This window comes from Notamacropus eugenii, chromosome 6, assembly GCF_028372415.1.
Source record: "Notamacropus eugenii isolate mMacEug1 chromosome 6, mMacEug1.pri_v2, whole genome shotgun sequence".
Taxonomy (NCBI): domain Eukaryota; kingdom Metazoa; phylum Chordata; class Mammalia; order Diprotodontia; family Macropodidae; genus Notamacropus; species Notamacropus eugenii.
In genome coordinates this window covers 173,386,367-173,963,082 of record NC_092877.1, presented here as the reverse complement: position 1 = coordinate 173,963,082, position 576,716 = coordinate 173,386,367, and the positions used below count along the sequence as shown (strand labels likewise).

General features: G+C 38.4%; 1 protein-coding gene and 3 pseudogenes across 21 annotated transcripts; 3 read left to right on the top strand and 1 right to left on the bottom strand.

Moving 5' to 3' along the window:
- Positions 1–29,096: 29,096 nt before the first annotated feature.
- Positions 29,097–29,952, bottom strand: LOC140512189 (proteasomal ubiquitin receptor ADRM1-B-like; annotated as a pseudogene).
- A 104,745-nt stretch (positions 29,953–134,697) lies between these two features.
- Positions 134,698–136,227, top strand: LOC140512483 (emerin pseudogene; annotated as a pseudogene).
- A 67,571-nt stretch (positions 136,228–203,798) lies between these two features.
- MAP4K4 (mitogen-activated protein kinase kinase kinase kinase 4) lies at positions 203,799–483,090 on the top strand. 21 transcript variants are annotated; one of them, XM_072621587.1, is made up of 32 exons: positions 203,799–203,943; positions 204,499–204,564; positions 337,291–337,347; positions 394,673–394,798; positions 397,070–397,180; positions 406,025–406,115; positions 407,992–408,122; positions 410,066–410,120; positions 412,588–412,666; positions 417,265–417,440; positions 421,280–421,352; positions 425,145–425,355; positions 435,368–435,529; positions 438,474–438,560; positions 439,259–439,492; positions 440,372–440,533; positions 444,348–444,572; positions 445,447–445,553; positions 448,920–449,071; positions 449,582–449,679; positions 452,284–452,459; positions 452,991–453,111; positions 454,239–454,430; positions 456,721–456,838; positions 457,159–457,329; positions 462,373–462,516; positions 465,822–465,956; positions 470,851–470,951; positions 475,462–475,635; positions 476,221–476,380; positions 478,994–479,133; positions 480,238–483,090. In XM_072621587.1, the coding sequence occupies exons 1-32, from the start codon at positions 203,887–203,889 to the stop codon at positions 480,319–480,321; spliced, it is 4,176 nt and encodes a 1,391-aa protein (XP_072477688.1). In that variant the 5' UTR covers positions 203,799–203,886; the 3' UTR covers positions 480,322–483,090. The 21 variants fall into 21 exon arrangements, with proteins under 21 accessions (XP_072477688.1, XP_072477689.1, XP_072477687.1 ...); XM_072621588.1 differs by having other exon boundaries at positions 444,342–444,572; positions 475,462–475,611; XM_072621586.1 differs by having other exon boundaries at positions 444,342–444,572.
- Positions 483,091–491,838: 8,748 nt separating this feature from the next.
- On the top strand, positions 491,839–493,820 carry LOC140511001 (small ribosomal subunit protein eS10-like; annotated as a pseudogene).
- Positions 493,821–576,716: the final 82,896 nt, after the last annotated feature.

Sequence of the window (576,716 nt, the reverse complement as noted above, 5' to 3'; positions counted from 1 at the left end):
TGGAAGTCATTTGCAAAACTACACAGATATGGCCTATATTGAATTGCCTGCCCTCCCAAAGGGAATGGGTGGGGAGGGAGGGATGGGGAGAAGTTGGAATTCAAAGTTTTAGGAATAACTGTTGAGTATTGTTCTTCCAACTAGGAAATAGAAATACAGGTAACGGGGTATAGAAAGTTTTCGTGCCCTACAGGACAAAAGAGAAGATGGGGATAAGGGAAGGGAGGGATGTTAGAAGAGAGGGCAGATTGGTGATAGGGGCAATTAGAATGCTTGGCGTTTTGGGGTGGGGAGAGGGGAGAAATGTGGAGAAAATCTGGAACCCAAAATTTTGTGGAAATGAATGTTGAAAAGTTTAATAAATACATTTTAAAAAAGAAAGAGAAAAAAATAGGCAGAAAAAAACAAAACAAAACAAAACAAAAAGATCTTGGAAAGAAAGGTAACAAAGGATGGTGCCAACTAATGAAGATATAGACTTAAGTTGAAGTAAAGAGACTGGCAGTGCCAAGTGCAGCAAAATAGAACCAAAGTAAAACAAATAGATCCTGTTTAGAGAAATGAATAAATTGTTGCTCTCACTAAAAAATAAAATAAAATAAAATAAAATGTAAAAACAAAGCCCATCAATAAACCTTTTTTTAAAAAAGATTCTTACTAACTATGTGACCTTGAGTAGGTCACTTAACCTTTCATAACCTCAGTTCTGTCATCTATAAAATGGAGATAATATCAATTTACCTCATAGCTTTTTATGAGGGTCACATGAAAGGTAAAGAGTATATAAAAAGTTATATTTAAAGTACATGTGTAATGTGGTTTGCAAAACTTAAGGCACTTTATAAAGGTTAGCTTCCATCTACTTTGTGGTCTAATCTAATCATAAATACTGCCCTTCATGCAATTTTTTTTACACAACCTTCCCTTTTCTTGCCTTTGCACCAGCTGTAGCCCATACCTGGAATGCTCTCCCTCCTCATCTCTACCCCTTGGAATATCTGCTTTCTTTGAAGCCTCTACTTAAGCCCCACTTTCTGCACAAGGTCTTTTAGCCACAAAGCTACCTTATCTGCACTTTGTTCTAATTTAAACTAACATAATTTCTTTAAGCACAAAGCATCCTTCATACCCCTAGAATTATCACAAGAAGTATAAGGTATGAGTCAGAAAGATCTGAGTTCAAATCCAGCCTCTGACAAGGGCTAGCTGACTCTTGGTAAGTCACTTAATCCCTATTTGCCTCATTTCCTCAGTTATAAAATAGGCACATGCTGGAGAAGCAAAGGGCAAGCCACTCAAATATATTTGCCAAGAAAACTCTAAATGGGGTGACAGAGTTGCTAATAATTTTTAAAATTTAATTGCATTGAATTATTCTGGATCCAATTTGAATTTTTGTGGGAATGATTTTTTTCATCTGATTTCTTATAACATGGTTTTTAATGATTCCATAGCAGCATGGAATTCTTTATTTCTCCAGTAGTCTTATGAACACATGTTGACTATTGACCTTTGAAAGGATGTGGCTTCCATTAGAGAAGGATTGCCCTAGCCTCTAGGGCAAGTGAATTTTTCACCTCACAGTCCATGGAATTACCTGAACTTTTACAGTTTTCCAATATTAAGAAGGAAACATCAGTAGTCTACGAGGATTTTTGCTTATGGACTGATATCCTGAAAATTTAGAAGTTCTATTTAATAAATGTTGTCTGCATCAAAATTGACTGACAAAACAGTGAGACCTTTAGGTGAAATCCCAGAAGCTATTTCACTGGGAAAGACTTTGAGAAATTGCAATAGAAGCATAGGAGCTCAACATGTATATTCAGTATAAAGGATGATGCTTGGTGTAGATGTTATATATATTTAATGTATATGTATTGACTATACAGACAATATTTGTTAATCCCAGAATAGCAATAAATTGCTTATTTCTTTCTATAGGTAACTGTTAGCTTACATTTTAAGAACATCTGATGATGACAAATGCCACCAGTTAAATAAACAAACCAATTAATGTAGAAAAATAAATTTTGACATAAGCCAATGAATATCAGCTAGTTGATGAACATCATAGATATAAAGGAATCCTTCTATAAAACTGTTACTGTCACATTTTTCTCTGAAAAATAGTTAGGTTTTGGGGCATATGATATGATATGGGGCATGGCTGTGACCATATAGGTGACAGCAACATTTTTCAAATTGTGTTTCATGGAATTCTAGGGATTGAAATCCTAGGATTCTCAAAAAAAAAAAAAAAAGGTTGTAATAGTATGCAAGAAAGAAGGAAAAACGCATTTATTAAGCACTTATGTGCCTGGTACTGTGCAAATATTGAACTTTTACAAATATCTTCTCATTTGAGACTCACAACAACCCTAGGAAGTAGGTCTTATTATCGTCCCCATCTTACATCTGAGTCAAAATGGAGTTAAGTGACTTGTCCAGGGTTGCAGAGCTTGTAAGTGTCAGAGGCTGGGTTTGAACTCAGATCTTTCTGACTCCTCCCATCACTCTTTCCACTGCACCTAGCTGCCTCTAAACACATAAACACAAACACAGCAAACCTTTACTATCATTCTGAAGATATGCATGCGTTCAGAAGATATATAGAAGTAGGGGGTTACATTAGATAACTTGTAAGGTCCCTTTCAGCACTAGATCAACATTCCTTCCATCAGATATTAGTCTAAATTGTCTATGTGGCCCAAAAGTTGACTCTTTACTTATCTAAAAATAATCATTGAACCTATCTAAAAACATGACACACAAGCAATTGGTGTCAGTCTATCTTAGAAGAGTGCCTTCAGGGAATCACTGTCCAATTACATTCTTGTTTTAACTATCCATCATTTTGTACCAAGTTCCATTATGAGTAATCAGGAAGTTTTAAAGAACAAAAAAGTAAGAAGTGTTAACAATCAAAATCCTGTGATCAATCATCCGCCAACAAAATCTCCAATACAGAGGAAACTCAAATGATTACAAGCTCTCATTGGACTTGCACTGACCCAAAAAATTTAATGACCCATTGGTAATGTCATTAAATTTTTTTAAATCATTTTATAGTCCTTCCAAACAAAATAAGGCAAATGAATAATCAAAATTCTCAAACATTTTAAGCAAAAATGTGATGAGATGAAACAATTTCCCCCCAATACTGACTGTATTGATAAGGTATATTTTGCTTAACTTAAAGATCTTTCCCATCCATTAATAGGCCCATGTGACCTGCTTAAATCACATGGGAGCCTAAATCATATGTGGTGAGAGGAGTTTGCTGAAGGGTTGGTACAGGAAGGGTGGAACTGGAAGAGGTAAAGCTAGAGCAGAGCTGAGAGTTAAGTGAGTTGGAGAGCAGATAGAGCTAGGAAGGATGCAGGTGAGCAGGCAGCTGGCTAGCATGAGTGAGAGAGCTTGTTTGTGATTCTGTTTAATGAGCTGGTTTGTGGGAAGCCTAGCAGGGGGAAGGACTGGGGATGGTGTTATTCTCTGCATTGTTACTGTGTGTTGATTTTTGTTACTATGTGTTGATTTTTGTTACTATGATGGATTTGGCTTTCTGGGATCTGAATAAATATTTTGGCTCTGTCTTCCATGTAGAGAGTCTGTTGTACTTTGCAATTCAGAATTGCACCGGGATATTCATGCTCACTGGAGGCACTGTGAATATTGCAATAGTTCTACACTGATTTAAACAAGCAAAAGAGAAAATTTAATTTTCTGTGAAGCATTTTGCAAAGTGAGCTATCATATCTGATGCCATTCCAAAAATGAGTATCTTGAATAATGGCAAAGGTCATATCCCTCTCACTCAGCTTGTAAGATTGTTAGATTCAGAATGAAATTGATCACTGATTATTTAGCCTTATGGTATCTGGTGCTCTATTAAACTCCTCCGCTGATGCTTCACTTTGATCTGGAGGTGACCCTGATTCTTAAAGGCCATTTTAGTAATACATAAAATTCTATAAAGCTAAAAGAGCTTTAAGCCTGAGTCTAATGAGGGATCCAGTACCTCTTGACTAAGGACCTGTAAACCTAAGGTTAGGAAGGCTCATTGTTAGACTAGCTGTTAGAGAATACATGTTTGGCCACAGCAACTTTCAAAGATCATCTTTTAAGTTACAAAGGGTTTATACACACACATATGTATGTGTGTATCTATGTATAAAAAATATAGATATACACATGCACATATGTATGTATACAATATGTACACACAATATACATATGCCATATACAGTAGTCACATCCAATATCTACATTTGTGATATATATCTATATTTCATTGGTCTGAATATGCCCTCTATACATGTGTATGTGTATATATATATGTGTGTGTGTATATGTATATGTATATATTAGAGGTATGTGTGTTTATATATACGTGTGTGTATGTATACAGGTGTGTATGTGTATACACACAGATATATGTATGTATATGTAAGCATATATGTGTAGATGTGTACACACACACATACAAAGGCACATCTGCCTGCCTGCTTCTTTGCAGAGGTGGGAAACCATGGGTGTAAAATACTGAATCTAACATCAGAATTTTTCAAACTATTGAATAGTTTTGCTGAATTTTCGTTTTTCCTCTTTTTGCATAGTTTATTATAAGGGATGCTCTATAGTAGGAAATAAGGGCAGAGTATAGTAGAAAAAGTAGGTGGTATAAAAATAAAATATATCAAGAAAAAAATTTTCTCAGTGAAGGGCTTCTTTCATATCTGAAAATTTTGAGGGACACTCGGCTCTCCCAAGTGAGTAAATGAATTATGCCATAGGTGTGATAACCAGATATCATGGGAGTGTCATTGCTACCATGTGAAAGCCAACGAGAGAGTATAAATATCCATCTATCTGCCCACTCTCCTCTACTGTCCCTTGGAATTTTCTGAATGTGAAAGTTTTGATTAATAGGGGAAGTAGTAGGCAAAATGACCTAGTGGCTTTGGGCTACATAGTTGTTAAGGATCTATGGAATTTATATTGTTGTTCAACAAATCAGAAATCTACCAACCTCAAATGAAAGCCAACAAAGTCACATTTACTTGCCAAGACAACACAAGAAGGACTCTGTCACTCTCTGTAAAAAAAGACCAAAGAAGTAAAGGTGAGGGAGAGCTGAAACTGAAGATATAAATATCAAGGAAAATGAATGTGTGGTTTTATATAGAAGTCTTTACCAGATATGAGTTCTAAGGTGGGTGGTAAAAGCTACCATTATAATGTGGTGGTTTGGATTTCTGGGCTAATACTTTCAAAAGTCCTTCTTCTAGTAAGAATGACTCACTTATCCGCTGCATTACGATATAAAAAATGCTATTCTTGACACAAACTCCATGCGGTACTTAGTGCCATTTAGAGGCTGTGTGAAGTGGTGATGGAATGCTAGAGTCAGAGTCAGAAGTATATGGGTTCAAATACTGCCTTTGACGGTAACTACCTCTGACAAACATTTAACCATTCTTCATCTATAAATTAGGCATAATAACTACTGTAACTTTGGTTTTTTTTATTATCAAGTGAGAAAATGTACAAAAATGCTTTGTAAACCTGAAAGCCCTATGTAAATGAGTTAGTATTAGCCCCATTTTACAGATGAGGAAAGCTTCATGGTATCATAGCAATAGTCTTAGAATCAGAAGACCCGGCTTTATCTCTTGTCTCTGATCAACTGTGTGACCTTGGACAAGCTGCTAAACCTCTCTGGGCCTCAATTTTTTCATTTGAAAATGAAGGGGTTAGATTTAGGTGGCCTTTAAGGTTACTTCCAGCTCTATCTACAATGGTATGCCTATAACATTACTCTGACCTATGAAGGTATGACTCTGTCCAAAAAAATGCACTTTCCCTAACACCATAATCATGAAATAATCCATAAAATGCCGTACATAAGATAAAATTGGTAATGTGCAAAATAGTTTTTCTCAATAGTAATTCCCCGCAGTTCTATGATCTTTTGTGCTAACACCTCAGTTTAAAAACAACAAAACACATCTATTTCAGACAATATTCACTTTTCATAACACAAGTACTATAACCATAAGGTACCATGAATGCTGTAAGCAAACAAAATTCTTAAACTAAATTCTTAAAAATAAATAAAATTTAATAATAGAGAATAAATTCTTATCTATTTATAAATTTATATTTATATTACAAATTTATATTTATAAAAGTATAAATTATATAAATTTATATAATATGTAAGTTATATAGTTTGTAATTTTCTAAATATATTTTATGTTTTATAAATATATTTTATAAATATAAATTTATATAAAATATAATTAAATATAAATTTATAAATATAATATAAATTCTTACAAATTCTTCAAAATAAAACTTAAAGTAAATTCTCAAAAATAAAACTTCTTTTAACCTGAATATTATTTTCCACTATATCAGATGAGAGTTTGAGGTAATGAGAACAGACAGCCTTTTCAAGGAGGTGGTATCACCGATAGAGCACCAAGCCTGAAGTCGAGAAGAATTAAGTTCAAATACAGCCTCAGAAATTTACTAGCTGTGTGACCATGGGCAAGTCACTTAATACCTGTTTGCCTCAGTTTCTTCCTCTGTAAAATGGGGATAATAATAGCACTTCCCTCCTGGGGTTGCTTTGAGGATCAAATGAGATAACAATTGCATTTAACACAGTGTCTGGAATGTAAGCGTAAATGTTAGCTATTAGTAGTCTATGAGGAGAGATACAGGATAATAGCATAAGGAAATGATAACATCTTAGTGAGGGTTTTTTAAGACTGGAAGAAATTATATATTTATAGACAATTGGGAAAGAACCACTGAATAGGGAGAAGCTGAAGAGTAGACAGGAAAAGGGGAAGCCCATGCAGAGGCAATTTGCTGGAAAAGAACGTAAAGGATGAGATCAATGGTACATGTAGAAGAATTAGTCTCTTTATCAGAGACCTGAATAAAGAAGAATGGAATAGGTCATGATATAAAATGTTTGGAGAAATTGATAAGGGAAGCAGAAAATGTACAGAGCAGATAGAATTGATTTTCTCAATAAATTATGAGAGGAGGACCTTAGCTGAGAGGCTTTAAGGAAGGAGCATTGTGGGAAGCTTGAGGAAAGAAGAAGTTTGCAACAACCTTTGTGGAGAGTTGGAGAATCAATTAGGGAGGAATAAAAGTGTTGACTTGCTACAGCAAGAACCTAGTTGAGATTAAATAGCATAATAAAGAGATTATAGGATAAGAGATTTTTAGATCTAGAAGGAATCTTATAGGACATCAAGAATAACCCCCTCATTTTACAGATGAGGGAGCTGAGGCACAGAGAAGTTAAGTGACTTGCCTAGGTTCACACAGCTCATGCCTGAAGTGTAATTTGAACCAAGCCCCACATTTTATCTACTATACCATCAACTGTAATAATTTAACCTTCAGCCTATGTAAGTCTCAGAATGCACAAGAAAACAGAATTAGAGCTGACAATGATCTTAAAACTGAGGTGCAGGAAGGGGGTTTTGCCCTCAGGGACAAAGTTACTGCGTGCCCTATCCCTTCCACCTTGCTTCTCTTTCTAGTGACTCTGACTTGTTGGTGCCCCACACTGTCACTGAGTGAAACAGCTGACTGGGTGCTATTCATTACATGGTACTGCCTTTTGCCCCTTCCTCTCCCTCTTTTCCTCACAAAAGCTGGGAATACAGAAAATATCTTAATTCCTTTAAATGGGAGAGAAAATCATCCATGTTTGCAAAGAACCACCCCTTTCCCTCCTGTCCAAAAGTGCCTGTTTTTAAAATTTTAAATAATCAAAATATGAAGAAACCCCAAGGGTGGGTAATGACATCTGCTTAAAATCACTCTAAGAAGACAGAGGAATTAAATGAATATCATCCCTCAAAAGGGAAGAGTCACTAAATTTGTCTCAGATGGATGGCCTTATCATCGCTGTTATTCAGCTGTTTTTCAGTTGTGTCCAACCAACTCTTTGGGACTCCATTTGCAATTTTCTCTGCAAAGATGCTGGAGTGGTTTGCCATTTCCTTCTCCAGCTCATTTTACAGATGAGGAAACTGAGGCAAACAGGGTTACTTGACTTGCCCAGGGTCACACAGCTAGTAAGTGTCTGAGGCCAAATTTAAACTCATGAAAGAGTCTTTCTGATTCCAAAAGCAGTGCTCCATCCACTGCGCCACCTAGCTGCCCTGTTGAAGTAACACTCATGGTAAAACTTAAACGAATCACTTTTTTGATGGGAAAACATTTGTGCTTGACACCAGCATACTTATGGCATTCTTATGGGATGTCAGCTACAAATGAGCCCTTGACTTGATGCAGCCTGTTCATGTTTATTTTTAAAGGGTATTAAGACTAAAGTTACTACTATTGGAATAGCTAGTAAATATAAAAATGTCGAATAAATGACAAATTTGGGGCTATATTTGAAGGTAGAAGGAAGCATCAACAAGTTGTTTTAAAACCAGCACTTGCTTTTAAAGAAAATTCACACTACTTCCAAACAAACAAGCACAAAGCTTATGTTTTATTTTTTAAATGATGAAATGGAAAAAGGTGGCATTACGAGTATTCTAAACTGTCTGGGGTGAAATAGGTGTAACTTCTATTTGCCTCATTTCTCAAAATTTACTGACCAGAATGTGTGAGATGCAGGAAAAAAGAGAAGTAGTATCACATAAGTCTTTGCATGGGCTTAGGGGAAAGAAGGGAGGGAGGAGAAAAAATGTGAAAGGGTAACAAACTGGAATATGATATCATTAAAATGGAAATGCAGCATCAAAAGAAAACAGATGGGACCTTGTAGGAGAAACTCATTGCTGTCAAAAAGGTATTAAAAGTCCTCCTCTCAGAAAAAAAGAGTTAATAATCAAGTTGTCTAACCAGTGATTTTATGAGGAATATAAACTAGACATCATTGTATATTGGCATATTAATTAAGAAAGAATTCAACGACAAATTATGATCATTAGAAGATTCCCTTGGAAATATGGCTCCATTGTCAGAACATAAAGCTTCTCCTCTAAGTTATACCGATCTCCTTGTTGTTAGTGAAATATGATGGTGTCAGATCGGTGATTTGAGGTCAGGGATAAATATTCTAGGACAAGTTGCCCTAGGAGTGAAAGAGGAAAACTGAAGATGGGATATTCATACAGTTTTATAATCCATCAGGAGATATTAATTGCCACATAGATAAGCCTGTGGGTAGAAATGATTTTATATTTTACAGACCACCCTTTCATTTTCACTGGCATGAGCTAGTTCCTTCCCTGCCTGAATGCTTAGCCAGCCCCTCCCATCACCATACTCTCCTTTTGACCTTTCTGTGCCTGGGAATAAAAGATAAACATCAAAAGTTGTGTGGCTTATTGAAATACTTCTTTGTAGCCTAAATTCAAGTTGCTGGACTTTTCTTTAAATCACTAAGTTGGGTGCAAGGTCAGTCTAAGGATCAAAGTGCATCTCTTGGTACATACTATAAGCACATAAGAACACACCAGAGAAGATAGTGTCACCAAGACCTGGAAAGGACATCAGAAGCCAGTTGGTCCAATTCCCTCATTATGGATGAGAAAACTGAAGCACAAAGCGATGAAGCATCTTGCCCAAAGCAATTAATATCAGAGGCAGGGGTTGAACCCGGTCCCCTGACATCTAACACTCAGCTTTCTTTCCCTCTACCCCCAGAGATGGCAGTGAAGTAACAGCTAGTAAAATCACTGTCACAAATGCAAGATCTTTTTTTGGTGGGTGGTAAGAGAAGAAATTGTTTAGGCTGTGTGGAAAAGCAGAAATAATAAGGATAAATAAACTTTTGTCTTGTAGAACTATGGGATCACAAATTGAAGGGACCCTGAAAACCATTGAGTTCAACCTCATATCATAGATGAGGAAATTGAGTTCAGGGTGGTTGTGTACTATTAGTAAAATGTTCCTTTCTCCAGAACCATACTGCTCTACTCACTAACCCATATTGATTAAATTCTGTTGCCTCTTTATATCATATTAATATCTGAATAATTAAATATTAATTTCTCATTTAAGGTATGCATGTCCACATGTAAGATAAGTGTGCCCACATGGGTTATATACCTGCATGCATGTAGTTTATGGGTACATTGGATAGAGGTGTTCTGAAGCCTGTCCAGCCTCTTTGTAGAGGAGGAAAACCAAGAGTTGTCTCTATACTGCCAGCATACTATCTGGGCAAAGGTATAGGCATGCTCCAAGAATCACAACAGAACGATAGCTTTTGTCTACACTCTCTTACACATAAGACTAGAATTGTATCTATCTTCCCCCTTCCCCACTTCCCCATCCCTCCAGCCCCACCTAAAAAATCTTTCTGGTCTATAAGTGTGTGTCTGGTTCAGAAGAAAATCCTTTGTCCTGGTTGCTCTTTTTTTGGGGGGGGATTTAGCTTACACTGACCAATTTAGCTACTTTCTACCAAATGATGCTTACACAAAAGACCACTGCAAATAGTGAATAGTGATTTATTCCATTTATCCAAGAAAACAGCAAACAAACTGTATAAGTTCTATAGATTAAAATACACTAGAAAACATACAAGAGTGAATAAGCTGTCTTGCTGGGAGGGGGATAATATCTCAGTTTAAACCAAGAAAGTTGATGTAATCTCACTTAAAGAGGTCAATTCTAGCAGTCTATAAGGAGACAAGTAAGAAATCAAGGACATGTTGAGTTTTCCCTACTTATCTGCAGCTTCTCCCTCCATATGTATCTCTGGAAGCACGTCTCTCTCCCACGAATTTCTCCCTAAAGCTCAAATGTACCTTACAAAGCACTATGCGGGACTCAGCATTCTTACTGCCAGTCTGGATTGTTCTCTATACATAGCCAAAACACCCAAGGCTTGGGTAAAAGCCCAGTTACACTAGTCTAGCCTTAGAGGTCTTTCACAAAGAGCACCCAAACTCATCTCAGCAGTCTCATTCTCCTCTCTTACACAGATCCTCTGAGCAACAAAGATTAAGTGATTCACCAGGATCACACAACTAGTAAATATCTGAGGTCAGATTTGAATGCAGGTCTTCCTGACTTCAGGCCTGGCATTCTACGTGCCACTAAGGTGCCTATTATCTATGAGATAATGTACTTTAAGAAGCGTTTCAAGTCACACAAAATACCAGCTCCACCCATATTGACCAATAAGGCCCCCTTTCCTGCTCAGTCTCCATCAAGAGATGCTCCCACAAGAACCCAGGCTAATTGTATAAGCAGCAGGAAACTATAGAATTACACCTACCTTTCGTGCTTCCCTTAATTCAGAATACCTTCCCCCACCTCCAACCCCACATCCACAAAAAACAAAAACAACCCCCACACACATGTCAATGCAAACCAAACAAGTGGAAGACAAAAGAGAGAGAGAAGGCATAATCCTCTTTTCAAATCCAATCTTCTTTTAGGTTCTATTTTTTATTTAGACCTGTTTAGGCCTGATTTATTCTAGTGTTCATCTCTGCCCCCTGACTAATGTCATTTAAATAAATTCCTTGTTTCCAACATGGTGATCCTCCAACCAAGCATCAGGGTGGATGCTTGGAGATCTTTATGGTGGTTTTGTACTCAGGAATCCAAGAAGTGATAGCAGCAGCATTAACCTGTAGTCCTCTGAAGCAATCACATGTCCAGTATCCTTTAAGGAAAAACTAGCTTAATTTGCATAGAAGTATTGGTTAGATTATTGTTTCTACTATGGGGAGATTAGGGGGTAGGGCAGGATATATCTGTGCCTGGATCCCATGTTCCTATGATGCTTGAGACCAAAAATGACCCCTATAATGAAGTTCTTTTTGAACTATACTCTCATAAATACTGTGATTAGATAGATCATCTTGAAATGTAAAAGTCTATAGAATCTCACTAGGTTGGCTGGTGCAAAGATAAAGGAGGAGAAAGAAGGGAGAATGACAGCCATGTCTAGACCATGCTGGGGCTAACAAAGGCAACTACAAGAGAAAAAATATATCTTTGATTGCTGCACTGAGATCAGCACACTCTAGATTACTGCTGTTGCTGCTACAGAAGTCAGCAGCACTTTCTAAAAGCTTCTAAAACTACACTACCCAGGACCCAGTGCACCCAAGACTGCCACTGATCTGAGTTTCTCTAACATTTTTCCATAAATGAATTGATGTTGTGACCCTCCATTAAGGTTGGGAAAAGCAAGGAGTTAATTGGGAACATGTGGAAATTATATCTATTTGGGGGTAAGTGCCTAGCATGATTAATACTTGATTCAGTTATTTGTTAGTATCTTGCTAGTCTGTTTCATTAACTACTTTTTGCTAGAAAGAAGGGCAGTAATAGCATGTTATTCAAAGGAAGATAAGGAGGCAGAAAAAACCAATTACTAGAAAAGTTGGGGTCATCTCCAAGGGAAGCTCCAGAGCAAACTAAAAGGGAATCCCATTATTATATAATTCCAAAAATTTTTCTGAAGCAGAAAAAAGATTGAGCTAAGTAAATCTGTACTTGTTAGATTCCCCCTGGATATAATTGAGCTAAAATAATTGCTTTAGGGGAAAGGGGGCTTGGTAGGTAGAAGGAAACTTCCTGAGAAGGCAGTTATCTTCTGGAAATTTGACTTTCCTGTTGTTTCCCAGAAATTTCAAAAGAAATTTCATCCACTTTTGAGTGAGGAGTAGGGTGAAAGCATGCGTACATGGATAGTTGGAGAGAAAAGTCAGGTTGGGGTACATCTGCCAAAGCAAAGACATGGGTCATCCAAGAGGGAGTAGTGAATTTTCCTTCTAAACTAAATGCATTCAACCTCAAATACTGTTGCAAGTATTTGGTTGGTTCAGTAAGAAGCATTTAAGTACTTACCATCTGCCAGGCTATGCTATGTACAAGGAATACAAAGAGAGGGGGGGAATAAAGTACAAATAGTTCCTGCCCTCATGGATCTTATATTCTGTAATGACAATGAGTGTGGAACTTTCAGCAGCTATTTCCTCTTTTTGTTGTGTAGCGCCAATGCAATATTCACAGCACCTATGGTGGCCATGAATACCCCAACATAATTCTGAATCATGAAATACAACAGACTCTCCACATGGAAAGCAGAACCAAAACATTTATTCAGACACCAGAAAGCCAAATCCATCATAGCAACAAAAAAAATCTATACGCAGTAACAATGTAGAAGATAACACCATCCCCAAACCTTGCCCCTGCTAGGCCTCCCACAAACCAGCTCCATTAAACAAAATCACAAACAAGCTCTTTCACTCATGCTAGCCAGCTATCTCTCCTTCCTAGTTCTGATTAGACTCTGACCAAATTTTCTCTCAGCTCAGCTGTAGCTCAACCTCTTCCTGTTCCACTCATTCAGCAAATTCCTCCCACCACAGGCTCCATGTGACTCAGACTTCCATGTGACCCAGGCAGGTCACATGGGTCTATTAATGAATGGGAAAGACCTCCCCACTTAAATTGCCATCACATGTTGTTGTACAGTTTGGGTTTTCTTGGCAAATATACTATAGTGGTTTGCCATTTTTTTCTCCAGTTCATTTTACAGATGAGGAAACTGAGGCAAACTGGGTTAAGTGACTTGCCCAGGGTCACACAGCTAGTAAAGTGTCACAGTTTGGATTTGAATTCAGGTCTTCCTGACTCCAGGTCTGTTGCTGTATCCACTGCAACACCTAGCTGCCCCATTTACTTTTACCTGAGAACTGATCAACTCAGAAAACTCCAAAGAGATTTTTTATGAGGGTAGGAAGAAAAGCTTGTAATCCTTTAACAAGAGGAAGATTAACTTGACCAGCGAGGTTCCCAAAATGTTTTACTAGATGTAACTGCAATACATTTTCCCAGAATAAAGATACATAAACATTTCTTTCCTTTCTTTTGAACACCCCTCATTTTTTCAGTGTCTTTTAACCTACAGCAGTTAATTCTTTCCCTAACATGTTTGTCAAGGACAGAACACAAATCACATATTTGCAACATCTTAATTTGGAGTAATTAAAGAAACAGTAGAACACTTGCCATTTGTTGTTTCCCCCATCATTACACCTCTATTTTAAAATATGCAAATGAGCAAAAAAATCATCCTTTCAAATTTTTTTCCAATCATCATCATTTATGGATATCTATATTACCAGACTCTAAGAACTCTGCAGATTGCTAAGTGAATGAAGTCATTGACTCACCCCTTGCTTCCTGAGAATAAACTCTTTTTTACTTAAATAGCTGTTAAGGAGGAGCCTTTTCAGAGGAAAATCAACTTGCCAGGACAGGGGTCCTGGAAATTAAGGGAGACAGTGTCTTTCTTAGTAACTTAACTTTAGTTTAATATTGATCAACACAAAGGACTCTGATTTCAATGGTGTAGGGAGTACTGGGCAGCCGGATGGTTCACTGGATAGAGTACCTAGGCTGGAGTCAGGAGAACCTGAATTCACCCTGGGCAAGTCATTTAACCCTATTTGCCTCAATTTCCTCCTCTGTAAAATGAGCTGGAGAAAGAAATGAAAAACCACTTTATTATCTTGGCCAAGAAAATCCCAAATGGGGTCATGAAGAGTCAGCCATGATGAAGCAAGAACAACAAGGGAGTACTCACTTAAAAATTTCTTCTACTAGTCTATCTTTTCTGCAACCAATAGCCTTAAAAAGTTGCCTGTAAGACTAGGTTTGTCCAGGGTCTCATAGACAACATATGTTAGAGGGCAGAACTAGAACCCAGGTTTTCATAGTTTCGAGACCCAGAGGCCTTTCAAAGAATCACTGATTTGATTCAAACGTTGCCCTCTTCAAGATAATAGTATACATTTAAGTCCTGGACCCACAGGCAAAAGAGAAAGTCCGAAGAGTGTCTTTCTTAGGTCTATAAATTATCTTGTTATGAGCCAGGGGTCATCTCTCTTTTGTGGTCCCCAAACACTAGGTAAGTTGCCTACACAGGAGTTCTACTACATCCTGATTTCCATATAAAATAGTGATTCTAATCTGTGTCAAGGAATCTGGCTAATGGTCAGCATTCAAAAGCGAGGCACTGGAAACTCATTTTCCAAATCTCTTCTTCCTCCATTACAAACTTAGCTTCTCAGCTGGAGCTGCTATCCACTGGCAAGGCCAAAGAGAAAGTTTTAGAACAGTTCTTGCTTTCTGATTCAAATTTTAAAAATTTGAAGAACATAGGTTTCATGGTTAGACAACAGGATCAGTGGCTCCAAAAACAATTAAGACCCAGAGATTTATTGGATGTGTTGAAAGGATAACAAATGAACAAAAATAATAATAGCTAGCATTTATATAGCACTTAGATTTACAAAGTGCTTTACAAATGTTATATGATCTTTACAATAACCCTATAAAGTGGATGCTTTTATTATCCACATTTTATGGACAAGAAAACTGAGGCAGTAACAGGTTTAGTGCCTACCTAGGGTCACACAGCCAGTAGCTATCTGAGGAAGAGAGTAGGTGTTCAAGGAGAACTAGCATTTCTGGTAAGAGATTTCATTCATCCACCTCTGGTGTCCTCTTGGAACTCAGCGTTCATCTGTGGTTCCAAGAAGCTGTATCATGAACATTGGCTACACCCAGTAGAAGGGCTAAACCAGGTTGAGGGAAACTGACAGGTCTCAAACCCAATAGTTAGACAGTTATCTACCCGAAGCATGAGAAGACTTCCCCTGGCAGAATGATTTGTTCCAATGGCCATGAAGGCTGTGGAAACAGGTGGTATGGAGCATTTAGAACTTTGTCAGACATCAAAGATGCTAAAGTCATCCACTGCATCCTGGGTTATCACCAGTCATCTTTTGTCTTGCCACTGAACTTCAATGACTCTGAAAGAGAGAGTAAGGCTGATGACTTTGTGTAACTCTACCTCACTTAAATTCAATTCAAGCATGACTGAGGATATCCAAATGACATTGTTCATCCCCTCTAACAACAACAACAAAAAAAAAACCAGCAAGGGCAAACAACATCTGAAGAAGGACTTGAGCTAAGGTCTTCCTGATTTCAAGTCCAATGCTGTATACACTGCCACTTAGGAGCCTCAGATAAGCAATCAATAAGATTTTATTAAATACCTATTATGGGATAAGTACTATGGTAGGTGCTGGGATTACAAAGACTAAAATAAGGTAGTCTCTGCCCTCAAGGAGTTTATATTTCTTCAGTAAATACTTCAGTGATCCATAACATAACACACCCTTTTCGTATGGTTTGGTACAGGATTGCATGAGTCACTATGACTGAAAAAATTCCTCACTGGTTGACCCACCTTTGAGTGATGAGTCTCACTCAACTTAGCTGGGCTGGTATGATGAAAGACACATCATCCATAGCCTAGCCTGCACTTCAAATATTTCCAACTTGGTTAAAATCTGTCAGAACTTGCCTTCCACTAAGGTAGACCTCAAGAATCCGAGGCTACTTTCACATTGCAATGAGGCATCAGATCAGGACGTCAGTAGAGAAAGAAATGGAAAGAAAGAATTAGAGAGACAAAAGAAAATAGATGGAAAACAATATAATTTTAAATGAATAGTAATAGTAACTCTGAGAGTTACGTAGATGTCCAAGGGGGGAGGTATTCTTTTCTATAGTAGAAAAAGGAAATTCTTAGCACTGCTTATTGAGGTCTGAGGGAGGGAAAAGGGAAAGAGGTGTTTTTAGAGCCCTAAGGGCACGAGGTTAACTCTCTCCTGGGACCTCACTGAAATACTAAACTCACAAGCCCTCTGCTAAGTAAGCAAGTCAATGTCTTCTCTTTAGACTTCAAAGAGACTGAAAGCCAAGCAACTGTGCCCTTCCTGCTCCCTTTCTGATAATGGGATCACTCACCTTGGGAGCACCAGGGCCCTACTAACAAACTGTGTAGAAAAGGGTATGGAAATCTCATCCATCAAAGCTTACTGACCAAGGCAGATAAAGAATACATTACCTATCTAGTTATACACAGTCTATAACCAGATGCTACTCTATATGTGGCCAAAAGAGATGAACAGCTTACTCACAAGGAGATGCAGATGGTAATTCCTCATGGCCTCCAGAGAAGAAGAAAGAAAGTTGTTAAATTATAACAACTATAAGGTAGTACTGTTAAGATCAGAAAAACAAATAAAAATCTAGAACAAATGTTGAAGAGATGTAAGAATGCTGGCACCCATGTATTACTGGTGGCACTGTAATTTAATTGGATTTTTCTAGAGTACAATTTAAGAAAGGCTATCAATCTGTGGTCCTGTCTGTTGATTCAGTAATACCACTTTGGGGATTTTACATTAAATAAATAAGAGAAAAGGTGAGAAACATTAAATAATTTGCATAAGGTATTCACAGCAATGCTGTTTGTAAGGGCAAAAATGGAAAATAAATGCTCTCTGATTGAGAAAAGACTAAGGAAAAAACCCATAATATTAATACCATATGCATGACATATATAGAATAAAATTATAAGACACTAAAACTAGAAATGACCTTAGAAATCATCTTATTCAAAAGTTCTTAATCTTTTTTTTATATCATGGGGCTGTTGGTGGGGCAGAGCCAAGATGGCAGAGAGGAGCCAGGAAGTTGCCTGAGCTCTCCCCAGTTTCCTTCAAAAACAATGTAGAGTCAATCCTCTAAAAGATTTCTGGAGCAACAAAATTCACAAAAAGACAGAGTGAAATAATTTTCCAGCTTAAAATAACTTAGGATTTCAGGAAGGGTCTATTTCACTTGGGAAAAAGGGGAGTGCAGTCCAGCACAGGTAATGCTCTGGCAAGCCAGTGAGAGGATCTTAGCAAAAGCACAAATCAGCAACTGAACCCCCATGGTTCTGGCATGGAAGACCAGCTATGAGGCCTCCAGCCCCATTGCAGCAGGCAAAATGCCAGCCCCAGAACCCAGGGAACAATAGGCACAGCTAGGCCAGACCACCTTAGCAAGATGCCAACCCCAAAGGTCTTGGCATAGAAAGCCTGCTATGCCCCAGGAGCAGATCTCAACTTTTTAAAATGAGCAAAAAACAAAAAAAGAGCTCTGACTATAGAAATCTACTATGGTGACAGGGAAGAGTAAAACACAAACTCAGAAGAGGACAATGATGTCAAAATGCCTACATGCAAAGCCTTAAAGAGGGGTATAAATGAGTCTTAAGCCCAAAATGTCTTCTTGGAAGAACTCAAAAGAAATTTTATAAATCAAGTAAGAGAGCTAGAGGAAAAATTGGGAAAAGAAATGAGAGTCATGCAAGAGAATTAGGAAAAGAAGAGTCAATAACTTTGAAAAGGAAGCACAAAAATTGACTGAAGAAAACAACTCTTTAAAAAAATAGAGTTGACCAAAAGTGGGGAGAAAATTTACTGAAGAAAACAGTGGAAAACACTGAAGAAGGCACTGAGTAAGCTCCTTTAAAAGTAGAATTGATCAAATAGAAAAGGAGATACAAAAGTTAACTAAAGAAAACAATTCTTTAAAAATTAAAATGGGCAAATGGAACTAATGACTTTATGAGACATCACATCAACAGAATTTTAGAAAAGTTAGATATGCTACATGACTAAAGAACTGAATGGGGATAGAAGGAGCATACTTTTTTCTCAGTGGTACATGATACCTACACAAAAATTGACCATATATTAGAGCATAAAAACTTCATAATCAAATGCAGAAAAGTAGAAATATTAAATGTATCCTTTTCAGATCATGGTACAATAAAAACTACATATAATAAAAGGCCATGAAAAGATAGATGAAAAATTAATGGGAAATGAAATAATCTAATCCTAAAGCAACAAATCATAAAAGCAACCAATAATTTCATCAAAGAGAATGACAATAATGATAGAACATACCAAAATTTATAGGATGTAGCCAAAGCAGTACTTAGGGGAAATTTTATATTTCTAAATACTTATATGAATAAAATAGAGAAAGAGCAAATCAGTGAATTGAGCATGCAATTTAAAAAACTAGAAAATAAATTAAAAATCCCAAATTACAAATTCTGACAATCAAAAGAGAGATGAATAAAACTGAAAATAAGAAAATTATTGAACTAATAAATAAAACTAAGAGCTGGTTTTTAAAAAAAAATCAATAAAATAGATAATCCTTTGATTCACTTGATTTTTAAAAAAGAAAGAAGAAAATCAAATTACCAATATCAAAATGAAAATAGTGAATTCACCATCAATGAAGAGGAAATTCAAGCAGTAACTAGGAACTATTTTGCCCAACTGTATGCCAATAAATCTACCAATCTAAGTGAAATGGATGAATATTTACAAAAATATAAATTGCCCAAATTAGCAGGAGGAAATAAAATATTTAAATAATCTCATTTTAGAGAAAGAAATTAAACAAGCCATCAATGAACTCCCTAAGAAAAAATCTTCAGGGCCAGATGGATTTACAAGTGATTTCCACCAAATATTTAAAGAACAATTAATTTCAATACTATATAAACTATTTGGAAAAATAGGCAAAGAAGGAGTCCTACAAAATTCTCTTTATGACACAAAAATGGTGCTGATACTTAAACCAGGAAGAACCAAAACAGAGAAAGCAAATTATAGACCAGTTTCTCTAATGAACATTGATACAAAAATTTTAAATAAAATATTAGCAAAAAATATTATAGCAATTTATCACCAGGATAATACACTGTGACCAGGTGGAATTTATACCAGGAATAAAGGGCTGGTTCAATATTAGGAAAACTATTAGCATAATTTACCATATCAATAACAAAACCAACAGAAATCATATGATTATCTCAATAGATACAAAAACAAGTTTTGACAAAATACAGTACCCATTTCTATTAAAAACTCTAAAGAGCATAGAAATAAATGGAGCTTTCCTTAAAATAATAGGTAGCATCTATCTGGAAACATTAGCAAGCATTGTCAGTGGTGGGGATAAGCTGGAAGACTTCCCAGTGAGATTGGGGGTAAAACAAAGATGCTCATTATCATCTCCCTTGATCAATATTGTACTACAAATGTTAGCTTTAACAATAACAAAGGAAAAAGAAATTGAAGGGATTAGACTAGGCAGAGGAAATAAAACCATCTCTCTTTGCAAATGATACCGATGGTATACTTAGAGAATCCTAGAGAATCAACTTGAAATATTTAACAACTACAATTTTAGCAGAGTTGCAGGATGCAAAATGAACTCATAAAAATCATCAGAATTTCTATATATCATCAACAAAACTCAGGAAGAAGAAATAGAAAAAGAAATTCCATTGAAAATAGCTGTAGGCTATTTATCACAGAGACCTTTAGCAGTCTGGTGAAGTCTATGGGCCTCTTTCTAACTAATGTTTCCAAATGCATGAAACACCTAGGATTACAAAAGAAACCAGGTATCTTTAAGTACAGTTATCAAGAAAATTCAAGTTCTCAGACCTTGATAGTTTAACCTTGTCACTTTATATAGGAATAAACCAAAGTCCAGAGAGGCTTTTAGGTGAGACATATAGGTGGCAAAGTGGATCAAGGACTGGGCACGGTGGCAGGAAGGCCTGAGTTTAAATCTAATCTCAAATACTTATTAGCTCTGTGACCTTGGGCAATTCCCTTAAGCTTTATCTGCCTCAGTTTCCTCAGTCATAAAATGGGGATTATAATGGAACCTACTTCCCAGGAGTATTGTGAGGATCACATGAGATCATACCTGTAAAGGACTTAGAACAGTGCCTGGCACATAGTAACTGCTCTCGAGAAGGGAAGTGACTTGGCTAAAATCATATAGGAGCAGGGTTAGGACTAAAAGTCAAGTCTATTGATTCCAAGGTAGTCAAAACAGTCAAAAATCAATCAAATCGTAAGTGAATAGGTATAATCACAATTAATTTCCATTAATGTTATTTGTTCCTCATTGTGCCAAGAAGATAACCTATTCTCAAAAGTTGTAATGGTAGAGGACAAGACAGAGAAAACAGTTAAAAAGCATTTATTAAGCTTTTACTGTGTGTCAGACATTGTGCTAAGTGCCAGGGATACAAGAAAAGACAAAAGACAGCCCCTGTCCTCAAGCATATGACAATCCAATTGGGGAAACCATATGCAGTCTCTAAATATGAACAAGACAGATGAATGTGCATTGGAGGTTGTCTCAGAGGGAAGGTACTGCCACAGTATTAAGGGGGCCTGAGATAGGTTTATTACAGAAGAAGGTAGAATTTTAGCTGAGACTTTAAAGGAAACCAGGGAAGCCAGGAGGCAGAGATGAGGGAGGGAGAATATTCCAGTCATGGGGGACAATGCTAGGGAAAATGCATAAAGTGGGGAGAGAGGTACTATGTGCCAGAAAAAGCAAGGACACCAGTGTCTCTGGAAAAGCTTTAAGTGCAGACTATGTTCTATTATCAGAGGAACAGCTCCCTATGCCATTGAAAATGCCAGGTGTGGGGCAATTCAACAAGAGAAATTTTTATATCTAATAATATGAGCACAGAATGGACACTCCTAGAGTTAAAAGGATTGTATCCTTTTTTTTTTTATTCTGGCAGCCCTTTGCACAGAGCCTGGCACAAGGAGACTCAATGCCTAGTGAATTTCATTGAATTTTTAAAAGCAGATCATGGGATCATGGATGAGAGAGTATATCCATGCTGATCACAAGTACATAAAAATGCATGTACGTTATAAGAAATGACAAGAATGATGATTTCAGAAACACCTGGAAAGACTTATATGAAATGATACAAAATGAAGTGTGTGGAACCAGAAGAACATTGTGCACAGGACCAGCAATATTGTATCATGAAGACTTAGCTATTCTCAGCAATATAATAATCCAAGATAATCCCAAAGGACTCATGATGAAAAATGCTGTCCCCCTCCAGAGAAAGAACTTATTTTAAATGAATATAAACTGAAGAATGCCATTTTTCTTTTTCTCTTTCCTTCTTTCTTTTTTTTCTTCTTTCCTTCCTTCCTGCATTCCTTCCTTTCTTTTTCTATCTTTTCTTTCTTCCTTCTTTCCTCCTTTCATGTCTTCTTGCACAAAATGACTAATATGGAAATGTTTTACATGATTGCATATGTATAACCTATATCAGAGTGCTTGCTGTTTCAGGGAGTAGAGATGGGGAGGCCAAGAGAAATGGATAGAATTTGGAACTAAAAATATTAAAAAAAAAAGCAATGAAAGTTAAAAATTGTTTTTGCATGTAATCGGGGGAAGGGAATAGAATATTATTAAAAATACATGTATGTTGGTTGACAAAGCTCAAAAGAGGCTTTAGAGTGATATGGTTCAAAGTTCACATTAGTGTAACAAATACTTACTAAGCACCTACTAGGCACAAGACCCTGTCCCAGGTCCAATGCTTTGTACAGTCTATTCAACAGTCACTGTTTGCCAGGTTCAAAGTCTTATCATTGTTCATTAGATCCTTTTTTTCCTGTCAAGTTGCTCAATATCATGGTTTTAGAAGGGAGGAAAAGCATCCAAAAGGACAAGAGGAAGGGCAAATGGTGAAAGAAAATCTGGGCCCAAGTGTTGACATGGTCTTCTCAGGTGACATTTTATCTTTACCAAACACCAGCGTGGGGGAAAGTAGCAGAATTAAGCAAGTTGTTTTAACCTTCAGGGCTCAGCTCTTGAGACAGAGTTCTGTGTTCCACATGGCAAATTTTAAGTTTCAGGGACAAAAGGGCTAGTCTCCTATCTATAGGGACACATAACCATCATACTTAGATGCACTCTCTCCAGTTAATGATATTTCTCTCATAAAACACCTTGGGAAAGATATGAACAGCTGGCTTGGTTTAATGATCTCATATGGGCAAGCAGTGTTTCTTTCTCCCAGAGAATCCATTTACTGCCAACTCTGACATTTTTGTTGCAGATTCTACCCATCAATCCTTAGGGAAAACATCAGAGGCTCTATAAGACATCATATCCCTGGTCTCACAGAAAGAAGGCATCATCAGAGAGTGAGATTATAGAATCAAATTGAAAGTAAAGCAATCCAACTCAGCATCCATTTTGCTTCTGCAGAAAGGCAGGTACAGCTGGCAGAAGGTCATTTGCCAGGAGGACCAGACTCTTGGCCAGAAGCAGACTTCTACTTATTTCTAGGTAGGGCTCCATCTTGACAGAAGGGAGAAAGAGAGAGAGGGAGAAAGTGGGCTCAGTACATCATTTTCACATTGAGGAAATAGATCTTGGCAGCCCAGCTTCAAATGAGTCATCTCCCAAAGGAGAAACTAGAAGAACCAACTTTATTGGCTCTTTGTGATAACCCAGGCACTTTTCTTCCTCCACTTTTCCACTTAGATGAATTCTTAACCATTTGAAAACATCCTGTAGCTTCAAAGAGGTCAGGTTCAAACACTGGGAGTGAGGACAAGAAGATAAAAGAGAAACAATGTGGTACAGGTGGCAAACCCTACATTTGGAGTCAGGAAAAATTTAATTCAAATCCCACCTCAGACACTTACTAGTCACATCATCTTAGGCAGGTTACTTAACTTCTGCTCACCTCAGTTTTATCATCTATAAAATCAGGACAATAGTGAACAGGGTTGCTGTGGGGATAAAATGATGTTTTTGCAAACCTTAAAGGTTATAGAAATGTTAGTTATTATTATTAAATCAATGTGATATATTTACTATATATTGTATGAGAATGTATGTTGATTTAATTTTGAGGGGCTTATGGAATATTTGAATTTCTCTGCCTTTCATACCCACCAACTAATATTTGTGCACAATGTATAATAATATTTATGATGATTTTTTGCAAATACTTATCATCAGCACTATGATTATGAAGGATAAGATATACTACTTTTATTATATAAAGTTGTAGACAATTAGAATAAGAAAAAAGGATACAAAATAGAAAAAATTGCAGAAAATATATTGGATAAAAGTTTTATAGGCAGTTGACACAAATCTCTAATATGTGAAAATCATTCCCCAATAAATAGTCAAAAGATATAGATAAAATTCAGGGCCTGGAGTCAGGCCCTGAATTCAAATCTAGCCTCAGACACTTACTAGCTGTGTGACCCTGGGCAGCTCACTTAACCCTGTTTGCCTCTGTTTACTCATCTATAAAATGAGCTAGAGAAGGAAATGGCAAACCATGTCAGTATCTTTGTCAAGATAATCCCAGAAGGGGTCATGAAGAGTTGGACATCACTGAAACAGCAGAACAACATATTAACAAGAAAAAATCTAAAACGTGTTTGAATCTGTTGATAATCAGGTAAATGCAAATTTTTTAAATTCCAACATATCACCTCTTACTAATCGAATAGGGTAAGATGATTAAAGATGGAAAGACTCAGTATTGGCAAAGACACAGGAAAATAGGCACTCTAAATAGACACAAAGTTCAGGCAGAGTTATAAGCTAATCTAAACATTTGGAAAAATAATTTGGAATTATGCAAGGCATTTTTAGAAAGTACTTATATCCTTTGGCTCTGATTTCATTGCTGAGTTTATACCCTAAGGAGGATACTGATGTAAGGAAAAGACATTTGAGTATGAAAATTTTCATAGCTGCATTATTTGTGATACTAAAAGAAATTGAAAGCAAACTTTGTGAACAATGATTAGGAGGAGCTGAATAAATTGCAGCATATTAATGTAATATTTCACAAAGTATAATGAATAAGGAAAGTTGAAAGAAATATGAGAAGATGCGTATGAAGGAATGCATAGAGAACAAAAGAGACAAAAGAATATGCATAATTCTACAACTAGAAGAAAGAAAAAGTAACAAAACTCATTAGAAAACACTGGGCAATGCTCATATTTGCTTGTAAAGTATACATCCTTTTTTTAACCAGCAAAACACTACTAAAACATAGAATTACATATACCTTCATTTAAAAATCACTGTTCAATGTTATTTTCCAAGCACTTAAGGTGCTCATTGGGCAGCTAGTTGAGAGGGTGCTGGGTCTGAAGTTAGAAAGACTCATCTTTGTGAGTTCAAATCTGCTCTTAGATACTTACTAGCTGTGTGACCCTGGGCAGGCCTCTTAAACCTGCTTACCTTAGTTTTTTCATCTGTAAAATGAGCTGTATAAGAAAATGGCAAACCACTCCAATATCTTTGCCCAGAAAACCCCAAAAACGGAAAATGAAGAGTCAGACGTGACTGAAAATAACTAAGTACCAACAGGTTGCTCAATGGATAGATTGCAGAAGACCCCAGTTCAAATCTAGCCTCGCAACAAGTCTCTTAACCTCTGACTGTCTCAGTTTCATCATTTGTAAAATGGGGATAATAATAGCACCTGCTTCAGAGGGTTATTAGGAGGCAGCTAAGTGACACAGTGGATAGAATGCTAGGTCTGGAGTCAGGAAGATCTGAGGTCAAATCCTGCCTCATTCACTTACTAGTTTTGTGACATTGGGCAAGTCACTTAATCTCTGTTTGCCTCTGCTTCCTCATCTATAAAATGGGGGTGATAGCACCTATCTTCCAGGGTTTTTGTGGGGATCAAATGATATTATAATTATAAAGTACTTAATACAGGGCTTGGCATATAGTAAGCACTATATAAATATAGTTATTGTGGTCATTGTGAGGATTAAATGAGATATTTGTAAAATGGTTTGCAAATCTTAAAGCACCATAGAAGTGGAAATGATGGTAAATCATCATGGTGGTGGTGGTGGTGGTGGTGATGATGATGATAATGATGATGGTATTGATGGTGATGATGATGATGATGGTGATGATGGTGGTGGTGGTGATGATGATGATGGTGATCATGATGATGGTGATGATGATGATGGTGGTGGTGGTGATGATGATGATGGTGATCATGATGATGGTGATGATGATGATGGTGGTGATGGTGATGTTTCCAAGGAGTGTACATTATGGGTGTTCAGTTGTGAATACACAGAAGGTTAGCATGATGTCTCAAAACAAAAATTTTAACGAAAAATATTTGAGAGAAAACTAAGCAGAGAAGTATAAAGAATTGTCATGTAGCAATGAGGGCCCAATTATGATTAGATAATATAAATTTTCAGTATTCTCACTCCCAAGATTGTATAGCCTCCTCTAGTAGTTCAGGATAGAAAAAAAGAAAAGGTAGGTGGTAGGTGTAGCCTAGGGTTGGTTTTCAGCAGATTATAACTATATTATAAGTCATAGCAAGGAAAGAAGGAAGGAATTCATAGGTGAAGAACTATACATAGTTAAACTACTAAATTATGGGGTCAAGATTATAAAAGGAGGAAAATGAAGCCAATGCAGGAATGGTGGACTGTGAGAACAGGGAGGACTTAAGAAATTGAGATTGTGGTAAGGAAAAAGAATTGATTTAGGAAGAGTGCGGCTCAAGGACAAAATAAGGTAGATGATTATGATCTAAAGAATCTAAAATGAATAGGAACTGGGGAGCAAAAGGATATGTAGAAATGAAGCTTAAAATCAATGTAAGCCTGCTCCTTCCATGACTGTCTTTCAAGATTCTCCTACTACATGAGCCATTCATTACCATAGTCCCAAAGCAGGGCACTGTAGGACCCTAGCTGGCAGAAACATCTGCCTTTGGACTTCATATAGAATTTCTATAAATTGGGACACTTTCATTTTGGGAATTACTTCCCTTGGATGTCTCCATGGCATTCTACAGTAGGGAGATGCTATCAGATACTGAGTAATAAACACTTTTAGAAGGGAAAGTTTTTAAAAGCATGAGGAAAAATGCTCAATAAAATGCTAGTGAATAAACATGGGTAAGAGAGGAAACTATCCAAAAGAGGAGGAGAAAGATAAGCAGAAAATGGAGGCAGCACCTAATTCATGCAAGTGCTAGCATTTCTAGTTAGTGTTGTTTTTTTGTACTTTGTTTCAGAGAGGACCAATGACATCATGGGACAACGTCTTGGCTCAACAGTGCATTGCATGTAAGTGAAGCACAGTTACACAAAATTGTCAGCCTCATTCTTTCTTCTAGTCATCAAAGTCCAATGACAAGACAAAAGTCAAGACAACTGGTGGTTGCCCAGGATACAATGGATAACCTTGGTCTCTTCAATGTCTGACCAAGCTCTAAGATCCACAGCGCCTGCTTCAGGCAGCTTCATGGCCTTTGGAACAAATGGTTCTCATTTGCCCATTCTGCTGAGGGAAATTTTCACAATGCTTAAGGTAGACATCCCTCTAATTGACAGATGAGTTTGAGGCCTGTCAGTTATGCTCAACCTGGTTTAACCCATCTACTGAGACAGTTTACTGGTGTGTGGCCACTTCAAATGCTACAGGTCCTTCGTGGCACAGATGAGAGTTGGGTGACAGGTAGACACCAAAGGTGAATGAGTAGCCCTGAAAAGGGTGTGGCAGCCCTCACATCAGTGGTGTTAACCCTCCTTAAATATCCCATACACTTCAACATTCCTAGTAGGTGTGGTGGCAGTAGTAACTGAGTTTTCAGTATTTGTGTGGGGAAAAGCAGCATTTTCCAGGGATTACATTTCATTGTTTTCTTTGTCTCTGTGTGACCTTGAGCAAGTCATTGAATCTGTGTTTCCTCATCTGTAAATATGGAGATTGGGTTAGATGACCTTTGAGGTTTTCCCCAGCTATAAATCTTTGTTGCTATGAGACCTCTTTCCCATTCCTTAGTTTGTAGTGCCATGGAAAGCAATACTGAACAAAAAAATCACAACATAACAATAACCATATTAAATGCTGCTCTAAACCACTAATAATAAGTAAAAATTAAAATAACTCTGAGTTATTTTAGTTTATTTGAGAAATACAAATTAAAATGGCACTTCATACCCAGCAAATTGGTAAAGATAAAATATGAAAACATAAAATATAGGAGGGGTTCTGGAAAGGCAGGGATGTGAATATATTCTCAATGGTGTTGTGAACTGGACCATTCAGTCTGGAAAGTAATTTGAAATTACTGGAGAAAAATCACCAAACTATACATTCTTTTGATTCAGATATCTCTTTTCTAGAGATATCTCCCCAAGGAGGCTAACTTTACTGAGCATTAGTTCATGCAAATCTTTCCATTTCTCTGAATTCCTCATATTCATGATCTCTTATGGCACAAAAAATATTTCATTATATTCTTGGACCGCAATTGGTTCAGCCATTTCCTCAATTACTGGGCACCTAGTTTGTTTTCAATTTTTGCTATCACAAAAATTGAATATTGTATTATGCTCCCAAGGTATTACGAGAAATGTTCATACATTTGTGCTTTCTGCATCTTTGAAGTAAATGTTCCTTTGTTGTCCATTGTTAAATGGTTAAATGGAGCTTTGGTATTAATCACTAATTAGAGACAATATGTCCAGTATGGGCTCAAGCTAATGAAAAACAGAGAAAAGAAAGATCATTACCACCACCACCTCCCCAGGAACCCTGAGCCATAGCTGCAACAAGCTTGACCCTAAGGGGATGCAGCCAGAGAGTGGCCTGAACAAAAAAAAATGCCTATGTCGTTGGCTGGGTAGGGGGTGGTAGCCACAACACCAACATACACACATCTGACAGCTCAAACTAATCCTCCTTACTTGAAAACCATCAGGGAAGAGAATGAGAGCTCATTCACTTGGCCCTTTTGTATACAATCAATTTCAGCTCAGCAACTCATGAGTCATCAGTCTGTCAATCTCTGATGCCAATGAGATGGCTTTTCATCATCACATATTCATTATGTCTGAAAACTACCTGTCAAGGTTCCATGCATTGGAATGACGGCAAACAACTCTTCAAAGTATTTATCAAGTAACACTGCAAATTGTATTTAATTGTGTTTGTATCTTATCCCCCTATTAATCAGTATACTTCATAAGGGTAAGAATTATATCTTTATCTACATTTTCTATCTCTCTCAACATCTGTCTCAATCCATAGCTACTAAATAAAATGTGATTGTTATCTCCATTTTACATATGAGAAAACTGAGGCCCAGAATGGTTAAGTGATTTGGCCTCCTATGACTCTGAACTCGGTGTTATTTTTTCAGAAGTCCTTTGTTTTGTAGGCTGAATATAGGCATGAATGGATGCAGTAAACTGGTGACACTACTGCACTCACTTAATTACTAAGAATTTTCAGCATCTTAAATGACAACAAATAATTTAATCTAAATTCATATCTTCCTTTTTTCTCTTTCTTGTCTTTTACATCTCTTTCCTTTTGGTCTGGCACTGTTCTGCACAGCTATGGCTAATGCTTCAACATCACCTTTGTTTGCCGTATCCATAGCTTCAGTTGGTAAACCAAACTGATTCATAAATGGGCCAAGCTGAGACTAAAGCAGCACTGAACTTCATGTCTGCTCAAACTGAGGAGAGGTCAGTGTGTTCTGAATCTCTTCTGTAGTCTGTGGAAGAGATTCTCTAGAGGGAAGATGAGGCAGTAACCACTCTTGGACTTCAGCATTGACCAGAATAGGAGCCATGATCTTTGGAGTTAGTACACTTTCCAAGTCAACCTCCTACCCAGATGGCACATTCATAGTAGCTGAAATGTTCTCAGTTGAATGGGCTGGGTTGGGCTTGTGACTGTGCTGGTTCCATTACCTAAACTCAATGCAGGGCTTGGACTAGTAGCAGAGTCAATTGCTTGAACACTGGGTGCCAGTGTAGCATGTGTGGAAGAAGAGGTGGAAGATGGAGTTACAGAAGCTGACTGGAGCTTGGTGAAGAGCTGCTCATTGGAGGTCTTCTGTTCCTTAGTGAACTAACCAGACCAGGACCTGTCAGTGCACCAAGCCCACCAAATCCCCCCAAGACAGTTGGTCCAATAAGTTGCATGAGCTGTTTTTGACTCATGTTATCCAGAAGACTGCAAACCACCTTCACCTCAAAGTGCTGAAAATTCATGCCCTCTACTTCCCTTTGTACCCAAAACTCCTGGCATAGGTGGATTATTCAAATATTCATTTACTTTCCTGCAATGTTCTTCACCTCTCAGCTTGACAAAAAATGGCATAAAGATATTGGTAACTAGATCATTATCCTTAGAATAAGGCTGTTGACTTGAGAGGAGTTCATTGTAATTTAGCTATAACCATCTACACCTAGCCATATATTCCTAAATCAGTATGGGAGGAAATGAGAGTTAATTGATCTTTCTCTCTTGAGTTTCATATCTAAGAGCTACAATTACAATATGCCTTATACAAACATAGTAGATAGTCAATTAAATCTGTTAGAATGAATTGAAGATCTCATCTGAATGAACTATATCTCTTCCTCAGCCTTAATATACAGAATTAAGCAATTCTCATGATTATTCAATGTAACCATTGTCAATCATTATCAGACTGGGCAAATTCCTATAGTATCCCTCTACTAAGCAGTGTCCAAGAGCCCCAAAGTATTATTTGTACCTCTCTAATGCATCTACCAAATTCTCTTACATTATTTGTGAACATCTACCACTTAACACAGTGCTTGACTTAGTAGGCACTTAACAAATTTTTATGGAATGAATGAATCCTCTACTCAATTGTAAACTCATAAAGATAGAACCAAATTACCTCTTTATCTACCCCAGTATTTTTCATGTAGTACTGATTAAGTATTTCTTGAATTGATGGAGTTGGATTGACTTTCTCCTACTAAAAACATGGAAGTTGTCACTTAACATGGTAACAAAAAATGATTTTAGAGCCTGGGGTAAGCTCCAGAAAACTTGTCTAGAGAAGGTAACATGAACAAAACCTCAAGTCAACTTTTAAAAATAAGTTCATTTGGAGGAGTGGAAAGACCACCTGTAAGGGAGACTAGGGCCTTGGGACACTGGTTGTGGCAAAAACTCTGCATACTTCAAGGCCACTGCTGGGAGAAGTCACTGCTGAGGAGCTCAATTGGGAAGAGTTCAATTATGTTGCTCATTACTCTTGCTCACCTGTGCTAAGCTTAATGTTAATTATGAGAGTTAAGGATCTTCCCCATTTATAAATGGGCCTACCCATTAAGGGAAGTTTGATTAGTGGAGATTTGTTTTGTATGAAGGTCCAAACCTTTTGTTAATTTCTAATGAGGCACTGACCCTCAAGGGTTGTGATGCCCTCTGACTCTGAAAAGTGTATCTATCTATCTATCTATCTATCTATCTATCTATCTATCTATCTATATCTATATCTATCTATGTAGATATAGATATAGATATAGATATAGATATAGATATATGTTGAGGTAAGGTTTTGTTTTGCGGCTTACCCATTGGAAGTATTTGTTTGGCCAGATGAGATTCCGGGTAGCCACTAAGGAGCCTCATTGGCTTTGAAAATCCAGATGTTGGTGCTTCTCTCTCTGGTAACTATGTATGTATGTAATGGTCAGACAGTTGGATCTGTCTGTTGATCTGTGATGCATGCATTACTTATGGTCAGACAGTTGGAAGTCCTGTCTGTTGGTCTTTCTGTTTGTAATTTCTATTTGTATTTTCTCTGAAGTTCAGGGTATTATATTTTTCCACTGAACTAAGCGAATAATATATGTGCTTCATTACAGTAGATTGTGGACCCTTTGAAAGTTACTTTCCTTTTAGAAAAACAGATCTAAGAACTTGTACAGCAGGCCCTCCTGTGTATGTCAGGGTCCTTGCTGATACATTAAGCTGAATTGTTTCAATATTTTTGGAAGAGTATAAGTGTTGCCAATGATGTCTAAATTTCAATGCCTAGGTCAAAAGTCTAATGGTTCTGTCATGTAGACAGAGCATTATGGCATAGAGAGTGGGAGAAAGGAATGAGGATAGGCAGGAAGGGTAGAGAAGTGAAAGGGAAGGGAAGGGAGAAGAAGGGGGGAGGAAGAGAAAGAAAATATAAGACTGACAGGAGGGAGAAGGAAAGAAAGAGAGAGCGGGAAATTCTGGAGCAGCAGAAGCCAGAGAATAATGGAATGGAGGTGATTTCCAGCCCAGGGTGACCTGGAAGGCTGAAGGGAAAGGTCTGTGTCACCAGATGCAAAGTGGAGCACAGCCTAGCCTTGGCTGTATGGCACCAGGAGGAACAGGGCCAGAGCAAGCCTCAGGGTGGAATCCCCAGCAGCAGTGGTGGTTCGCTGATTCCCCAACCCACAAATGTCACAGGCAGCTTCAAAGGTCAGTGAGAAAGCTTTTTCATCTTGGTGACAAGGGAGTAAGGTACTCCCCTAGCCCCAGCCCGAGATGGCAGTGGCTGAGGTAGGCAGCAGCCAGCATCCATTGTTGGAGGCCACAGCTTAAAGCCCCTGGGGGAACTGAACAGCTGATCTGAATCACAGCTGCAAGCCCCGCCAGGGAGTAAACCCCTCTCCCTTGACTGTGCCTCCTGGGAGGAACTGAGAACTTACAGGTCCCCAGAGTATACCCTACTCTTGACAAAGGACCCAAAAGTCAAGTAATTTGACTGGGAAAATGCCTTGACTTGGTTGGGAAAATGCAAAAAAAAGGGAAAAAATAAGACCATGGAAGAATAAGACTTGGTGAACAGGTATTTTCTCCCATCCCTTCAGGTGAGGAAGAACAATGCTTACATCAGGGGAAGACATAAAAATCAAGGCTTCTACTTCCCAAACATCCAAAATAAATATGCAATGGTCTCAGGCTATGTAAGAGCTCAAAAAGGATTTTGAAAATCAAGTAAGAGAAGTAGAGCAAAATTGGAAAGAGAAATGAGAGCAATGAAAGAAACTCATGAAAAGTGAGTCAACAGCTTGCTAAAGGAGACCCAAAAATTGCTGAAATTAACATCTTTAAAAATAGACTAATTCAAATGGCAAAAGAGTCCCAAAAAGCCAATGAGGAGAAGAATGCTTTAAAAAACAGAATTAGCCAAATGGAAAGGGAGGTTCAAAAGCTCACTGAAGAAAATAGTTCTTTAAAAATTAGAATGGGACAGATGGAAGTTATTGACTTTATGAGAAACCAAGAAATTACAAAACAAAACCAAAAGAATGAAAAAATGGAAGATTACGTCAAATATATCATTGGAAAAACAACTGACCTGGAAAATAGATCCAGGAGAGACAATTTAAAAATTATAGGATGACTTGAAAGTCACGATCAAAAAAAGAGCCTAGACATCATCTTTCATGAAATTATCAAGGAAAACTGCCCTGATATTCTAGAACCAGAGGGCAAAATAAACACTGAAAGAATTCCCTGGTCATCTCCTGAAAGAGCTCTCCTAAAAACCTCCTAGGAGTATTGTAGACAAATTTCAGAGTTCCTTGGTGAAGGAGAAAATACTGCAAGCAGCTAGAAACATGCCTGATAAAATGTGAATATCTCCCATGTATCTCAAGGACCTTGCCATCTATATAGAAGAGGTTTTTTCCTACATCTTAACTTCCTACCTCTCAAAACCAGCAAAGGGTCTTTAGGAGAGGAAAAAAATGATTACCCTTTACCAATTTTCCTCAGACCTGTCAGCACATTTTAATTTGATCAAGCAAAAAATAAAAGTTATTTTTCAGTTGCCAAATGATAAACTCCATGTATAGTTTTGATCATTTTTGAACATACACCTTACCCAGAATGCCTATTTAAATGGGCAAATATACACTACTCATCAGGGTTCTGTGTCCCAGTTTCCATAGCTACCTGCCTGTCATGCATCCCTATTTATTTATATGCTTATTTATTAAACAAACAGTTATTGGGTGCTTACTCTGTATCAGTGACTACTGTGCTAGGCTTATAGCGATACAAAGATGAATAAGACATCATTCCTAGCCTCAAGGAGTTTCTACTCTAACAAAAGAGATAAGATGGATATGCAAATAACTTGTAAGACAGGATGTGACAAGTTCCATGTATGTAATACTGAGTATTATAAGAATTACAAAAAAGGAGAGATTTCCTACTGAAGAGATCAGGAATTTTGTTTTTGTTTGCTCAGAGGAGGTAATACTTGAGTTGATCTTTTTTAGAAAAATTACATTTATTTTATTTTTAATATGGAATAAAACAAGCATTTCTATAACAGTATAATAAAAAATATGATTGCACAAGAAGCTACAAATCTCGTATGTACTTGTTATTCCTTTTAAATATACAATAAAATTAGCATGTAAATTCCTTTCTTTTTTTAGTTGATCTTTAAAGAATGGATACAATTTACAGAGGCAGCGAAATGGTTTTCCTAGTGAAGGGAATATACTGAGCAAAGCATGAAGTATAATCAGAAAATCAATTTGTCTGGGGTATGTAGCTGTTTTCGAGGAGTGAAGGGAGATAATGCTTTAAAAAAATAAAAACTTGAAACAGACTGCAGAAGACTTAGAATGTCAGGAAAACAGATTTGGATTTTGTTCAACAGACAACGAGGAAGAGGTCAAAAAAAAAAAGTTTTTTGTACAATAGAGTAACATGATCAGAAATATGAGTTAGGAAGGTTAGTCTGGAAGCATTTTGTAGAATGAGTTGGAGATGAGAAGACCATTGGGAAGCTACCATGATAATCTAAGAATAAAATCTTAAAGCTTAAACAGTGTCAGTGGGATTCGAAAATAAAGAACAGATTCAAAAGATATTGTAGAAGGAAAATCTATAAGTGATTTGGATTGAGAGGGGGAGGGGAGTGAGAGAGAGGAATCAAAAATGACCCCTTTCAATCTTAGATGAGCTGAAAGATACTATTAACAGAAAAAGGGAATTTCAAAAGAGTCTGGTGGGAGTAAAAATAATGATTATATTTTTTAGACATGTTCAATTTGAGGGACCTTAGAGACACTAGGTAGGGATGTCCAGTAGACAGGTGGAAATGTGAAAGTACGTAGTGAAAATATATAATGTGAAAGAAATACATATTTGGATAATGTCTTCATAGCAGTTGAAAGTGTGGGAATGAAGAGTGAAATCACCAGGAAACAGAATGTAGAGGAAGTTGAAAAGGAAACTGAGACCAAAGCTTTGGGAAATGCCCATATTTATAAGTGGGGCGGAGTGGGTGATAAAAGGAGACAGAGAAGGGTCCTCTTCTCTCCAGCTCATATAGTCACCACCTATTTCAGGCCTTTGTTACCTACCTCTTTCCTGAACTATTGTAATAATTTACAAATTGGTTTCCCTGCCTCCAGTGTTTGTCATTCCAATCCATCTTCCACGAAACAGATAGAGCAATGGCCTTCTCAAGGAGTTTAACCCCCAAAAGGAAAGAAAATAGGATAAATAGAGGTGATCAAGTGAGAATTTTTTTGAAGGTCAGGGAGAGATGCACATGCTTGTAGGCAACAGAGAAGCAAATAACAGGGAGAAATGGAAGGTTAGTAAGAGCATGGAGATGATAGAAGGGACAACCTTCTAGAGAACATGGAATAGAATAGAATCACTTGTGCATATAGAGGGTCTCCTTGATGAGGAGAAGGTCTGCCTCTTCACATGAGACACGGATGAAGGAGACTAGATAGCATCTTAAAAAATAATATGCATTGACTCAAGATATTGACCAAATTGAATAATTACCAAGAAACAATTATTATTTACAAGTCCTGCCTATCCCATAGTAAATACACAGGAATTCCTCACAAACAATGAAGTATATTCCTGGCTTTTTGGTACTATAAACAAATGTATTTTTATTTCAAATATTCTTTATTTCATATTTTCTCATATTTATATTTCCATTTTGCATATTACACAATATACATAAAGCATTGGTACAATAGTGCACGTGTGTAGCTCATAAACAAATATGCATAAATTGTGAGTTTACACTCAAAACTTTTTTAATGATGAAAAGTTTGGAAAACATTGCTATGAACCACAGGAGTTAGAAATGTTTAGGAGAAATAGATCAATGGAAAGCTATGTAGCTCAGTGAGCAGTCAAGACAAAATGAGTTCAAATCCAGTCTCAGACACTTACCAGCTTTGTGACCAAGGGCAGATCACTTAGCCCTGTTTACCTCAGATTCCTCATCTGTAAAATGAGCTGGAGGAGGAAAGGGCAAACATCAATGTCTTTGCCAAGAAAACCCCCCAAAAGGGGCCTTAAAGAGTCAGACATAACTACAAATGGCTAAACAATAAAAAAAAAAAAGCTATGAGAAAACATGGTACAGTGAGAAGAGTGCTGAACTCAGAGCTGGGAGGAACATGGGTTTGAATCCTGCCTGAGATACCTACACATTGGGTGACCCAGATAAGTCAATTAACCTTAGAAACAGCTAGGTCACACAATGGATAGAACATTAGGGCTGGAGTCAGGAAGTCCTGAGTTCAAATTTGGCCTCATGCTCTTACTACCTGTGTGACTTTGGTCAAGTCATTTAACCTCTATCTGCCTCAGTTTCTACAACTGTAAAATGGGGATTATATTAACACCTACTTCACAGAGTTGTTGTGAGGATCAACTGAGATAAAATTTGTAACGGACTTATGTAGCACCAACATGATATTCACAGTGCCTATGGTGGCCATAAATATGCCAGTGCAATTCTGAATCATGGAATACAGCAGATTCTCCACATGGAAGACAGAACCAAAACATTTATTCAGACATGAGAAAGCCAAATCCATCATTGTAACCAATAAATCTATACACAATTATAATGCAGAGGGCAACACCAGCTCCAAGCCTTCCCTTTGTCAGGCTTCCCACAAACCAGGTCCCATAAACAAATCACAAACAGGCTCCCTTAAATAAAATCATAAACAAGCTCTCCCACTCATGCAAGTCAGTTGCCTATTTTCTCTCTCTCCCTCAGTTCTGAATGCTCTCTTGACTAACTTCCTCTCAGTTCTGCTCTAGCTCTGCCTCTTTCTGTTTCACCCTTCCTGCTCCTCCCTTTCCTGTTCCATGTAACTTAGACTCATATGACTCAGGCTTCCATGTCACTTAAGCAGGTTACATGGGTCTATTAATGAATGGGAAAGATTTTCCCATCTAAATTACCATTACAACTTAGGACAGTGTCTGACACATAGTAAGCACTTAATGAATACTTATTTCTTTCCTGTTCCCCTCTCCCTCAGAGCATTAGTGTCTTATCCTATAAAATTGGGGTAGTAATACCTGTGTATAAGTTGTTGCGAGGATCAAATGAGATAATATAGAGAGCCTTATAGCCTCCAAGTGCTACTAAATGTCTGCTTTTATTAGCAAATTGACACAAATAGAGCTGGAATTCAGAACTGTTCTTGTCAATATATGTGCTAACCTGTCTATTCAAGGTATGTGTAGTACTAATGGTATCCCTCCAAACCCAGGGAATGAGCACAGCCCAAGAGTGCCCCAGTGGAGTGACAAAAGAAAATGGGATAAGTGATTTCACAAGAGACTGAATCAAACATGAGAGACTGGGAAATTGGTCTTTGAGCTAGCAACAGTACAGGTTCCTCTACTCTGCTTGCCTTGGCAATACTGTGACATCCAGGCAGGTTACCTTCTGAAAGGAAAAGCATCTCTCACTTGTTAACTATTAAAGGGACAATCATAGAATTTGAAAAATGGAAAGAACTTCATCTAATACAACTGGAGCCAAAGAGTTTGAGACTGGGGAGCAAAATCATGACTGCCTAGAAGTGAAACACTACCTTATTTGTGTTGTTCAATCATTTTCAGCCATGTCTGACTCTTCATGATCCCATTTGGTGATTGTTTGGGGAAGGATATTGGACTGGTTTGTCATTTCCTTCTCCAGATAATGCTTTATGTTGCACTAATTACCATCCTATGCCATCATCAGTAGATACTCCTTCCCCACAACCTCTCAAGTGCTCCAGGTTCCAGTATTTTAACATAAGACCTAGGTATGATGCATTGGAGAGTGCTAGCTCAAGAATCTGCAGACATGAGTTTGAATCCTCAGTCTGCACTTGCTATCTGTATGACCTTGGAAGAGTCCATTAACCTCATTGGACCTCAGTTTCCTCTTCTATAAAATAAAGGAGTTGAACTAAGTGACCTCCAAGGTCACTTCCATATCTCAATCTGTTATCAAAGTGAAGGTGATCCCTCTCTAGTTTGCGAATGAAAAACCCTGAGTAAATGATGTAGGAGTGAAGGGGAACCTAACATCTGGGTCTTTAGTGTTGTGTGTTTGTGGTTTGTCCTTTATTCTCAAAGAGGACCACAACATCAGGGAGATGATGGCAGTACTTGCAATTGAATTTGATTTGAGTGAGGGAGGGCTGTGCAAAGTTATCAGCCTCACTTTCTCCTCCAGAGCCACTGGGTCTAGTGGAAAGACATAGATCAGGACCACTGAAGACATTGGTTATTAATAATCATTTTTCATAATATTAAAGGCAAACTGTTCTCACTTTCCAATACCACAACTTTGATTCCAGAGGAATTTATGAAACGTTACATATCTTCTGACAGAGAAGTGACTGTTCCAGGGTGCAGAATGAGACATATTCTTGGACATGTTCATTGTAGGAAATTATTTTAGTAGACTACATATATATATATGTATACATATACACATATACATATATATATACATATACACATACATACATATATGCATATGTATATGTTAGAAGGGCTTTTTCTTTCCTTCCTTTCTTTCTTTCTCTCTTTCTTGCTTTCTTCTTTTTTTCTTTCTTCAGTGGGGAAGAGAGATTAGTGGGGAAAAAAAATCAATTTTTGCTAACTGAAAAAAGATAAAATACTTTTAGAGAGTCAATTTAAGTGGTGAGATTTCCCATAGAATCAGATAAACTTTGCCTTTGCTTCTACCCATCACTCTCAGACTCCTCTAAGTAACAACAAAAACAACAACAGGAACAAAAAAGTAAAGAAAGAAATGAATGGATCTGTTCAGTAACCAGCCTCTGGTCCATGATTTCTATAGGTCAGTCTCTGGGACGTCTGCTTGAAGTCACTGGGCTACAAATTCTCTCATTAAGAGAGACTGGAGACTAGCGAGATTTCCAAGATTAGGTGAAATTTTCACTCTATTCTTGAAGAAGTCTCAATTGCTCCAGACTCAGGAAGACACAAGTTGGTGCTCCAACTCCCTACATCACCACAAACCTCATTCCAACCTCAACCCTAAATCTGATGTCATCTGTGAGTGGTTCAGAGTTCTATAGAAATAAGAAGTTTTTTGGTTTTCATTTATTTATTTTTTTATTTTTATTTTTCAACAGACACTTGAACAATATTTTGAGTTCCAAATTTTCTCCCCATCTCTCCCCTCTTCCTACTCCAAGGCAGCATGCATTGTAATTGCCACTTCCCCCAATCTGCCCTCCCTTCTGTCACATCCCTCCCTTCTCTTATCCCCATCCCCTTTATTTTCTTGTAGGGCAAGATTTCTATACCCCATTGCCTGCATATCCTATTTCCCAGTTGCATGTAAAAACAATTTTTAACATCAGTTTTTAAAACTTTGAGTTCTAACTGCTCTCCCTGCCTCCCTACCCACCCATCCCCACTGAGAGGGCAAGCAATTTAATATAGGTTATATATAGGTAGTTGTGCAAAACACTTCCATAACAGTCATATTGTGAAAGACTGTATTTCCCTCCATCCCATCCTGCCCCCCATTTATTCTGTTTTCTTTTTTGACCCCATCCCTCCCCAAAAGTGTTTACTTCTAATTACCCCCTCCTCCCATTTGCCCTTCCTTCTATCATGCCTCCACTCCCCCACTTATCCCCTTCCCTTCTACTTTCCTATAGTTTAAGATATATTTTCATACCAAATTGAGTGTGCATATTATTCCCTCCTGAAGCCAAATGTGATGAGAGTAAGTTTCACTCTTTCCCTCTCACCTCTCCCCTCTTCCTCTCCATTGAAAAAGCTTTTTCTTGCTTGAGATAATTTGTCCCATTCTATTTTTCCCTTTCTCTTCCCAATATATTCCTCTCACTTCTTAATTTTATTTTTTTTAGATATAATCCCAATCTATTCACCTCACCTTGTGCCCTCTGTCTATATGTATGTAATCCCTCCAACTACCCTAAGACTGAGAAAAGTCTCAAGAGTTACAAATATGATCTTTACAAGCAGGAATGTAAACAGTTCAACTTTAGTAAGTGACTTATGATTTCTCTTTCTTGTTTACCTTTTCATGCTTCTCTTGATTCTTGTTTTTGAAAGTTAAATTTTCTATTCCACTCTGGTCTTTTCATCAAGAATGCTTGAAAGTCCTCTATTTCATTGAATGACCATTTCTTCCCCTGAAGTATTATACTCAGTTTTTCTGGGTAGGTGATTCTTGGTTTTAATCCTAGCTCCTTTGACCTCTGGAATATCATATTCTAAGTCCTCTGATCCCTTAATGTAGAAGCTGCTAGATCTTGATTGTATTTTCACAATATTCAAATTGTTTCTTTCTAGCTACTTGCAATATTTCCTCCTTGACCCGGGAGTTCTGGAAATTGGCTACAATATTCCTAGGAGTTTTCCTTTTGGGATCTCTTCAGGAGGCAATTGTTGGGTTCTTTCAATATCTGTATTACCCTCTGGTTCTACAATATCAGGACAGTTTTCCTAGATAATTTCTTGAAAGATGATGTCTAGGCTCTTTTTCTGATCATGATTTTCAGGTAGTCCAATAATTTTTAAGTTGTCTGTCCTGGATGTGTCTTCCAGATCAGTTGTTTTTCCAATGAGATATTTCACATTGATATTTTTTCATTCCTTTAGCTTTGTTTTATACTTTCTTGATTTTTCATAAAGTCATTAGCTTCCATCTTCTCCATTCTAATCTTTAAGGAACTATTTTCTTCAGTGAGTTTTTGGACTTCCTTTTCCATCTGGTCGATTCTGGTTTTTAGGGCATTCTTCTCCTCATTGGTTTTTTGGATCTCTTTTGCCATTTGGGTTAGTCTATTTTTTAAAGTGTCATTTTCTTCAGAATTTTTTGGGGTCTCCTTTAGCAAGCAGTTCACTTGTTTTTCATGATTTTCTTGCATCACTCTCATTTCTCTTCCCAATTTTTTCCTCTACTTCTCTTACCTGATTTTCAAAATCCTTTTTGAGCTCTTCCATGACCTGAGACCAATTCATATTTTTCTTAGAGTGTTTGGATGGAGGAGCTTTGACTTTGTTGGCTTCTGTTTGTATACTTTGGTCTTCCTTGTTACCAAAGTAAGATTCTATAGTCTGATTCTTTTTCCAGTTTTTGTTCATTTTCCCAGCTATTTACTTGACTTTTGAGCTCTTTGTCAACATAGTTCTCTGCTTCCAGTGGGGATGGGGGTATATCTCAGATGCTTGATCCCCTTGCAATCTGTTGGCCTAGAGCTCCAGAAACAGTCACTGCCTGAGGCTGCCCCTGCCCCTGCTGCTGCTGATGAGGGTTCCTCCTCCATGGATTCCTTCACCCCCTCCATCACCCTGGGACCAGACTACTCTACTCTTTCACACAGGTCCCACAGGTTTTTTTCCACTGACCTTCCAGTTTTTCCTCAGTGTTTTGGGGTCATGAAGTCTGGAAACTGCCACAGGTTCCTGAGATTCAGTCCTCCCAAGGGCTGTTCGGATGTTGTCTAGGACAGTGTGGCCCACACTAGACTGTTTTCTGCTCCCAGTGTGTTGTGATAGACACTTCCCAGCAACCTTCCAGGTTGTCTTGGACTGGAGGTCTGCTTTACTTAGTCATTCTGTGGGTTCTGCAGCTCCAGAATTTGTTTAGAATCATTTTTACAGGTATTTGGCAGGGTATGGGGGAAGAGTGCTAAAAGTTCATGCTGTTAATCTGCCATTTTGGCTCCAACCACTCCAAATTCAGCATCATAGATGATGAAAAGGAAACTGAGACCTAAAGGGATTGTAACTTGCCCAAGTCTGCAAAAAAAACACTGGAAAGAGATTTCACTTGCATTTTGGATTTTTGATAAGGATCTGTAACTTCAACATAGTGGAGTATTCCATCTATAAACACAGATATGTTTCCAAAAAATGTGTGTCAAGTTCAATTTTTGTAAATCAAGTCACATTTTAAGTGCCCTTGGAGTTTCCTTATGTATCCTGAGTTCCTTTCAGTTATGGGCTACCTTAAAGCTTTTCCAAGTTGATGGCACCATCTTAGTCACATTCACTCAAAATCGCAGATGCCAAGCTTCTATCAGTGGTTTTGTTTTGTTTGTTTTTTTTTTTTACCAAAGGGCACACAAGCTCAAAGAAAAACCATTATATATAAGACCATAAAGGGACGGGGAAAATTCCTCCCATGAACTCAGGGACACACTATCCAATATGAGTAGTAGGGGAGGGAATATATATAGGGAACATAATCCATGAAGAAATACACGCTTCTAAAAAATGGTATCCTGATGAAATGCCTCTCTGCCTCCAATTATTTAGTCTGAGGTTCTGGGAACCCCAATGATGTCCTTTGGGGTTGTCAGGAACCCTGAAATATCAGGGTACGTGGGGATCTGCCTGGAAAGAATTCAAGCACTCAAGTCTTCCTTCAGTCAAGGTGGTGAGTGGGATAGACTTGGTGAAGACTCCTCAGATTGTGGTTTTCTCCCAAGGGTGAGGTGGGGCCTGGAGGCTCGGGGCTGCAGTGTTTTTGGAATAGAATAGTTCCATATAAGGCATAAAACTGTGTGGTGTACTGGGGTCTCAATGATTGGACAAAACTTGCGTAATTCCTCGATGTCTTCATTTCAAAGGGATTGGTTAGATCTCGTGTCTAGAATGTAAGACCATATCCTCAGCTAATGAGGATAATGGTCAGTGGGGGGGAGGAGGGACTTGCGTTAGGGTTTATAAATCACTGTCCTGATTTTTATCTTCGGCTTTCCTACTCCAGGTGAACTGCTGTGGGATTGTCCAGATTCTCGAGAATCGAATAAAACTCTTTTCTGTCATCACTTTGAGAGGCCTCTGAGTAATTGATTTATGTAGGGACCTGAGCCATCCCACACAGTTTGGGGGCTCGTCCGGGATCTGTGACCTTTCTGAGAGACGGCTGACAGCTCAGTCCAAGGACTTGGGCGCCCGTGGGGAGATTTCCCCATTGTCCTTGAAAGGAGCTGCCGGGCCTCCCTCTCTGCAAGGTAACGACCTGAAGCAGAGGAACTCAGTGAAGACAGAAAAGAATAGAGATAAGGACTCCAAAGACTCCGAAGCTGTGAAGTGTGTAAAAATGCCAACCGGTTGGTGTTGAAGTTTGCAGTCAGGCAACTTGTACGCCTATACAACCCAGCGGTAAGCGCGGGGGGGGTCTGGGGGTCAATTCGTTGAGTCTTAGATAGACTCGGGGAGAAGGTGACGACTCCCAACCAAATTAGTGGACTGCGGGACCCCAGGGTGAAGGGCCCCCCCAAAAACGTTTGCTGGGTGACTGTTGGTGATGGGCGACCCTCACCTGAGAGCTGGCAAGAGAAGCTAGCAAGGGAGCTAGCATAATTCGTTGAGTCTCAGACTCGGAGGTGTTGGCGACAACCCTCGACCAAAGGAGCCAGCAGGAGAAGCTAGCAAGGGAGCTAGCATAATTCGTTGAGTCTCAGACTCGGAGGTGTTGGCGACAACCCTCGACCAAAATGGGACAAAAGCAGTCCAGGAATAGAGCTTCGGAGTGGAGTCAGGAAGAGATACCGGTAAATAGTCCCTTGGGAAACTGATTACAAAATTGGCATGAATTACCAAAATTATAGAGAAAAGAATGTAGAAGAAGATGATTAAGTACTGTTGTTTCATATGGGGTGAAAAGACATTGGAGGAGGAGGAGGCACAATCTGGCCCAAATATGGTTCCTCTGAGGACTGGGTGTGACAAAAATTTAAACCTATATGTCCTATTCTATTCTGTTAAATGTTTTGTCTGTATATGTTGTGTTGGTATTTCTGTGTGAATGAAAGTCTGTGTGTCTCTGTTTTTATCTGATAAGGTTGTAAATTTAGCCAGCCAGCCAGCAGGAGCAGAAAGGCTGAGCTGAACTGTCCTTGAAATTCCTGTTACTCCCTTTCTTCAACCCCTCCAGACTAGTTTCAGAGGGGTGGAGGGACAAGGAGGGAGAGAAAAAAAAAAAAAATTCTTTTTCCCTCAGACCTAAGAGGCATGCTAGCAACCAATTAACCATTTCCTGCCTCACCCAAAAGAAGAAATTTTAGTGTAATGGGAAATAACAGAAAGTTAAGTGAATTCATTCTGGTCGTATTTGGAATTGTGAATAGGTGAAATGTGTCATTCTTAATTTAATGCTTCAGATAGGTTAGAATTTATTAAAGTTTGGTGGAAGTAAGCAGAAGATTAGAAAGTAAAAAAACTCAAGTAAGCAACTTAGAGCTGAGAGTTTTGGATTTAGGTTTAATTAGATCAATATATTTGATGCCAGACAATGTATTTAAAGTAAAAAGATAATAAGTTTAGGTTTTTCTTTTTCTTTGCAGGGCGGGGGGCCAGGTGGTCTGGGAGCTCCAGGAATGGTCTTGATGGGAGTGGCCAGTAAACTGGAGATTTGGACTGATAGAATTAAGAGTGGGAAGTAGAATAGACTTGGGTATAGTGATAAGAGTGGACCTTAGGAGAGCCGGTTCACGTGGAAAAACCAAGGAGTTTTCAAGGTGAGGTTTTCCAAGGCCTTTAGACAAATGGGACTAAAACTTTTTGGGGTAATGGACAAAGGTCCCAACTTGGAGTGAGATCTTTACAGGTTACAAAATGATGTAAAAGCAATTAGTATTAAAACAATTAACTGAATTAATTACTGAGACTAAATCAGAGGCATCTTCAGTTTGGGGAAAGAATTTCAGTCTAATTTTCTTAGAGGTAGGTAGCCTCTGGTAATATTTGGCATTGAAAGTTAAATGATTGTTTTGATTTGAATTCATTACATGAACATAAAAATTCAAGTTAGTGTTTGAACTTATCACATGTGTAGCTCATTCTTTTAGATTGAGCAGGGTTAGAAAGGGATAAAGTAGTTTGGGAAACAGATATAAATCTATTAGAGCAATGACTTATGATTGTTATTCAATCAGGAACTAGAACATGTATAGGAAGGCATGTAGGCTACTTAGACCTGCTTCAAAGATGTTCCTTGGCCAATGTGAAATTAGTCATGTCTGAAACTGATTATTGGAGCTTGCTATTTTAAGATTTTTGTGGGACTATTAACTGACTGTTCTTCTGAGTCTAACTCCAGGTGTGGATAGCAAGAGAGGTGGTCTGAGTCACTGATCCATGATGCCAATAAGCCTGTGAGATGCTGGTATGAACTGCAAAAAGGTGATCTCATGGGAAGGTCGGGAGAGCGACTGTTCAGTCTGGGCTGAGGTAGGATTTTCCTGACTCAATTTCCCCACTGACACCTGGCAGACTTGAAGCCTGGCTGAATGCCAGTTGACAACCTACTCCTGCCTGGAACTGACATGAAGTAAGGGAGATGTTTCCCTGCAATGTCCCTACTCTTAGTGGCAAATTCCTAAAATCAGAAGTTTTGTAAGTAATAATACCAGATCTGTTGAATAATAGATTGTTGGTAGAGGAACATCTGAGGTTAAGTCTAACATTGAGCTAACAGGTTTAGGACTTTAGAACAACAACAATAAGTTAGGGTCCTCTAATTCTTAGTAATGGTGTGGAGATGATTAGGTTAAGGGCTTGTGAGGCTAGCATGCATAGTTATTATTTTGTCCTAGTTGGTTAATGCTAAATGAAAAATGGTTTGTAGACTATATTGTAAATGCTTTAAAAGAAGCATCACATGATCAGAAGTTGGAATTGTTTTATGATGTGATATGCACTGTGTTAAGAATGATTATTTATTGTATTTATATAAGTACTGGAGCCTGGTGTTGACTCCTTAGTGAAATCTCATCTTTCTAATGAGGGAATGAATAATGACTTGCTGTGAAATGTAGAAGCTGCATTTTAACGTGAATTTCTTATTTTTCTTTAAAAAAAAAAATGATAATTTGTCAAAGTTTCAATTTCGATTTTTGTAAGAATGATAGGATTGGTAATCTAAGATGGTATTAAGTTCAATTCTGTAGGAGAGTGGACATCTGGATTTCTACAAGAAGATAAAGAAAAGAAGATGCTGAGATGCTGTGCTGACGACTGTTTGAAGGAGCATCCAGATCAGAAAATTGCATAAGATGATATTTCTCCCCAGACTGCTGTATGAGATGGAACCTCTAAATGGACAGTTCATTAATTTAAATCTCTGTATCTGTACTTATGACAAGGGGACTGCCCCCCTGTAATTTGCTAATGCGTCAGTCAACTTTGCTTTCTTCCCATATTCATATAAAAAGGAAGATAGATGAAGGGAAGGATTCATAAGGGAAAGAATGTGAAGAGGTATTTATTGATTGGATTTAGGTATGGAAAAAGGAAAAATAAGAGGAGGGGAGGAATATGGGTAAGTTGAACCTTGAACTATATTCCCCCATACCAATTCAGAAAATGTTTAGCATGATTGGGAAGCCAGTAGACAAAGTTATGGAAGGTTATTGCATTTAAAATTTTAAAGTTGTTTACTTTCATTTATAATTATTGCTATTAGTTAATAACTCTCAAGCTTCATGCTTGGAGACACACTTTGTCAGTATTAAAGCTCCATTTGAAGCGTGTGTGAGAACACACAGAATTTGGAAAAGGATGGCCAACTTGCATACAGGCTGTGGCAGCCACTGCCCTCCTAGTAGAAGAAAGTAGAAAAATCACTTTTGGAGGCTGTTTGATTGTGAGTGTACCTCATCAGGTGCGATCTATCTTAAATCAGAGAGCTGGGAGATGGCTGACAGATTCAAGAATTTTAAAGTATGAGGCCATATTATTAGAAAAGGATGATTTAATACTGTCCCAAGACCATAACCTTAATCCAGCTAGTTTTCTGTCAGCCTCACCCGAGGAGCCTGTAAATTTGGAACACTGCTGTTTGGATATAACTGATTATCAGACAAAAGTGCGGGAGGATTTACAAGAATCCCCTTTGTTTGAGGGAGTGAATTGGTTTATAGATGGGTCCTCCCGGGTGATAGAAGGAAAGAGACAGAATGGGTATGCCATAATAGATGGAGATAGAAGTTCTCTAGTACAAGCTAGTAGCTTACCTAAGACTTGGTCAGCACAAACTTGTGAACTGTATGCTTTGCATCAAGCTTTAAAATTATTAGAAGGGAAAGAAGGATCTATATATACAGACTCTAAGTATGTTTGGGGAGTAGCACATGTTTTTGGAAAAATTTGGGAAGAAAGAGGAATGGTAAATAGTAAGGGAAAGGAACTAGCTCATACCACCCTACTGACTAAAGTATTGAGTAGTTTACTGTTGCCCAGAGCAATTGCTATTGTGCATGTGAAAGGACATCAAATAGGGAACACCTTTGAGGCTAGAGGTAATCGCCTTGCTGATGAGGAAGCGAGGAAGGCTGGGGAAAAGAACCTGGACAGACTGCAATGTTGGTATTAATTCCTACTTTGCCTCCCAATCTCCCCTCCCCATCCTATACTCAGGAAGAGAAGAAAAAGGCTCAAGATGGGAGCCAAGGAGACAGAAGGAGGGCGCTGGTTTCTCCCAGATGGCCGTGAGGTACTGACCAAGGCAGGGATGAGACGAGTCTTGCAATACCTACATCAAGGTAGTCATTGGGATGTCCAAAACCTGTGTGATGCTATATTGACCAAGTTTGTGTCACCGGGCTTATACACACTGGCCAGACAATTGGTGGAGGGTTGTCTGATTTGTTGAAGGACGAATAAGACTGCTCAACGCCACCCCCCCCAAAGGGGGCAGGCCCCCGGGATACAGACCCTTCCAAAGCATTCAGGTGGACTTCACCGAACTACCATCAGTGGGCAGTCTCAAATACCTGCTAGTCATAATAGATCACCTGACCTCATGGGTAGAAGCCTTTCCCTTATCACGAGCTACTGCCTTCTCAGTTAGTAAGATATTATTGGAACAGATAATTCCACGGTATGGCATGGTGGAGAGGATAGATTCGGACCAAGGCACTCACTTTACTGCCAAGGTTTTGCAGTCATTAATAAAAGCACTGGAGATTACTTGGGAGTTTCACACTCCCTGGCATCCTCCTTCCTCAGGCAAAATAGAAAGAATGAATCAGGAAATTAAGAAACAACTAACTAGACCATTAGCTCTCTTAAGGATTAGAACAAAACCTCGCAGAGATGTAGGCCTATCTCCTTATGAGCTTCTATATGGGCATCCCTTCCCCGGGAATACAGGAAGGAAACTGGGATCCAATTGTTGATAACAAGGATAGATTTGTAAGGGAATATGTATTTGCTTTGATGAAACATTTGCATGAATTACGACTTAAGGGACTTATTGCTCAGACTCCCCCGTGAGGTTTTGTGGTGCACAAGTTTAACCCTAGCTCGTATTGATTGTGCCAGTATGCAGATAGATGGGATCAGAACAGTATTACCTGTTCAGATGGTAGTGTGATTCCCTGTACCCATTCATTTTTCCCATCCTCTTCATACGAAGAGAGAACAAAAGGGGAATATCATGAAAGTTGTGGGTATAAGTTTTACAACCCCTCTGATCCCAGAAAACCATGTGAAGGGGGGTCACGACCATGACAATTTGTGGAGTTGTATATATATGAATAGTACAAAGAATAACACAGAATATAAAGAATGGGTATGGAAGTGGGAGAATGGAACACATAGGATAATGTTTGATACTTTCTGGAGTGTAATCAATAGAACTGGGGAGAATTATCAACATTATACATGGAAGAAGAAACAACAACTATGGAGGTGTAAGTCAGAAATCATGAAAGGGGGACCATTAGGCCCGGATGATGTGAAATACTTTCCGGCTGTGGATTATAGAGTAAGACTGTTTCTAGAGGAAAATCCTGCTTTGAGAGGGCATTATTGGATATGTGGACAGACAGCCTATACTCACCTTCCGCTAAACTGGAGAGGTGTTTGTTACATTGGATTGGTGAGACCTAAATTCTTTTTCTTGCCTGAATTAGGGAAACAGCATCTAGGGGTCCCTCTATATGATGATCTAGCAAAAAGAAAGAGGAACATCGACACCTCCCTCACTCAGACTGAAAATGCAAATGGGTGGGGTGATACTTGGCCTCCTGAGAGGATAATCAGAGAGTATGGGCCTGCAACTTGGGCTCAAGATGGGAGCTGGGGTTATAGAACCCCTATATATCTATTAAACAGACTAATCAGACTTCAAGCAGTAGTTGAAATTATAACCAATCAAACAGCAAAGGCTTTGGACTTACTGGCTGATCAAGCCACACAAACTAGGGAAGCAGTACTGCAACATAGATTAATCTTAGATTATTTACTTGCAGAAGAAGGAGGAATTTGTGGGAAGCTCAATTTATCTACATGTTGCTTAAAAATTGATGATAATGGAAGGATAGTGAAAGAGATCACCAAGAATATCAGGAAGGTTGCTCATGTTCCCATACAAACTTGGGGCTCCCCTTTCAATACATCCTGGTGGTCCTGGTTTGAGGGGAGCTAGTGGAAGAGGTTACTGTGGTTTGGCCTTATAGCAATTAGTGGTATTGTATTACTTCCTATTTGTCTACCTTGTTTGATTTCACTAATTACTAAAATAGTTAGAAATTCTTTACTAAAACTTGTTAGAGTAGAAGAAAGGACTGAAGGAGCCATTCGACTGATGATATTAAAAAAGGAAGGTTGGGTACCTGTGGAGACAAGAGACATGAATGATCCTGATTGGGATGAGGAGATTAATAGACAGTGTGAGATTATGTTACAGAACTTTGGTTAAAACATCCGTGAGAAGTCTTCAGGCTGATAAAATAAGAGGAGGGATTGAGTGGGATAGACTTGGTGAAGACTCCTCAGATTGTGGTTTTCTCCCAAGGGTGAGGTGGGGCCTGGAGGCTCGGGGCTGCAGTGTTTTTGGAATAGAATAGTTCCATATAAGGCATAAAACTGTGTGGTGTACTGGGGTCTCAATGATTGGACAAAACTTGCGTAATTCCTCGATGTCTTCATTTCAAAGGGATTGGTTAGATCTCGTGTCTAGAATGTAAGACCATATCCTCAGCTAATGAGGATAATGGTCAGTGGGGGGGAGGAGGGACTTGCGTTAGGGTTTATAAATCACTGTCCTGATTTTTATCTTCGGCTTTCCTACTCCAGGTGAACTGCTGTGGGATTGTCCAGATTCTCGAGAATCGAATAAAACTCTTTTCTGTCATCACTTTGAGAGGCCTCTGAGTAATTGATTTATGTAGGGACCTGAGCCATCCCACACAGTGGCTAGCCTTGACTGGAAGAGGGCTTGAGGAGGTCAGACAATTCCCCATAGCAAGGCTACCAAAATATGATGCAGTTTAGGGTTGCGGGGAACTTCAATGGTGTGATTTGAGGTTTCTGGGAACCCCAAAATGTAAGGGTACAGGGAAAACCTGCCTGGAAAAAAAGACAGTGAGAAGATTTGGATGGGATTAAGGAGTAGCAAATAGTCTGGGGTGGCTCAGATGTGATAGTGAAAGGAGTTAAGTGGTCTGGTTTGGGTCTGAGAGCCACAGTGAAAGGACTACAGAGTATCTAGGTGGGTTGGGATGGGCTTTGGGAGAGATGCCAGTGATCTGGCCTGCTGAAATGTGTGGGAAAATTCAGGGTCTAGATCCCATCATTCAATGCTTACTTCCTGCTCAGAGTCACTAGTCACCTGCTGATCTATTACTGTCATTGGACCATGAATGCTTCTTCCACTGCAAACCAATCAGCTCTTCTGCTGATCAGTTCTCTTTTGCTTTGCAATCTGCTGGCTTTCAATTTCTCATCAACAAGTTTTCTGATGTTAAGCAAATAGAGTCAGTCCTGGAGTCAGGAAGACTGTCATTTTTCTGAATTGAAATCTGGTTTCAGACTTTTGCTAGCTATGTGACCCAGGGCAAATCATTTAATCCTGTGTGCCTCAGTTTCCTCATCAGTAAAATGAACTGGAGAAGGAAATGACAAACCATTCCAGTATCTTTGCTAAGAAAAACAGTCAAAAGGAGTCAGGAAGAGTCAGACACAAATGAAAAAAATGACTAAACAACAACAATTCTAAGATAGTTTACAGCTGCCTTTTCACAGGTCTATTAGCTTGGTTAGTTAATAGCCACAGGGGACATCTAAGTTCTTTCTTGATTCACACTCAGAGCCATAGCCAGTCAGCCAGCCAGAAAAGCCCTGAGGAATTAAGGTGGCATTTTAAATTTCTTTTCTTCTGCCTCAGCAAGCAGTTTTAAATTCAGTCTACTCAGATTTAAAATGAGAAAATTCCTTTCAACTCTATTCACTTCACATTATGTCCTCTGATACTCCAAGAGAATCACTCAGCCTTCTTTTAGCAGACTGGAAAAGAGAGGGTGGAGTTACACATTACAATTCTGCTTTCAACCAGCACTAAACCCACTGCCTTCCAGGCACCCATTTAAAATTACCATGTTCTGAATTTCTTTGCAATGTAAATGATCACTGAGTTTTTCATTTGGAAGGCTGGATCTTTGTCTTTAAGATGTTATAAAGTTACTTATAAAGTTTAGGTTGCCCTTTTGTTAATTGCCTCAAACCGCTTGGCCAAGGGGTTTAAATACTTAAGGTCTCAGTTTCCCTTTCAGTTCAAAAGCTATGATACTATGCTTCAATGAATGCAATATAATAGCTTAAGGGGGGAAGCTATTATATACCTAATATGGGTATATTATGCTATTTTCCTTAATAATAGAAACATATTTAATACTTCACAAGTACGGAATGACCTGAAGACCCAAAAGAAGCTATAGATTTATTTAGTTCCCACAGTTACCATGGAGAGAAGCAATTTGAAAACATCTCTGAATGAAGCAAATCCAGGGTTGAAAACACTTCTCTCTTGAATTAAAATTATCCTGGGAAAAATAATTTTGTCTTGGAGCAACATCTCAATTTTCTGATCTTGAGTATTCAGTCAGCTTTCTGTTGTTTCCTCTATTTCCTGCCCCTGACCAATCTGCTCCCTCAGTGCCAGGCAGGACCTGCAAGTATGCCCAGACCACCTTTTGCCTATCGTCCACACCATCTTCTGTTGCCTGAATTAGCCTCCTTTTGTCCATCTGCCAACCTATTCCTTCTATTTCAAAGCTTAACACCTAGACTCACACAAATCAATTCAGTTCTTTCTCTCCTTACTAGTTGTGTAAGTTTAAGAATGGCTAAGTAAAAAAAAGAAAGTGTGGCTAAGTCACTTCATCTCTGACAGGCCTTATTTTCTTCTTTGTTATCCCTATATACCAATATACTTTCTTAGTTCTCCTCCTGCCTCCCTGATGACTCCTTCACTGGGTCCTCTACTAGAGTATCACATATACCGTATCCACTCACTGTAAAATATAGCCCAAGATTCTGTCCTGAACTATCTCCTCTTTATACTCTCTGTTGGTGACTTCATCATCTTTCATAGTTTTAATTTATACAGATGAATCCCAGATAAATATAAATAAATATACATATACACATATATGCCTGTATAAACAGGCATAGATACAAGTTTGTGTGTGCATGCATTCTTAATGACAGACAGACATATATCTCCAGTCCCACATTACCAACTGCCTATCAGACATTTCATACTAGACATCTAATAGGCTCCTCACCATCAATATGTACAAAACAAAGCTCATTATCTTTTCCTCAAAACCTACTCCTTAAAATATAAAAATAAAAAATTCAAACACTCTAGGAGAACTGTCTTTATAAGTGTTTCCCATCCTCTTAAACCAGGGGCCCACTCTACTACAGATTCATATGTTCTTGTGAGAGAAGAGTGGGCAAAGCATATGGCCAGGGCAATTTACAACTCTGGAGTAACAGGTCTTCAATGTCCTCTTTCCCTAGAGCATCTTGGGAAAGTTCACTAGGAAATGGAGCAACAGGAACCATTGTTGAAGAAGCAATATTTATTTTCATCTTTTGTTGTCTTTGTCAACTGACTCCTCAGACCATGAGGATTGTTATTCTCTTATTACTATTGATCTAAAGCATTCTTTCACATGGTTGTTGATTGCATTTATTCTTTCAAAAATTGCCTCTTCATGTCTTTTGACCACCTATTTATTAGGAAATAGTTCTTATTCTTATACATTTGTGTCAATTCCTCATATATTTTGGATATCAGACTTTTGTCAGAGATATTTACTGTCTTATTTTTTTCCCCACTTAACTGCTTTACTTCTAATTCTATTTGCATTGATTTTGTTGGGTAAAATTTTTTCAATTTTATGTTATTGAAATTGTCCATTTTATCCCCTATGGTCATGTCTCTCTCTCATTTAGTTAATAATTCTTCCTCCATCCATAGTTGTAAAAGGTACCACATTCCATTCATCTCTGGTTTCTTTTTTTTACAATGTTATCTTTTACTTTTAGGTCATGTATCAATTTGGAACTTATTTTGTGTTGTTTTCTCTCTATGGCTGTCACCTCCTGGTCTTAGGCAGTGGGTAAAGTGGGACTGGTAAATGAACTGTATGAAGCCAACCAGAAATGTTGTAGCCCTAGTTACACAGCCAACCATCTGGTTTTTGGTAAATGTCTCCTAAATTTCCTAAATATTATCAAATTTTCCTGATACCTGGACTACAAGTTGAGTTGGAGGAGGCAACCACACACATCTTCTCAGATCTCCAGGAGGATCAGTGTTTATAGGCTTGCCTTCTCTCCTTTTCTCCTTCCCTTTTTGATTGACCATGGCAAGACTGTCTACTCTCTTTTTTTTTTTTTTTTTGGACTGAATGGTTTGGTTATACAATTGCCTTATTTAATCAAATCATCCTTAGGAATCTTTGTACCTGTTAATGAGATGCAATCTAGGTCTTTTTTTCTAATTTTATTAAAAATCTAATGTCTACACTTAGTAATAATAACACTTAGCATATAGCACCTTCTATGTGCCAGTCACTGTGCTAAGCCTTTGCAAATATTATTTTATTTCAGCCTCACAACAACCCTGAGAGATAGCTGCCATTATTGTAACCATTTTACACTTGACAAAACTGAAGTAAATATTGGTTAAGTGACTTGCCCAGGGTTGCACGACTCACCCTGGTGTCTGAGGTCAGATTTCAACTCAGCCCTTCCTGACTACCAGTGCTCTGTCCACTGTACTACCTAGCTACAGAATGGATCTGTTACTTACTACGTATGCAAACCTGAGTGTGCTACTTTGCTACCCTAGGCCTAGATTACTTTCTTACTTACAGGCCCATTTGGAAGAGATGCTTTCTAAGATCTCTTTTTGCTCTAAATCCTATAACCCTAGGGACTGACAATGTTTGAGCCTAGATATCTCAGACTATGTTATCAGTGCCACAATCTCTATATTTTGTTCTCTCATTTTGTATGTGTATCTCAAGTACTGCTGGTTTGTGTGTAGAATTAAATCTGCTTCTCTGCTCTTCCCTGTCCCCAACACACACACACACACACACACACACACACACACACACACACACACGGGCAGATTTTAATAAGCAGATAATTCATAAGTAGATCTGGCTCTTTAACAATGAAATAACTTCTTTGGGAGATGTGTATTTTCTCTGACTGGCACCTATTTTGATAGCAGAATGTCTTTATTTATGCAAGCAGTTTGATAAACACTTTCCAAATCTTATTAGATTGGATTATTTTGGGGGGGGGGGGGGTATTGGTCACAGAAGACACAAGGTGCAAGATCCAAGCCATTGCCCCTCACCTCAGCTCTGAAATGCAGCAAATCCCAAATCTATTTTCTAGCAAGAGGCATGTGTCATAAGCATGGGGGCTGCCAGGAAGGCCAGAAGGGCTGGCACTTTCAAACACAAAGATCATTCATTTGAACCCATGCCAGCTGTTTCCCTAGCATTTACTTTCACTTAAAGAAAACTGAACAAGGTCACTAAGTACTCAAAGGACAACAGAAGCAGTATGGCTTCCTGAGGCACTGTACTCACTGAGAATGTCCAGGACTGCCTCCCCTGACTTTTCAGACCGGGTGTCAGCAATATTAGACAACACTTGGGAAATTCAGAAAAGGTATTTAGAACAGACCAGCTGGTTAGATTCCTGGTTGGCTTCATAAAGTGTTCTTCTGAGTGAAACAGACAGCAGAAGTCCATTTACTGATCAAGCATAGCATCGTTGTTTCCAAAGGGTGAATCAAAGCAAGGAAAAGTAACTGTGGTACTACCACTAAGACAGGCTTGCATATGGTTGCTAAGAAAAGAGAAACAGCTGTTCTATCCATAGAAGCACTAGGACTGACCTGGACTGGGCCCACACTGAAACCATGCGCATGCAGACCCCACTGTTGGAAGGATGGAGTGTGAAACCATGCTAATTCCTAAATAGTTCTTTGATCTTCCCTTCTCCCTGTCAAGTAGACTCCAAACCTTGATTTCATTTTCTTTTTGCTTTTTGTAACCTTTTTAAAAAATTTGCATTTTTTTTGTGTGTAGTAAAATAAAATATGTACAATTATCCCACATCATGGGGGTTAGGGGTGTGGTAGTTGGCCACCCCACCAATCTGGAAAATCTGCATAAAAATTTTTGGCCCTCCCTTCATACAAAAGATGTTTAGTTTTATGGGTTATTTACTGTAGTACCTTATTGTAAAATTTGGGTTAAGTCTCTGTGTCATTTGCAAGCCTTTAAGTGTCATCTGCCACTTCCACAAAACTCCTCCAAATTCCCATTTAATATCTTATGCTGACCTGTGATATAACAAAACTGCAATGGGTAAAGTCTCTATGTGGAAGGGAAAACTGTACTATATTCAATGTTGTAAACTCATGTACTTACTCTGAATCTGGATCCCAATCTCCACACCTACTATTTCTCTTAATGGAGTATGATTACCCAGACGGAAGGGACTATTTTGGCTTTTGTAATTGTATCCCTAAGTGTTTAGCACATAGTAAGAGACTAATAAATGCTTTCTCATTTATTCATTAATTCATTTCACATGCAATGCTTTCATTTTTTTTTTACACTCTAAAACGATCATGTTTTGGCTATATGTTTTATAGGATTGAATCTGGTTTTCATGATGTGGGAGGGATAACTATACTCTATTTGATATTGCTAGCTTGTGTACTTTCTCTGGATCTAGATCCCTATTAGCCACATTTGTAGACTCAAGCTGTAAATATTCTAAAATTTCCGTAGAAAATGGAGATAACTGATTTGATATAACCTATATCAAATTACTGTCTTAAGGAGGGGGAAGGGAGAGAGGAAGAAAATTTGGAACACAAGATTTTATTTAAATGAATGTCAAAAATTGTCTTTACATGTAATTGGAAAAATAAAATGCTGTTCAGTAAATAAAAATTTAAATAATGATCATGTCTGTTGGGGATACTTAAGTTATAATAAATAGAAATTTTAAATTTAAAAGTGTAGAGATTGGATTTGTGCAGTTTGATCCCAGAAAGCAGACCTGGAAGCAGTGAGTAGAAACTGAAAAGGAGCAAATTTAGTCTTGTTGTCAGGACAAACTTTCTAACAATTGAAGCTAGCCAAGAAGTGGAATGGGTTGCCTCCAGAGGTGGAGGAGTCCCCATCCTTGTACATCTTCACAAAAAGACCATATGATCACTTGCCAGGTATGTTACAGTGAGGAATCCCTTTCAAATTTAGGTTGGACAAGGGGCTTACTGAGCTCTTTGAAATTCTGATTCTGGGAAGCTGCAGAGAGAATTTCAAAACAATAAAAAGAATTCCCTTATATGGTGGTAAGATCCCACTCACTGAAGTTATCCAAGTAGGTACTGGTAGCCATCTGTCAAGAAGGCTCAGAAGGGATTCTGGCATTGAGAAGATTCAATTAAAATTATCTCCAAAGTCCATTCCAACTTTATGGTTCAAAAACCACTTGGAAGATAGACTCTGTTGTTAAGGCTTTTGGCTGTAGAGAATTGTCCAAGAGAGTATTTGTTTTCTGCTGAAATAGGAACCCCACTCAACTCCACTCCTACCTTTTTAGCCAGGTTAGAGGAGAAGGTAGGTCAGGTCCAGATGGAGCTGAACTCAGTTCTCCAAAGGGAGGTAGAAGGATATGAGTGTGGGAGCCTAAAGCATCTGGGAAAGAATCCCAGATTTACATCCTAACCCACATAGGTGTCAAAAATAAATATGACAAGTAAGCATTTCAAAAGCACATCCACATTATGGTTCAATTGTCTTTGACTTGGCTGGTTTTATCTGTCAGACCAGGTGGGAATCAGATTAATCAGCTAGAAAAAGACACTTGCCATCATAACTCATGTGGTCTCTCTAGGTTTTCCAGCCAAATAGATCTATTATTCCCAACTTTTGATTTTTTCTTTCTTTTTTTGAATCATAGGAGAAAAAAAATAAAATTTTTCTCTGGTTTCATTCATCCATTTAACAAACAAATTTTTAACAAATTTTCAAAAATCAAATAGGAATATGGATAATAATAATTCAGACACATAGCACTCTAAGGCAGCACATTTCCAGGCTCTAAAGATAATTGCTATTTTTTCAAGTTACTAATTTTTTTTTCTCTCTAGTGGTATCAGCACAGTACTATGGTACTTCAGTAACTTCAGATTATTCTTTTCTAAGGTGTCCCTATTCCCACTAACTCACTTCTCTTTACCTCAATTTCTCCTCTCCTATTTGTTACCCCTTTCCCTTCTGGGCTTTGTTCATTAGCTCCTTTTTCTTTCCTGTTCTACCTAGTTATTTACTTTTTCCCTTCCTTCCCTTCTTTTCCTGTCAGTCAAGCAGATTCAACTAATCCTGATGATTACTTTTTCAAATTTCATTTTTTGTGTCACTTTCTCTCATCCTCTTCATTATCCATCTTCTCTGACTATTCGAGTTTCTCAGGCTCTCATTCATGGCCTACATCTATCATAATATAGTCTCCTATTTTCTGTATTCCTCATGCAATCAAAACTTCCAAAGTACCCATTCTAGACTCTCTTCTCTAGAAAGTTTCTGCCACTGCCTTGTAGTAGTTGCCCCTCAGATTCCCCTTTTCCATTGTGCCTCTCTCTCTCTCAAAATAATTCCAATTCTTGCCTCAGTTAAAGAGGACACTGCCCCATGGAAGTTCTCTCCACCCATGTCCTTGAATATACAGTGTACTACTGGAATCTACCCTCTTCTTAGATACCCTCTTTCCCTTAAAATAATCTCCCTAGATTCAGACTCTCCTATTCCCCCAGATACCAATTGCCCCAGGAATTCCAACTTCACCCTCCCACCCCATCTGAGGTAATATAAATTATGTTTTCAAGCAACAAATCCCCCAGACCACACCCAGTGCAAGGTCCTTCACAGAACACCTCCCTTCAGTCACAGGAACATTCATCAGCAGAACCTTCCTCCCACCACCCAAGTAAGACTCCCTTCCTTTTCCCCCTTTTTCAATCCTTCTCTCCCCGCTCCTCACCCACTCCCTGCAGGTTCTTCTCTTGCTGAGACCAACAGAGTTCACCTTCCCTTCACTGCTAGCCCTCGATTTGACTCTGATTCATTACACTCTCCTTTATTTCCAAAACCCCCTCTCCACTTTTATGTGTACTCCCATGTTGTAATGTAATCCCGCAAAAAGCACAATTCACCGGTAGACAGGGTGTCACAAGGATATGTCTTGTCCATAATGGACATACAATTGACAAAGATAATAAAATATGGAAATAGTTAATGTTAAGGGAGAGAAAACAAGCATATAAATATCACTGTTGGTGGAGCTATGAATTGGTCATATGAGTTTGTAAAACAATTTGGAATTATGAAAGAGCAGTTACTATGCTATTCATACCCTTTAACCCAGCAATCCCCCTACGGTGCAGGCTCTCCAAGTAGGTCAAAAAAAGAAAGCTCTCATGTAGCTACACCCTTACAATTACTAAATTGTGTTTACCCTTTGACCTGGCAATACAATTACTAGACCTGCAACCCAAAGAAATTGAAGAAAGAGGAAAAGGATGCATACATACAAAAATCTTTATGGCAGCTCTTTTTGTAATGCCAAATAACTAGAAACTGAGGGGGTGTTCATCACTTGGGGAGTGGCTAAACAAATTATGGTTTATGAATTCAGTGGAATACATTCATAAGTCACAATTGGCATTATTAATAATGAAAATAAATAAATAATGCAAATAAACATAATTGCTGTTAGAGATAACAAAAGGAACAATTGCAAAGAAACCTGGGAAGACTTGAAGGAAATAATACAAAATGAAGTAGGCGGAGCCAGGAGGACAATTTATACAATAACATGCAGAAAACAAACAACTGTGGAAATAAAAATTATCCAACTTACAATAAAAAAGACCAAGCCATTGGCACTTTATTAAAGGGCGCATTGGCCGCTCTAATGAAGTGGATTTCAGATCTTCCTCATAATCTGAGATGCCCCCGCCTTCCAGAGCCCTATCTAGCCCTCAAGGGATAGATACCTAAACATTCTAGAACAACTATACCAAATGCAGAATAATTCCATTGATTGACATATTAGCTAAAATAAGCCAAACAATATATAAGCAGGGTCACAGGTTGAGCAAAACAAAAACTGTCTCCACTGATGAGGTGGTCATAAGATGGCCCAAAAATGACATAGCATCTGGGGGTGGTCACGGATTGGGTGAAGCATGGGGCATCTACACTAAGTGGTCATAAGATGGTAATAAGATGGTCACCTGGTCATGCTGGATAAGAGAAAATGGTCCAGAGGTACAAAAATAATTTGAAGACTTTCCATGTAGTTGGGTCACCTCTGTCACACTGAGTTTGGTTACCATGACAAGAAAAAACAAGAGTGGAGGGCCACTGGTTAACTTCCTGTGATTAAGCAATTGAACTTACAATCTACAGCTCACAGCTTTAAGGCCAAATATACAGAACTTACAATCACTACTCCTATGGAATCATAACAAACTGACTAAAACCAATTAGAGTTGAGTTGAGTTAGAGTTGATTTGGTTCCTCAAGAAATCAACTTTCTCACAGCTTTGAAAGATTTAAAAACTCTGATCAATTCAATGACCCACCATGATCCAGAATAACATTAGTGAAGAAGTGAGAAAATGGATATAAGATATAGAATTTTTGAACATAGCCTGTTGGGACTGGAAGCTCAATTCCGTGTGGACGGTCTCGGGCAGGTAAAAGTGGGACTTCTAAATCTTAGAGTCTTACGAGGCCCTCCATGAACAGCGGGGGTTCGAGAAGGTCAGACTGAGCTAGCTCGGCTAGCTCGGGTATTTCCGCCTCTCCCCCGGAGATACCTGATGGGTGGAGTCTCCCTGCCCTCGAGGTCGTCCCGGATTGGAGCACACCTAGTTACCTAACAGCATGGTATTGAGATGCAAACTGTGTGGCTGAAGATTAAGTAGGATTGAGGAAGCCAGAAAGCTCTCTCTTAGCACGTGTGGAGCCAAAGAGAAAAGTGGGGCTCCGCTTCTTTTCTTTCCTCTCTCCCCTCCCCCTCTCTCCCCGCTTGTACTTCTACTTCCAATCCCTTAAGCTTAGCCTCCTTAGGAAATCTCCCCCTCTTCCTCCTAAGGAAGACCCCCCTGCACTTGTAACCAAAACCCTGTAATAAAGCTCAACCCCTGTTTGACTCTGGAACGTCCTTTCTCTCATACGTTTATCTGGTTTGGCCAACCGAAGACCTGGGACAGGTAAGAAAGACTCGGGTAGCCCAATACAGGCCTCTAGGTCTGGCAATAGCCAATGTCAGAATTTGTTTTTCTTGACCATGTATATTTGAACCTCCTTTTCCATTTGGCTAATTTTGCTTTTTAAAGCATTCTTTTCCTCATTAGCTCTTTGAGCCTCTTTTGCCATTTGGGTTAGTCTATTTTTAAAAGTGTTATTTTCTTTAGCATTTTGGGTGGTCTCCTTTAGCAAACTGTTGACTCACTTTTCATGATTTTCTTGCATCTCTCTCATTTCTCTTCCCAATTTTTTTCCACCTTTCTTACTTGATTTTCAAAATCCTTTTTGAGCTCTTCCATAGCCTGAGATGATTGCATATTTTTTTGGAGGTTTTGGGTGCAGAAGCCTTGACTTTTAGGTCTTCCTCTAATGGTATGCATTGTTCTTCCTCATCCAAAAGGATGGAAGAAAATACCTGTTCACCAAGAAAGTAACCTTCTATAGCTTATTTATTTCCTTTTTTGGGCATTTTCCCAGCCAGTTACTTGACTTTTGAGTCCTTTGTCAAGTGGAGGGTATACTCTAGGGACTTGTAAGTTCTCAGTTCCTCCAAGGTGGCACAATCAAGGGAGAGGAGTTTACTCCTCTCCTGGACTGCGTTCTGGTCTGGGAGTAACCACAAGTTTTTCTGCTCAGGATCTGCAAATAGGATTCCCTCTCCAGAGCCTCTACCAGCTCCAACACACCAATGCTCCTCCTCACCCCAGGGCTGCCACTCAGGGCTGAGATCCAGATCAGTTGCTCAATTCCCCCAGTGTCTTGGACACTGCTGCTGCCTGGGGCCTGGGCTGTGGAGGACTCTGCTCCCTTCTCACCTGGGTGAAAGAGCTTTCTTACTGACCTTTGAAGATGTCTTTGGCATCTGTTGGTTGAGAAATCTGGGAACCGCAGCTGATGCCCATGATTCCATGCCCTGAAACCTGCTCTGGTACTGTCTGTGCTGTACTGCATGGCCAAGACTGAGCTGCACTCTGCGTGCTGCACTCCACCCCAAGCTCAGTGTGATAGACCTTTCCTGTCAGCCTTGCAGTCTGTCTTGGTCTGGAAATCTCTTTCACTCTGTCATTTTGTGGCTTCTGCTACTCTATAATTCATTTAGTGTCTTTTTTAACAGGTATTTTATGGGTTATGGGAGTAGAACTAGAGCAGGTCTGTCCTTTTACTCTGCCATGTTGGCTTCTCCCCCTTGACTATGTATATTTGTTAAAAGATTTTCTTTTATTTTAACATAATTTTTTAAAAGATTTTTAAATCTTTTTTCTTTTTTATAACTGAAATTTAAAGTGTTTATACAATAAGAAAAGAAAAAAGAAACACTATAAACTTAAATATTGAAACTTAAATACAAAATAAGAAAAGAAAAAATGCATGCCATATAAACAGCAGAACCTGAGAGGATTCAAAATATATAGTAAAAATATTTCCCTTTCAAGAAAGCCTACATAACAAATACTATGCATTGTACTGGGAGCTGCCCATCTTTTCTTTGCTTCCTTGTGAGTTTTCTTTTGTTCTCTGATGTGCACTTTTTACTTTGTTTTCCCCCCTTCCTCTCCCTGTCCTCCCCCAGGCTATAATTAAGTGCAGATATGTTTATATATAGAAATATAGATACACATATACACATACACACATATATACATACATACATATATAGATATATACTTTTTCTAAAAAATTCTATTTCTGATCCTTGGTTTTGTGTTTGTGCATATCTCTTATTTCTTATCCCTCCTAACTCCTCTACTTTGCTTCTACCCACTGCTTTGCCCTCCTATTATTTAACCTACCTCCCTCCCCCAGGATCCTTCCCTTATCTTCCCATTCCCATTAATATAAATACTTTTCTATACCCCCCTTTAACCTATTCCCTCAACCTCCCCTTCAGAGATACTTCCCTTATCTTCTCCCCCATCTCTATCCCCTTAGCACATTTTATTTCATTCTGAATTTAGAAGACTCTTATACTTTTCTATACTTATACTATACTCTAGATATACATAGATATAGATATAGATATATAGTTCCATCTTGAATGCATTCAGATGGAAGTAGGTTTCCAGAACTAACAGTCCTCTGCCGTCTAAATCTTTTGTGTCAATTCTTATTCTAATACTTTATTTGTATAAAATAATTCTTTTTAACTGCTCCTGAATGGTTTTATTTTTTAGTCATATCATACTCAGGTCCACCTCAATTTTCTTACAAACTACCCAATTACTAATAACAATCTTAGATATATATTTTATATTTTATATACATTAAAGGTATATGGTCTCTCCTCATTGAGTTCCTTGTAATTAGTCTTTGGTATGCACCTTATATTTCTCTTAGCTATGATATGTCAAATATTCTATTAAGCTCAGTTTTTTTTCTTTTAACAAAGTGCTGAAAGTCTGATAGTTCATTAAATGTCCATTTTTTTCAAGATGAATTATGCTTAGATATGATGGGTGTGACATTTTCAGTTAGAACCACAGTTCTTTCACTCTTTAATACATAGTAGTCTTTTAGTGTCACCACTGCTAAGTCTCCTGTGATTCGAATTGTGGCCCTATCATATGGAAATTGTTTTTTCTCTTGTTGCTTGTAATATTTCATCCCTAAGTTGGGAGTTTCAGAATTTGTCTATAACATCCCTATGGGTTTTCCTCTTTAAGGTGGTGAACACTTGATTTTTTTTTCTATTTCTACTTTCCCCTCTTGTTCTAATGCTTCAGGACAATTTTCTTTAATTATTTCGTGTATTATAGTAACAAGATTCTTTTTTTGATCATAACTTTCAGGTAATCCGATTATTCTTCTGTTTTCTCTTCTTGATCTGTTCTCCAGATCAGTTGTTTTTCAGATGTTTCACATTCTTTTCTATCTTTTCATTCTTTATATTTTGTTTTATTATTTCTTGATCTCTTATAACTTTGTTGGCTTCTCCTTGTTCAATTCTGATTTTCAAGGAGTTGTTTTCTTCCTTATGATTCTCAACCTCCTTTTATAATTAGTTGACTTTCTTTTCATAATCTTATTGTTTTTCTTGAGTTTTCCCTTTTTTTTAGTTTTTTCTCAGTCTTTCTCATTTGATTTTTGAAGTCTTTTTTAAGTTCTTCTATGAATTCTTTTTTGAGCAGGTAACCATTTGACATTACTCTTTAGAGATGAGGGAAGTTTCTTTGCTTCAGTATCCTCCTCTGAAAATGACCCCTGATCTTCTCTATTCCCATAGTAATTCTCTATGGTTGGATTCTTTTTCCTTTGCCTGTCATTTTTAAAATTTGTAGTGGCTTAGTTTTTATAATCACCTCTAGACCTGAAGTATGGGGGATGGTTCCTCTGGCCTTAGATCCTCCTTCATTTCAGTGCTCTGACTTGGAACTTAAACTAAAACCTCCAGCCTCCTGTAAGTGCTCATAGCCAGTGATGTCCTTGCCCCACTGCTTCTGCACTCATCTGGCATGCATTGGCTGAAGCAGAGGTGGTCTGGTGTTTCCTGTCAGCAGAGGTTCCCTCAGTCTTCCCTGGCTCAGATGCCTATCACTCCCCACAGTCCCAGGGGTAAATACTCCTGCAGCTGGGGCTGAGGTAGCCTCCCAACCCAGCTCACTAGAGGACTTGCCTCTTGTTGTTTAAATGGACCTAGGACCAAGCCTAGAGGTGTTAACTCTTCACAGGGACCAAACCTCATCCTGGGACTTCTCTTCAGATTCCACTTATCCCAGGAGGACCCCAGTTCTGCCCCTACCCTTATTTATTCTTACCACTCAGTGTTTGACCTGAGGCACTATTTTATCTCTTTTCTGGGGGGAAAATCTTGAGAGCTTGGAATTTTCTAACTTACTCCACCATTTTCTTAGATTCCTCTCCAAAAGATTTTCTTTTTCTTTTTTATTTACATTGTGGGGTAGGAAGGAACAATAAATGCTTATTAACAGAAAAATTAATTTAAAAAACAAAATAAATCATTACTTTCAAAAAAAGACAATCTATACCAAAATATCTGGAATCATGTTTCTTTTCATATCAAAAGAAAAAAGGCGCCCACTGATTGAGGAATGGCTGAACAAATTTGGGCATATGAATGTAACATATCATTTTTGTGACAAAAGAAATTATTCATATGAGTAAGTCAGGGAAATTTAGGAAAATTAGTATAGACTGATACAAAGAGAAAAAAGTATAACTAAGAGAATAATATATATAATGACTCAACATGAATGAAAAAAAAACTAAAAACAGCCCAACTCTGATTAATTGTAATAACCAATTTTGATCCCAGAAAATAGATAATGAAACATACTTTCATCCTCTTGATAGAGAAGTGATAGATGATGGCCATAGTATTCAATATATAGTCTGACATGGATCACAGATTGATTTGTGGAAAAGTAACAGTGATATAAAAAATAAAAAAAACTTTTAAAATTCAGAAATAAGTCACCACAAATGGCAAGAACAAAAAAACATAAAAATGAAATTTTGTCTTCATAGATAGGAGTAAATAACTAACATAAAATAGCAATTTCAGAATCCCTTCTTCAGATGCAGACAGTACATCAATTTAAGAATATGTCCATGTAAACACCAAATTAGAAGAAAGGTTAAAGAGAAAATGCATATGTGATAGCATCAGCTCCAAGATGAACTATTCAAATAATTTAAGACAATCATTATAAAGAAAAGCCCAAAGGAGTCCAGTAAGTTGCTTCAACTAACAACCTTGTCAAGTGAAGAAACATGGCAACCAAAAACATATTAGGTTAGAGGACAAGTTCATCTGTAAAACACAGGAGAGAGATGAAAGATTGTGAGCTATTGTTTCTATACTGTTTCATTCTTTGGCCACCCATATTTTATTTGGTAAATAGCAGCAGAGCTTAGCAGCAAGACAAAGAAATGAGGAACAGATAAGATTATAGAGACTTTGGCTTGACAGACAACTAAAATGATTGTAAGAGTATTTAAAGATGAAAAAAAATGCAGGAAACAGATGAAATTAAACAGATTTGTTAGCATTTTGAGAGTGATCTACTGTCGATGGCAATCAGAATAGAACAACTATATTTAGAATAACACAACTTAATATCTCAAGTATTGTGTGAGATAATAGTGGTGGAAATTAAGATGTTCAGGACAGGAAAAACCAATGGATTGAACAAATATACCCAGTGTAATTCCTACTAGAGTTTAAAGAAGCTCAAAATCCCTAATAGATTCTCCAGGTGTCTCAAAGACACAAAGATGATGAAAAATTAAGGAAAATTTGGTTAGCTAAAAATAAATGGAAAAGGTCAAAACCTTATAGAGTATTTGTAAAAGCTTCATGCTTCTATATCATGAATACTTCCTTCAAAAAGAATCAGAAAGCCCAGACACTAGATATAGTCAAGATATGAATATCACCTCCCCTTCATTAGCACCAAAAAAAAAATGAAAGTGACTATATATTAGCCGACAAAATAAGTGATTTACATAAGTGTTATGTAATAATTTCTAAATTTTCTATATTTCTAAATCAACTGTCTATGTACAATCAGATCACTGGCTTAAAGATCAAAATCTAATGATATGTGTATAATAGCATTTATATAGTACTTAGAAGTTTGCACAGCCCTTTACATTTATTGTCTTATTTGGTCCTCACTACAACTCCAGGAGGTAGGTGCTATTATTATCACCATTTTACACTGAGGCAAACAGAGGTTGTGCCTTATCTAAAGGCATGATTTGAACTCAGGTTTTCCTGCCTCCGAGTCTAGTGTTCTGTCCACTGCATTACCTATCTCCCTCTATACCAAAATAGAAGAAAGTTTAAAGATGAAAGAAAATATTATACATAATTACAGTACCATTCCAATCAGATCTACTCAAATAAGATATTGGTGGCCAAAGAATGAATAGTAGATAAGTGCAAAGATATTATTGCTGATTATGACTGTTTCCTACAAAAATTTAACCAATGGAAAGCAGTCACCACACCAAGGAGAAGAAAAGGCTTTAATTCACCTTAGCTAGCAAATTAGCATTCAAGGGTAACAGCAGATGAGGGAAACAGTTCTCAAACTTTGGGGTCTCACAACCCCTTTACACTCTTAAAAATTATTGAGGACTCCAAAAGCTTTTAGCTATGTGGGTTATGTAGGTTAATATTCACTATATTAGAAATTAAAACATGTATATATTTTTTTAGGCAGTCAGGGTTAAGTGACTTACCCATGGTCACACAGCTAGTAAGTGTTTAAGGACAGATTTGAATTCGAATCTTCCTGACTCCATGACTGATTTCTCTATTCACGGTGCCATTTAGCTGCTCCTACAACATATAGTTTTTAAAAATCACTTAAAATAATTTGTTATATGTCAACATAAATAACATTTTATTTAAAATATTAGTGTTATTCATGCTTACTCAACTTGGTATGAAAATCTGTCTTACACTACAAAAAAGTAGGGAAGAAGGGAATAAGAGGAGGAGGGGTGATAGAAGGGAGGGCAAATGGGAAGAGGGAGTAGTTAGAAGTACACACTTTTGGGGAAGGACAAGTTCAAAGGAGAGAATAGAATAAATGGGAGGGGCAGGGTTGGTTGGTTGTTGTCTTTCTTCTTCAAAGAGGACCAAAATGATATCTCCATTGTAAAGTGAAATTTCAGTGTGTCTTACTGTGGCTAATCAAACCAATACGAGCTTGGAATGCTCTACCACAAGTTGGGCACAGATAGTCCATTAGAATATTTGGGGTGGATATCCCAAATTTGTACATCCTGCATTTACTTTGTGCTGTCTCAATTCTGCTTTGCTCAAAGAGCATGACACCTTTCCTAATGTGGGCACACCATGCTAAGTGGTCCTGTGCCAGTGTTTCCCATGTTGCACAGTTGAATTCAAAGTTCTTGAGAGAGACTTTGAGAGTGTCCTTGTATCACTTCATCTGGCCACCATGTGATCACCTGCCCCATACAAGTTCTCCATAAAATAGTCTTTTTGGCAAGCATACATTTTGCATTCGAACAACGTGGCCAGCCCATCAGAGTTGTGCTCTCTGAAGCATAGTTGGAATACTTGGCAGTTCAGCTCAAGCAAGGACTTCAGTGTCTGGTACCTTATCCTGCCAGGTGATCCTCAGAATCTTCCTAAGACAATTCAAATGGAAGTGATTCAGTTTCCTGGCATGACACTGGTAGACTGTCCATGTTTCACAAGCATATAACAATGAGGTCAGCACAATGGTTCTGTAGACCTTCAGTTTGGTAGTCAGTCTAATACCTCTTCTCTTCCAAATCTTTCTTTGGAGCCTCCCAAACACTGAGCTAGCTCTGGCAATGTGTGCATCAAACTCATTGTCAATGTGTCCATCCCTGGAAAGTACACTACCAAGGTAAGTGAACTTATCCACAGCAATCAAAGCTTCTCCATTTGTTGTAACCAATGGTTCCACATATGGATGGTGTGGTGGTGGCTGATGGAGTACCTATATTTTCTTTATGTTATTTATTAGCCCAAAATTAGCTCAGGCAGAAGAGAATTGATCCATACTTTGTTGCATCTCAGCTTCAGAGGCTGCACTGAGTGCACAATCATCTGCAAATAGAAAATCATGCACCAAGTCTCCTTCCACTTTGGTCTTGGCTTGTAGTCTTTTCAAATTGAAGAACTTACCAACAGTACAGTAGTTGACCTTGATTCCATGTCCATTCTCATTGAAAGCATTTGTCAACATGGCTGAAAACATCACGCTAAAAAGCATGAGAGCAAGCACACCACCCTGTTTCACTCCACTGGTAACTGGGAAGGCATGAGAACTTCATCCATTATCCTGAACCCAGGCAAACATGTCATCATGAAATTGACATACTATATTGATGAACTTCTCTGGGCAACCAAATTTTGACATGATTTTCCATGAGCCCTCATGATTTTCAGTGTCAAAAGCCTTGGTCAGATCCACAAACATTGTGTACAGACGTATATTCTGCTTCTGGTATTTCTCCTGGAGCTGTCAGGCAGCAAACACCATATCGACCATTCCTTGGCCCTTTCTGAAACCACACTGGCTTTTAGGTATATGCCCATCTTTCAGGTGAAGGATCAGCCTGTTAAACAGGACTCTAAAAAGAATTTTGCCAGCAATGACTAAGACAGAGATTCCCCCTGTGATTGTCGCAGAACAATCTATTCCCTTTACCCTTATAGAGATAGACAATGGAGGCATCCTTGAACTCCTGGGGGGATAATCTCCTCTTGCCATATAATCTGGAAAATTTCAGTCAGCTTTTGTTTGAGCAATGGTCCCCCTGCCTTATAAATCTCAGCTGGAATAGCATCAGCACCAGGCACTTTGCCACATGAAAGGAGCCTAATGGCCCTCAAAACCTCTTCTTCAGTTGGAAGTTCAGCTAAGGAAGGATTGACTTCAACCTAAGGGTGGCTGCAGTATTGATTGATGATGGTCTGTTGAGAACACTATGGAAGTGTTCGGCCCCTCTCTCTAGGATCATGTCCTTATCACTAATCAATGTGACTCTATCAGCACTAAGTAGTTGTGATGCACCATAAGTTTTTGGTCCATAAATAGCTTTCAGGGAATCATAAAAGCTCTTTGGATTGTTACTATCAGAATAAAACTGAATTTCATCTGCCTTCTTACTGAGCCAGGAATCCTGCATCTCTCTAAGCTTTGCTTTTAATGGACTTAAATGGTGCCTTCTTAGAGGTGGATGAACTGTCCCACTGGTAAGTCCTGTGGAGTTTTCATTTTTCATTTAGCAGATTCTGAATTTCCCCATCATTTTCATCAAACCAGTCTTGGTGTTTGCAACTGTTCTGATCCAGATGAACAAATGCAGTGTTGTACACCAAATCTCTGAAAGTTGCACACTCCTTTTCTGCTCCACTGTTGCCAATTGTATGTTGGCTCAACTTTCCCTCCAACTCAGCAGCAAACTGTTCATGCTCAGAGAAGAACTCTAATTTGCTGACATTATTTATTCTGGTAGTCATTTTGCCTTGGGAGCAGCGCTTTGGATGAATGTGAATATTTAGCTTGGAAAGGATAAGTCTATGATCAGTCCAGCACTCTGCACCACATATTGCCTTCATCACTCTCACATCTGTCTGTTTCTTCTCCTTACAATCACATAGTCTGTTAGATGCCAATGTTTACTGCGAGGGTGCATCCATGAAGTTTTATTGCATTTAGGTAAAAGGAAGACAGTGTTGGTGATGAGAAGGTCATGTGATGCACAAGTGTTCAGCAGTAAATGACCATTGTTGTTGCTGTTTCCAACTCCATTCCTCCCTAGGATTCCCTGCCAAGTCTGGTAGTCTGAGCCTACTCTAGCATTAAAGTCACCCACAATTATAAGCTTGTCCTCTTTTGGCACATTGGCTCTCAAGGGTCTCTAGGTCTTCACAAAATTTTTCTTGTGAGTGGCAATCACATTGTCATGAGCCTGTCACTCACTCCTTTTGGCAGGAATACTAGCTTGCTGATTAGATTAGTTTTGATTGCAAAACTCACACAAGTTGCACAGTGTTCCCCTTCACTTCACCCACTCCAGAAAAAGGTATATCCAGATTCAGCTTCAGTAAGCTGGCCTTCAATTACAAACCTTGTTTCACTCAGAGGGTACTATTTGGATGCAATGCCTGTTGAGTTCTCCTGCGATAAGAGCAGTTCTTCTTTCAGGTCTACTGGATTTCGTGTTGTCTATTAGTGTGCACATGTTCCATGTGTCGAAGGTAAGTGGAATCATCTTTGCAGATGTTTTTGTACATTTTTTTTGTGTTTCGACCACATAGAGGGATTTCCCCTGCCATGGTAATCAGGCCAGGGTTGGGTAAATAGCCAATGTTTAGGGCACCTTTGCTAGCCCCATTCCTCACACCAGGAGGTAAGCAGTGCAATCCTTAAAAGGCTGCTCAAACACCCAGGCAGTTGCAGAGTCCCCCTACTGCTTCCAGCAGAAAAGAAACGACCTTATGGCCTGGGCCACCTGTGTGCAGGCTCATGACTACAGCTCCCAGTTTATCCGCACCTGCTGTTTATCCCTTGCCTGTCACCGTAGGACTTTGAGGCATAATAGTGAAATGGTATGGGTGATGTCTTTTGATTCATGCGTAAATTGGATTTAAGTGAGGCAAAGTTGCACGAAGTCATCAGCCTCACTCTCTCCTCCAGAGTCATCATAGTCTAATGGCAAGACAGAGTCAAGATGACTAGCAATAGCTCAGGATGCAGTGGATGACCTTGATGTCTTCAACGTCTAACCAAGCTCTAAGTGCACCACATTGCCTGTTTCACCTGCCTTCATGGCCGTTGGAACAAATTGTTCTCATCTGCCCATTCCACCAGGGGAAGTCTTCACATGCTTGAAGTAGACACTTCTCTAGCTCACCAATGGGTTTGAAAACCCTTGGTTACCCTCAACCAGGTTTGGCCTGTCTGCCAAAATGCTTTACCGGGGTGTAACTGTTGCACACGCTGTAGCTTCTTAGAACCACAGGTGAGAGTTGGGTGGAACAGGTAGACACCAAAGGAGGAAAGAGCCCTGAAAAGGTCTCAGCAATCATCACACCAAAGGTGCTGGTCTTCCCTGAACACATCCTACACCCTGGGGGGGCAGGGTAGGATGGAGGGAAATATAGTTAGTCTTATACAACATGACTATTATGGAAGTCTTTTGCAAAACTGCACATATATAACTTACAATGAATTGTTTACCTTCTAAGTGGGGATGGGTAAAGAAGGAGGAAGGGAGAGAAGTTGGAACTCAAAGTTTTAGGAATGAATGCTGAGAATTGTTTTTACATACGACTGGGAAATAAGAAATACAGGTAATGGGGTATAGAAATTTATCTTACCCTTCAAGAAAAAAGAAAAGATGGGGATAAGGGAAGGGTGGGGGTGTGATAGAAGGAAGGACAGATTGGGAGAAGGAGTAGTCAGAATGCATGGTGTTTTGGGGGGAGGGGAGGGGGGAGATGGAGAGAAAATTTGGATCTCAAAATTTTATGGAAATGAATGTTGAAAACTAAAAATAAATAAATGAACATAAAAATAATTAGTGTTATTTTTAAATAACTATTTTTCAAAACAAAAAAACTTTAATAAGAAAAGTGTCACATTTAAATATTTAAATTTAAATTTATTAAATTAAAAAATTAAATTTAAACTAAAAATTTACATAATTTAAATAAAAATTAAATAAAATTTAAATAAATTTTTTAAAAAATAAAATTTAAATTAAAAAATATTTAAATATTTTTGTGATCTCTTTAATGTCTGGCTTTCAAAAAAGCATGAGTAGACTGCAACTGGAACAATTTGAGAGACTACTCATGTAACTGAGGTCCTGATCCATTGATATATTGAAAATATGTAACAATCTCAAAAAAACTAAAATCACTAATATCCTATGGGACAATTGAATGTTGTGTTTGATGCAAGTAAGCTAAAACTTGTTACCAGAAATGACTGCAACACAGGAGGTAAGATCCAAGACATTCCTGAGGACAACCCAAAAGGAGGACAGTTGTTCATATATAGAGGCTATGAGACAAAGGAGAAGGATAGTAAAGACACTGAAGGAGAAAGAAAAACACACAAGGAAAGTGCTTAGGGTTTTAGATGAATAACTCCACAAACAGAAAACATGAAAGACTGAACTAAATTAATGTGGAATGAAAGGGGCAGAATTAGTAGAATAATTTCTATGACAAAACCTTTGAAAGACTTAAGAAATCTGACTAATGTGAAACCCAACTACAATTCCAGAAGACTGATGGTTAAGAAACCCATCTACCTCCATGAAAGAGAAAGCGCTGATGGACTCAAAACTACAGAATGAGATCTGTATTTTTGGGTGTAACCAATGACGGAATTTGTTTTGTTTGACTATGCATATTTGTTGCAAGTGTTTAGTTCTTGTTTTTGTTTTTATTCCATTGGGGGGAGAGTGAGAGAGAAAGAATATAGATTTTTATTAAATTTTTAAAAATACTCTGTAGAGGATTTACAGAATGCTACAGACAAAGAATAAAGAGTACAGAATAAGAATGAGTGGGGAGGACACATTCTATGTAACTGGAGAGAAGTAATAGTATCCACATAGATGTCATCATAGATGCTATGATCTGGATAAGAGACATATTTTTAGTAATCAATCATTCGTAGGTCACTGAAATCATATTACATAGAAAAACTGACTAGACTACCTTCTCCACTTAGAATAGGAGAGTCCTTCTATGAAAGGTATTAATAGCTAAAATGGAAATGTCTTACCACTTGGAGGTGGGGAGAGGGAGTTATAGTAAGTAATTAGCATTGCTTTAGGTATCTTAGAATCACAAATTTAGAGCCAAAAGGGACCTCAGAGACCATCTAACCTAACCCTCTTATTCCATAGACTAAGAAATTGAGACCCAGGAAAGTTAAATGTCTTGCCTAGGGTGTCTTATAGGAAGTAATTGACAGAGCCAGGTTTGAAACTCCACTTTTCTCACTTTAAATCTAGCACTATTCAATGCCTATCTTAAAGCATTTGCATTTTTAGTCTCAGAGAAGAATCATTGTAAGTGCAATTTAACCACTGAGATCCAAATGGTAGAGAAAAAAACAAGGACTAGTCTTGTTATTTCATTATGTCTTGGGTCACTGACAGCTTTGGATTATCATGTTTACATTATGATGAATCAGTAAACTTCTTCCTTTTGTCAGACAATTTCTCTCCTGTGTGTTACTTCTACTGAGAATGGTGGAATCAGAAACTAATGTCTCCCTAAATCCCTAAGGAAGATATCTATAATGCTGAAAAACTGGAAACAACTCCAATGACTCACAATAGGGAGGGGAACAGCTAAGCAAATGGTTCTATAGTAACATGATAGAATGCTATAGAGCTATTAAAATGAGAAGTGTATAGCCTCTGACAATAAGAGAAAAGATATATAGTGGATGAAACTCAAACTCAAACTCAAAAATGAACTTAAAGAAACAACCAGAGTCCCAAATTGTAGGTATGTGCTATTTACAACTCCCTGTCTAAGATGTACTTTAAAATACACACACACACACACACACACACACACACACACACACACAAACACACATATACACACTGACAGATGAAAACTGGTAATGATTTAAGTTCATTTCGATAGCAGAGGGTTGTTTGTTTTGTGAGGAAGAGGAGCTGGGCAAGTTATTTGAAAAGCCACATAGCATAGTGAATAGAGAACTAGAACTGGAATCAGAAAAACCTGGATTCTAATTCTACTTCAGTCATTTAGTAGCTGTGGGACCTTGAGCAAGTTCCTTAACTTCTCTGTACCTCATTTGTCTATAAATGAGGGGAATAAAATAAAATACAAAATATATATAAAATGAGAGAGATGGATTTGGTGTCCCCAAAGATTCCACCCAGGTCTAAACCTGTGATTCTGTGGTTCTGTATCTTTGGACAATGCTCCAGTAATGACTTCTCTTCTTACTACATACTTTTGACTGTATTCCCAATAAGATTCTCTTTCTGCTTTTTGAAATTTGAAATCAATATCTAATGCAAACTTATTAATCAAACCTAGATTTTTCTTCCCCTATAACCACTCTCTCCTCTCCCCAAAAAAGAAAAACAATAAACAACTATGGGTCTCATCTGCCAGCAGCTTTAACAAGAGAAAATCAAGGTTGTTCATAAACACATATCCCCCGTTCTACAGCCATATTATAAGAATCTGAAGTCAAGCTTCAATACCAATCCCAAAGGTTTCAAGCCAAAAATCAAGGTTAAAGGAAGTCCCAGTCTTCATATAGGGACTTCAGTCACATAATCCAAAAGTATTCACTCACAGGAGCGATGGATACAGCAGCTGGCCAAGGTTGGACCCACTATCAGACTCAGCCAAGCACCCTCTGAAACACCCTTTAGACCCCATCTACATCTCTCTCCAGCCCTTTCCAACCCTTCCACTGTGCCCTATGGAACTCTTGTTCCCTAATGAACAAACTTTCTGTCATCCTAGACATATTCCTTCCATCTACTAACCTTCACTGAGATATGGCCCTTCCCTGATGATACTGCAACCCCATCATTTTCCCCAACATGAGTTGTTTCTTCCAAACACACTGGTCCTGGAGGGGAACTCAGTATACTCCTTGATCTCCACTACTAATTCCAAATTCTCTCCCAACAACATCTCTTCCTCTAAAGTACATGTTGTCAGAATTCCCTACCCCCACCCTTACCCCACCCCCACCATTCCAAATCACAGAGGGATGGTCACACTGACTCTCACCATTACCCACATATATGCAACTTCCTTAATTAGAAACTCTGACATTTTTTCTGACTAAAATTTCCTTCCATTCTAAAATTTTGCTGTATCTCATCCCTCTTAAACCTATTTTTCTCCCTCATTAAGATCTCTGTTCCCTCTAACCTTCAGTATTTTTTCAGGCCATTATCTTTACCTGATTTTACCTTCTTCTATTTCCAGTCTCACTCTTACAGTTAGCCATTTCTTGCCTCTTCTTTCCCTTTTCACAAGCTGCTGTTCTGTGCTAGAGAAAACCTCAGAACTCTACCGACTACATTGCACATTTCCCATAACAACTTATTATCAGGTAGCAACATGACCTTAAAAAAACATAAAAGTATACAACATAACATAGCATACCCCCCACCTTGCACTTGTTTATACTATTAAGAGATCTCAGGCCAGTATCTTCCCTAACACAGCACATCCTCAGGGGCACCAGAGAACACAACACCCTTCACCTGTAGGTCACAGTAGGTTACAATCACCTCAATCCAAACAGTGCCCAAATAAAGTCCTCTTAGGGGTGTGTCCTCCCCATACTGCTGTTGTAGGCTCTTACCTGGCACTCTCAGGTGCACACATGCTCGAATGAGTCAAAGAGTTCAAGTTATAATACTGCACTAGCCCCTGCTTCCAAGTACTGAGGGGTGGCCAGGTGACAAAGTCAACAGAATGTGGCCCTGGGGGCCATGGCACTTCCACAATTCCACCCTATACAACTCCATCCCCTAGGTCCCAACCCATCCCAGGGGGATGTGGCAGGAAAGCGTGTTTGCTGCTCCTGCTTTGCTACAAAGTTTTTATCTTGACTTGGGGCTGAGCCCTGAGCTCTATGGTTCTTCCTCCTGCATGTCCAGGGACTGATTGCTCCCAGTTCCTGCCTGGGTTCACATGTAGGCAGCTCTCTGTTCTTGCTCTATGTCTCACCTCACAGGAGAAGGGACTGCTCCATTCCAGGCTCTTCCTGCTCCTGCCTGAGTCCAGGCACAGCAGAGCGTAGGGGCGCCTGCTCCCTGCCTCCATCCCTGGCCCACATCACCCCAACTCTGGGGCAGTTCATCCTCCCTTAACCTTACATGGGGATGGAGGGAAATAAAATTAGCAATCATAACTGTGAAAAAAACATTTTTGAAGTAAGTATTTCTGATAAACACACCATCTCTCAAATATATAGAGAAATGAGTCAAATTTGTGGGAATGAGCCATTCCCCAATTGATAAAATATGAATAGTTAGTTTTCACAGAAAGTAATCAAAGCTGTTCATAGCCATATGAGGAAATGTTCTAAATCATTTTGATTAAAGACATGCAAGTTAAAACAATCTGAGGTACTACCTCCCACCTATTAGATTGACTAATAGGATAGAAAAAGAAAATAACAAATATTGGAGGGGACGTAGGAAAATTGAGACACTAAGGTACTGTTGGTGGAGTTGTGAACTAATTCAACCATTATGTAGAGCCATTGGGAGCTATGCCCAAAGGCCTATAAAACCATGCATATCCTTTGACCTAGCAATACCACTACTAGTTCTGCATCCCAAAACAGATTTTAAAAAAAAAGAAAAAGGATCTATATGCACAAAAATATTTTTAGCAGCTTTTTTCTGATGAGAAAGAATTGGAAATTGAGAGGATATCCATCAAGTGGGGAATGGCTAAATAAGTCATGGTATATGACTGTGAAGGAATATTATTATGCCATAAGAAATGATGAGTAGGATCCTCTCAGAAAAATCTAGAAAGACTTACATGGGTTGATACAAAGTGACATGTAATGGGAAGAGAGTAAAGCAATACTGTAGGATGATCAGCTGTGAATGACTTAGCTATTCTCAGCAATCATTCATGACAACTCTGAAGGACTTAAGAGGAAAAATGTTATCCATCCCCAGAGAAAGAACTGATGGTGTCTGAATACAGATTGAAACGACTTTATTTTTCACTTTCTTCATTTTTCCTGAGTTTTTTTATGTTTTCTTTCACAACATGACTATTATGGATATGTTTTTTGTCATTACACATATATAACCTATATAGAATTGCATGCCTTCTCAGTGGGAGTTTGGGGGAGTAGGGAGGGAGTAAGGGAGAGAATTTAAAACTCAAAGCTTTAAAAACAAATGTTAAAAATTGCTGTTTACATGTAACTGGGGGGTGGAATTAAATACTAAATCAATACCAAAAAAAATTTTAAAAAGAGATGATGAGTTATATGTTCTCAAAAAAACCTGAAAAAGCTTACATGAAGTGATGCAAAGTAGAATGAGAAGAACCAGGAGAAAATTGTATACAGTAACAGCAATACTGTAAGATGATCAACTGTGACTGACTATTCTCAGTGATATAATGATCCAAGGCAACTCTGAAGGACTTATGAAAAATTATTATCCATCCCCAGAGAATGAACTGATAAAGTCTGAATAAATATCAAAGCACACTTTTTTTTACTTAATTTTTCTTGGGGTTTTTATTTTAGTCTGTTTTCTTTTACACATGACTAATATGGGAATATGTTTTACATAACTACACATGTATAAACTATATCAAATAGTTTGCCTTCTCAATGAAGGGGATGAGGAGTGAGGAAGAGAATTTAGAATCAATTTTAAAAGCAAATGTTGGAAATTATTTTTACATGTAGTTGGTGAAAATAAAATATTAAATTTTTAAAAAAGTTCTGGTGCTTCTCAAATGTTGCCTTCATATAGCATGGTGAGTCTTGTTAAATAGACAATTCTGAATTCCTTAGCTATAGTTCTAGATCTTGCATTTGTAACTTCCAATTTATTTGATCATTTCATCCCTTCCTTAAGAAATTGACAATGATTTCTGATTCTTATCCCTTATCCCATTTCCAGTTTCTCTCAACTTCAAGCAATGTTTCCATTAGATGCTTATTAATAGTTTAACTGAGAAAATGGGCATAGCCTCAGACAAACTGAGACATGGGAAGGACTTCTACTTAAAAAGGTCAAGGTCTTCCAGTGCATCCTGGACTATTGCCAGTCATCTTGGCTTGTGTCTTGCCGCTGGACTCTGATGACTCTGGGGGAGAGAGTGAGGCTGATGACTTTGCCCAGCTTTGCCTCACTCACATCCAATTCATGCTCAAGTCAAAACATAGCTGTATTTGACACTAACCTCTTCTCCTAGACACCTTATCTCTTCTGTGTTTTCATGACATTACTCTCTCCTAGTTCTCCTCCTCCTTGTATGATTACTCTTCCTCTGTCTCCATTGTTGATCCATCATCTACATCATGCCCTCCAAGTGGGATTGGTCTCCAAAGTCTTATCCAAAACCCTCTTCTTTCTAAACTCTGTTGATAACCTCATCAGCTCCCATGTGTCTGTAATTTCTATACAGATGTCTCATAGATCTCTAAATCCAAGTCAAGTCTTTCCATTACCAGATAACTTACAGAATATTTCAAATCAGAGGTCCCAGAGACATCCATACGTCCCAAACCATACTTATAATCTCTTGCTCCTAAACCCTTCCCTTGTCTAAATTTCACTATATCTATAAAAAGTACCGCCATGTTTCTATTTTTCTTTCTTTATGTAAAAAGCATTTTATTTTTTCCAATTACATGTAAAGTCAATTTTCAATATTCATTTTTATAAGGTTTAAAATTTTTAATTTTTCTCCCTCCCTTTCTCCTTCCACTTCCCCAAGACAGCAAATAGTCTGATAGAGATTATAGATGTGTAATCACATGAAGTATATTTCCATATTAGTCATGTTGTGAAAGAAGAAACAGAACAAAAGGAAAAAACATTTGAAAAAGTAGAACTGGTATGCTTCGATTTGCATTCAGACTCCATCAATTCTTTCTCTGGATATGGATAGCATTTTCCATCTTGAGCACTTTGGAATTGTCTTCAATCATTGTATTCCTTAGAAGAGCTAAATCAATCACAACTGATCATTGCACAATATTGCTTTTACTATATACAATGTTATGCTGGTTCTGCTCGCTTCACTTAGCATCAGTTCATGTAAGCCTTTCCAGGATTCCCTGAAATTTGCCTGCTTAGCATTTCTTATAGCACAATAGTATTCCATTACATTTATATACCACAACTTGTTCAGTCATTCCCCGATTGATGGACATCCCATCAAGTTCCAATTCTTTGCCACCACAAAAGAAGCTGTTATAGATATTTTTGTACATGTAGGACCTTTTCCCTTTTTTCTGATCTCTTTGCAATACACACCTAGTAGTGCTATTGCTGGATCAAAGGGTGTGTACAATTTGATTGCCCTTTGGACATAGTTCCAAATTGCTCTCCAGAATATTTAGATCAGTTCAAAACTCTCTCAACAATCATGCTTCAATTTTTCTAGGTTCATAATCTCAGCATTATCATTGACTCTTCACTATCATCCCACTATCCAATCAGAAATCTTGACATTTTTACCTTTACATCTATTGTATCTGGCTCTTTCTCTTTATTAACACAGCCACTACCTTAATTCAGAGCATCATCACCTCTCACCTAGATTATTGCAACAGCCTGCTAAGTGATCTTCATGCCTCCAGTGTCTTGCACAATGCCTAGTACATAATAAGGCTTTAGTCAATGTTTATGAATTGATTGATTGTACAACGAGCCTAACCAGTCCAAGCAGCAGTACAGTACAGTAGGAGAAATTGGGCACTTCAGGGAGTGGTGGCAGAAAAGAATACAGATACTCATATGATGCCAGAGAAATCCTCTTAGTATAGACTCTACAGGGTGGAGATTTCAGGAAATATCTGAATTGACTATAGCCTGGAAGATCTACTAAGCTATTTAAAGGAGCTGAGTAATAGGAAGATTGCTCATTTGTTCTTAGGGCAAAATAGTCTATGCTTGATGGTGAAACAACCTTTGTGAATGACCTGAGCACTAAGGAGAGACAAGTTAATGCCAAAAGGGACAGTGCAGATATTGCAGCCACAGTGTTCCATCATGGGTTCCCTCCCCTTATGTGCTTATTGTGGTATGGGAGATGGTTCACTGGTACCTATAGTAGCCAGGGGATGTAGTTCAAACTACTCCAGACCCTTCATACCACATCCACCAGAACTGGGGAAGTAGGCCAATAAGGAAAGCTGTATTCTTGTTTCAGTGGGAGGTTGTCTATCTGAATCTGCAATGTGAGCTACATGGATTTTTTTTCTTACTTTAAAAACTTTGTTTATGCCTTAAAATATTAGTCACTACCTATTAAGCCTCTATCTCAAAAGAAGTCTGCCTTGTAAGAAAAAGTACAGTTAACCAAAATAAATGGTCATATTCACTATGTTTAATAGTATATGCCTAATTCTGCAATTGTGGTCCACTATCCCTCAACAAAAGGAGAGAGGTATATTTCATCATCAGGTTCCTTGAGTCAAGACTGCTCATTGCTTTGGATCTGAATTATGATGTCATTTAGGGTTGTTTTCTTTTACATTATAGTAGCCATTGTGAATACTAATTTCTTGGTCCTGCTTACTTCACCTTTTGTCTGTTCATACAAGTCTTTCTATGCTCCTCTGAATTCTTCATATTTGTCATTTCATATTAAAATAGAGAAAAATGGGTGCACATCTATTAGGAAATGACTAAAATATTGTGATATGTGACTGCAAGGCAATAGGTTGTAAGGAAGTCCAATTACAAGGGTTCTTAATTTGGGGTCTGTGAACTTATATTTTTAAAAGTTTCTTGATAGCTATTTTATTGGATTCCTTTGTGATTCTTTGTATTTTACTTTATGTACATAAAAATATTATTCTTAGGAAACCATAGGCTTCATTAGACTCCCAATGGGATCCATGACACAAAAAAAGCTAAGACCACCTGAAGAATAAGAAGTCTATTTGATGACAGCATCAGTTGGCAATAGTCTGTGAATATACACTGTACATTCCACCTCCATAAACAAGTTTAGAAGTCCATATATTCATTTGTCACTTATAGTAGGAGTAAGAACTTGAATAACTCAGAAAATGAAGAATTAAAGACAATGCCATTTCAGAATTCAGGCATTGGGGAGCCTACCATGGTGGTTTATTGGCTGGGCTCCAGACAGTTCTGGTTTTTAACTCTTTTTACAAACACCTTGGCCAGAACACCTATTCTCATGAAGGGCATAGGCAGCGTTCATTGAAAAATGGACAAAATTCAAATGTAGGCTCTGCAAGCTGGCTAAAGATTGAAACCCAGTGGCATACACTGAAGTATATGGGACCAAGTTGTTCCTGTTAAGTTTAAATGAGGATCAGACAGGATGACCTCTGAGGTCATCAAGCTTTAGATCTCTGATTATATAGGTTGTTACTAAGCTTTTAAATCATTAGAATATAGAGGACTGAAACTTGAAAAGCATAGCCAAATAAAATGCTTGTCTTTTATAATTTCCTCAAGAATTTCCGCAAACAGACCATACTTCCTCCTTCTCTTTCTCTCTAACAAATTATTGCTGCCCTCCCTGTGTCATAGCTTTCCCTCTCTGGTAAACTGAGAGCCATTTTTATCAATTAGGCTTAATAACTCAAATGCTTCCTCAGAACAGAGGGGTGACTTTTTAAAAGACAGTACCATCATTGTTTGGGAACCTATATGTTTGGACACTAGTTTATGAATAGCAGGATGGAAAAAAAAGTCTATGTATTTTATCAAATCCTACTCCAACCTAGAATATAAGCCTGGAGTTTGGGGGAGTATTTCATGTACATTCTTATGAGCACCTACCACATTGTGAACCAGTGTTCAATAAAAACATATTAAACAATAGCAAATAGAACTATAATAGATCTTATAACGACAGGCCTGGCTTGCTACCCTTGAACCCTTCTAGTGCCCACAACTGGGCCAGAATGACTCCAGTCAGACCCTCAAACAATATAAATATAAGAACTCATGAACACAGATCAAGGGCTTAGCATTACTTTAGTCTCATTGTTGTTCATAGATTTAGAACTGGAAAGGACTTCAGCTCATGTAACCCAACACCTTTGTTTTACAATCAGGGAAGTCAAGACTTGAAAACTTGGCCAAAAGATTTGCCTGGTGTAATACAAGTAGTAAGTGGCAGAGTCAGTATTTGAATAAAAGTTCTCTGACTCCAAATCTAGCATTTTTCCAGTACTGTATAAAGTTCTGCTCTAACCTTGTACCCTAGTTCCAGATCTTACCTTATTCCTTTTGGTTAAATCTTTGCCTTAAACCCCAGTTCAAAACTTAATCTCTTAATTTGTTTTCTCCCTCTCCCACACCATGATTGTATGCATCTTCACCCTCACTCCAATATATTTCCAGTCCCTACACACACACACATACACACATACACACACACACACGCACACACACATACACACATACATACACACATACATATACACATGTGCATGCACACACATACATGCATGCACACACATAAACATACACACACATAAATCCCTGCTTTTGTTCCCTTTTACTATATTGGCTTCTTGGGGATTAGAGTCTTCATCTTATCCTGAGTTCTCTCTGGGAGGAGAGTCCTTCCCACAGCCTTAAGCCTCATGGCTACATTCCTTTATCTGTTGCTTGATCTCCTTAATACTGGTCCCCTACTTGCCTGGATTTCTAGCTGTTATTCCTTACTTCTTCTGGACTTTCTGGATAAACCTAAGCCATTGTTATTGTGGGACTTCAGTGGAGTAATGGTAATTTAAATGGGAAGATCTTTCCCATTCATTAATAGGCTCATGTGACCTGCCTGGGTCACATGGAAGCCTGAGTCACATGAGTTACATGAAGCTTGTGGTAGGAGGAGTTTGCTGAAGAGCTGGAACAGGAAGAGGCTGAGCTAGAGCAGAGCTGAGAGGAAGTTAGTCTTGAAAGCTGTCAGAGCTAGGAAGGATGCAGGCAAGCTGGCAGCTGCCTAGCATGAGTGAAAAAGTCTGTTTGTGATTTGTTTACTGGAGCTGCTTTGTGGGAAGCCTAACAAGGAGAAGGCTTGGGGATGGTGTTGTTCTCTACCTTGTTACTGTGTATAGACTACTGTTATTATGATGGATTTGGCTTTCTGGCATCTGAGTAAATGTTTTGGTTCTGCCTTCCATGTGGAGAATCTGTTGTATTTCTTGAGTCAGAATTGTGCTGGGATATTCGTGGCTGCTGTGGGAACTGTTAACAGATCTCTATTGAGGAGCTTCAGTTTGTTTGCCTAGTATCTGGGTCTCAGCTAATTCCACTCTAACCCTGATTCACCATCAGCAGGAAATTCTTTTGTTTGGATTTTTCACATGATATAATAATTCAAACTACAAATAATTCACATTGATTTAATGCCTTGAAATTCATAAGCCATAACTCAGGAAAAGACCTCTGGCAGGAATTTATAACCCTGTTTGTGACCTTACTTGATGTCAATACTCAACAGATCACCTCCCTTCCTTTCTGATGAGGAAAAACAATGCTTACCATCAGGGAAAGACGTAGAAATCAAGGCTTCTGTATCCCAAACATCCAAAATAAATATTCAGTGGGCTCAGGCCATGGAAGAGCTCAAAAAGGATTTTGAAAATCAAGTTAAAGAGCTGGAGGAAAAACTGGGAAGAGAAATGAGAGAGATGCAAGAAAAGCATGAAAAGTAGGTCAACACCTTGCTAAAGGAGATCCAAAAAAATGCTGAAGAAAATAACACCCTGAAAAATAGACTAACTCAATTGGCAAAAGAGGTTCAAAAAGCCAATGAGGAGAAGAATGCTTTAAAAAGTAGAATTAGCCAAATGGAAAAGGAGGTTCAAAAGCTCACTGAAGAAAATAGTTCTTTCAAAATTAGAATGGAACAGATGGAGGCTAATGACTTTATGAGAAACCAAGAAATCACAAAACAAAACCAAAAGAATGAAAAAATGGAAGATAATGTGAAATATCTCATTGGAAAAACAACTGACCTGGAAAATAGATCCAGGAGAGACAATTTAAACATTATGGGACTACCTGAAAGCCATGATCAAAAAGAGAGCCTAGACATCATATTTCATGAAATTATCAAGGAAAACTGCCCTAACATTCTAGAACCAGGGGGCAAAATAAATATTGAAGGAATCCACTGATCACCTCCTGAAAGAGATTCAAAAAGACAAACTCCTAGGAACATTGTGGCCAAATTCCAGAGTTCCCAGGTCAAGGAGAAAATATTGCAAGCAGTTAGAAAGAAACAATTCAAGTGTTGTGGAAATACAATCAGGATAACACAAGATCTAGCAGCTTCTACATTAAGGGATCGAAGGGCGTGAAATAGGATATTCCAGAAGTCAAAGGAACTAGGACTAAAACCAAGAATCACCTACCCAGCAAAACTGAGTATAATACTTCAGGGGAAAAATTGGTCTTTCAATGAAATAGAGGACTTTCAAGCATTCTTGATGAAAAGACCAGAGCTGAAAAGAAGATTTGACTTTCAAACACAAGAATGAAGAGAAGCATGAAAAGGTAAACAGCAAAGAGAAGTCATAAGGGACTTACTAAAGTTGAACTGTTTACATTCCTCCATGGAAAGACAATATTTGTAACTCTTGAAACTTTTCAGTATCTGGGTGGTAGGTGGGATTACACACATACACACACACACACGCACACACAGAGACAGAGAGCACAGAGTGAATTGAATAGGATGGGATCATATTTTTAAAAAATGAAATTAAGGGGTGAGAGAGAAATATATTGGGAGGAGAAAGGGAGAAATGGAATGGGGAAAATTATCTCTCATAAAAGAGGCAAGCAAAAGACTTTTTAGTGGAGGAAAAAAGAGGAGAGGTGAGAGAAAAAACATGAAGTTTACTCTCATCACATTTGACTAAAGGAAGGAATAAAATGCACATTCATTTTGGTATGAAAACCTATCTCACAATACAGGAAAGTGGGGGAGAAGGGGATAAGCAGGGTGGGGGGGATGATGGAAGGGAGGGCAATGGGAGGAGGGAGCAATTTGAAGTCAACATTCTTGGGGAGGGACAAGGTCAAAAGAGAGAATAGAAGCAATGTGGGGCAGGATAGGATGAAGGGAAATATAGTTAGTCTTACATAACATGACTATTATGGAAGTCATTGCAAAACTACACAGATATGGCCTATATTGAATTGCTTGCCTTCCAAAGGGAATGGGTGGGGAGGGAGGGATGAAGAGAAGTTGGAACTCAAAGTTTAAGGAACAACTGTCGAGTTCTGTTCTTGCTACTAAGAAATAAGAAATACAGGTAAAGGGGTATAGAGAGTTATCTGACCCTACAAGACAAAAGAGAAGATGGGGACAAGGGAAGGGAGGGATGATAGAAGAGAGGGCAGATTGGTGATAGGGGCAATTAGAATGCTTGGTGTTTTGGGGTGGGGGAGGGGACAAATGGGGAGAAAATTTGGAACCCAAAATTTTGTGAAAATGAATGTTAAAAGTTAAATAAATAAATTTGAAAGCAGAAAAAAAAAACTCAACAGATCACTGAACAAAGTTATCTTAGTAGTTATTTTGTTGTGTCTTTCAAAAAGTTTTGTATTATTTCAGTGCAGTTGTATCACCAACGAAATATTCACAGCACTGGTGGTGACTATGAATATGCCAGTGTAGTTTTCAATTGCAAAGTTTAACAGACTGTCCATATAGAAGGCAGAAGAGAAACATTTATTTAGGCACCAGAAAGCCAAATCCCAGAACCAGAAAGCAAAATTCATAATGGTGACCAAGAAGTCAATATAGGTTATCACCACAGGGGGCAGTCATTCCCAAGCCTCCCTGTCCCCTGCTGGGACCTTTGCAGAAACAAGCAAACAAACACTCTGGAGCCAAAGCTGTGCTTGCCTGCCTGTGTCCTTTCCAGCTCTGACTAGCCTTCCTCCCAGCTCTGCTCCACTCTTCCTGTTCCACCCATTCAGCAAGCTCCTCCCACCACATATGACTTAGGTTTCCATGTGATCTAAGCAGGTCACATGAACCTGTTAATGAATGGGAAAGATTTTCCCATTTACATTACCATTACAGGGGTGAAGTGATATCTTGTCCAAAGAGAGTCTTCAAGTTTTTATTTTGTACTACCAAATGAAATCTTTTGAAAAATCAATAATAAGTATAGAAGGATATTTCCTTCCTTACATTTTTAGACAATTATATAACTATAATAATGTGATATAAATTGTGATATTATTTATTCTAAATCACCTAGGAAAATCTCATCTTTTCAAGGCTGCACTCAATAGGTGTGAAGAACATTCTTATAAACATTTTACAAAAACAAGAAAGTAGGAGTATGAACTCTTAGTTGCTGATGTTTCATTCATTCATTATCTATTTTTGGTATAAGCTTGATGTATGATCTTTTCTACTCTTTTGGTACCCCCTATTTTTGAGATTCTTGAGAATCTAACACTTTAAGATTATATAACTTTGACCCAGAAATAGCACTACTAGGTCTATTTCCAAAGATGATTAGGGAAAGAGGGAAAGAACCTATATGTTCTAATCTAAAATATTTAACAGCTCTGTTTATGATGGCAAAGAAATGGAAATTGTGGGGATGCCTATCAATTATTGGGGAATGGCTAAGCAAGTATTGATATATAATTGGGATGGAATACCACTGTGCTACAAAAAGTGATGAGTTTGATGATCTTAGAAAAGTATGGATAGATTTGCACAAAACAATAAAGAGTGAAGTGAAATGAACCAAGAGAATGCTAACAACAATACTGTTTTAAGAACAACTTTGAAAAAATAAGTAATTTTAATTATTATAAATACCCAAATGAACTACAAAGGACTCATGAAGGAAGATACTATCTGCTTCCAGAGAAATAACTGGTAAATAGTAGCATGTATAGAATGTTCATATATGTGTATATATATATATATATATATACATACATACACACATATATTTATATGTATATAAATATATGTATTTATATACACACATATATATTTGTGTTGAATGGTACCCGTCTCTAGGACTGGTGGTGGGGAAGAGAGGGAAGAGAATAAAGGGAGAAGAAATTTACATGATAACTTTATTACAGTTAAAAAGAAAAGCAAGTTATACACAAGATATTTACAGTTTCATGTGCAATCATGTATGTTATGGAAATCCTTGTTTTATTCCATAAATTAAAAAGAAAAGAAACAAAAATTAAAAGAAAAAATTAAATAACTTCCAGTATAGTCTACTTCAATTTGCCTTATTGGATCAGATCAAGACACTCTTCTTAATTTCATCATTTTGATGCAACAGATGATCTGCACATACTTCAGTACTGAGAGGTTTGAATTAAAATTCACAGGTTTCTCTATTATTACCAAATCACTTCATTCTAAATTTTTCCATAAAAGAAGGATTGTAATGAAATATAATGTGGGATTATTTAATGAAATGTGGGAGGAAGGAGCCAAGTATCACCCAACAAGCACAGAGGTACAGCTATAAATTCCATAAATTCCACAAATGATGTTTGTGCAGCCCAGGGAAATCAAGAAAGAAAGAAAAAAGGAAAATATGATAAGGTCATGAAAAGCCTGAGAAATGAGAAATGTAAGAGATGGGCAGGAACAGCACGGATGTCTCAAGATGACATGTCAAAGGACCAATTTTAAACCTGGACTGTTAGCAACACTTTTGTTATGGGCTAGACAGAATTCACAGGATTGAAGGGAATTGTAGACAAGTGACATCTGACTGATATTATTTGTTACTTTTCAAACTTAACTAAGCTGCAAAAAGCTAAATGAAACTTTAATGATGAAATATATATGTATGTATATTTTTTTCATGCTTCTTTAACTTATAGATTCCCTTCACATTAGAAACAAATTCAGCTATGCACTTGAACCCTTGTGACATTATGGAAAGATTGCTGGATCTTACAGGCAAATGTCATCGAATTTAAAGAACAATTAATTCCCATATTATATAAACCATTTACACAAATAAGAAAAGAAAGAATCCTACCAAATTACGCCTATGCATAAATATGGTCTTGATAGCTAAGCCAGAGAAAATAAAAACAGAGAAAGAAAACTATAGACAATATCCCTGATGAATATTGAAGCAAAAAATTTAAATAGTGTATTAACAAAGATACTACAGCAACATATCAGAAAGATCATATGCTATGACTGAATTGAATTCATATCAGGAATACAGGGTTGGTTCAATATTATGAAAAATGTAAACATAACAAGAACAAAATTCTTATGATTATATTAATCAATGCAGAAAAAAACTTGACAAAATGCACCTATTTCTGTTAAAAGTATTAGAAAAATATGAACGGACATTTTTAAGATGGTAAATAGATCATATGTTTAGAGCTGGAAAGGGCCTTCATGATCATCCAAATTGACACTCACACTCACACACATTTTGCAGATTTGCCAACAGCCCCAGAGACTATAAGTGACATGTCCAAGTTCACACAGGCAGTAATAGTAAATCCTGACTTGGGTCGCGTTGGCACAGATGGCACCCGAGCAGGCCTACAGGGCAATGAACTGTTTGCAGTTGCAGACATTTCCAGATATCTCATCCCCAAAATAACAAGGACAACTTGGAAGATCAGTAGACCAAGCCTGTCGGACCTGTGTGAGAGAGGAGCATCGTCCAGCCTCAGCCCTGGAGTGGGGGAAGGAGTGGCAGGGGTGGCTGAGGTGGCAGCAGCAGCAGTAGCTATTTTCGAAGCTCTCAGGCCCACCAAAGGTGGGGGGACCAAGTGACTGATAAGAGGGGGATCTCTTTGCTAGTGCTTGAGGCAGGATCCTCTTGCTTTGCCCATGTTTTGTTCTGGATCACAATCCTGGTTGGTGGTCATAGGGTAAGGAAGAGCACTGGTGTGGCAGAGATTGTGGCAGAGATTGTGGCAGTGGTGGAGAGGGAATTCTTTCAGTTCTAAAGCAGAAAGGAGTGCTTTAGGTCACTCACAGAGCAGAGCACAGGATAGGAGAGGAGTAATCATACAACCTTGAAAAAGCTGAAAATTTACAGGTCCCTACAAGTATTTTGGAAAACAGCTGCACAAAAGCCCTGAAGCTTGGGACAACACACCAGCCCCCATCCCACCCCATACCTGAAACAGAGACCTACTTTGACAAAGAGCTAAAAAGTAAAGTAATTGACTGGGAAAATGAGCAAACAATGGGAAAAAAAATCAGACTATAGAATTTTACTTTGGTGACGAAGAAGATCTAAACATGAAACCAGAAGAACAGTAAATCCCAGAGCTGGAATTGGAATCCAGGTTCTCCTCTTTTAATTCCTTTTATTATTATTTTAAATTTTTTATTTTCAATTCCAAATTCTCTCCCTCCCTTCACCTCTTCCCCCACCAATTGAGAATGCAAGAAATGATACCCATTATACACATGAAGCCACATGAAACATTTCCACATTAGCCACATGGTGGGGGGCAAGAACAATAAAATAAAAACATGCGCTTCAGCCTGTACTCAAAGTTTCTCAGTTCTCTCTCTGGAAGTCGATGGCATGATGAAAACATTATGAATTGTTTGGAGTTGTGGTGGATCATTACAGTGATAAGAGCGGCTATGTCTTTCACAGTTGATCATCATTACAATATTGCTGTTACTGTGGACAACGCTCACCTGGTTCTGCTCACTTCATTTTGTATCAGTTCATATATCATCTCAGTTTCTTCTGAAACCATTCCCTTCATCATTTCTTACAGCACAATAGTGTTCCCTCCCAATCGTATGTAACACAACTTGTTCAGCCGTTTCACAATTGATGAATATCCCCTTGGTTTCTTTGCTACCATGAAAAGTGTTGACATAAATAAATTCATATATAATATATATATGAATCCTTTTCATTTTCCTTTGATCTCTCTGAAGTACAGACCTAGTAATGTCATTGCTGAGTCAAAAAGTATGCACCATTTTATAGCCCTTTGAGCATTGTTCCATATTGTTCTCCAGAATGGTTGGACCAGTTCACAGCTCCACCAACAATGCACAAGTGTCTCAATTTTTCCACGTCCCCTCCAACATTTGTCATTTTTCTTTTCTGTTGTATTAACTGATCTGATAGGTGTGAGGTGGTATCTCAGTTCCTGCTCTAATTCCAATACTCTTCCTACGAAAGTACATTGTCTTTAGCTGGACCTCTTCACTTTATAGGTGGTAAAGCAGAAGCTCAGAGACATGAAAAGAGTTTCCCAAGGTGCCTGTCTCATATTATTAATATTGTTCCTAACTTTGTTTGGGTAGAAAATTATCTAACCCCAAAAGTTTACTGTAAAGGCCAGGCTGAACTCAAAGATGCTCTAGGGAAGTCAGATGGTTATAAGAAATGCTTAGATCCCAACCAGTACTTATTTTGGGATCTCTCAAGTCTTGTCTTGGGTCAGTCCTCAAAACTGGAGACTAACTACTTCCTAAGCAAGGCCAATTAGTCAAATGTCCTCACACCTTTGTCTGAACTCTGTATCATATAGACTAGCAATGACTTGGAGAGGGAGCAACACTTTCTGGTTTGCTCTTCTCTGCTAAATCATCCAATATGCTTATTTCTAAAATTATTTCAGATTTTGAGGTTGCTTCTCATGATTAACATTACCAAGGTAGAAAGTAGCAGACCCAGGATATCAACCTGTCTCCTCTGACTCCAAATCCAATGCTTTTTCCTCCAGTGCTTGTCCCATTTATTGTATCCCTTTCACAATCCATCTCCTAGAAAACGTTTTCTGAACTCCTAACCTCCATTTTCTCTCTTGTCACTTTCCAAGCAGTGGCTTGGTGTGGCTTCCAGCCTCACCTCTTAAATGACAACAGTTCTCTTCACACTAACTAATGACCTTTTCTTAGTCGTCAAGTTGACATCTCCTCAACACTGGACACTGTTGGCCATCCCCTTCTTCTGGATGCCGTCTCCTACATGGGCACTCTCCTCATTCTGTCCTTTCCTGTCCATGCCAAATTTAAACTCTTTTACTGGATCAACATTTATATCCTGTCCCCCAACCATGGGGGTTTCCTCAGTCCCTTCCTAGGGCCTCTTCTTTTCGCCCTCTGAACACTCTCTCAGGGTGACATTACTGGCTCCCACGGGTTCAATTATTCCATGCCTGTTGCTCCCAGATATATTTCCAGTGTCGTGCTGGAGCCAGCTGATCTGGCTTACAAGAGCAGATTGTTGAATTTTTAGTATAAGCATTTACACCTCACAAATCAAGGCTTGATTACTGTTTTGGTGATTGTCTAGACTTAAGAAATAAAATGTTAATGCAGTTTAACTTAAAAATGTGTCTGGGTTCTTTTCTTCCCTAGAGAGTCAATTGTTAGATATTTACCAGCATTCCTGTAATATATCCAACCCTAGTCTCTCTCTGAGCTCTAATCCCACACTGCCTGTTTGGCATCTCACACTAAATATCCTTTGGGCATAACATGTCTATAACAGATTCATTATTTCCCCAAAATAATTCACCACCTTGCCCACCTTCCCTATATCTACAAAGGGAATTACCATCCTTCCAATGTCTCATATTCACTGAGAGTCATCCACAATTCTGTCTTCCTCACCCTCCCTTTTATTCAATCAGTTGTTGAAGCCAAATTGATTTTAACTTTATGACATTCTCCTTATCTATTTCCTTTTTCCCATTTACACTACAGCTGTCCTAATTCCTTATTACCTATGGCCCTCACTGTTTGTTCTGTGTTTCTAAGATGACCAATGACATCATGGGATAATGTCTTGACTCCCTCAGGAGTTGGATTTAAGTGAGGCAGAGTTGTACAAAGTTGTCATCCTCATCCTCTCTTCCAGAGTCATTGAAATTCAGTGGCAAGACAAGTCAGGAAAACTGGCAATGGTCTGGGATAGTGTGGGTGACACTTGACACTGTCAGTCTGACCCACAGCACTTGTTTCAGCCACTGTGATGGATGTTGAAACCAATTGTTCTCATCCACCGATTCTGAGGAGGGAAGTCTTCAGATGCTTGGGATGGACATCCTCCTAATTCACCAATAAGTTTGAGACTTACCAGTTACCCTCAATCTGGTTTAGCCCATCTGCCAAGAAGGTTTTATCGGGCCACTGTGGCCACTGTGCATATTAAAGCTTCTCAGAGCCACAGGTGAGTGTTGGGTGAAGTTAGACACCAAAAGTGGATGAGAAGCCCTCAAAATGGTTCAGCAAACCCTCACACCAGAGATCCTAGCCCTCCCTGAACACCCCATATACTGCAAAGTCGTCATTACCTCTCATTTAGTCTATTTCCATCCCTTCCTAATTGAACTCTATGCTTCTTGGTCTGTTCCCACTCCAAAAGAATTACTGTGATAATCTTCAGCATTTGTGTGACTGAATCACTGTTTTCAACAGGAATCTTCAGTGGCTCCTTATTGCCTCTAGGATATAGGGGCTCATGTGCGGGTTTTAGAGTCCTTCACAATCTAGCTTGTCTTTTTCATATTTACCGTATTAATTCCCTTCACATATGCTAGAGTCTAGTCAAATTGGTCAGTTTCCTGTTTCTTACCAACGACATTCTATTTTCCAATTTTAGTGGAAAATACACAGGTTATCTCCCCAAAACTGGAATGGACTCCCTCTTCACCTCAGCTTCTTAGAATTAAAGAGAGAACAAGGGAATAAGCATTTAGATAGCACCCATTATCTGTCAAGCACTTTACAAATATTATCTCATTTGATCCTCACAACACCCCTGCAAGGTAGGTACTTCTATTATTCCCATTTGGGGACTGAGGAAACTGAGTCGAACAAAGGTCATGTGACTTTGACACAGTCACAAAACTAGCAAATGTCTGAGGCACAATTTGAACTCCAGTCTTCCAGACTCCAGGCTGAGCACTCTAGCCACTGCATCTCCTAGTTGCCCGATAAATGAATCAATAAATTGTTTCTATCAGAAGATTCAACTCAAGTGTCACCCCCACACTAGGCCTAAACCCCAAGTTTTTGGTATCCTTAACGTAACTGTTTGCTTTATATGGACTGAATCTGTGTATCTTATATCCCCAACTGTAAAACTTGGAATTTTTGAGGGTGGGGATGATTCATTTTGTCTCTGAGTCCTCAGCCCTTGGCCAGTGAAGCTATTATTATCAATATTATTAGCAAGGAATTTTTGCTGATAATAGATACTTAATAAATGATTATTGTTCCTTAATAAATATATTATTTGGACAACAAGGTGGTGCAATAGAGTGGCAGGCCTAGAGTCAAGAAGACTTTTCTTCCTGAGATCAAATCTGACCTCAGACATTTACTAGAAAAGGAACTCTGGGCAAGTCACTTAACCATGTTTGCCTCAGTTTCCTCATCTGTAAGATGAACTGGAGAAGAAAATGGCAACCACTCCAGTGCCTTTGCAAGAAAACCCCAAATGGAGTCAGAAAGAGTATGACACAACTGAAACAAAAGAACAACAAAATGGTTATTGAACAGATGGATGGATGGATGAATAGATGGATGGATGGACAGATGGATGGAATAAGTCAGGAGGCTTTTTCAGATATGTACTCATTTTCAGTCTATAGCAATCACTGCTAATTTTTTATTAAATCTTAACTGATTGATTATATCTCTTCCATTCCATCAAGAAAAATCAAAGATAATCTTTTCAACCACTCACCAGGGCAAAACAATACAAACAAGTTAAAACAGATCTTAACAAACTACTGGAAAGGCAAAGGTGTGTCTGTGTGTGTGTGTGTGTGTGTGTGTTTGACATTTCCTTGAGGATGAATAACAGTTGGTTTCCAAGGGGTTCTCCTAAAGTTTTCAGAACACTCATTTTTCACTTGCTAAATAAATCAGTTACTTTCTTTGGAGAACTGGAGCACCTAGGACTTCAGCAAGCCATCTTGTTCATTCCATCTTCTGAAAGCTAATAACATGATATTTTTTTAACCAATGTGCTTGCTACAGTAAAATTCCATCCCAATGAAAACATATTGATGCCTCTTGTAAACTCATTGCAATGAGATTTGATCTATAAAAAGATACATCACATACCACCTACTATAAAAAGATTTTAAAACAGGACAAATTTTAACGAGAGCACCCAACTTTACCTCATGATCTTTTGCCAATTCACTTAGTCATTAGTACTCTTCTTACTTCAAATCATCTTGTATTTAGAGCAACTAGGTGGCACAGTAGATAGAGTACCAGATCTGGCGTCAAGAAGGCTCATCTTCCTGAGTTCAAATCTGACCTCAGAAGCTTACTAACTGTGTCACTCAATCCTGGATACATCTGTTTCCTCATCTGTAAAATGAACTGGAGAAGGAAGCAGTATCTTTGCAGGAAAACCCAAAATTAGGTCATGAAGAGTCCCGTATGACTGAACAAAAGCAATCTATGTGAATATTGTTTCCTCACCCTACCCTCAGAATAGAAGCTTCTTGAGGGTAGACAGTCTTATTTTGTGTGTTGCATTTTGAGGTTCTCTGAACCCCGAAATGCAAGGGTACAAGGGGTCTGCCTCGAAATAATTCAATTACTCAAGTCTTCTTTCAGTCAGATTAGCAAGGTTTTATTACAGCATGAGTCAGGAGGGCAAGATTCCTAGTAAACCTGCTTTTGTATCACCAGTAGGATCAGGTGAGATTCCTAAGGAATCTGCACAATTTAATGGGAGTAAAATTGGTACTTATATACAAGAAAAGACAGTGAGATGATTTGGATGGGATTGGATGGGCCAGGTACAGACAATAAAAGGTGTGATGGTCTGGGCTGGGTTGGAGAGCCACAGTGAAAGGACAGTTAAAAGGATTTATGAGTATCTACATGGGCTGGGATGGACCAGATGTCTCAGGTTGGGTTGCTTTCAAAGTCATGATCTTTATCTTTCAGAGATTCAGAGGTTTTCTTTCAGATTGAGAAGTGGCTCAGTGGATAGAGCACCAGTGCAGGAGTCAGGAGGACCTGAGTTCAAATCTCACCTCAGACACTTGACACTCACTGGCTGTGTGACCTTGGACAAATCACTTAACCCCAATTGCCTCATCTTGGGTCATCTCCAGTCATCCTGATGAATATCTGGTCAATGGATTCAGATGGCTCTGGAGGATAAGTCAGGCTGGTGACCTGCACAGCCCTCCCTCACTCAAAACAAAGTCAAGTGCAAGTCATGTCATTATTTCTCTGATGGCATGGCCTTCTTTGGTAACAAAGGACAAACACACAGACTTGTATCTCCAAAGTGCAGTAGAACAGAAGAAAAGTTAGCTGTGGAGTCAAGAGCCTTAGTTTCAAGTCCCACATCTGTCGTTTACTACCTGTGTGACCTTAGGAAAGTCACCTAATCTCTGTAAGCCTCAGTTTGCTCATCTCTAAAATGGGGGGATTGGACTCTGGCCTCTAAAGTGACTTTCAGTTCTAGCTAGAGGATTCTTCTAATCTTGCATGGTGCCTTGGACCTCATAGAATCTTAATAAATACTTAATGAATTTCTATTAATTATGTTTATTAGTGTTACTCTAACATTTTGTTTTTCTTCTACCTGGTACTGAAAACTCCCTATGAGGTATTCAGCTCAATCAGGCTTGGGAAAGAAAGTTTATTGAGAGGGTGGGTCTCTTCCATCAGCTTTGTTTTTCCCTCTCCTCCAAAGCTCAGCAGTTATTGATTAACAACTTACCAGTCACCTTATCAAACACTTACTTCTGAACTCTGCCTACTACCCCAGGCCAAATAAAACAAGATTAGGGAAGACCTCCTGCAATTGCCTTGAGAGAAATTATGTTCTGAAAGTCTATGTTGAATTTAAGGAAATTGAGTCTTTATTGATAACTGTCATCCTTAAAGTAGGCCCATTAACAGGGGTTTGGCCTTCCAGGAAAGTAAAAAGCAAACACAGTCCCTAAAATAAACAGAATCAAATGCCAAAGAACCAGGAGTTATAGAATCACCATCCCACAAATTTGTATGTGCCCATCCGAAAGGGCTAGTTTGCCATATCTCTTGGGAGGGCAGAAGGTACAAGTCTTAAAACTGAGGCAGAGGATTTGTGTCTGTGGGTCATGCAGAGAGAAAAGATGATAGGTCCATTGGTCCAATAGACTGATGAATGAGAGTAGCAGCAAGGGTTAAAATATAATGTAAGGCTCCAGCTAGCATCCACAGAACCATGACTCGCCTGTGACTAAAATCTTATATTTTAGTAAAATTGTGTATCTTAAAACCCAGAAATCAAGTGTTTGATCATCATTCAAATATTCACATAAAAGTAATGCTGGCCCAGCCAGGAAACAATGAAATTACATTTCATTGCAGTAATAGACTATCTCTAAAGGCAGTATTTTGAGATTCTGAGAGTTTTAATGACTTCCCTCTCATGTTTTGCTACCACCTAAAACTATTCCCATAGGATACTGAAATATCCTTCTCTGTCCCTATAAGAAAAAAAAAGGTATGTTTCATCCAAAGTCACTATGAAAAAGATTTCAAGAAGATTTCATTACAGGGTCTTCATGACTTTTTTCCTTCTCTTTCTACCCTTCTCCCTCCCCCCCAACACAAAGCTCATTTCTATAATTCATAATCTAGTCACAAGAATAAAAGGGTAGAAAAATAGATTCTGTCAGGGCAGCAATCAGTATATCTTGTGGCAAAGTAAAAAGAGAGTTTACTTTGGGGTTCCTTAAGATTGCTGCAATTAAAAGATAAAACTGCCATGTAATATAAAATATTGAAAAGGCCCTTAAGGTGTGAGGCCTAAATGAGTACAATATTTTAAAGACTTTTCCTTAACAGTGCAAAGTGATTCCTAAGTGACTCCCTGTTATTTTTCCAGGTGTTTAGATGTCTTAGATGTTTAAAGAACAGTCTCTTTCTCCAGATCATTGAGAGTTGAGACAACTGAGACTTCAGACATGGAGTGATGCACTCTACATTCTTGCTGTAGTTGGAAGCCCTGAGCCATTCTTAATTTGAATTCATAATTAACTGGTGGGGGCTTGGAACTCTCCCAGACATTAGAGGACTTGATGGCACTGTCAGGCCTGTCCTCTCTGCCAGCAGGAACAGATCTTTGGAGAGAAGCACAACTGTTCCCCACCTGTGAAAACTGACGCTTTCTTTGTGCAAAGGAGAAGGGAAACCAGCCTTAGCAGCAAGACAGAAGTAAGCATTGTTTGCATTCCTATAGGAATTGGAGCCGTTGGCCACAAGAAATTTCAGATCTGAGACAATAAGGTAACCCTATTACATAGAATATGGCCAAAAAGTGCTTCCACAAGGTTAGGGCATGCTCAGGAAATAAGAAGAGAGTAAAGACACGGTAATAAAACATACCCAAGAAAATTGAAGTAGACCATCAAACTGTGCATGGCTCAGAGTTTAAATCAAAGAACCAAGAACCTCCATCATCAACAAAATTGCTGAAGAAGGTTACTATGCCTAACATAAGTGAATGACAGGATTTATCATCTGAAGTCAATTATTTTTCAGCACTAGGTGTTGGATGTGGGGTGGCAAATAAGTACTCAAGAGACAGAGGGCATGATTCCTCTTCCATTGTGCCTCCAGCTTCCAAAAGTAGACTGTAAGCAAAGGCATGTTTATTGAGGAACCTACTTCATGTGGGACACAATTGCTAGGTGCTGTTTTATGACTTTATAACATCTACACCACTTTGCACAGTTGAACAAAGCTTCTTAATGACGCAGAATTAACCCTGCAGGCAGAATTGAAGCTTGTGAGAGATCAAACAGGGGGGCTATAAAATCTCCAAAAGCAGAGAGAAATCTTGGGTCTTCAGTGGGGTTGGCTGACTTGATAAATAAACAAAACAGTATGACTTTGCCCTTGAGAAATGAACTTCAGGGGAAAGAGCCTGGCAACTATCCATAAGGGATATAATAACTTTAGATCTATTGAATTTCTTTACCTTTTTGTAGACAGCAATAACGAACAGAGTTAGGGACTTGGCTTTTTTCCTAAAGGTTGTATGAAAGAGCATTGTTTATGGAAGTCTAATTCAATCATATATAGTCATACTCTACACCTTAGAACACAAGTTAAAAGTCTAGAGTAAGTGAACTTGGGATTTTTTTAAATTTTGATAACTCTATTTCAAGATATTTGGTTTTCGTTACAATTCTATGTATTTTATTTTATGCATCTAAAATATTATTCTTAGAAGAAGTCCACAGGCTTTACCAAATTGCCAAAGAGGTCCAGGACACATAGAAAATTTTAGGAACCCCTGTTTTAAATCAGTATTTAAAATAAATATTTCTTGAATAATTGGTGTGTGTCTGGTATTGTGCTACATGCTATTAAGGGAAAGAGGGAAAGATCATAAAAAGGAAAGTTCATATAAAGATACCAGAGAATCATATAGGAAGATATCACAAGTGGATGAATGTATATAGAGCACTTTGTAAACCTTAAACATACAGAGTAGAGAAGGAAATTTAGGAGGGGACACAGAAAAGAAGGAGAGTGTTAGAACTGTCATGTTAAATGTAATGTGTACTTTTTAAAAAACCAACCTGTACATAATAGAGAATCATAGTTTCATGTGTGATTCTTTTTCTGTTCTGCTTTGTACATGGAAATATTCATGTTTATTGATGTTTGCAAAGTTCATAACAAAAAATGATTTTTTAAAAAACCTTAAAGCACTATGTAAAATGTCCATTTGGGTGTTTGTTTTTGCTTCCTAACTGATCTACTTACTTCTAGTGTCTCCCCTCTCCTATATATTTTCTACACAGATACCACAATAATTTTTCTATGATAGATTGTCATTCTTTTTCTCCAAAACTTCAACTAATTTCCAGTTTTCTTCCTCCCCACCCATTCACTATGATCCTTTGACACTGACTCCCTTGCTATTCTCCCCAAATCACACTCCATTTTGGGAAATGATGCATTTTCACCCCCTGTTCTCCCATGCCTGGAATGTTCTCCACTCTTTTCTCCATCTCCTGGCTTCTTTGGCTTCCTTCAAGACTCAGCTTAAATTCTATTCGAAATGAAGTCTTTCCCAGCACCGCCATCCTCCACCATTCTGGTATCTTTCCCCTGAGATAAACTCCAACTGGCTCTGCATATGTTTTGTATGTACACAGTTGTTTACATGTTGTAAATGTGAGTTTCCTGAAAACAGCAACCGTTTTCCCATTTGTTTATATCCCTAGGTAGGTGGCACAGTGTCTAGAGGGCTAGTCCTGGAGTCAAGAAGACTCAGTTTCTGAGTTCAAATTTGGCCTTAGACACACTAGAAGTGTGACCTAGGGTAAGTCACTTAATGCTGTTTCCTTCAGCTTCCTCATCTGTAAAATGAACTGGAGGAGAGGGCAAACTACTCCAGTATCTTTGCCAAGGAAACCCCAATCAGGGGAACAAAGAGTCCGACAGAACTGAACCACACTCATCCCCAACATTTAGCACAGTACCTGGATATATTAAGTGTTTAACGAATGTGCATCTACTTGATTTGCAGGTTCCCTGTTGTCTCTAGGCTAAAATGCAAACTTTTTGGCCTAGCATTTATGCTATCATGATCTTTTATACAGGTGTACTAGAGCCACCTTCTATCAGCTCACAGAGCCAATTATTAAATTTTCAATGTGAACATTTATTTATATTTTGGAAACTGACAAACTGCAAATCAGTGTTTGATTTATTGTTTTTTTGATTGACTCTTTCACTTAAAGTAATAGAGAACATTTTAATGATGTAGGTTATATTTAAAAGTGTATAGCAGTAGAACAGCTAGGTGGCACAGCAGATAGAGTGTTGGGCCTAAAGTCAAGAAAGACTCATCTTTCTGAGTTCAAATCTGGTCTCAGACATCTACTAGCTGTGTGACCCTGGACAAGTCACTTAACCCTGTTTGCCTCAGTTTCCTCATCTGTAAAATGAGCTGGAGAAGAAAATGACAAGCCAGTCTAGTATCTTTGCCAAGAAAACCCAAGAGTCAGACACAACTGAACTACAACATCCTGCACACATTTTTCTTCAGGGAGCCAGCTTTCATACACTCTATATTGCAGCCAAACCAGAACGGTAAATTGGCATTCCATTTCCTACTTCCCTGACTCCAAACAGGCCTAGAATGTGCTCCCCTCATCCCCACCCCACTCTGCTTCTCAGAATCTTTATCTTCCTTCAAGGTCTCCTTTGTAGCATTGCTAATCATACCCTGTCCTTAGAGCTCTCTGCCTCCTCAAATTACATTATATTTACTTGTCTAAGTACAGATTCTGTTGTTCCTAGAGGAGGCAAGCTTCTCAAGAGCAAGTTGTTTCTCTATATTCCTAATATCTAGAAAAATGTAGCCTATACATGTATACAGTACATCTTGTACACAGTATTGCTTTTTAATATATTGAATACTGTCAAGAAGGAAGAAAGTGATAGACCTTCTATACTCTGTCCTGGTCAGACCTCATCTAGGGTTCAATTCAAGATACCAAATTACGGAAAAACAAACGATTTAGAAAGCATACCAATATGAAGACCAGAAGAAATCTAGAATGTTTAGCAAGAGATAAGATGTGAGAGTTACATGATAGTTTCTCCAAGAGTTTTAAGGACTGACTAACAAAAACCGAATTAGACATGTTCTGCTTGGCTCTAGAGGACAAAAGTAAGAAATACAATGAGTGGATGCTGCAGGAAGCAGATTTCAATTCAATTTAAGAAAAAACTTAACCATCAGAGTTTCCAAAAGTAGTATAAGCTGTATCTGAAGGTAATGAGTTCCTTATCACTAGAAGGTCTCCAAGTAGAGACCAGATCTAAGGGGCTTTGATGGTACCTTTCAATCTTGAGATTGTATGACTCCCATACAACAGGGTTTCTGACCTCTAAGAATTTGGATAGTCTAAAATAGCCTTAATTTGATTGATAAATTGATAGCCTTAAAGCAGGAAGTCTTAACCTTTTTTGTGCCATGGTCTCCTTTGGTAGTTAAGTGAAGCCTGTGAACTTCTGAGAATATTTTTAAATGTTAAATATCAATGAGAGATTAGTGAAAATAAAGATGTAATTTTTTTCCCATCCAAATTCATAGACCCCTTGAAATTTATCCACAGATTCCTTAGGGGTTCTGGTAACTCCAGGTTAAGAACTCCTGGCTTAGAATGAGGTAAATGGGAGTAAACAATAATATTAGCAATTCCCTTCTGCTTTGACCTTTTGAGAGATCCAGAAGCCCAGTAATTCAAGAGGCTATTTTGGTCCAGATCCAGAGCAAAAGAGTCAATGGAATACAGAACTGGGTCTCCACTGAGGCTGAATAATACAGTACTTGGCTGCCTCTCAGGCTCAAAATGCTAGCTATGAACAAATCTATTTGCATTTTCATTCTGCAATTTTTTCTTTTGATGCAGAGTACACTTGGGTTAGCATGAGGCTAACCTCTCCCCACCCTACACCCCCCCCCCAGTATATGCATATTGACATTGCCCTGCCTTTTCAGTAAAGAAAAATGTCTCTTCTCCCCACTCCCCCCAAAATGCATAGCCCCAGTCAAAATTCTTAGGTGCCACTTCATGTGCCTGAATTAACAAAGTGGAATCTAAAACATTAGGATTTAGACAGACTTAATGTAGCCCTTTCCCCGCCCCCCTCCCTCCACTTCTTGGGGCACTTGCTGGAGATTCAAAAGACATGCTTTCATTTCCACCACAAGCAGTAATGACAAGTTTAGATCTGAAGACATAAGACATTATTATCTTTGGAAAATAAATGGCAGCCAAAACAATGATGCATTGAGGGCCCCAGTGAATAAAAGCATTACTGAGATAGATCCAGCTGTTTCTCAGGCTTCTGCGGTTATGGATTCAAAGATGGCCTCCCTGAGCTTAATAGCATGGTGTCATCTTGTTACCAGAGCAGCAACTCCAACTCCAGAAAGATATTTTCTTGTTTTATCTTCCCAACAAGTCCATGAGGTAGATACTATTATCCCCATTTTATAGAGGAGAAAACTGATGACTCAGACAATGAAGGGACAGGCCCAAGGTCATATGATTAGTCAATGGAAGAGCTGAAATCAGAAACCAAAACAGTTTTCCTCAACTCCATGTTTTCACATTTTCCCATTAGACTGCCTGGCTTACAATTCAGGGAAAGTACCAGAGTGCCTGAACTAAGAAAGGTGATCTGTTCCAACATACCATAAAACCCTCTCACACAGTATTCAGGAGTCATAAATGGATGTGACCATTATTCCTGAGGTAGCCATAATAGTCCTGAGGCTATACTTGCTGAACTTGTGCTATCTCCTTGCTCCTGACTACAGAAAAGAGCACATTGCATTTTGGGACCATCTTAAGTTCTGGAGGGCACCAAAAAATCACGTCTCCATTTCACTTAGTACTAAAGCATTATAATCTTATCAGAATCATCACAGAGATCTAAAATTATTCTCTATCTTTTCTCATGAAGATTAATCAAAGGCCAACTCAACTTGTATCAAGTCAGCTAGCTCCTCCAGAGACAAGATTTCACAACCATCTTGAAATCACTGATTGTTATAACCTACCATTTATAATTCTTTCCCACCTTTTTAAAAAGTGACAGATTCACAGAATTTCAGACTGGAAATGGACCTCACAGGAGCTCTTGTACAGCTATACACAAAAGGAATCTCATAGGATCATAGATCTAGAGCAGGAAAGGATCTCGGAGGCAATCTAATTCAATCTTCTCATTTTACGCAGAGATGAGATTAGAAATCAGGTTCTCTGATTCTTTTTTGTAAATTTATTTTATTCTGAACTTAAGAAATTAAACAAGTATTTCCATCACATAATAGAATGGGGGGAAGGGAAATGATTATATATGAAACTGCAAATCTACTATGTACAACTTGCTATTCTTTTTAGATATATAATAGTTCTCATGTAACTCTCTTTTCTCCTTCCCTCCTCCCACTCTAAAGATTGCTACTATTAAATAGAAATATGTGTGTATACATACGTGAGTGTGTGTGAAACCATCCTATACATATTTCTATGTGTTAGTTCTTTCTCAGGATGCAGATAAAGTCTTCTTTTCTATGTCCTTTGTAGTTAACCTGGTCATTTATGGTAGTCGAAATGACTCAGTAACTCAAAGCTGTTCTTAAAACAATATTGTTATGTCCTCTGATTCTAAATGCAGCACTCTATCTACTCTACCAGACTATTCTAACATACATAAGTGGTTGTCAAGTGTCATTCATAAGAACAAATTCTAAAACTTGAAATAGTTTTAGAAAGAAATTGATTAGGTTTTGAGATGGAAAGAAAGAATAACTCCTTCTCCCTAGATTCTGGAAGGCTTGCAAAGGTATTCCCATGTGAATTACATGTCAATCACATCAAGGGAACCCAAAACACAAGCTTGGGTGGACCCAAAACAAGTTGGGGTGAGGAGGCCCAAAACAAGAATGTTTTAGGTGGATTTAGGACCCGGAGGAACCAAAACTCCTGGTAGTAATCTCTATCATTCCTAGAGACTTACCAAGGTCAAGGCAGACAGCATTGTAGGTTCAAACAACCTCTAATCATGTAAAGTTGAATTTAAACAGCATAATAATTAATTTTTTCTGCACAATATAGTAAACACAACAGCCTCTACTCAAAGACTCTAAAAAAGGAGAACCTACTGCCTCTCAAAGTTGACCATTTCAAATATGGATAAACCTAATTATTAAGAGGGTAGAGCAAGTCACTTAACCCTGTTTGCCTCAGTTTCCTCATCTGGAGAAGAAAATGACAAAACCACTCCAGTATCTTTACCAAGAAAACCTGAAAAGGGTTCACAAAGAGTCAGATATGACTGAAAATAACTAAACAACAGCAACAATTATTAGGAAGATTTTGTTTTGTTTTGTTTTGTTTTGTTTTTTTCCTGACAGAGGGTATAAATCTGCCTCTTTGCAACTTTTACCCACTACTTCTGTTCCAGTTTTCTGGGGCCAAAGACAGCTGGAATGACCCCCACAGCATAATCTTCTCCGCATTAAAGACTGCCAGTTTCTTTAACCAGGCCTCATATTATATGGACTCAAGATGCTTCACCATCCTGGTTGTCCTTCTCTGGATACCATCCAGCTCATCAGTGCCCTTCTTAAACCCATTCTCCAGATGAGGTTTATATCACCCTGCATAGTTAGATCTGCTTAAGCTATAACTCTGGAGTTAAAGGATCCAGATTCAAATTTCACCTGTTATTTAGTGAGACCATGGAAAAGTTACCCACCCTGTCTAAACCTGTTTCCTCATCTGTAAAATGAAGGGTTTGAACTAAACAAGTCTCTGAGGTCCCTTCCCTTAACCTTCAGAGAAGGTTTTGCAGCTGGCCAGGAAGGGAGAAGGGCCTTCCCATAGCTCCAGCCTCAGGCAGCAGCCTGCAGAGGCCACATTGGGGTAAGTGGCAGGAGTTCTCACAGCAGCCCCTATAGCTGCCAAGACCATTGCTGGATGGTAAAAACCCCTGGGGGCAATGAGGGAGTTGGTCTTTGTCCTTCACTGAACGGTGGTCCTGCCCCCACAGCTTGACTGAATCCCACCCCACCCACCCATCCCCAGTGCTAGCTTGGTGGAACTGGAGGTCAGGTGCCTATGGAGAGGAAACTCTGCTAAAATTCTGGACACAAAAATCCTTCCCAGCTCCCAGACCAGTACATGTTTGATTGTGCCACCTTGGAGGAACTGATATCTTACAGGTCCCCAGAGTACACTCTATTCTTGACAAAGGACACAAAAGTCAAGTAACTGGTTGGGAAAATGCTCAAAAAAGAGAAAAAAAAATAAGACCATAGAAGGTTACTTTCTTGATGAACAGATATCTCCTCCCATCCTTTCAGATGAGGAAGAACAATGCTTACCATCAGGGAAAGACACAAAAGTCAAGGCTTCTGTATCTCAAATATCCAAAATAAATATTCAATGGGCTCAGGCCATGGAAGAGCTCAAAAAGGATTTTGAAAATCAAGTTAGAGAGGTGGAAGAAAAACTGGGAAGAGAAATGAGAGAGATGCAAGAAAAACATGAAAAGCAGGTCAACAACTTGCTAAAGGAGATCCAAAAAAATGCTGAAGAAAATAACACCCTGAAAAATAAGCTAACTCAATTGGCAAAAGAGGTTCAAAAAGCCAATGAGGAAAAGAATGCTTTAAAAAGTAGAATTAGCCAAATGGAAAAGGAGGTTCAAAAGCTCACTGAAGAAAATAGTTCTTTCAAAATTAGAATGGAACAGATGGAGACCAATGACTTTATGAGAAATCAAGAAATCACAAAACAAAACCAAAAGAATGAAAAAATGGAAGATAATGTGAAATATCTCATTGGAAAAACAACTGACCTGGAAAATAGATCCAGGAGAGACAATTTAAACATTATGGGACTACCTGAAAGCCATGATCAAAAAAAGAGCCTAGACATCATCTTTCATGAAATTATCAAGGAAAACTGCCCTGAGATTCTAGAACCAGAGGGCAAAATAAATATTGAAGGAATCCACTGATCACCTCCTGAAAGAGATCCAAAAAGACAAACTCCTAGGAACATTGTGACCAAATTCCAGAGTTTTCAGGTCAAGGAGAAAATATTGCAAGCAGCTAGAAAGAAACAATTCGAGTATTGTGGAAATACAATCAGGATAACACAAGATCTAGCAGCTTCTACATTAAGGGATCGAAGGGTGTGGAATATTATATTCCAGAAGTCAAAGGAACTAGGACTAAAACCAAGAATCACCTACCCAGCAAAACTGAGTATAATACTTTGGGGGAAAAAAATGGTCTTTCAATGAAATAGAAGACTTTCAAGCATTCTTGATGAAAAGACCAGAGCTGAAAAGAAAGTTTGACCTTCAAACACAAGAATGAAGAGAAGCATGAAAAGGTAAACAGCAAAGAGAAATCATAAGGGACTTACTAAAGTTGAACTATTTACATTCCTACATGGAAAGACAGTATTTGTAACTCTTGAAACTTTTTCAGTATCTGGGTAGTTGGTGGGATTACACAGAGAGACAGACAGAGAGAGAGAGACAGAGACAGAGAGAGAGAGCACAGGGTAAATTGAATAGGATGGGATCATATCTTTAAAAAATGAAATTAAGGGGTGAGAGAGAAATATATTGGGAGGAGAAAAAAATGGAATGGGGCAAATTATCTCTCAGAAAAGAGGCAAGTAAAAGACTTTTCAGTGGAGGGAAAAAGAGGGGAGGTGAGAGAAAAAACATGAAGCTTACTCTCATCACATCTGACTAAAGAAAGGAATAAAATGCACACTCATTTTGGTATGAAAACCTATCTTACAATACAGGAAAGTGGGGGAGAAAGGGATAAGCAGGGTGGGGGGATGATGGAAGGGAGGGCAGTGGGAGGAGGGAGCAATTTGAAGTCAACACTTTTGGGGAGGGACAGGATCAAAAGAGAGAATAGAAGCAATGTGGGGCAGGATAGGATGAAGGGAAATATAGTTAGTCTTACACAACACGACTATTATAGAAGTCATTTGCTAAACTGCACAGATATGGCCCATGTTGAATTGCCTGCCCTCCCAAAGGGAATGGGTGGGGAGGGAAGGATGGGGAGAAGTTGGAACTCAAACTGTTAGGAACAACTGTTGAGTATTTTTCTTGCAACTAAGAAATAGAAATACAGGTAATGGGGTATAGAAAGTTATCCTGCCCTACAGGACAAAAAGAGAAGATAGGGATAAGGGAAGGGAGGGATGTTAGAAGAGAGGGAAGACTGGTGATAGGGGCAATTAGAATTCTTGGTGTTTTGGGGAGAAATGGGGAGAAAATTTGGAACCCAAAATTTTGTGGAAATGAATGTTGAAAAGTTAAATAAAAACATTTTAAAATATACATTTTAAACAATAATTAATAAAAAACTGGTTTTAAAAAACCAATATGTTAAAATATACAAGACCTCAGTTTCCTCATCTGTAAAATGAAGAGTTTGGACTAGACAGTCTCTAAGGACCTGAAACAATCAGATTAATTCTGTGTCTTTTTAATGGTTTTGTCCTGCACTGCCTAACTCATGATTCTTTGTCTCTGACCTTAATTCAGAAATTTATCTGACCTATAATGAGTTAATACAATTCTCCTGTTAATCACCATTCTGTTCTTGTGTCAAGGAAATCTGTTACCCTTGAAGCTTACAGGCGGACACCAGGGAGTCTGGTAGGGTATCTTTCTACCACCAAGCTAGCCTTCAAGGATGTCTGGCTTGTTATCCAAAGAAGTCTGGTTTTCTATCTCTATCTTTGCAGATTCAGCTTGACTCAAACAATGAATATTTCTTAGTCACAGGAGGAAAGGAGAGTTGTTATAGCCCTCGTTCCCAATTTCCATCCAATCATATTTTCTTCCACCTATTAGGCTAGCCTTCCTGTTTTCTGTATTTCTCCCAAACAATAAAAAGTCCTGTTAACCTCATAACTGGGTCTTAGTTTTGCTGGGAAAGTTGAGATCTTATTTATTGGCAAATTTTGAGCTTTGGTAATAAATTGTTAGGAATTTTGTGCCTCAGTTTACTTTAATTTTTTTAGCTGTCACAATCCCTTCCAGCTCTAGAGCTGTGATGTTGTGATCCATCTGTACTTTTCTCAGGAAATCAAACAAGCAACCCAAGGTATCTTTATTTTAATTCCTCCCTCCAAATAGTAGTTCATCATTGCCATCAGCTTTCCTAAGCTCTATGAGGCTTCTGACCAACAAGTCAAGAGTCTATGAATCTACAGTCTAAAAGGGCCACTATCACATTCAGACCTTTTGCCTTCACCCTAGGGACAATGATCATGCTAAATTCAACCTACACTGGATTCATTCAGGCTAATAGTGAATGCCATTAACCAGACTGCACAGCAGGAGACATTTGTATAGGTCATGTCCTGACACAGAAACAGGGGTCAAATGTTGGTCTTCTGGCCTTTTTTTAGTTAAAACCTGAGGAAAAATACTAAGTCTAATTTTATATATGTATATGCATGTATGTATATTTATATACATACATATGTGCACATATATTTATAAATACATAATTTATACTAAAATAGAAGTGGTAAAAAAAAATCCTAGAGTATTTCTACTTCTAATTAACTTGACTAAAAGAAGGCCCCATGGCTAGCTACACCCAGTTTCCTTTTCCCTAATATTGAGACCCAATCTTTTTCTCCCTTTCCCTTAAAAAATTAACCAAAGTTGCTGAAATACAGGCAATTTATATGGACTCTAATAGACAAAGGGAAAAAAAGAACATTCTTCTTAATACTTAAAATTCTGAAGGATATAGTCCAGGAGGATGTATATTTTAGCACACTGTAATCTATTACTAATACAAATTTACCTTTATGCAATAACCACGACTTCTTAACCATGTTACCTTGGGTTGATGCTTTAACTTCTCCAAAACTCAGTTTCAATATTCTTGGACTACATAATTTAGGTGGGAGTCTAGAGGGTCAGATGAAATAATAACAACTCTTCATGACTTTAAAATACTTTATGAAGGTCAGCTCTTATTACTCATTGTGGATTTGCACTGGATGAGGGGGGTTTCCTCACAACACTTTCTTCTGTATATAAATGAAATCAAAATCCAGTAAAAAAAAAAAAAAAAGAAGAAGAAGTATTTCTTAAGCACTTACTATGTTCCAGGCACTGTACACAAAATGCAAAAATAGCTCTTTCCCTCAAGGAATTTACATTCTAAGGATAAAGAGTAACATGAAAATAACATATAATACACATATAGAGTAGATGGAAGGTAAGCTCAGAGGGAAAATACAAACACTTTGCAAACATTAACTCTCCATTCTATGGGCTCTTCTAATAGGGTGAAACTGCTTCCTTCAGTTCAGAAATGATACATTTTGGTAGTGTTAGAACTTCTCCTTTTTGAAACCACTTAAACTTCCCCCCACCCTTCTCTCCTCTCCAAACCTCAGCAGTTTTATTACGTAGTGTTTTGATTTCCCCACTAATATTGTCATATGATATCAAGAGTAATGGGAAAGTTAGAAAATTTAAGTCACACTAGGGGAGATTTCTTTTGGCTTAATTTTCCCATTTAAGGTCAAAGGCTCCATATTTTCCTCAGTTTAAAAACAATATATTGGGAGGGTTTGGGGCTTTTTTTGTGGGCTTTTTTATACATATGCTATTGGATAGAATCCACAAGGAGTATGTTTGCTGTTCTCTTACTGATAACTTTTTTTATTTTAAATCATGAAAGCTAACTTTTTCATTGTATTGAGTGATCTCAATACCTAAGTTTCTCTCTGTTTTTTACATCACAAATCCACCCACAATAGTTAATAGTTACTGACCCCTGTGTCTCTCATACTGGTTCTGTGGAGCTTGACATTCAGAATAACAGAGGCCATCACCCCTGGAAATCTTCAGCAATAGATGAAATTCTCTTATCATTCCCTTCCCAGTAAACCACAGGAGATTTTTTTCTTCAGTCCTTCTCCCTGACTTGCCCAAAGGCTCTTGAGACTATGCTCAGTTTACATTTTTCCTACTCCAGAAGGATGAAAGACCCAGTAGAGTTTACCACTCTTTGAGCCCTACCCTTTTCCATTCCCTCCAGGTTAAGTCACTGAGAAATAAAAATAGTAAGATTCTGTTTTACCAACTATACAAATGTTGAGATATTTTTAGGTATTAGAATCTGGAAATTATAGCCACCTATGAATGAATGAACAAATGAATGAATTAATGAACAAATGGAAAAGCAAGTATTAAGTGCATACTGTATACAAAGCACCGTATTAAGTGCTACAGATACAGATAGAAAAATAAAACAGTCTTGGTTCTCATGGAGTTTATATTCAACTAAGGGGAGATAATGTTTAAAGGAGGTTTCAACTGGGAATTCAGATGGGAAAGGTTCTATAGTCCTTAAGATACGGAAGCAAAGAATGCTTCTTCTTCTTTAATGCTATTTTTACTAACAAAACCATGGTCATTGCTAAGGCTGAAGTACTTGATAGTGCCAGTGACTTTAATGGAGACAATTTACTTTTCTGGATTTTCAGTAGCTGTAGATCCTGAGGAAGCATCTCCACAAGAGTTATACTGGTTGGGGGATGGACTGGAAGCAAGCTTGGTTGTGGCAGTGAAGAATTCAGAAGTTCATGGATTCAAGGAACAGTTATAAAGGAAATGATATGACTTGCTAAGGGAACACACGAGAAAAGTCTGTTCTATGACAGACTAAACCAAAGAGGAAAAAAATGCAAATTTTTCCTCCAGTGGATCCCTTAGAAAAATGGTATTTAAAAATGAGTCCCTGGTAGATAGTCTCCCTAATGGGTGCTTACAAATATAAAGGGCTCCCAAGTTAACCCAGATAAAGCTCCCACTTGTACTACTCCCTCTGAGGTCAATTGTTCAACTCACACCTAAGCAGTTCCTTCTCTTCCTTACTCTCCCTCTCCCCTCCTTTCCTTTCCTCTATCTTCTCCCTCATCTTTTTCTTCTCCCCCCTTTCTCCTCTTACCTCCCCTTCAGCAGCGTCTAAGAGTGTTTCCTCCTACACCAGAAAACAATGTACTGTGGACTCAAAAAGAGACTTCTAACCAAGGTTTGTTACTCCTTTGCCACATCTGTTCCTTAAACATATACCTCATTATACTTCAAATTTGAACCCTCTCTCTTCAGAGACCTTGTTTGTGCAAGGCAAAAAAGAACCTCTGCTTTGGGAGAAATGTTTTGTACAGCTCTTATTGCTATTCCATCTAAGTCAATTCTTTTGCTAAAAGCTATTTGAGGCCACTGACTGATTATTAATGGGAAGCATATTGGTGGGGGACTCATGAGTGACAGCACTGGAAACTCAGACTTAAGTTACCCTTAGAACCCTGAGAAAAGAAGTAGTTAGCCACCATCTGAGGCCAGCCAGCACAACTTGGTAGAATGGTCCTACAGGATCTACTACACTACTACACTTGGAAACTATCAAGGTATTTAGAAACAGTATTTTATATTTGACCACACCTAAGAGTGATAATTGTTGTTATACTTTATCCCTCTGACGCTTAAGTCCCTTTCTTCACACTGACACATAGATATCTTGCTTTTAGAACGAATAGAGATCAATCGATCAAAAAGAATATTTACTAAGTGCCTACTATGTACCAGGCACTGTGCTAGGTAATGAAAAAGGACAAAAATTAAATAGTCCTCACCCTTTGATGGGGGAGATAAAGTGTACATATATAGGTATTCACCAAATCACTTTTTTTATACCTTGTATTTGTTTATCTCTGTGTAGCTGTATCTGTATTATCTCTTACCTTTCCTCCCTTCTCCTTCAATAGAAGGTAGATTCCTCAATGACAAGAGAATTCCTCTCCCTTTCCTTCCCCTCTCCAAAAGAAGGCAAATTTTGATGACCAGAAGCTGCCCAGTTAACTTGGGGTACATTGGCTGGATTCCTTTCCTTTCCTTCTTTCTTGTCTCCCCTAAAACCTTAGACCCAGTACACTCTGAAGCCCATGGATTGAACAACAATGGGTCCCTGCCCAACCTTCACTCAATGACTGTTTTTGGACCCTCCTGGCTTAGGGTAAATGTCTATCATAACAGTTTCTCTTAGAAACAACAACCCTGAGACTCCTGTTCCTCCCAGTGAAATTTATCTATTTATTTTTTCTTCTCTATTAAAAGGGCCATCCCCCTAACTACTTTTTGAAGAGGTCTATTCACTGAATGGACATTACCTCACTTTAAGTGAGTACCTGAAAAGACCTGAGCCTAAAAGCCGAAGGTCTCCCAGTGCATCCTGGGCCATCTCCAGTCATCCTGATGAATATCTGGTCACTGGATCCAGATGGCTCAGGAGGAGAAAGTGAGGCTGGTGACCTTGCACAGCCCTCCCTCACTCAAGACAAAGTCAAGTGCAAATCATGTCATGATTTCTCTGATGGCATGGTCCTCTTCAAAAATGAAGGACAAACATATCAACATGCAATAAATTCAAGGTGATTTGAGAAGAACTCGTTAGTAGCTAGGGGATGGGTCAAAGATTAATGTAGAACAGGGCTTCTTAACCTGGTTTTATATTGTCATAGATGCCTTTGTAAATGTGATAAAGCCTCTGGATCCCTTTTCAGAATGTTTTTAAATAACTGAAGAAAATGCTAAGATGACTGAGCATTTCTGCCTCCCTTAAATCCAATTCACAAGCAAGTCAAGATGTTACCCTCATGATGTCCTCTCTGAGAAGTACTTACAGCAAGAGTTTAAACAAGTCATTTTCCTAAAAGACTTTGAGGTCTCTTCCTGTGATCTTGTTGACAAACTTAAGAGTTAGGAACTAGAAACACAATGAGGAAACTTCCAGTATCAATGTCATTTGGCACCTCTAAGCAACTTGGGGCACTACAAATTTAAGCGCCTTGCTCAGGGTCATACAGTCAATATGTCAGAGAGATGACTTCAAAAGAGATCTCTTTGCTGACTCCCAGGCCATCTCTTTACCTCACTTGCACACATTATATTTACCTTCACCAAATTCCCATTTTATACCTTATTGGAGCATGAAAGTGACCCTAGGTTCTAGAAGACTTTGCAAGGAAAGCATAGGTGGGTCCAATCAAGTGGGAACCACTTCTAGTATGAGTTAATAATAGTCACTGTCACCTGAAGGGTACTGAGAGTTTCCTCACAAAATGGTTTCTTTTTTGCAAACACTAATGACCATAAAGTGTGGAGGGGCTGTAATTTTCATCTGTTTGAAGGAGACCCCACAAGGATACATGAAGAGAGCCTTAGGAGTATTGAAATATTGTGGATTTTGTTTGGTTGGTTTTTGTCAGGTAATTGGGGTTAAGTGACTTGTGTAGGGTTACACAGTTCGGAAGTGTTAAGTGTCTGAGGACAGCCTTGAACTCAGGTTCTTCTGATTTCAAGGTGCATGCTTTAGCCACTATACCACCTAAGCTGCCCCAATATTGTGGATTTTTAAAATACTTTTCTGTGTATATATGTCTTGTCTTCTCAACTGGACCAAAGGTATAAAATATACCCCACAAGCCACAATTGGTCCACAACATTCCTGAAGGCAACCCAAAACAGATTAAAATGCAATTGGGACATATTTAACAAAATAAATATAATATAATATAATAGATAATATTACATTTTAAAACTAAGTCAATAGGCAGCCTGCAGTGATTATGTACCAATTAGTGGCTCTCATTTCTATTTGAGATTGACATCACTGAATTGAAGTGCCTGCTCCTTTAAGGTAAGGATTGGATTTTCTCATACACTTTCCATTGTATCTCACTCACAGCCTCTAGCATAAGTGCCACAAGCTTAGGGGATCCTTAATAAATGGTAAATGATTGTCTTACTGGCCTTATACAACTTGGTATGGTTTCTCTGATGATGGCATCAAGGAATATAGTATGAAAGGATATGGCCTTTCTGATAGGCCCCAATTGTTAGATAATCACCTCAAAATTTACTCTTTAACTTCCCCTTAATATTTCCTCTATTTCCCCTTAATAACCCAGTGTGGATTTGTACCCCATACATTTGTCTAAACTTCTTTTTGATGCTTCTTCTACTCTCAGCCCATACTGTCTACTTAAAAAAAAAATACTTTGTTTTAATCAGCCCAAATTCTGACTTCTTACTCTCCCTACTCCATCCTTCCCCCACAACAGAGAGCATGAGAAAAACACAATCAAGAGAGAGAAATTTACTCCTCTCCTGGCCTGTGCTCTGGTCTGGGATCAACCACAAGCTTTTCTGCCCAGGATCTGGAGGGGGGTTCCCTCTCCACAACTGCCTCCAGCTCCACTATACCAGTGCTCCTCCTCACCCCAGGGCCACCACTCAGGGCTGAGATTCAGATCAGCTACTTGATTTCCCTAGGATCGTTAGGCAGAGGGCTCCAGAAATGGACACTGCAGCTGCCTGGGGCAGGGGCTAGGGCAGGACCCTGCTCCTTTCTCACCCAGGTGAAAGAGCTTTTCCACTGACCTTTGAAGCTATCTTTGGCATTTGTAGGTTGAGAGATCTGGGAATTGCAGCTGCTGCCTGGGATTCCATGCCTTAAAGCCTGCTCTTGTCCTGTCCCTGCCAAGCTGTGCAGCCAAGGCTGGGCTGTGGGCTGCACTCCATTCTGAGACCAGTACAATAGACCTTTCCTGTCAGCCTTCCAGGATGCCTTGGGGTGGAAATCTCTTTCACTCTGTTGTTTTGTGGCTTCTATTGCTCTAGAATTTGTTTAGAGTGATTTTTACAGGCATTTTATGGGCTTTGGGGGGAAAGCTACAGCAGGTCCATCCTTTTACTCTGCCATCTTGGCTCTGCCTCCCCCCAGCATGAGAAAAACAAAACCCATTACAAATATGTATAGTAAATCAAAACTAAGTTTCACATTAGCCATGTCCAAAAAAAAGCATATCTCATTCTGCATTCAGTGTCATTTGCCTTTCTATCAGGAGGTTGGTGGCTTGCTTCATCATTAGTCCTCTGGAATCATGGTTGGTTATAATGCTAATAAGAGAAAAGCACAGAGAAATTCCATCATATTTCTATATCCTAACTTGTTCATCCATTCCCCAATTTTCACATACCCTCTCAGATTCTCATTCTTTGCCACCTCAAAGAACAATAAATATTTCTCTTCATCCTTCGAGTTTGTTTTACTTAGGACTAATTTCTCCCTTCAGGTATATTCCTTCTAATTCCCCCCCTCTTTCTCACCTTTTCCTTTTATTTCCCTGTTGTGGGAAATATATTTCTGTTCACTGTGTGTGTGTGTGTGTGTGTGTGTGTGTGTGTGTTCTTCTTTTTCTTGATCAGTTCAGATGACTGATATTCAGGTGTTAACTGTTCTTCCAACCCTTTTTGGAAAACTCTTATTACACTCTGACCTGAAATAATTTTCCCCAAAACTTCCTTCCCTCCCTCCACTGAAGTATATTCCTTTCCTCTTCTCTTTTCAGAGAGTTTGTTATTGAGACAAGATTTTGTATCTTTCATGCCAAGCTGTTAATTCCTTTTCCAGTTCTTTCTTCCAAAGTTCTCATTTCTTTTCCAATTTTTTCCTCAAGCACTCTCATTTCATTTATGAAAACAATTTAAGCTCTTTTTAAAACTCTTGCTTCATCTATTTCAGAAATTCTAGTTGACTTCTTGTCCAACTTCTATTTTCTAAAGGCTTTTCTTGTAAAAAAAAAAAAAAAAAAAGATCATTCTCATCTTCTGGGTTCATGTCTTGAGTTTCAAAATCCTGACTTTGGACTTGATGATAGCTGGGTGCTATGGCTCTTAAGGAAGGCTGGCCTAATTGCTGTTTCTTGGGATTTAGGGGTATTTTGTTATTCCAAGATGTCAGGAATAGGCTGAGAATCTGTCAGCTTTCATCTCTCTGGAGTGATCTGATCCAAGTCAAAGTCTCTTTGCTCTCCCCTTGGTTGGAGCTCTACAAGTTTGTTTGTTTTTTTCCTGGGTTTATGTTTGGGGCTGGGCAAGAACAGACTGCTGTTGGATTCACCTCCTATTAGTCATCTGGAAAGCTCTTTTGGTTCACAATGGAAGAATTATAGAATCCCAGTTGATGCTGATCTCCTTTTCTCAGTACATCACCCAGGGCCTCAATACCTGAGAATACTCCAGGGTGAGCACTAAAGCTGTGACCCAGAGGGTACGGGGCAATAAAGCTGCCATTTGGCAGCTATTCCTATCATGGTGGCCCAGTGTGAGTCAGGTGGAGCTCTGGTGTATGTTTGGGACATCCTCTTGACCACTGTGCAGTCTCTCTTTTTCCTGGACCTTAGAGTGCTCCTGGCCCAACCTTTTCCGCAGTGTCCATAGATTTGCCTGTCTGTCTCTCTATTTCAAACTGGGCTGGGCAAATGACTCATTGTCACTTTTATTCTGAATTTCTCCATCAGGATTCTGAGTTGTACATTTTCTAATCTATTTAAAGGAGATTTGTGGAGGGGAACCTGGTGGCACCATTTCTACCACTCTGCTCCACTCCCTCTCTATATTTTTTGTTAGAATGATTTGTCCAATAATATTTGTTTTTATCTGGTAGATATGAAGAAGTATTTATTTAGCACCTATTATGTGCGATGCAATGTGCAAGCATTGAGGATACAAAATTCTAAAATGTTAGGGTTAGATAGGACCCTAGAGGTCATCTAATCCAGCCCTATCATTTTACATGTGAGGAAACTGAGTCAAGACAGGCAAAATGGTTTGCCCAGGATCTCAGATCTAAGAGGCAGCACCAGGACTTGCCCTTGTTTTCTAACTCCAGATCTTATGGTATTTGAATCAACAAATGAATAAACAAAAAAGAATTTTAAGTGCTTACTTACTGGATTCCAGGCAGTATTTTCCTTTATAGGCAGATAATTTCTTTTATCAAGTTTTAAGAGCGGGCAGCCAAATGGTGCCATAGTGCATAGATTGCCAGACCTGGAGTCAGGAACACTCATCTTCCTGAGTTCAAATCTGGCCTCAGACACCTAGAGCTTTGTAACCTCAGGCAGGTCACCCTGTTTGCCTCATTTTTTTCATTTGTAAAATCAGCAGGAGAAGGAAATGGTGAACCACTCCAGTATCTTTGCCAAGGAAACCCCAAAAAGGATCACAGACAAATGACAGAAACATGACTGAACGATAACAACAAAAGATATGCCCCCTAGTTGTCATAGGTCAAGATAAAGTAAGCAAGTTGACCCCTTCAATACCATCATCCCTTCTCCTTCCAATCTACCCAGTGCATAGGAGACCTTTCTTTCTTTTTTCTCATATCTCATGAATACAAGTAAGGTCCTAGGGCTATCCATCTGTCATCTCTTACTAGATGAATAGCTCACCTCCTTGTCTGTTCAGATGTCTTTATTAATGAATTTTATGTTACTTTTTATATGCACTTTCTCTGTATCATTTGTAATTTTAAATTTGAGTCTTTTCATTCTTCACATTTCCAGGATGAAGAAATGAGGAGTTGGATACTTCCAATTTATGATTTCTGAAGTCCTAGAAAAGTTCCTTTACTCTGCTAAAATTTCACTTTTACTAGTTCATAGATGCATGAAATTTTGCAGCTTGAAATGTGTTTCTTTGGCTTAAATGCTTTACTTTCTGTTATGATGCAAATAACCTTGTGGTGAGCTGATATGGTAGTCACTGAATCCCCCTGATGCTCATAAAAGTAGGCTTTCTCTGTTAAATCTCTCTTGAAGTTTAGAGAGCAACTTTAAATGTGAAACTCTGGGTTTAGAAGTGACACTGTACTTTTCAGAGTCAATAGTAGGCACACCAACAAACAAAAAGACTTCAAATACAAAGCATATTTCTCTTTCTAAAACAGCCTTTATACATCTTTGCACATTTGAATGAACTGGCAAAATATTGGAAAATTTTTCAGGAATGGACTAAAATTTTAAAAATGTCTTCTTAAACAAGCATGTATTCTATAGTGGAGAAAACATTGATCATAGAATCAGAAATCCTGAGTTACAGTGGAAAGAATGTAAGATGTTATATCAAGAGGTCCAGAGTCCAGGCCCAGCTCTGCTACTTGCTGCTTGTGGGAAACAGCATAGGAGAGTAGAAAGGACACTGGATTTAGAGTCAAAGAACCTGAGTTACAATTCTGACTCAACTACTTACTGCCTAAGTGAGAACAGGTACATAACACTTACCTCTCTGGGTCTCAGTTTCTTCATCTGTAAAATGAGGGGTTGCACCAAATGGACTCTGGCGCCCTTTCTAGAACTAGATATATAATCTCATATAAAATGTCAATTCTAATATTTCAATCAGTATTTGCACTACTTGCCTAACAGGGTTGATGTGAGGGAAGTGCTTATAGAAATATGGGTTAGGAGCAGTTAGGTGGTACTAGAGCCTGGGCTCCAAGGGCTCAGGAGGACCTAAGTTCATATCCAGCTTCAGACACTTACTAGCTCTGTGACATTGGGCAAGTCATTTAAACTCATTGCCTCCAAATAAACAAAAAACGAATAAAAAAAGAAATGTGAGTTATATTACTGTACAATTGAGATCCTCAAAGTTTCTTTGCTATTTCTATCAAAATACCTAATGACCCACTGTGAATGACTAAGCTTTCCTCAGCAATACAATGAAGGACTTAGGATGAAAAATGCTCCCCATCTCCAGAGAAAGAACAGGTCCTATTTTTAAAGTATTTGACGTCTGATTTCAATGCCTTAGAAAATATCATATGAAGAAACCTTGTCTGTCAATGCACGTCAACAGCCCCTCTGTAACATAGAGAGTAACCTGGAGACTTGAGACATTAAGTCATTTTCCTAGGGTTACCCAGTCGTGTGGGTGAGCAACAGAAAAACTTGAACAGAGGGCTTCCTGACTTCAGGGTTATCTCTATTGACTATGCAATGTTGCCTTTCCCCTATGTGACTTCTAACAGTTTGGACTCATTCCCACTTTAGGCCTTTGTTCATTCTTCTTCCCTACTTTCCCATGACCCCTTCCCCTTCTCTGCATTTTCTGCCTATTTCTCAAGCCCCCAAATCAAGTCATGGCTCCACCATGAAGCCCCTCCTGATTATTCCAACCCACATTTCTCTTTTTTTAATTTAATATTTTATTTTCCTCCAGTTATATGCAAAAACAATTTTTAATATTTGTGGGGGTTTTTTAAATTTTGAATTCCCTTTCCTCCCTCCCTCATTAAGACGGCAAGCAATTTGATATAGGTTATATATGTGCAGTTATGTAAACATATTTATTTCCATGTTAGCAATGTTGTGATAGAAAACAGATCCCACAAGAAAAAGAAAAAATATAGTAAATAAAAAATATTCTTCAATCTTCATACAGACTATCAGTTCTTTCTCTTGAGATGGATAGCATTTTTTCAACTTAAGTCCTTCAGAATTATCCTAAATTGTTGTATTGCTGAGAATAGCTAAATCATTCACAGTTGACCATCATATGATGTTGCTGTTACTGTGTACAGTGGTTCTGCTCCTTTTACTTTGCATCAGTTCATGCAAGACTTCCCAGGTTTTTCTGAGATCTTCCTACTCATTATTTGTTATAGCACAATAGTATTCCATCACATTCATGTACAAGTTAAGTGTTCAGCCATTCTCTAATTGATGGACATCTCAATTTCCAGTTCTGTGCCACCAGTAAGAGTGCTGCTATAAATCTTATACATATAGATACTTTTCCTTTTTATTTTGCATCTCTTTGGGATATAGACATAACAGTGTCCAACCAACATTTCCATCTTCCTTCTGAGAACTCCTCTGGCCAGGACAGGCTAAAGAGAAAATTGTGAAATGGGACTGATGTCAGTGCTCCAGGTCTCCCTTTTCCAAACCTTTTGTCCTCTTCTGGATCACTTCTTTATCCCCACTCAAATGCTCAGTGACATCAAATTCTTTCTACCACCTACTCTAGCCAGTTATGATTTAGGGAACTGATCTGCCTTATAAGGTATAAACTCATCCATTTATTCAATAAACCTTGACTAAGGCTCATAACATTGAACATATGCTGATGCTAAATGTCTAATAAGGCTGAATATGTGGCCCTTCCCAAGATTATTTGCATATTAATAGGAGATAAAGCTCTTAGTTCAAAGAAACACATTTCAAGTTGCAAAATTTCATGGATTTAATTGAGCTGGTGAAAGATTGTGGAAGAATAAAAGAACTTTCCCAGAACTTTAGAAATCATAGGATATAAATGTCAGACTCCTCATATTATTCATAGGCCTAGCCTGGTCTATAATATTCATAGTTTATCCTATATATTTTGATAATTAATTGTATGTAACTGTGTTTTTAGTCACGTTCAACTCTTTGTGTTTTCTTGACAAAAGTTTAGAGTTTTAGAGTTTTCTTGACAAAAATACTAGAATGGTTGGCCATTTCCTTCTCTAATTCATTTTACAGAGGAAGAAACTGAGGCAAACAGGGTTAAGTGCCTTGCCCAGTGTCAGCTACTAAGTGTCTGAGGCCAGATTTGAAGTAAGGAAGATTAGTCTTTCTGACTCTAGGACCAGTGTTCTATCCACCGTGCCACCTAGCTCTTCTGATATAATTGTGTAGTTTTCCTTAATTACTTTATGTGTGTAATTCTTGACTCCACAACTAAACAATAAACTCCCTGAGGACAAGGACCATGTCTTTAATTTCCTTTATATACTCCCATGTGCTAGGATAATCAATAAATAAAACTTATTAAGCACATAATTATATGCTAGGCACTGTGCTAAGTGCTAGGGATACAAAAAGAAGACACATAGTAAGTTCTCAGTGTATTTTGACTAATTGATTTCTCCAGATAGTCAGTTAAAAAGCATTTCCTAAGAACATATTATATGCCAGGAATTGTGAAAATTGGAAAGGAAAAAGTCCTTTGCTATTGCCTAAAACATAATTCTTTCTACAATATAGCCAAGTAATCGTGTAACTTCTGCTTGGAGATCTCCAAAAAGGAGAAGTCCATTACCCTCTGAGGCAGTCCATTCCATATATGTATAAATATAATAGTTAGAAAGTTTTCTCCAACATCAATCATAAATTTGCCCCTTTCTAACTTTCACCCAATTGTTTCTGGTCCTCTCTCAGGAGACAAACATGGCAAAACTAATAATCCTTCTTCCTCTGGATTACCCTTCACATATTTGAAAATAACTGTCATGCTCCCCATGAGTTTTCATTTCTCTAGGCTAAACATAATCTTTATATGACATGGATTCACAATTCTTCCCCATCTTGTTGTTTTTTTTTTCTGGACTTCCTCCAAAATGTCCCCTAGAGACCCTTCTTGAGCAATAGGGCCTGGAGCTGAATACTATCCTCAAGTTGAGAACTAATGAGGGTAGAGTACAGTAGGACAATCACCTCTGAATTCTTGAAATCTACACCTCTATTTTATGCAATCTGACATTGCATTAGCTTTTTTGGCCAACACATCACACTAATGACTCATATTGATCTTACAATCCATGAAAATATCCAAAACTTTTTCAGACAAACAGCTGACTAATTATTTCTCCCTTATCATGTATTTGTGAAGTTTAATTTTTTAACCCAAAGTGTAAGACTTTTCATTTATTCTTATTTTTTTATTGTTCAGTTGTGGCCAACTCTTGTAATGCTATTTGTAATCTTCTTGGCAAAGATACTGAAGTGGTTTGCCATTTTCTTTTCCAGATCATTTTACAGATGAGGAAACTGAGGCAAAAAGGTTAAATAACATGCTTAGGGTCACACAGCTAGTAAGTGTCTGAGGCTGGATTTGAACCTAGGTCAATGCTCCTGACTACTGAGATCTTTTTGGAACCAGTCTGTTATCCAAATTTGGAGGCTATCCCTTCCAGCTTTGTGTTATCTGTAAATTTGACAGGATGGCATCCATGTATCTAATCAAGTCTTGATAAAATGTTAAATAGCACTGGTATTAAATAGCCCAGGACTAAACATCAATCCTAAGGACACTCCACTGAAGACTTCCTAGAAATGTGACAGTGACCCCCAATAAATCCTTTTTTTGGTACAGCCTTTCAACCAGTTTTAAATAAATCAAACTGTATCATTCATTCTATATCTCTCCACTCTTCTATAAGAATAGTAAGAAATATTTCACTGATGTTTTACCAAAAGATAAGTAAACCTTATTAACAGAAGTTCCCTAAAAAGCAGGTCTTAGTAATTCTCACCATACCCTTTCTCCCCCAAAAAAGGTAATAAGACTAGTCCAATTGAGCACATTTAAGCTCTGAGTTTCCTTATTCCAGCTTCTACTTTCATTAACCAGTCAAATTCCCAGAGTTAGGCTGGCTATATAAAAGTGAAGAGCAATACAGTGACTTTCTCTAATGACATTAGCTCAATCACTCAATCAAGTGTGCTTCCCTCAAGACTATCATCTGAGAATAATTTAGCTAGCCCAACTTAAATAGCTTTTGGAAATGGGTATTTAATAAGGTGGTAAAGTAACAACAGGACAGGTAGGTGGCACAGTGCGGTACCAGGCTAGGAGTCAGGAAGACCTGAGTTCAAATGTGGCCTCATACACTTACTAGCTTTGTGACCCTGGGCAAGTCACTTAACCCTATTTGCTTCAATTTCCTCATCTGCAAAATGAGTTAGAGAAACAAATGACAAACCACTCCAGAATCTTTGTCACGAAAACCCCAAATGGGGTCATGAAGAGTTGGGACACAACTGAACATGGTTAGAATGGGAGGCACAAAACAACCCCTTTCCCTCCAAAAAAGTCTGTTATGAACTCTCCCATAAGTACATAAAGAGCCTAGCAGGAGGGAGGGTGGGCGAAAGCTCAGAGACCACATGACAAAAGGGTGAACCGCAGCTCAAGGTTGCTGGAAATCCTTTTCTCCTATTCGATGTATATTCAGGAAGTCCTCCTTTAGTATATATTCATCTGTCCTTGGCTCAGGATGCAAACACTGCCCTCAGCTGATCCCAGGCACTACTAAGACCCTGGTGGGAAAATGGGAAGTCCAAAATCCTCCTGACCCTTCATGACTAACAAGGTTTTCTTCAGGTCAAAGGGAGGGAAGAAAGAAAACTTAGCCAAAACTGAAGCAGAAATCTGTCCTATTCTGCCCTCTCCCTCCCCATTCCTCTAGGTTTCTCCTCAAGAGTGTGCTAGAAAACCACACTGATGCAAATTGCTGGAATCAATCCCTTCTCAACTCACTTGATAATTTATAGACCATCCCTGGGTTGTGGCCAAATTTTGCTCAGACTATACAAATATTATTTTTGAGCACTGTCATTACAGGAAGAAGGCCTTTTGGCAATTAATCTAAAACCATAGTTGAACTAACTGTAACTAAGCATCTTATAACTACCTTTAAAACTTTATATGAGATTTTTTTAGTCATTTTTCAATTGTGTCTGACTCTTCATGACCCTATTTGGTGTTGTCTTGGCAAAGATAATGGTAGTTTGTCATTTCCTTCTCCAGTTCATTTTAGTGATGAGGAAACTGAGGCAAACAGGGCTAAGTAACTTACCCAGGGTCATAAATCTAATTAGTGTCTGAAGCCAGTTTTGAAATCAGGAAGATTAGTCTTCCTGGCTCCAGGCCCAGTATCTACTACATCACCTAGCTGCTCCATATGATTACACACCTAATAAGTGTCTTAGATCAAATTTGAATTCAGTTCTGCCTGACTCCACTGTGCCACCCCGTGCTACATAGAAGAAAAGGGAAGAGGAGGGCCTGTGAGAGAATCTTGGGGAACACCCATAGTTAGGGCCATGATATGGATGATGAACTAGCAAAGGTGATGGAGGAGCAATCAGACTGGGCCACAAAAGCTCACAGACGAGAGAATATCCAGGAAGAGAGAGTGGCGATAGCATCAAATTCAGCAGATAAATCAGGAAGGACTGGGACCATCAGATTTGGCAATGAAGAAATATCAGTTAGAGAGAGCAGTTTCCTTTGGGTGATAAAATTCAAAACCAGATGGCAAAGAGTTAAGTGAAATAGTGGAAGCGGTGAGTATAGGTAGCTTTTTCAAGGAGTCTGACCAAGACCCAGGATGAAAACTTGAGGAGATGGTCTGGTCTATTAGAGAGTTTTTCAAGGATACACAGAGACTTGAGTATATTTAAAGACAACAAGGAAGGAACCAGTTGAGAGTGAGAGGTTGAAGATTTGTGAAAGAGAGGGAATGATTTAGGATACAATCTTCTGGAGAAGACAGGAAAGAATGAGATGAAGTGTGCACAGAGAGCGATTATCCTTGGCAAGGAGAAGGGGCAAGGAGAAGGGACACTGCGGGAAAGGATAGGAGAGAGTGGGAGACAATGTTGAGGGTTGAAAGAGTAAAACAATAGGAGTAAAAGGAGCTCACATGGAATGACTGTTTTTTTAAAAATAAATAAGCAAAGTCCTCAGCTGAGAAGACAGAGTTTAGAGAAGGAGGTTTGGGGGGAGGGGGCTGAGGAGGTGAACAGCATTTCTGTGGGGAATGAACTAGGGAATCAATTCAGAAGAAACTAGAGGAGTGACCTGATGCAGTCAAGGCCCTCCTTCAGTCCTGAAGGAAGTCTCTCATTCTCCATGATTTTTCATACATCGTGACAATGACTCAGCAGTCCCATCTGCCAGCTTTTTCTGGATCCAAGAATGTTCTGTGCCAACTGACTTGAATTCTTCAAGGGTAGTTAGGTCTCTCTGCCATTCTTCCAACTTAGTGTTGAGTTGCACTTCCCTATTAGCCATTTTTATTACTTCTTTTCTAGGCTATCATCTTTGCCAGAGAAGTCAGAAGGAAAATTAAAATCAGATGAACCATGAATGACTCATTTTTCTTTTGAGTCTGGCCATTCAACTGGCTCTACATATATTTCAGTGTAGTAGCCTACTTATCAAAATAACAAAAAGAACATGAGATATTTTATCAAAAGCTTTCTGAATATCTAGGAAATTATGCCTACATTCTGTGGCAGTCTAGAAACCTTGTCCAAAAAGAAAATAAATTTAGTCTGTCATGGTCTTTGTAGTCTTAACTTATCTTTTAATATTAACTTCCCCCATTAGAATAAAAACTCCTTGAGGTCAGGGATTATCTATCTACTTGTACTTGAGTCCCTAGCACTAAGCAAAGTGGCACATATTAGAGCATTTATTAATGCTCTCTCTCAAAAAAAAAAAAAGAGGGGGAGGGGAGGAAGGACCTTTGTACAAAAATATAGCAGTTCCTTCTGTGGTGGCTAAGAATTGGAAATTTAGGGGATGTTCATCAACTGAGGAATGGTTAAACATCTGTTTGTAACAAAATATTATTGTGTTATAAGAAATGATGAGCAGATGGATTTCAGAAAAACTTGGAAAGATTCACATGAATTGATGCAAAGTGAAGTGAGCAGAACCAGGAGAACATTGTACACAGTAACAGTAACATTGTATAATGATCAACTGTGAAAGACTTAGCTATTCCCAGCACTACAATGATCCAAGACAATTCCAAAGGACTCATGAAGAAAAATGCCATCCACATCCAGAGAAAAAACTGATGGAGTCTAAATACAGATTGAAGCGTACTATTTTCACTTTCTTTATTTTTATTTTTGTGTTGGGTTTTTTGTCTTTTTCTTCTTTCACAACATGACTAATGTGGAAATGTATTTTACATGATTACATGTATATAAGCTGAGTCAAATTGCTTACCATCTTAGGTATGGGAGAGGTGAGGGAAGAATGGAGAAAATTTGGAACTCAATTTTTTTTAAAAATAAATGTTAAAAGGGGATCCTGGAAGATGTGGTGGAGTAGTTTAGAAAACTTTCAGCTCTCCAAATTTCCTCCACATAGAAAGATAGAATATTGATTCAGACAAAATGTTGAACGGCAGAAATTAATAAAAGTCAGAGTAAAACAGTTGTTTACCTAAGACAATTTGAGAAGACATCAGAAAAGACCTGAACTCCTGGGTCAGAAGTTCAGCCTTAGTGAAGTGCAAGAACCCTACAGGTAAACTCTGCAGAATCAACAAACAACAAGCCCTGGGGTCAGCTGGACTTGGGAAGGAGCCTCAACCTTAGAAACTTTCATCTCCCAGATAGTATAGGGGTCTGAAGGCTGAGTAGGAGAAGATTAGACCTTCCATTGTCAAGGGATGCCAAGTACAGCTGTGCTGACTAGATGCATCCTATGCTGTGACTGTAGGGAGAAGGAGCTAGCATACACCTAGTGAGTCACAGGATCAGAGTGGTGGGTGCCTTGCTGCCTGTGGGCACTTTCAAGAAAGCAGAATCCCTGATTTCAGTTCCAGGGCAGAGAGGACAGCTGTAGTTTTCAAGGACCTAGGGAGTAAGGTAATTTGCAGAGCAGTGTAGCTGGGGATCCTAGTGGTGGATTAGGAGTGCAGAAGAGAATCCAAGATTGAGCCATGAGACAGCCCTCAGAAAATAATAGTAAGAAGGACCTGAGCCTTGGGGCATCATTCCCCACATCTCAGAACTATAACTTGATTACAGAAATAGCTTCTAAAACAAAATAAAACAACAACAACAAAAATAAAAATGAGTAAGCAAAGGAGAAAGAACCCAAACATAAATAGCTACCATAGGGATAGAGAAGATCTAGTTTTATATTCAGGGGAAGATAATGGAACTAAAAAAGCCCATCCTTTTTTGATGAGAAATGTCAAATGGTCCAAAGCACAAAAAGAGTTCTTGAAAGAATTTTAAAAGGACTTCAAAAGAGAGATTAAGGAAAAATTAGAAAAAACTAAAAAAATCTAAGAAAATCAAGAAAATTATGAAAAGAAAGTCAATCAACTTGGAATAGAGAATCAAAAATTTAAGGAAGAAAATAATTCCTTAAAAACTAGAATTGGACAAAAAAAAATTTAAGTATCATGGAGCTACAATAAGGGTTACCCAAGACCTAGCAGCTACTACATTGAAGGATCATAGGTCTTTGAATACTATATTTTATAGAGTAAAAGAGTCAGTTTTATGACCAAGGATAGTTTACCAGGTATAATCTTAGATGGAAAAAAATTGGACATTTAATAAACTCAAAGATTTTTAGGGTTTTTTTGTGACAAAAACACTATAATGTAAGGGAAATTTTGACATATAACATCCAGCAGAAATGATGAGTAGAATGATTTCAAAAAAACTTGAAAAGACTTACATGAACTAATGTAAAGTGAAGTGAGCAGAACCAGAAGAACTTTGTACATATTAACAGCAATAGTGTACAAAGATCAGCTGTCAATGACTTAGCTATTCTCAGCAATTATCCAAGATAATCCAAAAAAACTCATGATAAAAAGTGCTATCTGCCTCCAGAGAAAGAACTGTGGCATCTAAATACAAACCAAAGAATCAAAGAATACTTTCTCTCTTTCTTTTTTTCTTTCTTCTTTTCTTTCTTCTTTCTTTCTTTCTTTCTTTCTTTCTTTCTTTCTTTCTTTCTCTCTTTCTGTCTCTCTGTCTCTGTCTCTCTCTCTCTCTCTGTGTCTCTCTCTCTGTCTCTCTGTCTCTGTCTCTGTCTCTGTCTCTCTCTCTCTCTCTCTCCTTTCCTTCCTTTCTTTTTCTTTCACAAAATGACTAATATGGAAATATGTTTTACATGATATCACAAGTATAACATATCAGATTGCTTAACATCTCAGAGAGCAAAATAGGGATAGAATTTGGATCTCAAAACTTTTTTTTAAAGGACATTAAAATTGTTTTTACATGTAATTGGGGAAAAAACATTTTTTTAATTCTCTCTCTCTCCCTCCCTCTTTCTTTATTCTTCCCTCTTTCCCTCTGTTTTTCTACCTTTTTTCTTACCTGTCTCTCTCAGTCTCTCTCCTCTCTCCCTCTCCCTCCATTCTCCCCTACAGTATCTCCCTCCCTCCCTCTCTTTGTCTATATTCCCAAGGTTTCACACAGTACCCAGCACATAGTAAGTTCTTTGTAAATGTTTGTTGGCTCAATGCCGTGCTTTCTTGGCACAAGAAGTCAATTTTTTCCTTTACTGAGTTCTCAAGAATTTTCCCTTAAGTATACCTCTCTGCTGGTCAAGTCATTCTACTGTTCCTGGATCAGGCTTCTTTTTCTCTGGGATTGTTCCTTGTATGATATGGTCACAGTACCTCAACTGTTGCCCTTCAATCTTCCCAGTCTTTGCAATGTCCTTAAGGTTGCTGACCAGACAAGTCTATCTCATGGCTGCTGCTGCTGCTTACCTCTCACCGCCTTTGGGTTCCTATATTCAGGACATTCTGCTATTGACTCTCATTGCTCATGGAACCTCTGATGGGACATCTGGATCTGCTGAACTCACAAAGTCTCTACCTGAACATGTCCACCTCAAAGTACTCATTCATTTAATATCAGCAAGAATAGACACAGAGTTACCTCTGTGCTCAAAACCTGTAAAACCCAGTGAGAGACAGGTCAGCAACCCTTTTCCCTACCCAGTAGCCTAAAACAAATCTACATTTTCTCAACCAGAAAAGAGAAAGACTGAGAAATGGGCAGATTGCCCCTTTTGCATGCACACTTACTCCTACTCAGCAACTCCTGAATCATTAGTTTTTCTTTCTCCACCACCATTTAGAGAACTTTTGGTCATCATACTTTGCAAACTCTGGAGTCACTCAAAGCCAGGAACCTGTGCCCCAAAGTTTCCATAATCCTGGATTGAAAGTAGACAGGGAATATCTGCACACTTTTCAAAAACTAGCCCTCATAAGCCAGTCCTGCCATGACATACTCTTTCAACTCTTTCTCTTGTTAAATATTTACTGCCCTCAGCAAATCACATAGGGTGCATTTTGAACTTATTGTTCACATACTTAGTTCCTTGAGGTCCTAGGTAGGCTCAAACATTGTCCTTTTGGAATGACTTTCCCAAAATCTCAAAAAGGTCCATGTGACACAGATTTTATACTCTGATTTCTTGAGGATAGCAAATATTTAACAGAGGAAATAGCGTATCGTGGACGGATTGGCCTGAGAGAGTCAGTCCTTGAAGTATGTGCAGACACTCTTTGCCTCTTTCTAATCTAGTCACATAGAAACTTTGGGGACTGGTTTGGAGCCAGACTTGTAGGCAAAAATCACAACAACCCTGCAAATGCAGTTATGCAAATTCAACAAAGAACACTTTACAAAGCTTATCAGAGGTTACAGATTGCCTGTTATTGATAAAGTACCTGACTTGGTGTTTACAAAAGCCTTTTTCAACCAAAAGAAAAAGGAAACAGCAAATGAAATCAAGCCTCCTAAGTTTACATTCTTTGTTACATGGGATGGTTCTTCGGAAAGGGGAGGGGAAAACTTAGCTAATATAAAAATTAAAACATCAATAAAATTTTATTTAAAAAAATTTTAAGGGAAATCATGTTTCATAGGAAATCATCTAGAGCTTCCCAGGGAGTATGGAGCCCTCCCCACAGGGATGACTGGAAGTCACACTCTCAGCCTCAGGTCACCATGTACAGTTTCCTTAAGGCTTCCCCCCACTCCCTCTTAACTTCCATTTATGTCATGTCTTCCCTCTTTGAATATAAGGTTCTTGACAGCAAGGATTCTCTTTCTTTTTGCTTGATTTTGTATTCCCCGCACTTAGTATACACTTGATGACTTGAGTTGTCCCCAACAAATCACCCAGGGTGCATTTGGAACTCCTTTTCCACATAATAAATTCTTTGGCATTCTAGGGAAGCTCAAACATTGTCCTTTTTGAATGACACCCCTGCATTCTCAAAAAAAGTCCATGTGACCCAGATTTTACACTCTGATTTGCTAAGGATAACAAATAATTAACAGAGGGAGAGAGTGCTTCATGGGTGAATGGGCCTATGAGAGTCTGTCCTAGGAGTTCACATTGCATTTATGAGATGTTGTTTGGACTTAAGTCACTCGTAACTCACAATTTTTGTGAAATGTGGTGTTATCAAGGGGGCATTTGGAGTAACCCTTTAGTAGCCCCATTCTAACTGACTTCTGGAGAGAACTTCACAGTCGTCCAGTTTCCTTTCTCTGAAGTATACAGCTCTTTAGAGGTAACCTAATGTCCAGTGGGCTCATCCTTAGGCAATCAGATCAGGGATATTGAACATATAAATTAGGGTCTCTCTTCCCCTGAACAGGTAGTCATCAGGCTTTTCACAGTCTACTCACTTCAACACCTGAAACTCTAAGAGTTGGGAGCAGAATTCTCTCAGTCATCTGCTGGCATATGCTCAATGATAGTTTTCCATTTCAAAAGTAATATAAAGCAACTTCTAAACGACCAGCCAAACATAAGGCTGCCTCAGCTAACCCCTGACAGGTGCTGAAGTCATGTTCTATTTCAGGGAAGAATTCATCACCACCTTTTATATCTAGTTTTAACTGAAACAGAGAACAGCACTTCAAAGGAAAAAAAAATGTTAGGGAACTTATCTAAGCTAAGCAATAGAGTAATTCACCATGTAATTAGGGTACCAGAGTCCAGGAGATCCCAGGGAGGAAATCCTGCCGGAAATCCTTGATATCTCCCCTCCTCTAGGTTTGGGGGTCTTCTGGCTGTTGAGCGCCATAGTGGATATCTTTTTTTTGTTGGGGGGAGGGAGGCAATCAAGGTTAAGTGACTTACCCAGGGTCACATACCTGGTAGTCTGAGGCCAGATTTGAACTCAAGCCCTCCTGACTCAAAGGTGTGCTATTCACTGTGCCACTTGGCTGCTCCCACTATAGTGGTAGAGGACTGGACTTGGGTTGAAATCCTGCCTCAGATCTTCAATAAGTATGTGATTTTAAACATAGAAAGTCACATACCTAGTCTCTCTCAGCTGCAGCTTTCTTATTGTTAATGGGGATAATAAAAGGACCTATCTCAATGAGTTGTTATGAAGATCTATGAGATAACATATGTAATGTGTATCACAAACCTGAAAGTGTTGCACAAATGTTAGTTATTATTATTGTTGAAGCAAGGAAAGCATAGCACAGCTCCTGCTTCAGTGGATGTCAAAGAACATTCCTATTACTTATAGTATCTTTCACACCTGGCCTAGTGCCATGGTCCCTGACCTCCTAGACTCCTACTCCCAACCTTTTCTCTGTCCCTATCCTTCATTGGCTGGTCAGAATAAGGAAAGGTTCTTATTTTGGCAAGAGCAATTGGATATCTACCTTGGTTGGATCCCTGTCTGCTTTGGCAGAAACTCAAAATTTGCCTGAACCCTTGGAAAATTCAGTCTGATAGCTGTGCCCCCTTTCCTCTTATTCCAAAGATTTAAATTAATAAAGAAAAAAAATTACAGAACAGGCATTGCCCCAGTCAAAGAGAGACCTGTTAAAGATCTTAGCTTGAAAAGGCCAAGGTCCCCCACTGCATCCTGGGCTATCTCTAGCTGTTCTGGTCCATATCTATCCCCTGGACCCAGATGGCTCTATAGCAGAAAGTGAGGCCAGTGACTTTGCACAGCACTTCCTCACTTAAATCCAATTAACTTACATCTCATGGCATCACCTCCTTGATCCCATAGGCCTCTTTAAGAACAAAGGACAAGCAGCAAGCAGCAATATTTAAATTAGATTAAATCCAAATAACTCATTAGATTGTGAGCCTCATGGGAAAGTTCTGTCTTTTTTCTCCTTTTGTATCCCCAGCACTTAGCACAGTGCCTGGCACATAGTAGGCATTTAGTAAATGTTGATTGATTAATTGAATGACTTACAGAAAATGAAAATCTGAACAAATAAAGGGTTCTAATCCTTCAATTGGTTAGTAACCTTGCTGTGCAACCTGAGGCAATTCTCTCTACTTTACTTTTCTGATCTGTCAAAAAAGAATTCTACCCATCTACCTTGAAGGGTACTGTGAGGATCAAAAGACACAAAAAGTCTCTGAAATATATACAACACTACATAAGGTATTCCTTTTTTAAATACATGCATGTGTTAGTCTCAATTATCTGTATGCTTTACAAATAAAAACTAAAACAGGCAACTGGGTGGCATGGTGGACAGAGTGCCTGGACCAACCTTCAAATCTGGCCTAGACATTTAACGACTGTGTGACCCTGGGAAAGTCACTTAACCCTATTTGCCTCAGTTCCTCATTTGTAAAATGAGCTGGAGAAGGAAATGGCAAACCATTCCAGTATCTCTGCCAAGAAAACCCCAAAAGGGGTCATGAAGAGTCAGAAGTGACAGAAACAACTAAACAACAACTTGAATAATTATCTCAAGTCTCCAAAGTTTCTCTGGAATCTACTGCTTTAGCTAGAGGGAGTGTTTTCTAGTGGTTTAGAGAGCTAGCCTTGGAGGCAGATCAAAATGGTTCCTGCCTCTGACAAATACTGGTTGTGTGAGCCTGGACAAATAACTTAACCTCTCAGTGACTCCAGACAACTCTCCTCTAAGCTGTAGAACAGGTGCTGACCTCCACTGGAAAAAGAAGTTTCTTCACTGGGCATTCCCAACCTCAATGAAATAATAGGTCCAGTTCCTCATGCTTAAAAACACTTCTGCCTTGATTAATTTTTTTTAAACTTAACTCTACCTATTAACTAACCAGGATACACCATGCATTTGGTCATTGATCCTTCCCAGTGTACTCTACACTCCAGCCTAATTGGATGACAGAGAACCAACACTCCCACCCTACCCCCCACACTCACACGCTCAGCAAAATACAGTTTTCTTCTGCCTCCAACCCCTTAGCTCATGATCTTTCCTATGCTTAGAATGTTCTCTATCTCCATCCTAAACCCCATGCCTTATCCTCCTTAGGAACATCAAAGTTCACCTCAAATGCCACATCTGTATAAGGCCTTCTATGACACCCTCCTTTAGATGTGATCCCTCCCTCAACTACTCTCATAGAAACTTCTACTACTAATAAGCATTTATTATACTTCTAATTGGTATTAACATCTAGATTATAACCTCCATGAGGTCAGGGATCCTGTCTTATTTATATTTATAATCTCTCCATCAGATAGGTGACTCAGTTGATAAGAGTGCTGATTTTGGAGTCAGGAAGGTTTGAGTTCCAATTCAGTCTCAAACACTTGCTGTGTAACCCTGGGCAAGTCATTTAATCTCTGTCTGCCTTATTCCACTGAAGAAGAAAATGGCAACGTATTCCAGGATCTTTGCCAAGAAAAACTCATGGACAGGATTGGTATGGGATTGTAAAAACTGGTTCATAATTGAACACAAATAACCATCTCCAGCATCCAGGACAGTGCAGTACACATAGTAAGTACTTAGTAACTATTAAATGAGTTTGAGAAGTATTCAATGTCCTCCACTACTTAAACTTAACTGCAGTTGGTTTTTTTCTTTCATGATAACTAGACTTTTTCTTTTTTTTATCTTAACAGCTAGGCCAAGGGTGGGAAATCTGCCACCTTGAGGTCACATGTGGCCCTCTAGGTCCTCAAACAGAAGTTTGGATTCAGTCAAAGGACAGCACTTGAGGACCTACAGGTCCTGGGATAGGACATGGGATTAGAACAAGAATTCGGAGGTTGGGGGGCAGAGCCAAGATAGCAGAGTAGAAAGGCAGACTTATAGAAGCTCCCTCCCCTCCATTAGCCCATAAAATACCTGTAAAAAATGACTCTAAACAAATTTGAGAGCAAGAGAAGCCACCAAACAACAGAGTGAAAGAAATTTCCAGCCCAAGACAGCCTGGAAGGCCTACAGGAAAGGTCTATGGCATTGCGTGCAGAGCAGAGCATGGCCCAGCATGGGTCAAGCAGCGTGGTAGGGACAGGACCTGGAACAGGCTTCAGGGTGCCACCAGCAGCAGCAGTTCCCAGATTGCTCAACCCCCAAACACCAAAGACAGCTTCAAAAGTCAGTGAGAAAGCTCTTTCACTTTGGTGAGAAGGGAACATGGTCTGAACCTACCAGCAGCAGCCACTGCAGTGGCAGCAACCATTTTTGGAGCTCTCCACTGAAAGACTCGGGGGAATTGAGTGGCTGATATGGATCCCAGTCCTGAGTGGTTCTCTTGGGTTGCAGAAGAGTGCTAGCAGTGGTGCTGGGGGTGGCTGTGGAGGGGGAACCCTGCTGGCAGATCCTGGACAGAACAGAATGTTTCTGGTTGCTCCCAGAGCAACCCAGGTTGCCAGGAGAGGAGTAAACTCCTCTCCCTTGATTGTGCCACTTTGGATGAACTGAGAACTTATGGGTCCCCAGAGTATACCCTCCTCTTGCCAAAGGACTCAAAAGTCAAATAACTGGCTGGAAAATGCCTAAAAAAGGGGGGGGAAATGAGACTGTAGTAACTTACTTTCTTGGTGAACAGGTATTTTCATCCAGTGAAGATGAATGAGGAAGAACAATGCATACCATCAGAGAAAGACCTAAAAGTCCAACACTTCTACATCCAAAACATTCAAAATAAATATGCAATTATCTCAGACCATGCAAGAGCTCAAAAAGGATTTTGAAAATCAAATAAGAGAGGTGGAGGAAAAATTGGGAAGAAAAATGAGAGAGATGCAAGAAAATCATGAAAAGCAGGTCAACACCTTGCTAAAGGAGACCCAAAAAAAATGCTGAAGAAAATAGCATCTTTAAAAATAGGCTAACTCATGCCCATCAATTGGGGAATGGCTGAATAAATTATGGCATATGAATGTAATGGAGTACTACTTCGCCAGAAGAAATGATGAACAAGAAGACTTCAGGGAGCCCTGGAAGGACTTACATGCTGAGCAAAAGGAGCAGAACCAGGAGAACTCTGTGCACAGCAAAGACCACAGTGTGCAAGAGTTTTTTCTGGTAGACTTGAAACTTCATAATAATGCAAGAACTTAAAAAAAAATTCCCAATGGCTTTCTAAGGCAAAATGCCTTCCACACTCAGAGAAAGAACTATGGAATTCATTCGCAGAACGTAGCAGATCATGTTTGGTTTTGTGTGTGTGTGTGTGTGTGTGTGTGTGTGTGTGTGTGTGTATTGTTTTGATTTGTTATATGATTTCTTCCATTTATTTTAGTTCATCTACACAGCATGACTATAATAAAAACACATTCAATAGGAAAGTATATGCAGATCATATATAGAATTGTATGCTGTCTTAGGGAGGGAAGGGGATGGTAGGGGATAGGTGTGAGGGGGTAAAAATCTAAGTTTTATGGTAGTGATTGTAGAACATTTAAAAAAATAAATAAAATAATTTTTAAAAAGGAAAAAAAATAGGCTAAGTCAATAGGCAAAAGAGGTTCAAAAAGTCAATGAGGAGAAAAATGCTTTAAAATGCAGAATTAGCCAAATGGAAAAGGAAGTTCAAAAGCACACTGAACAAAACAGTTCTTTAAAAATTAGAATGGAGGCCAGCCCGCCGTCGCCATCGCGTCCCTTGCTCGCTCGCTTGCTGAGGAGATCAGCCATCTCTACCCTGTCTGGTGTCCGCCATGGAGGACTACTGCGGCCTCTCGGACCAGGAGCTCGCTCCCCTGCTCAAGCTCTACAACATCCCCCACGGGCCCGTCATGGGTTCAACCCGAAAACTGTATGAAAAGAAAATCTATGAATATGAAAGTCAGAGAACCAAGCTTTCCCCTGTGACTGCCAGCTCTTCTTACCAATATGCAGAGGATTTTGAGGGTGAAGGTTATGGTTCCAGACAGGGATAGGATGAAGATGAGGACATGGATGAAGGTGATGAAGTTGACTATGACAATTACTATGAAGAGAGTTACTCAACTACCAAAACTTATGGGGAGACTGATATTGGAGCCATCCCAGCAGCCAAGACCAGGACCAGCTTCCAGGAGCCCCTGCCTTCCACAAGCTACAGCAGTGGCAGTTCCAAGCCACCTACTTATCACCTGTGCCGGCGGATAAGAGAGAATATTCTCTATCCTGTAACCCAGGAGGAGAACATAGACAGTGACTTCAACTGGGACAGCAATGCCTACCAGAGTGTTTCTCATTACCGATCTGTCACTGGCTCAAGCCCTGACTCGTCCTTCTCTTCCAGCCCAGTGGTTTCTTCTCCTTTTTCCTCCACCCCAGTTTCCTCCTGCTGGCACTCCCTCCCTCCAGAAGCCCGCCAGGCTATTAGACCTGACCAAGGCCCTGGGTCTAAGCTTGAAAAGAATGAGAGAATGGTGCCCCTTTGGGTTCAGTTCCTTCTCTTCATTGGTTTTGCTCTTTTTCTGGCCTTTTTCTACTATTTCATGCAGGCAGATGATGACAACCCCTTCTCTCTCCATAACTGAAGGCCCCGTCTGGGCCCTGGTCTCATTTTGACCTTCTAGCCTCCCTTCTGGGTGATTGGGAGAGAGGCGCAGGGATATCTTCCTGCTTTCGTTTGCTGTAGGCCCTGTTGAGAGTGCCTCTGTGGCCCATTTGGTTTATCCAGGTCCTACCCATAGTGCCTTGTTGTTTGGCTTGTGTTTTAAGCCTTTTGTTGGATTGATTGGAAAAGAGTGTTCATGTTTGTTTCAATGTTTGTTTCTGGAAAAGGAGTTGCCCTGGCCCAGCATAGATATGCTCCCCCATCACATTTGGGCAGACAGATTGGGGGTGTCCTCTAGGAATCCTTTCCTTGAAGAAAGCTGTGCTCCAGTGCCCTCACTCTTGAGGTCAGGGGGAGTGGTATCCAAACACCATAGTGTTCTCATGGGCCAGGCTCTTTGGCACCTTACTTAGTCTCCATCTCACCTGATGCCTCTGTAGAGCCCACCCCAGCAGTGCCATTGCTCCACCTGCATCCCTGCCCTCCATCCAAGGGGAGGACAAAGGCCCTTCCTCCTCTTGGGCTTCTCACACCTGGAGGAAAAGTGAGACTTTCAACAAAATGTGCCAACCATCCTGCCCTTGACTTTGTTCTCATACAGTTCATGAAATAAAGAATTTGTTTATTTTTCAGAAAAAAAAATTGGAATGGAACAGATGGACACTAATGACTTTATGAGAAACCAAGAAATTATGAAACAAAATCAAAAGAATGAAAAAATAGAAGATAATGTGAAATATCTCATTGGGAAAACAATTGGCCTGGAAAATAAATCCAGGAGAGATTATTTTAAAAATAGGGGACTACCTGAAAGCCATGATCAAAAAAATAGCCTAGACATCATCTTTCATGAAATTATCAAGGAAAACTGCCCTGATATTCTAGAACCAGAGGGCAAAATAAATATTGAAAGAATTCACCAATCACTTCCTGAAAGAGATACCCCCCCAAAATTCCTAGAAATATTGTAGCCAAATTCCAGAGTTTCCAGGTCAAGGAGAAAATATTGCAAAGCAGCTAGAAAGAAACAATTTGAATATTGTGAAAATACAATCAAGATCTATCAACTTCTACATTAAGGGACTGAAGGGTTTGGAATATGATGTTCCAGAAGTCATAGGATTAAAACCAAGAATCATCTACCCAGCAAAACTGAGTATAATACTTCAAGGGAAAAAAAATGATAATTCAATGAAATAGAGGACTTTCAAGCATACTTGCTGAAAAGACCAGAGTTGAATAGAAAATTTGACTTTTAAACACAAGAATCAAGAGAAGTATGAAAAGGTAAACAGGAAAGTGAAATCATAAGGGACTTTCTAAAGTTGAACTGTTTATATTCCTACATGGAAAGATAATATTTCTAACTCTTTAAATTTTTCTCATTATTTGAGTAGTTAGAGGAATTATACACACACATATATAAATATAGATTGAGAGCACAAGGTGAGTTGAATAAGAAGGGATGATATCTAAAAAAATAAAATTAAGGGGTGAGAGAGGAATATATTGAGAGGAGAAAGAGAGAAATGGAATGGGGTAAATTATCTCTCATAAAAGAAGCAAGAAAAAACTTTTTCAATGGAGGAGAAAAGGGAGGAGGTAAGAGAGAAATAGTGAAGATTACTCTCATCACATTTGGCTTAAGGAGGGAATAACATGCTCAATCAATTTGGTACGAAAATCTGTCTTACACTACATGAAAGTAGGGGAGAAGGAGTTAAGTGGAGTGTGGGGGATGATAAAAGGGAGGGCAAATGGGAGGAGGGAATAGTTAGAAGTAAACATTTTGGGGGAGGGAAAAGATCAAAAGAGAGAATAGAATAAATGGGGGGCAAGAAGGGATGGAGGGAAATATAGTTAGTCTTACACAACATGACTATTATGGAAGTCTTTTGCAAGACTACACATAGTTAGCCTTCTCAATGGGGATCAGTGGGGAAGGAGGAAGGGAGAGAAGTTGGAACTCAGTGTTTTAGGAATGTTGAGAATTCTTTTTGCATACAACTAGGAAATAAGAAATACAGGTAATGGGGTATAGAAATCTATTTTGCATTACAAGAAAAGGGAGACGAAGGGGATAAGGGAAGGGAGGGGCGTGATAAAAGGGATGACAAATTGGGGGAAGGGGTAATCAGAATGCACAGTGTTTTGGGGTGGGGGGAGAGAAGAGATGGGGAGAAAATCTGGAACTCAAAATTTTTTTGGAACTAAACATTAAAAAAAAAAAGAATTCAGAGGTCAACTACCACTGTTCCTCAAGGAGAAAGTCTGGCTTATATGAGGATTCTTTGGACTTTTGACAGTTTTCTCTGAGTTAGTCAGGTATTGCTTCCTATATGAGGTTTTGAGCTGAGTGAAAGTTTCTGAGGATTAGAACCTGCTACCTAAATTGATCTCTATTTCAGCTAGGTTCAGAGGTCATATTGGCATCCTCCTGGAAAGGACAGAACTGCTCATAGTGACACAGTGTCATAAATGCAACCTGTTGGCCAGATGATACAAGCAGCCCCAACAAGTAGTCACTATATGACTACTTATAGACACCACAGTTTTCATTACAGAAACAATATTTGTTTCTCCTCTTTATTTTCATTCAATAATGCTGAAATGGTGGTCTTCTTTCCAGATGAAAGTTTTTGCAAAGCTTAAAGATGGTCACATGTTCCGTTCCTGTGTGAGTCCAGGAAAAGGTCCAGACTAGCCATTCATAAGGATCATAGAACCACCAAGTTAGCTAAAAGGGAATTTCTTTTGGTTCAGTCATTTTTTCAGTCATTTCAGATTTTTCATGACTCCATTTGGAGTTTTCTTGGCAAAGATACAAGAGTGATTTGCCATTTCCTTCTCCAGCTCATTTTACAGGTGAGGACACTGAGGCAAATGGTTTAGTGACTTTACTAGGGTTAATATAGCTAGGTTTAAATTTCAGCAAGGTCTTCCTGTCACTAGACCCAGTGCTCTATTCACTAGACCACCTAGTTGCTCAAAAGAGAACTTAGAAGAAGTCAACTAATGCCATCTCCTTGTTAAAGGTGAAGAAAGTGAGGCTCAGAATGGTAAAACAAAAAAACAAAAAACAAAAAAAAAAAGATAAATAAACAAAGAAATAAATAATTGCTTGTCCAAGGTTACATGAATAGTAAGTGGCAAAATAAGAATGTGAGCCTAGGTCCTCTGGCTCCAAATTGAAGATGATGATCTCAATTGGCTAGAGCAATACTGTCAAAGCCAGATGGAAACAAAGTCACCATTCCATATGTGAGGATCCCTGTTGGATACATATTGACTTAGTTTTAAAAAATACTATTATCCATGCTTTATTGTATTTTGATTTATTTTGTTTACTATTTTTCAATTACATATTAATCTTGTTTGCTCTGGACAGGGAACATTGTGGGCCAAACGCAGCCCTACTTGAAAATGCTAGCAATAGCAATAAGGAAAGAAAAGAGAATAGAAGGAAACATAATACACAATGAGGCAATAAAACTATCTTGTTTTGCAGACAATATGAGGTTATACTTGGAAAATCACAAAGATTCAATTGAAAGTTAGTTGAAACAACTAAGAATTTTAGCAAAGTAGCAGGATATAAAGTAAATCCATATACGTATATATATATATATATATATATATATATATATATATATAATATAAAGTAAATCCATAAGAATCAGCATTCTTATATATCACAAACAAAATGCTGCAAAAAGAGATAGTAAGAGTTACCCCATTTAAAATAACTCTATACAGCATAAAATATCTGGGAGTATACCTGATAAAACAAACCCAGGAACTATATTAACAAAATTATAAAAAAAAACTTTTTATACAAATAAAATCAGATTTAAATAATTAGCTGTTCATGAGTACGCAGGGTCAATATAATAAAAATGACAATTTTACCGAGATATATATATATATATGTATATATATATATATATATATATATACACGTGTACATAAATGTTGATACGCATGTATGTATATATGCAAATGTGCCATGCACACACACACACACACACACACACACACATACATATATATATACAATCAATGCCACCCCAATTAAACTACTGCAAGCTTTTGACACCTCTGGGCTTGTGAGCTAATGAATCTAAGATTGTTGTGGGTAGTTATGATTAACCATGGTTGTGAAAAGAGGACCATGGAATCCAAAGTAAAAGTGAAAACAGAAATGTTGGAACAAAGCAACATGATTCAGAAGTACATGGAGGCATGGGGTCAGAACGGCATCAAGCATTTAGGAGCACTTATCTATTCATTCAGTCAACAAAATTCTTTTTTCATTTTCACTTTATTTTTTAATTAAGAAACTTTTACTTTCTTCCCACTCCAAATGAAACGAAAAAGAAAAGAAAAGAAAAAAACTCTTGTAATAAATATGCATGATTGACAGCATCCAAGATTGTGGATTAAAAAGAAATTATATTGCCAGATTTAAGATGGTTAGACCAAGTAGTGATTAGAAAACTAATTAAGAAATCAGGGTGGAACATTTTACCAGCCCAAGGTCAGTATCTATGAAACAGAGATTGGCCAGGGCCAGGGCCAGGGCCAGGACTAAGTTGTGAACCAAGGAGTCTCCCAGAGGAGCTACCAGGGCTCTGAGCAGACAACAGAGCATTGTAGAGACAGCGTATACTCTGAGGTCAAAAAAGGCCTGGACTCCAATCCTGCCTCTAACACATACTGGCTATGTGATCATCAGTCATTCAACAAATACTTATTAAGCACCTACCATATGCCAGACACTATGCTAGTCACTGACAGAAGAGTTGTTCATTTGATAAGTTTCCACATTGGGAGTTTCCCACATTGATGAAATCATAATTCCAGACACCTCTCATTTTTGTTTGCTGTGTTGTTCAGTTGTGTCTGACTCTTAAAGACCCCATTTGGGGTTTTCTTGGCAAAGATACTCGAGTGATTTGTCATTTCCTTCTCCAGCTCATTTCACAGATGAAGAAACTGAGGCCAACAGGGCTAAGTGACTTGTCCAGGGTCATACAGCTAGTAAGGGTCTGAGGACAGATTTGGACTCAGTCTTCCTGACTCCAGGTCCAGCTCTCTATTCACTGAGACACCTAGCTGCCTTTTCTCATACTTGTACTTTGATACAATTAGCACCAGAGGAGATGCCAATATTTAAAAGGCATAGTCTTTGCCCTCAAATAGCTTATATTCTAGTCAGGGTGAGTTGCTAAGTTACCCATATAAATATAATACAAATTAGAATTTCTAAGTACATAAGACTTCAAACAGTATGAACTAAAATGACAGAGATGGTTTCATTTCTAATTGAGAGGGGATCAGGTAAGGTTTCACTGAGTAGGGGCCATATAAACTAAAAGATGCTCAGAAAAGAGAGGTCCAGAAAGGCAACGAGGGAAAATCCAATAGTCGTAATGGGATGTAAGTAACAACACGTCCCAGAGAAGAAAGAAGACCCTGGTCTGAGGACTTGTCTAGGGAGAAGGGAGTTGGTAGTCACAGCAAATCAATCAGAAAACAAGTACTGATTTAGCAAAGGAGAAGTTCAGACAGATTCTCCCAGTCTTAGGGAGACAAGAGGTCAAGTCCAGAGAGGTCAGCTAAAGCAGAAAGCTCCAAACTGCTATGGAGGCAGAGCTCAAGAGGTTTAGAAACAGAGATAGTGGTTCTCAGAAACAGGAAACATCAAAGTAAAGCCTCAGGGAAGAGTCTGTTTGCTCTTTTCACACAAACAGTCAAAAGACAGAGAATACACAGAAGAGAAAGGTCAAGGCAAAGCAGTGACTCAGTGCCAGGTCAGGAGAGCATCAAAAAGATACAGTTCACTAAAGATAAGAGACCTTGAAGCTGAGGCAAGACTTTTTTTTTTTTTTTTTTTTTTTACTGCAGTGAGATCCAGTGACTGACCAGCCAGGGCTAGGAGGTTTGGCAGGTCAGCAATTTACCAAGGTCATGGGTTGAATGGGCATATAAATTAGTTGGCTTCCTTTCTAGGGACACGGGCTTGCACCCCTTGCACCCAGACAAGGACTTTGCCATTGAGAATGAGGAGAAGCAATCCAGAAAAATGACTGGATTAGCACAAATCCCTAGTCATTGCCTAGGCAAAGGAAATAAATATTTGAATAGCAAATACTATGTGCCAGGCACTTATACAAATATTCTGTCATTTGAGCCTCACAACTTCTGAGAGGTAGGTGCTATTATGATCCCCATTTCATAGCTGAGGAAACTAAGGTTGAATGACTTTCCCAAGGTTACACAGATCGTAAATGTCTGAGGCTGGATTTGAATTTGGATCTTCTTCACTCCAGGTCCAGCACGCTACCCACTGAGCTGCCAGTTACCTCTGGATAGGCAATGCAAAGCAAATGTACTAATGGTCTGGAACTTTTCTGCCTCTTTGTTAAGGGACAGTCCGGTATTTATTGTTCAGTTGTTTCAGTCATATCTGACTCTTCATGACACCATTTGAGGTTTTCTTGGCACAAATACTGGAGTGCTTTGTCATTTTCTTCTCCAGCTCATTATACAGATGAGGAAGTGAGGCAAACAAGGTTAAGTAATTTGCCCAGGGTCACACAGCTAGTAAGGGTCTATGGCCAAATTTGAATTCAGGTCTTCCTGACTCCAGGCCCAGCGCTCTATCCACTGAACTACCTAGCTGCTCTGCAGTCCAGTATTCTATAGACTATTTAATAGGGACAATTATTTTGTTTCAATACCTTCCAAAATCAGAGGACTGATTCCAAAATGGAAGCTTCAAAATAGAAACCAGGGTTATTGTCCAAGACACAGTAGGTATCATCTTTGAATTACTTGTATAGAACACTGGTTCTCAAATTTTTTGGACTCAGTTCATCTTTATATTCTTAAAATGTATTGAGAAACCTCAGCAAAAGCACCTTTATTTATGAGTTATATCTAATAATATCTACCATACTGGACATTTAAAAGTCTTAGTATGTCTAGGAAAATAGTTTTACCTCTTCTTCCAAGGACTGCCTTACCAGAGTCCCCCACCTCTCATGGTGGGAAGAGGGGATAGGTAGGCTGGTTCTTTTATTTAAAATACATAGAAAATGTCCTTGAGACTTACTTGTTTAAGGCTTGGGCCACTAGAACAGCCTCCTGGTTTCCTGAGTAAAAAAACCTCAAAGATCTCCAGTTGGATCCTAAAGTTTGGCTGGCAGACCACCATGGGCAACACTGAGGCAAGAAAATTGTACTCTTCTAAATCAGTGCTCTGTCTTCAGCTGAATGTCCTTCCTGTGCTAAGTACGCCTACTTTTATTAACGGTTATCCACACTGAATCATTTCATTCCAGTTTTGAACCTAAAGTACCAATAAGTTTGAGATTAAGGAGGCCTATTATCTCCACACCTAATCAGTAATCAGAACCAGTGGCAGTGAGGAAAGTTCCTAGACCCAGAATTCTTGGACCCAAACACAGATTATCAATGGAGGAGGGAAAGGAGTCTCCAAAGAGGGATTCCCATGGTTCAGTCGTTTTTCCATCATCAGTTGTGTAGGACTCTCTATGGCCCTGTTGGGGTTTTGTTGGCAAAGCTACTAGACTGGTTTCCCATTTCTTTCTCCAGCTCATTTTATAGATGAGGAAACTGAGGTCAACAGGAAAGTTAGGAACCATTTCTTGAGCGTACTGAAAGCAGTCTCTTTAAAAGAAAAAAGGGAAATTTTGTGATGCTAACTAGTCCCTGAACTTGGCTTACTAGGGAGAAGAGGTTTAACCACTTGGCCTTTACGGCTATTGTATGTTCTTTGGACTGTAACAAGTCTGAAGGGTAAGGGACTAACCTCCAAATGACCCCAGCTTGGAAGAAGTCTCACCTCTTTGGGCAATACTATCCTTCTAGTTGTCTAGGTCCCCAGGGGAAGGTGGACTCACTGAAACAGGAAGGAGAATCACATCCACTGATTATGGGTTACAATGAGTCCTTTGTATTTTTTGCATTCTTCCTGTGGGGAGAAATATTGTCTTGTATCTGATTATCACTCATTTGAGTGCTTATGTAGGAGTTGGTATGACCCTTTAATTCACACCTGTGAACAACAGGGCACAAGTTTAAATACTCTGAGATTCCCAAAGGAATTTGATTGGGAGCAAAGGAGCCAAGGAGAATGATTTTGGTCAAGTTCCCAGATTGAACCCAATTCCACCCCAGCAGACCAGAGTATGGAGTGCTATACTGCAGGTTATAGTCAAGACAAGGTCTGAAAGATTCAAAGACAGAAGAATACATCCATATAACACAGCAAGGCTCAAGAAGGCTTTATAGGAGACAAAGTCAGAGTCAAGTACTGAAGCAAAGAAAGGAAAATGGAAATAAAAGTAACCAAACTCCAGGGTTCAGAGAAGTATCAAAGAGCTTGAGAAGTAGGCTTACTGTCCATGCTGGCTTTTAAAGTAGGAATTGTTAAACTAGCCTTGTCTACGTAATTGTTTATTTTTGAATGGTGGTCCAGTGGGTAGAATGCTAGGCCTGGAGTCAGAAGATTCATTTTCATGCATTCAAATCCAGCCCCAGACACATACCAGCTGTGGGACCCTGAGCAAATCACTTAACCCTTTTTGCCTTGGTTTCCTCATCTGTAAAATGAGCTGGAGAAGAAAATGGCAAACCACTCTAGTATCTTTGCCAAGAAAACCCCAAACAGGGTCACAAAAAATCAGACATGACTGAACAAGAAAATGTCGATAATAATATTAGGAGAACTCCACTCTTCAAAGACCCTAGAACCATAGATCTAGACTTTAAAGGGATCTTAGAGGTCAATGGTATTCAACTCTCTCACTTTATAGATGAAGAAACCAAGGAACAGAGAAGCTGTGCTTTACACAAGGTCACACAGGTCATAAGGATTAACTCCTATAACTCCTATCACTGTTGTCAGGAAACAAGGAGACTGGGCCAGAAGGAAACATTAGGATATTTTGTGGAATAGTAGCCCAAGAATAAGCCAAAACATGGATTTAAGGTCCACCTCTGACTCTCTTGGCTTGTGACCCTGGATAAGTCACGTAAACCTCTCAGATTCTCAAGTAATTCTATAAACCTTTAAGTTACTGATCTGTATTGATAAAGGGGGGAGTAGGGGCTCCTCATCAGAAATTTCCCATCCTACTAAAATGATAATAACCAAAACAAGAACAAAAGCACAACAAATTAAATTTAGGAGGCACATACTAAATCTCATAAGTACGTGTCCCATTGGACATAATACCTCAAAGGTGTCCCTTCTGAGTGAAATAGATAAAGGGCATAGTGTTGGGAAGAAATTTTCATCCTCAGTGAAGCATCACATGCAAGTTTTTAATATGATATATATATGTATATTATATATGAGAGTGTGTGTAATTTCAAAAGCTTGCATTATTTTTATTGGGTAAGCACTAGAGTGCTCCTTGCTCTTTGACATAGTTCTAAAAATGTTAGTAGCTGCAGTAAGGCAAGAGAAAGAAATTAAAGGCATAAATACTGGCAAAGAGGAGACCAAATTATTCTATTTGCTGATAACATAATGGTTTACTTAGAAACCCAAGAGACTCATCAAAGAAACTTAAACTATATATATGTTTATGTACTTATGTATGTATATGTAGCTTTAATAGGCTGTCTCTCTTTGATAGATTCAAGCTGCATTAAGACTTTTGGGATATGCTCTATTGTCAGAAGCATGTAGTGCAACGTATGTAGTAATTTAGATGAGTTGTTTTATTGTTCTCTCTCAAGATCTTTGTACTGTTGAGGTCAGGGAACCATATGTTGACGTTTGGGGTGCTTGGGATCCCAAAATACCAACACCCTAGGTCCTGCCCGAATGAGTTCAACCCAAGCCTTCTTTCAGTCAAAGTAAAACAAAGTTTATTAAAGATTCGCCATATTGGGTTGACTCTTAAGAAGCCTCATCATTTGTGAGTCTCAGGCCAGATAAAATCTGAGTGCCTCTATGGAGGCAAGATGGAACTTATATACAGAAAGACTGTGGGAGGGATCTGGAGGTGGCCTAGTAGCCTTGGGTAATGGGAGGAGAGGTTTAGGGAGAGTCTTGAGGAGGAGTCCAAAGGAGGATCTTAATGGGACTGGGGTGACAGACCAAGGATGTAAATGCTGGAGGCAATTGGGAGATAACAAACAATGGAGGGCTGGGGTGGGAAGCAGGCAGATAATCCAGAGGTAAGGGACAATGCCAGGGTAACAGATATGGGTATGAAAAACCCAATTAAGTAGGATGATTCAAGAAGAGTTCAAGGAGGTTCCTAAAATCTGCACCCTGTCACTACAAGGGACAGCTCTCTGAGAAAGTGATACTGCAGGGAGTTTCATTTTCCCTTAGCTCCATATTGGTTGCCTTTCTTGCTAAAGATCAGGTCATTTTCAGTTGAGTCTGACTCTTTGGAAAGCCCCATTTGAGGTTTTCATGGCAAGGATACTGGAATGGTCCACAATTTCCTTCTTTAGCTCATTTTACAGGGGAGGAAACTGAGGCAAACTGGGGTAAGTGACTTCCCCAGGATCACACAGATAGGGTCTGAGGTCAAATTCGAACTCAGGTTTTCCTGACTCCAGGTCCAGTGTTCTATCCACTGTACCACCTAACTGCCCCAGAGATCAGGTACAAGCATCTATAATTTATGTTACTATCTCTGTGTCGTTTGTTCTTTGTTTTCAAATAGGATCATGACATAAGAGATGATGACATGAATTGCAATTGACTTTGATTTGAGTAGTTACCAGCCTCACTTTTCTTCTCTAGAGTCATCTGGGTCTTGAGGCCAGATATTACTCAGAAGGACTAGAGATGGCCCAGAATGCAGTAGGAGAGTCTGGCCTTTTAAACTGAGGTCTTTTCAGGTTCTCATTTTGAGTGAGGTAACATCCATTCAGTGAATAACCTTCTTTAAGAAGTGAGTCAAAGGTTGGCCCCTTTAATTAAAAAAAACAACAACAACTCAGAGTTGCCTGCCAAAAGAGAAACAGTTACTATTTAAATTCACTCTGAGCCAGGAGGGCCCAAAAAATAACCATTAAGTAGTACTTGCTCAAGGACCTATTCTTGTCTAATCCATGAGATTCAGAGTAAATTGGTTTTAAGGCTTGATCTTTGAGAAAAATCTAGCCAGAAAAACCCCAAGTTAACTTGATAGTTTTTAGCCATTAAAATTTACATTCCTTTGGGCAAAACATTACTATTTCTAGTACTGGAACAAAGTTTGTTGAGTTTTCTCTATAGGGAGTTATCATTACCTAGCAATTAGAGTCCCTTTAAAAGCAAATAGCTTTAGAAGGTTAAGCAGTCTGGCGCATACACCATTCCTCCTCCCTTAATCTCTCACCATCCTCTACCGTCTCTCCTCATAATTTCATAGTTACCCCTGTTAAATAGCCTTTGGTCTTCCCCTGTACTGGTTTGCTCTTAGCCTGGGCCTGCATAACACCACTGGCTAGGACATGCCTGCTATAACAAGAATACTGCCATAGAGAGAAGATTCTTCCAAAAGGGTAGATCTTTCTCCAGGTACATTGGCAACAAGAGAGAGGATGACATTGTTACAGTACATGTGACTAACTCCTATGGTGTATGCTGGAATTCTTGACTTTTGATTATAGACTCCACAACTTCATCTTTCAGGCCTATGTCAAGGCTATAATTGGAAGAAAGCATGGCTCCGTGCTATGCTTTGAGAGTTCTGGAAGAGAAGTGAATATAAGCTAGTGCTGAGATGCTTATCTAGTTTTGCCTCAAGAAACTTGATTTCAAGTCTTGGACCAAGGAAAGGAGATGCGTAAGGCTCAACACTGAGCCAGCAATGGCAACATTTCCTGAATACTATTACTCTACCAAGGTGGATTGCCTAGCATCCTTTCTTGTCCCAGGTAGAGCTCTGTTATAAAATCAGGCAGGACTCTCTGGAGCAGAGTTACTAAAGGCCTAGGGAAAATGGTTTGCTGGTGACAAGTCATATTCTATCCCAGACATCGTGACATTGTGTATTGTGTGCGACTAGACCTACAGGAAGTTGACTCTATCAAGGTTTCATGGGTAAGCAGCCTTCCCTGAACTGAAATTCACACAGCCATTCTAGTCTCCTTCCAGATTGTTCTACATATATGTGTGTATATACATATACAAGACTCTGGAATGGCATACCAACTCAACCAAAAAAGATAACTGGAGGCGAGCACAGCTTGCCTTTCTCCATGAGTTGACTTGGCTGAAAATGCACACTGATGGCAGAGGTCTGCCTCACTAAAGTCCAATCTATCTCCATCTCCCTACGCAATCAATTGTTCTGTACAAACAGAATGGGCAGAGGATGGTTGTAGTACACCAGCAGAGCTGCAGATTTTCCTTTAAAGAGCCTGAACACAGTTATGGAAAGCAGAACACAATCTTCTAGGTGTGGTTGTGGGGTGAAAAGAAAGCTAGACAGAGTCAAGAAATCTGGGTTCAAATCGCTTCTTCAACACTTAGAAGTCGTGTGACCTTGGGTAAGTCACTTAATTTGTCTGAGCCTCCCATAGAAGATTTGTAAAATGGGAAGATGGGAAGAAAGCAGTTTGAGTAGATAATGACACATTTATGTCACACTTAAATAGTTACAAAGTATTTTCCTGTTAACCATTTGGCAAAGTAGATCGTACAAATATTATTTTATAATTACTAAAAGCATATAATTAAATGTCAAATGAAGAATATAGGAAAAACATGCTTTGGATTCAGGAAAGGGCTGATTATCATGGGCTGAGGTGATCTAGGAGGCTTCACAAGCAGGGAGGGAAGTGAAGAAACTACCAGGGGAATCCTCCCATGACATGTTTTGTCAGTAATGACCTTGACCTTCTCCCGGAGACCTTTAAGTTTTTGTTTTTATTTTCTTTTTAAATCCACATTTTTTGTGGTAACACATCACCCAAATAAGCCCCTCTACAAATTTTAACAATACACAGTAGCCCATAAGCCACCTAATAGTGGAATTCTGATGGACAGTGTAGATAGAATTTTCCATTGTCACAGAATGCCAATTGGTAACAAAAAGGAAAGATTTGTGCTTTAATTTTGATAGTGGTTTTTGATAGAACTTTTTTGTCTCTATTTCATTTATATAAACAGTGTGGATAATGTTAGAGACACTCTTGACACACAAAAAGGTATCAAGGAAATTTATTAGAGTTCAGAGGAATTGAACACTTTGGCCAAGGTGAACTTCACCATTCTTCAGAAAGAGACAGAGACAGAGAGAGAGAGAGACAGACAGAGAGAGAGAGAGAGAGAGAGAGAGAGAGAGAGAGAGACAGAGACAGAGACAGAGACAGAGACAGAGAGACAGAGAGACAGAGAGACAGAGAGATGAAAGGACAGATCTTCCCATCAGAGCATTAGATCAGTCTGTTCTCTTTTGGGTCACAGTCTTTTGACACATCCACTGTACCAAGAGCAGTTGGATTTTTAGGTCCTTACTATGATTTCATGTTCTCCTTCTGATAGGCTTTTCCTCAAACAGCTCTTCAAGCCTGCGCACAAGTTTCTGACCTTCTTTACCTGACTCTGCTAGCTCACAATTCTAATTAACTTTCCCCACTGAAAGTTTTGACCTTGTGGAAACAGAATTTTTTCCTTTGTTTCCCACAAACCATATCAACATTATCCATTTTGTGAGTGATTGTTGCATTTTGTTGCCACTCAGTGTTATCTGTAGTTACACTGTGGTTGTCAGTGTGTCTGTTCTTGTTGTGACTCTGCTTTCTTCTTTCAGGATTGTTGGGATTGGAAGCTCAATTCCGTGTGGACAGTCTCGGGCGGGTAAAAGTGGGACTTCTAAATCTTAGAGTCTTACGAGGCCCTCCATGAACAGCGGGGATTCGAGAAGGTCAGACTGAGCTAGCTCGGCTAGCTCGGGTAATTCCGCCTCTTCCCGTGAGAAACGTGATGGGAGAGAGATCTCCCCGCCCTCGAGATGGTCCCGGATCTGGGCACACTATTGTTATCTAACAGCACGGTATTGAGATGCAAACTGTGTGGCTGAAGGTTAAGTAGGATTGAGGAAGCCTGAAAGCTCTTAGCACGTGAGGAGCCAAGAGGACAGTAGGTTCCGTTTTCTTCTTTCCTCTCTCCCCTCCCCCTCTCTCCCCGCTTGTACTTCTACTTCCAATCCCTTAAGATCTTAGCCTCCTTAGGAGATCTCCCCCTCTTCCTCCTAAGGAAGAGCTCCCTGCACTTGTAACTAGACCCTGAAATAAAGCTCAACCCTTGTTCGACTCTGGAACGTCCTTTCTCTCATATGTGCATCCGGCGTGGCCAGCCGAAGACCTCGGAGGTGAGGTAAGAAAGACTCGGGTAGCCCACACAGGCCTCTAGGCCTGGCACAGGATGGTTCCCAGAGTTCACTAATGTGCTAGTAATTGGGTATTATGGGCATCTATGTGTCTGCTTACTAGATGGTGAGTTCTGTGAGGGTATTTCCCACAAAATGTGTATTTCCCTCTACTAAAGCTACTTGACTAAGCCTTTAAACCCAAATCACTCTGACTTTCATTAACTGACCAATAATAGCCCCAAGCCAAGTCTCTGTGGCTCATTGTTTAAGTGCAGATGGCCTCAGATGAGTGTAAATCACAATTATTCTCCATCCTAGCCAGAAACTCTAAGGGTCTTCCCCTCCCAGAGGGATATCTTTCGGATGGTAAATCGACAATAAATTAAGCCAACACTTAACCTAGCCTTTTGTCACTGAATGGGCATTGTCTCCACAAACTGAGGTCTGGGAAAGACCTTAATTTAGAAAAACCAAGGTCATCCATCCTATCCAGGGCCATTGCCAGTCATTCTGACCTTTGTCCTGCCACTGGACTCTGATGAGTCTGGAGGAAAGAGTGAGGCTGATGACTTTGCACAGCTCTGCCTCACTTAAATCCAATTCATGTGCAATTCAAGACATGACTTGATGTCACTGGTCTTCTTCAAGAAAGATGAACAACAACAATTTCCCCCAAAGATCTGGCAAAATGTACTGCACAGAGAAGATACCAAATATACTTGCCTCGAATTTGAATTTGGGAGCATTCCCAAAGATTTTCCCTCAGAGAAACCAAGTACTAAAATACTAATAATAATTTCTGGTCTTTATATAAATCTTTAAGACTTACAAAGCAGATCTGACCTGTTGTTTAATTTGAGTCTCAACTCACAAGAGAGGCAATGTGGTAAAATGGGAAAAGTCTGCTTCTGGAGTCAGAATATCTGAGTTCCAACCTCACTTCAAACACTTACTAGCATTATAACCAGAGGCAAGTTTCTTTCCTGGACCTCAGTTTCTTCACCTGTGAAATGAGAGGTTGCACCCAACTCTAAATCTTGCACCTTTTCATTGTCTAAAATTTTCACAAGCCCTGACCCCCTTCCACAACCATTTCATATGTACTATCTTTCCCATGTATGTTTAGGAAATGACTGCCCTTCTCTGTCCCCCTCCCATATAGCATTAAGAAGTGCAGGGGGAAAAGGTAGGGAGAAGACAGAGATTCAGTTTCTCCTCCTCTCTTTCTACTCTTCCTTGAAAATGGCAGGATGCAAAGCATCCTTTCATGATGGTCAATGGGAATAGCCTAGGTAGCTCCGTATTATCTTGTATATTAAATTCAATTCAGCCCTCAAGACTGGACATTAATTGCCTAACCTTGCCCCATGACACCAATCTCACTACTTCACTAACTCACTAATCACATCTGAAATAACAGCAAGGCAAATTTCAGCTCAATATAAGGAAACACTTCCTAACAATTAGTGTTGTCAAAAAGTGTAATGTGCTTTCCTGAGAAAGAGTGAATTCCCTGTCACTATAAGTCTTTAGATAGAGTCTGGTTGGCCATTTATGAGGGATGTAGCAGATAGATTTTATGTTTTGTTAACCCTTTAAGGGCTGTTACAATTTTGTAATTCTATTTTTATAATTCTATAACTATTTGAAATCCCCCCATCTTCTCTGTTAATTAATTATACTTACTAAGTGCTCTAAAGCCCATCTTTTCTGATTTCCCCTACCCCATTCTCATTATTTCTTTAACTATCTTTTCTCTACTTATGTCATCTACGTATTTGTCCTGCTTGAATTAGCATTTATTGGTTTGCTGTTGTGTGGTTGTTATATAACTTCACATATCTATATTCTGTATTCCCAAATGAATGGTAAGCTCCTTGAGGGAAACATCTCCCCTAGTACCTAATGTGATTTTGTGTAGATTGTGCTCAGAACATACAAGATATAGCAATTGAAGGCCCTCTCACTTATTTGTAGATTTCCCACTCCCCACCCCACCCCACCACAAGCTATCTCAGATTCAGAATCCTTTTTGGGCCCAAAAATCACTTAAGAAGCAGAGTTCACTAGTTTCCGCAAATTTGCTTGCTTTTATTAATGGGCCAGAGGACATAAATTACTTCAGTAGAACACAGGTTTAGAAGAAGGAAAGACTTTAGAGCTTATCTAGTCCAATCCTATCATTTAATGGATAAGGAAACTGGATTCTAGAGGTTTAGTGATTTACCCAAAGAAACAATGGCAAAGACCTTAAATGAAATAGCATAGCAAGAAAAGATAACAGTACAACACTTTCCCTATATATCCCCAAGGCATTTCTACCATTAGTGGGAAGAGTGGATTCCTACAAAGAACATACACGAGAAGCACACATTAAGGAAATGTTTGGCCAGGTCAGGGAGAAGTGCATCTGTGTGGTTAGGTAACTAGCAAGGAAGAGCTACTCAGACCTCTGATGCTAGAAGGCCACAGATACTTCTGATCATGCCTAGACTCATTCCTCATTCATCTCATATGGTATGTAGTCTTTTTTCTTTGAACTCACTTTGTCTAGAGTTGAATCACATGATCTTTTATACCAGACAACGATGTAACTCAAAGTTAGAAATCCCCAACCTTCTCTCTGTTTTACCGTGCAAATTCATTTCATTCAGAAGGGAAAAAATGCTAACCAAAGGAGACTAAATAATTTTTCTCTACCCATCTGATCTTCATTTCTGCCATTATTACTACTGAGCCACCTGAAAGACATTATTATTTTACTATTATATTAATAACCAGTTTTTAAATTGGGATCCAAACTTTTCTCCTCAGTTTCCTCATTAAAGCACAGCTCTTGCTAAACAGTCAGTCTGAAGGATAAGACTGATGGGATTGCTTTTAGCCATCTAGGAACATATTCTTTAATCTTGGGTGGGACCCTACCTAACTAGGAAACCTAACTCCTATTTAGAGTATAAACAGACAGAATCTGGCTAGTTTTTACACTGGGGAAAGGTACCTCTGTCCTTGTACCCTCCATTAGAATTTAGGATGACCCAGCTCATAAAGGAGAAAACCAATCAGAGTGGTCTGGATGGAGATGGACTCCTCTGTCCAGATTGCTACCATGTTCTCAGCAGGAGGAGGTAAAGACTTTTAGCTCACCTCTCATTAAATGTCCACCAGTCAGGGTTGAGCTTCATTTGTCAGAGAAGTTCCCCTTCAGAAGGGATTTAAGGTAATTCAGAGCCTTCTTTTTTGTCTTTGGTTATGGACAGAAACCATTGACCATCAATTTATTGATCATCAGCTAGCCTAATTAATAAATTGATTATTAGTTACCCAGAAGCTATGTCTCTCGGGGTTTTTCATTCCTCACACACTCTAAATATGTCTATAATTGGCAGGTGAGTCTGTGCTTTACCATCATTTGGGGGTGTGGAGTAAGAGGGAAGAAGAAAAGGGGAAAAAAGAAAGTTATATGATAACTTTATTATATATTTAAAAGATATTTGCAGTTTCATGTACAATCACCTTTTTTTCTACTCTACTATGTTATGGAAATGTTTGTTTTATTTCTTAAGTTCAGAATTAAATAAGTAAATAAAAACAGCTCTATCATTTCAAACATCCAAAGCAGTAGTAATGAAAATCATGTTTCCCATCTACCAGGTAAATGTTTCACTTAAGTGCCTCCCACCCACCCACCTAGCAGTGTGACTGGCACAACTAGCCCCTACTAGTTTCCAGCAGATTTCAGTGCCTAGAGATGGGACTTGACCATCTCTAGGTGTCTAGTTTCATGTGTATACACAGAAGTGAATGACTCCTGCATACCCCAACTTGCATTCATACTTCCTTTCTCAGTATAGTCTATACTGCTGTTTCCCAAATGACTCCACCTGGATTTCATGCTTTGACAACCTCATTTCCGTCATTACTAGTTGTAGATTGTTATCTTTGTAATGGATAACATTCAATGTCCAGAATATATGCTAAAGCTATTGTTTGGAGGAGGGAAAGAAATTCATAGATTGTGAGATTAATGACTAAATGTTAAATTTAGGTAGAAAGACAAGCAATCTAGTGTTTAAATTTATCAAACCCAATTGCAGATGGTAAGTAAACCATACTGAGAGGAGCCATCTGTCAAATAATCACAGAATTGGAGGGTGGGTTGCAGAGAATGCAGGCAAAAGGAAGCAAATGGCTATCAAAACTTGATATATTGACAATGCACTTGTTCACAACATCAGAGTGGGAGAGGTATGGACAGGGAACTAGAGTTTTGTGCTTAACAAGGCTTTATAATTCTTGTAGTATACCTATAACATTGTTGTTCAGTCATCTCAATCATGTCTGACTTTTTATGACCCCATTTGGAGTTTTCTTGGCAAAGATACTGGAGTGGTTTCCCATTTCCTTCTCCAGCTTATTTTGCAGATGAGGAAACTGAGGAAAACAGGGTTAAATGACTTGCTCAGGGTCTAAGGCCAGTTTTGGACCAAGGTCTTCCTGATTCCAGGTCTGACACTGTGATGGGGATGGGATCTGAATTCCTAAAAGGAAAAGATCACATCTTTAGGATCTGGATCCCTGAAAGGAAAAGCCCCTGAACTTTTCCACTTGGCCCAGGTCCCTGGTGTTCCCCTGGTGCACCCCACCCTTCCCAGTTAATAATTCTTTCAACTGCCCTTACATTGGGGCCCTCACTGTTTGCACCTGGTCTCACCCTGGACCATCGCTCTTTAATCCCATCTAGAACCTTCTCTGTTACCCCCCAGTCACCCCAAGCTCATCACCATACTATTAAAAAAGTCAGTCTTTTCTACCAAATTGCTCAGATTCCTTAAGAGTCCGACCTGGTTGTCAATACAAGATTCACAAATAGTGCTGGTTCTTAAAAGTTCTGCCCACTTCTATTAGTGAAACAATAAACCTTGTCTCTTACTAAAAGAAGGCTTGAGTCTAATTCTTTCAAGGCAGGACCCATATCTTTTGCCCTTGAATTCTGGGGTTCCCAGCACCCCTAGACCTCAACAACTATATCAACGGTATCACCTATCTGTTATATAATTATTCTAGAGCACTGGCTCTGGAACCTTTTTTTGACTCACAGCACAGTATTTTTCTTAGCTATGATTCAGACAGAGAGCCTGAAGACTCATATATGTCCATGGTATTGAAAATATAAGTCCTTTACAACTAGTTGAAACTCAGGGTACATTAGTCTGCCTTGGCACATCCTTTGAGAACCTCTGCTCTAGAATGATTAACTTTTTTGCTTTTTTTAATAAAAGTTCATATTAGTTAAATTGAGAGGTAGTGTGGTATACTGGATAAACAGACACTCTAGGACTGAGGAAGACCTAGGTCTAGAGTCTAGTCTTTGATGCATGCCAATCTAGTGTGCAACCCTGGGCAAGTCCATTAACTTCTCAGTGCCTCAAGCAATTCTCAGTCTGGACTGAGTTAGTTACAAAGTAGATGCAGATCCGAATTTGTAAAGGAAATTCTCTCATCAAAAATTCCCTATGTAAGCAAACCAGATCTAGTTCATTACCTAAGTTAACATATATTTGAATATATTCCTGTTCAATTACATGTCCTATGTTGATAGTTTCAAACTGTAAAAATGTCATTTAACAGATGTTACAATTCTACAGATTCATTGAGTTTGTTTCCTTTATCAAGACCTAAGTATAAATTTTTCAAAAGGGTTGGTGGTTCCACTTTAATTTCATTTGTCTATTTTTCAAAAAAATGTTTTACATTTGAAAGATATCTTGTATCCTGTCACCTCATTCTCACTGCTTTTTATGTGAGTTTACCTAAAACAAGGAATACCTGAATTCATCCTTAACTTTGTCATTCTGCCTCCAGCCTCTTCCAGTTCTAATCCATTCAGAATGCCAAGATAAGATTAATCTTTCTACAGTACCACTTTCAGTATGCTGCTCCCCTGATGGATACATCTAAATAAATCTCCATTGGCAGTGGGGGGCTGCAAAGAAGAGGGGAAAGACAAATTTTCAATGATTAAAAAAAATGGCTTAATATTAAATTTTCTTTACTCACTAAATAAAGTCCAAGTCTTTTATCTTGGCATTCAAAACCTTTAGTAATGTAGACCCAAACCTATTTTGTTAACTTTCCTTCCCAGCGTTCCCCAATATAAATCTTTCTCTCCATGTAGGCTGTTCTATTTGCTATTCCAGAAAATACCTTGTTCATTTCTGCTTGCATGCCTTTGCTAATGTTATTCTCTCTTCCCTGAATGCCTCTTCAACCTCCTTTGTCATTCAGCTCAAATCTCACTTTCTTCATGAAAGTTCTTATCTTCCTCCTCTGAGTTCCCACATCACTTCCCATCCATTCTGCCCATGTGGTACTTCATTTTCATGGATGTAAATCTTATTTGTCTAACTGGATTGTAAGCTCTTCAAGGGCAGGGATGGTTAATGATGCTTCTTTTTATTCTTCACAGAATATCCTACTTTCCATTGCCCATCATGTGATGCTCATCTTTAGTTTTGGAGATAATGATATTCCAGGTCTTCCTACTATACAGTAACACTGGAAAAATGTCTGTATTAAAAAGATAGACCTTCACTGTTATCGGAAGCTTCGGGATTAGTAAAAATGATATGCAGTTTCCCAAAAACAGACCAGTCTCCTCTTCTCTGCCTTTGCAATGCTAGGCCAGCTTATCATATGTTTACACAAGCACATACACATACATTTACACAAATATACATATATGTACACATGCATATACACATACATATATCTAAATATACATGTGTATATGCAAGCACCTGTTGCACATATGTGTATATATACATATATTTGGATACACTATTCATACACACTTACATGCATTTATACATACATACATACACATATATGCAACAGTATACATATACTGATGCACATGTGTGTATATACACACACATAGAGAAAGAGAGAGAGACACCCACATAAGGGTGGGTGTGTGTGTGTGTGTGTGTGTGTGTGTGTGTGTGTGTGTGTGTATATACACAGTTGAACAAGTTATATCAGGTGTCCATTCTGGTTGCATGTTGAAATCTGGGAAATAGACATTCTTCATCCATTTGGTTCTTAGGTAAATGGAGAGGCTAAATTCCTTTGAGTGATCTCAAATCTCTTCCAGGAGGTTGGGTAACATATTGGAGTTTGATGTAATCAATACAATGTCATCTACAAACAGGAGAATACACCCCTCAGCCTACACAGGGAATCCATCCTTAACTTGGACTTTACACTGGATCTCCTCTATCACAGTGGTGAACCATTTTGGCAAGCTCACATTTCCCTATAGTCTGACTTGTGTGATTTTTATTATCAGAGGATCATTGAACAGGGCTATTTCTACAATTACATCTTCCAAGAAATATTTGAGTGCCTTAATATATAGATGGAAGATATCTTGTTATAAAAGGGCTTTTAAGGTAGCCTTTGTTCTACTGAATTGGATGCTTTTTTCATGCTTTTTCAACCAATAAGCACAATTAGCTTTTATATTCTCTACAACTCTGTTATTTCTAAAATAGTAAAGAGTTGGTCCATTGTTCAATATCACCTTCAAAAATCTCCCTTTCCTTACTAATACCCTCAAAGAATGCGCCCTCCATCCTTGTATAGATGAAAGAGTACTTGTTGATGTCTTGGTTTTTTTTTGTATCAGTAAGGACTGAGTTTCCCCCCCGCCCAAATTTTGTTATCTTCCTCCCTTGGTATTAAAAAATGAACAAAAAAAGACTTCTTAATGCCCTCACAATCATATCACTGCCAACGTAAATCTTTTCTGTAATTTTAAAAATCTAACCCTATTTGACTTTATCATCTTTCTTCTCTTTAGTGCAATCTCTATCTCTAATAAGCATGTCAGTGAATCTGATATTAGGTTCCAAGCATTGTGGTTTCATTTTCCTTGATTGAGAAAAAAAAGTAATATTTTTGCTTCTTTTTTCCATTTTATATTCTGTTTATGATCCCTCTTCCCATTTTCATCCTCTAATCCTTAGGATAACTTAACTTTGTTAAATATCTTACCAAGTTTTCTTTAGGCTGATTTTATCCTCTACTGCTCCTCTCTACTTAATGAGATGATGCAGCTCATAATTTGCCCATCATCCTCATTCATAAAATTTTACAAATGAATTTATATTCTAACCCAGTATTGCCTTTGGCAGTCATCATTCTTCATTTGGCAAGTAATCCAAATATTGGTTATATTTGATGAGACAAACATAGTTCTAATACCTGAATGAGGTAAGGATAGAGCAAAGAAAGAGAACTACAGAATGGTGTCACTAATGATTACTGAGTCAAAAATTGAAACTAAAATTCTGTCTAACAGACTTTGAATAATCCAAAAATTATTCATTGTTCAGGATGAATCTCTATCAGGGATGCAAGGATGATTGAAAATTTTATTGTTGTTCAATTGTCTCAATAGTGTCTGACTTTTCATGTCCCCATTTGGGATTTTCTTGGCAAAGATACTGGAGTGGTTTGCCATTTTCTTCTCCAGTTCATTTTACAGATAAAGAAATTGAGGCAAAAAGGGTGAAGTGACTTCCTCAGGGTCACACAGCTAATAAGTGTATGAGGCCAGATTTGAACTCAGATGGATGAGTCTTCCTGACTCTAGGTCTGACACCCTATCTACTGCATCACCCAGCTGCCCTAAAATTGAATATTAAAGACATTAATGTAATTAATCCTATTTCCTCAAAAAATTATATGATTATATAAAGAGATATAGAAAAAGTCTTTAAGAAAGTAAGACACTCAATTATGCTAAAAAAAAATATAACCTACCCATTGTAAGTACAATAGTAATAAGAAGACCTTTAAAAAGTATATATACATGAATATATGTACATACACATATAGATACATACATTCATATATGTTTCACATATATGAATGTATGTATCTATATGGGTGAGTGGGTGTACATACACATGTTAACAGAAGGGAACTTTACATGCAAGAGGAAAACTCAAAACTTTCCCAATCCTTTCCCTGCCTTTATTTGACATAGTTCTGGAAATGCTAGTGATGCTAAAAGATAAGAAAAAGAGATCATAGACATAGGCAAAGAAGATAAAAAACAATCCTTATTTACTGAAAACATAATGGTTTACTCAGAAAGACCTAACCATTAATAATAATAATATTTATAAAGTTCTAGGCATTCTGCTAAACACTTTACAGTATTATTTTATTTGGTCTTCACAACAACCCTGTGAGGTAGGTGCTATTATTATCCCCATTTTGCAGATGAGGAAACTGAGGCAAACCGAGTTTAAATAACTTGTTCTCAAAATCACACAGCTAGTAAATATCTGAGGCTAGATTTTGAACTTAGGCCTTCCTGACTACAGTTCCAATTCTCTATCTACTGCAACAACTTTAGTTAAGTTGTTGGATACCAATTAAAATGGAACCGCATTTTCATATAGAAATAACAAAATACAGGAGAAAATAATGGAAGTGGAAATCTTATTCAAAATTACTGTAAAATTCATAAAATATCCAGGAGTCACTCCACATGGCACAATGAAAACATATATTAAAAGATAAGAAATGGCTTCAATAACAAGAGAAATATTCTGTGTTTGTGTCTAGACCAGTCCAATTAGCCTCAAAAACTTACTAAGCAAGTCACTTAACTGTATGTGCCCCAGTTTCTCATCTACAAAATGAGCCAGAGAAGGAAATGCTAAATCATTTCAGGATCTTTGCCAAGAAAAACTCAAATAGGATCTTGAAGAGTCAGACAATACTGAAATGACTGAACAGCAAACAGCAACTAACAGTCCAATAAAATGACACTACCTAATGAAAGATTTATTGCTATACTAAACTACCAAAGAATACTTTTTTTAAAGAACTAAACAAGATAACAACAAAATTCATCAGGAAGAGCAAAAGACCTAAAACGTTAAGGGATATTATTTAAAAAATGAAAATAAAGGGAAAATAACACTTTTAAGACTGCAATTTATACTATGAAGTTCGTCATGAAAACTTTTTGTTACTGGTTGAGGGACAGAAAAGTATATTGGTGGAAGGATCTGAAATAAGGTAACTTATTTATAATAAGCAAATAATATAATAAATAAGGTAACAGCATTTTATAAACCTTAGAACACAAATTACTTGTGAAACAACTCCCTATTTTACTAGAACTTCTGGAAAATTAGAAAGCAACTGACAGAAATTATGTTCAGGCTAACATCACATACCATATGCCATAATAGATACAAAATGGTTATGTGACCCAAATAGAAGAGAGCTAATTGAATTGCCTTTTATAGCTATGGTCAACGGAAGAGTTCTTGATCAAATGAGAGATAAGGATGATAAAAAAAATTCTGAATATCTTTTGTACAACAAAATCAATGCAACTATGATAAGAAGGGAAACTGTGCATTGGGGGAAATTTTGCAGCCCATATGTTTGATAAAGGTGTGATTTCCAAGATCTGATTGGTTAGTTGGTTGGTTGTTGCATTTTGTTCTCAAAGAGGACCAAAATGACATCACTATGCCTGCATCAAGTTATAGTGCATCCTACTGTGGTTGAACAGACCAATGTGAGCTCAGACTGTTCTACCACAGGTTGTGCATAAATAGTCCATGTGAATTAGGGTGGATTCTCTAAATCTGAGCATCTCACATTTCTTTTGAGTTGCTTCAATTCTGCTTTGCTCATACAGCACAGCACCTTCTCTCATGAGGATATGCCACGCGGAGCAGTCCTGTACCAGTGTCTGTCATATCACACAATCAATTCCGAAGTTTTTAAGAGAGATCTTAAGAGTGTCCTTGTATCACCTCTTCTGACCACCACATGAACTCTTGCCCTGTATGAGTTCTCCTTAAAATAATCTTTGATGGCAAGTGTACATTGTGCATTCAAACAACATGGCCAGTTCATCAGAGTTGTGCTCTCTAAAGCAGAGTTTGACTGTTTGGCAGTTTAGTTAAAGAAAGGACCTCAGTATCTAGTACCTTATCCTGCCAGGTGATCTTCAGAATCTTCCTAAGACAGTTCAAATGGAAGCGATTCAGTTTCCTGCCATGGTACTGGTAGACTGTCCATGTTTCATAGGCATATAACAATGAGGTCAGCACAATGGTTCTGTAGACCTTCAGTTTAGTAATCAGTCTAATACCTCTTCTCTCCCACACTTTTGTTCGGAGCTTCCCAAATACTGAGCTGGCTATGACAATGCATGGGTCAACCTCATTATCAATATGTACATCTCTGGAAAGTACACTACCAAGATAAGTGAACTGGTCCACAGCATTCAAAGGTTCTCCATTTGCTATAACTGGCAATTCTACATGTGAATGGTGTAGTGGTGGCTGATGGAGCACCTGTGTTTTCTTGGTGTTAATTGTTAGGCCAGAACTAGCACAGGCAGCAGAGAATCAATTCATACTCTGTTGAATCTAAGCTTCAGAGGCTGCACTGAGTGCACACTCATCTGCAAATAGAAAATCATGTACCAACACTCCCTCCACTTTGGTCTTGGCTTGTAGCCTTTTCAAATTGAAGAATTTACTATCAGTGCAGTAGTTGACCTTGATGCCATGTTCATCCTCATTGAAGGCATTTGACAATATGGCTGAAAACATCATGCTAAAAAGCATGAGAGCAATCACACAGCCCTGTTTCACTCTGTTGGTGACTGGGAAAGCTCAAGAGCACTGTCCTTTATCCAGAATCCAGGCAAACATGCCATTATGAAATTGATATACAATAAACTTCTCCAGGCAACCAATTTTGACATAATTTTCTATAAGCCCTCATCACTGACAGTATCAAAGGCCTTGGTCAGATCACAGACCTCTGTTCTGCTCCTGGCATTTCTCCTAGAGTTGTCGGGCAGCAAACACTATATTGACTGTTCTTTGACCCTTTCTGAGGCCACACTGGCTCCTAGGTAGATGACCATCTTCCAGGTGAAGGATCAGTCTAATAAGGAGGATTCTGGTAAGAATCTTGCCATCAATGACTAAGAGAGGGACCTCACTGTGATTGTCACAGGATAATCTATTTCCCTGACCTTTATAGAGATGGACAATGGAGGCATTTCAGTCAGCTTTTGTATGACCCCCAACCTTGTAAATCTCAGCTGGAAGAGAATCAGCATCAGATGCTTTGCCACATGAAAGAATCCTAATGACATTCAAAACCTATCAATTGGAACTTCATCTAGGAAGGGACTGACTGGCCTAAGGTAAATGCTCAATGGCTTCAGTATTGATTGATAAGTCTGTTTTGTTCAGCCCATCTCCCTAGGATCATGTCCTTATCACTAATCAATGTAACTCCAACAGCACTGAGTAGTTGAGATAGATATCATAGGTCTTTGACCCATAAATAGAATTCAGTGCATCATAAAAGCACTTTGGATTGTTATTATCTGCATAAAACTGAATTTCATCTGCCTTCTTACTGAGCCAAGAATACTGCATATTTCTAAACTTTGCTTGTACTTTACTTTTGATGGAATTAAACGCTGCCTTCTTAGAGATGGATGACCTATACTGCTGGTAAATCCTGTGGAGTTCTTATTTTTCATTTAGTAGCTTCTAAATTTCCCCATCTTTTTCATCAAACCAGTCTTGATGTTTGTGCATGTTCTGACCCAGATGAACAAATGCAGTGCTGTACACCAAATTTCTGAAAGCTGCCCACTCCTGTTCTGCTCCACTGTTACCAACTGCGTGTGGACTCAACTTTCCCTCCAAGTTAGCAACAAACTGTTCCCACTCTGAGAAGACCTCTAATCTGTTGACATTAATTCTTCTGGTGGTCATTTTACCTTGGGGACTCCCCTTTTGTTGGATGTCAATATTTAGCTTGGAGAGGATAAGTCTATGATCAGTCCAGAAGTCTGTGCCACATGTTGCCTTTGTCACTCTCACATCCTGTCTGTCTCTTCTCCTTATTATCACAGTCTATTAAATGTCAATATTTACTGTGATGGTACATCCAGGAACTTTTATTGCATTTGGGTAAATGGAAAGCAGTGCTGGTGATGAGAAGGTCATGAGATGCCCAAATCTCCAGCAGTACATGACCATTGCTGCTGCTGTTTCCAACTTCATTCCTCCCTAGGACTCCCTGCCAAGTCTGGTAGTCTGAACTTACTCTAGCATTAAGGTCATCCAAAATCATAAGCTTGTCCTTTTTTGGCACATGGATAATAAGGGTCTCCAGGTCTTCATAAAATTTTTCTTTGATGTCATCAGTCTTTATCATAGGCACTGATGATGGCAGCATGACATTTTCTTGCAAGTGGCAATCACATTGTCATGAGTCTGTCATTCACTCCTTTTGGTGGTCATACAAGCTTGTTGACTTGATTAGTTTTGATTGCAAAACCTACAACAGCTTCACGGAGTTGCCCTTCACTGGAACCACTCCAGAAAAACATGTATCCAGCTCCAACTGCAGTAAGCTGGTCTTCATTTGCCAGCCTTGTTTCTCTCAGGGCTGCTATTTGGATGTGATACTCACTGACTTCTCTTGCAACAAGAGCTGTTCATCTTTCAGGTCTACAGTGTTTTTTATTGTCTATAAATGTGTGCACATTCCATGTACTGATAGTGAGCAGAATCATCTTTGCAGACGATTTTGTACATTTTTTGTGTTTTGACTGCAGGGTGGGATCCCAGTTTGCTGTAATAATCAGGCAAGGGTTGGATAAGCAGGCAATTTTTAGGGCACCTTTTCTAGCTCCTTCCTCACACCAGCAGGTAAGCAGTGCGATCCTTAAAAGACTACTCAGACATCCAAGGGGCTGCAGAATTCCACTACTGCTTCCAGTGAGAAAATGACTCTATGTCCTGGGCTGCCTGTGTGCAGTTCCCAGTGTATCCTCACCTGCTGCTTCATCATTTGTCTGTCTTCGCAGGACTTTGAGATAGGTAAAAATGGTATGGGTGATGTCTTTTGATTCATGTGTAGACTGGATTTAATGAGGCAGAGTTGCACAAAGTCTTCAGCCTCACTCTCTCCTCCAGAGTTATCACAGTCCAGTGGCAGGACTAAGTCAAAATGACTCAAGATGCAGTGGATGACACTGGCATCTTCAATGCCTAACCAAGCTCTATGTCTCCACAGAGCCTGCTTCAGCTGCTCTCATGGTCACTGGAACAAATTATTCTCATCCACCCATTCCACTGTGCTTGGGACAGATACCTCCCCAATTCACCAACTGGTTTGAGACCCCTCGGTTACCCTCAACCTGGTTTAGTCCATCTGCTGAAACAGTTTACTAGGGCATGGCTGCTGCACATGCTACAACTTCTTAGAGCCATAGGTGAGAGGTGGAACAGGTGGACGCCAAAGGTGGAAAACAATCCTGAAAAGGACTCAGCAGCCCTCACACCAGAGGTACTGGTCTTCCCTGAACACAGCCTACTTCAAGATCTATGAAAAAAACAATAGAAAAGTATAACACCAAAAGTCATTCCCTAATGGATAAATTATTAAAGGCATGAATAAATAGCTCTTCAAAAAATTGCAAATTATTTACAACCATAGTAAAGGTTGTCTATGTGGCATGGTGGATAGAAGGCTAACAAAACCACAAATAACTCTGTTTAAGTCCCACTTCTGCTACATGCTGGCTGTGTGACCACAGACAAGTCACTCAACATCTCAGTGATCTGGGCCAAAGGTATCAAATTTCCCTCCTATAAAACTGCCCAATGACCAAAACCAGATTAAAAATGTTATCAGGAAATGTTTAACAAAATGAATAAAAATATAATAAAATATAGATGATATTCAGTTGTGTTGTTCTGAGTCAATATACATCCAGGAAGGGTTTGACACCACTGTTTTAAGCAATTCTCTAAAACTATATTAAGTTGAAGAAAAAGTACCAATCCAAATTAGTAAAGGGAATTTCTGTATGTGGGGTTTCTCTATATAATGAAATCATTGTTCCAGTCTTTATCTCTACCAATATGAAAAGTAGTTTCAAATCACCATGTAAACAGGGTAATCTGCAGAATATTGCCCCCTACCTCAGTCCAGTCTATTGGACTTAAACACGGTGATTCAAGATCTAAGCATATAACCTAACCCCTTCTGTTGGGCAGGACCTGTGCTAAAAGACATTTGAAACCAGAGACTTTGGTTGGTTCCATGTCTCCTCACTGCCCCCATGATGGGATGCTGTAGCGAAAAGGGTTGCCTACTGAGTAACAAGTCAGAAGACCCTAAAGAGAGAGACAGTTCCCTATTGCTTTTTCTCATTCCTTTCTTCTGAATGTATCCAAATTGGGACTCAGAGAGCTTTCTCTTGGATTTCCCATTGTAGGGAAGGGACTTCTCCATCCCACCCTTGGACACATGGCAGTAAGATCATGTGGTCTTCTGGGTAAGCCTGTGACTAATCTCCAAGTCAATCCTAACTACCTCTTTTGTTTTGTGTTTCTTTCTCTAAGCCTACATACCCAATTAACCATTCTGAGGTGGATATTTCTATTGTTGGCAAGAGCGTTGTGAATTTAAGAGATCAGGAGTTTGGCTATAAGCATCAGGTTAAGGTCAGCAGAGTGGCAAAATAATCAACAGGGCTTACAAGATCAGATTTAAGTGGACAACGTTTATCAGCGTTCAAGGAAGGCAGAGAGAACTAAGACAGTTTTGTCAGATAGTGCTTGTACTGAGGAAATCCCAAAGATAACTGTGGTTCTGATGAACATTGCTAGCTGACTATGTATTTTTTATTCCGGGAGTCCCAGAAATTTTTAGTCATCCTTTCCCCCCAGGTGGAATTCCTGGAGTATTAAGCCTCATCCACTTACAGTAAGCTTTGTCTTTCTAGGGACAGAAATTATCTTTAATTCACCCAAGATGCTTCCTGAAGTCAGGAAGACTCATCTTCTTGAGTTTAAATCTGGCCTCAGACACTTAGTAGGTGTGTGACCCTGGGTAAGTCCCTTTTCCCCTCAGTTTCCTCATCTGTGAAATGAGTTGTAGAAGGACATGGCAAACCACTCCAGTATCTTTGCCAAGAAAAGCCCAAATGGTGTCATGAAGAGTTGGATAGGACTGAACAACAACAAAATGTCCTCAGAAAATAGCCCCAAAATAAGACCCTAGGAAGTCTAAGCTGTTCACTGTTGTCCTCATTGCATTTTCATCCTTCAGGGTGTCTATTTTTTCCAAAGAAGGGGGTGGGACCTGGGCAGGATTCCAATAATAAATTCCGAGAAGCTGTGTCTTTGTCTCCTCTCACTTCCTCCAGCATAGTTTCTCCTTTATGCCAACTGAGAAGGGGAGGTCCTGGAAAGACTGATATCATGGCTACTAAGAAACTAAGGACTGCCTCTGACACATACTGATTGTGTGAACATAGACAAGTTATTCAAAGTTCAAGAACCTCAAAGTTCATCCAGGAAAGTCTTGAAAACTATAATTTATAGACAAATTGCCCAACTGCATTGATTGGGGGAGATATTCAGGCCCCCCCAAAAAATTTTTTTTCAAGGAAAGAAAAGAAACTACTGAGCAAGAAAATCAATGATACTAAGAAAACTTTTGTGCTAAGGAACCCAAAGTCAACTCGTATGAGAAATCACAAGGGCTTTTGATATCAAATCAATTTAATGGCCTAGAGCCATGCACCAGCTACCTCCAAAGGTTTGCCTCCATGAAACAACTTAGAATGAGTTAGAAAAAATTTTCAAATCAGATCTAAGGTTAATTCTGTGATATGACTAAACTGTGATTGATAATACTTTAGTATTTGTGAGAAAGTTACTCTTAAGCAGTTTCAAAGTTTTTAATATGGGAAATACTTCAAATTCCTTGCTAATTTAAGTTCATCTGTTTAAATAAACTTCTATTTTAGACATAAAAAGTGGATAAGGGGTAGAACTATATCCCAGTTTCTATCTATGTTAACCACATCTTTAGAGCCTGGTAGTTCAGATCATGCAATCAAGGCCCACACAATTAGATTCTAGGAAATGCCTAGGTAAATAGGCACAGCTGTACTTTAGAAAGGTATCAGGATGCAGCTGCTGGTGATTTTGCCAGGCTGGGTAAGAGACATTAGTGTGGGTTTTAAGCATTTTGTGATAAATTAACTGGGGCAGCAGTGAGGTTGTGGTGGCATAGATGAAAAGTTTGCTTGTGGATTATTAATAGGCAGACAATAGTGGGTCAAGAAACATTTATTAAGTGCTTACACTGTGCTAAGTGATGGAAATACAAACACGATAAAGAAAGAAAGAAAAAGGCAGAAAAGTGAACCTTGTAGGGTAAATGCTAAGTAGAAACTGTTTTAAGCTTGATCCCACTCTCTCCAGTGATTGAAGTATTAAAAGGGAGAATGTGCCCCCAGGGTTGGGGTTTTTGCCTGATGGAGAAGTCCAAAGAAGTAGAACTAGATGAGAAATGAAGAGATGGTTGGCCAGTGTGCCCTCCTTAAATGGATGTTCAGAGAGGCACTCTCTCCTACATCCTCCAGTCACAGGAGTCCCAGAGGCAGAAGCTCCTGATGAGTGAGTACCAGGGCTGATGTGATCCTGTTAGGAGAGTTAGCATTAAGATTCAGTACAGAGTCCAAAGTGGGCTCAAGTAAAACAGTAGGTGTTTCTGAAAATTGCTCAGCTTGGTTAAGAGTGAAAGAATCTGGAAAAAGTAGAATGTATTCCAGAGAATTGAGGGTGTAGAGAAGATTCAGGAGCTTGGAGCCATGGAGTTTTGCCCAAGTTGCTTCCTGAGGATAAAAGGATTCAGAAGGAGTGTGTGCAGCAAATGATTGGAGTATCATCTGAATCTTCATACCTTCCCTGGGTAGTAATACCAACACTGATCAGTGATGAGGGAATTCATATTCTATACAGGACAGGAATAGCAGAGTAAGTGCCTTAGACCATGGGGCACCAGTGAGATCAATGTGCCTACAAAAGCCAGGTTCATGAACCTACCTACTACCTGGTAACACTATATACAAATTACAAATAGAAAAGGTTATTCAAAAGGAATAGGTTAGGTTAAAAAAAAGTAAATAATCCTGTGGGTTAAGAAGATATACTCATTTTAAAATACCCACAACTTCGAATGAGAAATAATAATGTTAAACACTTGGTTGAGGATCACTGAGAATTAACACTGGAGTGGGAACATACAACCAATAGTAATTGACATATATAATGTTTTTGAAGGTTAGGAAGCACTTTAATGTACATTACTTTGGCTAAGTCTCCTAACACTCTGGGATAGGTTCAGTTCTTCTGAGTGGTATTTAAGCTTCTTGAAAATGAAATTGCCATACCTAACTATATTAAATAATTAAATAAACTACATATTGTATGAATGAAAATGGATCTTAAAAGTAATTGAACTACTGAAATCAGAAATAAATGTGATGCAAAAACAAAAGGCATCAATAGAAAAAAAAAGTTGTGCTGCTGATCAAATAGATGTTAGCTTTTTAGTAATTTATTTAAAAATTAAAGAAAACTTTTAGAGAAAGAATAACAAAAATAAATATTAAAAGCATAGCACAAAATAAAAAAGTAATAAATATACCTGAAAAACACATAAAGAGCCAGCTCAAGAATATTAAAACAATACTTAGATATTGTTAAATGAGAGTTCAAAGAAAATAGTTTACATAGGAGGAAATAAAATAAATCACAATTGGGAAAATATGTCTTCAATAACAGTGACATAAATAAAAACATATTTGGGGTATATATCACTATAAATCTTACTAAACTAGAAAAAATAAAATGATAAAGGCCAGTTTGGGTAGTAATGTAAAGAAACAAATGCTATCCAATTAGTCACTGTTGAGAGCTCTGAGAATTTGTTCAAATTTTCTGGCAACATGTAGGTAAATTTGCAACTTTTGACATGATTGTTGCATTTCAGAGAACAAAACCCAAGGAAATAATCCAAAAGGGAAAAGAAATAACATTAAGAGATGCTACAGATTAAATGAACAAGGGGAATTTATCTTACAAAATGCTTTTGGAAACATCAACAAAAATGATCCTAACTTCAGCAGAAACTAAGAGCATTATAAATTCAAATATGAGAATGAGGATATATGATAACTCATACATAGTAAGCAAATAATGATGAAAAGTGAAAATTCATCTTAAATATTGCCTCCTTCTTATAGTAACAAAAGCTGAGAAACCACCCAAATACTCCACAATAGAATACCAGTTAAGTAAACTATGATATATTTATACAATGTGAAACTATAGGGCTGTTAAAAGTGACAAGTATGTGGAATGTATCAATGCCTAAAAAGGCAAATGTGAAATAGTGACAAATTTCAAAAGCAGAAGACAAGAGGTTATATACACCTTGCTCATAACCATATTTAAATGTATGTATGTAAACAGACCAGATCAAATGAGAATTTACAGTGATATAAATATATTCACTAAGTTCTTTTAATGAACAAATCATTTCACTTCCTTTTTCATTTATTTATTTATCTGTTTATTTGTTGATTGATTGATTGATTGATTTGCAGTGTTCCACAATCACTACCATATAACTTAGATTTTTTTATTCCCTCCTTCCCCCCTACCTTTCCCCTCCTTCTCCAGGACGGCATATAATTTTATATAGGTTCTACACATACTTCCTATGAAATACATTTTCACCACAGTCATGTTGTATAGAGGAATTAAAATGAATGGGAGAAATCATATAACAAACGAAAACGTAATACAAAAGAAAATTATCTGCTACAATCTGGGATTGAATTCTATAGTTCTTTCTCTGGATGTGGAAGCTATTTTGCCTTAAAAAACCATTGGGAATTTTTTAAGTCCTTACATTTCTATGAAGGACTAAGTCTACCAGAAAAAATTCTCACACACTGTGGCTGTTGCTGTGTACAAAGTTCTCCTGGATCTGCTTCTTTCACTCAGCATCAGTTCATATAAGTCTTTCCAGGCCTCTCTGAAGTCTTCCTGTTCATCATTTCTTATAGCACAAGAGTATTCCATTACATTCATATACCATAATTTATTCAGCTATTTCCCAATTCATGGGAATTCCCTTGATTCCCAGTTTTTGGCCACCACAAAGAGTGCTGCTATAAATATTTTTGTACATGTAGGACCTTTTCCCATTTTTATGATCTCTTGGAGATATGGTCATAGAAGCAGTATTGCTGGGTCAAAGGTTATGTACATTTTTGAAGCCCTTTGGGCATAGTTCCAAATTGCTCTCCAGAATGGTTGGATCAGCTCACAGCTCCATCAACAATGAATTAGTGTTCCAACTCTCCCACATCTTCTCCAGCATTTATCATCTTTCTGTTCTGTCATGTTAGCCAATCTGATAGGTGTGAAGTGGTATCTCAGAGTTGTTTTGATTTGCATCTCTGTAATCAATGGTGATTTAGAGCATTTTTTCATATGATTATAGATATCTTTAATTTCTTCCTCTGAAAACTGCCTGTTCATAATCTTTGACCGTTTATCAATTGGGAAATGAAATGTATTCTTGTACATTTGACTCAGTTGTGTATATATTTTAGAAATGAGGCCTTTATCACAGACACTAGTTGCAAAAATTCTTTCCCAGTTTTCTGCATTCCTCCTAATCTTGGTTGCATTGGATTTGATTGTGAAAAAACTTTTCAATTTAATGTAATCAAAATTATCCATTTTGCATTTCATAATGCTTTCTATCTCTTCTTTAGTCAAAAATTCTTCCCTTCTCCATAAATCTGATAAATACAATATTCATTGCTCCACTAATTTGTTTATAGTATCGCTCTTTATACCTAGATCATGTATCCATTTGAACTTTATTCTTATGTATGGTATCAGGCATTGGTCTATGCCTAGTTTCCACCACACTTTTATCCAGCTTTACCAGCAGTTTTTGCCGAACAGTGAGTTCTTATTCCAGAAGCTGGGGTCCTTGGGTTTATCAAACAGTAGATTATTATATTCATTGCTTACTGTGTCTTGAGTACCTAGCCTATTCCACTTGTCTACCCTTCTGTGTCTTAGCCAGTACCAAGTGGTTTTGATAATTGCTGCTTTATAATAATTTGAGATGTGGTAGAGCTAGGCTACCTTCCCTAGCATTTCTTTTCATTAGTCCCCTTGCTATTCTGGACCTCTTGTTCTTCCAGATGAATTTTGATGTTATTTTTTTCCAGCTCTAGAAAATAATTATCTGATAGTTTCATTGCTATGGCACTAAATAAGTAAATTAATTTAGGTAGAATTGTAATTTTTATCATATTGGCTCGGCCTACCCACAAGCAACTGATGTTTTTCCACTTACTTGCATCTGACTTTATTTGTGCAAAAAGTGTCTTATAATTGTGTTCATAGTCCTTGAATTTGTTTTGGTAAGTAGACTCTCAAATATTTTATAGTGTCTACTCTAGATGTAAATGGGATTTCTCTTTCTATCTCTTGCTGTTGGGCTTTTTTAGTAATATATAGAAATGCAGAAGATTTGTGTGGGCTTATTTTGTAACCTGCAACTTTGCCAAAGTTGTTTATTATTTCAAGTAGTTTTTTACTTGAATTTCTGGGATTCTCTAAGTATATCATCATATCATCTGCAAAGAGTGATAACTTAGTTTCTTCTTTGCCTATTCTAATTCCTTCAATTTCTTTATCTTCTCTAATTGCTACAGCTAACATTTCTAGTACCATATCGAATACTAGTGGTGATAATGGACATCCTTGTTTCTCCCCTGATCTTATTGGAAATGCATCTAGCTTATCTCCATTGCATATAATGCTTGCTGAAGGTTTTAGGTAAATACTGATTATTATTTTATGGAAAGTTCCCTTTATTCCTATGGTCTCCCGTGTTTTTACTAGGAATGGGTGTTGTATTTTGTCAAAAGCTTTTTCTGCATCTATTGAGATAATCATGTGGTTTCTGTTAGATTTGTTGCTGATATGATCATTTCACTTCATAATAAAAATATATACAAATATATACAAAAAAGTGAACACATTTTACTCTTAAGCTATTTTTCCTTTTAAACTATGCTTTAGATTAAGTTGTAATTTTTTTTTTTGCTTGGTATTTCAACATTCTAGATTCTGTTCTGAGCAGCATGCACTATACATAGGCAGCATAGGTAGCCACCAATGTAGTATGGTTTGAGATGCGGGAGGTCATCAATGACCCCCGACACAAAATACCTCCTGTTGGTGTCTACAATTCTACCATTACGGATTGATGACTGGCACTGTCTTGTTTTTTTTTTTTTTTAATGTGAATATCCCTGACCAGGAAAACACACTAATTTCTAAAATTTTAGTGTGAATGGATCTGTTAAGTTACTTTTTCTCTGTGATAGGAAGGTCAAGACAATACCTTGGTATCTCAAAATGGAATATGGATTTCTGGATCATGGATTAAAACATAGAACTACTTTCATCCAGGGGTCAGGTATATCTAGTAAGGGGAAGTTAAAAATATATTTACTTTGAGATTGACAAATCTGATCAAGAGGTCTTTAAATTGAAAATGGGGAAGGATGTGGTTAGAAATGCCCACATACCTGTGCTAAGCCAGATACTGTACCAGGTATGAAATAGGGAGAATAATAACTATAACAACAACTCACATCCCTATGCAGCTTTAAGATTTATAAGAAGATTATCAGGAGAGAGGACCAATAATTCAAGAGTTAGTACCAATTATTTGTAAATAGTTGTCTGCATGTTATCTCCCTGTGAGACTATGAGCTCCTTGAGAGCAAGGACTGTCTTTTACAAACTCATAACCTTGACTATCTATATACTTATGTTCAAAGCATGAGAAATAAGCAAGTTGAACTAGAGATCTCAATGTAAAGTGGTAAATTCAACCTCTTTAGACAGCACTAAGATGATGTAAAATAGGACTTCCTGACTATATATGGCCATGAATGAATATATGCTTTATTCACAAGGCATATATTAGGGGAATATGGGATTTTCATGAGGACTAGCACCTCTGGCATAGGGCTTACTGAGTCCTTTTCAGGGCTGCTCATCTACCTTTGATGTCCACCTGGCACTCAGCTCTCACCTATGGTTCCAAGAAGCTATAACATGCACAGTGGCTACACCCAGGTAAAACCATCTCAGCAGATATGCTAAACCAGATTGGGCAACCAACAGGACTCACACCCATCAGTGAGTTAGGGAGGTGTCTACTCAAGCAAGTGAAGACTTCCCCCAGCAGAATGGGCAGATGACAACAATTTTCTCCAATGACCATGAAGGAAGCTGAAGCAGGCATTGTAGACAGCGTAGAGCTTGATCAGGCATTGAAATTACCAAGATCATTCACTGCATCCCAGGCCATTGCCAGTAATCTTGACTTTTATCTTACACTGGACTTTGGAAAAGAGGGTGAAGCTAAGGACTTTGTGAAACTCTTAAATCTAATTCACATGTGATGTCATTGGTCCTCCTTGAAAATGAAGGACAAAAAACATATAAGGTAAAAAGAGAAGGTAGAATACTATTATATGTTAAGATATACTCATATGGTGGCAAAGAGCTGGTTATTGAGGGAATGAAGATCAGTTGGGAAATGGCTGAACTAGCTGCAGCATTTGACTGTGATGTAATACTACTGTGCTGTAAGAAGTGACGAACTTGTTGATTTTAGAAAAACATGGAAAGACTTCCATGAAATAATGAGCGAAATGAGCAGAACCAAGAAAACATTATTTACAGTAAAAGTAATATTGTTTGAAGAACAACTGTAATGATTAAAGTTATTCTGAATATTACAAATACTCAAATCAACTACAGAGGACCTACCTTCAGAGGAAAAACTGATAAATAGAAGTATGCATATATATATATATATATAGTGTGTGTGTGTGTGTGTGTGTGTATGTGTGTGTGTGTGTGTGTGTGTGTGTGTGTGTGAAATGATGGCCTTCTCTAGGGCTGGGTGGGGAGAGATGGAAGGAGACAGTCTGGAACTTAAAATGTAGCCAAAAATATATTATTTCTCTTAAAAGAAGATATACTCGTATTACAAAATCCTCAAGCTAGAATGGGGAATGTATTAATATATTATGCATTTGGTTGAGGATCATTTCTTAAACTCAGGTTTTCCTGACTCCAAGGCCAGTTTTCCAGCTCCAATGCCACACTGTCTTTCCATTTATTGTTATTATTTTGAAACAAACACTTTCACACACTGCATACAATATCTCCAGTGCTTTCTTGTTTCAATATTCATTCCTGAATGGCAAATGGCCTTGTGTTTGAGATTGAAACCCTTCGCCTTTGTTCATAATAACAAACTGCATCATCTTCACAAAGTCAGACAAGGTCAAATTGATATCAAGAATATGGAACCGGACATGTAACATAAAGAGTATCCTTTCCCAGACTTTCTTGTCTCACTAAATGCACTTTTCTCATAGCTCTCATTGCCAAGACTGGCTATTTCTCAAGATTGCAATTCCAAAGCTAGAGGGAACCATTTTTAATTCTGTACAGCACTTGCTTGGCAAATGTTAAAAATAATAATAGTAATAAACTGACAAACAAATTGAAATGATGCTTATCTCATCTCCTCAATTCTTGCACTCATTGCTCTATGGTCAGGCATAAGAAACCTATAGAATTCTGATAATGTTCTCAGGCTGCACCTGTATTTCATCATTAGTCAAATGCCCTTCCCAGGTGTCATGTCAGAGTAAACCAGTTCCTTCAGACAGGGTCTATCTTGACAAAGTTGGCCCTAGATTGGGGCAGAGTTGATACTGGCTAAATGAAAAGGTATCATCTCTCAGCTTCAGTCATTTTCTCTACCTGTCTCCAATCTCTTGAATGTCTCCCTTCCTCATATCTGCTTGTTGCCTTCTCTGGCTTCCTTTAAGTCTAAACTAAACTCCCACCTTCTACAGAAAGCCTTTCCCAACCTCTCTTAATTCTAGTATCTTCTCTCTTTTAATCATTTCCTATTTTTTCCTGTATATAGCTGGTTTGTACATATCTGTTTGTTCATTGTCTCCCCCATTAGATTGTGAATTCTTTCAAGGCAGGGACTTTGTGTGTGTGTATGTGCATGTTTGTGTGTGTGGGGGGGTGTATACCTCTTTTTCTATCCCTAGAGCTTAGCACAATACCTGGTATTGAACAGGAACTTAATAAATGTTTATTGATTAAGAGATCATAAGATTATGGGATTTTTATATCTTGAGATTTCAATTCCAACTCTGCCATTTAGTACTTATATATCCTTGGGCAAGTAACTTAAATTTTCTAGGCCTACACTAGTTCCTTTCTAAGGTCCTTTTCAGCTCTAAATCCTCTGATCTAAGAATGCTCCTGACCCAGTCCCAATATCTTTCCCTGGTATCTGAAATTTCCATCATTAGCATTTCTATCTTGCACAAAGGCACTGGGAATCCTAAAGGTCCCCACTGGAATGCAATTATGTTACCTGAAAGAAGTAACACTTCTTTCCAAAGAAGTAACTGAACTTTTCAGAAGTTACTTCTGAAAGAAGTAATAGGTGAGTGTTAACTCACCTGTTATTGTGTTAAGTAATTATTTTATGAGATCAACTAGCTGTCAATCAACAGAAAAATAGAGAAAGGGGCAATGTTTTTATAGGATTGAGGGAGAAGGGGCCCCAAATCCCTGTAAGGTAATATGAGGATTCTGGATGCTTACTTCAGAACTGCCTTCCAAGGGCTTGAGGTCAAAGAGAAATGATTGTCCCTGGTAGCTCTTTCCTTCCTTCCTGCTTTCTTTCTTTCCTTCTTTCTTTGGCATAGTTCCAAATTATTCTCCAGAGTGCTGGATCAGTTTACAACTCTACCAACAATGAATGAATGTTCCAATTTTTCCACATTTTCTCCAGCACTTATCATTTTCCTGTTGTCATGTTAACCAATCTGATAGGTGTGATGTAGTACCTAAGAATTGTTCTGATTTGCATTTCTCTAATCAATAGTAATTTAGAACATTTTTTTCATATGACTATGGATAGCTTTAATTTCTTCATCTGAAAACTGCCTGTTCATATCCTTTGACCATTTATCAATTTGGGAATGACTTGTATTCTTATAAATTTGACTCAGTTCCCCATATATTTTAGAAATGAGGCCTTTATCACAGACACTAGTTGTAATATTCTTTCTCAGTTTTCTGTTTCCCTCCTGCTCTTGGTTACATTGGCTTTGTTTGTACAAATAAAAAGAAAAACTTTTCAATTTAATGTAATCAAAATTATCCACTTTGCATTTCATAATGTTCTCTATCTCTTATTTGGTCATAAGTTCTTCCCTTCTCCATAGGTCTCACAGGTAAAGTATTCCTTGGTCTCCTAATTTGCTTATGGTTATCACCCTTTATGTTTAATCATGTGTCCATTTTGATCTTATCTTGGTATATGATGTAAGATGTTGTTCTATGCCTAGTTTCTGCCATACTGTTTTCCAATTTTCCCAGTAGTGTTTGTCAAATAGTGAATTCTTATCCCAGAACGTGGAGTCTTTGTGTATATCAAACAGTAGATTACTATAGTCATCAACTACTGTGTTTGTGTACCTAACCTATTCCACTGATCCACCACTCTGTTTCTTAGCCAGTATCAAATAGCTTTGATGATTGTTGCTTTATAATATAGTTTTAGATCTGGTATGGGGAGGCCACCTTCCTTTGCATTTTTTTTTCATCAATCCCCTTGATGTTCTTGATCTTTCGTTCTTCCAGGTGAAATCTGTTATTATTTTTCTAGTTCTATAAAATAATTTTTGCTAGTTTGGTATGACATTGAATAAGTAAATTAATTTAGGTAGTATTATCATTTTTATTATATTAGCTCGGCCTACCCACAAACAATTGATAGTTTTCCAATTGTTTATATCTGACTTTATTTGGATAAAAAGTATTTTATAATTGTGTTTATATAGTTTCTGGGTTTGTACTGGCAAGTAAACTCCCAAATATTTTAGATTCTCTACAGTTATTTTCAATGGAATTTCTCTTTATTCCTTCTTGTCAAGCTTTGTTGGTAATATATAGAAATGTTGATGACTTATGTAGGCTTATTTTATATACCATGACTGCTAAAGCTGTTCATTATTTTGAGTACTTTTTTAGTTGATCCTCTAGGATTCTCTAAGTGTACCATGATATCATCTGCAAAGAGTGATAGCTGTGTTTTCTGCTTGTCTAGTCTAATTCCTTCAATTTCTTTTTCTTCTCTTATTGCTAAAGCTAACATTTCTAGTACAAAATTGAATAATAGTGGTGATGATGGGCATTTTTGTTTCACCCCTGATCTGATGGAGAAGGCTTCTAGCTTATTCCCATTACAGATAATGCCTGCTGATAGTTTTAGATAGATACTACTTATTATGTTAAGGAAAGATCCATTTATTCCTATTCTCTCTAATTTTTTTTAATAGGAACGGGTATTGTATTTTGTCAAAAGCTTTTTCTGCACCTATTGGAATAGTCATATGATTTGTTAGTTTTGTTATGAATATAGTCGATTATACTAATAGTTTTGCTAATACTGAACCAACCCTGCATTCCTGGTATAAACACCACCTGGTCGTAGTGTATTATCTTCATGATCAATTTCTGTAATGTCTTTGCTAATATTTTATTTAAAATTTTTGCATCAATATTCATTACGGAAATTAGTCTATCATTTTCTTTCTCCATTTTGGCTCTTCCTGGTTCAGGTATCAGCAAAATCATAAATCAGCAAATCACAAAAGGAATTGAGTAGAACTCCTTTTTCTTTTCTTTTTTCTTTTTTTGTATTTTAATTTATTAAAGCTTTAAACATTCATTTCCACGAAATTTTGGGTTCCAAATTTTCTCCCCATTTCTCCCCTCCCCCCACCCCAAAATGCTAATTTCTAATTACCACTATCACCAATCTGCCCTCCCTTCTAACATCCCTCCCTTCCCTTATCTCCATCTTCTCTTTTGTCCTGTAGGGCAAGATAACGTTCTATACCCCATTACCTGTATTTCTTATTTCCTAGTTGTATGCAAGAACAATACTCAACAGTTATTCCTAAAACTTTGAGGTCCAACTTCTCTTCCCCCCTCCATCCCCACCTATGCCCTTTGGGAAGGCAAGCAATTCAATATAGGCCATATCTGCGTAGTTTTGCAAATGATTTCCGTAATAGTCATGTAGTGTAAGACTAACTATATTTCCCTTCCTCCTATCCTGCCCCCCATTGCTTCTATTCTCTCTTTTGATCCTGTCCCTCCCTGTGAGTGTCAACCTCAAATTGCTCCCTCCTCCCACTGCCCTCCCTTCCATCATCCCCCCCACCCTGCTTATCCCCTTTTCCCCCACTTTCCTGTATTGTAAGATAGGTTTTCATACCAAAATGAGTGTGCATTTTATTCCTTCCTTTAGTCAAATGTGATGAGGGTAATCTTTATGTTTTTTCTCTCACCTCCTCCCTTGTTCCCTCCTCTGAAAAGTCTTTTACTTGCCTCTTTTATGAGAGGTAATTTGCCCCATTTTATCTCTCCCTTTCTCCTCCCAATATATTTCTCTCTCACCGCTTAATTTCATTTTTATAAGATATGATCCCATCCTATTCAATTTACCCTGTGCTCTCTGTCTCTCTCACTATATGTGTGTGTGTGTGTGTGTGTGTGTGTGTATGTGTGTAATGATATCTCTTTGCTGTTTACCTTTTCATGCTTCTCTTCATTCTTGTATTTGAAAGTCAAATTTTCTTTTCAGCTCTGGTCTTTTCATCAAGAATGCTTGAAAGTTCTCTATTTCATTGAAAGACCATTTTTCTCCTGAAGTATTATACTCAGTTTTGCTGGGTAGGTGATTCTTGGTTTTAGTCCTAGTTCCTTTGACTTCTGGAATATCCTATTCCATGCCCTTTGATCCCTTAATGTAGAAGCTGCTAGATCTTGTGTTATCCTGATTGTATTTCCACAATACTTGAATTGTTTCTTTCTAGCTGCTTGCAGTATTTTCTCCTTGACCTGGGAACTCTGGAATTTGGCCACAATGTTCCTAGGATTTTCTTCTTTTGGATCTCTTTTAGGAGGTGATTGGTGGATTCCTTCAATATTTATTTTGCCCCCTGGTTCTAGAATCTTAGGGCAGTTTTCCTTGATAATTTCATGAAAGATGATGTCTAGGCTCTTTTTTTGATCATGGCTTTCAGGTAGTCCCCTAATTTTTAAATTGTCTCTCCTGGATCTATTTTCCAGGTCAGTTGTTTTTCCAATGAGATATTTCACATTATCTTCCATTTTTTCATTCTTTTGGTTTTGTTTTGTGATTTCTTGGTTTCTCATAAAGTCCTTAGCCTCCATCTGTTCCATTCTAATTTTGAAAGAACTATTTTCTTCAGTGAGCTTTTGAACCTCCTTTTCCATTTGGCTAATTCTGCTTTTTAAATCATTCTTTTCCTCACTGGCTTTTCGAACCTCTTTTGCCAATTGAGTTAGCCTATTTTTCAAGGTGTTATTTTCTCCAGCATTTTTTTGGGTCTCCTTTAGCAAGATGTTGACCTGCTTTTCATACTTTACTTGCATCTCTCTCATTTCTCTTCCCAGTTTTTCCTCCACTTCTCTAACTTGATTTTCAAAATCCTTTTTGAGCTCTTCCATGGCCTGAGCCCATTGGGTGGGCTGGGATACAGAAGCCTTGACTTCTATGTCTTTCCCTGTTGGTAAGCATTGTTCTTCCTCATCTGAAAGGATGGGAGGAGATATCTATTCACCCAGAAAATAACCTTCTATGGTCTTATTTTTTTTCCCTTTTCTGGGAATTTTCCCAGTCAGTGACTTGACTTCTGAATGTCCTCTTCACACCCACTTCACCTCCAGATCTGCCCAGCCAGCGCTTGGGGTCTGAGATTCAAATGCTGCTTCCCAGCCTCAGGGCTTTGGGCGGGGACAGGGCTGCTATTCAATGTGAGATTAAGTTCAGCTGCTTGGGTGGGGGCAGGGCCACCTCATGGGGCTCAGTTCCCTCAGGGGGTTTATGCAGAGACCTTCAACAATGGATCCAGGCTCCTGCCTGCTTGGGGAGCCCCAGTCTGCTGCCGCCTCCTCTGCTGCCTCCCGAGGGGGCCTGAGTTATAGAAACACCCGCTCCCCTCCTGGCAAGCTAAAAAGACTCTCTCACTCACCCCCGACACCCATGGGTGGAGGGACCTGCTCGGCTGCTGGAGATTCTGTCCCTGAAGCCTGCTCAGATCTGCTCCTCTTGGTGCCACGTGGCCAAGGCAGGGCTGGGCTGGGCTCTGGGTCCAGGGCACCACAGACCTTTCGTTGGTTTTTCAGGGCTCTCTGGAACAGAAATCTCCTCCACTCAGTTGTTCTGTGGCTTCTGCTGCTCCAGAATCTGTTAGGAGTTCTTTTTTACAGATATTTTATGGGCTGTGGGTTCGGAGATAGCGTATGTGAATCTTTCTACTCTGCCATCTTCCATTCTAATTTTTAAAGAACTATTTGTTTCAGTGAGCTTTTGAACCTCCTTTTCCATTTGACTAATTCTGCTTTTTAAAGCATTCTTCTCCTCATTGGCTTTTTGAACCTCTTTTGCCAATTGAGTTAGCCTATTTTTAAAGGTGTTATTTTCTTCAGCATTTTTTTGGGTCTCCTTTAGCAAGGTATTGACCTGCTTTTCATGATTTTCTTGCATCTCTCTCATTTCTCTTCCCAATTTTTCCTGCACCTCTCTTACTTGATTTTCAAAATCCTTTTTGAGCTCTTCAATGGCCTGAGCCCATTGAATATTTATTTTGGATGTTTGGGATAGAGAAGCCTTAACTTTTATGTCTTTCCCTGATGGTAAGCATTGTTCTTCCTCATCTGAAAGGATGGGAGAAGATATCTGTTCACCAAGAAAGTAAACTTCTATAGTCTTATTTTTTTTCCCCTTTTTTGGGCCTTTTACCAACCAGTTACTTGACTTGGGTCTTTTGTCAAGAGTAGGGTGTACTCTGGGAATCTGTAAGATCTCAGTTCCTCCAAGGTGGCACAATCAAGCCTGTATGCTGGTCTGGGAGCAGCTAGAGATTTTTGTGCCCAGAATCTTAGCAGTTACCTCTCCACAGCCACCTGGCCTCCAGTTCTGCCAAGCCAGTTCTGGGGGCTGATTTTCAGATAAGCTGTGGGGGCAGTGCCGCCATTCAGTGTGAGATAAAGATCAGGTCCCTCAGGGCCTCTACACAGGGCTGAGGTAATAATCAGCTCTTCAGTGCTCCCAGGGTTTTTATGATCCAACAGTGGATGTGGGCTTCTGTGGGGGCTGTGGTGGGAACTGCTGCCACCTGCCTGATGTGGCCTCTGGGGCCGCTGCCTGAGGCTGGAGCTATGGGAAGGCCCTTCTCCCTTCCTGGCCAGCTGAAAAAACCCCTGTCACTGACCTTTGGCACCTATAGCTTGAGGGATCTGCTGCTGCAACTGGAGACTCTGCCCCCCAAAGTGTCCTCCTCCCAGAGCTGTGCCACACTGCATGGCCAAGGCTGGGCTGGGCTCTGCTCCACACAACAGACATTTCCTGTGGGCGTTTCAGGTCACCTTGGGCTAGAAATCTCCTCCACTCTGTGGTTCTCCACTTCTGCTGCTCTAGAATTTGTTGAGAGTCCCTCTCTACAAGTATTTTTAACATTTTTCTCTTGACCTAGAAGCTCTAGTACTTAGTGACTACATTTCTGGATAAGTTTAATATGAGCTTCCTCTCTGTACTTTGCCCTCTAGTTATGGGCATTTTCAAAAATTATATTTTGACACAAAGTATATAGAATTATTTCTTTTTACTGTGAGTTTTTTGAGAGGATGGCAGTGATTTTTATGTTACTCTTAAAATTCTGTCTTTCAGTTTAGTTGCCCTTGAGAGACCAGGCATATTGTTTCAATTTTGTTATTTTTTCTCTTTTTTAAAAAAACAATTCTTGTTACATAATTTAATTTTAGTTGTCTCCTCCATTCCATTCTTTCCGGATGTCCAGTGCTTAACTATACTTTTCTAGCTTCCTTTCCAAACCATCTCTTCTTTTTTAGAGGTTTTAATTAAGAGCTCCAAATTTGTGTCTCATCTCTTCCCTTCCTTTATTAAAATTTTTAGTCATTCTAAGAGTTCTTGTAACCAGTCCATTCTCTTTTCTGGAGTTTTATCTATATAACCCAAGGTTGGGGGATATGGTGCCACTCTCAGCTCCTTACTAAACATCTACTCTTCCAAGAGTATATTAACTATGAGCCTGCTGCCATGATTGTCTTTAATCCAAGAAAGATGGCAACATGATCATCCTTTTATTAATAACTTACTGGTTTTATTAATAAAATGATTAAATTATCCAGAAACCATGTCTCTAGAACATTTTTAATCACCACACATATTGCCATCATAAAATAAAGCATAGTGGGATAAAGAAGTTCACAGCATCATAGTTCTACAACTGGAAGGGACCTTAAAGGCCCAATCCCATCATTTTGCATTGTTCTTGAAGAGGTCCATGACATCAAGATGATGACATGACTTGCAGTTGACTTTGATTTGAGTAGGGCCTGTGAAAGGTCACCAACCTCATTTTCTTCTCCTGAGTCATCTGGGTCCAGTGGCCTGATATTTATCAGAAGGACTGGAGATGGCCCAGGATGCAATGTTAGATTCTGACCCTTTCCGGCTAAGGTCTTATCACATTCTCACTCTGAGTGAGATATACCATTCAATGAATAGACTTCTTTAAGTAGTTACTCAAGGAATGACCCTTTTAATAAAAAAACAAAAAAACAAAACTGGGAGGGGAAGAGCCTCAGAGTTCCTGGGTAAAAGAGAAACAATTACTATTTAGTAATTACATTCACTCTTTCCTAGGTGGGTAAGGAATTGTTGTCCAGTCTCTCATAGACTCCAGCGTGAATTGGGCTTAAGACTTGATCTTTGAGCAAGAAATATAGCCAGTAAAATTCAAAGAAAAAAGAGAGGGGAGAAGAGAGGAGTTGCTATTCATTCACAAGTTGTGTTTGTCTTTCATTCTCAAAGAGGACCATGACATCAAGATGATGACATGACTTGCAGTTGACCTTGATTTGATTGAGGGAGGGCTGTGCAAGGTCACCAACCTCACTTTCTTCTTCAATTGTTTCAATTTCACCGGGAAACCTGAGGGCCTATAGTAGTAAAAGCATTAAATAAATACTTGCCTACTGATTGAACGTACTAAATGTACTCGAGGAATAGCAAACTGGCCAATGTAATTAAACCAAGTGTATAGAGGGTTATAAAATATAAGATGACTAGAAAGGAAACAAAAGGTCTTGTTATTGAGGGTTTTAAATCTCAAACAAAAGTTTTTACACTTGATGATAGAGGTAATAGGGAGCCATTAAAATTTATTGACTAGATAGGGTTAGGGTGAGGGTTAGACCTAGTTAGACCCCCACTTTAGGAAAATAATTTCAGCAGCTGAACGGAGGCTCTTTTGGCATGGGGAAACCTTGGTTCAATCTTGACTCTGTAATTATTAAGTCCTTGCTATGTGCAAGGCATTATTTTAGCCCCTACCCTCAAGGAGCTTTTGTTCTATTAACAAATAGAGCATGTACTAAGTTGGAAATATATACACGAAGGAACACTGAACATTTAGACCTGGGTGACATGTAAGACTGTGAAGGAAGTCACTAATTGTTCTTCAGGGAATGACAATACCGGTTCACCAAGTACTGCCAAATGAGAGACTACCCAGTAATGATCAGAGGAGAAGGAATGAGTAGTGCAGCCTGGTGATATTCCTTGATGAGGGATACTGATACAGTAACTATTTGTTGTCTTGATAATAATAGAGAGGTTTGTTGTCCTTCCAGGGCATATATCCGGGATGTGATGACAAACTTTGAAAGGTCTGTTTAACTGGTTGACTCCTAGTCACTTCTCATAACTCACATGGGCCCTTATGAGCCTGATAAAAGGAATTTAGAGAAAATATTACTAAAGATTATGAATTATTAGGTAAGAAATTGATTGCCACGGGAGCACAGGTGTTTTCAATCATTGCTGTTAGTCAGCAAGGGATTTAGAAGAGAAAGACAGATTTGGGAACAGCAAAATTAAGAAGTTGATGTCCCAGAATGGAATTTGGATTTCTTCATTGTGCCTTAAAATATAGGAATGACAAACTCCTGTCCAGGGATGGAGAGTATCTAACAAGGGCGGATAAGATCACATCTGTGCAACATTTTGTAAATCTAAACTAAGAAGCCTTAGACTGGAAAGGAAAGAGGAAAGAGAAAACATCATATTATAGGAAGGATGGTGATAAGAGGGAAAGCTTCCAGAGGAGGCCAGTCAAGAAGGTGAAAGGTCTGGAGGTACACCACCTACAGAAGGCTTAGACTGGAAGGGATGTTTCTCCTGGAGAAAACGGACTGAATTAGGGTTGTGATGGTCTTTTCCAAGTATCTGAAGATCTTTCAAGTGGAAGAGGGTTATTTTTGTCCTCAGAAGGCAGAAATAGAAGTAGTGCTTTAGAGAAGCAAATTTAGATATAATATGGTAATCCGAGTTTTTAAAAAGTATCATAGTCTAGGGAAGTAGTTAGTTAACTCTCACTGGAGAATTTCTTTTTTTTTAATTAATTTATTTGTTTTCAGTTTTCAGCAATCTCTTCCATAAGTCTTCGATTTTCTCCCCTTCCTTTTTCCTTCCTTTGCTGAGACAGCATGCAATCTGATATGGATTCTACACACACATTCTTATTAAACACATTTTCACATTAGTCATGTTACATAGAAGAATTAAAACAAATGGGAGAAACCATGAGAAAAACCAAAACAAAACAGAACACAACAGAAAATAGTCTGCTTCATTCTGCGTTCCAATTCCATAGTTCTTTCTATGGATGTGGATGGCATTTTGCCTCAAGAATCCTTTGGGAATGCTTTAGGTCCCTGCATTGTGGTGAAGGGATAAGTCTATCAGAAACAGTCCTCACACATTGTGACCTCACTGGAGAATTTCAAGGAAAGGCTAGATAAACATATATTCTAGGGGGAAATCCTTAATGACTTCTGAGGTCCCTTTCAAGTCAGAGATTCTGTGATATTCTGATTCTACACTCTACAAGTTTTCTCTGGATATTCTAATTTTAACTGGGTGTTACAACAATTTCTCGGCAAAGTCTTAAATTTTTTTTTTTTTTTGCTGTTTTGTTTGGTTACTTTGTCTGCCATCATCCGTCATAGTTTATATTCTAAACTGGAAACTCGTGTTTGTTATTTCTTTATATGTGGTAAAAAGATTAACTGTGACAGTTTTGGGAAATTCTTTCAGCCTCCTTGTTGTGGTGACTCTTCTGCATTAGTTAAATTTATAGTTTATTAGTTAAACTTTAATAAGAAATGAGAGCTTCTATTTTTACCTCTTTAACATGTGTCCCTTCAAAGATTCAAGCGTCTTTCCCCTCTACTGTTCCCTGAACAAGATGTTATGTCCCTTGACAATATATGAATGTTGCTTTATCTTGGTATAACTTTTGTTTGGGCAGCAGTAGGGAGGATTACCAAATTCTTGCCATGTTGATGATAGAGTTCATATATTTTAGCTAACTTGTACATTTTTTTTGGTAGCTTCAAATAAACTCCTTCTTGTATATGTGCAATCATGTAAAATATTTCCATATTAGTCATTATGTACAAGAAGATTTGAATAAAAGAAAAAGAATGAAAAGATAGTATGCTTCAGTCTGCATTCAAACAATATCAGCTCTTTCTCTGGAGGTGGATAGAACACTTAATCATTAGTCCTTTTGGATTATTTTGGATCATTGTATTACTGAGAATAGCTAAGTCATTCACAATTCTTCCTCAAACAATGTTGCTGTTACTATATATAATATCCTCCAGTTCTGTTCATTTCACTTTGTATCAGTTCAGGTAGGTCTTTCCAGGTTGTTCTGAAATTATCCTGTCTGTCATTTCTTAAAGACAATAAATTCCATTACAATCATATGCCACAACTTATTTAGCCATTCCCCAAATTGATGGGTATCCTCCAATTCTTAGCCATCACAAAAAGAACTGTTATAAATATTTTTGTACAAATAGGTCATTTTCCACTTTTTTTTGGTTGTCTTTGGGATATAGACCTAGCAATGGTACTGCTGGATCAAAGGGTATGCCCTCTGGGCATATTTGATTGCCCTTTGGGCATATTTCCAAATTGGTCTCCAGAATGGTTGGATCAGTTCACAACTCCACTAATGGTGCATTAGTGTCCCAGTTTTTCCACTTCCCCTCCAACACCTATCATTTTCCCTTTTGGTCATATTGGCTGATCTGATAGATATGAGGCAGTACCTCAGAGTTGCCTTAATTAGCATTTCTCTAACTGATAATGATTTAGAGCATTTTTTTCATACGACTGTAGATAGATTTGATTTCTTTATCTGAAAACTGCCCGTTCATGTCCTCTGACTATTTATCAATTGGGAAATGACTTGTATTTTCATAAATTTCACTTACTTCTCTATATATTTGAGAAATGAGGCCTTTATCAGAGATACTTGTTGCAAATTTTTCCTCCAGTTTTCTGCTTTTCTTCTAATCTTGGTTGCGTTGGTTTTGTTCGTGCTAGCTTGTACTTTTAAAGGAACTCTGGCCCCTTAGGGAAACAGGAGCTAAATTCTGTTGTTCTTCGGTTGGGGTATGTGACTCAAAAATTATTAGATTCAGGTTTCCAGGGGGAAGGATGTTTATTACAAGAGTAAGGATTGTTCCATTTGTTTCATTCTCTGTTTCATTTGTATCCCCTGTTCCTTAGTATAATGCCTGGTACACAGACTGAACCTAATAAAAGCTTATTGATTAAATAAGTGATCATTTCTGGGTCTGATCCTTTTCCCTTTCTCCCATTTATTTCTATTTTTTTTTTAGAATCAATAGCTGATTAAAATGGGAGGGGGTAAATCAATTGTAATTCTTATTTTTGTTTTTTCTTCTAATTTGGTGTTGACTTTGATATGGTGGATTTAAGTGCACATGGACAGGCGGTTCTTATATGACTGGGTCTATAACTGGTCATTTCCTGTCATGTTTTTGCTAATTACACTTTTAAATGGAATTGTTTGGGTGCTGACTTTGGCAGACATTTTTTAGTTTTTTAAAGAAAAAAGTCTTCTCATTTATGTGCACGAAACTTTTGAATAGTCTATAATTCTAGTCTCTTTTTTTCTTGATACTGCGTTATATTTTTGAATGTAAATATCACTATCATTCTCTTTTCCCACATTCACATTGAAATATCAAGGCATTTATATGGAACTTAATTTGGAAGCTTCTGTGAAGTTATTCTACTCTGTCGTCTATATTGGTGCGTTATATGTTTGTTATACCATTATGTTCATGATATCTCATTTGCTTACACTCACTGTGAGCCCTGAAAGGCAAAAATGACCAAGTGCCCCATAGCATTGTTTCTTCTTACATTCTGGTACAAAATGAAATGAGCTTTCTATTTATTTACGTTTCTACAGAAAACTGCACTAGTTCTGAAGTCAGGTCCTAGGTTCAAATCTCATATCTGATGCTTATTACCTGATTACACAGCAACGCATGGCAGTGAATAGAATGCTGGACCTGGAGAAAAAAAGCTGTTACACTTTTCGGTTGTGTCCAAGTCTCTGTGGCCTCATTTGGGGTGTTCTTGGCAGAGATACTGGAGTAGTTTGCCATTTCCAGCTCATTTTATAAATGAAGACTGAGCCAAGCAGGGTTAAGTGATTTGCCCATGGTCACACAGTTAGGAAGTGTCTGAGGCTAGGTTTGAACTCATGAAGAAGAGTCTTCCTGATTCCAAGCCCAGTGCTCTCTCCACTATGCCACCTAACTGCCCCTAAGGGTCAGAAAGACCTGAATTCTAATTCAACCTCAGATCCTCACTAACTGTGTGACTCTGGGCAAGTTACTTGGCCTTTGCCTCAATCTCTTTATCTGTAAAATGGGGATAAAAATAGCAACTGTCTCCCATGGTTGTAGTGAGAATAACATTTTAAGCACTTTGCAAGCCTTAAAGCACTATATGAGTGTTTCTTACCAATATTATTACTTCCTGATCTTGGACATGTCAGACTTCAATTACCTCATCTGTAAAAATGTGGGGGTTGAGTTAGATGACTTCATGGCCTCTCAAGTCCCTTCCAATTCTAGATCTTTGATCCTGTATACATACCCTGGTCCTATATACCTGCACAAATCTTGTATAGCTGCAACTGTCTTCTGGTTTTGTTTATAGTGAGAATAACATCATGAATTTAAACTCCTTGGGAACAGGGACTATTTAAAATTTTTTTATTTATTTTTATCTCTAGCACCTGGCAAAGTAACTTGCTCATAGTAGACCCTTAATAAATAGTTGTTGATTGATTAATTGAATATCAATATAGATATGATTTAGCTACTCAAGGAGTAGATGAACTTATTAGTTGCTAAATAATGATTTTTAAGACTACTCAGAATTACGTGAATGTTTATAGATAATCTAAGATCTTGATTATCAGCACTCTACCTCATACAGGACTGACATGCACCACTCATTAGGAAAAGCTTTGGGCAAGGGGAAAGGTAATCTGTACCTGAACAGATGAGGTAGAGTTAGAGTTTGGAGGGAGAGGGACAAGTAAAATTAGATAAGGCAGGCTTGATTAGTGCTAGGGTATATAATGGGTGCTGAGCTCCAAGGAACTGAGATAAAAAGATGAACTAGACAATTCAGAGCTGAAGATGTCTATAGGAGATTAGAAATTCTAAGAACAGAGAGTGTCAGAGCATTTAGTCCAGAGAATTTGTCCCACTGAACATGATTCACCAAAGTGGGTTGCTTTATTGTGATGGCTTACATGCCTTGTCACCCGCCAGAACTGATATATCTTAGTGGTCACAAAAAAGTACCTTTCTTGCCCTCTTATGACTCAGCCGGACTCACAAAACTATCAATCCCAGATACTTTCTCTGAAGAAGGAGAAGTGACCTACATATGACAGCATCATTTTGTGTTTTTCTCCTTTTCATTAGTCACTACAGCCAAAAAAACCCAAATTAGCTGGTGGGCCAAATTTCTGGTAGTAGGTATCTTTGAATTTAGCTGGTTCTCAGATCATAGATATTTAGACTTCCACTTGAAGACCTTCCCAGTTTGATAGAACCTGCTAGAACTTGTATTCCACTGGCACTGACTTTGAGAACCCAGGGTTACTGACAGCCCATGATGACACATCAGAGTAGGATGTTAGTGGCTGGCAATAGATACTATTGTATGAAATATAATACTGTAATAGTGATAAGACATTCTTTAGGATTATCAATTCTTTAGAACTGGGGCCTAGAGAGTAGAAATAATATTTCAAGGGTATACAGTCGAAAAGTGATAGGGCTTTGAAGAGGAAACTGACACACCTGCTAGAACTCTGAGTTGCTTTTCTAGCAGTAGCGACAGATTTACACGGATTCATCCCCATTCTTTTGCTCCCTCCTGTAATGTTAAGGGAATTTGAAGATCTTCCTTGCCCCTTAATAGTGTGACATGCTTTGAGCTTTGGCCCACCCCACAGCTTGAGTCATGTGGAGCTGATGGTGAGAAAAGCTTGCCAAATGGGTGGAGCAGGAAGGGCAGAGCTGGGAGAAAACAGGCAGAGCAGAGCAGAGCAGCTAGTGTGAGTGAAAGAGGGAGTGATTTTGCCTCAGGGAGCTTGTTTGTGGGGAGGCCTGACAGAGGGAAGGCTTGGGGATGGCTGTGCTCTCTACATTGATAAGGTATATAGATTTGTTACTGTGATAGATTTGACTTTCTGGTGTTTGAATAAATGTCTTGGTTTTGGCTTTGAGAAAGAGAGGGTATACTTTGTAAAATTACCCTGGAAATAAGCATGCATATCCATAGCGGCTGCTGTAGGTATCACATTAGTGTTACACCTCCCTATTATTATCAATAGCTATAAGACAAAGTCCACTGGGATTAAGGGTACTGTTTGTGCTTAAGAAATGGAGCAAAACTAGGTGGCTCTAGGTAACCATGAATCTCTGTCCAGGATGATTTGGGTTAAGTGTTGATTCTGATACATAGAGCTGCACAGCCATGGGCAAATTACTACTCTCCAAAATGCATCCTTAGATCCAAAGACACTGGCTTGCTGGCTCTTGGTTCTGGACATGTTCTTTGGCCCTCTCCCATGCCTGGAATGCTCTCCTTTCTCTACTCCTGACCTTCCTAGCTTCTTTTTTGTTATTGTTCAATCATTTTTCAGTCATGTCCGACTATCTGTGACCCCATCTGGGTTTGCAGGGATTTTTTTGGGCAAAAATACTGGAGTGGTTTGCCATTTCCTTCTCTAGATCATTTTATGGATGAGGAAACTGAGGCAAACAGGTTAAATGATTTGCTGAGAATCACAAAACTAGTAAGTGTTGGAGAGTGGATTTGAACTCAGGAAGAGGAGTCATCCTGACTCCAGGCCCAGTAAGCATTCTATCCACTGATGCCACCCAGCTGCCCTTGGTTTCCTTTAAGTCCCAACTAAAATAAATTAAAGTGCCTATGGAATTAAGTTGAATTGAATCTAACCTTTCAGTGCCCCAGGCAGCCCTTGAAGTCTATAGTTTACAGATGAATTGCTAATCCATAACTTAGGATCAGAGAGTTGTCCAGATCCTAGGACATTGAAAGGCAATAAGAAAAGAGTGATATTTATATCTATCTATCTGTCTAGATAAGGCCTGCAAAATCTGAAGCCTGCCGAAGGATTTCCTCCACCTGCAAAGGATGTTTTCCTCTACATTTTTTGAGGTCAGCCCGAAATCCTTCAGTGTGCCACAAGCCGTCCAAGTGCAGGCCTGGTCTAGACATACTCATATATTTGTATATACATATACATACATACACGCACATACATATATGCATACATACACACATACACACACACACATATACACACACATGCATACACACATACACACACACATACATATACACACATACATATACACATATACATATACACACATACATGCACACATATATACACACATACATATATACATACATACACACATGCACACATACACATGTACACATATATGCATGCATATACATACATACATATATACATACATAGACACATACATATATACATGCACACATACACACATACACACACATACATACACACATACATATATACATACATACATACACACATACATACACACTCCCCTGCCCTACCTTGTTGTTCCCCCTTATCTCCATCTTTTAGAATCTCTAGTTTCCTTCAGGACTCAGTTTAAGAGCTATCTTCTTCATGAAACCTTTTCTTCTATGCAGCCAACAGTGTCTTCTCTCCCCACCCTCCACCTTGAACACACCTTTATATGTATGTGTTTTCTCCCCTTACTAAATGTCAGCTCTTTGAGAATAAATAAGTGGTGAAAGGAATTGAATACTGGACCTGGAGTTAGGAACACTGGGAATTCAAATCAGCTTTAGTCACCCATTAGCTGAGTGACCCTGGGCAAGCCACTTAACTTGGAATTTTAGTTTCCTCATCTATACATGGGGATAATTACAGCAGCTATTTCCCAATGTTGTGAGGATGAAATGAGATGACGCCTGTAAGAAGTTCAAATCCAATCTCAGGCACTTATTAACCTAGTGATCCTGGCTATGTCACTTAACCTTTTCCAGCCTCAGTTTCCTTGCCTGTAAATGGGGATAATGTGTATAAATGAGGACAATAATACCACCTACTTCTTGGGGTTGTTGGGAAGATAAAATAACATTTATAAGGTACTTTACAAACCATAAAACACTATATAAACCTAGTCATTATTTTTACTATTTTATCTTTATAGTCTCAGCACCTATATAGTGTCCGGCACAAAGTAAATGTTTTAATAAACGTTTGTTGACTGATAGATTGGTCTGTATAAGTGAAGGAATTTTCTGCATCAGCAGTTCCTCAAATCAACAAAATCATAGGGTAGACCAAAAACAAAGAATACCACCTCACTTTACTACATATCTAGTGCTATTGCAAAGACCAAATGAAGTGCTTAGTAAACCATAAAGTTCTATAGAATATTAGCTATTTACTAATGGCTCTAGTCATTCTCATTCTCCACCAGAGAGGCTGTCCTGGCATTTGACCATCATTAATCATAATCAGATACATCTCACAACTCTTTGGTCTTCCTCCATCAGATTTTTACCAACCTGACCAGTTCTCCATTTCCAATCTCAGATGTCACCTCCAACATCATTTCTGAGGTCGCTGTAGTTTTAATGTTTGAGACCTTAGAATTTTTCCAGATGTATTTTAATTTAAGCAATGATACATGGGGATATGAATTATACAGAGCATTCAACAAATTCTATTTATTTTAACAAATTCTTTTTTTTTTAAATTTATTTATTTATTTATTTATTTCACTTTTAACATTCATTTTCACAGAATTTTTGGGCTCCAAATTTTCTCCCTCCTTGTTCCCTCCCCCCATCCCAAAACACCGAGCATTCCAATTGCCCCCATCACCACTCCGCTCTCTCCTCCATCATTCCTCTCTGCCCTTGTCTCCATCCTCTCCTCTGTTCTGTTGGGCCAAATAACTTTCTATACCCCTTTACCTGTATTTCTTATTTCCTAGCAGCAAGAACAGTACTTGACAGTTATTCCTAAAACTTTGAGTTCCAACTTCTTTTCCTCCCTCCCTCTCCACCCCCTCCCTTTGTAAGGCAAGCAATTCAATATAGGCCAAATCTGTGTAGTTTTGCAAATGACTTCCATAATAGTCGTGTTATATAAGACTAACTATATTTCCCTCCATCCTATCCTGCCTCCAATTACTTCTATTCTCTCTTTTGATCCTGTCCCTCCCCGTGAGTGTCAACCTCAAATTGCTCCCTCCTCCCCACGCCCTCCCTTCCATCATCCCCCCCACTTTCCTGTATTGTAAGATAGGTTTTCATACCAAAATGAGTGTGCTTTTTATTCCTTCCTTTAGTGGAATGTGATGAGAGTAAACTTCATGTTTTTCTCTCACCTCCCCTCTTTTTACCTCCACTAAAAAAATCTTTTGCTTGCCTCTTTTATGAGAGATAATTTGCCCCATTCCATTTCTCCCTTTTTCCTCCCATATATTTCTCTCTCACTGCTTGATTTCATTTTTTTTTTAAGATATGGTCCCATCCTATTCAATTCACTCTGCACACTCTGTCTCTATGAGTGTGTGTGTGTGCATGTGTGTGTGTGTAATCCCACCAAGTACTGAATAGTTTCAAGAGTTACTAATATTGTCTTTCCATGTAGGGATGTAAACAGTTCAACTTTTATAAGTCCCTTATGACTTCTCTTTGCTGTTTACCTTTTCATGCTTCTCTTCATTCTTGTGTTTGAAAGTCAAATTTTCTTTTCAGCTCTGGTCTTTTCATCAAGAATGCTTGAAAGTCCTCTATTTCATTGAAAGACCAATTTTTCCCCTGAAGTATTATACTCAGTTTTGCTGGGTAGATGATTCTTGGTTTTAGTCCTAGTTCCTTTGACTTCTGGAATATCCTATTCCATGCCCTTCAATCCCTTAATGTACAGGCTGCTAGATCTTGTGTTATCCTGATTGTATTTCCACAATACTTGAATTGTTTCTTTCTAGCTGCTTGCAATATTTTCTCCTTGACCTGGGAACTCTGGAATTTCTCTTTTTGGATCTCTTTTAGGCTGTGATCAGTGGATTCCTTGGATACTTATTTTGCCCTCTGGTTCTAGAATCTCAGGGCAGTTTTCCTTGATAATTTCATGAAACATGATGTCTAGGCTCTTTTTTTGGTCATGGCTTTCAGGTAGTCCCATAATTTTTAAATTGTCTCTCCTGGATCTATTTTCCAGGTCAGTTGTTTTTCCAATGAGATATTTCACATTCTCTTTCATTTTTTCATTCTTTTGGTTTTGTTTTGTGATTTCTTGGTTTCTCATAAAGTCATTGGCCTCCATCTGTTCCATTCTAATTTTGAAAGAACTATTTTCTTCAGTGAGCTTTTCAATCTCATTTTCCATTTGGCTAATTCTGCTTTTGAAAGCATTCTTCTCCTCATTGGCTTCTTGAACCTCCTTTGCCAATTGAGTTAGCCTATTTTTCAGGGTGTTATTTTCTTCAGCATTTTTTTGGGTCTCCATTAGCAGGGTGCTGATCTGTTGTTCATACTTTGCTTGCAAGTCTTTTATTGCTCTTCCCAGTTTTTCCTCCACCTCTCTAACATAATTTTGAAAACTTTTTGAGCTCTTTATGAGCTTTTCCCAGAACTGATCCCATTGAGTGGGCTGGGATGTAGAAGCACTGACTTCCATGTCTTCCCCTGATGGTGAGCACCACTCTTCCTCATCAGAAAGGAGGGGAGGAGAAACCTGCTCACCAAGAAAGTAACCCTCTGTAGTCTTGGTTTTTTTCCCTTTTCTGGGCATTTTCCCAGCCAGTGACTTGACCTCTGAATATTCTCCTCACACCCACCTCGCCTCCGGATCCTCCCAGCCAGCGCTTGGGGTCTGAGATTCAAATGCTGCTTCCCAGCCTCAGGGCTTTGGGCGGGGGCAGGGCTGCTATTCAGTGTGAGATCAAGTTCAGGTGCTCGGGCGGGGGCAGGGCCGCCTCACGGGCTCAGTTCCCTCAGGGAGTTTATGTGGAGACCTTCAACAATGGATCCAGGCTCCTGCCTGCTTGGGGAGCCCTGGTCTGCTCCCACCTCCGCTGGTGCCTCCCAAGGGGGCCTGAGTCATGGGGGCTCCCCACTCCCCTCTCGACCTGACCCTCTCACCGACCCTTGTCACCTGTGGGTGGAGGGACCCACGTGGCTGCTGGAGATTCTGTCCCTGAAGCCTGCTCGGATCTGCTCCCCACTCGGATCTGTTCCTCTCAGCCCTGGGCGGCCGCGGCAGGGCTGTTCCTGGCTCCCAGTCCGCAGCGTGACGGACCTTTTGCCAGAGGTTTTCAGGCTCTCTGGAACAGAAATCTTATCCGCTCTGCTGTTATGTGGCTTCTCCTGCTCCAGAATTTATTGGCAGCTCTTTAGTACAGATATTTCATGGGCTGTGGGTTCGGAGCTAGCGTATTTGTGTGTTTCTACTCTGCCATCTTGGCTCCACCCCCTATTTTAACAAATTCTGCAAACATTTATTAAACCCCTGTGGTGCCCAAAGCACTGTGCTCTGCTTCACTTAGGGCAATCCAAAAATGAAAGGAGCAGAGGTTCTGCCCTCCAGGAGTTTACAGTCCTAGTGGGAAAGATATGGTAAAACAACCACACAACAACAGAACTCTAACTCAGAACTTGGTATATTAAAGGTGTAAGAGCAGGTCAAATGAAGTAGTAAGACCTCAAAGGAGGGAAGTTTCATTTACATCTGAGGATACAAGGGAAGAGGGATTATTCGTTTTAAAAATAATCCACTTTACAAAATATCCATAAGATCTTTTAAAAAACATGAGTTCCTCTTGTGTTCACTTAAGATGTTATCGTACTCATAAAGACTGATTTCTGCCCATCTTTACCTGGAGCACATCTATTACATAAAATGAACTCTACCTGCTTACTTCTCCGTTTCTCTGACTTCCCTTAACCATGCTTTTAGAATTGAGAGGTCTTTGGCTGCAGGAAGTGAGAATGAGAAAGGAAGTTTCTCATAGGAAATGTCTGAAGACAGTTATAGTGCAGGGGTACCATGGTAAAGGTCACTGAGATACCATGATGGAATGTTACCACTCTTATTTGCTGGGGCTGGCCATGGAGTAGACTTACACTGTTTTGATGTACTAGCATTGGCAGGAAGAGGTTGTAGGTCCTTTCTGTTGGTAAGATGGCTGAGACAGAGAAAACCATTGGTCCCTATACCTTCTGCCTTCTTTTGAGACCATGTCTCCATCCAAGTAAAGAAGTGACAAATTCCATGACCAGTTTTTGCAACTTAACTAAAAAACTCTTCTTACTGGAAGCATGAGTGAACATCAAGCTTTACTGAGTGGGACCTGTACTACAGTGTTCACACTTGTTTCCCTAGTCAGTAGGGAGTTGCTGTGATGAATAAAAAAATGCAAACTGTGCATTTCCTAGAACTCCTAGGCTCGGAGCAATCCTATGTATTGTCTGGGGATTGCTGTGTCATGGGAGACATGGTAGATACAGAGCCACTCATTAGAAGCTTTATGATGACTTGGTTTAGGTATTACTATACTGTTTATTATGCTGAAACTAAAAGCACTATATACACATATATGTATGTATGTATATAGACACATGTGTACATACATGTAGGTATATATGTCCGCATGGATTGTCCAAAATGTGACTTAAAAAAACATTAGTAGATATCACTGTAATCTTGCCCACTGTTCTCCAAAAGAGAGTATGGTCCTTAATTTAAGGGAAGCAGGAGGACACAAAGTGGTCTACTCTGTTCTCCAGTCTCTGAAAGAGCACTGAACACGAACTGTATTTATTTCCCACCTCATCCCTTAAATATTGATGGTCTAGGGACATGATTCTTAGGTTCAAAACAAAATCCACTTCCCAGATGTGCTTCACGGGGACAGGATTGCCCTAAGTTTACATTTACCAGCTTATTTCCTTCCCACCAAACACTGGTTACACAAAAGAAAATGAAGATGCTATACGGATTAGAATATGCCAGAAAAATACTCAAGGGTAAATGAGCCCTATAGATGGTCATGAAATGAATTTTAGTGCAACCAAACAATATCACTCAAGGACAAATTTATCAGACTCTCAAAGGAGGTAAGTTGGAAATCAGGGATGTTTTAAGGAGCTATTTTCTCCTATATGCTTGTAGCTTCCAAAGCCTTCCTCTCTTTCTCCACTGTAGTCAGTTCAAGAGAATGTCTGGAACCATGCATGTTTGTCTGGCAAGTTCTGCCTTGAGGAAGGCCTGGAACCAACTCTGCTCCTCATACTAGCAGTTTGTTCCTTACTAGTAGAATATAAGCTCCTTGAGGGCAAAGACTATTTTGTTTTTATCTTTGTATACCCAATGCCTAGCACAGTACCTGACACAAAGTAGGTACTTTAATACATGTTTATTGAACATCTGTTAGCATTCTTTCCACTATTAGGAAATTCTCATGCAATATGCCCCAGCCTTGGCTGGAAACTTGGGTCATACACAGTAAATCATCTTTGACTGTCATTGTGGACAATTGATTCCATATGCTATGGTCACATGATTAGGACATAGGAAACATAGTAAATTCTGGAGTCAGAATTTGTCAAAGATGAGGTCTGGAAACCTGATTTTTAACCTCTCAGAGAGCTAGACTTTCTGTCCTGCAGAAAGAGGTGGGGCAAAGGAAGGTAACTACACTTCTCTGAGAGTCATACAGTTTGCTGCCTCCTCAGCATTTCCACCTAGCAGGTAGATTGTGTATGAGTGTGTGTGCATATGTATACATACACACACATCCATATGTATAAACACATACACAGGCACATGTGTGAGAGTGTGTATGTGTGTGTATGTGTGTATGTGTGTGTGTATGTGTATGTGTGTGTATGTACAGGATGAGCATGGGCTCTGGAACTTTTCCATTGGGTAGGATCAGGCTAGTGATTAATAATGCCACCTAATGGTTAAATTGCATCTGTTGAGGTTAGAAAAAATCATCTGCTGAGAGCAGCTACTATTTAGGTCTGGGAGATTCTACTGATGCCTTACGGGAAGTAAGAGTAGCTGGCATCTTTCTATACAGCTAGGAATAGTGAGCAGTTATAGAATTCTGGTGTGGTGTCTACAGAATTTAGAATTGTTGAGTTGGCAGGGGCTTTGGGGGAGGCACACTGAGTCCATGAGTCTCCAAAATTTTTGAGTATGAAGTTTTTTTAAAAAATAAATTTTACTGATGTCTTTTGTTTTTGTATCACCATCTCCCACTCTCCCTCTCCTAAGCAGTCATTCCTTATAATAAAGAATTTTTTGAAAGAGGGAGAAAAAAAGTTCCACAAAACTAATGAACATATCAAAAAGTCTCACATTATATGTGTAATAACCAAAACTACAGGCCTCCCCATGTTACTGTAACTGGCCCTGCCCAGACCAGTCCTGGTCACATTTGGTCCTTCAAATCTACAGAGAATGGGAGATGTGTCTTCTTACATCTGAAGACTTTTAAAAATGTAATAAAAAAAATATTTTGGCTCTCTGTATGATAACTGTCAGACTGGTGTCTAATGACAGAAAAATATGTGCCTGGGTATTCCATGACTTCACATAGGGGGTCCACAGCTCACAGATGAGAAACCACTATTTTAATCCAATCACCTAGTTGAATACAAAACTGTATCTCCTGACTTTATGCTATCTTCTATCCCTGGAATGTTCTCCCTCCTTGCCTCTGTCTCTTGGAATACATAGATTCTTTCAGGGTTGAACTCAACGACTTCTTATATGAGGCACTACAAAATCCCCCCCTCCAGTTTTAGTGCTATCTCCCAAACATTATGTTGTATATATTTATGTCTGTTTTAGACTCAAAACAAAATCCACTTCCTTGGTGTGTATATGTTGTATTTCTCTAATATAGTGTAAGCTCTTTGAGGATAAGGACCGTTTTGTTTTTGTCTTTGTATCCTGAATGCCTAGTACAGTGCCTGGCATACAGTAGGCACTTAATAAATGCTGGATGAATTGAACTGACTAAAGTGAAATCCAAATAACCTACATAAATCTAAATCCCAGTATCATTCACTGGGGCATTAGTAGAGGCCAAACCAGGATAATTCAGGTTTTTTCACCCTCAAGAAGTACAATAACTCTTTACGTTTGTATAACACTTTCTAGTTTCTAAGCATTATTTTATATGTATATATATATGTATACATAGCTATACATATAAAATCCTCATAACAATCCTGTAAGATGGTTATGATCATTATTGTCTCCATTTTACAGAAGAGAATGAGTTTCATAGAAGTTGTATTGAGGTTAAGGAAGAGAGGCAGTGGGAACAGTATTAGAATGGATGTGACTATCAACAAGTCACTTCACATTGCTAAGCCTCAGTTTCCACATCTGTAAAAAAATGGGACAAATAACTTACACTTTGCACTCCTTAGGGTTACTGTGAGGAAAATGCTTTGTATACTGTAGATTTACTTCCTATCAGTGACTAGTAATTTAATTAGTGTGGGTGTACCCTTGATGAATGGCCCTCTTTGGTTTAGTAGGATTTGCTTTACAATGACTCTTCCCTTCCCTATCCCCTTCCCCACCCCCCACCCCCACCCCCAAAAAACAACCTCCTCCAGGGTATTTGGTGATGATCCTCTCTGAATTTAGACAGATGAGGCCTTGCAGGAGAGATGGACAAATCTCCAGTACATCACTAGCTCACACTTAAAGCAATTCCTGTTTGATTTGTGTTCTACTGTCTTGGCCTTTGAGAACCCAAGGTCACCTCCACATCATTAGGAAGCATTAGAGAGGGACCTTACTGTTGGTAAACTTTAAAACACTATAAAAATGTCACCAATAATAATAACTATAATTCTGTATAAGAATATGAGGCGAACACTAAACACTTTAATGAGTCATGTTTCCTGACTTTGAAGTTCATTTCTTTTTCCATTATTCCAACATGGGTAAGGAGATGAGTTTCTTCTTTATCTCTTACCCTTTTTTCCTCTCCCCCTTCACCTCTGCCTCACAATCCAAATCAATCTAATTTAATCCAATCTAATCCACTCCAATGCAAGAAAAATTTATTAAATTTATTATTTATTATTATTTATTAAACACCCCACTATAAGCAAAATATTGGAGGTAAAAAGACAAAACAAAAAAGCAATCTTTGCTTTTAAGAAACTTATTTGCTTATACAACATGAAAACAATTGACTATTTCACCTCTCATTCCAATTAATTCCCAAATCTTCTACCTTTCCACACCCTTTCAAACTAGCGCAAATCTCCAAAAGACCCTAACCTCAGATAGTCTCTCTCTTATCTCCACAGATCTACTTCCCTCCACCCTACCCTTGCTTAATCCCTTCATAGATTGAAAATATATTTTGACTATGGAACTCCTACCATTTCTGCAATAAAGGAAAAATTAGGAAAAAAGTCAAGTAACATGTGTAGATGTAGACTGCTGGCCTAATTGGATACTATTGTGTTATTGACAGTGCATTGTTCTGAATGGGTGAAAATTTATTGCCTGTCTGTCCTTCTGCAAGTTGTGAGGAGGTACATTTACATTTGACTGCTGGCTAAACTCATTGGGGCCATCTCCTAGACCATCAAACTTCTGACTATTACACCTAGGATATTTATTTTCCCTTAAACTTTACTAATTCTCAGAATTTCTGGGTTTTTTTCCCCAGTCCTGTATGAGCCTGAGTAGGTCACTCAATGTGTCATTTTCACATCTCATTTTCTTCATCTGGTCCTATAAGGGCATCTAACCTTATCTCCAACAATAAGCCTTCATCTCTAGGGAAAAAAAAAGCTAGTCTCCCTATCAAAGTCCTCAGCCTAGTTTTCATTTATACTATTTCCCTTGCATAAGATAACCATCTGGCACTTAATTATTTTAGTGCCTTGCATTGTTAGTTATATTTTTATGTATTCTATATTTTACGTCTTTCACAGTGAAAAGAGTATGAAAATAAGAAGATCTGGGTTTTCATTCCAATCTGTCACTTATTACCTAGGTCAGTATGTGACCATAGGCAATTGGTTTAACCTGTCCTATCTTTATCTCTAAAATGGGGATAAATACACTCTTATCAACTCCCTCCCTAAATTCTGATAAGGAAAGAACTTTTTAAATTATTAGGAGTTATAGAAATGCGAGTTATTCCTTTCTTCCCAGCTGTATTATAAACTCCAGGAAAAGGACCCTGACTTATTACACACCCACAGGGCCTAGCACAATGCACTTCACTCTGTGGTTTTTTTGGTAACTGTTTTACTATTTCAGGAAACGTCGGGCATGCTTTATCTCATTTCCTCCTCTGTAGCCTTGTCCTTCACTACTGCCACACTGCTGCCAAACACAGGGTACATTTTCCTTTCCTTTTCCAGTTCTGTAACCTTTAACTATGAGCAAATTAAATTCTGCCGCTCTCCCAGAATGGGATACACCCATTTATTTCTCTATGATTCTACTTATTATCCCTGCCAACCAAAATAGTCCTCCTGTATTGTCTGCCTTTGTTGTTGTTCAGTTGTGACCCCATTTAGGGTTTTCTCAGCAAAGATGATAGTGTGGTTTGCCATTTCCTTCTCTAGCTTGTTTTACGGATGAGAAAACTGAGGCAAACTTGCCCTGGGTCACACAGCTAGTCTAAGAGCAGATTTGAACTCAGGAAGAGATGTCTTCCGGACTCCAGGACCAGAAAGCATTTACAGCCATTGTGCCACTTAGTCTCCCTCTATTAGCATGTAAACTCTTGGAGGACAGGGGCTAGTCTTTGATTTTTTCCTTTCTATCCACAGCAATGAGTACAATACTTGGCACATATTAAGTACTTAATTAATTCATTTTTCATTCATTCATAAATACTTGTCGGTTAATTCCTACACACAAGGAGTTTACAATTAAAATCAAACTGACAGACAAAGCATGTACATGCCAGTTAGTTGTAAAAAGGCAAAAAAGTGGTAAATGACAAGTCCAGTTCTATGAGACTTTGGAAGGGGCCATTCTAGTCCACAGTGGTCAAAAAAGACTTCTAGGAGATAGGATTTGAGCTAAGCCTTGACAGAGTCCAGACAGAGGAGTAAAGAGGTCTGTTATCGGAAGTAAGGGAGGAGAGCGTGGCCTAGAGATGAAGAAATTTGAAATTATGGTCAAAGGAAGGTGACAGATCTGTTGGCCATATGGAGTATTCTTGGTGGCAGGCAGTGGGAGATCAAGTTGAACAAGTCGGTTAGAGGACCAGATTATAGATGGTTTGGGATGACAAGCTAAGGAGTTTATCCTGTACCCTGTGGGCTACTCAATGTTTTTGAGCAAAGGAATATTACAAGGAAAAACTGCCTAGGAGAGTACAAGCATATGGCAGACACTCAATAAATTCTTGTTTAATTGGACTGAATTGCCTAACTTCCAAGTGTACTGGTAAGGTTACCTTCAGAGCCAGTTAAAAGACTTTCTGAGAAGTTCCGACTCCCTACTCTGGCCACAAAAATATTAAGGTTCACACTAATAAGGCATCACAAAGAAAAGTTAGAATAAATACATCGCGGGTCTATTTTGATCGTTGCTACTTTACTAGAAAATCCTGTGATGAAATAAACTTAAGGAAAACAATTGAGATAGAACAATATTTAGGAACCATGAGCGGAGGTCTGAGAAGAAATAAGCTCATTTCTCCAGAAGGGGAAAGTGGGAAAAAGAGAGGGTGGATTTTGCTCTCAGAAGATTCTCCAATCCTTATAGAGAACACCAGCAGGCCCAGCCAGCCTCAGTGGGACACACCCACCGCCCGAGGTGTTGGAGGGGGAAGGAAGGGGTTAATCCCGTTCTTGTTCTTTCCTGGGGAGCCCAAGTGTTTTCTTTACCGTTAGGGATTTCTTGTTTGTTGCGTTTCTTTGGGGGTGCTGCTGCTCATTTCCAGTGTTCAAAGCCTTAAGCTCGGTGCCCCGGAGCACATGGTCCGGACCATGTCAATTTCCTTTCTCTGACAATTACAGAGCTCTCCTGATTTTCACACTGGTTTTCTCTGGGATCTTCCCGTCTGGGAACACAACGCACACAGACCCTCTGCCTTCGTTATTATTTCTGTAGTCGGCCTTTAAACCCCCCACCGCAGCCTAGCATTCTTCTCCAGGTCCGGCCAGGCTGGAGAGAGGCCGGGCACGCCTCGGCGGCCCGGGACTCACTTCTCTATTGTTCCCCGCCACACCCCTGCTGAATATGGATACATCCGAGCAAGTAGCGACTCCCAGACCGACCCGGAGAAAGGAACTGCTCAGGATTTTTCCTTCTAGTTTACCCAGAAGTGCTTTGGGGCGTGTGAGTGTGTGTGTGTGTGTTTCCGCTGGCTTTTCCTGTTGGAGAAGGAAAGGGGGAGCTGTTTTCTCTCTCTTCTCATAATCTAGTTTTTTGTATCCTTTCTCTCCTCCTCTTTCTCCTCCTCCTTTTTCTCCTCCTCCTCCTGGGTTATCTTTGTCTGGCTCCCTTGGTCCCTGAACTCTCCCCAGCGCCGCAGCTCCGAGTCCTTGGCCGCTGTGGATGTGGGTGCCGTGCCCTCCGCTGCACCGGCGGCACCGGGAGCAGCAGCGGCGGGGGGGCTAGCGCCGACAGGCAGCCATCGGCGCTGCCGGGAGCCGAGGCTCGCCCAGGCCGGAGGGGAGCCGCCGTCCGAGGCCCTCCACCTTCCTCGCCCGTTTGTCTGGGAGGAGGAGGGGGGTGCAGATGCGAGCGCGGCCGCTGGGCGTGGAGGAGGCTGAGGCTTAAGCCGGGAGTGGGGGCAGAGCCTGGGGGCCGTTGCTGCCACCTCAACATGGTGTAAACCCGCCTCCGACGCCCCACGCTCCCAGTTTCCTCTCTCTTCCTACACACACACACACACACACACACACACACACACGCACACTGATAGACAGACGGACAACTCAGATCGGGGGAAATAAAGGCTCATCCCCGGGCAGCGAGCTATCCGGCGGCGGCAGCAGCGGCGACCGGACCGGAGCAGCAGCAGCAGCGGCGGCCGGACCGAGCAGCCGGAGGAAGATCCGAGCAGCAGCAGCGGCAGTCGCCTCAGCGCCGCCTCCCAATGAGGAGCAGCCTTGGGCTGGCGGGGCTCGTCTCAGTGTGAGGAGCTGCTGCCATCGACCATTAGCCCTTTATAGAAACAATTCCAATTGAATTTCAAAAGCATATATCTATTTTTTGCAAAAAGAGAAGATGGCGAACGACTCGCCTGCAAAAAGTCTGGTGGACATAGACCTCTCCTCGTTGCGGGTGAGTGCCAGCGACAATGAAGCCGCCCCCCCCCCCCCTAATCCTCCCGTCTCCAGCAGGGTCCCCCCTCGCCTGTGCTCTCTGCACCCTCACTCCTTTCACACACACCCCCCCCCCCCCCGCGCGCCCCGTGCCCAGCCCTCGCGGGTCCAGCCGTGTGCGTGTGCTTGGGGCTGGGGTGGGGGTGCCGCCTCTGCCGGCCTCCCCTTCCTGCCCCGCTCTGGGTGGTGCTGCCGGGGCGGGGGTGGGGGGGGGGAGAGTTGGAGGCTGCTGGGTTGATGCTTTTCCTTTGTTTGCATGTATTGGCATGTGCGTGGAAAAATTAGGGCGCAACAGCTGCACCCAACATCCTCCCGGCTCTAGGCACCGTTGTGGGTTTTTTTGCAAGAGCCCCCCCCCCTTCCCCTCCATCCACCCTCTACGTACACTTGGACATAAAGCAAGTTCTTTATTCCTTTGCTTTAAAGGCCAAACTAACTTCTTTTGTATGCCTCTCATCTTTCAACTCCCCTCCTAAAAAAATAAAAACCAAACCCTCCCTTCTTTCCTCTCCAGGATCCTGCTGGGATTTTTGAGCTGGTGGAAGTAGTTGGCAATGGCACTTATGGACAAGTCTATAAGGTTGGTGTCTGAGCCCTCTTTGTTTCCCGTGACATTTTGGGGGAGGGCAGGAGGCGACTTGGCTGCACCAATTGGTCAAGTAAAGTTTGGTGGGTTTCTGTATTAGTGCTTTATTTTCAGCCCCCTCCCCCCAAATATCAGGTTTACTGTCTCACTGGCCTTAAAGGACCTCATTTTCTGACTTTCAGATAGGGAAAGAAACTATTCTCTCAGGCATGTACTTTACTTGAATAAGAACGGGGGTGGGGGGGGGTGGAAGAACGGAGGGAAATGTTTTCATAAGGCAATTTCATTTTTTTTTTTTTAAGACTACCCAGTTGAGTTTGTGTAGCTTAATTAAAATTCAGGAATGTTGTAATAGGCAGGCATTGCTTACATTCATTTTAAAGCACTGCCTTGGCCTTCCTGAAATTGTCATCTTGTCTCCATGTTTGAACCTCTTCCAAGTGCTCAAGGTGCAGTTTGGTATTAACTGATGCTACTTTCTAGTTTAGCTTGGTGTACATCATGCAGTGTACTGACTGAAGGCTACCTTGATTGGAAGTGGCCTGGGGTGGGGCTGAATGGGGACAGGGACCACTGTCCAGATTTAGGCAACAAAAGCAGGAAGGATTATAGTGTGAACATTATAAAATCTGAATTCCAGGAAGAACCTGTTTGACAAGTGCATAATTAAAGCAGAAATCGGGGAGAGTGAGAAGTGTTTCACACTCATCCCAAGTCTTATTTTGTTTTTTTTTTTTAAATGAACAGTGAATGCGACAGACAGGTCTTGAGACTGCATGACTGTGCAATGAGTAGCAGCTACCTGGTGTGACTAACAGTTATCGTATATTTTAACTAATACGTGGTCTTAAAGAATAAGCTGTAGCAAATAGTAGTAGCTTGTTTTATATAGCACTATAAGGATTTGCTAAGCACTTTCCACAAAACTCTGTTAGGTAGGTAATGCATTTATTGGTATAGGATCATAGAACCTGAGCCAGATCCAGTCCAACCCCCCTCATTTTAAAATGAGCAAAGAAACTCACAGATATTAAGGGGCTTGTCCAAACCTCACATGTAAGTCTTAGAACAGGGATTGATACCTAGGTCTTCTGACTCTGGGACCAGTGCTCTACTAAACTATACTACTTGAGAAATAGGAACAAAGCCTTGAAAACTGAAAACAAAAGGTTACATTCTCCTTTCCAGTAGTTTTTTTAATCACTTATATGACAATCCATTCTTGTAAAAAAAAAAGTTGTATGGCTATTTTCTTCTAGTGAACAAATGTATTTGAACAGGAACATTTTTCGTTATATAAATATTGAAACTTGAGTTTTTGTACTTAAGGTTAGAATCACCACCATGTGCATTACTTTGTCTTATTTTAAAGATAGTTTGGACATTTAGAATCTTAAAAGCTTAGAGTATTAGAGGTGGGATTCTTCAGGTCAACCCCCTCATTTCCAAGTGACTAATCATTTTTTCTTCTTTACATATGTTTCTATCACCTGAGTTCTCTTCAGCCATGTCCAGTACTGTGATTGTGAGCCCTCTGCAGTTAACACATTAATGGATATTTGTGAATGGTCTCCATTCGTTGTGTTCACTCATCTAGGCCTTGGTAGGGCAATAGGAGGACTGTTGACTACTGTAATCTGCTTTCCATCTAGAAACAAATTTGCCTAATTCAGTTTAGAAGTTTTGGGAAAGTGTATTTTTCCTAGTGTGTTGTAACTTCCGAAGGCCCAGATGACTGGCTTAAATGGACTTAACGACATACAGAGTGAACACTCTTTTCAGGTCAAATCTAAGTTGTGAATGGACACTTCTAGATGATTTTGCAAAAGCATGTTGTTTATCTGTTTATCCAGTTCAGTTTTGTTTTTTAGAGAGTGGGGTTAGGGAGTAGGGGACCTTATGGGAGCTTATTTCTGTTAAAGAAAGCAGACATCAGCCTGGTTTTAAAATAGAACTCAATGAAAGAGAGTAGATTAACATGAACTACAGGTAGGTCATGTGGGTCTGCAGAAGCAAGGTACTTGTTAAAATCATCTGATGCTGGGTGAGGCCTTTTATTTCAACCGTTAGAAATAAGGTTTAGACATTTATTGTTACTAAAACTCTTTAGGTTGCAAGTAATTTGAATTTTTTGCCCTCCAGATTCCTTACTTGTCTCTGTCTCCCTCTCTTTTCTCCTAGCTCCCTTTGGATTTTGAAACAAATTGGTTGAATATTACATTTGGGCTGTATTTGGAATGTTGTGGCCTGAGTCTCTGAGTACCCAGTCTATTCAGGTTGAAGGGATATTGCTAACCATGTAAATATAAGCCATTCTAGGTAATCTTGTGGTTATGGCATACAAATTAGAAGTTGATGATGTTGCATAGAAATTTGAATCATGGTCTTATAAGTGACCCCTCTAAAGAAAGATCATTTCCTCAGTGCAGCCTGAAAAATGTTTCCCATCTTAAAGAATGTTATATTTTCCTAAGATAATTTTAAAAATTTATTTCCAGGTACATTTTCAATGTACATTCTCTTTATATCCTGTGGATTTTTATTATAGTTTTGATTAGGTGAAGTAAGTGTAATAGGTAGCATTGTATAGTGCTTACTATATACCAGATACTGTGCTGAAAACTTCAACAGTGATCATTTCATATCTCCAGACAACAGGTGTGAGATGTCAGTGTTATTATCATCCCCATTTTGTAGATAAGGAACCTGAGGCAGAGAAAGGTTAAGTGATGATTGATTGATTGTCTAGGCTCAGACAGCTAGTAAGTATCCAAGTTTAGATTTGAACTCAGGTCTTTGAGACTCCCATATCTGTTACTCTTTGTGTTTGGTACCTGTGACTGTTGCAGCTTTAACACTTGGTGACTGTAAAGATACAACTGGGAGCATGCAGAATTATTCATGTAGAATATAAGTGGACATTGTGTTACTTTATTTTCTGTACTGTGGTACAGGTGACCCTGGGCAAGTCACCTCTTAGTGTCTTGGACAGTTTTCTTGAGATTATAATTTGCTGAGGAAGTGCTGACCTGCATTGGTAAAAGGAGTTTCTTTTCCTGGGAGTTCCCTGTGCCATTGAAGATATGGTCTAGTCCCTTATGTCTAGATTTTTGGATAATTTTTGCAATTAGAGCAATTTATTGAGTGGTTATCTTTGCATAAGTGATTATCTATGCCTAAACTTTTATTTTCTGTTTTTTCCTTTCCTAGAGATGTGATATTTCTCATTTGAGAGGATTTGATATGGTATTGTTGGAATTATCTATCAGAAGTAAATTGAAAGAGGCGGTTTTTTTAAGCTTTTATGTGTATCCTAATAAAAGAAAACTGGTTCTTTAAAGCCTCTGTTTTCTGGATACTTACAAATTTGGTTCTGGGTACGGATATTGGATAGTTTTTATGGATACATATATGCTTTAAGAAATTGTGTGGTATTTAGTGAGTCTCTGTAGTAGTTGATGCTCATAACTGAAATAATTTTCTTTTTACCATTCCATATGGGATATACGTATGTATATATCTATATATATGTACAAATTCACATATTTTATCCTGTAAGCTTAAAGTAAAAATGCCTTGGGCTTACAGCAATTTACATAGAGGAGATATTTAGAAGTTGTGCATAAAAAGACTAGTTGGTGACTAAATTGTCTATATGATTATTTTGGGGTGTGTGTGTTTGTGTGTTTGTGTGTGTGTGTGTGTGTGTGTGTGTGTGTGTCTTTTTTTCTTATTTATATCAGTTCTGTATGTTTGAGAAAGTCAGTTGTTACTACTTTTCATCAGTGGAGGAGAGCGATGATGTGAAAAATTCAGGACAGGAAATTTACAAAGTTCTACCTCATTTCTACATGGCTTTATAATACATTCTGAGTCCCTCCCTCCTCCTCATGAGGCTTACCTGACCATTTATATTTTTTTCTTAGGGTAATATTGTGTATTTCCCTAGCACATACTGGTTGATAGAGGTGGAAGGTCCAGAAACCTCATGGATTGATTGGGGAAGTCAAGGTGGAACTGAAAATTTGACACAAACCATATACAAAAATAATTGAGATATTGATATGAAAGTGGGTGGTTTAAACCTGGAATTTATTCCTGACTGCCACTGACTCCCAGTATAATCTGGTAGATTCCTTTTTTGCCCTTGTGCCTCACTTTTCCAGACTATTAAATGGGAATGACAGCCACCTATTTCTCTTCCTCTAAGGGAGCCAGCAAGGGTTCATGAAGTAGTTAAAAGCACTTTACATTTCTAAGAAAGTGCTCTGTAAACTCAGACAGACTTTTAAAAATTGTTTTTTAAAATTTGGACTTGAGCAGTTAACTTGCATAGGATCCTGTGTGGGCTTCTCCAAACGTTATTTTCCTTTTTGTTGTAGTGTCTTTAGTTATTTGAATATCCTTTCTGTGTTATTGTCTTTATAACATTAGGTAAGCATGTTCTCTAAAGCCAAGTATTTTCTTTCGGGGAATGATTGCAGAATGCTCCTTCAGCAGGTTGATCAGCTGGTCTTTGGTACAGTGGCATGTGCAGACTTGTTCCTAAACGTGGGTTTCCTTGTTACTGCATGGATCCTGAGTGGTTGTGTAAGGAGGGAGCTCCAGTGGCCATGTGTTGTCTGCTGTTGTTGTGAGCAGTAGAAAACTTGATATGTGACTTTAAAACACTATATAAAAGCTGTTATAATTATCATTTGGTTTACAGTTGTATAAAAGTCCATTCCAACTACTCCAGACTTCCTATTTTTTAAGATTGGAAGATAAAAAAAGAGAAGATGCCATCATTCTAAGTATATTTTCTCTATACTTTGTTCATGCACACCCATTTTTTACATGGGGTATACATACTTGGTACAGTTATCTTTTTGCTCTGTTTCCTCTGTCCTCACCCCCCAGCCCCAACTTAACATTTCCTATGTGTCATTTAAAAATAGTTCTGGAGTGTTAGTTTTTTTTAACATGCCACAGTTTGCTTAGCTGTTCCTTTATTGTGGGACATTTTTTTTTTGCTTAGGGTTCCTAGGATTTTCTTTGCAAAATTATTTTTTTGGGGGTTTTATCTTTGAGGTATATATCGCAAGGTCATTCAGAACTTAAAAAATGTATTATTTTGAAGTAGACTGAATGAAGTTGTGCTTAGGATTTCCTCATGGTAGAATCATTTAATTGTAAAAATATTAGTAACAGTAATAGTAAAAATAACAATTAGCATTTATAATGCCCACTGTACCAAGTGCTTTATAAATATCTCTTTACATCCTTAATAGCCTTGGGAAGTGCATTCTGTTATTATCCTCATTTTACAGTTGAGGAAACTGAGGCAGATTGTGCTATAGCCAAGGTCACACTGCTAGTAAGTATCTGAGGCCAGATTTGAAATCAGATTTCCTGAATCCAGACCCAGTGCTCCATCCACACTTGCACTTAGTTTGCATAATGTACCTGTTGAGTGTGATTCTTTCTTAAAGAACCATAAGTGTGAAGTAATTTTATATCTCAATGCATCATAAGAGAGACCTTAGGGGGTCCTCTAGTCCTGCCCTTTTGTCTTACACACAAAAGAGGAAACTGAGGCTTAGAAGGGTTAAGTGACTTGTAAGTTACATTGATTGTAAATGGCAGAGTCAGATTTTGAACTGAGCTTTTAATCCTCTCATTTGGGGATAAATAATTACCCAGAGGAGTCAGTCAGTAGTCTGTAAACATTGATTAAGTGCCTACAGTGTACTGGGGATCAGGGTAGAATGGGGAGAGGATAAGATGAAGCCCCTAAGAGTGCACCTGCGTGAGAAATGAGCATGTGCGTGCCTGGGCACCCTCCTTAAATGGAGGATCTGGCAGGAGCTCTTGGAATGCCCCTTTCATCCTGTCCAGTCAGAGGGAGGGAAGGACCTTAAAGGAAAGAGCTTTTCACAAGATGTGAGTTTTAGGGTTTCTTATTTGGCAGGATGATGAGATTGTGAGGAGCATGGGTCCAGAAGAGCGTAGCTGAGTGGGAAAAGAAGTTAGGAATTTCGGAAACACTTAAGGCTTTTATCAGGGTACACAAGTCAAATTAAGATTTCTTTCTTGTTATTAGTGAGATGTCAGAACATTGTTAGGAGCGTTTGAACCATTCATTGATCTTGAGAGAACAATGTAGTAAAACTTGAAGTATCTGAAGGTAATTCAAATACTGCCGTAAAGAATCTGTTAAAGGTTCAGGGTGGGTTGAACTGATGTTGTATTCTGTGTAAAGAAAATGTGTAAAGCTCTGTGTAATCTTTGTCTAGCTAGAAAAATGTATTATATATGTTGCTGCAAATGTGATTTCTGGTAAATTGTTTAATCTATTTGAAAACAAGTTTTTAAAAGGATTGTGAAACTATTCTAAAATAACATCTCTATAGTAATATTATACAGCAGTATCATGAAACCTTGAGGCATAAATGGGATGGCTGACATTAGCAGTAGCATTAGCTTCTCTTCCTACCATATTGCTTTGCTATTTTGCTTTTTTGGGCAGCTACATAAGCATTGGGTAGAGTCAGGGCCTGGAGACAGGAAGATATCTTATTGAGTTCAAATTTGGCCTCAGACACTTAATAGCTATGTGACCCTGGGCAAGTCACTTAACTCGTTTGCTTCAGTTTTCTCATCTGTAAAATGAACTGGAGAAAGAAATGGCACTATTTTTGCCACGAAAATTCCAAGTAGGGTCACAAAGAGTCAGACACACTGAAATGCCTGAACAACAAAATAAATATCTTTTTAAACTAATTGTCCTGACTAATGTTCAACTGAAATTGAGGGTAAATAAAATATACCCATGCTAGATAAATGTATGATTTCCGTTTTTGTAATGTTAAATGGATTAGCCACTTGACTGATTTGGTAATAAAGGGATCCAAAAACAAAACAAAACAAACCTCTTATCTGTGTACACCCTGGGATCTTAGATTAAGAGATGGAAGAGAATTTTAAGGTCATCTAGTCCACCCCTTTCATTTTATATAAATAACTGCTCAGGGAATGGGAAGGATTTGAACCTGTGCCTCTAATTCTAAATCTGTCGCTCTATGGTAGGGCTTGAGAAATGTGCTTTCAAATCAAAAGCCATACCCCAAATTTTGGAAATAGAATTTTTTTTTTTAGTTTTTGCAGAGTTAAACCTGTGTCTTTGTTCTCAACCTTTGGTAAAGATAAAGACCCAGGTTGATTTCACTGAATGTCTGTAGAAGAATTCTCTGTACAAGATCAATGATGAAGACTTTCTGCATCTGATCTTGGTGCTTCGAGGTTTATGTGTAGAGGATATGAAAGTCCTGTGGCTTTTGGCCTCTGTCCCCTTCCTTCCTTCCTTCCAGCCCTTTCTCCTCTATTCTGAGCAGAATTTGCACAACTGGGTCAGGTGAAAAGAAGCCTGAAGAATCTTCAGGCTGGACGTTCAAAATTTGGTGCCATGGACTCATTTTCAAGTTGTTGATGTGATAGAAGAATGTGAACGTGAGTGGGAAGGAGGGGAGACAGTTTTGGGTGCGATTGTATGGTGTCCCAGTGAAATTGCCAGCTACCATGGTTACTTAGCACCTGTGATTTGTCAAGTCCTGCTCTATTCTCTGAGTGGCTGTCCTTCGTTGCTGAAGAAGACCATGCCATCAGAGAAATAATGACATGAGTTACACTTGACTTTGTTTTGAGTGAGGGAGGGCTGTACAGGTCACCAGCCTCACTCTTCCTCCAGAGCCATCTGAATCCAGTGACCAGATATTCATCAGGATGACTGGAGATGACCCAGGATGAGGCAGTTGGGGTTAAGTGACTTGCCAAGGTCACACTGCTAGTGAGTATGAAGTGTCTGAGGTGAGATTTGAACTCAGGTCCTCCTGACTCCTACACTGCTGCTCTATCCAATGCACCACCTAGTTGCCAGGTCTGGTAGTATAGAAACTGGGAACACCGTCTCTCCATTGTATGATTTTCCTATCAGCTGTTGTGTGAGTTGGGAAGTCTGGGCATGTGACCTGTTGTGCTTTTTTTGTTGTAGGTGCCCTTGATCCCTGGGGCATTGTAACTGTCCCATATATAGCTATTATACTGGCAACTTGACACCTTACCTATAGATTTGAAAGGATTCGTCCCTCACTTTTGGATCATCCTTACTGAGTTAAAAAAAAAATCAATATTATCTCAGTCTTTCTGAATGGTAACTTTTTTCCGAAACTGCGAATAATTTAAAATTTTTACTTCTAGTGAAAAAAAGCTAAACTTTTAGTTTTATTAGTCTAGTAAACTTATTTATCCTTATTAAGAAGGTAACTGAGATAACTGAAATTTCCCTACAGTTGTGAAGCAGGAATAAAGGGGACATGGTAGGCATAGGGGTGAACAAGAATGAGTGACATTTTCTGATGAAACCGACCACATTTCTCATGTGGTACAGCTTTTGGGGGTTGGGAAGAAAGAAGGATAAATGAGATATAGGGAACAAGTGTAGCTGAAAAGGAAGGGAAAAAAGGGAAGGCAAAGCAGAATCATAGAATTAGAGCTGTAAGGAAACTAGAACCCATCTACCCCAGTCTTCTCTGAGGAAACTGAGACACAGTAATATACTTAAGGTCATATCAATATCAGAACCAAAGTTTAAACCCTGGTTCTCTGGATTCAGAGCCAGTAGTCTCTCCACTGCACCATGCTTGTGGTTGGAGGGTGGGGAAAAGGCATAAAGGAATTTGAGATATGACCGATCTTACTCCTAATCATTAAATTCAGTGCTGTAAAAGTTGACGATGTAATCCATCAGGTCAGAAATCGCTTCTTTGGTGAATCTTTGCATTTCTCCTTCAGTGCCTAGTACAGTAATCTGCATGTAATAGCTACTTAATAAATGCTCATTAAAGTTGATGTGACTGTAAACTATAGACTTTGGCATGTATCGAGTTTTATTTGTAGAATAGACTGATCTGTGACACTCAAGGCAGTCCAGTTAATGTTTTTATTTATCACCTGCTGTTTCCCTGGAATAAATGTTTGAAAATAAAAAAGTGTTTATTAAGTGCTGGGCTCTTTGCTGGGTAGTGTTGTTATGTAGTTGTTATCAGTCATTTCTGACTCTCCATCACCCCATTTGGTGTTTTTGTGGCAAAGATCCTGGAGTGGTTTGCATTTCCTTCTCCAGTTCATTTTATAGATGAGGAAACTGAGGCAAACAGGGCAAAGTGACTTGCTCAGGGTCACCCAACTCATAAGGGTCTGAGTTCAGATTTCAGTTCAGGAAAATGAGTTTTTCTTTACTCAAGGCCCTGGCATTCTATCCATTTCACCATCTAGCTGCCCTGTCATGCTGGGTGATTCTTTTTTTTTTTTTTTAAATTTTATTTTATTTTATTTTTTTATTTTGTAATGTTTAACAATCACTGCCATACAATTGTGATTTTATCCCCCCTACCTACCCCCTACTCCCCCCCTCCCTCCCCACGGCTGCATACAATTCTGTATAGACTCTACATATACTTTCCTATTGAGTATATTTTCACTATAGTCATGCTATGTAGTCAGACTAAGATAAATGAAAGAAATCGTATAACAAATCAGAACATGATACACAAACACATACACATACACAAACATGATCTGCTACAATATGTGAGTGACTTCCATATTTCTCTCTCTGAGTGTGGCAGGCATTTTGCCTTGAGATCCTCCATTGGGATTTTTTTTTTTTTGGTAAGACGTTCTTGTGTTATTACAAAAATCTAAGTCTACCAGAAAAAACTCTCACACACTGTGGTTGTTGCTGTGCATAAAGTTCTCCTGGTTCTGCTCCTTTCACTCAGCATCAGGTCATATAAGTCCTTCCAGGCCTCTCTGAAGTCTTCTTGTTCATCATTTCTTATGGCACAATAGTACTCCATTACATTCATATACCATAATTTATTCAGCCATTCCCCAATTGATGGACATCCCCTTGACTTCCAGTTTTTGGCAACTACATAGAGTGCTGCTATAAATATTTTTGTACATGTGGGACCCTTTCCCATTTTTATGATCTCTTGGGGATATAGTCCTAGTAGCGATATTGCTGGGTCAAAGGGTATGCACATTTTTGTAGCCCTTTGGGCATAGTTCCAAATTGCTCTCCAGAATGGTTGGATGCGCTCGCAGCTCCACCAGCAATGAATTAGTGCTCCAACTTTCCCACATCCTCTCCAGCATTTATCATTTTCTTGTTCTGTCATGTTTGCCAATCTTATAGGTGTGATGTGGTATCTCAGAGTTGTTTTGATTTGCATCTCTCTAACCAATAGTGATTTAGAGCATTTTTTCATATGATTATAGATAGCTTTAATTTCTTCCTCTGAGAATTGCCTGTTCATATCCTTTGACCATTTGTCAATTGGGGAATGACTTGTATGATTATACATTTGGATCAGTTCTCTATATATTCTAGAAATGAGGCCTTTATCCCCAAGCTTAGCTGTAAAAATTCTTTCCCAATTTACTACATCCCTCCGGATTTTGGTTGCATTGGGTTTGGTTGTGCAAAAACTTCTCAGTTTAATGTAATCAAAGTTATCCATTTTGCATTTCATAATGCATTCTGTCTCTCCTTTAGTAAAGAATTCTTCCCTTCTCCATAGATCTGATAAATACACTATTCCTTGCTTCTCCAGTTTATTCATGGTATCAATCTTTATACCTAAATCATGTACCCATTTGGACTTTATTCTTGTGTACGGTGTCAGGTATGGGTCTATGCCTAATTTCCGCCACACTGTTATCCAGTTTTCCCAGCAATTTTTGTCAAACAATGAGTTCTTATCCCAGAAGCTGGGGTCCTTGGGTTTATCAAACAGAAGGTTGCTATATTCCTTGCCTACTGCATCTTGAGTGCCAAGTCTATTCCACTTGTCTACCTCTCTGTTTCTTAGCCAATACCAAGTGGTTTTGATAATTGCTGCTTTATAGTACAGTTTGAGGTCTGGTAGCACTAGGCCACCTTCCCAAGCATTTCTTTTCATTAGTCCCTTTGATATTCTGGACCTTTTGTTTTTCCAAATGAATTTTGATATTATTTTGTCCAGCTCTAGAAAGTAATTGTCTGATAGTTTAATTGGTATGGCACTAAATAAGTATATTAATTTGGGTAGAATTGTCATTTTTATTATATTAGCATGGCCTATCCATGAGCAACTAATGTTTTTCCACTTACTTAAATCGGACTTTATTTGTGCAAAAAGTGTCTTGTAATTGTGTTCATATAATCCCTGGGTTTGTTTTGGCAGGTAGACTCCTAAGTATTTTATACTGTCTACCCTAACTTTAAATGGGATTTCTCTTTCTATCTCTTGCTGTTGGACTTTGTTGCTAATATATAGGAATGCAGAAGACTTGTGTGGGTTTATTTTGTACCCTGCAACTTTGCCAAAGTTGTTTATTAATTCTAGTAATTTTTTACTTGAATCTCTGGGATTCTCTAGGTAAATCATCATATCATCTGCAAAGAGTGATAACTTAGTTTCTTCTTTGGCTATTTTAATTCCTTGGATATCTTTATCTTGTCTAATTGCTACAGCTAACATTTCTAGTACCATATTAAATAATAGTGGTGATAATGGACAACCTTGTTTCACCCCTGATCTTATTGGGAATGCATCTAGCTTATCCCCATTGCATATAATGCTTGCTGAAGGTTTTAGATAGATACTGCTTATTATTTTATGGAAAGTTCCCTTTATTCCTACATTCTCGAATGTTTTTAGTAGGAATGGATGTTGTATTTTGTCAAAAGCTTTTTCTGCATCTATTGAGATAATCATATGGTTTTTGTTAGCTTTGTTGTTGATGTGATCGATAATGCTAATAGTTTTCCTAATATTGAACCAGCTCTGTAGTCCTGGTATGAATCCTACCTGATCATAATGTATTAATCTCGTGATAAGATGCTGTATTCGTTTTGCTAGAATCTTATTTAAAATTTTTGCATCTATATTCATTAGGGAAATTGGTCTATAATTTTCTTTCTCTGTTTTGTCTCTTCCTGGTTTGGGTATCAAAACCATATTTGTATCATAGAAAGAATTTGGGAGGACTCCTTCTTCCCTAATTTTCAAGAATAGTGTATGTAGTATTGGAATTAACTGTTCTTTAAATGTTTGATAGAATTCACTTGTGAATCCATCTGGCCCTGGAGATTTTTTCCTAGGGAGTTCATTGATGGCTTGTTCAATTTCTTTTTCTGAGATGGGGTTGTTTAAGTATTCAACTTCCTCTTCTGTTAATCTGGGCAATTTGTATTTTTTAAAATATTCGTCCATCTCGTTTAGATTATCGAATTTGTGGGCATAAAGTTGGGCAAAGTAGTTTCTAATTATTGTTTTAATTTCCTCCTCATTGGAGGTGAGTTCACCCCTTTCATTTTTAATATTAGTAATTTGGTTTTCTTCTTTCTTTTTTTTAATCAGATTGACCAAAGGTTTATCAATTTTATTAGTTTTTTCATAAAACCAACTATTGGTTTTATTTATTAATTCAATAGTTTTCTTAATTTCAATTTTATTAATCTCTCCTTTGGTTTTCAGTATTTCTAATTTGGTATTTACTTGGGGATTTTCAATTTGTTCTTTTTCTAGCTTTTTCAACTGCAAGCCTAAGTCATTGATCTCCTCTTTCTCTATTTTATTTATGTAAGCATTCAGAGATATAAAACTTCCCCTAATAACTGCTTTTGCAGTATCCCATAAGTTTTGGTATGTTGTCTCACTATTGTCATTCTCTCGAATGAAATTGTTGATTGTTTCTATGATTTCTTCTTTAACCCAACCCTTCTTTAGAATTAGATTATTTAGTTTCCAATTGATTTTTGGTTTCTCTTTCCATGGCCTTTTATTACATGTAATTTTTAATGCATTATGATCTGAAAAGGATGCATTGATTATCTCTACCTTTCTGCACTGGATTGTGAGATTTTTATGTCCTAGTACATGGTCAATTTTTGTAAATGTTCCATGTACCGCTGAGAAAAAAGTATATTCCTTTCTATTCCCATTTAATTTTCTCCAAAGATCTATCATATCTACCTTATCCAGAGTTTTATTTACCTCCTTAACCTCTTTCTTGTTTATTTTGAGGTTGGATTTATCGAGTTCAGAGAGGGGGAGGTTGAGGTCCCCCACTAGTATAGTTTTGCTATCAATTTCTTCCTTCAACTCCCCCAACCTCTCCTCTAAGAATCTGGATGCTATACCACTTGGAGCATACATGTTTAGTAATGATATTGCTTCATTGTCTATGGTGCCTTTTAGCAGGATATAGTTTCCATCCTTATCCCTTTTGATTAGATCTATTTCTGCTTTTGCTTTGTCTGAGATTAGGATTGCTACTCCTGCCTTTCTTACATGAGCTGAAGCACAATATATTCTGCTCCACTGGGTGATTCTTTACTGTAGGAGCTCACATTTTATTGGGGGATGGGGAGTGGCCAAAGAAAGGAGTTTGTGATGAGTGGAGCCGGGCAGTCCAGTGCCATATTCTTTTCAGAAGCTATGGTGGCATGATTTGATTACTATTTCTAGGGCTCGAGGTGGAAAGGGGTGGGGTAGGCGTAGGATGTCCCCTAGGAATGCTTGTGAAGTGTGGTCTGGTCAATTAGATATAGTGGGTAATCACTGTGAGTCAAGGCCTGCCCCAGGGTGAACTTAAAAAACTGGGGAGGTTAGCTTAACTTTAGGGAGGAGGTATATTTTTTGGTTCAGAGGGGAGGATATTATTCCAGGTGGAAAGGGAAGTCTAGGTGGGATATGACAGGAATGGTAAAAGCAGTCGCAAGTCTGCCCTTGCTGTGGCAGGATAGAAAGTGGCAAAAACTACCAATGTAAGCATCTGTCCCTACTTTTGAAAAAATGAGATAAATGCTTAGTGAAATTTCTTTGAATACTTCTGACCTTTTAATAGCGAGTGTGTTAGTAAACGGTCTCTTTTGAGTAAAGAAAGAAATAAGAGCTCCAGGGTATTAAGTTCACACTTGATATGGTAAATACAGAGAGGGTTATAAACAAACAGTTTTTTTGTAAGAATTCCTTGACCTTCCGTTAACAAAAATCTTTTCTTCCTGCCTCTTCCTACCCCATCCCCTTGTCCCACAGCTTTCCCTTTGGGGATGGATAGGCCAGATGAGTGAGAGGCAATGACATTGTTGATGGTCTCTTTTTTTCCCCCAGTCCTTATTCCTCCACTCCCATTAGTAAACAGCCCTCCTTGTGAATTCACAATATTTCTTTAAATCGTGAATACAGCTCTTTTCTTATCACTATAAAGGCAAACTGTTCACCGTCCATGAGGTCACTGGTATCAGGAACTGGGCCAGTTTGGCTGTCTTCTCTCCTTTCTTAGGGAGATTTCATTGTGTAGAAGCTAGAGGATTGTCATGTAATTCAGAAAAAATGATATTTTTCCCTTACCCTATTCAGAGGGTATTTTACAACTAGTTTTTTTTTAGAGAGCTAACTTTGGTAGATGGAAGGTACTTCAAGTTAGGTTTAACATTCATTTTAAGTGGGGAACTAAAATTAAGGTTAGTGATTGTAATGTCCATTATTTATGGAATTAAGTTAAAAATCCTTTGCTTGACCTCCAAAGCTTTCAGTAGTTTGACATCATTCTGTTTTTTCAGCTTTATCTAACTAATCCTATTCTGCAGAATTTATTCTTGACAAACTAGATTAATGAATACGCCTACGATTCCCAACCTTTATTGGCCTTCCAGATTCCAGATCTTTCTTTACCTGTCTTTGTATCTCTACTCAGATGTCACTTCCTTTATGAGACCTGCCCTAATTACTTCCCAGCACTCTTTTCTAATTTGGGTCTTGCAGTAATATTTTGTGCCTCTTAGAAGTTTTGTATCAGTTTTTTTGTTTGTATCCATCCTATATGCATCTAGATTAGAAGCCTCATGAGAGTAGGGAACATGGCCTATTTCAGCTTTATATCTTAAGTTAGTGTTTAGCAAAAAGTCCCATGCTTGGTGAACATTTAAGTAAGTTTTTGTTGAAGTTGAAGGAAAAAGCATGTGCCAGAATATTTATCATGACTTTTCTTTCTTTCCCGCACACCTCCATCACTTTGTTTTTATTGGGAGGTTGCCATGCCTGGATCAGTTTTAGGTTTTTTATTTGTTTTTTTTTTTTTTTTGGTAAGGCAGTTGGTATTAAGGGACTTACACAGGATCATATACCTAGTAAGTGTCAAGTGTCTGAGACCTCATTTGAATTCAGGTCCTTCTGACTCCAGAGCCAGTGCTCTATCCACTATGCTACCTGGCCTCCCTCAGCTTGGTTCTTTTTTTTTATTTTGGACTTTGAAAACTCTTCCACTTGGGACTCTTCTACTTGGGAGTTTTCACTTGAATTCTTACTGATTTGTAGTGGGTTGTTTTTAGACTGTAAAGAAAGCATCTTGGTGAAGGAGTTATTAATTGCTTGACAAGCTAAGTAATATGGTTTTAGAATTGAAAGGAACCTTGGAGGTGATCTTACCCTTCTCCTTTTATGGTAACAAGCCGCCATGCTCAGAGAAGTAATTTGACTTGACCAAAGTTACATATGAGATAGACAGGATCTATGTCTTGACTCCAGAGTTGTTCCATTGCCATGCTGGAATTTGACATTTTTTGATCTGAGAAATTCACTAGTAAATTATAATACTATCTGACTCTTCATTAAATGTATAGTAGCTGGATTTTGAATTTTTTCTTGTGTACCTGCATATTTGTAATTGCTTGATATACCTGTGATTAAATGCTTTTTGCACCCTCAAGGACCCTCTTAGTTCTAGTTGTCACTAGGTCTGTCAAACCTGTAGTGTGTACTTTTATGATTAATATATTTTGGGCAGTATTCACAAGGTAGTGTTTATTTGGATGTTAGAACTTGAACTATACAGCCAACTGATTTGTATTTTGTTTCAAGTGATTAAACTCATTGGGCGATTGTCTCTCTTTTTTTCTCCCTAAGTTAATTCAATTCAACAAATATTTATTAATCCAATTACTCTTCATTGTGCTAGGCATTGAAGATGACACAAAGTGAAACATGTTCTTTCCCCAACTCTCTCATTTGACAAGCGAGGAAACTTGAGACCCAGAGAAGCAAAGATACTTGTTCAAGGGTTCTTTCTCAATTCTTAAATGTGGTTCTCAGGGCTTGGTGACTGAGAGCAAGGAGGTGTTCTTTTATCTTCTTATTTTGCATTTCCTTCCTCCTTCAGTCTCTCTCTGTCTGTCTCTCTCTTTATTTCTCTCTCTCCCACCTCCCTCTGTACCCCTAAATCTCACCCAAATGGGAACTGCATCAGCTACTCACAGGGCTAACCCAACTAGTAACTGGCAAGCTCTTTTTTCAACCTAGTCCACTTTACTCCTCCTTTGGCAGCCTATGCTGTCTCTCTCTTCCTCCTCCCAAAAAAATCCCAAAACCAAATTGGTGCCAGACTTAATGTGGATCCTTCCTCACTTGGTTAGTTCTGAACTCCTATGCTCAAGTGAGCTTCTGCATCCCCAGCAGCAGGGCCTACAGGTGCCCACCATGCCTAACATATGTTCTAGGTCATTCGGTGGACAAATATTTAGCAAGTGACTATGCCTTGCACTGTGTATTGAGAACACATACAAAGATGGAAACTATTTCTGCTCAAAAAGGAGCTTACATCTCGATCAGAAGAACAATTCTCCTGGCAAGAGAAAAAAAAAAACCCAGTAGAATCAAATGGTTTTTGTTTCACTCCAGTCCATTATCACGTCTCATGGCTAACTGTTTTGTGATCTTTTTTTTTTTCTTACCCACAACTTAATTATCAAAGTCTCTTTTGTTTAAGAACCTAGGTTCAGATCCAGGCTTTACCAGTTTAATACTTATGAGACTTAGGACAAACCACTTACTCTCTGTGACCTTCAGTTTCCTTATCTGTAAAATGATTGGTCTAGCTGACCACTAAGGTCTTTTGTAGCTTTACATCTGTTCCCGTTGATTAGGGAATATCATATATATACAGCCAATTTTAATATAGGATAAATCCAATAAAGAGGTGCAAAACAAACTGTCAGGTGACTAACCTGTTATAGACCAGGCAATCAAGGGGAGGCTTTGTGGCCAAAATAGTGGTTTGACTTAGACAATATTCTAATTCAAGAGACAGGGTTACACGTAGACACAGGTGAGGCAAAATGTAGTGTGTGTTCGATTGACAGAGAGTAGTGATAATTTCCTGGCTGGAGTGTAGAGAACATACTGAAGAATGAGATAAGATAAAACTAGAAAGATGGGATGGCAACAGGATGTGGAGAGCCTTGAATTGGAAGACAGTAGGGAATGCCTTCCATTTTTTGAGCACTGAAGTGACATGACCAGTCTTGTAAACAGCTGAGATTTTGAAATTAAAAAATAAATTGAAAGGTTCTTTCCACATAATCCGTAACTACCTCCTAGGCTAGGTAGCCTGCCTGATTGGTGCTTATATTATAGCCCACTGTCTGGCACATAGTAGGGACTTTAAGAATGCTTGTTGATTTAGGTTTTAACATTTAACACATGAGGAAAACATTGGTGACAACAAATACACAAACAACTACTAGCTAAAAGAAATCATCTGGCCCAATGGTTATTGACTTTTTGTGTGTCATGCACTTTACTTTGGGAATTCAGATGAATTCTACCCTTTCTCAGGATAATCCTTTTAAATGCATAAAATAAAATACATAGGATGGCAAAGGAAATCAATTACATTGAAATACAATTATCAAAATGTTCTTTAAAAAGTTCATGGACTCAAGTTTAGGTTTTTAAGCTCCTAATCTCTACCTCTTTGCTTCTTATTTTGGTAAATTGAACTTTGAGTAAAGACTGGAGTATTACTGCCTTGATTATGGTAATGTCTTCTATAGTTTTAATGGGTTCTATTCCAATTGTCTCTTGACAACTCTAAATCTATATCTCTAAAACCATAAGAGGAATAACAATGTGAAATTAAAAAAATAAGTATAATGGGGAAGACACTGAAAATTAGAGAAGCTGAGAGGTGTTCTATCTTATATTAACTGCTATTTGAGGCATTCTCATCCAGTGTTTTTCATTTTCTCCATCACTTTGGGGGTCAGGAAGGGGAGACCATTTAGTATCTCGAGTAGCCTCATTACAGGGTGATACTGAAAAATGTGTTGGTAGAGTGGGCAAGTGCTCATACCTTTGGAAGTGTCACTTGATCCTGTTCTGGTTGGAAAGGGAACTCTTATTTAACCTTTTTTACTGGCTCCCCCTTTTCTCTTTCCTTGTCCTTGATCTTGTATTAGGAAGGGATAAATAATGACAGTTAGACATTTGATATTTGGTTAGTTTTCATTGTGTTCTTGAAATTCATGAAATTGAAAGAAATTATTTGATAGGAGCTGTTTGATTTTTGTATTTCCCTCTACCACATAGTAAACCCTTAAAAGTTAGCTGACCTATTGAAGTACTAGATGTTAGTTCTTAGTTCCTAATAAGCTCTTTTGCTAAAAGGTGGAGCATAAGTGTGTTTGCAGCAATACTTAACTTATCCATTCATGTGACAGCTTTACCATCACCATCCCTTAAAAATCTGACCCAAGAATCCCCTAACAATTTTGCTTCTTATAAAATGAAACCAACCATCTATCCCTCTTCTCTAAAACCCATTGTTTTACTCTGACACCGATTTACTGTTTTTGTGCCTTAAGCCAACAGATTTCAAATCACAACATAAAACAAGTGCCTTTTTCACAAGAGTCTCTTGAACCTTAATACAAATAAAATTAGGTCAATATTACAGATTTTATCCCCTTTCATAAAAAACTCCACATAAAGGCTAAGCATAGTCTGTCGTCTGTCACCTCCTGGCCGTCCTAATGTTCAAGCTAGGCAGAACGTAATGCCCTTGAAAGATTCTCAGAAAACAGCTGTACAGTTTTGGGCAAACACTGAGTAATGTGATATTCATATTCATGTTAAATTTTCACATATCTACCATAACACTTCCTTCCCCTCCAAAAAGAAATGCCCTGGTTGTGGATGGTATGTCATGTACCTTGCAGAGCCTAAGATTAAAAGTACACAATCCTTTAAGCTAATCGTTAAGGGCAACACACAGATATTCAGATATACCATAGGAGTACGTCCCTACATGGCTTACACTCTACAATGCTGGTAGGAACTTGGTTTTTTGGTAGCGAGAAGACCTAGAGAAAAAGGATGATGAAAAAGGCAGACCTATGTACAACCAAAAAACCATTTTGAAACAAATACTAATGCATTTGGTAGGTTAGCTCTCTCCACTAGGCCCCCCTGTCTCTCTCTTTTTTTTTTTTTTACTAGTTTGCTACCAGGTCAATTAGAAAAAAGCTTTTTTTTCCTATATGTAGGAGTAGAACCTTAAGTAAATAATGCTAAGTAAGCTAACATAATAACTTTGGATTTGCAAAGTGCTTTACTTATGTTGACCCATTCAGTACTCACTACAGCCCTGTGAAGTTGGTGCTATTATCCTCATTTTACTGTTGAAAATAATGGAGAGAGGTTCAGTGACTTGCCTAGGGTCACACAAGCAAGTGAAGTTTGATTCAAACTCAGGTCTTCTTGACTCACTACTCCATGGAGTGTGACATAGTCAGACTTGTGCTTTAGGAAAATTAACATGGTCATTTGGATGTAGATGTGAGACACCAGAAGTTAGGGAGGTTATTGTTCACTAGGAAGAATTAGTATGGTATTATGAATGGAGGAAAGGAGATGGATATTGTGTTAAGGAGAATCTCTAAGTTAGTAACTTTACCTGTGGTAAAGAACAATGTAAAGTCTTGGAAGATTGAGGTGGAAAAGCTAGGTGACCCCAGGAGAAGTAGATAAGTTTAAGAAAAAGAGTATTTTTATGTATAGTAGAGATAAAGTTACTTGCTTTCATCCTGGCTTTGATAACAGGATGTTTTGGATAATGTAGTCTTGGTGCATCACCTCTAGGAGCTCATCTCTAATGAGAGAGATAAAAGGCTAACGGCCACATACAAGCAAGATACATAGTAGAAAATCTCAGAGGGAGGGTACTGACTTTAAGGAGGACTGGATTGGCATCTTGCAGAAGATGGGATTTTAACTGAGACTCCAAGAAATGGAGAAATAGGGTACGGCTTTTGGTAATCAATATATATAGTCACTAACAATTGAAGATTAGTACAAAGTTAGTGTGTGTTTGTGCATGGGCAAGCATCTTGTTCCCTGAACAGTACTGTGTAGGAGGGCTCACCTCACTTGAGTGGGGTCACTGCCTTCATCAGCTCAAGTCCCATCAGACAGTCTGATGGGAGCTATGATAGCAGAAGGTAATCTGACTGCAGGAGCAGAGTGTTTCATTGGAGCATTTTAGATGGAGCATGGTTTCTTTGAGCAGAATTGTGGATTCAGTCTCTTACGACTCATTTTACAAATATGCCCTGGAATCATGTCATTTGAATAAAGGAAAAAAAATCACTTGTAGTAAATGTTGCAATAATGAAGTATTAGTGTATTTTGGGACAGGTGTTTCATTTAAAATTACCTAATTAGGAATTAACAAAGAAAAGACAATCTTCAGGTGAAGTAGGAATAAAATTACTTATTAAAGTACATTTTTTTTTGCAAAGGAAACTTTTTTCCTGGTAAAAATAAACATGAGTGCTTTGCCTTTCATCATGTAGGTCAGATGCTTTTTGCATTGTAAAGTGCATATGGTGTTTCTTTAAGATGGCTTATGAAAACTAAGCAAGACTGGTAATGACCAAAAAACGTGTGTCCTGGAGAAACAAGTAAGAACTCAGTATTGAATTGGCTCTATATTTTAAACAGGCGATGAAATACTGAATTGCTATTTAACAAATCATTAATATATTATTATTGGACAGTTTGATCCTCCAAGACTTTATTAGGCAGTGTCAATAAGCCATGTGCATATGAGATGCCTTGTTTCTCTGACCTTTATATCTTGTGTTTGTCTTTTATTCTCAAAGAGAAGATGTTAAAGGGTCACAGGGCAAAGGATTTTCGGTTATAAAAATTAATTTTCATATTTCAGTTTTGAATTTGGTTTTAATTGTGAAAAAAGTTGCAGAATTCATTTTTCTTTTTTTTATTTGGAGGGGACTGAGTGAGTTGGGTTTAGATATTCTCTTTAGGTAAATGAGAGCTCCTTGGTCCCTGTTATTATAGTTATTCATATAAGACTGCTCCTTTCTATTTCTCTGATGTAGGAAATGCATTTATTATTGGTAAATTTATTGCAAATTAAAAAAAATCATGTATTTAAAAAAAAAATCTCCATTTTTCTGTGGTGTAAGTAACTGGTCAAGGTGTGGTATACTGGATTGCATGTACAAAATCTATGTCTTTCCTCTTCATTATGCTGCAGTCACTTGAAGTCATGAATAAGCAATGAAAGAGGTGAAGGAAAACATATTTTGAGAGTTAGAAAGGGAATGATAGAAGTGAATCCTGACATGTCTTTATCAAAGTTGTATTATCAGAGAGATTTATGGGCACTTTCATCCTTAAGACAATTCTATGAATTAGTTTAATGGTGATAACCTTAATGTATAGATTAAGGAGTCATGGACGTAGAAAATCTGATCAATTGGTTACACTTACAAGGTCATTTTAAATCACAAGGTGATTTAATTTTTGCTTGGACTAGCTTTGTGTTTATTTCTTTTGGGGAAAGAGATTGGCAGGAGAGGGAGAGGTAAAAGGAGGAGAGAGTCTTTTATTTTTCAGTCAAGATGGAGAGTGGGTGGTTGGTGGTGGTAGCAAATGGTATTTAATATGTTCAACACTGGACTTCCTTGCTTCTATCTTTCTGATGCTATACAGGTGGGTGTGTTTTTTAAGAATGCCTTCCACTGCCTCTTGAGGGGTAGATCACACTTTTTTTTAACACAGCAGGAATATTTTAAATTGTGTGATGTGTTGGTTCAACAAAACCTTTTTAAGGCTTTTATCATTTCAAGAAACGAAACAGATTTTCTTCAGTTGGTCAGTTCCAGAATCTGTGATCTTACGGGATCTTTCCTTGAGAAACTCATAATTTTGTGTGCTTTTGATTCTAGAATTGTAAACATTTGGGAGTTGGAATATGTGTTGGAGTAGTTTTCTTGTTGGAATTCATGTACAAAATGACAATTAAAAATTTAGGCAGGATCATCTTTGGAGTTGGAGTTTAGTTCCCTTTTCTTAGGCTATATTTTTTTTTCTGTGATGTGATCAATGAGGGAAGGATGCTTTCTGAATACCCTGGAATCTGCTGTTTGCTGTTGCTTTCTGTCTTCTCATTTTGGAGTTTTTGCTGTTATTGAAATATTCAAAGATTTGTGTGTCTTTTTGTCACATCTGGAGGGACTTAGGTGGAGGCTTGATGACCTCTTTGGAATCACATTAGAAAGTAGACTAAGGGGTTCTTCCAGTCAGTATTAATTGTTCTGGCTTGGCAGATTCATTTCCTATGCCTCTTTGTGGAACTTGGAAATGTTGATTTCCCATCCAGTCTTATGGATGAGGTAATCATTGCTAGAAGTGAGATATTTGCCTGTTGTTTTTTAAAAGGCTGTCAGACCTCAACTGCCTCATTTGTAAAATGGGGCTAGGAGGAAGGGTTGTTAAGATTGAACTAAGCCTAGGTGATCACTGAGGTCCCTCTTGGCAACAACATTTTATGACAGGATGATTCATGTGTTGCCTGTGTAGACCTGATTTTCTTAGTTTAACAGGAAGTGAGAGAGTGGGTAAAGTGGGAGGAAGTCATGCATGCACATCTGGCCTCATTGCCACCTACTCATTGGGTGTTTTGGAAGATTAAATGACGTTATCTCTTTCCCAGAGAACTGTGAGTATGTAGAGGAAATGACATAATAGGTACAGGTAAAAAGACTGAAGACTGTGCCTGGAGATCAATGACTGGTAGAAAAGCGGCTGATTACTTTTCCTAATGGGAAGAATGAGCTGTAACTTTTTGTAAAGATTAGTTCTTGGAAGTTGCTGTGATTAGCTTAAGTGAATCAAGTTATTGCTTTTGCTAATGAATGACAGATAGGCAACTAGAATTGCTTGTTTTTGGTTTTAAAACCTGTATCAGTCTCCAATGTTGGGCTTACTTATCAGATATTTAAAAAATATATAATTCTTCATTTTTTAAAAGGAGATGACAGTTGGTATTGTCTTAACAGAAGATAATTTTTTTTTTTTTGGTATTATGAAGTATGATACTCAGGGGAATATCTGGGAATGCCAGCTGGACAGGCTGGTTCAGAACATTTTTTTGGAGAGTCATGTCTATTTCAACAAGAAACTGATTGGAACACTCAGAGTTTTCAGAACCTAAAAGGGTTTAGCCTGCTAATGGAAACTTAAGAGTTTAAGAAGGTTATGTGTAAGGAGTGGGGACTGGACTGGACTGAACCAATTTCATTGGTTTAGGGAACTCCTGGATATAGAAACTTTCTCTACTTTTCAGTATTCAGAATGGCACCTTCCAACAGAAATCCATCTCACCTCCAGAAATTTTCGCTGGCTGCCTCCCATTTCTGGAGTGCTTTCCCTTCTTGTCTCTCCCTTCTGGTTTAAGTTCCAACTTTAAATTCCATCTTCTACACGAAACCTTTTCCATCATTTCTTCTTAATTCTAGTGCCTTACCACTCTTAATTACTTATTTATCCCTTATACATATATATCTAGTTTGTATCTATTCTACTGTGAACTTCATAAAGATTGTCTTTTGTCTTTTTTTTTTTATCTCCTGTGCCTATCACAGTGCCTTGTGTTAGGATAGGTGCTTAATAAATGTTGATTGATTTATTGTAAGTCTTCGTTTTCTAGAGCCCCAAGCAGTTAAGGAAGTGACTTGCTTAGGGTTATGTAGCCTGTGTGTGTCAGAGACAGGACTTGAACTCAGGTTTTCTTGGCTTTAAGACTGGCTCTCTAAAAGTTATGAAATATTGACACCAGAAGCTCCGGATAAATTGTGAGTTTTGGGGTCTGATCCTTTTTAACTATGTTGAGTAAACCACATGTCTGAATCATATATCTCTAGTAGTGACTTTGGTATGACTTGGTTAAGTTAATGTTAGTGGTTGGAGATCATTCTCAGTATTTCAGATGTGTATGTGAATCTGAAATGTGTAGTCAGTGGAGTATGTATATAGCTTTGCCTTTTTGAAAGTAACTGATGGATTGCTTTTTAAAATGACATATAAATCCCATTTTTATTCATTGACCTGTATTTCAGATGATGCAAGAGAGCTTGTTGTTCAGCGTGCTTTTTATAAAGTGAATTTATTGGTGAGCTTTTATCAGTTTTTAAAAATTCCATTACTCATATTTGCGTGCTGTGACATAGTGGACAAAGAAGTGACTTCTGAGTCAAGAATGTCTGGGTTCCAGTTCAGCCTCTAGCATTTTGTGTGACCTGGTCAAGTCATTCACCCTCTCATTGTCCGAGGTAATTCTTTAAGACCGTAAATGGCAGACAAAGTATTGACTTAGAATGGTTGAGAGTGCTCTATAATGAAGAGTCTACATTGAGAGAGTTTTCAAATAGAAATGGGTACCATTAAGTCGGCCTACATGTCAGCTTACATACTAGTATTATAATAATGAATAATACTAACATTATGCATTGTTTTATCATATTTTTATTGATTTTTGTTAACTATTTCCCAATTGGGTTTGGGCTGCCTTTGGGAGTGTTTGACATCTTTTTTCATATCAGTGAAATCACAAATTCAATACAAAACCTAAAAAGCCTAAACCTGTGCTTCTAAAAATCTCATGTTGGCTTACCCTCCCATCGGAAATATGGTACTGTGTACATTTTGTTCTGCTGAAGCTAAAATTGAAATGCTCACTTAGGCTGACATTATATATTTGTTTTCTAACATCTATAAATGTGCCAGGCCTTGTGTTAAAGCGCTTTGCAGTTATCTCATTTGATCTTCACAACAACCTTGGGAGGTAGATGCTATTATTATCATCCCCATTTTACAGAAGAGGCAACTGAGGCAAACAGAGGTTAAGTGACTTGCCCATGGTCACACAGCTAGCAAGGATCTGAGACCAAATTTGAACTCGGGTCTTTCTGGCACTCTGTCCACCATACCAGCTTCATAATGGCTATATGTTCGTATTTTGCAAATTATAACTCACATTATGTAGCAATTTAAGATTTTCAGTGCTTCTTTATGCGTATTATCTCATTTGATCCTCACAACCACCGTATGAGGTCCCAATTTACAGAAAACGGAGGCTCAGAGTTTGTCACTTGCCCAGGGTCACATAGGCTAGTAATTTTCTGAGGTGGTATTTAAAGCCAGTTCTTCCTGATTCCAAATTTCATGTTCTCACGGCTCTATCACATGCTACCATGCATAGTCTTAGGCATTTGTTTTAAAAAAAAAAAAAAGATGTATCTCTGAAATGGTATTTTCAAGAGGAAAAAAGTATATCATCTAGCTCTTGCTTCACTTGAATGGGGATCAACTAAGTTGAGTTAGTTCAGTTAATACAATAAGTTTTAAGCCTTTGTGCTAGGTTCTAGAGTCAGGAATAGAGGCAGCATAGTATCACACCTTAAGGAACTTAGAGCTTGTCTCCTAAGAGAGATGAAGCATACACATGTGAAGCAATCAGTGAACAAAGCTAGCTTTATCTATTGGTAATGCTAAGTTGTATGGAGTAGACAATTAGAGAATAATTGGCATGGTATAGACAGATGCAGAAGGAGTCATGGGGGAATGGCATCATCCCAGGTGGGGAGACTTAAAGACAGAGAGGGTAGCAACATAAACTTGGCCTGTGATCAAGATCTTCTCTAGATGGGAGAGAGGCAGAATGGTCAGGGAGTACGGTGAAGAGAACGCCAAGCTGAGTCTTGTAGGAGAGGTGAGAAAACAGAATGAGCAATAAAATGAAGGCATGTCCAGGGAGCTATGTTAGGGAAGAGGGAGAAGGGATGGGATGGGAGATTTTCGACCCTGGGATAGTCCTTGCTTTTCCAGGATTCTATGGCAAAGTGCAATTGAATTGCTGTGGCTGATAGCTCAGCCAACATTGTGTTGTATCAGAGCAACCAGACTATCTTGTTTTGGCTGGGATTGTCTCTCATCCACTGTCCTGTAAAGTGCTTCATGTAAGTAATAAATATTGATTGATGATAATGTCACTTGACTGGCTACTTAAGACTGTTTTCTGGTTGTCATTTCCAAGATTAATGTATCTTTGAGCTGGCAGAGACCTTAAAGATTCTCAAGAAGGCCTACAAAGGGTGTGATTGGATATACTAGATTTTTATCTAAAAGAAGACTTAGAGGCCTCATAGTCCAACCAACCTATTCATTTTTTAGATTTTGGAACTGAGGCCCAGAGGGTTTTGTAACCTGTTAAGGTCATATAAGTAGAAGTTTCAGAGAAGAGATTGGAAACCAGACCTGACTCTAAATTCAGTGCTTATTTACCTATACCTCTCATGGGAACAGATCTGTGCCAGAAAACTGTGGCATGAAGGGCTGACACCATGATTTACCTGACTTCCCACCAAAATTCCCAAAACTTTTCCTGTAACCTCATTAGGTGTTCAATAGTAAAGACCCTGGTGTAAGAGGCCATTGACTGGGAGGAGGAGTTACTATGAGTGTTATGAAGTTGATGGTGTATTGGGAAGCTAAAGACAGTGATAAATGGATTAGAGAGAATTTATTACAGAAAAGAGGATGACTTTTGATAGAGGAGGGTCATAGGAAATCCTAGGATTGCAGTTTTAGAGCTGGGAGGGGTTTTAACCATCATCTAATCCAACTTCTCATTTTATTTTATTCTTTCATTACAAGCTTAACATGCAATAAATATGGACATTCCAGTATTCAATGAACAAAAGAGACGATTATGTTATGCAATTTATAAAAGTGTCTGTTACATTTTGTTGTTTAGTTATATCTGACTCTTTGTCAACCCCATATGGAGTTTTCTTGGCAAAGATACTGGAGTGGTTTGCCATTTCCTTCTCCAGGGTATGAAGGTAAATGGGTTAAATGACTTGCCCAGGGTCACCCAGCTAGTTGAGGTTGGATTTGAACTCGTCTTCCTGATTCCAGGCCCTGTGCTCTATACACTGAATCACCTAGCTGTCTTCCTATTAAATTTAACGTTGTATTAATGAAATTGCCTTTATTTTTTAAAGAAGAACTTTTGTTTTTCTTTTGCGTATTTAAAAATATCTTTTGACTTTTTTTGTTGGTGAATCTGTCAATATGGATTAACTTCTCCCTCCACTTAAATGGATACTTTGCTTGTGTCTGAAGATGTTATCTTATTCCATATGTTTACATTACTTCCCTGGCCAAGGTGAGTGCCATGATTCATCCCAGCCCTCTGAAGTCATGATTTGGTCACTGCATTGATCAGTGTTCTCAAAGTTTGCTTTCCTGTATATTACTATGATTGTTCTGTAAATTGTTCTCTTGCCAACTCTTCATTTTCCAGAGGAGCTAACAGGGTCAAAGGGGATTAATGAGTTGCCCAAGGTCACAGTGGCAGCACCAAGTCTAAAATAGTCACCATACCTTGCTTCTGGTTAGATTGCCTAAATTATAGCCTTGGGTTTCTAGTTGTGATAGATGATATCATGCTGGTTTTGAGTTGACGGTCGTGTTTAGGATCTGAAAGATAGGAAGGGAGAAAAGGTGAAGAAGAGGCGGAGACAGTATTAGAGAGAGAGTCTTTATGTGTGAGGTAGCCAGCAGTACTGTTGATGGTGGCATTGTTAAACAGGGAAGACATCAATTTATTCAACAAAAGTTGATGGCTCACTGTGTTTAGATAGCAGTCTGGGGTACATACATGAGTAAGACTGTGGTCTCTCCTGTCAGATTAATTATCTGAAATCAATATTAACTAATTTCCTTCTCACTCACCTCAGGGAGCTTCAGGTATAGAAAGGCAAATAAGAGAAGCCCACACACATGTATGTATGTATGTATGTATGTAACTGTATATATACACATACATATAAATACATACACATATACGGGGAGAGAGAGAGAGTGTTTCATTATGCTTAAACACATAACTAGATACTCTGAGGCTTTGGAAGAGGATGTGATCACATCCATTTGTGGTTGGATGAAATAGTTGTCAATTGAACTAGACCTTGAAGGATGGATAGGATTTTGAGAAGCAGGTGTTTGAGATAGAAGTCAGAATAACATAAGATGGTAAAATCAAAGATCTCAAGGTTCTCAGAGGCCATCTAGTCCAACCTTTTCATTTTACAAAATATAACTGAGTTTCAGGGATTTCAACTGTGACTTGCCCAAAGTTGAACTGGTAGTCAGGAGCTTGAACCCAAGCCCTCAGATCCAGATCCTTCAATCCTACCACACTTCTGTTCCTGGCACAAAGAATGGTGTAAGCAGTACAGGTGAGATGGAGGATAAGGTACACAAGGCTTTGTGCTAAGCATTGTTGACACAAATATAAGGGAAAAAAGAAAGTCCCTGTTCTCAAGAAATTTACATTTTTAAAAATTAAATTTTACTTTTTTATAAGTTCTGAATTCATATCCTCCCATGTTGCTTTCCCCTACATGTTGGGAAGGCAAGAAAAATATTAATATAAATATAAAAATATTTGTAGTCAGACAAATTCCCACATTAGCCATGTTGAAATAAAATGCTTCAGCCTGGAGATGGATAGCATATTTCATCATAAACCCTCTAGAATTGGGGGTGGTCATTGCAGTGTTCAGAATTCGTAAAGTTTTGAAAGTTATTTATCTTTATGATAAATTTTTTCTATGTAAGGAAATGTTTTTATATAATATTTATTAACTTCATTCAAAAAAAATAAAATTATTTGAAAAGTTAAGCAGAACTGTCTAATAGCATGATTACAATTGATATCCATGTCATATTATGCTTGTTGATTTTTTTAAATTATATTATTTATTTTCAGTGTTTGACAATCATTTCCATATGTCTTAGATTTTTTTCCTTTCCCTCTCCCTTATTCCCTCCTCCTTCCTCACCCCCTCCCTGAAACGGCATACAGTCTTACATACACGTATATGTACACGTACATTCCTATTAAATACATTTTCATCTTAGTCATGTTGCATAGAAGAATTAAAATGAATGGGAGAAACCATAAAACAAAACAAATCATAATACAAAAGAGAACGGTCTGCTTCTGTCTGCTATCCAATTCCATAGTTCTTTCTCTGGTTGTGGAAGGTGTTTTGCCTCAAGAATCCATTGGAAATTTGTACTAAGTCTACCAGAAAAATTCTTTGCACACTGTGGTTGTTGCTGTGTACAAAGTTCTCCTGGTTCTGCTCTTTTCACTCAGCATCAGTTCTTACAAGTCTTTCCAGGCCTCTCTGAAGTCTTCCTGTCTTTATGATAAATATTGTAGTTATTGTATAAATTGCTTTGGTTCTGTTCATTTCACTTTGCATCAGTTCATATAAGCCTTCCTAGTTTTGGCACAATAGTATTCTTGCACTTCATATATTACATGAATTCAGCCATTCCCCAGTTGATGCTCACCTCTTCAGTTTCTAATTCTTTACCTCCACTAATAGAACTGCCATAAATATTTTTATATACGTGGATCCTTTTCTTGTTTTCTGTGATCTCTTTGGGATATAGAAAGGAACTTGCATTCTATTGGAGGAAGACAACACACAAAGAGTTTAAGTGGGGAGGGTAGCCAGTGCAGGGGTATGATTTTAAAATAAATTATTTTGTTTTTAATTTATAGAATAAAACATGCATTAAGGTGATTTTACATGAAACTGCATATCTGTATGCAGTTTCTTGCCCTTCCTTGCATAATAAACTTAACATAATTTTTTTTCCTTTTCTTTCCCTTCCACTTCTCTACTAGTGATGACTGCCATTAGAGATGTAAATAAGTATTTATATGTGAACTGATTATATACATACCTTCTTGATCAGTTTATTTCTCTGAATGCAGGTAGTGTCTTCTTCATGTGTCTTTTACGCTTAATTTGGATATTTATAAAGCCAAAATGACTTAGTCATTCAAAGTCATTCTTAAAACGATATTGCTATTGTGGTACATAATGTTCTCTTGATTTTTGAGTCCAAAAGGCCTAGAGGGAAATGGATGCAGGCCAGCCTGATCCCTTCTCAAAATGGAAGTTCCAGGAGGAACTTGCCAGTGGGAGAAGGGCCTTGGGATTAGATATTCCTGGCTGAGCATGCAACTGGGGTGGTAGGATGTTCCAGGGCCAGGAGAGACCCTAGGCACTCAAGGAATTGGAGAAACACTGGAGGTGAATAAAGGGAGGTAGATAACCTCGGTGACTGGAAACCATTCAAGGTCTCCAATGTCAAACTAAGGAATTGGAATTTAGTTGGTAGACAGCAGGGAGCCATTGGAGATTTTGAGGAGTCAGTATGAAGTAGGTGACATTATCAGAGGTATGTAAAGCATGTATAAGATTCACTTGTGAAGGTAGTGATTTGAGGCAGGAAGACCAGTTAGGAGTATGGTTGCCAGTGCTCGGACTGTCTGTCATTAATCTTTTTTTTTGAAATTGCATAACACAAAGGAAAACCTGTTGAATTCATGTAAAAGTCTTCTCTGGTATGGCTGATGTCATAAATAGCTTTAAATGTTCACTTTATTGCATCAGACTGATCTTTAGAGAATAATATTCTTAGTACTCAATTTTCCTATGAATCACATTAACGAGAGACACATTTTTAACAGTGTCCTCTAAAAGAACGGTAGACTGGCTGAAATGAAAAATGCCTTTGGCCTAAGAACTTAGAGAGTTTTCTATCAACAGTAATTGAGTTTTTCTGATATGCTACAAGTCACAGGGTATTATCCTTCTTTAACAGACATGTATTTGAGCTGTAGGCACAGAATTTAACATTTCTCTGTAGATCTATGATCAAAGTTTTGAGCGACTCCAGGAACTTTGTAGAGGGTTCTCCCCTCCCCATGTTTTTGAAGGGAGACCTTGACATAGAGAATCTTTAATAGCAGAAGTCTTTTCTCTTGAGGTTTATGGGAGGTTCCTCAGCATAATGGATTGGACACTGGCCCTGAGTTTCTGGGAGGAGAAGTGGGTTTTTTGTGGTTTATTTTGGTAAACCAAAAGGTCCTTAAGAAAAGGGACTGTTTTGATTTAGATTTTGTATCACCAGTAGCAAACACAATGTCTTCCACGTGGTAGGTGCTTAATAAGATATAAGCTGAGTCAGTTTTATAGGGTGTTCCTATTTGATTGGCCTTTTTAATTCTCTTTTACTTAGGCTAATGATAAAAGTTAACACACATTTCTGGAGTATACACAAACTGGACAGTAGGAGGAAATGGACAAAAGTGTGATGCTTAATGGTAGGTTGAATGAAGCATGTTTGAACAAGTTAGGGTAGTGGAACGAGCTCTGGATTTGGAACCCATGAGGTCTGGGATCAAATACTAGTTTGGCCACTTTCTACCTTAGTGATCTTGCATAGGTAACTATCTCTCTTTGTCTCAATTTTGACATCTGTTAAATGAGGGAGTTGGGAGTCCCTTAACAGCTCTATTGAAAATGAAAGTTTGCCAGCTTTCCTCCTAGAAAGTGGCGGAGTGAGGATTTGAACTTAGGTCCTCTGACTCTAATATCTCTTTAATTGCATTCTTTTTTGAAATCTTTGGGATTTCCTCAGATATTTCTGGTTATATTTTTACTGTTTTCTTACCTGTCATAAATCTTGAACCATTTTTAATTTAGTGTAATAATACTTGCTCCCATTGAGGTTGGTAAGGCTTTATTGTGCAAACTATACCTGAAGTGGTAGAGTGGATTCTGTCTAGGGAAGCAATGCTTTTATTTGCTTTAGGTCGCTCCATCCAGTTTCCCTGAGGAATGGATCGTGATTTGGTTGAAAAACTAGTTTGCCTTGAGTTGTTCTGGTTCTTGCTATATGCTGGCTGAGATTATGTAAAGTGCTTTACAGGCCTTAAAATGCTGTATGTATGACAGTTATCTTTATTATTCCATGGCTGTTATGATGACTTTCCAGTTATTTTGCTCTGTTAGCACCTGCTAGCATTATAGGGCTCTGAAGGAGACATAAGTGCCTTTCTTCCTTCATTAAGCCATTTCTTTTGGTGAAATAATCTTTTTTGGATTATAGTCTTTGAAGTTTCCCTCTTATAGAGCAAGATAGCAAGGACATCTCAGGGTTTTAGCAGGGAATGATGCTCTTGCTGGCAAGTCCATCGGATTTTTCATTAATAGTAGGGGGGGAAAGCCCAGAGTAGAAATAAGAGACCAAGTGAAGCATATGCCAGCTCTGTTAAGGTAGTTATACTATTGCATTGTCTGTACTTGACCAACTAGGTGGCTATGATCCATATGAGGCAGCTGCTTGCTGAACTGTTACTAAAATGAAATGTCTCAGTATAGTCAACTCAACTTTCATTTTTCTTTTCTGTTTTTCCCAGGCCTTTTGGGCCTTTTCACCTATGTTTGTGACCTGTTTTTTTGAGGAATGACAATCATCTGGTTCTGGTGAATTTCTCTCAAGTAGTTATGAAAGATTGTGGGGCATTTGAGGACACTTACAGTTTTTCTCTCTTTCCCCTCCTTTTGTTGTGTGGTCCCCAGAAAGCCATGGGATAACCCCCTTTCTCTCTGAAAACTCCCAAGTGATTCTGCTGCTGGTTTTTATGTGAGACAAATGTCTTTGTTTTAGTTACGGAAATCATGATGGAAGTGCATTTTATGCACCACTCTGCTAGAAGACACCTATTTGGTAAAGTAGGAGTCATCTGTACTAGATTTGGAAGGCTATTCAGGAATTTATGAAACATTTGTTAAGCACCTGCTCTGTGTCAGGTGAGGTGGTGGTGGTTACAGAGACAAAAATGAAGTGGCTTATTATGAACACATAAATAAATAATAAAAGATTAATAAAAACAATAGGTAGGATTTATATAGCACTGTAAGATTTGCAAAGCATTTTACAAATATTATTTTATTCTTTCAATACGTGGGAAGTAGGTGGTAGTATTAGCACCATTTTGTAGATGAGGAAACTGAGACAGTTTAAATAATTTTCCAGAATTCACACAGCTTTATTTGAATTCAGATCTTCTTGACCACAGTCAATCCTCCAAGTAAGGATAGTTCTTGAGGGATCACCAGGAGCCACCGGATAGCTAAGGAAAGGATTATGGGTTTGATATTATTATCTTGAAAAAAAATTTTTTTGGGGGGAAATCATCTTCGAATTTATTATTCCTGCTTGCCCCTTTTCCCTTAGGTCCACAGTTGGTTGAACTAGTTTATGTATACACAGTTTTTATGTACACAGAAACACCACAGCCTCTTATGACTGGATAGTCTTCCATGTTTTTATATATATACAAAGGAAAGTTGTTCTGTAACCTGGTACATCTGTGACCTCTCCAAGACCCTCTCCTTCCTGTGCAAATTCATGTCTGTATTGCTATTATAAGTACCTAGAGGAGAGAATCAAACCATCCAGTTATGCAGCTTTATGTATTCAAAGGGAGAGGAAGTTCAAGATTTGGAGAAGCAGGAACTAGATAAAGATATTTTATGTTTATATATCTCTTTGTATTTGACCTTTAATGCATAGTCAAACAACACTAGGTTCCCTGTGGGCCAAGACCAAAAAATAGATGTCCCATTCTGCACCTCTCTGACAGGAGGCTGGAGTTTTTAGCCGGTATTTGAGGAGGAGACCAAGTTAGTAGGTTTCTGACTTTTAGGTTACATGAACCTGTTTCTGAATAGCTGTGAATAAAGGTCTGTTCTAATTATATCAGGCATTAGCTTTTATCCTCTCCCCTTCTAATACCATGGGGGAGGGGTAAGGGGAGGCAGATTTTGCCCAAAAACACTGCTTGGGTAGGCTGAGGTGGAAATGCAGTGTCCCCCTGCTCCAGCCTTTGGGAACCCCTGTGTCTCAACACTTGTTTTTCTTTTCTTTTGGCTGATGAACTTGGGTCTCTGTGTAGGTCCAGGCAACTGAATCCTTGTTTTTGAAAGTTTCTTTCCCCCTCCCTTTGTTTTTCTACATTCTTTTCTCATACTTGCTGACAAGCCATTGAGGAAAAGCTACACCATTTAGGAACAGAAGGCAAATCTAAAAATTCATCAGAGGCTGCATGCTGTTTTTAATAATCTGATAATGGAAAGGAAAATTATCCTGAATAGAATGAAGCTTCAAAGTAACAAGTCTGGCTTGAATTTATAGGTTCCACCATTATTATTTTGTGATTCTGGATACTTTCATTCAGACTTAGAGGATGCCTCTTTTCTTTAACTTTTTAATTGGTCAGAAAGTCATTCATTTAGTAAATATTAATTGTCAGCACAGTGCTAAGGTTGAGGATTCTATTTACAAACTACCATGTACGAGCAAGCTAGAAAGAGGATGAATTGGAAATAAGCAAGAGAGGAAAGGTCATTTTGTCAAGTGAATTTTGTAAATGTTCTTTGGATAGATGTATCCAAAATGGCATTTGGAAATAGCCTGAAAATCTAATGCATTCTAGATTTTATCCTCACAGGGGGTACTATTTTGACAAGTCTGCTTGAAGAGTGGTTGATAGACCACCTCTGTGCTCTTGACCTAACTCTCCCTCCTGTGGAGCTTCTGAAGATTCCCTGATGTTTCATGAATTGCCTCAGGCCCCAGTTTGGGGAATTTAACCATTTATCTGGCTTCCATTCTTAGATAGTAGGGAGGTAAAAAGTAGCAGCCACAAACATTGCATTATATATGTTTGATATGCCAGGTCATGCTCTTTTCTTGTTTTTGTGACAGTTTTTTTTAATGTCACTTCTCACAAATTTCCATACCCTACTTTCCCTTTGGACCTTGGCTTGTAACAGATCCACACATTGTCCTTGTCTCCATATGTAGCTCCTGTTCTGCATAGTCTTCTGAAATTCTTACCTGTCTCTCTTTGCCGTGATAGAATTCTTCAGTTTTTGGTAGTTTTTGTTTGCATTTATTGTTCTTCTAACTCTCCTTACTTCTCTCTGCATCAGTTCATATAAATCAGGATTCTTTATATTCACTATTTTTATTATATTCACATAATAGTTTGGTTAATTAATTACCTAGGTACCTATTTTATTTCTAATTCTCTTCCACTATGGAAAGCACTTCAACATGTATTTTTGTATATATGGGATCTCCCTTTTTATCTTAATTCATTGTGTGTGTAAGAATGGGGTTGGGGAGGTAGGGTAGAGCATTGTGTGTGGGAAGAATGAGATAACAGCTAAGAGAGGTCCAGGGGAAGTACTGTGAGAAACTTAGGGTTTTGGGCCTGAAGTCAGGAAGATCCGAATTCAGATTTGATCTCAGAGGCTTACTAGCCATGTGACTCTGGACAAATCACTTAACCCTGTTTGTTTCAGTTTCCTCATCTGTAAAATGAGCTGGAGAAGGAAATGGTAAATCATTCTGGTATCTTTGCCAAGAAAACCCCAAATGGGGTTCTGTAGAGTTGGACAGAACAGAAACAACTCAGCAACAAGATCCTTTTTGCTTGGGGACAAGATTGGGAGATAAGGTAGGAAAAATTTGTTGGAGAAAATGACTGAGTAGAGAACTCCTCTTTGTCTTTGAAATAAACCATGTGTGTTCCTCTGCGTGTAACCTTTACCCAGAATGGTAACCCTTTATACCTGTTACATTCTTACCCAGTTTTTAAAGCCTGATTCAGATAATATCTTTGAAACCTTTCCTGATCCTGTCTGTTGAGATTTCCTTTGACCTCCTCTTACACATTGTTTTACTCTTAACAAGTACATAGTCAGCAAGCACCCACTGTGCGTCAGGTACAAGGCATAATGCAATATTGAGCGCTCTTGTTGTCTGTTTCTGTGCATTGTGCAAGAGTCTAGGCTTATGTAAATTTTGGATTTCAGTCGGAGAGAATGCTTCACTGAATGCTGAATCAAAGTAAAAGAATAGAGAGCAGAAGGATGTCAGGAGCTAATGATGGAAATGTATGTTGGAGGATAGATTGTGGATAGGGAGCTCCTGGAGGTTTTGTGCAGAGGAATGAAATGATCAAAGATTTCAGAGGGATGCATTAGGAAAGTGAGGATATCTTGGAGAGCATAGATTTCCTTAACTAGGAAACAGTTAGAATACGCCAGATGAGAATCAGTCTCAGTGTTTGAAGCAGCCTTGGATGCCATCTTGCTCAACCTGTATCGGAACAAGAATGCTCACTTTTTACATATATCTCATGTTGGTCATCCAGCCTTGGTTTGAAGAAGTTTAGTAAGAAGGAACTCACTGCTTCCCAGGGCAGTCCATTGTAGTTTTGGAAGATTTTCCTTATATTGATCCTAAATCTGTCTCTCTCCTACTTCTAGCTTTGTCCTCTGGGGCCAAGCAAAACAGAATGAGGCCTATTTTAACATGGCATCCCTTCAGATATTTGAAAACAGTTTCAGTTTCTTCAACTGTTCTTCACATGACTTTATCTCTAGGACCTTCATCATCCTGGCTGGCCTTTTTGGGATGTTTTATACGTTAGCATTGTCGGTCCTAAATTATGATACCTGGAACTGAACACAGTTTTTTCATTTGGTCCAACCAGGGCAGAATACAATGCGATGCTTGCCTCACTGTGTTAGTACTAGAAAGTAATCTCTCAATGAAGCAGAAGATCATCTTAGCTTTTGGGGTTGCTGTATTGTATGCTAGTTACTCATGGAATTTGTGTTCTACTAAACCTTCCCAAATCTTTTTCAGATAAACTGATGATTAAATAAGAGGTGAAGAAATGAAGTCCATATCTGGGGTGATTTTAGTGGGAGTAGAAAGAAATCAATTGCCAAATAAATTACAGAGGTAGAATTGGAAGGACTTGAACTTTGGAAACTGATTGGATGTTGAGGGTAAATGAGAATGAAAATTCACAAGATGATTCTGAGGTTGTGAGCCAAGGTGAATGAGGATATCAGCAGACAATAAAAGGTAAAGTAGAGGGGAAAGGCATGTTGAGATTTGGGTGTCTCTAATTGGAGGTGGTATTGGGACATCCACATATTTTATATATGTACTCACATATGCATTATGTATATCCATATATGTATATGCAGGTGTGTAAGATATTAAATAAAGTCATGGAATGAATGAGGTAGTCCTCTCTCTCTATTTTTTTTCCTTGGCAAAGCCTAGAACCTTAGAGGAACACTCATGCTAAATCTATACATGTGTCAAATAACCCTACCTTTGAAAAAAGAAATCAAACAAGCCATTAATGAGTTTCCTAAGAAAAAATCATTAGACCAGATGGATTAACCAGTGAGTTCTGTGAAACATTTAAAGAAGAATGAATCCCAGTACACTATGAATTATTTGAAAAAATAGGTAAAGGAGCCTTACCAAATTCCAGCATGAAGCCAGAGGCGGAGAGGGTTGAAGAAAAGGTAGGGTTGCATTATTGGGTCACATGCTGCAGAGATGTCAAGAGGTGATGATGGAACAAAAACCATTGGATTTAAGCAATAAAAATGTCACGAGAATCCTTAGAACAATTTCAGTGGAGAAAGCAGGAAGACATATTTGGTGTGGGTTGAAGAATGAGGAAATAAAGGCAGTTAGTGTTGTCTCTAGAAACTTGGCTGAGAAGGAAAGGAGGAGACAGTAGTCTGACCAATACAGGGGTTGAGGAAAGGTTTTTGGGGAAAGAATTTACATTTACACAGACCTTTCTGCTTTACACAATGATTTTCTCACTATCCCTTGTGAGTTAAGTAATAAGTTATATTTTACACATGGGGATACTGAGAGTTAGAAAGTTAGAAACTAAAGATTCGTTAGAGAGTGGATATTAGTGAAGGTATCGCCTATGGGAATTGCTTCTTTCTCTTTGATTAAATGGAAGTAAGGATATGGAAAGGGAGGAGAAGGGTTCATTTTGTTAGCCTAAGGTTTCTTGGTAAAATAGAGGAAACAAAGTGGTGCATTGAGAGTGAGAAGGAGGGAGGAAGATGGAAAGAACAGGGAGGAGGGTTAGAAGAGATTGGGAACATCTGTAACATGGTGGGAGGGCATGGGGTGAAGATAATGTAAGGATGGCCTTGCAGCATGGAGGGCCCAGTTGAATTGAAATAGGAAAATTAGTCATGGAAAAAGGAAGATGAATTGTGAGCTAAGTGAAAAATCAATCATGGTCCCAGAAAACGAAACATAGCTCTTTTTTCACACCAGAGAGGTAGGAGACTATCAGGACAGAATACTGTATATATTGTCAGCTGCTGGCACTGAAGAGGGAATTTTTTGCTTAATTGTATTTTTTTGTTGTTGTTACTAGAGGGAGAAGGTTCATTGGGGGTGGAGGGATAGATTTCATCCTTCCATTTCAAAAGTTACACACATGTATATACACTTACATATATGTATATATGTGTTTATGTACTTAGACATACATAGACATACACACACACATTTATCTGTTCAACCTCCACCCCTCAATTTCAAAACATCTACAAAAGAAAAACATCCTAAAAACTTTTGGACCCAGATTGACAAGGTTTTGTGATTTTCTCTGACACTAGGAGTTGATTTAGATTTGCTCAGTGTTCAGATTGGTTAGCAGGGTGAGAACAAGAGAAGTTCAAGGGGCAAGAGACTCATGGGCAGAGGAGAGAGCATGTCTAAGATGCTTATATGTCATAGAGCTTTCTTTTGAAAAGAAGATCTTTGGAACCCCTTTTTACCTTAGGGGAGAGATTCACAAGGAAAGAGGGCCTTGTTTGGAATTGATTATTGCTGAGATGATGATGCATGGGTCACAAGGGCACTGTCAAGAGGATTACCTAAATGAACGTGAGTATTTAAAACCGATGTGACCATCTGTATTGGTACCACAGCTATGACCTTTTTGGAGTCTGCAGACTAAAGATCTAGACTTACTGCTCATAGCTTAGAAGAATAATTAGAAAATTTGTGTCATTCTGTTATGTTTCACTTGGAAGCTATTTGTTTAGCACAAGAGTTTCATTTTGTTATTGTCTCTTATAAATGGGACTGCATTCAGATTACACAGTTTGACCAAGTTCAGCTAATATTTTCATGTGCTGTGATCAAAGCATAAAACTTGACTAAGAAGATCAGCATTTACTTTTTAGAATAGTGGAACAAACAGGAAGATGGTTGATGGACTTTTTACTCATCTATTCCCAATGAGTAGAATTGCTGAATGTTTTTTTCCTAGGGTTTAGAGTTTTAGAAAATTGTCTTTTTGCCACCACAAGACAGAAGCAACCTTTTTATCTGCATGAACCTTTTTATACCCCACAGAAATAAAATATGTACTTGGAGTATGGTCAGGACTTGGTCCTAATTTGTATATCAGTCAGTCAACAAGTATTTATTAAGTACTACTGTTTGACTAGTTCACTGGTACTAGTGTTCAAGTTTCAGATACAAAGAATGAAATGATTTCCTATTCAAAATGGGCTTATGTTCTAATGGGAGAGACAATAAGTATAGTTTTCAACATATACAACATAAATATAAAGCTTATAAATTCACATACATGCACATATATTTGAGTAGTTAAATACAAGGTGCTGTGCAAGAGGAGGGCACTAGTATTTGGGAGATTGAGAGATTCCATCCAGAAGACGTTGGAGCTACTTTTTAAAGGGAGACATGGTGCCCTAATTCCCTTAACTTGCTCTTCTGGAATTTTTCTGGTTATTTCAATAACCTACTTTCCTTTAAAATCTCTGTATCATTTCTTTCCATCAGAATGTTCATTTTTGTGGAGATTTTTTGGGGGTGGGAAATATGGAATACTTGGATAAAAGAAAAATCGTTATATGCCCTCTTCATGTAACATATCTAGAGACCTTTTTATAATATTACAGATTGAAAATATTATGTTACCCATAAGTTGGTTTGGTCACCAGGGTTGGTGTGTTTAGGAATGTTCAAATTTGGTTAAAAAATAAATGTAGAAAAAATTGAGGAATAGAAAACAACTTCCTTTCAGTTTTCAAGAATACATCCCTAAATTCTTCAGATGATTTTTTTTCCCCTAGCTGTACCAAATTTTTTCCCCTAGCTGTACCAAATTTTTTCCCCTGGGCCTTACACATCTCGAGTCTTAGCATGTCTAAAATTCATCTCACGATCAAACTAATACTATGCTCCTTCCAAATAAAGAAATATTATGTGATGATTTTTTTAAATGTCAAAATATAGAGTATTCATATATCATTTTCCCCAAATGAGTTATTAAAAATTATGTAATGGAAAATGTTTAATATAAAACTGCAGTATTAGTTTTTCTTTACATTTAATTCCTGTATACTGACTGAGGACGGATGCAATGGTCCTCAAAGGGTAATTTATGGTGAAATGTTGGAAGTAATGGTATTTCAGATAAATAAAAATGTATAAATTTTGCTTACCTAACATGTGTGGGAACTATAGTATTCATAAAATTGACCAAATTTGTTTATTAATGTCGATGTGCTAACATTAACCCAAAAGACGTTAGACATGAAATATCCTCAACAGAACATGGAAACTCTTACTGAAAGGAAATTGCATTCCACGAAGTTGCCTGATTATTTACTCATTTAATCCCTGATTCCTCACTGAAAGAAATACCATTCTGTGAGCAAAAAAGTGTTTCAGAACCTCTAGTCTAGTTCAACTCAATGAACAGGATTCATTAATTTGATTCACTTAAATTCAGTTAGTTAGTCATTAAGTACCTACTATGTGTAAGGTATTGTGGCCAGTTTTTTAACCAGTTCTATCAACTTTCTCTTATTCATTTTTTCGCTGTAAGCTCATCCCTTCCTCATTCAGCATTAAGATCAGGAGACAATAAAGTCCGTGGTGTCAGAAAATTCAGAGACTTAAAAGAATTCTAGGTGAGAGGTAATAAGGGCCCGAAGGTGGTGGAAGGGAGAGGAATGGACAGCAGATATTTTGGAAGTAGAATCATTGGTTAATGTATTTAGAGCTAGATTATGACCTTGGGGGGTATTTTGTTTCCATCCTTCCTTTTTAATAGATGACAGACCCTTGGAATTTAAATGATTTGCTTTAGGTGTAGTACATGGTAGAGTCTGGATTTGAACTTACACATGCTCAGATGTTCAGTAGTTTTTCCACTGTACACAGTTCTTCCACACTAGGACTTGGCAACTCATTCAATGTGGAGTTGGCAGAAAGGGATACACTAAAGATGACTCAAGTATTTGAGCCTTGTTGCCTGAGGAGAAGAGTGAGTTTCATCAACAAAAGTAGTGGAGTTAGGTGTAGGGGCTGGTGTTTAGGGGAAAATGCTTAGTTAGGCAAGTTTCATATGTGCTGAATTGGAGGCACTGGTAGACTCTGCAGGTGGGTGGTTGTCCTACCAGGTCTGAGCTGGAATTGTGAAAACAAACTCAGGGAAGAGAGGGGACAGGAAGGTTGTCTCAGTTTGGGGAAAACTTTCATTTTCCTGAAATCTTTGATAACCAGGAATTGTTAGAAGTTGCAGAAAACACTGATTGTTATACCTAGAAAGTAAGATTTATTGGGCAGAATTCCACAAGTTATATTTGAATTTTATCTATTTTTTCTCCTCTTCCTCTCTATTCAATGATTTCTGAAACTAAGTGCTTTCTGTTTACTGATATAAACTATGGAGCATCCCCAGGACCAGAAAACCTAATTCTGTTATCATTTTTTTGATAGGATTCTACAGATAGTATGTCTTTTTGAATGTTAATGATTTCTAACATTCTCAGGGTTTTTCTACTTTCTACAAAGAGCTAAAAGAAGTAACTTGCATATTTTAAAATTACCAAACATAATTTTAGGAGTGAACCAAGTGCAGTCTAAAAATACTTTGTTTTTAAGCCCACAAGGTGACTTTAGATATGGAAAGGGTTTTAAATTGTTGCAGTTATTTCAATTTTCCTTACAATTTTCTTTTTTTGGAGGCAGAAAACTTTTGTTCTGTGACTTCAAAATTTGCAGAAATTTTCTATCCCAGCTGAGTACAGTGCTATGTCTATCCTTGATAGATGAATACAGAATATTAGAATACGCTGATATTTAGTGGGGGCCCATATCCATTTTGGGTACTCCTAAGGAAAGGAAATTATTCCAAAATGGAGTATTTCATTATTAGTTACATTGCCGTCAAAATATGTGATAACAAGAGAGCCATCATACACTTTGTTCAAAACTAATGTAAAATGAAATTTCTGTCTACAGACTAGTTCCAGCATTCATAAAAGACTGGTAGTTTGAAGTCCTTTTATGGTGTATATTGGAGATGCTTACGGTTACTGATTAAAACTTCACACTGATTAAAACATTGGGGAGAAAGCCTTATTTCCTCAGTAGGTGATTCAGTTTGTCCACAGAGTTAGGTTCCAAGGAATGCAGATAGGTAGCTTCTTAGGTGACTCACCTCCTGGTGACTCCTGTTTTCCATCAGTTTCTGAAAGACATCCCTTTATCTAAGATGAAGTTAAAGTAGGTATTATCACAAGGAGAGGTTATAATATTATGCAGTGTAAATGGCTAATTATTAATTAGCCATGTCAGAAGATGGGAACAAAGGATAATGGAGGTAAATGGATTTCACACAGATCTACCAGACCTCATTTTTCTCTAGTCATTTACACCCTTGTCCCACCCCACCCTCCTTTTCTTTTACACTAGAACTGCTCACAATAAAGTCACTTTCTAAGTGAGAGCTCGAAAGGGACCATTTAGATTACAAGATACAAGCCAAGCATTATATCTATTTTTGTATCTAACTTATTTTTATTCTGTATATATTCATGTTCTTAACTGTGTACATAATGGTCTCCCTTGATAGACTGTAAACTTCTTGAGAGTAGAGACTTAGTTTCATTTCTGTATTTTTGGTAGCATCTAGACATAGTGCCTGGCATAAAATAGGTACATACTAAGTTGTTGTTGATTGATTAGTCTAGTTCAGCCCCTTCATTTTCCAGATTAGAAACCTCAAGGTTACACAAATAAGAAATATCAAGAATTGACAAATTTGACACCAAATTCCATGTCTTTTCACTTCACTGTAGCCCTGCTGTCTTGTCATTAATAAAGTTTGCCCAGATGATGAGTCCAAAACTATATCTCTATGACTACCATAGAGACCTGCCTTCACGTTAATATCGATCCAAATGCTGCTCTTTGGGGTCGTGACATTTAACTAGTTACTTCTTAATCCTGGCCACAGAGGTACCACTAAAACTTTGCCTATTTCCTTGTTGCAGTTGATGTGTTGAGGGAATTTCTGTGATGACCAGTGAAGAAATAACCCTGTCTAAAAAAAACCAAACAAATATGTTTGTTCTGTCATGATTTTTACTTTCTTTTTTCCCCTCCATCATGTTCTTAAAGAACGCATGCTAGCTAGCTGTCAGAGATCCACTGGAGCTTTTATTATAAAATATTTATATTATTATATTTGTATTATATATTGATATTTATAATATATGCATTACATGTATTCCTGTTGGTCTCGGGTCACCTAGAATTATGTATTTGTATCCTCAGATATTTTGTTGAGTGTTCCATTAGATTTCCCTAGGTAGAATTTAAAATAATGTAGTGGAAGTCAAGACTTTTTTGTTCAATTTTTCCTACCCATTCCTCCATTGACAGTGCCTTTCTGATCCATTCCAGAAGTTTTTTCTCATTGCTATGGTTCAAATGATCGTTCTTTTTTCCCAAACTCCTCCTGTACTTAACTGCATCTGATGCCTGATTGTGGACTGGATTCTTCAGTTGTTGAATGTGTGTTAATCTTGTAAACCTAAGGCCTCTTTCTTCCCCTTTCCCTCTCCCACTTCCCCCTCAGTTTATTATTAGCTCCTAGAAGCCAGGGACCACTTTACACTTGAGCAGATCCCTCATGGGATAAGAGTCATGACATTTAGTAGATGCTTCATAATATAGAACATTTGCAGAATAACCTGCACCTAACTCTTTTTTTCTTCTCTTCTCTGGGCCTTTGTAAGTGACTGAAGGAGAGATAATGTCTCCCTCGGGGTGTCACCACAGGGAGATGAGGAGTGAGGTTAAGAGAATGGAAAGCATTTTTTTGGACATAGCCACAGGGGAGAAGTCTGAGACTGGTTTATCTTATGACCTTAACTTACATTACTTCATTAATCTTATTCTATATTTAGGAGGAAGGGGAAGGTTATTGCACAGTTTTGAACCAAAGAAAAGTTCTATCACTTGAATGGTTTCTGAGGCCCTGTGATTCTTTACACATGTTGGACACCTCACCATTTCTCCACTGTTGACATATGCAAGAAAGGGAAATGAAACCCTTTAGTGTTTAGCTATGTAGCTCTGGCAAAATCTTATGAAGGATGTGCGGTTTAATTTAGGTAGATGAGATTCTATTATAGGGAGAGTCTTTTCTGGGCTTGAATTGCAGACTCCATACTGGTAATACTGGGCCCTGATTCTTCTTTGCCACTGTTCTCTTCCACTGGGTAGGCGGAGACCTTCCCTATTTATAAGTAGGTAGGAAGACTGGTTGCAGAAGATTTTGTGATAAAGAATTTCCTTGCGAAGATGACTCTCACTGCCTGAAAGGGGTGGGGATGGTGATACTGTGATGGGTTTGGGGGTTATTTTTCTTAAATGCTTTCTTTAAAACTCCTTTGACTGTTTTCATCCTGTTGCTAGAGAACCTGGTTCTTATTGTGCAATAAATTGTGAATCTGTGAAGTAAAGCAGGTATGTGAGACCAAACAGCAGGTCTAGACTACTGCCCAATTCAGGGAGTTGAAGGGAGTGTTTTGGGGGGGAGAGGGAGGTTAGGAAGCTGTAGGAAGGGTGAACTGGCTGGGGTGAAGTAGACTGACTACCAGAAAAGAAAAAAATCTCCTTTTTCTCTATGAATCTGGTTATTGGAGTATATGTTTTCCTTTAGATTTTAACCTTTTATGATAGGTGGTTTTAAAAAAAATTGGACATATCTGAGAAATATAGCTGAGAAATGATATTCCTTTTAAGGAAAAGTTCTAAAACTGAATTTGAAACAATTCATTATAGATATTTTCTTGAGGTATATATAAGACATTTAAATATTCTTAAATAACTTGACCTTCTGCAGAGAATACCTTTTTTTCAATGTGAGTACTTAAAATATTTCAGAATTCAGGCAGTGGTATGGGATTTTTTTTCCCTTGTTTTTTTTGGAGGGTGAAGTGGGTTGTATTTATTCACTTTGCCTTCTATCTGGACATTGATTTGCTTAGTCTTTTTAAAGTTTAAGTCTTTCTTATGTCAAACCTACAATGTTAAAATATCCACTCAAGATGCCAACTAGTGCTGCCTCTGAATGTCACCAGTGACAAAATGGAAGCTCAAGGTTGAATGACTTTCCCATGATCACACAGGTATTGAGTGTCAGAGTCAGGTCTTCTCACTCTGAAGCCAGTGTTCTTTCCACCATATCATGCCACCTTCAACTTAGTAGGTTTTAACTTAATGTTTTCTTAGTTGTCAGGGAGTTTTTAAAGGAGGCCCAAACTGCTGGTTTTAAATGAGATTTGAGGGTTGTTTTTGAAATTTAGTTCTTCTTTGCAACCCTGATTCTTCTTGTCTTAGATAATTGAGAATTGAGTCCCTCTAGTTTGCTGAGGTTCCAGGAGAGAAAGAGAGAGGGAGTGAGGGAAAGTCAGAGGGAGAGATTCTATTGGGGGAGGGACATTATCAGTTCTGTGTGATAATACAGTTGCTTCCCAGTTTGGCTTAAGTAGAGGTGGGAGTGTAAAGTAGGTATGTCTAGTTTTCTAAAGGGTATGATGAAATTCTCGAAACAAAACTAGTTTTGCTGAATTCATTTGGTTTAAAAGTTTGTGTGAAGGAGTACATTTTTAGTGGTTAGAGATAAGAGGAGGGAACTGTGTGCTATGAACTTGAAAACAAAGCAAACCATTTTCTCAGTAGGTACTGTATAGGAAGCTGGGAATGAGGGTAGATGGAGGGAAGAATTGGTAAAAATTTTAAGGCACTTTGCCACTTCAGCTTTCTGTCTGTTTCCTTTTTGAATAGAATGTAGCATTGACTCTTTTATCCAGAGATGGAGGTTCCTTCTTTTTCTGAAGGAAAAATTTGGGAAGTTAAAGCCCACCTCCATCCTCCTTTTTGAGGTTATATTCTTTTTCTTTTAATTTTGTGTGGTAAATTTCTTTTCTTTTCACTTCACAGAACAAGCATTTCCATAGCACAGTAAATTAACAAAGATGATTGCACGTGAAGCTGCATATCTACCATGTACAACTTGCTAGTCCCTCCAGCTATTCATTGAAATCCCTTTTCATGGTGGTCTCTTTTCTAGTACTTTGTCTCCTTTCCTAGTGTTTTAGTATACACCCCCTTCAAAATTTTCGATTAATTTTTAAGAGTATTTACTACAAATATTATTACATTATTGTAATATCGTATAAAAGCAGGAATGGGAAGGAAGGAGAGCACTATATGTGCTCCTTGTCCTAAGGTAACGCAAGTCAGGAGGGCATGGCTGGAATACACTTTTTTTAAGCTTAGTGGGAGATTAAATGGGCATGTAAAGCCCACATAACTAGCTAGTGTGTAATTTATAGTTACCCTGAGGCCGTAGTAACTTAACACACACCCTTCCTTCATAAAATTTTCACAGAGTTTGTGTTTTCCCCACCATCCTTATTTGTTTGAACTGAGAATGCACTTTTTTATTCTGACTGTCTCCATTTGGGAACCAGTACTCTGCAGGTGTGTAACCAAGAAGAGGTCATGTAGGGTGTGGCTGAAGGAGGGATGATAGGCAAGTGTATGCAGGAAGAGCAGGCTTACTGTCTTTGAGGTGAGTAATGTTGGATATGTAGGTTATAGGAAAACAGTGCTTTAAATTAGAAGGGTAGTTGTGGTGGTGATGGTATTTTTCTTGTGCTTTTCTTTTTAGATTCCCCTTGTCCTCACCATGACCACATTAAAAAAATAATGATAATAACAGTAACTTGACATTTATATAGCACTTTACAAAGTAGTTTATGTGGATTATTTCATTTGACGACACTGCTCTTATAACAGTGATAATAATAACTTGACATTTATTTTGGGAGCATCAGGGTTCCCAAAGCACTTTACATGAATTATCTCCCTTGATATGATTTTCACAACAGTCCTTGTGAGATAGGTACTACAGGTGTTATTATTCTGATTTTACAGAATATAGTATCTTAAATTACAAAGTTGAAAGACATGTTATAGGTCATCTAGGCCCACCATCTCATTTTGTACATGGAGAAACTGTGCCTTGAGTAACATACCTAATGTCACTGGGATAGTAAGTGACAGAGCTGACATTCTAATTCAGGTCTTTGGATTCCAGATCCAGTACTCTTTACACTACTCTTTACACTGCACCACTCAGAGAAATTAAGTGATTTTTCTATGGTTACACAAGACAACTAATGGTCGAATGTTTTGATAATGTATTTTTTAATGGAACTAATGTATTTTGAATGGAATGGGAAGATCTTTCCCATCCGTGAATAGGCTTGTGTGACCTGCTTAAGACACATGGAAGCCTATGTCATATGAGTTGGGTCGCATGAAGCGTGTGGTGGGAGGAGCTTGCTGAAAGGGTGGAACAGGAAAAGGCGGAGCTGGAGCAGAGCTGAGAGCAAGGTGGTCAGGCTAGTCAGAAGTGGGAAGGACAAAGAAAGCAGTAACTGGCGTGAGTGAGAGAAGGACTTTTTACTTAGGGGAGCCTCTTTGTGGAAAGGTCTGATAATGTGTATAGACTTCTTGGGTTACTATGCGATTTTTTTGTTGTTGTGATAGATTCACCTTTCTGGTGTTTGAATAAGTGTTTTGCTTCTGTCTTCCATGTGGAGAGTCTCTTATATTTTGCTATTCAGAACTGTGCTGGCATATTCATAGCTGCTGTAGGTGCTGTGAATATTGCATTGGTGCTACATTTGGCTACGAGAATGGTGTTGTGAAATGTTAGAGTGCTAAGAAAGGCCTTAGAGAGAGATGGATATCCCAGGATGGGAGGATTTATCTTATTCTTCCTTAGCAAGAGAATGGGCTAAAAGCACAGGGCTCTGTGAAAACTGGGAACCAAGACTAGAGAAGAACCTAGAGATTTGTAAAGATGTTTTCAAGGAATACTAGTAGAACTGGGGAAGGAACTGGTAGGGGTGTGTAGGAGAGGATGGGCCTTATTGACTATCGCCTTATGTGTAAATCTGCTGGAAGAGAAAGCTTAGATAGAAAGGAATTTGGCTGGCTTGTGTGAGCTTTTTATGCTGCAAACTAGAAAATTTCAGGTGGTAGAAGAAAAAGCTGTTGTTAGTTTAGCTCACAAAAAGAAGCAAAAAACAAGAGGAAGATGCATGCAGCCCTTACACAGGCTGAGCTTGATTAGGGCCCAGATATCTGCCAGGAGGAAGCGTGGGAAGAGAATGAAGCAAAGTTAGATGAGGAGGCTAAAGTTCATCTAGTACTAAGAAGAATGCAGGAGAGTGGTGGGGGCACACAGTGTTTGGGGAGGTAATTGAGGATTTTACTCAGCAGGAGGTCACAGATATTTTGAGTTGATCCACCCAAAGGATGAGAGAATTGTTGGTATCCTGGAGGGTGAGAATCAGTGAAAAAGATAAATTTCCAAGAGAGAGAGAAGTAAATAGCCAATGGATTCAAAGTCAGAATAGATTGATGAGAAAAGAATTGTTTACTGCTCTATTGAGAGCAGGGTTAGATTTTGAAAGAGTAGATGGCATTCCTGTTAATGAACTATATAAAGTGTACCATGAGAAAAGGGGCTTGATATTAGACTGAGCAGGGAAATAAGAACTGCACCTACAGATCCTCCTGAAACATTGTGTCCAAGGTTGTTATACCTGCAGGGAGAATAGGGAATTGGGTAGGCTTAAACTCAGATTAAAGAAAGTATACCTCTAGCCCGAATGATGACCCCAAATCTGCAAATTAGAGAACACCAAACACATAAGATCCCAAATATTGAGTATTGGAGTGTGAAGCCCAGGATGTCCCAGCACTGTATCCAGGGATACTTGGTTTGGCAGGATGATTTTTATTGTTTAGAGGACTTTTGGGATAGAAAAGAAATAAGAAAAATCTCTACTGAATATGTATGAGAATCCCTAAAAATCATTTTGGACAGATACTATCTAAATCAGGATTAGCAGCTCGAGGAACATGTGTATTGGCCACAGTGATAGATTCTAATTTTCAAGAAGAAATTATTGTGACATTCCAGATTTTAGGTGAAGAACCCATACAGTATTGTAAAAATGATAGAATAGTTCAAGTGATTATTATTTCTTGTGAAACAATACATAGATACAGTTGCCCTTGTCAACAAGCCTACTCTACTAAGCGTGTACAGTGTGCCAGGAGCTGTGTTTAAGTGCAGGGGATACAAAGAAAGGCAAAAAACCAGTTCTTTCTCTTAAGGAGTTCAGAGTCTAATAGATGAGACAACATGCAAGCTATTATATGCAAGCAAGATATAATAGATAAGGTGTAGATAATCTCAGAGGAAAGGCACTAAGATTAAGGAAGACTGAAAAAGACTTTTTTCAGAAAAGATGGAACTTGAAGGAAACCCTGGGAAGCTCTGGATGAAGAGGGGAGAGACTGTCAAGGATGTGGGACAACTAGTCACTGGATCTTAGTGTATGAAGAAGGCAGGTAAAGTGTTAAGAAGACCAGAAGGGTAGAAAAGGACCCAGGTTATGAAGGGCCAAACCAAGGATTTCTTATTTGATCCTGGAGGTAACTGGGCACTCCTGGGGTTTATTGAGTAGGGGAGAGGCATGGTCAGAACTCACTTTAGGAAAATCAATCTGACAACTGTATGGAGGATGCATTGGAGTGGACAGGGACTTGATGAAGGGAGACCAATCAGAAAACTATTGCAAATAGTCTAGGCCTGAAGTGTGACAAAGTCCTGTGCAGTGTTAAGAGGAGAAAGAGGATCATAGCTCCCTAATTATACTACTACTATATTGGTATACTGATTTGTATTTTATATGAGTGATCTCGTAGCTACCCTGTGAAATGTGAACTAAAAGTATTTGTAGCTCCATTGTGCATATGAGAAAACTGAGACCCAGAGACATGATGTGACTTGACCAGGGTAACAATACTTGTAAATGGAGAGAAGCAGGATCCATATATTGTTCCACTTTATCCACACTGGTGTCAGTAACACCTCAGGATGGCTCAGAAGATGTTGCTAAAAACATAATAGTTACAGCTTTTCTGTCTAATGATCATGGCAATCAATGGCAGTAATCCAGGTGAAGCAAGGTTAGCGTCTGGGGCTATCTCTACCATCTTCTTCTCTGCTAATGTTACCTCAATCCTTTGTGGTATCTTAGAGCATGGTATTATGGGAGAGATTTCATAAGAAAGTTTATCCATCATTGAGGAATAATTTCCTTTTTTTAATATAACTTTTATTCTTGCTTTCTTATCTCTCATCCATTTGGTTTACCAAGATCTGTCAACTCTACCTTCACAGTATGCCCTTTTTATCTATTTTAAATTAAGTGAAATGACTTGAGATGTTTGTAAAGCATTTGCAAATCTTACAGTGCTATATAAACTTCTTCTACTACTACTACAACTACTACTACTTTTCCTCATCCTCTTTTTTCTTTTCCACCTTCCCTTCTTCTTTTTCTTCCTGTTCTACAACAGGCTTTCAAAACCACCTACTTGGATTATTATACATTCCTTCTCTCCCCTTTTCCATTTTTATAATCTTTATGATCTGGCCATGCATTTTCTCAATTCACAACCCTTCCATGCTTTTTCTGTTGACTTCTGAATCAAGTTCAGACTCCTTTGCTTGGCATTCAAAACTCTTAGAATCTTAAACCATTCTACCATTCTTAGATTCTTGTATAGTAAAAGATGACACTGGATTTAATGTCACTGGGCTTGGGTTCAAATTTTGACTCTGCTACTTAATAGCTGAGCCTTTTAAAAAAATTTAATTAATTTATTTGTTTTCAGTTTTCAGTAAGCACTTCCATAAGTTTTAAATTTTCTCCTCCTCCCCTCCTACCTTCCTCCCTGAGACGGCATGCAATCTTATATGGGTTTTACACATACATTCTTATTAAACACATTTTCACATTTGTCATGTTGCATAGAAGAATTAAAACGAATAGGACAAACTGCGAGAAAAACCAAAACAAAACATAGCACAAGAGAAAATAGTTTGCTTCACTCTGCGTTCCAGTTCCAGAGTTGTTTCCCTGAGTGTGGATGGCATTTTGCCTCATGAGTCCTTTGGGAATGTTTTAGATCCTTGCATTGTTGTGAAGGGCTAAGTCTGTCAGAAACAGCCCTTGCACACTGTGACTGTTACTGTGTATAATGTTCTCCTTTCACTCAGCATCAGTTCATATAAGTCCTTCCAGGTCTCTATGAAGTCCTCCAGCTCATCATTTCTTGTAGCACAGTAGTATTCCATTACATTCATTTACCACTTGTTCAGCCTTTTCCCAATAGATGGGCAACCCTTCGATTTCCACTTTTTGGCCACCATAAAGAGAGCTGCTCTAAATATTTTTGTACCTGTGGGATCTTTTCTCTTTTTTATGATCTCTTTGGGATACTAGCTGAGCCTTTTTTATATGAAGTTCCTTGTGGCCAAATATCCATTCTTCTGTTGAATTACTATCCATTAAAAAAAGTTTATGATTTAAAAAAATCACAGCCGTTTCCTAATATAATATCCTCATTCAACTCTCTTGTAACAATTAAGGAAAAACAGAAAAAAAGCAATCAATTCAGTGGTTACAATACATTTGTTACCCATCTCGCCTTTAAAATCCAACCAAAGTATTAGCAAGCTCTTTTCCTCAGATCTCAAACAAGGCTTTGATAACGTTCTATTTCAAACATTGGGCTGCGTGAGCTCCTTGAGGTCTCTGAGTGTCTTTTCTTTCTTTGTATTCTCAGTGCATAGCAGAGTGTCTGGCACATCTGAAACACTTAATAAATGCTTGTTGACCAAAACATTTTGAATTATTAATAGTTTTTATTTTGACACAGAAGACACATCCTAGTAAAAAGGCACTCTCTCTCTATCTCCTTAGTACTTTTATTCCCTGAAAACATTTAAGTAACACCACCTTAAGGTGTGGTTGTGACTTAGAGTACATGTGGCTTTCTATTTTTGTTCTTTACCATATTGTTAACACAAAGGAGTCGGTTTGCACCTCTCTAATGCACTTACCATGAATGATTGCCTGTTATCTCTTTGTGATTTCCCAACTAGGCTGCAATCTCTGTGTGGTAAAGGATTAGTGTTCTGTGTAGTGTCTTAATATATGTTTCTTTCGGTTTAACTTTAAAGAGGAAATATTAAGTGTCACATATGTATGGGATTCTGTTCATCATCAGACATTTAAGAGGATTTAGGGAAAAGTGTGAGCTGATGCATTGGTTCCTTCTAATATTTTCCAGGTAGTCGGTCACAATGGTATGACCGCCAGGGCTGGGCTAAGAGTTTGGAAACTCCCTAGATTGTGGTTCTTATTGTGATGTCTGATTTATAGTATGCCTCTGGACAAGTCGATCACTAAAATTCTTTGGACCTCAGTTTTCTCAACAGGCTAGATAATCTCCAAGGTTCCTTCCAGCTTTAATTTTCTCTGATTACTTGAAAAAATTGCGCTTCATTAACAGTTGGTTAAAGCTATATGGGCGCTAGGAAGATTGAGCACAGATTTTTTCCCCCCACATTTGTCAATTTAGAATCTTATTTTTTATTTCACTTATGTTTTTATTTTATTATTTATATATTTTATTTTCTTATTTATTTGAACACATATTTTTTAAAAATTTTGAGTTCAGAATTCTTTCTCTCACCCACCATGAAGACAAGGCGTGTGATAAAATGAAAAAAAAATTAGAACTTTTTTTAAAAAAAAGGTTTACTTTGTAATTCAGTTTGCATTTATTAAGCACATATTCCGTGTCAGTCAGACTATATAGTCGTTACTATCCAGAACCTTTCTGGGGGAATGGCAGTATGTACACAAATAAGAAAATACAAACTATATTTGCAGTAAATACAAAAAGAAAATTCAAAAAACTATCAACTGGAGACATTAGGGAAAGTCTTATATACAAGGTCAGCACTTAGCCCAAGTTAAAGGGAGCTAGAGATTTCAAGAATTGGAGTTAAGGAGGTAGGTCATTCCAGACCACCTTTGCAAAGGCCCAAAGGTGGGAGATGGACTTTAACCTCATGGCATTCAGAGAAATGATTGAGGTGCTCTAATGAACAGATTCTTTGACTTATTTAATGCTATATAGGATCATAGATCAAGAGTTGGAGGGAACCTGAGAGGCTATCTGACCCCAAGATATTCCAGATGAGGAAACTGAAGTGCCCAGCAAGGTTATGTGACTTGCTCACAGTTATCCACATCAGTTTTCTTTGCCTGAAACATGTTGTGCTCTGCCCCCTCCCCATTGTGTCTGTGATTAGTATTACTTTTATACAGCCAAATACATTTTATGTTTTTTCTCTGTACATTTGTTAGTTTTCCATTATATTTAGTTAGCATTAGTATGCCTGGTAACACATTAATGTAGTGGGATGTGGATATGCATTGTTTAATCCTTGAGAACTGTTAAAAGGACCTTGAAGACTGTCATCTGGTCCAGGGGTTGTTAACCCCTTTGGCAGTCTAGTGGACCCCTTTTCAGAATTATGGTTTAAATGAATAAAATGGGATATGAAAGGTCACAAATGAAGCCCATTGCATTGAAATAGTTATTTCTTAAAAATGAATGCAGAAGCAGGATGTAGTGGCTCATGCCTCTAGTCCCTTCTCCTGGGGACAGGCCTGGTGGATCACTTGAGTTTGAGAGTTCTGAGCTATAGTTGGTCTCAAGCTCATAGTGTGTCCACATTAATCCAGTACTAGTATAAGTGATGTTGGGCAAGCCTTTTTGTTTAAAATACATTGTCTTTTTTCTTCTAATTGCAGTCAAAGTCTTTCATTCTAAAATTAGAAAGACCTTAAGATGTTGGTGATATATAAAATATAAGTTTAAATGTACAACAAAAGTTGGTCAGTAAACATTTATTAAGCATCTTCTCTGTGCTAAGGGCTACTCAAAGTGAAACCAAACATAGGGGACTCAGTTTGGCCAAGAGGTGACTAGAGAATTGGAAAGTATTGGGTCCTACAAAAGGGTGATAGTGAACTGTTGTTCTCCTAATAGTACTTCATACTTGTACAATTCTTTCAGGTTTAAAAATATACGTGTTTGTGTTGAAAACTATTGTTTTTGTTTAACGAGCATTCTGAAATGGTGCAGCGATTCTTTCCCCCATCTTATAAATGAGGAAACTGATTGTCAGAGAGTTTTTATGGTTCTTTGTAGCTCTGCTAACTGAGGGTCCCTGATACCCTTTGCCCCTCAAATATGGAGTAGGGAGGCTTTAGACAGAGAATATGCGCTTTTTTGGACTTCATAGTTTTTTTACATAAACCCCTCCCTGTGTGTTTTCATCCATGTTAGGATAATAATATAGGACTTTTTTTTTGGGAAATGTCTTCTGATTCTCAGTTCAGTGCTTTCCTTACTCTATACCATGTTGTGTCTTTCAAGCCGTGAGTACATTTTACTGAGTGAACACATAACACTTTAGGAGGAATTCGATGGCTGCCTGTTGTATCTGGGGAATTGGCCTCTGATTCTGATGAATAATTTGTATATTTTGCAGTAAGGCCTCCCTCAGTAGTTAAGGTGTACAAACAGAAAGGCCTGTTCATCCCATGAAGAAGCGAAACTTAAGTGAATTAGAAAAGTAGGTGACTACTAAGAAGGTGGTGTTTGTGGGCACGTTGTTATTAACATACTGGAAATCAGAGATAATGTTTTCATGCCAGGAAGTCAAAGGATGCTGATAGCAGCAGTGATAATTTTATATAGGTTGAGAAAACTCCTTGGGAGAAAGCTGTTGTTCTTTTGTTTTTCAATATCATGGAAAGGCACCTAGTCCATAGGTGTGCTTTTTTTGACCTTTCTGAGAACAAGACAGATAATCCCCAAAGAAGTTGAGAATGGTCTTTTTCTGAGGAGATTTTTGAAGTCATGTTTGGCCCTCTGTTTTCACACGATCTGCATCTTTAGCACGACATAATAACTAAGACTTTGGATTCTGACCCTGATTCCTTTTGAAAACATGCAGTTATGCTACTTATACTGTGTTTAAGAAGGCAAGAAAGTTTGTGACTCATTTAAGAATTTTTTTTCCATCAATAATTAAATGAAAAGTGTTAATCCTAGGTAATCAGAGAAATTCAGCTCTGTAGAAGGACTTGCAAGTCCTTTGCTTCATATAACCAGGGTTCTGTGCTTGAATGAGTGCTATCTGGGGAAGCCCAGACAATTTGACGACTCAAGAACCATTGGGAAATTTAGGGTTTTGATGATGAAAAGTTAATCATCATGACGCAGTGCTTGCAGAATGTGTAAAATGCAGATGATAAAGGAACTAATAAAATTTGTTATTGCAAAATGATTTGTCATTTGGGAGATTTGCATTTCTAATATTGAGTACTTTGATTTTTCTTATTTAAAAAAAATAAATGAGGGTCGAAATGGTGAACTAATGTGGGTACCCCACTGTAGTTAATTAAGCCTTTAAATAGTACTTAAGGATTTTACTAGTTAACCCTGAATCTAGGAGCTATGCCCTCTTTTACATTTTTTTGATTGTTACCATACAACCAACTTCATTTAAAGGATATCTGACTTAATCCTGGTACCTGCAGAATTATTGCTGCATCTTACTTTAACCATAGGACTTAACTCATTTGGGATTTCTTTTCTGGTCATTACTAATTGCTGTTTCATCTGATGGATCAAAGTATAATGTTGAGAAATGTTTGATAGTAGTGTCTGGACAAAAGCCAGGCCTGGAAAACAGTCTGTAGGTGGGGTGAATCTGCTTTATAAACACGATGATGATTAACATACACGGAAAAACACTCCTGTTTTCTATTCACTCCCATTTTTCTCCAGCCACTCCTTTTGGATTGCTCAAGGCTAGGATTCTGTACTGTGTGTCTGGGGCAGGTGACTCAGATGAAAGAAAGCATGAAAAAGGGGGAATAACTGGCAGTTTGTGGTCTTTTATTCTCATTCTTTGTCTTTTCAGTGGCATTAATTGCAATGATCTCCTATTCTTTCCCCCATTCAAATAACCCTTGTGAGTGACTAAAGAGAACTCCCAGCCCCGTCTTGGGCTCCCCTTCAATGCAGTTTGCCTTAGATAATTAGGAATAGTCTTTTCTCCCTTGACATAATTGTTATACTGCACAACTAAGCTTGGAAATCAACTTCATTGGATTCCGGGAAGAAGGAGACTGTTTCCTTGTCTTCTGTGACATCACTCCCCCCCCCCCCCCGCCAAAATTTTTTTTATTTGTAGTATGGAAGACTCAGTGTTCGGTAAATCTTCATCAACGTGAATTTCTAATATTTCATTTAGTAATTGGAAATAATGTTTCTGACTTGCCATAGCCATCTGTTGTCCTAGAATTATTGTTAATGATTGGGGGGGAGGAGGGTCTAGAATGTTATAATTTGAAGTCATGCTGTATTAGTTAACCTTCAGATCCTTAGTTTTGATGTTTCATTATACTTTGGAGGTGATAATGGCTTCTTGAAGGCTGTAAATAAACTCTGACAGGTCCTCCAAAACAGGAAAGGTTTTATCTATAGGCTAAGTTCATAGAAACCTGTCACCAGGTGGATGAATTTTTTTGGCATTAGCAATTCTCTTTCATTTTTTTGATTCATGTATCCAACATAATTAAAGAGCTTCTTGCTTAATTCTGGTACTTGTTGACTAGAGATTTATTGGTCTAGTGTCTGTCAAGGTATTTATTTAGATGGTACTGTGTTCTGTTCTGTAGTTGGTGATTGAATGGCCACTTGGAAATTATGTATCTTCAGAGTATTGAAAAAGTATTGTTGGCCAACAGTGGAAGATTCTCTGGCCTGAATTACCTATTAATTATATAGGTCTTAAGCTTCTGATATTGGGAATCTAATTTGAATCAGTTGGCATCTCATACTTTTTGTAGGTGAAGTTGTCCCTGGTACAATGATATAGATAATAAATGGAAGGAAGGGGAAAGGAAGACTGCATTTAGTTGAAACGTTTTCCAATTCAATGATTATCCCTACTTTTTGGCATTGCAAAATATGACTAACCAATATGAGTGGTTAAATTGATGCTGGTTGGATGAGACATCAGTGAGGAATATTGAAGGAAGTTATTAATTCATGTCAGAAAGAAAAGCAGACAATATGGTGCCTGCAGTAGATACCTAGAAATATTGCTTATTTGCAATTCTAATATGGTTCATGGGGCCATACTTTAGAAGAAGTGGTGTACTGGTTCCATTCTAGTCCAGTAATTCATCTTTTAACAAGTAGCTGCAGGTATTAAGTCTAAAGGAAGGAGATGCTTATATTCCTTTATTTGTGAAAGAGATGGTAAGGAGGAAAAAAGTATGAATGAACAAAACTTCTGGCTTATTTTTCGCAGTAACATTAGGGTTCTGCATTACCTTGTAACTGCCAGAGGAGTAGACTTACTAAATGGAAAACTTTTGTTTCTGATATTTTGACATCCTAAAGTTTTAAGGCAACAGTAATTTGTAATCTAGTGAATATGATGTATTTTGGGTTCTTGGGTGTTTTGAGTTTATCAAAACTAATACTGAAATTCAGTATTCTTTGGACTCTTTGGAAATTGCCATTGAAACCTCACAGTTGTGTTTCTTCTATGGCTTGAATTATGGCTTATTACAATGATGTTAGTTTTTCATACTCCATGTTTCCTAAATGAAGACAAAATAAATCTGTTTTGCTTGCTTGTTGTATAGTTCAATTTCCAGTTGTCGGTTTTAGTTGATTTGTAGCCTGTTCAGTACAAAAGCTTTCCATCAATTTTTACCTAAAAGAATAACAAAAAAGACTTGTTCTCAAAATAATCGAATAAAATTATTCTGTCTTCATTTGAAGTATGACTGGGGCAGTTAGTCACACAAGAATTAATGTTGGAAATCTTTAGGCTTATGCCTTTAGCTCCATACGTTAGGTTGACCTTGTAAATTTTCCTTATTGGCAAAATGGAATTAAACTTCAATCACTTTAATAGTGTGTGAGGAAAAGCACATATAAATGCAATATGTTATTTTATTGCTTTGAACTGGCATATGGATTTTTACTGTTGTCATACCTTCTTTAAACACATGTAGAGTAGGGTGTTTTTTGGTGCCACGTGGGAAGGCCTGATTTTTTTTGAAAGGGTAGGAGAGGAAGAGTTGGTGTTGATGCTGTATAGATTCCAAACCATAGGTTCCATGAAAATAAACCTTTAATAATCAGAGCAGGGAAACACTTGATCCCTTCTATGAAATCTCTTGTTCTAGATTCAGTAGTATGTTTATTCAAATAAACTATTTGTGGCTTATTGTAATTTAAAGCCTGTTTTAATGGGTCTTCTTTCCCGTTTTTTACTCACTAGTAATACCATCTTCCTTCATTATATTATCCTGAGTCTCTCTGAAATAAAAGCCATTTTTATGGCTAGGTGGGGCAAACCTTGCAGCCAAGTGTTCTGAGCTTGTCATCTGCAGTTACTGTACATCCCAGGCCAGTTGTGAAGACTGGAGAGGAATGTTAGTGTTCACATTGTGAACATGATTTTACACTGTTAGCATCAGCAGTGCCCTTCCCTTGTTTGCTTTCTTGAGGGATACTCTTTTTCACAATGCTTAAAAGATGTATCATTTAAAATGCCCCCCTTTTCAGATTGTTTTCTTTAGAATTAAATGGGTTAAGCCTTTTCTGTTTCTTTTCTTTCCCTACTGCCCTTTTCTTCTTCCTCATCATACTCTCTAGTGTGTAATTTAAGGCCTCTTGTTTGTTCCTGGAGTGATCCTTATGTCTTTCAGGTATCTTACAAGTCAGTAAGCATTTATTAAATATCTACTATGTCCCAGAATTTGAGGGCCTGATTTCAGATTATAAGGTGACCTTGGGCAATTCATCTTCCCTGGGACACAGTTTCCTTTAACTCTAAAATGAGACACAAGATTAGATGATCCGTTAAGGCATTTCTTTCTCTCAGTCTGTCATTGGAGATATATAGTCCAGGACCTTCATAATCATCATGTTTGGGGATTATTTTTACACCTGCAGAAGAGCAGCGAAAACGGATTAGTAGAGTTGTTTGAGAAGCACTTCTGTTACCACGTTGGGTACTGTCACTGCTGGGTATGCTTCTTAACTCCAAACCACTGTGTCTTCATTGGAGCTCAGTCTTTACTTAGGGGAAGAGTGATTCACAACCTTCATATTTCCTGTTAGATAGAGTTTCTTTTGGAACTCTCCCAAGTCAGTACTGACCAGTTCTGACTCTGAAGAGTCTGGGAGAGCTGTTGAGACAATAGCCTGAGGCAATGTTGATGTGATCCAAAAAGCCTATTGGCCACTGAGGGAGTTATTTTGCTCATTGATGGTTTCTTTGTCTAGAACTGGTATTATAATTTATTTCCAAATACTTTTTTTGGTTTTCTTTTTTCTTTTAAATTTAGGGGAGTGATAGAAGCTGGAGGAGGTGTAGATGTTTATAGTAAATTTATTCTGTTTTTGCCAAATTCAGGGGAACTCTTTTGTGTAGTATTAAGGCATGATAAATTTGTTATAATCTCTTAGTATTTATATGTGACTTTTGGGCACGCTTCTTTACCTACCTCTATGGGTCTTAGTTTTCTCATTAGTAAAAAGAGGGGAATTGGAATAGATGAGGCTTCTCTTGACTACTTTTTTATCCCTCCTGGCCACTTACCTACCCTGTGTGTCTTTCTAGCTTGGGAGAAGGTGTCATGCTTCTGGTCATTCTTGAACTTAGGGGCTGGTAAGCCAGCTAGGAGAGAGAAGGCACCTCTTGTTTGTTAGTGGGAAAGTTGGTTATGAACAGAAGGTCCATCTGAGATTGGTGAGAGAGAGAGTACCTTCTTGGGCACACAAGAGGTTAACATAGACACTTTAGAGATTCTAAGTGGACTTAAGTTTTAAAATCCAAGGTTTTGAACTACTAGTTAAGACTTTAAATAAGGGAACACTAATTACATATATATGTATATTTTTTATACTTACACACCAGTGTTATTAAACCTTATTTTTAAGTTTCTTTACAAGACTATGACTGAGACCATTGGGGCAAAGTTTTTATTTTAAAAAAAGCCCCCCTCCCCGCTTTTTAACTAGTCTATTTCTATTATAAATATAGTGGGTAAAGATTAGTTACTACGGCATTGATTGGGAGTGTTGAGAACTAATTCCTAGTTTCTAGCTAGCTCTCTAGTATGTAATTTATAACACTGGAATTGTGAAGGGGTCACTGTAGATTTTTTTGTTTTCAGTGTTAACTCCCTGCATTAAGATTTGGTGCCTCTTCTCCCATCTCCCTTTCTTGTTTTCTGCTTGTTTTCTGTTTTCTCTCCTCCGCCTCTTTCCTTCCTTTCCCTTTTCTTGTCTGTTCCCTTCCCTGTCCCTCTCTTTTCCTCCCTCCCTCTCTCCTTTTTTGTTTGTTGTGCTTTCTCTAAATAGTGACTTAAAAATAGAAGTCTCTGTTTCCTTTTTGCCATAGCTAACCTCAAATTCTTTTTCACTGGGCTTGAGGCAGGAATAAGATTACCCCCTGAACCCCTCATCTTTCTTTTTCATTAAAGACTCAGTTCCCTTCTGCATGAGACTTTTCTTGTTCGCCCTGATTGCAGGTGCCTTCTTCTCCAAGGTTACCTAGTATTTGGTTTATGTCCAGTACATGTATTGTTGCTGCTGCTGCTGCCGCTGCTGCTGCCTTGTCCTTAGTTGACATGAGGGAGATGACGCCATGACATGCAAGTGAACTGAATTTATGTGAGGGAGGACTGTGCAGAATCACCAACCTCACTTTCTCCTCCAGAACCATCTGGGTCTAGTGGTCAGATATGGATCGTGACCACCCTAGATGGCTCAGGATGTAGCAGGGGGCCTTGCCTTTTCAAGCTAAGGTCTTTAATGGGTCTCAGTTTGACTGAGGCAGTCCCCTTCAGTCATTAAAGCTTAATAAAAAATGATGCAAACAATGGCATCTTGAAAAAAAAATAGATCTGGGAGAAGAAGCCCCTCCGGGTTTCTGGTTAAAACTGACACATAATTGTTATTTACATTCACGACCCAGTCTGTGCCCAAACAGTGACAAGTAGGGCTTGGTCTGCAACCACAGTGATTTGGGGTGAAGACTGGTCTTTATGAGAAAAACAAAACAAAACAAAGTAGCTTCCATTTCTGTAACACCTTAAAGTTGGCAAAGCACTTTAAAAATATCTATTTCAAACGAAAGGACCAAAAATGACTACAGAAATGTAAATGCTCTACTCCTAGCTCGGCCTGGTAACCCCCTTCTAAACATGTTAGTATATCACAGAGATCTCTACATAGATACTCTCCTCTCCAGATATGAATGTATACTTTACAGTGAGTTACATTGTTACTATTATGTTACATTGACAAATATTGTTACAACAGACTTCTGTAAGCTCGATTTGTTTGATGATGCAGAGAATGGCCCTCAGTAAGTATGGATTTGATTACCCATTCAGGAAGTATTTACTGAGTGAAACCAACAATCCTGTGAAATAAATGTCTTTTTCTGGTCCATCTGAACAGGATTGTGTGCAGAAGAAATCTGATGTCTTCTTGGCGGTTTTTGTTTTGCTAGTAATACTCTTGCCCTGTCTTCACCTTCTAAGCATTCTTGCCAGGCAAACTCAGCCACATTTCCCTACCGTTCACTGAAACCTAACACATCTTTTAGAGAAAGAGAGACATCTTACAGCCTGACGGAAGGAAATGGAAGATGAAAGGGATATATGGATGATACTTGGCTCTTTTTCCTGATGTGTTTATTTGACTTTCTGTTATCGCTGGCTGAGTACTTGGCTCCTGAAGACTGGACTTCAGAATTTGAGGGGTGGAATTTTGTCATGAGTTCATTACATATGAAGGATTTCGATGGCCTGTGGTGTTCCTCTTACTATGAGATTTGACTTATTTCTATTCAATGATATCTAGAGGTGCTATTGATTGGAGGCCTTATTGTTAACCACAAAGTGTGGGTTTGCCCTTTCGTGTGGAGACAAGGAAAGTAAAACTTTGCAGGGGATAGTCTGCAGTCAGTAGGAAATACTCAGAAGAAAAAAAAAAAACTTTTTTTTTTTCCTGTAGCCACATGATTTGTTGATTACCTTTCATCTATATCTAGTTTGTTAATGCTAGGTCTCAGCTTGAAATATAGATGCTCCCTTTCCAAAATGTACATGATTGAATAGAAATTTTTTACCTTTTCAATGAGCATCATATCTGAAGTAGAAGTGGCTTTTCCCCTGAGTATCATAGAGAGTTTAGGCTAACTGTTGTGGTTTAAGTAGGCACAACATATTAACTGTCCTCCATAGCTAAGATGACAGCCAATTTCAGCAGCAGCCCTTTTTGAATACCAGTATTATATAGGATGAATAAGTCTATATCTATGAACAGTTTCTTGGGCTTATTTTTACCTGTTTGGATGATGTTACACATAATAAACCAAGGCTCAAAGAATTTAATTTGGCCAAAGGTAGTAAGTAGCATGACTGAGATTTGAACCCAGATCTTCTGACTGCACATTTCATACTTCTGCATGAAAATGTGATCGTTTTAGAGGTATTTTACAGGTTGTCCCGAAAGTCTTGGGTAGTTTTATGCTACTACAGCTACTAAGACTTTTGGGACACCTCATAGCTTGCAACTTCATTAGGAACTAGACTTCACATTTCAGAAAAGTGATTAAAGAAAGAAAGAGGTTAGTGGGTTGTAGAATAAAAGAGTGATTAAAAAAACAATTCTTAAGAAACATTGATCATGGGATAAACTCTGGGTTGTGTTGGGGTTTTTTTGCCCCTTTTTAAGCCACTCCAAAATTAGTATATTTGGTAGGCTTAAGCCATATCCCGCGTCACATTAATTTCTTTTGGAAAACATATTAGGTGGAGCAGTGTTACAGGACAGTTAATACCAAGTGAACAACATTGTGTACCTTACAATGAAAGGTTAAGCCAATGTTACAGTGAGGGTCTGGTGATAATATATGAGCAATGTTATGTGAGAAATTGTTTGACCATGTGACCGGGCTTGAGTATAGTTTCCCTTACAATAGGATGGACAGTTCACTTTCAGTCCTTTACTCTTCGGTCTTACTGGGAGTAGAGTTTATTTTTGCTTTGGCTGAAGCTTCTCTACTTTCGTATATAGAGGCTTTTGGAGCAAGGGAGGACCCCTTACTTGTAAAGTAAATGTCTCATCTTTGGGAATTGGAAATTTGGCATTGCCCTCCTTACAGAATCACAGAATGTTAGGGTGGGAAGGGAACTTAGGGATGGTCAGACCATCTTTGCATACATCAGAAAATCTTGTGAAAGTTGAGTGCCTCATTTGAGAGCACCCCAATAATCGGCAGATAGTTTGTGCTCCTCATTCCCCATTTTCACAGGCAGCTTAACCAGCTGTTCTGACTCAACAACAGCATCCAGCAGCCGGGGGAAGGTTGGGGGCAAGGGGATGGCGCGGTGGAAGCTGCCTAGACCCAGTCCTGTCTTCTTCATACTTCCTTTTTTTCCTCTTTTAAAGAAGTCGCACACGTGCTCTTCTTCCCCCTTTTGCTCACTTTCAACCCACACAACTCAGTTAATTCAGCTGTAATCTCAAAACAGCCTTTTAACCTCCTTTCTTTAATGCTTATTCTTCCAGCTACTTGGACCACCTTGGGAAAATTTCCTTTTCTTTCTGTGAGAAAGGGAGGGAGTAAGTAAGCAAGCATATTATATAGCTTCAACCCAACTAATTACCAGGTGCTGTGCTGAGCACTTATAGTTATAATCCTTGAAACAGACCTATGAGGTAGGTACTGTTATTATCCTCATTTTACAGTTAAGGAAACTGAGGAAAAGTTAAGTGACTTGTCCATGGTCCCCTATGTCTGAGGCTGGATTTGAACTCAGATCTTCAGGCTCTAAGACCATTGCTGTATCTACTACACCACCTAACTGCCTCTGTATCTTTTGTTCCCTTTCCACTTCTCTAGCTTTTTTTTTTTCAATCTGCTTATGAGCAAAAATTTGATACTAATTATGTCTGATAAATCTTAAGTGACATTGATAGATTTGTGTAAAAAAAGAGGAAAGTTTTGAAGGAAAAACATATACTGTTACTAGTGCAAATCACCACTCTACCATCCTTATGAAATTATCTAGAAAAAGTCCTTTTCAAAATTGCTTTTCTTTGCTATTTTCTTAAAGTCATACATCTTTAGACATCTTAGAAGTCACCTAGTTCCACCCTCCTCATTTTACAGGCAAGGAAAATGAGGCCCTTTAAGAGAATTAAACTAAGATAGACTAGGAGCCATAAACATTTATTAAGCACCTACTGTATTCCAGACATTGTGCTAAGCTCTGGGGATACCAGAAGAGGTAAAAGACTGTCCTCTGCCCTCAGGGAGCTCACATTAGAATAGGAGAGGACTCCCAATTGATTTTTGTATTCTTTGCACTAGCATAGTGTCCAGCACATAGTAGGTGTTTAATAAATGTTTATTGACTGTTCTTTTTCCCTTTAAGCACCAGTATCGAGTAAGCTGTTTCTTAATCATGTTGTATTTCTATTTTGTTTAATTAACTTGTACAGCAACAGTGAGCCCAACAGCTTGATAGAGTGGCTATCTGAATAGCCAGCTGAATGAGGAAGATCTGGGATCAAGGCCTGCCTCCTGATATTCTCCAGGAATATAAATTGCAGAACAATTGCTAATCTGAATGATTAAGGAGGAGTTTCCTTGAAGCAGGGAGGTATCTCAGGATTGAGGGGGTCAGCAAGCAGCACCAATCAAAAATCACAGGATCACAGATGTGGATAAAAAAATGGCAACAGTATTGTTTCCTCCCTACCTTCTTCCCTCCCTCCCTTTCTCCCTCCCTTCCTCCCTCCTTCCTTCCTTCCTTCCTTCCTTCTTTCCTTCCTTCCTTCCTTCCTTCCTTCCTTCCTTCCTTCCTTCCTTCCTTCCTTCCTTCCTTCCTTCCTTCCTTTCTCTCTCTCTTTCTTTCTTTCTCTCTCTCTCTCTCTCTCTCTTCCTTCCTTCCTTCCTTCCATCCTTCTTTCCTTCTGTCCTTCCATCCTTTTTTCCTTCCTTCCTTGCAAATGCACATCATTTCAGTAACCCCTTCTGGTTCAAACCTGGCATTTCTGCCTGGGAACCTCCCATTTATAACTGTTTCTCTGACAAAAATGCATTCTAGGTTCCAAAGAATGACCTTAAAAATAAATGTTGAGGACAGAACTCAGTCCATTGGACACTGTTTGTGGTTGTTTTTTTCTCTTTTTAGTTGCTTCCAGAGATGTTTTTTTGAAACCAACACTTAAGCCCTGCTCTCGCTTTAGTGAAGATTTAATAGTGAAGTTTTGGGAGGTCTTTGCTATTGATTTCCCATTGCTTCCTGCATTGGGTACAGTGGAAGGCACCTGAGATCTGGAGTCATTTAACCTCTATGGGCTTCAGTTTCCTCATCTGCAAATTAAAATTGGACTAAATGACCTCAAAAGAAGTAAATAGTAGTGACTTTTGGATTATCTGCCATTTTGGATAATCTGTTTCTCTTTATTGATGAGAATTAAAGAGTTGGCTGTGCCTCCTTAACTTCAAGATTCTCTTAGCAGTGGATCTCAAGATAGTTCTGAGAAACATTGCTGTCCATCTTCTCTGACAGCAGTACAGCTACTTCTTCTTTACTCTAAAGTCTTTTTTCCCTTAATAGTAGTTTTTCTAATTACATGTAGATGTAGTTTTCAACATTAATTTTTGTAGAATTTTGAGTTCCAAATTTTTCTCCCTTCTTTCCTTTCCTCCTCCCTCCCCAAGACAGCAAACAATTTGATATAGGTTGTACATATACAATCATATTAAACATATTTCCACATTAGGTAGGTTGTGAAAGAAGAATCAGAACAAAAGGGAAAAGCCATGAGAAAGAAAAAGCAAAAAAAGAGAAAAGAGTATGCTTTGATCTGCATTCAGACTCCATAGTTCTAAAGTCTTTTAACTTTGGAGTGAAATTAGGGAAGGAAAGGGGGGCAAAAAGGTAGGGAAGGAAATAAGTTCCTATGTATTGCCTACTATGTGCTTGGCACTGTGCTGAACACTTTATATAAATATTACCTTATTTGATCCTCACAACAACCCTGGGAGGTAGGTGCTAATATTATCCCCAGTTTGAGGAAACTGAGGCAAAAAGAAGTTAAGTAACTTGTCCAGGGAGAGTGATACAGCTAATAGTGTTTGAGGTTGTATTGGAACTTAGGACTTCCTGATTCCAGGCCCAATCTCTTAACCTCTGTGTACCATTATCCTTTCCTGTCACTGAGTTCTTTAGGATAAGCCCTTTTCCATTCCCATTGTTTTTGAGGTTAAATAGAATTTTATACATGTAAACTGAATATTTTCTAGAGTTATTGTTCAGTCACGTCCAACTCTTTATGACCCTGTGTACCATACTGTCCATGGGATGTTCTTGGCAAAGATACTGGAATGGTTTACTATTTCCTTTTCCAGTATTTTCTATAGTGGGTCTAGCTTGTTGCTTTGGAAGGCTACTTTGGTATAGTTCTATAGAAAGTGACTTTTATGAAATAAACTTTACAAAATAATTTTATATTTCATTCTATTTATATTAGGAGATCTTGCCGTGTATACTGCTCAGTATTGTCATGAGGATAGTGGAAAAGAGAAACCTGTAACTTCAGTCATTTATTAAGTACCTTCTTTTTAAACTTCTACATTTTTACACATCAGAAACTCTGCCCTTCAGTTTAGGACTACAGCTACTGAGAGGCACTTGATGCCCAAGGAAAGGGAAGAATTATTTGTTGTTTTTAAAAATAAATGAATGCAGAAAACAGAAGAAATGGAGCTTTGTAGAATATCAAATTGAGTGAGAAAACATCTTGCTGATGAAGTACTTGGGCCCCACCCTAAGATCATGTCTTCAAAAGTCTCCCCATTTCTCAGTAGACCCCTGTTCTGTGAGAAAATTTTTTCTTATTTCAGAGCACATTCAGAACAGACAAAGGGGTGCATGGCCCAAGGATTTTTGTCCCTAGCTGGCCCAAGGACTCTTCTTCCTTCCAGATCCCTAAGGTCCATGCCTCTGAAAACGCTCTCAATGTTTGGTATACTCCTTACGCTTTCTCATAGACTCCATAGCTCCCAAAGACACCTGGACCCTTAGATTATCTAATTAGTATCCCTGACATTCCTTTCCCATGCCCCTTTTCCATATAAACCCAGCACCATCCTCAGTTTTTCACAGGGTTCCCATAAGGATCCTTGCCCGCTTTTGCTAGTGTTACAATAAATTTTTAGCCACTTGACTGAGGAAAGGCTTGAGTGTTTGAATTAATTCCAAGCAACTCTGCCTTGTCATTCTTTGGGTCCCAGCACCCCAAATCTTCGTCATTGCTATTGGAGCAAAATGGAGAAATTAACCAGTAGCAAAGGAATGGTGTTCGAGGTTTGTGAAGGAGGAAAAATACAGTTCTTCAAAAGGGGTTTCAAGAAAGCTAAAAAATTTTCAAGTTAATAAGTAGTTATGCAAAATAACTTTCACACTAGTAAGGAGCTTCAGAAGTGAGATAGCACATAGCCAGTTGCTGTGGTAGCTGAAGTAAACTTTATTCTATCTTCTTTCTTTGTGTGTCTGTTTTAAGAGTGTAGTTTGATGCAGCCATCCCCTCGCTTCCCCCCAAAGTATCTGGATTGTCTAGGCTGTTGTTTCTTCCTCTGGGGGAAAAATAGGCAAATAACCTAATGGAAACTGGTTCTAGGACTTACTAAGAGACAAAGGTGATTGGAGAAGCTGCCTTGTTCCAAATAGTAAGAAAAGCACTCTTCAAGACACATGCACACACACACACACACACACACACACACACACACACACACAGTACCATTTGGATGGGCTGGGTGAGTATGACATGGAAACCCACATCAGAATGCTCTCCAGGTCTGGCTGTCATGTGCCATGCTTGTTCTGCCAGTGGTTCATCCTAGTCTATGATCATTTGAAATTTTTCCTCATTGTAAATTTTATTCCTGTGTGTCCTTGGGTTTCATAAAAGTGTATAATGATATTTTTCTAAGATATGATTTCAGTTGGTTAATAGAGTGTTTCAACTCTTTGAGTCCACCTGTTAGGAGAAATCAGTAGATTCCATGTTTTTCCCTCAATGACTGGATGTGTTAGAACGTAGCTTTGGTTAAGTGACCCTCCTTTTCTCCTGCCTTCCCTGTGTTCTTCCTGATCTCCCTCCCTCTTTTCTTTCTTTCTTTCTCTTGTTCCTCCTTCCTTGGTTCCCTCTCTCCTTCTCTCCCACCCATAGTTTTAAGCTTTTGGAACATTCTGTGTATTTACATACAGACACACATAAACATATATGGACATGGAGTAAAGAAAAGAGGCACAAACATTAATGCATGTGGATGGATGACAGGGGAGGCACTGTGCTAGGTGACACACACACATATGTTGTTAAGAGCAATTAACTATTTACTGTTGAGTCATAAGTGGCTATGTATTGCTTCACAGGACTGGGGCACTGATTTTCGTTCTGTGTGCTGAGAAATCCTAATTTGTTGCAAGGCATTTTGTCCAATTCTAAATCCTACAGTACTTCCCTTATCCTCACTAGACCATTTTGAAATTGGTCACCTGCGGTTAAACAAGTGAACCATTTGTCACCTTCAGATGTCCAGAAGTAGTTAGAAGAATTTAGTATGTGTGTGCGCATGTATATGTATGTAAAATAAATTATTTTAATGGTAGGATTATAAATTTAGAGTTTGAAGAGTTCTTAAAGTCCATTTAGTTTAACATTCTATAAATGAGGTTTTACAGGTTTACAGAACGCCCAACCCCCAACACTCCCCCCTGCCTCATTTTGCTGCTGTGATTGTATTCTGTTTCAAGACTGGAGGAATGATGTAGGGGGTGGGTGGAGGGGCCTTGATTTTCTGGAAAAGGTGGTGTGTGCCAACAGAGATGTTTACTTCTGGATCTTGAAGCAGTTGGGTGGGATGAGGACACACACACATACACACATACATACACACATGCACACACACACACACTCACCCAATACATGAAACTGGTCACTGAAGCCAGGAGAAGGAGATGCCAAGTGTGGAGTAATTAAAGACTTCCTTTAGGAACAGATGATTCCCACTGTGTAATTAGAGAGAACAGTTATTGGTCTGCACCCTGGGTGACTGCAAATTAAAACAACTCAATTGGAACAGAAAATCTGGAAACCATGCCTCAAACTGGCTGTCTCATTTTGCATTTCCTTTCCTTTTCTTTCCAAAGGTTTGGTGAAGTTGCTACGCAAGTAAAAAAGAACCGAGGAAAAGTATGATATGAGGGATAATTTTTTTTCAGACCTATGATTTCATTGGCCAATGAAGAACTTCTCTGTCTATGCAGATTTGGTACCTTCTCTGTCACTTTGAGTGTTAGTGAAGGTGGCTTGGGCACTGAAAAATTAAAAGATTTGCCAGTATGTGAAGCAGAATTTGAACTCAGGTCTGCCTTCCTTCTGAGTTTATCTCCAGTTTATCCTCTATTGTGGTTTGCATTTTGATTCTCATCTAGTAGACCATGAGTGGACTTCTTAAGCAAGGGCTGCTTTTTGCTTTCTTTGTATGGACCACAGGTACACTATAAATATTTGGTGAGCCAACTCTCCATCCACTATTCCAGATGGTCTTGATTTTAATAATAATTATAGCCCTTATTTATGCAGCACTTTAAAATACAATCCTGTAAGGTAGGTGTCATTATCCCTATTTTACAGGTGTGGGAATTGAGGCTCTGATAAGTTAAGAGACTTTTCCTTAATATGTATATGTATCTAAATCAGGACACTGGGCAAGTCACCTAGCCTCATTTTGTGTCGGACTCCTCATCTGTGAAAGGAAGATAATACCAGCATCCACCTCCCAGGGTTGTTGTGGGGATCAAATGAAATGATAATTGTAAAGCGCTTAGCACATGCCTGGCACATAGTAAGCAATTTATAAATGCCGTTGTGATGCTGATAATGATATGCAGAGTCATGGACATGGAAGATGTAAAGTTACAAAGTGAGGTCCGTTTTGATTAACATTTAAAATACACACACACATTTGTATATATGTCCTTACTAGTTAAGTTTTTTAAAAAAATGAGTTTCTTTCATTACTGAAATAAAACTCACCCAATTAAGAAATTATATTTAAAAATACACACCTAAATGTTTTATGACATTTTTTTGTAATAAAAATAAAGAAATTGAAGATATTCAATGTGATTATTGTTCTTCTCCTAATTTTTCTCAGTTAGATGTGATTGGGGAAATGCAAGGCTAGATTCCAGGCATTTCTTTGCTTTCCTTTTTATTATTTGCAAAATAGTTTCTTCTAGACTATAGCCATCTGAAAGCTAATTAAAAATGAAGTGCTTTCATTCCCCTTCCAACTCATACAGACTTTGAAAAAGAACACTTTGGGTCTTTCAAAAAAATTTTCATTTAAAATAATTTATTTGATTCACTTTCTAATTCTGAATTTTTTTCATTAAATGATGAGAAAGTTTTTCCTGCTTTACAAACTGTATAATGTAGACCTTTCATTTTGGTGAAGAAAGTCAAGTAATGTCCTTTATTTCCTCTCTCCCCCATATACATTTTTAATCACTTACATTTTGTTAGTAATTATTATTGGTTTATAATAATAACTCATTTGTAGAAAGCTAAGTTTACCCAGTGCTCTTCTGTAAGGTTAGTAGGACAGATGTTCTTTCTAGTTTGCTGATGAGGAAACTGAGCCTTAGCATAAGGTTTTAGAATGACTGTCCAAGGTCACACCCATAAGAAGCAAATGGTAGAATTGTCTTGACTCCAGAGATTCCTTCATTATTCAACTCAGCCACCTAAGTCTACTTTCCCTTTCTGTTATGCAAATGCAGCATTATATAGAATATACTTGAAAAATGTTTTGGCAAAAGGCAGCAATAATTAAACACCTACTTGATATCTCTTTCCTTTCCTTTCTTCCTCCCATTTTCTCTCTCTCTTCTCACATTCTCTCTCTCCCTCCCCTTTTCCTCCCTCTTTTCTCTCTTACAATAACACACACACACAAGATTATCTTCTGCTTCCTTGTTGGTAATTGATTGTAAACAAACCTGAAGACCATGTCTGGTTTAGGATAAATGTAACTCCTTGCTTGTGTGGTTACAGCAACGTAAGTAAATGGAGAGTTGGCCTGCATTCCAGTGACCCACCTTGAGTTAGGTTATAATTTACCTTCTTCAGTCTAGACAGTTTTTGACAGTTTATAGATTTTTATAAGGCCTTTGGCAGAAAGAATTTGTAGACTAGTAAATATTTGCCATTGGCTGCTGCTGGGGTAAGTTTGAAACACTTTCAAATGGAATGCATTCCAAATGAAAGTGAATTAAAATTAATTTTGCTTTTAAAGAGCAAGCATACACAAAAAGCATGTTGCAGAACTTAGTGCCTAAAATGAAAGTCTAGCCTTCTAAATGAAGCTCTGTATAGGATTCATACTTAATAACACCTGCCACATATACACATATACATATATTTTTCCAGGTTTATAATTTTCTCAGGTCAAAAGGAAATTCATGTTTTGTGTTATAATGCACTGGCATGTCTTTTAATGAATGTGAACTATGTCAAAGTTTCCTTTCCTTCACCCCAAAGGCACCAAAGAGCAGCGTCAGTGTCTTCGTACCTACCTACCTGCTTTCCTCCAATTCCAGGGATTGCTTCATGCTTGGCTCAGGGGGGTGATACCACTCCCTGCAACACATGTACCTACATTTTCCTTGTCTCTGTTTTATATTCATATTAAGCCCAACCCTTTGACTAATTACCACAGTTGACAAGCTCGTATCTTGTGCCGAAAATTACCATCCACATGAATCTTCTGTACCACTTTGTACTCATGTGGCATTATCACATACCTTTTCGTTGTATTGTAGTTAGTTGTGTATGCATCTTATCTCCTTGTTGTCCGCTCCTTGAGAGCAGGGGACTTTAACTTAATCATTTCTGTATTCTTAGGTCTTGCACAAAAAAAAGTATTCTTTAAATGATTGAGTATTTTGGTGAATAAATAAATTTTTTTAAAAAAAGAACAGATGGAAAATTTCTGCAAGCCCATCCCATATGGTCATCAAAAGCATTTAAATGTCTCTCTTTTCCTTCTTAGTGTGTTTGGTGCTGCTATACAGAGGCAATCAATCAGACCTGGTCCTCCCTTTGATGTATTCATTTTAGTGATGTTGAGGTTAACAGATGTGTAATGGCAAGGAGAAATGTGGTGATGAATGCTAGGACCCAGAAGAAATACAGAACCAATGTTGTGGGTCACATAGTAGGTACTCAGGGCTTATTGAATTGAATTATTAAGTGTGGTTTGCTTCTGTTGCAAATCTAATTTCTCTTATAGCCTCATTGCTAATTGCATAGTTGCTCTTACAGTAAGTGACCACTTATGAGCATCACTATTATTTGAGGAAACATTATTTGTAAAATGAGAGGTTTGAATCACATGATCTGTAGGGTCCTAGCTCTGAAATGCTGATCCCGAGCCATCTTAGAAACTATTTATTGTGCATTCATTTCAGCAAATATTTCTGAAGTAACATTTGTCACAAAGGCAACTCCTATAATGGGGAGATTATTCCCAGTAGAATTATTGAATTAATTGCTTGGAGGGGATAGGTGGGGGGAGATAGAGAGGTTCTTCTTCATAAAGTCAGGTGCTAGAAACATGTTTGAAAAATTCATATGAATTCAAATTTCAAAGCAATGCTTTATTTTGAAATAAATGTTTCTGAACTCTGCCTTTGGTGAGGTTGAACAGAAATGATAGTATTGTGTTGCTGAGAAAGGCCATGGCATCTCCTTCCTTGGAGGTCTTAGCAAAGTAAGGAGGATGTCTATCTTGGGCTGATTTCTTAGAATCAGGCATATCAGCTTACTGCCTAATTCTGTGATTTTACTTAAAAACAAAAAAAGACATTACAGATAGCCCAGGTGTGTATATGTGCATACATGTCGCATATACAGAAAAGGTATAAAAAAGTAGTGAGAGTAATTTTACTGTTGGATGGAATCAGTCTCATAAAGCCCATCTGCAATTTATATATCGATTGTGTTCATAAGCATTTTATTTGTAAATAAGTTGTGTGTAAAATGAAACCATATAAACATGTTTGTTATACATAGTAGTTAGGTTCCCTTCATGGGCCATTGATGACCCATATGTCGCATCCTTGAATTATAGATTATAGACCAACATTTTATAATTATTTATAATTGTGTCCTTGTGAGAGTCACTGAGAGTTTCAACTCTCGATACCAAAACACCTTTCCTATTTACTCCTTAAGCATGCAGCGAGAATGTATCCTTCTATCTCTGTATCCTTCTATCCAAGCCACTTGTGGGGGGACATTTAGAAGGACCATCTATTTAGGAGGGAAGTAAGAGGATACTGGATATATCTAGAGGAAGAGCCTTCCAGTGGCCAAAGTAGTTGGAAATCAACAAATCTAGGTGTGATTTATTGTTTTGTTGACTTGCATCTAGACCAGGGGTGGGTAACCTGCAACCTTGAGGCCACACGTGGTTTTCTAGGTCCCTGGGTGTGGCCTTTTGATTGAGTCCAAGTTTTACAGAATACTTTTATTAAGGGGATTTATTCTGTGAAGTTTGGATTGGATCTAAGCGCTGCATTTGAGGACCTAGAGGGCACATGTGGCCTCCAGGCTGCAGGTTCCCCACCCCTGAGAAACTGATGAGGAAAATGATAATAAAGAACAAACTTAAAGAATGTGTTGCTGGAGAGCCAGTTGTTAAATAGTTACCTGCCCACCTTTACTATGTTTTATGAAATAAAAAATTCATTGATTGACTGATGAGTACTCATTTTGTGTTCTATAGGTAGCTAGTGGTGCAATGGATAGAGTGCTAGGCCTGGATTCTAACCTTAGACACTAGCTGTATGACAGTGGGCAACTCACTTAATCTTTGTTTACCTCAATTTCCTCGACTGTAAACTGGGAATAATAATGGCATCTCCCTTCTGGGATTGTTGTGAGGGTCAAATGAGATATTTGTAAAAACTCTTAGCCCAATGCCTGGCACATAGTATTGTATAAATGCTTATATCTTTCCTCTTTCCTTATTCTTTTCTTTCTCCCACTTCCTTCCCTCTTCCTTTAAAAAAGTAAAGAAAAAGGAAAACCTGTGGAATAAATGTTCATCCTCAAGCAAAACAGATTCCTGGGTGTAAAAATGTGTATACACGCTTAATTTCATCATCTTTCTGTTGGGAAGGTGGGTTGCATTTTTTTGCATCAGCCCTCTGGAGACGTAGTTGGTCATTGCTTTAATCAGCTGTAAAATCTTTCAATAATAATAATATTAATTAGTATTTACATGATGCTTTAAGATTTGTGAAGTGGTTTACAAATATTTCATTATTTGATCCTCAACAGCCCTGGGAAGCAGATATTGATACTATCTCTGTTTTCTGTATGAGGAAACTGGGTTTGTGAGAGGTGAAATGACTTGAGCAGTCACAGAACTAGTTAGTGGGTGTGTGAGGCTATATTGGAACTCAGATTTTCCTGATTCCTGGTCCAGTGCTTTATCCACTGTCCCGCCTAGCTCTCTAAAGATTTTTTTTTTCAGTGTTGTGACAGTAGAAATTATTCTCCTGGTTCTTGGTTCTGCTGACTTTATTCTGTATCAGTTCATATAAATCTTCACAGGTTTATGGGAAACCATTCCCTTCATGATTTTTATAGTACAATGATATTTTATTACATTCATATGCTATAATTTGTTCAGCCATATCCCAGTTGACAGGCTATGCGTGCACGCATGTCTGTGTGTGTGTGTGGGGGGTGTAGGCATATTCATGGTATAGCTGGGTCAAAGTGTTTGCATTCTTTTGTAACTTTTTACATATAGTTCCATATTGTTTTCCCATGGACCAATTCATACAGCTCCCCCCAGTAAGGCTTTAAATGTACCTATTTTCAACAACCTCCTCCAACATTTGTCATTTTCCTTTGTTGTCAGCTTTGCCAATCTGATAGGCGTGAGGTGTACTGTAGCACCTTTTGTTGTACAATAGTTTCAGTTGTGTCCAACTTTGTGTCCCTATTTGAGATTTTCTTGGCAGAGATGCTGGAGTGGTTTGCCATCTTCTTCTCCAGCTAATTTTGTAGATGAGGAAACCAAGAGAAAAAGGGTTAAGTGACTTGTCCAGGGTCTCATAGCTAGTGTCTGAGGCAAGATTTGAACTCACAAAGATGGGTTTTCCTGACTTCAGTCTGGGTACTCTATTCATGGCACTCCCTAGCTGTCCCCAGAAGGCCTTAGGGTTGCCTTAATTTGCATTTCTCTAATTATTAGTAATTTGGAGCATTTTCTTCTCAATATAGTTATAGTGAGCTTGATTTTTTCCCCTTGAGAGCTATCTGTCTGTAATTGATAGTACTTTTGCAGAGACTTTAGAAGCACACTTTCTCTTGAAGTTGAGACTATTTCTGGAAATCCTAGGTTATGTCATCTCTTTTTTCCTATGGGATAGTCTGCCTTTGAACATTTGTAAGTCTAGGATTACTTGGGAGTGGAATTATGCTGCTATGTCAGCATTCTTAACCTTTTCTGTATATATCTTGGGGCCTTCTTTGCAGTATGGAAAAGCTTTTGGACCCCTTCTCAGAATGTTTGTAAATGCAAAAACAAAATATATAGAACAAAAGAAAACAAATTATTTTGAGATACAAGGAATAAAATATTTAAAAAAATTTATGTAACACCCTTCCCTGCCTTTCCCCCCTTAGCTTAAGAACTTTTGTACTCTCAGTTTTATCTGCATAGAGAGGTGCTTCTATTGAGTTTTTCATGCTACAGTAGAATAATTGTAAACTCAGGGACAGGGAAAGGTCAAATCTTTCTCCAGTACATAGTGAAAACTTTTATAACAAAAGTTTCCAAATTCTTCTTCTTTTTTTTTTTTATTTAACTTTTAACATTTATTTTCACAAAATTTTGGGTTACAAATTTTCTCCCCTTTTATCCCCTCCCCCCCCCCCCCCCCAAACCCAAGCATTCTTATTGCCCCTGTGACCAATCTGCTCTCTCCTCTATCCTCCCTCCCTGCCCTTGTCTCCATCTTCTCTTTTGTCCTGTAGGGCCAGATAGCTTTCTTGACCCCTTAACCTGTATTTCTTATTTCCCAGTGGTAAGAACATTACATTTCATCCTAACACTTTGAGTTCCAACTTCTTTAGCTCCCTCCCTCTCCACCCCTTCCCTTTGGAAGACAAGCAATTCAATATAGGCCAAATCTGTGTAGTTTTGCAAATGTTTTCCATACTAGTTGTGTTGTATAGGACTAACTATATTTCCCTCCATCCTATCCTGTCCCCCATTACTTCTATTCTCTTATGATCCTTTCCCTCCCCATGAGTGTCGACCTCGGATTGCATTCTCCTCCCCATGCCCTCCCCTCCATCCTCCCCCCCACCCTGCTTGTGCCCCTGTCCCCCACTCTCCTGTATTATGAGATAGGTTTTCCTATCAAAATGAGTGTGCATTTTATTCTTTTCTTTAGTGGAATGTGATGAGATAGACCTCATGTTTTTCTCTTGCCTCCCCTCTTTATCTCTCCACTAATAAGTCTTTTGCTTGCCTCTTTTATGAGAGATAATTTGCCCCATTCAACTTCTCCCTTTCTCCTCCCAATATTTCTCTCTCACTGCTTGATTTCATTTTTTTTTTTAAGATATGATCCCATCCTCTTCAATTCACTCTGTGCACTCTGTCTCTATGTATGTGTGCGTGTGTGCATGTGTGTGTGTGTGTACTCCCACCCAGTACCCAGATACTGAAATGTTTCAAGAGTTACAAATATTGTCTTTCCATGTAGGAATGTAAACAGTTCGACTTTAGTAAGTCCCTTATGACTTCTCTTTGCTGTTCACCTTTTCATGGTTCTCTTCATTCTTGTGTTAGAAAGTCAAATTTTCTTTCCAGCTCTGGTCTTTTCATCAAGAAAATTTGAAAATCCTCTATTTCATTGAAAGACCATTTTTTCTCCTGAAGTATTATACTTAGTTTTGCTGGGTAGGTGATTCTTGGTTTTAGTCCTAGTTCCTTTGACTTCTGGAATATCCTATTCCATGCCCTTCGATCCCTTAATGTAGAGGGTGCTAGATCTTGTGTTATCCTGATTGTATTTCCACAATACTTGAATTGTTTCTTTCTAGCTGCTTGCAATATTTTCTCTTTCACCTGGGAATTCTGGAATTTGGCCACAATGCTCCTAGGAGTTTCTCTTTTTGGATCTCTTTCATGCGGTGTTCTGTGGATTCCTTGAATATTTATTTTGCCCTCTGGTTCTAGAATCTCAGGGCAGTTTTCCTTGATAATTTCATGGAAGATGATGTCTAGGCTCTTCTTTTGATCATGGTTTTCAGGTAGTCCCAGAATTTTTACATTGTCTCTCCTGATTCTATTTTCCAGGTCAGTTGTCTTTCCAATAAGATATTTCACATTATCTTCCATTTTTCGAATCTGCACGCTATGTTCTGTGATATCTGTCTTTCTCATAAAGTCCTTAGCGTCCATCTGTGCCATTCCAGTTTTGAAAGATCTATTTTCTTCAGTGAGCTTTTGAATCTCCTTTTCCATTTGGCTAATTCTGCTTTTGAATGCATTCTTCTCCTCATTGGCCTTTTGAACCTCTTTTGCCAATTGAGTTAGGCTAGTTTTCAAGGTGTTAATTTCTTCAACATTTTTTTGGTTCTCCTTTAGCAGGGAGCTGATCTGCTTTTCATGCTTCTCTTTCATCCCTCTCATTTCTCTTCCCAGTTTTTCCTCCACCTCTCTAACTTGATTTTCAAAATTCTTTTTGAGCTCTTCCATGGCCTGAGCCCATTGGGTGGGCTGGGACACAGAATCCTTGATTTCTGTGTCTTTGCCTGATGGTAAGCATTGTTCTTCCTCGTCAGAAAGGAAGGGAGGAAGTGTCTTTTCTCCGGGAAAGTACCCTTCAGTAGTTTTATTTCTTTTCCCTTTTCTGGGCATTCTCCCCAGCCAGTGGCTTGACCTCTGAATATTATCCTCACACCCACCTCACCTCCTGGTTCTCCCAGCCAGCGTTTGGGGACTGAGATTCAAATGCTGCTTCCCGCCTTAGGGCTTTTGGCGGGGGCAGGGCTGCTATTCAGTGTGAGAATTAAGTTCAGATGGTCAGGTCGGGCCAGGGCTGCCTCTCAGGCCCAGTTCCCTCAAGGGGTTTATGCACAGACCTTCCACAATGGATCCAGGCTCCCGCCCGCTTGGGGAGCCCCTGTCTGCAGCCACCTCTCAGCTTCTATCTCCCGGGGGGGGGGAGGGGAGGCGCCGAGCCATGGGGGCACCCCACTCCCCTCTCGACCCGCCAAAGAGACTCTCTCACCGACTCTCGTCACCTGTGGGTGGAGGGGCTTGTGCCGCTGCTGGAGATCCCGTCTCTGAAGCCTGCTCGGATCTGTACCTCTCGGAGCTGCAGCCGCCTCAGGTCTGGGCTGGGCTCCGCGTCTGCAGCGCGACGGACCTTTTGCAAGAGGTTTGCAGGTCCCTCTGTGGGTGGAGGGGCCCGCGTGGCCGCAGGATATCCTGTCTCTGTAGCCCGCTCGGATCTTTTCCTCACGGTGTTGTGGCCGCTGCAGGGCTGCACTCAGCTCCCAGTACCGGCGCCCAGTCCACAGCGCGAAGCCCCCCCCCGCGAGAGGTTTGCAGGTCTCTCCGGAACAGAAATCTCCCTTGCTCCAATATTCCGTGGCCTCTGGGTGCAGAATTCACCGTGGGTTGGTCCCCTCTAGCCGTTCTGTGGGTTGTGGGTTCGGAGCTATGTGTATGTGCGTCTTTCTACTCCGCCATCTTGGCTCCGCCCCCCAGTTTCCAAATTCTTGATGATAATTCATTATTTTGAGTAACCAAATGCCACTTAAACTAAAAAAAAACAAAAAACTAAAATTACTGTCCCTTGGAGTTTTTACACTGAATTTGCCATATGGAGTGGAAGAGAAGTTACATTAATGTTAGGAGTCTAGTTTTTGTGGCAAGTGTTCCAGTGACATGGACCTTGGTAATGAATGACTCCTTAGTGTGGACACCTTCAGTGCTGTGGACCTCACTGTGTCCTTGACTCCTCACCCTTCTGCTTTCTGGACAGGCAGACAAGTGCCACTGAAGCACGGTTCCTCGTCCCAAGGCCTCCAAAGGAGGAGCAGTCCCATTACTGGGGCGTAGTTCTTTGCTTTTCTTCTTATTTCCACTTAGTTCAACGGAGTGAAAATAATTATTGATTTGACATGGCTTTTTTTTTTTTAATTTGAAGGAGAATGTAAAAATTACTTCTATTTTTCATGAATAGATGTTACTTTTGCTTGTGGTAGAGTTGTGAAATAATTTGAAGGCACTACAAAATAAAGTAGTTAAATCTTGATTTGGAAGCCTTTGAGGAGACTAAAAACAAATCTGAATAGTTGTGTGTGTGGTATTGACTTGATTCAGGAAATGATAACTATCTGATTTTGTGGAAAATCATTTTTAAGAATTGTGACCTCATTCTATGTACAACATGCTAAAAGATATGACTTGGGGGAGAGGTATTGTTCATGCATCATTTTCCTTGCAACAAGGAAATTGGTAAATACTGGCTTTGGCATGACAAGTAAATGAGCTTCTAGTTGCACAATATGCTGCTACAAGTGGTGAAGTGAGCATTTTAATTAGCAAATAGACATTCAACTGCGTGTGTGTGTAAGCAATCACACTTCCCACTTATTAGCCATATGAGTGTGTAGAAGAAGGGAATGGTTGGTAGCAAGACAGAAATTTGCGTAAACCTTTTACTGATATAGTGGATAGAGTAGTAGACCTGGAGTCACGGAGGCCTGAGTTCAAATCCTGCCCCAAGCACTAGTTATGTGACTAGGGCAGGTCACCTAATTTCTCTCTGCCTCAGTTTACTTGTTTGTAAAATCAGGATAAGATATATAGCACCTACCTTGTAGGGTTGTTGTGAGGATCAAATGAGGTCATATGTGCAGGGCTTAAAGTACTGTTGACTCAATTATTACAATTATTTCACATTTAAATCATATAGTTGGATATTAAAATGTTCTTTTTCCAACCTTGGGCTTCTGTTTCCTCATAAGTAAGATGTAGGGGTTAGGCTAGATTGAGAAGACCTTTGAGGTCGCTTCCATCTTTAGGTCTATGATCCTGTGATAGTATGAACTTCATTGAGGAAAGAGAGGGTGGGGGAAGTATTGGGGTCTGTAGTAATATTTTTAATAAGTGGTAGAAGGGGCTGAAAGCAAGATATACTTGGATGTTAATTGCATCTGAGATCATCGACAGTATTTTTAAAAATCATAGCATATCAATTAAGTAAACTGGGTGAGGAATTTGCCTTGTTTGCAAAAATATTGGAAGTGGACTGTGTAAAAAAATTTTTTCCCTTTAGGATAATGGGGTGGGGGAACCTTGTTATTTTTTATCGAATTTGTGAAGGAGTAACATTGTTTCCTAAAAGTTTTTTAAAAATTTTGGTGTCAGTTTTAAAAACAAATTGGAAAGATAGTTGTATTGTGTGCTGAAATTCTTAAAGATCTCCTTGTAGATTTCCTAGCAAAGGCCTTTTGTTCATTATGCAAGCTTTTTTCAATTCACATGACCAACTGCTAGGGGATAAATAATTTGCTTATTCCCAGTGTTATGCCTCTCTCTCCTCTCCCCTCTCTAGAACAGATTTCTTTATTTGATGTGACCCAGACCACATCTCTCCCCTCTCCCTGACAATTTAATTTTGCACAAAGGAAATCTCCACTAATTACTAGAATTTCCCACATAACTATTTTAGAAACATTAACTAGAGAATTGTACTTTGAAAATCTTTGAATCTAAAAGTCTTGACATCTTCAATTTCAGTGTGACTTGTTAGAAGTCCCATTTTCCACACATGCACATTGGTTTTTCTCCTAACAAAAGTATTAACTCTTCCGTTTTACAGTTGACCTACCTAATGGCAGGTACTATTGCCATTGCCTAACAGTTGCTAAAAAGTACTAATACTGTACACCTCAATACCTTTCCATACCCTTCCCTCCCTCATAGAAAGCTTATATTCTCAAAAAAGAAGACTAATGTAAATACTGAGTTACTTATTTGTAAAATAGATATAATAATATACTTGTACTACTTGCCTGACAGGGGCCCTTTACCAAATGTAGATTTGTCTCTTGGTACTGACCATTTGTTTCGCTTCTAACTACATTCTCTAATGCTTTGGATGCCTGAATGATAATGATGATGGTAATAACAAGCATTTATAAAACACTTTAAGATTTGCAAAGTAATTTACAAATATTATCTGATTTGATCATCACAATGGCCTTGGGAGTGAGGTGCTGTTTTTGTCATCCCCATGAGTCAAGTGAGGCAGGCAGGTTAAATGACTTGTGCAGCCAGGATCACAGAACTGGCAGCTGTCTGAGGTTGGATTTGAACTCTGGATCTGCACACTGCAACATTTAGCTAAATTAGACTGGGACTTGACTAGTTTCATTCTCTAGTTTAAAGTTGACTTGTTAATTAAAGTGAATATTCACAGTAGCTAATTTATACTTGCCTTACTACTACTAATGAATTCAAGAAATAATTATAGAACTTTAGGTTTGTAAAGTACTTTATTTTAAATTTAATTTTTCCAGTTAACAGAAAAAGTGCTTTCTCTCTACCTCCCAGCCATAGTGGGTGGGAAGGATACTTGTATGGCAAATATGCTTAGCCAAGCAAAACAAATTCTTTGACTTGCCAAAGATTCTCTTTATAGATATTTGTATTGTTAATATCCCCATTTTACAAATGAAGCAACTGGGTCTCAGAGAGTTTAAATTTCTTTTTTCAGGATCATTACAGAAAGTATCTGCAGTAGGATTTGGATCCAGGTCTTATCTCAAGTTGAGTACTCTGTCCATTATGCCAGACTGTTAAATCAGCTGGAACCCTGAATTTTTCTTCTAGCCTTTGTGATGTAGGATGAGTTGGTTCTTAGGAGCGACAGTTTATGTCCCCTTCTTTTTAGGGTACTTTCTGTATTGAAAACCATTGGTAGGGTCAGTGAGCTACAGCTGTCTTGAACAAATAGGTTCTTGTGGTTAGTGTCTGTTTTTCTCCGTTTCTTTCATTAGTTTTTTTTTTTAACTCTTTTTAATTGGTAGAGAGTCTTAGCTCAGAGTTTCTAAGTGCATATATGAACCATCTGTCTTTAATGATGTTCATTCCATTTTTATTTTGCCAGACAGGAAAACTTTCAAAATTATGTGTAGCAGTTTTGTGTTACTGGTCCTCCAAACTGTTTTCCTTCTCTTTATTGACTGCTTTGATCACTGTGTTTGAGCTGTCATTATTAGGGTGCAAAGTATGTTGCTCTAATTTCCAAATTTCAGTCTTTGGTTTTTTTAGACACCTCTCCCCTGCCTTTTTCCCCTTCTCAATATCTTTAGGCCAAGTATTTCTTTTCAGAAATAAAATGGCTAGACCTATTAATATTTCACTCTTTTTGGTTTAAGGTTTGTCATTATAACCACATGTAGGGATTTGAGACTGGGCAGCTTATCTTAAATATATGAGGTATTACATCTCTGAGCTTTGCCATTCATCTTTAGTGAGGGAGGGTTAGGTGGTTACACATTCTTAACCTCCATGCCCTCTTTCTGTATTAGGAAGGACAGATTAAAACACAAGCTCAGCATTTTTTTTTTTTTTTTGGAAGAGAGAAGGGTGGTTGTAAACTTGAGCCTTGTTTAGGGCTTTTGAAAACTATAGGTACCTACGTGAAAAGTCTGAATGCTTGGCAGTGGCAATTCTGTAAGCTGAAGCACATCGTTTTGTAGACGTGATGCAATTTAAAATAATGAAATGCCATTTTTTCCTATTTTGTTTAACCAGTTTTTATTAGTGAGGATTGGTAATAAATAGTTTTCATCCTGGAATTACCTATTTTGGGGGGAGCTTATTTATAATATACTGCCATCTGCTTGCCCTGGAGTTACCCAGGTTTTTTCTCCCCTTTCTTGTACTTTCATTTTAATTCATGACATTCAAAGCAAAGCAAATCAGTAGGATCTTGAGCTTGGTGTGAACCTGGTTTAGGTATGAATACCTTCATGAAGGACTACCAAACCTCTTTCTTCACTAAGATGTCAGGAAGGTTGTGAAGTCATTAGACACTGTTTGTCCTGTTAAGGCCTCCCATGTTAAGCATGGACAGTTTTGTTGGGTTTGGTTTTTTTTTAGCCCTCTTCAGCCAAACGTTGTATCTGATTGGAAGCAGACCCTTATTTGGTAGGGACACTTAACAGAAATATAATGAAGCTAGTTTAAGAATTTCAGAGAAAATCTGGAACTCTGAAGTTTATTCCTGCCTTCATAGTTGACCTCTAATTTGTGATTTATGGGGAGTGACTTGACTCTTGTGAATCAATGAAGATATTTTTGTATCTAACTTGGTTATTAAGTTACCTCTTCATGGCCCTACCTTTTTATGTCTTTTCTATCACAGAGCTAATTTGTTGCCAGATTTTCAGTGATTAACATTTGTTTAATCCAGTTTTATAAATCTGGAAGGGACTTTAAAGATCATCTATCCAGAGTGCAAAAACTAAATCCTGAAGAGGTCAAGTGATTTGCCCAGGATAACACAGGTATTTAAAGGGTAGAATGGGAACTCCAGCCTAGGTCTTCCAAATTCTTTGACTCACAATTCTAGAGCTTTTCCTACCACTTTGTGTCTCAAGGTTTATGAAGAATGAAAATATGGAGCAAGGTGAATATGATATATTGAAATGAGCCTTGGCTCTGGAGTTAGAGGACCTGGATTCAGACCCTCCCTCATTTCGCTCACCTGTGTGATGCTAGCCTACTCATTCCCCACTGAAAAATGAAGAGATTGGGCATTAGATGACCTAAGGCCCCATCCAACACAAAACCATGATCCCATGGTTCTTTGATTTTATTTAACAAATCTTTTTCGGTCTTTCTCATTATTGAGAATAAATGGCTTTATTTGGCATGATCATGGTTCATCACATATTTTCTTTAATAGGGACCTGGGATTTCCTCAGAGCACCCCCTCTGTCAGTCAGCTTTGGTTGGAACTTTTCTATGACTTAGTACTTAAGACCAACATAGAGTTGCTTGAGGACATGTAGAGAACTGACCTTCCTAAGGTCAAACTTGGGCTAATCTTGGAGGCAGTATACAATCCTAGGTTTTCCTGATTCCAGGCCTTAGTATCCTAACTACTCTTCCAAGTTACTTCTAGTCTGATTAGTGCTATAACTTAGGAAAGAAAGAGAGAGAGAAGAAGGAATATGGAAGGAAGGAAAGTGAAGGGAGGGAAGGAATGAGAAAGGAAGCATGGAGGGAAGGAGGAGGGAAGAAAGAGGGAGAGAAGAAGAAAAGAGAAAAGAAAGGAGGAAGGAGGTAGGAAATGAGAAAGAAAGAAAGAATGAAAGAAGCTTTTAGTAAGTGACTGCCATGTATTAGACTAAGCACTTTACAAATAGTATTTCATTTGATCCTTGCAGCAACTCTGGGAGGTAAGAGCTGTTATTATTATTTCTGTTTTATAGTAGAAAAAACTGAGAGATTAAGTGACTTGCCCGGGGTCACCTCGTCACCAGCATCAGATTTGATCCTTTCCCTTCTTGGCTCCAGGTCTGATGATCTGTCTACTGTACCACCTTGCTTCTCCATAGAACCAGATATCAAAGAGAGTTCAATAAAGTTCATTTAGAATAACTATGTAGAATATAATGCAGTAGAATAAATACTAAGTAGCATTAAAGTCAGAAGACATTTTGGAATCTTGGCTCTTTGTGACCTTAAGTAGATTCTGGAATTTCTGTGGGCCTCAGTTTCCTCATTTGCCGTTAAGGAATTAGAAATCCTATGATCTTTTTGGTTTGGCAAACAGTTTAGATCCTGTGTGCTGTAGGTTTATGGAGAGTTCTTATAAATTTCTTGCTGAGTAGCAAATTTTACATTGCAGCCAGTGAAATCATTTTTTAAAATGCTGTAGTAAGGTAATTAGTGGACTTACAACTATATGCTAAGCCTTGTGCTAGGCGCTTTGGAGGATATAGAAGAAGTATAAGACACTGGAGGTTCCTTTGATTGGTTCATCGGAAAGGTAGTTTCTCCATTTTTGAAAAAGAGAGTTTTAGTGGTGGAAACGGAGGGCTTTTATGTAGGAATTTGACGTTTACCTTGCATTTGTCCAGATGTAGAATGGTGAAGAATGAAGGGTGTGAATGAGATGTATGTGAGAAACGTTTATACACTGAAGCAGTTCTTATCAGTCTTTATCATTGGAATGGTCTCTCATTCCCTTTAATTAAAGAGTGACTGCCCCTTGACTGTCATCGAGAGAGGTTGAGAGGAAGAGGGAAGGGGAAAGAGACAGGCAAACAGTTAGATATGTGCTAGTTTTACTTTATGTTTAGGATAGAGAACGGTTTTTGTTCTCTGTAAACTTTATGAACACATTTTTTATTCCCTGAAGAACTTGGTACTACAGAACTTTTTCCTAAACTTCAGGAACCTTGGACTGGTAACCAGGAGATCAGGCTTTCTATCTCTACCTGTTGGTTTGACCGTGCCACCTTCTTTTGCCCTCCCTCACTTTGTAGAATCAAGTATTGGGATGAAATAATTTTAAAATTCCTTTCAGGTGCTGTGACTTGTCTTATTTGGTTGATAATGGAGAAGGGGTGGGGGGTCTTCATTATTGTAGGTGGAAAACATTCATAAGCAGCTTCTTGGTTTTGTGGATGGAACACATAATAGGTGCTTAAATAAATGCTTGTTGATTGGCTAGACTAGGGAGTCAGGAAAACCTGGGTTCAGATCTTTCCTCTTACACATTTGAGCTGTGTGACCATGGGCAAGTTAAGTTCTAAGAGCTTCGGGCAACTCTCTGAGATTCTAAGTGTGTGAGTTGCATTGGTGGAGTGCATTCCCACACTGGTGGTTGTTTCATCAGTCCATACTGAGAGGATGAAGGGGAAAGTAAGGACAAGTTGTTTAAAGAGCCTTAAGGTCATTTGATTTACACAAAGAGTATATCACTTTTAACTCATAAAACATAATTGTGCTTTGTGATGTGAATTTTGAAATCTGAGAAGATTCGAAATAATGGTACTTTGAGATAGCCTTTTCCTTTGAAAGCTCAAAAAAACTTTGTATTCAGATTGACTGATTTCTTTCTTTCCTTTTGGAAGCAGTTGGAGTTAAGTGACTTGCCCAGGGTCACACAGCTAGTAGATGTCTGAGGCAGCCTTTGAAGCCAGGTCCTCCTGACTCCCTGCTCAATGCTCTATCCACTCCACTGCACCACCTAGCTGCCCTGATTGTTCTGTTTTCTAAAATTTTGGGGACCAAAGCTCTCCCAGTCACTAATCCAGGCAGGTAGGCACACACACAGATCAAGTGATTTGTAGCTTGTTGAATGTTAGAGCTAGGACTCAATGAACTCAACCCTAATATCCTGTCCATGCAGCACTAGGGCAGGAGTAGATTGAGAAAACATCCTTTCAGTCTGTTGCCTTAGGATTTGCCTTCTTGCCTTGAGTCTTTTTCTTATAGCAAAATATGGGCTTGAAACTTTGGGACTGGTTTTTTTCTTTTTAGTACTCTTGGAATAGGAAATTAAAAAGTTTTTGTTATTTTTTCGTTTTCAGTTGTATCCAGTTCTTCATGACACCATTTAGGGTTTTCTTGGCAAAGATACTGAAGTGGTTTGCCATCCTCTTCTCAGGCTCATTGTACAGATAAGGAACTGAAGCAAACAGGGTTGAGACTTGCCCAGGATCACATAGCTAGTAAGCATCAGGCCAGATTTGAATTGAAGATGAATCTTCGTGATTCAAAGCCCAGTGCGCTCTGCCTCTAGCTGCTGGTATATCAGATTGTGAAGTAATGTAATTACACTCACTTAACCCCATTAAATTTTTTTTAAAGGAGAGGGATGGTATTTATGAAGTTGAGACATATTGAACTTGACACACTAACAATGAATTTTTTTTTTTTTTTTGCATTTGCTTTTTGGGGAAAATAGTCCAAACTAGATGATAGACAGAGGACAAGCTAATATGCCTAGATGCTAAATTTTAAAAAGTTCTCCAAAGCAAACGATGATGTGACCAAAGAGTTAATTATATATTCTTAATCAGATGTTGAGAGAAAGTAAGGTAGACCTCTAGCACATTGGGTGAGCACCCCTTGCGTACGTATGACAAGACATGGATAAAAATTGCACTGGGAGAGCCAGCACTGATGGGTTGCCATCTCATCTCTGGGAGGAATACTCTTTTTGATGAGATAACAGATCTATTTAAGTTTCTTGTTAGTAGGAAGTGATTTGAAGTCCTGAGGGAAGTTTATGGTATTAGGACAAAAAAAATTCTGGAGAGTGTTTTGGGAACTTTTCAAAAATTAGCCTAATTTGCTTTTGCTGGTATAGATTTATCTTTAACTGACCTTTCTTGCCTGTTTGACATTATCATCAACTATCTGCACTTTCTTCAAACTCTGGATATTTAAAGTGCTCGAAATTTTATTTTCTGTTTTTAGTTAATGGAGTGCAAATGCTCTGATCAAATGAGATGTTGAGTCTGTACTGATCCTTTGGAAGAGAATGCTCGTTTCTCTGGTGTCCTTGGGCAGTTTTCTCCTAGAAAGAGGTCTCATCTATTTTTATTTTCCCTAAAGACTTTTGCATGACACCATCTCTTTGGTATTTCCTCAGAAAGTTTGCTGCCCAAAGTTCTTTGACACCAGGGGAAAAGGATTGTTTGTGAAGGACTGCACTAGGGAAAAGAAAAGCTTAAGGAGCTTTTTTTTTTTAGTCTTTTTTTTAGAACTTGAGATAATTTTACTTAAACTTTTAAATCTTTCCTTATTTCCAGTACTCCTAAGCTCAGTCTAATACTGAGCTAAACATTTGGATCCCCACCAGATAAGATATTCTTCTATTTATGCTTTTAAAATGACCAGTGTCTTTGAGAGGCAAGGGTGAGATGTCATTTGAGAAAATAGCACATACCTAGCCAGCTAATGTTTGAACTTCTCAAGTATGAGTCTTGAAACAAGGTCGGCTTAAATTCCCCCAAAGAATCCACTTGTCCTTTTGGAGCAAAAATTCATTTTTCTGCAATGATTATCATTTCTTTTAAGGGAATGAAAGAGAGAGGAGTATCAAGTAAAAAAATGATTCACTGCCTTGTTTCCTTGTTTACAGACATCAAACATGGCAGTCAAAGGTTAAATCTGAATTTTTCTAATATTTTCACTTTTTGTATGTGTGTGTGGAGAAGAAAGTTAAATGGATTGAAAATCTGAGTACTTACTTCTACTACTTATTTGCAATTTGATGTTAGGCAAGTCATTGAACTCATCAGGGCCTGGCTTCCTGGACTCTTCTCTACAGCTTTTTCCAGTTTTTAATCAGCATGATTTATTTAAATCATCTTTTTTCCTGTGACTTCTTGCATTCTTTGGCTTTTCTGTTATGATTAGTTAGGCTTAATGTTTTTTTTTCTGCCTTTTTTAGTCCAAATCATTTGTAAATTTCCTAGGATATACCAAGCCATCCATTTGTTTATGAATATCTGCCCCTTCCCCAGCCATACTTGCATGTTTATGTATGTACCAGTTATTGTTTTCCCCATAGTCTTTACTACTTTCACCCTCATGGTTAAAATTTAGCCAAGGATGAGGAGGAAACTTGTATCACAACCCGAAATTGTTGAGAAACACAGCAGCTAGGACTGAGCTTGCTTCTCAGGAGGTCTGAGGTAAGGAAGATTCCATCCTCTTTTAGATCCCACTTAGCTTCTCCTCTTTTCCACAGCCATAGATTTCATTCCTGCCCCCAGGCAGCCATCTCATAAATGCAGGCCTTTGTCCACCGGGGTGATGATGGGGGTGGAGAAGATCAGGTGAGAAAACATAGTAGCTTTCCTAGAGCAAAACCAGCACCACATGTTCTGCTGATGGTTCAGTGGTATTGTCAGTCAGTAAGCAAGTTCTTACTGTATGCCAAGCACTGGAAGAATGTAAAAAAACAGAAACAAAGTCCCAGCTATCAGTGAGTTCATATTCTAATAAGAGGAGACAACACAAAAATAATTTTTAAAATGAGATACATGAGAGATACATACACATGCACTTAGAAGATATACATTCATGTGTAAGTCTGTTTATCTTAATGTCTATAAGACATATCCATTGGAAATGAAAAGTAATCTCCCAGGAAAGGCCTTGGATTGGAGGGAGTTTGTGTAGAGAGAACCAGAAAAAGCCTCTTGCAGAAATAGTGTTTGAGAGGATACCAGAAGGTGAAGGTGAGGAGGGGGCTAGTCTTCCAGGTTAGGGGGACAGTGGATGAGGTCTGGAGAGTCATGTGTGAGGAATTGTAAGTAGACCAGTGGGCCAATATAGCTGGATTGTGCAAAGGAGTTAAGTGTAAGGCTAAAGATAGGAAGGAACTAGGTTGTGAATGTCTTTAAATTTGGATGGGTGGGTAGGCTGAAACAGTTATGTCAAGTAACAGATTTTGCTCTTCTCCTCCCGCAGGAAAATGTTAGGTGAATACTCTGGGCTGTTTTTAGAGGTGGTTAAGTCATGGTAAGACAGTATTTCTAAGAGATTTGTCTTCATTCAGGATTGTAATCCACTACCATTAATTTAGTGTGGACTTTTTTTGTTTTGGATTTTTGGTTTGTTTTTTTTTTCCTGCCTAAAGCCAATGAAGGTTTCCCTTATTGTGGTCTAGTAGTTTGGGTTCCTGAGAAAAAGAAAGCAAGAGGAATTTTCATAGTCGGCCCCTCTGAATAGACTCTCTGTCTTCCCAGGATCCTCTCCCTCCCATTCAGTTTTGAGTACAGAACTACTTTTGATACCCTCTGCTGACTCATCAGCTCTTGTGGAGGTAAAGTACTAAAGAGTGGCACCCGGGTAGGGACAGGGGAAGACTTATTAAGGGTAGAACTGTCTAAATGGAAGCTCTTTTTACAAAAGTCTGGCACTCAGTTGAATTTCCTTACTCTAAAGTACTGTGAAGTAAAACCCAAGAATGTGTTGTACAATGCTGTTACTGTTGTTTGCAGTGGGAGCTTCCAGAGTGCAATGAGGGCTTTCTCTGGCTTGCTAAAATCCCCCACTTGCTATAGGCTTTTACATAGCTTGTTCTCTCTGTGTGGGTGTAATTCGAAGTGGGGAAGGACAAAGGATTAAGCAAAGGAATAGTCTGTTTTGCCCCTGACTTGCAGCAGTTGACTGGTTGGTTAGGGAGGTGAATGTGAATGGTGAATGTGTGTGTGTGTGTGTGTGTGTGTGTGTGTGTCTGTGTGTGTGCGTGTCTGTGTCTGTGTCTGTGTCTGTGTGATCCCCCTCCAAAACCCTGACATTTAGGTGATGCCTCATAACTAGGTCTGTAGTTAAGTAGATTATCTCTAGGATACTGACCACAGGTCTGCTGGATGTCTGCCACATTGATATTCCTGAAACACAGATCTAACCATGTTCTTCTCTCCCCCCTGCCCCCCCAAATGTTCAGTGGCTCCTTATTGCCTCTAGGATAACATATAAACAGACATGTGACCTACAATTTTTAAGCTCATCACAGTCCTGTTCCTACCAACCTTTACAGTTTCTGTTAATATTGTACCTTGTCACATATTCTCTTATTCATTCAAACTGCTCTAGTAGTTGTTCTCAGTACTTGACATTCCAACGGTTATCATTGCACGTGGTCCCCCATGCTTAGAAATGCCCTCTTAGAATCCCCAAGCTTCCTAAATAGGGCACAGTTCAAGTGCCATCTCAGACAGGAACTCTTTTCCTGGTTCTTTCTCCCTTCATCTTTCACATGCTTTCCCTTCTTGAATTTCTCTTTTGTGAATTTATTTTATTTTATTTTTACTCTGTGTTTATTTATTGGATTTAAGAGCTCAGGGCAGGGCCTGTTTTATTTATTTGTTTTGGTTTTTTGCCACAAGCAGTGCCCTTAGTGTAGCAGGCAGATTATAAATGTTTTTTGAATTAAATTGAATGTAGGAGAAATGGGTTGTGGTAGGGAGACTAGATTTCTCCTTCTACCTTGGGGAGACCACTAGGAGTTCTTTTTGTCAGTGCTAATGAGCTGTAAGATAGCCTTCATCAGGTCATATTAAAGAATAGAAAAAATCTGGGACCCTATAATGGCTGGTCTTTATCTCTTCCCACTCAGTCCCCAGTTTAAATTAGTGGAATTGTTGGAAAGATCAGCCAAGGTAACTTGGGGACTGTTGGCTCTAGCTTGTTCTCGCTTATATGCTTAAGTGTCCTGCCTTGATGCTCAGTATGAAAGAATGCATTTTGAAAAAAATCACAGCTGGATTTCCAGAGTGTTTTGTATACCATAGAATTTTTGTTCTCTAGGGTTTCATCTTTTTATTCATTATGATTTTGGGAAAATTTATTATGTTTTGAGGAAAAAATTTTGGTTGGGATATGATGTGGCTAACATAAAAATAAGTGTCTACCCTGCCTGCGTACAAAGCTAAATCTTTGACAAGAAAATGCAAAAATAATTTTTTTAGGAAGGTTGAATTCAAATCTTCCAGTTAGGTTGATTTATGCAATATAATACTGTAATAAGGTCACTTGCTAACAAAATCACTTGGCTCTCTAAAGAAATCCGAGCTTCCTAGGGCCCCTCCATTTCATCACAAAAATTTATGTGAATACAAGAATAATAAGTTGGCTTTTTTTGTGGAGGCCAGTGGAGGGTTTTCTAATTAGAACAAATTGATTAGTTTATAGAAACACTTGAAGTGTTCTTTTAAAGAGAGCTTATTTAATGCACTAAAATAATTTAATTTGTAAAACAATACAATTTTTTCCTCTATCCGTATTACTTATGGAGATTGACACAATTGTGTTGATTGTGAGAAGTAAATAATGAACTAGAGTCAGTTATCTTCCAGGATGGTTTTGATGTTTTTTTCTCCCTGGAGAAAGAGGGATGGATTTAGAGCTAATTTTTTGCTTATCTCTCATTTCTATTTGGAGGATCTCTCAAATGACACTGTAATGTTTGTCATCAGCTCCTCAGTAAATCCATAGCAATGAGAGATTGATCTCACCATCCACAATGGAAAAAGAAAGTGGATGAAAATGCATCACCCAGACATGCCACTCAGTAGGGCAGCCCATCAAATTAGTCCACCAACATATATTTCTACGATAGTCATTATGGCCTAGTTAGTAGATAGTGAGTAGGCCTTTGAAATCAAGTTCTGTTTCTGATGCTGACTGATTTATTTGATTTTGAGCAAGTCTCAGTGTTCTAGGCAAATCTATGAAAATATAAGATTTAAGATAGAGTCAGGTATCTACAGACTGGTGTAGGTAGTTAACACACCAGGAATTGCCTGTTGGAATTATTATAGAAGTAAAATCACAGATCTGGGGGCAGAAGGAAACTAAATAAAAACAAAAATACATAGATTTTTTAAGTGTAGCAGAAAGCCAGTGAATTGTCCAGAATTTTTAAAAAAGAAATCAGACTAAATTGCATTTAGGAACATGTCCCATGCTCTTAGTAATCCAGGACACCTCCGGGACAAAGCCCTCATCTCTTTAGTGATGGTATGTAGTTACCTAGCAGTTCATTTATTCTAGATTATGGAAATATTTCAGGTGAAATGATCAAAATATGTAAATATCCCAGAGAGTAGTGCAAAGACATCTATTTGGCGTAATTATTGGAGTCACGTTGCTAGGAATCTTTTATATTTGAAAAGTAGCATAAAAGGTATTGAGTATGAGTAAAAAGGGAGAGCTGGGCTAATCATGTGATAGAGAAACATATGCCACAACAGATGTGTAGCGTTAGTCCACTGATGACCTCAGGTTATTAAAAGAATCAAAGGAAGGTCTCCAGCATGTTGGACTATTCTTTTGTTGGGAGGTTTATGAAGAAGAATTGAGCAGGAGGAGAGACTGTGATCTGCATAGCAGCAGAAGAATCACCTGGATGGAATCTCAGTTTAATCCAAGAGTCAGAGTCATGCTTGTTAAATATATCTGGGAATGCAGACACAGACTTTAGTGAAGAAATAGTCTTCCAGCTTGGTTTAGGTTTGGTATTTACAGAAAATAAGTTTATAGATTCTAGGAACAGATAGGGTAAGTATAGTTAGGCCACGGTAGCCTGTGTCTGTGAAGGTAGACATTTTTAACCTATGATCTAGCCCCTCTGCAGAGATTGCAAAATCAATCTTCAAAAGTCATGATAAGTCACGTATTGATCAGGGTCTGTTGTCTATCTCTTTTTTTCCTTTACATTATGAACAGATTCCCTTTGACAAATGGAGCCCAGATAAAATAAAAAGCAATGCATAAAACCAATTAATTAACCCATCTTCTAATGTTGCATTAGAAGGTAAGCACCACTGTGTCCCTGTTAGTCAAGTCGGTCATTAAACATTTATTAAGCACTTATTATGTATGGCATTTGGCTAAGTGTTGGGGATCCAAAAGACAGTCCTTACTCTCAAGGAACATACAGTCTGTTGGAAGAGACAACATTCAAACAACTATTTACCAGCCATGTGGGATTTCATTGCTGTGTTTGGGCTCAATGATTTAGTAACATTTCATCCCCAAATTGAGCCTGAACTAACCATAGGATACTTCACCTAATGCCTCGTCCAGTTCTCTTTCCATCGCACCTCACTGCATCTCTAGGTCTTTGAATGTGCTTTTCACAAACTTAATACATTGATAGCCCTTGAAGATTGCAGGGAAATTTGTAGGTAGGGAGCTCCTAGGAAATGCTTAATAATTGACTGGGGGAAATAAAAACATACCCACAAATCCCCTGCACACACACTTATAAGTTTAATCTCATTTATAATTTTCTTCATTACTTTCTCACATCAAGACAGCCAGCAAAACTGTAAATAAAGCCAGATTTGTAGCCTATCTCTCAGGTGTAAATGTTCACTCTGAAATTTTAACAGTTGACTGTGGCACACTCCTGGTTTTAGGTACTCAACATAGCCTGCTCTCTAACTCTTGGACATCTGAGAAAGACACCAAAACTGCTAATCTGGTGTGCCCTTGATTCAGATAACAATTTGTAGATGCCAGAATTGTAGTGCTTTGTAGAATTTCCTGTTGGTGACTTCTAAGGTCTAGTAATGGAGTATGTGCAAGGAAGTACAGTTGAACGTTTGTTGTGGTATCCGGGCTTTGCTAACAACGGTGGTAGGATGAATGCTAACAACGGTGGTAGGATGAATTGTTTTATCTCTTGCTTGCATTCAGACTTCTTATTTTTACCTTTTTCCAGTCTCTCCAGTTTTGACCCAGGAGCTTTTCTTCGAATGCTACTTTTCTGATAAAAGGTCATGTTGGAGTTTTTTCTTTGAAGAAGATAATTTAATCACAGATTTTCTTTGATTGTTTTTTTGCATCTATTTTTTCTTTACGTGTGTCTCCTTACATTCAATTATGCAAACTAAGTATGTGATACTCTTGAATCTTAGGAATATGTTCATATCCTAATGAGTTCAGGGGGTACTCAAATCACATTTTATCCACACTCCACTTAAAGGATATGACGAAGTCTTTTTTGAGTAAGAGTTTGATTTATTTCTTGTGTGGATGACCAGTGGGGGAGTAGATCAAATTGCATAATGGACATGAATTGTTAATGCTACATTCTTTTTAATGGTACTGATTGCTATGATCAAAATTTGTAGTATAGATATATATTTATTATTAGTATACACCATATATAATTTATATGAATATATAAACATTTACATATAAATAAATCAAATATAAAAAAGACAAAGCTGACTATTGGGAGAAAGAAGGGAATTCTTCATTTCTGTCCATATGTTATTCTGTCAGTCATCAAACATTTATTAAATGCCTACTTTGTGCCAAATATAGTGCCAGGTGCTGGGACTAAAAGGATTGAAACAGGCCCTACCACTCCAAGAGTGCACTGAACCTTACTTAGTGTATGAGCTATTGCTTCTTCTTTCATTTTAATGTTTAATTTTTGATATCTTTTCTTTGTCCTTCACCTTCATTTCCAGATGCATCCTTCTTCCTTTACCTGCCCATTGAGGCATCACTTAGAACAAAGCATAAAAAAAGAAGGGGGAAAGACAATTCAGTAAAACTAAGAGCCACAGGTCAGTCAAGTCTGAGAGTATGTGCAGTGTTTGACTTCAATGGTTCCCTGCCTTTACGAAGAAGGGAATGAGGCACACTTTCTTATCTTTGTCTCATTCAGGGTCAGTATTGGTCATTATTACCAAGCATTCAATTACTTTTTATTGTTTTTTGCATGGTCATTGGCGATATGTGCATGTGTGTGCGTGTATCAGTTCATAAATTCTCATGCTTCTGAATTCATGTTCACTGTTTCCTATAGCACACTAATATTGCATTGCTTCCATATAGCATATTTTCCAATCAGCTGAGGACCAAAAATTGGAAATAGTTACTACTATAGAAAGCCTTTCTGTGAATATTTTGATGTATCTCTTTATGTCTTTGGAGTTCCTTGACCTCCTTTTAGCATATGCCTAGCAATGGGATCTCTGGGGCAGAGAGTTTGGACTTGCTTTCTTAACATAATTCCAAATTGCTTTCCAGAATAGGTGGACAAATTACACCTCTTCCAACAGAATATTAACATGCCTGTATTCCTTTAACTCTTCTAGCATTGACTTCCTATCTTTTGGGTTCTTTGCTTATTTTCTAGATATAAGGTGTTTTTGAATTTCATTTCTCCTGTTAGTAATTTGGAGTAATCTTTCATATGACTAGTAATAGTTTGTAGTTCTTTTGAGAACTGTTTGCTTTACTTCTATATTTCTATTCTGTGATCCTCTGTCCAATAAATACCTCTTCCTTTGTTTTAATGTCCATCTTCTTTTAAGAAGTTGTTTGGGGCAACTGGATGGTGCAGTGGACCAAGCACTGAAATTGAAGTCAACAAGACCTGAGTTTAAATCCTGCCTCAGATATACAGACTCTAGCCATGTGTCTGTTTGCAGATCACTTAACTAACCTTTTCCTGGCTCAGTTTTTATCATCTGTAAAATGAGGTATAATAATAGAACCTACTTCACAGGATTATTGAGAGGATCAAATGAGATAATATATGTAAAACTCTTTGCAGTTGTTAAAGCATTCTGTAAGTGGTAGCTGTGATTATGGATGATGATGATGATGATGATGATGATGATGATGATGATGATGATGATGATAAAGAAGCCTTCCTTCAACCTGCCTGTGTGGGTGACTACTTTCTTCCTCTGTCTTGGAATGGCACATTGTTTTTGTAACAGTAATGCACTTAGGATGTAATATTATATATTCTTTGTTTTTATCTTAGTGCCATACTAGAATGCCAACTCGGTGAAGATTAGGAACTGTCTTATCTAAATTTTTTGGCTTCTGCAATTACATATAGTATTTTCTACACAAGTTTTTGATTGACTTAATGACAGAATAGCATCCTTTGGTATAATGTGGAAAGAACGCTGAATTTGGAGCACCTGGGCTCTCATTACAATTAGTATGACCCTTGAACCAGTCCTTTTCTCTAATGGCTCAGGATTTGGAACCACACGATCTGGGGTTTGAATACCAGCTCCTGTGCTACTGCCTATGTGACCTTGGACAAGTCACACGACCTTTTTGGGTCCCAGTTACTTCATCCGTAGAATGAGGCATTTAGTTTTTATGATATCCTAGGTCCTTTGGAGCTTTAGGTCTTTGATCCTTACTAGGCCTTAGCTTCCTCATCTGTAAAATTGGAAGTTTGTTGTAAATGCTCTCCTTCCATCCTATGAATGAAAGAATAATCTGCCATGTAAACAGCCGAGAGCAGTCTTCATGTCTTGACCATTTTAGATATGACCTCTTTTTCCAGTTTCTAAAACCCACGAAGAGCTTTGTGTTGTGCAGACTTTGTGGCAAATGCATTGTCCTTCCAGTTTATAAAGGCAGATCATAGACATTAAAAAAAAAAAGTTTCCCAGGAGGTAGAAAATGGAGTGATATTGTAGCCAACAGAGGTGACATGGTTCCTCGGCAACCTGCCTCTGGGGTTAAAGGAGCTAGTTATATATCCAATAGAAAACCCAAGGAGGTATTTTAAATAAGAGATACCTTCTTCTCTCTGAGCAGTGTTCCTTCATCTGCTTTCTTTTTTTGCTGAAAGCTTTTTATTCTTTCTCTCAGTAGTAAGGTAATAGTGCCAGATCTCAGTAGGGCACAGGATATAAATGGCCACAGTGGGTATTAAGCCTGCTCAGGCTCTTCCTATTCAAAGACATGGTAGCCCTTGATTATAAGCCTGAAAAGAAAATGGAATTTATATAGGTGTGGGATTTTACTTATGTCCTAAATTTGCTTAACACCAAAATTCAAAATCATCTTTACTTTCACCATTTTTTACCTGATCATTGAAAGTATGAGTTGTTTTATGTAAATAACTTCTACTTAAGTAAATCCAAAGTTTTATCATGTGACTTTTAAAACTGTTGTAAAATAAGGTATGCATTTCTTTTAATGTTATATTTGTTGCTTTAAAAAAATTTTTTTGATATACATCCCTGTCATTTTCTAATAATCACTCCTTCTAGAATTGTCCCTCGTAACCATTTATAACCCTTTATTCCTATCTTTTTTTGTTTTTTGTAGTCAGAATTACATAGTGACTTTATTTTTAAGGGGTATGTGAAAATTCAACACGCTAATAAAGTTTGAAAGAAAATGTACTAGAGAAAAGGGAAAAAGAGACTTTGTACCTTTATAGTCTATAATAAAGAGGAACAATAATGAGAGGGTGGGTAAATTATTAAGAGATTACAATTTACTTTAATGGTCTGTTGTAACAATTAAATGGTGTCATTCTAATCTGGACATGTTAGGTGATAAAAAGTTGTAGCTTTGTGGCTTTCAACAGAAGATATCTGGAAGCTAGAGCCAACAGAGTATGGTAGCCATTTTTATTTGGTCTGGGGTCTAATTGAGAAAAATAGGAATCCAAAAACCTCTAGCAACAAATACTCTAGCAAAACCTAGAACGAGATAAAGAGAGCCTATGTCAGCTGTAACCTAAGTTTTGCTGAGTTTGCTGTAACCTAAATTTTATTAGATTGTTACTTCCAAACATTTTATGCTGGAGAATGTACAGCCACTACCATGTGGAATATTCTTGAAAACATGAACTTCACCCATTTTCCCCACAGCCATCAAATTCTGGTTTCTGTTTTCATAAACTCATCATCTCTCTTGCCTCTTTTTATCAAAGAATTTTTATTATCATAGGTTTCAAACTAGGAGGGGCATTAGAATTAGATCATCACAACCTTCACTGAGACCCAGAGTTTACTTGCCTCAGATCAAGTGAGTAAGTGGCAAAGGCCACAATTTGAGCCAATTTATGGTTCAAGTCCACTGATTTTCACTGTACCACAGAGAAAATTAGACTTTGTTGTTACTATCGACTGTTTTTAATTAGGAAGGTCAGAAATGAATATAATAAACAAGTAAATTATTAAATGTAATAAATAATAATGTCTGAATATTCAGAATAACTTTTTTACATGGCTTTTTCTCCAGTATTTTGGTAGAGGCACAAAATTATTTCCTTTATATTTAAAAAAAAATCTGAACAGGAAAAATGTGTTATGTGCCTTAAAGAAAGCTAAACAACAGAAAAGTTGGCGTAGTGCCCGGATACTCTATGTTCAGTTGTAGCACAATGGGGGCTTTCCCAGCCTTTTTTGTGTGGTATTGAAGAAGTATGTTCCAAAGTAAGTGTCCCCCGGGATGTAGCTCTTTCCTGAAGATAGCTACTTTTGACCTTCCTGAGTTCCTAAGTAAAGGGGGGTAAGGATGAAGAAAGGTGGGAGGTAGAGGTAAATGGAAAGAAAGAAGTGAAAGAAAGAGGTGAATGGAAAGCATGCCAAGCAAGGGTAAAGTTGCTAAGAGACTGGGTGGGAAATGAATGTTGTTGACTGAACTCTCCTTAACCCAGTAGATCTCCACTGACCTGTTTATTGGGGAAACTGATTTCTAACCAATATAAAGGGAAGGCTTTTATCTTAATCATTCCTTTTCTTCATCTGCTGTATCTCATTTTTTACTCTCTTTAAAATCTATTTTCTGTTTTCTCTGCATCTGGGCAGTTGTCCATGTTCCATTGGGTGCCATGTGCTGAAGTTTGAGGATGTGAGCAGTTCCAGCATTGTTCCTGGTTCTTTGGCAACGAACACAGAGCTGCCTGTGGTTGAACTTAGGTTCCCCCTTCCCCCAGTTTTAAACAGAACAGGGTGAGTGTAGGTGGCAGATTGATAGTTGCCTCTTGGGGCCTGTCATTAATGAGACCACCACACTATTGCTGTTTGTTCATTCAAATAATGCTTTAAGATACACAGCTCAGTGATGGAGATGTTGGTTTTAAGAATTGGAAACTGTAGTGAGCAGACTTTCCATTGATCTGGTTAGCTGCCATTCTTTAAATAGCGGGAAAAATCCTTCCATAATTTAGTGGGAGCACTAAGAGGGAAACAATGGCTTGACGCCTTGTGATTGATGGTTGAGAAATCTTAATTGCTGGTGGTAGTGACTTTAATGACCATGATGCATAAGTAGTACCTGTTGGTTGGGATTTCAGTACCTAGTTCTCACTGAAACATCCCAAGACAAGGAAGGAGAAAAGATTGGCCGTATCTGTGGGTTTATGCTTTCTAGTTTAAAATTTTGTTTAGAGGTATTACTAGGTTGAGAGGTGTCAATAATAAAAGATTAGCAAGGAAATTTTCCCCCCTTTACTCTTCTCCCAGCTCATTAGCTGGCCTTGCTTACCTTCTTTTCTGTTGAATTCAATGGCTATTTCAGCTGTGCTTACTTGGTTTCTTGCCCTCTTGGAGAAAGACTATTGGATTTGGGATCATCAGTCATATATGTAGCTCTAAAAGGGACCCGTTGTTGTTCAGTTGTTTTCAGTCGTGCCCAACTCTTTGTGGTCCCATTTGGAGTTTTCTTAGTGAAGATACTGGAGTAATTTGCTGTTTCCTTCTTCATCTCATTTTACAGATAAGGAAACGTGAGGCAAACTGGGTGAAGTGACTTGCCTGGGATCATACAACTAGTAAATGATCCTACAGGTCATCTAATCCTGAGATGTCAAACACATGAGATTCTTATGTATGGTTTGAGTTAGACACCATGCATCTAGTCCAACAATCCCTCACCCCCCCATAAGAAAATTGAGGACCAAGTAGATAAAATGACCAAATCCAAGGCTTACTAGCCTTACTAGCACCCTGTAAAAACCTGTAAGTCAGATTTATTTGAAAGATAAAGTAGTTTGCATAGTTGACAGAGAAGTTAGGAAGACCTGGGCTTCACCTCTGACATGTGTGGAGCTGTGTAACCCCAGGTAAGTTACTTAACCTCTGATTGTTCAGGCAATTCTAAGTTGCAGAACAGGTGTTTGTTCTGTGGTAGGGGGAGTTTCCTTATAAGGGTAGTTTCCTGTATCGGTGAAATCAGAGTCAGACCCTCTCTTCCATGTCCTTTGCCTTCATCACTCTTATAAAAGGATTCATTCCAAGTTTCCTGTAATATAGCAAGTTCCTGGTTCATTTAAAAATGTTTTATTTGGAACTTTAGGAATAGCCTATTGGGTAAAATGAGGCTTACCACAGAATTGGTAGTTTCCTTAATGGAAATGTCTTTTTCTTTTCATTGCTAACAACAACAGTGCTTTAAGATTTGCTTAATATTTAATTTTCATCATAGGAACCCTTGGGTTCAATTACTGTACAAACTTATTATCTCAGTCCAGGAAAAAAGTCCTGAAATTTCCATCAAAACTTCTTAGTGTATCTGGCTTGATTTTTAAATTCACTTATGGAATTATCAGCCCCAAAGGATTAACTTCACAGTTTCTTGAAAAGTGAAGAATTTTTCTGAATGTGAAGAAAAACTCCTTAATCATTTGCTCTGTATTAGGTTCTCTGAAGTGGTATACTCCTGTCACATTTTGCAGATAGGTGTTTATTCAATGTCAGCTAAATCATCAGATCCCTTTCTAACTCCGTCCATTGTGGGCAGTGGTTATATCGTTTCCCAGCAGTCCTTAACTGCTAAACCAAGGAGACAGGAATTCCCACCATCAGCAGACTCTAACCTCCAGGCCAGTGCCACAGTTTAGTAACCTGACTTCCCCTCCCTTTTCCCTGTTGAGATCCTGTAAGATGTGTGAGCTGTCTTGCATGATAGTATGATAAGAATTAGAGGAGGTAGGGGCTGGGAGGAGAGGAAAGGCCAGTCAACAGAGCCAAAACCCCAGAGCGGATGTGTCTGTCTGAGGCACCCTTGCTGAGCAAACAGGAAGGGAAGCTGAAGGTCTCAATGTGTGCTGGGTTTTGAATGAGTGCCAGTGTGGATGACTTCATATCAGCCCTGGACAGGAAGTAGCTATCCCTCAGAAAAGCTGTTCTGCTCTCTGTAGGCAGGTGTTCTTCCTAGGTGGGGTCTGTGGCTGAAAGATTAAGTATAACTGCCTGCAGGGTGTTTGACAGCCCTATATAATACATAGCATATATAATTAAACTCAGTTTCTCTGCGTTGGATAATGATCTGAAGTGTTTCCTGTCAAGACCGCATTCTCCCTTTTTAACTCTTTTCAACTCTTTCCCCAATTGGGCTTGTCTTTGCTAATGAAAATATAGTTTTATTTATTTCGAGAGTCATGATACAGTGGAAATAGCACTGGTCCTTGAATAAGAATTCCTGAGTTAGTTCTACTTTCTAATTTTGTAACCCTAGGCAAATGACCTTACCTCTCTGGGTTGTGGAAAATAGGAATAATACTTGGAATTGCTAGCTCATAGGATCCTTGTGAGGAAAGTATGTTGTAAACTGTATGAGTGCCATATCACACAGTCGCAGAATTTGAGAGTTGGCTTCAACTTCATCAGCTGTCTCATCTTAATTCGTACACAAAATGAATTCCTTCCATAACCTGCTGGACAGGTGGTCCTCCTAGGAGGCAGAACTTGCCAGGACATTTCACTTTTCAAAAGCTCTAATTAAGACATTTCTCTTGATTTAAAACAAATTGGCTTCTTTACAATTTCTACTCATTGTTTCTGTCTTTGCTCTCTCAGACTAAAAGCTTCTAAGACATTCTGTGGATGGTAAATATGTTAAAAACAGTTATCCTGCCTCTCCCCCAAGGACTAACCTCCCCCCTTCCCCTCAGTCTTCTTTTCTCTAGGCTAAATTTGCCCAATCCTTTCAATCTCACCTGTTGTGATTGCCTGTGATCGCACATGGTGGTCAGAAGAAGTGATACCAGGACACTCTCGGGGTCTCTCTCAAGAACTTTGGATTTGACTGTGCAACATGGGAGACCAGACTGCTCAGCATGGCGTGCCCACATCAGAAAGGGTGCTGTGCAGAGCACAGTAGAGCAGAATTGAGACAGCACAAAGTAAATGCAGGATGCACAAATTTGGAGTAACCACCCCAGATATTCACATGGACTATCTGTGCCCAACCTGTGGTAGATCATTCCGAGTTCATATTGGTCTGATCAGTCACAGTTGGACACACTGAAACTTCACTTTATCGTGATGACATCATTTTGGTCCTCCTCGAAGACAAAGGACAACAACCAACCATACGCTGTCAACTTTTTGACCCTACATTACCATTGTTACCTGCGTGATGTTTGATGATGATAACATAAAAGTGTGTTATTGTTTCTGACAGTTTTACAAGTATTATAATTAGGGCATGGGATCCCTTTTTCTACCTGCCTGATTCCTTCAAGCCTTGGGGAACTTCTGTTAAATTAGTGTGATGTTTCTAAGGTTATCCAAGAATATAGACAGCATCAGTTCAATCATTCAGTCAAGAAGTATTTTATTAAGTACATATACATATGCTGTTAAGAATTGTGCTGGTGGTGGGCATGGGATATGATTCAGACCAAAATAGAACTCTTCCCCACCTTCAAAGGGCTTATATTCTAGAAATACAGATAATAAAGACATACGCAAGTATATATAATTTAAATACAAAATAAATACAGGGCAAATTGGGAGGAGGGGGAGTTACTACTAACAGTCAAGGGAATCAGGAAAGACTTTTTGTAGAGGATGTCACTTCAGCAGTTTCAAAGGAAATCAAAATTTGAAGAGGAAGAGGAGGTGAGACAAAAGGAAATACATTTCAGGCAAGGAAGACAGCTAGTGGAGATGGTGTGTCAGGTGTCACAAACAGCAAGAAAGTCCTTTCGGCTGTATCAACTATGAAGGTGGAGTGGTAGGAAGGAAGCAAGCCACATCCCTTGGAAAAGGAGTGAAAAGGTGGAGAAAAAATCAAGGGCCAGTGACATCTGGAGAAGAAAAAGTGCTGCCGTTCAGTTGACCCACAAATGTGGGTAGCTAGTAGCTTAGTTTTGCCTAAAACAACTCATGAACATCATCTGCCCAAGAATGAAAGGAGGAATAATTCAAAGGCATTGAGTTACTGAATTAACAACAACAACAAAAAAATCTAGGAAAAGAGGGAAAAAAACATTCCATTCTTTGAGAGTAGTTCCCCCATAAAATGGCTCTACAGTGACGAGAGCTCATCCAGGTTAAATGTCAAAGTTAATATTATTATTAATTTAGTTTTGCTTTTTTTTTTTTTGTTTGGCAGTTTGATTGGGTTTCTGATTGCTATTAAGTTTTGTGTTCTCATAGTCCTTGTGTAGTTAGTGCAAGTGTTCTTTCACTATTTTTTTCTCCCTTATTCTTTCTTTGACTCCTGCCCTAATAGAAAGGAGGGACTTAAACCCAATAAGCTTTAGCTTCAACTAACAGAGGACTCCAGCCTTCATTATCTTCAAATTCAATTGATCAAAAATATTTATCAGGTGTTTAGGGAAAGACTACTTGTGTTACCTGGTGTGTGACCTACTTTCCTCTCTAGAGTAAATAGTAAATAAGTATAGTAAATGTTGTAAGGCATTGTATGTGTGTTCATCCTTCATTGACAAAGAAGATCATACCATCAGACAAATGATGACATGACTTGCACTTGACTTTGAGTGAGGGAGGGCTGTGCAGGTCACCAGCCTCACTTCTCCTCCAGAGCCATCTGAATCCATTGACCAGATATTCATCAGGATGACTGGAGATGACCCAGGATGAGGCAGTTGGGGTTAAGTGAGTTGCCCAAGGTCACACAGCTAGTGAGTGTCAAGTGTCTGAGGTGAGATTTGAACTCAGGTCCTCCTGACTTCTGCACTGGTGCTGTATGCACTGCACTACCTAGCTGCCCCTTGTGAGGCATTATAAATGTAAAGGAGAACCTAATATAACTAATCTCATAAGAATCTTTGATTTTGCAGAGAAATTTTATTGAGTCCTCCCTTGGAGTTCCATCCTTCCAATCCAACGAGAAGCTGATTGATTGCAGTCAGTTTCTGATTCCAGTGGGGGAGGACTGGCAAAGGCTGTGGAGGCCCAGACATAGCCACAGGAGGAGAGCCACCTGTTCTAGACATGTGGGTGGGTGGATGTCTATTTTTATGCTTGCTTATAGCATGTCCTGTTGCTTAGCAGTGTCTAAAACTTATAATACAACTATTGGGAAGGAATGAAGGGTTAAGATTTTGAGTGAGAGAGCATCTCAAGGAGTTTGGTTTAGAATGACTTGATTTCCTTTCAGAGAAAAGCAATTCTCTCTGTTGGAGTATGTACCACATTATGTATACTGGAACCTTGTCATGACCTTGTTGAATTGCAGTGATGAGATGAGTGGATGCAGTCTAGACCCTTTATTTTGTTTTTAAACTTTAAGAAAGCACAACAATTTGCTTGAATTTCCTTCCTCTAGAATTGTCTTGGCTCAACAAAATTCATTCAGTGAGTATTTAAATTTGTACTGTGTATAGTGTGCCAGTCTAATTGGTAACAAAGTTTTCTATTTTCAGACCTCACATAGGTATTTGTATTTTTATGAGGAGTTTATGGTGTAATATTGGACACTCTCATTTTCTGTATCTCTGTTTTATCTCCCTTCTCAACCATGAGAATCATAGAGGCATTTACCAGGATCTCTCCTAGTGCCTAATGCATTGCTTTGCACACAGTAGACAAAATGTTATTATGAAATTTTTCTGTAAAAACGTTTTGGAGGGGCAACTAAGTGACACAGTGGATAGATGACATTGTCCTTGGGGTAGGAGGATGAAGATTAAATTTAGTCTCTGACCCTGGGCAAGTCACTTAACCCAGATTGTGTCTATAAAAAGTTTGACACCTTTTTTTAATGATTTTAAAAAATGTTTTCTTCTCTCCCATTGCTTACCTTCTTGCACCCTCCCCTATAACAGAGAAAAACAGTTAAGGAAAACACCTTGACAAACAGAATGACCTGTCTGTTAATAGGCTTGATGAATGGGTATGCTGGGATACTGGTATCTTGACCAGAAATCAGTATCACCATTTATGAAATGTGTATGGATTTGGGAAAGCTTGTGTTCAGTTATTCAAAAGCAAAAATTCAAGAAACATGTATAAAGCTCCTACTGTGTACCTCCAGTGGGCCTTGAATTGTGTATTTTATTCAGGAGCTTTTTTAGGGGAATGGGTCTAGAAATGGAGAGTTGGCATGAAAGAGAAGATGGAAAACGCAGTGATCCATTCCCATAGAAATTGAGCAGATTAAGACTTTATATTATTTCATTAGGTACCAGAACTTATCTATGGGCAAGGAGAGGTGGTTACTGTTTGTGCAGTCCAAAGCCAGTGAATTTATTTATTTGTCTTAATATAATAAGAGTTGAAGCGTTTTATTGTCTTTGTTTAATGAATAATTCATGGAAATCTCATATCTGTGATCTTTCTGAAGCTGAGTCTTGTCTTACAAGAGTATCATGTAGTTTCAGAAATTTTGAGGACTCATTCAATTTTTAAGAATCATAATATGGCCATTTGTAGTACATTACTGAGCATCAGTCGAGCAATCAACATTTAACACTTAGGGGCCACCTCATCATCAAAGACTAGAGGGATAAAGGAGAGAAGGTACCAAAGAGATATTGGATAAAAAAGTTGAGAGGAGAGGGAACTCTCAGCGAATGGTCCTAGTTTTATCTGTGAAGTATGAGATTATGCCCTCAGCAGAGAGAATATGGGGGTGGGGAAGGGAGGAAATGTTGTGGGAGACTTGAGGAAGCAATAAAAACTTTGAAACCTCTGTGTTGAACAGGATAGGGTTAGGGAATGATAGTAGGATTACCTTGTTCTAGTAAGGACCCAATTGATGAATTTGTAGTAAACCTGGTGAAGTCTAGATTTTCTCTAGTTCAGCAGCATCTGAGTGGGAGTTAAAAAGACTGATGGTAGGAATAATTTGTTTGGAGTTTGACAAGGAACTAGGGCAAGGGAACATGGAAGTAGAGGCTTAGTGTAGAATTGAACAGGGTTCTCCAAGAGGTCAAAATTGGAAAGGGAAAAGAGTAGCCACAGCTTTGGTGCTGATTTGGGACACACAGATGGATAGAGTGATTGGAGATCATAGTGAGTCATAGGGAAAAATGGAAAAATAAGATTATGATCAGATGAAGGAAATTCAGAATTCTTAATTGTGGAAGTGACATATCTGTGAAGAATGACAAGATCCAGGGTCTGACTATCCCTGCATGTAGCTGTGGGGGAGTAGAGCAGTAGGTCATAGGAAATGAGTAAAAGAACTGGGAAGTTAGGGTATTTGAAGGAATATAGGTGTGTAGGTGAACGTGCCTTAGAATGAGAGGATTTGGAGTGGAGAGAAGACTGGGAGCTGAGCACTGAACTTAGTGAGAAAGGAGGGAGCTTGTCCTGGGAGGTGGTAGACCATGGCTGCCTCAAAATGGATTGAATGGGGAGATAGTCCTAAGGTTCTAGTAGTCTGGTTTTTTTTTTTTAAAGTGTTGCTTTGTGAAGGAGAATCTTATTAAAGTGCTAAAATAAGGCTTTCCTAATTATTTTGCGGAAGTAACTTTTAAAATATAATCATTGATATCTAGGTGAGCCACTTATAAATAGTATTAGTTATAAATTTGTATGAGGAGGCTTTGACTTTGAAAACTTCACTTCATAAAGACTGTAAAAGGTAGTATCCCTGTTGAGGGATAGTTAATAAAATAGATCTATGAAAGGAGACATTTTTAGCTGCTATTTCTTTTTTCCATCTGCTGTTTTTTAAAAGAAGGAATAATGGAACGAGGAATTTGAATTTTTAGAATTAAAGTTCTGGGCAAATTGGAATACTTTAACTTGAGGCAACTGCACCAGGGAACTGTGCCTGGCTTTTTGAGTAGTGTGTCATTGTTGAAAAAGTTGTAGAAATAGGTGAAAATCAGAAACTAGATTTTATTAGTATTTGGAAATAAGGTTTTGGGTTTTTTTTGGTGGAGGAAGGAGAGATACACAAAGCTGTTTATGTTGAGAACAGAACATTTTGGGTACAATTCCTAGGGTATTGGACAAGAAAGTAGGTAAAATATGAGTCTGAAAGCTCTCAATCTGTTGAAATGGTCTTTGAATGCCTGCTAGGATTGCCATTTTAATGTTGAGACCACAGTTTAGGTATAATATATCTGATCATCCATCTTATTTCACCTTGTTCCCTCGTTCCTGCTTTTGGTCTGTTGAAACCAGCTTGCTAACTGTCTCTCCCTCCCTGCCTCCTCATACGTTGTACATTCTAAGATCTAATCCTTTGCAAAGGTGTGTATCATGTCTGGAATACCTTGTCTCTTCAGTCTCATAACTTCAAAGCTAACTTCAAAGCTCCATCTCCAATACAAGGCCTCTCCTAATCTCCATCATCTCTCTCCTCCCCCTTTCACATCGCTCTTCTTTCTACTTACAGTCTACTTACAGTCATCCTAATTTAGAAACTTATTGCCAGTTTCCTGAATTTTAGTACTAATTTCCCCTTTCGTCTCCCCTTTCCAATACCATTTTTCACAACACTGCCAAAGTAACTGTTTTAATATGCAGATGTGGCCACAAGGCTCCCTTGTTCTAACATCTACTGTGGTTCTTCATTACTTGTTGAGTATCATACATACTCCTTAGACTGACTTCCAAGGTCTCATACTGTTATTTTCAGTGCTTACACATATAACTCTTCCCCCTGTACTCTTCCTCTTCCAGCCAAACCTGACTACTTATCTGTTCGCTGATCCCATCCTATGGTCTCTTGCCTTTCTTTGCTCACATTTCCCTGTTTTAGAACAGTCTCTTCTCATATTTCTGCCTATTGAAATGTTTTCCTTCCTTCAAAGTGCAGTGTTTTCTTAAAGGCTTCCTTTCTCCTAGTACTTAGAAGCGATCTCTGTGATTCCTTGAATTCCTCATATATAACTTTTTCTGCACTTCTCCTGCGCTCTTATCTTATTACTTGGATTTTAGGTATCATTGCGGATAGTTGACATCACCTTTTCCCTTGGCCATTATTCAGAGGGCTGTGTGTGTGTGTGTGTGTGTGTGTGTGTCTGTGTGTGTCTGTGTGTGTGTCTGTGTGTCTGTCTTTATTAGAATATGAACTCCTTGATTTTCTTGCCTATAACTCTGGAGCTTATTATTAGCACAGTTCTTGGCACATAGTAAGATCTTAATAATTGTTTTTCTATTCCATTCCATTCTTTATTTCTTCTTCTCTTACTTCTCTCTCTACCAACTATTGTAAGCTCCTTGAGGCCCGTAAGAGGGCCTTTATTTTTCATCCTTGTGCCTCTAGAACCTTGCATATAGTAGGTGCTTAATAAATTTCAGTTGAATCAGAAGTTCAGGTTTTTGAGTTTTTAAAATTCCACTCAATTGCAAACATCTGTTAAGTCGGATTTTGTGCTCGGTGTTATGCTGGACCTTGGGGATATAAACAAACAAGTAAGACAGTCCCCTGAAGTTTACTTTCTATTGGAGGGAGTGCAGTACATAATACATATAGGACATAAATAAAGTAGGATATGTGTATATAGAGGATAAATAATACAAAATTAATACTTCAGAGGAGGGGTCATACTAATGACTAGAGAAAATCAGAAAAAGACTTCTTTAAAAAGTAGCACTTGAACTGAACCCTCAAAAGATTTAGGAATTCCAAGAGGCATAAGTCATTAATAGGTTCAACTTCCCAGTTACACAGAAAGGAAGGTGAGAGATGAAATACACTGGGGGAGGTAATAAGCTAGTTTGGCCAAAGAATAAGGGGCATGAAGGACACCGGTGGTGTTGAACTCAGATAGAAATGGGGGACTGTAAAGATTGGTGCAGGCTGCATAGTGACTTACTATGATTATCTGTGTTTGGTATTTTTTAAAAGAAATTTGTTGAGTATTTTCCAATTGCATTTTAATCTGGTTTTGTGTAGTAGTTGAGAATATTATGGATCACATGCGTTTGACTCCTTTGGTTTAATCAACCTGGAAAGATGGACAAGAGGAGCCTGATTGTCAAAGGTTTTGAATGCCAGAGAGAAATGAAAGGCATGTGCTGATGCTGCTTGTGTGAGGTTTGCAATGGTCACACCTATACTTTAGGAGTCTTAGTTTGTCACCTAAGTAGGTGGGGGTGATTGGAGAGACAGGAAGTAGGGAATTCAATTATGAGACACTTGCAATATTTCTAGACAAGATGCAATGAGATCTTGGACTAGTTAGGTTGGTGATGGTTTAATTTTTAGAATGTTGTATACAGTAAAAGTAATATTGTTTTAAGAGGAACTTTGAATGAATAAGTCATTTTGACCATCATAAATACCTAAAATTAACTACCAAGGACATAAGAAGGAAGATGCTATAAAGTGACTTTAAACACACACACACACACACACACACACACACACACACACATCTAATGGTAGCTATCTCTAGGGCAGGGTAGGGGGAAAAATTGCACAATAACTTTATTATATATTTAAGAGGAATAGTAATTGTACATAATAGATTTACAGTTTCAAGTAATTTTTTTTTTTACTATTATGGAAATGCTTATTTTATTCCAAAAATTAAAAAAGAAGATAAAGTCTTTAAAAAAGATTATCTTGACAGCTATATATTGGAGATATTAACTTAAGTAGAAGCAGTAATCAGGTTAGCCAGGGAGGCCATTAAATATTTTGATAAGAACAAGAGTATGATTAGATTTTAAAGTAAAAAAAAATTTTTTTTTGCAGTGGTGTTACATTTTAATTATTAATCAACAATAGACTTTGCCATTTGAGGTATTTTTTGTTACAAGGATGTTATGAGGCGATCTGGTGTTTCCTAAGTAATAGGCATGAGTGTGAATATGGCAGAACCCCCCTCTCTTGCTCTGTTAAAGGTACTCTTCATTTCAGTGTACTTTCTTAGGCAGGCTGTCAGTACTAGTTAAAATTCATCATTTGCTATTATGTACTGTATGTACAGTTGCTGCTGTAAGAAGAGTATTTCAGTAGGACTTTTCTTTTGTCTTAGTGGAGCTGTTTCCACGTCTTCCCATTATTCACCAATTATCTTCTTACCTGCTGAATGAAGCACCTTTCAGAATCTGTGCCAAAGGTATGACTTCTGTTGTCCTGGATCCATGGTGATGTGATACAAATACTTGGTTTTGATTGGGGCATCAGAATCAATTTCAGTTCCTTATGTTACCAGATTGGCTAGCTCCTTTGGTGTTAGGATATAAATTGCCTTAGATATTATTTAGAGACTCAAACAGAGGTGCTACCTTCTAAAACACCAGTTTGGTGAAGTAAAATATAGTATATGAAGTTGATTCTTCCCTACTTATTCATCTTTGCTTTCTTGGATAGAGAACCAGAGGCATTTGGTATTTCTTAGAGTTTCTTTTTTCTCTCTTTGTTTTGCTGCAGTGGTAGAATGTGAAAAGTGCTGACAGAACCTTATTCACCCTATAGTTCCTATGGTTTTGACTTTAGGACTGCTTTGGGAACCTTATGACATGGCAGTCACTGAGACAGTGTGATAGAAGTAGAACCGGACTTGAAAATCAGTAAACCTTGAGTTCAGATCTTACCTCTGAATATTTTCAACCTGTGTGACCATAGACAAGTCTCTTAACTTCTCAGCCTTAATTTCCTCAGTTGTAAAAGGGACATGTTATGGCATACTCCTTCCAAAAGGGAATATGTAATAAACTCATTGGGTTGTTGTGAAGATCCAATGAAATAATATGTGTGTGCAAACTTCAGAGCCCAGTATGTGGTTTTTAAAAAAGAAATGGTTAGCTTTCCCCCAGTTAATATAAAAGGATTTATTAAGCACCTGTTATGCACCAGATACTCTGTAATGTTAGCCTCTAGTAAAATGTGATGGACAGGGATTTTGGGGGGCCATTTTACCTAGCTAGCTCCCTTATTTTAAGAACCCTTGTTATGAAGAAAGAAAACCCTTGATCTTGAGACCAAGAATCCAAAGTACATGCTCTTGTGCCTGTAAATCTGTCAGACCTATCACATAAGCTTTAATCTCACTATGGCTAGATACAAACTTCCATCATGGGTTTCTTTCTCCTTTTTGTTAACTTCTGATCCACCTGGATGATAGAAGGTTGGAGGCTTTCAGATAGTCTCTGTGTAAAAGCAGAAGTTGACTATGATATGCTTTAAAAGTGCTTGGAAGTATGACATGCTTAAGCATGAAGGAAGTTCAGTTGCAAAGGTTTGTCATCCCCACAATGGAGAGGCTAGGATTGGTGGATCTCTTGAGTTTGGGAGTCCTGAACTAAATGAACTAAACTGATCAGATGTCCCCACTAAAGTTAGGCATTTAAAGGGATGACCCCCTGTGTGGTGTATTTGGCCCACGTTGAAATTGAGTAGAGCAAAGTTCTATTAATGATTATAGTGGAATGGGCCTGTGAATAGCTCCCATGTTTCTAGCATGGGTCAGATAGAGAAAGAAAGAAAGGAGGAAAGAAGAAAGAAAATGGAGGATGCAAGGAAGAAAGGAAGAGAAAAGGATAGGAGGAAAGAACAAGAACAAAGGAGCAAAAGAAGAGAAAAAGGATAGGAGGAAAGAAAGGAGAGTAGGAGGAAAGAAAAAAAGGGAGAAGGAAAGAGAAGAAAGGAAGAATAATGTTGTTCCTTTTTTCCCCCTTCATTTGGAAAAATTGTTGGTGACTTTTTCTACATGACAGACTCATGCGCATCTACAGATGTATTATCTTCCACTTTCTTCATCCTTCAGAACTTGTGGTGAACATGATTGAGATAACACATGGAAGGACTCGGAGATGTTGGGAAGAATGGGGGTATTTAAATCCCTATTAATTGAAACCTTAACCATCTTCGATGGCTCTTGGTGATTTCTGAGTAGTTGATCTGTCCCTTGTTGACTTTTGGATTTGCACCTGCTCCTTCTTGGATAGGAGTATTCAAGCATGTGGCCTGTGGTTCAAGGCAGAACCAGCTGGGCCTGTGAATTAAACTGGTTACGCGTACACTCGAATTCTGGGATTGTTTAGATACAAAGCTTGAGAAAGAATACACCAGTTCTTTCATCTTGTGTTAGGACTATATAATTAACCATCTGGTCACAGATTTACTGAGAATAATGAAATTTGGGGGGCATGGGTGTATGGAGAAGAGCTATATTTTTAGACTTCTTACAGTGTAGCTGGTGAGTTTAGAAAAAGGACCTGAGAGTTAGAAAACCTGGACTCTAGTTTTAGAGCTGTGTGGCCTTGGGCAGTCTACTTAACCTATCATCTGTTCCTAAATAATATTTGTTTTACCTACTAGGAAAGGCTGTGAGGATAAAAATGAGATTTTATAAGGGAAAAAAAGAGGTTAAAAAATGCTCGCTGATGACGGTTTATCCCTAGGTCCTCTGTTTTTTGAATCTTTTACATTCCTCAGAAGTGCCTGCTCTTTCTCAGAGGGCCTCTCCTCTCAACACAGCCATTCCAGGGATGTAAATTTAAGGGGTAAAAATGATTTGAGTTTTGCTAGGGTGTTAGTTTTTTTGAAATTTTTAATTCCAAAGCATTCATTAGTAAAGTTTAATACAAGTAACATTTAATGTAATTATCCTCTGAGATTATTTCCAATTTACCATGGACACACTTCCACCTACCTTATTTACATATTGTTGTTTGCATGATGTGGGTCCCCCTCCACCCATTATTATACATTCCATACTTTATTATATATTATATGCCTTCTTATATATCCCCAGAACTGAAAACAGTGACTGGCACACAGGAATCATCACTTAATAAATATTGTTTACTTGAATAAACTAATTCAAACTTTTGACTTTTTAAAATTTAATTCCTCTTTGGGAATGATTGACTGAACAAGTGAAGTCAGACTTTACTTTATAAAAAAAAAAAATAGGTATTCTTTTCCTTTAGTCCCTGCAGCAATTCCTCCCTCATCTCTCCCAAAGAAGTAGAAATTAAAGTTTAAAGATGAAAAGAATGTGGGTAAAAAACTGTGATGACTCTGTTCCCCCTCCCCGTCCTTGTTTTAACCTTAGCCCTGTCAGAACAAGATAGAATACCTTTTTTCTACACTCATGGAAGAAGGCTATAGGCCTTGGTTGAATTCCAAATTCTATGATAAACAGCTCTTTCTGTTCTTGGTATGTCTGGGGAGTGGTGATGATGTGTGTGTGTGTGTGTGTGTATTTTTTTTTAAATTTTAAGATGCTAGTACTAAGGTAGTTACAGAAAGCAGTGCTACTACACACAGTGATGGACACACTTATTTTTTCCCTCATCTAGTTTGGCAGTTCAATGAAAAAAAATCTTTTTGACCTACCTATCTGCTTATGTTCCAAGACTTTGTCAGATTGATAAGTATTTAACCTTTATAGTTTGCCTCACTTGGATTACCATCCCTCTCACTTTTCTGTTTATTGATAGCCTAACCATCCTGGGTAATAGATAGCTCAAGTCTCTGAGTATTTGTATTGTAAAGTATTATGAAGTATTTGCATTGTATTCTCTTATATGTACTGCATAATTTAGCATTCCTATATTTAATATATTCATATTAGCATTTCTGTATTTTCGTATATCAGTAGGCAGTACAGTTCTATTCATAATTATTTCATGTGTGTTCGTTTTTGCTTTGATGAAGATGATGACGATGACTACTTCCATACTGTTGCTGCTACACTACTACTACTACTACTACTACTTGTATAGCCCTTTCAGGTTTTCAAAGTTCTTTATGTAAATTACCTTTGTTATTTATTAATTATCTTTGTTCATTAATTATATTTGTTCCTTACCACCCTGTGAGGTAGGGACTTTTATTATCCCCATTTTACAGATTAGGGAGCTGAGACCAAGAGATGTTATTTGACCAGGGTCACATAGCTCATCAGTGTCTGAGACAGGATTTGAACTCTAGTCCTGACACCAAGTCTAGTACATTGTCTGCTAGCAACCCTTTGATTGTAATGGTGTCATGGTTAGTACTAGAGGTTTAAATCTTGGTTTCCCTTAACTTTTCTGGGTCTTAGACCTTCATCTGTTAAAGGAGAGAGTAAAAATAGGTAGCTTCTAAGGTGTCTTCTGGTCCAACATTTTTTGGCAGTGTGACCCTGGGCACGTCATTTAACCCTTCAGCATCAATTTTTTATTTTTAAAATATGGGTGATATTTGCATTTCTTGCTTGACCAGAATTATGGTGACACTGTCTTGTGTTTATTTTGTTTCTCCATCAGTACTTGCCACAATGTGGAGCACTAGGGAAGCCTTGATTATAGTATTCCCTTGAGTAATTCCTTTACATACATGTAACAAAGTTTTGTGATAGACTCTGCAGCAGAGGTGTCAAATTCACAGACCAAGTGTAGGCTGAAGCAGATTAAAATGTAATTAGGAAATGTTGAACAAAGGAAATACAAATAAGAATACAGCACAAATACTGTTCATTTGTGATTTGCTAAGTGAATGTTTCCCACAGAGATCTTTTTATTTGAGTTTAATTCTACTGGTCTGCAATTTATCACTGGAGACCTTTTAAAAACTGCCTTGCAGGATCAGAAAATCAGAGTTCGAGTTAAGAAAGCTCTCTCGGGCCAGCTAATCCAACCCCTCCTTTTATAGACAAGAATACTGAGACTTCCCCAAGGTTGCCCATGTTGCAATGCTTGTACTCCTGCCATGCTGCTCCTAAATTGTTGCTTCTATAGGGTGGACCTCAGTAATCTCTCATATCCATTTTAAAGTCTTGAAATTCTGTGCTGTCCCAATAACTAGTTGATTAGGTAGGGTGTTAGTGAATGTGAGTGAACACACACATACTTAGGAGGTTAGGTGCAAATCTAGAGCCATCTCTACTCCAGGTGTTCTTGTGGACTCTTTCTGCTCGACCTGTAGTAGAGTCTTTGGAGCTTGTTGATCAGCTACAGTCAGATACACAGTACACTGACCCAACATAGTGATGTTAATTTGGTTGTCTTTGAGAATGAAGTATAATAACCAGCCAACATGCTAGGAAAACATCAGATCCACTTTGCATCATTTCTACATACAACATGTTTTCTTAGAACTTTGTGTGTCAAGACTGGTCATTGTATTTGTGGGTTGATTGATTGTCGAGAACAACAGCGCACTTGCCAGACCACTGGCGGGGATAACCCCCAACCTTCCCTCCCCCAATAAAAAAGGCACAGTTTTTTCTTACTCTCGAATAAATCTGACAGGATTAAGTGTTCCAGATATTTCTAAATATTGTCTAAATAATCATTCTCTGACCTTCTCTTTGATCATTGAGTTGAGTAACTATGAAAAGTGTCAAGATTCTGGAAAGATGTGATGCTCACAAAGTATTGTGATTCTGAAATGTGCTTTTGAAAACAGAACTTTACACAGTTTTATTTGTCAGAATCTGTGCTACAAGGAAATTCTTAGAGTTAGATCTGTAGCAAGGTTGGCGGAGTTCAAAGATTCTGAGTCCACTAAAGAGGAGGAAGAATAGAGAATTAATTTTAACTCCAGCTTTGTTGAGATAGGAGCCCAGCATAGTTCAGTCTCTTAGATTTTAAGCTTCACAAATTCTGGGAGTATCATGCACAACCAAATATGTATTTGCTGAATGAGTGAATGAATGAGATTATCCTAGCAAAAATAGCTGTAGGACTTATGTCCTGAGTAGGGTTTGGTAATTATTGTAAAACATAATAATGAAGCCTGGTTCACTTTTTATATGGATGCAAAAGGAAGAAAAAGATTAATTGATCTATGAAAAGTGTTGGTTGCCTGGTGTCGTGAGCTGTGACAGTTCAGTGCAGTAAACCTTTATTAAGTGCCTATAGCTGAATATTCTACTCTCTTGGGGGAGATAAATCATTTAGCCAAGACTTTTTGCCTGTACTTCATGGCACTTCCAAGGTACCGAGGGGGAATGACAGAAGTACAAATGAATATAATGAAAAGAGGCAGCAAAAAACTACATTGTAAACTTCATTAGGACAAGGTATTTTGTTTCTGTATGTCTAACAGTGTTTGGCATGTAGAAGGCAGTTAATTAAATGATTGTTAAATGACTAAATAAACAGAATTTTGGTGAAATGCTTCAGGGGACATCTTTGGTATTTTAAAACATTTCTTTAACACTGTTCTCATTTGGCTGGTGATTATGGGTCAAGGAAAGCCCTGCCTGTAGACCGGGGGACACACTGCCACAGTGGCCTACATTTTAAAGCTAGCGTGGCTTGAATTTTCATGAAACATGTGTTCTAAATTTATGGCACTGTGTGCATATATCAGGTAGCTTATTTTGACTAGGTTGGGTGCTTGAGGTAAGGTTGAGAATTAGGGCATTATTCATATCTTGGCAGCCTGCCAAAAATAACATATTTGGGTTTTCCTCTTTTCTAAATAATGTGTATTTCTTTCCCACACAGACAAGAAATATTTCATATGCCATAGAGGGGGCTGTGGGCTGTGCATAGGGTGAGTTAGTCACTGTTTGTTCCCATGAAGGAATCTAAGGAAGATAATTTAAATTCTTACACACACACACACACACACACACACACACACACACTCACTCACTCACCTTTAAAACAGGAATTTGACAGTAAGAGTACATTTTTTCTGTCTTCCATACCTCATGACCTATAAATACCTACCCTCATACATCACTGATTCACAGAACATTTGTTGAGTACCTATTATGTGTTGTGCTAAGTGAGATCGAAAAGCTGAGACTTTGTTCCCACAGACTTTCCTGTCTACTAGATTTCCCTGTGCCCCTTCTCTGCTCACTGTCAAATAGTTCTTCTACTCTCCTCTAACTTAGTGGATTCATTCCCCAAAGCTCAGTTAGTTGACTTTATAATTTCCTAGCCTGCGTCTCCATATTTTTTATTGCATGTTTTTTTAACTTTAAAAAAACCTTCAGCATACATTCTATATATGTATATACATACTTATAATTTACATATGTACTGCTTGCAGTAGTGCATATTTACAGAACATGCACAAAATTTTAAAATTAAAAGGGTTAGAATAAAGTGAAATAAATATGTTAAATTTTTTATTTTATTCCTCATTTTTATTTATTAGTTTTACAAAAACCTTTTTGTTGCTCTTGTGGGTAGTTTGATGAAATATGCCTATTACATTTATAAAATTCTTGTTTATCTCCTGGGGAACTGGATTACTTGTAAATAATGATTTTATTTATTCAATTAATTTGATTGATGTACGTAGCTAAGCAGGTGAATTTCTTTGTTTTAAAGGTTCTTTTATTGAATGATACATAATACAGCAATAAAATAATAGCTGAGAAGTCAGAGAAAACACCTTTCAATGAGAATAAAACCTCTATAAATGTTAACAATGAAAAAACAACCCGCAAAAGTGAATTGTTTCCGAATTCAACTCAGCAGAGAATTTAAAGCACATGTCCCTTCCTCTTTCTTTACAATGCTCTGCTTCATGCATGGCTTAATCATGGCTTAATTTCCTTATTCATGTTTGAGTATTTTTAATTACGTTTTTGTGTGAGTGAGGATAAACACACAGATCAGATTAACTGAACCCTAGAGTTCAGAAGAGGGGAGTAAATGTACAGTAATTTTGGCAAGGTCATGGGAGCTATTTTTGTGAAGGGTTTTAAATGCTGAAGGACAGTATATTTGATCTTAGAGGAAATAGTCACAGGAGTTTATTGAGGTGGGGTGGGGGTGGTTAGGGAGGCAGTGCAACCTGATCTATGCTTTAGGGGAATCACTTCAGCAAAAGTATGGAGGAAGGCTGGATTGGAGTAGGGAAAGACTTGAGGAAGAGTAAAAACTAGGAGACCATTGCAGCAGTCTAGGTGATGTAGGTTATGTAGGGTTATCTAGATTGTGTAGGGCTCTGGACTACTTACATGTGGTGACAATATGAGTAGAGAGAATGGGACAAAAGGGAGAGATGTGGAGAAAGAGACCACAAGGTTTGTAACTGCTTGGATATGTTAAATAAGTGAAAGTGAAGTGTCTAGGTTGACTGTGAGGTTGCAAACCTGGGTGACTGGACAAATGGTGATGCCCTTGATAGCAACAGGAAAGTTTGGAAGAAGGATAGGACATGAGGGGAGATTAGGTAATGAGATTTGCTGTGTAGATCATAACCCATCTGTCTATTCATCCTGTCTCTCTCTCTCACCTAAAATGAAAAAGGGAACAAAGTGGTGTCTTCCATACCTGGTCATTGCCTTGGGGTCCAGAGCCTGAGATCCTGAACCTTTACTTGGCCACACCAGGAGGTGGACATGCTAGGAGTTTGATGGGTGAAATTTTGACATCTTCCCAGCTGTGGTCATAGGTTAGGTTTTACTGTACTGAGGAGTCAAGAGAATTTCAGGTTGGTGTGAGGTTGGGGAAAAGGGATGGAAAAAGGGAGTGTTGGGTTGTAATGGAGTAAGGGTCAGTGTAGTTGTGTTCCAAGATTGATTATCTTAGGGAGAGTTGGATGTGATCTGTCTTCCCACCTTCCAGCTAATTAGATCACACATTGATTGAAGTTATGCTGTGGCTCTCATTTTGGAGGCTACTGGTTTTAATGATAACCATAGGTGTGTGTGTGTGTGTGTGTGTGTGTGTGTGTGTGTGTGTGTGTTTGTCCTTTGTTGCTGAAGAAGACCACACCATCAGAGAAATAATGACATGACTTGCACTTGACTTTGTTTTGAGTGAGGGAGGGCTATGCGGGTCACCAGTTCTCCTCCAGAGCCATCTGAATCCAGTAACCAGATATTCATCAGGATGACTGGAGATGACTCATGATGAGGCAGTTGGGGTTAAGTGACTTGCCCAGGGTCACACAGCTAGTGAGTGTCATGTGTATGAGGTGAGATTTGCTCCTGCACTGGTGCTCTATCCACTGCACCACCTACTGCCCTATAACCATAGTTGTAGTATTATTTTAGTTAAAGTCAAATGAAATGATGCAGAATACATTTCCAAACAATTGTGGGCTTAGGGATTTGTGTCTATCATGTCTAGTGCAGATAATTTAATAGTAAAATACGGTCAGTTCCCTCCAACTCGACATTAAGTATCTACTTCATACCAGGCATAACCAAGTCCCCTCTATAGCAGGGATATCATTCTGCTATGCTTACCTTGCAGGGTTAAGATTCACAGAGATAATAGTTTGATTCTTTTTTGAAAATCATGGTTATTGAAAACATTTTAATGCCACTGTACATGTTACTTTTTAAAAGTGAAAGGCATAGATGCCCGAGAATAGGATTCATAGGATTTAGAGTTGGAAGGATGGCTTTAAAAGCCATTTAGCCTAAATTATTTCTCTTTTGATGATCGAGGAGCCTAAATATATAGGCTCAGAAAGGGAGAGTGAGTAGCCAGAGGTTTGTATGGGTAGCAAGTAATAGAGCTGATATGAACCTACATGTGCAGGAATTAATAGAGTAAAATTTTAATTCCATGCATAGATGGTCCAGGTAGCATGGTGGAGTAAATAGAAAGCTGGCTTTGAATTCAAGCCCCACTTCTCCCATATCCTGGCTGTGTGACCCTGGCCAAGTCACTTAACATCTCAGGGACGGGGAGGCAACTCAGTATGTCTGTAAGACTGAATTACAGAGCAGGTGTAAGGTGTGCATTGGTAAGTGAATTTTCCTCAGTGGGAGCTAGCTTGATGAAATGGCTGGTCTGGCAAAAACAAACCAAGTCTAAATGACCAACCATGAATACTTAACAAACAAACAACTTTTTTTGTTTGTTTTTTAAAAACAGGGCCCTTAGTAAGTGCATGTATTTTAGGACTGGGTGAAAGGTAAAGACAGACAAACCTATTTGGAAGTTAAGGAGGGCAGTTGGGGGAATTCTATGTACAGGTTGAGCAAGATAAAGGGGAAGCAGCCAGCTCTTTCTCAATTAGTGAATGACTGTTAATACAGTAATTAACTACTTTTGTGAATATAAGCAGGTTGGAGCCATTCACTGACCTAAAAGATCCCGGTTTTCATCACAACCTTATACTTGGAAGGAACCTTATAGGTAATTTATCCTAACCCCTTCATTTTACAAATCAGAAAACTGAGGCCTGCTTAGAGATGCTACATAATTTCACCAAATATTTGTAAGGCCCCATATAAGCAGTGGGTATAGAAATGACAAAATGGAAACAGTTCTTACCATCAAAGAACTTACATTCTGTTGGGGATAGGTATGTGTGTGAGGAGGATGTGTACATATATACACATAAGTAAATGCAAAGTATTGGGCAGCTAGGTAGTAGAGTAGACAGGGTGGCTGGGCTACAGTCAGGAAGACTCCTCTCTAATTCAAAAATGACCTCAGACCCTTAATAGCTGTGTGTCCCTGGGCAAATCACTTAATTCTGTTTGTCCCAGATTATCATCTGTAAAAGGAACTGGAGAAGGAAATGTCAAACCACTCCAGTGTCTTTGCCACGAAAACCCCAAATGTGGTCATGAACAGTCAGGTGCAGCCAAAACAATTGAATGATACCACCAAAAATATATAATAAGTAATTTTGAAGAAGAGAGAAGTAACCACTTGAGAGATCAGAATAGGGCTTATTAAATAGATAACATGTAAATTTCTTGAATTTACTTAACAGCTCAATTATGAAATCTGGTTTGTCACTGTAAGTCTGAAGGAAACTTCAGACTTATAGTGGACCACAGAAGGAGCAACCACCCTTTATGGAAATAGAAGTAGTTTTAATAAGCCTATATAGCTGTCTCACTGTGCTTATTACCAACAGTCACCCACCAATCTGCATCAGGGGATGCCCCAGATTTTCACTGACTATACAAAGCCAAAAAAGCAGCCCATGAAATTAGCTCTTCTTGGTCTCACATTGGCAACTGATGAGTCTTTAGATAAAGGAGGAAAAAAAATCAAGAAGTTGACATTCTTTATATAGTTAGCAAGCACCAGCTATGAAACTCTGGGTTGGGTACCACCCTTCCTCTAGAACGGTGACATGGACAGTCCCTACTAGCTCTAGCCATATGGAAATTTGACAGAGCAAGGAGAGTAAGGTTTCTTCAATCTTATGTTTTCCCTCCCACTAGTCTTCATTGATATATTTTGTTTTTATACCAGTTACATTTTCCACTTTATCCCCCTACACCATCCCTTGTAATAAAGAACTCAAAAAAGAAAAAAGTCTTTATTATATGCAGTATTCTATATCTTTAGCCCTTTGCCTCTGCAAAGAAGCCAGGGTAGGTATCTTCTCATATCTCCTCTTTGGTTGTTATAATTTTGTTTTGATTTTTTGGCTCAGCCATTCTGTTTGTTCACATAGTTGTTGTCAAAAGATTTAAGGAATTTACCCTGGTGGTAAGGGTTGGAGCCAAGATTTGAACTCAGGTCTTTCTGATGCCAGTCCAGGGACCTAGCCACTTGTTTAGTTGTTTCTCACTTTGTGGGCATCCACTTTGTTTCTAGTTCTTTGCTACCTCAAAAAAAAATGCTGCTATTATTATTTTGGTACATATAAGGCCTTTAGTTTGTTTTTGACATCCTTTGGGCATAAGGGCATAAAGGCAAAGGGTATGGCCCTTCTAATAATTTTCTTTGTATAATTCTAAATTGATTTCCTGAATGGCTGAAAAAATTGACTGTTTACCATATCAGCATGCTTATTTCCCACAATTCCTCCAACTATTCCCATCTTATACCAGCTCTACCAATTTGCTGGATGTGACCTTCAAAATCAATCCCCACCTTTTTCCCCTCAACTAAGAATAATTGGTTTAATATGTTTGTAAAGATACTTCCTAGAAAATGTGTTAGAGATCTATAGAAAATGTATTCTCACCTGAAAAGTCTATGTTTTTGTTGGACTCTCCTTTGGGTTTTATTCCTTAGAGAGAAAAATTAGATGGATTAAGTCAACAAGCATTGTGCTTAGGACTTGGAATATAATACAAGTAAAAAGAAAAGACCATACCTGCCCTAAAATAGCTAAAATTTTAATAGAGGAAGGCAACATATAATAGAAACTGAATAGGGTGTAGAGGAAGGTACCTGCACTGTGCCATGGTAGTGAAAGAAGTCTAGGGGGCCTGGAGAAGAGTCTTTTCTAAAAAAGACTTTCTTATGAATGAAGAGATTATATGAATGAAATTTACAGTCAGAATTATTTCATTCATTTAGTTTACATTCTTTGGTCCTAGCTCAGTGTTTAGTTCATAAGAGAAAATAAATCCTGTTGACTAATTGAATTTAGGAAATGGTTGAATTGTGTTTAGATTAGCGTTGTAAGTATACATTTTGCATCATATTTCACAGAATCAATCTAACCTATATTAAAATGTTTTAAAATAATGGCAGATTAAAACATTTTCAATATGATAATGTTTTAAAAATAAGAGAGATGATAGGGAAATGAAGGGTTTAAAAATAATCACCATAGGGAAAGTAACCTCAGATAGATATAAAGAATTCCTTGATGTAGGAAATTAGAGGAATTAGAGAAGATTTTAAAAGTTTATTTAACTGTAATTTCAGATGGCTTGTACTTAAACAACAGGTCTTTACAAAGATGTGAGAATGAATGGATGGAATACTGTCATCACATTTACTGTTTTCGTTAAGTACACTGATAGACATCAGTAATATTGTGTATGTAGAGGACTTGTTTGGTAACCAGTAGTTCTATCCCAGGACACCTAAAAATTTCCATTCCAGTTCCTCTTCTACAAACCTTGCTGAGAAGATAGCGTCCTTAAGGAAAATAAAGAACAAGGGGAAAAGATCAGTTAGAAAATGCATTTCTTATGCTTCTTTGTAGTGAAGGTCTTTAATTGGTGTTCTGGGAGCTAAAAGGGAAGACTGGAAATTGAAACAGATTCTGTGGGTCACAGAACTACAATGTCCTACTGCCATACTTGCTGCCTGCCTATAGTAATTGTTAAGGGAATCAAAGACAAACTATTAAGTACCTGTTGTGTTAGTAGAACTGTCCTTTCCTGTGGGAGGTAGAAATAGTAGAAGGCCCTTCATTTAAAAAAAGGGCCTAACCCTGCGGGAAATAGTGAGCAAGGAAATAACTAATCTTTAACTAAATGATAAGCAGTCCAAGAACATGGTGATCGATGACGGACTAGAATATTTAGGGAAAACTTTATGGCAGTAGGAGGTCTCATGACTGTAGAATCAAAGAAAGGGACCTTACGTGATCACTTAGTCCAAACCACTCATTTTATTTGAGTGAGGCTGCAAAGGAGAAAAAAGGCATTAGTCAAGAGCTGTCTATTCTTCCTTCATCATAACATTCCCAAACAGCTGTATTGACAGAGTCAGAGTAAGCAGAGTCACAAATCCATCCTTTATTAAACAGCAATAGAGAATTCTCTCTAGAAATAGGAATGCTGAAAGGTGTATTTTGTTTTTCTTGTACTTTCTAACCAGCACCATGGAATAACCCCTAGGGCATCTGGCTTATATTTTTGCTCAAGGGGAAAGCAGCATTAATCAGTCAACAAACATTTATTTAACAGTGTGCAAAGACTCCATGCCAGGTGCTGTGGAGGATTCAAAGAGGCTTAAGTTTTTATTTCAATAAATTCTTTTGGTGGTACTCTAGAGCAGTGGTGCCAAACTCAAATAGAAACTGAGAGCCAGTAAACTACATAAGGAGGGCAGTGGATCAAGTGTTGGGCCTGAAGTTGGGGAAGACCTGAATTCAAATCCAGCCCCAGGTGTGTGACCCTGGGAAAGTCTCCCTGTTTGCCTCAGTTTCTTTATCTGTAAAATGAACTGGAGAAGAAAGTGGCAAACCACTCTAGTTTCTTTGCCAAGAAAACCCCAAATGGGGTCACAAAGAGTCAGACAAGACTGAAAAATGATAGAGCAACAAAGCTACATAAGGGTCCCTGTGAGTAACATATTCACTAAGAAAACCACATATTAACATCAAGTATGTTGTATTATAACTTTTTAAACAGTTCCCAATTTATGTTTTCATCTGGTTCAGGGACACTTTTGCTCTAGAGGAAGTCCTGGGACCATCTTTATATGATGCATTATTCTTTTCATTCCTTCAAAAACACATTGTTGGGAAAAGAAGAGAGATGTTAGAATGTTACTATGCTTGGCATAATCCACTTACTGAAATTCAGTTGTATTATCTCTGGGAGGAAGGTTGCTATTCCCCCCAAGAAGGACTAAAGTCGGCATCTGCATTGAAAGGTGAGTCACCTAACCTGAGGAATCGGAGGACACCAAAGGAAAACTTTATGTGTTAAAAATAGGACCTTTTTGTAAGCTCCTTTTCCAGGGCTAAGAAAACTTATGTGTAAAATTTAAAGTGCAACTCTTGACATTAATTTCACAGTTTTAGACACAAGAACGTTAGCACTAAAACGGACTTGGGAGAACTCTCTTTCACAAATAAAGAATCTCAGACGCAGAGAGGTTACATGACTTTATTGTCCAAGGTCAAACAAGTGGTATTTGAGCTAGGATGTGAATTCAGGTTTTGAGGCTTCTAATCTAGTGTTTTTTCCACTATCCAGGTGTGGGGAACCTGCAGCTTCAAGGCCACATGTGGCCCTCTAGGTCTCCAAGTATGGCCCTTGGACCAAATCCAAACTTCACGAAACAAATTCCCTTAATAAAAGGATTTGTTCTATAAAACTTGGGTCAGTCAGAAGGCTGCACCCAAGGACCTAGAAGGCCACATGTGATCTCAAAGACACCTCAAAGACATGGGTTCTGCACTATACCATGCAGGCCTGTCCTTATAAACTGGGTATCTTCAAAAAACCATGGATGAAGAAAGCCTTGACAAAGGCCCTTTATAAAAAAGAAAACAAAAAAAAGCTTGAATATCAGAAATTTAAGGACTTATTTTGAATGTATAACAAAACTTCATTAGAAAATGTCTTTCATTTTATGCCTTGCCATATATTATGTGAGTTAAAGGCAATGATTTTAATTAGGATCAAAGGCTTATCAACAAGATTTCAAATTTTTCTCATTTCCATTACTTTTCCTGCCAACTACATTTATTTCACTTGAATGCCAAACTTTTTTTCTTTTTCCCTGTACTGAACTGATCCAAAACCAAAAAGCCTGTACTTCAGGGTGAAGCCAGTCTTGCTCCCCCAGATCTAGTTTCTTCCCACTGTTCCTCCATCCATCTGTCCACCAATCCATCCATCCATCCATCCATCCATCCATCCATCCATCCATCCATCCATTCATCCATCCAATCATCCAATTACAGATCACCAAGTCATTTAAAAAGAGATTATTGCCTTTCCCCTAACTGTAGAACCCAAATGGCCTATAGCAAAGATATGAGTCATTAAAAAAACTTGCCCCCCAACACACACACACACACACACACACACTCTTACTCTGAAACCCAGCAACAAACAAATGTACCAAAAACAACTACCTGGGGAAAAAATTAATTTGAGATAAAGTGTCTCTCTACATTTTAGGATAAGGAAGTCCACACGTGGTCCTCAAACTTTTGAGATTTTGTGGTGTATTTTTTACTCTTGGGGGAGGGAAGGGACCCAGAAGAAATTCATTCTTGAATTCCCCAGGCAGGTCACTGGAGTAGCAGATGCAATATAGGTATAGGTCTTGCAGTCGAAAAGATACCTATTTTTACAGATAAAAAGAATGATAAATATCTGCAGGCCAGTAAATGGATTAGATTGTGGGTAGACAGATGTTCCTTACCCCCTAAAATGTTGCTCCTCTTCCCCCTCCCCTGAACCAGACACTGGAGGTGGGGGGACAAGGTGCCATTGCCAAACCTTTCACCCACCTTTATCCTACAAAATATTATGTCAGCTTCCCCAAAAGGCTTGTGCATTTACTGTCTTATCTTTCTGGATAAGGAAAGCAGCTGTTGTTTGTGGTCGTGATTCTTAACCTCAGAAACTTTGCCTTAGCTTTGCTGAAAACAAACCTGCCTTTTGATCATTCTTTTTTGCTAACTTTGTTTATGGACTCTTATTTCCCAAGAATTTCTGTTTCAGGGATTCTTCTGTTTGCCTTAATGGCAAGTGACCCATCTCAATCAACATCAGCCTGTAGCGATCTTAACCTGTTTGCCCCATATGTCTCTGGGGGAGTTCAGTCTTGCACAGATAATATCTCAATGTTATATGACTTGATAGAGAGCCTAAGACACTGCTGGCGGTGATCCCCTTTTGAAAGTGAGAATTAAAGACAGATTCAAAGTAATCTTAATTCAGGTTTTTTAAAAGGGTAAATTTAAAGGAGATCCAAATAATGTAATTTGGATTAAAGAATATCTTACTCTGGAAGATTCCTCCCCATGGCCCTTTCTTTTATTTTAGCATGAACCCAGGCCAGCCATGTTGACTCTGTAATTACCCTCCTTGTTCGTCGGACTCTCTGGACTTCTTTCTTCACCATAGCACAGTGCAGGTAGCTCTCCTTTCCTCCTATAGTTTATGTATTATCTCCTCTCATCTCTCTTATTTTGACTGTAACTTTTTTTGCTTAAGGAGTGAGAATTTTCAAAAGAATTAATCCTAGAATCAGACAATAGAGTCAGAATAAATCAAGAATGGCTCACTTTTCTACCCAGGGTTATTTGTATAGGAAGAATAGGAAGTACATTCATGAATTCTTAGTTCATATTTCTTTTCATAAAACTTGCTCATTTACATGCATTGTGCCTGTGTGTCTTAGGAAAAGGCATGAGACTGCTGAAAGGTCTGCAGAATTTGTCATGTAGCTCTCCTTCCCTCTAGTAGTGTACATGATGTTAGACCTTACAAACCATCTAGTCCACTCAACCTATTTTACAGTTAGTAATAATCGCTAGCATTTAAATAGCTCTCTTAGATGGGCAAACTTTGTTACAATCATCACCCTGTTTGATCCCAACAATCCTCTGAGGTAGGGAGCTATTATTATCATTTTATAGAAGAAGAAATGGAGGCAGAAAGAAAAGTGATCTGCCCAGAGTTCTAGAACTGACAAGTGTCTTGAGACGTAGTGACAAATGCCTTAGAACAGGGGATCTTTTTCCAGGTATGGCTATGTCAAGAATTATAAAGCTGTTTGAGTGAATATCAGATGTCTTCCCATTTATGCTGCCAGCAGACACTGATTAAGGACTTAGATGACAGAGAAGCACAGAAATAAATGTATTTTCTAATTAATCTTTCCAGTTCACTGTTTCTTAACCGTATTTTGTCTCCTTTGAATCCTTGTATGTGTTTAGTTGTTTTCAGGCATGTCTGACTCTCAGTGACTCCATTTTGGGATTTTCTTAGCAGAGATACTGGAGTGGTTTGCCATTTCCTGCTTCAGCTTATTTTATAGATGAGGAAACTGACGGAAACAGGATTGATTTGCCCAAGGTCACCTCGCTAGTAAGTGTCTGAGGCCAGACTTGTATTCATGAAGATGATTCTGCCTGACTCCAGGCCCAGCACTATCCCCACTTTGAAAACTTAATAAGCACTCTAAATATTTTGATGTCTTTTATGTGTTTTCCCTTATACCAAAGTCCTTCTGGTGCCTCGTTGTGGAGGCAACCCTGAGTTATCAGAGTTTATGCTCCCGGAATTGTAAGTTTTGTCAGGTACTGCCAAATAAGAAAGAAGATTTCCAGGACAAGCCTAGTGATGGTCCCAGATATCTTAGGATCAGCTTAGCAAAATTCATAGGGGATCCTGACCAGAAATTAGGCCACTAGGCATTGAATTTTTGTGATCATAGTTACATATAAAAATTGTGTGGCTGGTTTATCTCTCTGCCATTGGGACCAAAAATCATAGATCCTTAATTGATATCAGCATCTCCTTTTGCTACATGAGAAGTTGTAGAAGTGCACGTACAGAAGCAAGAAGAGACATTAGAACACTGCAAGTGCAGTTTCAAATGGTCTAGGACGTATGTGGAATAGAGTACAATTGTGGAAGTAGTGGCATGGGCCAAAATTGCTTCCATACAAAGCATCCAGATGGGGTAATCCGTATGGCCTAGAGGCAGGAGTGCAAACTGACTAGCGCTAGAAGCCATAATATAAACTTAATAATGATGATGATGATGATAGCAAGCATTTATATAGTGCTTAAAAGGTTCACAAAGTGCTTTATTTATGTTATCATTTGATTCATGCAACAACCCTGGAGGACAAGCGTTATTGTTACCCCCATTTTACGGATGAGGAGACTTGAGACTGAGAGAGGTTAAGTGACTTGTGCAGGGTCACACAGCTTGTAAGTACCTGAGAAAGGATTTGAACTTAGTTCCTTCTCAGTCCAAGTCTAACACTTCACTGTCCCCTGTTATAAGAAAAATGAGCAGAAATTGATTGCGTAAGTAGATATGATGGGAACTTTGGGTGGAAGTGTGGTGGAGGAGAACAAGTCTGACATGCACCTTAGATTTTGGGAGGGCAAATTTCAAGGAGTTTAGAAAAAGATTAAGTAGAATCCCATCACCCAGAATGTTTAGAAAAGTTGTGTTGGTATAGTTTTTGTTTTTAACATCATCATTTCCTGATATCCTTTTTATTTCATTTTTAAAGTTTTTAAATTGATATTTTCTACGTTCTTATTTTGCCATAGTTCTCTTCATTATGTATCTCTCCTTCCCCTCCCCTAGAACTGTCCTTGAAATCCTCCTTATTCTCCTCACCATCGCATCTTAGTTAGAGTTACCAGAAGCTTTGCCTGGCACTGTGCTGGGATTCCCCCCATCAAGAAAATACGATCCTAAGATCATTGATCTCCTTTTATTGATGATAAGCATCAGGAAGGTTTAGCCATTTGCCCCAAAGTCACAAGTATTAAATATTGGAGGTGGGATTTGAAACCGGCTCCTTTTATTTTAGAACCAGTGTGCTTTCTGTTGTTTTCTATGGCAGACTAAGGAAGTGTGTTTAATTAGCTCTTGATCTGTATAATTAATACAAGTTCAGTTGCTTTTCAGTGGCATTTTTGTGGATATTTGGATAGGGCATGTATTGCTCTCATAATATTTTCTTCTCTCTGACTCTTTCATACAAGTCTTTCTATGTTTCTTTGATTCCCTTCATTGATATTTTCTTGCAGTGTAACAATATTCTTTTATGTATATCTTCCACCATTTCTTCAGCCATTTCTATACATGGTACATTTACTTTGTTTCCAGTTTCTTGCTACTACAGAAAATATTGTTATAATTGTTGTTGTAATACATATGAGACCTTTCTCCTCTGACTTTGACTTTGGCTATGTGCTTAATAATTTCACTGGGCCAAAGGGTTTGCACAGCTTTGTGACTTTTTGAATTCCAAAATATTTTCCATAATATTAAGACAAATTCATAGCTCTACCAATAATAGTTTCTTGTTGTTCAGTCATACTTGACTATAATTGATCTGTCATTTCCTTCGTTAGTGGTTTGCCATTTCCTTCTCCTGCTCATTTTATAGGTGAAGGCACTGAGGCAGATAGGATAAGTGACTTGTCCCAGATCACACAGCTAGTAAGTGTCTGGGGGGACCACTGCTCTATCCACTGTGCCACTTAGGTGCTTGTTAATGGCCCTCTTTTCCTACAGTTTTATGAGTCAGTTCTTAAGAAAGTTAATCAGAAGTTCAAAATTGTTAATGTTCATGATGCCACATTGTAGAAGCAAGAGGAAAGAACAGACAAAATATGCCTGTCTCCAAATGCTGCAGAATTAGTAATTTCCCAGATAGCCCTTTAAAAAATCAGTCTTGAGGTGTTTGGGAAGATTTTGCACCTAGGAAAATGACCAAATTACCCAGCAGTGTTTCCTGGGGGAGGGTGGGCTGGTGATTTGGGAACAAAGACTGATAATTTAATCAGGAAATGATCGTTTGGCTGGGAAAAGGATGAATTTCAAGCTTCTGTTTGAAAGTATGTAGAAGTAGGAGTGGATTTGTGGGGGCTAAATTGTAAAAGGTCTCTTCCAGCTCTAATAATTATATCTTACTTTCATATCAAGCTTTAAGATTTATATATCTCTTTAGATACATTATCTCACTTGGTTGTCACAACTGCTCAGTAAAACAGATAGTTTTAAATCATTGTTTACCCCCTTTTGCAAATAAGGAAACATAAATGACTTTCCAGTAATTACATTCCTACCTCCTGCAATTCTTTGATCCTCTGATAATTTCTAATGAAAACAATGAATGTTTAATTTTTAAAGCCTTGTTTGGAAATAGATTTTCTATCTGTCCCTATTCATTTTCCTCCTTGCATACTTCTTTTGTCTTTTATTTCCTAATGTCCTAACTTTGAATGTTTGTATTTCTCCCAGAGGATGAACATAAGAGCATAGTTTTAGAGCTGAAAGGGACCTTAGAGGTCATTCAGTCTAACTCCTTCATTTTACAGTTGAAGAAACTGAGAATTAAACAACTGGGAATCAAACCCAGATCTCCTAATTCCAAATCCAGCTGCCTTTCTACCATATTATGCTGCTCCAGAGTCTTGCATCATCCTGTAAAACCATCTATGTGTAGATGTGTAAAAGTGCAATGCGTATTGTGCTTTGGACTGGTGGTTTTGTGAAAGATGTTGCTGTTGGACAACTTGATACACAAGTGGGTCTGTATTACCTCCCCTTTGAAAGTTCATGTAGATTATGAGTACCACATATACATTTTTTTTATTTCTTCAAAGAAAGGGCTTGGGAAGAAAAAGGGTTGAGAAAGGGATACATTTTAAAAAAATATTCCAGTCTAGTTTATTCCCTGTATGCCTATAATCTGAACAGTACATAGCCCAAAACTCCAGACATCTTTAATGTACATGCCTTTAAAAAAAAAATTAACACCTTCATGGTAACACACTCAGTATTTAGAGTAAAGTTAACTGAATAATAGAAATAGCTTACCTTTCTCTAGTGTTTCAGAAGCAGTGCATTGTGATACAAAGAGAATTGGATTTGGAATCAGGAGACTTGAGTTTGAGTCCTGGCACAAGTACCATGAGACCTTGTGCAAGTTACCACTGGTTTCTCTGAACTTTAGTTTCCTAATCTGTTAAATGGGGCCGATAAGACTGATACAACCTTCTTTAGAAGGGACTTATGGGGAAAATGCTTTATAAACCTTAAGCTGCTACATGAATATGAGCTGATAGTATTTAATGTTTGCAAAGTGCTTTAGAAACATTCTTATTTGGTAAAAGTAGGGCTGTAGTGATGCCATGCTTAGATCTTGATATCCCTAACAACTTGATTTCATATTCTATTGTTGAAAACTAGAACTTTGGTTGTTCTTTTAAAATTATATTTATTTATTTGGTCATTTCTCTTACCCTTTGGGATGCCTATAAAAAGAAAAAAATTTACTTGAGCAGGGGTCAATCTTTAATTTAAGTGACTTAGAACGATGTATGGATGATTAAGAAAATAGAGCTAGGGAATTGATATTTAAGTGGAACATGTCAGTACAATGAATTGTCTTGTTGATTAAAGGTAATTTATCTTAAATCACATTTTATTGATATTACAAACTATATTATCTTTGTTGGAGAGTCATTCTATTTCATCATATGTTTTTGTAAATGTGAAGAAAATCCTACAGGAGGTAATTAAATTGGAAACTTCTACTCTACTCTGTTTCTCATTAATGATGGTATGGAAGATACATGGATTGTGATTGTTCTTTCTTTTCTTTATTCTTTAGGGCCGACATGTCAAGACTGGTCAGCTGGCAGCTATCAAAGTCATGGATGTTACTGAAGTAAGTAAAGGTGGGGGGAAACCCCAAGAGTTGGAAAAGTAAATAACTAAATTGAAGGAAAGAAGTCGAGATGCCTGTGTGTGTGTGTGTGTGTGTGTGTGTGTGTGTATGATATGTTTGCATAAAGAAGAGAAAAAGAGATATTGTTCAAGTCTGCTTTCACATAAAAGAAATCACTTTCTCAAATTGCCTTTATGTAACATTACGTACATCTTAATAAATTAATAAACCAAATGCTGATGTTACCTCTTTGACAACATAATTGCATTTTTTTTATTAATTAATTTATTTATTTCACTTTTAACATTCATTTTCACAGAATTTTTGGGCTCCAAATTTTCTCCCCCCTTGTCCCCTCCCCCCACCCCAAAACACCGAGCATTCCAATTGCCCCCATCACCACTCCGCTCTCTCCTCCATCATTCCTCTCTGCCCTTGTCTCCATCCTCTCCTCTGTCCTGTTGGGCCAAATAACTTTCTATACCCCTTTACCTGTATTTCTTATTTCCTAGCGGCAAGAACAGTACTTGACGGTTATTCCTAAAACTTTGAGTTCCAACTTCTTTTCCTTCCTCCCTCCCCTCCCCCTCTCTTTGGAAGGCAAGCAATTCAATATAGGCCAAATCTGTGTAGTTTTGCAAATGACTTCCATAATAGTCATGTTGTATAAGACTAACTATATTTCCCTCCATCCTATCCTGCTTCCAATTACTTCTATTCTCTCTTTTGATCCTGTCCCTCCCTGTGAGTGTCAACCTCAAATTGTACCCTCCTCCCCATGCCCTCCCTTCCATCGTCCCCCCCACCCTGTTTATCCCCTTCTCCCCCACTTTTCTGTATTGTAAGATAGGTTTTCATACCAAAATGAGTGTGCATTTTATTCCTTCCTTTAGTGGAATGTGATGAGAGTAAACTTCATGTTTTTCTCTCACCTCCCCTCTTTTTCCCCAAACTAAAAAAATCTTTTGCTTGCCTCTTTTATGAGAGATAATTTGCCCCATTCCATTTCTCCTTTTCTCCTCCCATATATTTCTCTCTCACTGCTTGATTTCATTTTTTTTTTTAAGATATGATCCCATCCTATTCAATTCACTCTGTGCACTCTGTCTCTATGAGTGTGTGCATGTGCATGTGTGTGTGTGTGTGTAATCCCACCAAGTACTCAGATACTGAATAGTTTCAAGAGTTACTAATATTGTCTTTCCATGTAGGGATGTAAACAGTTCAACTTTTATAAGTCCCTTATGACTTCTCTTTGCTGTTTACCTTTTCATGCTTCCCTTCATTCTTGTGTTTGAAAGTCAAATTTTCTATTCCACTCTGGTCTTTTCATCAAGAATGCTTGAAAGTCCTCTATTTCATTGAATGACCAGTTTTTCCCCTGAAGTATTATACTCAGTTTTGCTGGGTAGGTGATTCTTGGTTTCAGTCCTAGTTCCTTTGACTTCTGGACTATCCTATTCCATGCCCTTCGATCCCTTAATGTAGAAGCTGCTAGACCTTGTGTTATCCTGATTGTATTTCCACAATACTTGAATTGTTTCTTTCTAGCTGCTTGCAATAGTCTCTCCTTGACCTGGGAATTCTGGAATTTGGCCACAATATTCCTAGGAGTTTCTCTTTTTGGATCTTTTTCAGGTGGTGATTGGTGGATTCTTTCAATATTTATTTTGCCCTCTGGTTCTAGAATATCAGGGCAGTTTTCCTTGATAATTTCCTGAAAGATGATGTCTAGGCTCTTTTTTTTGATCATGGCTTTCAGGTAGGCCCATAATTTTTAAATTGTCTCTCCTGGATCTATTTTCCAGGTCAGTTGTTTTTCCAATGAGATATTTCACATTCTCTTCCATTTTTTCATTCTTTTGGTTTTGTTTTGTGATTTCTTGGTTTCTCATAAGGTCATTGGCCTCCATCTGTTCCATTCTAATTTTGAAAGAACTATTTTCTTCAGTGAGCTTTTGAATCTTCTTTTCCATTTGGCTAATTCTGCTTTTGAAAACATTCTTCTCCTCATTGGCTTCTTGAACCTCCTTTGCCAATTGAGTTAGCCTATTTTTCAGGGTGTTATTTTCTTCAGCATTTTTTTGGGTCTCCTTTAGCAGGGTGCTGATCTGTTGTTCATACTTTGCTTGCAAGTCTTTTATTGCTCTTCCCAGTTTTTCCTCCACTTCTCTAACATAATTTTGAAAACTTTTTGAGCTCTTTATGAGCTTTTCCCAGGTCTGATCCCATTGAGTGGGCTGGGATGTAGAAGTACTGACTTCCATGTCTTCCCCTGATGGTGAGCACCACTCTTCCTCATCAGAAAGGAGGGGAGGAGAAACCTGCTCACCAAGAAAGTAACCCTCTATAGTCTTGGTTTTTTTCCCTTTTCTGGGCATTTTCCCAGCCAGTGACTTGACCTCTGAATATTCTCCTCACACCCACCTCGCCTCCGGATCCTCCCAGCCAGCACTTGGGGTCTGAGACTCAAATGCTGCTCCCCAGCCTCAGGGCTTTGGGCGGGGGCAGGGCTGCTATTCAGTGTGAGATCAAGTTCAGGTGCTCGGGTGGGGGCAGGGCCGCCTCACGGGCTCAGTTCCCTCAGGGGTTTTATGCAGAGACCTTTCAACAATGGATCCAGGCTCCTGCCTGCTTGGGGAGCCCTGGTCTGCTCCCGCCTCCACCTCTGCTGTTGCCTCCCGAGGGGGCCTGAGTATGGGGGCACCCCACTCCCCTCTTGACCCACCAAAGAGACCTTCTCACCAACCCCAGTCACCTGTGGGTGGAGGGACCCACGCTGCCACTGGAGATCCCGTCCCTGAAGTCCGCTTTGATCTTCTCCTCTTGGTGCCGGGGCCGGGGCCAGGGCAGGGCTAGGCTGGGCTCCACGTCCGCAGCATGATGGACGTTTTGCGAGAGGTTTGCAGGTCCCTCTGGAACAGAAATCTTATCCGCTCCGCTGTTATGTGGCTTCTCCTGCTCCTGAATTTATTGGCAGCTCTTTACTACAGATATTTCATGGGCTGTGGGTTGGGAGCTAGTGTATTTGTGTGTTTCTACTCTGCCATCTTGGCTCCGCCCCCCCATAATTGCATTTTTTACAATGGAAAAATAAAAGGATTTCTATAAGGGAAGAAGATTAAAGTCATATGAATAAGAAATTATGGGGATGAGGAAGGTGTTCCCTAATGTCCTATGCCATTTCTTTTATTTTTAACATGAGGGAATGGATTCAGTAAGCTTCCCTGTGGCTAGAAAGGAGAAACATCTGCTAGAATGAGGAGCAGATTGTTGGCAGAATTTAACAATGTAAAGTAGTAGTTGAAATGGTCTCAGGGGAGAGTTAACTGCAGAGCTTTAGATGGGAAAAAGGGAAAATTAACCTGGACCTAAAATAAGACATATATAATATATATGTGTCTGTACATAAACTTATTATCTATACGTAAACTCTTGCTTATTTTAAAAATAACTTTAATTTAGTGTGTTCCAAAAGTAGCCTATTTAAATTTTATTAGGATATTTATAACATTTTGGAGTATGTCCATATTATTACATTTATTCTTCCATAATTATGGCCATAATTCAAGATAGTTATTAACAGATTGACTCTTTGGGTCCCTTTTGTTCTTTCTGGTCAATCTAATTAACTTCTAACATTTGAAGATATAACCAAATTCAACCCAGTAGTTACCCATTCTTAATTTCACATCCTTCCTCAAGGTCCCACAGAGCGACATGCTGATTATTCTGGTGTCTGTAGTATAGTGAAGCAAGTGCTCCCGTGCAATTTTTTACAATTCTCTTCTTTTTCATATTTGATAAAAATTTTACCACCTCTTTGTGTGTACATTTTTTGTGGTAATAGTAATTCTATCCCTCAATATTAAAGAGGAGAGGATACTATAGTTTCTAGGTATAGATGAACTAGTAGGACTGAAGTCTTTGTTTTTGGATATTTATTTAACCCTACAGAAGGAGAACTTTCATTCTAAAAGGAGAAGAACTTTTTCTATATACTTACCTGATTTTTGTTTTTAAGTTGCCAGAGTGGGTTGTCTCAATGGCATAAAACTTTAAAATTTATTTTTATAATTTAAAAAATTTTAACAATGAATAAAAATCCCTTTTCTTTCCTTACCACCATGGGAATGAGGGAGAGAACATCCCCAACTGCAGTATTAGATAGGCAATACAAGTTCCTGCATTGGTTGGACCAAATTCTATGATATCTTGGGTCCATAGCATCTCTGTAAGGAGATGAGTAGCATATTTCATCATGGGTCCTTTGGAATTCTGATTGGTCATTGTGTTGATCAGAGTTCTTGATCCTTTCAAAGCTATTTGCCTTTGCAGCGTTGTTGATATTGTACATATTGTTGTCCTGGTTCTGTTCCCTTTACTCTGTATCTGTTTGTGCAAGTCATACTAGGTTTTTCTGAAAAAAAAAAATGCCCTCATCATTTCTTATAGTAAAATGATAATTGGTTCAGCCAATCCCTAATTGATGGATATTCCTCTTAGTTTCCATTTCTCTGCTGCCACAAAAAGAGCTAATATAAATATTTTTGTATACAAGGGTTCTTTTCTTCTTTCTTTGTTATCTTTAGGTTATAAGCCTAGTAGTGGCTGAAGGATATGCACAGCTTAATAACTTTTTGGCCATAATACCAATTTGCTTTCCAGAATGGCAGGAACAATTCACAGCTCTCCCAACAGTGTATTAATGGAGCTGTTTTCCCATGTTTGTCATTTTCCTTTTTTGTCAGCTTTGCCTCATGGTTATGAGATGGAACCTCAGAGATGTTATTTGATGGAAACATTTTGGGAGTAGTACTTTCCAGGTAGAGCTCATGAAGTGCTTTGCTGCTGAATATAACTTTATAGTCTTCCTTAGTTTCTCTCATAATACACAACTCAATGTTTGAGCTGAAGATTTCTTATCAGTTTTATAAAAAGAGGATTATTTGAAAGCATGGTAAACAGTGACAAGTTAATCTAATTTCAGTAGAGAGGAAAAACAAAATTAATTGAATGAATGGTGAGTTGTATAGTGGTTGGTTGGCATGGGTAACACAACTAAAATTGTCCAGGGTAGCCAATATTATCCTCTCTTATAGATGGAAATATAGCAAATAAAGATACCGCAGTCAATTCTTTCATGTTATGGTCAAAAGTGAAAGGTATCATTGTGGAATAGATAAAAGCTGTAGAGTTCAGCTCTGCTTCTGGTGTCTACTAACCTATATGGTTATGGGCAAGTCATGTAACTTCTAATACTAAGCAGCAGAAATCTCCTTATCTTCTATTGTTGAAAATGGTTAGCACACCAGGAATTACCTGATGAATTCAGATCTTTCTTACATACTCTTCTTCCTTTCTCCCTCTTTCCCCTCGAAAAAAATTAGGAATATGCTTGTATGAAATTATCCCAGTTTGGTTTCATGATAGACAAGTTGTTGTAGCCTAGAAAAATAATTAGTTTAGATCTGAGTATGTTTAACCTTGACATGAGTAATAATAACTTAGCCATATTTAGTCAGTTATAGTGTTTCTCCTATTATAACTCACATCTTTTTCAGTGGAGGACTTAGTGTTCTGAAACTATGTACTTGAAATAGAGATTTAGCGTGCGTGTGTGTGTGTGTGTGTGTGTGTGTGTGTGTGTGTGCGTGTGTGTGTAGCATTAATTCCTTGCTTGGAAAATGTAGTATGGGATGTGGGACACATGCAAGAGAAAAAAATACCATTAAAGCAGCCAGTAAAATTAAAATACTCGCTCAGGATCCAAGATCGTTCTTTAGATCCAGGATTTAAAGACAATGAAGTGGTGGGTGTAATGCAAATCAAGAAGTAGACCCTAAATTAACTTTGCACACTTGATATTTCATTGTTTTGTTATTGTTAAGTTTAAAAATAACTATTGACATTAAATATTTTCACTTCATTGAAGTCACTTCTAAATTTTCCCACCCCTAAAATTTAGCCCTCGCTTGTTGACAGAGGAAAAAACATCAATACGATGGCCCCTCTCTGACATTATAGTTATTGTTATGTTTTTGTGCACACCAGTATTCACAGGGAGCTGTTCTATTTGCCACAAGCCTTGGCTTGGTGCTGTCAGGAACAACATAAGAAGGTAAGGTTGAGGAAGCAAAGTTCAACGTAGCTGAGATAACTAGTTCTTTTGTTGACCAAATACAAATTTTTGGTGATAGTGAACAAAGGGCAGTGGGTTATAATTTTTGGAAAATTCTGACCTAAATTTCTTTAACTTACTACACGTCTGCTCTTATTTGGAATAAATAATATATTGACAGGTAGGTAAGGAGAGGAGACATTTTCCCAATAGTGAGACCAAGAGAAGACTTTAAATTGTTTGATTTCAGGAGCATGAGATGCAGAACCTTCCTCTCTGTGCACATTTAAGAAACTGGCACTTCATAGATCTTGAATAAAACCCATAACTTTTTGTCAAATCTGGATTTTAGAAAATGTTTTTAAAATTCCAAGTATTTTCATAATTTTTTATAAATATTTTCAATTGTCTAGGCATTCCCTACATAAACTATTTTTGACCAATTGCATTTTCCAACAATATGAGTCCATTGGCTTCAGTGGAGTTCCTGCTACAGTACAGCTCCTTTGTTGTTGAGTTGTTTTCGGTTGTGTCTGACTCTTCGTGACCCCATTTGGAGTTTTTTGGTTTTTTTTTTAATTTTCTTTAGTGAGCTTTTGGATCTTCTTTTCCATCTGGCTTTTTAGGACTTTCTTCTCCTCATTGGTTTTTTTGGATCTCTTTTGCCATGTAGGATAGTCTATTTTTTAAAGTGTTATTTTCTTCAGACTTTTTGGGGTCTACTTTAGCAGTTGACTCATTTTTCATGATTTTCTTGCATCACTCATTTCTCTTCCCAATTTTTGCTCTACTTGATTTTCAGAATCCTTTTTGAGCTCTTCCATGGCCTGAGACCAATTCATATTTTTCTTGGAGGCTTTCAATGGAGGAGCTTTGACTTTGTTTTCTTCTGTTTGCATGTTTTGGTCTTCCTTGTCTCCAAAGTAAGATTCTATAGTCTGATTCTTTTTCTGGTTTTTTGCTCATTTCCCCAGCCGTTAACTTTTGAGCTCTTTGTGGTAGTGATATGCTTCCAGTAGGTGTGGGGGAGTACTGTCAGCTGCTCGATCCCCCCACAATCTGTGGGCCTAGAGCTCCAGAAACAGTGGCTGCAGCAGTTTCCTCTGCCCACCTTCTGCAGTTTCCTTCTGCTGCCCTGGACCACTCCACTCTCCCACACTGGTCCCACAGGCTTTTCCCATTGATCTTCCAATTTATCCTTAGCATTTTGGGGTCAGTAAGTCTGGAAACCACCACAGGTGTGAGAGATTCAGTCTCCCTAAGGCCTGCTCAGGTCCTGTCTGTGCACTCACAGCCCAAGCTGGACTGTGCTCTGCTCTCTGCTCTCAGCCTGGCATGATAGACACTTCCCAGTGACCTTCCAGGCTGTCTTGGGATGGAGGGAGATTTGCTTTACTCTGTCATTCTCTGAGTTCTGCTGCTCCAGAATTCGTTTAGAGTCATTTTTTATAGGTATTTGACAGGGTTTGGGGGCAGTGCTGTAGGAAGTCCGTGCTGTTACTCTGCCATCTTGGGTCCACATGTTTTCCCCTCCCCCCAATTTGGAATTATCTTAGCAAAGATACTTAAGTGGCTTGCCATTTTCTCCTCCAGCTCATTTTACAGATGAGGAGCTGAGGCAGAGTTAAGTGATTTGCCCAAGGTCACAGAGCTACTGAGTGTCTGAAGCCAGATTTGAATTCAGGAAGCTTAATCCTCCTGACTGCAGGCCTGGTACACTATCCACCACAATACCTGGCAGTTCTGTGCTTCTGTTTAGCTTGGCTCTTAGGCCCCATTTGTGTGGTTAAATGTTACAGAGAAATGTTAAATACTTTATATAAAAAGTCAGTATATTTACATTATTAATTATTTTTATTGATTTGTTTATTGTTTTTAATATTTAATATTTGTTTATTGTTTTTTAGTTTTCTAGTAGAGGAAGTAATTCATAGATTCACTTTCAGTTCCTCAGTACTGCTTGAAAGGAGCTATGCTTGTGTGTATGTGAAGAGATCAAGAGTTAAACAAGAATACCAGCTGTGTGACATTGGAAGGCTGTTGCCCTTACAGAATTGGAGGGTGGGTACTCTCAGAGCTAGGTATCTCCCTCATATGGCTCTGTTGAGAAATTCCTCTGTAACCACCCTATGTTCCAGGTTGGTTGTCTCTGGACACCCATTCACCTTTGGGCTGGTTGAGTTCCAAAGCCAAGAGTCATTCACAGGCTGCAGTAATCACAGACTGAGTGACTTCATCAGGCCATCTGAATCTGCCTCATTCTCCTGGAAGTGTCTGTGCTTGATCTCTTTGTTGATATGGTTCACCAAAGGCTTGTTGGATGTTCTTACTAGGACCACACTGGTAAGTCAGCTGCATGGACTTCTGGTGTTAGGCCCTAATCAGTCTAACTGGGGCAATTGGATGGTGGGAGTTAGGATGGGAGGGATAGCACTTTGGTACAGTTCCAGCTCAGCTATATGCTAGTATTAGCTTCTTCCATTTATAACACTGTTGCTTCAGAACCGACTGCCCTATATGGTATATTGATTCAGTCATTCAGCAGATATTTACTTTTTTGAAGTCATAAAATTTTATTATGTAAAGCTTTGCAATTTGAGTTCTTACAAACACCTTTAGTTTGACATAATGGAAAACAGAAAACACTAATATTTCTTATTCCAATGTGGAAATATTTCAATGTTTCTAAAGCTTCTATGCCTTCATAAGTTAAGAAGCCATGCTATATATATATTCTTTTATACCAATGAATTTCCTTTTCTTTTAAAAAAATTTATTTCACTAATTTTTTCTCAGTTATATTCATTTAAATTTTTTTTGAGTTCAAATCCCCTCTCTCTCACCCCTCCTCTACTCTTTGAGAACACAAGCAATATATTGATTATACATGTAAATCATGTAAAACATTTCCATATTAGCCATGTTGTGAAAGAAAACATACAACCCTTCTCCTCCCAAGAAAAATAAAGGGAAAAAAAGTATGCTTCAGTCTTCATTCAGAGTTGATCAGTTCTCTCTCTGGAGGAAGATAGATAACATTTTTCGTTATGGGTCCTCAACACATTATTAAGGCACCAATTTTGTGATCAGTGCACAAAAAATGAAACAGTTTCTTTTTACAGTGAATTTACAATGTATTTTATAATAGCCAGTAGAACTTGGAAGAACCTGGGGTCATACCTATATACACACATATATGTATATGTGTCTCCTCCAACCCTCCTTTGAAAGACATCTGATCTTAGTAGGTTAACCTGTATTTGGGAGTAGTTTATGCTGAAGAATCATAAAACTCCCCCAACCAGCCCTGGGAGAGGGCCATGATTCTGCCTCTTCCCCATGCCTATAGGATCAGTGCCATTGTTAGCACCTGCTCCTCCTCTATATGGGGAACAGGCTCCACCTCCAACCTTGCTGTTGTCTTTTGATCTAAGAGCATACAAAAGTCGGCACTCTTCTCTGTAGCTTCTAAGACATGCTCAGTACCCAGAGCAAGTTTTGATGCCAAGAGGAAGCTTTGGCACCCCATGACCCCAGAATGAAGCTTGAATTAAAACTTGAAAACATGTTCTCTCCTGCTCCCATCATTGGAGACCCTCCCTTTTCCCCCTCCCTGCCAGCCTGCTGGAACCTTGGCCAGAAGCCTGGGAGCAAAAGAGAAAGAGAGATTTCCCAGCTGATGCTTCTCTTTCAGCCCTGGCAGGTGGGTAGTCAGGGACTGTTGGAGAAGGGCTCCTCTTGTTTGGAGCAGGAGAGGGCATGTTTTCTGACTTTCATTCAGGTTTGATCAGGTTGATGACCCCTTGGCCATTAGAAAACCCTGACTGGGCTATGTGTTCCCTTTTTCCTGATGAATGGAGGAGAAATAACAGGAGCAACAGGTAGTTGTGCAAGCAAGAAGACAGCCGCAGAAAGTTCTTTTGGGGAACTCAGTGGAATAGTTCTGGTCTTACATGTAGGCCAAGGTTACTAAACCTTTCTTTTAGTGTTATAGACTCCTTTGGCAGTTTAGTGAAGCCAGACTCCTCAGAATAATGTTTGTAAGCACATGAAATAAAATACCTAGGATTGAAAAGGAAACCAGTTATATTGGTTATGAAAATATAAAAAAAAATTTATTGGAATATTTAAAAATTATCAAAATAAATAAAATTCAACTTTATGGAGCCCCTGATACAGGCTTTAGTGTGTGGAGCTGGGTATGGATACCGTGTGTTAGACACTGGCACCTGGCACCTCAGAATGCTAGTTTTATACCAGAGAGATCGAAGAGCACGTAAGGAAGAGGGTTCTGAGATTAAACAAACAATGCAATTCATGTAATCACTCATTTTATTTCATTTTTTATATTTGTTAGCAGGTTTTGAAACTATAAACTGATTAAATCAGAAAAACCCCAACTTTTAAAAGGTTCTTTTGAAAGTGTATCAGGTTGTGAATTGGTGCTTTGGGTATTGTCCATTCTGGGCAAACACGCTGGTTGGCAGAGGAACACTTGGCTTACTTTGAGCCCTAGCCACCACATTTTTGTTGTTACCCTGATTCCCAGGCCCCATAAAGTCTAGGAAGACTTACATTTTATGAAGTATGAAACTTGCTCCTCTTCCTAGTTACTGAGGCCTATGGTCATCTTTGACTTTTCCCTAGCTGTTAGCATCTACATGTAGCCTCCAAAGTAATTTTCCTAAAACACTAATCTGACCATGTTGTACCCCTGCTCAAATATCTATAGTGGCTCCCAATACTATGATAAAATACAGACTCCTCTGCCTGACATTTAAAAACCCTTTATAATCTGATCCCAGTCCACCTTCCAGACTTACATCACATTTCTCCCTTTTACACTCTCTATATTCTATCCAAACTGGCCAATTTGTTTCTTAAATTTAGCGTTTCAGTGCCTTAACCCCTGCCTGCCTCTCCTATACCACTTAGAATACTAAATTTCTTTCCTGGCCAACGCAATTCAAGTGCTCTTTCCTGTTCAGATTATTTTACATTTTTCAGTTTACATGTTCTTCCCCTCAGTGATGGAGCAGGGTTTTTTTTGGAGGGGGGTGGTGATCTGTATTTCCCAGCACCCAAGGCAATTGGTGTCTTTTTTTAAAAAATAAGTTTATTTATTTTTAGTTCTCAGCATTCACTTCCATACAGTATCTTCTTAATTTACATAGTAGACACTTTATTGAGTTGAATAGAAATAACTTTAATAATATACCATAGAATAGGCTAAATCAGTGGAAGGTATCGACCAAATGAAATGAAAGTTTTGGGTGGGGGAGAATTAATGTAGGGGAGGAGTTGGCGAAGGCTTCATGGAATTGGTGGCTTTTAAGTTACATCATGAAATATAGGCAGGATTTCCAATAGTTGGAGATAGGGCCTGGAGGGTAGGATGAGTATCTGCATGTAGAGAAAGAAATGTAGGAAACAAAAGCACATGTTTGTGGAGTGGTGAGTAGACAGTCTGGAGTCTCGTAGGTAGAGTATATTAAGATAGAAACGGGTGGTGTGCCTACAAAGGTGGATTGGAACTAGCAGACGTGAAGGATTTCAAATGCCTTACTAAAGAATTTGGAATTTGGGGAGCCATTGAAGTTCTTGAACAAGAGAATTGATGCAATCATATTTGTACCTTAAGAAAATCAGGTAGCATTGTAATGATCAATGACTTTTGGCTAGGAAAACTTGCTTCTTGGAAATTGTAAAAAAAGAAAGCTTTTTGTCCCTAGGCTTTTACTTTTGTCACCCTTACTCCTCACCTATCCAAACTATCCAAAGCCTGCCTACATGTTCTTCAAGCTCAATCCTAAATTCTCTGGAAAAGCCCTGTGTGGCTTCCCAACCCCTGCCTAAAGTGATGTCTACTTCCTCTTAATTCTTCTGGCAACATCTGGCAGTGACTCATGTATTTCCTTATGATACAACTTCTAAAATTGTCTTTCTCTCTTGTTTATAGCTTTTTGTTGCATAACTTTTCATGTGTCTGGTTTCCTCAACTAGGTCTGTAAGCATCTTCAAAGATGGTAAAACAGATTCCTGATTCTTTATAGTCATCTCTTCAGTGCCAGCCATGGTACACACAGTGCCTTGGAAATCATAGGCATCCAGCTACTTGTTGATCCAAGCTCTTGAAAGCAATCCTAAAAATATTTTGAGTAGTCTCAGCATGGTAATTTGCTATGTTGGCTTAAAAAAAATCAGTCATGTTACTCTTTTACACCTTGAATACATTGTGAGGTTGTTTTTAGATTATTAAAAAAAAAAAGACTGCAGTGTTTTAATATGTCATGGTTCATTCTTGTTTAGAATGTATGTTGTTGGAGTATTCAGTGTTTAGCCTAGATAAAGTTTAAAAGTTGCTGAGGGTGGGAATGCTCATTTGGAGTAGGGGAATTTTAGGAGAAGAGGAGATTTTATAGTATTTTGAGGGGAAAAAATTTCCAAGATAGCATTAATATATTAGAAAAAAGTATTTATTGTAGTCTCGTTTGTAAATCAGCATATTAAGCAGTTACTGTGTGCTTGGCATTGTGCTAAATGCTTTAGAAATATTCTCATTTAATCCTTACAACAACCCTGGGAGGCAGGTGCTATTATCATCCCCATTTTATAGTTGAAGAAACTGAGACAAAGGGTAAATTACTTTGCTCCACCTAGCTGCTTAAATTATTAAGTGCTCTGGGACCTACAGAAATGACCAAATCGCTAATCTTTAAACGTAAGCTCTTCCCTTTTCTACTTTCGTAATTTTGGCTGTCAGTTTAACCTTAACACATTCTTCACATATTTTTCACAATCATTCTTTCTCAGCGAAGCTTTCTGGGATGAGTTAAAATCAATCAGTTCCAAAATTTTCATCCGCCAAATTGACACTTAAAATTTGTTCCTTTTGCCAAAAGGTTTTTTTCCGCCTCTGTTGAGATAATGATTTTTTTAATGTTGTTGGTGTTTCCCTTATTTATCAGAAGACTTTGTGAAAAGCCTAATAAACCTTAAGGACAAGTTTAATCTTTGGTGAGGAGTTGTAAAGTCACCATGTTAAAACAGATCATTTTGACATTTCTTATCTTTTCTAAAATGGAAATAATCTTCTCACCTCCTGTCCTTGTCTCTGAACTCCAAATTCATTACTTTGTTTTTCTTTTCTACCTTACTACCTCCTTTCCTGTGCTGATGCCCAGCAGACCTTTGGAGCAAAGACATTTTACAGTAGTATGGTTGAATGGCAAGAATGGGGGTAGATGATTTTTATAAAGCTGATCCTAGGGTGCTTCCTTTTGTAAGGAAGCTGTTACAATGGGAGCCCACATTGAGTTGGACAAAGAGTAACTTTTCAGTATTTAGAAACCTCTTGTTAGGTCTTTCCTCAGTATTACTAGGCTGTAAAAAATGCTGAGTCTTTTTAACATAATAGAGATGTTTTTCTATGTGCCCGTAAAGGAAAAATGTCCACTTTGGTTTGTAAACTCAAGTTCTTATCTATTTAGCAATATCAAAAAAAAAAAAACACAAATAAAAATTTGAAGGATGCCATTTCTTTTCCCCATGGGAGAGGCATTGTCTTGCAGTATACTGCTCAGAGCAGAATATTAGATAGGAATTATGGCAAGAAATCATGTGCAAACATTAGTGTAGTGTTTTGATGTTTTTTTTCTTTTCTGTGTGTGTGTGTGTGTGTGTGTGTGAGAGAGAGAGAGAGAGAGAGAGAGAGAGAGAGAGAGAGAGAGAGAGAGAGAGAGAGAGAGATCACGTTTCAGAAACTTTTCTACAGTCTACAAAGAACACATAGTTCTTTGCAATGCCAGTTTCTTACTTAACACATTCACACTTTGGCGAAAGTGTTAGTTGCCCCAGGACTTCATCTTCTTACTAATTATCATTTTAAATTTGCATATTTCTCTTGAATTGAAATTAGAAACCCAGAATTTTTTTTTATCTTGTACGCAGGCTGGTCCAAAATATTTCAAGAAGTAAGAGAATGGGATAGATTAGAAGATATTTATTAGCTAGATTAATATCATTAGAAAATGCATTCTCTTGATCATTTTATCCTCCTTTTTTAATCTTTTGACTTGTTAGGAATTACATTTTATTTAGGATAAGCCTCAGATACAAAATTGGATGACGCATAAAGGGATAATGGGGACTTTTCCTGTAGATTTTTGATGTATTTTTGACTTCTTCAAGAGGAACTACTTAATGAGCCACAATAATAGTAATATTTACATTGACTGCATATTTCACAAGCGTTCTGCTTTGAGATGGGTGCTTGGGAATATTCTTATCCCCCTTTTGTAAATGAGGAAAATGAGACCCAGATAAATGACTTGTGACTCATTGGCAAACGGTTTATTTACAAGTAGAGGGATTTGAATTCAGTTTTCCTGATAGCAGTTCTCTCTTCCCGTGAAAATGTACTATACTTTGTCCATACGATGTGAGTAATCATTTAAAAAAGACCAGTTGGATGATTTTCAATCCAGTTGGATGACTCCCTGCAGATTTTGTGTTAGGAGAAGTATTCACATGACTTGATCTGAGTGAATGTTGTGAAATGGAACCCTGAAAAGCTTGAATTAAAAAGCTTTGTGACCAGAGAGGTGCCAATTTTATTATACTTTCAGGCCATGTACAGTGCCGTATTTAGTTTGGGGGCTGTGTTTTATGAAAGACAATTGATAAGATGAAGTATGCTGAGGGGAATGTGAACAGGATGCTTACCTTGGAGAAGAGAATACTTAGAATATGAGAACTGTTTTGAATATTAAAAGAGCTGCCATGTAGGAAAGGGATTATTAGACTTGTTCCATATGGCCCAAGAGGGCAGAGCTAGAAACAATGAGGGGAAATTATAGAAAAAGTGAATTTTGGTTCAGTAAAAGGCTGCCTAACAGTTACGAGCTGTCTCAGAAAGTAACAGTGTGCCTCAAGAGCTCGTGGTTCTGGGAGAAATCTTTAAACACAGGGGAGGTGTCTACTTGTTGGGGATGGAGTGGAAGAAATTCTTCGGTGAGTATGATTGGACCACATGACCACTTGTGTCCCTTCCAGTTCAGATTCTCTTTTTCCCCATGACCTGTGGTCAAGCAAAATTGACACCTGGTGTGGTCTAGTCAGTCCTCCATCCTGTACCTGGGCTTTTGAATCCAAGTTTTTCCTTAATAAATTACATCTAAGGAGATTTGTCCCATCCTTCTAGCCTGTAGGCTAGGGGACTTAGATGTTCCTTCTGTTTGGTAAACTCTGCCTATTGATGCCATCTATATGTTCTGCTAAGGTTAATTAAGAGTCTTGGATTAAATGATGGGTCTTTTGAAGTTCTCAAATAAGTTTTTAAATTGTGAAATAAAACATGCTATAGCTATTTCTACATTTTCCCAGATTTTCCCCTCCAAGAACAAAAGAAAAAATCCTGTTCCTCCATGGCATCAAAAATGCATGAAGTTTCACAGATTTTAAACCTTCCTATCTTTTTCTTTATATTTTATTTTATCTACGTAACAATAGCTGGCATTTCTATAGTTCTTTGAGATTTGGCAAATACTTTACATATATTAATTGTCATGTTTGGTCATAGTTCCTGAGATAAGCATATAGTTTTTAAAAAAATTGATACAGACAATAGAAGAGCCAGTCAAAATATTTTTAAAAATGCATTTTATCTTTGCCTTTTGAAATGCTAGACCTTGCCATTTTCCTACAGATGAAGTAAAATTTTTTTTTCCCCTTGGATCTGAATAAACCTCAGTCTTCCTGTGATCTTTAGAGCCACTTGGTAACTGCTCAGTTACTGTTACTGAAGAGGAAGGCACTTTCTTTCCTGTCCATTTACTTTACTAAACAATATTGAAACTAAAACCACAGCTGGATCACCAATAGCAACCACTCCCATCTTCCTTGGTTAGTGTGTGTGTGTGTGTGTGTGTGTGTGTGTGTGTGTGTGTGTATGTGTGTGTATGTGTGTTTTCATTGTAGTGAATTTTGTTTAAAAAAAAGGAAATGAGAAATTTGTTTAGTGAACAGAGAAAGCTATAATCAGCCAGAACAGTGGATGAAGAAGAAAACATTTATTAAGCTTTTGCTGTGTACTATATAGGCACTGTACTAAGCACTTTATAAATATTAACTTATTTGATCTTTCCAGTAACTCTGGTCTGTAGGTGCTATTATTATCCTCATTTTACATTGAGGAAACCCCGGCAGACAAGGATTTGGTGACTTGCCTGGGATTATACAGCTAGAAAATGACTGAGCCTGGATTTATTTGAACTCAGATTTTCCTCACTCCAGGTCCAATATTCTATCAAGGATCAAATGAATACTATTTATAAAGCACTTACTACAGTGCATGGCATATGATAGGCACTTACTAAATGCTTATTCCCTTCTCTTCCTCTCCCCTTATCAATTGTGTCAAGAATCAGGAAAATCTGAGTTAAAATCTGGCATCAGACAGTTAATAGTTGTGTAGTAATGGGCAACTCAACCAATCTCTCAAGCTCTGTAAACAATAATAATAAGTAGAATTTATTTATATTTATAATATAATGTAAATATAATATATTTATAATAATAAATAAAAATATTAAATAATAAATAATACTAGCACCTACCTCCCAGGTTTTGAGGATCAGATGAATTAATATTTGTGAGGTACTTTGCTAACTTTAAAACACTACAGAAATGGTCGCTGTTTATTATTATTATTTAATGTCATCCGAATCCTATCCCATTTTTTAAAGCTTAGGATATGTTGCTAAAGATTGATTTCACTTGAACCATTTCATTTTAAAGCCATCCTTTATAGTAGTGACTTCCCTTTTCTGTGTGGTGAGGTAATACAAGAGAGCAGAGAGAAAAGGAAGTGTTTTAAAATAGACAGCATGAGTTGTCATGGCTGCTGCAGTTCAGTATTGAAATAAGTACTTCTTAGCACAGCCCACTCTTTCTGAATTTAATTTCAGTGACTGTTTTCCAGTTTTAAATCTCTCAGTAAGAACTAAGTATAAATTGTGGCATAAATTAGCCAGCCTGTGTAGTTTGGCTTAGTTGAATTAACTGCCTATTTTACTAGTTTGCCATGGTCCTATCATTGGAAGTGGTGAGTCTATACATAATTCTTTAAAGTTTATGCCTCAGTGGAAATGTTTTAGTAATCAGGAACTTCAATGGAAAAACATTCCAAAACTAAGTTGAGGAAGAAGAGGTGAGGAGAGTCCCCTGTGGCAAGATCTTTTATTTCTTTACTACCTTTATAATGAACTGCTAGTGGAGTGGGTTGACCAGAGTGGAATGATCCTGAAATAAGAATAGGAAACTGGCAAATTGAGTGTTAAGTTTTTCATCTCAGCAGCCTTCACCTTGGTATTACAGGGATATTACAAATATGCCATTAAACCATACATATGTTGTGCGTTTTTATTTTTCTTGTAACAGTTTCCTCTCTGACAGGTCTGTTCTCTTTATCATGCACCAAGCTGCCTAATAGTGTGGTTCATTGTTATAGAAATTGCAATTAAATGGATTGTGAACATCAGAAATTAACTTATGTCATCATGTGTCCTCACCTCCACTCCCCATCCTCCAATACCAAACAATTTGGCAGAAAAGCCAGTAGTAGGGGGCGGAGCCAAGATGGCGGAGTAGAAAGATGCACATACGCTAGCTCTGAACCCACAGCCCATAAAATATCTGTAAAAAAGAACTGCCAACAAATTCTGAAGCAGCAGAAGCCACAGAACAATGGAGCAGAGAAGATTTCTGTTCCAGAGAGCCTGCAAACCTCTCGCAAAAGGTCTGTCGCGCTGTGGACGCAGAGCTGAGCACAGCCCTGCCTTGGCCACGCGGCACCGAGAGGAGCAGATCCTAGCAGACTTCAGGGATGGAATCTCCAGTGGCAGCACGGGTCCCTCCACCCACAGGTGACAAGGGTCGGTGAGAGGGTCTCTTTGGCGGGTAGAGAGGGGAGTGGGGTGCCCCCATAACTCAGGCCCGCTTGGGAGGCAGCGGTAGAGGTGGGAGCAGACCAGGGCTCCCCAAGCAGGCAGGAGCCTGGATCCATTGTTGAAGGTCTCTGCATAAATCCCCTGAGGGAACTGAGCCCATGAGGTGGCCCTACCCCCACCTGAGCACCTGAACTTGATCTCACACTGAATAGCAGCCCCGCCCCCGCCAAAGCCCTGAGGCTGGGAAGCAGCATTTGAATCTCAGACCCCAAGCCCTGGCTGGGAGGACCCGGAGGCCAAGTGGGTGTGAAGAGAATATTCAGAAGTCAAGTCACTGGCAGGGAAAATGCCCAGAAAAGGGAAAAAAAATAAGACTATAGAAGGTTACTTTCTTGGTGAACAGGTATTTCCTCCCTTCCTTTCTGATGAGGAAGAACAATGCTTACCATCAGGGAAAGACACAGAAGTCAAGGCTTCTGTATCCCAGCCCACCCAATGGGCTCAGGCCATGGAAGAGCTCAAAAAGGATTTTGAAAATCAGGTTAGAGAGGTGGAGGAAAAACTGGGAAGAGCAATGAGAGACATGCAAGTGAAGCACGAAAAACAAGTAAACACCCTGCTAAAGGAGACCCAAAAAAATGCTGAAGAAAATAACACCCTGAAAAATAGGCTAACTCAATTGGCAAAAGAGGTTCAAAAAGCCAATGAGGAGAAGAATGCTTTCAAAAGTATAATTAGCCAAATGGAAAAGGAGGTTCAAAAGCTCACTGAAGAAAATAGTTCTTTCAAAATTAGAATGGAACAGATGGAGGCTAATGACTTTATGAGAAACCAAGTAATCACAAAACAAAACCAAAAGAATGAAAAAATGGAAGATAATGTGAAATATCTCATTGGAAAAACAACTGACCTGGAAAATAGATCCAGGAGAGACAGTTTAAAAATTAGGGGGCTACCTGAAAGCCATGATCAAAAAAAGAGCCTAGACATCATCTTAAATGAAATTATCAAGGAAAACTGCCCTGAGATTCTAGAACCAGAGGGCAAAATAAGTATTCAAGGAATCCACAGAACACTGCCTGAAAGAGATCCAAAAAGAGAAACTCCTAGGAACATTGTGGCCAAATTCCAGAGTTCCCAGGTCAAGGAGAAAATATTGCAAGCAGCTAGAAAGAAACAATTGTGGAAATACAATCAGGATAACAGAAGATCTAGCAGCTTCTACATTAAGGGATCGAAGGGCATGGAATAGGATATTCCAGCTGTCAAAGGAACTAGAACTAAAACCAAGAATCACCTACCCAGCAAAACTGAGCATAATACTTCAGGGGAAAAATTGGTCTTTCAATGAAATAGAGGACTTTCAAGCATTCTTGATGAAAAGACTAGAGCTGAAAAGAAAATTTGACTTTCAGACACAAGAATGAAGAGAAGCATGAAAAGGTAAACAGCAAAGAGAAGTCATAAGGGACTTATAAAAGTTGAACTGTTTACATTCCTACATGGAAAGACAATATTTGTAACTCTTGAAACTATTCAGTATCTGGGTACTGGGTGGGATTACACATACACACACACACACATATGCACACGTGCACACACATAGAGACAGAGTGAATTGAAGAGGATGGGATCATATTTTAAAAAAACGAAATCAAGCAATGAGAGAGAAATATATGGGAGGAGAAAGGGTGAAATGGAATGGGGCAAATTATCTCTCATAAAAGAGGCAAGCAAAAGACTTATTAGAGGAGGGATAAAGAGGGGAGGTGAGAGAAAAACATGACGTTTACTCTCATCACATTCCACTAAAGGAAGGAATAAAAAGCACACTCATTTTGGTATGAAAACCTATCTTACAATACAGGAAAGTGGGGGGGATGATGGAAGGGAGGGCATGGGGAGGAGGGAGCAATTTGAGGTGGACACTCAGGGGAAGGGACAGGATCAAAAGAGAGAACAGAGGTAATTGGGGGCAGGATAGGATGGAGGGAAATATAGTTAGTCTTATACAACATGACTATTATGGAAATCATTTGCAAAACTACACAGATTTGGCCTGTATTGAATTGCTTGCCTTCCAAAGGGAGGGGGAGGGCAGGGAGGGAGGAAAAGAAGTTGGAACTCAAAGTTTTAGGAACAACTGTCGAGTACTGTTCTTGCCACTAGGAAATAAGAAATACAGGTAAAGGGGTATAGAAAGTTATTTGGCCCTACAGGATAGAGGAGAGGATGGAGACAAGGGCAGAGAGGGATGATAGAGGAGAGAGCAGATTGGTGTTGGGGGCAATTGGAATGCTTGGTGTTTTGGGGTGGGGGGAGGGGACAAGGGGGGAGAAAATTTGGAACCCAAAATTTTGTGGAAATGAATGTTGAAAGTTAAATAAATAAATAAAAGAAAGAAAGAAAAGCCAGTAGTAACAATGCCTATTTCATGTGTGTCGTGGTCCAGGCCCCACAAGTATCATAAGGTGATTTTACTGGGGTTTTTTAATTTTTGCAAAATTTTTGGGAATATATGCTTAATACTTTATATAAGTATTTAGCTTGTGAACATGTCAGATAGAGATATAATTTTATCTTTACTCTTTCATTAGTATTTTTTATTATAATGATATATAATTTACATGAAATTATATAATAATTTTTAATCTTTAAAATATAAAATTGCAGTTTTATTTTTATTTTAAAATTTGTTTCATTAAATATGTCCCAATTACATCTAAAAACTTAAAAAAACCTTTTTGAGTTCCAAATTATCTCCCACCCTTCTCCATCAACCCCCTTATGTCCCTTGAGAAGACAAGCGATACATGAAGTCATTAACAATATATTTCCAAATTAACCATGATGCAAGAGAAAACACACACACATACACACACACACACACACACACACACGCACACACACACGAGGGGAAATTGGAAAAAGTATCCATCATCTAAAAAAGTAGCATTATCTAGAGTTTAGTTAGAGTAGAATCATTCTCTAATTCTTCCCCCAACACTTTAGTCACCAGCTATGATTTTTCTTTCCATTTTCCATAGTCTGACTGATAGATCCAAATCTGTCTCTAAAACCTGTCTTGTTAATTCCTTTTTTGTAATCAGGCTATGATGATAATACTCTGGTGTTGCTATAGTGAGAGGACCTTTCCTTCAGTAGATAGATTAGAAGCCTAGTTTTCCGCCTTGTCTGTCTAGACATTTTCCAAACACAGAGAGTTATCCATTAGGTATCTACCTTCCCACATAGGATGACTACACCTGAATTCTTCTTTTCTCCATTGTCCTACCCCAGCTGTGTTCTGTGGCAACCAACCTGACAGATTGGGAAGCATCTAGTTAGGAGTGTGTCTGCCTGTGTTTATGTTAGATTCAATAAGGAACTCATTACAGATGCCACTTCCTGGATTTGAAATTAGCCTTGTTGGCCTTTTAAAGGCACCTGGTACAAAATCACTCAGGGACTTTGCTCTTTTCACTTAATGAAGTCTGATGATTGAAACTGGGCACAACATTGGTCCATCATCCAGCATATGCCATGAAGGAAATCAGTCTATTGTTAATAAGACTCTTTATCCAAGGAGGCTCAGGAAATAGTAAAATAGCTTTCAGAGCTGCTTTTGTTTGACAAGATCTTTCCTAATCAGTGATGACTGGTTGGACTTTCTCACCTTATTTAAATTTACTATATAAGGCTGTGATTTGTAACCTTCTGATTAAACTCCTTAGTCTGGTATTCAGTATGCACTATGATCTCTCACTTCCCTTTCCAGTTCTTTTCATAATACTCCTATTGACATGATTTGCTTTAATCAAACTAGACTCTTTGCCACCCACTATTGGTATCCTGCCTTGTGCTGCCCTCTCCATCCCTTTATTCATATGGTCTACCAACCCCACCCTCCTCCCTCTGTCTCTCCCCTCACCTTTTTTTTTTTTCCTAGATAGATTCTATTGCCACTTTTTACATGATTTTCCCAGCTGGAAGTAACTTCTCAAATTTCTCCTGTTTGGACCACTTCCTTGAACTTGACTTTTTCTGTCTTGTATTAGTATTCTCTCTGTTTCTGTCTCTTCCCCCCTTCTCTGCCTCTGTCATTCTCTTTTTAAATTATATTGTATGAAAGGACTTATACGAACTGATGCTGAATGAAGTGAGCAGAACCAGGAGAACACAGTGTGCAAGGAATTGTTCTGGTAGACTTAGCCCTTCACAGCAATGCAAGGACCTAAAACATTCCCAAAGGACTCTTAAGGCAAAATGCCATCCACATCCAGAGAAGAAAGTATGGAATTGGAACGCAGAATGAAGCAGAATATTTTCTCTTGTATTGTGTTTTGTTTCAGCTTGTTTTTTCTCATGGTTTCCCCTAGTCATTTTAACTCCTCTATGCAACATAACTAATGTGAAAATGTGCTTAATAGCAATGTATGTATGGAAACCATATAAAATTGCATGGGGAGGGAGAGGGAAAAGGGGAGAAAAATCTAAGATTTATGGAAGTGATTGTAGAAAACAGAAAAGAAATAAATTAATAAAAAATTATATTGTAAGCTTCTTGAGGCAGAATCTATGTCTTATTTCATCTTTATGTCCCCAGTAACCTAGGACCATGCCTAAGGCATATTAAATGCTTTACAGATACTAGTTGAATACTTAAGAGTTTGAGTTAATCTAAGAGCCCCCTTCTGTGATACCCCTTCACCAGTATAGCAGAAGTATCTATCTTAGTTCTTTCAGAAGAGGCCCTAATTCCCCTTTTCATACTTTTTTTTTTTAAATTATTTTTTAATGTTTAACAATCACTGCCATACAATTGAGATTTTATCCTCCCCACACCTACCCCCCACTACCCCCCTCCCTCCCCACGACTGCATACAATTCTGTATAGGTTCTACATATACTTTCCTATTGAGTACATTTTCACTATAGTCATGCTATGTAGTCAGACTAAAATAAATGAAAGAAATCATTTAACAAATCAAAACATGATACACAAACACATACACATACACACACATGATCTGCTACATTCTGTGAATGACTTCCATATTTCCTTCTCTGATAGTGGAAGGCATTTTGCCTTAGAGAACCACCATTGGGCTTTTATTATTTTTTTTTTAAGAAGTTCTTGTGTTATTACAAAATTCCAAGTCTACCAGAAAAAACTCTTGCACACTGTGGTCGTTGCTGTGCACAAAGTTCTCCTGGTTCTGCTCCTTTCACTCAGCATCAGGTCATATAAGTCCTTCCAGGCCTCTCTGAAGTCTTCTTGCTCATCATTTCTTATGGCACAATAGTACTCCATTACATTCATATACCATAATTTATTCAGCCATTCCCCAATTGATGGACATCCCCTTGACTTCCAGTTTTTGGCAACTACAAAGAGTGCTGCTATAAATATTTTTGTACATGTGGGACCCTTTCCCATTTTTATGATCTCTTAGGGATACAGTCCTAGTAGCGATATTGCTGGGTCAAAGGGTATGCACATTTTTGTAGCCCTTTGGGCATAGTTCCAAATTGCTCTCCAGAATGGTTGGATGCGCTCGTAGCTCCACCAGCAATGAATTAGTGTTCCAACTCTCCCACGTTCTCTCCAGCATTTATCATTTTCTTGTTCTGTCATGTTTGCCAATCTTATAGGTGTGATGTGGTATCTCAGAGTTGTTTTGATTTGCATCTCTCTAATCAACAGTGATTTAGAGCATTTTTTCATATGATTATAGATATCTTTAATTTCTTCTTCCAAAAATTGCCTGTTCATATCCTTTGACCATTTATCAATTGGGAAATGACTTGTATGATTATACATTTGAGTCAGTTCTCTATATATTCTAGAAATTAGGCCTTTATCCCTGAGCTTAGCTGTAAAAATTCTTTCCCAATTTACTACATCCCTCCGGATTTTGGTTGCATTGGGTTTGGTTGTGCAAAAACTTCTCAGTTTAATGTAATCAAAATTATCCATTTTGCATTTCATAATGCTTTCTATCTCTTCTTTAGTAAAAAATTCTTCCCTTCTCCATAAATCTGATAAATACACTATTCCTTGCTTCTCCAGTTTATTCATGGTATCAATCTTTATACCTAAATGATGTACCCATTTGGACTTTATTCTTGTGTACGGTGTCAGGTATGGGTCTATGCCTAATTTCCGCCACACTGTTATCCAGTTTTCCCAGCAATTTTTGTCAAACAGTGAGTTCTTATCCCAGAAGCTGGGATCCTTGGGTTTATCAAACAGAAGGTTGCTATATTCCTTGCCTACTGCGTCTTGAGTGCCAAGTCTATTCCACTTGTCTACCTCTCTGTTTCTTAGCCAATACCAAGTAGTTTTGATAACTGCTGCTTTATAGTACAATTTGAGGTCTGGTAGCGCTAGGCCACCTTCCGAAGCATTTCTTTTCATTAGTCCCTTTGATATTCTGGACCTTTTGTTTTTCCAAATGAATTTTGATATTATTTTATCCAGCTCTAGAAAATAATTGTCTGATAGTTTAATTGGTATGGCACTAAATAAGTAAATTAATTTAGGTAGAATTGTCATTTTTATTATATTAGCACACAGCCTACCCATGAGCAACTAATGTTTTTCCACTTACTTAAATCGGACTTTATTTGTGCAAAAAGTGTCTTGTAATTGTGTTCATATAATCCCTGGGTTTGTTTTGGCAGGTAAACTCCTAAGTATTTTACACTGTCTACCCTAGCTTTAAATGGGATTTCTCTTTCTATCTCTTGCTTTTGGACTTTGTTGCTAATATATAGGAATGCAGAAGATTTGTGTGGGTTTATTTTGTAACCTGCAACTTTGCCAAAGTTGTTTATTATTTCAAGTAATTTTTTACTTGAATCTCTGGGATTCTCTAAGTAAATCATCATATCATCTGCAAAGAGTGATAACTTAGTTTCTTCTTTGGCTATTCTTATTCCTTCAATATCTTTATCTTGTCTAATTGCTACAGCTAACATTTCTAATACCATATTGAATAATAGTGGTGATAATGGACATCCTTGTTTCATCCCTGATCCTATTGGGAATGCATGTAGCTTATCCCCATTGCATATAATGCTTGCTGAAGGTTTTAGATAGGTACTGATTATTATTTTATGGAAAGTTCCCTTTATTCCTACGTTCTCCAGTGTGTTTAGTAGGAATGGGTGTTGTATTTTGTCAAAAGCTTTTTCTGCATCTATTGAGATAATCATGTGGTTTTTGTTAGCTTTGTTGTTGATGTGATCGATAATGCTAATAGTTTTCCTAATATTGAACCAGCCCTGTAATCCTGGTATGAATCCTACCTGATCATAATGTATTAATCTCGTGATAAGATGCTGTATTCGTTTTGCTAAAATCTTATTTAAAATTTTGCATCTATATTCATTAGGGAAATTGGTCTATAATTTTCTTTCTCTGTTTTGTCTCTTCCTGGTTTGGGTATCAAAACCATATTTGTATCATAGAAAGAATTTGGGAGGACTCCTTCTTCCCCAATTTTCAAAAATAGTCTATATAGTATTGGAATTAACTGTTCTTTAAATGTTTGATAGAATGCACTTGTGAATCCATCTGGCCCTGAAGATTTTTTCCTAGGGAGTTCATTGATGGCTTGTTCAATTTCTTTTTCTGAGATGGGGTTGTTTAGGTATTCAACTTCCTCCTCTGTTAATCTGGGCAATTTGTGTTTTTTAAAATATTCATCCATCTCGTTTAGATTATCGAATTTGTGGGCGTAAAGTTGGGCAAAGTAGTTTCTAATTATTGTTTTAATTTCCTCCTCATTGGAGGTGAGTTCACCCCTTTCATTTTTAATATTAGTAATTTGATTTTCTTCTTTCTTTTTTTTAATCAGATTGACCAGAGGTTTATCAATTTTATTAGTTTTTTCATAAAACCAACTATTGGTTTTATTTATCAATTCAATAGTTTTCTTAATTTCAATTTTATTCATCTCTCCTTTGGTTTTCAGTATTTCTAATTTGGTATTTACTTGGGGATTTTCAATTTGTTCTTTTTCTAGCTTTTTCAACTGCAAGCCCAAGTCATTGATCTCCTCTTTCTCTATTTCATTTATGTAAGCATTCAAAGATATAAAACTTCCCCTAATAACTGCTTTTGCAGTATCCCATAAGATTTGGTATGTTGTCTCACTATTGTCATTCTCTTGAATGAAATTGTTTATTGTTTCTATGATTTCTTCTTTAACCCAACCCTTCTTTAGGAGTAGATTATTTAGTTTCCAATTGATTTTTGGTTTCTCTTTCCATGGCCTTTTATTACATGTAATTTTTAATGCATTATGATCTGAGAAGGATGCATTGATTATCTCTACCTTTCTGCACTGGATTGTGAGATTTTTATGTCCTAGTACATGGTCAATTTTTGTAAATGTTCCATGTACCGCTGAGAAAAAGGTATATTCCTTTCTATTCCCATTCAGTTTTCTCCAAAGATCTATCATATCTACCTTATCCAGAGTTTTATTTACCTCCTTAACCTCTTTCTTGTTTATTTTGAGGTTAGATTTATCAAGTTCAGAGAGGGGGAGGTTGAGGTCCCCCACTAGTATAGTTTTGCTGTCAATTTCTTCCTTCAACTTCCCCAACCTCTCCTCTAAGAATCTGGATGCTATACCACTTGGAGCATACATGTTTAGTAATGATATTGCTTCATTGTCTATGGTGCCTTTTAGCAGGATATAGTTTCCATCCTTATCCCTTTTGATTAGATCTATTTCTGCTTTTGCTTTGTCTGAGATTAGGATTGCTACTCCTGCCTTTCTTACATGAGCTGAAGCACAATATAATCTGCTCCATCCTTTGACCTTTATCCTATGTGTATCCCCCCGTTTCAAATGTGTTTCTTGTAAGCAGCATATTGTTGGATTATGGCTTTTAATCCATTCTGCTATCCATCTCCATTTTATGGGAGAATTCATTCCATTCACATTCACAGTTATGATTACAATCTGTGTATTTCCCTCCATCCTCTTTCCCACCATTTGTGCTTTTAGCTCTCCTGTCTCCCTTCCCCTCCTCAATAGTATTCACTTTTCACCCCCTCCTCCTGCAGCCTTCTCCTCCTTCTTTTAGCCCCCCTCCCTTTTAGTTCCCTTTACTCTTATTGCTTCTTCCCTCCCTTTTAGCCTCCCTCCCCTTTCTTCCCCCTTCCCCTCCTACTACCTATAGAGCTACTTAGGATTATCTACTTAAGATTATTGTTCCCTCCTTTAAACAAATCAGATGAGAGTACCTCTCAAACAATGCTCATCTCCCTCCCCTCCTTCCCTCTACTATAGTTTTGTACTTCTTCCTGTGATGTAATTTGCCATTTTCTGCTTCCTCCTTTTCACAGCTCCAATTACAATCCCTTCTCATACTTAAATCATATTTTTGACATGACATCATTTACTTTATACCCATTCCCTCTATGTATATCCCTTTTTTCATAATAGCTGCACAGTTCTCAAGATTAACAGGTATCATCTTCCCTTATAGGGAGGTAAACAGTTTGCCCTAATTGAGGAATAAGTTTTTGTTTTTGTTTTTCCCCCCTGTTTACCTTTTTATGATTCTCTTGAGACCTGCATTTGAAGATCAAATTGTCTATTGAGTTCTGGCATTTTGGTCAGGAAGCTCTGGAAATCCTTTATTTTGTTGAATGACTTTCTCCTTGCCTGAAATGTTATGCTGAACTTTGCTGGGTAGTTGATCCTTGGTTGAAGTCCCAACTCCTTTGCCTTACGGAATATTGGGTTCCAATTCTTTCGATCTTTTGATATAGAAGCTGCAAGGTCCTGTGTGATCCTGACTGTATGTCCTTGATATTTGAATTGTTTCTTTCTGGCTGCTTGTAGTATTTTCTCCTTCACTTGATAGCTCTGGAATTTGGCCATGATATTTCTTGGGGTTTTGAGTTTGGGATCCCTTTCGGGAGGGCTACGGTGGATTCTTTCGATGACTATTTTGCCCTCTGAGTCTAGTACTTCTGGGCAGTTTTCCTTGATGATTTCCTGGAAGATATTGTCCAGACTCTTTTCTTCATCATGGGTTTCTGGCAGGCCAATAATTCTTAAATTTTCTCTCCTGGATCTATTTTCCAGGTCAGTTGTTTTTCCAATTAAATATTTTACATTTTCTTCTATCTTTTCATTCTTTAGATTTTGTTTGACTGATTCTTGTTGCCTCATTGAGTCGTTAGTTTCTACTTGCCCAATTCTAATCTTCATCTTGTTGTTTTCTTCAGTTAACTTTTGCGTCTCCTTTTCCATCTGACCAATTTTTCCCTTTAAGGAGCTATTTTCTTCATTTAATTTTTGTACTTCCTTTTCCATTCGACCAATTTTCCCAGTTAGGTTTTGTGTTTCCTTTTTCATTTGATCAATTTTCCCAATTAGATTTTGGGTTTCCTTTTCTGTTTGATTAACTCTTCCTTTTAGGGAATTATTTTCTCCAGTTAACTTTTGAACTTCCTTTTCCATTTGTTCAATTTTCCTTTTCAAAGTGATGTTCTCATCAGTGAATTCTTTTTTTATAATTTTAAAATCATTGGCCAGGTTTTGTTCTATTTCCTTCTTCAGCTGTTCCAGGAAAGCTAGTTGTGCTTGCAAGAGGTTCATAGTCCCTTCTGAAGTTTCAGATGGAAGTACAGTCTCTTTGGTGTTTGTGTTTTGGTCCTTATCCCCATAGAAAGATTCTATGGTTTTTTCTCCCTTCTGCTTTTTCCTATTCATGATGTTGGCTGAGTGTTGTAGCTTCTGGTTCTTTCAGTCAGAAGGTATAGAACTTTGTGTTGAGCTGATGTGTGAAAAAGCTAAAAGCAGGTTTTTGTTTTTTGTTTCCCAGACCAACCCTGGGGTTAGCTTGTTAAGTGTGTGGGAGGGGTGATCTGGTCACAGGAGATCTCCTCAGCTGTACTGAGGCAAAGGCAAGCTCTGGGGATGGTGATCCCAGCTTTCCTATTGTCTTCTCTTTTCCCCTGGAGGGCTGAGGCACACCTAGATGCTAATGCGTGTTCCCACCCCTCCTGGGGCTGCTCTCCCGGCGCTGAGGCTTGCCTGGGTCTCAGTGTGAATTTTCTCTGCTCTGGGTCCTCTGTCCTTCCGGATTGCCTCCACCACAGTAGGAAAAAATCCCCCTTTGCTATTTTCCTAGCCTCTGGTGTTATGAGACTATTTGCCCCCTTCTGCTGTTCCCGCTGATCCAGAATTTTTCTGGGGAAATATTTTATGGTTCTTTCATGGTCATCAGGGGGGAAGAGAGAGCATTTACTGATCACTCCGCCATCCTGGCTCCCGGAAGTTCAAGTAGGTGACTTACCGAAGTTTAATCTTCAGGCTGAGGGTCTCAGGGGCTGCTGCGCTGATATCTGGCTCTCAGCGGCTCTCACCGGCTCGGTTTGGCTGGTCTCCTGCTCTGCTGGTTCCGCCCGCTGCTCTCAGGCTTCTCACGTCCCTTCCGCCCCACTGCGCTGACCACGCTGCGCTGTGTGCTGGGGGCTCACCCCTGTGGAACAGATCCTTCCCGTGGACCTTCCAGTCTAACCTGGGCTCCGAATCCGTCAAAGTCTGTCACCCACTGGATTCCGCACCTCCAAAGTTTGGTCAGATTCTCCTTTCAGAGGTATCCAGAGGAATTTGTCCAGGAGCTTAGGTGAGTCGTTGCTTTCACTCCGCCATCTTGGCTCCGCCCCTACTCCCATACTTTTAAGATTTCAACAAAATTATAGTTTCTTAGCAATGAATTGACACAGGGCTATTATGAGGCCCTGACACGAATATGCTGCTTGCCTGTTTCCATCCTGTTTGCTTTTTCTTTCTTTTCTTTTTTTTTTTTTTTAATATAACTTTTAACATTTATTTTCACAAAATTTTGGGTTACAAATTTTCTCCCCTTTTATCCCCTCCCCCCCCCCAAACCCGAGCATTCTAATTGCCCCTCTGACCATTCTGCTCTCTCCTCTATCCTTCCTCCCTGCCCTTGTCTCCGTCTTCTCTTTTGTCCTGTAGGGCCAGATAGCTTTCTTGACCCCTTACCCTGTATTTCTTATTTCCCAGTGGTAAGAACATTACTTTTGATCCTAACACTTTGAGTTCCAACTTCTTTAGCTCCCTCCTCCACACCCCTTCCCTTTGGAAGGCAAGCAATTCAATATAGGCCAAATCTGTGTAGTTTTGCAAATGATTTCCATACTAGTTGTGTTGTATAGGACTAATTATATTTCCCTCCATCCTATCCTCACCCCCATTACTTCTATTCTCTTATGATCCTTTCCCTCCCCATGAGTGTCGACCTCGGATTGCATTCTCCTCCCCATGCCCTCCCCTCCATCCTCCCCCCCACCCTGCTTGTGCCCCTGTCCCCCACTCTCCTGTATTATGAGATAGGTTTTCCTATCAAAATGAGTGTGCATTTTATTCTTTCCTTTAGTGGAATGTGATGAGATAGACCTCATGTTTTTCTCTTGCCTCCCCTCTTTATCCCTCCACTAATAAGTCTTTTGCTTGCCTCTTTTATGAGAGATAATTTGCCCCATTCAACTTCTCCCTTTCTCCTCCCAATATTTCTCTCTCACTGCTTGATTTCATTTTTTTTTTTAAGATATGATCCCATCCTCTTCAATTCACTCTGTGCACTCTGTCTCTATGTATGTGTGCGTGTGTGTACTCCCACCCAGTACCCAGATACTGAAATGTTTTAAGAGTTACAAATATTGTCTTTCCATGTAGGAATGTAAACAGTTCAACTTTAGTAAGTCCCTTATGACTTCTCTTTGCTGTTCGCCTTTTCATGGTTCTCTTCATTCTTGTGTTAGAAAGTCAAATTTTCTTTCCAGCTCTGGTCTTTTCATCAAGAAAATTTGAAAATCCTCTATTTCATTGAAAGACCATTTTTTCTCCTGAAGTATTATACTCAGTTTTGCTGGGTAGGTGATTCTTGGTTTTAGTCCTAGTTCCTTTGACTTCTGGAATATCCTATTCCATGCCCTTCGATCCCTTAATGTAGAGGGTGCTAGATCTTGTGTTATCCTGATTGTATTTCCACAATACTTGAATTGTTTCTTTCTAGCTGCTTGCAATATTTTCTCTTTCACCTGGGAGTTCTGGAATTTGGCCACAATGTTCCTAGGAGTTTCTCTTTTTGGATCTCTTTCATGCGGTGTTCTGTGGATTCCTTGAATATTTATTTTGCCCTCTGGTTCTAGAATCTCAGGGCAGTTTTCCTTGATAATTTCATGGAAGATGATGTCTAGGCTCTTCTTTTGATCATGGTTTTCAGGTAGTCCCAGAATTTTTACACTGTCTCTCCTGATTCTATTTTCCAGGTCAGTTGTCTTTCCAATAAGATATTTCACATTATCTTCCATTTTTCGAATCTGCACGCTATGTTCTGTGATATCTGTCTTTCTCATAAAGTCCTTAGCATCCATCTGTACCATTCCAGTTTTGAAAGATCTATTTTCTTCAGTGAGCTTTTGAATCTCCTTTTCCATTTGGCTAATTCTGCTTTTGAAAGCATTCTTCTCCTCATTGGCCTTTTGAACCTCTTTTGCCAATTGAGTTAGGCTAGTTTTCAAGGTGTTAATTTCTTCAACATTTTTTTGGTTCTCCTTTAGCAGGGAGCTGATCTGCTTTTCATGCTTCTCTTTCATCCCTCTCATTTCTCTTCCCAGTTTTTCCTCCACCTCTCTAACTTGATTTTCAAAATTCTTTTTGAGCTCTTCCATGGCCTGAGCCCATTGGGTGGGCTGGGACACAGAATCCTTGATTTCTGTGTCTTTGCCTGATGGTAAGCATTGTTCTTCCTCATCAGAAAGGAAGGGAGGAGGTGTCTTTTCTCCAAGAAAGTACCCTTCAGTAGTTTTATTTCTTTTCCCTTTTCTGGGCATTCTCCCCAGCCAGTGGCTTGACCTCTGAATATTTTCCTCACACCCACCTCACCTCCTGGTCCTCCCAGCCAGCGTTTGGGGACTGAGATTCAAATGCTGCTTCCTGCCTTAGGGCTTTTGGCGGGGGCAGGGCTGCTATTCAGTGTGAGAATTAAGTTCAGATGGTCAGGTCGGGGCAGGGCTGCCTCTCAGGCCCAGTTCCCTCAGGGGGTTTATGCACAGACCTTCCACAATGGATCCAGGCTCCCGCCTGCTTGGGGAGCCCCTGTCTGCAGCCACCTCTCAGCTTCTATCTCCGGGGTGGGCCCGAGCCATGGGGGCACCCCACTCCCCTCTCGACCCGCCAAAGAGACTCTCTCACCGACCCTCACCTGTGGGTGGAGGGGCTTGTGCCGCTGCTGGAAATCCTGTCCCTGAAGCCTGCTCGGATCTGTACCTCTCGGAGCCGCGGCCGCCGCAGGTCCGGGCTGGGCTCCGCGTCCTTAGCGGGACGGACCCCCCGCGAGAGGTTTGCAGGTCTCTCCGGAACAGAAATCTGCCTCGCTCCAATATTCCGTGGCCTCTAGGTGCAGAATTCACCGTGGGTTGGTCCCTTCTAGCCGTTCTGTGTGTTGTGGGTTCGGAGCTATGTGTATGTGCGTCTTTCTACTCCGCCATCTTGGCTCCGCCCCTCTGCTTTTTCTTTCTTTATCCTGTTTTTTAGCGCGTGCATGCATGCGTGTGTGTGTGTGTGTGTGTGTGTGTGTGTGTGTGTGTGTGTGTTCAAAGGGAGGGGGAGAGAGGTCTAAGGGTTGGAGGCCAAATGAAGGTTTCTTTCCCATGTATCCAAACCTTTGATGTGCATCAGTTACTTGAATGGTGAATGTGTTAGGTTCTTGAAATGCATCCTTTCTTGCAGGCTTGTTTTGAAATATAGTCTTTGGTCTGGGCACTTTATGTTATGATGAAGGAAAACAGTAAAAGTTGTCACTTTTTAGGATGAGTGCGTTTACTGGGCTTTTTCTGCTTATGAGTCATCCTCCCATGGGACCCCTTGGCGGTAGTATTTCTGTTGTAAACGAGTGAGGAAAGAGGGTGTTTAGACAAAAAAGAACGGTTGCCTGTTTTTCAACTGTTGAATTTGAGTTGCCTAGTACACTGCAGCTATCATACATCTCCATGCTGATTGGCTTAAATAAAAAGGCAGGAATTCTAGTTGGCATAAAGGATGCAGTGGGGAACCAAGCCTGGAAAGCTGTAACTGCCTTGTTTCCAAGGCAGACTGTGATTTTTAAGGCCAGAGCCATTTCAGTAAAACTGTACATTTTTATTTATTTGTTTGTTTTTACCTTCCCCCACCCCCATTTTAAGGATAAGAGGAAAGAACTCTCCATGTTTCTCTCCTCCCTCGTCCTCTACCATTAAAAAACATAAAGTGATCATCTTAGAAAGGAACTGCACATGTTTTTGTTCAAAGGGGAGGGAAGGAGATGGCTGAGTTGCATTCTCTTCTAGTTAGTAGGCTAGACAGTGTTGTCTCATGTGTAGCAGCAGCCTAGGATTTGTATTTTATGTTGTTAGAGCTGAAAGGGATCTTAGAGACCATCTAGTCTAATCCTCTCATTTTACAGATCAAAAAATTGAGACCCATCAAAGATAAGTGAATTGCCCAAGGTCACACAGCTAGTAAATGGCAGAACGGGAGTTCAGAACCTGCAGTCAGTTTTTCCACTGTACAGTGTAATTAGCTGATTGCGATTGATTTGTTTTCTACAGCTTGATCTGTAAAAGGATGGGATTGCCAAAACAGAGGTCAATCAGCTCTCACCCTTTTCTCACATTCCTTATGAAATGACGGTGGTAACTCCATGATTCTTTTGTTAGGTGCCTGGCCTAATACTTGCCTTTTGAATGATTCTGATTCAGATCTTTACTGTATACATACTTATACGATTGCCTGATGGTGTAATTGAATTCTGTAATACCTGGTTGGGTTAAAATGGAGTTCTGAGTATATTTTAATTTTTAGTTATTTTTTTCTTTTAAAAATTATTTTCAGTTCCAAATTCTCTCCCTCCCTCTAGCCATTTGCTCAGTATATTTTTAAATTGAAAAATATCAGGACATGTGATACTACTTTGGGCCATTTAGTAGGATGGGAAGATAAAGAAGTGATTTAGAAGGATGTTGAAAGTTTTTATAGAATTGATACATTATTCAAAGTTATGTTGTTAATAAAAAGACACTTGCTCTGTTTGGATTTGGGACCTGAATTTAAATTCAAATTCTGCTGTTTACTATCAATGTTGCCTTGTGCCAGTCATTTTTAACTTTATTTGACTTCAGGTTCTTCCTCTCTAAAATGAACTGGTTAGACAAGGTTATCCTTTCCAAGAAAAGATCCTGTAAGATGAGTTGAATTCACTTTGTAGCATTTGCTCAGGACTCTGGATGGAGTGCTTGCTAGACCAGAAGTAACTGAAAGAGAAGATTATTTTCTAGGCTGCTACACTACCTTGCTTTGTATTTTGGGGCTAATTTTTATTATTGTTACTTCTTTGTGATCTTTTTTCCTCTTTACTCAAATAATGCCTACCTCATAGCTAGTTAACTTGCTTGGATGTTATTTTTCTCATTTGTGATATGTAGGTATTAGAAAATTTGTATTGAGGGTATTGGAATCAGGGATTCTTAAGCCCTTTTTAGTGTCCTGGACCTTGTTAATAGGCTGATAAAAGACTATGAACTCCCTTCTCAGAATAATGTTTTTAAATGCATAGAACATAGAGCATTATCCCCCAAGCAATCATTTGTGGATGTGGGAAGTCCATATGTATTCTCACATTGTATATACTTTTTGTACATTTCAATGAAATAACCAGTTGTGGTGATTTTTTTTTCTACCTCTGCGAATGCTGTTCCTTATTTAGGATGGTTCTTTGGGAGGAGGAGTGATACTTGAGATGACTATAATGATATAAGAAACATACCAATAAAAACTTATAAAACTTAAAAATATATGTATGTGTATGTATGTATATATATATATATATATATGTATGGCATTACAAAGGAAACAAATATATTGAAATAAAATTATCAAAATATTTTTTTTAAAGTTTATGTACTGTAGGTTAAGAACTCCTTTAATAGATGATTTATAAGACCTTTTAAGTTCTAAACCATTATGTATTCTTTGAGATGAGTTTGAGGCCTGGAGTATTAGAGTTGGTTTTGGTAGCATTCTGATTATCAGGAAACTCTTAGTGTGAAGCAGAAGTTATGTCTGTCATGGAGACCCTACATAGATTTGATGGGGCCTACCCTTGTATAAAGAGATTCTTGTGATCATCTACCCATATTTTGTAACTTTGGACTGCAAATCCAATAGAAAAGGGTGTTTCCCATGGGACAGGAATAATTATAGGGACTGTACTTAACCCTAGCTTCTTAATAAGAACCATTGATTTTAGGATCATAGTTCTAAAGCTAGAAGGGACCTTAAAGGCCATCTAGTCTAAAAGCCCCCTTCATTTTTCAGATGAAGAAACTGAAACTGAGGGAAGTTAAGTGAGTTGCCCATAGTCATTTTTCAGTCCTTTCTGACCTTTCTCAGCAGGATAGTATGAGAAATGGAAGTAAAAATCCGGACCCTACTTGGAGCTTTCTAAACTTATTTGTGATCATTCAAAGAACACTTAGCATTCAGATATGTGTGTATATATACACACATTTTCTCCTTGAAGTCTTTCTTTGAATAATTGAAAAGAAATGAATTCCTTAGCTTCAGTTTGCCTAAATAGACAATTAACATTTAACCAAAGGCCCTTAAACCTGGAAAGAACCTCTGGTATTAATTATGCCCTCTTGGGGTTTTTGTGATGGTGGTGGTGATTATTTTGTTTTGGTTTTTTTTGGAGAGGGTTGAGGCTCTGTATTTTAGGGGAAATAACTTGCCCAAGGTCACACAACTAGTTAGTATATGTGTAGGACTAGAAACCAGAACTCTACTTACTTTTGGTCCTTTTTCCGCTGTGACATGACTTCTCTCCAGTTTCTACCTCATTTTAATCATACCACTTGTCCATAATGCTAACACAGTATCTCTTCTTATCATGTGTTGTTTATACTGATATACTTAGATGCTCTAGATTGGAAGTTCTCTAGGGCAGAAATGTTCATTTTATTTAAATGGTCATTTCACTCCTTTCTTTCTTGCCTCTGATGGTGCCACATGTTAAGAAGTTATTAATAAGTGTTTCTAGGAGGCACTTAGGTGTCACAGTGGGTATGGAGTCAGAAAGAACTGAGTTAAAACCCTGTCTCAAATGCCTAACTAGCTAAATAACCCTAGGCAAGTCACTTAACCTCTGTTTCCTTCAGTTTTCTCAACTGTCAAATGGGAATAATAATTGCACCTACTGCTCCAGGGTTGTTGTGAGGATCAGATAAGATGATATTTGTATACACAGTGCCTGGCACATAGTAGGCACTTAATAAATGCTTGTTTTCATCTTTTTTTAATCTTTGTGTTTTTGTGTATAGTCTCCCCCTTTCAATTTGTACTAACCTACAGTAGCTGTTCCTTGGCAGGTATTCATGTTGTTGACTGACGGTTCATTCTCATTATTTTTGTTAACACATTAAATGAATAGATGAAAAGCATTGTTTGGAAGGAAAGGAAGTAGACATTCTGTTCAGTGTCTCTAGGAAGTCTTGAACTTAGTCTGAAGTTTATGATTTTAATGGTTTGAGACCATATGAAAGCATGACTTCATCTTTGTGCTACTTCTACTCATCCAAAGCCTCAGTTGCTGGAGCCAGGGGAAAAAAATAGGTAGCTGGTGGCCAACCTTTTGTTAATGTACTTTTTAGAAGTTAGTGAGCCTGCTTGACAGGGGGGCAGACATAAATGTCTAGTGTGAAGACATTCTTGAATTCCTTCCAGTTTTGTTAGGCCTGCTGGACAGAGCTTGTGGTCCTCTCTGAGAATCTCATCTTCATTGCAGCAAGGCTTTAGCTCTTCATAACCCAACTGCTTCCTGGATTTCCAGTTTTTGTAGATCATTCTTGCATCCACATATTTTTAAGATCCTATAACACTGGTCTCCTTGTTCTTCCTTGCACAAGATACTTCATTTTCTGGGCATTTTCACTGACTGTCCTCTGTGCCTGGAATTCTTTCCCTCCTGGTATTGCCAAAGCAATCAATATTCACAGCACTGATGGCGACTGTGAATATGCCAGCATATTTTTGAATTACAAAGTATAACACACTCTCCATATAGAAGGGAAAAGAAAAACATTTATTCAGACACCAGAAAGCCAAATATATCATAGCAACAAAGAAATCCATCCTAGTAACCAAGAAACCCATACAAATTATCAGGCTTTTCCACAAACGAACACCCGCAAGCAGAATGCCCTTCTCTCACTCGCAGCCAACTACCTGCTTTCTCTCTCTCTCCCAGATCTGACTGGTCTTTCTCACTTCCTCTTAGCTCCACTTTTCCTGTTCCTCCCACCACAGACTCATGTGACTCTGGCTTCCATGTGACTCAAGCAGATCACATGGGCCAATTAATGAATGGGAAAGATCTTCCCATTATGCAAAAATACATTAAAATACATGAACAATACACTCCCCTTCTGTCTCTTGGCTTCCTTAAAATCCCAGCTAAAATCCCACCTTCTTCAGCCTTTCCCAGTCCCCTTTAAATGCTAATGTCTTTATTGATTATCTACAGTTTATGCTCTCTATATTTTATTTGTATGTAATTGTTTGCATGTTGTCTCCCCTATTAGACTGTGAGCTTTGAGCAGGGAATGTTTTATTTTTCCCTCCTTCCTTCCTTCCTTCCTCCCTTCCTTCCTCCCTTCCTTCCTCCCTTCCTTCCTTCCTCCATTCCTTCCTTCCTCCCTTCCTTCCTTCCTCCATTCCTTCCTTCCTCCCTTTCTCCCTTCCTCCCTCCCTCCTTTCCTCCCTTTCTCCCTTCCTCCCTCCCTCCCTCACTTCCTCCCTCCCTCCCTCCCTCCTTCCCTCCCTCCCTCCCTTCCTTCCTTCCTTCCTTCCTTCCTTCCTTCCTTCCTTCCTTCCTTCCTTCCTTCCTTCCTTCCTTCCTTCCTTCCTTCCTTCCTGTCTCTCTCACTGTCTCTCTCTCCCTTCTTTCCCTGTCCCTCCCCCCTTTCTTTTCAGCCCCCTAGCACAGCACCTGACGTGTAGTAGATGCTTAATAAATACTCGTTGATTTGACTAGTGACAGTTTCTTTTTTTCCTTATATTTTTAAAGTTGTATTTCTTGCTGCTTGACCTGAGTCCTGTTTTTACTTAATTGAGAAAACTGCTGTGTGGATTATCTTGAAGTTGCAATTTTTAGCATCTGTAACTTGACTTTTTTGGTAGGAAAGGACCATTGTTTTCCGGCAGGTAATTAGCCAACAGCAACTCCAGCCTTTTAACAGAACTGTGACATCATGTCTGTGATAGACGGACCCTAGCATCTTGTGACTGTTCATTGTTAATTGACTCTCTCAGCTGTGAGGTTTCCATGCGTGCTTGGCAGCACCAACACCAAAAACATCTGGTCTAAGAATATAGTTTTCTTCTGCTGGCAGCTGTATGAAAATTATTTTGTGCTTAATGGAGTTGTGCCAAGTACACTTAGTTGTGATAGAGCACATGAGGACTGCGCAGAGATTCAAGAACCTTAAGGTGTTTTGTTTACCACAGACCTAAGAATCTCTTTCAGTGTGTTAAAGGGATGACAACCTCACCCATTGACTGTTCCATTGTGTGTGCGTGCATGTGATCAAGGAGGGAGAGGCGCTGAGATGGTGGAGTGAAATGAACATTTTTGCTGACCTCTCTAGCTGATGAAAAGTACAAAAGAAATTTGAAATCATGGTGTATAGAAATGAGTGACCTTTTTTGTTCACTTCTAAGATTGTGTCCATGGATTTTTCTCATGATTAGGACTTCATTGTCCACAACAAGATGGACCAATATGAAGGGAATGGAGATCTTATTCCCAAATGACCATCCCCAACTGATTTTTCCATGCATTGTCTTCTTCAGAGCTCAAGTCTCCTTTTCTTTCCTCACCGTGTTTATTTTTTAGGTGAGGGCAAATGAGGAAGACAGTAACTGGTTATGAATTTGGAAGGATGAGGTGACTCACCTAGCACAGTGGTGCCATAACTAGGCACCCTCTTGCTTGTTGGCTGACAGACCTGGTGGTATTGGAGAGGAGTGGTACTGTTGTGTCATTTTGTTTGTGAAAAGATGGTGAGGTATGGGTTGGAAAGCTGCCATCAGCATATCATCATTCCACTTTGTGCGTATGTTTCTTTTAAGCTGTCATGGACCATCTCTCAGAATGTCCAGTGGGACCCATTCATTTGAGCAAGGAATTATTGACTTAAATCTAGTTTTTATTTTGTTCCTTATTTATAAGGCTCTTGAGGAGGGAAGTGACTTCAGATACTATCTTGATTCCTCCCCTCCCCCATTTTGAGGGGCTTGAGCAACCTCCTATTGTAAGATAAGCAGTCAGTCATTTTCACTTCTGTGCTCCTTTTTTTTTCCGCCAACTGTCCCCCTTTCTCCTGTTCTCTTTGAAGCCTGAGATTTCTAAACTGCAACTCCCTCATGGCCAAAATCAGGCAGAGAGATCCAGACATTCACTATATCTTCCATTCTTGGCTTTTTCTTGATTGTCATTCAGAATACATTGTAGGATATAATAGTGAGAGGGGGGATTGTGGGATTCCTATGATCTGGGATGTTTGAAAGTAGGCAGGCAGATGGCATGTGTGATTGCCTCTCTGAAATACCCTGTAGAACCTGCTCCCCCCTCCACTTGTTTCCCAAATCTCAGATGCTAACGTCAGCCAAGTGATCTGGACACTAAAAGCCATCTCAGGGCAACACAGTGTAGTGAAAAGTGCATTGAATTGGAGAGGCTGAATGCTTTGCTTTTCTATTGAATGGCTGTGTGACCATGGACAACATCTTTATCTGTAAAAGAATGTATCTTTTTTATCTTTATCTTTAGAAAAAGAGTTTTTGCCTGGACAAATCACTTAACCCCAGTTGCCTCAAAAAAAAAAAAGTTGAATTTTTCTGGAATAATTTCTAAGATGACTTCAAACTCTTAAATTCTGGAAATCCATATTTTATTAATACAACATGTTACAGTTAGAATATTAGTGCTTTATATTTTTTAAGGTATTGTCCTATATAAAGTATTTTCTGATCTTATTTGAGCCTCACTTCTATAAGTAAGATCCTGCAATAATTATCTTCATTTTGTAGGTAAAGAAACTGAGGCTTTGAGAGGGTAAGCAGTTAGCCAAGGCTATGTGGCCAGTTAGTAACAACTCTGGGATTCTGGAACCTAGGTCTTTCTTTCCATCAGACTCATATCTCGTTATCATATCATATCAGTTATCATATCAGTGTTAAAGTCCAGTTCTCCAGGTGGTTTCTGGCTCTTCAGAACGATCTCCTTTCTTCTTCCCTCTTTTCTCTCCTCCCTCTCCTTCCCTCCTCTCCTCTCTTCTTTCTCCTCTCTATGCTGTCTCTTCCTTCTTCTTCCTGCCTTCCTTCCATGAAGCTTTTCTTTAGATGCAAATAAGAACCAGCAACCTCTGAGGACTTTTTCTATTCCTGTAGTTTTAAGGTGTTTAGCCTATTGGTTTCCATTTATGCAAGATATGTAAGAAAATGTTTTAGATAACTTCATTTATTTTGCCATTTGGGAAGTAAAGAAGAAGTAAGAGATCTAGTAGTGATTTTTAAAAATCAGCCCACAAGCATTTGTTAAGCACTCCTTATGTGCCAGGCACAGTACTAGGCAATAAAGCTTAAAGAAAAAGCAAAAACCATTTCTGCCATCAGGGAGCATCTATCTAATGGGGGAGACAACATATATAAAATCAGTACATATGAGATCAATGGCAGAATATTTGGAAGTGTGGCCTCCGAATGAAGGCACCAGAGGCTAGTAAATTTGGAACTAATTGTGGTATGTAAGAAACATTCTACTTTTGGTCCAGAGTAGAATAGTTATAAAATAAAAGAATTAGGAATTTTAGGCATTTGTATGGCAAATGGAAATGATGTAGGTCTCTCACTTAACAAGAGGCCTGTTTTGCTGTTTTTTTAAAAGCTGTTTATATTTTGACTTTTATTAGGAAATTGAAAATTCATTCTGTTGATTCCCTATATTCCTATTTATAATAATTATATTCAGATAACTTTTAAAAAGCAGAAATGTTCCAACTTTTAGCTGTAGTATTATTCTGGGCTCAGAAGAAGCCATAAAATAATAATGGCCAAAGCAAAAATAGTGCCAGTAGGAGAGTGCCTTATCCTGCCTTAATTCCCCTAAGTTTTGTGCCTGTCAACTGCAATCCATAGAATCTATTTTTTTCTGAATTTATTATTTATTTGACCTTCATTTAATTTTTTTTTCGAGTTCTGAGTTCTTTCCCTGCTCCCCATCCCTCCCCTACGCATTGAAGGCAAAAAATGTGATATCAGTTATACATTAGAAATCATACAGAACATATTTCCATATTAGCCGTGTTGCAAAAACAAAGCAAAAAAAATGAAGTGAAAAATTTGTGCTTCATTCTGCTCCCAGACTCCATCAGTTCTCTCTCTGGAGGTAGGTAGCAAGTTCTTCCAAATTGTCTTCAATCATTTCATTGATCAGAATAGCCAAGTCACTGTAGTTGGCTTATCAGACAAAAATGGCTGTTACTCTGTACAGTCTACTGCTCCATATGGTTCTGCTTCCCTTGCTCTCATCAGTTTATTTGTCTTCCCTTGTTTTTCTGGAGCCATCTTGCTCATCATTTCTTATAGCACAATTGTTCTTCATCACAATCATATACCACAGTTTATTCAACCATTCCTCATTGACTGGCATCACCTCGATTTCCAGTTCTTTGCCTCCACAAAAAGAGTTGCTATAAATATTTTTGTACATATAGGTCATTTTCTTTTTTTTTTAAATCTCTTTAGGATCTAGACTTAGTAGTGGTATTGCTAATCAAAAGGTATCTATAGTTTTATAGCCCTGGGGGCATAGTTCCAAATCATTCCCCAGAATGACTGAATCAGTTCACAACTCCACCAGCAGTGCATTATTGTCCCAGTTTTTCCACATCCCTTTTGACGTTCATCATTTTCCTTTTCTAGCTATCCAATCTGATAGGTGTGAGGTGGTACCGCAGAATTGTTTTAATTTGCATTTCTCTATAGTGATTTAGAGCATTTTCTATGACTATAGATAGCTTTTACTTCTTCTGAAAATTGCTTGCTTCTACATATAGCATTCCAGAGGTGGAAAATCCCTTAATGAGGAGTCAGTTAAATTCCTTCTTCAGCACAGAGATGAAGAATCTCCATCCCCAGTAAATGAACTGACTGACCCAAGCTCGCCCTGCTAGTTAGTGGCAGAAACAGGGTTAACTCAAGACTTCTAACTTCATTGTAGTGCTTTTCCACCTATACCCAAATAAGAACCACATGAGTTTTCATTTTATTCTGAAAGAAGTACAATTGTTGTTTGTTTCAATTGTGTCCGACTCTATGCGACCCCATTTGGGATTTTCTTGGTAAAGATACTGGAGTGGTTTGCCATTTTCTTTTCCAGCTCGTTTTATAGATGAGGAACTGAAGTAAATAGGGTCAAGTGACTTGCCCAGGATCACACAGCTAATAAGTGTCTGAGGCCATATTTGAACTCAGGTCTTCCTGACACTAGGCCCAGCCCTCTATCCACTGTGCCACCTAGCTGCTCAAGAAGTGGTCATTTGTTTTTCAAATCTGGAATATTGGGCATAGAAATAAGAACTAATTGGTAAGACAACTTTATAAAACCAAAGTAATTACAATTTAAAACTGCCCTGAGACTTTGAGGACACCCTGAGTGTGATCTGCTGAAAGAATACCATATGATATCGTGATGATTAGTTTTAAAATGCCAGTGTAGCATAACAAATTTCTAAGTTAGATTCCCATGTTCTAAAACCTAAAGACAAAAAACCAAAACAAACCAGGCTTTCTTTTTTTTTCAAATCACTGAATCTAAAGACATGAGGCCCTTGAACCCAACATGCCAAAAAGAGGAATGTCTTTCATTACATACATGCATGCACACTGCCCTCTGTCTTCCTCTGAGAATATAAAACTCGATCTTTTTGTGCTAGCTTTGATAGGTAGATTTGGAAATTAGGTCATGGCGTTGGAATATCTCCCCTTGATATAAGGAATGCAGATATCATAACCCAAATCTTTTATGGTGACTTGTCTTTTGGCTTGTATTCAGATTGTATAGGTGCTTCTTTCCTTGCCCTCCTTTCCCCCTGTCATTTGCCTTTAGTGTGTGTAGCAGTAGGCGTAAACCCTTTGTTAAAATAAAGGAACAGTTTGTGCTTTAAGTTTAATAAGTTAATACCATCATTGTCCACATTATTTTTGATATGAGTTTTATTGCCTTCCTGTGTGTTTTTGTAGTGACAAATGCTGTACTTTTGGTTGGCTTATTACATTAGGTCATTTTAAAAAAGTGTGTGTGTGTGTCTGTGTCTGTGTCTGTGTCTTTTTGTCTTGGACCCCTTTGGCATTCTGGGAAGCTTAGGGGCTCTTAGAATAATTTTTTTTAAGTGCATAAGATAAAATGTACAGGATTAAAGAGGAAATAAATTCTGTTGGAATAAAATTATCAAAATCTTAAAACAGCTAAGTTCATAGGCCCTTTACCTCCTGAATGGTTTTTCTCCCTTATTTATGGCCCCCTCCCCTTCTTTACACACATGAAATTGGCCTTTAGAACTAGCGCTTATTGGAAGCGTTTTTCTTTCCACAGAAATTGTGCAGATTAAAAAACAACCCTAGTAGTATCCTGCCTTAAAAGCCTAGATGTAGAGGGCTTTGTATTTGTAAGAGAGTAATAATAATCTTTTGTTTGGGAGTATATAACTTAGACTCCCCTCCTTCCTCAACATTATGTCTTGAGACATAGATGTACTTACGTTAATGGTTATTTTTTGATGAAAAGCATACATATGGTGGTGATATATTCTCTCTCAGGCCTGTTATAGTTGAGTTCATTTACATCAAAATTTCATTTATGTTGATTCTTTGGATTTGGAGCATATTTTCTCATAGAAACAATGTTATGTAGAGTGATTAGATTTCTAGGCCATTTGACAAAAGTCTCTTTAATGCTTAATGTAGCTGAAGTATCCATTACTAGTGTTAACCTTGAGTCCTCCTGACACTTGAGGGAAGTGGAGGAAATGAGGAGGCCAGTTTCTTCATGAACAGTGAGTAGAGAGAGTAGGTGGAGGTTTCCACCAGCCCAGATGTAGGGCAGGGGTTTGCTGTGGTGTAAGTGGGTAGCAAGGTCCTGGGTCAGAAGTGGGTAGGGTGATTCTTGGCCACCTGAAAGTTGAGTGTTAGTAAATCAGTGACTGATTGTCTGCCAATTGGCCAATAATTCAGTCAGATAGCAGCTCCAATCAGGTTACAGCTTTAGATGAACCCTCCTGGATTTTTGAGTAGAAAAGATTGTGATGCTTAATCACTAGAAAGTTTTCTTAAATAGATTTAGACTTATTTTGTCATTCTCCTATTCTTCCTGAAATGTATTTATCCTGCTTTATATTTAATTCTTACAGAAAAATACAAAAATTACAAATATATATGCCTTCCCACCTAATTTTAAGTCGCCCTTAGAAAAAAGTGTTGCCTTTGTGTTTGATTTAGGTTATGTTCTCAGCCTTGTATTTGGTAGCGAGAGCAAAAAATTATACCCCTCCCCCCCAAAAGGCTTGAAAAGCCACAAGAAATGATGCAATATATAGACCATAAATTCTTGGATCATGAGTTCAGAAAAACTTGAATGGATATACTGGATATACTGCTGATAAGGGAATATTAATGTCTTCTTTAATCCTCGAACATTTCTTATTAAATTAAAATTTGGGAGGCATCTTTTACATTGCTTTGAAATTAAGTTAATTTTGGAATATGTTTCCCTGTGCTCCACCTACGTAAGTTCCTTCTTCTTCCCTCTTTCTTTCCTTCCTTCCATCCCTCCCTTTCTTACTCTTTTTCCTTTTTCTCTCCCTTCCTATGTCCCTTCTCCCCTCCCACAAGAGAGGTGTACTTTTCTCAGCTATTTTTAAGGCTTATGGTTCGCCTTCATATATTTCTTAAGGTATTGAGACATTTCATGTCAGTATTACTGGAAAGAGTTCAGGACAGGATCTACAATATTTTAGCCATTTTGAGGAGTGGAGTGGGGGTGTAAAAGACTCATGAAGAGCTTTGCAATATTAATTTAATAAAATTTGTGTTTTTGTTTTTAAATTCTTCCATGTATTAGAGTAAAACATTACTACTTCACAGATGATCTACTGTTAGTTTCTGTGTAAAAGGTTATTATTTAATCCATTAAAACTCTTCCAAAGCAAGCCGTGGTGAAATGGAAAGATGGTTAGATTGTGAAGTGAAAAGACCAAGGTTCTAGCGATCTACTTTGAGAAAATCGCTTAACCCTCTCAGGACCTGTTTCCTCATTAATAAAATGAAGGGGTGGTAGGGAGAGCACAGATTGAGTCTCTCAGGCCCTCCCACTTCTGAAATTCTGTGGTTCTTATACTGACCAGACATGAATTACACTGGGGAAAAGGTATCTTGTTGGTTGCATACATAGGGCATAACTTTAAACTCAGCATGAAAAGGGAAAACCCCGCCTGGAATTTATAGAAAACTTTCAGAACTGCTGTGGAAAAATCATTTGTCAGCAGTGATTACACTGCATCCAAGTTTTAAGACGAGTTTAAATAGCAATGCAATTTAACTAAATTTCTCCCAGTTTTAGCTGGCATATATAGGAGCTGTCAGTCCAGTGTCTGAATTAATAGATTCCCATATCTACTTAATACAAAGGGGTCACTCTAAGATGATTCCTAAATCGAGTTTATTATTATTTCTCTCCAAGTTGCTATTTAAGTTTTTAAAAAATCTTTTCCTTCCCAGTTACTATAGTACAATAGAAAGTAGGAGGGTGGAGGCCAGAGAAGACAAAGTCAGAGGAAGATTAAAGGGGAAAGAATTGAGAAACACCAGAAGTCTCCTAAGGGTCATTCCTACCTAGGAGATAACAACTGAGCACAGAGCTATGTAATTGGAAGAAGAAAGGCTTTGCCTCTCTCTTCTCAGAGTGTGGTCCACAATCTGGTCTCTTGTTTTAATTTGACAATTTCTATTCTTTTGGTTCTGGTATGAATTAATAATTCCCTTATAACATTTAATGAAAACCACACATTCCCACACTGTTCCCGTCAGTCTTGTTGAGGGTTCTACTTTCTTTGTTTTTGGAATGGGAGGTAGATGGTCCATGATGTCTTTCTTTGGAGTTTGAAAAGTAGCCTGTGGACCCCAAAAATTTATCCTGAAGGTCAAAATCCAAATTCTTAGAATCAAAAAAACATCATGGTCTGTGTTTACTCATGAGCCAATAGAAAGAAAATTATAATTGTGGAGGTTGAAAAACCAATAAAAAAGCCAGTAGTTAATTTCTATTTAGCAGGAGTGTTGAATGTCCACTGTGTTTTCAGCATGTGCGCATGGACACACACGTACATACACAGCAGTTAGGTGGCACAGTGGATAGAGTGGCCAGGTCAGGAACCAGGAAGACCTGAGTTCGAATTTGGCCTCAAACACTTCCTAGCTGTGTGATCTGGGTCAACTCACTTAACCTTGGTTTCCTCAACTGTAATATGAATGTGAGAAGGAAATGGCAAACCTCTCTAGTATTTTTGCCAAGAAAACCCCAAATGGGTCATGGAGAGTCTGAAATGACTGACTAACAATAAAAATATTCAAACCTTTATTTAAATAGGTGATCCAGATGATGTCTGTCACAGGGAGGGTAAGACAAGGCTGAAGGCAGGGACAGGGGCAAGAGCCACCAGAATTACTTGAGTTACTACATAGTTAATCTTCTGCCTCCAGAGTGTTAGAAAATAGTTTGTGGGCATGTCTATTTAACTAGTTGTTCATCTCAATACAGAAGGTCCAGCCTCTCCATTTAAACACATGTTTGCCGGGAGCACCAACATAGACATAAATTAGAAGGCAAAATGTGAGATTAAATCCTGGATGTGTATGGCGGGGATACCTTATGGAAATACTTTTTAGAGGAGGGGAGAGAACAATTGGCCTTTTGTAGTCCGCTAGATCTCTGCCTTTGTGCCTTCTCCTGCTTGGAATGATGGACACCTAGATCTCTTCTCAAGCTGTGGTGATAGGGGAGGGTTGGAGGAATCCTCTCTTTCTTGTTTAATAGCTCACGCCAAGGCTTTGTTTTTAGTTGCACGATTTTGCAAATGTGTGGTTACCCTGGTAACACTATTGTGAGAAGAGTACGAAGGTGAGCATATTTATAGTCAAGTTATCATCTCTTTATCTGACATTGGAAAATTTAAATAGGTTCATGGGTTAATTGTTGAATCAGGCAAGTAAAATTTGTGTTTAGGTAAAGCCTTCTGATGGGCATGGTTATGTAGTAAAAAAAAAAAATGGGGGCGTAGGTGGGAAAAAGGGAAGGGAACCTGATGGTGAGGTTGGCCTCTTAATAGCATCTGAGTATAACAGATAATTTTAATTGCTCATATACCAATCACTGTCTTCAAAACAACTTTATGTTAGGTAGATGGGGAAAATACCATATCTCCCTATTTTGTTATAAATAAGGAACCCATGGATCCAAGTTGTGCTTTGCTCACAGTGGTAGCACTGAGATAAAATCCACATCTCCTGCCTCCAAATTTGATGTTCTTTCTCTTCTACCACATTGCTGTCCATGACAGTCACCTCTCTTTTGTGACCCTGGACAAGTTGGTCAGTTTTGTTTTTTCCTTAGCTTTTAAGTGGGGATAGTACTATGTACATTTAATGAGGTAATTTATCAATTGCAGTCAAGATATGAATACCAAACCTTTTACATTTATTGATAATTAAATTATGTGTATTAAAAAATTCAGTATGTAAATGCCAAATAGGAAAAGTGAAGTCCTCATGGTCTAGCCATGGTTTTTTGCAAGATTAACCATGGACATTCCCCTGTACTCATTATGTTGTTGGCACCTGGCAGAAAGCGTACTTTGGACACTCAAAGGAATGTTACCATCCAGACTTAAATGTTAGTATCACTGCCACAGTGACTTGGGGGAAAGAAAGGAGGAAAAGGAGGAAACAGAAACGAAGCATTGTGCTTAAATAGCCTTTCATGCAGATTATTCGAACATGTGTTCATACAGCATTGCTGGCATTTTCTGACGTCCTTTAGAAACCAGATTCTTCCTGCTTTCTTGTCTCTTGGCTGTATTTTTATTTCCTTACTGTTTGCAGCATTGTAATTCTTCTATGTTGATTTGGAAGTAAAAAAAAAAACCCATAAAAAGTGCACTACACGGGCCATCTTGTTTTAGAGCACATTTTCATCTTTTTGTTTGATTCTCACTGAAGTCCAGAAATGGGTTTTTTATGTATTTCCTTTGGGTCACTGTACATGAAAAGGAAGTCTTCAGATTTAGGGTTATTGGGCTGGGAAACACTTGATTACTCAACATCTCACTGGCTGGATGCAACTAACAATGGCTGTCGCTCTCATCTTAGACCTTTTCTTTGGGGATTGAACCTGTTGGAAGGCAAAGAATTGGATACATTTGACTAAATCCTGGAACTGCTTTCCCTAGGATGTTTCATCCATCTCACCTGATAACCTTTTCCCAACTGTTTCTACTGCTTTCCCTAACCTCCTCCCCCTTTTTCTGGCCTTAGTTAAACTTCTTTAAACAAAACTTCCTTTGGTTTTATCCCTAATATACAGCATCTGCATGTGGGCCCTTATGTACTGAATTTCTTGTCTCAAGTATTAAGAACTTTTCCCACTCAGGAGCAGTTGCTATTTAGGGTGTGATTACATAAACTTACTTGCATGTGGTCCGTGATTATACATATGACAACATCAGTGGGCAGAACCCGTTGAGTAGTAATTGTCAAAAACCCACAATTTGTGAATGAAGGGAAATTCATACTGTACCTTTTAAGCAGCTCAAAGTTTGCAAATTTTCCAAGTTTCTTTAAGAAGTACTTTCAAACTATTTAATTGGTGTGGGTGTGCTTCCCCTCCTCCTTTCCCCATTTCTGCATTCCTCATTCCTCAGTTTCTGACCTATCTTTGAATTCTTTGGGGCTTCATTGAGATTTGCTAGAACTTGGGGTTCTATTGGCATCACTTTAAAAAACCAAGGGTTGCTTCCATGAGACCTAGGGGGATGGTAAATACACATCTCCTCTTTGGAAGTAGAGGGTGAGGAAGGTACAAGAACATAGATTTTCTTCATGTACGTAGGAGGCAAGGTTTATAAGATTATTTGTTTTATGGCTCTTCATCATTTTGCCCATGCTTGTTCTCTGTCAAGTGAAGGAAAAGAGCTGGCATTGGGTCCTGATGATTTTTTTCTAGGCCTAGCTTGGCACCTCTTTTGAGCTCCCTAAGATTAAAAATAGCTCTGGTTCCTGATGGATCACAGCTGGATTATTTTAATTCTCTGGTTAGAGGTTTAAGGAGTTGGGTGACTTGGGGAATTGGGTCTGTAATTCGACGAATGCCAATTTTGAGGACTCATGTCTCTGAAATATTTATACTCCCCAACCCCGCTCTGGAGTATGGAGAATCAAATTACTACAGGAAGTAGAGAAGAGGAGGCATGTGACTGAGGATCAGTTTTGCAGTATAGTGGCAGTGGAGAATGGAGGGGGGCTGAGTGAAGTGATATGATGAAATACTTGGATTAGAGGTCACAGAACATGGGAGAGTATAGTTAAATTATGGGAACAGCTAGGTGGCACAATAGGTAGAGCACTGGACCAGGATCAGGAAAAAATCTTTCTGAGTTCAAACCTGGTCCCAGACACTCCCCAGCTGTGTGACCATGGGTAAATCACTTAACCCTATTTGCCTTAGTTTCATCACCTATAAAATGAGCTGGAGAAGGAAAAAGCAAATCACTCCAATGTCTGCTAAGAAAATTACTCCATTTGAGAATGGGGTCATGAGGAGTCAGAATTGAAAAAAATGACTGAAAATAGTTAAATTATGGCTCCAGGCTTCTTAGCACACTCTTCTTTTGAAGATAGAGCAAATCAGGTAACTTTTTTTTTTTTTTAATAAGAGGCCAGTGTGAAGAATTCCTTACAATTGTAGGAATGGATCGGAGGATTATGTGTGACAAAAACCAACATGGCATGGAATATGGTGCGTCTTTGAATTCTGCTCATAAGGATTACTTTTCTGGAGGTTTATCAGAAGTCCCGTTAGTCCTTTAAACATAGTTCTGTGGTGGGGACTCCTGAAGTCATTATATCAAGGGTTCTAGGGAACATCGTATATGTTGTCCATCATTTTTTGAGGTGTTGCTTTCAGTTGTGGATGACCATGGCCAAAGAGATTTAGGAACAATCATCTTTTCCCAAATGCTCTTGTTTTCTAGCCACAGCTAGCCTTATTTTCTCCTCTTAGGAATAGATTAAGATCCATTCATTCATGATTTGATTTTCATTTATTATCTTGACTGCTACTTTTTCCTAGAAGCTTTTTCTTTCTGGATCACTGACTGTATTTCTCCTTCCTTATGTTTGTAGCACTATCGTCCTCTCTGATTTGTGCTATAGGTCTTATTAAAGGTCACTTTTTTCTCCTACTGTTATACAGATGCACTCCAAAATAAATGATGCTTGTCAAATAAGCCCAGGTCTACTTCTCCATACCTACTGCTTTGAGTACCGCTCCCCCCCACCAACGTTTGTTTCCAAAACAGACAACTCCAACTGATTTTTTTAATATCTGGAAATCTATCATTTCTGTTAAATTATAATGTCAGAGCACCCTTGTTCAGATGACCTTGTATACAGTTTGTTAATAATGTAGTGAATAGGAAACAGATTAGGGACTGCCTGTAATAATGGTGAGATACAAATCTGTTAACTGACTTTACCAGTTACCCATTTCCTATTATACATTGTTGCTTGAGTGAAATTGGTAACAGTAACTAGTGGCAAAGTGAATGTTGAGTACTGACTCTGGCATCAGGAAAACCCAAGTTCAAATCCAGCTTCAGATACTTACTAGCAGTGTGAATCTGGGCAAGTTGCTTGTGTTTTTTTTTTTTTCCTCGGTTTCCTCATCTGTAAAATGAGCTGGAGAAGGAAAAGGCAAACAATTCTGGTGTCTTTGTCAAGAAAATCTCAAATAATGGGGTCATGAAAAGTTGGAGAAAACTAAATTAAAAAAAGACAACTGAAACTAGTGTTACTATAGAACATTAGAAAATCCTCACTCAGTTTATTTAGACTTGAGAAAAATGAAAACTGGAAATTATTTTACTACCTATTTGCTTGACAGTTTAAGTTCCAGAGCAGCATATAAGTTATATTGCATAGCACATAAGTTTTGGGGATTTTGGAGTTCCCACAGAATTTGTTTCTGGTCTTCCTGTGATTACTGACATTGCTAAACTGTCTTTCACTCTTTGTGGTAGCATGACTCAAGTAAAGTGACACCAAAAGAGAGGGGAAGGGAATAATTTTTGTAAGGGGATGAGGGTCTTCTTAACCTGCTGCCCCTCCCCACCTATATATTTAAACTTTGAATCACAAAGGAGGTTTGAAAGTGTCCTTTATTTTCTCAGCTTCCCGTCTTGACCCTGCCATCACCACCTCCCCAGTTTCAGGGCTGCCCTTTTTAAGTAACTCTTCCTTATCATATCATTTGCATACTGGTTGAGTGACATAGGCATCAGAAGATATTCAACAAGTCCATATCTTCTGGAAGGACAGGGAAGGTCCTAATACAATAAATTTATATTAGGCCTTTGTTGCATTTGGTAAATGGGGTGCTCACAAGACCAAAAAATATAAAGTTTGGGGTATTTCTTTTGAGGCTACACAAGTAGTAGTGCTTTAGAAAAAGAGAGATGTAAAAACAAACAAAAAAACCACCAAAAACCAAAGTTACAAGTGGAAGGAGCTTAGGCTCTGTGTTCTGTAATCCAAAAACCTGGGTTCAAATCTCACTTTTAACTTACTGATCATTGACCTACTACTGTATAATAAGCGCTTCTCTGCACCTGCACAACTCCCAAGGGTACAAGAACCACATTAAAATGTAATTGTAAAAATTTGTTCCATGAAATAAATAAAATATATAAAAATATAATACAACCCAGCTAGTGTTAATCTGTGGTTTTCTGAGTCAGTATGTCACCCACATTTCTATTTGAGTTTTATGCCAGTGGCATAAAATACTGCTAAATGACTTTAATAGGGTTACACAATCATGTCAGTGGCAGACCTTGCCTTCAAGGCTGTGCAGAGAACTGGTCTTATTGCCTTTAATCCAAGGGCAGATCTGGGTTAAATTTCTGATCTTACGACTGTTTGAGGACTTTTATTTTGTAGTGTGTCTGGCATGACTTTACCCTTTAAAGGTTCTCAGACCTGGAAAAAGGATGACAAATAATTTGTTTCTTCCTCCAGTTTTTGATCTTTAGTAAACAGCATTTTATTTTTTCTCCAACAGGGAAGTGCTACATTCACAATTTGGGACATCAGTTAGCCCCACATGGGATTCTAGGAATAGATTGTGCTAGAGTCTAGTGAGCTGATGTGTTGGAGAATTATCTGTTCCCTTCCTTGCTAGCCAGACAACTAATAAGCATTAGCAAAACGGGGATGTACATCAGTGAGAAGACTCTTGAGAAGCTTTCTCAAGTTACCTGAGAGCTGTGGATAACCATTTGTGCCTACTCCAATGGAAGGAGGCTGGACCCTTTCGCCATGTTGCTACCACTTCTTTTTAGTCACATATCTGCCCACAAAAATAAACAAAAATTTGAAACCCTTCCCTTCCTCTTTTCTGTTTGGTGTCAATGATTAAGTGAGTGAAGGCAAGTGAAAATTTCCACCCCAATCTCATCACTGGCAGAGACAAAGATCTTTTCTGTGAGAGTTTTATGCCTATTGGTAATAATCCAAAATGGTAATTGGCATCAGCTGCATCAGATCACTAAATGGAGGTTAGCAGCTGCCTCTCCCATTGAGGAAAGAAGTCTAAGTCTTGTTCCACTCACCCAGAAAGGCAGCTTTCTCCTTTTCAGTCATCCTTGTGTTTTTTGACCAAAAAATTTTTAACACGAGGGTAGCTCCCAGATGGGAGGTGGGGGGTGATGGCAAAAGTATTTTGGTCTTAACAGAGGTGTACAGGATAAACAAGTGTGCTTGCATGGTCCTGCCAATGCAATTTAATCTTATATGCATCGTGGTGTGTGTGTGTGTGTGTGTGTGTGTGTGTGTGTGTGTGTGTGTGTGTGTGTGTGTGTGTGTGTGTGTGTGTGCGCGCGCACATGGTATATGTGTGTGTGAGATTTGAAACCAGGGGTTTAGTTTATTATACTGCCTTAAAAAAATAGCAAACTGTCATATCTGCGGTAGTACTTATTAGGACTTTAATTTCATTTAGCAGAACACTTGGCAAGTGCCACACCTATTGTATCTCCAGACTGGCTACCCCAGATTTCTGTCATACTGAGGACGTCTCCATTCCATGAAGTGTGCTGTCATCAGTTTGTGTGAGGATAGTGGTGGTGCTAAGGAAATGCATGTACGTCCTTATGGGGTCAGTTTCTCTTGAGAAAGAGCCTAAGGATTTTAGGTTGGTTTTCCTTTTGTGCCAGGAAGGAAGAATGGCTTAATGAGCTTCCTCTCCTCTCCCCTCCCCTCCCGTCCCCTCCCCTCCTGTCCCCTCCCCTCCTGTCCCCTCCCCTCCTGTCCCCTCCCCTCCCCTCCTCTCCTCTCCTCTTCTCTTTTCCCCTCCCCCCCTTCTTCCCTCCTTTTAAAAATAAAAAAAAGATTCTGGGCTAGGGTTGTTGATTTTTCTTTTTAAAAAGACTGTGGTTTTCAGTCACTAGATCCCTTTAAGTTTACTGATTGTACAAAAGGGTAAAACAAATTCAAGAGGACTTCTTATTCAATTAGCAACTCAGTTGTGGTAAATGGGTTATTTGGCTCTTTTTATTTTGCTATAGGATTAGATACCATAAAATCTAATCTGTGCCCCAGGAGTATCATCCCTCCCTTTTCCAACATGTGTTTTTTTCTGACTGAAGTCACATGCTGACTTTTTACTGGGGACTTCTTGGACCCCACAAGATCAGTTGGGCACACTCATGTCAGTTTTTGGCCAGAAGGCTCATGAAGAGTACCCAGATACTATAGGAGGGGGATTGTGGTGAGTCAGGAGGTAGCACACTCTGCCATAACACCATGCCAACAGTCTGTGGTCATTCTTATCCTACTACACCCTTTGTATAAATGTGAGGAGGGCATATAAAGAGCAGAAAATGAAACAGAATATTGTAATTAGTTATCTTTTTTGGTTATGCTAGGGACAGTGGACGAGCTTATTTTTACTTTCTCTTGGTGGAATGAAGTTCATCAAATTATTAACTACGTATTTTGTAGGAAATTTATATATTAAGCAGTACCGAAAGCAGTGTGGTACAACAGAGTCGGGGACTTTAAATTAGGAAATCTCAGGTCCAAATTCTGTGCCTTCCTAGCTGTTACTTTTTTTGGGTTAATCACTTAACCTTTTAATCCTCAGTTTCCCTGTCCATAAAATGTGGATAAGAATAATGAGAGTACTTAGTTTAGTGTAAGGCTTGAGAGAGATGATTGATATTCTTTTGAAAGCTAAAAAATTAATAATAAATAATTTAAATGACTATAAATTCCAGGTATGCTTTTTTTAAAAAAAAAAAGGTTAAAAAAATTATGCTTCTTGAAATAAAGCCCCAAATTATTTAAAAGAGAAGCATATTCTAGAATATTAATCAAATTTAATATTAGCTAAAATATCTCCAATTTGATGTGTCACATTTATTTGTTTGTATTATTACAACATTACAAATGTTTTCATTTTATTTGTCAGAATAATTTGACTTCTGTTAGCTGCTACTTGGTTTAACTTAGAGTGTTTATTTGACTGTAAGAAATAAGCATGTGCGTATGGTTTTTATGCAACTATTTTTTTATCTCCTTTTATTCTCACAACAGCCTTGGGAGGTAGGTGCTATTATTGCCCTAGTTTTTCAGATTAGGTAACTGAGGCACAGAGGTTAAGTGATTTGTCCAGGGCAAAGTGCCAGAGTCTGGATTTGAACTCAGTCCTCCTGACTCCAAGTGCAATGGACTGTTCACTGCACCACCTAGCTATCTGTACTGGTAGTGTTCAGTTATGTGTCTTGAGCTGCGTTTGAAATTGTCATTAACCCCAAAAAGATTCATGGCTGCTGCATGACTTACTGAATCTATTCAAATATATTCAGGGCTTGAGGAGTCTTAAGATTACCTGATACAGAGATATATGTGATTCAAGAGCTAAATTCTGAATATGCCTGCTCCAAGATTGTTAAACATGTTCTTGGTTTCAACATCAATCTAAAATGTGAAATCACAACGTTATAGCTAAAAAGGACACCATCAGTCATCTAGTCCAGCCCCTTTATTTTATAGCTGAAACCAAGGCCTGCAAAGTGGAAAGAATTTGGCTAAGGTCCTACTACGAGGAAGTTTAAGAAATGGGGTGGGTCTTCTGACTCCCAAGTCTATTGTTTTTTTCTGATACAAGTCAGAGTTTTCTTATAGTGCTAATTTCCTGTCATTCTTCAGTGTTTAGTTGATGATGGCATTTACTGAAGCTGAAACTTACAGTTCTTTTTGAAAACTTACCTTCACTCAGGTCAGTGAATCTGCATTTGGGGTTAGGGATGGGATAGGTTCAGCCAAAAGAGGTCAGATATCAAAAGTTCTCTTGTCCTTTGCTCAGTCTCTCCAAAACAAAACAACCGAATTGGAGGGAGGGCTCTTTGGCTGTGGATGGGTAGAGTGTATCAATGTTGTTTGTGTAAGGAAACAGGAAGTGGGGAGATTCTGGTGGACTCTATCATTATGTCTTTTCTGAAATTCTGTCCTTGAAGCATCAAAGATGGAAAATATTTTGAAGGAGGAATCTTTTTCCAGAGAGACTGGACACTTGCGTTGGTCATATTCATCATTTATTTCTCCGTGCCTGTCGTTTCGTCTTACAGTTAGTTGTCTGATTTCATGTTGAGGGAAGAGGAGCTCTTTTCCTGACTCACCATTTGTCTCTCAGCACAGTGCCTGACACGTCATAGTAAGCACTTATTAAATGCTTTATCTATCTCTCATTTAGTTCTACCCATGGAGAGTTTAAAAGAAATGACATTTTCCATTTTAACTATCCTTTTACTGAAATTTAGCATTTCCTTCAGTTGTTTTTAAAAAAAACGTTCATCTCAGAAGGGGTCCATAAGTCTCACTGGATTGCCGAAGATTGAATGGGGTGAGTCCATGCCACAAAAAAGACTTAAGAATCTGACATAACACCCAAGCTGGTGAAGATCCCCTTATTTCTAAAGGGTTTCTATATGGAACGAGAAAGGAAATTAGGACCTTCTAACTATCTTTAATACCAAAGGCATCTAGTCTTCCTTTTTAGTCTGCTTGGCAGTCTCTCCTCTCCCTCCTATGTTTTATGTTCCTTTCATCTACTTGCCCATCCTTGAGAAAGCAAAAGGTTGGAGTAAAGCTAAGAAAGACTCTTTAGTTTAACAACACTTTCTTAAGAGGCTTCAAGGAGTGTTTGGATTATATAAAACAGCAAGTAGCAATGGTTTGTTTTTCCTGACTTAGTAGATCTTTACTCAAAGTACATGTTTTCACCTCTTCTCTCCTATTTATTGTATTAACCTCTCAAGGCACCTTTGAAGGGATCTTATATTCTAGATGACTAAAGTATGTTAAACCTCATTGTTTCAAGAAAATGGATGCTTCCTTGTGTTGGGTTGTGTGTTCATAAATACATTCTTGAGTCCCAGAAAAGTGTAAGGGACAGTAGTGTTTAATACAGTATACTTTGCTGCTTTACAGATTATTATTTATCCTTTGCGATTTATGTATTACTGCTTAGACTAAGTTCTTGGCATAAGAATACGAGCATATATCTATGTGTATATACCTATATAATATACATATATGTGTGTGTGTGTGTGTGTGTGTGTGTGTGTGTGTGTATGTATGTCCCTTGCTGTTAAGGGGACCTAGAACTTTGTCTTCCTTTTTCTTCATTTCCTTTTTTGTGGGGTAAAGTAAAATAATATACATCCTTTAAGACATGTATTTTCTTTTTTTTTTTCTTCCTGAAGGATGAAGAGGAAGAAATCAAACTGGAGATAAATATGCTGAAAAAATATTCTCATCATAGAAATATTGCAACATACTATGGTGCTTTTATTAAGAAGAGTCCTCCAGGACATGATGACCAGTTATGGGTAAGCAAAGATTTCCGAAAGTATGTTTTTTAACTCTTACCTCTTGTGTCATATTTTGAGAATAATAGATAGAAAAGCCATAGAGAGAAATAGTAGTGGACTAGGGAAGAATGGATTAGGAAGGTACCTAACTAAGGAAAGGATACTCCATAAGTGAATGTATATTAAAATTTCCTAAATTTTCCTGTAAGTAATAAGATGCACTGACTGATTTGTTTGCATTTGTAATGAGTATGTGTGTGCATTTTAAATTTTAGGCTCAGATTTTGTGCATAATGATCATAACTTTTATAGATACATATATATATATGTAGACACATTTTAGGCAGTGCATCAAAGAGGCAGGAATTCGTATACCTGGAAATAAAGCAATGTACTAAAAACTTTGGTCAGTAAAATCCAGCTAGGTAAACTTAGTTGGATTTTTTCTCTCTAAGTCTTTTCTCTGAGGAGCCGGGGCAAAAAGCATCTTACAAGTAAACAAGCTCATATTTGCGATTTAATTTTATAGAAAAATGAACAGCCAACTAAACATCAACTTTGAGGGAATAGTCTGGGATCAGTATACAGCTATGTCTTCCACATTGAGGGAGATTAGAAGGGTGGCATCCCCATTGATCTGGAAAATTTGTGTAAGATTTCTTGGCATTCCCTTCATACCAAAAAAGATGTCTGAATTGTTATGGTATTAAGAGATAAAATATGTTGATATTACACAATACTTTGCACATTTTTTATATATTTCAAAGTTTCTAAACTTTTTCTGTGTCATTTGCTGGCCTTTGCATGTCACCTGAAGTATCTGCAAAACTCCCCCAAAATTTCCATTTAATTTCTTATGCTGTCCTGGAGTGTATTGAAACCATGATGGGAAAAGTCATGATGTGGAAGGAATAACTCTTCATTCATTCAGCTCAGTTTTTTACCTGAGAGTAAATGATCAGGATAGTGCCGTGGAATGATAATAGCTAACATTTATGTAGCGCTTACTACGTGTAAGCACTGTGCTGTCTTCTTGACAATTGTTATCCCATCTGATCCTCACAACAACCTCAGGAGTTGGGGTGCCGTTATTACAACCATTTTACAGGTGAGGAAACTGAGACAAACAGGGGTTAAGTAACTTGCCTAGGGTCATATAGTTAATGAGTGTTTGAGGATAGATTTGAATTCAGGTCACTGATAAAAGCACAGATGGTTAAATTACCAAAGAACATACAAAGTTTACTGAGGCAGAAAAGTAGACTTCTATCAACAATGGCAGACACTAGAATGTTTTTCTGGTTAATTTTCAGTTAAGCTGAAAATTGAGGAGAATTGCTATTCCTTGATCATGTTGGATCATTTAGAATTGATTTAGCAGTAATAATAATCTAATTGAGTCAGATTTTGTTTTTGCTATGAATATTCAATATTCCTACGAATGGACATGCTGGGAGTACAAAAGTGAGCATGCGCGTGCTCACTCACTCATTAGCTGCCATTTAAAAGTAACATTTCCAAGTCAGGATACAAGAACCAGTTAGTGGCCAAAAATAAACTACTTTTTTAAAAGAGGAACTAATTCTATGCTCTGTGTTTAGCTAAGCATGTGTTAAAGGAATAATTAGTTTTAGGTAGTACAAAAAGTATGAGAGAGCTGGATCATTTGTATTTACAACCATAATGAATTCATTGCCTTCAGAGGTCCCTCTCCCCCTTCTAATAATGTGTTTGGTAGCTTGTTATGAGACTAAATGAGATGCTGTTGATGGGTGTGAAAGTGGGAAATATTTGAATACTCTTGATCTTTCAATGTGTATTTGGGAAATGGGGCAGCAGACAGAGTCCTGGTAATTGGACATTGAAGATGCAAATTGGCATGCTGTCTTCACTACCTCATTAGATGAGAGAAACTGTAGGGTGGGTGCCAAAGTGTGCTCACTTAAGTGATTTTGCTCCAGATGTGATGAGCAGTGTTAGTATTCCTGTGAAATACCCCATGGAAAGCCAGATCTCCTGGATCAGACTATATAGTGAATTAATCAAATGATGAAAATGGGCTGTGTCTACTTTGGAAACCCTGACAATTACATATGTCGCTCTTTTAGCAGGTTCTACTTTTCATGTGGTTAGAGGTGAAAGGAGAGAAGGGAAGAGAGGGAGGCAGCTGGTTTTTGTCTGGCTTTTTTTGTCCTTTTCTGTATTGAGAGCCATGTTCCAGAATCTGATTGCTGTCTTTAGTGACTTTGGATTTGTATCACTTACATATCTGTCTTGTTTGTCCGTTAGTTGGTGATGGAATTCTGTGGGGCAGGATCCATTACAGACCTTGTGAAGAACACCAAAGGGAACACACTGAAAGAAGACTGGATCGCTTACATCTCCAGAGAGATTCTAAGGGTGAGTAAAAGAAGCACCTTGTAATAAACCAAAATTATTCCTGTACTTGGGGGTTATTTATGTGGTGGCAGGAACATTGTGTACAATGTTTCCTCACAGATTATCAAACACCTGTGTGCATCTTGGTCTAAAAGAAATTAAATTGGGCTCAATAGAAATTGAGTTAGTGTCCAAAGAAGAATATTAATAAAAATATCACTGAATGTTTTTACTTTGCTAGACAAAGATGTATCATTATGTTGAGACTGACAAATTAGGTTAACTAAAAAATGTGCACTTGTAGGACCTGGCACACAGTAGGCATTGTTTATTGATAGACTGATTAACTTATCCTTCTCTCAGCTCTATCCCATACATGTTCTTTTTCAAATGTATCTCTAAAGCTGCCAGTATAGCTCTCTACCTTTTTATATCATTATAGAGGTTTTGTCTCTGGAGTTCAAACTAAAACCAAAAAGATCAAAAATAATCCTTGGCAATTGTTTTCATGGGAACCCATTTAAAGGATTAAAAATCAATGTTCATAGTTCTGCAACACTAGCTTTCAGTATTGCCATGTGAACTTCTCTGTTGACTGTTCAGCATGTTGCAATATTAATGTGAAAAAGTTCTGAGTGCTTCATTATGTTTGTAGCTACATGGAAAACTGGCTTATACTTGTAGACTAGGTCTCTAAGTAGCTGTTGCAGCATCACAAATAATGTCACCTTTAGGTAATAGCCCCACTGCCAATGGTGTATTCAGAAGAACTTGAAGATCTTCTACATGAGAAATGTCTCTCAGTTGCAGTTGTTTTGTCTCTGCTCTGCTCTTCCCTGTTCTCACGTCCTTCCATCACTTTACCCTCTCCTTCCCCTTCTATTTCTCCTCTCCTTCCTTCCTTCCTCCCCCCCTTTTGCTTTCCTCTCCTTCACGCCTTCTTTTCTTTCTCTCACTTCTTTTGGGTCCATATCTGTGATTCTGTCTGATTTCTTACCAAGCACCAAGAGATGCTAATTTTGTCGCAGATCTCTTGTGTTTGTAGAAAGGGAGACACTTTGAGGGATAGAAGAATAATGTCCCATATAGAATGAGGTGAGGTAGGAAATGAAGATGTCTGGTAGAACTGGACTTTCTTCATCCTTTTCAATCACTTCTCAACACATAGACTTTAACTTCTGGCATTTTCTTAGCCATTTACCATTTACTTGACTTCAGGAGACGGACTGTGGCTAAACCAGGCTATGTCCCTGTGGAGATGCTGGCCTAAATGTTAGGACAGACACTGGTTGGCACAATGTTAATATGCTGTGCTTAATAGGTTTCAAATATATGCAGATTAAAACATGAGGGAAAAATCTGGAGTTATCTTCACCAAATTATCTTAATCATAACAAGCTGCTTCCCCTGGAGTACTTTACTTTTAAGTGACTTTCTGAAGGTACCTCAGTCCTTTGTTTAGGCAGAAAAAAAGACTGTGAGCTTTGTACTAATCCTGGGATAATGAGACACTTTGCTCTGTATTTGCTGATGTCGACAAATTGTCACTGATGAGGAAAAGTTATGTTCCTTTTTGTACTACAGAACCTCCAATTTACAGGTGGAGAAACGGAAGCGAACAGAGTTAAGTGACTTTTCTAGGGTTACACAGCTAGCAAGTGTCTGAGGCCAGATTTGAACTCAGGAAAATGAATCTTCCTGAGTCTAGGCCTGGTTCCCTATGCACTGCACCACATAGATGCCCTGTGCCATACATATCTATATCTATTCTATATACTTGTCTGTGGAAATGTATATATGCATATATATCTATGTGTGTATGCATATATATGTGTAGAAACACATATATCCATGTTGTGCCTTCCATGTTCACATGCACAATCCACATACGTATGTATAGAAAAATCAGTAGCTAGATGGTACAGTAGGTAGAGCCCTGGGCCTGGAGCCAGGAAGACTCATTTCCCTGAGTTCAAATCTGGCCTCAGACATTTAGTATTAGTGTGACCCAAGGCAAATCACTTAACCCTATTTGCCTTAGTTTACTCATCTGTGCATTGAGTTGGAGAAGGAAATGGCAAACTACTCCAGTATCTTTGCCAAGAAAACCCCAAAATGGGTTCACAGAATACTGTACATGACTGAACGATAGCAACAGTGACGCACAAACACACATATATAATGTATGTATATCTCTGTATATTTTCACACATATATTTATAGGTGATATATCATCTACATATATAGTAATATAATATAATATATGTAATCTATATAATATATAGATAATAAATATATAATGTATATTTCTACATATATCCGTGGAGTTATATATGTATGTATGTGTACACACACACACACACACACACACACACACACACACACACACACACACACACACACACACACACTGATAAAAGACTGGGCCTGTGATATGATTAATATGGGGAACTCCCAGGTGAGAAAGCTCATTTTCAGGCTTGCACCTTCTCTTCAACCTCTAATCTTAGAGAATGACCTGGAACACCACTCAGAGGTTCCCCCCAGAATCACAGAGCTACCACCTGAAGAGGTAGTGCGTAGTGCTTGAACAGCAGTAACAAAAAAGCAAAACCAAGGTCCCATTCATCTAGGAGCTCACATTCTAATGAGGAGACAGGCAGCTACTCGGTATGGTTTTTAGGTGATTTCAGAGGAAAGACACCGAGAATGGGGATGAAGTGAGGTGGGAGACGCCTGGCCATCAGGAATGTGCCTGGGAAAGGAGGCATCTAGCCAAAGGGCAGTTTTGAGCAGAGTCTTAAAAGAAGGTGGGAAGAAGTTCTAAGACTAAATTTGTGTATATATAAAGGAAGTCTTCATACCTGGTTCATTTACCTTAAGTATGAACTCCGTTTTAAAAACAAGTATACGGATTCAGCAGGCATTTGAGCTTACATAGCCCAATAGGAAACATTTCAAGAGAACTGACATGATTACACAGCCTCTGATCTGGTAGGAAACAGAGTCTAAAATATCTGCATTGACATCTAGCACATTAATTGCAATTTTTAAGTGCATATTTAATCTTAATGGTATTTTAATTGTTTTCCCTTACTAATGCTAACAAATTCTCATTAGTTCTATACCACACCCTTGCTTCTTGGCATGGTTTTAAAAAATTTTCAGGAGCACAGAATTTTTTAGGGTGCCATTGAATAATAGATTATAATCAGGGTTTTCCTTATGAGAAGGCAGAGCCAGCGACCCCCTGTGTAATTGTTTGCAGAGAAAGCCTCAAGCCTGTATATAGGCACTGCTGCTTGATATTCCAGAATTAGATCTTACCTCTTTTGCTCAAGGTGTACAATTTAGCTTCCCGGAAGCTTTCTCGGATACCTTCTGTCCTGCTCCCAGCAACTAGAAGAGTTCACGTTCACTAAGCTGTACCAAGTTATTTATATTATAACTTTTAGTGGTAGCAGTAATACATTTGATCATCATTGCATATGCATTTTGTTCCCTTACTAGATTATAAACTCCTGGAGTACAAGGACGGTGCGACATTTTTCTCTTTATACCACCAACCACAACTTTCCCACATAGTAGATGTATTTGCTGAATTGAAATAACTAGAATCCAGTGACCCTGGGAGAACCTTTTCAGTGGTTTATGCTTTAGTTATATAGGACTTTACCAGAATCTCTGCTGTGGACAGATTTTCTTTTTAGAATTGAATCTGGGTGGGGGTTGGGAACAGAAGAAAAATAAGAACACACTCTGAAAGAAGGGAAAAGTTTCCAGAAAGTGGAAACATGGAACACTTTGTCCACTTCACCCTTTTACCTTAGACAAAGCATTCAAAATGCTTAATAAACTTTTGTTTACAAATTCTTTAAAATCAGCATTTTCTTTTGCGAATTGCTGTTGGTTTCTGTTAACAAGCGTTGTGATCTTGGATGAGTGAATTCATCTTCTTTGACTTCTGTGCCCTTTTCTCTACAATGAAACAGAGAAGGTCATTTCTAAACAGTTGGGAGTCCAGCCCTGAATACCTTAAGAGTGGGAGCATTGGATAATCTGGGTCTTGTCCTTCAGTTTAATTTTTCATACTAGACTTCCAGTATGTCCCTGTAGAGAGCTGAAAGTTTGAGATGCCCTAAATATTAGCATAACATGGAAGAACATATGTTGTCACTTCTAATTCTTGCAACAAACCTGTGAAGTAAGTGCTATTATTAACCCATTTTATGGATGAGAAAATTGAGACTGAGCAAGTTCAGTATCTTGTCCTAGGTCACACAGGGTAGAATTCATCTCAGGTCTGTTTGAATCAACACTCTCCACCGTATCCTCCATCTCTCCAAGAATTTTCATTTTCTTGCCTTCAAAACTTCATGTTATGTTGTATGTGCTTTGTATTTACTTTCTTATGTATACATTATATTTTTCTAGTAAAATGGAAACTCCCTGAGGGCAAAGACTGTTTTGTTTTTCTTTTTGTATCCACAATGCCTAGCATATAGACAGTCCCTTAATAAATGTGTGTTAAATTGAATGATAAAAATAAAAAACTCTAAAATGCCTTTTCTGTGCTGAAGGATGCTAGTTTGTATGTAAGACCTGAACACTAATGATAGTTGTTGCTGTTGTAAATCCTAGCATCCAAGAGGTCTTAGCATTCCCTGGAGGGAACAAACACTTCCAGTTTAGGAAGAGGACTCCATGAAAGAGGTGCAGCATTAGCCAAATCTTGAAGGAAGATAGGACTCAGAAGAGCAGAAAGTGGGGTGGGTATTCTCCAGGCATGGGAGAATCACATGAGTGCTGATACACCCAGACTGGGAGTGGCATTTCTAATCCTATGTAATGATGTGACTCTATAAATAAGCAAAGGAGTCCAGAATCCTGCTTCACACTTCTGTATAATACTCATCTCGGAGTCGCCATCTTTTGAAGAAGTTAGGCTATATGTCAGATGCCAATGGTGGAACTCTTTCTGGGGGTTAGCCCATTTGTTGGCAGGTCTTAGACCCAAAGACCCATTCTTAGACAAGTCTGCTAAAGTGTCAAAGGACCAGTATGTTCAAGGATGGAACCTGTGTACTCTTGCTGTCTTTCTTCCATTTAAGCCCTGCCATGGATGACCCTGACATGGATTACCTTGATCAACCTTCTAAGTTCTTCGTACACTACAAAGGATGAGGACCTACATTGACCAATCAATTCAATTTAGTTCAACATTTGTTAAGCTCGTCCTATGCTAGGGCGTACTGTGCTCAGTGATGGAGATAAAAACACAGAAACAAAGTATTCCCTGTCCTTATGTTGGTGCACAGGTTGGTGAAGGACATAACTTGGAAAGTGATAGCTGGTTGGTTGGGTGTTGTCCTTAGTTCTCAAAGAGGACCAAAATGCCATCACTGTGTTGGAGTGTGTCCAACTGTGGCTAATCAGACCAGTATGAGCTAGGAGCACTTTACCACAGGTCAGGCACAGATACTCCTTATGAACATTTGTCGTGGGGTTGTGCATTTCAGACCAGGCAGAGGATAATGGAGGAAATGAAGACATCCTGACAAATCATTTTTAGCCATTAGAAGCTTGAAGAGGGAACACTTTCAGTTTAGGGAGAGGACTTCATGAAAGAGATGCAGCTTTAGCCAAATCTTGAAGAAAGATAAGGACTCAGAAAAGCAGAAAAGGAGGTTTATTCCAGGCATGGAAGAATCAAAAATGGGCAGTCTTTAACTTTGAATTCTTGCTTCTCTATCCTTGAGAAAGGTGAGAAAGGTCCCTTCTGCAACTTTGCTTGCCTTTTTAAAGAAGATATCAAGGGGGGTGGGGGTGGGGGAATGTATTAATTCATTATTAATTCATTCCCTCACCTTTCCTTATAGCATGTACATTTACTTGGACTCTGAGCAAGGCTGTATTTTCTTTAATATGTCTGGTCATTAAGATTATTAGTGACTTGGAAGGTGGTAATTAATTTCATCAACAATGCACTTTAAAGATTACAAAGCTCTCTCCTTCCAAGCAGTTGACTCTTTGAGGGATGATCAGATGATGAAGAGGAGGATGATAATAGCAGTTAGCATTGATTTAGAGCATCCCAAAAGTCTTAGTGCAATTTTAAGCTTTAATGGTTTATTTATAGAACTTTAAGGTTTGCAAAATGCAAGTAGCTGAGCTAGGGTTGAACCCTGAACTGCTGAGGTGAAATCCATTGCTCTTTCCACTGTGCTGTGCTGCTTCTCAGACAGCTAGGTGTCACAATGGATTGAATTCTGGACCTGGAATCAAGGAAGACTTTCCTTTTTGAGTTCAAATCTAGCCTTGGACACTTACTGTGTGACCCTGGGCAAGTCACTTTATCCTGTTTGCCTCAGGTTCGTCTTCTGTAAAAATGAGCTGAAGAAGGAGATGACAAGCCACTCTGGTATCTTTGCTAAGAAAACTTCAAATGGAGTCATGAAACGTTGAACATGACTGAGAAAGCGACTGAACAACAACAAATACTGTTACTCAAAGTGCAAGTTCAGTTACCCTCCTTTTAAAGATGAGAGAATGAATGAGTGAAAATGAAGAAACATTTAATAAGGACTTATTAAAGTACATTTTTCTGATTACAGATACAAGTATGAAAGTGAAGATAATCTTTGTTCTCGAGGAATCTACAATGTAATTGAGGAAAGGTTCACACAAAACACACAGAAGGGATATTTTGGTTTGAAAAGTTTAGGGGATGGGGAACAGAGGTTTGACACAGTCTTTTCAGAGGAAAGATGTAGAAATAGTATGTTGTTTAGTCACCTAGCTTTAGGTAGTAAATAAAGCTGGAAATCCTCTAACTCTGTCTTCACATGTAAGTGCACTGACTAGTGTTGGCATGAGAGTACCATGGAAGAGAAATCTGACTCTGCATTATGTAATAAACCATGTTCTTTTCCTCACATAATCATAAATCTTGGTTTAACATTGAATATACTTAAAAATTACAGTATATAATGTTTATTTTGTTTTCTCTTCATGGGTAAAAGTAACCCAATTAGGGCCACTTTCGTTTTGTCCAGTATAGTTTCTTAAATTATTTCCTAGCAGACAATAAGATTATACGTATATGCACACATGCAGGCATGTACATATACATAATGGTTTTCAGATGTGAGATATTGAAAAGTTTGTTACTATTATGTAGGTCTCATTCATACATGAAGAAGTGAATGTTTGCTGGGGTTATTTTGAAGTTTGGGGAGTGGAAGTGAGGTGGGTCAATGGAACTAGGATTTGTTGCAAGTGGAAATAGCGGAAGTAGAGTGTGTGTGTGTGTGTGTGTGTGTGTGTGTGTACCACACAGAGAAAAATTCTCTTGATGAGGCTTCAGTACTTTTAAAAGTGATTTGTTCCTAGTTTGTTGTGTAACATTGTACATATCTTGTGTTGTGGAAAACAAACAAACAAGAGGCACAAATAAGCTCCATTCTGTTTTATAGGCAAACTAGTAAATGATTGTTTTAAAAGCCCTTGGGTTGGAAAAATTAGTGTTCCAAAGCAGCTGTTGGGTTTAATTTTAATGCTGCAGCTGTAAATCAGAACACACACACACACACACACACACACACACACACACACACCTCATACTCCATTCCTTTTTGCATCGATACTTTCTAAAATTAAACTTAAATCCCTGTATTTTTAGGAACAAAATGTAATTTCAGTTCACATAGGTTAAACCTTGAAGATAAGTAGAAATCAAGTCAGTGACTGGCAAGGATGTGGTTTTTTTTCTGTCAACTCCATCCGCCATCAGTGATCCCCAAAGTTCTCTTGGAGGCGCATTTGAATGCAACATATGTTTTTCTTCTTCCACCACCCCTTATGAGGCACAGGCTTTTGGGCACAAGCCCAGATTCAAGACCAATACCCAGTAGGTTTTGTTTTCCCAGGAAAGAGAGATGTTTTATTTGAATGTGAGCTTCTTTTGCCAGCAGTGGCATTGAATGCTGGGGGCTGGGGAGTGGTGGGGTAGGGAAGGGTGAGATTGAGCAGAAGAGAGTTTTTGATTTGTCAGCATACAATGGGAGAACTTGCTCTTGCCCAAAGAATGGACTTTAAACCCCAGCCTCACTCATTCCCCTGGGATGAATCTAATTCATATATACACATATGGTCATCCACTGAAGAATTGACATTTAGTGTGGGAAAGGAAACACCCTACATATAAACTGTTTAAATTTATTGCTGTGAAACTTCTCATAGTGATTGAAAATATCTTAAAGCTATAGACTGAAAGTGTTGATGATGCATAGATATTGAGCCCTACTGTATCCAGGGGTGTAGATGTAAGAGAGTGAGTGTGTGTGTGTGTGTGTGTGTGTGTGTGCGTGTGTGCGTGCGTGCGTGCGTGTGGTTCGTGTTCCAGGTGCAGTAAGGAGAGTTGGTAGTGGTGTATATACCTGAAAAAGAAGCTGGATTAGGTAGTAGATAGAGCATTGGACCTGGAGTCAGAGGGACCTGAGTTCAAATTCCACCTGAGACATTATCTGTGTGCTCCTGAGCATAAGGCTTCACTTGTGCCTCTGGTTCCTCATCTATAAAATGGGGATGGTAATAGCATCTATCTCGCTATTCTGTGAGGTTAAAATAAGGTAATATCTGTAAAGTGCCTTACAAAACTTAAAGCACTAAATAAAGATTAGTTATTATGATCATTTCTATGTATTGCAAAAACTCTTAAGGTTTTCATTGCATGTACCTGATGGAGGATTTTACAAAAATGTTTAGATCAAAGAAACGTTTTGTTTAGAATGGTGAACTCCCCTGATGAGCCTGCTGAGTTTTAGTCATTAGTTAAATAACCCACATTTTTCCTTCTTTATATAGGGATTGGCACATCTCCATGCCCACCATGTGATTCACCGTGATATCAAGGGTCAGAATGTATTGCTGACAGAAAATGCAGAGGTGAAACTTGGTACGTAATAAAATGTGACTGTACCATGTGGTGCTTCTGTGTATGTATGTGTGTGTATATGTGTACATATATACACAAGTATACATATATACGCACATGCACAGACACACACATATGCTTGGAAGGCAGTTATGATTTTTCCCCTCAGTCTTGTTTCCAGGGAATAGTAGGGTGTCTCAGATCTGTATGTGGCCTGCATATGGGGGAGTAAATCTTCCCCCATTTCCTACTTGAGAATGTGGAAGCTAGGCTGACGAGGGTTGTTAGCAGACACTGTCTGCCCATTAATGCAGGCAGCTGTCCACCCTTTTTTCACATAATATAGTCAACCTGAAGCTCAAAGTGTCAATGACATTTCACCTTTATAGAAGTCTTCCAAAGCCTAATTTCTAAAAAGTCTTCCAGAACTTTTCATTTTCCACTAAAGTTCTGATAGTTTCAAGGCACCATGTTTCCCTTATAAACTGTATGCCAAAGTTCATTACTGAGCAGTGCTATGTGATTTTCTAGATTAAGCCCAGAGACAGCTTATTTGCAATTTCTGTTGCTCTTAGTTTTGTAGCAGAGATAATTAGGGCCAAGCCCATAACCCAGTGAAATGAACTTCTCTCAGAATTATTTTATTCCTGAAATTACTGTATTATTTCATTTGCATAGTCATCTTTCCTTCAACAGGGTTTTTGTTTAATGTTTGTTTAAAACTAGCCTTGACTCTCAAGAAAAAAAGAAAACAAACTCCTTAGCTATAAGTAGTAGTGTTTTTGTAAGCTGTAGCATCTGTTACTGAATTTCATTTCATCTGCTTAACCTTTTTGTATTGGTTTCTTCAACAGAGGCTAAGAATGAGTTGTTGCTCCTACTAACTGAAGTTCTAAGTGTATAGTAGTTGCTTAGCATATATTGATTAATTAGTTCCTTGGTAAACTGCTTTAGCTTTTCTTTGCTAGTTTTTCCATTACTTTGGGTGAGGATAGCCCTGTCACTGGCCCACCTCTTTTGCTTGTATGGTTGCCTAGGCTTGTACTTATAGTTGGGCTAATGATCCAGTTAATGGCTGGTTCCACCCATACTCAGCTATGCTTGTGGGAAGTTTCTCCATATGTGAAATTAGACTATCATTAGAGATGATGTTGGCAATTGCCTGATTAGTCTAGGACACGAGGTGAGTTAGCGGTCCATAGTCTACCCAGCTTCTCCTGCTTTACCTTTAACCTCACTCTGAATATGAAAATCAACATGGACATAAAGTAGTTTTATAGATTGATTGTAAAAGCCACACTATGAAAAATGAGATGGAATCCCCAAGAGATCTGAGGCAGTAGGAGATAAATTCTCGTATATTTTGAGATTGTTTTTGTTACATCCTTTCTATTTTAAGTTCTTTGCCTAAAAGTTGTTGTGCCTTTTTCTCCTTTTATGTATGTCAAGTGCTGGAGAGGCTAAATCAAATTCTTGTGGTCATTTCTTCTGACTAAGGACTCGCCTTGTGTTGTGGTCTTGTCTGCCAGAGTATTCCCAGAAATTCTCTTAAAAACTATACAATAATATTGTTCTGGAAGGTCTTTATTTTGTTTTGTTTTGTTTTGTATGAGGATTTCCCATCCTGGGAAACACCTTTTCTGGGAAGAACTTGAAAAGAGTTTAAGAATGTCATTTGACTTTCATCCTCCTGAAATTTGTCTGAGATATTTGATTTTCTTTACCATATTCTATTTTGTGTCCATATTGTCTCTCCCCTGGAGTCCTTGAGGTCAGCGCCAATCACATTTTATCTTAGTAGGGTTTAGCATATAGTAGGTGCTCAGTAAGTTCTTGTTAGTTGGTTGATTATTAATTATCCTCTCTGCCTCTTCCCCCACTTCCCCCCCATATCCAGTGGATTTTGGTGTTAGTGCTCAGCTGGACAGGACAGTTGGACGAAGAAACACTTTCATTGGAACACCCTATTGGATGGCTCCTGAGGTCATTGCTTGTGATGAGAATCCTGATGCAACTTACGATTACAGAGTAAGAGATCTTTGCTTCTTAGTGCTGCTGGTGGTCATGGATAGCCCAGAATGAAGGCTTTTCATTTACTTCATGTATTTTGTGTCTGAAATGTTTTCTATCTTGTAGGGCATAGTTAATGATGTAGATTTAAACTTCATAATAAATAAAATGAGAAGACTTTTTAATGGCATATATAATTTCTGTCTTACATCAGGCATGTTATCTTCTCAAATGATCTTTTAGCTCCAGAGGAGCTTATGGACAAATAGTCTTCCTAAATAAACATCTAAAAAAGATGCTACTGCTTAGATGAACTGCTGTCTTTGTAAATCAAAGACGAACATATAAGCAAGTGAATAAAACCATCAGGGCCAATAGGGACATTTTCATCTCTATATAGCTTCTTATTAACATGGATTACTTTTATAGCTTTTGTTTTTATATATTTATTAAAGTTATAGTGACCTCTAGAGACTTGAATGGATAATGCACTTTATTCTCGTAGTGGTAAAGTCAGTATTCTAAATCAGCCCTCATATTTCTTAGCTAGCTTGAGTGGTTTACAAAAAGTATAATAATAGATTCAGCCTGCCCTTGTTTAAACCATTTTGGTATGGTAGCATACATAGTTCACAGAATTTAGTTGTCATCTGTGTCTCAAAAATCAGTGTTATATTTTAGTATAAGCTACGATGGCTACCAAGAGGTAATGCGTATGAGCTGACAATTATTTAATCTACCTGCAAGTTAAAAGTTTGGGCAAATGAAAGGTTAAAATAAAAGTATGATAAGTAAGTAAAAACAGTAGCTAATGTCTCTTCTGTGCTGTACTTAAACGTTTTCAAAGAGCTTTGTGCACAACAACCATGCATGTGTGTTTGTGTGCCCATATAATTTTTATTCATTCTTTGGATCAAATGAGTGTGTGTGTACATGCACATATTCTCATTGGATCTAGTGAGGATGTAGATATGTATGTGTGTGTATTTAAGATGAGTGTATATATATATGTATATGTACATATAATATCTTCTCATTTGAACCAACGAGTGAATGAATAAAAAATCATTTATACCTTTTTTTAATGCTGACATTTGTGACAAATGTGATTTGAAAAGTTTTCTAAATAGGTTCAAAGCCTACCTGTAATTTTGTTTATGCTCTCATTTGCTTAGTTATCTCTCATAACTCATAAGTCATAAAAATTGAGCTCTAACTTAGAGCTGTGACAAATTACCAGTGAATTTTGTGGACTCTGCTAATCACAATTATTATATAATATGAAACAACTTTAAAATGTTTTTCTTAATTTGCATTGATTTGGTTAAGAAACCATATAACAAAAGAGTTATACTGTTAAGCCTGACTTCAATTTTCTTATTCAGAATATCTGAATCTGTGAGTTGATTTTAATATTTATCACAACTGAAATTGTTCATTTGGGACACTTTCATTTAACTCACTATGAATTAGCCCCATCTCTTGGAATAAACTCAATTCATAACCAAAAATATCACTTGGGTGCATTATTTTTATATGTTTTTGTTTACTTATATCTAATGAAGTAACTATGAAATTATCATTTATAGCATACAAAGATGAAAATAATAGTGATTCTCATTTGCATCTTCCTTTGGAGTTTGCAAAGTATTTACCTCATAATAATCCTGCAAGTTAAGTTGTGAAATATAATTATCCTCATTTTGTAGATTCAGAACATGAGGCTCAAATAGGTTAAGTCACACAGTGAGGAAATTAGAACACAAAAGGTTCTGCTTAGAAGAGGACCTTCCTCTCATATTAAACATGTTCATCTTATCTGTTTTGCTTAGCAAACTGTCTTTCAGTAGATATGCCAGTGGTAGCTATTATTCCATTTCTGTCTGAATTATCAATAATACATGAATGGGGCCCTGTTTTCCCAAGGTATCTGCTAACACACTGTTCGTCCTCTTTTGCAGAGTGACCTTTGGTCCTGTGGCATTACGGCTATTGAAATGGCAGAAGGTGCTCCCCGTAAGTGGGTTTTTTTTTTTTTTTTTTTTTCATTTTTGCAGACACTAATTTAAGACTGAAATGTATAGCAGAGAAGTGACTGGCTGTAATCTAAACCTAGCCATGAGGTTTTAAAAAAAGAAACAGCTGTGTTGACATAGATATCACTGACAAAAGCTTTTCAGCGAGACCATGGTAATTGCTGTGATGTTTCATATATAATAAGAACATTTGACATCTACTGTTTCAGGTACTGACCTTTTCACTGAAAGGGAGAGATCTTAGGATCTCTGTTGTTTTTAAGTGGTGTTGATGTTTTGTGACTGAAATCATTCTAAGCTGAGATATTGACAGTGGTTTTCTAAGTTTAAAATTAGCGTTTGCTGAAATTTTGAAATATGCTGTAATAATGACTTTTGTAGATTGTGTGTGACTTGGTAATGTGAGAAGACTTTTATCTGTGGAGAAAAAAGGTACCTCCTCTATATTCTTTGTAATTTTTTTCTGTTCTGTAAATCTACTTACTTTTTTGGATTAAGTTAAATCAGCAATAGAAAGTTGACAGTTGACACAGGAAAAGGTTTGGAAATGGAAAAGAAGCAGAAAAAAGCAGTAACCTCTCCCTTTAATTTTTCCATCAACCAACCAGTCAACAAGCTTTTATTAAACATATACCAGAGAACGTATTAGGTGCTGTGGATACAAGTATAAGACCAAGGCATCTCTCCCCCTCAAGAATCTTATATTGTACTGGGGAGATACAACACTTTTGCCAGTTAGTTAAATACAAGATACGAGTGCAGAGAAGTGGTACAGTAGATAGAGCACCAGGCCTGAGTTCAAATATGACCTCAGACACTTAGTAGCTGTGTGACCCTGGGAAACTCCTGTTTGCTTCAGTTTCCTCATTTGTAAGATAAAATGGCACACCTTTCCAGTATCTCTGCCAAGAAAACCCTAAGTGGGGTTGCAAAGAGTCAGACCCAGCTGAAAAAGAGTGAGCAACAAATACCAGATATATACAGAATAAATACAAAGTGACTTTAGGGTATAATGGAAGAACTTGGGAATCAAGAAGGGCCCCTTGAATTGTTGATGAGGTCAGGTGTATAGCAGGTAAGCTTCACCTGCTTGGCATATGTCCCTCAAGAACAAGAAGAGAGAAATATGTGAGAGTCCTTTGCATAAAGATGATAATTGAATTCGTGAGAGTTAATTAGATCACCAAGAGAAAACACATAGAAAGAAGGGTATACTCCCACATAAGGGATGGGACTAGGAATCCATAAATGACCAAGCATTTATTATCTATTACAATGCCAGATACTGGGCTAGGTGCTGAGGATATACAGAAAAATTTAATTCTATCTTGGGAATAACGTGAATGTGAGTCAAGTACATTCAAAATAAATGCAGCACGATTTTGGAAGGCATGATGCTAAGAGCTGATCAGGGAAGGGATCAGGACAGGTCTTACATAGCAGAATGTGCTTGTGTTTCATGATGATCTTGCAGAGGAGCCTGGAAGACTTGGTAAGATGAACGTGGTAGCACAGCAGTTATAAAGATACTGCTCAGCTGCAAGCCAGAAATTATTGTAGGGGGAAAAAGGTCTGTCATATACTTCTGTCATAACAGAAATCTTCGGAAAGGAACCCATGACCTGCCAGTGTTCCCAATATTCTGATCTGTAAAATGGATTTAGCTGTCCTATGTGATCTCCATCACAGGCTAGTCATAAAGGAAAAATGAGATCATGTACATACTTCACATTTTTAGGGGAAAGATACAGGAAATATATCTCAAGTCAGTGGTAATAATATTGAGAATTCTTACTTCCCATTTTGGGGGAAGAGTGGCTTGGTAGGCTCATATTCTCAGCTTGTTTGCGATTATAGATGAAATACTACTGCATCTTTAGAAGTATATGTTGGGACATGGTTCACCCTGGCTTCTCATACCTTTTGAATGCATACACATAGGCCTGAGTGGTTCTTTTTACTGAGGTCTTAGAAATCACATGACATGTTAAAAATTGTAGCTTCATCCAGGTAATTTACTTTCTTTGTGGAATTTTACATTTGGATATTTCTAAAATCCTACCTGGTATAGTCATTAACCCCTTTGTTCAACTTCATATTGATGGTATGATTTTCTTGGTATGATTTATGAAAAGTTTTTCATATCTGATTTTGAGTGTACAACTGCCTTTTTACTTGTACTTGTTTTAGTGACATTTTTTTAAATGGAAATTTAGGTATTAGGATTTGCTTTCCATTAGTAAGATTTCAAGCAGATTTGTTCTAAAATATACCAGTCAGATCAAAATGTAGTAAACAGGGCATGTTTTTTAAGGAATCAAAGTAGGTTATAAGCCATTTATAAACGAGATGAAATTTGATTTATAAATGAACCAAACAAATTATGACAAAAGTGATGAGAAGTGTCATGCTTTCATAAATGTTTTCTCTCTCTGTCTTCCAACCAGCTCTCTGTGACATGCATCCAATGAGAGCACTTTTCCTGATTCCCCGGAATCCTCCTCCCCGGCTAAAGTCAAAAAAATGGTAAGTTGTAGATATTTGCCTTTTGTTTTCATTTTGTTTATTTTTGTAGTTTTCCTTTCAAAAAATAGTTTCTGGCATCTCATTTCATTTAAGCAGAATAATCAAAGCCACAAATTAGCTTTCCTTGAACTATATTAGAGACCATGACCCAAAGCACTAAATGAAAGGTGAATTGATTTTTTTTTTTTGGAGGCCAGTGCTTCTCAAAAAATCAGGTCTTTGAAACATGACATAGCAAAAAAAAATAAATAAATAAAGACATGATGTTCCATTCACAGTGGAACATTATCTTATGATGACAAAGTATGCAAGAGCCCCAAACTTAAATTTAGTGTACTATGGCTAAGTGCAGAATGAATTTTAAAAATCCATTACATTAAAGGACAGTGTCACCGACTTTTAGTCCCTCAGTGGAAAGGAGACTTTTAAATTAATGAAGGCTTTTACTGTAATTATTATAAAAGACTGAAATTAAGCATGTGCTTCTTGCCAGATGAGGAAAATCTATCAACAATGCCATGTTTTTCCTCCCACAATCAGCTGTATCAATTGCTTGCTGGTTTTTGACCCAAACATGTCAGGGAGTGGGATGATCTTCAGTAATGAAGGCCTTCAAAATTCCAAAGCACAGCCAAGTGTTACTTTAGCTTTGGGGAAGAAAAGCAGTTGTTGTCTTGCCATGGCCTAACCTTTGTAGGAGAAAAGTCACCCTATCATTTTCATTCTGCTCAACTCTCTTTCAGTCTTGTCCTTTAGTAATCCCCATCTCCATTTCTCTTTGTCTTCAGATTCCTCAAGTGTTTGAACTTCTTGGATTTATCTCCCTCACAAGTGCCTTTTCTGGTCTTCTAAAACTACACTCACCTGCGTTTCTGATCACACTGCTTTGTACCTTTACTTTGAGTCTTTGAAGATATTCCGTTGGCATTTAAAAACAAAACAAAACCCTGAAATTTAATCCAGGACTGTTCCTTCTGTCTGCGTTTCCATTTTTTCTTAGAGGATAACTCTGTAGATTTGTAAATTCTCTGTCATAACTTTCCATTCTAGTGTTGTGGCTAGATGGTACAGTAGATAGATGAATCAGAAGAGCCATTAAATGCTGAAAGCAGTAGGCTCCTAAGGCAGTATGATAGTGCAGTGGATAGAACTTTTATACAAGTCACTTAATGGTTCTCAGCCTCAGTTTCCTTATTTATAAATTGGGGGTAATCATAATATCTGTGCCACAGTGTTGTAAGGATCAAAATGAGATACAACCTATATAAAGCACTTTGCAAACCTTAAAGCACTCTATACATGTTAGCTAGTGTTTCTGTTCCTGACTAGATTTTCTATCTTGAGCACACATGGCACCTATTGTCACAATACTTTTTGACTTCTTAGGTCTGATATGGTCTCTTTCTGGCCTTTCCTCCTCCTCTTCCTCTTCCTTTTTTTAGCTCTCTTCAGGTTCCTAGATTATAAAATTATTCCTTGTGTGCCTATTTTTGCCTTCTTCCTCCTTTACCCTTTGATTCTCTGTCTTTTCCTTCTGTGTCTCTACACCTTTCTCTAAAGTTTTGGTCAAAACTTTATAAATTTATTTTTTAATGAGAACTGAATATTGACCTTTCCCTTTATTTTTCTTGCTGGCAGCACATTAGCTATTATATCTCATCCTTAACTACAGTAGACTTCAAATAACTTGAAGTTGACTAAATCAACTTCTTTTTCTTTTTGGAACACTTGTTTTTCCAAGAGCACATAATCTCCGAGGTTTCTATTTCTGTTTGGTCCCTTTGGTCACCTAGCCCTCTTATGAAAACAGCAGCAAGCTGGAATGTCCTAAAATTTTACTCTGGGACTGAATTAACCTTTTAGCTGTTTTAGGAAAATAATTCCAAAATCCTAAAATATCCTCTAAGGCAGGACCTCTTAAATGTTGTTTTTCTGCTCTCCACCCCTTCAGCACTTCTTAAAGTGTGGGTTGAAACCCACAGTTTAAGAAGCGCTGCTCTAATTAATATCACAGACCCATTAATCTTTATTTATTAGCTTTTCTTCATGAGTTGCCACGATTGAAAAATTCACTGTCTGACAGCCAACTTTCTGATAAGCATTTCCAACCACATAGTCCCTTGCTGGACCTATACCAAGAAGCTTTTTTGGTTTTGTAGGATCTGCTGGTGCTTCTACCAGCGGAGTCTTCCTGAATCCAAGGTGACTTTCTAGCTAAGATGAAGCAAATCACAGGATTTTGGTGGGGGACTTTTACACCTCCCTTTCATTCTGTCTCTCTTTCTTGAGACTTGAATTGTGGGGCAGCATCTAACCCAGTCACAGAGTTAGGTGGTTTTATAGAATAAAAGAATTCTGAATTATCTGTCTTTCAGGGAAGTTTAGTTATTTCCTGATAGTTTACAGATCCCTTTACATAACCTGTAAGTCTGTATGACACGTTGGATATAGAGCTGGTCTCAAAATCAGGAAGACCTGAATTCAAAACTCACCTTTGACACATCCTGGTATGTGACCTTTGGCAAGTCAATTTAACTAAAAGTTGCAGAGAAGATGATAGTTTAAATGGTTAAGATCACTGGGAGATGTCAACACTGATGAAATTACACACACACAGTGTGAGGGATGGATGGGAATTTATTGAAATAATTTCTTAGAATTTCATACATATATCATGTATTGGAGGGAAATGGGAGTCACCCCTCAGTTAAATGGAATGTTGGGAAATAGATTGCTATAACAAATTACATATACATACATATATATAACAAATAACATTAACAAAATGTGAAAGATAAAAAATTTAAGTTAAGCTACTTAATACAATTTCAGGAAAGGGACATCTTTGGAGGTACCATGGCACAGTAGAGGCTTTAAAGTCAGAGGATCTGAACTCAGGTTCATACATAACCTGTGTGACCCTGGACCCATCACTTAATTTCTCTGGCCCTTTGCTTTCTTATCTGTGAAATGGGAGATACAGACTAGCTGGCCTCTTTTCTAAATCTTAGTGATCTTTTAATCTTATGGTCAGAGGTCATCTTTCCAAAATCTCATTTGACAGATAAAGAAACTGAGATCTTGAAAGGCTAAATACTTGTCAAAGTCATAGAACCAGGAATAACCTCATTAGAATTTGAATCTCTCTTGACTTCTGGTCCCATGTTCTTAATAAAATGCTGAAGTCAGGGATGTCGCTGTGTCCGTTCCTCTTATTTGTGTTGATTTATTGTTGATTTATGTTGATTTATCTCTCAGTTATGTTCTCATAAAAATACTCAAGTTTACTTAAATCTTAATGTAAAAACTAAACCTTTACTTATGTCAACACACTGTGAAAGAAGCTTTATTAGAATAAATTTAAATTTTTCTCAGACTAGTTAAGTAGGATAAGTCAAATAAGATATTTTCCTGAAATCTTCAGAGAAAAGAGAAATGATAGGTATTTAATAAAAATAAAATCATCACTGAATTACAAGTCAGAGGTAGGATGATTCACAAGTGCTGTACTAATTTAATAATAATCTTTACTTATGTTTTAAATTGTGCTTTAAACTTTACAAAGCACTGAATTCACACAAACCAAGGAGATAGGTAGCACAAAAATGTTATCCGCATCTTACAAATGTGGAGATAAGAGAGTCAGTGGGATTAATTGGCCAGTGACCACACAGTCAGTAAAAAAAAAAAAAATCAGTCTTGAAGTGATTGAATACAATATAACTTTCCCCAAAGTCCTAACATGTTACCTCATTTACCATGGAGGTGACCCTCTCTGTTTTTAAAATCTTTGCTAACAAAAGACAAGCTTGCACTATTCTTACTAAGTTGGAAAGGCTTCATCTGAAGGCCCAGCCACAAAACTGTATGCCCGCTTGTCCAAAAATTGTTCATCTTAATTCAGAGATGCTCCTCATTAGGAGGTTGGTCCCTGAATGGGTTTCTTTGGGCGGGGTGGGGGGAGATTGGGGTGGTGGGTAGGCTGGACGAGGAGCATAACTTAAAGATTTAAACTCTGCAGTTGCAGAAGGAGAATGTACATTATAGAAATCAAGGCTCTTTTGAAAATATAACTGTGATGGAATCTCCAGAGCTCTTAGCTAGCAAAATAAACCCAGATAAGAATAGCTGTTTTTTTCTTTTAAAAATATAATCACAAGTGTTGTTTTTATCTCTGTGCTTTCAAACTATCAAAAACTGAGAGCTTTTTTCTTTTTCCCATTCTTTCTAGCCTGGGCTTCAACCCTAATCCTCTTAACCAGGTGATCTATATAGATCATGTCATCACATTGTGATTTAAATATAATTCTCTCCCTCTTCCTTTGATGAATGGCAGGGATTTCTTTCACTGTATTTCAGTGGGCTTGGTCCCTGTGCATTAACCTGTTGTTGTCGGAGCCTCATGCACTACCTTTTTTAAGCCTCCCAGAATAACTTTGGAAGCATTTTTATTTTGTCTTATGTCTTCAGGTTCACCCACGATCCTGGTTTGCTGGTTTATTACTGTACATGATTGTTTTGTCAAGGTACTTTCTTAAGTGGAAACTTAATGATTCTTTATTATACAGGTTCTTAATTTTCCCCCCTTTCTTCTACAGGTCAAAAAAGTTTTTTAGCTTTATAGAGGGGTGCCTAGTGAAGAACTACATGCAACGTCCCTCCACAGAGCAGCTTTTGAAACATCCTTTTATAAGGGATCAGCCAAATGAAAGGCAAGTTAGAATCCAGCTTAAGGACCATATAGATCGGACAAGAAAGAAGAGAGGGGAGAAAGGTATCAAATTTGTTTTATTTTTAATCTTTCTTTTGCAGTTTTTTCCAGCTTCCTGTCACTTTCAATAGGCTTTGACTGCCTCTTCTCCTCTTCCTCTGACATCTTTAGTGAGTCATGCCAAATGTCCTTAGCCATGTTGGCACTAGGCTTTAGTTTCTAGTTCAGGCACAGACCCAGAAATAGGCCTTGTCACCAAACTGGAGCCAAGGTAAGGCTGCCAGTGTGCCTCCAAGCTGTTCCTAGCCCCTCCCAAATTCCTGACACTCAAATTAAGGTATGGTAGCTGGGCAAGTGAGCAGAATAGTAGAGGTATTATCTTAGCTCTTTCTTGGTACTTGGATATATCTTTCTTCCTATTCTTAATCCATCCTAAATGCTGCTACCAGAAAAATTTTCTTTCATTTACTAAGTATTTATTGAGTACCTGCTGTGTTCATGTCTTCCTAAAGTATTTCAGGGATTTGATGGGTCTATAATCTCATCCCTCTTGACATGCCAAGAATAAAGATCACGGCCTGTCCATGCCTTCTAATTCATTGCCGAGGGAGAGGCAAGCATTCCTTTAGAATCCTTGACATAGTTTGTATATTAATGGGGCTGCGGGCTCTGTATTCTTCTTGTTTATGTGCATTTTTTTTGCTTGTACACCTCTGAGGAATATTCTTTCTCTTTTCTGCTTCCCCATGAGGTTTTTTGAGAATAGGTAACCATTGCAACTCATTCATGTCTCCTTTTCTCCATTGTTTTCTGAGCAACCTGGAGCTTTACTTCATCAGAGATGTGGTCTGTGATGCCTTATAATCCCATAGCATCACTGGAAAGAATATTGCAATTAATTCGATGGACTGTTGTTTCCTGGAGAAACTTGGGGGTTGTTCAAAGTACTCTGTTCAGTTTCCTAATTCCAGTTTAGCCGCTCTCATCTTCCTATTCACATCCAGTTCCTTGTTCTTTGTAATATATGTCCAAAATAGAGGTTTTATGGACCAACTCTATAGATTGTCCATCTAGCGGCTTTTCATAGTCTGGACATAGTCTATATGGTCTAGTCCATAGTCTTGTCATAGGTATTCGCTAAAATGCCATTTCAGTTATGTCCTTCCCCTTCTAAGGAACCTACAGTGGCTCCCCATTGCCTGTTTTGCCAAATCCAAATACTTTGGCTTATATTTCTACCCTACATATGCCATACTTACTTTGTGTCTGTGCTTTTGCAGTATTTCCTCTCCCTGGAATCACCTCTTTCTTTCTCTCTCCTATCAAGACAGTCAGTAACACCTACTTCATCCTAAAAAAAAAAAAACCCTAAGGACGTCAGTCTATAGTGAACCTTCTTTTGTCTGAATTCCTGAAGCAATTTGAATGGTAGGACCTTAAATAACTAAAAACCTATTAATTAGAATCTTTTTTCTGACCTTTGAAAGAAGTCAGATGATAAGAGAAAAAGCTTGTAAAAGTTATAAAGTCAAATCTGGAATCCAGGGCATGGCCTGGTACCTTTTAATTCATCTGCTTATCTGTTGAATCTTAGCTCATTGATCAGTAATGATTTGTGAATTTGCTACACTGCATTATCTCACTCATCAAAAATTAGTCATGTAAATTAATTTAAAATAATAGTATTTTGAATTTACTGAATGACTCACTAGACTGAAAGAATGGTGTCATTGTCAGCTCCAAGGGAGAGGGGCTGCTAATAGAATGATTTTAAGTCACTTCAATGAAGCCATAAGTGGCATGCTCATCAGTTTTATAAATTACATAAAGTTAAATCCTAGAGACTATATATACAAGAGAAAAATGGATTCAATCTCATATGATGAAATATGAGTAGAAAAAATAATAATAGAAGAATCTTAAATTGAGACTTAAATAAACTGAAAAAATATGGAGTGAGGGATATGGAACTAGACAGCAATCCACTGAGGTGATTTTTTTATTGAACTATCATTAATAGCACCAAAAAGCTAAGATGGTCCTAGATTACATTCGCAGAAGCACAGTGTCCAGGACACTACATTCTGCTCTGGTTAGATCACAGCTAGAGTATTTATTTCTGGGGGCCAGTTTTTAGGAAGGATAGTGATATGTCTGAGCATATGAAGAAGGTCAGTAGGAGAGGGCTCTAAAAGTCAGAAAGGGATCAATTTGAATGAACTGGAGAAAAGCAGATTTAGAAGAGACATAATAGCTTTCTAAAGATATTTGAAGGGCTATTGTCTGTGAGATTAAACTTATTCTTTTTAGCTCCAGGGTGCTAGGGCTAATGGATACAAGTTACAGAGGAATGGATTTTGGCTCAACATAAGGAGAAATTTTTCTTGAGCATTAGTTTCATGTTTCAAGCTTCCTATAGGGTTTTTTCACCTTGGGTTCTTGTTGGCACCTCAAAAATCAACATATCTGAAACTGAATTCCTTTTCCTCAAAAAAACAAAAAACAAAAAAACTAAGCTAAAAGCTTGCCATTTTCTCTGAATGTCTTAATTTCTGTGGATGACAGCACCATTGTCCCATATAGAATGATATGATTCATTCAGTGTAGGTATTTCCACCAACAATGCTCTTTTTTATCCCATCTTTCTTCTCTTCCTGTATGACCCCCCCTTCCAAGTCTTACCACAAATCTTTCATAAGGGTGCTTACCATTGTTTGAAAGCCTTCCTTTTTTTATACCTGGAGGGTATCATTGCATCACTAGATTATCCCACTAATTTTATTTTCACACCTACCTGACTCAGCTTCTTTTTAGTTACGTACATGCCATCAGTCCTATCCTTCACTCCATTTTTCCATTGTCTGTTGAGTTTTGTGGGTAATTTAGTTGTTCTGCAGTCATTGTATTCCATGTTTCAAACATGTTTAAAAGATGGATTTTTTTGTGGCGCAATTAGTAAGTTTCCAAAATGCAGAGTAGCCTGAGGCTTTTGTCCTTCTTCTCCTCAGGTTTTGTGTTTAAGTCATCCATCTAGAGAATTTCTTTAAGATCCACACATTGATACAGTAGGCAGTTAAGGTAGCACTATGGATAGAGCGATGGGTTTAGTCTCAGTAAGAGAAGTTCAGATTTCACCCTGGTTACTTAATAGCTCTGTGATCCTGGATGAGTCACTTAACCTCTCTCTTAGTTTTAGTTTCCTCATCTATAAAATGAGAATAGTAATAGCACTTGCCTCATGGCATTGTTGTGAGGCTCAAATGAGATAATATATGTAAAGCACTTTGTAAAACTTAAAGGTGCTGTATGAATGCCCATTATTAGTAAGAACATATTAGCTTTGAAAACAATGGCTAGTATTTATTATATAGTTTTTCAAAAAAAAGTAAGCAGTGTGAAATGGGAATTCATGTTTTTATGTTTGATTTTGTGACTCTCATTTGAGGTTTTCTTGGCCAAAGTGGTTTGTCATGGAGTGGTTTGCCATATCCTTCTCTAGCTCAGGAATGAGGAAATTGAGGCAGACAGGGTTAAATGGGTCACACAACTAGTTAAGTGTCAGAGGCCAGATTTGAACTCAGGAAGATGAATCTTCTGACTCCACCCAGTACTCTTTCCACTGTGCCACCTAGCTATCCATTTCTATGTAATACAGCTTAATAAGCTATTGTTACTGATTTTCTTCTGTCAGGAATTTCTCACATGCTTGTGGGAGAGCCAAGAGTAGCACCCAGCTCAACATAAATCATGATACAGAGACACACATGCACTACATTACACAGTGTTCTCACTTGAACCTCAGTAAGACATGTGCATGGCTCTTCATAGGAGTTTGCATGTCTCTACACAAATGTGTCATAATTCTCCAACCCATCTCAAGATTTTTCTCTTGATTTTCACAGATGAAACAGAGTATGAGTATAGTGGAAGTGAGGAAGAAGAGGAAGAAATACCTGAGCAAGAAGGAGAACCCAGGTAATAACTTAAGTGCACATTTTAAAAATGTCTGCCTCTCACTTCTAAACATATCACTAAGTCATACTTCTCATGTTCAGGAGAATTCTGGAAGAATTTTAATTTGACCTAGAAATATTCTGTCCTGTTCTATTCTTTACTCCTTAAAAAGGTATCTGAGAACATCTGCTTTCTCCCTCCCTCAGACCTAGTCTTCTCCACACAGACAGATTTGTTTTCTCCTTTCTGGCAACTGGTGAACTGCCAGGTATTGAGTACTTTATATTTTCTCCAGAACCATCTTTAGGTCTGTGTTTTGGGTGCAGATATTTTCAGCTTTTTGCTTGACTTCATGAATTTTGGAATATTAAAACAATTTGACTCACTAACTTGAACCCAGATCATCTGTTGTACCCAAAGCCTACTAATGTGGTTTTGGGGTGGTGGGGGATGACCTGGGAGGTAGCAAACACAGTAATTGATCAAAAGGAAGACAGAATAAGTTTACAAATATGTTGGAATATGTCCTAGAGAATGGTAGCCTGCAAGAGCTTGAAATGGGTTAAGAAGATTGAAGAAGGGAAAGGTGCTAGCCATATTCTTATTCTGTTAGTGCATAAAGACTTTGATTTTAAAAAATTGTATCTGTTCATCAAAATATCCTAAGAATTGACATTTTTGCAAGTTACAATTGGCACTATTGATCATATTGAGCAGTTACCCATCAGCATTTTTATGTATCTTCCATGTTCAGTCACTGTCCTAGAAGCTGGGGAAATAAAGGTAGAATTTTTTAAATAGTCTTACCTTCAAAGAACTTAATTTTATTGGGGTGAGGAGGAGGGCATTTACACAGTTAAGTAAATTAAATACAAGTTAATTTGAAGAGTGTAGGAGTACCAAAACCTAAAGAAGCTGGAAAATGTCTCTTTTTTGAGGTGGTACTTGGGTTGAACTTTTAGAAAGACCTAAGGATTCCACAAGGCTATAGAAAAGAATAAGTGCCTTCAGAAATGACCTGTGCAAATGCAAGAAAAATGGCCAAGTTTAAGCAACAGCCAAGGGGCCATTTTGGCTAGAACATAAAGTTCTTGAAAGGGATTATGTGAAATGAATCTGAGAAAGACAAATTAGAACCAGCAAAGGCTTTAAATTCCAGGCTGAGGAGTATCTTCACAAAGCTACTGAAAACTATTGAGCAGAGAATTCATATGAACAGATCTATACTTTGGCTAATTTGGCAACTATGTAGAATTTGGATTGGAGAGGGAAGAGACTTGAAGCAGGAAGACTGCTTAGGAATCTGTTGGAATAGTTCAGGTGAGATGTCATAAGACCCTGAGCTGGAGTGTTAACTGTGAGAGTAGAACAAAGGCAACAGACAGGTCTTGAGGAAATAGAATTGACAAGACTTGGCAGAGTGAGGGGTCAAGGATGACTCTAAAGTTGCCAACCTGAGTGCCTGGATGGATGGTGTAGGAAACTGGGGAAATTTGGAAGTGGTGCCAATTAGGGGAGAGGCATAGAGGGGGAAGATAATATGTTTGAAAGTATATATTGAGTTTGAAATACTTAGACGCATTCCAGGTGAACGTGTCCGGAAGGCAACTGGTAATGTAGGTCTGGAGGGGGAGATAAGAGAGATTAGAGCTGGATTTGTAGATTTGAGGGTCATTCGGAGCAAGGGGAAGAAGAGGGAACATGGTGATGATACAGGGAAGGAATCCCAGAAAAAATGGTCATAAAGTTTAGAAGAAAACCAAGAGAATGTTTACACGAGTAGAGGGGAATGGTCAATATTGTAAAAGTCAAGCAGGATAAGAACTAAGAAAAGGACACCAGATTTTACAATTAAGAACCAATTTATTGGACTCAGTCAACTGATGTGGTTGGGAACCAGATTGCAAGGAACTGAGAAATGAGGAGGAGGTGCAGAAGTGTAGTTGGTTTTTCCTTTAGAGGAAATGCCATGTATTGCTGTTCAGGGATTGAGGAACTGGAAAGAAGAGTGAACTGAAGTGACATGGTATGAATTATATTTAACTCTGTTATCAGAATTTTGAAATATCCTTGGATGTCGACAACTAGATTTAGATTTTGTGATCACTGGTTTCAAGTGTTCAGTAGAATTTTGAAGTAAAGAATTACTCAGCTGCTGTCTGTGTAGCATTGTCAGTGCTTGACACTGAGAGGTAGAGCAGCATGGTAAGATGGACTTTCCATCTTCAAAGTTTTCATTCTGCTTGAAGAGACATAAATAGCCTCAAGGAAAAAGAACCATTACTTAGTTGCTAAAGTGTTTAAACACATTGACTGGAAGTACAGGAGTACAGAGAGAGGAAAAAGCAATCAAGACTGCGTGAAATAGGTACAATATGAGCTGTGCTCCTAAGGAAGGGTAGGGTTTAAGTAGACAAATAATATTACACAAACGGATTTCTTTTTCTCAGCTTCACTTTTTAGAATCCCCAGATCCTTCCAAGCTCAGCTTAAATATTACCTCTGGCCATGTCTCTCCCCTGCTCAGAAGACTGCTGGCTCCCAGCTGTCTTTAAGATCAAATATAGACATCTGTTATTTGGCTTTGACAACAACCTGCCTCTAAACTTACCTTTCTAGCCTTGTTTTTCTCATATGTGTGTGTGTGTGTGTGTGTGTGTGTGTGTGTGTGTGTGTACACACACACATATATATATACTTTTTTTTATTTATTTATTGGTCCAGCAAAACTGGCATTCTTACTATTCTTTACATAGAATGTTTATGAGAAATATACAGTGGACAAATTTAGAGATGTCTCCACTTCACATGTTTATGTGGACTATTTGTGCCCGATCTGTGGCCTTCTGGGCCACATTGGTATGATTGGCCATAGTCAGATACACTGTACCTTGACTCCAACACAGTGATGTTATTTTGCCCCTCATCAAGAAGAAAGAATAACAACCAACCAACCAACACCTGATGTTCTATTTCTTGTCTTTGTGCAGTTTGCCCTTAGACCTGGAATGTTTCCTTAGCCCAGCTTGTGTCCCAGTGTCTACTCAACGGCCGTCTTCTTCACTATTTCCTGGTCCTCTCACCTGTTAGTGTCTTCTTCCCTCCTTCAGTCCCCTTCCAATTTCCTTATATTTACTTTATATAATAGTAGATCTTGGACTTGGGGAGGGAGGTTCATAAGGTCAGTTTTCAATAGATGATGATGGTGGAATATCTAAGTTTAGCTGGGCTATATGTAGTTGAAGATGTAATGCCTGACATATAAATATTTGTTAAAGGAATAGGTGAAATGGTTACTAATGATTATCAATTATAATTAATGAAACTATAAATTATTATTTATAATTAATGGACTTATAAATGGATACTATAAATACAGTGGTGCTGAAGTGCAAGTGATGGGTTGTAGTTATACATAGAGATTTGTGTAGAAGTCATGAAAATGGGCAAACTTACCAAATGAATAAATTTAGAGAAAGAAAATCAGGTAGACCTGGCAGAGGTGATAGAACTCAGGTTGCAGAATGGGATACATTTTTGGACATGGCCAGTGTGCAAATTCATTTTGTTTGATTTTGCCAATTTGTTCCAAGCTAACTTTCTTCCTTCCTTCTTTCCTTCCTTCCTTCGGTAATATCTGAAAATAGATGCCTTTTAACGGAAAAATAAAATTGTTAATTGAGAAACAAAAGTTACAAAAACAAAAGAAAGAAGTGAGTGTCTGAGATCAGACTTCCGTAAGCTGAGAAAGCGATTTGTTCTCATGACCATCTGTCCCTCATTCCTGGGTGTGTATACATTTTTTTTAAATAGTTCCATCGTTAATGTGCCTGGTGAATCTACCCTTCGGCGGGATTTCCTAAGGCTTCAACAGGAAAACAAGGAACGCTCTGAGGCCCTGCGGAGGCAACAGCTACTACAAGAACAGCAGCTCCGAGAGCAGGAAGAATATAAGAGGCAGCTGCTGGCAGAGAGACAGAAACGCATTGAACAGCAGAAGGAGCAGAGGAGACGACTGGAAGAGGTAGAGACAAGATGAGAGACTCAAAGTAGCCTCTAAGTGCCACACATCTTCATAGAAAAAGCTTGCACTCACCAGGCACAGATTCACAGCCTGAGGAAGAGCTGTTTGTCTCAAGTAAATAGCAGCCCCACTCCTTCCACCCCCTCCTACCCCTTTGAGGAAGGACTTTGCAATTCATAGAATTGATGAGCAGTGGAATGGACTGATAAGGTGCTACCAGATTCCCTTCAGTCAGAGAGTGAATGACATCAGGGACATGTCAGAGAGTTCTTTACGGACACAGGTGCAAAGAGAGAGAGGGAGACGATGATAATAAATAATTTAGAGTTTTGGGGGGCACAGACTCAGTGGAATGTGGAGGTCAAAAGACAATTTGGAAAGGACTAAAAAGTGAGTGAAGGATCAGTGTGTGGGGCTTGGTTTTTATTTGTTTGTTTGTTTAAGGCAGCTAGGTAGCATGCTGATTTCTGGCCTCAGAGTCAGGAAGATCCAAGTTCAGGTTTGATGTCAGACACTTACTAGCTCGATGATCCTGGGCAAGTCACTTAATCTCTGTTTGCCCAGGTTACCTCAGCTATAAAATTGGGATAATAAGTAGCCCCTGCCTCTCATGGTTGTTTGTGAAGGTCAAATGAGATAACATTTGTGAAGTGCTTAGCATTGTTCCTGGTGGATAGTAGGCATTGTATAAACGCTAGCCTTTATTATTATTATTTCTACTATTATCACTCTTATTATTTTAAATCTTTATTTATTTATTTTTGGGGAGCATTTGGGGTTAAATGACTTGACTAGGGTCTCATAGCTAATAAGTATCCGAGGGCAGAGTTGAACCAGGCTCTCTAGATTTATCCACCTGCCTGCCTCTTTTATATTCTTCATGTATTCTTTTAAAATTTTTTTATTGATTGGCTTTTTTAAAAAAGAAATCACTTTGATTTCCCTGTGACTTCTTACTTAATCCATAAGCATTTATGGAGCTCCTGCTTTGTGCCAAGTACTGTGCTAGCCTCCAAGAAAGTGAGTTTAAAGAGTGAAACTATCCCTATGATCAGTGAGCTTACTTACATTCTGATGGGGGAGGCAATAAGTGTGTGTGTGTGTGTGTGTGTGTGTGTGTGAAAACTACATTATATGACAACATGCAGAATATTATACATAATTATATGTAGGATAATCTATCTTTATGCAGAATAAATATAAATATGTACCAAGTAGTTAAGTACAAGATTGTTTGGGAGTCGAGCACTAGAAGTTGTGATTAGGAAGGGCTTCTTGTAGGAGGTAGTGCTCTCTTGAAAGATTCTGTGAGGCAAAGGTGAAGACAGAGTGAGTTCAAGGCATAGGTGGATAAATAGTGCAAAGCTACCAACATGGGAAATGTAATATTGTGTGTAAGCAAGAGAGAAAAGTCCATTTTAATGAATTGTGGAGTGCAGGAAGGGGATTAATGCCCAATGAAGCTGGAAAGGGAAGACCAAGTTGTAAAGGATTTGAAGCTAAGTAGAAGAGTTGTTTTTTTTATTTTAAAAGTGATGAATAATCACTAGAATTCATTGAGTAGGAGAGGTACATCATCCTATCAGAGAAAAGACTTTGAATTTGGCAACAATATGTTTTTGGCAACTTTGGAGAGAGCAGTTTCAGTTGAGTGGAGTCAAGTGAGATTCCAATGAGAAGTAAGAGGGGCTACAGACATAAACAGCTTTTTCAAGAAGTTTAACTGAGAAAGAGGAGTGCCATAGGATGATAGCTAGAGGGGATAGAAAGGTCTAGTGAATTTTTTTTTAAAGAATAACTTAAACTAGGACAAGTTTAAAGGCAATATGGAAAGAACAAGTAGTAGACAGGAAGAAGCTGAAGATTGAAGGGGGAAGGAAGGAATTGGAGGTTGCAATCTGCTGGAAAAGATGAGTCATTAGGAAATTGTGGTTAAGCTCAATCACCAAAAAAGTTTTTATTGGTTACGTGATATCTGTGCTAGACACTGAAAGCTAGAAAAGGAGCATAAGGTGTGCAGTTAGTTGATGTGGAAGATCAAGAGGTTTTAGTGACCTGCAAACTGATATGAGTTAAAATGTGATATGGTAGTTCCCCACCCCACTCCCCCCAAAAAAGTGGATGTGACTGTAGGTTACATTAAAGAAAGGCATTATGGTTAGAACTGGTCGGTGACAGCCCTACTGTGCTCTGCCCTGGTCAGACTACATCTAGAATACTGTATTCAGTTCTAGGCACCATAGGTTAGGAAGGATATTGATTAGCTGGAGAGCTTTCAGAGGAGAATGCCTGATAGGAAGGACCATATGAAAGATTCAGTGAGAGGTGTGATAACTGTTCAGAACTTATAGGGCTTATAGAAGAAAATAGCAGCAGCTAGGTTTGGCACTGGATAGAGTGCTGGTCCTGGAGACAGGAAAATTCATCTTCTTGAGTTCAAATCCAGCCTTAGACACTTTGTGACCCTGGACAGCAAGTCACTTAACGCTGTTTCCCTCAGTTTCCTCATCTGTAAAATGAGCTGTAGAAGGGATGGCGAACCACTCTGGTATCTTTGCCAAGAAAACCTCGAATGGGGTCACAGAGAGTCAGACACAACTGAACAACAAAGGGAACAGATATTTGGCACTACTTAATGGAAATTGTGGAGAGTGTAAGAAAAACTTCTTAACAATTGAAGGTGTCCAAAAGTTTTATGGAATGCCTCATGATATAGTGAATTCTGTGAGCTCAAGGTCAGAGACTTTCTCCCATCCTATTCGGGCTGCTTGTGCAGCTCTTAGTGTATATTTGTTGAGTTGATTTAACTTTAAGCAGAAGCTGGATTCTATTGTTGGGTGTGTCCTAGGAGGATTCTTACTGAGAGATTGGTTAGACTAGATTCTTTGCAAGTTCCCTTTCCAGCCCTGGCATGCTTTGATTTTAGATGGATTAAGCCTAATGACCTCTGAATTCCCCCTTCCAGTTCCCTGATTGATTGTGTGACTTGCTAATAAGATTTTCAAAAGCACTTTCCATATTGGTCATTGTCCTAGAGATGATGCATTGGATTTTCCCCATTAAGACTCAGCTAGAGCCCAGCCTGTACGCTCTGTTGTCTGAACTCAGACTTTTCCATAGGAAAAATTGTACCCCAGTTGTGCTGTCCCTGTTCTCCATCTTCACAAATTCAAAAGTAAGGGTTACTGGATTCAATTTTGGGACTGGATGTAGCAGTAAGTTCACATTTCATATCCACATCTGTGTGTGTGCATGTATTTGTGTGTATGTGTGTATGTATGTATGTATGTATGTGTGTGTGCATATGTATATTTTCCCCCAGTAGATCAGAAAATTCTTCAGGGCCTGAATCCCAAACTCTGCCTCATGAACTTAGTCACGGGGTGACCCTGGGCGAGTCCTTCATCCTCTCTCAGCAGCCATTTCTTCATCTGTAGAACAGGGATCATAAATTGTACCGTCTTCGTTTGTTGTGAGGATTGAGCAAGGGAACACATTTAAAGTATTTTTTAAACCTTAAAGCTCTGTGTAAGTGTTTTTGTTATTAACATCATTATGGTGACCATCTTGAGTGCAGAGGAATATTAAACCAGAGATGAATCTTTTGCACACCTTTTTGCCAAAAATCCCATAGATGACCGCAACAAAGTTGTGACTCATGCAGCTTTTATTTTGTGTTTCTTTGATGAAGTATATTGTGAGTTGTAATCATTTTTCCCCTAGGCCCTCACAGTGACCATCATGTGAACAACACATCTGACCAGCATTCAAACTGAGTTTTCTGAGAGTCTGAGTGTGCATTGAGGTCATTGCTTCATGTTCTGGGCCTGATTGAAGAATCATTGAATTTCCTATGTGGTCATCAGCATTATCTGTCAGGAGATATGATTTTAGTAAACATTAGGGTTTGATAGCCCCAAATGGTAGGCCTGGAGTAGGGAAGATCTGACTGAATTAAAATCTGATCTCCAACACTACTTGTGTGATCTCTTGGTTTTTTCATGTGTAAAGTGAGGATAATAATAGCATCAGTCTTGTTGTGAAGATCAAATGAGAGAACATGTGTAAAATGTTTTAACAAACCTTAATGTGCTATATAAATGCTAACTTTCATTGTCATCATCATCCCCTCATGACTGTCCTTTCCTGGGAACTCTCCTCTGCTGTAGCTTGGAACAGTGTCCTTCAGGACTTGAAGCCTTAGAAAATGTTGTGAGGCTATCTATTATCTGCCTACTAGTAGATATAGCAGAGTTACTGTGATGAGGAAGAGGCAGACAAGACAGGTAGAAAGGAAGAAGAGACGAGCCTGAGACCAGGGGCTCTTGAAGAGGAGAGGAGAAAGCTCAGTGCATGTGAAGTTTGGTTCCCAAATATCTGGGAGTCTTAGAGCAGAGATATGGGAGAGGAGAGGTTACAGGATGATTCATATCCTTCATGGCACGCACTACTTTGTCACCCCACAGTAACTAAAGGAGTTTGATGTTCGGGGCCATCCATCCACAGTAGGAAGTCAGGGATGAGGAAGAAGTAAGAAGCCTTATCCACCCAGCCTTTTGTACATCCCCTATGTGTCATAAAAGACTAAGTTTTTCATTTAACAATTAGAGATAAAAAGCCCCAATTTGCAAGCATATAGGAGAGTTCATACATTTCCCTTTTGTGGATTTCAAAGTATAAATGATGACATCTCATTCTTCTGTTCGGTTAGTATATTAAATGGGTTATAAAGCTGGAAGGCGCTGAGGCCTAAAGTGGGATTGAAGTTTGCCACCGGAGAAGCTTAAGGTTGGAACATAAGTTTGCCAAAGCAGATCTCCTTTTTCTTTGATTTTAATGTGACCAAACAGAAACTGTGGACAGTAAGCAAGAACTTTTGTCTCTGGTCTGGTAACTCTCCAGTTTTGAAATATTTTGGGCAGTGCCTCTATGATTACGTCTGCAAGCTCCTTTATCATCTCAAGATGTAATTTATGCTGGGTGAGCAACCAGGTCCTCCCTTCATAGCTCCTCACCTACATGGGGCTGAAATCCCCTCTTCAAACTTTTTTTTTTAAGTGTTTACATTTTGACAATCATTTGATAATCATTTTTTTTTTTTGCTGGAAGAGTGGACTTAGAACATCTCTTTGTCCTCTCTGTTACCATTTCATTATATTCCCAGTTAGAGGCCCTGCTCCTTTCTTCTTAATATAAATAAGTTCTTTTGGTTGTCCATGGTATTTTTCAGGATCATCACCTCATTCTGAACTTTGAGCCTTTCTTCCTGTCAATAGTTTGGTTGGTTCTTGCAGTTCTTTTATACAACTGTGTGGTCATACCTGTTCCTTTAGACATCTCCCTTCATTGGGATTATTCGCAATTATGTGGGCAGAATTTTATTTTGTTTCTTTAGAATCTGTTCTCATTCCTTGAGTTAGAATCCATTCATAGTTTCTGTTCATGGGATCCTGTGGATTTTTCTAAACATTTTTTTGAATTTGCTTCCCTGAAGCCTATAATAAAAATGCAGTCAGGGTCCCTGACTCTACTAGTTGGACATCTGTGTGGTCTGAGCCTTGGATATTTCATTATTTAAATGAAAGGGTTGGACTAGATGTCTTCTATCTCTAGCTGCTTCTCCTCCTGAGTCTGTGATTCTCCATCTGGTGTTCTTACTCCTGGCTACTTCACACTTCAAAATGACCCATCATGCCCTGCCAGGGCTGTAGTGACTTATAGATGCAGAATTGTTATGTTTTAGATGGTGGGGAAAACCCATAAGACAAAAAAAAAAATAGCTAGAAATAGAAGAGAGGCAAAGGAATCTAGTATGAAAAGTGGGTTAATATGAAGTTTAATTATAGGACCTGGGGAACTAAAAGTTTTAAATAAATAATGATAATAAAATGTACCTGATACTTACTATGTATTTCTTGGCTATGAGTCCTGGAAGGAAGGAACCATGGATGAACTCCCTAACCTCCCCCAACGGATTTTTAAAAATATTTTTATGCATTTTCAAGTAGTAAGAAATATTTTCCACATAGATTCCTTTTTCTTCACCCTCGACCACTTATAAGAAAAATCCTTTTTTGTTCTTTTTGCTGTGTGTTTGGTATCTTTCATCTGGAGTACATGCAAGTATGATTTTTAATATGCACTCAAGTCATAAAACTATGAAGCGTATCAGGTGGTCACATGGTGTATTCCCTTGAATCGAGGCAAGCATTGCCTAACTGCGTTTACACAGATGTTGTCTATCCTGTTTAACATCTGGGCTGGAAATTCTACAATCTCCCTTGACACTCTGTTCTAGTTTTTTAGTCACTTTTATTACTGAATTGTCCTCTCGTTTAATCATTTGTGAAGACAGAGAACATTGGACTTTTGGGGAAAGCAGAATGGCCCCTTCTTTTCCTGCCATTATTAAAGTTGCTCATGTAGTCTTTACTAGGTTTTGATGCTACTGTTTGTCCTTTGTGCTCAAGGACCAAAATGACATCAGGATGTCACGGTCAATGTACAGTGTACCTGGCTGTAGTTGATCGGACTGATATGGGTTCAGAACATTCTACCACATATTGGGCACAAATAGTCGATATGACCGTTTGGGAGGGAGATGTCTCTAAATTTGCACATCTCATGTTTCCTTTGAGCTTCTGCATTCCTGCTTTGCTCAGAGGTTTTGATGCTGTGCATGTGTAGAAACATGACCCTGTATGATCTGTGAACAAATCAAAATCCGAATAGGCCACCCTTTTAAATAGTCATATTTTTAAAGCTTTATATTATTATATAATATAATAAATATATATTTATATGTATATTAAAGCTTTCCCTTTTAAAAGACCGTGGAAATTAAGTAGGAAATGTTTCAAACGAACTACATTTTTAAAGATAATATTATTTGGTAACAGAATAACATTTGAAATCTTGGGTTGAAAGACCTTTTAAAGTATAAGACCAAGAAAATAGTTGGAATAGTATTTACCTATTCTCACAGAGTGGGTTACATTAGCTTGAGGTCTAAGAACGTAGCAGCTTCTTGCAAATAGATCTGCGTTGGGCTTAATGGAGTTCTCATGCTGCTTTTGGAAAGTATTTGTTAGTCCTGGTGATGTTTGAGCACTCAGCCCCAAATGTTGGAGGATGCCTCTTTTCTTCTCCATTAGGTCCAAGTTAGCCTTTCCATCTGAAAGTTTCTGCAGTATAGAATCCTATCCATAGCAGTGAGTAATAGGCCATCCTGGGTAATGGCAGAAAGCCACGTGTTCTTTCAGAACCCTCAGAATGACAGCATTTCTGGCTCCAATTCAAGTCTGGCATCTCCGTGGAAGATTTAGTACCAACTATAGCAACTACAGCAACAAAGACAGAGAGCAGGGACAAGTGAGAGTGAGTTAGTTTACTTTGGAAATCAAAACAATTTCAGTAACCTCAAATTGTATTATGAAAATGTCAAAGTAGGTCCATCGTAGAATGTCATGAGTCACTCTTAACTGAAGAGTATCTGTGCAGTCTTTGTTGGTTATCTAGGGTCTGCTTAGGAGCTTTGTTTCTGGAATCATAGAATCTTGGAGGTAAAATCTTGAAGCTCATCCTGTCCAGTCTTTTGAACCTGCAGCAGTATTCCCTTTTTTCTAGATAGTCAACCAGCTCTTGCTTCAGTACTCTAAGTAATCAGGAGTTCATGAATGCTTAAGGCAGCCCATCCTATACAAATCAAATCATCACACATTTGTTAAGTATTTCCTGTATTTCAGGTACTGTGCTAATCTGTGGATACAAAGAAAGGCAAAAACAGGTTATTCTTTCCTGACTCTGTGCTACATAGTACCTCAGTGTCTTTGGGCGAGCTGTCTAATTTTTACTGTAAAATGAAAGACTTGACCTTGAGTCCAGCTGGCCACTAAGGTCCCTTAGAGCTCTGAATCTATGATTTGGTTATCCTTTCATGGAATTAAAATACTCTTCTTTTCTATTCTGTTTCAGAGCTTTTAGGCATTTCCCTGTAATTGATTGTTTAACCCAGCGGTATCAAAATCAAGTAGAAAACCGGCCACTGAACCATACATGAGGATTCCTATAGGCCACATAATAATTTAGCTTTAAAATGTGATCTTTATCTATGTTTTATCATATTTTTAGTTATTTTGCTAAATATTTCCTAATTACATTTCAGTCTGGTCCAGGTGGCACTCAAGAGTGACTTTGTCATTGGTACCTCGGATTAACCAATCAGCAAATATCTATTAAATTGTGACTATTTGCTAGGCAGTGTTCAAGGGTCTGAGTATTCAAAGAAGACAAAAAACTTCTCATTCTTAAGAAACTTAAATTCTTTCTTCATATCAGCACTATGTCATGGAGGGAAATTCTCAGTTCCTTTCTCTCTCCCCCTCTCTCTCCCCTTTTCCCCCTCTCTTCCTTTCCCTCTCCCCCTCTCTTCTCTGCCTTTCTCCTTTTCTTTTCTCCATTTCTTACTGAACAGTAAACAGTAAAATATTTGGTGCTTGGCATCCCATACTTGAAAAGTGCATAGACCGAACTGGGTGCTGACAACAAGAGGATAGGGGTTAGTGAAGGGAAATTCCTAGACTTTTGTGTACTTTGGCATGTGGACAATAGCCCAGTTGTGCTTACAGATTTGGTTTGGGAGCTTAGACTAGTGTCTTACTTTTCTTGTTTCCCTTTCCTTGGTAGTCAGAGGTATAGACCTTAGGGGAGGGGCAAAAGGAGAACTGAGGGAAAGGTATTCTACTAGTTGAGTTGTGAAAATAAAAAATTTAAAAGGGGAAAGGTATCTTTTTGTTTTGCTTTTTGAGATCTGGGCTTAGAACATCAGTCAATATGATTTTTATGCTGGAGGGAGCAGGCTGGATTTCTTGTAGTAAATTGATTCCTCACTTAAATTTTCCCTTAAAGTATCCACACATGCATAAATTCCAGGGGATAATTGCAGCATTTGCTTAAAAATTTCCTAGAATGAATAGTAATGAATTGCTCAATTATAATCACTTAAATAAAATGCTTTACATATACTAACTCATTTGATCCTCACAGTGTGAGGGTGTGATTAATTATCCCCATTTTGCAGATGAGGAAAGTGAGGCAGGCAGACAAGTGAAGTGACTTGCCCTGGGTGTCTTGAGACCAAATTTGAACTCAGGAAGATGTCTTCCTGACTTCATATCCCTGTCTCATACATACCTTAAATTTGCCAGTGCCAACCAAGACATACTGGTTAGCCTTGCTAATGAAATTTAGGATTTAAAATTGTTTTTCCTCCAAGCTATTGTGTCATGGCAGAACCAGTATCTGAACCCAGATCTTCTCCAAACCCAATCCTCTTAGGAAACTAAACTAAGCAACAGTATATCTAACAGTGGACGCATTTATTGTCCTGTCTGCATTTCTTCCGTGGTGATAATCCTCTCAATAGTATTCTAAATTTGAACCCAGTCTGGACCAAAATTTCCACCAAGAAGGAACCATTATCCAAGTCCAATAATGACACAGTAGCAATGGGTCCAATGTTGTAACCATACAGAGGGTATATAAAAGTCACCATGAGTTTTTTGAAAGTCTCACTTAAGGAGTAAAGACAGTTCTGATTTGGCATCCTCATATTTTCTAAAGGAATCCACTGGACCAGGAACTACTGTGAAGGTCTGGTTTGCCTCAAGATTTGAGACAGTTTTTAAGATTATATGTGTCTCCAGGAACCTCTAGGGATATGGGATGAGCATTACAAGAGTGTTTTCATTAAGGACTTTTTGAAGAAATGTTTTGTAAGGTTTTTGAGATTTTTTTCCCCGTAGTAGTTTTCCCTTCTGGTTATGCTTGAGTTGTTTGCACACTCTCACCTCTTCCTCCTGTGTATCCAACATTTGTGAAAAGGTTCATTGAAGTCCTAACTGGGCCTGGCAGTGATTGAACTGATCTCATTTGACTCCCATATTACTACATAAGCAAAAACCAGCTTGAAGGAACCAAATGACTGCCCAACTAATTCCCCTTAATTTTGCAGCAACAAAGAAGGGAGCGTGAGGCCAGACGGCAGCAGGAGCGTGAACAGAGGAGGAGAGAACAGGAAGAGAAAAGGCGCCTGGAGGACTTGGAGAGAAGACGGAAAGAAGAGGAAGAGAGAAGAAGAGCGGAAGAGGAAAAGAGAAGAGTAGAGAGGGAGCAGGTGAGTCCAGGAAAGGAGGTGACAGTATTTTATTTTTATTTGGAAGAGTGAAAGAGGTTTGATTTTTTGTGTGTTTGTTTTAAGTGGAGGAGAAAGTCATTATTCTAAAGGAAACAGTACAACTAGAAGTACTGTTAACTAAATCTTTGTTTTTTGCTAAATTACTCATAAATGGAGCTGCATGATCATCAAGTTGAGTGGTTACTGAATAGTAATTCACTCCAGAAAAGATACCTGAAAATAGCCCTTTGGACTTGGACATATGTCACCAAAGTGGATAAATCCAGATAATTACTATAGTTAATTATTAACTCTACTCTTTCATCTTAATTATAATGGATCTCTTATTGCATTGAAAGATTGCTGATGAAAAAGTTGGCAAAGGGTTTCAGAAATCAGTAGTAGCAAATTGGATGTTATGGTGAGTGCACATGTAGGATGATTGATTGGCAAGGTCATATAATAAGAGAAAGTAAAAGCCACATTTTTCTCTATTATTTCAAGTCACTTTTTAGGCATTGCATTTTGTTGAAGTCAACTGATGACTATATTTAGAAATGACCATTAATTCCTGAAACACTTGTAGATGCAATAATTTGATTGTGATTGATCTAGTTGTTTGTTTGTTTTCTATTACTGAATTTTATTGGTTTGAACCAGATCATTAACATTATGTCCCCTCATTTTTTTGTCTTTTAACTTCCTTTGCTTTTAATTGCTTTTTTAAAAAAGAGAAGAGATAGTTCATATAATGTTCTAAACTCTCATTTGAAATACTTACCCCGCCTAATTGTGTCTTTCAAATTTGCTCATTTGACTGCTTCTCTTGTTTACTAAACTGAAATGCCTCAAGTTTTGTAAGAATTGGGTTTGCATGCACATTCGATTGCACTTTTATTCACTCATTCATTCATTCCACACATATTTAGTAAAAACCTATTTGTGCATGTGAATCTTGAAGCTTAAATTTACTGTTGTCATTCATTGTGCTTGAAGTTGGTGGCTAGTTTGTGGTATTTATTAAGGGTGCATTTGTTTCGAAATGTCAGTTATATTTGGAATTAGGAGCTTCAAAGAATTCAACCACATAAGTTTTCTGATCATTTCAGTAGTTTGAGAGATTTATTGGCTGCTGTATTCTAGACACAAATGCTTACAAACTAACATTAAGTTAAATGAAGGTATGGGACTAGAAGTGGTCTGTTAGTAGTGCTTGTATTTTGAATTTATACATTCTGCACCCCAGCTTGTAAAGAAGAAAAGTTTTTAAAATCTCATTATCACTTTCAGGATGCATTTCTCTTCTAGCACAAAAATTAGTATGATGGCCTTGCTATACGGAGCATGCTTTGTGTACATATGTGTTTGTGTGTAAATCTGTGTTCTGTAAAGTGGGTGAACATGCTAGGATTTGTGTGTACGTTGGACAGGATACTTTCTTGAATTATTTTGGGGTGATAAGGATAGGGAACAGATGAGTGAACTCCTTGTCAAAAGACATGATATTTTTAAATCTGTGTAGATCAGAGAATGAAATTAGTTTGGTGTCAGAATGTTTGCCATCTCTCAATGGCAGTGGTAAGCCTTAGGGTATGAGGATTTGATGGTTGTAGAGATTAGGGATGTAGAGGGAAGGTCAGAATTAAGGTGTTTCAGCCAGCTTCCTTGGGAGAAGTGACATCAGTATACTCCATTTGTATTTGATGTATCAGGTTAGATTTCCTAAGGAAGTTTGTGTATACAGTAAACTCTGTCACATAGCCCTTCACCAGCCAAAATTCGTAGCTAACCCATTCTTTTGTTAAGTCTCTTTATGGCCAGAGCTGTGAAAATACAATATGGGAAAAAGTAGTCTTGAGAGGTAAAAGTTCACAAAATGGGGAGTGTTTTTTGTCATGAAAAGAATCCTTATGGGCTTCAAAATGAATCTTCTGTGTCCCCTTACCTTCCTCCCCAGCTACTTCTACCCATATCCTTTATCAGGGTAGGAAGTTAGGTGATTGTCTCATTTAGAAAAGAGGGTATATTTTTTAAAGTGCTGTCAGATTCTTCATCCGTAAAATGATGGGGAATACATGACCTCTATGTCCCCATAAAATCTGAAGTCTGTGATCCTGTGATATGATCTTTTATTTCATTGGAAGCTTACAAAATTATTTTGTGAGTTAGACAGGGCAAATACTATAAATCATTCACTCCTCAGATGAAAAAATACCTAGAGAAGTTAAATGGCATGCCACGCTGATATCTTCATAATAGTGTGACAGTGCCTGGACTTACAACACCAAGATAGGCATTTCAACATTTTGATGGTATTTAGCACTTTTTGTTATTTAATGGATTTCCTTGTCAAAAAATAAAAACAAAAAACCAAAGAGGGCCGCTGAAGACCTGTTTTGTAACTAGCATTGAGACGAACATTGCAGAACTGATGGCTGTTATTTGTATTTGTTGAAGTACTTCAGGTGATTTCAGATATGATCAGAAGTGTTTAACTGCTGTGTTTTTGTGGTATGCCTTTAAAGTGGATCATCTCTGCATGGTGTATATGTTAACTCTATTAACCAGAAGTTTCGATTAACCAGTACACCCTCAGTTTCCCAACTATACCAGATAACCAAGAATTTGCTGTACTTATAAATTGACTTCTTGCTCTTCTAAAGTCCATCATTCATGTATCATCTGGATGCTCACGTGTGTATACAAATACACAGTGTTATATGTATCACTAGATTATGTGTCCCTTAACCTAAATAGGATTTTTTATTTTTGGCCCATCTTAAGAGTCTAAGGCCTTTATGGAATGGTTTTTTTCAGGCCTCTATCCCTAAGTGAACTGATGCCAAAGATGTCTGGGGAAAGTAGCTCTTGGTGTTTTCCACTCAGGTGGTTCTGATGCATTCCTTTTGAATAAATTGATTGCTGGGTAATTTCTATGTGACAGGAGTATATCAGGCGACAGCTAGAAGAGGAGCAGCGGCACTTGGAAATCCTTCAGCAGCAGCTGCTCCAGGAGCAGGCCATGTTACTGGTAACGCACTGTATCTGTTTTGTTCCATAGCTGTAGGGTTCATTTATCTGGCCAGGCCCAGGATTTCCCCCTCTCCCCCCATCCCCTGTTGGGCACAGCTGCGCTCACTGTATGAACAACGGAGTTGGATTCAATGGCCATTTCTGTTAGTGTAGTGGGTTGAGAGGAGGACTCTGGTCACACTGCTTTGGGCACATCCAGAGGAGGGTTTTATTTATTTATTTACTTCAATAAGTTGAACTGTTCTGGTTTTGGTGGTCAAGTTTTTGTTTTTTTGGGTTTTTTTGCTTTGGCTTTTTTTTTTTTTTTTTGCACAGACCTTGGCATTCATGGAAAGAACTTAGAGTGCTTAATGCTCTGGATTCCAAGCACACACCACATAAAGTTAACTGGGGGTACTGGTTTAGTATTGTTACATATACAGTCTTTGTTCTAAAAGCATCACCTCTTTATCGAAATCATTATCTTTAGTGGGGGGAAAGCCAGTTTGGTCCTAATAGTCCAATAATTATTGTGGTTAGCAACATTCTGTCAGGTTTTCCTACAGGTACCATGCCATATAAAAATCCCTGTCTTTGGCTGCACAAAAAAAATACATAAAAGGAAAGAAAAAAAAACAATAGGTGGTCTATTTTCCCTCCAGGGCCTTGATAGATTAACAGCATCCTGTTGCTTTGATCATTCTCTCCTTCCTAAAGGAATACAGATGGAGGGAGATGGAAGAGCACCGGCAGGCAGAGAGACTCCAGAGGCAGTTACAGCAAGAGCAAGCGTATCTCCTGTCCTTACAGCATGATCATAGGAGACATCACCAGCAGCAGCAGCAGCCACAGCCTCAGCCACAGCAGCAGCCGCCTCAAGAAAGAAGTAAACAGAGCTACCATCCCCCTGAAACAAAACCTCACTATGAACCTGCTGAAAGAGCTCGAGAGGTAACTATCTCTTGGTGACTGACTGTGGTGATGTCAGAGGTCAGGAACAAAACTGCTGCCTCAGTGGCAGATTGCAGTTGAAAGATAAATTAAAGGTCAGAGAGAGAAAGAGACAGAGGCACAAACTAAATGTGAAGTGGAAAAGATGTGACCAAATCATCCTTAGATTTTTTTTTTTAAGTGGGAACTTGAATAAATTTGTTTATAAACCCCTTCTAAAGAGTGGAAAGAAAAGAACACCCAGAATATATTACAGTACATTGATTGGCTTTTTAGCTGGTAGACATGGAGTTATAGATTACCACACAGCGTTTCAAAGGTAGGGAAATTTGACCATGGTGGGATATGTTTTATGACTTTTTCAGATAGTCTTATGAGTTAATGAGCTCATCCTTGAGTATTAGATAATACAGAAGGAAGGCACTAGTCTTAGAATTGATTCAAGGAGGTAAGACATTTGCAGTGTATATTTTCTCATGGAGACGAAATCTGTAATCTCACAAAAACATGAAACTCCTTAATTCTCTGGGTCTGGTCCCCTATAACCAGTGATAGCCCTGTTGGTTTTTAGAAGACCATGAGAAAAGATAAGTTTGTTTTGCTCTTTTTTCCCTAGCAGAATATGCAAAATGATTTTCTTTGAAATGTGCTATAGTTGCAGCTGGCCATGAAAATTATTTTTGGCTGCCTTGTACTAACAAAACTCAGTAATCTTCACTTTTTTGTCTAAATGCTACTTTTTATTTTGCTGCGTTTCAGCTCTGCCTTTTCTAATAGCCAAGGACAATGAGATAGGCCTCATGAAAGGCTGAAGACTTAGAGGCCCCTATGGGTATTTAAGCTCTAGTTCACTAACAGTGAGTTATGTCTTCTGTGCAGGTGGAAGATAGATTTAGGAAAACTAACCAAGGCTCCCCTGAAGCACAGTCTAAGCAGACAGGCAAAGTTTTGGAGCCACCAGTGCCTTCAAGATCAGAGTCTTTTTCCAATGGCAACTCCGAGTCGGTACATCCTGCTCTCCAGAGACCAGTGGAACCACAGGTAGCAGCAGGAAGTATGGTTGGGTCAGGGGGACCAATCTGGTTGTCTCACCAGGCTGTAGGACTGCCTCTGTACTGCAGTAGAATGGAGAGGATTGTTTTCACTGTCACTTAGAAAGACAAGTTGAAGATGAAAAGGAGAGATATAGATGTTTGGGGATTAGAAGGGAGGGGGGAAGTTCCTTTAAAAAGAACCCTGCCAAGTGCCAGTATTTATTTAACAAATAGTTATTACATGCTTGTTGCATGTTAGGTCATCATTGTGAGGGGTGCTTATATAAGGGACATATGGAATAATTACCGTAAGCTCTTTATTGAGCTTATAGTCTAGTCTAGTTGAGGAGATGAGACTTGGATATGAATTAGTGGAATACAAAGCACAGTGTTGAAAGCTCATAGTGTTCAGTAAGATTGCTTCTGGCTGCAGAGGACTAAGAATGGCGAAGGGGAAGAGAGAAGACTTGAGCTGATCCTTGAAACAAGGACATAGAGGATTTGGATAGACAAGCTACAGGAAGATGGGGAGTTTGGGGTAGTGTTCCTAGAGTGGAGTTTTTGAAGAAGTATAATGAAAATAAGATTAGAAAACTCAGATTGTGTCTAAATCCTAGAGGCCCTTTAAGGGTAGTATTAGTTGAAATTAAGGTTTCATTTTAAGGTATGCAAGGTGCTTTATAAATACCTCCCTTACCTTGTTTGACTCTCACAGCAGCATGGTGAGGGAATTGTTACCATTTATAAATGAGAAAAACAGCTGTATGACCTTTAACCTTTTTCAGTCTTATTTTCCTCATCTGCACAATGATCAGGGTTGGACTCAGTGACCATTGTGGTCCCATTTAGCTCCATGATCCCGTAAGCATGAGAGGAATGAAGGGATTTCCCTAGGGTTACACAACCAGGCAGTGGGTCAGAGGCAGGATTTGAAGAATCTGAACTTTATTTAGTAGGTTGTCAGAGCTGTGCTTTAAGAATGTTGCTCTAGGGGCAGATGAGTGATACAGTGGATAAAGCACCAGACCTGAAGTCAGGAGGATCCAAGTTCAAATCTGGCTTCAGACATTTAATAGCTCTGTGACCCTGGGGACAAGTCACCTAACCCCAACTGCCTTCTGCACCCCCATCATCCCCCATTCCCGCCCTCCCCCCCAAAAAAAAGAATGTTGCTCTGGCACCACCATCCAGGATTGATTTGGAGATAGGAGAGTCTATATGTAGGAAGAACAGGTAGAAGCTTTTATCATCACAGTAGTCCAGGTTATAGGAAATGGGTCCTCTAATAGGGTGATGTAGTGAGAATGAAAGCAATGACAAAGATGGGTATGACAGAAAGGACACAAGTAGAAACAACCAGATTCAGGAGCTGTTTGATTGAGGGATGAGGTTCTGATGACCCTTAGATTTCAAGTTTGGGAGTTTGCCATTGATGGAAATAACAGAAGTCAAGAAAAGAGGTAGCTTGTATTACATTTTGTCATCTTTACTGTAAAGATCTAGAACAAAAGATTTCTTCCTTTATCTTCCCTTTGCTTTTGAAGCTAAAACAATGCCCACCTATTTCAGGCCTGTGACACCACTGCCTGCTTTGCAGTGCTACTACTAGATATCTGTTTGCCAATACTGCTTGTGCATTGTCTGTCCATGTTGAGTTGTGGGGAAGAGGGGAGGATGGATGCTACTAACTGATATGGAGAGCACACAACTCAGCCTTCATTGAATGAAAAAGAACTCAGTTTGTTGAAGCCCTAGAGAGCAAGCATCCTAAAAGAACCAGAAATAGTTCCCACGTCTCGAAAGGCTTGTGAGAACCTGCTTGAAGAACTGTGTAATTCTGTACATTAGGAATCCGGCAGAAGTCTCATGCAGCTTTTCAGTCTGCATTGATTAAATTCATATCCTAATCATAGCAGGGTTTTGTTTTAAAACTTCAGAGGAGCATGACAGCATTAGGTAACAGGCATCAATTTGTGGCAGTGATCCCCAGGATATCAGTGTTAAGCCCAAGGAATTGATAGTAATTGAAGGAAGCAAGCAAGCAAGCAAATGGTAGACAAAACGGCTTTTCTTTATTGGGGAGAGGGAACCCTTTTTTGACCTAGAGTAACAGCACAGGGCCAAAGCAAATCCCCTTAGCCTCACTGGTAGAATCAAAGGATAGATAGGGAAGGGGAAAGAAAATAAGAAAAGGAAAATGTCAGAAAGGGAGAGAAGAAAATATCTAGAAGAGAAAAATAGTAGTTAATGTGGTAGGGAATATACTGCTTGAGTACTAATCCTTAGAAATTTCTTCAGGTGCCACCCAGGAGCCACTGGAGCCTTTAGCTTCTCTGTACACAGTGCCAAGAATCACTTGGCCAGGGTTTCAGTGCTCTTGTGTTTCAGGGTGGGTAAAATGGAAAGTAAGGAGGATGGAAAGGTATTTCCCTAAAGTCATGAAGATTTATTAACTGTAGAAAAGAAATCTTCATTATGAGTGTCATGGTCACTTATGGAATCTGGAAAGTTAGAGCAGGCTCCCTGGCTTATAGACTGATTTTTCTTCCCATTGGAGTTGTTACTAAAAGTAGTCTATCCTGTCCCTTTTACACAAAAATAATTCTTGTCTAAAATAATACACAGGGTCAGTTACTATGCATATGAAACTTTGGAAATATTCTCATACGTAGGATTTTTTTTCATAATATTAGTTAATATTTTAATTTTGCAGTGCCTTTTCTTAAAAATAAAAAAAAATCCACACTTTTCCAGAGACTTTAAAAAAAATTCATTATATGAATCTTTTTTAAATTTTTAATTTAAAATTTAAATTTAAAATCTTTTAAAATGATAGTGTTATATTGGTAGTACCACTAACCCTTTTTGAAACACATGTAGCCTACCACCAGGCCTTTTATGCTTTATGTAAGATGATGTAATTAATTTGATTTTTCTAGCCTTCCTTTTTGTGTATTGTCTTAGCATTCCTTTATGTAATTTAACAGTAAGGGGTTAAAGTCAACTGATTGTCATATTTCTGAGTTATGTGTCATCCCATCTCCCCACCCCCCACTCCCATCCAAAAAAAATCCAGACAAACCAGCAGCAGCCCTGGTGTTAGTTAAAATGTTAAACACAAGAAGTTTTAACTTTGAAAATGGTAAACAGTACTCCATATTCCTAAAGAAGCCACATTTCTCGTGTTACAAAACTGGATTAGGGATGTTTAGGAGCCATAATTATTTGAAAAGAGAGGGGTGAAGATGAAAAGATTGGGACAGTGTTTTGAAAAGTTGGGGGTATTTTTGTGATTTTCGAATAAACTTTTCTGGGACTGTAATGTTATAAAGGCATCTGTCTTTAATTTTGTTATATATGAATGTGCTATTTTCTTTGCTAATTGTGTCTGAAATTGAATCTAGCAGGTAATGTGAAGATGGATGTATTTAGCTTTGCATGGTTGGCAGTGGTCTTTTATCTTGTGTGTTCTCTTCCTTTCTTTCCCCCTGCTTTGAGGTGTGTGCATGCACCAGATGGTCCATTAAAACTAACTCTCTAGTGTGCATGCGGGGCACAGACTTAAGTTGGAAATACCTGGTCTTGTTGCCCAGATGAGAGTCCTTGAGGACTTTTACTTAGAAATACCTTTGTACTTTCCTACATGTTGTGCCCTCTGGGTCACTTTCTTTTCTAATGATTGCCTTGCCTTGCCTCCCACCATCTCTACTTTGTGTGTCCCTTGTTGCCACCTCTTTGCTTTGGATTTGGTGTTGACTGGAAAGCCAGTTTTATGCAGAACGCATTGAATGTTTTGTGTTTTGTTTTCTTGTAAGGTACAGTGGTCCCATCTGGCATCTCTCAAGAACAATGTTTCCCCTGTCTCGCGATCCCATTCCTTCAGTGACCCTTCTCCCAAATTTGCACATCACCATCTTCGTTCTCAGGACCCATGTCCACCTTCACGCAGTGAGGTGCTAAGTCAAAGTTCTGACTCTAAGTCGGAGGTACCTGATCCCACTCAAAAGGCTTGGTCTAGATCAGACAGTGACGAGGTGCCTCCAAGGGTAAGGAGGAGAAAGACAGATGGATAAATTTTTTTAAGGGTGTGGTGACTCTTCACCAGAGCTTAATGGGGCAGTGAAACTTAATAGAAGGGTATATACTGTGGGGAGGGACTTCAGAAATACGCAGTTATGCCTAGCCAACAGCAGATGTAGCAAAAATTATTTGAGGCCAAAGCCTACAAGAAATAGACTTCCAGACCAAATGTAATTAGCTTCTACATTGGCAGATGCCTTCTGATGTCATACCAGAGCTATATAATTTATTTTACACTATTAACAAAACATTCAAGTGTTCAGGAAAAGACATCAAAGAAAAATTAATCCAAATGGTAGGATCCTTGAATCATAGGAAAATTTTGTTATTTTCCTTTCTAAAAGACATCTTTGTTTTTCTTCATAAGATTATAGAATGAATTAAACAAAGAGGGACATTTGGGTAGATTTTTTTCCCCCCTCCACTTGAAATTTGCTTCATCTGATTATTTCTTGCTTCCTGCTAGTCTCTCCCTCCTGCTGACCCATGTGTAGATCATTGTTCAGTTCCTTTGAGCGTTTTTTCCTGGTTCTCACATTATCTCAGCAAAATGCTTTGTGTGTTCCCTGCCACTGAAGCTTCATTCGAAACATCTTATTCTTTTTGAATGTCAGACACAGGGAAAATGTTTGTGTTGGCTCCATAGGTACCTTAGACTAGGTTCTCTGTCCTCCTCATTGGATGCATGGGAAACTGCAGGAAGCTTTATTAGCAGCAGGGAAAAGGGATGGTTGGGTTCGTCTTATCAGGTTGGGTAACATGATTAGAAATTATTTAAATGCATCCTTTGGTGAGGATTTTTTTTCCGACAATGTAATTATCCTTCTTTCTCTGCCTAAGGTACCCGTGAGAACAACATCCCGTTCTCCTGTTTTATCTCGCCGTGATTCTCCACTGCAAGGCAGTGGGCAGCAAAATAATCAAGCAGGTCAAAGAAACTCTACAAGGTAAGGCAAGAATAAATGTTAGGGTCAGGTATACTCTGTTCTCTTGTACAATCTCAGCGTTCTTCATGTTGCCTTTTAGATAGGACAGTGGAGAGGAATACATTATGTGTAGCAGTGTCAGTTCTAGACTTCCAGACAAATACTGTATCTGGAAAAAGAAAAGCTGCTTTAAAAATCTGTTGCTTTTCTTCTCAATAAACAGGGATAGCTAGTTCTACAGAGAATGGAGACCTCTGAAACCACTTTGTCATTTTAATAGTTATAAAGTGACTGTTAAACCATTGTTAACCTAGCATGAATGGGAGGAGGGAACTAAAGACAAAGGGTTAATATCTCCTTAGCACCAATGAATGATGCCAGATGCTCAGAAAGGAACCAAAAATCTAGGACACTGACCTCTGGAATAGTTATTCCCAATTCCATTTGCCCATCATTTTGAGTGACTACTTCTGTGTTTTGAAACTCAGTGTAGGGATGGGAATGTAGGTGCCACAAAAAATCAGCCTAGCTGGTGTTGACTAAGTCGGGAATCAGAATTCAATTCAGCAGTAATTATTCAAGCATTATGTATAATTGTACTGAAGACATTGTACTAAACTCTGGGGACACAAAGACAACACCAAAATAGCTTCTGCCCCAAAAGAGCTGACATTCTTGGAGTAGGGGGTGGGAATGAGGAGGATACACCATGGACATAATTAAATGCTGTGTATACAACATAATAGAATAATGTAAAAAGGGAGAGTACTGATAACTGGGGGAGTCAGGAAAGGCCTTGTGTAGATAGTGGGCCCTGAGGAAAGTAATTACAGTAAGATGGAAATAAGAAAGAACTACAGTCCATACATGAGGGACTTCTATATATGACAAGAGGTGAGATATGGCATATCTTATGTGAGAAAGAGCTGGCAGGCTGCTGGAACATGTACAAATGAGAAAGCTCTGAAATAAGAAAGGTAGGTAGGTGCCAGATTGTGTGTGGTAATCTTTAAATGCCAGATTAAAGATTTTGTATCTTATTCTAAAAGCAGGAGGGTGCCCCTAAAGATTTTTGAGTAATAAAATTCAAGAAATTTGTCAATAATAATTACGATGAAGATGATAGCAGCTAACATATATTTAGCAATTTACAAACACAGCTGGTACATACATTACATAATACAGATACAGACACAGCACCACCATACAGCTAAGGCAGATGGAGGTTAAGTGACTTGCCTAAGGTCACTGTCTGAGGCTCAGACTGGAGCTCTCATCTTCCTGACTGTAGTTCTGCTGTGCCATCTAGCTGCCTCAGTCAATGCCTAGTTAACTTAGTCTTGGCAAATCTGGGGCAGTATACCCACATGAGGAAATTGTGATGCTGTTATCATGGGCCTCTCTAGGATTTTGAGCAAAACCCATGAGGATTTGAATATCATTAATATAGAGACTTTTTTTCTTGAAGACAACTTATCATATTAATAGACCTTGGGAGATCAATTTGGCCTCTCAGCCTGGTAGCCCCTTAGCAATAAAATTTGAATTTTTTTGGTGAGGTTCTAAATAAAAGGATCTTCATAAAGCCCTTGTGTGGTTTCAGTAGTAGGTATTAAATTATATTAAAGTATGGGAATAGCAGAAGCAACCTGCACTGATCTATCTCTCTAGCCTAATTTCATCCTCCTTCCTTTCATATACTTTGTGTTTTAGGTAGATGTACTAATAGCTGTTCTTGATTTCATCCTGCCCTTTCTTGCCTCAGCATCTTTTGTCTTGGTGTCCCCCTAGACCTGAGACCCACTGTGTCCTTCAGAAATCTTTCTTTTCTTTTAAGGCCCACTTTACATGTCACCTCCTTAAAGTAACCTTCTGTTACTCCCCTCTGCACCCCAATTAGATGTGATCATTCCCTGCCTGATTATCTTATAAACTCACTTCATGTCTTCTATGCCCTTTTACCTTCTTGCTTATATTTACAATGATTTATACAACTTTGTCCCCTTTCTCATTTACAAATTCCGTATGGGAAGAAATTCTGTCGTATTTGAACCTGGGCCCTTAGAGACCCTAGCACTGTGCTTACTCCTGTGAAGATATGCAAAGGATCAGTGATTTCTGCAGAGAAGGGAACCCTCTCCTAGCTCACATATGTCCTATAATATAAATCCTAGGATGTTGAGGCATGTAAAGGTTAAGTGACTGATTGAGACCCAATAAGCTCAAAGTATGAGGTGCCAGATTTGGACCACTAATTCTCTCCTTGTACTGTATGCAGAATAAAAGAACTTAGTGCTGGTTGAATACATACACATTAACAAGTACAGATCTGTTAACAGGTTCCTTAGTTGAAATCCTGTTGATAACTCATTTATGAAAAATTGCAGTTTGTCACCTCGGTTAAGACCCTGTTCCTCAGTTATAGATGGAGATCAGTCAGTACATTCATGTGTTGAATATCAGAGTGTTGTAAGACTACTAATACCTGTCAGTTCTTTGATTACCATGTACACATATTTTCCTCCTTTTCACTTTTTCCCACACTCCATTCTCTAGCATGAGCTGAGGACTGCCTTGTGTTAACATTTGGTACCACCACTGTGGTTAAGCAGAATTCATGCTTGCTACAGTAACAGCCTAAAGCATCTGAGGGAGAAAGACAGATAAGGCATAGATTATAGAAGGAGGGAAGGAGAAGATAAAAATGCATGTGATGAGGATCATGGGAGAGACCCCAGATAGTCTCTCTGACCTCTTCATTTTACAGGTGAGAAACCTGGGACCCAGAGAGGTTAAAGGACTTGCCCTCCAAAGGTCATGCAAGGAATAATCATCTAAGGGAGGAATTAAGTCCATGCTCTCATATCATAGCAAGGGGTACAACGTGTATTTAAATTAAGGCTCAAAACTCTGATGTTTTTAAGATCTAGTAAGAACAAAAATCATACTGCCAGTTAAAACAGAATAATGGTCCTATTACCAACCTATTCCCTTTTGTCTCTCATGCCTGACTTGAAGAGAAAAGAAGACACTACCATCAGTAGTTGCCACAGTTAATATTAGTGTTATGGGCTACCAGTTTCTGGTCTGAATTACGTTACAGAGGAGTGTTTTGTTTTTTTATCTTCTTAAAATATAGATATTATATTATGCCATTTCCTTTCTTTCCTTGGGGGCATAGAAAGTAGCAAAGAATTTGGTGTGCTTCCTCGCTATTAAGATACACTAACAGTGTTCTAGAAGAGTGATTTAGATCAATTCCTTACCAAGAGCTAAATGCATAGTTTGATTTATGTTTACAATTGAATTCCTGCAATTTGAGCTAATGAAATTGACTTTTTTTCTGTCTCCCACCCTTTACCCCCCTGTCCTTCTCTTTCCAAATAGTAATATCGAACCCAGATTGCTATGGGAAAGGGTAGAGAAGCTGGTGCCAAGGCCTGGCAGTGGTAGCTCCTCAGGTTCAAGTAACTCAGGCTCACAGCCAGGGTCCCATCCTGGCTCTCAGAGTGGATCTGGTGAACGCTTCAGAGTGAGATGTACGACTTCTTGTCTCTACTTTTTCTATTTCTCTACTTTTCTTCTTCCTAAGAAAGATTTTCATTTCACGTTGGGGTATTTTTTTTTAATCTCGGAGTAGTATTTTACTAAATATTTCCATAATTTTCATTTTTAGTTTTAATTCACTTGGGAAAAAAATTATCAATGGAATTCCCTGTGCTATTAAGACTAGCAAGGGGTTAGTTTTAACTCTAACCGTTTTGAAACTATTACTTATAGAACATGAAAATGAAGGCAGATTATTCTGAGGAAAAAAAGCCTACATAGAGTGAGGGGGATCCTTCTGGTTGAATGTCAGTTTTTGTAGGTAAGGATAAGAAGTGGTAGTGGGGAAGGTTCGGAGAGAACCGAGATAACCTAAATAAGGCTTACCTTAGGGCTCTTGCATCTTACTTTGGGGGTGGGTGTTGTAGGGTGGAGATGATATTTTTAAATAATCATCATATGTATCTTCCCTCCTCCCCATTTCTGGGATTTGGTATTGACAGCATCATCAAAATCAGAAGGTTCGCCATCCCAGCGCCATGAAAATGCAACAAAAAAACCTGATGAGAAAAAAGAAGTCTTCAGACCTCACAAACCTGCTGTAAGAAAGTTGTATCCAAAATCCTTTTCCCATATTTCCCCCTGGTTTTGTGTGGAAAGGCTCATGAGGTACAGCTACTGCCTTTTGTTTTGAGCCTGTAAGATAGGAGGTGAAGTCCTAAGAGTGTTTCAGGGTGGGGATGAAGTGGTTTTAAGCTTCACATTTACTTGTAGTAGCTCTTCTAAGAGAGGAATTATAAAGTCATCAAGTATTTATTAAGCACTTACGATATGCTAGGCACTATGCTAAATGCAGGGATACAAAGAAAGGCAAAAATCATCCCTGCCCTCTTAGGTGCCCACAGTCTCAGGTGATGTAAGAGATGAAGGTCCTGCCCTTAAAGTCAGGAAGACTTTGGTTCCAGCTCTGCCATGAATACATACTGGCTGTGTAACCCTAATTTTTCCATAGGATTTTCTAATCATACTCCCAAAATATGCTTAATGTATTGAATTTAAATTGTATTTAAAATCAGTTAATTTCTTAGTTCTCTAGGCAACTTGTTAAAGCCTTAAAGTGCAGAGGAAGTGCCCTGGTATTTTCTCACCTATAAATTCTTGATCCCAATGAATCCATCCTATTTCCCTATCTCAGCCTGATAAAGAAACAGGAAATACTTTATGCTTCTATTATTATATTTGCTTCCTGTGCTCTGCTTGCCTTGTTATTTAAAATATACATTTTTTTTTAAATCAAATGTCTAGCATCTAGTAAAGGAATCCAGGAGTTGGGGCAAAATTAACCCTTTTAATTTATAGGGAAGTTTGGAAAAAGTTACACCTCAGTTTTTTTAAACACTGGCATCTATTTATCCAGCTCACAGATGGGGATCTGCAAGATTCTTTATTATGCCAGTGAGGATGGGGATCTGTCTTAACCTAAAGTTGTATCTCTTCCAGTGCCTACCTCTATGCTCTGAATATTGCAGGTACCTAATAAAGGTCTTTTATATTGTATTGAAAAATATGATGTTCTTTTAAAAATATACCTAATTACCAAAATTCTACCTTTAGCAAAGTGGGTTCCCATTATAACTCTCAAGGCTTTGCTACTCTACAGCTCTCACTTAATCAATGTAATCAGAGTCAGTGTGGCTGATTGATTACACACTGTGGAAATCAGATTTCTGACTGATTGGATTTCTGTTCTTTCTTCTTTCATCATGCTTCCTTACACTGTGTCCTCCCCATGTGACTCCACCATGGTGATCCTTCTGACTCAATTAAACCACAATTGTATTGAATGATTCAGGGAGAAGTGGTAAGCACTCTTTATAAAAGTTGAATGCCAAAGCAACCCCTTCCCTTGATTTTTAAATCGATTCCTTTTCTAGACTTCTGTACCATCTCCTTTTGCATTTGTAATTAATTTTCTTTCAAGCTTTAAAAGTATGTTTTAAATATTAGAAATTTCTTCCTAATTTTTCCATAGGGTTTTCTAATCACACCCCAAAAATGTGCTTTATTTATTAAACTTAAATTGTAATTATTTAATGCTATAAAGTCACATTGGGGTGGGTATACAGTATGGTTTCTTTTCTCTTCTGTTGTTTTTTTTTTCCTTATGGCAGTAGTAACTAATTTTTGGCAAGTAGCAACAGTTACTGGGTAAGCATATTGAATTCTTCAGCAAATTTGAGATGCGTATTTAGATTTATAAAAGTTATTTCATACAGATTTTAATATAATGACAAGGAAACTTCTTATCCATCCTAGAAAAAGGAAGGAGAGTTGAATTTGCAGGTCAGTTATGTAGGGTGCATTTTTTTTCTAGCTGAGAAATGGATATTCTAAATTTTATGCTAGCAGCTAGAGACTTCATTTTATATTACTTCCTTCAGGTTCTAGTTATCTACCTGGCTGATATTTAATCTAATTTGTTCAGTGGAAACAGTAAACCAAAATAAAAGCCATATCAGTGTGGCTTCAATCAATAAGAAGTCATTTTTAATCTTAAGAGGCAAATTTAAAGCTTTGGTTGGTTATCCTTTGTGCTCAAAGACCAAAATGACGTTACCACGTTGAGTAATGTGCATCTGACTGTGGCTGATCAGATCAATATGAGGTTGGGCAGCTTGGGCACAAGTAGTCCATGTGAAGACACAGTGAAGAGATCTAAACTAAATCTTTGCTCGCATACCAACTAGCTTTGTCACTATGGACAAATCACTTAGTGATCTACACCTTAGGTTCCTAGTCTCTAAAATGGGAGCAATATTACTTGTTCTACCTGCCTCATTGAATAATGATGAGACACATAAAAATTGAATAAATGTGATTCACAGGCAAATCCCTGTCCAGATGCTATTCTTGAATGAATTGTGTTGGATAAATGCCCTTAAAAAGAGTTCATGCCCACGCTGTAAAGGTGATAGACAACCCAAGTAGATATTCTGTCTAAAAACCTATAGTTTAAAACAGACTATGTTGATTTTTAAAAGTATGAAAGGCTTTTAACTTGACATGGGAGAAAATTTTCAAAATAACTTGAACCTCTAAGAGAAGTTGCCCCCAGCCTTCCTCCTCCTCTGTTTCTCTCTCTCTCCTTTGGTTTGTAATCCCTGCTCATCCTTATTTCTTCATCCTACCTCTCCCTTACCATTAGGACTTGACTGCGTTGGCCAAGGAGCTGCGTGCTGTAGAAGATGTGCGACCTCCTCACAAAGTAACAGACTATTCCTCATCCAGCGAAGAATCAGGAACGACAGATGAAGAAGATGATGATATGGAACAAGAAGGAGCCGATGAATCCACTTCTGGACCAGAGGACACCAGAGCAGTGTCAGTCTTGGGTATATTTTTGAAGAGAAGAGAGTGGCTGTGTGTGCATTCCTTGACTTGCTTTTTCTTACTTTGAACTGTAGGCACGTTTAAAAAATTGAATGGTCAACCCTCAGTTTTTCAAGATAAAAGAACTTGCAAACTTGGCAGCTCCTTAAAATAATCAAAAGTCAGTTCTCTATATGTATAAATTCTCAGCTTATTTTTTTAATGACCAGCTTGGCTGGATGGGGAAATGCCAGATTGATATAAGTAAAATTTTTAAACATAAAAATTTGATTAAAACCAAAACCAATTGCCAGATCAATTTAATCAAAGAAAAAATTTTCAATCTAAAATTTTGGTTAAAACTAAATTGTAATTTGATTCCTAACTGAGAAGCTACACATGCTTTTTTAGGGGAGAGCAAAAGCAGGGGGACTTTTTCTTCCATATCCTGATGTGATGGCTTAAGATGACAGTTTAGATGGAAATAATATGTCTCTTTGTTTTATGGAAACCTGGCTTTTAACTGCTTATTTGGTTAAACAGATCATCTCTGAATCTGAGCAACGGTGAAACTGAGTCAGTAAAAACAATGATTGTTCATGATGATGTAGAAAGTGAACCTGCCATGACCCCATCGAAAGAGGGCACCTTAATCGTCCGCCAGGTACCGTCTTCTCTTCTGACTCAACAAATGTGTAGTTTTTTTCTGTTAGTCATTAACCCACTCGCTCATTCACTCATGCTGCTGTTTCTACATTTTATCTGTTGTCCATGTTAATAAGGCACAGAGGGTAGGAGAGTGGTTTGGGGGCTCTAGATACAGGTGTGTGGTGCATGCAGGGAAAACAATAATAGTCTTCCCCCTCACATTGCTGCCCTTTGCATGTCTGTCAGTGGTTCTCATCCACGCACTTGTGCTGAGTCTCTCATAGTCTGTATGCAGAAAGTAGAAAAGATACAGGTGTTAAGAGGGTGCCCAGAATAGGAAAACAGATCTTGTTTCTGTAGTAGAGTAACACACTGGTTCTGAGGAGGACACAGCTCTGAACATCTCAGGCTACAGGGGTGAACATGTCCCTGGGACGAGCTAGATAAAAACACTGAGAAAGGTGGGTAAACACATTATAGAGTGAGCCTCAGAAAGAGTGACAGGTTGCAGATTTTAAGGGGTCATGAGGTCTCTCTTTTATGTTTCAAAATGTTAGTTCTCTCATATTTGTTGCATATTTAAATAACTTCTTCTGTGTCTGTGTGATCTCACAGACTTTCTCCTTTTGTGTTCCTTAGTTTTTATACCTGACTGTTAATGATCAATGACAAACTTATGCTTATTGCTTAAATAGTTAGAACAGGACCCCCCAATCCTATCCCCCCAAAAAAGAAGTGGTTTGAATTTTTACCTGTGGGTACATTTCAAGGTACAGCAACCTAGTGAGGAGGGAAAAGAAATGAAGGAGAGTCATTTCTTCACTTTGGGATTGGCAGACTCCTGAAAGACATAATTGTTTTGGTAACAAGGTGGCCTAGCAGGGATATCAGATTAAACACTCAGGATGTGCTGGCCGGAGGAGGTATCTTGATTTCTGTTGGCTCAACACACACCAACTCTCACCTTGGGCATCTAGTAAAGGAATCATCAGAAATGTGGGCAAAATTAGCCCTCTCATTTATAGGGAAGTTTGAAAAATTACACAGCGCTTTAAAAAACAAAAAAAGGAACTGAGAGTCATTAGGGTCATAGGCAATTGCAGCAGCACTTGAGCAAGACAAGTGTGCCTGTTTTTTCTACAGAATACAGTTGACCAAAAGCGTGCCAGCCACCATGAGAGCAATGGCTTTGCCGGTCGCATTCACCTCTTGCCAGATCTCTTACAGCAAAGCCATTCCTCCTCCACTTCCTCCACCTCCTCCTCCCCATCCTCCAGCCAGCCGACACCCACCATGTCCCCACAGACACCCCAGGACAAGCTCACTCCTAATGAGGTATGTCTCTGCACCACAGCTGGCTGCTTTCATAGGGTTAGATCAAATATTACCTAGTGGCTAGTTTGCAAAAGAAGTCTTGCCAAGTCCCCTCCTCCCCACCCCCCACCCTCATCCCCTTCCCCATCCTGCTTTATTCTGTCACCTTCCCCTTCTCCTCAACCCAAGTAACATGTTTCAGATCTGCATACAAACCCCTTAACCCTAGCTCAGTTCCTCCCTACCCCACAAAAAACAAAAAACTTGCCAGTTCACTATTTTTACTTCTCTGTAGTTAGTTTAGTTGCATGGCTTTCTTTATATTCAGTTAAAGAAATCTAAACTAAACTAGTTGCTAGACCCATTTTATATTTGAAATGCTTGGGGGCAGAAGTATTTTTTGATCATTTGAGGAATCTGCCCTCTTCATTTTATAATAAATGAATGAACTATGATGAAACTTGGTAGAACTGCCTTACCTAGGTAGCTATAGACATTACACCAGGGGATCTTTCAAAGCAGGCTGCCTCTTTCTGAGGCTAGCCTTATTATAAAGGGGTTTTGTTCTTGGAATTCACGACTGCTTAGAGTTTGACATCTAGATTGACTTCCCAGGAGAGCCTAGAGCAGTGGTCTTCAAGTAGTTTCTTTCTTTTCTTTTTTTTTTTTCTGCTATAATGTGGAGGTTCCATTTGCTGTAAGGGCTTGAGTGTAGTGCTCTGTCTGGGTGCTCATTGGAATAAATCTGTGGTTTTTTCAATGGGGAAGAAGGTGTTATGTGGTTATAGTGCAGTTTCATTTCTAAGTTGGGGGGGACTTACAAATAACATTTCCACAACCACCCAGTGTCTAAGCAAGTTTTTTTAGATTTCTTTGTATGGATTGGTAAAGATGTGAATGAAGTTGATTGGCCAGCTTTGGAAAAACAAAATCAGTTTAATATCCCATTTTCCCTTGCATGGAGCTACAATGTTTGGAAAGTGAGCTAGATAGGAGCATAAGCCTTAATCACATCAGGTAAATAAGTAAATGACCATTTCCAGTGATGTACAATCAATGGCAGGAAGTCAGATGTTCTACCTGGCTGTATTGTGAGCATCCAATTAGAAGTCTTTGGTCAGTTCCACCTAAAGAGACTCTGGCAGTTGTAGGTGATGGGCATGCTAACAGTAGTAAAATATGTTAGTGGATCCAGTGGGAGTATGGTAGACACAGATGGTCTACGGACTATAGCGCAGTAGTGATGTGACACTCAAATCCCTGGATTTGAAATGGTATAAGGCAATTTGAACAAACACTTTTCTTTGTTCTACAGTGGCACCTCACCTACACTCACATTTCTCCTTACATACATACATATATATATATGTATGTATGTATGTATGTATGTATTTTAAACTTTGTACCATTTTGCTCTAATGTGTGATGTTATCACTATAACCTTTAACTCACTAAACTGGCAAGTTTATTTTTTTTTTCTGTTTGTTCTGTTTTTAATTGTCATTCCATTTCCACTTAACAATTTGTTTCACTATTCTCTTTGTTTTTTTTATGTATTAAGTTACACTATTTAAACACCAATGATTTTTTTTAATTAAAAAAAAATCACCCTGGTGGTCCTTATTTCACCATTTGCACTTTTCACATTAACAAGCCCTTGTTTAATATACAGGTCTGATAGTTTTATTCATGTAATAATGTTGAATTAGCCTGCTGCAGTTTTCTGGCAAGAGATTCAGTTTAAAATAAAAGAATGTATAGTACAAAACGTATACAAGTGAATGCTGGAATTTCTTAAGTCCAAGGAGGAGCAGAAGCCATATCCTAGACAGATTTGATTTTGTTGTTCAGAAAACTGAATTCATTATTTAGTGAATTAAGTTCATTTTCAGAGACATGAGCATCTTTTGGACAGTTTCAATTAGAAATCTTTAACCCCACCCACCCCCAAAGACCTAAGAGAATGAAGTACCTTCTGGTAGTGCTAGCTAGTAACAGCATCTTAAGTGAATTATTCCTATATCTTGGAAAAGAAGGATGGTCCTTCAGATCATTCCTGGCAAAATCATCCATTTCTCCAGCACTCCCTTTGAGATCTGCGCTAAGATGGAGACTATGGCAGTGAAAGGGTTGCGTGTAGAGTGTGCATGTAGTGTCGTTTCCTTGGCACTTTTTTGGGAGATTCTGGAAGAAGGGGTAGGGGCTTTGGACTGTTGAAACAGCGCAGTTCAAGAGTGCTTTGAAAAATGTTGATTGCTGTCATTCTTGTTGATTGTCATTTATATTAATAAAGTTGAAATTTACATTGCAGACTCAGTCCGCTAGTAACACACTCCAGAAACACAAATCTTCCTCCTCCTTTACACCTTTTATAGACCCCAGATTACTACAGATTTCTCCATCTAGTGGGACAACAGTGACTTCCGTGGGTAAGTAAAAGCGACGAGAAAGCCACTGAAAAGTAGGATTTGGGTGCCTCCTTGAACTTAGCTGAGTCCTGACGTGGGGATTGCTGATGAGGGTCAGCAGTTTGGATGCAAAGAATGTTCTCATCATGCTTGCATTATTTGATTTGCAGTGACCTGCATAGTTTTATTTCCTTTTTCCATTTGCATTCCTTACAGAATGAGACATTTCTTTCCTTAATGAAGTATCTGCTATTTACATATGAATGTCTTTCTTAAAATAAGGTAGAGAAATTTTGAACTCTTTTTAGAGGTTAATTTTAAATGTACTTACTCTGTTTCAGTGGGATTTTCTAGTGAAGCAATGAGATGTGAAGCAATAAGGCAAGATCCCACCCGAAAGGGATCGGTTGTTAATGTGAACCCAACAAATACTCGACCGCAGAGTGATACCCCCGAGATTCGTAAATACAAGAAGAGGTTTAATTCTGAAATCTTATGTGCTGCCTTATGGGGTAGGTGATCTTGTGTTCCCTTCACTTTGTTTCTGTCTCTTCCTCTGTCTTGATGCACAGCTCCCTGTGATGGACTTTTATTTAGGGATACCCGTAAGGGTTCGAATTTTATAGCCATCCAGTCCTAATAAGGGTCAGAGGTGATTTACTTGCCTTATATCCCTCCCAATTAGGTACAGGATCACTTTCCCATGGGACATGTCTGTTGGGTCTATGTAGACCCATTTTGATGAATGTCACCACATCTATGAACAGAGGTTTTGTGTGTCTAATTGTTTATCTGTGGGGTTTTTTTTTTTTGTATTTGTATTTTTGTATTTCCTTTTTGTATTTTTTTTTTAATTTTGTATTTCCTTTGGGAAGTATGGATAATAACTTTTCTCAGTAGTTTATATTATAAAAAACATTATGTATTTTATGTTTTTTCTGTATTCTATATATATTTTATACATCTTATCAAATTTCATCTTTGCAACTACCTTTTGAGTGGGGTAGGGTGTGTATTATTATCCTCTGTTAACAGATAAAGAATCTGAAGCTCAAGAGTTTAAGTAACTTATCCTGGGTTCAGAAAGCTAGTAAATAGTAGATCTGGGCTATAACCACAGTCTTCTAACACTCTTGCTGCTACAACATTGAGAAATGTTGGTTTTGAAGCTAATACTCCACCCAGTCAGTCAGCAGTTAGAGAAATGGGACTATATTTGAGGGCATTCAGGACTGAATTTGCAGATGTGTTTCATCCATACATTAAGTATTAAAGTCTGGAAAAGAGATGAACTTTCCCAGGGAAAGAGCCTCAGGGAAGAGAAGAGAATTGGGCCCTGAGCTTTCAGGATTACTTTTAGTTTGAGGAAGGGAAGGAGGAATGATTGAAGAAAAATTATAAGAGCTATAGTTGTTGCATTGTCAGAGACATCAAGTCGGGAGAGAGTTTTAAGGAAGGCTTGGGATCCATAAGCGTGATTGTTTCACGGAGGTAAACCAGTCGTTCAGAAAGCATTTATTAAGTTTTCTGTTGTCGTTCAGCTGTTGGCAGTGATGCCGAACTCTTCATGACCCCATTTGGGATTTTCTTGGCAGAGATACTGGAGTAGTTTGCCATTTCCTTCTCCAGCTCATTTTACAGATGAGGAAACTGAGGCAAACAGGGATAAGTGACTTGCCCAGGGTCGCACAGCTAGCTAGTACATCTCTGAGGCCAGATTTAAGTCAGGAATTGTCTTTCTGACTCCATAATAATAGCTGTTATGTGCTAAGTACTGTACATATATCTTCTTCAATCCTGAAAGCAATCCTAGGAGGGAGGTGTTGTTATTCCCCAGAGAATGTGCCATGCATCTGAGACACAAAGCAAGGCAAAAACCATCCCTGTCCTTAGTGAGCTTATTCTAATGGGAGAGACGACATAAATAAACATGTAAATAGGTACATTTGATACATGTACAGAGTAGATAGGAAGGAGATGGGTGGATGATATGGTTAGTCCTTGCCTTTGGCAGCGTGGAGGGTGAATTGCAGTGGACAGATTGGAGGCGGCAGGATTCATTAGAAGACAGTTGCCACATTTCAGGTGATGAAGGTCTGTGCTAGGCTGTTGGCTATGTGAACAATGTCCTAAAGTTAGGAGCAGCAGGATGTAGTAGCTTTCTTTAATAAGTAAGGTGAATGGGAGAGAAGAATCAAGGATTCCTTAGGTTCTGAAGTCTCGAGAAGTTGGGCTGAAGAGCCCTTTTCAGTCCCTGGTAACCTTTGAAAGCATAGTTTCAATAGATCAGGCTGAGATAACAAGTGAGGAGATGAAAGCAGTTTGATTTATACTAAAATTCCCTCTCTGACACCCTGCTGTTTCTCCACTTTGTCAATGAAAGAAAAAGAAACTTATAGAATGGTAACTAGGGAAAAGATTGGGAGTTATGAAGAGCTTTTCTTTTATTCCTAATTATAGATATGAGTGCTAAACATTTCAAAGAATTATAGAAGTTGAAAAAGGGCAAAATATTCATTGGTAGCCAGTGTCTGTCACTTTACTTTGGAATATTACTCTTCAGTCCAGCACATTTAATTTAAAACTGCTGACTAGTTCAAGAAGGAAGGAATTAAGTGACTGCTACATTACATACTGTACAAAAGACTTTACAGTTACCGTGTCATTTTATTCTCAATAATCCCTAGGAAGCAGTGGCTATTTTGATTTCTATTTTACAGTCGAGGAAAAGGAAGCAGACAAAAGTTAAGTGAATTGTTCCAAGGTCACAAATGTAATGAGTGTCTGAGGCTGGATGTCAACCTAGATCTTCCTGAGTACAGGCCCATCACTCTATCCACTGTATCATCCAGCTGCCTTGTAAAAGATCTGTTTTTCTCTGTCTTGTATAATATCTTTCTCTTTTGTTTTGTACTCGAAGCATTTCATTCAGTTAGTTTACTGTGGGGTTGTTGGGTTTTTTTTTAATTCTTAAACAGGGCAAAGGTTTTTGAAGAGTTATTCTGGTATACCCTCTTCTCAAAGGCTTATCTCTCAGTTCTCTAGAAGTACTCCCAAATAATAGGCCCAGGACCTCTTGAGTCTAGGACATTGATTCTGCATTATTATATAATGGGAAAATTACTGCTAATCTTAAATTTGGTTATTTTGGGGAACCAACAGAACCATTTTGATTCCTGATTTAGTGTTTTTTAGTTAGTGTCAATTAACACTTACTAAACACCAGGTGTGTGTCGGGAACTCAACTCTGAAACTCATACTTCCTCAGCACCCTTTGTCCCTGGGGCTTGTCCCTCCCTCTCTCTGACTAGAGACACAGAAGTTGGATATTGCAGAACTCCCCACCAGAACTTCCACTATTTAAGTAGAACACTAAGAGAATTCACCTGATCATTTCCACATCTGGCTAATCTCTTTGATTTTGCAAGATGAATTCGACTCTGTAATTCCTAGCTCCTTGGATCACTTCGCACCCCAGCGGCAGCCCCTCCTTACCCCCCTCACCACACTTGCTTTTTGGCTTCTTCTTATGTTGTCTTCTCTCATTAGACTGTGGCCTCATTGAGAGCAGGGGCTATCTTTTGTCTTTCTTTGTATCCTTACCATTTAGCACACTCACTAGCTATGTGCTTCTGGGAAAGCTGCTTAACCTCTTATTGTCTGTTTCCTCAACAGTAAAGAAGGGATAATAATAGTTCCTAACTCCTCAGGTGGTGAGGATCATCAGAGTTGAGTTCATCCCAGTGGACATTTTCAAATCATTTCATTTTATTTTAGAATAAAAGTGCATGGGAGAATGATTCAGGAAACAAATCCTTCCGCATCCTTTCTCCCCTCAAACACTGCTTCATATGCAGTCTCTGAGCACCTTAAGAAGCATTTCACTGGACATATACCATGTGCTAGGGCTAGGTGAGGTGAGAGATTCTGAATATTATAATCCTGACTTCCAGAATTTCCAGACTACTTAAGAAAGGAACATATACACGCATAAAACGCTTTTTAAAATAAGAAAAAAAATCATAAATACTCAACGTGTGGCACAGATTATTAAACATCCCTTACATTGTAAAGCAACCCTGGATAGATGGTTGTGTTCATGCAAGGTAATAAGGGAGGAAAATAATAATAACCACAAGAAGTAGCTAACATTTATGGAGCAGTGTCAGGTAGGGCCCTGAGTAAATGCTTCACAACTATTGTCTAATTTGATCCTCACCACCTGAGGAGTTAGGAACTATTATTATCCCTTCTTTACTGTTGAGGAAACTGAGACAATTAGAGGTTAAGCAGCTTTCCCAGAAGCACATAGCTAGTAAGTGTCCATGGCCATATTTGAACTTCTATCCACCGTACCACCTGGCAGCCCATTAAAACATAGGTTGACACATATTTTGTTGTTGCCGAGTTATTTTTCAGTTGTATCCAGCTTTTCGAGATCTATTTTGAGGTTTTCTTGACAAAAATGCCAGAGTAGTTTGCCATTTCCTTCTCCAGCTCATTTTATAGATGAGGAAACTGAGGGAAACAGGATTAAGTGACTTGCCAAGGGTCAGGCAGTTAGTAAATGTCTGAGGCCAGATTTGAACTCAGGAAGATGAATCTTTCTTCCTCAAAGCCTGGCATTCTATCTACAGCACCACCTAGCTGCTTCATATTAGAGGGTCTTGAATGCCAGACTAATTCATTCCTATAGGCAATAAAGAATCTTGGAAAGGATGTGACATGATGGAAAGTGTTTCAGGAAGATTAATCTGGTGGTTTTGTAGGGTAAATGAGAGTGGGGAGAGAGAGAAAAGGTTGGTTAAAAGTCCAGTTGACAGCTTGGACTGTTGCAGTAATTCAGAGGTGAGGCAATAAGAGTCTGAATTTAGGGTGGAAGCAACAGAAATAGAAAGAAAAGACATGTGAGAGATTTCAAAGGATTAATCAGTCTTGTCTCTACTGCCAGGCAGATCTTCCTAAAATATTTGATTTTGTAAGAACTGTTAAAAAAAATTGAAGGTTGATGACCAAAGGAGAGAGTAAAATAGGACATTGTTTAAAGGAAGCAGAGGTAAGAAATGGAGGGATTTCGTTTGTTTATTTATTTGTTTTAAGGTTTGAGAATCCTGTGCAGATGTGTACAGGAGAACATGTAAAATGGAGATCCGAGAATATCAGGAGGTTATTAGAAATTCCGTCTTTTATATTTCACGAGAAAATTTACCAACACTTTCTTGTTCCTAGCTTGTTTGTGGTATTAATATTTTTTAAAACCCGAATCAGTTGATGTAGACATGTTCTTGGTTTCCAAATGAGTAAGCTTTTCCTCTCCATGCTTTTCATATTCACATCCTTCCTGTCCTATAAAATAAACAGAAAAACCTCGAGACTTTATGATGAAGACAGTCATTCTGGGGATACGTAAGTAAATGAAGATTAATTATCTTTTTTCTTTTAGCAGTTATTTGTCCTTTTGAAGTGAATACCAGTTAAGTGGTGTTAAAGATTTTATTTGACCAGAACCAGAGAACATGTTATGCTAAGTCCAGCTTTTTGTTTCCTTTAAACAGGAGTGAATTTGCTAGTGGGTACAGAGAGTGGCCTGATGTTGCTAGACAGAAGTGGCCAAGGAAAGGTGTATCCTCTTATCAACCGGAGGCGGTTCCAGCAGATGGATGTTCTTGAAGGCTTGAATGTCTTGGTGACAATATCTGGTAAAGTGTCTTCTGTATCATTTATTTATCATGGTTCTTTCTGTAGCACAAATGCATGAAATTCTTAAATACTGGGGGAAAAATTACATTTTTTTATAAAACATTTCTTTATGTCTGTGTAAAAATCTGAGAAAATATACACCAATTAAAAAAAGATATATTAAAATTTAGGCATGTTTTCTTTTGTTGCATATCTCCAAAGTATGGATCTTAGGAGTTTTGTTTTCCAGTTCACACACACAAAAAGATAACATTTCATTTTTCTGGGACTTTACTTTGAGAAGGGAAATGTGTTAGGTTCTCATTTTTGGTAAAGTACTCTTTACATACAGTTATTACAGGCTCAGTTTTCTGCTTTCCCAGCCACAATTAGATTTTTTTGTTGATTTTTTAAAGTAGATAACAAAGGGTGCAAAAAGGGTGTCATTGCAGATAGAGGCTGGCACAGTTATATCAGCAAGTAGCAGCTGACATCCCAGCAGCAAGAAAGGAGAAACTATAAAAAGCCTCTATGATAACTCTAAAAATGTAGTCTGGATCTGTTTAGAAAAATAGAAAGATCTGTAGAGTCCATCTGTCATAGGGAGTAACAGCCCTACTCATCAAGGCAGCCTCTGATGTCATTGTTGTATTTTGATGCAGTAAAATAATTGATCATATTTGTGGCATTTAGTCATCAAGAAAGGATTGTTTTGTTCAGCATATTCAATTTGCAGGAGTATGTAAATTAATAATAGTAACAAAATTTTTATCTTCAAAAATGATTAACATTTTGGTCATTAAATTTGTAAGTTTCTTTGAAAAATCTACTAGCCTCATTCCTGACATGCCATAGTTGAATATATCTGTAACACAGCTTATAGTTCAGCATAATGGGGAAAACTATTCAAGTATATAAATGTTAAATTTCTTATGTGGTTTTAACCTAGTTACTGTGACTACTTGAAGAGTAGTCTCTAGAACCATTCTTTTTTTATATGAGGAAAATCCCAACTAAAGCTGTCAACATGTACTAGATTATTTAAAGATAGATCAAACCTAAAGCATGTAAGGTGTTTATATTTTGTACAGTTTAAACAGATATATTTATGACTGCCTGAACATTCCATTAGGTTTTATATACCTAGAAATTCTGCTTTTCAATGAAAAAACGATCTGCTTTGTCTGATAAAATCCCAAAGTAGGTGAAAGTATATCATAAGTCAGCTACTTCACCAGAACAGTATTCTTGTAATTCGGTAGTTAAAGTTTCCTTAAGAAGTTACCATTAAAAAACATTTAAGCATTTTAAAAATTGTTCCATACATAATGAAATCCATATTTTACACATGCATACATTATATATATGCACCCTATTTGTATATACAATTTCATTTGCTAATATTTATATATATACACCTATATGTATGGGTATATATACATATGTACACAGGCACACACATGCATACATATAAAAACATCCATATTTAATTATTAGAGTCAAGAACATCAGGTCTTTGAACTCTTGATAGGGTAACATGGAGTTTTCGGTCACTTAAAAATCTTGCCCCCTTTAAATTTGTTTTTAGTTTCTCTTAAGAAATTACTATAGTACTTATTGCTTATGCTTTTAAATTTGACCTAGAGTCCATTCACCTTATGCTAAAAATGTTTAAGATGTGAGATCCTAATAAATCTAAGCAGTTAATCTGTTACTGTGTGTGTAAACTGAAATTCACACAGATGGCTACAAAATAATTTGTGGACCATGGACATTTAGCTAAGAGACACCTCTTCAGTGAGAAGGCAGATTTATACTTTTGGCCTAGAAAGAATTGGTTTTGACAGTGTTTGAAAGGGCCCTTGACGCTGTTTTCTCGTAGTCCTAAAGTTTTCTAGAAACAGTCAGTTGTCCAAGAAATTAAAAATCTCTCTTCAGAAACATGTAATGAAGTCTTTTTATTAGGGGGAAAAATGAGTACCTTTAATGCCCATTGGACTTTTTTTAAAGGGATTTTTTTATTTTTTTAGAATATGACATTCTAAGTTTTTTTTTCAAATACATAAAAGCTACCATCCTACCTTAATGTACAGTTTCTAAATTAAATAAATTAAATTCTGAAATAAAGTTAACAGAAGCATGGAAACTACTGTTTAAATCACTTGATCATTCAGTTGAATCTACATGGTTAACCAGTTTAAATAAAAGAGCACAATTATGTTCTCATGCTCTGTTTTGTGTAGAAGTCTAATCACTCCTATTAAAAGCAAGAACCAAGTCTCTTGACTTATTTTATCTCTTACCATGTATGCTTAGAACAGTGTGTGCCCCTGGCATATATTTGTTAATTATTTGTAAAATGGATGAATGAACTGAACAATGAGAAACTAAAAACAGATTTAGTCTTCAACTTACGCAGCATTATAGCTTAGCATTTATCATATGCCTCCAAAGCCTAATTCAATATGCCTGCATTGTAGGCTGGTTTTTTATTGTGGTTTAGTTGTGCATCCAGGCCCTCCTTCCCTTTGAGGAAATAGTTTCATCCCTTTACCCTCTCTTCTGATAGAATAATTCATTTCCAAGTTGGTATTTATAAAAAGCAGCCATATTGTTAAATTTTGGTCTCATATGAAGATACAGCTTATCTTTCTTTCTGTAGATTCTATAGACAGATGGTCACATATATGTCACATTTGAATAAGGCAGAAATTAACATCATGCTTTTTTTAAAAAAGCTTAAAAATCTACTTATCATCCGAACTTTATAGGTGAGCAATTTGACCCTGAGACAGGTGAGAAGACTTACCCCAAACCACACAGCTAACATTTATTGGCACTTTATTTTTTTGAACTGTTTATGGTTTATTGGTGTCCCATATGTATGTGTCACTCCTGAGTATTTTCTGTTTTAAAGTATTGCTTGAAAACTTCTCTACAAACATCATGTTATGTTTATTAATTTTGGAGGGTGTTCAGAGTTCAGTCTGAACTTTGGGTTCAAGTGAAGACATGTACATTGTCTTACAGATATTTTTTTTAGATTCATTTAGGGGAAATAACACTAGCAAGCATTGCTCAGCACTGAAGCACTTTGTAGGTGAGACAACTATCAGAAAGTGTTAGTGTTTTTCTCAAAGGTTAAACAGTACTCTTCTCAAGGACCTGTAATAAGAATGGAGCAGTAGTTTCCTGTGTGCCTCAGCACACTGTAAGACAGTGTGAATATTCAATCTTCATTCTAAGATTTCTTCTTTTAATTTACCTATTACTGACAGAATTTGATGATGACTGATTTTTTTTTTGTTTGAATTTTTTTTGCCAGGTAAGAAAAATAAATTACGAGTCTACTACTTGTCTTGGCTAAGGAATAAAATACTTCATAATGATCCAGAAGTGGAGAAGAAACAGGGATGGACAACTGTAGGTGATCTAGAAGGGTGTGTGCACTATAAAGTTGGTAAGTTCCAGGAGGCATTTGCCCCTCCCTCTCCCGCCCCCTTCTTTCCATATTTTCTACAGTTTTCACTACTGCCATTTGATAGTGGTTTCTTCTAAACTCTACTACATTTTCCCAGAAAATGTATATTTGTCGTAGAGTAATTCAGTCTGCATTTCTGGGTTTGTAGCATGAACTCAGGTTCAGAGTGTCAGGGATATTTTAGTTTGTTGGGGCCAGACTGTGGCCATAATAAAATTTTAATTGTTAATGAATGTAATCCATACCCAAAGTACTCCTGGTTCTTTCTCTTGGATTCAGTCTTTCTTCTCTGCTTCCCAAACATCAATTTTAACACCTTGCATCAGGACTGTTAGAGCAGCTTTCAGTCTGTGAGCTTCTCTGAATCTACCTTGCATTCAAATGTCCTTCCCCTTCGTACCAATCTATATCTTGGTCCTCTTTCAAGATTTTATTTAAAGTAACTTCTTCCTGGAAGCTTTCCTTAATTTAACCTAACTCTGTTTAAGAAAAAATAAGTCATACATGTACTCTTGTATGCATGTGCATATGTGTATGGGATTGTTTCTTTTTTTTTTTCCCCAGCTAGACCATGGGTAAGGAACCTTCAGGCTTGAGACATGTGGCCCTCTAGGTCCTCAGGTATAGCTCTTCGGCTGAATCCATCTTCACAGAACAAATCCACTTCATAAAAGAATTTGTTGTATAAAACTTAACTCAGTCAAAAGGCCATATCCAAAGATCTAGAAAACCATGTGTGGCTTTCAACAACTAGTAACTGCCCAGTAAAGTCTTAGACTGAGAATCTGCATGACTTGCCCAGTGCCCCACAGCCACATGTCTCAGGAAAAATTTAAACCCAAGGCTTGTGGCTTGAAGACCTGCTTTCTGTCCAGTATGAAACATCTCACATTTGGTAGTAGTAGTCATAAAAGAATAGAAGGAGACGGCGAGGCAAATGAGGGGTAGAAACTGTGTTAAAGTTAGCAGAACATTTATTATCTCTTTTGAACTTCTTTAATCCTGTGAAGTGGTATTATCCACATTTTGCAAATGAGGAAACTGAGGCTGCAAGGAATTAATTGATTTATCCAGGGTCATATAACCAATTAATGGCACAACTGAGCTTAAAACTCATGTCTGCTGGCTCTTAGCCCATTTATGTTTTGCCTGTACCTTATAGCTGCCCCAATCTTTAACTCCCATTGTGTTTTACACAGTGTCATGTTTAGACTCTATTAATTTATTATTGAATGTTCCTATGGGACTTTAAATTATGCAAAAGCAGGCACACTTATCTTAGCTAAATATCTCATCTTGCCTAGTATGTAGTTTTTCAGTGGTATCCAGCTCCTCATGGCCCTACTTAGGCTTTTCTTGGCAGATACTGGAATGATTTGCCATTTCCTTCTCCAGCTCATTTACACATGAAGAAACTGAGGCAAATCGGATTAAATGCCTTGCCCAGCGTCACACAGCTAGCAGTTGTCTTGAGGTCAGATTTGAACTTTTCCTGACCTCAAGTCCAGCACTCCATGCACCATGGTGCCACCTTGCTGTCCCAGTATAGTGCTCTGCCAATTTTTATTTGGACCAAATCTATAATTTCAGGAGCACTCATCAAGGAAACTTCTCTGCCACTATAGGTCAGCACCGGCTCTGCAAACTTAAGGGCACTGAGAAGTTAAGTGATTTGCCCAAACTTCTGTAACCAGTGCGTATAGGCACAGTACTTGAACACGATTTAACTCAGTTCAAAGCCAGCTTTCTCTTCGCTGTATTGTGCCCGCTTATTTCTCTTCCCATAGCAGCTATAAATTGTGCTTTTATGACATTTCTTCCATATGCCCTTTTTGTGTCTCAGAATTATCTCTGATAATTATCCCTGTGCTCTGATTGGTTGTTATTCATTGATATTTCATTCACTGGTCCATGTAGGTGATTTCAGAGATGTCCAAGGTCACTGGTTCAAAGCAGAAATCAATTCTGTTGCACCTCTGCCTTAATGCGAATGAGAACGCTCACAGCTGCTAAAGTGTGCATCAGGGGTTTATCCTGTAGAGGGAGCTAGAAGCCCATGGTTTGGAAGGCACAGGTTTCTTGCCTTGTTCTGTGTGGTCTTGGAGTATTTTCTTGCAGTGTGTGTGGCTTTTTCTGACTCTTCCTTCTTTCCTTTTAAAAGAAATGTTTAAATCATGCCAGCTGACATAGTTTTATAAGGTGAGCACTCAGGTTATAGCCCATCTCCCTTGTGCAAGGAAAAGTTTAGTAGCAATGATGAGCTGGTTAATAAGTGTCTTGGGAAATGTCAAACTTACCCAGGCAGTGATTAAAAATGGAATGTGTCCAGGAGTAGCTCCTGTTAACAGTACATAAGTGACTTCTTAAAGGAGAGAGTCCTAAAAGGGCTCTTCACCACTGGCTTACCTTTCCACTTTCCTATTGCCAAACTTTATTTAAGAGATACTTAGTATTATTAAGTAATAATGGATCCTTAGATCAACCTAGGACAGGGAATGCTTCATTTTTGACTTTGTTTTTATCACGTAGCAGTCTTTTGTGACTTTGTTTGAAAGAACCAGGATATTTACATTTCAGGCTGGTGGCAATTTGGGAACTTTTCTGGGATCCTCTTTAATTATTGTCAACATTTGAGAGAGTAGTAATAGTAGTATAGTAATGATAGTAGTAGTACTAGTAGATGAAAATGTTGGAGAGGTTCAAAAGAGATAATAAATTCTCTGCAAACTTTAACACACTGTTGAAATCATCATCTTTTCCTCCCCTTCTTCCTCCTTACTTTCCTTCTCCTCCCTTCCATCTCTGCCCTCTCTTCCTCTCCCCACTCTTCCTTCTTCCCTCCATCCCTCCCTTCATCTTCTTTTTTTACTACTAGAAGCTATTGTTATATGTTATCTCATACCTGCTTGTTTCTTTTCATAAAGTAGATACTTAATAAACATTTCTTAAATTGTGCTTTTATGACTTTTTCCATATGTCCCTGAATCACTCCCTTGCACTCAAGGACTAAATGCCTTAATTTGTTTTTCATTGATATTTGAACTATTTCTCAGTGATTATTGTAGAGCTGCTTCCAAAATTTTCTGAGGTTGCTGTTTCAAAGCAGAAATCAATTATGTTACACCCCTTACCTTAATATAGCTTGAGAGTGCTTACAGCTACTGGGATGTGTATCAGTGATTTATTCTGTAGAGGGAGCTAGAAGCACAAGGTTCAGAATACATAGCTCTTCCGTGGTAGTACTACTTCTACAACAATAATAACTTTGTGGTTGCTGTCTGATTCTTTATGACCCCATTTAGGGTCTTCTTGGCAAAGATATTGGAATGGTTTGCTATTTCCTTCTTGAGGTCATTTTGCAGGTGAGGAAACTAAAGCAAATAGTTAAGTGACCTGCCCAGGATCACACAGCTAAGTTAAGTGTCTGAACTCAGGTCCTCCTGACTCCAGGACTGGGGCTTTATCCACTATGCCACTTGGCTGACCTACAATAGTAATAATAGCTCTTCAAAGTTTGCAAAATGCACTTTTAACCATATATTTGAGCCTCAAAGAGCTTTATCATTTGGACCTCAAAGCCATAAACTAAAGTACCTTATTTGATCCTATTATTCCCAGAAAACTAAATCTCAGGGAGAATGAGTGGCCTGCCTGTGGTCACAAAATTGGTGTCAGGTCTCAGGTTACTCCTAGTTCCAAGTCTAGTTGTGTATTTTTGTTTTGCTTTATTTGGTTTTTGTTTACCATACTGTCACTCTAGAATTAAGTATTGGAAAAAATCAGCCAGAGTGTTTAGACTTCAATTCAATATCACTTCAGAGAAAGAAGCCAGGTTTCAGAATGGCAGCATCAAGAAGTCATTCTGCAAGGTTCTGAATCTTTTTTACAGTCTCTGATTTGCTGCTTTCGCTAGGGTCCTCTGCCTTCTGTAAGTGAAGAAAAGTAACTTTATTCAAGGAGGTGTGAGAAGATGGAAGGGTGGGTGGGAATGAGTGAACATGTAGTTAATAAAGCATTAGTATAATCTTGGGGGAAAGAGGAGGATAAAATAGCAGCTGAAGCAATAACATAAATATAGCAGGGAAATTAACAGACCTTACACTTGGACTTTTCAAATCACTTAGCTTGGTTACTTGGAAGACTTTCATAGTCCTTATCAGTAATTTTATCAGCATAGCCTGATGTGATGGGGAGAAAAGTATCCTTAAATGGCAGTTCCAGGTAATTAGAAAAGCATGTGAATAACTTGAAAGTCTCCTTAAATAATTCATAAATGTCATGTTAGTGTGTTTATAAAATTAATACAGTATTTGGAAAAAATAGGGCAGCTCGGTCGTGCAATGAATAGAGCACTAGACCTGGAGTCAGGAAGACCTGAGTTCAAATCCAACCTCAGACACTTACTAGCTGGGTGACTTTGGGCAAATCCTCTTTGCCTCCATTTCTTTATCTGCAGAGTCAGCTGGAGAAGGAAATGGCAAACCATTACAGTATCTTTGCCCAGAAAACCCCAGTGGAATCATGAAGAGTTAGCCACAACTGAAAAATAACTGAACAACAAATAGAATAAATGCTTTTTGCTTGTTGACTTATTGAAAGGTCATTAGGTGTTTTCATGTTTTTGCTGGCTAAGACATGGTTAGAGCAAAAAAAAAATTCAGTTGAACTGTAATTTGGCATCAGTTCTTTTTCTGGTTAAACCAAATTTACTTAAAAAACCAGCCTTGCTCAAGATGGGTATTTGTGTTACACTGGTTTTTACAATGTAGGGGTTTTGTGATCCTGTTAAGAACTTCATTGCCCCAGGAGATCTAAAATTACAGGGTAAAGTTTGAAGCTGATACTAATTTCTGCTTCTCTTGTTTATTTCCAGTAAAATATGAAAGAATCAAGTTTCTGGTCATTGCTTTGAAGAGTTCTGTGGAAGTCTATGCTTGGGCCCCAAAGCCATATCACAAATTTATGGCCTTTAAGGTAAAAGCAGCTTTTAAGTATGCTTAAAACAAGTTCTCTGACCTTTGTGGGTGGCTTGTTTCAATACCTTATTTTGGCACATTTGAATTTTACTTGTAGATGTCTTGTGACTTCATTTTTAAGAGATTTGTTTCAAATTGGACATCATTTCAGTGACATCTTACTTACCAGGTTCGTTTCAGTTTATCAGGCATCACGTTTAAGACAAGCTCATACCATCTGAACCATAACCAAGAATGCAAGAGGCGGCAAAGTATGCCCAGATTGGTGTTCGCAGGGTCCTTGCACTTAGAACAAATACACTTTGTTCACAGAAGAGTCCCTTGAACCTTCTTCCTGGACCTGGTTACTCTGACTTTATACACAATTCAAAAGTTGTTTATGCTTCCAGCTTCTTGGCAGATTAGTAGTAAAATTGAAAGAAGGCCTAATCGAAGAGACAGATAACAAAATAAGAAAAGCAAACCTAACTTTTGGTAATGGCATGTGGGAAGGTTGATAAGCCAATTAAGTATAGGATTGCAGCCCTACTCATCATTGGACCCATTAAGTATAGGCCACCTAATCCACCTGAATAGATTATATGTATGTTGCTGCCTAATTGATCTTTTTTTTTTTTTTTTACCAGTGACTCCCTAAACTATAATGAATATATTGTATTTAGGAAGATAGGAAAGATATTTACTGCATTTTAATACATTTCCATCAAGAGTGTTCATTTATTTTAAGTTTTATAGAAAAGAGTAAGCCTCAGTTTATGAAAAATCCCACTTATATGGAACACCTGACTAATATTCTTTTTTACCATGTATATTCTACTGCTCTTGTCTTAGAATAAGTGACCATAATTGACATGAATGTTTTCTAAAGTCTAGAATGTATATATTCTGTCACAGAAGCACAGGGATTGAGAGAGAGAAGGGACATTGAGGAATAGCTAATCCGAGAAATAAAAGTATTAACTAGCATTTGTATGGGCAGTTAGGTGACAGTGGATAGAGCCCTTGGGCCTGGAGTCAGGAGGACTCATCTTCCTGAATTTGAATCTGGCCTCCAACTCTTACTAGCTGGGTGACCCTGGGCAAGTCACTTAATCCTGTTTGCTTCAGTTTCCTCATCTGTAAAATAATCTGGAGAAAGAAATGGTAAACCACTGTAGTACCTTTGCAAAGAAAACCCCAAATGGGGTCACAGAGTTGGATGTAACTGAGAAATAACTAAGCAATAACAAAAACATGTATATAACGCTTTCAAGTTTTGCAGAGCACTCTAATGATGGTGACGGTGACATTTATAAGTGTGCCAGGCAGTATGCTAAATGCTTTAAAAATATTGTCTTTAAATATTACTAATTAACGATTAATATTAAATATTGATCAAATTTTTAATAATATCTTGTTAGCTGATATGGTAATTAACATAATAATTAAATGTATATGATATATAACATGATATGATCTAGTGGTTAATTAACATTAATAATATTAATATATTATTGCTATAATAAATAATGCATTGATTTAATAATTTAATTAAATATTATCTCTGAATATTCATAAATCTTATAAATATTGTCCCAAGCGTGCAAGGTAAGTCCTATCATTACCCCTGCTTTACAGTTGAGGAAACTGAGGAAAACAGAGTTCAGGTGACTTGGCCAAGATCACACAACTAGTTAGTGGTCTGGGGCTGGATTTGAACTCAGGTATTCCTGATTCCAGGCCCAGCACTCTGCCACCTAGCTGCCTATATGTGCTTTACATATTTTATCTCATTTGATACTCAAAACAATTCTATGAGGTTGTTAATGAAGTTATCACCATTTTACAGATGAGGAAACAGGTTAAATGAATAAGGCTACACAGCTAGAAATCAAGGCAGGATTTGAACTCGTGCCTTCCTGATTCTAAGTTTGTCAATTTGTACACTGTCCCACCTACCTAAGAAAACAGGCCTGGAGAGATTTTTAATAATAATCACCGAATAATTATATAGCATTTTAAGGTTTTTAAAGCATTTTCCTTACAACAACCCTGAGAAGTAGGCAGTATAGACATTATCCTTGTTTTACAAATGAGGACACTGGGGCTCTGAGAGGCTGCCTGAGTATCTAAGTCTGAAGTGGGATTCACACTTAAAACTCCAAGTCAAGCATTCTGTTCACTATGTTACCCTGTCTCTCATTAAGTGACTTAGAATTGAACATGAGGGTCCTGAATCACAGTTCAATATTCTTTCTACCAGACCGTAATATATATGCCATTTTCCCCAAGATACCTTGGTTAAGTAGTTAAAGCTGTAGTACTGACTTTCTGAAAATAAAACCTGGAATTGTACTGGTAATTGTTTTGAACTTTGAAATTCCTACCTCCTACTCCTCATAGTCTCCAATCACTTGTCCGCACTCTACTGGAGGGAAAACTAATCCATCTCTCTCACTCTACTATACCCAGCCTTAACCCTTTGGTCCTACTTTAAAGATGCACTGGCCACTACTCTACATGTATTTTCTTTCCCATACATTTTCTCTCTCTCTCTCTCTCTCTCTCTCTCTCTCTCTCTCTCTCTCTCTCTCTCTCTCTCTCTCTCTCTCTCTCTCTCTCTTTGTCTTTCTTTCTTCAATTAAGGTTAAGTGACTATAGCTAGTAATAGCTAGTAAGTATCCCAGACTGGACTTGAACTCGGGTCCTCCTGAGTCTAGGACCAGTGCTTTCTTTGTTGTGCCACCTACCTGTCCCTGTCCCACACATTTTTCCTCTCCCTTTTCCATTCAACAGAGTTAACATCTGATGCTCATCTTATCAATCCAAAAAAAAGGTCTTCCCTTTAAACCCATCTGGCTACTATCCCATTTTTTCTTTCTATTTGAGCCTAAACTTCTTGAAAAAGCTGGTATATCCAAAACCTATTGCTTCTCATAACAATCACTTATTGGCTTCCTTCCATCCTCATTACCAGAGCTGCTCTCTCAAAGGTTACAGTAACCTCCTACTCACTGAATTCAGTGAGCTTTTCTCAGTGTTCGTATTCCTTGACCTCAGTGCAACCTTGACTTGCCTCCTCCTTCGGGATAGTTTCCTCCCTTGGCATTCAGAGATAACATTCTCCTCCTCATCCTACTTCTCTAAGTCTTCTTTGATGGTTCTTCTTCCTGACTTCTTAAAGTGGGTGTTCCCCAAATTGGCCTCCCACTCTTCTGTTTCTGTGCTTTCTCCTCAACAATCCAATCCCCTAATACAGATGCAGCTACACAGATCTCACATTTCTACATCCACCTCTGGTGAGTCTTCTGTGCTCTAGACTCATCTCCAGTTGCCTACAGGACATCTGTACCTGGATGTCTCACTAATGTCTTAAACTCAATATGACCGAAACAGAGCTTACTAGTTTTTCCTCCGAATTTCACTCCTCTTTCTGACCATTCTATTTCTGTCAGTGGTATTTTCATTCTCCCCATCTCATGCTCACAACCTGAGTATTAACTTTGAATTTTTCTCCCTTGTCATCTTCCCACATCTCCATTACATACTAGCCCCCACCATATCTCTTGCATTGTTTCATGAGCTCTGTTTCCATTGTTACTACACTACTACAAGGCTTCATTGCTGCTTTACTGATTTCTTGGAGTGGACTCCTAATAGGTCTGGCTGTCTCCTTTGTTTCTTCCTCTTCTGTGACATCTTCTGGATGTATAGGTCTGGTCATAGTATTTCTCTGCTCAGAATCTTCAGTGACTCCCTATTGCCTTCCAAAAAAAATTCAGACTCCTTCATCTTAAATTTAAGCCCCTCTGTAATGCAGTGGCTCCATACCTTTCTGACTTTCTCTTTCACTATACTCCATATCAGAAGGTACTCCATATGTGCAGGCTCCCTGCAGCCCACAATCCTCCTGAATTTGTCTGAACCAGATTAAAATGTAATTGGCAAATATTTAACAAAATAAATAAAAATACAAGAAGACACAGATAATGTTAAATTTTCAAACTAAGCTAATATGTGATCCACAGGGATCTTTGTGTAAAGATTATTGGCACCTGTTTGTATTTTAGTTTAATGCAATGACCCTAGGGCAGCTGGGGGATACAGTAGGTCAAGGGCCAGGCCTAAAGTGAGGAAGATCCATCTTCTTGAGTTCACATCTGGCCTCAGTCACTTATTCGTTGTGTGACCCTGGGCAAGTCACTTAATCCTCATCTGTAAAATGAGCTGGAGAAGGAAATGGGAAACCACTCCAGTTTCTTTGCCAAGAAAAACCAAATGGAGTCCTGAAGAGTTGAATGTGACTGAAAAATGACTGACCAACAACCCCTCCTCTATACTACAAGCCAAATTGCTGTCCTTGTCACTGTCTCTATAAGGAAAGTAGTCACCTGCACTCTTTTTTTTGATGATGATTAGTAGGGTGACCACACATGCCCCACTCATGATTTATTGGAAGTGCATGTCGGCACGCTCTTACTGTCTAATTGATCCCCACCCTCTCTCTTCTCTGTGTCTCTGTCCTTCAGTCATTTGGAGAGTTGATACATAAGCCATTGCTGGTCGACCTCACTGTAGAGGAAGGGCAGCGGTTAAAGGTGATCTATGGTTCCTGTGCTGGATTCCACGCTGTTGATGTGGATTCGGGATCAGTCTATGATATTTATCTACCGACGCATGTAAGAGCCCAGACTCTCCAGTTGGTTGGTTGTTTTTGTTTGGTTCTTTCCCTTACCCCACCTTCCCCCCGAGCATTTGAGCTTAGAGTGAGAACCCTTTTATCTCCCCTTGCCAGGATGTGCAGGTTGGATCTGTTCAGATAAACCACCATGTTCTAATTTTGAAGAAGATCACCACCACCATTTGGAGTCCTCATGGGTACCTAGTTTGGCCTGGGGTAAACCCAGGGCTATTTCCGAATGGACTAGCTTGTAATCTAGTCTAGGTGCAGGTTGCAGAAGTTGGGGACATATCTGCCCTTTCAGGGGCCTTCTGAATTGGAAAAGGATTCTCTTTGGCCTACCATCCATTATCATGCCATAACCATAGAGATTCTAGAACTTGATCAAGAGTATGTGTTTTGAGGGAGCTTGAATTGTAGACAGCATTACTATGTAGTGTCAAGCTAGCTTACTGTTGAAAGGGGCCCATTGATCAGTGAGCCCCTCTCAGAAATATGTATTAATGTACTCCCTTGGGCAGCCTTACTATAACATCCATCGAAAGACTAGAATATTTATTAAAAGCAAAGCCAAATATCTTCTTTTTTGCCTTTGTTTCTTTTGTAGATTCAGAGTAGCATACAACCCCATGCTATTATCATACTCCCCAACACAGATGGGATGGAATTGCTAGTTTGCTATGAGGATGAAGGGGTTTATGTGAATACATATGGGAGGATCACAAAGGATGTGGTACTTCAGTGGGGAGAGATGCCTACATCTGTTGGTAAGTACCAAAGAACAGGCTTTTAAAATCAAAGACATCCCTCTTGTTTGAAGGCATTTATTTGAATGATAATGGCAAAGATTTTAATACTTAAATACTTTAATACTTAATACTTAAAAACTTCAATATTTAAAGGTTCGTAAATGTTTGTAAATAACATATTAGTTTGAGGGCACACATTTATATAGCTGTCTGAGGTTTAGGGAACACTTCCACAACAACCCTGCAAAGTTGTTGATAAAGGTAGCATTCTTTTTTCCAGATAAAGAAAAACAGCTCTCTTCCCTCTGCATTCAGTGCTTTTCTGACCAGCCCACATTGTCTGGAGTATTCGATTATTTACTATTTTAAGTAATCTTGCCATGTATCATAGAACCAATTTGATTATGGTTGGGTGTAAGACATGTATGCTAGAAATGGGTGAGGGTGTATGTGAGGTAAAGTGGATACTCATGAACACTCGAATTCAATGAACTTTTCATAACTGACCCACATAGTAGCTCTGATATGACACTGGTCAGGTCACTTTACAAAGGACACTCATTATCCATTGCTAGAAGTACTAAACTCACAGAAGTGGCCCCCAGATTCCAGAGTGGACCTGAACCAGATTAAAATGTAGTTGAGAAATGTTTAACAAGATAAATAAAAATACACCACAGCATAGATAATGCTAATTTGTGCTTTTCTAAGTCAATATGCAGCCCACTGGAGTGTTTTTATATGACACCATTGTCTAGGCAAATCTCTAAGCTACACAGCAGGTACCAAATGACATTTGGAGTCTACCTTATACAAACAGGTCTTTGGATGTTTATTTGAATTCTCCATAATCATTGTTTCTTAGAACACAACAATTCCATTAAATTAAAACACTAGAATGCATTTGGATCCTCCCCATTCATTAGACACACGTTTGTTTTTCCTTGTTGCAGTTTGGTTGTGTTTCCTTGGAAACAAATCCCTCCTTTCCCTGTTTTCACTCCCTATCTTACTAGAATGATGAAGCCAGATAGATGCTAATCTTGATATACTGATATCAATATCTCTATCATGTGTATCTATATCTATCTTTTTGAAGTACATTATTACTTTCCATTCTGGACAAAGGGACCTTATCCAGGTTCTCTGACATGCCTGGGCTATGTGCTCTATCCTCATCTCCATCTCTTAGAATCTGGAGCTCCTTTAACAGTCCAGGTTTTTTGCCATCTTCCATCAGATACCTTTTGCTAGTAGCCACCTCCTTGGATTATTAAGTATATTGTCATTGTTAACACCCAGCCCTGCTTTCCACTTTGTCTTTGTGTACCTGGCACCTTCCATAGCACTTTGTACATCCTGGGGCTTAGTAAATGCCCGGGAGTTTAGGTTGACTCAAACTGCTGTTTGCCAAAATGAAACAGAAAATGATGGCTTCAAAATCTAACCCTTTTTTTCTTATAAGCTTTTTTATTCTTGATATATTTTTGTTTTTTACATCAGCTTATTTCTGAAAAATTTTCCTTCCCCGACCTGTTGAGCCTTCTCTTTCGTAACAAAGATTCTTGTAATAAAGGAGAACAGCAGTCACTCAGTACATCCACTCTTGTTTCTAAAATTTCTCCCTCCATTCTCTGTTGAGTCTTAAAATAAAAATTAAAAGAGAAGAAAAACAAAAGTAAACATTTACTAAGTGCCTACTATGTGCCACGTACTGTGCTAAACAATAAAAAAGGGCGGGGGGAGGAAATACAAAAAAAAGAGGCAAAAGACAGTCCCTCCCTATAAGGAGCTTACAATCTGATGAGGAAAGCATCATGCCAGCAAATATATACAAAGCAGGTTATATACAGGATAATAGGAAATATTTAACATAAAAAAGATGCTGGAATGAAGAGGGGTTGGAGAAGGCATCCTGGAATTTTAGGACATCAGGAAGTTAGAGTGGTCAGTCGTTAGAGCTGAGGAAGGAGAGCATTCCAGGCGTGAGGGACAGCCAGAGAAAATCTCCGGAGCCAAGAGAGGAAGTATTTTCCTGGAATAGCCCATGTCATTATATCAAAGTATAGTTTGGTAAAATCAGCTAATTAATCAAGCATGTCTGGTGGCTAGTGTCTGACCTCTACCAGGAAGGGAAAAGGAATTTTTCTTATCTCTGTGGGGCTGTTTGATTATTATAATTGATCTATAACATTGACTTCTTTCTTTTTTCTATCTTTCCATATACGTTGTTATAGTCACATTGTTTACCTGGCTCCACTAATGTCACCTTGTGGAAGTCTTAGTGCTTCTCTGAATTTATTGTATTCATTTTTTCTTAGGACCCAGTAGTATTCTGTTACATCTATGTGCTCCGATTTGCTTGGCTGTTCCCCATTTGATGGTCACCTGCTTTGTTTCTAGTTGTCTGCCACCAGAAAAAATGCCATTATGAATATCTTGATGTATGTGGGACCTTTGAAGATTTTCTTAAATGTTTTGCTTCTTCATGTATATCCATACATACATGAGGGAAATTGTATATATGGGGCCAGATTTTCTGAGATAAGATTTTAGTTGTCTTCTTTTCATAGCCATGGTCATCATTGGTATGTTTATCACTGACATTGTTTTCTCTTGCTTTCCTCAAAGCATATATTCGATCTAATCAGATCATGGGCTGGGGCGAGAAGGCTATTGAGATCCGATCCGTGGAGACTGGTCACTTGGATGGTGTGTTTATGCACAAAAGGGCACAGAGACTTAAATTCTTATGTGAACGCAATGACAAGGTAACATTTTTTCCTTCCATAGTCTCTTTCTTTGTCATTACTTTGTGACAGTCAGTTTGTTCCATCTAAAATTTAGTGAAACCCTTTTTAATAGCAAATGAAGGCAGTTAGTTACAACACACCAAGAATACTAGAGTTTACCTTGTGTAGTTCCCCTTAAAACAGATTCACTGTTCTCTCTATAGCTCCCTCCCATTTAGATCTAAAACACATTCCATCAGGCTGGATGGCATTGTACAAGGACAAATTCTAGTCTCAAGGAGTAGCTCAAAGAAGAAATCCTGATGGAAATTGTTTTTCAGCCAAATTGTGGTACAGTAGATTTGTTGACTGGAGTGAGAGGAACTGAGTTCAAATTCTGCCACAGTGCACGTATTTTCCTCTGTGAAAACCACTGGACAAGCTTTTTAATATCCCTGGAACTCAGTTTCCTCCTCTAGAGCGATGGACAAGATGGGCCTCCAGGTTCTCTTTTAGCTCTAGGTCCATGGTTCTGTAACTGCTTTTGGAAAACCAAACAAAACATTTCACCACATCATACTCAGATGGGACCTCTCATGTTTTAAACAATTCATCAGCTGAGATTGATGTGGACCAAGAAACATTTCCATTTTTATATTTGTTGCATTATAATAACCTACTTTCTTCCCTTTTTTGGGTGGTGTTATTATCCATTGTTTAGTCACTTTTCAATCATGCCCAGCTTTTCACAACCTCCTTTTTGGGGGTTTTCTTGGCATAGATACTGGAGTGGTTTGTTATTTTCTTCTTCAGCTAATTTCACAGGTGAGGAAACTGAGGAGGGAGGGTAAAATGACTTTCCAAGGGTCACATAGCTAGTAGGTCAGATTTGAACTTAGGTCTTCTTGATTCTAGGTCCAGTGCTCTGTCCACTGAATCACCTAGCTGCCCATTATTATCCATAGGTATTCTTTTTTATTTTAAGTTTTCATTTTATTTTCCAACTTGCACTTAAGCTCCAAATAAAATGAGTATTTCCATAAACATTATAGAGGAAAACTATACAAGACACTTGGATCTGTTACATAGACCTTACTTTCTTTTGAGACTCTAATAAAATTCAACATATCACTTTTTTCATAGGTATTCTTTGCCTCTGTTCGGTCTGGTGGAAGCAGTCAGGTTTATTTCATGACTTTAGGCAGGACTTCTCTTCTGAGCTGGTAGAAGCAGTATGAAAACGGGATTACTGGCAGCCAGAGTCGTCAAGATCTTCCGAACTTGGAATTGCAACTGGAGTACAGACCTGCACTGATGCAACATGATGCAGCAAATGTGGGCAGGCATCACTGGTGTTAGGTGTTCTCTCTCTCTCTCTCTCTCTCTCTCTCTTTCTCTTCCCTTCTTTCTTTCTTTTTCTCTCTCCCTCACCCTCTTTTTCTCTCACTCTGTCTCTTTCTCCCCCTCTACCATTTTTTCTCCTCCTTTCTCTCCCCCTCTTCCTCTTTCAAAAACCAATCAAGGCTGCTGTGCAGCTGGTGCTGTTCAGTTACAACCATCAGGTGCTATAAGTGTGGAGAATTTGGCATCACACTAGAAAGCAACATGTGTCTCCTTCAGCTCCAGAATTCCTTGTTTTTGAGTGACTCTGTTTTCTAAATGTCTAAAGATGGAAACTATGAACAGGCTGTTAGTTTGACTGGAGGGTAGGTAAGAGGAGGTGAAAGGTGGTGGAGTGAGTCAGTCTTGCTGAAGCAGAGAGCAGATATAATATAGTAACATTAACAATGTATTTAATTGACATTTCTTTTTTTGTAATGTGACAATATGTGGACAAAGAGGAAGGTGAAGGTTTAAGAAGTTAATATTTATAAAATGTGAAAGACACAGTGGCTAGGATAACTTTTTTTGTGTGTGGGGGGGGTGTTTCAGAGGGTGGGGGAAAGGAAAGGGGGGAGGTCCTGTTTTTGTTTCTTTGGGATTTTTTTTTTTGGCCTGGCCAAGAGCTTAGTCATTTTTTCTGTGTACCAGGTTTTGCCTAAAATGTGCAGATGACTTAAAACAATTTTTTAAAAAATTTGTTCATTTTCTATAATGATTCTGTGTTTGGCCATAACTTGGTTGTGTCACAGTATTAGCACTGCCTCAGTTAAAGGTTTAATTTTTGTTTAAACCTAAAAAGTGCAACAACAGTTTTACCATAGTCTGCACTTGCAGAAGAAAAAAAAATTCCAAACAACATATGTTTATTTTTTGCCTACCTCATTGTTTTTAATGCATTAAAATAAGAGGTGGATTAGATAATACGTTTTTTAGAGGAAAACTTAATTTGTAATTTAATCTTAATACCAAAACTACCAGATTGAAAAGTCCGACTGTTATTCTGTAGCCAGTCTCAACAGGTGAAGAGAGTTTTTCATGGATATGAGGTGGAAGGGAGAGTGGAATATCCTTATGGCTTCATGACACTGACTGATGGACTTTGCTGACCAAGTTTTTGGAAGGCAAAGGATTACATTTACCTGGTTCATCCCTAATGGCAAATATTTGGATGATTTTAGCCTACAACCAGAGAGATTTCAGTTTTCTAAATTTGAGGTTTAGTAGCAGACAGCTAACAATAGACTAGTTCTGTAAACTGTTAAATGTTGTAGGAAACTTTTGGGGGGGAGTGATGTTTTTCTTTTCTAAGAATGCAATGCACTAAAACTATTTTAAGAATGTAGTTAATACTGCTTATTCATAAAACAGCATATACCTGTGTTTTAGATGTAAGATCCAAGCTCTGGCTTTTCTCTCACATTTTTCTCTTTCTCTTTCTCTTTTTTTAAGACAGTCAGTTTTACTTTGATGACTGTTGACATTTGTAATAAATGTCTTAAGAGTAATAATTTGTTTAATGGCTACATGTTCATTACTTGAGAAACCTTTGAGTGTGTACTATAATCTGTTGGTGATTTAACAATGCGCAGTGTCATGTTTCAGCCATCTGAATCGGGCCTTGTTTATCTTGGGGGGTGGTCTGTTGGCAGCTGCCTTAAGCTAAGCTGTTCACTTGCTGAACAGGCTCTCAGTATTCCATGGGCTTTATCTTCTGCCATGGTTAACTTTCTTTGATGGCGTGACAGCTGGGGATTTTTCTTAACTTGTTTACCAAGATGCTGATCACGGAACCGTTTTAACAGTCAGTCACACCTCCAGACCAAGAGTTTGGCTAATCTGCCGTCCTTTCTCCTTGTTGGCAGTAGCTCCGACTGCTGTATTTAACGCCCTGTTTTGAGTTCAGCATTTTTGCCAAAGGCTTTCCTTTGAACCACAGGAATGATGGGGGGAAAAAAAGAAAGCTGACCAGTGGGAATTTTTTCAATTAAGAAAGCCTTACATTTTGGGGGTAGAACATAATTTTCACTATTTTGTTTCTAGCTGTGTGACTTTTGGATAGCACTGAAGGCCAAGGCTGAGGGGAGTAGTTTCTTGCCTATTGATTTGTGGTTAGTAAGGAGATACTTTCCTACAATTAAGGGAGAGGTTAAGAATGGAACAGGAATATTCTTGGATACTTGATATCATTGCAACAACAACAAAAAAAGATGACCATACCAGAAAACATTTTCCAAACCAATACTGATGACTCAAGACTGCCTTGACAACTCAATAATGAAATGCCCCACCATGCATAGCACAAGCATAAGAAAAAACATTAGGGGGCACTGGTTAGTTACGGCAGAAACCTCATCCCATGGCCTTGGCTAACAAGTGCCCAGAATGGTGCCTTGCACTTAATGAATTTTTAAAAATTGAACTGAATAAAGTTTTCTTTAGAAGAAAAAATAGTATAAACAGTTAATTCCATTAAGAAAAAAAATGATGTAGCAGAAGAACTTGGCATCATTTCCTTACCTTATCCACAGACTTGAAATATCATGTGTTGTGGTCTGTACTTTGGGGCTAATATTTGATTGTAGTTAATATGAATAAATACTGTTTTGTGTGAAATTTATCGGGTGTTTTCAATTTATATTGGAATTTACTTGTAATGAATGTTGCTCAGAATAAGACAAAAATAATAAAATTTGAACACCCCCTTAAAATTCATTGTGATAGGATTTGACTTGTAGTAAGAATTGCCTCCATGGTACCTTGAACAGAATGGGGTCACATTATAAGCACCCCCTCGTTGCTTGAGTCAAGTTAAATGGAATCCATCCCTTGGCTTAGTTTACTTAAGCTCATCTTCTATCCTTAAGTATTCACTTGGGTGAAGCTCTTGTATGATTTAGTTCTTCATGAATGATTTAAGGGAAGCCACTAGTTACCTGTTGGAAATCAGTTCTGTTCTGTTAGATCAGGGGGATAACCTTTTTTATGTCATGGACCGCTTTGGCAGTCTGATAAATTCTATGGTCCTCTTCTCAGAATCATGTTTTTTAAATGCATAAATGCAGAATTACAAAAGAAACCAATTACATTGAAATACAATCATTAAAATGTTTTTACAATGTTCACAGATCCCAGGTTGAGAAGTACTCCTACTAATGATCGATAGATTGATCATTTCTTTCACTAGATCAGTAGATCATTCAGTAGGTACTTTTCTCCTCTAAAAGATTGTGGGCTATTAGAATTCCAAATTCTTTTGGAAAGGGGTTCTTTGTCCATTCAGCCATCAGTAGCAACCTCCATCCACAGAAGTGCCAAGGTGGCAGAACTACAAATACCAACAGTATTATTAAGTCATTCATCTGAAACCTTCAACTCTGGCAAGGAGGCTTTTGAAAGCAAAAAAGGAAATCACAGTAAGAAAAAATGTAACTAGGTTTAGTCAAAACTTTAATAAATAATAATGTGTATCTTGAAGTCAGAGTAACCCTAACTATAAGACTGCAGTATTTTTATTTTTACTTCATGCACATGCGCTATGTTGAAGAAGATGTTTACAAAAATGGTTTGTTACACTAATGTGCATCACATATTTATGGTTTATTGGAAAGTGATTTTTTGTGGGTTATTAGTTTTTTATGATAGTAGTGGTATACTTTTTTGGTGATTTATAACCCAGACTTCTGCTGAGTATAAAGTTGCTAAAACAGTATTTCAAATGACAAACTATGTTAAAACGTTACTAATCCTAGAGCTGCATAACAGACTGGTAACAAACATTCAGCCTTTTTTCTTTTTCTTTTCTTTTTTTTTGGCAGTGCTATCTAACTTGTCTTCTGTGTATTATAAACATTATTGTTGTTTCTCCCCCTCCCCATTTTTCCTTAAATAAAGTCAAAATGGCACCTATTTTATGTGAAATATGTTTGAAATATTTTTTTTCCTGATCCTTCGATGGAGGAAAGGATGGAGGGTGGAGGTGTTTTCTTATTGCAAGAATTCAGATTTTTCCCCTTAAGGATCAATATTCCCCATGATGCCTGTTTGGCTGGGGCCCCATGAGAAATAGCATCAAGTAATTATAACACCTTCCTTTTAGTAACAAATTGAAAAGTTAGACATCATCTCACTTTGTATATGCCAGCTTTTTGTGTGGGTTGACCCAAATAATAGGCACCATGGCTCACAAGCAGAATCTTTCTTTCTTAAAGAACTGTCAGAGTTCTTGCTGACTTGTTATGCAGCCCATTTTTTTCATTCATGGAACAAAAGTTATCAACTTTTTTTTGATAAAGTAATAAATTTTTTTCAGGGCCCATTCTGGTGAAAATTCGTTGATATTTGTGTCAAACTTTCTAAAAACCACAGTAGTGTGATGTGAAGTGGTTTTTCTCATCCTTTTTATGTATTTCTATCTTTTATTTTAGGCCTACAGTCAATGATATGTCAATGAGAAAATCACTAGTATCTGTGTAAGAGAGATTGTAGTGGTGAGAGAGGAATCAAGGAGACCTATTTAGAGCTGTTGCAGTCTAGAGAGCAAGTGATTTGGGCTTGAATGAAGATGGTGACTGTGGGAATAGAGAAGAGTTTGACATGGGGTATTGTGCAAGCAGAAACAGCGAAATTTGACAGCTGAATGTTTATGTGGGATAGGGAGGAGTGAAGAATTGATAATGCCAAAGTTATGAATCTAGGTGATGAAGAATGGTGTTGCTTTTGCTGGAAATAGGGAAGTTTGGAAGAGGGGTGTGTTTGGGGGAAAAGAATGTGTTACCTCAAGGGCTATGAGCACTACCTCCAAAATTTTCAAAACAAAACTTACCAACATTCATTTTTTTTAAGTTCCGTTAAACTTATAGTCAGTTAAAGGTATGGAGTTCATCAACATTAATTGCCATCTATGTATCAGGCACTGTTCTAGGCATTGGAATGCAAATATAGTAAGTGAAACAATCCCAACTGGCAAGGAGCTTAATTGTAAGATTACAATAGCTCTAAATAAAAGAAAAATGAATTCAGAAGAAATGAAAACTGAATCAGGTGGCTATATTTTGAATCAGATTGTTAAATGTGTCTGATGACAGTAGTTCTGCTGGTTGGCTTTGCTCAACTCTTTCTTTTTGGCAACTGGTAGAGGGAAGGGGATGAAGGCTTCCATCTGTGCCAACTAGACTTCCATATTTCTGTTGGGGAAACTTTGCTGTTAAACCTGCCTTGTCTCCGGTCTCAGGTGAGAAGAGAAGCAATCCTCTTCTTAACAGTAGATTTGCAAGTCCTGCTGCATTTGTTCCCTGAGGGAAGGTGAGAAGGGACTAGGTTTGACTTCCATCTGAGCCATTGTAAGTCATCTTCCACCTCCTACTATACCTGTCTGTCTGATCTCCCATCACCTGCAATGAAGAGAGCCTCCAGGTTCGAAGAGGAGTGATCTCCCCTATGACCACCATCTCCAGCCTAATCTCCAATCTTCAGAGGGAAGAGGAAAAGTAAAATAGCGTTTCCCATCTGACTATGGGCCTTTCATCCTGTGTTGCAGTGTCTCCTGCTGGATTTCCATGTTCCTTTGGAAAGAGACCTGGTCCTTTCAATTCAATGACTAGCATATAGTTGGTCATGTCCTATACATATCAGTGATTCGGAACCCCTGTGGGTCATCATCCAAACTTTATTCCTCATCCACCTCAACCTGTCCGCAACAAAGTCTCAACCAGATCCTCTATACCCCTTCTACTGTGCCCCCTGGAACGCTTATTCCATAGGTAACAAATTATTTCAGCTTAAAATCTTTTCTTCTCTGACTCCTTCTTCTAGCAATCACTGAGGCCTGGATCCTCCTTGATGACCCAGCCTGCTAGCTATCCTTTTCCATTACTGGCTACATTTTCACTCTTCTTTTCAGCTCACTAGTCTAAGCAGGGGAGTTAGAATATCCCTTTCTCCACATTGCTATTTCCTAGTTATCTAAATACCTCTGTCATTCAATAACCTCTCCTTTGAGATCTATGCAATTCACATCCTCTACCCAGTCAAAATCCTGGTAGTTGTTTTCCACAGGCCTCCAATACATTCTCCTTTCTTTATTGAATTCAATACCTAGCTCACAATTTCTCCCCTCCCCAATTCCTGCCCTATACTAAGGGATATCAGCATACATACTGACCTTCCCTTAAACACTAACCATTTAGTTCTATGACCTACTTTACCCCACCTAAACCACACACAAAAAGTAGTCATACTTAAGGTTGAGCCAAGATGGCAGAGTAAAAGCAGGGACACACTTGAGCTCTCCCCTGAAGCCCTCCACATACCTGTTAAAAAATGACTCTAAACAAAAACCTAGAGTAGCAGAATTCACAAAATGACAGAGTAAAACAAATTCCAGCCGAAGACAACCTGGATGGCCCAAAAGAAAGGTCTATTGCACCAGGCTTAGAGAGGAGTGCAGTCTAGCACAAAATGTGCCAGCATAGATGGGCCCCAGCAAACTTGAAGCAGGCCTTAGGGGTCTAAATCACTGACAGTTGTGGTGGTTTCCAGACTTCTCAACCCACAAATGCCAAAGACAAGTTAGAAGGTCAGTAGAAAATATCTGTCAGCCTGATTGAGAGAGGACCAATCTTGCCCCCAGGCTGTGGTAGCAGCTGGCAGAGCTCTTGGTCCTCAGACAGTGGGGTTATTGAGGGACTGATTGGAGGGGGATTGCAAGGATCTCTTTTCTGGTGCTGAAACAGGATTCTCTTGCTTTGCCCTTGCTTGGATCTGGGTAGCAGTCCTGAGTGCTAGTCCTGGAATGAGGTAGAGTGCTGGCATGGCTGAGCTTGTGGTGGTGGTGGAGAGGGATATCTCACAGCTCCAAGGCAGAAAAGAACGCAGGCCAGGAGAGGAGTAAACACCTCTCTTTTGACCATACCACCTTGGAAGAACTGAAAATTTACAGGTCTCTAGAAGTATCTCTGAAAACAGGTGCACAAAACCCTTGAAACTTGGGACAGTACACTCTCCACACTGGAAGCAGAACCCTACCTGAACAGTTAAAAAGTCAAGTAATTGGCTGGGGAAATGAACAAAACATTGGGAAAAAACATCAGACCAAAGAAACTTTGGTGACAAAAATCAAAACATGCAACTAGAAGAAGACAACAAAGTCAAAACTCCTACATTCAAAGACTCCAAGTCATGGAAGAGCTCAAAAAGAATTTTGAAAAGTAAGAGAAGTAGAGGAAAAATGGAAAGAGAAATGAGCATGATGCAAGAAAATCATGAAAAACAAGTCAGTAGCTTGCCAAAGGAGACCCAAAAAATACTGAAGAAAATAACACCTTAAAAAATAGTCTAACCCAAATGGCAAAAAAATGCAAAAAACTAATGAGGAGAAGAATGCCTAAAAAAGCAGAATTAGCCAAATGGAGAAGGAGGTACAGAAACTCACTGAAGAAGATAATTCCTTAAAAATTATGAGGGAGCAAAGGGAAGCTAATGACTCCAAGAAATCAAGAAATTACAAAACAAAACCAAAAGAATGAAAAAATAGAAAACAATATGAAATATCTCATTGGAAAAACAACTGACCTAGAAAATAGACCCAGGGGAAAAAATTTAGAAATTATTGGACTACCTGAAAATCATGATAAAAAAAAAAGTCTGGACATCATCTTTCAAGAAATTATCAAGGAAAACTGCCCTGATGTTCTGGAACCAGAAGGTAAAATAGAAATTGAGGGAGTGGACCAATCACCTCCTGAAAGAGATCTCCAAAGGAAAACTCCTAGGAATATTATAGCCAAATTCCAGAGTTTCCAGATGAAGGAGAAAATACTGAAATCAGCCAGAAAGAAACAATTCAAGTATTGTGGAAACACTATCAGGATAACATGAGATTTAGCAGCTTCTACATTAAGGGATCAGAGGGCTTGGAATATAGTATTCCAGAGGTCAAAGGAGCTAGAATTAAAACCCAAGAATCACCTTCCCAGCAAAACTGAGTGTTAATCCTTCAGGGGAAAAAGTAGATATTCAATGAAATAGAGGACTTTCAAGCATTCTTGATGAAAAGAGCAGAGCTGAATAGAAAATCTGACTTTTAAATGCAAGACTCAAGAGAAACATGAAAAAGTAAACAGAAAAGAGAAATCATAAGGCATTTATTATTAAAATTGAACTCTTTACATTCCCACAAGGAAAGATGATATTTGTAACTTATGAGACTTTTCTCAGTATTAGAGTAATTGGAGGGGATATGTGTGTGTATGAACATATACAGAGAGAGACAGAGACAGAAGGCACAGGGTAAGTTGAATATGAAGGGATGGTATCTAAAAAATTTAAGGGGTGAGAGAGGAATGTACAGGGAGAAGGAGAAAGGGAAAGGTAGAATTGGTTAAAATATCTCACATCAAAGAGGCAAAAAAAGCTTTTATAGTAGAGGGGAAGAGGGGGAAAGTGAGAAGAAATGAGTGAACCTTACTCTCATCGGATTTGGCTTTAAGGGAGTAACATACACTCAATTGGGTATGGAAATCTCTCTTACCCTACAGGAAAGTAGGAGAGAAAGGGATGAGGTGGGGGGATGATAGAAGAGAGGGCAGATTGGGGGAGGGTGTAATGAGAAGCAAACACTTTTGAGGAGGAACAGGGTCAATGGAGAATAGAATAAAGGCAGGGGGCAGGGCAGGATGGGGGAAAATATAGTTAGTCTTTCACAACACGACTATTGTGGAAGTGTTTTGCATGATTACGCATGTACAACCTATATCAAATTGCTTGCCTTCTCAGGGTGGGTGGGAATGGAGGAAGGAAGAGAATGTAGAGCTCAAAAGTTTTAAAAACAAATGTTAAAAGTTGTTTTTATGTGCAATTGGGAAATAAGATATACAGGCAATGGGGTATAGAAATCTCTCTTGCCCTACAGGAAAATAGGAGGATAGGGGGAGGATAGATTGAGGGAAGTGGTAATCAGAATGTGTACCATCTTGGGTTGGGGGGAGGGGAGAGATGAGAAAATGTGGAATTCAAAATCTTGTGGAAGTCAATGTTGAAAACTAAGAAATAAAATTTTAAAAATTAAAAGATCATATTGGAACAGCAAAAAAAAAAATCAGACTTTTGATTTTATGACCCACAAATGTATCACTTCCATACTCAAATTCTGAAATACCCTTGTCTGACAACATTATTGACTTTTCACCATTCCCTCTGCCTCTCCTTAGCAAACACATCTTTTCATGCACGCCATGACCTCCAATTACTTGAGCCTTCAGTTCTCTCAGACTATTGTACCATTCTCTCCTCATTCCCCCATCTTGACTCATTAGTAAATCAGTTCAAGCCTGCATTATCTTCTTCCCTTGAAGCCTCCTTACATCACCAATTGAGGCCTTCCAAAGTTTCAGCTTTGTATCATTCTTGTCCACTGCCTTTGTGCTGTAGAGAAAATTATACAACTACTATGACTTGGTCCATTACAAATTTATGTTTCACACTTTCAAATGGGCCCTTATTGCTGCTAGGCAATACTTCTCTAGCTGCCTCTCCACAGAAACTCTTTTCATCTCTCCTCAAAACCACCATGCCTCCCCCCCTGACTCAACTGAGAATCTTGCCTCAAGCAAACTCCTTTACCTTCACAAGGGCTCCTGTTGCATCCCATATCCTCCAATAGATTGCCCCCTTTTATTCCCACTATCTCACCTTTAGTTTCTCCCTGTTAGACCTTTCCCTACTTCCTATAAATATATCCATGTTTCCCCCATTCTCAAAAAAGCCCTTACTTGACCTTCCATCCCTAATTATTGTCCTATATTTCTTCTGCCTTTTGTCACTAAATTCTTTGAGAAGGCCATCAATAACAACTCTTCACTCCCTTCTTAGTCCTCCACAATTTGGCTTCTGACCTCATCATTCCATCGAAACTGTTCTTTCCAGAATTATTAGTATTCTCATTGCCATAGAGGAAGACCCAGCTGGTGAAGAATATGCTGATGGCCAGCAGCACCACCGTGAGATGCAGAAAGACATCCGGGTTCACTGGGTTTGTATCTGCTTATGGCCTCCAGCTCCATCCTGCTGGCATCCAGGGTCTCCCAAACTCATTTTCTTAAAGCATATATCCAACCATGCCACCCTCCTCCTCCCTCTATTCAGTAAACTCCAGGGGCTCCCTATCACCTCCATCACCAACTAGAAAAGACCCCTTCTCAGAATAAAATTTTGAAATGTGTTCATAAAAGACATGACTACAAAGGAAACCAAATATATTTAAATAAAGTTCTTAAGACATTTTTTTAAATGTCAGGTTGCCTGAGTTAAGAGTCCATATTCTAAGACTACAAACTGTAGAAAGGGTGCCAAACAGCATTGGTAAAGGGAGTTCTCTTCACCCTATAGCAACAAAATCACATTCTTTAAGTTCTCCAATTCAAGTCCTACCCAGTGAAGAGGTTACTTGTATCCTAAATTGCAAGTACAATTGTGTTGCAAGTGTACACACATACACACACACACACACACACACACACACACACACTAGGGGTGGGGCAAGTCATTTCCCTCATTTTGAAATTAAACTTCTGTTTGATTCCTGACTCTAACAGATTCCTGTCTTTACTGTGCTTTGTTCAGCCTGGCTACCCAAAGGTTAGAAGCAGATTCTATTCAGTTGATACCAGCAAAAGAAATGAAGCTGTCACTATAAGGAACCTGGAAGTCTAAGGAGAAAACACTTATACAAGGAATACAACAAATCCATCTAGAGAGTTCCAATTCATTTTGGATTGCTATAAGTTACTAGAATACTGATAATCTTCACGAAGTCCAAATTTGATGCCTCATTATGGAGTAGAGATAACTATCTTTGGATTCTCAAAGGCTAAGCCACTGGGGGGCAAGTTCTAGAAGTTCATGCCATGATCAAAGGAATGCAAATACAACCCTAACAATGCCTTGTCCATTGACTGAGAGTGCATACATGCTCGTAGAGGAATTGAATCATATGTGTCTTGATATGTTATCACTATAAATTAAAACAGAAAAGAGATGGTACAGTGTAAAGAGAAGAAAGGCTTACAGATTCTTCTCTGATGAGCAAATAATGTATTTGGAGGAACTGGTTTCATTGAGCTTTCTTTTTTTTAATTTTTATTTAATTTTAAATTTTTAAAAATTATTTGTTTTCAGTTTTGTATAATCACTTCCGTAAGTCTTAGATTTCCCCCCCCCCCACCCCCGCTCTCCCCTCCTTCCTTCTGTGAGGCAGCATGCAATTTTATATGGGTTTTACACATACATTCTTATTAAACACATTTTCACATTAGTCATGCTGCATGGAAGAATTAAAATGAGTGGAAGAAACCACAAAAGAAAATATTCTGCTTCGGTCTGCTTTCTAATTCCATAGTTCTTTCTCTGGATATGGATGGCATTTTTGCCTCAAGATTCCTTTGGGAATGTTTTAGGTCCTTGCATTCCTATGAAGGGCTAAGTTTACCAGAAGAATTCCTCACACTCTGTGGTTGTTGCCGTGTACAATCATCTCCTGGTTCTGCTCCTTTCACTCAGCATCGGTTCATATAAGTCCTTCTAAGCCTCTCTGAAGTCTTCCTGTTCATCATTTCTAATAGCACAATAGTATTCCACTGCATCATATGCCACAACTTGTTCAGCCATTCCCCAATTGATGGGCGTCCACTTGATTTCTAGTTCTTGTTCTAGCTCACAAAGAGAGCTGCTATAAATATTTTTGTACATGTGGGACCCTTTCCCATTTTTATGATTTCTTTGCGATACAGTCCTAGAAGTGATATTGCTGGGTCAAAAGGTATGCATACTTTTGTAACCCTTTGGGTATAGTTTCAAATCACTCTCCAGAATGGTTGGATCAGCTCACAGCTCTACCAACAATGAATTAGTGCTTCAACTCTCCCACATCTTCTCCAACATATATCAATTTCTGTTTTGTCATGTTAGCCAATCTGATGGGTGTGATGTGGTACCTCAGAGTTGTTTGATTTGCATCTCTCTAATCAATAGTGATTTAGAGTATTTTTTCATATGACTATAGATAACTTTAATTTCTTCTTCTGAAAATTGCCTGTTCATATCCTTTGACCATTTATCAACTGAGGAATGACTTGTATTCTTACACATTTGACTCAGTTCTCTATATATTTTGGAAATGAGACCTTTATCATAGACACTAGTTGCAAAGATTCTTTCCCAGTTTTCTGCTTCCCTCCTAATATTGGTTACATTGGGTTTGTTTGTGCAAAAACTTTTCAATTTCAATTTCATTGAGCTTCTAAAGACAATAAAACATTGTTTCATGGTTTGGTCATTTTGTATTGCAATATTTAAGTATTTTAAAAAATGACTACCATAAAACAATTACAGAATTGTATTAGCATACAGAGATAAAGTCTATTAAGAATTAAATCAGGTCACCACCACCAAGATGTTGATGCCCAGGAAGAGCCAAATTGCCATCTTTCAACTCCTTTTTAAGGAAGGAGTAATGTAGCTAAGAAGGATGTCCATATGCCAAAGCATCCTGAACTGGCAGACAAGAATGTGCCCAATTTCCATGTCATGAAGGTCATGCAGTCTTTAAAGTCTAAAAGCTATGTTAAAAAGTAGTTTGCATGGAGGCATTTCTACTGGTATTCAGTGAGGGCATTTAGTACCTCCGGGATAACCTTCACCAGCCCCCTGAGATTGTGCCTGCCATGCTCCACAGAAATTTTCCTGAGATAGGAAGGCTTAGTAGGGGTGAAGCTGACAGAGACACATACAGATGAAGTGCTGCTCCCTCTGGTGCTCACAAGAAGGTGAAGGCTGGGGCTGGGTCAGCAACAGAATTTGCTGTTTAGAGGTGGATTTGGTCATGGACATGGTCAACCTCCTCCATAAAAATGTAGAGATATGTTTCATGTTGAATAAAATTTGGGGGAAAAAGAACTAAATCAGACAGAGAATGAACTGATAAATAGATGTATAGTATGGTTTTACATATATACATATACATATTTGTATCTAATGGTTGTGGTTGTTGTGTTTGTTCTTCATTCTTGAAGAGGACCATGACATCAAGATGATGACATGACTTGCACTTGACTTAGATTTGTGTGAGGGAGGGCAGTACAAGGTCACCAACCTCACTTTCTCCTCCTGAGCCATCTGGGTCCAGTGGCCTGATATTCATCAGGAGGACTGGAGATAGCCCAGGCCGTAATGTATGACTGGCCATTTTAGGCTAACGTCTTTACAAATTCTCACTTTGATGTTCAATGAATACTCTTTAAGTGGTTACTCATGGGATATCCCCTTTTAATAAAGAAAAAAATAACAAAAAATCAAACTGGGAGGGGAAGACTCTACAGGGTTCCTGGGTAAAAGAGAAACAGTTACTATTTAGTATTTACATTTGATCTGTGCTAGGTGGGAGGGGAGGGGAGGGGAAGGGAAGGAAGAGGAGAGGAGGAGGAGCTGCTATTCACTTACAGGTATTTGTTCTTCATTTTTAAAGAGGACTGTGACATCAAGATGATGATATGACTTGCACTTGACTTTGATTTGGGCGAGGGAGGGTTGTGCAAGTTACCAGCCTCACTTTCTCCTCCAGAGCCATCTAATGGTAGCCTTCTATAGGGAGGGGTGGGGAGGAAGGAAGAAAAAAAAAGTGAACAGCAGAAAACAAAAGAAATTTAGAAGGAAACACAGAAAAGCAGGGTGACTTTGAAAACTATGTGTAGTATTTATTACACAGTATTTTTTTTTAAGGTAAACAGTGTGAAATGGAGATTCATAGTTTTATAGTGAATCTTCTTTTTATGTCATGGAAATGTAGGGGGTTGTCTTTCTGTATTTAAGTTCAAAATGAGTAAAAATTTTCAAAAAAAGAACTCAGGTAGACTCTCTGCATTATGCCTACATATAATACCATTGTAATCCACTTACTCTACCCTATGATAGAGAGGCAGTATTGAATAGACTGAAAACCAGTCTTGAAGCTAGGAAGACTTAGGTCCCAGTCCTGCCTCCAACACATATTAGTTGTGTGACCCTGGGTGAGGCACTTAATTTCTCAGTTCTCTAATCAGCTGTCTAAGACTTTAAGGGTCAACATACATTGATAGAGGGAGTTTCTTTACCTGGGAGGTCCCTATTCCAGTAAAATCTCAGGTACAGTCTCTATCTTTTGCTTTTGGATTACCTTCATTTTTAAATATACGCCTCCAATGCTGTGTATCCCCCCTTTTTCCATAAGCCATCCATTGTAACAAAAAATAAAAATAAAGAGGGAGCATAGTGACCTTGGGGAAGTCTCCTAACTTTTCAGTATCCTAGGCAAGTCTCTGAATTATAAATTGCAAAAAAGGTGCCAACCTGCATTGGTTGCAAGTTTCTTCACCTAGGAATTATCTTCACTAATGAAATCATAGATTCACTCTTCTACCCCTATACAATAATACTTAGTGACTTGAATGCAAAGGTGAGGATAGATGAGAACAATGAAAAATATATTGGAAAATATGAATTAGCAAAGAGGAGGGAATTTAAGTTCTTTGCCTAATTTCTCTACTTCCTCATCCTCTGCAGTAGATATTTGCTCATAAATTATTTGTGATTAACTTCATGGTGGTTTTTTTTTTCCATCATGAGCATCATAATTCTAGGAGACCAAGGAAGTTATTGTTCATGTTGTCTTTGAATTCTTGATAATATCATTTCTGCCAGCTTCTCTCTTTACATTTCTGTGGAGAATCTCTGACTCATTTAGCTACAATTTTCTTATGTCACTTGGTTTTATTTATAGTAAGAATGTCAATATCAATGACTCACTTTCTCCAGTGACATGTCATTTTACTCATCACTTAATAAAGATCTCACATTTAGAATGCCAACTGTTGAACTATGAACAATCTAAAAACTGGATTTTTAGCACTCTCTGCCCCCTCTTTCAATCCTCTGCAGGAACGGAAGGAGGCCACCCAGGTGTGAGGACGATTTTGTATTTGCCTTTTTTTTTTCTGAGATTGCCTTTCCATATTCAACTAAGTGGGTCCTCAGCAAACACAGTCTATTATGAAGATGGAGCTAGAAGCTCTTCATTTCTTTTTTTAATTCAGGAAGATGAATTTATAAAATTTTATTTATTTGTTTTTAGCTTTCAATATGCACTTTAATAAGATTTTGAAATCTAAATTTTCTCCCCCTCCCTCTACTCCCCTCTCCCCAAGACAGTGCTCTGATATGAGCTATACATGTATAATCATATTGAACATATTTCCACATTAGTCATGTTGTAAAGAAGAATTATAACCAAAAGGGAAAGCCATGAGAAAGAAGAAACAGAGAGAGAGAGAGAGAAAAAAAAATAATATGGTTCGATTGTGCATTCAGATTCTATAGTTCTTTCTCTGGATGTGGATAGCATTTTCCATCACAAGTGTTATGGAGTTGTCTTAGATCCTTGCATTGCTGAGAAGAGCTAAGTCTATCAAAGTCAGTGGTTGCACAATGTGGCTGTTCCTGTGTATGATGCTCTCCTGGTTCTGCTCACTTCACTCATCAGTTCATGTAAGTCTTTTCACGTTTTTCTGAAGCTCACCTGCTATCATTTCTTATGGAACAATAGAAGCTCTTTCAACTGTGTAGAACCTGCCAAAACTTTGAGAAACTAGGGTCACTTCCATGCTCTGAAGAGGTGTTCATGTAGAATTTTGTGGGAAAAGTACTGTATTTCACTATTTTGTGTGACATATGATAAGGGCATAAATACAAAAGACTATACCAGGCCAGGGGAAGGACAGATCCCTCACTAGAAAAATCAGAGAAGGTACTATTTGAGTTGGGATTTGGAAAGGAATAGAGAGAAAAATGGGGCAGGTTAATAGAGTGCTGGTCCTAGAGTCAGGAGGATTTGAATTCAAATCTGACCTCAAACATTTACTATCTATGTGACATTGGGCAAGTCACTTAACCCTTTTGCCTCAGTTCCCTCATCTGTAAAATGAACTGGAGAAGGAAATGGCAAACCACTCCATTATCTCTGCCAAGAAAACCCCAAATAAGTTCACAGAGAGTTGGACAGGACTGAAAATGACTCAGCAACAACAAAGAAAGAAGAAAGGGCAGTAGAGGCATGTTGTGAGCAAAGATATGGAGGTGGGAAAGCATTCAGTATGTGTGTTCATTATGGGAGTTGTCCAGTCTGGCTAAAGTATAAACCTTCCCTCTTGGAAGGGGATAGTGTGAAGGAAGGTTTAAGAAATGGTATGATGGCAGAAGTCTAGAGTTAGAGAACCTGAGTTTGGACACTGTCTTTGATAGTTATTACATGGAGTGCTTTTGGCAAGTCTTTTCATCTCCCTGGGTCTGAATATGTAAACTTTAAATTTATAGAAAGGGGGTGGGGGGATAAAATGTAGACTAAATGGCCTCTGAGGTCTCTTCTGTTTCCAGACTTATGATCCTGTGATTCCATGAAAGATAGGACTACACTAGATTGTAAAGGACCTTGAATTGGCTAAAGAAGAAGTTTGAATGTTCAGGAATCAATAGTGGGAGGTATTAAAGGGTTTTTGAGTAGATAAATGAGATGATCAGATCATTGTCTAAGGAAGATGAAGTTGGTTTTTCAGCCATAGTGTGAACATTAAATGTAATGAGCAGACACTGAGGACCTCTTGGAAGACTTTAATTTAGACGAGGTAGTTCATTGGTAATGAAGAGCTGTCCTGGACTAATGGCAGTGAAAATAGTAAAGATATAACTAAGACTGTTGGTTTGATCTAAAAACTTTCTGTCCAACACAATGGTCCTAAAATAAACAAATACCCAAATTAACTACAAAGGACATATGAAGGAAGACGCTATCTGTACCCAGGGAAAGAACTGATAAATAGAAGTATGTATAGAATGATTTTACAAACACACATACATGTATATGTATGGACAAACACATATTTGTGTCTAATGATAGCCATCTCTAGGGTGGGGGGAGGGAAAAAAAGAAATTTGCGTGATAACTTTATTATATATTTACAAGAAACAGCAAGTTGTACATAATAGATTTGAAGTTTCATATGTAATCACCTTTTTAAAAAAAAAAATATGCTATTTTGTGGAAATGCTTATCTTATTCCATAAATAAAAAATAAAATAAATAAAAATTACAAACACATACAAAATAAATTACAAAAAAGAAATAAAACTCAATGAATGAATGAAGTAGGCTGTCCCAGGATATAGTGTTTGCTTTCTCCAAGTGAGGGGTTCTTAACCTATTATGTATGTCATGGACTCCTTTGATAGTATAGTGGAGCCAGAGAACTCCTCAGAATGATGTTTTTAGATAATTGAAGGAAATGCTAAATTTCAGCTAAGATTAGTGTATATAAAGATATAACTATTTCCTACACATGATCATAAACCTCCTGAAATCCATCCATGGATTCCAGATTAAGAGCCCCTGCTTAGAAATAAATGGGTAGTGAAGTGGATAGAAGTCAGAAAGATCTGAGTTCAAATCCAGACTCAGATACTAACAGTGGCAAGTATTTCACTTCTACCTTCTTTAGTTTCCTTATCAGTAAAATGGAGATAATAATAGCACCTAACTTGTAGAGTTCTTACTAGGTTCAAATGAGATAATTGTGAAGTGCTAAGCCAAGTGCTTGGCACATAGGAAGCACTACATGTTGTGTAAAATGATAATAATAATTATTATTACTTGGTTGGTTGGTCCTTCACTTTCAGAGAGGACCAAAATGACATCACTATGGAAAAGCAAGTTTCAGTGTGTCTGACTGTGGCTGACCAGACTGATATGATCTTGGAATGCTCTCCTATAGACTGGGCACAGATATTCCATGTGAACATTTAGGTTGAATACTTTAAATTTGCGCATCCTACGTTTTCTTTGCTGTCTCAATTCTGCTTTGCTCATAGAGTACAGCGCCCTTTCTGATGTGGGCACACCATGCTGAGTGGTTCTATGCCAGTGTCTCCCATGTTGCACAATCAAATCCAAAGTTCTTGAGAGAGACCTTGAGAGTGTCCTTGTATCGTTTCTTCTGGCCACCATGTGGTCACCTGACCCATGCGAGTTCTTCATAAAATAGTCTTTTTGGCAAGAGTACATTTTGCATTTGAACATGGCCAGCCCATTGGAGTTGCACTCTCTGAAGCATAGTTTCAATGCTTGGCAGTTCAGCTCAAGCAAGAACTCAGTGTCTAGTACCTTATCCTGCCAGGTGATGCTCAGAATCTTCCTAAGACAGTTCAGATGGAAGCGATTCAGTTTCCTGGCATGGCGCTGGTAGACAGTCCATGTTTCACAGGGGTAAAACAATGAGGTCAGCCCAAGGCTCTGTAGACCTGCAGTTTAACACCTCTTTTCTCCCAAACTTTTCTTCTGAGTCTCCCATGCTGAACAATCACTTCATGTTCCAAGTGAGAACCGTGCTTCAGTTAGAGATTGAACTAGATGACATCCAAGGTCCTTTGCTATTCTGAGAGTCTAGGCTATGAATATGTATTAAGTTCCTACCTTGTCCTCAACCTTGTGCTCTCCTTGGGCTGTATTAGATACAACTCAGTTTCTCTCTTCATAGAGTTTACAGTTTCTTCTTTCTGCAGAGATATTTTAATATCTCACTTCCACTCTTCCCCTGCTGTGAGGATAAATGCAGAGACAGAATTCTAATCCTATTCCTTATATTTTCATCTAGATAATTAACTTTAAAAGGGCAGGTATGTCACATGGTGGTTAGAGCACTGGGTTTGGAATCAGAAAGACTCATCCTCTAGAATTCAAATCTATTTTCAGATAGTCACTAGCTGTATGATCATGGGCAAGTCATTTAACCTCGTTTGCCTTAGTTCCTCATCTGAAAAATGAGCTGGAGAAGGACATGGCAGACCTCGGTCTGAAAAACGACATATCTTTGTCAGGGATTCACAAAGAGTCAGGCATGACAAACTTTAAAATTCTTAAATCCTTTGGATTGGAAATTGGATTCTAGTTTGCTGGAACTGAAATTTCATAGTATGTGTTCAGGGAAAGAATTCAAGATGTTCTCCCCTTTCCTCTTTCTAGTGTAAATCAATGAGTAGACAGGACATGCAGTAAACTTCCAGGAAACTCAGAGCTGCTTTTGAAAGTTGATCTAGCACTTACTAAGTGGGTGGTGAAGTGTTGGTTAATAATGGGGGTGGTGTTTAAGCATGACTTGGAGGCAGGGAAGAGGAATTAGAGACTAACTGATAGGGTTGCTTTGAGAAAACTACTTTTTAAAAACAGCCAAGAACCATCAGCCTTGAGGCAGCAGTTGAAAACAGAGAATTGAAAACAGAGAAAACCAGCTACATTCCAGACTGTTCCATCATGCCTCAGAAACCTCTTTCTCCTGGAAAATGACTTCAGGCCTGGAATTCAAACCACAGAAGCACCATCTGCCCCTGAAACCCAGATCATCCATGCCTTCATTTCTCACCAAACTGTAATTAGAACTTCTTCATCATGCCTCCACCCTCTTTTTAGTTGCCTTTTAAGTATTCTCTTCCTCCATGTTGTGACTTTCCCCATCACACTTCCAATATATCAAGGGTAGGCATAAGAAAGTAAATGGGAATTTTTTTGGGGGGGAGAGAAGCTGCAGATGGATATGCAAAAGCCAGAAGACAACACAGAGCCTATGACCTAATAACCCAAATTTTATAATAAACTACTGTAAACACCCTATAAAAGAAAAAAATTCAGAATTCTCTGCTACAAAAGGAGGGCCAAAAAATTTTACACATATTTTCCAGATGGAGAAGGTACTGTGTCCTTAACCCCTAACAGGTTGTGTTCATCCTTCATTTAGAAGAGGACCATGACATCAGAGAAATGATGACATGACTTGCACTTGACTTTGCTTTGAATGAGGGAGGGCTGTGCAAGGTCATCAGCCTCACTTTCTTCTCCTGAGATATTCATGAGATATGGCCCAGGATGCAATGGGAGACCTTGGCCTTTTGCCAAAAAAAGGCCTTAACCCCTGCAATGTGAAAGGGCTAACTGTAAGTTCCCTGAGGGTAAGGACTGTCATTCTCTTTTATTTTATTTTTATTCCCAGAGCACAGTACAATTTATGGTATATAGCATGGGCTTAACAAATGTTTATTGATTGACAAAAAGCACTTGGATATATATAGATCTGTTGAGCTCAGAGAAAGAGTACATTGGCTTCACCATACAGCCAAAGGGGTCCATGATACATGCAAAAGATTAGGAATCCCTGAGCCAAGGAAAGCAAACCCTACATTCTACTAATTGTAGGACCATTCTGATGAAGAAAGTTCTTAGATCAAACCAACTGTCTTACTTCCGTCTCTTCTGTCTTCCATCATGGTTATCAGCCTAGGTCTGACTGTCATGGTACTATTAACCACTGAGGAATGTTTTCATTCCTTGGTCTGGCATTCAAATTCCTCCACAATCCCTTTCCACCCCTACCTTCCCAGTCTTTTTCTCACACTATTTCTCTATCAAAAGGATACAGCAGAATTAGTATGGGAGGCTGTGTTCTGAAAGCATGCTTTATTCTTGCATTATTCCTGAAATTTTTTTTTTTACATTTTCACTAAGAAAATAGCCATTGAATAGTTTCACTACTCTAGGGGATTTTTAGAATAAATTAAAAACCCAGTTCCCAAGTTCATTGAATATTCTGGAAGAGGAAGCTAAATCCTCAACTACCAAGAAATTGATGGTATTTTATTTTCCATTATGAGGCATGACTGTTTTGAAGGGAGGAGGGCATGGAGAAATGGAAAAAGGAAATGAAATAATCCTCTTACAATGTCTAGTAAATAAAGTAAACAATGACAATAACATATGAAATATTTCCAGGTCAGTACCCAAAGTAGAATCCCTCTCATCTTGCTGGAGACAATGTATGACACATAAGTTTATTCCAAACATTGAAAGTGTTTACTTCTCTTACATAGAAACACATTATAGTGAAAAGTATAAGGATTTGGAGTCAGAGGACCTGGAGATTGAATACCAAAGCTTGTTACCCACTGTGCAAACTTTAAAAAGTTATTTTATATCTCTGATTCTCAATTTTCTCATTTGTAAAAGGAGTAAGTTGGATGAGATAGCCTTGAAGGTCTATTTGGAATCTAATACCCATGATGAATTTCATGTGGAAGAAATTTTTCAACATTTAATAATGATCAAAATCATTTTAGATTACCCTTAGAAACACTATCAAATTATTAAACATTTGAGTTGGGAAAGCCTGGAAAGGGTACATTTTGCATGAGGTCCAGAGAGGCAAAGCCCTCTTTACTCATTACTCAGCTGGTTAGTTAAGATAATGAGCATAAATGTATTTTACTATTCCCAAACTATGATGGAATTGTTAAAGGAGAATATGAAAAGCCCTAGGAAATAAAATCAGATTAATGGGGAAAGAATAGAATCTGTTTTGAACATGTTTTGTTAACGATACAAATCTCATAGCACAATGGGTTTGGCAAGGGTTCCCCTGAATCTTAACATTTACAAAAGTAAATATGGATTAAAATTCTCTATCATCCTTAAATGGTCTCTTTTTGACAACAGAGGATAAATCACATCATTTGGTAATGACTGGGAAGAGAAACCAAGTTAAATCATTAGCAAGGAAAGTTCTGTAACTCTTTACCTAGCTAACTATATTGAATGTCCTCGACTATTGTTGAAGAGTTTCCTTGAAATAAATTTAAATATTATGTATTAGAATGAGAAACAGCTTGGTTGATTGTTGTTCTTCATTCTCGAAGAGGACCAAAATGACATTATCATGATAAAGCGAAGTTTCATTGTGTATGACTATGGCTGATCAGACCAATATGAGCTTGGAATTCTCTACCACAGCTTGATGTGTGAATATTTGGGGATGGTTATTCCAAATTTGCGCATCCTACATTTCCTTTGTGCAGTTTCAATTCTGCATGGCTCACAGAGCACAACACCTTTTCTGATGTGGTCATGCCATGCTGAGCAGTCCTGTGCCAGTGTCTCCCATGTCACAAAATCTTTTCCAAAGTTCTTGAGAGAGACCTTGAGAAATCACATCTTCTGACCCCCATGTGATTGTGTGCCCCATGTGAGGCCTCCATAAAATAGTCTTTTTGGCAAGCATGCATTTTGCATTTGGACAACGCGGCCAGACCATCCATTTGTGCTCTCTGAAGCATAGTTTGAATGCTTGGCAGTTTAGTTCAAGCAAGGACCTCAGTATCTGGTATCTTATCCTGCCAGATGATCTTCAGAATCTTGCTAAGACAGTTCAAATGGAAATCATTCAGTTTCCTGGCATGGCACTGGTAGACTGTCCATGTTTCACAGGCATGCAACAATGAGGTCAGCACAACATCTCTGTAGACTTTCATTTTGGTAGTCAGTCTAAAACCTCTTCTCTCCCAAACTTTTCTTCAGAGCCTCCCAAACACTGAGCTAGCCCTGGCAACATATGTGTCAATCTCATTGTCCACCAAGGTAAATGAATTTATCCACAGCATTCAAAACTTCTCCATTTGTTGTAACTGATGGTTCCATGTATGGATGGTGTGGTGGTGGCTGATGGAGCACTTGTGTTTTCTTGGTGTTAATGATTAGGCCAAAATTAGCACAGGCAGCAGAGAATTGATTCATACTTTGTTGCATCTCAACTTCAGAGGCTTCATTGAGTGCACAATCATCTGCAAACAGAAAATCATGCACCAACACTCCCTCCACTTTGGTCTTGGTTTGTAACCTTTTCAAATTGAAGAGCTTACCATCAGTAAGGTAGTTGACTTGGATGCCATGTTCATTCTCATTGAAAGCATTTGTCAACATGGCTGAAAAAAAAACATCATGCTAAAAAGCATGGGAGCAAGCACATCGCCCTGTTTCACTCCATTGGTGACTGGGAAGGCACAAGAGCATTGTCCACTATCCAGAACCTGGGCAAACATGCCATCATGAAATTGACATACAATACTAACAAACTTCTCTGGGCAACTAAATTTTGACATAATTTTCCATGAGCTCTCACAACTAACAGTGTCAAAGCTCTTGATCAGATCAATAAATGTTGGGTACAAACCTCTGTTCTGCTCCTGGCATTTCTCCTGGAGTTGTAGGCAGCAAACACCATATTGACTGTTCCTCGGCCCTTTCTCAAGCCACACTGGCTCTCAGGTATATGACCATCTTCTAAGTGAAGGATCAGCCTATGAAGGAGGATACTAACAAGAATCTTGCCATCAATGACTAAGAGAGAGATCCCCATGTGATTGTAGCAGGACAATCTATTCTATATACCTTTATAGAGATGGACAATGGAGGCATCCTTGAACTCCTGGGGGATAACCTCCTCCTGTCATATAACCTGCAAAATTTCAGTCAACTTTTTCATGAGCAATGGTCCCCCTACCTTGTAAATCTCACCTGGAATAGAATCAGCACCAGGTGCTTTGCCACATGAAAGGAGCCTAATGGACCTCAAAACCTCTTCTTCAGTTGGAAGTTCAGCTAAGCAGGGATTGACTTCAACCTGAGGTAAACAGTCAATGGCCTCAGCATTGATTGATGATGGTCTGTTGAGAACACTATGGAAGTGTTCAGCCCATCTCTCTAGGATCATGTGAGACAGCTGAGAGTAGTGGGAAAGGAGGACTGGACTTGGAGAAAGGAATGCCTGGGTCCATCTCTGTCACAGGATCATGAGCAAGTTCCTCTTGCCCTTACTCCTATGCCCTCTCCCAGTTGACTCTGGAAACTACAATCAGAATACTATTGCCCTCATGACTAGAAAGGGTGGGTCAGCTGTCACACCAATGGCTCCATTAATTACTCCAAAGATTTCCCAGAACAAAACTATTTTCCCTGGCCATCACACCTATGCCCGTTGCCTTTCCATATTAGACTATAAACTCCATGAGGGAAGGGACTGGCTAGTTTTGATATTTTTATCCATGGAGCTCAGCTCCAGTTCTTGGCACATAATCAATATTTAATAAGTACTTCTATTCATTTAACCTCTCAATGCTCCCAGGAAACTTTCTAAGTTAATAATGATTAACAAGTTATTTATGGTGGGAGTTTCCAGTCCAGGAAGTTACCTGAATAAAAGAAATCACAGGCCCAGAGCCAAAAAGAAAAAAAGAAAGAAAAGTAACATTTTTTGAAGCTTTAACTGTCAGTAGTTATAGAAATTTTCTTATTCTCTAAATCTTCAAATCCATCTCTACTTTCGATGGGTCAACAGAGCTGATTGGGAATATTTTCAACTAAGGCAAAACCTGCTTTTTTGCAGAGAAGGAGGAACATGCAGGGCAGGATCATAGAGGACAATCTGGTGGAACGTCCAGAGAGAAGGAATGGTTAGATCTTTATCTCAAGGAACAGACCTTGGTGATCCAGGAGATGTTGCATTCCTAGAAAAAAAAAAAAGGCTTTCCTCACTTTAGCAACTGATGAGGAAAATAAGCCCCTCTTTTGCTCTGTGCTGGTTACAAAATTGATACTAAGTAGGAATATTGTCTTGAACTGAGCTGACTTAGGGATGGTAAGCCAAATCCATCTCATTTTTCCTCCTCTAGAAACTTATTACCAATTTTGCCATAGCTGTTACAAACACAGGATCCCTATTTTTTCAGCAACCTCTCTCACAAGGGAAAAAAAAAGTGTTTAGTCCAGTTTGCATGCTCATTGCTCTGTGGAGAGACAATATGTTGTCAAGTTTTAATGTCTTTAAATTCTGAACCTAAACAATCAGATTTGGGCAGTAGGTTTTTATGCATTTTTTTCTGTAAGAAGGGCTTTAATTTATTTTAAAATATTAACAGTAAGGGGGAAAGACAACAAAGGAACCCCTTATTCTGATGAGAACCTACTTTTTAAAATTTTTGTCCACTAAAACAAGGTACATAAACTGTGATCCTATCACTTATCTTTCGTAAGTCTGAATATCAAATAGCTGTCTAGCAGCACATAGTATTGTGGAGTTTGGGCAAATTAGATCATAGAATGCTAGAGCTGAGAGGATTTGAAAGATTTTCTCAAGCATAATCACATGAGATCTCATCTCTTTCAAGCTACTTCCTCCCAAAACAATCTTCTTTGAAAACTTGGGAAAATTAGGGTTTGTGATAGAAAGAATAGACTTTTTTCTTCAGGGGGATGAGAAGTGGAGAAAGGAAGAGAGAGCAAATCCTTCTCCACTAGTCAACCAAGTTGAGTGGTTAAAAAAAAAGCTTAGAAGTTGAAGTCAAGAGAGACTCGAGTTCCAATCCCACCTTTGATCCCACCTATGTTACTATGGGTAAGTCAGTTAACTTCTCTGAACCTCATTTTCTCTATGTAGAGTCCTCATCTAGTCTGCCTGCTTGCAGACTGGGTTCTCAGTGGGTTTTACCTCAGGTTCAAGGTATTCTCTAAGTCCATATTTCTAAAAGTATAACTCATGAGCCCCAACCAGTGCATTTACCTTTAATAGTCAGCCAACAGACAAAATTAGGCATTTACTAAGAAGACACAGTGAAAACAGTAGTTATAAAACATTCTCCCCACAAACCTGGGGCACATGCTCCCATAAATATGCACAGGATTACTAGGAAAAGTGGGATATCTATATCTATATCTGTCTATCTATCATCTATCTCTCTATCTATATATATAGTGTATATATACATAGAGTACATATACATAGCATATATATACGTAGAGTACATTGGTAGTGAAAAATACATGTGTTCAGGTTCTTAATAAATTCTTGTTGACTGACTGCAGAGCCCTAGCGTTCTTTTTTACTGTATTCCCAGAGCCTAGTACAATAGCTTGCACTTTTGAGGAGGATTTGGACCTGTTTTATTAATAGAAGAAACTCCCTCCTCTCAACTACTAGTGCCTTTCCCTCCCAAAAGTCATATTGTATTTATTTTGTATGTAACCATGTATGTACATATTTTCTTTCCAGATAGATTATAAACTCGTTAGGGGCAAGGCTACATAATTTTTGTTCCTGTACTTCCCAATTTCTAGCACATACAGGCACTTGATAAGCACTTACTGAAGGAATGATTAATCAATAAAGTCCGTTAACTGGTTTGTAATTTATAGTCTTAGAGAAATAGACTGGGCCTAGTGATGGTTAAATAACATGCCCCTAGACAGCCAGCTAGTAGCATGTTTCAGAGACTAAACTTGAACTCAGGTTTTGTTTTTACTCCAAAGCTGATCCTCTATATTAACTGAACATAATAGCCGCCTTGTACATGGTAGGCACTTTAAAATGAATAAATGTAAAACTCTTTGCTTATATAAATTAGGGTCCATGGTGGTGGTGGTGGTGGGGTATGAGAGATGTGGGGATATTGCTTCATAGGGAATAAACAGAAATTCAACTGAGGCCACTAATGGGGAGGCTACCAGGAAGGGAAAAGGCCACACCTTGGGTTTGGCCTTTTGACCGAATCCAAGCTTTATAGAGCAAATTCTTTGTTAAGAGATTTGAACTGTGAAGTTTGGATTCAGTCAAAAGGCCACACTTGAGGACTTAGAAACTAAATGTGGCCTTGAGGCTACAGGTTCCCCATCCCTGACCTAGAGAATAGAGAAGGGAGTGCACTATTCTTTACTGTTCTTGTAATCTAGGTATTAAACTCAGTTGTCCTTACCTGCTAAGAGAGTATGAGTATTGCTGTGCTCTCTAAATTTTGGTACCCTGGGTCAGTCTTGCTCATTCCACTTCTGTTTTGTTTCTAGTTATTGTCTGGTGGCCTTCAAGCAAATCAGGACATTCTCATCCCTGAAGAATTCCTGTAAGGGTAAGCAAAGTAGGATCTTTTGCAGGTTTTGTTTTAGTATAATCAAGTGCCTCTGATTGAATAATGTGATTAAAGAAGATCTTCCCTGCACATTAATGGGCCTGGGAATATTTGGAAAAAGGCCACACCTTCTGTTTCTCAAGGGTTGTGATGCCTCTGGCTCCAAAAAATGTGTAAGTACTCTAAGGTGAGGTTTTACTTTGGGGCTTACTCATTGGAAGTGTTGTTAGGCCGGCTGAGAGTCTGGGCAACAACTAAGGAGTCCCCTGACTTTGAAAACTCAGATGTTAGTGCTTCTCTCTGTGGTAACTATGTATGTATGTAATGGTCAGACAGTTAGATCTATTTATCTATGATGTATACATTGCTTATGTCAGGCAGCTGGAAGTCATGTCTGCCGATTCTGATTTCTCTATTTTCTCTGAAGTTCAAGGTGCTGTCTTTTCCCCTTGAGCTAAATGAATGATACATGTGCTTGATTAAAGTGATTGTTGCCCCCCCAAAGTTGCCTTTCCTTTTAGAAACACAGATCTAAGAACCTGTGATAACAGGCCCTCCTGTGTATGTTAGGGTCCTTGCTTTTACAATTCCATACAACTTTGAGACTCATCAACACATCATATTCATTTAGACCCTAGGATCCCTTCTCCAGAACATTAAATAGCGGTATAGAGGAAGCAGCAATTGCTTCCTGAGTCTGGGGACCACTGCACCTTCACTCTGAAGTCTTCCTCGCCTGCTTGGGACCTTCCCTCTCCCTTCTCCCCTGCTCCCCACCTCTGCATCCTATCAATTTGATATGACTCTTTCAGCCTCCCTTTTTTCTCAACTTCAGCAGAAGTTGCAGTCTGTACAGGATTGGTCAAATCCTCCCTGGTGCAATTCACCTGTTACCAAATTGTCCTTACATTGTCACCTCCGTCACCCATTTTTGCTTTTTTCATAATAATCCTGTAAAATATATATTATTCCCCTCTTACAGATGAAGAAAATGAGACTCAAAGAGTTTAATTAATGTGGTCACAAAATTGGTGGGTATTGTAAGAGTTTCAAATTCAGATTTCATCACTCTAAGTGTAAAATGCATTTCCACAATGAAAATGAAAACTTTCCCTTCTATACCTATCTCTCCAATATTGATGTGGTTTTTACTCTTGCAAAACTTCCCCCCACACACACACCCTGCAACTCTGTCTCTGTTTGTGTGTGTGTGTGTGTGTGTGTGTGTGTCTGTCTGTCTGTCTGTCTGTGTCTATTTCTCCTTTTCTTCATAGAAGTAGTCATTTGGTTAGAAAGATCCAACTATAAGGTCTGATACATTATCTCTCCACTCATTCAGAACGTAAGAACAAAGTTATTCTGAGGTCTTTCCTCAAGTCATTGCCAAGGTGATCTCTCATTACTCTCTCAACCAAGACATGATTTTCTCAGGGAAATCTCTCGTCAAACCTCAAAAAAAAAAGTTGCAAGGTTCTCTATAGATAATGGCCAATACTGACAGCTCTTCAAACTTGTAAATATGTGAGCCAATCTGTTTCCAAGAATACTTCCATCATTCTGGCAAATGCTATTTCCCCATATTATGAAGAATCCTGACTGGTCTGCTACCTCCCTGTCTGAAAGCAGGGTAAACGGCACCTCCTAGGTATTTTTCCCTACCTGAGACTTGGTACCCAATTCTCTGCTCATCTTCCACCCACTTTGCTTTGGTCTATCTAGTCTCCTACCAAGATTCATAATTTCATTTTATAATTTGACAGTAGGCAGTTGTAGATGAACCTTGCTCTGCACTCCCTAGGGGACCAGTCAATTAGGTCATCTAAGATAATAATTTATGGAATTAATGTTCTGATAGTTGAAATTATTCTTGTTAGTTTAAGATAATTCTTCTGAAGATGCATCATCCTGAATGACTAAACAAACTATGGTATGTGAATGTAATAAAATATTGCACCATAAGCAATGATAAAGTGGACAGTTTCAGAGGAAATTGAGAAGGCTTCTAATAGCAAGCTGGTGCAGAAGGAAGTGAGCAGAGAAGTAGGAGAATAATTTATACAATGACAACGTTAGAAAGAAAAGGGATTTTGAAAGAGTTTAGAACTGATCAATGAAATGAAAAAAGATTAAAGATGCATGTGGCAATTTGTTTATGTATATTTGTTATGAGGATTTTCTTTGTCTTTTTATTCCTTTTGGAGCAGGAGTGGGGGAAAGAAATAAAAGTTTACAAAAATAAAAACTAAAACTTATATATGTGTGTGTGTGTGTGTGTGTGTGTGTGTGTGAATGTTTAAGTGTGTGTTCTTGCGGACCAAAATGAAACAATGAGAGAATACAAAGTAACGGTTTCTAGTAAGGTACAGAGAGGCATGACAAAAACTATGTAGTACTCTATGGTACAGAATTCACACCATGTGTGGTTTCTGAAACAGAAGAGAGACAGATTGCTTCAGTGAAGGTGATCAGGCTCTTAGAGGTATTAAGACTTGATCTAGGTCTTGAAGTCTGGACAGCTCTTGCTGATTCTAAGTTCCATACTCTCGCTACTACACCACAGTATAGAAACACCCAGATCATTTACTTTACATTGGACATGGTTACTAATAGGTCACATCAGTGAGGGAAGGAAGGAAAGGAGACAAGCCATTGGTAAGCACTGTGAGCCAGGTGCTGTGCCAATGGTTTACAAAAGTTATCACATTTCATGGTCACAACTATGGAAGGCAAATTCTGATATTTTTCATGTTTTATAGATGAAGAAACTGAGGCAAATAGAGATTTTTTTTTAAAGTGACTTGCTTAGGGTGATACAGCTAACACATGTCTGTGGTAGGATTTTACTCATATCTTTCTGACTCCAGATCCAGCACTCTATTCACTTTGCCACCTAGCTGCCTCTATGAAAAAGATGATGGTCTATACGAATATGAACCATTCCCCAATTGATAAATAGTAAAAGGATAGGAACAGGCAGTTTTCTGATGAAGATATCAAAATAATGTGTAGTCATATAAACTGCTCTAAACTATTATTAATTGAATAAATGTAAATTAAAACAATATTTAGATATGATTTTATACCTCTCAGATTGGCTAAAATGATTAAAGGGGAAAGTGAAAAATATTTAAGAGGACGTAGAAAAATTGGGACACTAACGAAGAGTGAAATGAGCAGAACCAAGAGAACATTTTATACAGAAATGGCAATATTATTTTAAGAACAGCTTTGAGTGGCTAATTCATTTTAAATTCTTTATAAATACCCAAACTGACTATAAAGTCATGTGAAGAAAGACTCTCACTGCATTCAGAGAAAGACCTATAAATAGAAGTATGTATAGAATAATTTTGCATGTGTATGTGTATGAATATATATAAATATACACATATGCATATAGGTGGTATATGTGTGTGTGTGTGCATGTGTGTATTTGTGTCTAATGAGCCATTTCTACAGCAGGAGGGGGAGGGATGAGGGGAAAAGGGGGGAAAAAGAAAGTTTCATGATAACTTTGTATATTTAGAAGGTATAGTGAATCATACATAATAGATGTATGATTATGTATGAATAGTTCAGAATAAAAAAAAATAATGGGCATTCTAAAGGACTGTAGCACCAGTTTGAGTCAGCAGTATGAGATGACAGCTAAAAAAGAGCTTATATAATCTCAAGCTATGTGATATTTAGATATCATAGATATGAAAGAAGGGACTGGATGTGTGATTTCACTGGAATAAGGAACTCCCAGATGAGGAAACTCCTTCTACCAATTTAAAGCGACACGTTGCAACTTTTAATTTTACAAAGTTGCCTAGAGTGGAGGTGTGAAGTGATAATGTTAATTTTTGGTTTTCTAAACCAATATGTGGCCTTACAGAGATCCCTTTCCCTTTGAGTTTAACATCACTGGTAGAGGATTCAAAGGTTAAGTGAGTTGTCCAGGGTCATACAGTGGTACATGACCAATAGGTTGACAATAGTCAACCATGCATGTCTGATGCAAGAATTGTATCCAGGCTTTCCTGGCTCCAAGACAGGTTATCTATCTATTACTCTTCTCTCCCTCTCTTTCTCCCCTCCCCCCCCAGTATTTATCTATCAGTCTGCAGATATAGATAGAGTAAACCTTCCCTTTCCTTCTTTTCCTTTCCTCTTTTCCTTTCCTTTTCTTTCCTTTCCTTAAAAAAACATAAATAAAGATATGTAGTCACACACCTCCATACACACATTTATATACATATGTGCATATATATACAAACAAGAGATTACATATTTATTATGTGTAATATATGTATACACATACATGACACATGCACATATATGTAGTGGTTTAATCTTCACAAAGTGTTATATTACTTCATTTGTTCCTCCCAACAACCCTCTAAGGTCAGTGCTATTTTGTAGATAAAGAACCTGAAATTCAGAGAGGTTATGTGAGTTCCCCACAGTCATACAGCTAATTAGAAAGACAGGATTCAAACCCTAGCCTTGCTGACTCCAAGTTCAAAATTCTCTCTACCGTGCCAAGCTGTCCCACTAAGGTATGGTGAATGGAATGAGAAAAGATATGGTCTCATTTTATTATGCCCTCATCAAAATACTTCCAGAGTCTTGTTTGCAGTTTTAGGTGCCGTGTTGAAGAAGGATGTTGAAAAGATGGAGTAAGAACAGAGGAGTAGAAGCAAGCTGATTAGAGATCTGGATGCCATGTCCTATGAAGATTAGTTAAAATAGATGGAGATATTTAGTCCGAAGAAGAGACTTGGGGTGAGGACAGGGAGAGGCGTATTACATACCTTCCCCTAGCTGAAGGCTTATAGAAGGAGGAGGGATTAGTTGTCATTTTTCTTTGGGCTAACAGCAGATCAGGATCACAGATCTAGAAACCTCAAAAGCCATCCAGGCCAGCCCACACTTTAGGTGAGGAAGCTGTGTACTAGGCACAGAAAGAAGATACAAAGAATAAAACATCACACCTTCCCTGACATCCCAGAGTCTAGCTGGCACAGTGGAAAGAGCATCGGTTTTGGAATCAAAAGAGCTTGGTTCAAATCTCAGCTCTGCCATTCATTACTTATGTGATTGTGGGTAATCACTATGTGCCTAAGTGTCCTGCTTTGAAAGATGAAAACAGTAACACCTCTACTCCCCACCTCATAAAGTTGTTGTAAAGATTAAGCAAGATAATGTCGGTTATTACTATCATCATCATCATCATCATCATCATCATCATCATCATCATCATCATCATCATCATTATCAGTGTGCAGGGCCCAGAGTCAGGAAGACCTGAGTTCAAATCCAGGCTCAGATACTTACTAGCTGTGTGACCCTGGAGAAGTCACTTACCCCTGCTTGCCTCATTTTCCTCATCTGTAAAATGAGCCAGAGAAGGAAATGACAAACCACTCCACTATCTTTGCCAAGAAAACCCAAAATGGGGTATCAAAGAGTTAGACACAATTGAACAACAAAAATAAGATGTGTATACAAATAAAAAATTGAACATACAAAATTCAATGAGAATTCAAAGACCAGAGCGAATTGAATTTATCCTGTTTCTTTTTCTTACCCCTAACTTAATGGACCAAAGTGTGGGAGCATGTTTTTGATACAGGCTTGCCCATTAGTTGGTCCTGGAAATTATAGTCAGCTACACAGGGCAGTGAACAGACTGCTGAACCTGAAGTCAGGAAGACTGCTTGAAATCTGACCTCAGATATTAGCTGTATTACTGTAGGTAAGTCATTTAATTTCTGTTTGCCTCAGTTTCCTTATCTGTAAAATGGGGATAATGAAAGCACGGATCTCCCAGGGTTTTTGTGAGAATCAAATGAGATATTTGTATAGCTCTTTGCAAACCTTAAAGCACCATACAAATGGTATGCAACAAAAAGGGAAATTCATTATTTTAGGCAAGTATAAGATTGGGCTCAATGAGTCACATACCATCCAATTAAGCATGGCGAGCACAGTCTTCTTGCTCCCTTCATTCTATTCCTGGCTCTGTTCCTGACTTTCTGGACTTTAAAACCATTTCTTCATTCCCCAATTGATAAATGGTCCAAGGATATGAATAGGGAATTTTCAGAGGAAGAAATTAAAGCTATCTATAATCATATGAAAAAATGTTCTAAATCACTATTGATTAGAGAGATGCAAATTAAAACAACTCTGAGGTCACATCATACCTGTCATATTGGCTAACATGACAGAACAGAAAGATGATAAATGTTGGAGAAGATGTGGGAGAGTTGGAACACTAACTCATTGTTGGTGGAGCTGTGAGTTGATCCAGTCATTCTGAAGAGCAATGTGGAACTATGCCTAAAGGGTTACAAAAATGTGTACACCCTTTGACCCAGCAATATCACTTCTAGGACTATATCCACAAGAGATCGTAACACTGGGAAAGGGTCCCACGTGTACAAAAATATTTATAGCAGTACTCTTTGTGGTGGCCAAGAACTGGAAATCAAGGGAATGTCCATCAGTTGGAGAATGGCTGAACATATGAATGTTATGGAATACTATTGTGCTATAAGAAATGATTAACAGGAAGACTTCAGAGAGACCTAGAAAGATTTATATGAGCTGATGCTGAGTGAAAGGAGCAGAACCAGGAGAACTTTGCACACAGCAACAACCACAGTGTGTGAGGAACTTTTCTGGTAGAGTTAGTCCTTCACAGCTATGCAAGGACCTAAAAAAATTCCAAATGGACTCTTGAAGTAAAATGCCTTCCATATCCAGAGAAAGAACTATGGAATTGAATCACAGAATGAAGCAGACCGTTTTCTCTTGTGCTATATTTTGTTTTGTTTTGATGATTTCTCCCATTCATTTTAATTCTTCTATGCAACCTGACTAAGGTGAAAATGTATGTAATAAGAATGAATGTATAGAACTTATATAAGATTGCATGTCATCTCAGGGAGGCAGGGGGGAGGGAGGGGGAAAGGTAGGGGAGGGAGGAGGAAAAATCTAAGATATATGGAAGCTATTGTAGAAACTGCAAACAAATAAATTAATTAATTTAAAAAATAAATAAAAACAATCACAAAAAACAAAACAAAACAAAAACATGTCTTCCCTATCAAGACCCTTTCTCTCACTGATGAGTTCTTCCTGCAGCCTGTTTTGTTTGAGGGCCCAGACTGGCTTACCTTCATTGTCCTCCAGGCTTGTTCTTGGCTTTTTGAACTTTGAAATAATGTTCCTGCATAGGGTATCTTCCTCCTCCCCACCCTTCCTCCCATCTTTTCAGTTCTCTTTTATGTTCTGTTTTTATGCTTTCCCTTCAAAAAAAAAATGCTGTCTTTCTTTTTACTTGTATGTGCATCCCTATGCCTTAGCATGGTTCCTAGCATGTAGTAAATCTTTTCTCTCCCCTTTCTTTCCTCCCTCCCTCATTCCCTCCCTCCCTCTCTTATTTCCCTCCCTCCTTCCCTCCCTCCCTCTCTTCCTTCCTTCCTTCCTTCCTTCCTTCCTTCCTTCCTTCCTTCCTTCCTTCCTTCCTTCCTTCCTTCCTACCTTCCTTCCTTCCTTCCTTCCTTCCTTCCTTCCTTCCTTCCTTCCTTCCTTCCTTCCTTCCTTCCTTCCTTCCTTCCTTTTTTCCCACCAAGAACTTGAGTGAAAAATGCTTGACATTTCAAGGAGGTCTGAGAAAGCATCTGCAGGCTCCTCCATAGTGGGAAGTACAGATTTCAGGAACCACTGGAAACAAACCAATCATCTGGCTCAGAGTTCCAAAATAGTCTTGGGTTTTTTAAATATGGAACAAAACAATGGAGTTGCTGCCATGCCATCCTATAATCAAATTTGAATTATAAAATGAATAAGCCACTTACCTAAAGGCTTCTGTGGTCAGATTTGCATATACAAACCACTGTGGGGAAGGGAATGGGGTGAAACTCCTTCTCTGGATGCAGAAAAAAATATAGTTCCTTGAAGTTATGTTCTTAGAATTGTGTAATGAGGTTATTTGATATATGGTTCTTTTCTATGTAGTCATCGTTGGTTTTCAGTAATACTGCCAATACTTTCAGTTTGGATGGGAATTTCCCTGCTTTTCTAGCTTTCTGCATCCTGGAAAAGGATGCCTGAGGAAGAAAGAATATACTTGATCATCTTGTCTGTAACAAAAACACCCCCAATTGGTTCATAAATCAATTTAATCTCTCTGGGCCTAACTTTCATCATTTGTAAAATGAGGGGATTGAAGAAGTTTACATCCAAGGTCCCTTTTAGTTCCCTTATAGTCCTATGATCTATGGCCATATGCTGGGGCTTATGGTTATAACATCATAGAGCCAGTAGGGGCCACAGGAGCCAACTATTCCAACCCATTCATTTTAGAAATAAGGAAAATGATTCCCAGGGAGGTTAAGTGACTTATCTAGGAGTAAAGTCATAGATGAACTTGGAATCCAGGTTTGATAACTTCAAAGCCTTCCACAAAAGTTGGTTTAAAATAGTAGAAAAAACATTCTCTTACTGTGGTTGAATTATGTGGCAGTTGTAGCTGATGGGACCTTAGAAACTGATCAGTCTAACCCTCTCATTTTATAGCTGAGGAAACTAAGATCCACAATGGTAAAGGAATATGCCCCAAATAAACTCCAGTAGTTCTCTAGTACCTCTAAGATAAAATGTAAATTCCTAATATTGGTCAGTTAAATCCCTTTACACTCTGTCCTGTGTTAAAATTATACCTTGTTCTTGTCCCTCTGACACCTTCCCATAGTAAGTTTATAAGTGGCCTATGTACAAGGTAACAGTAGCAAAAAATTAGATGGCAAAGGGGAATCTTGAAGTTGCATATAGACCCTCCCAAAGATCAGAGTACAACTGGAAACATATAGTATCATATAGTAACCAAAAATGACACACTGAAAATATGTGCTAAATCAGAGGAAGTGCTCTAGACCGTGCTGTCAAGGCCTTTTGGTCCCGATGCGTAAATCTCAGAGTGACTAAAAACCAGCAGAGCTAAATGGTGCTGATAATTTTCTGGTGATGTAGACATGTTAACTTAAAAGTTTTACTAGCAACTTTGAAATGATTTGAATATGTTAATGAACTAGCCCCAAGATGGCAAGGTTAAGTGTTAGTTCATCACCCAACTAAATCCTATAAGCCCTCACAGGTGAACTTCAGAAAAATCTAGAAAGACTTATATGAACTGATGCTGAATGAAATAAGCAGAAACAAGAGAATACTGTACACAGTAACAGTCCACCTTGATGACTGACTTTGATAGACTTAACTCTTCTCAGCAATGCAAGGAGCTAAGGCAACTCCAAAAGACTCATTATGGAAAACGCAATCCACATCCCGAGAAAGAACTATGGAGTCTGAATGCAGATGAAAGCAGACTATTTACTCTCTCTTTCTTTTTTGTTTTGTTTTTTCTTTCTCATGGTTTCTCCCATTAATTCTAATTCTTTTTTACCACATGACTAATGTGAAAATATGTTTAATAAGAATGTGCATGTAGAGCATTCATTAGATTGCATGCTGTCTTGGAGAGAGGTGAGGGGAGGGAGGTGGAGAAAATTTAAAACTCAAAAGTTTAGGGAAGTGAATGTTGAAAACGAAAATTAAACAAATTAATTTAAAGAGAGAGAGAAAAAAAGAACCCCTCCCCGCAACAACTAGACCTGTCTGAAGTGTGGAATGAGATCCCTTGAAAGGGGGTAAGTTTCCCCTTTCTTGGAGGTCTTTGAGCAGAGACTGTAAGACCACTTGTCAAATATGTTATAGCAGGTATTCCTTTTGAGACTAGATCTCCACTGAGGTTCCTTTATTTCTTAAATTCTGGGGTTATGTGGGTTCACGTTTGACATTTTCTTCCTGGGATCCCTGCAACTGCAGAAGATCAGGACTCTGCAGAAGAGAGAGTGAAGTACTGGGCTGAAGCTATAGTATGGATCATAAATATTTATACAACTTGTTCCCCAATTCAGAAGAGATGGGTTAGTAGGAAATTGGATCCAGGTGAGAGAAAAGGGTGGATAATAGAAAGGCAAGAAGTGTTGAAACTTTGTTTTGTTTTCCTTCCAAGAATTATTAGAGTAGAAAGATAAAATTAAAAATTGAATTTGGGCAATCTGCAAAGAGTTGGTGATATACAATCAAGAGCTATGTGGTATATTAGCTTTAGAATCGTGAAGATTTTAACTCATGGCACAACTTGTCTGACCCTGGGCAATCACTTAATCTCTCTGTGTCCTACAACAACTCTCAAAGACTGTAAGTTTCAGAATAATTGATAATATGCATTGAAAAGTATTTCCTCACTGGGAGTTTCCTACACAAATGAAATCACTTTTCCAGACCAAAATTGCAGAATGACTATTGGAAATTTTTCAGAACTACTTCCCCTTCCACATTCTTTCCAACAGTTGCCATTTTTATTTTTTGTGTTCTTTGTCTGTTTTGTTGGGGATGAAGTATAAACTTAGTGATATTTTAAGTGACAGTCTTATTATTAGATATTTGGAACATTTCTTATATCATATTTGATAGTTTGCTTTTCCTTTTTTGTTAACTCCTCTTGTTCTTATATATTTAAATCAGTTCCTTGTATCTTGTCTATCTAATCTACTGAAAAGAATTGTTTCCCAAATGAACTCTTTCTCCCTCCTAGTTTAAGTTGCTTTAATTTTGTTTGAAAACTTTTCAGTTTCATACAATCGAATTTGTCCATTTTAACTCCTGTAACACTCTCTATTCCTTATTTGGTTAAGAAATCTTCTCCTATGCATAATTGTTAAATGCATTTTTTCCATCTCTTGACCTTGTTTATGATATAAACTTTGATATCTAGATAATATATTTATTGCAAGCTTACTGTGCTATTTTCCATGAGATATTGGTCTAAACTTAATTTCTGCCAGATTCTTTTCAAGTTTTCCTAACAATTTTTGTTGAACAGTAAGTTCTTATCCCAGTAGTCACATAGAGTCACTATGTGACTCACTGCATTCATTTGTGTCTGGATCTTCTGTTCCTAATCTGCATTAGAGATCAACTTTTATATTTTTAATCAGTTGCAAAAAAGAGTTTTGAGCATTACTGCTTTATAGCACAGTTTGTGATATGGTACTACTAGGTCTCCTTCCTTCCCATCACCTCCTCCCCTTCCTTTGAGATTTTTGACCTTTACTTCTTCCAGATGAATTGTGTAATGGCTTTTTCTACCTCTACAAAATAGTTCTTTGACAGTCTGATTGCTATGGAATTTAATAAGCAAATTAATTCACATAGCATTGTCATTTTTATTACATTGTTACGGTTCAATTCAGCAATTAATATTTCTTCAATTACATGTTTATCTTTGTAAAGTATTTTGTAGCTGAATTAATATAATTCCTGTGTGTTCTAGTAGGTGGGTTCCAAATATTTTATACTGTATATTCTCTAACTGTTTTTAATAGATTTTCTCTTCCTATCACTTCCTGCTGGGTTTTGTTGGTAATGTACAGAAAGGCTAATGATTTATGGGCTTTTATTTTATATATTCCTGCTTTGTTATTATTTCAGTTTTTTTTGTTGAATTCTATGAGTTCTCTAAATACACTATCATTTAATTTGCAAAAAGTGATAATTTTGTCCCTTTTATTTATTTTCCTAATTTCTTTTTCTTATCTTTTCTGTTATAACTAACATTTCCTTTGTTGTTGTTCAGTTGTTTCACTTGTGTCTGACTCTTCATGACTCCATTTGGGCTTTTCTTGCAAAGATATATATCATTTCCTTCTCCAGCTCTTTTTTTAACAGATGAGGAAGCTGAAGCAAATAGGATTCAGTGACTTGCCCAGGGTCACATAGTTAGTGTGTGTCTGAGGTCAAACTCTATCCACTGTGCCACCTAGCTGGCCTAATATTTATCTATATCAACTAGTAATGGTGTTATTCTTTACTCCTGATATTATTGGGATAAGCCTCTAGTGTTTCTCTATTTCAGATAATGCTAACTCTTGGTTTTTGACCAATAATAATTATCATATTCAAGAAAGATCCATTCATTCCTATATTTTTATTGCTTTTAACAGATATGGGTGTTATATTTTTCATAAAGTCTTTTTGGTATTTGTTGATATAGTTATTTAATTTATGTTGTTTTTGTTATAAATATGGTCTCCTATGTTTGTAGCTTTCCTCATATTTAAATAACCCTACATTCCTGGTATAACTCTAACTTAGACATAATATATAATCTTTTAAATATATTATAATAGCTTCTTTGTTAATGCTTTACTCAATATAGTTGTTTCATATATATATGAATATGTATATATACATACATAGGGATATATGTCTATTTTTTTCTTTGTTTTATTCATCCTTGGTTTAAGTATCAAGATCATATTTATACCATTAGAAGAAATTTTTAGATACCTCCTTTTATTATTTTTGTAAATATGTTTGATTTTAATTAAATAGTTTTTGAATGGTTCATAGAACTCATAAATTCTTTTGGTTCTCATTTTTTTCTTTCAGAGTTCATTTATAGATTTTTCAGTTTCTTTGTCTGAGATTGGGTTAACATACTTATTTCTTGTTCTATTAATCTGGGTATTTTACAATTTTGCACATTTTCATTTTATTTTAGGTAAAAGTTTTGTTGACATAATTGAAGAAATAGTTTCTCATAATGTCCTTTATTTTTTCTTTTTCATTTTTAGTTTTGGTAATTTGGTATTCATTTTCTTTCAAATAACAGATTACTTAATACTTTATCTATTTTATTAATTTTAAATAAAAACTTCCAGCATAATTTATTATACTTGAATATTATGCTTAATTTTAATTAGGAATTAGTGAAAACAAAAGATATATTTTCCTCCCATATAGGTTGTACATGCCCCAGTATATACATGTCATGATGTATCATAGGAGGCTGCTTACTCTGCCTATTTCAAGACCAGACTTTTGTGATGGAGGAAATAGATTTTTGTTCTGGGAAAAGGGAGTGAGCAAAAGAGTAAAGGCTAGAACACACAAGGCTTATTTTGGAGAAGAGTTTAAAGATCAGTCTTGTTTGGGGGTAGGAATCATGTGGATGAGTAGTATGAAATAAGCCTAGAAAAGTATATTTAGGCCAGGTGATGAAAAGTCCTGAAACAACTGGAAAATCATAGAAGACTTCTGAGCAGGGAAATGGAAGGATCAAAGTGGAAAATTCATTTGTGGTGTGCAAAGCACAATGGAGATGGAAGAGACTGGAGGCAAAGTAGGAGGGAGAGAGAAGGTGTGGTTGTGGTAGATGAGTAGGACTGATGAGAAGGCTTCAGATCAGGTCTGAAGTAGGGTGGTGGGAAGTCAGAATGAAAAGAAAGAAATAGATGTGGGAAATATTTCAAATAAAGAGTTGATAGGACATGTTGACAGTCATCAGCTTAATCTTCTCTGAACATTTCATTGCTCTGATTAAAAACCTTCATTCTTTCTGTAATGCCCAAATTCCATATTAGAGCATTAAAGGTAATTTCCAACTAATTTCTCTATATTTAGCTCTCAATAATCCCCTCCAACTTTAGCCAGACTGGCCTACTCACTATCCTCCACTCCTCAATTCACACTAGTACATTTTTACCTCTTTTTCCCCACCTACCATCCTCCCTTCCTCGACCCCTGCATCAATATGAATTTTACTCATCCTTAAGGCCCAGGTCAGATCCCATCCATTCTTTGAAGTAGCCTCCAGTGCATTTCCCTTCCTATTATACTATCAGAGGCAATATAACATACTAGGTAGAGAGCTATCCTTGGAACCAGAAAGAACTGTGTTCTTAATGCCTCTGATATATTCTGTCTTTGTGATCTTATAAACTCTAACTCTAAGGCTGGAAAGTAGGAGTTGATAAGTAGTGGTAGAGGGAACTCCCTCCTTTGGAGTTCCGTATACTAATGAAATCACAGTTCCTAAAAAGAAAAACAAATGCCAAATACTTTGTGTGTTTGCTACTCCTTTGAAATGTCCTTTTGACACGTTCTGGTTTTTGCATTTTTTGGATGTAGTAATAATAACTCAGTTATATAGTACTTCACATTTTACAAAGCACATTTTTCAAAACAACCAGAGAGGGAAGTAGTGAAAATATTATTTCCATTTACAATTGTTACTGTTCAGCTGTTTCAGTCATTTCTGACTCTTGGTGACCAAGAGTCTTGATGGGCAAAGGTCCTAGAGTGGTTGGCCATTTCCTTCTCTTTCTCATTTTACAGATGAGAAACTGAAGCTCAGAGAGGTTAAGTGATTTTCCCATCATCGCACAGTTACTGTCTGTCAGAGCTGAGTCTTATATCTATATCTCATTACTCCATGTCAACTATATCACAACATACAGAGGACAACTGAACATAGGGAGGTGACTTGAAATCCTGTCATAATGAGGATCAAATATTAGTTCATTTTAATTTTTAAAATAGTTTATAATTTTTATTGTTCAAGTAACAAGTTTTAATTAATCTATTCCTCTCACTGTGCCCTTTCCCCCACTGATCAAATTTAAAACAACAACAATAAATAATTGAAAAACAAATCCTTCAATATATAGCTGGATAGTTTGACAAAATAAATCACCAAGCTATCTGTGTCAAAAAATGTGTGCCTCTGTCTGCATCTTAAGTTCATTACCTCTCTGTTAGAAAGTGACCTTTTTTTTGATTGATGATTTATCATTGTCTTGATCCAAGTTCTAAGATTTTGCAGAGTTGCTTTTCTCTGTACAAAGTGTTTTCCTAGTATTGCTCACTTGTCTCTGCATCAGTTCATAAAGGTCTTCCTAATTTCCTCTGGAATTATCCATTCCATCATTTCTTATGCCACAACACTATTCCATTACATTCATGTACCACAATTTGTTTAGCTGTTTCACAATAGGAAGACAACTTCTTAGTTTCCAGTTTTTGGCTATTGCAAAAAAAAGTGCTATAAATATTCTTGTAAATACAGATCCTTTCCCTTTTTCTTTGATTTTTTTTTTAATATATAAGCTGAGTCATGATGAAAGAGTATGTACTATTTCATAATTTTCTAGACATTTTTCTAAGCAATAGTTCTAGTCAATAGTTTTGTAGGTGGTAATTCCACATTGCTTTCCAAAATGGCTGATCCAATTCACATCTCTACGAGCTGTACTCTACTGTACTTATTTTCCCACAGACCCTTCAACATTTGACATTTTACTCTTTTGTCATCTTTGCCATTATCATAGGCTTGAGGTAGAACCTCGAAATGGATTTAATTTTTATTTCTCTAATAATTACTGATTTAGATCAGTGATGTCAAATGCAAATAGGGACCACTAAACTATACGTACCTGTGTATACATACATATATATGTGTATACATACCTGTGTATGTATATTGGCTTAGGAAACCATACATTTGTATATATCTTTTTTGAATTTATTAACACATCAACACATTACAATTAGAAAAGAAATACATTTTAATCTAGTTCAGGATCCACTCAGGAGTGCTGTGGACTGCAGGAGGCTTGTGGGCTGCATGTTTGACACTTTTGACTTAGATCCTTTTAAAATTAGTTTGAATTTCTTCCTTTGAAAACTACCTTTTCATATTCTTTGGTAATGATCTGTTGAGGAACATATCTTAGTCTTATAAATTTGAATGATTTTCTCATATATCTTGGAAATGAGACCTTTATCAGAGAAATTTGTTGTAAAGATTTTTGAGCATAAATTTATAAATTTGATATAATCAAAAGTGTCCATTTTATTTGGTCTGATTTTGTATGTGGGTCCATGAAAGGAACTGGGGATGTTTAGTTTGAAGAGGACTAAGTAGAGATATGACAGCTGTCTAAAAAATTTTGAAGAACTTAGAAAAGGAAACAGACTTTTCCTGGATGACTCAGGAGGAGGAAATGAGTGCAGTTTCAGTTTATCTTACATAAAGAAAAATTTGTTAACAATTAGAGCAAAGGATCTTAACCTTTATGTGTGTCATGAACCCCTTTTGGGGAAGACTATGGACCTTTACTTAGAATAATGCTTTTAAATGCATAAAATAAAATTTGTAGAATTACAAAGGAAATCAATTATTCTGAAACATGATTATCAGATATTTTTAAAAAGTTCATGAACCTCATGTTGACAATCCTTGATAAAGCCTAAAATATTTTTTTTTTAAACCAAACTGATATGTAGTTTAATGTCTAGCACATGGTCCATCAGTATGTAGGCTTTGCATAGACATTGTAGATGGGTAATGGATTGGGCCCAGTTGAATAGGAGCATGAGAAAATTGACCCTAAGCTTTGAAAAGTTGACCTTAAGCTTCTCCCTGAAACAAAGGTCCATCTTTTAAATATTAACATTCTCCTAGTCATGCTATATGGCTTTGAGAAATAGTATACCAAAGGCTGTGAAAACTTTAAATTATAGTCCATCAAAAGATAGTAGAAAGGCACATAGTATATATAAGTGGGATGCTGCAGGGTTAGGAAGAATTTCACAGGACAAGTGGCATAAAGGATGCCCACAGAGAGATATATGAATGAAAAAAAGAGGTGGGTTATTCAAGTAGTGGGAGAAAAATAAGGCTGATGAATGATGTTCAAGAGATCTAGAGGAAGGCTCCCAATATATTGGGGGAGATTCTCCTATGTAGGATATATGGGAGGGTATGGAAAAGACTATGGGTTGCTATGTGATGCAGTGGATAGAGCACTGGACTTGGAGTCAGGAACACTCATCTTTCTGAGTTCAAATCTGACCTCAGATACTTATCAGCTATGTGACCTTGGGCAAGTCACTTGACCTAATTTGCCTCAGTTTCCAGTATTTTTGATAAGAAAATTCCAAGTGGGGTCATGAAGAGTCAGACATGAATGAAATAAATGAATAACAGCAAAATAGAAAAGAATCCCATAGACGAGAAAATGTGAGTGGTTGTGATTCCTGGAAGTAGTACTCATACCAGCATTATCACTGATCCATTGTAGATCAAAGTATATTGCCTAACATTGCTGTATTTTTAATGTGTCTTCCCACCTAACTTGGATGTTCTTCTATGGAAGAATTTCCTACTTCTGTATATATCCCATGGTGTCCTGCTATGTTCAGTAGTAAATACAACAAATACTTGTTGACTAACTACCATTTCTAAAATTCTATGTATGATCACTGCCTTCTGAGCTTTCATAAAATATCACCCTTACAAGTGTAGTAGATACCTTTTGAGTGTCCTTTCCCTCCATACCTGTGGAGCATACACAATCGGTATTCCTAATGACTACTTGGAAGCTTGAGGAAGGGGAAAGGGGAAACCAGGGGGAAGGTTGTTAGGTTGAGTCTCCTAATTAGTGGCTGAGCCAGAATTCAATAGATATATTAAAAGGGAAATGTGCTCCTCAGTCACACCCTCTTTCTTCCTATTTTGACACATAAGGATGACTTTCTGAGCTGTTCAGAGAGTGGGGTCGGGTGTTCTTTCCTTCCATTTGGTCACATGCCATAAGCATACATTGTATCTGGTCAAGCTGATGTTTGGGATGAGGTTGCCTCTCTTTTGTGTCTTTTTTTCTTTGTTACAGAGCCTGGAAAGAACTTAAAAGCTTTAGAGGTCAGTGGTCATAGTGGCAGAATCTTACACTAACAGGATAGCAGCAGTGGTGTCCGTGTGGCAATGACTAATAACAGGTAAAACACTTGCAGTTTGGCCACCAGTTGAATAGAATGCTTAATTAAAAGGAGTGGGATGGTGCCAAGGGAAAAGTTGGCATTGATGAGAAAGCAAAAAGGAGAGAAATGATTGAGGTTGACATTGGTTTGGACTTCACTCAATAAAGGTGAAATATGAAATGGTTAGTTAGTGACCTTACAAAAACTATTTCATGTCTCATGGAATACTAGCCTCTGAACTGATTGATGTCTGTAATAAATTGTTGAATTCCATTCTAATCATTCTATAATACATGCTAATGGGCAACTAGATGGTCTTGAGTCAGGAAGACTCACTTTCCTGAGTTTGAATCCAGCCTCAGACACTTACTAGCTATGTGATCCTGAGCAAGTCACTTAACGTTGTTTACCTCTGTTCCTCATCTGTATGAGTTGAAAAAGGACATGGTAAACCACTCCAGTCTTTGCCAAGAAAACTCCAAATGGGGTCATGAAGAGTTGGATATAAATGAAATAGCTGAACAAGAACAATGATGCAGGCTATGCTTCTTTTATGCTTAGCATTTCCTTTTCTTTGTGGGAATCAAGAATGTTCTCTACATCTGATTCATGCTTGTATATTATCTTTTTAAAAACTTCTCCTTTTTTTATGGGTGGTAGTGGTGGGGTGAAATTCTTAACTAGAGCCAAAAGTAGAATTGTCTCTAGAGTAGCTGGGGTGGGGGAATGATAAGCCAATGAATGTGAGAATTATAAAGTCTACTTTTCCTATTAGGAAGTAAAAATTTCTCTAGCAATGAAGCCAGGATATAAACATATGGCAGGGTATAGAGCAGGAATCCTTGTGAATCCTAGAAGAGGTTGCCTTTATCTAAAAACAGACAAGTAAATCTTACTTCAACTTATAAGCAATATAGAATAAAGGAATATTTCTGAATTTTTTTGCTTTCAGGTCCATAATCTCTTTTTAAAATACTGAGTGTAATGTATTTATAGAGACAAAGAGAAACAGAGGGCAGAGGGTGAGCTGAATATGAAGGCATGATATCTACAAAAGAAAATTAAGTGTTGAGAGGAATGTACTACAAGAGAGATAGGCAGAGGTAGAATGCAGTAAATAATCTCACATAAAAGAGTCGAAAAAGAGCTTTTACAATGAGAGAAAAGAAGGGGAAGATGAGAGGGAATAAGTGAGCCTTCCTTTCATCAGATTTGGCTTCAGGAGGGAATAACACACACAATCAGTCGGGTATGGAAGTTTATCTTACCCTACAGAAAAGCAAGGGGAAGGGGATAAGGAGGGGGAGAGTAATAAAAGGGGGTAATCAGATGCAAACACTTTGGAGGAGGGACAGATCAAAGGGGAGAAGAGAATAAATGGAAGGCGAGACCAGATAGAGGGAAATACAGTTAGTCTTTCACAACATGACTATTACGGAATTGTTAAGCATGACTACACATGTATAACCTATATTGAATTTCTTGCCTTCTCAATGAAGTTAGATGGGGAGGGGTGAAGGGAAAGAATGTGGAACTCAAAGCTTTAAAAATAAATGTTAAAAAATTGTTTTTACATGCAATTAGGGAATAAGATATATAGACAATAGGGTACAAAAATCTATCTTGCCCTACAGGAAAAGAGAAGGGAAGGGAATAAGAGGGGGGGTGGTGATAGAAGGGAGGGTAGATTGGAGGAAAGGGTAATCAGAATACATGGTGTCCTAGGGTGGGGGGAAGGGGAAGATATGGAGAAAATTTGAAATTCAAAATTTTGTGGAAGTGAATGTTGAAAACTGAAAATAAATAAATTTAAAAACCCAAAACATAACTGAGTGTAGCTTCTTTTTAAGGGGAAGATTAGGCACTAATAATTATTTTGTGCTTGTCCTAGAAGCATTTCTATGATAAGCTATGAAGGTATTTGTGATACCATGTGGCCCTAGCCCTGAAAGATGGTGAGCAGGAAAATTCCACTGACAAGCTACAGCCCATCATTTTCCTGTCAGCCATCAGAGACCCATGAAGGTTGTGACCCTTACCAGATTCTTAAAGCTATTATTTTCTCTGCTTTGTCTAAGTTCTCATCCACATTTCTCTTTCTCCACTACTCCAATAACAGTATTCCAGATTCTTGAGCATTTTAAAAAGGGAATTTGAAGTATTTAAAAGGCTCAGAGGTGGAAAAGGAATTAAATTTGTTATCTGGTCCATAAGGTAGACAATGTACATGGAAATTGTAAAGTAGTAAATTTGGGCTTGATGTTATGAATAACTTCCTAACAATTAGAGTTATCAAAAAAATGGAGAGGGCTGCTGCAGAGATGATGGGTGCTTTTATATCAGAAGTCTTTTAAAAAATCCTTTCTTTTTATTATGAATTTAACAATCATCAACAAACAGAAACATTTCGATAACCAAAGAACAAAATAGAGGATTGTATGTGACACTGTGAACTTCTGATGTATATATATAACAGAATATTTAAGGTGGTTTTATAGATATTATAAAGGGTGGGGTTTCTTTAAGTGTTATAAACATTTAACAATGTACTGAAACCCTATCTGTGGACCCTTCTGAACTACTTTTTTTCCCCTTTGTGTATATTTTATTGATGTGCTTTTCTTTCTTTTTATGTGTGTTTCTATCTCTATCTCTTTCTATCTCCATCAATTCACTATTTTGATACCCTTACAAATAAAGCCTTTCATTGTGACACATAAAACTCATTGGAAACTTTTAAGCAGACACTAGACAACCACTTGTTAGATATATTACAATTGGGATTCCTTTTGGGGTATGAGTTGGATTCCATGGCCACTGAGTTTTGTTCCAGTTGTCAAATTCTGTGATTCTATCTTTATTTCCTTCTTATATCAATCATTTTACTCTCTTCCTCCTACCCCTACCCCCACCAGTTCAGTCATTCTCATAACAATTCATTTTTCGTTTTTGCATTTTTATTTTTTAAATCTATTTATTTATTTTTAGTTTTTGATATTCATTTCCAAAAGATTTGAGTTCTAAATTTTCTCCCCATCTCTCCCTTCCACCCATCCCAAGACACTATGCATTCTGATTACCTCTTCCCCCAATTTTCCCTCCCTTCTATCACACCCCTCCCTTCTCTTATCCTCATCTCCTCTATTTCCTTGTAGGGCAAGATAGATAGCTGTACTCCATTACCTGTATTTCTTACTTCCCAGTTGCATTTAAAAACATTTTTTAGCATTCATTTTTAAAACTTTGAGCTCAAACTTCTCTCCCTTCCTCTCTCCCCACCCATCCCCACGGAGAAGGCAAGCAATTCAATATAGGCTACATATGTGTAGTTTTGCAAAAGACTTCCATAATAGTCATATTGTGAAAGACTAACTCTATTTTCCTCCATCCTATCCTGCCCCTTATTTATTCTGTTCTCTGTTTTGACCTTGTTCCTACCCTAAAGTGTTTGCTTCTAATTACTCTCTCCTCCTATATGCCCTCCCTTCTACTGTTCCCCACCCCCACTTATCCCCTTCTCCCCTACATTCCTGTAGTGTAAGATAGATTTTCATACCAAATTGAGTGTGCATGTTGTTACCTCCTTAAACCAAATGTGATAAGAGTAAGCTTCACTTTTTCTCTCTCACCTCTCCCCTTTTCCCCTCCATTGAAAAAGCTTTTTCTTGTATCTTTTATGAGAGATAATTTGCTCCATTCCATTTCTCCCTTTCTCCTTCTAATATATTCCTCTCTTTCATCAAGAGTGCTTGAAAGTCCTCTGTTTCATTGAATGACCATTTTTTCCCCTGAAGCATTATATTCAGTTTTGCTGGGTAGGTGATTCTTGGTTTTAATTCTAGTTCCTTTGACTTCTGGAATATCATATTCCAAGCCCTTCAGTCTCTTAATGTAGAAACTGCTAGATCTTGCGTTATCCTGTTTGTATTTCCACAATACTTGAATTGTTTCTTTCTGGCTGCTTGCAATATTTTCTCCTTGACCTGGGAACTCTGGACTTAGGCTACAATAATCCTAGGAGTTTCTCTTTTTGGATCTCTTTCAGGAGGTGATTGGAGGATTCTTTCAATATTTATTTTACCATCTGGTTCTAGAACACCAGGAGATTTTTCCTTGATAATTTCATAAAAGATTATGTCTAGGCTCTTTTTTTGATCATGGCTTTCAGGTAGTCCTATAATTTTTAAATTGTTTCCCCTGAATCTATTTTTCATGTCAGTTGTTTTTCCAATGAGATATTTCACATTTTTTCATTCCTTTGGTTTTGTTTTATAATTTCTTGATTTTTCATAAAGTCATTAGCTTCTATCTGTTCCATTCTAATCTTTAAGGAATTATTTTCTTCAGTGAGCTCCTTTTCCATCTGGTCAATCCTATTTTTTAGGGCATTGTTCTCCTCACTGACTTTTTGGACCCAAATGGATTGCCATTTGGGTTAGTCTTTTTTTCAAAAGTGTTATTTCCTTCAGCATTTTTTTGGGTCTCCTTTAGCAAGCAGTTGACTCGTTTTTCATGGTTTTCTTGCATCACTCTCATTTCTCTTCCCAATTTTTGCTCTGCTTTTCTTAGTTGATTTTCAAAATCTTTTTTTCAGCTCTTCCATGACCTGACACCAATTCATATTTTTCTTGGAGACTTTGGATGGAGGACCTTTGACTTTGTTTTCTTCTGTTTACATGTTTTGATCTTCCTTGACACCAAAGTAAGATTATATAGTCTGATTCTTTTTCTGGTTTTTACTTCTTTCCCCAGCCATTTACTTGACTTTTGAGCTCTTTGTCAAAGTAGTTCTCTGCTTCTAGTGGGGGTAGGGGTGTTCTGTCAGCTTCTTAATCCTCCCACAATCTGTGGGCCTAGCCCTCCAGAAACAGTGGTTGCAGTTGCCCCTGCTGCTGCTGTAGCAGCTGCAGGTTCCTCTTCCCCCTCACCCCTCTGCTGCCCTGGAGTTGGACCACTCCACTCTCTTGCACTAGTCCCACAGGGCTTTTCCACTGACCTTCCAAATTGTCCTCAGTGTTTTGGGATCATGAAGTCTGGAAACCACCACAGGTGTGAGAGATTCAGTTTCCCCAAGGTCTGCTCAGGTCCCCTCTGTGCACTCAGCAGCCCACACTGGACTGTGCTCTTTTCCCAGAATGGTGTAATAGACACTTCCTGGCAACCTTCCAGGATGTGTTGGGCTGGAAATTTGCTTCACTTTGTCATTCTGTGAGTTCTGCAGCTCCAGAATTCATTTAGAGCCAGTTTGTACAGGTATTTGGCTGGGCTGGTGGGAGTGCTCTAGAAAGTCCATGCTGTTACTCCCCCATCTTGAATCTGCCCTGCCACAATACTTCACCTTGACCCACTAGTCAGTGGCCTAGGAAAGTCCTTTCCAAACCTGCTCTGGTCTCCCAACTTCCATCACGAAAGACTCCTACCTAGGCCCTAGGACTTTATCAACTCTTTCATGCTTTGGTCTTGTGATATTTTATCCTTCTTCTAGGGAGTCTCCATGCTTTTGCCCCTGGAAGCAGCCATTTTGCTTTAAGTTGGCCCTTTGTGCTGGCTAGTTGACCTGAAGCAGATTTCAATAAGCAACTCTTTCTAAATGAAAGAAGCCATGATGGGGAAATTGAGTCTTTCATTGAGTCTACATTGCCCTGGAGTGTAGGGTGTGTTCAGGCAGGACCAATATCAGTACCAGTACCTTTGATGTGATGGCTGCCAAGCCCTTTTCAGGGCTCTTCCACCTTTGGTGTCCACCTGTTCCACCTAACTCTCACCTGTGGCTCCAAGAAGCTGCAGTATGTGCAGCATTACACCCTGGTAAACCATTTCAGCAGATGGGCCAAACCAGGTTGAGGGTAACCAAGGGCTCTCAAACCCATTGGTGAGTTAGGGGGGTGTCTACACCAAGCATGTAAAGACTTCATTTGGTGCAATGGGTGGATGAGAACAATTTGTTCCAATGGCCATGAAGGCAGATGAAGCAGGTGATGTGGAGCGCTAAGAGCGTGGTTAGACACCAAAGATGCCAAGGTCATCCACTGCATCTTGAGCCATTGCATCTGGACTCTGTCCTGCCACTGGACTATTATGACTCTGGAGAAAGGAGTGAGGCTGACAACTTCATGCAACTCTGCCTCACTTAAATCCAATTTATGCAAGAATCAAAAGACATCACCCAGCTTTTATGATTCCCTGAAAGCTATTTATGGACCAAAAACCTATGGTGCATCACAACTACTCAGTGCTGATGGAGCCACATTGATTAGTGATAAGGACATAATCCTAGAGAGATGGGCCGAACACTTCCATAGTGTTCTCAACAGACCATCATCAATCAATGCTGAGGCCATGTTGAAGTCAATCCCTCCTGAGCTGAACTTCCAATTGAAGAAGAGCTTTTGCAGGCCATTAGGCTCCTCTCATGTGGCAAAGCACCTGGTACTGATTCTATTCCAGCTGAGATTTACAAGGTAGGGAGACCACTGCTCATACAAAAGCTGACTGAAATTTTCCAGGTCATATGGCAAGAGAACGTTATCCCCCAGGAGTTCAAGGATGCCTCCATTGTTCATTTCCATAAGGGTAAAGGGAATAAGCTGGCCTGCAACAATCACTGGAGGAACTCTCTCTTAGTCATTGCTGCTAAGATTCTAGCTAGAGTCTTCCTTAATAGGATGATCCTTCACTTGGAAGATGGTCATCTACCTGAGCGCCAGTGTGGCTTCCAAAAGGGCTGAGGAACAGTCAATATGGTGTTTGCTGTCTACAACTCCAGGAGAAATGCCAGGAACAGAACAGAGATCTACACACAACACTTGTAAATGTGACCAAGGCCTTTGACTCTGTTAGTCGTGAGGGTTTATGGAAAATTATGTGAAAATTTGGTTGCCTGGAGAAGTTTGTTAGTATTGTATGCCAATTTCATGATGGCATGTTTGCCCAGGTTCTGGATAATGGACAAAGCTCTCATGCCTTCCCAGTCACCAATGGAGTGAAACAGGGCGATGTGCTTGCTCCCATGCTTTTAAGAATGATGTTTTTTTTCCAGCCATGTTGACAAATGTTTTCAATGAGGATGAACATGGCATCAAGGTCAACTACCTTACTGATGGTAAGCTCTTCAATTTGAAAAGGTTACAAACCAAGACCAAAGTGGAAGGAGTGTTGGTGCATGATTTTCAGATGATGGTGCACTCAATGCAGCCTCTGAAGTTGAGATGCAACAAAGTATGGATCAATTCTCTGCTGCCTGTGCTAATTTTGGCCTAATAATTAGCACCAAAAAAACCACAAGTCCTCTATCAGACACCACCACACCATCCATACATGGAACCATGTTACAACAAATGGAGAAGTTTTGAATGCTGTGGATAAGTTCACTTACCTTGGTAAGTAATACCCTTGTGGGTATTTGTAATAACTTTGTTAGCTTTTTTTCTTTTTTCTCTTAGTCTATGATTTCATTTATATGGGGAACTCCTGGTGATGAAATGTCCTCTACCACTATGGATTAGCAACTATTCTGTGATTTATAGCCTTGGAAACTTGCATGAGACAATAAGAAGTTAAGTGACTTGGACAGAGTCACACAACTAATATATATCAGAAGCATGGCTGGAACCCAGATATTTCCTGTTTCAGAAGTCATTCTCTATTCTTCATGAGGCAGTTAGCTGGCAGAGTGGATAGAGTGCTGGCTCTTGAGTGAGGTAGATCTGAGTTCAAATTTGGTCTCAGACACTTCCAAACATGTGACTCTGGACAAGTCTTGAAGTCTTCAGTACTTGAATTCTGCAATTATATCTTCCCTTTTACAAGAATATATATGTATATGTATGTATATATATGTAGACAGATAGATAGATTGATAGATAGATAGATATAGATATATAGATATCTATCCCTGGTTTTTCTGTCTATTCTTTTTTTTTTTAATTAAATTTATTTATTTACCTTTTAACATTCATTTTCACAAAATTTTGGGTTACAAATTTTCTCCCCTTTTCTTCCCTCCCCCCCCAAACACCAAGCATTCTAATTGCCCCTATGACCAATCTGCTCTCTCTTCTATCATCCCTCTCTGCCCTTGTCTCTGTCTTCTCTTTTGTCCTGTAGGGCCCGATAGCTTTCTATACCCCTTTACCTGTATTTCTTATTTCCTAGTGGCAAGAACATTACTCGACAGTTGATCCTAACACTTTGAGTTCCAACTTCTTTACCTCCCTCCCTCTCCACCCCTTCCCTTTGGAAGGCAAGCAATTCAATGTAGGCCAAATCTGTGTAGTTTTGCAAATGACTTCCATAATAGTTGTGTTGTATAGGACTAACTATATTTCCCTCCATCCTATCCTGTTCCCCATTACTTCTATTCTCTTTTGATCCTATCCCTCCCCATGAGTGTCGACCTCAAATTGCACTCTCCTCCCCATGCCCTCCCTTCTATCATCCCCCCCCACCCTGCTTATCCCCTTATCCCCCACTTTCCTGTATTGTGAGATAGGTTTTCCTACCAAAATGAGTGTGCATTTTATTCTTTCCTTTAGTGGAATGTGATGAGAGTAGACTTCATGTTTTTCTTTCACCTCCCCTCTTTATCCCTCCACTAATGAGTCTTTTGCTTGCCTCTTTTATGAGAGATAATTTGCCCCATTCAATTTCTCCCTTTCTCCTCCCAATATCTTTCTCTCTCACTGCTTGATTTCATTTTTTTTAAAGATATGATCCCATTCTCTTCAATTCACTCTGTGCACTCTGTCTCTATGTATGTGTGCGTGTGTGCATGTGTGTGTGTAATCCCACCCAGTACCCAGATACTGAAATGTTTCAAGAGTTACAAATATTGTCTTTCCATGTAGGAATGTAAACAGTTCAGCTTTAGTAAGTCCCTTATGACTTCTCTTTGCTGTTCACCTTTTCATGGTTCTCTTCATTCTTGTGTTTGAAAGTCAAATTTTCTTTTCAGCTCTGGTCTTTTCACCAAGAGTACTTGAAAATCCTCTATTTCATTGAAAGACCAATTTTTCCCCTGAAGTATTATACTCAGTTTTGCTGGGTAGGTGATTCTTGGTTTTAGTCCTAGTTCCTTTGACTTCTGGAATATCCTATTCCATGCCCTTCGATCCCTTAATGTAGAGGGTGCTAAATCTTGTGTTATCCTGATTGTATTTCCACAATACTTGAATTGTTTCTTTCTAGCTGCTTGCAATATTTTCTCCTTGACCTGGGAACTCTGGAATTTGGCCACAATGTTCCTAGGAGTTTCTCTTTTTGGATCTCTTTCAAGCGGTGTTCTGTGGATTCCTTGAATATTTATTTTGCCCTCTGGTTCTAGAATCTCAGGGCAGTTTTCCTTGATAATTTCATGAAAGATGATGTCTAGGCTCTTCTTTTGATCATGGCTTTCAGGTAGTCCCATAATTTTTAAATTGTCTCTCCTGGATCTATTTTCCTGGTCTGTTGTTTTTCCAATGAGATATTTCACATTATCTTCCATTTTTCCATTCTTCTGTCTTTGTTCTGTGATTTCTTGCTTTCTCAGAAAGTCCTTAGCCTCCATCTGTGCCATTCTAATTTTGAAAGAACTATTTTCTTCAGTGAGCTTTTGAATCTCCTTTTCCATTTGGCTAATTCTGCTTTTGAAAGCATTCTTTTCCTCATTGGCTTTTTGAACCTCTTTTGCCAGTTGAGTTAGGCTACTTTTCAAGGTGTTATTTTCTTCAACATTTTTTTGGGTCTCCTTTAGCAGGGAGCTGATTTGCTGTTCATGCTTTGACTTCATGTCTCTCATTTCTCTTCCCAGCTTTTCCTCCACCTCTCTAACTTGATTTTCAAAATTCTTTTTGAGCTCTTCCATGGCCTGGGCCCATTGGGTGGGCTGGGACACAGAAGCCTTGATTTCTGTGTCTTTGCTTGATGGTAAGCATTGTTCTTCCTCATCAGAAAGGAAGGGAGGAAATGCCTGTTCACCAAGAAAGTAACCTTCTATAGTCTTATTTCTTTTCCCTTTTCTGGGCATTTTCCCAGCCAGTGACTTGACCTCTGAATATTCTCCTTACACCCACCTCGCCTCCTGAACCTCCCAGCCAGCGTTTGGGGTCTGAGATTCAAATGCTGCTTCCAGCCTCAGGGCTTTGGGCGGGGGCAGGGCTGCTATTCAGTGTGAGATTAAGTTCAGGTGCTCAGGTCAGGGCAGGGCTGCCTCTCAGGCTCAGTTCCCTCAGGGAGTTTATGCACAGACCTTCAACAATGGATCCAGGCTCCTGCCTGCTTGGGGAGCCCCAGTCTGCCACTGCCCCTCAGCTTCTGTCTCCCGAGGGTGCCCGAGCCATGGGGGCACCCCACTCCCCCCTCGACCTGCCAAAGAGACTCTCTCACCGACCCCCGTCACCTGTGGGTGGAGGGACTTGTGCGGCCGCTGGAGGTCCCGTCCCTGAAGCCCGCTCGGATCTTTTCCTCTTGGTGCCGCGGCCGCGGCAGGGCTGCACTCAGCTCCCAGTCCCAGCGCCCAGTCCGCAGCGTGAAGGACCCCCCGCGAGAGGTTTACAGGTCTCTCCAGAACAGAAATCTCCCTCGCTCCAATGTTCCGTGGCCTCTGGGTGCAGAATTCGCCATGAGTTACTTCCCTGTAGCTGTTCTATGGGTTGTGGGTTCGGAGCTATGTGTATGTGCGTCTTTCTACTCCACCATCTTGGCTCCCCCCCCTTCTGTCTATTCTTTATGTGGAGAGATATCTTGTTCTCTTACTATCTTAATTGCCATTTTTTAGGTTATCACTGTCCTTACAAAAAGTCTCTTTTAGAACTGAACACAATACCCTAGATGTGGTCTGACTGAGACAGGGTAGAGTGGAACTAAAATCTCTCTCTTTCTTATGAATTAAGCTTAAAATCCTATTAGCCTCTTTGGCTTATACCACTCTTTCTTGTCACTAAAATCTCCAGATCCCTTTCACACAAACTTCAGTCTAAAAATATCCTTCTTTGCACTAAATTACCATAACTCAGTCATCACCTTCTGTTGAACATTGATATTGTCAGTAACCTTGGGGGCAGAGCCAAGATGGCAGAGTAGAAAGACATACATACTTTAGCTCTTCACCACAGTCCATAAAATACCTGTAAATAAAGACTCAACAAATTCTAGAGCAGCAAAAGCCACAGAATGAGGATGGAGTGGAGAGATTTCCAGCCCAGGGTGACCTGGAAGGCCAATGGGAAAGGTCTGTTGCATCAGAGCAGAGCAGAGCCCAGCCCCGCCTTGGCTGCACAACTCTGGGAGGAGCAGGACTGGAGCAGGGTTCAGGGACAAAATCCCCAGAAGCAGCAGTGGTTCGCAGATCCCTCAACCCCCAGGCACCAAAGGTCAGTGAGAGGGCTTTTTCAACCTGAGCAAAAAGGGAGGAGAGTCCACCCCTGGCTCCAACCAAAGGTGGAGGCAGAGGCTGGGCAGTGGAGGCTTCTGGAGGCCTCTGCAGGCAGGCAGCAATGGGCTTTCATTGTTCCATTGTTGGAGCACTGAGCATAAAGCCTCTGGGGGAATTGAGCAACTGACCTGAATCTCAGCCCTGAGCACTGTCCTGAGGAGAACAGGAGCATTAGGACCTTCCTCTTGACAAAGGATTCAGAAGTTATGTAAGAGGCTGGGAAAATGCCCAAAAAAAGGGGAAAAAAATAAGACCATAGAAGGTTATTTTCTTGGTGAACAGGTATTTCCTTCCATCCTTTCAGATGAGGAAGAACAAAACATACTGTCAGAGGAAGTCAAGGCTCTTGCATCCAGTACCTCCAAAATGAATATGACATAGCTTGAAAAGGGAGTCAGCAACTTGCTAAAGGAGATCCAAAAATATGCTGAGGAAAATAACACCTTTAAAAATAGGCTAACTCAATTGGAAAAAGAGGTCCAAAAAGCCAATGAGGAGAAGAAGGCTTTAGAAAGCAGAATTAGCCTAATGGAAAAGGAGGTCCAAAAGCTCACTGACGAAAATAGTTCTTTCAAAATGAGAGTGGAGTTCAGGGAAGCTAATGACTATATGATAAACCAAGAAATTGCAAAACAAAAGCAAAGGAATGAAAAAATAGCACATAATGTGAAATATATCATTGGAAAAACAACTGACTTGGAAAATAGATCCAGGAGAGACAACTTAAAAATTATGGAACTACCTGAAAGCCATGATCAAAAAAGAGCCTAGACATTATTTTTCATGAAATTATCAAGGAAAAATCCCCTGATATTCTAGAACCAGAGAGTAAAATAAGTATTCAAGGAATCCACAGATAACTGCCTGAAAGAGATCCAAAAAGAGAAACTCCTAGGAACATTGTGACCAAATTTCAGAGTTCCCAGGTCAAGGAGAAAATATTGCAAGCAGCTAGAAAGAAACAATTCAAGTATTGTAGAAATACAATCAGGATAACACAGGATCTGGCAGCTTCTACATTAAGGGATTAGAGGGCTTGAAATAGGATATTCCAGAAGTCAAAGGAACTGGGATTAAAACCAAGGATCACCTACCCAGCAAAACTGAGTATAATACTTCAGGGGGAAAAATGGTTATTAAATGAAATAGAGGACTTTCAAGCATTCTTGATGAAAAGACCAGAGTGGAATAGAAAATTTGACTTTCAAACACAAGAATCAAGAGATGCATGAAAATGTAAACAGGAAAGAGAAATCATAAAAACTTTCTAAAACTAAACTGTTTACATTCCTACATATTCCATGTGTAACTCTTGAGACTTTTCTCAGTATTTGGGTAGGTAGGGAATTTTACACACACACACACACACACACACACACACACACACAGACAGACAGACATAGATAGAAAGCACAAGTTGAGTTGAATCAGTAGGAATGATATCTATAAAAAATAAAATTAAGGGGTGAGAGAGGAATATATTGGGAGGAGGGAGAAATGGAATGGGGCAAGCTATCACTCATAAAAGAGATAAGAAAAATCTTTTTCAATGGAGGAGAAAAGGGAAGAGGTGAGAGGGGAAAAGATAAGCTTACTCTCGTCACTTGTGGCTTAAGGAGGAAATAACATACTCACTCAATTTGGTGTGAAAATGTAGCTTACACTACAGTAAAGTAGGGGAGAAGGGGACAAGTGGGGTGAGAGGGATGATAGAAGGGAGGGCAAATTTGAGAAGGGAGTAATTAGAAGTACCCTCAATAAACTTTTATTAGGTACTTACTGTGTGCTTAAATTTTCTTGATCCTTTTATTGGTGCCCTCCTTCCATAAACTCATAATCATTTTTATTTATTCAGATATATTTACATGTGTGCATACAACTCCCAATAAAATATAAACTCTTTGAGAATAAGGTCTATTTTATTTTTGTCTTTGCATCTCTAGCACCTATCATGATACTTGGCACTTAGTAAGTGCTCAATAAATGTTTGTTGAGTGATTATCATGCTTCTATGTATATATGTTTTATCCTTTCTGTGAGAATATAGGCTCTTTGACAGCAAGGATTTTATCGTTATCTGTTCATAAAAGGCATTAAGCAATTATTATCTGAATACTGTAAAAGTGATATAATTTTCATATACTGCAATGACTATTCTTTCTGGAAAATCTCCGGTTGTCCTGATAACTATGGGAGATAAAACATGGCCAAGGCTTAATTGAATTTAAGGCAATAAACATTTCTTAAGTGCCTACCATGTGTCAAGTGTCGTACTTGGAATAAAAAGTGCTTGGAATAAAAATACTTGGAATAAAGTACTTGGAATAAGTACTTGGAATAAAAATAAATAAATCAGTCCTTGCCCTCAAGGAGCTTATATTCTACTGGAGATGGGAATGTGGAGGGCATAAGGCAAGATGACATCATGTATACAGATAGGTCAAACAAAATATATATGAGGGAAACAGAAAATAATTTCAGAATAGAATTTTCTGACACTTGAGGGGGAAAGCAAGGGATAACTCTTGAAATGAACCTTAAATGGAGTTAGAAATTTGAAGTGGTAGCTAGGAGGGAGAACATTCCAGGCATGGAGGATAATAGTCTGTGAAAAGGCATGACTATGGGACATAGAATATTGTATATAGGAAACAGAGAGAAAGATACTTTGTCTGGAGCAAAAAGTATGGGAATGGGAATCATATGAAATAATTTGTACACATTAGATTCAGATTGTGAAGGGCTTTAAGTGTCAGACAGAGGAGATTATATTTTATCCTAATGTCAGTTAAGAATCACTGGAGCTTTTTGAGCATTCAAGATGGCATGAACAAACTTGTGCTTTGGGAATATTTTATTGGAAGCTTTGTAGAAGATGGATTAGACCCAAAGAGATAAAAAAAGGGGGGGGAGGTTTAGGAGGAAGGACCTATTTGCACAAAAATATTTATAGCATCTCTTTTTGTAGTGGCAAAGAATTGGAAACTGAGGGTATGCCTGTCAATTGGGGAATGGCTGAACAAGTTGTGATATATGAATGGAATGGAATACTGTTGTTCTATAAGAAATATTGAACAGGTTTCAGAAAAATCTGGAAACACTTGCATGAACTGATGTTGAGTGAAGTGAGCAGAACCAGGAGAACATTGTACACAGTAACAGTAACACTATGTGATGACCAGCTCTGATAGACTTAGCTTTTCTCAGCAATGCAATGATCTAAGACAATTCCAAAAGACTCAAGATGGAATATGCTTTCCACATCTAGAGAAAGAACTATGGGGTCTGAATGCAGATCAAAACACACTATTTTCTCTTTCTTTTTCTTTCTTATGGTTTTTCCCTTTTGTTATGATTCTTCTTTCACAACATGACTAATGTGGAAATATGCTTAATATGATTATGTACATATATATGTGTGTGTATATATGTATATATTTGTATATGTGTGTGTGTGTATATATATATATACACATTTATATATATATGTATATATAATATATCCTATATCAGATTGCATGCCATCTTGGGGAGGAGGCAGAAGGGCGAGGGAGAAAAAAATTGAAACTCAACATCTTATGAAAGTGAGTGTTGACAACTATCTTTACATGTAATTGAAGAAAAAGAAAATACTATTAAAGAAAAAAAGAAATGATGAACAGGATGATTTCAGAAAACCCTGAGATTTATATGAACTGATGCAAAGTGAAGTGAGCAGAATCAGGAAAACACTGTACACAGTAACAGTGACATTGTAACAATGATCAACAGTGAATGACTTGATTATTCTCAGCAGTACCATGATCCAAGTCAATTTTTGAGGACTTATGATGAAAAATGCTATCTACCTCCGGAGAAAGAACTGATGGAGCCTGCATGCAGATCAAGCATTCTGTTTTTTTCACTTTCTGTGTTTTTGGAAGTCTTTTTTCCTCTGTGGTTCTGTGTTTTCTTTAACAATGTGACTAATATAGCAATATGCTTTGAATGATTGAACACATAACATTTAAAAATAAATAAAAAGAAGTAAAGAAAACAAAAAAAAAAAAGAAAGATGGATTAGAGAGGGAGAAATTGTTGACAGAAATTAGAAGACTATTGCCTTATTCAGGTAAGAGATGTTGAGAAGCTGAAGAAGAACAGCAGCCATGTGAGTAGAGAGAATGGAATGGATGAGAAAGATAGAGATAGAATGGACTAATGTCCCATATCTGTCTTTTGTAGATGGAACAAACAAGCAAAGAGAAGCCAAAGGGCTTATTTAAGGTCACACATTGAGTAAAGAGAAGCACAAGAACATAAACCAGGCTTTCTAACTCATGTCCAATGTTTTGACTTTGTGGCTACATGGCCCTGATGGATTTCTTGGCCACAGAGACCACAAAAGTTCCCAAAGGGAAGGATTAGTCTTTTTTGGAAACATCAAGCTCCAAGTTTAAGTCCTCTTGTCCAAGAGTATGATTACATAGTTATGATACAGCCTGTATTTGTAACACTGCCTGCAAGAGCATCTGCACTAATGCTAATGTAGTGTCCTAAACTAAAGAGCTGTTTCTTGTGACCACCCTGGATTTTAGAATTAATTGTGGCCACCTGGACTCTGCCCAGTACCATTTCATAACTTAGTCTATGAGGAAACCACAGAAGCTCAGCAGGCCATTATTTCTCAAGGGTTCATGAGAACCTCTGCTTTGCTCCTTGTCTGGGAAATAGTTAAGCAAGTATCCATGTTGAAACATTCAGTGACTTCGGGAAAAAAGAGAAGGCTTCCTGAGGTTTTATCCTGATGCCTACACTACTTGCTCTCTGTGTATATGTATATATGTATGTGTATGTATATGTATATATTCACATATAAATATATACACACATATACACTCTCAGAGATGAAAATTAATTTGTTTTAACTTTTTAATGTATTTTGTATTGTGTTAATGTTGATATTTCTTCCCTCCTCCCCTCCTCTTTAAACAAATAAAACTTAAGCTCTGTGAGGGTACAGTTTGTCTTTGCAGTCTTTGGACTTGAAACAGTGTCTGAAACTTGTTTGGTATCTAACAAATGATCATGGGTTGAATGAGTAAATGAATGGACAAAAATGCTGAAGAACATCTAAACATGGGGTTGCTCTATACTTTCTTGTTCCACATTAAGAAACTGAGATCTAGGAAGAATGTAAGCTCCTTGGGGACAAGGGCTATTTAATTTTTGTGTTTGTATCACCACAGTTCAGCACAATGCCAGGCACATAAAAGAAACTTAGCAAATGCTTACTGATTGATGTGAACTTTGAGTTTTTACCTCCTGCTCATAAGGTTAGCAAAGATGCAAAAGGATAAATGGTAACTGTTGGAGGACCTGTGGCAAGACTGGCACACGAATGCACTATTGGGAGAGCTATGGATTATCTCAACTATTTTGGAAAGCAATTTGGAACTATGCCAGAAAAATCGTTGAACTTCACATATCCTTTGACTCATTCAGCAGTCTTTGAATTCATGTTCAGTTGTGTTTCATTACTTGTGACCATGCATGAAGTTTTCTTGGTGTACTTTGCCATTTCCTTCTCCAGTGGATTCAGGCAAATAGAAGTTAAATGACTTGCTTGGAGTGATAAAGTTGGATTTGAACTCAGGTCTTTGGAGGTGCCCTGTTCACTAAGCCACCTAATTGCCTCCAGTTATTATTAAATTTTTATCCAATTATTAAATACATAACCTTGAACTCGGTGATTCTACTACTGAGTATATATTTCCAGTAAGTCAAAGACTGGAAAAATTCTCTCTCTCTTGCCATACACAAATTTTGGTACATGTATATATACACATTTTTACCAACTATGCATATATTTATAGCAGCATTTTAATGCAAGAATCTGGAAACAAAGTAGGGGCCCTAAAATTGAGTATTGGCTTAGTAAATTGTGGTATATGAATAAAGAGGAATGTTAATGTTATAAGAAATGCAGACATAGACAATTCAGAGAAATCTGAGGAGACTCATAAATCTGCTGCAGAGCAAAATAAAATAAACTGAGATACCAATTTATACAATAGTCACAATAATACAAGGGAAAAGAGCAATGGAAGACATCAGATCTCTGATCAAGGCAGAAAACAATATTGACAACAGAGCACTGATGGTAAAACATTCCTTCTCAATAGAGAAGTAATGAACCTGAGACTTCCAAAAATATGGCTAATATGTTCATTTGTTTTATTCAGCAACACTTTTTTATTACAGGGGAGAGCTCCATTGGGGGCAGAGGAGGTCGTTTTAAAGTGACATCAAAATAAAAAAAATCATCAATAAAATACTTATGAAGAAGGAAAAGACAATTAAAATTTACACAGCTTACTCCAAAACTGCATAGCTAAAAATTGGCGGAACCTGGACTAGAACCCATGTCTCTTAAGTCCTAGCTCTCTGTGCTCTTTACACCTGCAAGTAATTGCAACAGCTCATATTTTTGTATCATTTTAAGATTTATGAGGCATTTTCTTCACAAAAAACCCTGAGGTAGATACTACAAGTATTACTATTCCATCTATTTTGCAGACAATAAATAGAGGCTGGCAAATTTAAGGTAGCTGTGGGCATGGCATATAGATAAAAAGTATCACTTTTCAAATTCAAGTCTCCTCACTACAAATCCAGCTTCTACCACATCATAGCCCAGCGTGCTCATTATATACTGTTGTAAGTTTATGATGATCTAGGTGTATATGGGGGCAGCTAAGCCAGTGTCAAAGCAAAATGTTGGACTGAGTTCAAATCTGGCTTCAAATACTTAGTTGTATGATCCTGGGCAAGTCACTTCACCCTGTCTCCCTGTTTCTTCATCTACAAAATGGGCTGAGGAAAGAAATGGCAAACCATTTCAGTATCGTTGCCAAGAAAATTCTGAATGAGGTCATGAAGAGTTGGACACTATTGAAATGAATGAGCAGCAACATGAGTACATGACCTATTCTAGGTTATTTTTGGAATGATTGTGCACAGGAGGGATTTTAAAACATGAGTTTTTTTCCTTACAATCAGTCAGTGGTCTGTGCCACTTTCCCTTACCACCCAGCTAGTCTGTCCTTAGGGAATGAAAGACACATTAACATTAGCATAGAAATTAGCATAGCATAGAAATTAGTGGAATTAGCATAGAAAATCTGTAGAGGTAGGAGTTGTGGTTGTAGCATTTTGTCCATCATTCTGTAAGGCGACAAATGACATTAGGAGGTTGATTCACTTGCAAGTGAATTCGATTTAAATAAGACAGAGCTGTGCAAAGTCATCAGCCTTACTTTTTCCTCCAGGGTCATTGGAGTCCAGTGGCAAGACTTAGATGCCTGGCAATGGGCCAGGATACAGTGGAAGACCACGATCATTTTAAACTAAAGTCTTTCCCAGATCTCAGTTTGTCTGGAGCAATGCCCATTCAATAATTAAAGGCTAGGTAAGAATCAAGGCAAAAGATGGCTTAGTTTTCCTCACAAAAGAATCAGCCTGGGAGAGGAAGATCCTCAGAGTTTCTGGCCAGAACAGAAATGATTATTATTTACACTCAATCTGAGCTGTCAATTCAAACAATGAACAAGTGAGACTTGGAGTGTGACCCATTGTGGCCAATCAATGAAAACCAAAATGATTTGGGTTTAAAGGCATAGTCTAGTAGCTCTATTTGAATCACAATGGACATTATCAAAGCCTGGTTTCTCAGAGCTACATTTCAAGAAATCATAAACGAAAATTACATAAGACAAAAGAGTTAATTGTCTCAGTTTTTTGATGGGAGGATGAGGAGCAAGAGAAAATAGAGGAGATAGAAGGAGATAGAAGAAGAGGAAAAAGGGAAATGAAACCGTAAATTCCAAACGATAATGTAAGTTACTTGTTAAATGGCGCACACTCCTTTATTGCTGTAGATTACTGAGAGGTGGCTGTAGCTGCTTGTAGAGGACTTAAAACCAGAGATTGAGTTTATGGCCATTTCATGAAATCACCGAAGGAAAACACAAGGGTCATTACCCTGAAATGACGTGTGGTGAGCACTAGTCATGGCTTGTCCAAGAAACCTAGGCACCTGCCTGCTTATTGCACCAAAAGATTGGAGCCCTTAGGGTTTTGGAAACTCTTTGACTTTTAATAAATTTTATCTTAACCCTTATTCAGTATGCAAGGAAATACATTTTAGACTATACTGTTCATATTAGAAATGTATATTTCTTATATATTTATTAGAAATAAAATGAGTTTAATTTCAATATAATAATGATTTACCACATATTCCTCATAGGCTTCTCATACCCACTGGGGGCATACACACACTCCACATTGGGATTACTTGCTTTAGTTTTGTAATTGCCCCTTCTGGCAAACAGCATAAGAGAGGAGAACTTAGAACTGAAAGGGCCCAGGAAATCATTTAAATACCCTGTGCCCAAGGTCAGAGTGCATGACAACTTTTAACCTATTGCATAATGTAGAGGTTGCTGGTTTTTCCCATTGGTTTACTTCCCAGGCCTGTCTCTATGCTTCCATTAACTCTTCCATTAACTTCCATTCTCTCAGTTAAATCCCTGAGGTGTTCAGGGATTCCAAAAAAATTTTTGGAGGAGACTATACCTCTTCCCTCTTCCATTCTTGTGTTCCCTGGGGGTTATATAACTAAAACATTCAAAAAGAGAGCTTTTATTCTGTGGGAAGAAGATGACTCTGAGGTGTGGAGACTTTCAAAGTGAAGAAAGGACTTGTGTATTGTGTGTTGGGGTTGCTCTAAGTAGAAATATGGGGTTGATGGAGGTTGCTTTTGTTATTCCTAGATGCCCCTGCCACTCTTTACTCTTTAAGCTTTTTGGAGACTTATGGTACTCCCTATTCCTGCATGGTGGAATGTTAGTAGTACTTAGTGGACTATGGGCTCAAATTCCGGCTTTATCACTTTACTTGTGTGACCCTGGAGAAATAATTTCACCTCTCTCTAGGCCCATCTGTAAAACTATTTTTGGATGATTTCTTAAGCCACCTTTAGCTATGCTTTTCTGTGATTTTGTAGATCTTGCTCATATCTGATTGTTAGGTGATAGTTGTTAATTAGACTATTAGCTGATAACTAGTATGATGTTTAGTGGAAAGAATCCTGATTTAGAGGTTAAGAGACCTTGATAGTGTGATTAATTTGTAGTGTGATGCCATGAGTCATTTCTTTTCTTTGGGCCTCAGTTTATAGATTTATATGTGTATGTATGTATGTGCACACATGTATGTGTGTGCATGTGTTATAGATTATATAGATTTAGATTATGGATTTATACATATTTATAATTTATAGATTAGCAAATGTATAAATTCATAAGGTTGGAATTGGTGATCTTAAAGCCTTCTTATTCTAAAGTTCTAACAGTGTCTTCCCTTTGCTAATTATTTTCTATCTATCTTTCATCTAGCTTGCTTTCTATATATTTGCTTATATGCTGTTTGCTCCATTAGATTGTATACTCCTTGGGGAGAGGCACTGGCTTTTTGTTCTTTTTTTATTCCCGGCATTTACCACAGTACGTGGCAAATAGTAAGTGCTTAATAAATATTTAGTGGTTGATTGATTGGTAAAATGCTGGTATTAAAAAACCTCTCTTCGCCATATGGGAAATTGGGAATCACTAAAAGTGCTTTGTAATTCCAAGCCAAACTCCTTAATATTTTAGTTTTTCCCCAATCATATGTAAAGACAATTTTTAGCATTCATCTTTAAAAAACTTTGAGTTCCAGATTTTCTCCTTCTCTCCTTTCCTTCTCCCCTTCCTGAGATGGTAAACAACTTGATATAGGTTATACGTGAGCGGTCCTGCAAAATATATTTTCCTATGAGTCATGTTGTGAAAGAAGACGCAGATCCAGAAAGAAAAACACACACACACAATACAGAAGGTGAAAAGTCGAATGCTTCGATCTGTACTCAGGTTCTACTAGTTCTTTCTCTGGAGGTGGATAGCATTTTTCATCGAGTCATTTAAAATTGTCTTGTATCATTGTAGTGCTGAGAAGGGCTAAGTCATTCGTAGCTGATCATTTTACAATATCACTGGAATGCCGGTAAAGTCCGAGTCATCCCACCCTATTAGAGCTCTGAATATCACTTTAGGAATATATTATAAGTTCAAATGTCCCGAAAATTAGGTAACAGGGTCAGACAGAGAGCATGGATCCTATTAAACTCAAAAGTTTTGATTCAGAGTGTGTTCAGAAAACAAAATGTCCTTGGTTTGGCTCTTACCCAAGGTCATACATCCGTCTGTGAAACAAAAGAGTATATTGCCCTAGGAGGAATTTACTTGTGGCCATCTGGTTTCAAAATGTTTCCCAAATGTGACAGTCATTCTCGTTAAGAACTAAGTCAATCTGCTAGGAAACTGATACAGTCCAATGAAAACTGTCGGCTTTGGACTATGGGGCTACTGCTGAAAAGCACAGGGGGCCATAAGAAAATCTGGGTTGTGACCCAAATGTAGAGCATATTTTCAGTTTCCAACCCACTCCTTCTTTGCCTATAGCAGTGGTCCTTTGGCAAAAACCACAACTTTCCCCACTAAAATCCAGTCTTTATTTTCTTGCCCCTACCTTTTCACAGAGTTCATTTAGTCTAACCTTCTCATTTTACAGGTGAGGAAACTGAGACCCAGAGAGGTTAAGTGACTTGCTCAAGGTTACACAAATAATAAGTGGTAGAACTGCAATTTGAACTTTGGGCTTCTGAGTATGAGGGCGATGCTCTTTCCACCACTCTATACCTTCTCTCTCAATGCCCTTTAACTTGTATTCTTTTCCTTGTGTCTGTGTAAGGCATTTGTCCACAGCAAATTTGTACAGGACTGAAAAGTCTTCGGGAAGCTAGGTGATGCAATGAAGAGAGTGCTGAGCCTGGAGTCAGGAAGACTTACTTTCCTGAGTTCAAATCCAGCTTCAGACACTTATTAGCTGTGTGAACCTGGGCAAGTCACTTAGCCTGATTGCTTGCCTCAGTTTCTCAGCTATAAAATGAGCTGGAGAAGGAAACGGCAAATCACTCTAATATCTTTGCCAAGAAAACCCAAATGGAGTTATGAAGAGTCTAAAATGACTGAAAAACAAGAAGCAAAACTCTTAGTACCAATTGGTCTTAAATATTATGTAAATTTGCTAAATGCCTTCCATTAGATGCTCCTTTCCCCTCCTTATTTCATCCAGGGCTTTCTCTCCTCACTTCCAAGCTCACTGCTGATGTCAATAATTTGAATATCTTACTAACCCTTCAACATTAGCATGACTTGGAAAAATCTTGCTTTAGCTGCAGGCTGGGGTGGAATTGTAGATGTGTTTTTCTTTACCACCTATAAGGAATAAGTAGCTGCTTTCTCAGATTTTTACCTGTAGGAGAGGAATTTAGCATAACGTGTTTGTTCAGGGACTGATTCAGTACTTTTCCATAAACTTCTGGCTAACATCCCAAATCTTCAATATCAACTGAAGTGACTTCGTGCCATAAGCCCTGGGCAACACAACTATGTCCTACCTTTGAAGATAAGGGTCTAATAAGAGTGCTTCACACTCTCCCTCAGTGGCCTTCTCCATTACTGAAGCATTCTCAATGTCAGGAAATTCTTCTATGTAGCCTATAGTGTTCCTAGTATGGAACTATCCATTCACTATTTAGTGGAGATTGAAAACCAAAGGTCACCATCCTTTAGTTGGCAAAACAAAGTCAAGTACAAGTCATGTCATTATTTCTCTGATGGCAGGGTCTTCTTTGGCAACGAAGGACAAACACGCAAAGTGTAATGATGATGATGATGATGATAAATTCTATTTGTATTCAGCTATTTGAATTCCTGAATTCCCTGAAGTGGGTGTGTTAATGAAATTCACATGACATATTTTCATTGGGCAGGAACCACTGACCACTTATTTTTATAAATTTATTCATTTATTTTTAGTTTTCAACATTCGCTTTCATAAGTTTTAAATTTTCTCTGCTTCCCTCTCCTCCCCACTCCCCAATATAGCATGCAATCTAATATAGGCTCTACATATACATTCTTATTAAATGTATTTTCACACTATTCATATTATATAGAAGAATTAGAATGAATGGGAGAAACCATGAGGAAAAGCAACTAAACTAAACAAAAAAAAGAAAGCAAATAGTATGTTATGATCTGCATTCAAACTCCATATTTCTTTCTGTGGATGTGGATCATATTTTAAATAATTATAACAGAATAATGTGATTGTCCATACATGTGGCACTAATAGAGACCTAGATATATTTCTTTAAGGTTTAAACACGTTAGCACTGAGCTTCTTTGCAGCAATATTGAGGGAGGTAGTATAGATATGATTTCTAGTTTACCGATAAAGAAAATGAGGGTCAGATAGAAAAAGTGAGTTTGTGTACGGTTGATGGGGCATGCAGGTCCCAGCCCTAAGATTATGTCTCTGGAAGTCTCCTAATTTCTCAGTTAGGCCCCAGCCTTGTGAGAAAATTTTCCCTTGTTGTGAAACACATTCTCTTATCAGAACAGACACAGGGATGTCTGATCCAAGGATTTTTGTCCCTGGCTTGCCTTCACACCAGGATTCCTTTGCACCAGATCCCCAAGGTCAATGTCTCTGACAACTCTCTCAATGTCTGTTATCAATAAAATTATCTCTGCAGACTCCCTGCATTTTTTCTGCATGATCCCAAAGACCCCTAGACCCCTAGATTACCTAATTAGCATCTCTGGCATTCCTTTCCCTTATCCCTTTTCCATATATGTCCCAGCATCATCCTCACTATCTCTTGGGTTCCTTGAGAACTCTTGTCTGCTTCTATTGGTGTCATAATAAACATCTTGTCACTTGACTAAAAAAAGGCTTGAATGTGAGAATTCATTCCACGTAACTCTGCCTTGGCATTCTCGGGGTCCCACCACCTCCAAACTTCACACAACTCGTAATTGTCAAAGGCAGGATTTGGGACTCTTCCGATACCAGGCCCTTATTTTGAAAGGGTTTAGCCCAAGCTTGAAGGATTACTCCTACAAACTACCTGAGAGCAGGGACCACACTTCATGCTTCTCTGGTGATCTTCCTAGTATCTGGCCAGGGCTGGCCAAATCACAGGTGTCCTTTAAGCCTTTGGTGAATGGGAGTTACACAGGAGTTATGGAGTCAGGAAGACCTAAGTTAAAATCTGGCCTCAGTCACTTATTAGCTGTCTAACACTGGACAGGTCACTTAACCTCTTTCTGTCTCACTTCCCCTATCTCTAAAATGAAGATGATGATAACACTTCCTTTGGTGTTGTTGTGAGGACAAAATGAGATAACATCTCACAGCATTTTCCAAGTTTAAGGTACTATATGAATGCTAGTTATTATTATAATTTATGTCATGGACCACAATGGAAATCTGGTGAAACCTATAGACTCCTTCCTATAGTAATGTTTTTAAATGTATAAAATAAAATTCGTAGGATTATAATGGAAGCTAATTGTATTGAAATCAACATATAAAAGTTATCAAAGTATTTTTTAAAAGGTTCAAGTTCCCTTGGTTAAGAACCTTTGTCTTAGAAGCTAAATGTTTCCCCTGTAGCCTGGCCTGTGTGTGGAGTTCTAATGGAATGATCTTCTTTCCCTACTTCTGATTCTCTTCTGTCTCAGATTTATCCCATGACAAAATGATGATACTTTAGTCATATTGACCCCTTCTCAAGGGCTAGGGTGAGAAGGATGCCCCTATTTTTGAATGTAATTGTAACCCAGATTTCAAGCCTGAGGCATTTTTGCATAATGCCTTTGGGCAGGATTTCTAATTTGATGGAGAGTGAATATATAAATCTTAATGAATAAAAAAGCAAAATCTCATAGAGAGGTCAAATAGGTCCATCTAAGCAGTAGTATTCCCAGTTGCTGAGCTCCCTATATCTTTTCTCCCTTCAAACTAGTGGATAGCAGCAGGAAATAGAAGGCAGGGCTGGATTAGACCAGAGAGGGTTAGATTGGAAGTGAAAGGGATTGACTTTTATCCAGTTTTAAGGAGTGTTGCTCAGAAGTTGGAGATAACTATGGATGCCTTACCCAAATGTGTGTGAATCCTGTTAGAGAGATATTAGGAATGGAGTGAGAGGCCTGTCCATTGAATCTTTCCTTAGCATAAATTAGCCTGTCTCTAGTATACAAAAAAAGAAATTAGAAGTCAAACAGAATTCATAATCTTTATGTAAGCTATTTTTTTAAAAAAAGGTAATGTGCATACCCTTTGACCCAGCAATATCACTTCTAGAACTGGATCTCAAAGAGATCATAAAAATGGGAAAGAGTCGCACATGTACAAAAATATTTATAGCAGCTGTCTTTATGGTGGCCAAGAACTGGAAATCAAGGGGGTGCCCATCAACTGGGGAATGGCTGAACACTTTGCGGTATATGAATGTAATGAAATACTATTGTGCTATAAGAAATGATAAACAGGAAGACTTCAGAGAGGCCTGGAAAGACTTAAATGAATTGATGCTGAGTGAAAGGAGCAGAACCAGGAGAACTTTGTACACAGCAACAACCACAGTGTGTGAGGAATTTTTCTGGTAGACTTAGCACTTCTTTGCAATGCAAGGACTTTAAAAATTCCCAATGGACTCAAGGCAAAATCCAGAGAAAGAATTATAGAATTCGATCACAGAATGAAGCAGATCATTTTCTTTTGTATTATGTTTTGTTTTATGATTTCTCCCATTCATTTTAATTCCTCTATGCAACATGACTAAGGTGAAAATGTATTTAATAGGAATGTATGTGTAGAACCTATGTAAAATTGTATGCCATCTCAGGGAGAGAGTGGGGAGAGAGTGGGGATGGAGGGGGAAGGGAGGGGGGAAAAATCTAAGATATATGGAAGAGATTTTAGAACACTGAAAACAAATAAAATAATTTAATTTAAAAAAAAGAAATGATGGGTGGGGCCAAGATGGAGGACTAGAAAGATATACTTATGTAGGGTCTCCCCACACAGCCCACAAAATACCTGCAGAGAGGGACTCTCAACAAATTGTGGAGCAGCAGAAGTGGAGAACAACAGAGTGGAGGAGATTTCCAGGCCACAGTGACCTGAAAGGCCCATGGAAACATCGGTTGAGCCAGACATGGAGCTGAGTGCAGAGCCCAGCCCAGCCTTGGCCACGCTGCGGGGTGCAACGAGACTCTGGGAGGAGGACACTTCGGGGGTGGAATCTCCAGTCACAGCAGTGGGGCCTCAGATCCCTCAACCCACAGGTGCCAGAGGTCAGTGAAGGGGTTTTATCAGCTGGCCAGGAAGGGAGAAGGGCCTTCCCATAGCTCCCGTAGAAGGCAGTGGCCACAGACGCTGCATCATAGCGCGTACAGAACTCTCCATTGTTGGAGTGTAAAAACCCCTGGGGGCACTAAAGAGCTGAGTCTTACCTCAGCCCTGGGTGGAGGCCCTGGGTGAGCTGGTCTTTGTCTCACACTGAATGGTGGCCTTGCCCATCCAACTTATCTGAAAATCAGCCCCTAGTGCTGACTTGGTGGAACTGGAGGCTAGGTGGCTGTGGAGAGGTAATTGCTAAGATTCTGGACATAAAAATCCCTCTCTGCATCCAGACCAGTGCACGCTTGATCGTGCCACCTTGGAGGAACTGAGATCTCACAGATTCCCAGAGTATACTCTACTCTTGACAAAGGACACAAAAGTCAAGTAACTGGTTGGGAAAATGCTCAAAAAAGAGAAAAAAAAATAAGACCATAGAAGGTTACTTTCTTGGTGAACAGATATCTTCTCCCATCCTTTCGGATGAGGAAGAACAATGCTTACCATCTGGGAAAGACATAGAAGTCAAGGATTCTGTATCCCAAACATCCAAAATAAATATTCAATGGGCTCAGGCCATGGAAGAGCTCAAAAAGGATTTTGAAAATCAAGTTAGAGAGGTGGAGGAAAAACTGGGAAGAGAAATGAGAGAGATGTAAGAAAAGTATGAAAAGCAGGTCAACATCTTGCTAAAGGAGATCCCAAAAAATGCTGAAGAAAATAACACCTTGAAAAATAGGGTAACTCAATTGGCAAAAGAGGTTCAAAAACCCAATGAGGAGAAGAATGCTTTAAAAAAAGAAATGATGAACAGAAAGACTTCAGAGAGACCTGGAAGGACTTATATGAACTGATGCTGAATGAAGGGAGCAGAACCAGGAGAACTTTGTAAAAACCACAATGTGCAAGGAATTCTTCTGGTAGATTTAGCCCTTAACAGCAATACAACGACCTAAAAAATTCCCAATGAACTTTTCAGGCAAAGTGCCTTCCACATCCAGAGAAAGAACTATGGAACTGGATCACAGAATGAAACAGACCATTTTCTCTTGTGTTATGTTTTGTTTTGTTTTCATGGTTTCTCCCATTCATTTTAATTCCTCTATGCAACGTGACTAAGGTGAAAATGTATTTAGTAAGAGTGTATGTGTAGAACCTATATAAGACTGCATGCCATCTTGGGGAGGGAGGAGGAAGGGAGGAAGAGAAAATCTAAAATTTATGGAAGTGATTGTAGAAAACTGAAAACAAATAAACTAATTAATGAAAATAAAAAAGCAACAAACTACTTTATGTTCTGATGAGATTTCCCCAGCAAATTGTAACAGTTGCTATGTATATAATGTGTGTGTGTTCGTCCTTCATTGCTGAAGAAGACCATGCCATCAGAGAAATAATGACATGACTTTCACTTGACTTTGTTTTGAGTGAGGGAGGGCTATGCAGGTCGACTACTTCACTTCTCCTCCAGAGCCACCTGAATCCAGTGACCAGATATTCATCAGGATGACTAGAGATGACCCAAGATGCAATGGGAGACCTTTGGGCCAAGGTCTTTGCAGGTACTCACTTAGGGTGAGGTAATGCCTATTTGCTGAATAGGCCTGTTTAAGAAGTAGTCAGGGCATGACCCCTTTAATGAGGCAAACAAAAGATAGACATCAGGTTGGGAGGGAAACAGCAACAGTTACTATTGATAATCACTCTGAAGCTGGGAGGGTCCAGAAGAGAGCCTTTAGTCAGAGGGAGCAGGAGCAGGTACCACAAAATACAGAAAGGGTCTTAAAGTGAGGTGAGATTACCTTAATCTCCATTGTGCCATTCATAAATGATATGAGTATCTTTGCTAAATACTGGAGTTTCAAATACAAGCAAGTTAGACCTTACACAGCCCTCCCTCACTCAGAACAAAGTCAAAATGCTAGTCGTCATTATTTGTCTTATGACATGTTCTTCTTCAGCAAGGAAGGATGAACACAACCCTGTGGGTAGACTCAGCTCCTCCTCTCCTGTCTGTCTCCCCCTCCCTTTAGTTCTCCTCTCCAAAGGATGGTAAATTTGGATGGCCAAAAGATGCCCAGGTGCCTTGGGTTTTAGTGGTTAGTCTCCCTTACCTTATCTTACCTTACCCTTGAGCCCACTGCACTGTGAAGTTCAGAACAGTTGTTATAAGTTGTTAATGAATCTGATTTAAATTGTCCCATTAATGCATACAGTGAGTCTTTTATGTTTCCCATTTCTTTCGGTCATAGGAATAAATTACTTGTGGACTGCCTATTTTGCTTTAAAAAAAAAAAGCAAAATTATCTCAGTAATAATCTTCTTTCTCACAATCTTCTTCCTCCCACACCTTTTACCCCCTCTAGCTATTTACTAGATTTGTAACTTAGCTACAGTGGCCATGATTTATTTTTTTAACTGTATTTTCAATTAGGCTTACTCAGTTATTCATATTTTTCTACTAGTAACTTCCACACCCAGCATATTTTTTAGAATAATTACAAGAATGCCCACCATTTATATAAAGTTTTGAAGTTCGTCAAATGCTGTAAATGTGTTATCTCATTTGATTCTCATGACTACTCTGTGAAATAGGTGCTATTGTTATTACTATTTTAGATAAGGAAATTGAGGCTGAGAAGGATTAAGAGATTTGCCTAGGTTTCACACAGCTAGTGTCTGAAGCAGAATCCAAACTCAGGGTCATCTGACTTCAAGTCCAGGGTTCCATCCACACTCCACCACCTCATATAGCAGTAACTAACATTGATAACAACACTGTAAGGTTTGTATATGTATATATGTACATACACGTACATGAACACATGTATATATGGAATACATACATGTATGTAATATATGCATATAATATATCCATATAATATATACATATGTGCTGTGTACATCTGTAGTATAATATATTGTGTCATAATTTATTCATGTGTAATATGTACTGTATGTTATATACATGTGTAATATATGTATATATATATGAAATATATACAAATATAATTATTTTTTAACTTGGCCAAATTCTTATTGAACACCATTAAAGTAAAAACTATCTACAATGAAAGTTATAGAAAGGATCATATATTTAGAGCTAGAAAGAATCTCAGATGCCATTTTGCCCAACCATCCCCTATTACAGATGAGAAACTGAAGCCCAGTGAGTTGAAGTGGCTTGCCCAAGGCCACACAGGTAGTAAGTATACACAAAATATTGTTATCAGCATGATACGGAACCAAGAGTGTGGATTTGGGGTCCAAGAATTTGACTGTGAACTCTAGTGCCATTTGTTACCTATATGTATTTGGGCATGTCACTTATCGTCTCTGGACCTCAGTTTACTCATCTGTAAAATGAGGGGGTTGGAATAGATGACCTCTGAGATTACAAACACTTCTAAATCTATGATCCTGTGATCCAATTTGAGCCTCACAACACCTTGCAAAGTTGGTACTATAGGTATTTTTAAAAATTCTTATTTTAGAGGGTGAAATTCACACCATTCAAGAGGAGGCGAAAATGACTTGTCTCTCAGTTGACAGGTGTCAGGAATGGAATTCAAACTTACATCTCTTGATTCTGAATCCAAGCTCTCTCTATTTAATGACCCACATTCAACAGCACATGTCCTCTGAGTTAGAGGTGTCAAGCACATGGTCCTTGGTCAGCATGTACTCCACAACACTTCAGAGTATGCCTGAACCAGATTATCATTGGGAAATATTTAACAAAATACATTAAAATATACATGATATTAAAATTTTAAACTAGGTCAATATGTGACCTGCAAGGATTTTTATTAGTGGCCCCTGTTTCTATTTTAATTTGACACCACTGCTCTACGTTTTTCTGTGTCTAGGTTTCACGATTTTAGCTTCTTACAGGGTCCTTCTCTTATTGAAAAAAGTAAACATTTGGGAAATGGTCAGCAAGGTCAAGTGTATAATCTGTAGTCTGGGTAATGGAGCTAGAAAAAATAGTTTCCAGCCCACAGAGAGGACTCATGATAGTGAATATGTCCCTGGGACCCAATATCTTATTGTCAGAGAAAAGCTTCCAGAAGAGGATATTGGTCAATTATGTCATTGAAGAGTTTCTTATTCAACGTGGATGTTTTCCAAGCCTTCAAGCTCTAAGCTTCTAAGATTCTAAAGTTTTTGTGACCATTGAATATGTTAATGTGGTGGGGCTTTAAGAGCACAAGATTGGGAGTCTGAATCCTGACTATGCTAATATGGTCTTGGGGAAGTTTCTTGACCTCTCTGAGGCTTTCCTCATCCAAAAAAGAATGAGGGATTGCACTAGGTTATTTCTAAAATTCTCTTCCAGTTTTGCATCCTAGGAAATTCCTTTCACTAAATCCCTTCACCCTCTAAGTAGTATGGTTGGTTGTTGTCCTTCGTCTTCAAAGAGGACCAAAGTGACATCATCATGAGAAAGTGAAATCTCAGTGTGTCCCACTGTGGCTAATCAAACCAATATGAGCTCTGAATGCTCTACCACAGGTTGGGCACAGAGATCCCATGTGAACATCTGGGGTGGATATCCCATATCTGTGCATCCTGAATTTCCTTTGTGCTGTCTCAATTCTGCTTTGCTCAAAGAGCACAGCACCTTTTCTGACGTGGGCACACCATGCTGAGCAGTCCTGTGCCAGTATCTCCCATGTTGCACAGTCAAATCCAAAGTTCTTGAGAGAGACTTTGAGAGTGTCCTTGTTTCGTTTCTTCTGGCTATCATGTGATTGCCTGCCCCATGTAAGTTCTCCATAAAATACCCTTTCTGGCAAGGGTACATTTTGCATTCGAACAACGTGGCCAGCCCATTAGAGTTGTGCTCTCTGAAGCATAGTTTGAATACTTAGCAGTTCAGCTCGAGCGAGGACTTCAGCGTCTGGTACCTTATCTTGCCAGGTGATCCTCATAATCTTCCTAAGAGTTCAAATGGAAACAATTCAGTTTCCTGGCATGGTGCTGGTAGACTGTCCATGTTTCACAAGCATATAACAATGAGGTCAGCACAATGGCTCTGTAGACTTTCAGTTTGGTAATCAGTCTAATACCTCTACTCTCTCAAACTTTTCTTCAGAGTCTCCCAAACACTGAGCTAGTTCTGGCAATGCGTGCAACCACCTCATTGTCAATGTGTGCATCTCTGGAAAGTACACTACCAAGGTAAGTGAATTTATCCACAGCTTTCAAAACTTCTCCATTTGTTGTAACCATGTTCCATGTATGGATGGTGTGGTGGTGTCTGATGGAACACCTGTGTTTTTTCGGTGTTAATTATTAGGCCAAAATTAGCACAGGAAGTAGAGAATTGATCCATACTTTGTTGCATCTCATCTTTAGAGCTGCATTAAGTGCACAATCATCTGCAAACAGAAAATCATGCACCAACACTCCCTCCATTTTGGTCTTGGTGTGTCGCCTTTTCAAATTGAAAAACTTACCATCAGTACAATAGTTGACCTTCTGCCGTGTTCATCCACATTGAAAGCATTTGTCAACATGGCTGAAAATATCATGCCAAAAAGCATGGGAACAAGCACACAGCCCTGTTTCACTCCATTGGTGACTGAGAAGGCACGAGAGCTTTGTCCACTATCCAGAACTCGGACAAACATTCCATCATGAAATTGATGTACAATATTGATGAACTTCTCTGGGCAACCAAATTTTGACATAATTTTCCACAAGCCCTCATGACTAACAATGTCAAAGGCTTTGATCAGATCTACAAATGTTGTGTACAAACCTTTGTTCTGCTCCTGGCATTTCTCCTGGAGTTGTTGGGCAGCAAATATCATATTCATTGTTCTTCTGCCCTTTCAGAAGCCAGGCTTGCTCTCAGGTACATGACCATCTTCCAGGGGAAAGATCAGCCTATTAAGGAGGACCCTAGCAAGAATTTTGCCAGCAATGACTAAGAGAGAGATTCCCCCTGTGATTGTTGCAGGACAATCTATTCCCTTTACCCTTATATACTCCTTGTAGGTAATATACTAATATGTGGAATAGCCCTTGAAGAATGGTTTTGCATTTGCCCTGGCTATACTTGGCAATGATAGCAAAGCAATTCATTTCTTGATGGAATGTGATAGCCTTGAATATAAGTGGAAGATGGCATTCTTGCATCTCTGATGGAGAAATCTCAGTCATTCAAAGAAGCTAGTAAGTAGACCCACCCCATTTCCCAAGGTAGTGTACGTGGGGTTCTTTATTTAACTGTTTGTTGCTACATTTCAGGAAGTTGGCAGGAGGATTTCCTGCTTGTTAGAAACATTTACCATCTCTATGTTGAGTTCTCTTTGAAGATAACGAGGAATAGGTTTGCTTTTATTCATACTGCCCATGAGATCACTAGAATTAGATCTGTAATTGACTACTGAGATCATATACTATTATTTTTTGACTAACAGAATTTAAGAGGTAGAAGGGATCAAACATCCATCTTGTTTACCCCCATGTACCAAGAAAGCAGCACTACAAAGAGCATGGGCTCTTGAGTTGAGACAGATAGGTATAGTAGATAAAGCATTGCACCTGAAGTCAGGAAGACCTGGGTTCAAATCCAGACTCAGACACTTAGATGGTGTCTGAACTTGGGGAAGCCTTTTAATTTCTTGGGACCTTAATTTCCATATCTATAAAATGTGGATGTTGGACTTGACCTCTGAGTTCTCTTTCTGCTCTAAATATTTTATCCTCTGAAATCAGTGACCTGACTTCAAATCTTGTCTTTGGTGCTAGTACTGGTGTGATCTTGGGTAAGTTATTTAATCTTTCTGAGTTCTTATCCATAAAAATAAGGGAGCTGAACCTGATAACCTCCGAAATCCCTTCTACTTCTAGCTTTATGATTCTATTGTCAATACCCCAAAAGACTTCCCAGTCTTGAGAAATACTTGAGAAATGGTCATCCAGGTCCTGTTTAAAGTCCTCCAGTGATGGAGAGGCCATCATCTCTTGAGCCAGCCCATTCTATTTTGGGGTAGTTCTTGGTATAGTGGATAGAAAGCCAAGCCTTAAGTCAGAAAGACTGATCTTCCTGAGTTTAAATTTTTCCTCAGACACTTATTAGCTTTGTGACCCTGGGCAAGTCACTTAGCCCTGTTTGCTTCATTTAATGAGCTGCAGAAGAAAATGGCAAACCACTCCAGTATCTTTGCCAAGAACACTCCAAATGTGGTCATGAAAAGTTGAATGCAATTGAAATGACTGAACAATAACGAAAACAACAAACAGAAAACTGTTAGAATGTAAAGACTAAATTTGCAAACTTGTACATACTTTATCTATATTGTTCTTCATTTTGCCCCCAAATAACTCATTGTATAAATGAGGAAACTGAGGTCCAGAAAAGCAAGTTGTTATGCCCAACATCACACAGGTAGAACTTAGACCAGCATTTCCTTTCTGGAACCTCAGAGGCCATCTAATCCAATTTGTGTATAAACAAGAATCCTTTCTACAATACAAGAGACAAGGAAGCATAGTGGAAAGAACACTGGGTCAACCTCAAAGGAGTTAGGGAACTGAACCCAAATGCTGGTTCAGCCACTATGACCTTGGACAAGCTCTTGGGAAATATTTCTTTTAGAAATATTTCTAAGACATTTTTCTATTTCTAAAATTTTCTATTTCTATTTCTAAAGAAATTTCTAAAAGAAAGGGGTTGAGTAAGATGATTTCTAGGCATTCTTCTAGCTAAAAATCTATTATCTCTTCATCCTTTACTTGACAAGTAGTCATCCAGCCTTTGCTTGAAGACCTCCAGGAGTTTGTGGCAGTCTTGACCTTTTATCCTTTGGATAATTTTGATTAGAAATCTTCCCTCACCTCAACCTCAAATTTGCCTCTTTGCAAATTCCACCCATTGTGCCTTATTTTGTACTGGGTGGAAGGGTGGAGCATAGGGGTGGGGAAGCAGCATTAGTCAAATCTCTCTTTGGACAGCTTCTTAAACATTATCATGTTTTCTCCAAGTCTTCATTGCTCTAGGCTAAACAGCTCAGAGTCCCAAAACCAGTCCTTCATTCCATCTAATTTTTCAGTAAAAAACAATATAAAACTGGTCAACTAACCAAGTGCTAGCTACATTTTAAGCCATTTATGCATATAAGGTCAACCTTGAATATGTACTCAATCCTATGGCCATGAGCATCAGCACAGAGCACTTTACTAGCTGATGGGAAGGATTCCAAGATCTGCTCCAAGGTTACCCTGTGGTACTCCCCTCACCCCACTAAAATGCTCTTCTGAAGCCTCCTCATGGCATGGAAGTGACCTTATGTTCTTGGAGGCTGTAATATCAGTAGAGGCATAGAGGCTATATCAATAGGTTTAGTTTGTTGTACCAAGCTGCAAAGGCATATAGCTTGGTGGTGCAGTGGATAAGGTAACTGTGTCTAGAGTCAGAAAGAACTGAGTTCTGGCCTGGTCTCACCCACTTAACTAAACTGTATGACCTTGGAGAGGTTACTTAACTTCTGTTTGCCTCAGTTTCCTCATGTGTAAAACGGATATAATAATAGCAACCTACCTCCCAGGGTTGTTGTGAGGATCAAATGAGATAATAATTATAAAGCATTTAGTACAACGCTTAGCACATAGTAAAATACCAACTATTATTATTACAGGTCTGGTGATTTGCTGTGCATCTGCAGGCAAAGGACCAGACTAGCTAAGTGAGGACAAGCTCCCTCCTAGGTTGGCCTCATGGAGGTAAAATCTTCTTTGTTAACATCAGATATCATCTATCAAGTTAGGAAAGGTTTGTGAATACCAGAGGGAATCTACACATCAATAAAACTGTAAAGCCTTGAAGTATTTCATGCAGTAATAATAATTCATATTTACAAAGTACTTGAAGGTTTATAAATGTCTTTCCTCACAATGACCGGTGAGTACTATGATTTTCACTATATCTAATTTACAGATAAAATTTACTGAGGCTTGGACACCTTTAAGACACCATTAAGTATCTTGTTCTTAAATGTTACAACCACTAAATGAATCCCAGTCTCTTTCTCTCTTTGTAAAATTTTATTTTCATTGCCAGTTTTTGTTTTTAAATCATTATCATTTCTGAATATCTCTCTCTTTCCACTACCATCCCCTGTGGTAAAGATTTAAAAAGAAAGAGGAAAACAAGACATTTTATAAAAATCAGCCAACACTGATTGCATCTGCAGCCTGGACAATGATCAAACCTCCACAAAGGAGAAAGTGAGATTATATTTATTCAACTTCTCTCTGGGACCAAGCTTGAGAGTTCAGTTTCATTTTATTTCCCTTTTTTTTACTTTTGTTCTTCCCAATTACATTGCTTGAGTCATTATTTGCTGGTTCTGCTCCACTTTGTATCAGTTCTTATAAATCTTGCTAGATTTTTCTCAGTTTTTCAGTTGTTAGTTCTCATGGAGATTCCATTACATGCATGCTCTCCAACTTGTTTAGCCATTTCCCAACCAATTGGTCAGTCCTTTTACTTTGTACTTACAAAATGTATTGCTTTGCTTTGAATATTTTAGACAGAATGAGATAGAGCATTTTATTAAGAGCTACCTATGCACTAGGCACTCTGCTAAGTACAATAATTAATACAAATATAAACAAGCAAAATAGTCTTGACCTCAAGAGACTTAAATTCTAATAAAGAAAATAAGGTGTAAAAGGGAACCATAAAGGGGTGGCATTCCCTTTGTAGCATGTTATGGAGCAGTCAGTACTGCCTAGAGGCCTGGGCCTAACAAAGTTAGGCAAAAGCTGATCTGTTGTAGCTGTGTGACCCAAAAGTTTAGTCCAGGCTGTTGGTGAGAAAGAGATGAGGCTCATAGTCTACTCAGAGGCAGCATAATATGAAGCAATCTGGAAAGTGACAGTATATATGCATTCTTCTCTCTGGCTTTGATCTCCTTGGGATTTATTCCTACCAATGGCATCTTTGGGTCAAAGGGTATGGACATTTTAGTCACTTTCTTCACAAAACTCCAAATTACTTTACAGAATGTTTGAATTAGTTGATAGCTATTCCAACAGTATATAAATGTGCCTGTCTTCCTGGAACCCTTCCAATAATGAAAATTTCTATCTTTTGTCATCTTTGATCATTTGCTGGGTATGAGGTAAAACTGATGGGGATGGAATCTGAACCCCCAAAAGAGAAAGAAGAAAAGGATCTGGACCCCAAAAAGGAAAAGGCCGTGAACTTTCCCAAATGGTGCAGGCCTCTGAAGTTCACCTGGGGCACCTGGCCCTTCCCAGTTAATGAGTGATTTCTGGCACAATTCCAAATTGTTTTCTATCAATAAGCCTTGTATTACTCTGAGGCACATATAGTTACTTCAGTGGTTGCTTGTCCCTGCTGCCTAACTCACAGTTAAGCTAGTTTTCTGGTGAGACTAAAAACTAGCACCTATGAACCATGTTTCTCAAGACACAGGGCTTCTTTTCTTGTTCATTTGCAAGAATTATTTTTCCTTGAATGAATGAATGAATGAAATATTTATCATCCACTTTTGTTTGTTGTTTAGTCCTTTTTTCGGTCATGTCCAACTCTTTGCAACCACATTTGAGATTTTCTTGGCAAAGATACTGGAGTGGTTTGCCATTTCCTTCTCTAGCTCATTTTAAATGAGGAAACTGAAGCAAACAGGGTTAAGTGACTTGACTAGGGTCACACAGCTAATAAGTGTCTGAGGTCACATTTGAACTCAGAATGATGAATCTTTCTGACTCTAAGCCTAGCTGCTTCTCCTTATATCAACCACTTACCATGTGCAAATTACTGTCCTAAGTGCTGGGGATACAAATAGAAAAGAAAGACAAGAGCTTGTGTTCTATTGGAGAAGACTACCCATATGGAAGGTTTTAGTTGCAAGTTACATGGCGTGTCCTTTGGTCCTCAAGGCCTCTGCTCTCCTCTCTTTTCCTTTCTGTCTTTACCTGGGGTGCTCTACCCAAGGGAAGGTACACTTCCATGGCCAAAAGCTACCTTTTTGTCCTTTGGGTTTACTGGCTAGGTTTCTTGCTCAAAGACCAAGTCTTAAGCCCAATTCACTTTGGAGCTCATAGAACGGACAAAAGGTCCCTGCCCACCTAGCACAGAGTGAATGTAAATACTAATTAGTAACTGTTTCTCTTTTACCCAGGAACCCTGATGGTCTTCCTCTCCCAGTTTGATATATACTGATTTATTTATTGAAGGGACCATTCCCCTGAGTAACTACTTAAAGAAGCCTATTCATTGAATGGGTATAACTCACTTAAAGTGAGAATCTGATAAGACTTTATCCTAAAATGGACAGGGTCTCACATTGCATCCTGGGCCATCTCCAGTCATTCATCCTAATGAATATCAGGCCACTGGACACAGATGGCTCAAGAGAAGAAAGTGAGGTTGGTGCCCTTGTACAGCCCTCCCTCACTCAAATCAAAGTCAACTGCAAGTCATGTCATCATCTTGATGTCATGGTCCTCCTCAAGAACAAAGAACAACCACAACAATGGTCCTCAAAGTGCAGCAGCAAAGCAAATGATAATGCCTCTTCTTTACTGTCATTTTCAGTGATAAAACCCTATCAGTTTCTGTTGCTGAACCATCTGATGGTACCAAGGACTTTGGTAGCAGAACTTTCTTTTTTGGGAATTTAGTAGCAGTGACTAGTCGAAGTTGCCAGGAGTAGTTACCAGGCTGCATTTGCCCAGGTTTCCTCCCAGGATGAGGGTTATAGGCATTCATCTGGAAACATTACCATTTCCAAAGCTCTTGTGTTCATTGCCCAGGGTTCTGTTCATTGGTGTCCATCAGGAGATGGCAGGTGATGATGGTGATAAAATAATGACAAGATTCACTTAGGGAAAAATAAAGATCTGGAAGGGGAATTGTTGTGTTTGTCCTTTGTTCTCAAAGAGGACTAAGACATCAAGATGATGACATGACTTGCAGTTGACTGATAAGGGTCTGTTGACCAAGATATATAGATAATTTAACACACATGGGTGATGTGTACAAGCATGTGTGTATGCAGCTACACAAGCACGTATGTGTCTATGCACACACACAAGCAATTCCTTAATAGATAAGTGTTCAAAGCATATGAAAGTATATATGTTCAAAGAAGAATTGTAAACTATTAAGAACTATATGAAAGAATGCTCCAAATCAGTACTAATAAGAGAAATGTAAATCAAAACAAGCCTGAGATTTCACTTCACAACTAGCAAATTGATAAAAGGTAGGACTAGTCAATGTTGGAGGGGTTGTGGGAAGATAGGCACACTAGTATGTTGTGGATGGAGCTATAAAGCAGTACAACTCTTTTTTGGAAAGCTATTTGCAATTATGCAAATAAACTGACCAAAAATTTGTAGCTTTTAACCCAGAAATTCCCTTAGTAGGAAGATTGACAAGAAGAAAGTCCTCATACACAACAAAATATTTACAGCAGTACTTTTTTTTTCTGTAGTAGCAAAGAATTGGAAATAAAGTAGATGGCCAAACATATTAAGGTGTGCAAATATACGGGAATGCTACTATACTAAAGGAAGCCAATAACATGGTAAAGTCAGAGAAGTATGGAAAGAGTTATCTGGACCAAAGCAGAATGAAATAACTAGAGTCAAGGAAACAGCATATTCAATGTCTACAACAGCATACTAGAAAAGAACCATGACCACAATCAAATGTGAATGCTGTAAAATTATAGAGAACAAGCATGGTGCAAATAAAAAATAAGAAAACATTCCTATCCCAACCTTTTGCTGAGGTGGGAGCTGCCCAAGTGTGGCATATCACCTTTCTTTTCAGACTTTTTTGAGTCATATTAAGTTGTACTGTTTTTCTCCAATAAACTTTTTTTTTCCTTCAAAAATATTTATTATAAGGTCTGTCTCTCTGGCTTTGGGGTAGAAGGAAAGATACTGCAAGAAATTTTGAAAACAAAAAAGCAAAAGATATCAATAAATATTTTTTTTTAAAGTAATAACTCTCAAGAAGATGCACTATTTTAAAAAATACATTTTTAAAATGTTTTGAAGTGCCTCGATATTTCACTTTCTGTGCATATTGTCTACCCATGTTTAAGTGTAAGCTTCTTGACAGCAGGAATCATTTCATTTTTATACCTATATTTCCAGACTTAGGATTGTGCTTTGTCCCTATAAGCAGTTCAATGCTCTCCCATTCATTCACTGATACATGGAAGAGATAGTATGGAAATTTGGCCTTGAAGAAAGAGAGGGACTTTAAGAGGTAGTGATGATGATAGAGGAGGTAGAGAGTCCACTCCACATACAGGAAGGTGAGGTGCAGCTTGGGAGAGGAAATAGAAGCAGAGGTCCAGCATGGAAAAGGACAAGACAAATACAATGGAGACAGAATTGTCTAGTTTGGTTGTTATGTAAACTACTTGAAGAGATCTCTCCTTAGCCCAATATTGCCTAAAAAAAAATTTATTTCAATATTTAGCTAAAGAGTTGGCCTGCACATCAACATTTGTAGATGCAAGGCACAAAAGGTTAACTAACATACTAGATTCTAAGAAATCTTGATATGTTAGAGCACTGGACTGAATCTAATGAGTTAAAATTCAGTCAAGATAATTGTAAAGTCTTACACTTGGGTTGAAGAAATCAACCTCAAAAATACAAGGTGTGGAAGGTCCCATTAGACAGCAGTTTAGTTGAAAAAGAACTGAGGTTTCTTTTAGCATATAATGAGACCAGTATCAGTCAACAATGAGATATGGCAACCAAAAATACTAATGAGATCATGGACTAATGGATTAAAGGAGATCAGGAATGATTCCTGTTGGAATGCAGAGGGAAGCAGACTATTTTCTTTTTGTGTGTGTGTGTTATTTTGTTTTTTCTTTTTCATGGCGGAGAACCTCCATTCATTATAGTTTTTCTATGTATCATGACTAACATGAAAATATGTTTAATAGGAATATATGTGTAGAGCCCATATAAGATTGCATGCCATCTTGGGGAGGGAAGGGAAGAAAATTCAAAACTTGTGGAATTGAATGTTGAAAACTAAAAATAAATAATTTTTTTAAAAAAGAATGATTCCTGATCATGTTGGATCTGGAAAATGACGTAAATTTCCAATCATTCAGTTTTGGAAGGTCATTAGTAAAAGCTCAAGCATGTTTTAAGATGGATAAACTGAATCGTGTAGGGCTTTGTGAATGTCATATGAAAATTGTTTTATGGAACTAGAGATGTTCAGTTTGGGGCAGAGAAGACCTAGAGCAGGGGAAATGATAGCTTTCTTCAAGTATTTGAAAAATTGTCATATGGAAGAGACTTGTTCTTATGTGGTTTCATAAGGGAAACAAAAAACAAATTTTGGGAAACCTTTCTAATAATAAGAGTTGTCCAATAGTAAATGGACTACTTTGGGAAGTAATGACTTCCCCTCCCACTTCCCAGCATTGTGCTTGTAAATGTGTCACTGAGTATCTCTGGACCTTGCAAGACAGAGGGGAGGGAATGTGTGCATGACACATTTTTATTTTTAATAGGCATCATTAATATTTTCTTCATCACATTCTTAAGTCTAAACAATGAACAAAATAATAAATCAGATACTGATTTGTTACATTTTTAGGTTTCCATGGTGTAAAGGTTTCCATTGAAAATTCAGCAGTTGGCACTTATGAGTTCTACTTCCCCCTCTTTGGAGGTCTTCAAGTAGAGACCAGATGACCACTTATTACATATATTCTAGAAGGAGTTACCTTTTGGGTGGTGATGTTTGGTTTGGACTATAACATAGACATCTCAGTGATGCTGTGTGTAGAGTCCTGGGCTCTACAAATTGTGCCACTTAACTGACCCAGACTCAAAGGTAGTAGTACAATTACAATAGCTCAGAGTCTCCACTTAGGAAAATTCCCAACCTTCAATTCTTCATCTCTCTGCCCTGATTAAAATTTTTGTGACTCTCTGGATAATCCCTGGCTTCTCTATATTTGAGGCAATATCAGGATACAGGAAACATTTAGGTAAAAGAAACAAAGAGTTATAGTGTCTTATTAGTGGAGGAGGTAAAGTTGGGGAAAGAATAGGTCTTTTTTTTTTTTTTTTGGTAGCTTCACTCAGTTTTTGAAGAGGTGAATACAACTGGTAGACATATCCCAAGCCCTCTGTTCCGGAAGTCCATTGGAATCTCAATGATTCATTATAGTGATTTGCTTTCCTGCTGCAACTCTGCCTTTCTTCCAGTGACTCTTTTCATCTTCTTTCAGTTTTGGTTTCTTCTTCTTTTGATTTTTTTTGCTGGTGCCCCTGTGCCACCCACACTATCCATTATGGCTCATTAAATCTCAGGCAGGAGAAGGAATGCTGTTTCTCTGTTCTTTCAGAGAAAGAACTTCTGACTCAAATATCATGATAGTTCAACTACGTCTAAAGGCTTTGAAGGAATGCTTGTGTCTCTGCACTTACAACTCTCAGAATGTGAGTCAGTTCTCAAACCCCTAAAATAAAATATTTTTTATTATAATATTTCTCAACTCCAATGTCACCTTGCATGTCAAGAACAGAGCCTATCACAAATGTGTGCAGAAGATGTATTCTAAGTTGTATTGCTTGATCCTTTACTTGAGGAAAGGCTTTCTCAGAGACTTTTGCCTCGGTTGGATATTGATGTGGCTGGTGGTTTCATTTTCCCTTTGGCACTCTTATCATTGCTTTCTTGGTCATCATAGCAACTGTGAGAAGAGTTTGAGAAGAGCTTCTTTCTCCTTGAGGACCCTCTGGTTTGGGGCTGACCACCTTGGAGAATCAGATAGATCACTGAGATATACCATAAGCCATAACCTTGAAATGTTGTAGTATCTAAGAAAATGATATATAATGTCAGAAGATTTGGGGGATCAGCAAGGATAATTGATGAGGGGTACTTAAATTCTCTGAACCCCAGTTTCCTCACCTTTCCAGAGGAGACAATAATATTTGCACTAGCTGTCTCATAGTGCTATTGTAAAGGAAGTGCTTTGCAAGTGTTAAAACAGTCAATCATTAAGGCATTTAAGTGCCAGGTGCCATCATTGGTGCCAAGGATTAAAAAATGAGTCAGTTTCTCCCCCTAAGGAACTTACATTCTACTAAGTAAACATAACTCATTCAATAATAAGTGTATATAGGATAATATAAAAATGAGAGTCACTAAGAACTAGAAGAATGAGGAAAGACTGCTTTCCTATATGAAATACTTACTATATAAAACTAAAAATTATACATTTAAATATTATATAAATATGAATTATCAGAAATACAGATCTCAAGCTGGAAGAGACCTAAGGTTATCAAGTCTAATCCTCTTATTTTACAAATGAGGAAATTGATACATTAGCTGCCTATTTCCTATTCCTTTTCTTAGGGCAACTTTCTCTGCCTTCCTGAATCCTCTGAGGCCTTTCTGCCCTTTTCAGTGAACATAATCACATTCTAACTTGTATTATGCAATTATTTGTGTCGTTGTTCCTTTTCTCTGACTCTTTCACAAGCTTTCTGAGTGAGGATTGTGGCATGGGTTATCTTTGGGTTCTCTATATCTAGCACAGGGTCCATAGTAAGACTTAATAAATCTTTGCTGCTGCAATGGTACTGCTTTAGTGCTCATGTACCATGTTGGAGCTCTTTCTGAAAGGATGGGATTTCTGCAGAATCTTTTCACTATAGATTTCACAATGGAAAAATACATTCAGAGTACAGTCATAACAAATAATTTCCACAAAAAGGCAAGCGAAAGCAAGAGCCTGCCCCAGCAGTTTTCCTTAGAATTGTACATTGTCCACTTCTGTTATTTGTCAATGTTTTTGGCCACATCCCTCTAAGTCCCCTCATATTTAGATAGTCCCTTTTTTTCAGAAGCTTGAAAAGCTCATTTTCAAGCCACCAAAATGTTTTTATGTTATATTTATGAACTAGCCACATAAACCATTGAATGCTCTGTAGGCAAATTTCTACCTTCTCCTCCAGGACAGTGAACTGATGAATAAGTAGTGCCTGAATGGGAACATTGACTAAAGTCAGAAATCTTCCATGGAAATGCAAGCTTGGGGCTATGGTGACACACTTGTTTTCTTGTAAAGGCATAGAAAATGATAGAGCAAATGAGAGCATGGCTTGATTGAAACTTGATGCTGGGATACTGACCTTCTTATCCCTTTGTGAACTCTGAAGTCTTATCTACATTATAGAACTGCAGACTGTGTGATTAGAAGACATTTCACAGATCATCAATTGCAAGCAATATCTGATCAAGATAATTATCTCTACAATATAAATGAATTAAAAAAAAATCAAATACTTCCTATGTTGCAGGTACTAAGTGATGGGGATACAAATACAAAAAAGTGATACAGTTCCTGCTCACAAAGAGTTTATTTTAATGAGAGAGGGGGAGTGACAAGATCTATAGGAGAATCATGCCCAGGCTTTCATTGGGAAGTCACAAGGATAGCTAGAAGAACAAGAAAACAGTCACTTGTGCCCTTTTCAGAAGCAATCATAATGTGGAGTTGATTTAAGTTCCCAGAGAAAAAGGAAGAAAGTGGTGGTTAAGGAAGGAGGGATTATGTTGACAGGGCTGAAAATGACTGGACAAGGTAAGAATCTAGAGCTAAGTGGCTTAGGTTCTCCTGGGCATGGTCTCTGTAGGTAGTTGTAAGATTGAGAAGCAGCAACAAAGCATCTGATAAATGGTAATCTGAAATTTATTTGAAAACCTCCAGAAAGAGGAACCCACCATCTCCTAAATCTGCCTTTTGCAAATGTAACAGGCTTTATGGACAAGATTCCATATATTGCCTGTTATTGTATATGACCACCCCCTCAACTTTCTCTTATTGTTACTCATCCTGATTTTCTTTACCTAAGAAAGTCTAAGATTTTCTAAGGAAATCAAGGGGATATCTTTTGATATTTCTTAATAATAGATGATTTCTGAGACTCCATTCCAGTTTATAAAGAAACCTCTTTTGCCTTAAAGTTGTTCCTTTCTAAGTCTCAAACCCTCTGGTATCGTATATTTGAATGATATCAATGTTACTACTCATATATATTTTTAACAACATAATAAGCAAAGCAAAGACATTTTTAACTATTTCAACAATGCATCAGTGGCGAGAAAAGTCACAGTTACTATCCCCTCTTATCATAGGCTGCAATGGTTAGCTCTCTCACAGACCATAATCCAATAACTCAAGAAAGTCCAAGGTCTCGCACTGCCTCCTGGAGCTTGTTGTCTTAACTTATGCTTTGTCACTGGATTCTGATGACTCCATAGGAGAGAGTGAGGCTGATGACTTTGCATAGCTCTGCCTCACTTAAGTCCAATTCATTTGCAGGTCAAGACATCACCCTCATGATATCATTGGTCCTTTTCAAGAACAAAGGATGATTGGTTGGAGGAATGCAAATTAAAATAGTTTTCAGGTACCACCTCATAGATTGTCTAATAGGACAGAAAAGGTAAATGACAAATGTTGGAGGGGATATGGGAAAAATGAGGCATTAAAGCACTGTTGGTGGAAGTGTGGACTGATTCAACCATTGTGTAGAGCAATTTGTAACTGTGCCCAAAGGGCTATAAAACTAGGCATATCCTTTGACCTAGCAATATCACTACTAGGTCAGTATCCCAAAAGAGATTTGAAAAAAAAGAAAAAGGACCTATAAGTATATAAATATTTATAGCAGCTTTTTCTGGGAGTAAAGAATTGGGGATGGCTAAACAAGTTGTGGCATGTGATTATGACGGAATACTATTGTACTATAAGGAATGATGAGCATGATGCTCATAGTAAAACCTGGAAAGACTTTCATGGACTGATGCAAAGGGAAATGTACTGTGTACAAAGTAACAGCAATATTGTATGTAAGATGATCAGCTGTGAATGACTTAGGTATTCTCAGTAATATAATGATCCAAGACAACTCTAACGGACTTATGATGAAAAATGCTATTCATCCCCAGAGAAAGAACTAATGGTACCTAAATACAGATTGAAGTGTACTTTGTTTTACTTTTTAAAAATCTTCTTGATTTTTTTTTGTCTATGTTTTCTTTCACAACATGACTATTATGGATATGTTTTGCATGACTATACATGTATAACCTATATTGAATTGCTTGCCTTCTTGAAGAGGGGGTGCAGGGAGGGAAGAAGCCAGAAAATTGTTTTTACATGTAACTGGGAAAAAATATAATAACAAACACAAAAGAAAAAAAGAATCAACAACAGTAGTAACAACTCAGTTCTCTCAGAACAGCACTTAAAGTGATCTCAAGAATTCTCCCTGGAATAACTTTTCCTTAGCATAGGAGTTAAAATAAGTCTAGTAAGATGACCGTTAACTCAGTTTCCTTAGGAAAGAAATTCTCTTAGTTCTTTCTTTCTGTGTCTTCCTCAGCCATGACAGTTACACCTAGACGACAGATAAGTCTCTCCTCTAAATTCTAGTCTTTTCTCTTTTAAAAGATATGATAACAGTACTCCTTATCTCTCTGGAAAAGGGTATTGAAGATGGTGTTATACAACTTTTATTCATCATTCCAAGTTCTGTTCTCTGGGACCAAAGAGAACATATAGAACATATAACAGAACATAACAGCAGCAGCAATGTCATTTACATAGCTCTTTGTATCAGTAAGGATGCTGGCATACACAGGAGGCCCTGCGGTACAGTGTCTTAGATCTGTTTTTCTAAAAGGAAGGCAACTTTTGAGGGGTCAACAATCTATTTTAATGAAGTACATGTATCATTCACTTAGTTCAGGGAAAAAAGTGAGCACCTTGACCTTCAGATATCACTCAGAAAAAACTCTGAAATTACAAGCAGAAATTACAAACAGAAAGACCAATAAACAGGGCTTCCAACTGTCTGACCATAAGCAATACATACATCACAGATCAACAGATAGATCCAACTGTCTGATCATTATATACATAATTACCAGAGAAAGAAGCATCAATATCTGGGTTTTCACACCCAGGGGGCTAATGAGTAAGCCTCCAAACAAAACCTCACCTCAGAATATATATACACTTTTCTGAGCCAGAGGGCATCACAACCTTTGAGAACCAGTACCTCATTAGAAATTAACAAAAGGTATGGCACTTCCTACAAAACAAATCTCCGCTAATCAAGCTTCCCTTAATGGGTAGGCCCATTAATGACTAGGGAAGATTTTTAACTCTTATTAACATAATTAACATTATACTCTTTAAGGTTTCTGGGGAGAGTAGGTGGTGTGGTGGATAGAGTGCTGGTCCTGGAATCAGAAAGACACCTTCCTGAGTTCAAATCCAGCCTCAGACACTTCCTAGCTATGTGAATCTGGGTAAGTCACTTACCTCTGTTAGCTTCAGTTTCCTCATCTGTAAAATGAGCTGGAGAAGGAAATGACAAACCACTTCAATATCTTTGCTAAGAAAAACCCAAATGGGATCACAAAGAGTTGGACAGGACTGAAAGGTTTACCAAGTGCTTTGCTTCCATGATGTCTTTTGAGCTTCACAACCCCCCTGGACTATTCCCTCCCTAGTCTTAGACACTAGGCTACCTTTACTGCAGTACAAGGTTGTATTAACCTATTCAGCTACTTTCTACTGTATGATATATACCCTGCAATGTCCGTTGATTTCAGATTTTTAACTAATTGAGATGAAGACTTTGTTGTAATATTCTCTCTGATTTTCTTTATGGCAGAAGATGTATAAGAAAGAGTTGACATTTACTTTTTCCAAAGGGTACCAATATTGAAAGGAAAGAAGTTTATGCAAAGAATTCCTAGTTAAGTGTATAAAAACTGACTCTGAATAAATAGATTTGAAGCCCCTTTTAACCTTGGTGTCAGGAATGTGAAATGAACATCTGGGTTCCAGATTAACAATTATAGTTTGGCGTCTGGGCTATTCTTAGGACCCATGGATTTTGGAGGATGTGGATGTGTGTGATTTACACAAATAGTAGAGATAAATGGGAACAACTAGATGCAAGCTTTCACATAAGCAGCTTAGTTTTTGTTTTTGGTTTAGACCTATAATTTCATCAGTGGAGGAAATTTCCCAAGTCCAAACCCTTTCCATTGAAGTAAATCAGCACCAGTTATAATTTAGTGCCTTAGAGAGTTTCCTGAGTCATACAACTACAGCTATATCTTCTACATTGTGACTTTCCCCATCACAATTTTCATATATCCCAGGTCAGCATAAGAAATTAAGTGGGAATGTTTTGGGAGTTTTGCAGAAACTGCAGACAACACATGAAGGCCATCAGATGACAGAGAAAAAATTTAGAAACTCAAATGCATTTTATATATATATACATAGTATTGTATAATATCAACATATTTGTGTCTTTTAATGTCATAATAATTCAGATTTCTTCTCTGGTACAAAGGAAGGACCAAAAAATTTTCTATGAACTTTCTGGATTACAGTGGGGGAGCAGGGTTGAGGATGGAGGGCAAACCCCTAACCTCTGAGAAGAAGGGAGTAACTGTAGTGTGTGTGTCAGAAGTAGCACTTGAACTGAGTTCTTCCTGACCCCAAGACCACCACTCCCTACTGCCTCTTAAATAGATAGGCTAGTAGAAAGATTAAGAAAGATCTCCATCCCGTTGGTCAAATGGTTACTAGCCTCACCCAGTCACTTACACAACCTAAAACCAAAAAGGAAGACACTTGCGGTTTTCTTCCCACTAGTAGTAGCAATCCTTAGGTTTATCAAGCACTATGACAGCATGTTTGGTTGTTTCTAGGTCTTCTTCCATTGTTCAATTTTTCTATTTTGTAACCAGTCCCAAATAATTTTAATAATTATTACTTTGTAGCACGTAGTTTAGGATCTTGTATGAATATTTACTGCCCTCCTTTTTATTTTATTTATCTTACCGTTTTTCATTATTTTTCATGAGATTCTCCACCTTTTGCTCCTCTGTATGGATTTTGCTGTATTTTGACTAATTATATAAGACAATACTTTGGTAGTTTGATTAGTATGAAACTAAATATGCAAATGAATCTACATAGTAATCAAAGCTAAAAGTCTGATCCAATGTATACCCTCAAATTTTTTTCTTTTCTTATTTCTAGAACTATACTAAATAATAGTGGCAATAATGGAGATCCTTGTTTTTCCCTAAATCTTACTTTTAAGACCTTTAACAATTCTCTATTATAGATAATACTTGCTCATGGTTTTAGATAGACACCATTTTCCATATTTAGGAAAAGCGTGTGTATTCTTATGCTTTGTAAAGCTGTTTTTTTAAAAAAAAAACCCCAACACAAATCAGTGTTCTATTTTGTCAAAAGCCTTTTCTGAATCTTTGGATATAAACATGTTATGTTCAATTTTTTTCTAAAATTGGTTTATTTAAATTATCTACTTCTCATTCATCAAAAGATGAGGTTATTTTGCATTTTTGTAAATATTTAATTTGTTATAATATTCATTGATTTATAATTGGACAAAATATTTTTCAATAATTTCTTTTTTTGTCTCGTGACTTCTCCCTTTTGTGCTTTGATAGTGTTAATTTATTTTTCCTCTTTTCAAAATCTGATTAGTTTTTAAAAAGCAGATTCTGATTTTATTTATAAACTAACTAGAATTTTGTTTTCAGTTTTATTTCTCTCTTCCCTTACCTTCGCCACTTCCATTTTGTTTGTTGCTTTTCTAATTATTTTAGTACATGATAATTTATTGATATATTGTGTCATCACACAGTTGTCATTTTCTTTGTTAAAATATTGTGTTATTTATCTGATTTTTTTCTTTGACCCACATATTCTAAAGATTGTTTTATTTAGTTTACACTTAAAAGTTTGAGTCTTTCCTTTGAATGCTCTTTATCAATTATTTTTTAATTATGTTGCAGTCATTAATGTCTTAATAATATAGATAGTGTTTATCTATAATATGTATATAATATATGTATATATAATAATAATAATAATATATGTATCGAATTTCCTCTTTAGTACTAAAGCTCTTTCTCTCCTAACCCTGCCTGTCCTTTCTTTCAGCTCTGCATAGCTGTAGGCAAGGATAAGTGTCCTCTGTTCACATACTCTCATGGAAGTCTTGACTCTAATTCAGTTCAAAGGATACTAAACACTTCCTGTGAGCTTAACTCTGTGCTAGGTGCTAGGGTTATAAAGACAAAAAGCCACACAGACAATAACCTCAAGGAGTTAATAATGGAATAGGATACCCTATGGTTATTCACTTAAGCCTTGGAAAGAGAGATGTAGTCCCTTATAAAATGGGGTTGATAGGATTGGAAAATGTGAAATCAGATGGTGACCAAGTCCAAAGTCATATCCTGTGAAAGAATACAACTAGTAACTAGAAACAGGGAGGGGAAAGATAACTAGATGGCTTTGGTGAGTAATATCAGTCAAGGATTCCATTTGGGTTGAACAAACTTATTATGACTGGTGACTTTCTAATCCTCTCTATGAGTAGTATTTCCCTAGGGACAAATGAGCATTTTTGGCTTTTGACCTTATTAGTACAAGACATAACCCTGCTAGATTCTTGAAAGCGGTTGACTAAGAATGATCAAAATGGTATTTGAATTGTACTTTCAGATGTCATTAAAGATGACAGAGTTCCACAGATGTCAGGTAAGTTGACTCACTAGTTTCTACTGCAGAGCCAGGGATCTACCAAAAATTGCAGTCACACAATTTTAGGACAGGAAGGAACTGTAGAAATAATTTTGCCCAACTTTTTCATTTTGTAGAGGACACTGTTGCTTTGTAGATTCAGAAACTGAAGCCAAGAGAAGTTTGGAGACTGACACAAGGCCAAACAGCTCGTTTTTTAATGGCAGACCTGGGAATAGAGCTCCAGCCTTCCTGACCTGGGTCTAGCAACTTAAACCACAACACTCATGTCTCCTTGGAGTGGATCTCCCATAGCGAGTGTCTCTGTGCTTCTCTAGTGAGCCTTCTAATGTAACTATTATTTAAAAAAAAAAATAGACTTCTTGGGAGCTATAAAGGCCTGGACTGGTTAAGCAGGTAAGAACTTGACTTACATATTCCAATGCAAAGCTGTGGTGGGGGAGTAGCCCCAAACATAACATAAACTCTTTAGAACTAGGTGGTAGAGGTACAGGTTAAAGAGCATTTCCCTTCTTGACAGGGTTCCTAGGCTGGAAGGTCAGGGAATTGCTACACACTTAGTGTGAGGCAGCTAGGTTGTCCAGTGGATAGACCAATGAGCTTGGAGTTCAAATGTGGTCTCAAATGCTAGCTAACTGTGAAAGAAGTCAAGTAACCTCTATTTGCCTCAGTTTCTTCAACTGTAAAGTGGGGATTATAATAACCCATACCTCCCAGGGTTACTGTGAGGATCACATGAGATAATATTTTTAAAAAGCTCTTAGCACAAAGCCTGGCATGTAGTAGACACAGTATAAATATTATTATTTTCATCATTATTATTCATTTGCTTGCATTTTAACCACAGCTTTAACAAAGGTAGGTTGATCTTTAGACAAGATGGAGAGATGTGGGCTACACACGTCATATTACAATTGACTAGACAGAATTGTTCAATTGGTAGATCCAAAGATAGGTATTGGAGGCAGCTTAATACCAGCACTCTCTTAGTTCAGGTTTCATGTTTAGCTGAAATGAGGCATTCAAGTCAATGAAAAGGGAACAAAAAAGGGATTTACTTTGCCCTAACAGAAAATATGCAATTGTCATACAGTGAAACTTTGCTTTTTGCATGCATTATACCACCACTAACCCCCTCCCAATCTCTCATCACGTCTATATGGAAATTACATCTATCAGTGCAGGATATGATGAAAGACATAGTGACTTGTGTAGTCTTTAGAAATCCAAATCTGAAAGGCCTAGGGATCAGGTGGCTAGAACATCTCATGTCCTTAAGCGATCAGGAAAGTTGCATAGGGGTGTCA

Bases quoted from the DNA above. Each gene is read 5' to 3' on its own strand.
- MAP4K4 (XM_072621586.1), top strand. From the start codon at position 203,887: ATGGCGAACGACTCGCCTGCAAAAAGTCTGGTGGACATAGACCTCTCC. The intron at 204,565-337,290 runs GTTGGTGTCTGA...TTTATTCTTTAG, and splicing joins CTTATGGACAAGTCTATAAG to GGCCGACATGTCAAGACTGG. The intron at 440,534-444,341 runs GTAGCAGCAGGA...TTTTCTTGTAAG, and splicing joins AGAGACCAGTGGAACCACAG to GTACAGTGGTCCCATCTGGC.